The sequence below is a fragment of the Artemia sp. Qi Xiang Cuo genome, chromosome 10 (assembly GCF_049724085.1).
Source record: "Artemia sp. Qi Xiang Cuo chromosome 10, ASM4972408v1, whole genome shotgun sequence".
Lineage (NCBI taxonomy): Eukaryota > Metazoa > Arthropoda > Branchiopoda > Anostraca > Artemiidae > Artemia > Artemia sp. Qi Xiang Cuo.
In genome coordinates this window covers 13,708,458-14,131,275 of record NC_142803.1, presented here as the reverse complement: position 1 = coordinate 14,131,275, position 422,818 = coordinate 13,708,458, and the positions used below count along the sequence as shown (strand labels likewise).

General features: G+C 35.3%; 2 protein-coding genes and 1 long non-coding RNA gene across 5 annotated transcripts; all 3 read right to left on the bottom strand.

Moving 5' to 3' along the window:
* Positions 1-31,704: 31,704 nt before the first annotated feature.
* Positions 31,705-90,052, bottom strand: Sp1 (transcription factor Sp8). Of its 3 annotated transcripts, XM_089095280.1 has the most exons (3): positions 89,911-90,052; positions 61,707-61,796; positions 31,705-37,234 (listed from the first exon to the last, which is right to left on the bottom strand). In XM_089095280.1, the coding sequence occupies exons 1-3, from the start codon at positions 90,001-90,003 to the stop codon at positions 36,083-36,085; spliced, it is 1,335 nt and encodes a 444-aa protein (XP_088951406.1). In that variant the 5' UTR covers positions 90,004-90,052; the 3' UTR covers positions 31,705-36,082. The 3 variants fall into 3 exon arrangements, with proteins under 3 accessions (XP_088951406.1, XP_088951407.1, XP_088951408.1); XM_089095281.1 differs by lacking the exon at positions 61,707-61,796; XM_089095282.1 differs by lacking the exons at positions 61,707-61,796; positions 89,911-90,052 and adding an exon at positions 43,571-43,612.
* Positions 90,053-92,799: 2,747 nt separating this feature from the next.
* Positions 92,800-297,653, bottom strand: LOC148947496 (uncharacterized). Its single transcript, XR_016142365.1, has 3 exons — positions 297,555-297,653; positions 278,659-278,799; positions 92,800-93,003 (listed from the first exon to the last, which is right to left on the bottom strand). It is a non-coding gene; the product is annotated as an uncharacterized LOC148947496 (long non-coding RNA).
* A 56,509-nt stretch (positions 297,654-354,162) lies between these two features.
* LOC148947495 (uncharacterized) lies at positions 354,163-359,713 on the bottom strand. Its single transcript, XM_089095912.1, has 3 exons — positions 359,645-359,713; positions 356,486-356,575; positions 354,163-354,596 (listed from the first exon to the last, which is right to left on the bottom strand). The coding sequence occupies exons 1-3, from the start codon at positions 359,711-359,713 to the stop codon at positions 354,282-354,284; spliced, it is 474 nt and encodes a 157-aa protein (XP_088952038.1). The 3' UTR covers positions 354,163-354,281.
* Between the last annotated feature and the right edge of the window lie 63,105 nt (positions 359,714-422,818).

Sequence of the window (422,818 nt, the reverse complement as noted above, 5' to 3'; positions counted from 1 at the left end):
ACTATTTCTGGACACCATGACATTCGCCTCGAGCATGTACATGACCAAAACAACAACAAATACTATTTCTGGATCATAACATTCGCTGAGAGCGTGCACTTACAACAACAACAACAAATAAATCGGCCTTGACATTCGCTGAGAGCGTGCACCTACAACAACAACAACATCGACCTTGGAAAAAGAGGTCATTGACCCCATTACGTAATCATTCTCCCTAGGGAGGCTATGCCCATATATGGAACATAAACCACGTGGTAATGTCACGAGTATAAGATAGCCTTCTACTGTCACTATCTAGCAGTGTCCAGAGTGAATTTAGATCTGAAATTTAGTTGGCGCAACTACTTAGAAGCTAGCTATGACGTTGATAGACTTTAGGATGAAGATATGAGAGTAAAATTCCAAGAACAGTTGGATATGAAACGGAAATTTTGAAATCTCATAATGCAGAAGATGGGTGAACTGACTTTAGGAAAGTAGTTTGTGAAGGAGTTGACAATATCCTACGGGGTGAAGTTAGAAAATCAGGTAAAAATATTAACGTAAAAACTTTAACCTTGGTAAGAAGGAGAAAAGGTCTTGTGATTCGATAAGTTTTCAGTAGTAATATTTAATAGTAGTTACATTATAACCACTGATAGTAACATTTCTATCTTAAAAAGTAGGTTTCTAGAGTAATTATAACAAAAATCTTTGCTCTACTTTGCATCCATTTCCTCCAAATTTCTCTATTTATTTTATTTCATTGACTAAATTTTCTCAACGAATAAGAAACAGTAATGTAATTAGACCAATCTGTATTAGATCGGTCTAAATATTGGCATATGCACGATTTTCCTATATTTCGTACATTTTCAGGTTATTCGTTTATTTTTGATGTTTTTTAAAATCCCCCCCTACCAGGATTATTCAATCCTCCGAAGAAATGTTTTTCCTGTATGTGCCTAAGTCAGATGATATGCAGCTTATAAAGAAATTTAAGTGGAACATTTATTCTTAGCTTTTTCACTTTTATCAAGCAGACACTTGTTTGAAATGAAGTCCAATTAGCCTTATGAAACACAACAGTATCTTTAAAATGTTTTAATAAGATTTCATAAGATCTTTAATAAGATTTATAAATATAAATCTTTAATTTACTTAGCATAACTAACAAAAAATTCATAGTTTGCATTTTTTTTTAAATATCTGTTTCTATATTTCAAGCTTCTATACAATCAATATATTTTTTTATAAAGCGTCATTAGTCTTGGACAATATTCAACCAGAATTATTTGCTATTGTCTGCATTTACTATATTCTGCTTGACTATTAGTCAAGTCAATAGTAGCTAACATTTTCAAATACAAGCTGAAATTTACGAAGCTTAGCAGTCAGCTGTGACAGGCACTACAAGCAGATGGGGGTAGTATTCTACCCCCGCGTTCCCCGGACATTTGAAGATAGACAAATTAGAGGGTTCTAATGACAAGATAATATTTAGTTACATTCATTCATGGCAGATGCAGACATAGCTTAGTATAAAAGGAATACTATTAAAATAAGCGTGTCTTCTTTTGTGATGATATAAAATAATTTAGCTAAATTGACAGTGTCAACGGTGACTTCAGAATCAAGGGAGTAAGTTTAATATTCAGAGCAATGCCGTTATTTTCAATCCCTCACAGCTGGGCTAAAAAAAAATTGGTCCTGTTCCAGTCAAAATTTGCGGCACAAAACAGCAGAGAGGCATTTTTTTGGGACATGATTTTTTGTTTCCTTAATAAAAGCACTAAAACCTACAATTCTCGTTTAAGTAAGCCATCTCCCGATAATCTAGAGCCCCTTGTTCGGTGCAACAACCATGGAGAAAAAATCACTCGGTGATCATTCTTCTCGGAAAATAAAAACAAACATTTATATTTTTGCAGGTAGAAGTTTGAAACTTCTGTTTTCAAGTCCTCAGACAGTTTTAATTTCATCGTGAGATTATGGCGGAATTCTGTGGCCTACGCGGCATTCCAGATTTACATCAGATGGTGGAAAGATTGGCTTCGTTTGGGTTCATTTTCATTTGTTAAGTTTACATTTTATTTCTCCATTCATATTGATTTCTAACTGCTTTAGGTTTGAGATTTTCTATAAGTTAATTTTTGATCGTTCAAAGAATTAAACTTACTCTTTACTTTTATTAGACTCTTCGTTCAACTTAATTTTTCATAATTTAACGAAAGAATAGAGCAGGGTTAAAGCATAAAACGAGCAAAAACTCGCTTACCTTCGATTACCACGAAGAGTTTAATTGTGTTAGTTGTTGCTCTAATGCGGTTAAAGCTGTTAGATGTTAAAGCTGTTAAAAGCTGTACTAAGCATTAACCTAACATTTTCTCCCTCTAGAATGAAGAAGATAAAATCAAATTCTAGAAGAACGAAGGATAAATCCACAATTTTCTGAGATTTCTTCTGACCAAGCTTCACTGATTGTAATGGCCAGAGCAAAGACTTTCCATGTGATGAGCGTACTAACCTTCTCTGCTCACCTTCTTTGGCGGCTGTCTCCTGTTATTCTTACCTTTTCTTAGTTATTTGGGTCATGGTTGGTTTATCCAAACGATAAAATACAATTTATCTGTTCTAGCACTTAGTTCACCATTTTCATATAAAACTATTAGAAAACATGTATTTATACAGATAGATTTTGCAATTATTTCAGAAACCAAGTAGGTGTACTTAGTGAGGCCGTACCGAGGATTTTTTGTCGGAGGGAGGTTTTACTAAAAAAAATTGGGGGGAAGGAGGGGGGTTATACAAAAAAACTAGAAAAACGCATACAAAATTTGTTTATATCCATTTTTGTTACGTTTTCACGAGTCAGACATACATTTGGGGGGGGGGGGTCAAACCCCCTAAACCCCTCTGGGTACGTCCTTGGTATTCAGGGAGGCTATTTTCAGTGTTTGTAAACATATTTTCACTTTAAAAGTAATAAAATGTGTATTTAAATACTATTTAGGTACCATACAGATTGTTGTTTATTTTATGACTAATTCGACCAGCGTATTATGTGCCCCTCCTTTTATAAATGAAGGTGGAGAAAGATAGGTAGCTGACAGTTGGAGGGGATACGGGTCAAAAGGACCATCTTTAGACCCACATTGGGTAAGTATATTTAGGGGGTAAATGGGTAAGGTTATGTAGAATGCACAAGGTACTATATTTTAAACTGTTTATGGAAATAGATTTAGTTACGAAATAAAGGCTCGGGGATAATTTCTTAGCTTTGATTTTTAGTGACGTTTTGAAAGTGTTTTCAAGAATGGAAGCATTTAAACTCGTTAAACTAAAAGAAAAAAAAAGTGCCCTGTTTACCTATTTCAGGAGCCAAATAGTATGTTTGTTCATTACTGTCTCTGCTAATTACATTTCAAACAATTCTTTAAAAAAAATATTGGCATTAATAGAAGAAATAATGCTTAGAAAATTTTTGGGTCCTTGGTTGCATTCTAGATTTTTTGTTTTAAATTGGATGTTGTTTTTTTATTGTATATCTTAAAAAGTACCTATGCATTTTATAAATCTAACCAAGTAGGCTATACTATCAAACAGCTCGTGGTAACGAACTGTAAGTAAGGAGCGACCCGGCTCAATAGTAACCGAAACCCTAAAAAACGGAATTTTGATACCAGTAGATATAAAAAAATGGATTTTTATGCTGATTTCAAATATATCAAATATAATCAAGTTCAGTCTTACCCATCAAAAGTTACAAGCCTGAAAATATTTGCCTTATTTTCAAAAAAAGGGGAAAACACCCCCTAAAAGTCATAGAATCTCAATAAAAATAACACCACCAGATTAAGTGTATCAGAAAACCCTACTGTAAAGGTTTCAAGCTCCTATGTCCAAAAATGTGGAATTTTGTATTTTTGCCAGAAGAAAGATCACGGATGCGCTTTTATTTGTTTTTTTTTTTTTTTTTTTCAGGGGTGATCGCATCGATCCAGTGGTCCTAGAATATCTCAGAAGGACTCGTTCGAACTGAAATTAAAAGTTCTAGTGCCCTTTTTAAGCAACCAAAAAATTGGAGGGCAACTAGGCCCCTTACCATGCTCATTTTTTTCCTGAAGTCACCTGATCAAAATTTTGAGATAGCCATTTTGTTCAGCATAGTCAAAAATTTAATAAATATGTCTTTGAGGATGACTTCATCCGCCATAGTTCCCAGGGGAAGGGCTGCATAATATGAACTTTGCCCATTGTTTACATATAGTATTGGTTACTGGGAAGTATACAGATGTTTTCAGGAGGAATTTTTTCTGTTGGGGGAGGGGCTCAGAGGAGGTGTTTATGTGGGAGGATCTTTCCATAGAGGATATTTTTGTGGGGGAAGGGACATTTATACGAAGGGGGCGCCGGATTTTCCAGCATTTTTCAAAAAAACGATGAGAAATTAAATAAAAAAAAGTTTTTTCAACTGAAAGTAAGGAGCAACATTAAAGCTTAAAACGAACAGAAGTTATCACGTATATGAGAAGGTTTGTCCCCTAGTCAATACCTCACTCTTTACGCTAAAGTTTGACTCTGTCTCACAGCTCTATTTTTTAAAACAATGAAAAACTCTTGCGTAAAGAGCGAGGTGTTGAGGAGGGGACAGCCCCTTTCATATACAGAATAATATCTGTTCGTTTTAAGTTTTAATGTCGCTTCTTACTTTCAGTTAAAAAAAACTTGTTTTTTTTTCATTTAATTGAAGAAAGCACTGTTTCAAAACAGTACAATCACTCCTACTGCCATCTTTTTTTTATTCAATCAATTTTGAAACGTCTTACATGGTTTTACAGCTGTTGAGATTTTCATCAAATTTTCAGTGAAACCCCCAAACAAACGATGTTCTTGATTTAGAAAATTATATCATGTCTTGTCCCGCAAATCTATGATAGTTGTGTCCTCGTTTGAGTCTTTCTGCAGTCAAAACATGACGAAAGCCTGGGAATTTTTTTGGATTCGGGTGGAATACTAAGAAAAAAAAACTGTCTTTTTTTTTACCAAGTACCACACTTATTCCGTAGTTTAACGGATTCCCTATTTTTCTTAAGCATCAAATAGTCATATATCCATGATAATATTTTTGGAGCGGGGGTATTGGCCTTTCTTCGGAAAGCTCAAAAACAGGCAAATTTTAAAAACAAATATTGGAAATAACAGGGAAAATTTTCTAGATCTATGAGAAGAAGTGGTTTCAGCTCACCTGCATCTATGGATTATCAGATGTCCAATGTCTGATCTAACCATAGGTAGCGCAATAGCGGTGCGTAAGTATAAAGGAAAGTGGGCTCTATGTTCAACTTACAACTCAACCAGTCCTCTCCAGTGTCATGATGATGAAAGGCTTGAAAACATCATAAAATTCCTGAGTTTTGGGGGGAGGCAGCCAAAAAAACAGGGGGTAAGAGAGAAATCAAGATAAAGGGAAAGAGGGAGAGACACTCCTCTGACAAATACCTTATGACTATCCCTAATTAGTGGTTTCCGACTAAAGTAATTTTGATTGTTAACCTTTTTTCATTTTCATTTAGGAATTTCAGATTTCTTCAAAAATATAATTTAATTTTTTGACCATAAATAGAAAAAAAGTTTGATCCATTTCGGGACCAATCATTTCGGAGCATTCGTTTCGGAACCACTATTGATAAATAAATTGTCTCACAAGAAGGTGATTTCAAAGACGCCATTGCTTTTTAACTTTCGGCTACAAATGCTGGGGCTTACTGTTTGATTTGTTGAAATTCCCACTGCATTAATGAAATGGGGATGGAACCAAAATTGAACCACAAATGCACTAAATTTGCAAAAAAAAATTAATTAATTTCAAATTTCACTTAATGTCAATGACTAATTTCAGGCAGTTCATCTCAATTTATAGTGTTGGAGAGACAGCACATGTCTTGGGTTCGGGCGAGGGAGATTAAACGTACAAGACATTGAATATATATAACAATACAGCGTTGAAAGTGGAGGATTGACGAAACAGTACCCCCTTGCTTGGGGCGAGGAAATTAAAATTATATCAGAAACATGACGCATGTTTTTCAGAACAGTATTTTTAATTTATTGTTTTGTTTGTCGATTGATTCCAAGACACTTACTAACTGCAAGATGAAAAAAACACTAAACTAAATCTACTGATCGTGTTTAGTTTGAGAATACAGGATATGAGCCGAAGTTTGACAACAGTGTCGCATAATGAAATTTGAATTACTGCAGGTACATGTTCCTATTGCTCTATTTACCCATTTTATGAAATTAGGAGGGAAATACACTGGAGTTTTCGAATCAAATCTACCAACGGATCTAAGCATGGACGTATTTCGAAACTATGAGAAATTCAAACTACAAATGTTGTACTTGAAAATCGAGCATAAACAAGAAAGTTTTCAGTCTAAAACAGACAGGGATAAATAGCTACTGTTCTCAAATTCTTCAGTAGTTAGAGTCGCTATCAGTGAAATCAATCATTAGATTTCTTGGTGAGAGTCCCCCGTCAAGATCAGCCTGATTGATCAGTCAAAATGGCTCATTCAGCCCGCTGGCTCGACTAGATGGCCAAATGCGCGAGTTGTATATCATAGATAATTGTGATTGATTGCAGTGATTGACCAAAATAAAATTCGACATCATGATCTGCAAGGTTTTTGCATGTTGATTTGTCGGTTTGTTGATTCACGAGTAGGATTTTTTTTCTTGTTAAGAACATTTCCCTAGTTTATTTTAATTTTTTGTTGTATTCATTTTGGTTTTGTGACTTCAAGCAATAGTTGATGTTATAAAAACGTAGGACGTGTCATGATCTGCTAACTTTTTGGTTTGTTGGTTCTATTTTATTGTATTTTTTTTTGTAATTTTAAACAACAGTTGATGTTGCAAAAACACATTCCCAAGATAGTTGCTGTGTCGAGTCAGTGACTTCTTGATTCATAAGTAGCATTTTATTTCTTTTTTGTTCTAACCATGTCTAAGTATCCTTTGACCTAATTATTTCTTTTGGTTTTTCCTATTTGTTTCTTTAATTATTTGTTTGTTTTGTTTGTAATTTTTTTCAATCTTTCTTTTTTTCTAACTTTGGACATTGTTTGATATTCAGAAAAACATGCTGTCACGGTTTACAAACTTTTGGCTGTGTGAAATCGATGGATTTTGATTGATGAAGAACGTTTTTTTTTTCTTTCAGTACGTTTCTAACATTTCTTTTGTCGAATTCTTGCTTTTTAAGATTTGTTTTACTATTTTAAACATTGTTTATTTTTGGGCAATTCAGATTTAAATTACAAAATATAAACTTTCTTTTTATTCTTCTACCGCGCAATTTTTGCCAGTTTGTAAAGTTAGACAATGGCTGATATCACGAAAGCATGGTTATTTTGCGAAAACAACTCAGTGTTGAAACAACGCGGTTTATACCGCAATTAAACCTTCAGTACAATCAAATACGAAATAAAGCTATTTTAATATATCTCCAGGTGCCTTTTCTTTGTGGACAGGGTGAGTCTAAATGAAAACGGTTACAGGAGTAGGGACACCAATTCGCGAAAATGACAAAAGGGGGATATTTTTCAAAAATCTTTGCGAAGAATACAATTAGTTTTATATTCCTAGGGAGGAGTGGATGTTTCTGACTTTATTTCAATTTTTTAGTAAGAAAAACGAAAAAAATCGTTTCAAAATCTGGAGGGGGACTATATCTGCCTTCTCCAACATCCCTGATTAATGCCCCTGTATAGGAGCATGACAGAACACCAAACAACCAAATATGAACATTCTACCAACTGGAAATCTGAATAATCTCGGGGTCCCTATACACAGATTAACCGTTTTCAATGACTACCAGTTGGGGGTGGCCCCCAGAAATATCTTTTTATTGGTATTTTCATTGAAAACCAAAAACCAATAAAATTGCCCCCCCCCAAATTTTGAAAATATATTTTTGCTCCCCTTTGTAAAAAGGTAGATTGGTGCCCCTGGGTTTGCCTCGCTCGGGATGGGAAGAAGACATTAGAAAGGTTTCAATGAAAATTGGAACTTAATGGATAGGATAAAGAGTGAAAATTTGAATAGATTAGGGTGGATAAGGAGCGTGCGCAGCTGTGTTTGCCTCGATCTTTTTGGTGCTCCAATGAGTTGTTAGTGTTGTGATCACAGTAATACTGAAGTATCAACATGTAAAAAAGCTAATAATGAAGTATCGACACCGATATTTCAATTGTTCATCAATAATTGCTCAATGGGGTGTACAATATTTCCCTTTGGAAAAAAAATATGAAATTTTCACACTGAAAGGTAACTTTTCGTATATTTTGCTGTTTTGAATAGTTTTATGCATTTCAGTGTTGTTTCATATATCAAACAGTTCGTGGTAACGAACTGTAAGTCAGGAGCAAAGTATAATCATCTACTGAACAAGTACAGTCAAAACTCTCCAAAAGTGACCCCGCGTACCTCAGCGCCTCTAGGGGGAAAATGTTGTACTACTTAATTACTCCGAGGCAATAAATCAAATTTAATACAGCTTTTACAGAACAAGTGTAATCACCTACGGAACTTGTGATTTAGTCGCCAGGTTCGCATAGGTATGGAATCGTCTCCGGATACGCGGTGAAAGGGTCACTTTTTTTGTGTGGAGAGGATAGGTTTTGTCAGTACTTGTTCAGTATGCGTTTATACTTTGGTCAGGAGCGATGAGACTCAATAGTAACGGAAACTCTAAAAAATAGAATTTTGATATCAATAGACATATCAGAAAAATTGGCTTATTATGTTGATTCTACATATACAAGATTCATTAAGTTTAGTGTTACCCATTAAAAGCTATGAGCCTGAGAAAGTTTGCCTGATTTTTGAAAAAGGGGGAAGGGAAAACACCCCTTAAAAGTCAAGGAATATTAAGGAAAATCACACTATCAGATTCAATGTGTCCGAGAACCATATTGTAGAGGTTTCAAGCTCCCATCTGCAAAAATGTAGAATTTTGTATTTTTGCCAAAAGAAAGATCACCGATTCGTGTTTATTGGTTGTTTTTTCCCCAAGGGCGATCGCATCGAATCAATAGTCCTGGAATATCGGGAAAGGGCTTATTCGAACGGAAATTAAAAGTTCTAGCGAGCTTTTAAGTGACCAGAGAGATTGGAGGGCAACTATATCCTTCCCATCCCCCTTTTTTAGATAATTTTGAATAATAAAATTTTGAGATTGCCATTTTGTTTAGCATAGTTAAAAAATCCAGTAACTATGCCTTTTGGGATAAAATGAACCCCCACAGCCTATGGGGAAAGATCTGTATGTCAGGAAAGTTTCTCTTTGTTTATGTATAGTATTTGTTAATAGTGAGTATGCAGACATTTTTAGGAGGGGGTGAATTTTCTGTGGGGAGATTTTCCACGGGGATATTTTTCCGTACGGAGGAAATTTTTGGGAGGTGAACTCTCCAGGGAAAATTTTACACTGGGAGGATTAGACATAACCTTTTTGCCAACACAATTTTGTATTCGGAGATGCTCCGGGGGAATTATCCGGGAGTTATTTTCATCGGATTTTGATTTCCGAGAAACAATTTCTTCGGAAGAGGGGATTTCCGGAGTGATAGGGTAAACGATTAGAAATCGGAAGCGATTAGAGAGTCTTTTTCAAATGAATGTATGGTAAGGAGAATTTTCCAGGCGTAATCGCCCGCGAGAAATTTTACGTGGGATAAATGTTTTACGAGAAATAAATGTACTTTGCCAATTAATAAGATGTTTTGTGCCTTTTTTTTCACTTGCTGGCATTAATAGTTATATTTTTTCTATAAGATATGAACACTTTGAAATATTCTATTAATTGAATTTCAAACCTTTGCTGTCAGTTGGGTATTATCAAGCTGATAAACTCACAGCAACACTATCTTGGTCAGATTTTACGTGGGAAGAGCTTTCCACGGAGGAAGTTTTCATGAGGAGAGGAAACTTTTCATGGAGGGTGTGCCAGATTTGCCGGCATTGTTTGAAAACCATCAACAATTAAATAAAAAAATAAGTTCTTTTTAACTGAAAATAGGGAACTTAAAAACTCAATACGAACAGAAATTATTCCGTATATGAAGGGATTGTCCCTTCCTCAACACCTTGCTCTTTCCGCTAAGGTTTGACTGTTCGTCTCAATTTTTTTAGAACGACTCCTGAAACACAAGGGTCATTTAATTAAAATAGAAAGCTTTTTTTAAAAGTGCTAACAGCTTTAGCGGCCCTTTAAGGCCCAAATTTTATGAGAAAAAATGCTTTGGATTCAATCGAGTTTTTAACCGTATTTACTGTGTGTTCAAACCTAGTGGTAATGAGCATCAGCCCTTAAATGGGTTTAGATCTTGATTTCTTCCCGGAAAAACTTAAAGGCCAAATTTTCGCAGAAAAAGAGCCCAGACTTTTACATTAAATATAAAATGGAATGTCAATTTATAACTTATCTACCTGCTGAATTACACAGAATGTTGGCACGAAAGACCTTATGACCTCAAATTTACGCAGCCAAAACTCTTTCGGCAGCCTGAAATTAAGCCAAAAGCCCAAAAACATATTTTCTTTTAGCGTTTGCATATAATCATGCGCAATGTGTTTACACACTAGAAAACATCGAGAGTTAGAAAACTTTTTTTTTTATTAGTGTTTGAAGTTATGAGCAGTCCCAACAGCGCACAACTTGCAAACTCCATGCTTGTTGCGACCCAGTGTTCCCCTGCCCTTCTCGCCACTACATTATTGATTGAGAACGGTTGCTAGACAGAATACATTGCAAGTAGGGCTATCTTGTGGGATCATCTGTCACAGCTATGTGGCCTACAACTTGAAGCAGTATTTCAAAGTTGTCTTGCAGATCTTCGATGTTGGCCTTTGGTATCTTCCACCGAAGATTGCGCTCATCGAAAAGAATATTAGGAGTTAGCAGACGTATTTTCTATTAGCGTTTGAAGTTATGAGAAGTCCTGACAGGGCGTAAATAGCAAACTCCATGCTTAAAGGATGCTCCAGTTGCGACTCAGTGTTCCCCAGCCTTTCTCGCCACTATATTCTTGATGGAGGACGGTTGCTACACAGGATACATAGCAACTAGATCTGTTTTATTGGATCATCTGTCACAGCTATGTGGCTTATTTGAAGCAGTATTTCGAAAGTAAAAATGTTGTCCTTCAGATCGTCGATATTGTGCTGTGGATCTTCCACCGAAGACTGTGTTCATCGAAAAAGAACAAAAGGGATCTCTAGCCATGTGATTCACTTTAAACCTTCTATGCCACTTTCGATCATAGAGGAAGAAATTTTTACTGACAAAGCGAAAAAGGAGAGGTTCACATTGCAACCTGTACTACTGATTGAAGAGAAAGGAATTAGTATTCATCAAGGCACTGGGGATGCTGACTTCCTTATTGTGAAGGCAGCTGTTTCTATTGCGACTACGATGGAAGTTGCGGTTGGCCGTAGTAATACAGATTGTTGGTTCTACTGGTCTGTCACTGAAAAGGAAGCACCAAATATATTTCTACCAAGTTTTAAACAAGTCTAGTGCGAAACATTTTGACATTCTAAATGTAAAGCAGAGTCTTGGTGACGCTGCAGCTAACGTTCTGTTCGTGCATGCCTTCCTCGATTGCTATGCTACACCAAGACTGCACGGTTTCAATAAGTCGGTTGGGCTGACACTTATGAAAAGCGACAAACATTTTCTCGAGATTGCGTCAGTATTCAACCAAGACACAGTGTCGAAAAATTACCTGTTGAAGATGGAGAGCTGAGCTGCCTTTATGAGGCTAAAAAGGCAAAGCACTCTTTTCTCTACGACACATGCTTTTCAGTGGCAAACTGTTAGCATCGATATCATTTGTCGGCCATTAAATACTTACACACACTTGCTCAGCTGTCAGATGCCGCATCTACTGAATATTTATTAAATAGTCTGAATGAAATGGAAGTCCTTCCAGTCCGGGCTCATCCGCTTGCAGTTCACCTCTTCAAGATAGTGAACCCGTGCCAGCCATGGAAGATGCAAAGCCTAAACTTGAGCGGTTATGTAGTGTCATTAGGTGCATGTGCAACTCGGTTGTCAAACAACAAATGCAATTGTTGGAGATCTGGGCTGTGATGCACTTCTGCCTGTTCACAATGTTGAAACTAGGAGAACCAAGTGTAAGGCTGAAGCAGACCCTTGGCGTAAATTCTGGTGAAACAAATGCGAAGCAATCAGTGCCGAGATTCTAATTAAAGATGTGACTACAATCAGTTTTAGTCAACTTTTTTCCTTATATTTCTTGCAAGCTTTTGTTAGTCATGTTCAAAGTACAACTTTCTTTTCGAATATTATTTATAAACACCAGGCAACCGAGAGGACAGGTAAACCACGCCACCTTTTTTTGCGCGGAAAAGGCTGGTTGTTTGACTGAAGTTAGATTACACGACTATTTGCATTTCATTTCCTGGTCTCACATGTCCAGTTAAGTAGGAAACACTTCTTATTTTTCAGAAATATTTGGGAAACGTTTGAAAATATTTTTCAAAATGTCTTGGGAGTTTTCGCACAATTTTGGGCTACCCAAGAAGTTTTGGCAGCTTGAATTTGAGGCCACAAGGTCTTTAGTGCCTAAATTTTGTGTAGTTCAGCAGCAAAGACAAGGCATAAAATGCCATTCCAAAGTATTTTTTTAGAAAAGTAAATTTTCGGGCCTTTTTTTTCAGGGAAATTTGCCTTGTATGTGTTTTCAGGAAGAAATGAAGTTTAAAGTTTTAAAAGCTGATATTCATTCTCATATGGTCCGAATACATAATAAAATACCCTTAAATTCCATTCAAAACGGTGGACATTTCAGGGCAAGATCGATTTTATTGTAATTTTTTCCACCTCAAACCATAGAATTACTAGCTAGAAATTTCGTGAAATGGTGGAAACTGGGATGGGGAGGGGGGATCTGATGGAAAATTGGGAAAAAATTTTCCAACCTCAATCTGTGTTTTAGATTAATTCCTAAAAGTTTTGCTTATCACTAAAGCGAAAAGTTGCGATTTTGTACTTACAGTTAAAAAACGTATAAAAAATGTGTTTATATTCACCTTTATTACGTTTTTACGAGCCGGACATATATTTCAAGGTGCGGGGGGGGGGGGGTCTAAACCCCAAGCCCCCTGGATACGGCCTTACCCCTGTTGTTTTTATAGTGCACAATGTTGTTTTTTCCTGAAAGCGTAGAATTGTTTTGTCGATTACAGATAGTCGGTACGCGTCTATATGAGGGGGTTTTCCCTTTTGTCAATACCTCACTCTTTACACTTAAGTTCATATTTTGTTCCAATTTTTTAAGAATGACCCCTGAATCAAAAAGGCCATTTAAATAGAATAAAGAGCTCTTATGAAAGTACTAAAAAAAAAAAAAACTTAAGCGTAAAGAGCGAGGTATTGACGAGGGGGCGAACCCCCTCATATACGTAATAGTTTCTGTTCATTTTAAATTTTAATGTTGCTCCTTACTTTCAGTGGAAAAAATGTTTTTTTTATTTAATTTCTGATCGTTTTTTAAATAATGCATGGAAATCAGGCATTTCTCCCATGAAAACTCCCTCATGAAAAATACCTTCATGGAAAAATCCCTTCTCCCATGAGAAACTCCTCCATGGATAGATCCCCCCCCACGTAACCTCCCCCCCTCCCGACACTTCACCAGAAAAAATATGGGCAAAGTTCACAACTTGCAGCCCTTCCTTCGGGGTCTCTGGGGGATTAATTTATCCTCAAAGATATAGTTATTAGATTTTCCGACTATGCTGAACAAAATGGCTATCTCAAAATTTTGATCGGATGACTTTGGGGAAAAAATGATCTTGGGAGGGGGCCTACTTGCCCTCCGATTTTTTGAACAAAATGGCTATCTCAACATTTTGATCGGATGACTTTGGGGAAAAAATGGGCGTGGGAGGGGGCCTAGTTGCCCTCCAATGTTATTGGTAACTTAGTAAGGACACTAGAATTTTTTAATTTCCGTTAGAATGATTCCTCTCACGACATTATAGGACCACTGGGTCGATACGATCACCCCTGGGAAGAAACAAAAAAACAAAACAAACAAACAAAAAAAAACACGCATCCGTGATTTTTCTTCTGGCATAAAATACAAAATTCCACATTTTTGCAAATAGGAGCTTGAAACTTCTACAGTATTGTTATCTTATACGCTCCATACTATAGTAATATTTCCAATAAGATCCGGTGATTTTTAGGGGTGTTTCTCCCTTTTTCGAAAATGAAGCAACTTTTCTCAGGCTCGTCACTTTTGATAGGTTAAATTAAGCTTGATGAAACTTATATATATATATATATATATATATATATATATATATATATATATATATATATATATATATATATTTTATATAAATCAGTAATAAAATCCGATTCTTTGATGTATCTATTGGTATCAAAATTCCGTTTTTTAGAGTCTCGGTTGCTATTGAGCCGGATCGCTCCTTACTTACAGTTCGTTACCACGAACAGTTTGAAAACTAGTTCTTTAGAGCACTGCGTCTTTAGTTCTATTTCAAATCTTTCGAAGATATCGTTCGTAGATAATTAGCTTAGTCTCAATAAGATAAGTTACTGTACATCTGTATTTTAAGTAAATATTTAATGTATAGAGTTGGTTAGTTTAGGTGCTTAATATATTCTGTTCTGGGCGGCCTGTTTTCCATAATTCTGTGTTGTAGTTTCCATAATGTTATTTCTAAAGTGTTATATTTCCATCATATTTTGGTATATTTCGTTATGATTAACCTGACTTCGTTCCTTGAGTGTGGTCGGGATAACTGACAAGTTCCGTTTTTTTTTTATTAAAAAGACTCCTGCTTGAAAGGTTCAAGATGAATGTGATCAATAGGAAGGAGGTTATCGATTGTGTTTGACCCCCCCCCCCCAATTATTTATGACTCATAAAGTGGTTTTCAAAATGTAGGTGAAAATGCTCCCCCCCCAACAAAATACTTTTGTTTAGTCTCCCCCTCCCCGCCAACAAAAACTTGGATTCGGCCCTGATAGAGTGTAAATCGAGGCTTTTCAGATATGTTAAATACCGTCTTTTGAAATTAGCGCAGCCGTCATGACGAACTTTGTTGAATAGAATCTAACCCCCAACGGCCCAACCCCTAAGAAAATTGCTATACCTGTCTGGTAAAGTTTTCAATAATCAATTATTTTTTAGCTAAATTTAACCTTGAAGGTATAGCATTAATTACTTTTATTACACGACAATATCAAAGGTGACAATGCTGTCGTGGTGCAAGATTGGTAGTGACAGCGATGGCAGTTAATAAAGGCAAAGAAAACAAGCTACCCTCGTCTTCCCGTCACACATCACATACGATGGTTTTGACAGGAAAATTGCTCCACATAGGCTCCTAAGTGTCTACATTCCCTAAGGGCCGGCGAATCTTCAAAAGCCTATTTGTAAGGCCTCAGGCCTACTCAATTTTGCCGACATCGCGTGCGGTCAATATAAACTTTGTGCCCCGCTTCGGTTATGCAAATTTACACACATTTGAAAATATTCAAAAAAAAAAGTTTCGTGATTAAGGTTTTCATGATCTAAGATTAATTTTATTGTTTTATAATACATTCTTATATTCTGAACATGAAAATTAAGTTTTAAAACTATCATAGATTTGAAAAATTTAAAACGCTGATCGATTAAGCCATTATGAAAATTAAGGTTGAATCTAATTTCAATAAATAAATCGTCAATAAATCAATTGTAAAAGGTCAAAAAAACGTCAATAAAACGTTATTATAAAAGGTCAATAAAACGTTGGCGTCCGCGTGTTCATGGTTAAATCAATTGAAGTATAACGTCGAAGTATAACTTGATCTGGCACTTACGCCGGAATAGTTTTGATGCTTACCAGAGAGTATACTTTTTTATACCTGGAGCCTGAAGGCAAGCTTGACTTAGGACAAGACTTGAACTCAAAGGACTTAGAATCTACTATTTGGGAAATGGGGTCAAACTGCTTTTTTTTTCTTCGGTCTTCACAAAAGGAAATGCGCTGAAGTTTTTTCCTATGCATTTCGTCTTATTTTCGTCTATGGACTGGGCTTGTAGTTCATAGTCCATAATCCAAGTATTTCCACAGACATTAATAAATCTTGATGGTGAATAGTTTATAATAAACCACTCAATCAAATAAACCGCTCAAGTTACGTAGTGGGCGTACAACTAAATGTGCATTTTACGAAGTAGTTCAAAGGTTCGTAGGAACGATTAATGTACTTTTGCCCATATATAGTCTAAATGATAAAATGCTGAATGGCGTGTATATTTCCATGAAAACCGTAAATAGAGTCGATGTAATTGGATATTTGGAACATGGCAGACTACCCTGAAAAAAGGGTATGTGTTGACAACCCGGGATGTCTTTTCTAATTGACTTGGAGATCCATATGTTGGTAGTGATCATGGTTACCTAGTTTTCTTTGATTGTTCTAGCCTGAATAGAGAAAACCGACCGCCCAAATTGGCAAATTGTAATAATGTAATGAAACAAATTAGAAATTCTATTTTTACTAGCCCAATTGACAAAATCTAGTCAAGACTGCAACTTAGGAAGACCAGTTTTGCTCTCTAGCGACAGTGAAGCATTTCACCTTCTTCTTTAACGCTATTAATAAATTTTGGTACTATCCCATTATCCGGACCTCTCTAAAAAGTCAAGTTTGGTTAATGCTAATGAAATAAAATAGGATGAATATATAATAGTTTAGAAACAAATTTGGGCTATATATTTGCACATTAGGGGGGGGGGGGGTAAAGCATGACATATATTAAATACGTAACCCAACCTGACCTAGGTACCCCCCCTACACCCCCAAAAAACCACAGTTTAACATCGTATACGCAATGAGAACCTTGATATTATTGTCTGCTCTATAACAATTAAGACGTCAAACACGGGTTTTATCATTACCTAGTCTATAGGGATTAACCCGAGAGGCCCGCGTAATGGGATAGTACCTATTTTTTTTAGTATATTTTAAGGAATAAACTGCAGAACATATCGTTTAGGGTGGGATAGACCACTGATGAAGAGCTAAGGATGGCTTAGCGGCGTAAGGATGCATAGTGTCACATCCTTGACAGACGTTGTGCAATCATTTCATTTTGTGCATGCAATACCATTCAGTTCCATTGTGCAGACATTCAAATTTATTTATACTGCTATTCCACCTGAATCAAAGACGGGAAATATATAATTCAATATTGTCAAAATGAATTCAATATTGTCAACAAAACTAGTTAGTGATTCCCCATGATTATATTAAGCTACTTTTATTCGTATGATGAAATATGGCTCATAATGTGGCCGAAAGTTTTTCACGGCCAGTCTCGTCTTTACAGGCCTGAAACTCAAAATTTGCTTTGCCAAGTTGGAAAACACCTTTTTGGGGATATTTTTATCGAAAAAGGATTTTTTGCTATTTCTATTGAAAATCTAAAAAAAATCACAAATTCACTCCCCCCCCCCTCCTAGATTTTGAATTCGTTTTGACTCCTTTCTAGTTTCTTGTGAATTGATGCCACTGAAACTGTTGTTGTTCAAAGACTTCCTATTTCTCCACGTCTTTCAAGTATTTATAATCTGTGAACCGACTTAACAATATGTAAATTCATCCGTTTGCGAAATAGACTCTAACCTGTGAGAGGGACATTTGAAGATCAAAAAGAGAGAAATCACAATAGGATAAAAAGGAAGAGAAAAAAGGGGCTTTTAGGTATTTTGTACACATTGAAATTAAGAAAAGGGCAATAAAAGACAAAAGAAGGGGCTATATCTCCTTAAGCCTAGGAACCGAGGAGCTAAAACTGAATACACAATGATTTATAGATACGCCAGATCTAAAATTGAACGATTGATTCTCCAGATATATTCACTTCAGGAATACAGTGGTGTCAACTCACAAAAATGTAGCGTAGTGGGGCAAACTTGTTTTTATTTTATTAAATGAAGCTATATAGGGGATATATAGCTTCCATTATTCCATTATAAGATAATGGAATCAAATAGGAAAGCAAAACTCTTCTAGACATAGGTTATGCTGATAATTTGAGTGCCGTATATAATGTTAGCAAAATGAATGATTTTTAGGAGGTTTTGAGGGCTTAGGGCACAAGAATAGGCTTAAAATTTATGTTAAATGGCTAAGTCGTCGAGACTGTGAATAAGTGGAGGTGAAGAGGTGATTTTAGCTAACGAGAAGATCGATAAAGCGAATAGCTTCACTTACCTTGGTAGTATTATTATTAAAGATGGTGAATGCAGCAGTGAAGATGTTAGAAGTAGAGGCCCAGGGTGTTTTTCACAGTTGAAGAAATTTCGGAATTAAAGGAATATAAGCCTGCGAACCAATATTGGAAGCTACAGTGAGGACAGTGGTTAAATATGGTTCAGAAACGTGAGTGCTCCGAAAGACGGCGGAGTATTTATTAGATTTTTTTCCAGAGGAATTGTCTGCAGATTCTTTTGGATACCCGTCTGACTGGCCGTATTTAAAACAGTAAGTTGTACGAAAAATGTGGCTCTATTCAGCTTCCAATGGCTGATACGAGAAAGGTTGAATCGGTTAGGGCACGTTGTCCAAAGACAGATTTCCAAAGATCGCCCTTTTCGGCCAACCATCAAGAGCCAAACAAAAAGTGGTTCGTCAGGAGGGTGGCGTAGGTCGGAAAAGGATAACGGAACCTCTTGGGAGGGTGTGGAAAGGGAGGCTTTAAATGCATTGGGATAGGGGAAGAGCATGTATTCTTAGTAGTATTTCATACTACTGTACTGTCATGAGTTCTTAGTAGTAGTAGTAATAGTAGCAGTAAAAGCTATATACAAAAGGTATTTTTCAAAATCTAAGAGACCGGACATTTTTTTGTTCCCGGTTTTTATCGTAAAAACACGAAAAAAGAAACCTTAAAAATCTAGGAGGGGGACAATTGCCCACCTCCCTTCTCAATTGACACCATTGAAGAAAAAATCGCCATTGCGAATTGCATCTAGTCAGATGTTTGTCAAAAACATTTGCGGGACATGAGTTTCGTTCAGGTTTAACCCTTTTCTCATGTTTTTGGAACCACCCCTCCAAACTTAAGTCCTGTCACTGTAAAAAAAACAAAAAACTAAAAAAACTGAGACATTCAGATGCTACTCCCGGTAGAATTTTGATTTGACAGTTTTTACGAAAACACATACAATAGGGCTTTTCAAATACACCTTTAATAGACTAATAATGTTTGTATTTCCTTTAAAAAAAAACTTGTATAAACAAAGAAAAAAAAAATCCCCTTTTTCAATTAGAGATCTATTGAAATTTTTTTCACTGCATACAGGATAATCGAAAATTTATTCCCTAAATTAAAATATTTATGGTATTTTTGTATTTCTAACTTTCTTCTCATATCTTTGACGGATGCTCCTTAATGTATATAGGAATTAATTTGTATTGTTGTTTTTCTTTTCAGATTAACTAATAACCTAAGAAATACCATGAAGGTATAAAAAATTCGCCTATTAAAAAAATAACTTACCTGGCATCACGCCAAGAGGTTTGGAAATCAGTTTTTCTAGCTCAAAGAACATCAAAGGAATACATGCTCAGATCGATGCAAGTGCTGACGAAAATTGACATACCTCGGACCAATGTCAAAAGTCATTCGAAAAACACCACCACAAAACTTAGGGCGACATGTTCCGCAATTGGTCCTGTAAATGAAGGGGTCGTCCATCCAATGCTACGTGGCCTCCAGTTTGTGACAACGGATCAAGACCTATGTTCATCAGGCCATCTACCAAAAGGTGTAAGTGCAGGAAAAAAGGCGTTTGAAAAAGGCATTTGAATTTTTGCCTCTACGCCTGATCTATGAGTGCGAATGAAGAAATTATCGTTTAATTTTATTCTTTGGGCTGCAGAATTTTTTTTCTTATTTCTTATTTTCTTATTGTTTTCCTTATTTTGTTTTATTCCGCTCTTCTTCTTTTTTTCTTGTATGAGTGGGCAAAAATAAAATTATTATTATCATGATTATTATTATCATTATTAAATTTTAACCGAACCTATTCAAAAGTAACAATTAATATCATAGTTATGAATTAGAGTCTAGGATTAATTCAACCACTGTGGGGTAGAAAAGGGAGAGTTTTTTTCATAATCATGTTTAGTGGGAAAGGGATATTATATGCAAACAAAACTGAGTCGGAACTAGCTACACTCAGAGTTTTCCCTTTTTATAATTTGCAACCGGTCCTACCTTTAGAAGAGAGACAAGAAGAACTATATACCCAGAAATTCAAACAGCCCATTTGGCAAGCAGCAAGCAATAACAGCCTCTCTCTTATAATTGTGAAAACTGTTCTTAACAAGGAGCTTAAATTGTCGCCTTAGAAGCAGGAATCACTCTAACAAAGACTGCAACATCAGTGTGGACTTTCCACGTATCTGAGGCGTAATCACGTCAAACTCCTAGGGGAGAGGATGGGCGGTAAAGTTGGAGCCTATTTTTCCAAGTGAAGTGAAAATTAAAATGAAAAATGAGCCATATTATCATAAAGGCAAAGGTCAGGGGCGTAGCTCCAGCATTTTTATTGAGGGAGCATACAAGTTCCACATCCAGAGAGTCAAGGGACATGGGCTATATAATAGTTTTTTTTTCAATTTATCGGAGGGGCAACTGCCCCCCCCTGCCACCCCCAAACGACGCCAGTAGCAAAGGTATACTAAAAAACTGTGAATCATTGAATTATATAGGTCTTTCTTTGTTTTGACAAGGTTTTTGAAGACTCTATATTTGATATGGGGGGACAAGCTCAGGTCTAGGGGGAAGTTACCCCCGCTCCTGGCCTATAGCAAATTACAATACCGCCCGGGATAATGTTGGCTTGATCTCAAAATTGCCCAGATCTTTCTTTTAAATACAGTTTTTATTAATGAAGCAGAAGTATTTCACATCGTTAGGTTTGGTAAACGTCACAAGTGTCAGTACTTGGCACATGAATATCCTTTTTTCTATATCAGAAAAACTTCAGAAACTGCATAGGATAACAGTGTTGCGTGAAAGGATCTAAAATAGGATTGAAGCGCTTCTAATTTTTGTGATTAAAAATAAAACCTCGAAAGTTTTCAGGAAAAACTGAAAACTTAAATTTTGTGCAACAAAAAGCTATTATTGCTTGGGAATGGGTGAATGAATACATTATTCAGAGATGGTTATGTCATCTTGGTTTATTTGAGTATCTTGCTAGAAGTCCTGACTGCACTATAACTAATTTATTTGGGTTTTGTTAACAGAGCAACTTTACTCAACGATACCAACGAATTTAGATGGTTGAGCGGTACTTATTTGTTATAGCGACCCCACCTAAGAAGTGAAAGTTAGGTTAATCTTAATGAATTATACCAACATATAATGAAAACATAATACTTTAGAAACAAATTTGGGCTATATATTTGCACATTGGGGGGGGGGGGGTAAGGTGTGGTGGGTCTACATGCAAAATGTATTAGCTACAATTATTCTGCATATTATGAAGTAAGAATTGTTTTGAAACTTCAGGCTGTCCAAACACTTTACCCCCCACCCGCCTAATGAGAGATATAGTGCCCAAGATGGCTTCGTACAATGTACTCTGCCACCCTCCATTTGCTATCCACAAAGCGCAACCAAACTGTCTTTTAAAAGAGTCAGACGACACCGGGCGGTTTTTAAGTTTTACTTAATATAATCACTGTATGTAATCGCTATAAAAGATAATTACCGGTCCGACAATTCCGACATTGTCGGAATTGTCGCTATTTTTGTCATTCGGCAAGAGTTTCTGTCTGAAATTCTCTCGTGAGAATTGAGAAGTTGCTGAACTTAAAATAAATCCTCATGCTACACATGTTCTTTTCAGGTTTATTTCGTGTAAAAAATACTAACTCCTAAATCGATTACCCGCTTTTCTAAATAGGGAATGACCTATTAATGGGGAGTACTTTGTTAAAAATTTATAAATGTTAATTTCGTTTACTATAACCCACACAGTTGGCTACTATGTTATAACTTGTAGCTACCACTGCGATTACACTAAAAATGTTTTTGGCCCATTTTTGCAACGAAAGTTACTGCCACCATCGAGGGATTGCCCATTCACTACCATCAGATTTACATCTCAAAGCGGCAGCTGTTTCCCCACACACGATAAACTTTTGCTTTGCCCCATTCCATCACATCACATTTGGGACACATCTAACAAGGGTGAAATTATCCCCATGGTTTACGCTACTTTGAAAGTGGGCGACCTCTCACGTAGGCATCTTCCCAGGATTTTTTTCAGTGGACAGATCAATTTTTTTTAGGGGGGGGGGGCAATAATAAAACAATAATCTTTGTTTGATAAATTGTTTAAGAAATACCCAAAAATTCAAGAAAATTTTGTGTTTAAATTTTCTAAGCCCCCCTGGGTATGTCCCTGTCTACCATGTACCCCGATTTTTTGTTTGCTTAGCAACGCTATCTAGTTTTACAACAACTCTAGCCAAAAAAAAAAAAATAACAATGTAAGTTTCTTTTAATTCAGACTGATTTGTAGATATTCAGCAGTCTTAGATTCAAATCGGCAAAATTGGTAAATTTACTGCGGATTATTTTGCAAGTTTAATTAAGTTTAGTAAATTCGGCATGTCAAAACTTTCCAATATTTAGTGAAAAATGTATTTATAAATCTACTAGCTAGTCAAAAAAAAAAAAAAAAAAAAAAAAAAAAAAAAAAAATCAGAAAAGCTAGCAACTACATAAAAATTCTGCTACTTTGCTAAGATACAACAGAGAAGTTCATTTTTTCTTACTGTGGATAAAAATACAAAAACTATTACAGTGCTTGACCTGATTCGTTAATGAAAGCGCGTACAAAGCAGCAGCAGCAAAAAAAAAAAAAAAAAACAACCAACAAATTAATAATACAGTACGGGAAGGAGGTGAGACAATTTCTCATTCCGTCTCCTCCCTGTACGATTTCCCACACAAAAATATTTCCCGTTCCGTGGCCTAGGTGTCAAAATATGCCTCCAGACGATTAACGAGGTTATTTGAAGTGTCCTTGCTTGACAGTTCGGAAGTGACAATCCCCCTTTAGATTGTATGAAGATAAATCCTTTTTATTGGAACTTCCATTACTCTGTGCAAACATTTCGCTTAAGTAACCACGCCTATTTTATTTTGCATGGGATACTTGACCTTATCGAAGACAATACCGCTAAAAACACCACTTTTTCAGTAAAGCAAATAAAACTGCAGAATTTTTTCATATTTTGTCCAGAGGCACCAAATCACTTTTTTTTTTCATTTCGGGAAATGAAATGAAATTCATTTCGGTTTTTTTTTTCATTTAAGAAATGAAGATAAAATGTATTTTTAAAAATAGGGGGGGGGGGGTGGCAGGTTCATGTTTTTTTTTAATTCTTTTTAATGCAAATACAGAAATCATTATTTTCGAAATCCAGGAGAGGGGAAATTGCCCTCCCCCTGCCTCCATAATTGATACTCCATATTTTGTCATCAACAGAGGCAGAGTCATTCCTATGGTTGGTGGTGCCCAGGAAAAAATTAATTACAGCCCCCCTCCCGACCAGCGGCAGATCCAGGGGGCGAAGGGGTGCACCTCCCCCCTAACATAGGTTAAAGTAGTATAATTTACCTAATTAACGCAAGTTAGCGTTAATTAAACATGCTCCTTACGCAAGTTTATCGGATCAACCTATTTTGCACCCCCCCTCACCCCCCCCCCCCAAAAAAAAATCCTGAATCTGCCACTGCTCCCGACTCCAATATAAGTAAAAAAAAGCTCAAATCAAAGTGAAAATTTGATCAAAGCGGGCAACCCCCAGTCATGTCCCACAGCCACGGTGCTTGGTGCAGATGTCCCGGTTGCTCCCCTCCCTTTGAACAACTCTGAACAGAGGTGTAAGTTAAATTAAGTATACCTATCATGCCAATTCAGGCACGTGCAAACTCTCTGAAACCCCAGCGTTTATACAAGGCCAACTCCTTGAATCCTCAATTAAAAGAATATAAAAAAAAAGCTTGAACATAAAAACATAAATAAGGGCTGACAAATAAAGAAGAAAAAGGAAAAAATTGATAGCTACAAGTAAGGAGAAGAAGAAAAAGAAAGAACATAAGGACCACCAGAAAATGGCAATATAGGCCTAAGTTATACTTTCATTTCTCAACTGTTAAACTGTTCGCATTTCTGAACTGTTTCATTTCTCAACTGTTAAACTGTTCATTTCTGAACTGTTAAACTTTTTGTTGTCAATTTTCTTTTTTGTGGAATGCCTCAATAAAAATTCCGAAAGAAATAATGCCAATAAATTACAATTTTTTTTCATGAATTGGGCAATTTAGCGATGTTTAATGTCAGAACTTTAATGACAAAAAAATTCAAAAATTAAAAACGGAAACCCACGTGGTCACATAAAGTATCTATACCTTACAAGTGCAACCTTCCCAAGCCAAATTTTCTCATGTAATTCAAAGCAAAGGTAAAAAAAAGATCTATTTTGTCTTACCATACCCTGTAATTAGTGAGATTACGTAGCGAAACAACCATTATTTAATCTTGCATACCCATTGGTGGGTTTAACTAATTACGTTTACAAACTTTGTACATTTTTACATGCATTAAAGCTTTGCTGGTAATTAAAGTAATCCAGGGAAGATAAATCAGAAAAAAATGACTGATCAATAGTCTTTATAATAAGGGGCAGACTGTTTGTTATTTTTTTTTTACAGGGGAAAGAATCGTTCAAGGGGCTCATCCACAGCACATCCGACAGATATCTCCATTGGGGTGTGTTAAGAGGAACCTTGGGGCCCAACTTCCCTATGGAATTTTTTTCCGCATTTCTGGGCATTCAAATTACCCCCCCCCCCTTTAAAAAAATGTATCATTTCTTTAAATGGAAATAAATATAATGGTAATTGGTTAAAGTTGCTGTTTTTGTTGTTGATTTGATAATTTATAATAGTTCATCTACCCTTTCTTCTTTAAAAAAAATGTCAGTTGAACGTCGCTGCGAGGGGTTTCGGGATTTTTTTTTTAAGTTTTGAACAAATTTCCTATATTTTACTCAGTTACATCTAAAGAAATGACTAGTAGGCTATTTTGTAAATTTTGGATAATTTGGACCAAGATTGTGAAATTAAGAAATGAGGGGGGGGGGGGTAAGATACACAACCAATAATGTTTGAATGAATATATACTCAGTTACGGGCAGATCAAGGGGGTGCCCACTAGAAAAAATATTGTACACCAACTGACGCACGTCAGGCATGCTACTAAAATGAACTACGTGCATCAGAAAGTGCGCCACGCATGGCTTAACTGCACTATGCGTAGCAAGTGGTACTCGAAAATATACATTAGTTGACATATAGTAGATTACCCCCCGATTAAGATAGTCATACTTTTGACATTCGAGTGAATCCTTATACTTTGATGTTCTATATTTTACTTTACTTGGGATTCTTGGGATATTGAAATAAAATATTATTTCACCCAAATCAAAGTCACAAATAATTGTAGTGTTTGTCTAAATTGAAGCACTCACTAGGCTCTGAGTGGAGTTATATCTAGGAGCTTACAAGTTTACGTTGCAGTGTGACCTTTTATATTTTTTAGTGTAACTTATAGTGTTTTTTTTATATAGTTCTCCCATTTTGGTTTTACTTGTTCAAATCCTTTCAGTCCGAAATGATTGCCACCCCCCCCCCAAAAAAACAACACAACAACAATTGCTTACATACGTTTCAGTCCGGAAGTCCCAGTTTTAAAGTATGAAACAGTAGCCCCCAAGTAGGCGGGAGGGTATTTTTGAGAATTCAATCTCGTCTGCCCGAAATCAAATCTACCTTTACCACCGAACCATGGTTTTTGTCAGTTATTTCTAAAAATAGACTTTTTGGCAAAGTAAACATTGTTATGTTTTACATGTATGTAAGTACCTGCAAGTAATAATTATCAATAATAAATGTATAATTAGCATGAAAATTACTGTATGCATGTTATGTCGTCTACATTATTATGGCATTATGATTTTGTCTCACGCTTAGCTTGGAATTTCATTTTAATTGTTTCTTTTTGACTTAATCAGTGGCGGGCTCAAGGAGATGGAAAAGATAGAATCTGGTTTGCAAACGGGGAGGGGGAGGGTAAAATACTCCCTAAACTAAAAAAAACACTTCTTCATTGTGTCGATAAGAAACGGAGAAAAACAGAACTTCCACATCCAAATAAATGTTTAAAAAAACTTCTTTGTATCTTAATTTTCAAAATATAAAAAAAGTCTTTTGTCCTCCTGGATTTTTGTGAATTAGGGCCACTGGTAGGGTAAACATTCAACTCCCCAGCATTGGGTGGTCATTCGAGAGGGACTTGCCCCCTCCTGTAGGGTTCAAAATCCACAGAATATTTCCAAAAAAAAGAAAAGAATTCCTTATAGTGAATAGGTAGTGTTTTATAAGGTAGTCTTAGACCTTCTTTGGCTTAACCCACCCCTCCCTCGTAAAGAAAACGAATGCATGCCTGTCACCCATATTAAAAAATTTCCTCAGACATGTATGGGCCCAAACACATTAGCAATTAAAGCATCATATTTATAAAATAAAGGGGATCGCTTTAATTGTTGAATCCCTCCCCCTTCCTCAGCTCTTTCAAGGCTATATCTGGATGTCAAATTTTGCCACATGCACTGTGAAAAAAAAACAATTTGAAGTCATTAATATAATTGTTTGAGAAAGGCACATATACATATATTAACTGTGTAGGAATGGGGGATTGTCAGTGCTCCAAAGACTAAAAAAGCTGGATAGATAAGAATAAGTAGGCAGATTTACACTCTTTACGTCTTAGGATGCAGTACAATTTCAAAACAGTACAAAAATGGGCGAATTACAAGGAAAATATAGAAAACTATAAGGAAAACCCTCAAATTCTTACGGCTTTTGGAGTGAGGGAAGACCCAACCCATCCCCCATGTAGGAATGTCTCTAATTTTGGCCACCTGCCTTACTAGGACGCTCAGTTGCAATACCCAACTAAAAGCTATGTGTTGTCACATTTTAGCTACACCCCAACTGGGACCTTTAATATCCATTACTTATTTCAATATCTTATATAGAATATTCAGTTATTTAAATCGTTATGCACCTTTTCAAGGCTGTTTCCCAGCAAAGATCTATTTTTTAACTCAACAAATTTTTCTTTTGGAAACAAGCTTTCCAGAAACTATCTAGATTGTTGAAAATAACGATATGGAAAAGAGTTCTAGCGACAACATTTTAATTAATTTAGCTAACTAAAAATATTTCATTATGTTTTAAATAACTTGGTTGTATTTCCGACAATTTTCTCCCGGGCGAGATTATTTTTATTGTTTTAAAGTTGAAATCACCAAAACCATGAACAATCTGGGCAGTTTTTTTTAATTCCAACCTCCTCTCTTCTCCGTGGTGCTAACGTCTTTATTTTTTATCCTCTTTATCGTCTATCTCCTCTCTTCTCATTTGTGCTAACGTCTTTATTTTTATCGCCTTTATCGTCTTTACTTCCTCTTTTCCCAGTGGTGCTAACGTATTTATTTTTTGCATCTCCTTTATCTTCTTTATCTCCTCTCTTCTCAGTGGTGCTAACGTCTTTATTTTGTATGTCTTTTACCGTCTTTATCTCCTATCTTCTCATTGGTGCTAACGTCTTTATCTCCATTATCGTCTTTATCTCCTCTCTTCTCATTGGTGCTATTGTCTTTATCTTCTTTATCGTCTTTATCTCCTCTCTTCTCAGCGGTGCTAATGCATTTATTTCTAAAACTAATATCCGTGTTTACATACCGCCTAAATTTAGAAAGAAACAAATTAATTAATTTCACTATTTAAAAAAAAACTAAATTGAGTACATAATTCAATCAAGATAGCTCCTTGAAAGTACTTTTGCCATATTCCGAAAAAACTTTACAATCCAGCGGCAATAAAATTTCTTTTCTAGCAACATTTTCTTCTTTTTGATTTCCTTATTTAATCTGGACAAATAAACATAAAAAAAAGACCTTGCTGCTCTGTTTACACAAAGTAAAAAAGTAATAAATAGATATTCCTATTTAAATAGCGTCCCCTCAAGGGGATATAAACGTCATCGATTTATGTTACGACCTCATATTTTTTCTTTTAGGCACGCCCATGTCTGCCTGAAACCGTATAAAAACTCATTCCGTATAATTATAGCGTTGTTTGGACGTACCGAAATTTATGCTCTAAAAAACCCGGTTTGTTACCAAAGCAACGAAACTATTGGACCATTGTTTTAAAAAACACGAAGAAAAGTGCCTGAAGTCACGATTTTTAAAAGCTACTCCCCATTGCTACTTCTGTTAAGTCATGGGGGTCTGGTTTGAATGGGAGGCAGTGATACAAAAAAAAACAAGCAGGCACGCAGTACAGTTTTCATTGTCTGCGAGAAACCATAAAAAAAACTTAAAGCTCAAATTTGTTTGGTTTTGAATATCAATCTGAAAGTGTCTTAGAAGTTCTCTGCCAAAACTTACAATCTACACAAAAAGTCGATTCTGAGTGAAGGATGGACCTCCCCTAATTTTTAAATGGCGAAGTTAGAACGTTTTTGTCTGTTATAGTTTTTGCGCTGAGATGCAGTATCTAAAAGGGCAGAAACTTTATCATCGGCTTTTCACAGCGAAATCCTAGCACGAACATCCTATTTTTGCAAGAAGCCTATTGTTGCACTTCTCTGTCTCCATCTATTTCTCTTTTTCCAAAAATAAAATCAGTATTTTCGGCAAAAAACGCAGATTTTAGGTTATGAAAATAAAAAAAACGGTTTCCAGGGTGCATCCCACCAAAGCCATCTGCCTTTCAAATGGTTGGATAGATGCTTAAAACCTAAAATTGTAAAAGATTAGCAGCATGCCAGGCACTCGCGAAATGGAATATACAACAAAAGGGGGAGGGGACGAGTAACCGTAGACGCCTGGCACAGTGAAAAATGCTAAATAAAATGCAAGACATAGCGGATAATTCTTCACAGTAACTAATCGTGTCAAATGCCAAAGAGTAAAAGTAGGCATAAAAAAAAGAAAATTTGAATACTTTCACATAGCATTCTGTCCATCTTATTCATCATACGTTCTTCCAAAATTGTAGCAAAGACGAAAATTATTTTTCCAAAATTATACGGGACTGAATGATACTGATACGGGAAAACCAAACAATCAAGAATTTGAACAAGAGGTTTAAACATGTAAGTAAATATATATAATATACTATAATATAATATACTGACAATATAATATACTTACTTTTATTCATAGCTATATATCAATAAATTGTTGCTAACTACTTAAAATAATCTCAGAATAAACTTTGTTCTTACCATTTATCTTACCTTAAATTGCAGCTGCTAGCGGTAAGGATGAATACTGCACACCACAGTAGACAGAATATAACCTGTTTTTTTTTTTTTTGTCCGACCACTAGGAAGTAAACTAAGGTTCTGACGTATATTTCCAGGGTCGGTATGCTCGGTATCAAATGTGTTTCATGTTTGGAAAAAGAAGACGCTACAGTCTACAGTGCTGCACGCGAAGGCTATTGATGATGGTGATTCAAGTCATTGGGAGGACACCCGACTTATGCCATGGCACGTTGCAATATTGTTGACATGAAAGCTTCAATGTCTTCCCCTCCTAACTTCATAAAAATGGGATGAGTAGAAGCGTATTAACAGCCATGGGTGTAGGGAGGGGGGGCAGCTGCCCCCCAAGACCTTCAAATTTACATTAGATATGGCTGAAAAAGCAGATGGTTTGGGAAAAGCAGTTGATAAAACTCCATGACACTATCGACTGCCCCCCTAGACAATATGCTGCCTATGCCCATGGTGACAGCGTAATTCAAAAGATGCTTGTAAAACTTCAAATTACATTGTTAATTCCCAGACTAAACATGACTAGTCTCTGATTCTCAAGATATACAAGCCCCTGTTCTTCTTGTAAAACGTAACATCCACTTTTTACTCCCACAAATAAGAGGATTTGAGACCAAAACTATTTTCGCCACATCTTAACAACCTAAAAAATCAACTGCTTCAAACTATGGTCCTTGTTTATAGTAAAAAAGGAAGAAAACACTTTAGTTTTATTTTCTCATGCGGACACGTGCAAAGAATTTTTCCTTGGGGGGGGGGAATAACAAAACAAATTTCAAAGGGGAGAGTAATAGTAAAAAAAATATTTTATTTGATAATTTGAATAAGAAATACACAGACATTCGATGTCATTAGGATTTCAGGGGCGCTGGGGACCCCCCCTTCTTTGCATACGATTCTGGTCCCAGGAATAATTTATGTTACGCAGAATTTCATCTTTTGAATAACTCCAGCCGTTGCTTGTTCTTGTTCCATACGCAAGCCTCTGAGAAACTTCCCTCTTTGAGAATGTATATGGTTGCCTCTTTGCGCGAGACCCCAGTATAGCTCATACGACCTGTTACACCCAGCTTGTAACATAAAATAAAGTATCGTATGACATAACAGTTGGGGTAATTCAGAAAGTATTATGCGGTATTTTTTGATAAAATTATGTTTATTCAATACATTTTGAATTTTTTTCAAAACGTTTTATTGATTGGCTCAATCAGTTTTACCATATCTTGTTTTGGTGCTCAAGATGTTTTGGAATTTCTATTCTTTCTAAGAGTTTATTGCTAATAAAAACAGTTGAATATTTAGCTTTTTCATACCAAAATTATGTTTACTGTAATCTTGGTACCTAACTTTCGAAAAAACCAGAGACTTGTTAAGAAAGGTAAAAACATCCAAAAACACATATTTTTAGTCTTAGTACTCTCAGAAAAGGTATATTTTGTAACATACAGCCTTTTGAAATACCAAAACTCATAAACCATCTCATTTTTACTACTGTCGCTTCAAGTGTTAAAGACAAGGGTACCCACAGGGGAGGGGAGAGGAAGGCTTCATCCCCCCTAAAAGACAAAAGAAAAGCCCAAAACTATGTAATAGTTGGAAAAAATAATGCTTCTTCCCAAAAAATAGCCTTCCTAATCCTTGTATTTTTCAAACCCCAGAGGGGGGCTAATTGTAAAAAAAAAACTTGTGACTTAAAACCTTTTGTTACTCTTAATGGCTTATACTTTGATACATCAGCGCCAACCAGGTGTTCACTGACTTCTCGTTCTTTTTACCCTTAAATTTTCCCACAAGAAAACCAGCCACGGTGAATTCAACTGTTCTCTCTTACTGTTGGCTTAAAATTCCACACAGAAACCGATCAGGTTTAAAGAGGCCAGGTTCTTGGTTTCTCTTCTGGAACAAGCTTAAGGAATAACGTGATTTGCTTACGATAATGCGCCAACAAGGTAAATCAATGAAATTAAAAGAACTTTTTATCATACATTTGTGGGTAATGTCTCTTTTTCTATGTGTTTTAAGGTCGTATTTGATTGGAAATGTTTAAGTTACTTTTTGATTTTGAATATAATTTGGCCTTAGAGCCACCAAAAATAGCATTTTTAATAAAAAAAAACTACCCACTACATACCTAATTATAGAGAAGAGTGAAAATAGACGATATAATTCTATTCCAAAAACAAATAAGATAAAACAATATTAACAACAACAAAAAAGTTCAAGGCATTAAGACACTAAATGTATATACATAACTTTACATCAACTTCACGTGAATAGTAAGAATTCGAGAAAAATATTTCTCATAGGACGAATTTTAAGACATATTCTAATTATTGCCTAGGGCAGCAATAAAAAAAAATGAGTAAGGTTCACTTCTTCCAAGGATATTGAGCATTATGGTCCAAAACTTATTTTATTATATATTTTAGCATTTAACACTGCTTTATTTCAGCTGTACTAAACTCATTATTAGGTGCCATCTTCACAGCAAAAGTAAAATAATCTTTGTCACGGATTTAACTTCTTCATTTTTATTTTCATGTTATCTTTTTTTCCGTAAGAAACACTAAAAACTCCAGTAATCCTAATTGAACGCAATGGTAATTTCTTTGTAAATAGATTTGGTACCAAGTATTAGACGAGTACTAAGCTTAAAAAAGAACAAGCAATAATATCCCCCCGCCCCACTAAAAACACACAGTAAATGAATGTTTATAAAAGCTCAGTTTCAGTTATTACAAAATTTGCAAACCGTACTTAAGTTGGTACAAGTTCTACTACAACAATATCAAACGGGGAGATTACTGTACAGTCATGCTATGCAGTAGGGGATGAGTCCTACATGGATTCAAAGGAGTTTAAATTCCAAACTTAAAAATTTATGTGTTTTTTTTTGTAACTTTGAAGATTTTTTGTCTGGGTATTTTACCATGTAGATGACATATAAGTAAAAAATTTATTAGTGTTTCGAAGTTTATTGTCTTACAAAATCCTTACTCCTATTTCAGCCTCGATTCCTACAAGAGTTTCCTTAAAGTTTGGTACCAAGGATATAACAAAATTTCTCCAGTGCAGCCACGTTAAACCATGGATCCCAAAACTGACACCCAAAAAGAGTGATTTTCACTTTTCCGCATCCCCTCTGAGGTAAAAAAGAGTGCATTTCACACGAAAAGTGTTCAATTTGGCAACCCTGGCATGGAAGTTTTTTTTACTAAAAATTGAATTCACAATTTTTCTTAAATTTTAATATATATAGCTGTGCCAGTTTCTATTTAACCAGTTCAAACCATCAGATTTCATTTTCACTGTCCTTGGTATTTCACTTGAATTTTTCCTAGAAATCCTACAAGGATATTTTTTAGAGCGAGACTTTTAAAAATTTCTAGACCTTATTAGGATTCAGCTACCAACTAATTTAGAATTACAAAAAAAACACATAAAATGACTAAGACGGAACCATTTTACTTCTAAATTGTTGCTCCCTTTAAAGTTCCGACTTCTTAGAACTATATTGTCCTTGCGTTGTTATAGAAACAAGAAAAACAAAGGTTTTCCAAACACCGGTGGAAGCAATTAAACTAAATTGGAGTTGGCCAAAAAACTAAAGGGCATTTTATGTTTTAAAGACAAATTTTTGGAACTCCAGCAGACAAAAACAAAATGAACATAAACCTAATTCTTACGCTTTGCTGTGACTTTAGAATCAGTACTGAATCCAGGATTTTGATTTGGAGGGGAAGGTCTTTCTTAGCAAATGGAGTGTTTATTTTTAAAGAAGAGTTTCTGCCTTATTTTAAAAATTTTATTTTTAAAAATTTATTTAAAAATTTATTTTAAAAATTTAATTACCAAAACCACTGAACATTAATTAAGATATAAATAATTCGTTCATATAATATTATAGATTCAAAATCATTTTTATAATTCAGAGCAGCGTCTTAATCTATATTTAGACAAAAGTTTAACAAAAACCCCTTTGAAGTTAAAAAAAATGTTTTATTTGGTACAATTTCTATCTGGCATGTTTGGCTAGTGTATTTTTGGCTTTTTGGCTAATTTTTTGCTAATGTATATTTAGCCAAAAATTAGTTTGAAATTGATTAAAAAAGACTTTATTCGGTTTGCATCTGGTATGTTTGGATAATGTATTTTTGGCTTTTTTGCAAATGTTTGGCTAATGTATATTTAGCCAAAAGTTAAACAAAGATCACTTTGAAATTGAATAAAAGTCACTTTATATGGTAAAATTCAACTGGAAGCAATAAGTTCATATGAACGATGGTAAGATGAGGGGTCACCCGCTTTGAAAAAAATCGTTTATACCCAATGAAGCATACCAAGCATGACAGAAATATGCCACGCAAGGTACAGAGTACGTCATGAGTGGCACATACTTGGAGCAACAACTGACGCATTGAAAGTTGCACCAGATGTTGGGAAGTGGTTTACTCCTCGCGATGGATGGGGTATTTACTCTCAGAATTTACTTAGAATAAATTCACACTTTGCTTACCTTTTTGATATCTAAAAATCAGCCTAATTTCTTTTACATGATTCCTGGTCTAGCATTATAAAAATTCGAGTGTACCCTCATAAAAACAGAATTCTATTTTAAAATTTGGCACTGGTGCATTATACGGGCACCGCTATATACTGTACCAAGGAAACCAGTCACGAAATCGGTCAAACGGGCTATTTGTAAGAGACCGCTATAGATAAATGATTGTAAAGTTGTGATTTCTTAATGAGTTACAATATTTAAACGATTGTCTTTTGGGGTTTAGGGAGGGAAAAGGTACTTAGGATAGGTTACGTATTTAATATATGCTATGCTTTACCCTTCACCCCCTAATGTGCAAATATATAGCCCAAATTTGTTTCTAAACTATTATATATTCATCCTATTTTATTTCATTAGCATTAATTAAACTTGACTTTTTTCGTGGTGCCCGCATAATGCACCTGTACCGAAAATTCCATATATTTTTGGAAGGTTTTAAAATGGTACGTGTCTTATTTTAGGCTTAGAGACGCCTTATTTACGTTTGTAAAACATACTCTCAGTACGAGGTACTGTGTGCAGTAATTATAATCATTAACTTGCATTTAAAAGGAGCAATTAAGCTAATTTCATGGTTAAAACTCACAAGATTTATTTCCATATTTAATAGTACATAAATTTGGAATCACCTTTATGATCTAATTTTCCACAAAATTACCGAAGCGACTTTCCAAACTCTAATTTTGTATTCTTTGCAATGCCGAAAAGGAAACCAAAATTGATGTAATTTTGAAAGTTTCCCCCAAGAAATTTCAGAAGGGATATACGCACGATTGAATATTGGTGTTGTTCTACGTTTAAATTTCACATGTGGTCGCATTAAGGGACAGAATTTATTAGGTAGGTTTTTTTTTCCTTTTTATACAAACAATACAACTAGCGGAACTACTTACATTAGAAAGGATGGATTTTGAGGAGGAAATAAAAGCTGGTTTTAGCTGAAGAATTTCTATTTAAAAATGAATAAACCTGAAAGTCGAGGACCTAGGAGTAAGACATAGACAGAATTTTAAGGACAGAAATCAAACAGTTGTAAAAGGAGCCCAACCAGAAACAAACTAAAAACATCAGAAACGGCTAGATAATATGAACAAAAAAATTATAGAAGAAATCATAAAAACTGAAGTTTTTAAGGGGATATTAGCAAAGGGCATCAATTGAGGGGATATTTACCCCCCATATTTTGATTAAGACCTTTTATTGTTTTTTCCATTGAAAACAATTGAAAGAAAGCGCAGTTCCTCCCCCCACTTATAAAAAAGATAGCTTTCTGTACCTTCCGAAAATGGAGAAAATCACCCCCCCCCCATATATTTTTGTGAATTGGCAATACAATACATGAAAAGAATAGTCTATATTGTACCCCTTTAATACATTGTTATATTATATTATGTTGCTTGTAATATTGAAGCAAGTAGAGAAACAAAAGTGATGGTTCCTCTTTTAATTTTTTCTTTCCAGTAGGAAGAAATCAACTCAAATTATATATTTTGGACAGTTGTGTTTCTTCATAGAGGAGTCATATTCTAACTTGCTCTAATTTAGCGTACAAGGAAATTTTTGGTTTATTTTAGATATCCTGAAACTGGGTCAAATAAATAGCATTTAAATTTTACACAAAAACAAAACGCTCTTAGAAGCTTAAAATTAATATCTTTGGACCAACTTCGAAGCAATTCGATGCTATTTCAATCAGAAGTCAGAGATTGTTTGTGTCAACAGACTTAAATCGATTATATCGAAAACGACTAATCTTACGATCACGGTGGGCTGTTCAAGTTCTTCAAATAAATTTTTACTGGTGATACGCTATCACATCAATGAAGGTTTAGTCGAGGTCATTTTGTTAAAGCCTTTCAAAGGGTGCTAGTTATAAACTTCTTTGAGTTAAGAAACTGAACTAGTAGTTCTTTAAACAAGGCAATTCTGCACGGCTTTGGATAATTCACTAGAAGCCTTAAAACACAATCACATACTCACTTTAATGTCCTCTGGGGGGTTTGAAGCAGTTTGGGGACTAGCACCTACATTATCTGTTTGATTATTGTCTTCAGATTCAGAGCAAGACCCACAACTGGATCCACTTTTATTGTTTGCTCCTCCATTGCTATGTGTTTTGGTATGTTTTGACAAATGATCCGACCTCATAAAGCGCTTATTGCAAACTGGACAGGCAAAGCGTTTTTCACCTGTATGAGTCCTTAAATGTCTTTGTAATTCATCAGATCTTGTAAATCTTTTCCCACAAAACAACCAGTTACACACAAAAGGTCGCTCTCCTGTGTGCCATCTTAAATGTGCTTTTAAATGTGAAGTTTTACCATATACTTTACCACATCCAGGTATGTGACAGCTATGTATGTTACGTTTTCTTAAATGAGCTCCAGCTGGCCCTAGACGGTCAGCTTCTTGGCAGTTTGGGCAATCACAGGTAGCACGTCCAGTATACCGACGAGAAGATCTTGGGGACGGCACTTGAGCTAACGGATTCTGCGACAGTCCAAAAGGATTTGGTGCTGACATACTCTGACCTGGCAACATAGACTTATAAGTGTCTTGCAGTAAATGTTGATTGGATAGTAAATGATTTGAAGTCAGAGGATGCCCTAAAGAGGTATAGTCTGTAGCACCGGTATAAGCGGCTGCATGCATGTTAGTCATCCCAGGCATTGAAAGAGTAGTGGCAGCGGAACCACTCATATCAAGCCAACCTCCTGCAGCCGCAGCTTGGTGCATGTCCCACCAAGAGGTGGTGTCCTGCTTCATTGCATTGTGCTGCATATTGAATGCCCACTGTTCGTAAGGATGTCTAGAATAAAGGCCCTGGTTTGTATCACTTTGTGACGTTACAGCACCACCGGCGAAATAAAAGTCTGTACCGTAGCCAGAAGTAGAACAAGCCACTTTTTGCTGACTACATGGATTGGCTGTACTTGAACCTGGTCTTTGGTGCGGAGAGGGCTGGTTGCTAGACGGACTTGAAGCTGGGGATGTCTTCTTCCACGGATGGAAACCCTTACCTACAGCAGCGTCAGCAAGAGGGGGAGGACTTTTTGAACTTAGCTTGCTACATTGTGCCGCCAACATAGCCAATGGTGTTCCACGGAGGCCTGGGTGCTCCTAAAATAAAAATACAAAATTGAATATAAACTATTTCCGAAAGTTGTTACATCATAAAATAAATCACTTATACATTCTTTCTGAACCTATTATATATTTTGCACACTCTCTTCTCCGCTATGCTTGCTCTCTTCGTTTTCTTCTAGTTTTCCCTTTGCCTCTGTCAATTCTCCTGTTTGACATATTCATTTTGTAATTCCCTAAATTCTAAGTGCAGCATGTACCCTAGAAGACTATTTGACTGTTCTGCTAGCAATAGTTCATATTACAGAATGCTTGTGATATTCATTGTGTTCACTTTCAAAATCTGTCTCCCTCCTCTCTACTTCCATCTCTTTCCTTTATTAAATAAAAAAAACAAGTTTTTTAAACTGAAAGTAAGGAGCGACATTAAAACTTAAAACGAACAGAAATTATTCCGTATATGAAAGGGGCTGTCCCCTCCTCAACGCCTCGCTCTTTACGCTAAAGTTTTTTATTGTTTTAAAAAATAAAGTTGTGAGACAGAGTCAAACTTTAGCGTAAAAAGCGAGGCGTTGAGGAGGGGACAGCCCCTTTCATATACGGAATAATTTCTGTTCGTTTTAAGTTTTAATTTCGCTCCTTACTTTCAGTTAAAAAAACTTGCTTTTTTTATTTAATTTTTGAACGTTTTTGAATTAATGCAGGTTTTGATTTTGGCTCACCGTACATGAATAATAAAAACAAAATTTGCATATTATATTTGGTTAAATGGCTTTCTCGAAACTTGTTTAATTTTATTTACGAACGTTTTTATTAGTAATAAATATACGTAACTTAGAATTAACTTACGTAACGAACTTCTATATTCATAAATTTTTAACACGTATGTTAGGGGGTTCGCCCCCTAGTCAATACCCTGCTCTTTAAACTATAGTTCGAATTTTTTTTTCCAGTTCTTTAAAAATGACCTCTTAATCACAATCAGTTGATCAGTTGAAAAACTTGTTTTTTTTTTATTTAATTCCTGATCTTTTTCTTTAATAATGCTGGGAAATCCGGCGCCCCCGTCCTGGCAATGTCCCGTCCCCCATGAAAACGTCCTTCCTGGAAAGATCCTTCCATATAGCCCCCGACCCTCTCCTTCCCCCACCGACCAGACAATATCTCCTCTGAAAAAGTCTGTATACGTTCCAATAACATATACTATATGTTAACAGTGAGTAAAGTTCATAACTTTCAGCACTCCCCCTGGGGACTTTGGGGGATCAAGTCATCCTAAAAGACATTTTTATCATATTTCCGACCATGCTGAACAAAATGGCTATCTCAAAATTTTGATCGGGTGACTTTGGGGAAAAAATGAGCGTGGGAGGGGGCCTAGTTGCTCTCCATTTTTTTGGTCAATCAAAAAGGGCGCTAGAAATTTTAAATCCCGTCCCACTGAGCTTTCTCGCAGTATTCAAGAAACACTGGATTACTGCGATCACCCCTGGGAAAAAAAAAAAAAAAAAAAAAAAAAAAAAAAAAAAAAAAAAAACCCCAAACGGTTTATGTAATAGTTCCAAAAAATGTAAAATACACAATTTTGTAGATAGGAGCTTTAAACCTCTACAGTAGGGTTCTCTGATACGCTGAATATTATGGTGTGATTTTCATTAAGGTTCTATAACTGTTAGGGGGTCTTTCCTCCTTTTTTCGAAAATCAGCCAAATTTTCTCAGGCACGTAACTTTTGATGGGTAAGATTAAACTTAATGAAACTTATATATTTGAAATCAGAATTAAAATCTGATTCTTTTGATGTATCTATTGGTATCAAAATCCCGTTTTTTAGAGTTTCGGTTACCATTGAGCCGGGTCGCTCCTTACTTACAGTTCGTTACCACGAACTGTTTGAAAAGAACTGCCCGCATTCTGAAAATGGCACGGGAGGTGCCATGGCGAGAACTAGTGACACTCAGAGATATCCTCCAGGTGGTAGGGAGTCAGAAACTACTTGGAAAGTCTTAAGAGGAGACCAGTAAGTACAGTAACAATTAATTAGCATTTCTGATACATAGAATAATCTACTAATAATTATTTAACTTTAGCAGATTCCCCTACGAAGATTTTCTCCCTTGAGAAATTTCCCTCATGAAGAATTATTTTCTTGGGAAATCCCCTCCCAATGGACAAATCCCCTAGGCATTTCAAACCCTTTTGACAATTCCCCCGCGGACAATTTCCTCGGATAGGTAGTAAAAGCAGACTTAAGAATTATACTAACTCTCTTTACAAAATTACGAATTCTGAGGTGTTACTCCCTGTTTTGTGATTTTTGGAAAAATTAGTGGATTTGTGCTATTATTTTTACAAAAATGCTAAAATTATGTGACTTAACATTATTATTAGATTTTATCTAAAATTTGTACTATTTACAAAATATTTAGAAAAGTTAGCAATCCTAACAAATTTAATTAAACTTAATTTTTGGAGATAATTTGTAATAAAATATGATAATTTAATTTTTGTAAAAATATTTTGCTCTGAATTCACCAGTTTTATCAAATTTTACCAACACTAATTTTGTTCTAGCAAACTTACAAAGAAGGAATTTACAACCTAGCTTCGTATCTAAGGATTCCTCACAACCCTAGGAATGGGTAGAAAGAATTTGACGCAAGCTTGGAGTCAGAAGTTCCGTGATAAGCGAGCTGCGCAGAACATGAAAAAAAAATGAAAAAAAAAATTGAAAGAAAAAAAAACATAGTGCATCGGTTTACATACAATTTCAAATAAAGGTCCTGAAAAGGTTAAAACACAAATTACGAATTGCAAAACTAAAAAATGGAGGAAGTTTTGCTAGATGTTTTCCAGAGAAATTGCCAGCGGATTGTTTTGGGTACCCGGCTGACTGACCTTATTTCAAACAATAGGATCTGCAAAAAATGCGTTTTAATTTCGCTTTCTAGGGCTATAATAAGAGAAAGGTTGAGATGGCTAGGGTACGTTCTGCGGATGATGGATGACAGATTGCCAAAGATAGTCCTTTCTGGCCAACCGTCTAGGGCTAGACGAAAGGCAGGTTGTCCTGTGGTTAGGGTGGGAGGATGCCGTAAACAAAGATCTAAGGGAAAATGGGAACCTCCTGGTAGGGTGTAAAGGGGAGGGGGGATTGAATAGATTGGGATGGAAGAGGAGGGTGCGTAGCTGTGTTTGGCCACAGGTGGCTTGGTGCTGCGATGAATTATTAATAGTAGTAGTAGTAAAGATAGACTTGCGAACTGCAATAAGTTACAAACGCATAAATTAATTCCAACATAACTAAATTTTAGTGTAGTTACTAGCTTTTATGTACACTTTTAATTAGCTAATTTTTAATACAAGTTTTCAAAAAATACATAATTATCCCGATTTGCCCATTTTACCAGACCTACTTAAAACTTGAACTACTTTCAACATAATTTCTTATAAATAAACAACTTCATCAGGTCTTATTGAATTTGCAAAATTAATGTTTTAAATTTATATGGCCAGTGACCATTACTTTCACTGGCCATACAATTTTTTTATACATCCATAATTTAATCAAACAAAATTAATCGGTATGGCCAAAGAGCTAATATTCTTTACTTTAGCGTTAAAAATTGTGCTTTAATATCATTGGTTCATTTCCAACGTGCTTTCGCAAGCCAATCTTATCTTTCCTTAAGAGTATGTCAAATAGGGTAGCCAAATAATCCACCTTTCTTTTTTACACGTTGTTGTATTTTTCCCTTATAGGTATGTCTAATTTGGAGTCATGAAAACGAATTCAAAACCTGATTGGTATTTTTGTATGACATTTTGATCCAGTAAAACAGAAACTAATTTTTGACTTACAATTTTTTTTACAAGTAAACTCTCTGTTTGTCTACAACAACTTCAGGTTACGACAGTGTGTAACGAACTATAAGATTGATAACTGTGTCGTGATTTTAAAATAAAGAAATTAAATTCATGTTTTATTGAAACCTGCAAAGCGAAATTTCAAAGTCAATTGCATTGAATTTATGCGACAAACTGTAACAAAACAAGAGAAAAGATGACCTTTTAAACTCAAGAGTATATCTTTTGATACTGTAAAGACTTTAAAACAGCCTATTTTGTTTTTATTAGGTTAAATTATTGAGCCACAAATACATGTTCAGTGTGAAGAAGAAACCGAAAAAGAAGAAGAAGAAAAAGAAGAAGAAGAAGAAGAAAAAGAAGAAAAAGAAGAAGAAGAAACCGCTACAGAAGAAGAAGAAACCGAAAAAGAAGAAGAAGAAAAAGAAGAAGAAGAAGAAGAAGAAGAAGAAGAAGAAAAAAAGAAGAAGAAAAAGAAGAAGAAACCGCTACAGAAGAAGAAGAAACCGAAAAAGTCAATTTTGTTCATAATAGAAGTCTTGTATTTCCATGATCTTAATTATTTTAAACCCTGTTTGATTTTATTTACTTGATCAACTTATGATGGTAAACAAAAAATTAAATAATACCATTAAATTAATAACATATTACCATATTAACATATTATTAATTTATTAAATTAATAAACATTAAATTAATAAGGATATTACCCTAAATTTTTAAAGTAACTTTGCATTAGCTTGCAAATAAAGTCAAACTTCTCATAGACCTAAGTCAAGTTATTCCTAGACCACGGCCATTGCACCAAGATTATTCAAGGGAAGAGGGGTCATTAATATAAAGTTTGAAAATGGTATGGGTTTGACAAGAAAAATGTTTATTTGTGCGTTAGTCTGTACTATTCGCGCGAGCGAGGTTCAGTTTCATTGCGGAGGCGACCGGGTGCAACTTTGAAAATAATTCTTGTTTTGGGTGTAGAAAAAGAGCATAGGAAAAATATAGGGAAAATACAAGGATTATTTTTGTGGGGGTTGAATCTGAACCCCTCCCCACTTAACAGGCACTAGGTTTTGCACAATACAATGACGGAAGAGAGCAGCATACTTGAATTACAAAACGTGAGGTTTTATGCTAACAAGTTTATTTATTTTTTAGCTTTTTTTTGCGAAATATATTGCATGTAAGTTAGATTTATTATAAGAAGTCCGGATAATTGTTTGATATTAGTTCATCAGTAATAGTTTTATGTTGAGACAGACTCATTTTCAGGATTTAACTCGAGGGGGGGGGGTCAGTATAGGTAGATAAATTTTGAGACAGGGTTCTTTTTCGTAGAAAAGTCAATTCATTCCGTAAGTAACCGAAAGATGGATATTTATTTACCATTTTGATACGTGTTTGTTACATGTGATACACTTGAGCAACAGAGGTTGGCGAAAGAAGGATGTGACAGAAAAGGAATACTTTAATAGAAAAATTGTGAAGGTCATTTGCGAATTACTCAATTGGCACCTTCGGTGTCGGACGACCGTATTAAAGACAAAGAAAAGTGAAGTATTGGAGTGATTCTTGACCTAAGTCATTTTAGTTCATTATTAACGCGATTTTTGAGGACATCGGTTAGTTTGTTTTGACTAGTAATAGAATATAGTGTCTCACCATGGATGTTCAAGAATCAGTTCAGATTGTTGGAAGGACTACAACACAACTGAGACAACTGAGCTGGAACAAGCAGGCTTCAATCATTTGAAAGTGAACTACAAAAATAATTTTGTCAACCCAGAAAATTGCACCTCTACCCAAAAATTAGAGAGAATGTGGGGTTCTGCAAAGTGGAGGAGCAAACGGCACCGAGGTACATCCCACCATCATTTACATTCATGCTTAATAGAGTAAATGTGGCGGCGGCAGTAAAGGCAGAAGTCTCATTTCAACGCAATTCTTGGGAATATTTCTGAGTTCTCGGAGCATATTTCCAAGTTGTATTTTTCACAATTTTTCTAATAAAGTATTCTATTTTCCTCACATTTTTTGCATTAAGTTAAATAGGTTTGGTTAGGTTAAAAATAGATTTGTTTAGGTTATGTATTTAATATATGCTATGCTTTACCCCCCCCCCCTAATGTTCAAATATATAGCCCAAATTTTTTTCAAAACTATTATATTTTCATCATAATTTTTTTTTATTTCATTAGCATTCACCGAACTTCACTTCTCGTATGTTTTATATAATAGAGAAGTGCCCAAATTTGCAGCTAAAACTGACCTTTCTAAAAAAAAAAACTGAAGATCACTAAAAAATAATCAAACTGGAAAGTTTTATAGCTTCTGCCAGAGAAATTGAGAAGTGGCTATTCGACACAATTTTTAAAATATTAAAACTATTCGATTGCCACTAAAGGACGTAGCATTTTTGTATAAATTATAGATACTCAGAAGATGAAACAAGGTCACAAAGAAGGCCTTTATGCACAACGCACAATTACTGACTAAGAACGAAAAGTACCTCATAATCTGTCCAAACAAATTTCATATTAAAATTAGTATAGTCACACAGCACTTTACACATGAATAGCTGATATCAATCTGATTTCTTAAAGGCCGCCGAATTGACAGCACGCTGGACTCCTAGCTGCCCAAAGTAGGGGTAGAGAACCCGCTGAAAACCTTTATGCGTTTGACAAAGCCGAATGACAGGTATCATCCAAAACAACTTGACAGGGGATACCCACTTAAAATAATGAGTTTACGAATAATAGCCTTATATGAAGGGCAATAATCCTGAAACAATGTTCCGGTGTACAACAGCGTAAATTGCTGTTGAGCAAGGAGGCAGCCCTTTCAGATCTAATTTTGCCTTGAGACTTGTCTAGGCCTATATCCTCTCTTAACTGTTCCAAGCATAAATAATTTTTATGATGATTTACAAAATAATTTTATAATGATTATGATTATATCCTTTTTTATGTTATATATCTTGTTATCCATACAATATATACTGCCCATCGCTCAATTTGGCTTAATTCTATCGCATTTTGTTTTTTTCTAGTTCATCACTATAGGCTGTTCATAGGAAAATAATGTTGCCCCCTCCAGGGTTGTTTGGAATTCATGCCAGTAGTTATTTAAACATGGTGCTCTATAATAAAAAAGTAAAAAGAAAATGTGGTTTAATGGCTCTGGAGCATTGAAGACCTCTGGTGTAACGCATTGTTAAGAACGATTCAGCTACGGCCAGGGTTAGGGTCAGGACTGTTCACAGAGAAGAGCGGCTTAGACCATTCCTTCCGAAACATATAGTTTGCACACAGCCATATAGTTTTCTATAATTTGCCTGTTTTGATGTTTTCCAAATATACCCCTGCCCCACGTCCAAAAAGTGCACAAACAAAAACAATCCCCCTTCTGAGCTTATCACATTGTCATGACTCTCTCATATAAGTTTCAACATGCCTTGAAAAGAAGGAAAAATCCTAAAAAAAATAGGTTTTAAACAAGACTAATTACCAACCTGATCCCCTCCCCTCCCTTTTGGCAGGGGTGGATCCAGGATTTTTTTAGGGGGGAGAGGGCAAAACAGGTTGATCTGATAAAAAAATTAGGGGGGGGGTGCAAAACAGGTTGAACCGATAAACTTGCGTTAGGACCAAGTTTAATTAACGCAAACTCGAGTTAATTAAGTAAATTACACTACTTTAGACTACGCTAGGGGGGCGGGGTGGGCACCCCCATCGGCCTTCCCTGGATCCGCCACTGCCTCTTGGTAATATTAGGTTCTTGGGCACAAAAAGTACTGATGAAATGAATACGGTGTTTATTTATAGTTTATTATGCAGCGTCAGGATTTTACTTTGGATGTGGGCTAACCTGTTAAGGGGCGGGGATTAGGGGCATCGTTTAGGGGTGGCAAGGGGGGGCAGTTGCCCCCCCCCCCAATAATGGGGAGAGTAAAAAATATTATACATCCCATGCCCTTTGACTATCCAGATATGGACCCCTCTTGCCCCTCCAATAAAGTGCTAGAGATTTGCCCCTGGCGGGGAGGAGAGGCTGTTTAGCCAATGAACATCTATTGATCCAGCCATTGTAGTAAAATCCTGATGTGGCACGTACCCCGGAATTAGGGGTCCTGGCAGGGGTCTGGTTTACCATTTTGTTCGATTTTGAAGTTCCTCCTTAGTCTCCATTAATTTTAGAAGAATTTACGGTACTTATGTCTTATAGCCACCACATCCAAGAACTAAAGTCAGGTTAATCCTAATGAAACAATTCTTACTTCGTAATATGCAGAATAATTGTAGCTAAAACATTTTGCATGCAAACCCGCAATACTTTACCCCCACTCCCCCTAATGTGCAAATATATAGTCCAAATTATATATTTTAAACGCATTTTCCACCCGTAACTTGTTTTTCCAGTTTTTGTTTCGTCGCAGTTGATTCAACTTACAAGTACATGGGTTGAAACAAGGGAGACGCATTGCGGGAATAGCTGGAAAATATATATTTTGGGCTATATATTTGCACATTAGGTGGGGGGGGGGTAAAGTATAGTGGATCTGCAAGCAAAATTAGTTAGCTACAATTATTCCGCATATTATGAAATAAGAATTGTTTCATTAGGATTCACCTAACTTCACTTTTTGGGTGTGGTGGCTGTAAGACACAAGTACCGAATACACTGTTTTTGCTATGTCCAAAATCCCTCTATTCCCGAAATTTAGACCCGAGAACAATTTCTATATATATATATATACCAACAATCGATGTTTCACTCGGCTTTATTCATCATCCTACGGTAGGATCGTTCTAAGGAAGCGTAGGCTACTCATGATTTTGTTGTCCTTTTTTTAGTGAGAAGGGTAGAACCTTAAATAAAGGTGAATTTTTACAAGAATTATTGCAAAAATGGTAAAGATGATACAATCTCAGGGGAATAAGGGTACAAAGGCCCCCCTTTGTCAATGTGGTACGCACCTGAAAAAGCATATATCATGTATTTCTTATCAGCCATTAAAATAGTATTAGGAAAAAAAGGCGAGGGAAATGTATATTTATGTTTTTGTCAATAAATTTTCAATTAAGAGAATAAATTCTGTCCATGAGCTAAACTAAATTTAACCTAGTTTTATTTTCCAGCAAAATTTGAATTGCCGCAAATAAAGAATCCATAAAAAATAATATATTGACGAAAAAAGAGAAAAATAGTCTGTGCTTGGTCTATGTTGTTAAAAGAATAAAATCTATAAGATTTATGTACAGTTCGTCTGTGGTAATTCAAAAGACGTTATGGGGCATATTTTAGAAAATATTACGCTCCCTTATGTCACAAAAAGCATATTGATTAGTTCAAGTCATTTTCTTCTATCTTTCCCTATTTTGATCTATCTTTCCCTCTTCTGTTCGTTTTTACCTATTATATAATCCTATTTTTGCTGTATATTGTATACCTAAAAACCTTTTTTTTAACGCATAACTACTTAATAGTGACGATCAGAAAACCCCAAACACATTTTCTACTGTATTACGGCCTTGTAAAATATATACTATGTAACGTATTGCTTTTGAATCGCAGCCGAATTCTACAACTAAACTAGCACTTAATAAGTAAGCTATTGAGAGTAACATATGTGGAAGAGTATCAGACCCCTAATCATTCTGCTTACTCAATATGGAAATGACTTTTCGACAAGGGTTTTATCCAATGTCAGTTACACACCACTTTTAAAACCAGGCCTAATTTTCGTTCTGGTATATACTAACCCTCAAAGGATTTGCCTCTAAATTTATTTGTTGTTTTTCTTCTATAATCGGATGTAGGCCGTCCAAGACCATGACATTTCATGCACAATTTCAAGTTGCAATAGAAAATGTTACTGATTTCAGGGAGAACATAAAATGTCTCCTTTTAAACCTATCTCCATTAAAAAAAAATGCAATCAGCACCATCTTTTATTCAATCTCGCAGCTTCCAGTCGTGACTAGTCGAAACAGAAAAGTACGATCGTAAAGAAATAGAGAGGGGGGGTATTGTCCCCACGACCTTTAATTTTACGTATACTTCGTCTAGTCTTCATATGTATGCCCCAACCCAAAAACTCGAAGCCCCCCTAAAAATAAATTAATTTTTACGTAGTATATTCCATAATTTGTTTAGTGTTATATTTATCGAATTTTGACGATCAAAACTATTTGGCTTGTATTTTCAAAAAGAAACTGACTTTGCTTTATTTTTACAACAAGTTTTACAGGATTTGAAATAAAGTTGAATAAAACATTCATTTTAAATCATATTTATTTTTTTTTTACTTTTTTATGACTTCCTAACCGAGTGGTTAGCACGCTAGATTTGAAATCGTGAGGATAGGGGGTGAGGAAAAAATGGGTCAAAATACTACAAGGGTCAAATAATTTGCCCCTAACCATGCATTGGACTTCCGGCCGAAGGCAGTGAATCAGGAGATCGATACCTGCGCTACGCAGACCATTGGTCAGCATGCGAAAAGTTTTTTTTTGTGAGTGCTGCTTGAGAAAAGTCAATTTTAAGTTGGGTTTGACTTTAGACTTAATCCTCCCCGATCCCGGCTAATTTTCTAAGAACTACAATTGCTCTCATGGAAAATTCAAAACACGGAAAGATATACTATTCATTTTTCAGAGAAATTGTTTAAGATAATCACTGTTTAAGAGAATTATTTAGATATATTAGGAATAAAGCTTGACATTGAGTTTCTAAACGTGAAACTTACATATAATAATAATATAACATATAATAATAATAATAAATCAAATTTTATAGAAGAGAGGAAAAGCGAGGGTTTGACTTCTGTTTTTTGAGTTCTTGATGAGCCACATAATGACATAAATACAGTATAATTTTGACATTCTTTTTGTCGATGTCATAGCGATAAAGATAAGTATCTCATGCTAAAAGAATCAAAATATCGGTAAAATTAGTTTGGTAAACCTCAAATGATTTCTTATCTCAAACAATATATTTTTAGCGTTTTGATTTTTTTTTTTGCTTTATATCACCGTAAACTATATAAACTCAGTTTACAATTTTCGACGTTTGTCCCCTTATCGTGGGTACCAGAAAATAAGCCATGAAATGTGGTTTAGCTCTAAATAGGCTGCGATGCAGAAGGCTTATAACCAGTGCGTCGACCTGGCGGGTTTAATCCTGTGACTGACTGGCTTATGGCACCAACGTTGGAAGATTAAGGGTGCAAATAGGGTGGATTAAAAAGACAAGAATAATATTTCGGAAGCTCTGAAAGCTGACGCTAACAGAATAAGAATAATCATCACAAAATGTGCCTACTATTTAATTCTAGCTGATGTGCACAATAGGCTCAATAAATTTATCGATTCAAGTGATTCACGGGTAAAGGGTATAAACCCATGTTTAATCAGATGGAAAATAGTAGTATAAAGGTTAATCAGAAATTCAGCGTTCACGCGCCATATTAAAATCTTCTCAATGCTTAATCGATTTTTTTTTCAAGATCAGTGGTTTTCAAGTCTAAGATAGTATTTATGACGGAATCAACTATGCAAAAAGTTTCTCATATATTATACAGAGTTACTGCCTTAATTAGTCCAATTCAGAACGTTATTTACGAAAACTGGTCCTACGTCATGCTTTCTGCCCTTAAACAGACAGGCTATCGAAACAACGTTTTACAAAATTTCTTTGGTGTTTTCTTTGAAAGCGGCCTTAAAGTGTACTCACTCGATTTGTGGTAAAAGCAATATTTAAAAGGCAAGGGGGAATTGAGAGCTAGGACCGAACACTTGCAAAATGGGGGAGCTGTTCCCACCACCCTATTTTTTATTATAGTGAGACAGTGACAAGGCCATAAATATGACAGGAAACATAAGTGAATCTGAGAATTGGAAATGGAGAAAAACATGATTCCTTCCACCCCTCTCCCTTCTTCTACCTCATCCCTTCTGCCATCCTTTTCCCCCCTCTCCTACCCCTGTTTTCCAGATTAAGGCACCCATAGAAGTTTTCTTCAAACAATATAAAAGGCGATCTATTTAAAAACCGCAGGGAAATATACAACATCAATGAAGTTTGGGGTTAAGACCCAGAGTTAACTTTTAGGAGGACGTAAGAAGGGGATGGGCCTTTGAACCCATGCCTCTAAAATCTCAAAGATTTTATCATAACTTCTTCTGCGGTATACATGTTGAAGAGATTTTGGAGAAAACCCGTAATTTCTGATTTCTTCGCCATAATCTCTTTTATATTATATGACAAAGTATATCTATTTAGGGTAGTTTTAGATTGTGCAACCCTCCTCAAATAAATTGTGCATACGGCCACCTTATTGGCGCATTATACAATCCAGTTGTAAAAGTCTCGCCAATACAAATAATTAGAAAACTTGAATTCTACAAGGCCTATTAAGTGTTTGAAACCAGATGGAATTTATTTCGAAAGGGCATAAAATTTTTAGGGGATAAAAAAATTGAGAATTTCTGCAAATAAAACCAGTATATGTTAAATACATAAAATAAAATAAAAAATCACAAAAATCTAAATTTCAAGATCCAAGAGTCCCTCTGCTGCATGTATACGTAGTTAGAACGATGGCTATCACTTGAACAGAGATTAAAGGGAGCTCAAAATACACGTAAATAAGGGAAAAGGCGTCGCTTGACACCATGTGCCTACGTACCCTATCAATGTAATTTTAACTACTTAACAATTTTTATATGGTCAAAGATCTTGCATTCACCATTCTTTATTTAAGCCTATAAGCAAAAACAGTAAAACCTTTAATTACCCCCAGAAAAGATTCAATGGTCTTGAGAAAACGATGGGTCTATGCCCAGTAGGAGGAAAAAGAATCACACGAGTATTTTGTCTTATCAAACTAGCCGTCTTCAGTGTAGAGACAAAAATAATCTAAAACATCAAAATTTAAAAGAGAAAACGAAAATAAATCTAATATCAAAGAAAATAAAAACAAAACAAACAAACAAACCATAATTAAATACAATTGCCACTCCATCTCAGACACAATAGTAGAAAATACTTAGGGACTTGTATGATAAACGCCTTACAGCTCAAGTTGTTCATTCATTGACGCATTATAGAACCGGTTTTTTTCCTTAGTTTCTTTCAGCTTAGCACAAGACAAGATAAATAAAATTGACAAAATAGGTGGAAAATATATAATTTGGGCTATATTTGCACATTAGCATGGGGGTAAAAGGTTTGGACAGTATGAAGTTTGAAAACAATTCTTACTAGCTAATATGCAGAATAATTGTACCTAATACATTAGGCAGGCAGACCCGCTATACTTTACCCCCACACCCCTAATGTGCAAATATATAGCCCAAATTTGTTTCTTAATTATTATATTTCATCTTACTTTGGTATATTTCATTAGGATTGAGCGTCAGAAAAACATATTAGAAGAATATTAGGTATAGGGCGTCTATCATACAAGTACCAATATTTAGTTAGTGAGTTACTTCCATGAAAACACAAAACAATTGAACAAAAATGAGAAAATGAATTGTAGATTATCCTTATTTTTATAGAGAAATATTCCTTTTGTTAGCATCCAATAAAACTATTTTTTGGTTTTATATTTATTTTAACTCCTTGTCGATTTTGCAAGACTTGGCTACAATTTTTGATCATAGTTTTTTTTTTAATAATAAGCTGAATCAATATTTAAATTTCCTGTGCCCCTGCTATGGTCTAGGCACAGTAGGTCATGAACACTATCCACCTCAAAAATGAACTACTGCTTAAGTGGTTGGAACAGAGCGTCTTCTTTGTTGCTACCAATAGAAGCCGCCAAGGCTGTATCCAGGGGAGCTTTGGAGTTTGACCCTCCCCCTTCAGAATGTTTGTCCGACTTTTAAAACTTAATAAAAATGCATAAAACACATTTTTGTTGCGTTTTTAAGATTTTCATTCTCCCCCCTCCTCCTACCCGAATAACAATCCTGGATACAACCTTGGCAGCCGCCCATTCGTCATTTTTTTTCTACATGTATGTTTAATGTTGTATATTAGCTGAAGACTGAAACGGTATATGAACACATCTCTGTACACTTTTTTTTTGCTGTCTGTATACTTTAATTTATTGCTGATAATTTACACACAGATTAAAAATTCTTAGAAATAATTGGATCAATTAATTGACTTCTGGTGCATTGAACTAAATACATCATAAAATGAGACTTCGGTGGTTTTTCCGATTCACAGAACACTGTCCCTAAGTTCCACATTGTAAATGACATAATGATAATGTAGCGAGGAATTTTTAAAATGAATGACCAGACAAATTTGACAGCTAGGCACGACATATAGGGACACGAATGATCACTTTCTAATTCCACTTTTATGCTGTTTAATAACACTTTGGGCACCTACTGAAAATTGCACCCAAACAAAAGCAAACAGAAAATTGCACCCATAATTTAGGGATGTTTTACTTATTCAATATGTTTTAATAACATGTAGCCTACCTAAATTAGGGATGTTTTACTTTTTCAACATGTTGTTTAATAACACGTTCAATATATTTAATTTGTTTCAACAACATATTCAATATTTTGTTAAATAGCACTTTAGGCACCTACTGAAGATTGCACCCAAACAAAGCATACAGAAAATTGCACCCATAATTTAGGGATGTTTTACTTATTCAATATGCTGTTTAATAACATGTTCAATATGTTGTTTTACTATGTTGTTTTACCCGTTGTAAGTTGCTTCAATATGTTGTTTTACCTAATTTAGGGATGTTTTACTTTTTCAACATGTTGTTTAATAACACGTTCAATATATTTAATTTGTTTCAACAACATATTCAATATGTTGTTAAATAGCACTTTAGGCACCTACTGAAGATTGCACCCAAACAAAGCAAACAGAAAATTGCACCCATAATTTAGGGATGTTTTACTTACTCAATATGTTGTTTAATAGCATGTTCAATATGTTTTTTACTATATTGTTTTACCTGTTGTAAGTTGCTTCAATATGTTGTTTTACCTAATTTAGTGATGTTTTACTTTTTCAACATGTTGTTTAATAACACGTTCAATATATTTAATTTGTTTCAACAACATATTCAATATGTTGTTACATAGCACTTTAGGCACCTACTGAAGATTGCACCCAAACAAAGCAAACAGAAGATTGCACCCATAATTTAGGGATGTTATACTTATTCAAAATGTATTTCTAGGCAAGACAAGTTGTCCTATTTCGACACTCCTGAAGCAATGGTATAGTGAGGGGGAAAGGGTGACTCAACGTTTCTCCATGGGCCATTTAGATAAAATATTTTTTATGGGAGATACCTTAGGCACGTGGTCTGTATGAAGAATGATAGGATCCTGAGAAAGATCTTGGAATGGCAACCTCATGGGATCTGCAGGAGAGGTCAACCCACCTTGCATTGCACCTGTCAACGGGACTTGTCTGACATTCACGCGACAATCCAACCCTAGGAGGTTTTTAGGGTAGCGGCGCACATGCGGGATGACTGGCGGCTCGTCGTGGTCGGGCTGGGTACCTTTGGAAGCACAAAAGGATCTAAGGCAAGGTTTTACTTTACATCTTGAACGTTTTTTGAGGAGGTGGACTGACATTGACATTTGGTGCTGAAAAACCTACCTACGCCTCTGCTGATGCGAGGTTGTCTCATACTCGACTCAGACGCAGTAAGGTTCTGCAAATGCGGCAGTAGCTTTTCTTCTTTAGCCGGGGGGGGGGCACTTCAATGTATTATTCATACATGTCTGTTCTAGTTATATAGTAGGCATGTCATAAAAAGGCTATGTACATTCTTTGGTTGATTAATTAAAAGAAGAATTGTTTTCCAAAAAAGAGGTTTTTCAAACAAAAGTAAAGAGCTACATTAAACCAAAGACGACCAGAAATAGAGTCAAGTAATAAGTCAAACTGAAAATGAGCAGAAACCATTATCAGTGAATAAATGGGACCCAAAACGAACAAATATTACAAAGAATAATCAAATCTAACCTAAAACAAACGGAAATTACCACAAACAGAAGAAGTAGTTTAGTCTTCTAAAGGCCAGAGTGTCTTTTGTGGCTTATCAAAAAACAATTTTTATCTCAAGCAGTGCTGTTTTTATCTGTTGAAACATCAAAAACAACAACAACAGAAAAGGAAGAAAATCGTCATAAACAGGTTAATGAAAGTAAACAGACTATTTTGCATATAATGGTTCATTTCTGGAAGTTTTTGCAATTTCGGATTTATTAACGCTATAAAAATGGAAATGTTTAATATATTTTCAAAGTAAAGTGCAAACGACGCTCTGGCCTATATTTAAAAGTTCCTGGTCTTTCTCCTGAATACGATATATCAGAAAGAAACAGATAGTTTACTCGTAAGAAAAGTTCTAGCTAAAAAGCTTTTTGCTCCTTTCACTGGCTTAAAAGGTCAACCAATCAGATTTTTAGCTCTTTATACTAGCCTAAAATAGTGCCAGGCAGGTCAAGCGGTCATGATCGTCGGGCTATTGGGTGCTTGTAGGTGTGGTTTTAAAAAGGCAAGTTAATTTGTCTTTCTAGAAAGAAGGAATCATATGATTGGTTTACGAATATACATCACAGGAATAAGCCAATTGAATTAAAGAATACTATTTAAAACGGAAGAATGGAGCAATAGTATCTTTTTTTCTCTTTCCTTGTCCGAAAAAATCGCCCTTAGTAAAAGCAAAAAATCCGTTTCTTTGTTCCCCCTCTCCCTCGTCAAATTCACGTTGTGCAACACAATGTCTTTTGAATTATCGCACTCAAAGGCTACGTTCTGCACTGAAAAGGCTTCATCTTAAATTTCCAAATGTCAGAAAATATATTCCTTGCCGTAAATTCAAGTATTAGCGTCGAAAATCAGGCAAATTTAGCCAGGCTCATAGTTTTTGATGAGTAACATTAAACTCAATGAATTTTATATATTTGGAATCAGCATAACAAACCAATTCTTTTGATATATCTATTGATATCAAAATTACGTTTTTTAGAGTTTCGGTTCCTATTGAGTCGCGTCGCCTTATAGTTCGTTACCACGAACTGTTTGATTATCTATTAATTTAAACAAAGAATAATTGATATGCTAATGTCTTGTCTTCAACCCAGCAAAGATCTGGTAATAGGTATCGACCTAAAAAAAATTCCATCTGTGCAATTTTACAACAAAAATAGCTCAAAGTTATATTCAGATAAAAAATGTTCAGGCCCCTACCAAATGGAGGCCATGCGAGGTTCAATTCTTGCAAACGGAATCGATGCCATTTCTAGGATCACAATTTTTATTTGAATTTTACGTGCAGGTCTGAATACTTGAGTTCCTTTTGAACCTTCGTGAGGTTGACTTTTGCTTGGTTTGATTTTTTCTTTAACCAGATTTTCGTGACAGTGGAATCCTAGTTCAATCTAACCTTTGTCCAGTTTTACTTAAGGATATTTTGAATGTATGAATCGAGTTTTCATATTCACTATCTCTCGTTTGTTCTTAATTTTACTTTCAATTCAGTTATCTGCAGGGGCGGATCCAGGATTTTTTAGGGGGGAAGGGGCGCAAAATAGGTCGGTCCAATAAACTTGCGTTAGGAGCAAGTTTAATTAACGCATAATTAAGCAAATTACACTACTTTAAACTACGTTAGGGGGGAGCACCCCCTCGCCCCCTGGATCCGACACTGGTTATCTGGCAATTGGTCTTTGCTGCGTTATATTTTGGATTAACTTTTGTATGGGATATCCTCTATCAATACCAGTTATAGGAACTATAGGTACTTGTGTATTATAGCCACCATACTCAAGATCTTGTATCGCAAACATGAGCCAATAACCGGTCTTCATGGTCTTCATACCAGACTATATTAGCTTCAGCTCGGTGGGTAACTACCTTGTAACTATATTTTAGTTAAATATTTAATTGTTATTTTGGTTGGGTTTGGTTACTTTAGGTTACGTATTTAATAAAATGCAGTCTGAGAGGCCCCCTTCCATAATTCTTTGTTGTAGTTTTCATAATTTTGTTTATAAAGTATCATATTTCATCATATTTTGTTTTATTTCATTAGTATTAGCCAAACATCACTTCTCGACAGAACTTGAGTGTGGTGGCTATAAGACACAAGTACCAAACTATATACTAGCGCCCCACTAAAACAGTTCAAGAGTTTGGGATAGGGTAAACCTTAACGTACATTTTTACTTTCGATTTCTTCTAAGATTTATAATAAGCTGAACGAGTAGATACTGCAGTGACAGTAGTTACAATTGTCTGGTTTTTTTTACCTTTCTCAGACTGGTAGGATAGGAAGCTGTAAAATTACAAGGCCGAGGCGAATTTCGACACATTAACGAGCTTAGAATGATTCATAGCCTATTGACTGCGGGTTACATTTCGTGTCAGTATACCATTTCCCATTTTTCGATTTCCTATAGACAGAAGCAAGAGTCAAAGAAAATTATCGAAAACTTTGCCCTCAGCCATTCAACAAACCAAGTGTGTCCAACAATGTTGCTGGCACTGTCAAGTCCGCTCTGTTTCGGCAGAAGGCCATTTGTATAAAGGGTTTAGCAGTCTTTTTATGTTGGTGTAACGTCTTCAGACAAAGGGGACCGTACATACAATCACGTGGCCGTACAAGAAGGGAAATAAAACTGCCCTAAGCGTGTGTCTCCAACACTGCTGGTGTTGCCAAGTAAACTCAGTTCCGACAGAAGGCCAACTATGTAAAGGGTATGGCGGTCTTTTTATGGCGATATACCCTTTGGAGGCAAAGGGGGGCGTACAGACGATCATGTGGCCGTACAAAGAGTGAAAAAAATGGCCCAGAGCATATGGGTCCAACTTTACTGGTGCAGTCAAATACACTCAGTTTCGATAGAAGGGCAAGGCCAGCTGTATAAAGGGTTGGGTAGTCTTTTATGGTGAGGTATCCTCTTGAGACAAAAGGAGTCGTATATACAATCAAGTGGCAGTAGAAAGAGAGAGAGAGAAAAACAAAATGTGATAAACGTTGCCCTCAGTGAGTCTGTTCAGCCCTATTGGTGCAGTCAAGTCCGCTTGGTTTACACAAAAGGCCGACCGTGTCTAGAGTTTGACGTTCTTTTCATATTGGTCTATCTACTTGCACCAACGAGGGTCGTATGTACTGCTGTCCATCCAGAGAATAAACAATAGTAATGTAGGGTGCAAGGATTATAAAACAAACGGTGGATACACCAATAGGAAGACTTCGCCTCAGCTCTTCAAAAAAGAAGTACTATAGTACTACTCTCACTGCCAGATCTGCTCTGTTAAGAAAGAGGGCCAACTGCATTCAGGGCTTGACAATCATGGAATATGTATTTGCATGGCACATGGGACCATAAATACAAGCGTATGACTGTACAAAGAGACGGCAAAAATTATTAAAAACATTGCCCCCAGCCTTTCAGCAATCAGAGTGGGTCCAAAAATGTCGCTGAAACTATCAGATTCACTCTACTTGGACAAAAAGCTAGGCCATTTAGGGGTTTGTCAGTCTTTCCAAATAGGCAAGGCCGTATCCAAGGGGGGGGGAGGTACCCAGTTTGAACACCCCCCCCCGAAATTTTTGACCGAGTCGAGAATAAGTCGAAAATTGGTAAAAATTATTAAAATTAGTCGAAAACTGAGTCAAAAATTAGTAACCTCCCCCCCGAAAAAGTCAAAAATTAGTAACCCCCCCCCCCCAAAAAAAAAATCCTGGATCCGCCCTTGCAAATAGGTGTCAGTAAACACTACAAAAAGGGCCGTACACAATTTCGATTTGAGGGGGTAAAGAAATAATCTATTACTACTTCTACGGGGAATAACTCACTGTAGCACCAAGCCACTTGAGACCAAGACAGTTGATCACGCTCATCCACATCCTGATATATTCAAAGCTCCCTCTCTACACCCTCCCAAGAAGTTCTGATTTTCATTAAGTCCTTCCTTACGACCGCCTCTCAGCCAATTCGGGGACGACCTGTTTTGCGTTTGGTCATAGATGGTTGGCCAAAAAAAAAAAACAATCTTCGGCAATCTGTTATACCTCATCTGCAGAACGTGCCCTAGCTATCTCAGCCTTTCTCTCAGTCGCCGCGAAGCGTCGAATTTGAAATTTCCACACGTCTAAAGTGATGCCAAAAATTGTTTGCTAAGCTGTTCTCAAAGGGAGAACAGAATATTTTAGATCAGAAGGATCAAACCTTAGCTGAGCCTACATGGTCCTGCGAATCCTTCCTTTGAATGCTGCTCAGCACATGGTTTTTGGGAATTATTTCAGATGTTCAAAAATGTTAGATATAATCTTCCGGGGTAACATCAACTATATAGTATATTGACTTTGCTGCATTGATAGGTGAGCATAGAAGATTGTTTAGGTGTCTTCTTGTTGATTTTCGCAAACTCAGTTCCCAATTTTACTGTCATTTTCATTTCAATTAATTTTCTAATCTACGAATTACTAATTTCCAAGACAGCAAACAGCCCTTATCCCCTAACCTTACAACAATCCCCTAACTGCTTTACCCATCTAGAGCTTTCCCACATGTTTTACTGGTAAAAGGTTTTGACTTTTGAAAGTCCGAAGCAAAAACGTGATGTAACTTTCACAAAACGACATTTAGAATCATTTAGCTTTCAAATCGAAAGGTTGTGCACGAATATTGTCGGAATATTTCAACAGTGGAACTGCACATCAGCGCACCCACTTACTTCAAGGAAATCTATGATTTCGGGGAGCCCGGGCCCCTCACCTACTTTCAGCTCCTGCTCCAGCCCTTCCCTTTAGCCTCAATTTTTAAAATACATCTGTAATCTTATACAAATATGCATGAACAATTATGCATCTATGCACACATGATGCACTTTAAAAGTAACAACATTGATTTAAGTTTGGTTAATGGCCTTACGGGGGAGTTTATATTGAAGTGTATTTTGTTAAGTTTATTGATTGAATAAATTGATTGATTGATTGATTGATTTGGTGTCGGGAAATAGGGAATAGAGCTGGTTTAACAGCAGAAACAAAACGATATATAATATCATTTAGCTTTCAAATTGAAAGGCTGTGCATGATTTCTGTGGAATATCCAACAGTGGAACTGCATATCAACGCACCCACTTACTTCAGGGAAATCTATAATTTCGGGGAGCCTGAACCCCCTCCCCTGCGTTAAGCTCCTGCCCAACCCTTCTCTTTATCCTCCATTTTCCAATTGTATCTGTATTCTTATAGAAATATGTATGAACAATTTTTTATGCATCTATGCACAAATGATGCACTTTAGAAGTAACAACATTGATTTGGTGCCAAGAAATAGGGAATAGAGTTGGTTTAACAGCAGAAACACAACGATATATAAAATCATTTAGCTTCACAGTTAAAAGGTTGCGCACGTACATGGTCAACATATGTCAAAGCCGGAACTGCGCACCTGTGCACCCACATACTCTGACCCTCCTCTTTATCCTCCCCTTTTAAATTGTATCTATATTCTTTCCTGTACATGACACATTGGCGCGCTCTCTCAAGGAAGGAATAATGGATAATCTCATCAATCTTACAGGCGAAGTATGGCAATGTCACCCTCAGCCACATCATCATCGGAGTCGTCCCATAAAAGGGACTGGAAACTTATATTACCATTGACTGTAATTTGGTTTGATCTAGTCCTGGCGGTTACGACTTGACAAGATTTGAGATTGCTGATTTATAACGGCCTTTTAACGGTTTCCATTGCGTCATATTATAATTTGTGAAGTGTGAAATAAGGGGACTGGAATATCAGCAAAAAAAGAGTTGTAAAGTTCTGTAATATTCGGGAAAATTTGACAGTTTAAAAATTGTTTTTTCAATCTTAATTGATATTGCATTTTTTTTTTTTTTTTACTTAATTTATAAACATTAACCATAGGCACAAAAAGGCAGGTCTGATGGAAAATGGGGGCAATTGGATGTGTGACCGCCGAAACATAAATATTTTACTATTTTTATGCAATTTTTACGTTTATTATATAACCAAATTAGCCCAATACTGGTAATTCCTTCCAGCTTGCCCCCCTCCAACAAAAAGATACTACTAAGAATGTATGCTTACGTGCCTAAACAAACATGAGATAAATAATTAGGGGGGAAAAATCATGTGAATTGCTAGGGAGTGACGAGTCAAATCACGGGAAAAGTATATTTATGGCCAGATTGGATCAATTTTTCTGAGCAGTTTTGTGAGGTCTTTTAGGCTAATATTGGTCGTATCATTATAATGAGCATGCAAAGTGAGATCAGGAAGCATAACTAACATGAGTTTAGCATTATAATAATATAATGTATAGGGTAAAACATAGAGTTTAGCATTAATAAACCTAGAGTAAGAGTTTGTTTATATTAATCTGCTTGCAAATTCTTATTTATATATGCATACCTATCTTTGCGCTGCATTATGACCTCATTCAGACATATAATAGTTTCCATCCAAAAATCGCTGTAACTTCAGATGCAAATAAAGAGCAGTTACGTATTTTGAATTTACAAGTACAAAAATGAATTCGAAGAAGCAGTATAAGTCTTAAAAAGAGTAATAAGAAACAAGGCCGTATGTCGGGGGTTTAGGGGGTCCACTCCCTTTAAATTTTGTCTGAGTTGTAAAAACGTAACAGAAATGCCTAAAAAAAATTCGGCGCTTGTCAAGAATCTGGGTACACACGAAAGAAAGACCGCATCGAAATCTCAAAGTCGCTATTGATAAACAGGTTTGTGAGGTGTTGCTTACTTCGTGACAAAGATTTCAACTTTAATTTTTTGGATTTTGGGGGACTAAAAGGTAGCTAGGTTAGGTTAAATTAGGTTACGCATTTAATATATGCATACGGTAAGCATCCAATTAGGAATTCCAAAATTCATTCTTTGTAAACATATTTCCTTTTCCTTAAAAGATGTTCTCCAAAGACTAAAAAATATGATAAAAAGATCAGCCGCAACTGCTTTGGCATGCCCAAAAAATAATATTATTAATACAATAATGATCTTACGGGAAATAAAAACTAGTTCAAACAAAACATATCACTCTTATTAACTTGAAATCCTACACCTAAAATAATCTAATATCCCCTCGAGGTGCCGTCAATTTTTTAATATATCAATGAATGAAATTCAATGGCTATAGAAAGCGTAAAAAAAAGGTTTCAGAAAAATAAAAAATTGTATATTAAATAAGGACCTTCAAATGCTAGTTAACTATTTCAGATAAATTGCAAGGTAATTCCAAAAGTTCCAGACTAGGCAAATAAAGCAATCCCCCCCTTTAACCTCCAGAAAAGAAAGCACTAAATAAAATTCAAAGATAACCGACTTTCTGAGAGAAAAGCAGGAGGAAAAGAAAAGATTTTTTTTTTTTGGGGGGGGGGGGAGTTACAAAAAATATTAAAAAAAACATTAAATTTTGTTTATATTCATTTTTGTTATTTTTTACGAGTCAGGCAAACATTTTGCGTGGGAAGGGGGAAGAACCCCTCCTCCTCCCCTCCTCAAATATTGTCTTGATAGAAACCGTGCTTAAATAGACTACAACTATTACACACTTAGAGCGCCAAACCTATTAGTTCGAAATCCTACACCTCTGATTGTGGCGAGATGTTTAATATCCCCTTGATATCCCCTGCTAAAAGGTCCCCCGAGTCTGGTCTGTTTGCCATTGTCCTCATCGTGATCAATGGAAAGTGAGATTAGATGACTATTAGTCTAAGCTGATTCAACGCTTTTAAATTGTTCCGTAAGCGAAAGCAATTCTCATCGGGAGTGTGACAATAGCTTATGGAAAGGATACTTCTAACGTGTAAACCGATCCGAGACCAACCGCGAAATTTTTTTGAACCGAAAATCGTCCCATTAGAACAGATGTAAGAGGGCAAGACAAATTGAGTTAAGATCTATTTGTCAATGGGAATCATTTGTTAAAATTCATTTAAAGTATTGTTGCACTACATGTACCCAGGAATTTTTAATCGGGGTGGGGGGGTAGGGAAAGTGATAATTGCATTTGACAATTAGAATAAGAAGTAGGCTACTCTGAAATAGGAAGAAATCAAGGATTTTTTTTTTTGGGGGGGGGGAGGGGGCACAGACTCTGAAGCTAACTTATCAGTTTTATTAGTTGGCAATAAATATAAAATAGAAAATAAAGCTAAAAGTCTAAGGAGTTAGGTCAAAATCATATTTGTCGGGTAAATTTTTTCTTTTATTTTTCTTTCTAGGTTTCAACTATCACGAGTCAGTAGGCCCAATAACACAGGGTATGTCTGAGAAGAAGGGAATCCCCGTGGTCCAGGTTCCCCATGGTCCAGGGTAAAGCATAGCATATATTAAATACGTAACCTAACTTAACCTAGGTACCTTCCCCCCCCCCTAAACCCAAAATACAAGTTTAAATATCGTAAACGCAATGAAAACCACGCTTTGCATTACATTTCTCTATAGCGGTCTCTTGTAAATAACCCGTTCGGCGGGTATCGTCTCTCGTTAGTATGTAGCAGTGCCCACATAATGCACCAGTACCGCATATTCTTAGTGAGATTACAAAATTACAAGGAAACACGCTTTAACTTACCAGAATATCCTTTTCTGCATGCCATAATCTCGGTTTACCCCCTGAATGATGTAATAGTCCATGCATGGCCAAACCATTTTGGTCAGGAGACTAAAAAGAAAGGTCACAACTTTATATTCTTTCCTTAAAATAACTGCAGCTAGGCTGTTGGGGCTAACAAGTCACATAATCCAAAATATATTAATGCTATGTTGGCTAAGGTGATTCAAAAGGCAGTATGTTGCATAGCACGGATTATACAAGGCAATCGGGAAAACCTAATAATGTATTTTTTGCTGGCATAAATGACCCGTTAATTTTAAAATTATTACTTTTCTCTGTTTTTAATCAGGAACGTGCACAGGAAAAGGGGAGGGGTGTCCGACCCCCCGAAATAAAAAAATCGGGATTCCTGGGCATTTCTAATTGGAACTATCAAATAAAGTCTGTATTTTTATTATTGCCCCCTCGCCAAAAAAGACCTTCGTACGTGTCAATATCTAATAAACGGCAAAAATGACTACACTGTCAAAAACCCCATTTCCCCGGTATTTCCGTAAGTGGTTTAGGAGGACGTAAAGCATTTAAAAAAAAAATCACTTATATTATGAGAAATAAATAAGATAGGAGGTGCAGGGACGTACGCAGGGGGGGGGGGCTCCGGGACCCCCCCCCCCGAAATCTCACGATTTTTTCATTTTCCTATAATTTTCTGATTTTTCTCACAGAATAAATGGTTTGAAGGATTTGCCCCCCCCCCCCAAAACAAATTCCTGCGTACGTGCCAGAGGAGGTGGATAAAACCTATCGATAGAAATTGCTTAGTTCAAAGAATTGGGGGTTTAAATTTATATTTTACTAAGTATGTCCCATAACCAATGCTGTATCCAGGGGAAGGGGGTTGGGGGGGGGGGGGGTTGAAACCGCGCCAGAAATGTTTGTCAGGCTCGTAAAAACTACCAAAAATGAATATAAAGAAATTTTTCATGCGTTTTTTAATTTGTTCCCCCCCCCCCCCCAAAAAAAAAACTGGATACACGGCCCTGCCAATAACGTCTTTTGAATTACCTGAACCGATGTCACCAGGTCTATTTTTCTCTCTTAATTCATTTGAAATAGATTTTCTTCTCAAGCAGCTTTGAAAGGTACGTACAGAAGCCCAGGATTTTTAAAAAGCCTATCCCACATAGAATACTTTGAAACAGAAAGGCGAATCCGCTACGGAGGAAATTCCATGTGAGTCGCCAGTGTAAACAAAACAGGACTTTTTCTGAAAAAAATTATATCCCAACCTGTAATATTAGAAAACAAAAGTTCTTCTAGTACTTCTTTTTTTCAAGTATCGGTGCACAGGGCTCCAAATCTCACATAGAATGTCCAATTCTAATAAAAAAATGTATAGGTTAGAGATAATCACATGAAAGAATTCCTTTTGTAAGTGATCATCAAAATAAAAAGTAGTAGGCTATTTATAAAGATTTTGTAGACACTAATAACAGTGACTAATTATGATATGAAAATAATTATATATACTTTAAGGCTATCAGCTATTACTACTATAATTTTTTTAAGAACTTCAATTCAACCCTGAGGGAACAATTATTGTTTATAATTGGGGGATTGTTTCAGCACTGCCATCTCAGCCAGGCGGGTATGTAGAACTTTGATTGGATGCGTAAGAGAGTATCGGAGGAGGGGAAAACTCGGAAAAAGCAACAAATTATATTAAATACATAGAAAATTATGGAAAATGCTTAAAATCTTCGTTTTTAGGGGAAGGGGGCAGATCCAAAGATCCCATCCTCATTATATGCCTTGTCGCAACCTTAATAAAAATTAACTAAACGCTAACTATGAACTTGCTCAACCATCGACATACTTCATTGATCGTTAGTCTTAACTATTCCTCCACGAAGGTGAAATATTCGGTTGTCCAAAATAAAAGCTTGTAAAAAGAAAAAAAGTATTTTCAATTTGTTTTAGCAGCAGACAAGATTTTATCCTCTTAATTAAGTTTAGAATTTAAGGTAAAACAGTATCGGACTCAGAAGCGCATCGAGGATTTTTGTTCGGGAAGGGGGGTTACTAATTTTTTTTAGGGGGGGTTACATAAAGAACCTCAAAAACGCATACAAAATTTGTTTATGTCCGTTTTTGTTACGTTTTTACGAGTCAAACAAACATTTCAGGGGGGGGGGGTTCAAACCGGGTAACCCCCCCTGGATACGGCCTTGATCAGACTACTGGAGTCTGAAGTTAGTAAATGTTAGACTATAACACGTTGATGAGATTGAAAAAAATAAGATTAAAGAAAAATAAATGGGCAAGATTGAAAAATATGCTTAAAAGTGAATATACAGTCATTACTAGGTGTTACATTGAAAATATTGTAGACAATAGAAACAAGACTGAAACCAGATTTTACCAGATTAAAAATAAGTACTCTTTTCCGAGCCTATCCCCCTTTCTAAGTATATACAGATGAGAAACCCATTATTTTTGCATTAAATCCCCATATATTACATAGAACTTCCCTGCAGTTATATATTACATAGAACTTCCTAAGTTAAATTCTACACTTCCTGATAACTTACAGGTTAAGGTTCTTACAATTTTAGCTTCTTTGTATTTTTAAAATTTCCTCTTAACCCCCCACCAAAAAAAAGATTCTTGTATTCTTTTCACCCCCTTTTCTCTAAATCAATTCCTTCAGGTATGTCAGTCCCTGCCCAACAAAATCTGTTATGGCGCCCACCCCCCGAAAAAAAACATTGAAAACCAACCTATACAAAGATCCGAAATTTCGCAGTTTCTTGAAGTCAGTAAAATCAAGGCGGAAAAAAATGCAAATGTGGGTCTTTTATATTACACTTGGTCCATCCCATCATTGAACACATTATTAACTTTAATCACGTATAGATCCTTTCAGCGGAGTTCCGACTGTCTGTCGGGAACCTCAGCGGGGCGCCAGCTACCACATTGAGGGTAGAGTTTGGGTATATACCCAACCATGAATTGAAACCCCAAGCTATTAGATGAAGTGTCAAAGTCGGACAGACAAAACAAACCTTATTACTTGGCTAATTATTAGAGATCGATTTGAGTTTATGAAAGATAAATGAGTGTTTACATGGGAAGGAAAAGTTGTTAAAATGGTACCAAGTAAAAATGCGGTGAGTGTTTAATATGTCATCGAAGGCCTTTCAAAATAGGTGCGCGGAAAAAAAATTGGCAGAAAATCAAGCTGTTTTCTAGACTTCTTCAGGGTAGCAAAATAATAGACCACAACAAAAATGTGAGCAATTTCTCTTGTTACTGCAGATGTATAAGGAGGATAGGGGGGGAAGGCTTTAGACTCGTGGCCTCTCAAAATATTGGTCTTTTCTCTATTTAATATAAAAATGTCTAATGGATGTAAAATATAGCAATTATTTTGTAGGCTCATACTCATTAACCCCCCCCCCCCCCTCCAGAAAGATTGCTGCGTTCAACTTTGCCTAGAGACTCTGTTCTCTTTAAAAACCCCTATGGTTGTAACAATTGGTCTTATTTTTCTATAACGTTCATAATAAACATGTTTCCAAAAACTTCCTCTCCAAGAGATAAGTTTATATATATGTGCCTGATTGTATTCATTTTTGTTACTTTAGGAAATTAGCATAGAATTTAATCAAGTTCAAAGAAAAATAATTGCTAAGCAAATCCAAGCATCCATTGGTCGTTTTTTCAGGGCAAAGGACAGTACTACTTCTACTTACAAATTATTGAATCATCGAGCTGCCTGAGGCCCACACAGCTGCGCACGCTCCTCCTCCGTCCCAATCTATTTAAGTCTTTTCTCTTTCCCCCCTCACAAGAACTTTCAATTTTCTTTAAATCCTTTCTTACGGAATCTTCCCACCCTATTCGGGGAGGACCTGCTTTTCGTTTGGCCCAAGATGGATGGCCAAAATGACGATCTTTGGCAATCTGTCATGCTTCATCCGCAATACATTTCATAGCCATCTGAAACTTTCGCTCATTATAGCGTTAGAAAGTGGGATAGAACCACATATTTCGTACAGCTTAGGCCTACTGTTTGAAATACGGTAAGTCAAACGGGTATCCAAACCCATCCAAAAAATCCAAAAACTGCTGAACTATCTGGAAATTATAAAAAGCCCAACATTTTGGGAAAGAGGGTAGGGGATCACCCCCGTTCCTCCCTATGGCCCAGCCCCAACGAGAATTTCCCTTCTAGCAATTTCCTCTCTTCAAAACACCAGATTTGCTTCCATTTCCTAACTAAGACAAAAGAGTTTTCGTAAAATCCTGAAACCCAATTAACTAATCAGGTGCTAATAAAAAATGAGGCATCCATCATATGAATCAGAACCAGAGTTAGGTTTTTTCTCGTAGGGGGGGGGGGGATGTAGACTTTGCCACCCCCTGTCACGCCATCAATACTGTAAATATTACAATTTTCGCCCAAAATTATTACAATTTAAGCTTGTTTTGTCGCCTCCGGGCCTGCCGACCGGGCACTTGCCCCCTCTAGTCCCTTTGATCCGGCCCTGATATGAATGTAAAGGCCTGGTTCATATATAAGCAAAATCTTCAATATCAGCGAAAATCTAAGTGAACAGTATGTAGAGTATAAGAAATTATCGGACACGTCGTACAAAAATTAGTATTCTATGGGGGGGGGGTGGTCTCAAAACCCTCTCCTCCTTTGTTACAGCCTAAGGGGTTATTGGAATTATAAAATATTCTCTGTTTAGGCTTCCATATTTGACTTTTTTAATCATAAGACAAATACGTTGTACTTAATATTCTGAAACCCAACGGACTAACCTGGGTTTACTGAAATCATTACATTAAATGAATTTAAAAGGCATACTTTTATATATGAGCATTGTTATAGGTAAAGCCATCACCTTGTTTCTGGTCTAATTAGAATTTTGGGAAGGCGTAATAACATCTAACCGTCAGGTGCACTAACGTCAGGACATTGACAAAACCCGTCATAGCGTCGACAAAAAAATCCGTCAGAACCACTAACCGTCATAGCATCGAACATTTTAAAACTTTAGTTTTTTGGGGCTTTGGGGGGAAAAGGTACCTAGGTTTGGTTACGTATTTATTATATGGTATCCTTTACCCCCCCCCCCCCTGATGTATAAATATATAGCCGAAATTTGTTTCTAAACTATTATATACTTATTACTATTATATAAACTTATAATTTTTTTTTGTTGATGTCCAGACGGTTAGTGGTTCTGGCGGATTTTCATTTTAGATGTCATGACGTTTAGTGCTTGTGACGGTTAGTCGAAATGGTAGCATCCCGGAATTTTAAATTCAAGAATGTTCCACTCTTCAGAACACCGGATTTGTTTCCACTTTCTAATCAAAATCTAAATAGGTTCTATGTACCTTTAATCAAGCGACAATCCATCATAGGAATTTAAAGACCATGTTTTACATATGAACAATAGTTTCAATATCAGGGAACAATCTAAGTGAATAGTATTGAAAATATAAAAATTATACGATAATCACAAAATTTCCCAGATCGCAGGGGGGACGGAGTCTCAAAGTTTCCTCTCCATTTGTTTTGGCCTAAGTGGGCAATTGAACTAAAAAATATTCCTCTATTTAACATTACAGATTTGCTTTAACTTTATAATCAAAAATATAGATTGGTTGCATGTACAATCCTGAAACCTGACGGTATAACCAGGGGCTACTGAGATCAAGGGGCAATCCATCACGTGTATATAAACGCCTACTTTTACATATGAACTATATTTCAATATTAGTGAACAATCGAAGTATGGAAAATATAAGGGATAAATCGTAAGAACCTCAATACTTCAAGGGGAACAGGGTCTTAAAGCCTTCTCCCTGTTTTTGTCTAAACGGAAATTTAAATTCAAAAATGTTCCCCTCTTCAGAATTCTGGATTTGCTTCCTCTTTCTGATCAAAGACTAAATAGGCTGTATGTGCAATCCTTAAACCCAACGGCCTAACCAGGGGCTAGTGAAATCGAGGGGCAATCCATCATATGAATTTAAAGCCCCACTTTTACATATGAGCAATATTTTCAATATCAGTGAGCAATCTAAGTGAAATGCCACATGTAAAATGGATTGACATGATTATCGTATAATCTGTTCAGTCGCCTGCAAAATTGTCATTGACTGATGTAATGACATGGAATCAAATCAATGACTTGGATACGTGCCAAGTCAACGCTTGCTGTACTTTCAAGCGACAAAACTATACTTCTAGGTGACAACTTAAACTTAATGTATTTATACGTGAAGAAGCAATAATAGAATATAGCAACCAAAATAACAGCTTGTTTTACAAATTCAGTTTTCTCAACACCTCAGTTACTCAATAAAATGACGATTACTCAGCAACATTTTAGTGACATAAGAAAATGTCTTTTAATATGGACTTAAGCATTAGGAAGTAGAAAACCAGATTAACTAAAAAGGTTCTTGTATAGTATACCCCTGACCACTACAGAAGGGAAGTTAGGTTAATCTTAATAAAATATATAATATATATACATTAGGGGGGGGGGTAAAGTACAGCGGGTCTGCATGCAAAATGTGTTAGCTACAATTATTCTGATATTATGAAGTAAGAATTTTTTTCTGACTTCACACCGTACAAACACTTTACCCCACCCCTCTAAAGTGCAAATATATAGAATCATATATTTCTCGTCTATTCGGTCACTTCTCTTTGTCTTTTCTCAAGCTAAGCTGAAAGAAACTAGCGAAAGAAACAGGTTTACAGTGCGTCAATGGATGAACAACTTGTGTGGTCGGAGGTATATCATACAAGTATCATTAAAAATATGCATAACATAAGCTTATAGATCAAACATGTTCACAAGACTTTCTTTGGGCCAATTTATCCCCCTCCCCCCGAAATATCCATAATGTTAGTAATTTTCCTCGATTTTCCAATACGTCTCTTTATGCTTAAGGGTATTTTTCTCGAGCTTACCTACACGCTCATCCCAAAATGAATCCTATCGCAAGTGTGTGACATAATTAAACGTTTATATATGGGATATCAGAGCCGCCTCTGGGATTTTTCTCCGGGAGGGGGGGTTACAAAAAAATAATTAAAAATGCATCAAGAATTTGTTTATTTTCATTATTTTTTGTTTTTACAAGTCCAATATACATTCGGGGGGGGGGGGGAGGGGTTTAAACCCCCTAACCTCCCTGCATAAGGCATTGGGGGATATCAGTATAAAAACATTATTAAAAGTTTTCTTGTATTACTACCAATAATAATAAAAAAAATAATAAAAAATAATAGAAAATATTGACTTTCATAATTTTCATAGTATTTAAAAAAAAATTACTTTCTTTTGGTTTTGATTCCTTTTTTTTGGACGGAGATCCCTTTGTTATCCATAATGTTTGTAATTTTCCTGGATTTTCCAATACGTCTCTTTATGCTTAAGGGTATTTTTCTCGAGCTTATCTACACGCTCATCCCAAAATGAATCCTATCGCAAGTGTGTGACATAATTAAACGTTTATATTGGGATATCAGAGCCGCCTCTGGGACTTTTCTCCGGGAGGGGAGGGTTGAAAAAAATAATTAAAAATGCATCAAGAATTTGTTTATTTGCATTATTCTTTGTTTTTACAAGTCCAATAAACATTCGGGGGGGGGGGGTTAAACCCCCTAACCTCCCTGCATAAGGCATTGGGGGATATCAGTATAAAACATTATTAACACTTTTTTGTATTACTACCAATAATAAAAAAAATAATAATAAAAAATAATAGAAAATATTGACTTTCATAATTTTCATAGTATTTAAAAAAAAAAATTACTTTCTTTTGGTTTTGATCCCTTTGTTTTGGACATGGCACATACACATACAATTTTGCGAAGGGATAGGGTACAGCTAAAAAATCTGAAGTAAGTTTACCAAACTTGGCCAGTGTTGACATATTGAACCGTAAAAACAAATTAGTAAAAGCATTTAGTTCAATTTGACAAGGCTGACAAAATTCAAGTTTTAATAATTTGTTGATTTCCAAAAACGATTATGGGTAGGCCACTTTCCCATTATATGGATATTTCTAAAAAGTCAAGTTTGGTGAATGCTAATGAAATAAAATAAAAAAGGATGAATATATAAAAGTTTATAAACCAATTTGGGCTATATATATGCAAATTAGGGGGGGGGGGAGGGGCTAAAGCATAGACTATATTAAATACGTAACCTAACCTAGGTACCTTCCCCCTCAACTCCAAAAAACAACAGTTTAAATATCGTAGCCTATACGCAATAAAAACCAGGCTATCATTATATTACTCTATAGCGGTTAACCCGTCAAAAACAGGTTTTTCGTGACTGGTTTCCTTATAAATGCCCATATAATGGGAAAGTACCCGACTATATTTTCGAAGGAAAGATACACATTTTTAAGCTATTAGATACCATATCTTTTTAGCTTAGTCTTTGCTTTTTTTTCTTTTTTTTAATTTGGCGCCAGTTACTACCAGAAGATCTATACCGTCTAGGTCTAAACGGAAAGCAGTTCGTCCTCAGTTGGGATGGGAGGAAGTCGTAAAGAAAGATTTAAAAGAAATGGGAACTTCCTGGGAGGGTGTAAAGAGGGAAGTTTTGAATATATTGGGATGGAAGAGGAGCGTTGGTAGCTGTGTTGACCTCAGGCGGTGAGTTGTTAGTAGTAGTAGTGCTACCAGAAAACACCTACCTGCAAATGGAGGTCTTATTTGTCAAAAATGGAATTCCCGATTTTTCATAATCTGATAAGATATATATGACCGTGTAAATTTCTACAGAGCCAATTCAAATAATCAGGTATCATTTTCACTGTCCTTGCTACTTAAAAAAAAATACCCATGTTAAATAGGTACAAGAAACAGAAACGTGTTTTCCGGTAATTTTAACCTGGTCTCTCCGTTTTTTGCTTTTAACTGTCGACTGGAAACGAATTATTCGTGTTTAAATTATAGAAAAAAAACGGCTTAGTTTGAATTCAAAGAACTTCAAATTCAAATGCTTGTCAAAACTTTTTTGGGAGATAATCACAAGAAGAGAAAAAGAAAATAGATCTTGGTCTAGTTTCCGGCTTTTTATTAAAATCTCCGTTTTTTGTTGAATGAAAATATTGTCAGTTCTAGTAACAACAAATGAAAATGCGCATTAACATATATTGAAAATTTCAACACAGACTTTCAAGAATCGACAAAAAAGAGAGAAAAAAAAACATTATTTCTACCACAGATATTGGTAATAAAGTTTCGTGCTAGTAAAGAAAGTTTTGATAAAACAAAAATATTCGCTTTTTAAAAACAGAAAAAAAAACAAAGCAAAACCAAAATTGAAACACATCATTTTCAATAAATTCTAAAAAGTAATTGATAATAAAAAACCAAAACTACGACGTTAATATATAAAACTCAAAACATCGATAACGATTACAACATCTATTTTGCAGAAACTTATTTCAATCTACCAAGTCAATTCTAAACAGAGATTATAACCCAAGGCCGTACCCAGGAGAGGGGGGTAGGGGGTTTGACCCCCCCCCCCTAAATGTTTGTCTGACTCGCAAAAACGTAACAAAAATGGATATAAACAAATTTTTATGCATTTTTTAAAGTTTTTTGTGTGTGTAAAACCCCACCTAAAAAAATATTTTAGTAACCCCCCCCCCCGAAAAAAATCCTGGGTACGGTCTTGTTATAGCCTGAAGCAAGAATTTTTTTCAGAAACACCTGGTTGTGAGATGGAGGGGCTTGGAGACTCAGTTCCCACATCATTTTATTTACTGTCACAAAAATTTACCAAAATGTTTATTCAACAATTCAAAAGTTTTTGCTGTTTTGACGAATTTGCTGTTTCGGACATGTTCCTTTACAATAAATCTCAAAATGTATATTGAAGGTATTACAAAGTCGTAGTCCGCTGGTCTTTGCAGGCGTATCAGATCCAAATAGCCACTGCGTTTGAATTTATAAGACCCCCCCCCCTTAAATAAGTTTATGGTTGTGCTTAGCTTGCATTCAAGGAAAACTCAGGAAACTCAGAGAGCTGTGCGCCATTTTGACTTTAAGGCAAAAATCATTGACTTTATGAAAAGGGGTTAAAAATAAAAAAGTTTGCCACTGCCTGGCCCAGGGGAAAGCTTTAACTCTGCACTCCTTTCCACATTCTATGATATTTCCGATGAAAAAAGGAGACACATATAACCAAAACATCAAATAAGTAAAATATATGATGTTGATATAGGTTTATCTCCTGAATAATTTATATTGAATTGAATTTATTTATAACCCGTTGAAATACAATGATGAAACGGAGTATAAAAAAAGAAGAACAGAAGAAGAAAAAAAACAAAAGCAAAAGACGGATAATGACAAATAAAACGAAATTATATTATATATTTAATTATATATATATTTAATTATATATATATTTAATTATATAATTATATATTTAATGGTTACTTATTTCTTCTCCTTATCTAGTCGCAGACAGCAGCAAACTATGACATAGGGGTATCTTCAGTTTAAGTTTCAGGTTACGAGCATGCGCAAAACAACAAATTTGTCAAAACGGCAAAACACTGATTTTTATGAACGTTTCGGTGCGTCTTTTTTTTTTGGGGGGGGGGGGGTGGATAAAACGACGTGGCCACATATCCTTCCTCCTTATACGCACGTGTTTCTGAAACACGTTTTGACTAAAGGTAATAATCTCAGTTTTTAGATCGCATTTGCTGGATTGAAAGAAAATTGCACATAACAGTTTTAACAGCTTTAGGCATGAAAAATCAATTTCGGCCCACAAGTTAAAATGCCAAGTCCTATCCAAAACTACATTCATTTTATCAGAGGTTTGAAAGGTATCTAGTTTCAATCAGTATGTCTTATATAAGTTTTGTCATTCTTGAAGAAGCCGATATATCTAATCCTACTTTTAGTTATTATCTAGAAACGGATGACATGACAACCTAACAAAGAAAAAGTCGGCTTAAAAAGGCAGAAAAGTCCCCCTTCTTTTTTTTTGAAAAATTCTTTACGTCCAATCGACTGGAATAAGTTTGTGTCAACAGATTATGTTGATTCAATGGTCAAGGGAATGAAAACTTTACTCAGCTTGAATTATTTCATTTATTGCCTGTGAAATCTATATTGCCTAAAGAGGTCATTTTGAGGGGTTTGGCACTCTCTGTCGCAAGTTTGGTGATTCTGAGTCGGTACTTATGCATTATACCGCCAACACTCGAGTTTACGCTGTGTAAACCTAGGCAACAAACCGGTTTTATATGTCTGTATTAAGAAACAATTAGCTTACGCTCAGTGGAAAACAAGTGGCGGTTGACAGAACACATTGGAATTATATAATTTTGGCTATATATTTGAACATTAGGGGGAGGAGGTTAGGTTACCCCCACACCCCCTATTTTGCAAATATATAGCCCAAATCTGTTTCTAAAGTATTATATTTTCATCATGTTTTGGTATTTTTCATTAGGATTAACCTAACTTCACTTCTTGAGTGTTGGCGGTATATTAAATAAGTATCTCTTCGCCTCCCTTTCAGCCAGGGTTTTAACTTTAGGGTATTATGTTAAGGCGTGTAAGAAAAAGAGGGGGGCTTTGGGAACATACCCCTCAACATCTCAAAGTTTTTGCAAATGCTACCATAGTTTCCAGTATTTGCCTCATGATTTACCTGTTTTTTTCTTTTATTTGAACTTTGCCCACAAAAAACATTCCTGCAGGAACCATGCTACGAACCTGCGTTTGGCCTAGTTCTCTGGCTATCTGTACGAACACATTCGAAGGCTTTCTGGGGGACACGAGAAAGACCGTATCTAGGGGGGTGGGGTTGGAAATATTCTCCCATTCCCCCAAAATTTTAATCCGGCTCGTAAACATAACAAATATGCATACAAAACTTTTTTGATGTGTTTTCTAATGATTATTTTGAAACCTCACCCCATCCGAACAAAATCCTGGCTAACGCCTTTGACATGAGACCAAGTTCGAAAAAAAACAGGCAAAAAAAAAAAAAAAGATGAAAATTCTGGAAAATAAGATTTTCGAACGACAAATTTCCGATTGGCCTACATGTTTTCAGATACACGAGCAAAGGAGTATATCGTTTTTATTTTGTTCATTTTATTTAGAGCGATACAAGATAATTCACTTCCAATGAGATACACCAGTTTTAATTCGTGTAGCGACGTCTCTTAGTCGTTTTCACTCGACAGAACTTAGGGTATTCTTTCAGAGCTTCGTTTAACTCGGCATCTTTTCTACAGTTGCTTCCAGTGGCGTGGATTATTTTTTCAGCTAGACAATCCAGCAGCGAAAATTAGTCCGATAGTACCTTCTCAATTGTCAGCTATATCGACATATGTCACGTTTAATCCTTGTTCTCACAATATATAAAACAGCAGCAATAAATAATACAAACCCATACTGATTCTTAATCCTCTTATGGAATGTCATCAGACACCATAGAGATACAGGGTGCTTCAACAATCGATTCCAACAAAGGTATCGCACTTGAGAAGGGTTTAACACTCACATCGGCATGAATATGTGTATACTTTACTTTCAATAGGGATTACGGTGATATTTTTATTTCTGAGGATTTGGCAGCTTTTTTCTAAGATGTCAAAATTTATTGTAAATTCAGAAAAGAAAGATATCAATCAAATATATCATTACAAGAACTTACTTCAAGGGAACTTGTATAACCGTCTGCATTGGGGGGGGGGGGTACTGCTTCTTTATTGGTGGTATTCGATGGGGCGTTGGTAAGGGTTGCATAAGAGAGGGAGGCCATTATTAAATTTTACTATAATTTAAAAAGAAAATGTTCGTTTTCAGAAATATCACCATAACAAGGACTTAGTTAAGGGAACTTTTATAAAGGTTAGCTTCAGAAGCTATTCTACTAAAGTGGTTCATTACTTTTTTTTATTATCAAGCCTACTAGGACTGGGGGAGGCCATAGGGAATGATGCCTGGGTGCGTGTGTGAGAGAGAGAGAGAGAGAAAATACCAATTGAACACATTTTTCGGCGTCAGGAGTATCAACTACAGCATTTTATGCCGTTAATAGATGTCTGATTTGAAGAATAAACATCCCCTACTACCAGTATGTTGAAGCAGAGAGTCTAGAGGGGGGCTTGGGGTTCGTGCATCTCTCCTATCGGTACATAAATTTTCATGATTTTCCCAAGATTTTCCGGATAACTTGCTGGTTGTCACGCATGACAGTATTTTGCCCCCTAAAAAATGTTGTACCCCCGCTTGTGCCTGTCTTAAAATGAAGTGGCAAAAGACAGTAGACAGAGGCTTACATTTAGACTGAGAAATTTCAACATTTTGAAGGTTATTAAAGGCCCCTTATGGCTGTCGTGGTTTCTGCAAATAAACCGCAGACTAGAGTCCTTCAGTACACGATAAGGGCACACCAAAATTATTGGGGTGCCAAAATCTACGCTTGCCCCCCCCTAAAAGTATAAGTTGATACAGCCATGGATTCATTCCATCAAGTACCAGGTATAACAGATGTCTAAGACCTATTTAAGAACTAGGAGCATATCATTAATGTTTGGTGGCATTAACATGAGCTATGTTAAAAAATGTATCTAGGGGCCGATCCATTCCTAGGGATGGTGGGGCACGGGTAAAAATCAATTACAGTCCCCCTCCCCCTTCTCACTTAAATATAAGCAAGAAAAGCAGAATCAAATTTAAAAATTAGATCAAATTGGGCAATCCCCCAGCCGTGACAGCCCCTCCCCCCACAGCTACGGTGCCTGGGGCAGCTGACATATCATTAAATGTCTGGTGGCTTGGTGCCATGAGATATGTCAAAAAGGTGACTTAGTTTAATTCGTCATTAAGGGGATCAAAAGAGTCTAAAAAAATAAATATTATTTTTGCTGGCTGGCTGTATTAAAAGTTTAAAAAGAGTAAACGTTCTGTGAAAAAAGTTTTGAGATATAAAATTTGTTACTGTAATTGCTGATGAAAATAAGGAAGCTCTTCAAAAACTCAGTATGTTTGAGACATTCAACACTGGATATTTAAACTGTGCTGGCTCTGTTTCACTACTATAAGGTTTTCATTTCCAAGAAGACAAAATATGTAGTTTTTCAAACAACTTTTAAGAGAAAATTTGACAATGTCTGTTCAAAGAAGTCAAATATAAGAATAGATGGTAAGTAGGGGACTGAAAAAGAAATTGCAAATGCCGAAATAAATCTTTAGAAAGCGTCAATGCATAGTTTAAGTACATTTTCAGATGGAAAAGATTCGAAGCTACCATCTCTTCAAATAATCTATAGTAAATAAATAAATTAATAATCAGTGACGTATGCGAAATTTTATTTGTTTTAGGAGGATTTTGAGGGGACGGGTACAAATTCGAGGAAGGGCCAAAAATATTTTAACTATGTAGAAAATATACATTAATTTGTTGGGAACAGCATCAAACTTGGAATTTTTTGGGGGGAGGGGAGGGGTTACGGATCTGAGATTTATTTCCCTTCTATGTATGTATCTAAGCCACCTTTCTTTCTAGTGACTTCAACCAAATTCCAGCAACTTAATAACAATAATAGTAAATTTTATTATAAGACGAGTAAGGCCATACAACACACTATTCTGTAAATTACAGCTATATATCTGCAATATCACAGCTCAAAAAATAATCACCTCTGCTTCCAAAAAACGACAACACATAAAAAACGACATAAAAAAAACCCCACAACATTAAACTATTCTCCTTTCTTTGCCATTTCATAAGTATACAAGTATTTTAAACCTGAAAAATAATTCTTTTTAAAGTTGTCTACAGGATCCCCGGAAACTCTAGTGTTTCACCCTCAAAAAAAAACTTTTTAAATGAGAAAGCTGCTACCACCCTGCTAGAATATATGCCACATCAAATGGGACCTCCCATTCTCCTTTGTAACTATTGGACCTGTTCCTATGATATTTGCTTTTACCATTTAAAGTTGTGCGTGTGAAAAGGCGAACACCCGAAAATGGAGGACCCCTGCCTAGACGAAATAAGTGACAACTAGGTAGTAAAGATGGACATCAGAGATAAGATTCTTATTTGATTTGGTCAAGTGTTCAAGTACAAGACCCTTCACATTATAACCATTGTGGTATCTGATTTTACTTTAACCTAGGTAGCCTCATTGGCGATAATACTTTTGTTGATGCTAGTTATTTATTGCCCCCGACAATAGCGTCGATTCATGAGAATGTAGGGCTGATACAAAATGTATTTTTCTTTATCTGGGGGGGGGGGTAAATTTTTTTATTCATTTTGATCCATAAAAATACAAAACAGTTAAATACATTCTTCAAAATTCAGGGGTAAAAAAATTGAGGAAGGGGGTTGAAGTCACTCCAACTGACATCCCTGCTTCTTGACTCCTTATAAAATCCCTTTCTCCCTGAAAGACATCCTCAAAGGCTTGTTTTTATAAAAATGGTAAATTTGCCCTTCCTCTAGCTAGCTGGTTCATCCCCCCTAGGAATATCCCCCATCTACGTCAATATCAGTGGATTCAATGGTAAGCATGTAATTTTAATTTCTTTAAAAACACATAGAAAAATGAGGAAAGATGCTAAGGCTGCCGCCAAATCCGTGCCCCTCGCCCTACATATGTTTACACTGTTTTGAATATTTTCTTTTGTTGGAAATCTTGTCAGGCCTCTTTTACGCTTTTCTAGACTTTGTCCCTCCTTCCTTACTAAACCATGAAATAACCCTTCATAAATGCTCGATAAAAAAAAAATTTGAATGGTGCTTATCAGCTATTAGCTCCTTTTTAGGGTGTCAATTTATTTTCAAAATCCATTATTTTCAAATAAAAATCCGTTATTTCAAAATCCGTTATTTTCAAATAAAAAATCCGTTATTTCAAAATCCGTTATTTTCAAATATCCATAGACGAACTAGTTAAAAAAATTCATTTCATTTCATGCTGTGCGAGCGTTTCAAATAAAATGTATTGGATATGGTTTCTACAATATTGTGAAAATGTCTTATAATAATAAGAATAGGAATTTATCAAAAAATAAATACTCATTTGTTTTCCTTTTTTGATGCTTTGAATAAGACACACCTTTTTGTACAAAACTAGTTCATTTTCCATTAATAAATCTAAAAATGACTATTGTATCCGTTTTATGGTTGAGATTTGAAAGTCATCTTTAATTTATAAAATAATTCTTAGTCACCAAGAATAGGAATTACCTACTGATGATTTGTTCCTATTCGAAAACACAGTTAAATATATTGAAAATATGTACACAAACATACTGCCTTGAACTACTTATAAATATCGCTAGGTTTGTACATAGTTACTGTGTTAACGGAAAGCAGGGTGGAGAATTATTTAAAACGAAAAATTTATTTTAAATTCTAGGGATTTGTCTGGAATATCGTACAAATAGTCCGGGATGTTGACGGAAGTCAGGCCCCATACTCTTTATAGTTGTTTATTAGAACAGACTACATTCAAAATAAAATACTACAACCTATCTAAAATAGGTAAATTTTTTATCTAGTTTATACACATTTAAAAAGACAATCAATAGTATTTTCTACAAGTAGGCTACATTAACAGGAAATTTTTATTCATTTAAACACAAATTTGCCAGCTTTGGACACTGTTTTTTAAACCTCGGATTGGAAAAAAAATTACCTTTCCAAAAAAGATAAATATTTACTTTATTTAGGCCCACGCATCTAAAAGACCACAAGTACTATTTTATCCCCGGTGCAATTTTAAAAAATTCATTTTTTTGCTAAACGAAAAAACAGTTGTTTCGATCGTGATTCGAAACAGAAATGAATCGAAAATTTGCCTATATGAAAACATATTTTGCATCAGTCGGCGTCGAGTTGGCTGCTACATCGAAATTTAGTCCTGTCAGCGTTAAATTTTAAGTCCATCTTTGAAATCTCGTGTCGGCCTAATCTGGGTTGCCCAAAGCACCAACATCGAACCGGTCTAAATAATGCTCCGATGCACTAATTGAATAACAGTTACCAGGGTCTTGAAGGCAGTCTTTAAGAAGAAGAAAAAGAAAAACTCTTCCAGGTGAGTTGACGAGGAAAGACCGTTTTAGGACAGAAATCGACTTTGAAAATGTTTATGTCAAAGTCAATGACATTATGAAAACGTTTTTCATCAGATAAACTCGAACCCAGCTATCGCATCGAAGTTTGTTACTTTTTACCAGTTTTAACTTTATTCTTAAAATGTTGTGTCAGCCTATTCCGGGTTGCCCAAAGCACCAATGATATGGTCTCGAAGTCAGTTTTTAAGAAGAAGAAGAAAAAAAACTCTTCCCTGCGAGTTGATGAGGAAAGACCTTAGGACAGAAATCGACTTTGAAAATGTTTATGTCAAAGTCAATGACATTATGAAAACGTTTTTCATCAGATAAACTCGAATCCAGCTGTCGCATCGAAGTTTGGTACTGTCAGCATTGAGTTTTATCTTTATTCTTAAAATGTTGTGTCAGCCTATTTTGGGTTGCCCAAAGCACCAATGATATGGTCTCGAAGTCAGTTTTTAAGAAGAAGAAGAAAAAAAAAACTCTTCCCTGCGAGTTGATGAGGAAAGACCTTAGGACAGAAATCGACTTTGAAAATGTTTATGTCAAAGTCAATGACATTATGAAAACGTTTTTCATCAGATAAACTCGAATCCAGCTGTCGCATCGAAGTTTGGTACTGTCAGCATTGAGTTTTAACTTTATTCTTAAAATGTTGTGTCAGCCTATTCTGGGTTGCCCAAAGCACCAATGATATGGTCTCGAAGTCAGTTTTAAGAAGAAGAAGAAAAAAAACTCTTCCCTGCGAGTTGATGAGGAAAGACCTTAGGACAGAAATCGACTTTGAAAATGTTTATGTCAAAGTCAATGACATTATGAAAACGTTTTTCATCAGATAAACTCGAATCCAGCTGTCGCATCGAAGTTTGGTACTGTCAGCATTGAGTTTTAACTTTATTCTTAAAATGTTGTGTCAGCCTATTCTGGGTTGCCCAAAGCACCAATGATATGGTCTCGAAGTCAGTTTTTAAGAAGAAGAAGAAGAAAAAACTCTTCCCTGCGAGGTGATGAGGAAAGACCTTAGGACAGAAATCGACTTTGAAAATGTTTATGTCAAAGTCAATGACAATATGAAAACGTTTGTCATCAGATAACCTCGAATCCAGCTGTCGCATCGAAGTTTGGTACTGTCAGCATTGAGTTTTAACTTTATTCTTAAAATGTTGTGTCAGCCTATTTTGGGTTGCCCAAAGCACCAATGATATGGTCTCGAAGTCAGTTTTTAAGAAGAAGAAGAAAAAAACTCTTCCCTGCGAGTTGATGAGGAAAGACCTTAGGACAGAAATCGACTTTGAAAATGTTTACGTCATAGTCAATGACATTAGGAATACGTTTTTCATCAGATAAACTCGAATCAATCAGCTGTCGCATCAAAGCTTGGTACTGTCAGCATTGAGTTTTAACTTCATTCTTAAAACCTTGTGTCAGCCTTTTCTGGGTTGCCCAAAGCACCGACCTAATCGTCCTAAAATAGGCTCCGATGGAAAAAATTTTTTTAGAAGGCAGTGAAGGCAGTTTTTAAAGAAGAAAAAAACAATTCTTCGTGGTCAGTTGAGGAAAGACGATTTTTAGGACGGAAATTAACTTTGACAAATGATATAGGGACATTATGTCATAATTAATGACAACATGAAAAGATTTTTCATGTAAAATCCGATAACTCATCGAAGTTCGGTCCTGACGGTATTGAGTATTAAGTTCATTCTTAAAATTTCATCCGAGCCTGATCTGGGGCATCCATTACATCAAAACCGAGCTGGTTTGAAAAATGGAAATTGCATCAACCAGATAAACATACTAAGTATGGGTAAATGGGACCGCAACATGATAAAAACTGATTACAAAAAAATGAGTAATTCCAAAATTCTCATGATTCAACTTGGTATAAGATGGCATTATAATCCATTGTCTATTTTTGCTGATTTGAATAGAATTTCCAATTTTCATATTTTCCAACATACTACCGAAATGTTAAATCGAGTTTTTTCTCATAGTTTTGTGGGTTGTTTCATTTGCTATACCCTAGAATATAGTTGATTGTTTTATGCTTAGGGTTCGGGTTATTGCGATCTTAGACACGATACGGCTGTCTTTTCATCAAATCAACCAGTTTATATGCAATTTTGGTCAGGAATATCAGTCAAAGCGACTATTAAAAAATACTTAAGTGCAATTAAGGCAACCGGACCTGAAACTTAAATCGGTCCATCGCATGATATGGAGAGAATACGGTTTAGCATGGCCCGAACCGGGAAAAAACAATTCTTGTCGGCGAGTTGATGAGGGGAGACGCTTTTTAGGATGAAAATCAACTTGGAAAAATGCTAAAGGGACATTATGTCATGATTAATGACAAAACAGTGACATCATAGCTAAGATATTAAGAACAGTTCGAGATGGATTGCTTGAGCACAGAAATTAGATTTTGAGGAAGTCTGGAGTGCTCAGTGAGATTAGTAAAAAAAAAAAATACCTTTAATAACACATAAATCGTAATAATAAATACTGCTGATATAAAAATATGTTAGAATTTCCATTTTCTGATGATGTTATCTGACCTGAGGGACAGTTAATGAGGAGAAATGGTTGATAGGAGAAAAATTGACTAAAAAAAAGCTTGAGAAAAAAAGGAGATTGTTTGAGCACAGACATCAAGTTTTGAAGTCTTGAGAGCTCAATGAATCGAAGTTTATTAAGAAATAGTGTAATTACATTTGAATAATAAACATTGTTTATAAAAATATGGGAAATACCTGTTCAATAAATAATGGGCTATAGAATGTCCTTTCCCACGTTTGTATTCTTCATGAGGAGAACTTAGAGCTTCCAGGAAATAGGGCAAGTGTAAAAAGAAGCTGTAAACGAATGAGGTAGAGAAAAAGTATACGAAGATATATTTGCCTCTGGTGGCTTGGATGTACGCTGAGTTTTCAGTAGCACTAATGACGCTATATATTCATTCAATTACGTAATCTGGAAAGTGTATTAAGGGTGCTAAGTTGGGGGGAAGGGCATTTTAAAGAGCCACAGAAAATTAGCTTATTCTGTGAAAATCTAGCAAAATGTAAATAGCTGGTGATTTGGAAGAGAAGGGAGATACAAAGTATCTTCCCAATATAAGTGACTGGGAAGTGCACTGTATACTGGTGCTACTGTATACTGGCACTATAAGTGCACTGTATACTGGCACTACTGTATAATGGCACTATAAGTGCACTGTATACTGGCACTATAAGTGCACTGTATACTGGCACTACTGTATACTGACACTATAAGTGCACTGTATACTGGCACTACTGTATACTGGCACTATAAGTGCACTGTATACTGGCACTACTGTATACTGGCACTATAAGTGCACTGTATACTGGCACTACTGTATACTGGCACTATAAGTGCACTGTATACTGGCACTATAAGTGCACTGTATACTGGCACTATAAGTGCACTGTATACTGGCACTACTGTATACTGGCACTATAAGTGCACTGTATACTGGCACTACTGTATACTGGCACTATAAGTGCACTGTATACTGGCACTGTATAAGGTGAAAGAAACTAGCTTTGGCTAGTTTCTTTCACCTTAGCGTGAAAAAAGACAAAGAGAAGTGACAGAATAGATGGGAAATATATAGTTTGGGCTATGTATTTACAAATTAGAGGGTGGGGTAAATTATTCGGTCAGTGTCAAGTCAGAAAACAATTCTTACTTCATAATATGCAGAATAATTGTAGCTTACGTATTTTTCATTCAGACCCGCTGTACATTAACCACCCCCTCCCCTAATATGCAAATATATAGCCCAAATTTGTTTCTAAAGTATTATGTTTTTATCATACTTAGGTATATTTTATTAGGATTAGCCTTACTTCTCTTCTTGAGTGGTAGTGGGTATATTATACATGTACCAGTACTAATAATAATTCTTATTATTTTAAATATCTATTGTATTATTTTATATATATTATTTTGTCAATATTGTAGAAATAGGGCATGATGGTCTTGAAATGTCAACTTCAATCTATAGATTTATGCTGCTTTTACTAAAGTACTCTCGGCTGCCTCTGAACAAAATCATTTTTTTCTAACCATTTTCGACCCCTTAACCTCCCCCCCCCCTGTTCCACCTAAGACAGAAATCCCTAATTTTATAGAATTTCTCACAAAAGGTAGGTCACTTTCCCCTCTATATAATAAATATTCTTGTTTCATTTTATTCACCATTCATTTTATTTTATTGATTTTTAGACACTATGTTTTTTAGTTTATATTTTACTAAGAAAATTCAATTTTGTATTTGTCTTTTTTTAAATCACATTTGTTTTTAACTAGTCTTTAAGGCTTGTCTGTTGTTGTTTTTTTCTGTGTTTTATCAGTTCGTGGCAACGAACCGTAAGTAAGGAGCGAAGCGGCTCAATAGTGACCAAAACTGTAAGAAACAGAGTCATGATAATAATAGATATATCAAAAGAATCGATTTTTTATGCTTATTTTAAATATCTAAAATTCATTAAGTTAAATGTTACCAATCAAAATTTACGAGCTTGACAAAATTTGCCTAATTTTGAAAAAAGGGGGACAACACCCCTAAGAAAACAAATGATATTAAATAAAATCACACCATAAGACTCAGGATATCAGAGAAACCTACTGTAAAGGTTTCAATCTCCTATATACAACAATATGAAGTTCTAAATTTTTTACCAGAAGCAAGATCACGGATCCGTGTTTATTTGTTTGTTTTTTTTCCCCAGGGGTGATCTTATCAAACCAGTGATCCTAGAAGATCGGGAGAGGGCTCGGTTGATTGGGAATCAAAAGTTCTAGTTCCCTATTTAAATGACCAAAACTATTGGAGGGCAGCTACCTAACGTTCCATCCCCCTCTTTTACCAGAAATTGTCTGATCAAAATTTTAAGATAGCCATTTTCTCACCGCTGTCGAAAGATCTAATAACTATGTCTTTGAGGATGACTTGACCCCCAAAGCCCCCGGGGAAGGGCTTGAAATCTTATGAACTTTGCCCATTGCTTACATATATTATTCGCTATTGTGAAATATAAAGATATTTTAGGCGGGATTTTCTGGTGGGGGTGCTTACGTGGGAGGATATTTCCATGGAGGAGTTTTCGTGGGGGAAGAAAATTTTCCATGCGATGGGGGCTGGATTTCCCAGCATTAATTAAAAACCATAAGAAATTAAATAAAAAACAATTTTTTTTTCAACTGAAAGTATAGGAGCAACATTAAAACTTAAATCAAACAGAAATCATTATCTATATAAAGGGTTTTTTTTTAATTTGTAAAAATCTTATTATTCTAAGTAAACGGACCATGTGTATCAGGAGTCATTCTTAAATAATTTGAACAAAAAGTCAAACTTTAGCATAAAGAGCGAGGTACTGAGGACAAGGCAACCCCCTCATATGCGTAATGATTTCTGTTTGTTTTAAGTTTTAATGGTGCTCCTTACTTTCAGTTAAAAAAAACTTGTTTTCTATATTGAATTTTACATAAGAAGAGAACTTAGTTCTACGAGATAAATTTTTGCAAATAGGTATCATCTTATTATCAAACCTTAATTTCCAAATTTGACTTCCATTATTTTTGTCGAATTTGAATGTGTTGTTTTAATTCCCGACGGTACTTCTGTCACCAAAATGTAGATCAGGGAGAACAAAGTGATAACAAAGGGAAAGAGACAATGCACTGGCCTAGTAAAAAGCGCCCTTTAATGCGCATTACCTCATTTTCGTGTCGTATTTTCATAAACCAATCATTATTCGTTATTTCTCGAGGTTCTCCCAGTCGTAAGCTCCTATTTCTTCTTGTCTCTTTCTCCCTCCTTTTACATTTTTTCTCCTTTTTTCACTTTATTTGTTGTTTTTATTTTTCATGTGTTACTCTGTAAATGTTTTCTATGTGTTTTACATTTCAATCTGCCTTTTTCCTTTGTCTGTTTTTCTAAATGCTATTCCACGTATTACGTTATTATATAATCAAGGTGAAACATAAATAATATTAACTCCACCTTTTAAAAACCTTGTAACATACATCATGTAACATGATAAACAGGCCTGGCTCTAGTTTAAGACAGCAAAATAATAAGCCCGAAGCCTGTGAATTTTTGAGCCAGTTAAATGAACGAGTTTTTATAGTCACATCTTTTTTTTACATGTAATATCTCTGTTTCTCTGTGGTGGAAGGTCAATGAAAGGGCTTTCGAGAGAGACGGAAGAAAGGAAAATTGGGGTTTGAGCATCTCTACCATGCGCAAACACTGCTTCTTACTTTTTTAGGTACAGGTAAATAAATATATCCCCCCTTATGATAAGCCATAGTAAATTAATATATTAATAATCCGATATAATATATAATAATCCGAAATGTAATTTAAAATCTAATGCCATATCCGTCGGCTTATTCCCACTTAAAATGCGGAACATTGAGATTTTTTAATATAATCTCTGTTTTTTCCCATCGTGAATTTCGTTAATGAAGTTATAATACATTCTAAACAAATTGCTAGAAAGTTCGGATTAAGAAAATAACTGCCTTTATATTTACACAGTATATTTCTACTAGCCACGTGCCCAAGATTTTTGTTTGGAAGAGGACCCAGTAATGAAAAAAACAGGGGAGGAGCTAATTATAATAAGAAAATTTTTGAGTAATTTGAATAACAACTGCCCAGAAATTTAAAAATAATTCAGGATTTTGGAGGAGGGCCTCCTTAGGTGCGTCTCTGACCTTTGCTTATATTTTGAGAATATTTTAAATGTAAATAGTCCAACATAGAAGTTTACAAAGTCCAATGTAATTTCAACCAAGACAAAGCCATCCAAACATATTGTTAGAAAATTGGAATTAAGAAGACAAGCCATTTTACATGTAGGTTGTAGACTATCATCACAAAACAACAACAAAATGCTATAGAAACCTGCAAAAGCTCAAGATAACTTTGAGAATATAAATATTCTTGTTGAATCCTTCATTTCTTTAAAAGTACACTCAATTACATATACGAAGAAATTCCCCCTCCCCTAAAACCAGCTAAAGTAGTCCCTAAAACTGTGTTGAAGTATAATAATTGCCAAAAACCATTTTGTTTACACAATAAATCCCACCCACAGACATTTTTATGCCCTCCTCCCCCTTCCAACTCCAAAAGTGAAGTCTACATATGATTAATTTACCAATTATTATTATTAACGGACCCCATTCTGCAATTCCCTGCTATTGCCTGTTCACTATACAGCTTGTTTTCGTTTCTTTGTACCAAGTTTGGAGAGGCTTGAGGCACATCATTTACATTCTTGTCCTTTGTTTATTCATGTATTGTTATTACTATTATTATATTTTAGTTATGTATTTATTATTGTATTCAATTATTATAATTTATACTAATAATAATTATTATTATTATTGTCTTCATTCCTTATTTTGTTGGTTGAAGGTCAGTTTAAATATTAAGTGTTCTCGAAAGAGTGTGGAGTTTTAACCAGTTTAACTTCTGTTGTTTGTTGTATTTGTTTGACTGCTTCAGGTAATAAAATATAGAGCAAATATTTAAATGATACGATATGATTTACATTAAGCTATTATTGCCATTGCCGATAGAATTTCAAAAATCTAACATAGTTAAGGTTACAACAGTTATTACGGTCAACACGATACACAGGTTATTATAGACCCTATTCTACAATACACAAACAAAATTTTGCACGCACTTGAGCTGAAATCCCAGTTTTACTAGTATGCGGCATTTACGAAGCGCGCTACGGGTTGCAGATGATTAGAAGTGGAAGCAAATACCGTCGGAAAATGCGAAAACACACTGCTCGAAGTTCAAATTGTTTTCAGTAAAGTACAAACAACGCTATGGCCTTTAGAGCATTTAAAAGGGTGATAGCCCTACTTTTATTTATGCTGATTTCTGTTTGTCTAGATTTAACAGATTATTAACCTTAATTTTGTTGTATATTAACTAATAATATATTAAAACAGGAATATATCCAATATTCGTATTTAAACACAGGTTAAAAAAAGCTCCTGGTAGCACCCCTTTCCCCATGAAAAATTTCGTGGCAGCATCCATTGCCTAAAGCCCCTTTTTCAACAAGCGTGCCCCCAAATATGTTTATTTACATTGTAGAATAATTTTTCCATCATATATTCTTATTTCACGTTATTTTCAATTGCAAACTGTTGCTAGCTACGTGACTAATCCAGGTAATCTTAGTAACGGACGGTTAGTAGGCTATATATAACTACTTATAAAGAAAGCACAATTTGATTAATGACAATTTTAATAAGCTTATAATTTTGATTTACGTAGATATATGGTACTTTGAACAAGACCCACTTACTGCTTATACTATATTATCTGATCACTTTTGGCATTTCTTATATTCGGTAACTAGTCAATTTTTTTTTTGCTAAAATCAAAAAAATAAAATTGCGTAAATTTCGGCAGAAATTTTTTGCTGTATCACAGATGCTTAGAAAAAACTCCCTTGGACAAAAAAAGCACTAAGTATTTAGAAAAATCGGTTTTTCTACCCTCCTGGAAAATTTATGTTGTGAATCATACCTCCTATTGGATTGCCCCATTCGACCTGTTCAACCACAAAATTCTTTAATTAGGCCTACTCATTGTCAAAAAATAAAAAAAAATTATAATACAATCAAGGACTGAGTTTCGCCAAGTACCCTATTTTTCTTTCCACCCAGAGACATAATGGGGGTAAACTTGATGCACCGGGGCTCCTTTGAAGGAAACCTTGAGAAAATTTGAATATTACCGTTAAAAAAACCATAGATACTAACTTATCTTATTCTTAAAGGCGCATTGCTTCACTTTATCCCCGCCAGATCAATATATAGCCCATATCAAAGCTGCGGTATCCGCACTCTTGCCCTTAATAAACAAAAATTTACAAATTTTTGAAAAAATAAAAAAAACTATCAAGTGAGGGAGAACTGCTGACCCAGAAATGGTATTCGTTTTATTTCAACTATTCTAAATAGTAAGAGTTTATTGCGAAAACAAATTTGGGGAAGTTTCGAAAAATAACTGAAATGCAACGATAAATGTGGCAAGTCGAAATGAAAACAATACCGTTGGAATAACTATAGCCGAAAACTCCATTTAGGAGAATTATAGTTCCCCATCTTGAGTAAGAAAAAATGTTTCCTCATGGGAAGCAGTAATATGTCTTTTTTTCTTCAATAGCGCGACTCATCTCTCACATGCGATAAAATATCAAATGAACTATGTATGACGCATAACATAGGTGGATTACTAACTGTGTTTTTCGTTTGGAGAGACTCGTACTTTGGAAGACTAAGTGATATCAATGAGTATATTTTTTTTCAAAGAAAAATATTTCCGTGTTTTACAAACTTTTAAAACCAATAAAATATATTTACTTACTTTATTTAATTGAAATTAAGGATAACTGACTTAAACAGTGAGTTAATATCATTTTTTTTTCTTTTGGTAGATTTATTCAACTTAATTCATATAAGAAGTATTTCGATGATTCTAATGGTTTTGCAAAGTGTACAATTATTTTGTAGGGTATGTTTAGACGTTTAGATAAGTCGATACGCTAAATTAATTTCAATATATTTTCTTAGAGTAAAAGACAGAAACATACGCGGAAATTATTTTTATTGGGGTTGATTTGGAGGGAGGGGGGTCGAAAGTGAAATAATGCGAATTTTATGGACATTTTCAATATTTTGAAGGGGAAACATTAGGCTATAGGCTATATTGAATACTAAATTTAATTACGGATTAAAAAGTCGGCGTTATTCCGTCGTGAAAATTGTGCGGAAAATCATTTGGCACCAAGACCGTATCCTGGGGGGCTAGGAGGTTTGAACCCCCCCCACCCCCTCCTCAAAAAAAAAGTTTGTCCGACTCGTAAAAAAGTAACTAAAATGAATATTTTTTCTGCGTTTTTTCAAGTTTTTTTGTACCCTCCCCCCGAAAAAAATAATGGATACGAGCCTGTGTGGTGGTAACAAAATATCTGACGTGACATATTTTGGTTCAATATAATAAATAACAAATACTTGGTAAATATTCCAAACTACTATTTACGACACATAATGCAGGCAGGGGGGCATCCAGTTTTTTTTTAGGGGAGGGTCTACTTTTCCTCGGAGAGGGGTATACAAACAACTTTAAAAAAGCATAAAAATTTGTTTAAATCCGTTTTTGCTACATTTTGGACAAAAACTGTCGAAATTCACCCCGTCACCCCCTCCCCCCAGAGTACAGCCGTGAATACAGGTATACTTATTATCAGGAGACTATATTCCTACTAAATGTGCATGCGTCCATATTTTGGAAAATTAATTTATATCAATTAACAAAAGTGCTATTTTTTTCATCATTTCTCTTAAACAAACTATTTCCATGGTTTCCACACTCTTAGAATCCATGAACTATATTTGCTTATCTTAATGATAATTGACTTTAAATAATGTATTAGAGCGATAGTAAAGCTAATATCAAACTAAGTTATCTGTAAATATTGTATTAATCTGAATCTGTAAAAAAAAAAAAAATCGATGGAACTATCTATTTTGCAAATTATAAAATTACCGTTAGTGTATGGTTGGAATTTTAGAAAAACAGGGCAACTAAATTAATTTCGATCTGTTTTCATACGGTAGAACATACAAGTGTAAAAGGGAAATTTTGTTTTGGTTGTTGGTAGTGGGCCGAAATAAAAAAATAAAAAATACGAATTGGTAAGAGGATATAAAAATATAGATGTTTGTGTTCGACGTCCCAAGACTTCGATGTTTTAGGGTTAAAACAAAGCCAAAGACTCACCCCCAGAGACGCTTTTTTGGCGTATTACCAAAAACTTGATGAGTGCTTAAAGCTATGAGATAAAAAAAAACAATAATAACATAATTGATAGGACCTTCTTTTACTCTATTCTCAAGATGGATTCCGACACCTAAGTGTCGGATACACCCTCATGACAGTCAATAAAATCAATTTGATTAAGCCATTATGAAACAGCTCACCATTTGTTTTTCGTGCAGTCCAACAGTAGTCTGATGTGCAGTCGGATACAGTCCAGCACGACTTAACATACTGGCTGATACGTCGGTTAACATTCGTAACAAGCGTAAATGAAAAAAACTACAATCCTTTTCAACTTCTTAACACTTTGATATCTGACACATAACTGATAAGTAGGCAGGTAAAATTGAACGTTCCGAGACAAAAATTGACTTAAAAAGGCGGAGCTTAATATAAAGCAATAATCCCATTGGGTGAAAGCGCAAAATATGACAGATCAAGCGAAAAGGGGGTGTGTAGATTAACGCCCACAGGTGGGCTGGGGGTGGAGTCGAAATTATAAGGAAAAACGAAATTTGGGTGGTCTCGAACATGTACTTGAATAAAATCATTGTTATTAAAAGGGAAGAAGTGCGTCCTATTCTTGTACGTACATCATTTAAACACGAAAGCGTGTTAGGAATAATGAAAATGTACATTTTTTGAATGCTTAAGTTACAAATAAGTATGAAAAGAAGGTAGACAACCCCTCCTTTGAATATTCGTTTAATTCTGGCTATTTAAGATGTATGCAATTAGTGGATAAAGAGAAAGATTGTTAAAATGCCAAGCCTTATTCGAAACTAGCGGGGCTGAAATTTTTATGGGTGAAAATTATTGGAGCATTATATTGAATTCGTAATAGAGTCTGTTAACTTTTGCGTTAGACAAGCTAGTTACCGATCTTATTAGATTCATAAGAAATGCCCCTCCGATGATGGGTGCTCGCAGCTAGCTTTTGAAATAGAAAATGGCCAGAAAAATATTTTCAGTGGATATAGCTAAAGGACTATGTTAACCCTTCACCCTACCACATATAAGTGGTAATATCAGACGACCTAACGGTCAACTTGATTGTTGCTACATAAACTTAATGTCTTCCGTATTTAAATGATTCCGTGAATTTATTTATAACCGGTAGTAAGTATTTAGTTTTCCGAAAAATTGACATATTTATCACAATAATTAAAAATTTTCGCATTTAGTGTAATTTTATCTTCCACGAGAGGGGAGTTAAAAGTCCGCCCACTGCCCTATGTATGCTAGTACTTCTAAATATTATATATTTTTAAAGATATACAAGTACCAATCCATAAGAAAGCCAAAAGATAGGTCAACTTACTCAATGCAGTCCATCTAAGAGTACCCTAACAGCCAGGGACATATATGATCATTTTTCCGGATTTGGGGGGGGGGTGTCTTTAAAAGATTTTTTTTGGGGGGAGCACTAAAAATACTTTAAAAAACAAAAAAAAAACTTGGTTTTATATTCACTTTTTTTTACGTTTTTACGAGTCAGACAATTTTTTTTTTTGGGGGGGGGGGCTGGGGTTTAAAAACCCTACCCCCCGGAAACAGCCTTGCTAACAGCTCTTAGTTAATGTAGGCCAATATTAAGACATGTCAAAACAACTCAAGTTTTTTTGTCCATTCATGCCGTTTTAATGATTTTATATTTAAAGTCTGGAATAGAGATTATATTCTTAAAAACCTTTTTTTTCTCTAAAGAAAATTCGGTACTTCTCTAGAATCCAGAAAACATGCGATAAATAAAGTTTCGTTAATGCTAATGAAATAAAACAAAATAGGATAAAAATATAATAGTTCAGAAGCAAATTTGGGCTATATATTTACACATTAGGGGGTAAAAAATAGCATATAATAAATGTGTAACCTAACCAAACATAGGTACCTTTTATTCCTCCTAAACCCCCCGAAAAACTAAAGTTTAAATATAGTTCCCGGAGTAAGAAACCCTTTGTTTATGCAGCGTCTCTTATAAATACCGCGGGTAATGGCTATCTGATTTTTGCAATACATTTCTCGCGTGTTTTCTGGATTCTAGACAAGTACCAACCATTCTAATAATACCTAAACTTATAAAACAAGTGCACAAAGATAGGAGAGAGGCAGCAGGGGAAATCCCACGGGGATTTAAAGTTTTTGAAAAATTACCCGTTTTTGGTATTCTCATCGAAAAATTGAAAACAAAGAAAATGGTATCTTTATCAAAAAATCTAAATAAATCCTTCTCCGTATATCCCCATAAATTTGTGAAACATACAACGGATTTTTTATTAAGACATATTTACATGATATCTGGTCAGTAGAATTGCAATCAAAGAGACAGAATGAAAGGGGGAGGGCTAGGTTAACGTACGGAAAATACTTTGGAAAGAAAATAACATATCAATACGCTTTGAACAGTTTTAGCTATGACGTTTGTCAGATGTAGGCCTAATAAAATACTAGCCTCATCAACAGGTCTAAGGGTATTTGTCTCCTTTTGAGCCGGTCCAGAACTTCTCAGAGGTGGTTCCAGCCAACCAATCAGATTTTTTGAATTTTCTACTCTTTTCTGAGCTCCCCTACAATCGTTTTTGTTATGACTGTATCCTAGCATTTGAATATTCTTAAAATCAATAGACAATTTCACGAAAATAAAATAATCAAGGACTTGAAAAGTTTTCTTTTTCTTCTTTTTAGAGTTCACATAAGAATTGTGAACTTCTTTTACATAAGAAGTTCATTTCACATAAGAACTTCTTTTTATTTCACATAAGAATTGGCTACATGCAGCTATATTGGCCCTAAATGCAGACTATAGAAGAGATTGAAATTGGTTTACTAACATTAGTTAAATATTATTTATATATTTATGTTATTTAATATTTCCTCCAAAATAGTAATGGCAAAAAAGGAACAAAAAAACTATTAACTACAAAAGGAAAAAAGGAAAACAAGAATGATGTGAATGGGGAGCTGCCGACTTCTTGACCCCTGGTGTATATCTTGAAACGGCAAGTATACCACACAGCTCCAAAACTCTGGACACAGTTCTGTCACTCTTGTCACAGTTCCACCACGCTTGGCACAGTTCTACCACGCTTGGAAGCGTTCCACCACGCTTGGCACATTTCTGCCACAATTGGTACAGCTTCGTAACGCTTCGCACAGTTCCATGAAGCTTGGCACAGTTCCGCCACCCTTGGCACTTTTGGCACACGCCACACGGTGTAGAGGACTTCTGAGGTTTGGCAGCCCTTCGATATAAGCTGTAACAATAACAGAAAACAATTTAAAAATTAGTAACGACTAAATTACATTTATTAGGTAGATGGTTAACTGACTTGATAAATTAAATTATAAAATAATTTCTAATTTAAATTAAACAGAGTTAAATTGATTTAAATAAAATTAAGTATACACTAGACAGCAGTTCAATGACTCAATACTAAATTCCGTATGAACCAAAAATGGGAGGCTAGTCCATGGTTCAGTTACTTATGTAGTAAATTAGTAGGCCATTTCCATTTCTGTTTTTTGCCAAAAACTCTAATAAAAATGTTTTTTTGTTATATTTACGTTCATACTTATATTTATCTCCAAAAAATAGTTATAATAAAGCGTTTCTGGTAAAAGTTGATTTAAAACTTTTTAACAATTTTAACTTCCAACAAAATAAATTGTTCATAATTGAGATATGTGGAGAAACATTAATTTTAACTGAAGCTCCCCTTAGTTCAGTCATAGATAGTGTTTCCAATACGGAACGAATCAAAATCAGAATACAGATTGTACGTATTTTCGGTAATATTCTGAATATTACCTTTTTTCTACATTTATTGGATTTAGGTACAGTGGTGCCAATTAACCGATTCAAGGGTGGAGGTGAGTATTGTTTTTTAATCTTTTAAATGAAGACGCACAAAAGGTATTTTTCAAAGTCTGGGTGGGCTCTAGCTCCCCCTCTACCTTAGTAGGGCCCCTGAACAGGTGAATGAATCATTAAGGGATGGATAAAGAGTCTATATTATAACCCAGTAAGGTCTTTGGAAGCATCAGTCTCAACCCCTTCTCCCTCCGAAGGGCACTGATCTCTGAGGAACTGAAACAAATTTTTTATCATAGACTAAAGATGAAACTTAGAGAAATAGATTTACAACACATTTGAAATTAAAGGAAAGTACTTAAGTTTCATATCGCTGCTAAATCTAGATTTATGGGATATAAAAGATTAAAACTACGTATCTTCAATTTAGAACAAAGCATAATGGCTTAAAAACCTACTCGAGTTCATGGAAAAAACCCACACATAAATTAATTAAGCCTCAACACATTAATTAAGCCTCAGATTAATTAGATTTGGATTGTGTTTTGCAACCATACTCTGGGGTGGACACAAAGTTAATCTTTAGTGCCGCTGGTAAAAATTTGGTTCCTATATCGAAATTTCTTGATCCTCTGACCCTGTAATTAGTGCAATTTTTGGCCTTCTAAAAGAGGGGCTTGTGTCTGTGAAACTGCCCCCTGGATCCACCCCTGATCATATTGTAGTTGTTCAAAACTTTTGCAAAATAACAAATATAGTATCAGATGTGAATTCTTTTGTTTTTCACCTTCTCTTTTTGTTTCATGACATTCATTGTAAACTTTTGTAATTTTCTTGCATTCTTTAGCTGTTTCATCCTTCGTTTTCCTTCGTTTTTTCATTGAAAAGAGCTTCCACAGACGAAGCCGAAATATTCAGAAAATTTTTAGTAAATGTTCACTTAGTAGTATGTATTTTTTGGTATTAATTTTATACATGATGTATTTAATAGTATATATAGTATATATTCCTGCTATTTTAGTAATAATTTTGCCCATCATTTATATATTTCATTTCGTTTTTTTTCTATAAATGGAAAGATAGTGAAGCCCAAGAAATTATTTAATTAAAAAAATTCTAACTTAAGAAGTATTTTGATTAAATGACAAATTTTCTGTCGTTATTTTACCTTTCTAAGATTGAATGAGGCTAAAAGGGACTAAATCTTAGTAAATTTTGAGAATCGTTTTTATTAAATACGTTTTTAGGGTATTATAAGTGACACATTACTGCTACTGCAAACAAATCAATGCAGAACCAAGCCACATAAGGTCAGCACAGGTTCACATGTCCATCCAGGGAGGTACACAGGGGGGGGGGCACCGGGCCCGTCCCTCCCCCCGAAATCTCACGATTTTTTTCATTTTCCCATAATTTTCTAATTTTTCTCACAGAATAATGGGTTTGAAGGATTTGGCCCCCCCCCCGAAACAAATTGGCCCTTCCCCGAAACAAATTCCTGCGTACGTGCCTGTGTCCATCTTCCATCTTGATCTATTTAAAACTTTATTATTTACCCCCTTCTATAGTTCCAATTTTTTATCCAATGTTATGGCGATCATATATAAGGGCGATCTGCTTTTCGCTTGCCTTCATTTGATCCAAGACACAGGGTCTAAAAGCAAAAGTTTCGGTATTCGAAACAGTCTCTTATATTGACGAAATAGTCTCTTATATAAAATTCCAATTCAGAAGATTATTTGGACGTGTAGGCTAATGTACACATACCAGACATATTAATTTGTTGTTTTGACATGTTATGGTTGATAGTTTTTCCATTTTTATTTGAATGCGCTTTTTTCGTTTTTTATACGTTTATTTAGTCTATTTTTCCCATCGATAAAGACTGCTGGATGTGAGTCCGAAATATTCGGACTTTAATTAATTAATTTATTTAATTTATAAATATTCGGACTTTAACTATTTTTCCCATCGACTGCTGGATGTGAGTCCGAAATATTCGGACTTTAATTAATTAATTTATTTAATTTATAAATATTCGGACTTTAACTATTTTTCCCATCGACTGCTGGATGTGAGTCCGAAATATTCGGACTTTAATTAATTAATTAATTTAATTTATAAATATTCGGACTTTAACTATTTTTCCCATCGACTGCTGGATGTGAGTCCGAAATATTCGGACTTTAATTAATTAATTAATTTAATTTATAAATATTCGGACTTTAACTATTTTTCCCATCGACTGCTGGATGTGAGTCCGAAATATTCGGACTTTAATTATTGCTTATGTATTAAATGTATTTTTTCATTGTCTCATTATAAAATTACCCTTTATTAATATATTTTTGTTAAATTGGAAATGAAAAGGAAGTGTGGAATATGTGTGAAAAATTCAAATTTTTTTCCGAATGTGGGGCTAAGCTTAGGCAACGAATAGGTACTATTTGAAAGATAAAGATGGCTTTAAACGATTGTTTTGCTTGTTATTTAAAGCAAATTTATCGTCCTATGTCAATTTTAAATTCTTGGTCAGCCTTCTTAAGACCATAGGCCGGTGTGCCTTGTTTGCCTCTTTTTTAAATTCTTGATCAGCATGCCTAAGACTCTAGGCAGGCATGCCTTTCCAAAAACTAACCTGACAAGTATGTGTCCAATAAGAGAGTCATTCATACTCCTGCCATTTACCCGTGCCACAGCCATTTAAACATTTGCCTCTCAATTACTTGGACTATCTGTCTTGGCTTTTCTCTGTCTACAATTACCCAGCCCAGTCTTGATGCAACCTATGCAACCTATTGCAAAATACTTGATAACTTCAATTCAATATTTTTGAGTTTCTTACCTCCCCCTCCTCCCTTTGTATGCTAGATGTAATCAACAAGTGAATATTTCTGCAACATTCTAAATAACGTTATGCTTTCCTGGCCGAAATTTCAATTGAAAGTCGAAAAATATTTCAGCTGGTCATTTGCGTGCTATAATCTGAGCCTATATAATCTGAGCCTATAATCTGAGCCAGATTATAGCAGGTCTATAGGCCTGCTATAATCTGAAATACACGATCCATAAATCGTGCTAATCTAAGAAATTGTCTGACTAAAATGCATAATTGATCTTTAAATATTAATGCCTTGAAACTTATGCTATTTATTTCACTCTTAAAAAGTATTAAATTAATTTGGGTTCAAAAAATGTCTTAGGACTAATTCTTTTTATCGCCATTCAATCTTAGAAAACAAAACTGGTTCGGAGTTCAAAGATGAGCTATGAAGAAGTGCAATAATAAATTGTGGGGACAGGCAACGAGAGCGGGGCGGTGTGGAGCACAGACCTGATTCTTCTACTTCCAAGAGCGTATACAGGATTTTTTTTCAGGGGGTGGGGGGTAAAAAAAACTTAAAAGAACGCATCAAAAGTTAGTTTAGATTCGTTTTTGTTACGTTTTTACGAGTCGGACAGACATTTTGGACTGGGGGGGGGGGTTCAGACCTCCTAATTCTTCCCTCAGGATACAGCCTTGTCTCCTTCAATTACAAATATACCTGCTTCTCATTATATCTGGGGTGTTAATTCACAAATATACAAGAAAAACTTTTTTTTTTATAAGGGCCACGAAAACAGGTGTTAGTCTAAACCCAGAGTTTTTTTTATTTGTTTTCAATTTTTTTTAAAGAAAACACGAAAAGAAGTAATTTTCAAAATCCCTCCCCCCCCCTAATTGGTGTTCCTGTATTGTATATGATGCATCCTCAGATATATTTACGTAAAACCATGTCATTTTCAATTTGGAGAATATAGGCTATTACTAATAGAATATGCTAAGCCGTTTAAAACATTTAAAGAATTTTATTTTATTACCATTGCACAAATTTATTCAAACTCAGCCATCTTCTTTAGAAATCTTATCCAGGATTCTCCCCTCCCTTGGAAAGACTTCTGGAGATACATTGACTTTTTCTAAGTCTCGTTTGTTTTATTTCTGTATTTTATGAATTTTAGGCAACAGGGTAGATACGATATTCCAAGTTTAAACTACGGTTTTAGAGATAATGACAAACGATGAGACAATCATAAACATAAAACAATTATATAAGCCACAAAAATTACAAAATTAAAATCCAGACAAGCCTGAGCAAAACAGCCAAAACAAACAAAAGCATCATTAGTTGAGATAGTCTTACGAATGTTGGAAACTCCAACCAAGTTAATTAACAACTTCAATTAAACCACGCCCAATCATTACCAACCATTATATATTTCCCAGTCTTAATTATATGTGAAAACCGTAGAAGAATTCTTGATATTTTACCCCTTACCCCACCCACATTTGATTGTTTATGTGAAGGATGAAGTTTTAATTATGAGATTGTTCGTGATTAAGCTGAGTGAAAGTACAATCTAAAGTACAAAAAAGTATTAGAAATGATGGTACTCCTGTATTAAACGTACTCTTTTGTATACTGCAATGGAAACCAGTCACGAAAAACCGGTTTTTGACGGTTTAATTCAAGACACTGCTATAGGGTAATGCAATGTATAGCGTGGTTTTCATTGCGAATACGATATTTAAACTGTTGTTTTTGGGGCTTAGGGGGGGAGGTACATAGGTTAGGTTAGGTTACGTATTTAATATATGGTATGCTTTGACCCCCCCCCCCTCTAATGTGCAAATATATAGCCAAAATTTGTTTCTAAACTATTATATATTCATCCTATTTTATTTTATTTCATTAGCATTAACCAAACTAGCACTGCATAAAAAGAGTCCGTTTAGTACAGGAGTACCGAAAAGATTAATTTACATACGGCATGTGGCATCTAGTGGCGTTTATAGGAGTGGGAAAGGGGGGCGGTTGTCCTCGCATGCAGCCTCTGAGGAGTGCCAAACTAAGATTCTTTTTTTTCACGTCAATATTATTACCTATTTATATTGTGGTAGTGACGGGGGGAGGGGTAAAACCATCATTGTCCCCGGGCACTGAAGTCCTTAGCTACACATCTCGTGAATCTGCTAAAACCGGTTGTTAGAAACAAAACTCATGGAATATGGCATATATCTTGGTATGTATAAAAACTATGTCATCCATGGAGGAAAACTATCGTAATTTTCTCTAAGGGAATAAAGTAAAAATATCATGCATGTCATCCGGGACGTAATTTGGACGGGAGAAGGGGATAAACAGGGACCTCCAGAATTCTTTCCTTCTTTTTGGTGTTTTTATTCGAAAGGAAACAAAATCCGACCCCCCTCCGCTTGATTTAAAAGACACATTTTACTCTTCACCCATTAATTTTCGTGAATTGACACCCCTATATGTAAAAAACAAAGGCAGTTGAATGATTTGACCCCTACCGCTCAAGTTGTTTCTTTCATTGACGCATTATAGAACCGGTTTTTTTTTCGTTAATTTCTTTCAGCTTAGCGTGACACAGGACAAAGAGAAGCGACAGAATAGATGGAAAATATATGATTTGGGCTATATATTTGCACATTACGGGGGGGGGGGGGTTAAGTATTTGAACAGTGTGAAGTTAGAAAACAGTTCTTACTATATAATATGCAGCATAATCGTATGTAATACATAAGGCATGCAAACCCGCTATACTTTACCCCACCATACCCCCCAAACGTGCAAGTATATAGCCCATATTTGTCTCTACATTATTATATTTTTGCCTTAGTTTGTTATATTTCATTAGGATTGAGCGCTAGAGAAACATATTAGAAAAGTACTAGGTAGGGGGTATCTCATACACGTACCAAAATAAAATTGTAATCTTTTCATCATCTCCAGGAAGAGGATGAACAGCAAACCCCCCCCCCCCCCTGCCCCCGTATCCACAATCACAGATCCATTCTTATACAAAGGAGTTTTGAAACCATTAGCTCAGAAATAAAAGAAAACCTTATCAAGGGATGGGGGCAAGTTCCTTAATTTTTTCCCGGGGAAGAAAGTAAAAATATCATGTGTGTAAGAAAATTTATCTTTAGTGTTTTATCAAAAATAATTTCCTAAGCCACAGAGCCATTTTATTTAAAAATAAAACGAAATAAAAATGTAGAAAAACGGGCATGATGCTTTAAATAGAAGAGTGGAATATAAAAAAAAGTAATTTTTCAGTAATAATAATGCAAGTCAGAATATTTCGGATCCACCTCCAGAAAACAGCAAACAAACTAAACTAAATGAAACAAAACGTATAGAAAAAAGGAAAAAATAAACAATAAGGAAAACTGAAACAAAGAAGGGCGCTTTACGGCTTCTGAACATCAAGCTGAAATATAGCTCTTTTGCCTATTCATAGGGTGGGATTGGGGTTAAATTTTGAAACGTTTTCCCATCAGAGAATTGAAGTCGATTTTTATATAAAAGTTTTCAAATCTTTTCCGATTATCAACAGACTCTAATAAGAAAAACTTTTCCAATTTGTTAAAAATGGTTTTAAAAATAACAGAGTCGAATTTGTTTTTTCGAGTATTTTTTTTATTTATTTATTTATTTTATTTTATCAAAAACAGAGTCACTAAGATTTTTTTCCCCGGGCACTTATTTGTATGTTTCTATTTCTGTTCTCCTGTGACTTTCATATGTCAAAAAAGACTATTTTGACAACATTCCATTACATTTCGAATTACATTTTTGAAATTTTGTGTACTTGGTTTTTTATATTGAAAATAAATCAATAATTTACAGAAAATTTTTGAAAAAAGGACAATATTCCTATTTTTGAGCAAGGTTATTTCATAATTTCGGTGACTTATATAGTTATGAAATGATGTCGTTAGTTTGGTCAATGGATATATTTGAGACTAATGAATTCAATGACATAAGAACTTTGTCATGTTTGTGCTAGTTACAGCTACAGATTTGTCGTAACAACGCTTATTGCAAGGGCATAAAAGGTAGGCACTTAAGTATTATACCAACCACACTGTTGTTCTTGGTCTGTTTGAAACCGGTTTCACTGTGTGCACTCGGAGATAATAAGCTTAGCCTGAGTGAGATAAACTACTATGCAGGTGTATTTAACTAAATATTTAATATATAGAGAAGGTTAGCTTAGGTATTTAATACAATGCGTTCTGGACAACCTGCTTTGTAGTGTCCATAATTTTGTTACTAAAGCATTTTCATCATATTTTGGTATATTTCTAACCTAACTTCACTTCTTGTGTGTGGTCGGTATAATACGTAAGTAACGTGAATATAACAGTAAGAACCAAAATATACAATTTAAACAAGTTAACTTGAATTTTTATAATTTCTTATTTAAGAATTCAAATAGATTTTAGCTAAGTACGGAGTTATCTGGGGCATTTTAAACACGCTGCTGTTGAATGAAAATTCCTGGCATCGGCGCCCATAAGGGGGGGGGCAGGAGGGAGCCCCGCCCCCCGGCTGAATGATGCTGCCTTATTTTTATATTTTTGTTCTGAGATTTCTATTATATAGCATTGAAAGTGCCATTTAGACGAGGTTCCCCCCCACCCTGACGAGGTCCTCCCCCTTGGAATTCAGCTTATGGACACGCATGATTCCCGGGGAGGATTCAGCCCCCTCCCCTCCAAGTGCGCATCTGATTTTACTTATATTAAAACATCTTGAGGGAGAATCTGAATTTTTTAAATTATTAAACTTTGACAAATCTGCATTATTGAAGAGAATAAAAGGAATACCGCCCTGTCAAAAGCTCGTCTGTTTATCTTCATGAATCGACCAAGAAACCAAAAAGTGGGCGTGGTAAAAGCCAGTCTTAATGACGATGCATATTTTATGTCAAACCATAACCAAAACCTTTCTATCAACAGTTCTAGAAACACACTTGATAGGTTATTAGAGGTGATATATTGAAACACTTGTCTCATTCATTGAGATCTTGGCCAGCGAAATGAATTTCTAGCAAGACTATTTTTAAACCTTTTCCTTTGGAAGCATCAATTCACCTTTGAAACGAATCGAAATGCAGATTGCAGACATACGGGAGAGAAAAATTGCCGTTCCAAGCATATTTTTTTCTTCTTTATTTAAGCTATTTCGGGACATCAAACAGTTTGTGGTAACGAACTGTAAGTAAGGAGCGATGTGGCTCAATAGTAACCGAAAGTTTAAATAACCGAATTTTGACATCAATAAACATATCAAAGGAATTGGCTTATTATGCTGATTCCAAATACATAAGATTTGTTAAGTTTAGTGTTACTGGTCAAAAGCTACGAGCCCGAGTAAATTAGCCTAATTTTTAAAAAAGGGGAGGGGTAAACACCCCTCAAAACTCTAGAATTATTAATGAAAATCGCACCATCAGATTTAGCGTATCTGAAAACGCTGATGTAGAAGTTTTAAGCTCCCATCTCCAAAAATGGGAAATTCTTTACTTTTTGCCAGAAGTAAGATCACGGATGCGTGTTTATTTTTTTTCTTCCCAGGGGGGATCGCAACGAACCAACAATCCTAGAATATCCGGAAAGGGCTCTTTCAAACAGAAGCTAAAAGTTCTAGTGCCCTTTTTAAGTGACCAAAAAGATTGGAGGACAACTAGCCCCTCTCCTATGCCCATTTTTTCCCAAAGTCTTTGTATCAAAATTTGGAGATAGCCATTTTGTTTAGCATATTCGAAAGATCTAATAAATATGTGTTTGAGGATGACTTTATCCCTCCCCCCCAAAGCTCACAGGGGAAGGGGTAAAAGCTATGAACTTGCCCATTGTTAAGAAGTTTACATATAGCATTGGATACCGGGAAATATACAGATACCTTTCGGGGGAGGGTATTTTCTGACAGGGAGGGGTGCTACATTGGAGGATATTTCCACGGAGGAATTTTTAGTGAGGAAAAAGATTTTCCATGGAGGAGCAGCTGGATTTCCCGTCTTTATTAAAAAACGATCAGATATTAAATTAAAAAAACAAGTTTTTTTCAACTGAAAGTAAGGAGCTGCATTAACACTTAAATTGAACAGAAATGATTACGAATATGATGGGATTGCCCCCTCCTGAATACCTTGCTCTTTACGCTGAAGTTTTTCTGAACTTTTATAAAAAGCTTATTATTCTAATAAAAAGGCCCTTGTGTTTCATGAGTTATTTTTAAATAATTGGGCCAAAAAGTCAAGCTTGAGCGTAAAGAGTGAGGTATTGAGGAGGGACAACCCCCCTTATATTCGTAATAATTTTTGTTCGTTTTAAGTTTTAATGCTGCTCCTTACTTTCAGTTAAACAAATTGTTTTTTAAATTTAATTCAAATAAACAAGATTGTGATTTCGTCAATATAATTCCTACGCAGAATAGTTTTCTCGTTAAACCTGTCTCCGAAATTTATCAAGGGATAGTCTATAAAGGTTTCCATTGGGATAATTTTCCATAGGGAGATTAATTTCCGGGGAGGGGGGAGATTTCCAGGGGATTTTACACGGGGGGGATTTGACAGAATTACTATACGATGTTCTTTTTATTGGTCTTACTTTCTCTTTGCCAACTCAATTTTCCATTAGGAGATGTTCCGGGGAATTGTCCGAGGAAAATTTTTAATATCAAGCGGAGAAAGGGGACCAAGTTTTAAAATAAAGCATTTTTCCGAAAAATTGTGCATTTTATTCGAAATGTCCCCAAACTTTGTACTTTTTTTAGAGGAATATAGTAGCCAATCCCCGTGGATGTCCTTAAGCTCCGCTTACGAAATATAGAAAATAAATAACAAAGCAAAATATAATTTTGGAATGGTTTCTAAAAGAGACAAAGTACAGATAGAACAATTTTGGAAATACATAAATCTGTTGTATAACAAAGCAATGATCAGTAGGCTGGGTTCTAAGCTTTTACCTTCAGTCAATCAATCAATCAATTTTATTCAATCAATAAACTCAACAAAATACCTTTCAATATAAACTCCTCTGTAAGGCTCTAAGGCCAGGAAAAAAACAGGAAAGAAACAAAATGAAACAAATACATAAAAAACAAAAACATTTTCACCATCACACATTGACACCTTTAACACACTCAACACAAAAAAAAAAAAAAAAAAAATTATTAAAAAAAATAAAAAGATACAATAATCCACATAAGAAAAAACTAAACAGGGGACTACCAAGCAATCAATCTTTTTTTCATCCTTTTATTTCATAATTTAACAATAAAAATCATAAATAAAAAACTACGGTTCCATTGTAACTAAACCCCCGTGTAACTGAACCCCAAGCAACTGAACCCCTGTAACTGAACCCCCGTATAACCGAACCCCCGTGCAACTGAACTCCCGTGCAACTGAACCCTTGTGCTGCTGAACCCTCATGCAACTGAACCCCCTTTAACTGAACCCTCGTGTAATTCAAACCCCTTGCAACTCAACCCCCTTTAAATAAACCCCCGTTTAACTGAACCCCCATGTAACTTTACCCCCGTGCAAATGAACCCCCGTATAACCGAATCCCCGTGTAACTGAACCCCCGTGCAACTGAAACCCCGTGCAACTGAACCTTCGTGCTACTGAACCCCCATGCAGCAGAACCTCCTTTAAGTGAACCCTCGTGCAACTCAACCCCCGTGCAACTCAACCCCATTTAACTAAACCCCGTGTAACTGAGCCCCCATGTAACTGTTACTGTGTGTAACCATGTAACCATAGAACTGTGTGGTAACAGAACACAACTGATGAGCGAAATGTGATGAAAGAGAGGGGTAATACCGAACTCTCAGCTACCATTCTTGGGAGATACCTAGCGGTTTATGAGAAACCATGAAATTCCAGTGTTGTTTCAAAGTCCCTTGGTACTGAACAGGCAGCGTCGCATTATCGTGCACATGGCAACGATAAATTGCATCAGTTCAGATTTGTATGTAAAAAAATACTCAGTGATAATTTATTGCTCCTGCAAACAAGCTTTATTCTTGTATTTAGGTTTTGAGACCTTGGTGTAAATTCAGGCCCGAGCGGGCACATATTTTTTTTCGGTGACTTGACTTTCCCTTTAAGTACTCTCTGAAAGTTCCAACTAAATACACAAATCCCTTTTTGAGATATGCCATTTTGAACATCTGCATGCCCATAGTGTCTTTTGATTTAGTTAAAGTTCCACCTCAAATACCTCATTCCGTCAAATTTTCAAATTGATATGTGTAGTCTTAGTAGTGCTAGTTAAATAGTAGCAGAGGTCGTGGTAGGAGCAGTAGAAGTAATAATTGTATTTAATTAGTATTAGTAGTAGCAGCAGTATTAATGGCATTAGTAGCAGCTAAATGACCCAGAAGTTTCATCTTAATACGCTAAGCTGTTCCAAAAAAAATTGCTGATACACCTGTATCAGTAATCTGTATGTTATTGCAAGTTACCAATTGTTAAAATTTAAGGTTTTTATAGAAGGGATGATCGTAAAAACTTTGAAGGAGGCTCATTCGATTGGAAATTGAAAGTTCAAGTTCAGTTTCAAAGAATCAAAGGTAATCACAGGACAATCAGCCTTTCCTTCTCAACCGACACCCCCCCCCCCCCAAATACATCCGATCAAAAAAAAAATAGACATTTTTTTCAAAAGAGTCTGAAGATCAAATAACCATACCTTTGGGGTTAACAACCCCACCAGCAGCTTCTTGGGCGAGGGCTGTAAGTTAAGCTAGTTGCTCATTGCTAACACATAAGGTTTTTGTACAAAAAATTTTGTATGAACTTTTTTTTTTTTTGGGGGGGGGGGCACATCAGAGGCGCCATTTCAGCCAAACCTTAGGGTGGGCAAGCAATCAACATGGGCCCCAAAGCAGGCTTGTATATAAAAAAAAATTGCCTCTAGATTTATCCGAAAAAAACTGCCTTCCGTGGGAGTTACCGTAGAAATTATGGAAAATGTCTCAATTGCTTTGCCTTTACTTCTTTTGCTCTTATTCCATAGGTTCAGAAAAGGCCAGATATCTGAAGAAAGCGGAAACGGTATGTGCGATGTTCAAAAAACAGCCGTTTGGGAATCTTCCACTTTTCCGAACCTATAACTTGACGAAAGCCGAACCTCTGTAGAAACTCACGCTTTGACTAAAGTATATTCTGTAGCCGAATTCCTCAGCTCACGGCTTACAGTAAATACTTTAGTACAAGTCGGAGTCACGCTCTGACTGTGACGCTGCGAAACTTTGCTCGATCAAGCATATTTACAAAATCCAAAAATACAAAAAAATTTTGAAACAGATCAGTGAACACTCAAGGCAACAAGGGGAACCGTCGTGGTTTCATCTTCGCAAAGTCATCAACAAGCTGGTCGAAATCCAAGTTTTTAACTAAATCCTTGTCTGCAAAGATCAATAGCAGGTGACTAAGACGATCGTCTCCTGTGGTCGAGCGCAGATAGTTCTTCACTATTTCCAGTCCAGAAAACTAGCATTCATTGCTGGCTGTCATGACAGGAAGTGTGGGAGCAATATGAAAAACTTTGATAATTTCTGAATAGGCCGCTGGAAGTGTCTCGATATTATTGATGACGTCTATGAAGTTCTTCAGCTTTGCCTCCTCCTCGAGCAAAAACTGCTTGGCAATACCAGCTTGGGCCTCAAGAAGAATCTGGTCAATGTCCATTTCGAATTAAGTTCAGAGAATTGCTTGAGGGGCCCTGTATCCATGAACTTGGTAGAGCTGGGGTCCAGAGCTTCGAGTAAACCGTCTGTCAAATTCCGCAATCAGACGATCTACAGTTTCCAGGTATTCTCTTTTCAGCTCTTCCGCTAGAGTTGGAGCTCTATTGTCGGATTCAACAAAGTTTTTTCCTAACGTCGAAGTGGTCATGAATTCTTTCAGGTGTTTGATAATTTTTTGGGTTCTTCTAGGTCTTCCCTTCTGACCCGCAGAGGAGGATCCGGTCACGGGTCCATTCACGTCAGGTACTTCAATTTCGAGACCTTCAGCAAACTCTTTTGCCTTCTCCAAAAGCGATGCAAATGAAGTGTCAGAGCGCAGTCCAGCTATTTAATTCCTTGTTGCTTGAATCAAGGTATAAATCCTGTATACTACAAGACAAGCTATCTCAAAATTCTCAGAAGATGAGTTCATTTTTCTCAGAATTGCTTCCATATAGATAATCTAGAAGGTAATTGTGAAAAATTCTACTTTCCTCCAGAGGTTAATTAATTCTGATTAGGTTTTACTATCAGCTTCCTTACTGGGTGCAGAAAGTACGACCAGAATACATTCATATCAGAGTCTTATCTTCGATATTAATCGATACCAGTATGACCATCTTGTCGCAGCACTCCTTTCTAATTCCAGGATTGGCAGTTGAGTAGCCTTTTGGGACTCGACAAAAATCTGATGTCTGGTTTTGCTGTTGGAAATGAACGTGTACAGATTTTGGACTAACAAAAAAAATGAGCCAACAGTCCCAACACCTTCAACGCAGTTTGCAAGGACCAAATTTAGTCTATGTACATGGCAATGAATGTATATTGCTTGTGGCACTTTTGCTCTCAGTTGCGTTTGAACACCAGAGAAGGGCCCACTCGTCACGCTTGCTCTGTCGTAGCACTGAGCAACACAATAGTTCCAGTCGAGACCAAGTTTCGCCACTGTGTCGTGAATGAAGCTGGCTAAAATTTCAGCATCCAGGCTTCTCATATGGTAGCATTCTATTGGTCTTTCTCGTACTTTTCCGTCGTCAAATTACCTCAGAAGAATGGCGAGCTGTTCTTTTTTTGAATTATCTTTTGTCTCGTCGACAAGAACAGCAAAATATTTGGCATGCTAACTTCTTGCACTATTGTAGACCGAAGCCTAGATCCGATAACTGAAATTAGATCGTTCTGGTATTCGTGGGACGTATAGTGGCCGTATCGTCTTTGTAGCTTGTTAAAAAGCGTGGAGAATACTCGGTGAGAAGATTCGACGAAATTTCCTTTGTTTGCCGAAGATTCAGTCTCATCGTGGCCGCGAAAGGCTGTACCCAGTCGCCCCAGTAGGGCCGTTACTTTCAGTAAAGCCTTTACGTGTTCCCTGTTTTTATTAATCTCCTTATTCCTGTCCGTTGACAAAACAGATGCGATGGGTTGCATCTCCTTGGCTTGTATAGCTTTGAACTTCGTCCACAAAACTGCACTGTCCCTGTGGCGGTCACTTTTCACATGCTCTTCTAGAACGCTTGAGATGTCCTTCCATCTTCTAACGCCGGTCTCGATGAAAGGCCTCGCCCCGTATCTCTGTCCGCGAAGGGTTGACGTCCCACCAAAGTGTCTGCAGCAGAAACAGAAAACCAAATTTTCCTTAACTGAGTACTCAAGCAAAGGATGCTTTCCATAATACATTAAATGACCGTCTTAGCTTGCCGTTTGCTGAAACCTGTGCAGGGTACTGTAGCAGCTGTGGTTGACATGGATGGTCGCGGGAGGATGAAGAAATATCAGTAGGACCATTTGAACGAAGGTGCTATTCATCTCGAGTCGTATCTCGTCCAGATTGTGCCTCTTGAGCAGTGACAGGCGCAGTGTCTCTTTGAGTTGTCTCGTTTTCCACTAGCTCGGTCTGACCGACCACCACGTCCTTCGAAGGACCCAAAGCGACGGCAATGGATTATTCGGGTGCTGAGTCAGGCAGAATCTTGAAGACATTTTCAGAAAGTTTGCTTCAGGGAAGAGCAAGCAACCCCGGAAAATAAATACAGAGCTTAAAAAATAAGTAGATATAAGCCTTAGCACTCATTTTGTGATGAATAACATTTTTTTATGGAAGTAATTTGTTTTACATAATAACTATGGAAAATGTTTCCACTTTATGTCCCAAATGTCTAAAATGTGTCCTTTGTTGCCCTATTATGTCATTATGTCCAGGCACATAGAAATATGTCCCTTGGACATAAAATATGTCCAGTTGGCAACCCTGTGCAAGACCCAGTTGCACTATTAATCTCACCATTATCTAAGTTAATCTAAATATAAATGTAGCAGTTTCAAAATTTTGACTAATTGCTAATTGTAATTTTGTTCCTGTATATTTTGTAAAAGAAAAAAAAGGCCTTTTTGGGAGGAAGCTTGGGCCCCCCAGAAAAATTAGGGTGGGCAATGGCCCACCCATGCCCCCCAAATGGAGCCCCTGGGGCTAATTCGATTGGAAATCAAAATTTCCAGTGCACTTTTTCGGAGTTAAAAGTGATCGGAGGGCTTACACCCCACCCTATTTTTTCCCCAAATACATCCGATCTAAATTTTGGGACGGCCATTTTATTTAAAACAGTTTAAAGGTCAAATAACTATACGATATTTAAATAACTATGGTTCATAACCCTATTCTGTTTTACCCAATGTAAGTACGGTGGTTGAGTTGCACGAGGGTTCAGTAGAAAGAGGGTTCAGTTGCACGAGGGTTCAGTTGCACGGGGGTTCGGTTATACGGGTGTTCAGTTGCAAGGGGGGTTCAGTTACATGGGGGTTCAGTTACATGGGGGTTTAGTTAAACGGGGTTTTAGTTAAAAGGGCTTGAGTTGCACGGGAGTTGAGTTACAAGAGGGTTAAATTAAAGGGGGTTCAGTTGCATGAGGGTTCAGTAGCACGAGGGTTAAGTTGCACGGGGGTTCAGTTGCACGAGGGTTCAGTAGCACGAGGGTTAAGTTGCACGGGGGTTCGGTTATACGGGGGTTCAGTTCCACGGTGGTTCAGTTACACGGTGGTCCAGTTACACGGTGGTTCAGTTACAGGGGTTCAGTTGCCTGGGGTTCAGTCACACGGGGGTTCAGTTACACGCACAACAAAAACTACATCAACAAAATCTCCCCCATAAGGCTCCATGGCGGGGAAAGAGCAAGGGATAAAAAATACGAACACAAAAAATATACATATATATATATATATATATATATATATATATATATATATATATATATATATATATATATATATATATATATAACCAGTCGCCCACCTTAATAATCTCCAGAATGACAAACTAGGCAGCGGATAACACATGAATTCACCAACTCAAATAAATATCCCACTCAATCCAGAGACATCAACTCCAAGGGAAACCGGAAAAAAAACTAAAAAACAAAAACAACTTAATTACCCCTCCGGCAATTACCCCCCGAAAAATACCCCCAACGGAAAATATCCCCCCCCCTTCGGATAACAACCCTCGGAAAATAAACCAGTGTAAAATACCTCTCCTCCGCGTAAACACCCCCCCCTCCCGAAAAATATCTCCGTCAAGGAAATTCTCCCCGGTAAATACCCCTGGAAAATATATCCCCCGTGGAAAATACGGCTTTCCAAATTTGAAAATTTTATTTGAGTTTTATTTTTTTAATTTTCGTAGGGGGAAGGAATTTCGGTACTTGTGTATTTTGCGCCACTCACTCGATTTTACGCTGTTATAAGTTCAAGAACTCGCCGGATTTTTTGTTAGTTTCTTTGTTACTATTTGGGATATTTGGGCTATAGTTTTGCACATTAGGGGGAGGGGGTAATTATAGTGGGTCTGCATACAAAATGTGTTGGGTACAATTGTTCTGCATATTAGATAGATAGATAGATAAGTGTATTTTAAAGCCAAACATACGGCCAAAAACACAGTACAATAACATAAATGAAAGGCACAAATAACATAAACTTTCATGAGCAATCATCATAAAACCCTTAATTGTAGCACTACTTTAACCTAATAATAATACTTAATACTTGGAGAAACGGTCACTAAAAAAAATACTTAAATGGAACATTAGCCTACATTTACTTTAAACTTGGATTCTTTTTCTTTTTTTTTTAGTTAAAAAAAATCCAGATACCTCACTATTTTTCTGTAATTTTAGTGGCTATGTACCTAGAAAGAATTGTTTTCTGACTTCAAACTGTCCAAATACTTTACCCTCCCCCTTATGTGCAAATATACAGCCCAAATTATATATTTCCCATATGTTCTGCCACTTGTCGTTGTCTTCTCTCGCGCTAAGCTGAAAAAAACTAACGAAGAAGCCGGTTTGTTCTCAAGTTTTACACAGCGTAAACTTGAGTGAGTGATCCATAATGCACAAGTACCAAAACTCCTTCCCCCTACGGAAATTAGAGAATTAAACTCAAATAAAATTCTCAGATTTGTAAAGCCTTATTTTCCACGGGGGGAGGGGGGTATTTTCCAGAGGAGGGAGGGGGGGGTAAACGTCGGCCATCATCCTCGTCACAGATTGTCTTTCTTCAACTACGGACATCTCTCCGGAAGCGAAGCGATATTTCGCTTTGCACATAGCTCTGAGCATTAGTCCAGTCTAAATACTGTTTTGACCCAGTATTTTAGCAACAGAAATGTTTTGGCACCACATTTTTAGAAAAATTCGCTAGGACCAGAAAATAATTTGCGTTTTACTGAAAGATTAATTAAAAAAAACTTTTTCTACAAAATAAGTTTTTCAAAGAAAAGTAAAGAACTCCATTAAACAAAAAAAGAGCAAAGATAAAATCAAATAATCTACCAAGCGCGAAACTACCACAAAATCAGCATCAATAAATAAATGAAACCCAAAACGAACAGAAATTACAAGAAATAACCGAGTCAAACTCAAAACGAGCCGAAATTAACATAAGTTGGGCGCAAAACCCCTATGCCTTCCCAAGGCCAGAATAAAATTTGCACTTTACTGAAAAAATATAAATGTTTTTAGTTTTATAACTTCAATAAATCAAATAATATTAACATTTTGATTACTAAATATCAGTATATGTATATTAAACTGACAATGCACATTCATTTGAATTTTTTTGTTGTAAACAAAGTTTCCCACTCATATTGTAAGAATTGAACACAATTATTATTTATTTAATTAAAATATAAAAAAGTGTCAAATACTCCGTTCTGCCCCGTATACGGGGCAGAACAGGGTGGTAGTTAAAACAGTATATCTAACTAAGTAAAACTGTTATTTGGCTTTTTATTTATTTTGATTAAGGTAACAACTCTATTTTAAACATATTCTTTGATCGAATTAATCAGATTATGATTAATTAAATTAATTAATTAATCTGATTAAAAAATAAAACTAAAATTTAGCTTTTCCCATTTTGCTTAAGCCAACAAAACTACTTTAAACATATTTTTTCATCAATTTAATCTCATTCTGAATTACAAAATTCACATACAAGGATAGCTTCATCGTCCTCGCTATCAATTCCTGTGCAGGAATTGTGAGCCCATTTTCTACATATGGAACAGGCAACCCAACCCTCAGTTGACCTTGAGTAAAACTCACAACAATATAAACATTCACAGTCAGAAAACTCGTCAGAATCACTGCCGTAAGTTTCAGGCTGTTTCTTTATCTTCTTGTTTTTTTTTCTTGGTACCTTTTCCCTCTTATTCAGGCACTTTCCTTTTGTTTTTAGTGTTTCTGCTTTGTTTTCTTTCTTAAAAAGTATCTTCAGTGCTCTTTCTGTCTTGGCAATCTCCTTTTCCTTTTTTGCTTTTAGAGCATCCTCTAACTCATTTTTATGTGGTGAATCAGTTATAACTGCAGTCTTCCCCCTCCTTCGATTCGACCTTTTTGCACTTCCTCTGACTTTTGGAATAGGAATTAAATTTTCAGGTGAAACAACAAATGAAGTTGGAGAGTCATTCCTGTCAGTTGTCATCCAAGAGCATCCAGGAGTAGCCTTGTCATCCATATTAAATTGAACATTTTTAGCTGGGGTGCCATTAACACCAACGGTAGGGCTAGAAACTGTAACACCTTCACCCCTTTTACTACAAGTGCGGGGATTTACTGTATCAGCAGATGAGCCGGACGACGATCTTCCCATTTGTTCTTTCTCTGTCGTTGGAGGTTTCTCAATCACTTTTTGTGTTGAAGGTTCAGCTTGTTTGATGTCAGTAGTGTCAGCTGGTAGGAAATCTGAATCAGAGAATATAGCTGGGTTAGGTGGTCAAATTCCTGTTGCTTTAAACCCCTTAATTGCAGTATTCATAGAGGCGCTTTCGATAAACGCTGATCCGAAGAGCGTTGAAATTTGAAACAGCGTCACGAATATCCCTGGGTTGCAACGGAGCCACTTTCGAAGCTCGTTAGCGTAGAGAAGGCTCAGATGCTTCATGAAAGACACATCAAGCGGTTGTAACTTGTGAGAACAATGCGGGGGTAAACAAAGCAACGAAACACCATTATCTCTTGCGTAGTCTATGACCTCTAGGTTCATAGCGTGGTTGCAATGTCCGTCTAATATGAGAAGAAACGGAAAGTCCTTTGAAGCCTTAGAAAATGCTACAAATTTTTTAAACCATATTAAGAATAGCTCAGCGGTCATCCCTTCAGTGCTGTGAATCTCAGCCCAACTCCTTGGAGGTAGTTCCAGCTCAAACTCCTTCTGCAGTTTCTTCCTCGGAAAAACTAACATCGGGGGCATGTATGATCCAGTTGGAGACATGCAAATAAGGCAAGTTACGGTCTCTCGCCTTTCTGCAGAAGTTATTGCACCAATTTGTCGTTTAACCTCACAAGCAATGATCTTTGAATGTTTTTTAGGGTTCAATAAAACACCAGCTTCATAACAATTAAATATATACGACGCTGTAAGTTTTTGCTTATATACCAATTGAGTGAGTAGCGAAAAAAAACTATCCACAGCCACTCTATTAAATCTCATAGCTCGTGCACCAGATGTTGGCTCTGGCTTGCGTATAGACAAAGTAGGAATTATTTTATCAGATCCGTTGAGCTAGTCTTGACCAGCTGTTTCCTTTTGAAATCTATGAGCTATGCCATTTCTTTGAGCCATTTGGTAAGCTAAGGTACGTCAGTCCTTCATAGTCAGACAAAATAACCACGACTCCATAGTTTTCAACTACGTCACAAACTCAAGTTCCTGTTCTTGTGTAAAAACGGCTTGAGATTTCCCTGCAGTTTTATCAATCAGATACTCAGGATTTTCCTTTTTTTTCTTAACGTATCTTTCAAGAGTAGTTTGAGGAATGTCAAACTCATTAGAAGCATTCAGGCAGCCACATCGACCAGAAATAACCGCTACAACAGCATTGCTCATCGCCTCAGTAGACCATGATTGTCTGTTTGTCTTTCTCTTATACACACGGACCATCTGAAAATAAATTAAGAAAAGTTACTGACCCAGTTTTAATGACTGGTCAGTTTAAAATAGTGCGGGGTGGAATGGGGTACTTCCCCATTCTGCCCCACCCGTTCCACCCCAGGAACATGCTTTATTATTTGGAGGTTATGGTCACGCAAAAACGTCAAGTAAAAATAATAATAAGGTGACTAAAACAAAGCCCATTGAACGTACTACAAGTATGACTAGCAACAGATGTAATGCAAAGAAGCGTGTTAACCTTACCTTTATTACAAAATCAATAAAAGTTGCAATCCAACAGCAAATAACTAGAAGACAACTGGTTTTCTCATTAAACGAAAGGAAACTAAACAAACATCGATTCCGTAGTTCAGCTGTACCGAGCTGGAGTAGTTATAGCTATTGCCGCTTGGCGCAGCACCTTTCTTGTCATCTAACCCCGTTCTGCCCCTTACCCCGTTCCACCCCGTGTTCCCCTATATGTTAATGAGAAAGATATGCATGTTTGAACTTTACTTTCCAAGAAGACGAAGGGCAGTCAGGTCAGTCTTTCAGAGAATGTTTAGAACTGAATCAAAGCACGTCATGTCTATAAGGATTGTCAAAAGGGCGTAGCAATGGAATCATGGAGTATATTAATTTGGAAAATTCAGGAAATGATAAGGGAGATGATGAAAAAGGCAATATTTGCATGCTACCAATACTACAGTACTGAGGTGAAATTCGAGATAAATCAAAAGAAGCTATGTGCATGCAAATTCCCGAAATAGCTTATCTCAAGAATTGGTTTGGGTAGTAATTTGGAACTTTCGGAGAATGCTTAAGGGGAAGATCATCTCACCAAAAGGCAATATGTGCACACTATTACTAAAACTACTGTTACTGCTGCATTTACTACTACTACTACTACTACTTCTATTGATAATACTTGTAAGGCTAAGAGCAGTGAGAGGAAAATATGATAACGTACAGGTTATAAAAAGGACATATCAGCAATGTCTTAGCAATGGCTAATTGTATTAAGTTGAAACCTCTAGGACTTGATGAGAGGAATGTTCTGCTGATCAAAGAGCAATATGTTAATACTATTACTAGTAATATTAATAATACTAGTGTGACTACTATTACAGCTATGCCTAGGGATATGAAGGGGAAATTTTCAATGAGTTTTGAGGGAGGAAGTGAACTGAATCACAAAACGCCGTCTGTATGCAGGTTGTCAAAAGGGTATAACAGCAATATCTAAGAAACAGTTTTGTGTGTGAAGTTAAAACTAACAGGGCTTGTTGTGAGAGATGTTGAACTAGCCAAAAGAAAATATTTTCATCCTAATACTACTGCTTTCTACTCATGCTACTACTACTGTTAATATTAGTACTATTTCTATTACTACTACTGCCACTAAAGCATAGGCAATATTACAATTAATTTTACTACCAATGCTAGTTCTACAACTATTACAGCTAAGGATACTAAGGTGGAAATTTTGGGATCTATAGTAACTAATGAAACTGGATTGAAAAACACTATGCCCACGCAGGTTGTCATGCTTCAAGAACGGTTGATGGTATTAAGCTGAAAGTTTCGGGATGTGTTGAGGGGCATGTTAAAGAAACCAAAGATGCTATGCGCATACTACCACTAATGCTGCTACAGCTATTGCTACTCTGCAATCTAGGGTTATTAAGGCCAAGCTTTTAAGGAATATTTAGGTGGATATTGAACTAAATCAAAACAAACTATGAGCATGAGGACTTTCCAAAAGGTGGCACAGCAATATCTGAAGAACAAATTATATTACTAAATTAGACCTTTAAGGGTACGTTCTGGGGGATTTTGAACTAGCCAGAAGGCGCTGTGTGTAGACTTTAATGCTACAACTACAGTTACTGTAGCTAATGCCGCTAAGGGTATTAAGGTAAAACTTTTAGGGAAAGTTTAGGAGGAGTTTCAATTAAAGGAAAAAACTTTGTGCATGCAGGTTTTCAAAAGGGCATATAAGCAATATCATAGGCAGCCCCACTTTATAATAGCTAGAAACATTATTGAAAGTTTTAAAGGAACTAATTCAATTCAAAATTAAAAGTTCTAGTAAAAAGAGTAAAAAGAGATTGGAAGGCAAGCAGCCCTTCTCTAAAGCCCATTCGTTTTCCAAACACATCCAGTCAAAATTTTGATACATCCATTTTATTCAGCCTAGTAGAACATCCCAGCAACTATGTCCTTAGGGATATTGGGTATGCCAACCCCCCACGATCGTGCAATTGGCCCATTATGCTTTAAAACTAAATGTCACTTTAAACTAAATCAAAAGGCATTGCGCTTATGGCTGCCAAGAAGACACCTCAGCAATATATCGAGAACAACTGGGAGCATTAAGTTAAAATTTTGGGGCTAATACTATTACTACTTCTGCTGTTACAATTTAAATAAACGTAAAGAGTGTAAGTGTATCCAGGTTGTCAAAAACCATAGGTAGAATCTTTTGGGAATGATGCTGTTTTATTTTGCAGGTCAACTTCAGGAGTTAAAAAATTAAATTAAAAGATATTGTTTGTATCAGGATTGAAAATTGCCTAAAAAGTTTCTCAAAAATACAAATAGCAACCCAAACTATGGATTCTTATAGAAAAAACTCAAAAGATATAAAATATATTTTATTTCCCATGAAAAAGACAATGTCAATAAAAACGAACAGAAATTATTAAAAAAAACTTTTCCACAAAACAAGTTTTTCAAAGAAAAGTAAAGAGCTCCATTAAGCCAGCGAAAATAAAGCGAAATAATCTTCCAAGCGTAAAACTACGACAAATCGCTATCAATAAATAAATGAAAATCAAAACGAACAGAACTTACATTAAATAACCAATTCAAACACAAAACGAGCAAAAACTAACATTAGTACTGCTGATAACACCCATGCTTTATCAAGACCAGAAAATAATTTGCACTTTACTGGAAACAAAACACGTTTTAAATGTTTTCACTTTCTTTTACTTTTATAAATAAAAATTTATCAAAACTTTCAGGAATGAATATTAGCATATGTCAATTAAACTGACAATCCACGGTCCTAATTTTTTTTTCAGAGGCAGCGCGCTAGCGCTGCCTAAGTAAAGACTGATGTGGGCACAATGTGTTTTTTTTTTGTTTTTTTCTCTATACCCGGGCACTTCGTATCGAAGGAATTATCGTAGAAACTTCGAAAAGGGCTCATTCGATTGGAACTTGGAGTGGCTAGTGCCCTTTTTATTAGTTAAACGGGATTGGAGGGCAACTAGCGCCCCTCCTATGCCAATCATTCCCCCAAACACATCCAATCAAAATTTTGAGATAGCCATTTTACTCAGCGGAGTTGATTTCCAGATAGAAAATATGTTTTTGAGGAGGAAACTCCCCTCCAACCCTCAGGGCAAGGATTTTAGGAAATAAAATTTCAATTTAATAAAGGGTCGCATGATTTTAACTTCGCTCAAAAAAGGAGTTAGAAAAACAACACGAAAAGTATCACTCGCCTAACGGGAGAATGCGGGATTTTCAAGTCAGAGACATATAAACAGGATTTTGAAAAGTCAGAGAAAGGTGAGTGGGATTATTCGGAAGTCAGAAAGTTGTGAACTAGCTTTGATTTTTAATCTCTTTTAGGTTAGGCTAACTTAAGTTAAATTTGGGTGCCAAATTGAAATTGAAAATTCTGTTCATGTGTCTGACATTTTGAAAATCCCGTTGACTTGTCTCTGACTTTTGAAAACTCTGGTTTATGTGTCTTTGGCTTTAAAAAAAATATACATTTGCACGTTTCCAACTTTTGAAAAAATCCCGTTCGTACGTTTCTGACTTTTGAAAAAATCTTGCTCACTTATCTCTAATATTTGAAAAATTCCCGTTCATGTATCTCTGAATTTAAAATCCCGTTTACGTGTCTCTGAATTATGAAAGCATTTATTTTTTCATATTTCTTTCTTTTTAAGAAAATCCGGTTCGTGTATTTCTGACTTTGGAGAAAACGTCGTTCACTTTTCCCTTACTTTTGAAAATCTCTTTCATGTGTCTCTCACTTTTATGAATTCCCGTTCAAGTGTCTCTGACTTTTGAAAATCTTTTTTGCCTGTCTCTGATTTTTGAAAAAATCCTATAAATTATGTATGGATTATGATTAATTTCATTAAAACTAAATATTATAATATGGGGTACTAAGCGATAGAATCTTTTCAATTCTGATGTCATTTTTTGTCTCCTCAAACTTGATTTAATAGGAAATAACCTTTCAATTTGTCAAATATGTACAAATTGAGATTTCGATTTTTCATTCACGTTCAATCTATTTCAAGTCTATACACGTTCACGACCTCATTTGTACTAATTTCAGGCAAAGACATCTGATTAATTGTTAGCAGCACATCTTGCCACTTTGAAGTGGCAAGTCCACTAGAAGTAGCAAGACACTGGTCATGGAGACTTAAAAGGTGGCTCAGTTCATGAAAACAGGAAGTTATAGTTCTCTTTTAAAGTGTGAAAGGGATTAGAGGGTTTTGGGCCTTCCTCTCATGCCATTTTCTGTTAGCTGGACATGACAACATCTTAGATAACTGATCAAGATTGTAGATAATCATTTTGTTAAAAATATTGAAAGGTCTCCTGCAAAATGTTGAAAATTAGGCCTCTAAAGTTAAAATTTCACCCAGAGCTTCCAGGCAATGGCCTTAAATTATGTCAACTACCCTTTGTTCAGAGATAGGTTTTAGCAGAAAACGCAGTTGTTTTTTATTTGGTTTTCACAAGGTTATACTCTCCAAAAAACACACACACACAAACATGAGCGTAGTGGAATGGCTTCCCCCAGGCCATTCAGCGTGTCCCCAGGTGGCGATAGGGGAACGCTCTACAGATATGTAGGGTACCTCCATAGGAGGCACGGACCAAGGGGGGACCTTGTCCCAGGGGGTCCATAATAGAATCTGGGGCACCCTCGCCCGGGGTTATAAATAAAGGCGGAGGAGGAAGAAGGCCCCTCAAATGTACGCTCAAAAGGGCCCACTGGATTGTCTACAAGTCCCATGAGTTGCAAACCTTCTCCCAGTAATGGGTTAAATTGCATGGTGATGCAGAACACCATGGCGGGAGGATTCTCTATAGGAGGACAACTGTGGCAGGGCGTAAGATCCAGATCTATGGACAACAGCCTCTGCAAAGAGCTGCCTCGACCTTTTCAGGGCACCTGCAAGACTGGGGACCTTGCGGTCAACTCTATTCCCACTTGAGGAGTGGCGGCCCTCGAGGAAATTATAGCCTAGTAAACGACACAGCATTCGCACGGGATTCTGACTAATGGACAATTCTTCTGGGCTTGGTATGTTTTGATGGGCGTCTTTGGGCTGAAAAACCTCTTCCTAGCTAATTTATCAATTATGGGTTGCCTCCCCGTAGTAGCATAATATTTCTAGGCATGAATATAGAATGAGTCGGAGGTAATGTGCTTGAGATTGTCTGTGCAGGATATCGACTCTTGTTGATAGAAGAGCATCGCCAAGTGTTGGAAACCATGTTGTGACCAAGATGGGCCCAGGATTGCACAAAGCCTCCATTCATGGAGGTCCCAGGGACTTCTTGCTGTCCGGTTCTAAGCCGGCTTAAGCACTTCGGTGTAGACTTGAGAAGATATGTGATCCCCGTCCTGTACTGGTTTCCGGGATCATTGCTTTTCCTAAGGCGAAAATAATTTCAATGATATAAAGAACATGAAAATTGGAACTTGGAATGTTACGACATTAAAAATGAATATCGTATCGACATTTTGACTGACGAATTCAGACGATTCGAACTGGACTTATTAAGAGTTTCAGAAACTCATATCCCAGGGGTAGGAAGCATAAAATTAGGTGATATAGAATTTGTTTACTCAGGCAGGAAGGATGGGGTACATAGACAAGGGAGTAGGGCTCATGATGAATAAGGAAGCTGCTAAGTCTTGTTTAGGCTGGGAAGGTATTAATAATAGAATACTAATTGCTCATTTTAGGACTAGAAAGTTCAGGGTATACGCCCCTGTATAACCGACTGACGGAAATACTAGTGACTCAGATGAATTTTACTAGGGATAGATGGTATCCTAGCCTTGATAATTTTGGTGTAGGAAAAGAAAACAGTAGGCCTAATAGATACAAACTTTTGTAATTTTGTAGGTACAACAATCTAGTTATAACCAATACAGTATTTGGTCATAAAATGGCTCATAAGTTAACATGGTATTCACATGATGGTAAGACGGCAAACCTTATTGATTATATTATAGTAAACCGAAGACTGGCAGGATCAATACAAGATACTAGGGTATATTGGAGTGCTGTTATTGATGTTAAAAGTAGATCACCATCTAGTAGTGTCAAGGGTTAATTTAAAGCTGAAATATCGGAAGGTTAACTACCTCCTGGGAAGTTATGATGTTGGTAGACTCCAGGATGAGAATTTGAGAGAAACTTTCCAGGAACAGTTAAATACTAAACTTGAGAGTTTAAAATTTTATAATGTGGAAGATGGTTGGAATAATTTTAGAAAAATAATTTGTGAAGTTCCTGAAGGTGCCTTAGGTACGAAAGCTAGGACTGCAGCTAAGAATATTAGTGGAAAAGTTTTATATAAAATAGAAAGGAGCAAGGAATTGTACAAGAACTATCTTGGTGATAGATCGTATGGAAACAAGGGGAATGTAAATAAAATGGAGAAAGACCTAAAGTGTGAACTAAGGAAATGTGAAGTGAATGCCATAGATAAAATTGCCGAGGATCTGGAAGATGCAGCTAGACGGCATAATAGTAAAATACTGTATTGACACGTTAAAAAACTAAGAGGGAGCAGTCAATCCAGAACTGGCCCTGTTAAAGATAGGAGAGGGATCGCAATTAGTGATAAGGAGAAAACTAAAGAGAGATGGCCCGATTATTTTGAGAATTTTCTTAACCATCATAGAGTTACAGGAAAAAAATATGGAGGAAAATGAAAAAGTTTGTAATACCTTGGATGTGAAGGAAGATTTGTTTTGTGAGGAGGAATTAGCAACAGTACTAAAATGATTAAAGAATAATAAGGCTCCAGGTGCTGATAGGGTGGTAAATGAGTTTCTTAAATATGGTGGCTCTGAGGTTAGAAATAAGTTATTGAAGATTATGAATATGATTTTTGAAAAAGGGAAAGTACCTAACGATTTTAGGAAAACCTTAATTAAGCCACTTTATAAGAAAGGTGATAAAATTGAGCGTGGTAACTATCGAGGCATTAGTCTGGTCCTTATCAGAAGCAAAATAATTAGTAATATGATACTGTTTAGACTGAGAGATGCCGTAGACAAAGTTTTAAGAGAAGAGCAGTGCGGTTTTAGAAAAGGTAGAGAATGCGTCGACCAAATTTTCACTCTTAGGCTAACAATTGAGAAGTGCCTGAGTTTTCAAACACCTTTGGTCCTCAGTTTTATAGATTATGAGTAAGCGTTCGATTCTGCTGATAGAAGAGCTTTAGTAAAGGTTTTATCCTTGTACAGTATACCAGACAAATAGATTAAAGTGATTAGTGCTATGTACGAGAATAACACTGCTGCGGTGAAGGTAGGAAATGAGGTTAGCAGCTGGTTTTGCATCAAATTAGGAGTTAAGCAGGGTTGTTTTCTATCCACCTTTATACGGATTATCTTGATGTATTTTGTCTTAAAGAGCACAGGAAAGGCGATGGGAACCCACGGAATCAAATGGGAAGGAAACAGTCTTCTGGAGTTGGATTATGCTGATGATTTAAGCATTCTAGATGAAAGTATGAACAAACTGAATAACGTTTTACAGGTTTTGTGAGTTCGGAGCTCTAAAATTAGTTTGAAAATAAATTTTAAGAAGACTAAGTCACTAAGGCTAGGAATTAGTGAAGATGAAAAGATGACGTTGGGTAACGAAACGATTGATCAGATGGACAGCTCCACTTACCTTGGTAGTACTATTATTAAAGATGGTGGGATCAGTGAAGATGTTAAAAATAGAATAGCCAAGGCTCAGGGTGTTTTTTCACAGTTAAAAAATGTCTGGAAGAATAGGAAGATAAGTCTGCAAACCACGATTAGAATCTTAGAAGCTACAGTGATGACAGTGTTCAAATATGGCTCTCAAGCATGGACGCTCCGAAAAGTGGATGAAAATCTGCTAGATGTTTTCCAGAGAAATTGCTTAAGGATTGTTCTGGGTACCCGGCTGACTGACCGTATTTCAAGCAATAGGCTATACGAAAAATGTGTTTCAATACCGTTCTCTAGGGCTATAATGAAAGAGTGGTTGAGGTGGTTAGGGCACGTTGTGCGGATGAAGGATTTTTTTTTTGACAGATTGCCGAAGATTGTTCTTTTTGGCCAACCATCTAGGGCTAAACGAAGAGCAGGTCATCCCCGTCTGGGGTGGGAGGACGTCATAAAGAAAGATTTAAAGGAAATGGGAACTTCGTGGGCGGGTGTAAAAAGGGAGGCTTTGAATAGATTTGGATGGAGGAGGAGCGTGCGTAGCTGTGTTGGCCTCAGTCGGTTGGTGCTGCGGTGAGTTGTTAGTAGTAGTAGTAGTATTCCCCTTTGACCTTGCTTGGGTGGAAATGGGGTACTAAGTGATATAATTTTCCATTTATGATGTCACTTTCGGTCTCCCCGGACTTGAAGTAATAGAAAAATATCTTTCATTTATAATATTTTTTTAATTAAGAATGATTTTATTATAATACCACAAATAGTATTTTTACTGCTTCTGACCTTGCCTAGGGCGGAAATAGAATACTAAGTGATGAAATTTCCCAATTCTGATGTGTATTTCGGTTTCCCCGGACTCGACTTAATAAGAAACGAACTTTTAATCCAGAAAAAAGAAGAAAGTTATGTCCCCATCTTTTCGTAGGCAGTACAATTGCCCTGCCTAAGTAAAGAACGATGTGGGCACAATGTATTATTTTTTGGTCTTAGGTGAGGGCACTTCGTATCGAATGACTTGTCTAGGAAACTTCGAAAAGGGCTTATTCAATTGGAAATTGAAACGGCTAGTACCCATTTTAATAGTCAAAAGCGATTGGAGGGCAACTTACCCCCTTCCCAATCCCAGCATTCCCCCAAATACATCCAATCCAAATTTTTAAATAGCCATTTTGTTCGACGTCATTAATAAGTCCGGAAATTAAGTCTTTGATGATGACACACCCCCCTACAGCCCTCAGATCAAGGGTTGTAAGGTATGCCCTGGGGACATATAAGGTTGGCATAGAAGGGATGATCGTACAAACTTCGGAGAGGGCCCTTTGGATTGTTAATTAGAAGTTTTAGTGCCTATTTTAAGACTCAGAGTGATTGGAGGGTGGATACACCCCAAACCTCGTATTTTCCTGAAATTCATCTGATAGAAATTTCGAGACTGCCATTTGTTGTAGTAGAAACTTCGAAAAAGGCTCGTTCGATTGGAAATTCAAGGAGCTTGTGCCCCTTTCATAGTTGAAAGTAATTGGAGGGCAACTTGCTCCCCTCCCAAGCCCACCATTTCCCCAAACACATCGAATCAAAATTTTTAGACAACCATATGGTTCAGTGCAGTTAAAAGGTGCGGAAATTATGTCTTTGAGGATGACGACCCCCCCCCCAGCCCTCAAGGCAAGGGTTGCAAATTATGCCCTGTGTACATATAAGGTTTTTTTTATAGAAAGGGTGGACGTATAAACGTTGGAGGGGCTCATTGGATTTTTAATCAGATTTCTCTAATACCCTTTTTAAGGTTCGAAGTGATCGGAGGTCAGGTACCCCCCCCCCCTCCCCCCACACACACACCTCGTATTTTCCCGAAATGTATCTGACAGAAACTTTGAGATGACCATTTGTTGTCGTAGAAATTTCAAAAAATACTGATTCGATTGGAAATTGAAAGAACATTTTTAATAGTCAAAACTGATTGGAGGGCAGCAAGCCACCCTCCCCCTACCACACACCCATCAAATTCAGATACACATCTAATCAAAATTTTTAGATAACTATTTTGTTCAGCGTAGTTGAAAGATGTCTGGAAATTATATCTTTTAGAATGACAACCCCCCCCCCACGGCCCTCAGCGTAAGGGTTGTAAGTTATGCCCCGCTTGCATATAAGCCTTTCGGGGAAAGGATCTTATATGCCCGTGGGGCATACATCTATAAAAAAAAAAACATTTTTTCTAACATAATTAGGATCATTGACAACCTGTAAAATATTATCTAAAATTTCAAGCTGTTTTCCTTGCAGAAGCCAACACATACTTTCTTCTCTAGCAGCTGAATCGCTATAATTTATAAATTCCAAGTTCTGATGACTTTATAGGTCTCAATGTTGTCCATTCCATATCGATCCACCAAAAAACTGAAATGTTCATATTCTGTTGCCACAATATTTAACTTGGATGCAATGATACGATAAGAAAGTTTAATTGCAGTACCTTCAGATATATTATTTCATCGTGCTTGCCGAATAAAATAATCTGCCAACTGATTTTTGAATCTTTCCCAAAGACTTTTTGGATCTGCAGTATTTCCTAAAACTAGAATCTATGCGAAGAGTATTTGCATTATAAAACGCATTTTGGAAAGCGCTGATTATTCTAGGGTATCTAATCATTGCTTATTGTCGAATTTAAGGCCATGAGTTAGGCATGCTAGTATGTATACAACATAAACAGTGCAATTCACAGTAATGAGATCTTCAAAACTTGATAAATCCTTTACATTGATAAGGGAGTAATCACAAATTGAAGCTTTTGGGTTTAGCTACAAAATTTCCGCTGTGAATTCGACAAATTATGTGCAATCGACGGATTTGTGGTTCCCTTGTACACGTTTTTCCATTCCAATTAAAGTTTTACGGGTATTTCCCAATTATATTGAAATTCCTGGTTGTTTTTTATTTGTTTTATCGCTTTGTTGTGTCAAAAATACGCTTCCAACATTGAGCCTTTTTGTCCAATATATATCTTGGGCTTGGCTGTTATCTTGCATTTGATATTTTCTGGGTAAATCAGTATTTAGACGTTGAATAGACCTTTTTTAATTTCATAACTAAACAATCACCAGCATACTTCAGTTGGCGTTAAGCAAGTACTTCCATATAAGTTTCTACTTAATTTTAAACCAGACAACATTGGTTTTCGACAATCTTTACTGAACCACAATCATGTCCTTTGTAGATGCGTTAATATAAAAACTTCACCGGACCTATACTGTCAACATATTTGACAATGATTTGTCATTAAAATTTTTGAGCCTAGAAGGGCTATGTGTGGCCAATTGACTATAATCACGAGTAACTCTGTGATTATTGGAGTCTCTTCGATAAACAGCAAGGTCATATGAATTTTTTTTTTCATTTCGTCTAATTTGGATCATAACGATGACGATACTTTGAATTTTTATCATCCGCTAGAGATGTAACTGAATTGTATTGCATTGGAAACCGAAGCGGCAACTGTAATATTCCATTTTTATTAACCATACAACTCTTTTTAATCAACAACTCTTTATAACAGCTCTATTTGAATTTAACATCCCAAACGGATCATAATTCATCCACTTTAAAAATAATTTTCTTGAGAAAGAATCGTCGGTATTTGGAATTTCAATCGAAATAAGATCATCAGTTTCAACGGTATTACGGACTTGGTCACAAGAGCCCATAATCAATAGCAAATGCACATGTGGTAGTCCACGATTTTGAAATTCAATCGGATACACATATGCCACCACCTTACCAAATATCGGTCTTTTATCAAGATAATTGATTGCTTCAGCCAATTTTGCTCTGCAATTCAAGCAACGAGATCAAGACAATCATGGGTGGACTTTTCTATTATAATTTTGTTATCATCAGATAAAATACATCCTGCTTCTTTAATTTTGGGACAATCAGGAATGCAAGTCATAGTTATAAGAAAACCTGGTTGTCGAAGGCAACGGACAATAGACATAGCATCTTCAAAATTTTCAGCAAAGTAGCGTGCTGATCCGATGAATGATGACGGCAGCATTACTTTCTCACCAACGACCGCATTCTGTTTTGAAGCTAAGTCACTCAGAAGTAGTAAAACAACTGCGCAGTTTTCAGCCATAATAGTTTTCTGGTTGACTTTTATCGATTGAATGTGGTCACGCTCTGCACAAATATCTGTGTCGACACGATATTGTTGAAAAAGTCTTCCATCAAATGCAAAGCATTAAAACCAATCTGACACAGGTTGGTTATTACAGCTTCCAGTGAGAGGCTTTTGGTATGTTCAGGTTAAAAATCGATACGATACCTAGCTAACTCAAGCCGTAATAGATATGGCTGACTTGCATAAGGTGTTTGAAGTGGCATATCCACTGTCAATTCTGATGTTGCAGCTGGATACAGCAATGGGTAGGTAAAGGACTCCATATGATGGTCTTTTTTAAATTGACAACATTTTTGCAACATTGTGTTACAGCCATTTCATGTGACGGAAAACAATGGTCAACATTAAAAGTAACAACAGTGCATAGTTCATTACATGCAGGAAGGTTGAACCGTCTATAATCGACACCATCTGGCACAGTGAAAATGAGTTGCATGTTTGGAGGATGTTGTTCCAGTGGAGCAGCACGTTGATTTACATCATCCTCTACTTCTCGTGTATTCATATAACCTTTCACATAGTTGCTTGTGTCTCGCAATATATCTTCCAAGAGATCGATTAGGTTACCAAAGATCCCGTACTTTAAAGGATGTGCGAGGCATTCTTCAACAGTTTTCATCGGGGTCTAAAAAGCACGTTTGGCCTTATGAAGCTGGTCCAGAATCACTTCACCGATATATGGATTGTATAATAAATTTGCTCAGCTACCTTAAAACAAAAAAATACGACTATTGTTGGTTGGATCATCGCTTACATTGAATGACTTCAAGTTTTGGATTCGTTTGTGGAACTCTTTAGAGAGGAAGTGGCGTCTTAAAAAGCCAAACCAGGTCATTTGGGAATTGTCAAGGGGGCAATATAATTCGGACAGCAAGCAACAATCTCCAAATGAATCACCTTTGTTTGCTACTCTTTCCTCGGGAAAATGGAGGGATCCGCAGTGAACATATACAACGTTGAAGGGCCCTAAAGACTACTTGTAATTAATACTTGCGTAGTTTACAGGATCTTTGTAAGTTTGTACTGGGTTTTGTGCCACAGCTTGTTGGCGTCGATGACTGCATCGGCGTTATTCTTCTAACCCAATGTTTCTTTGTTCTTCCCTTTCACTTTGGACTCGTTCTGATACTCGCTATTACATGTCTTATATCCACACAATTCTTTGTTCTTAACTTTCACTTTTAATTCGTCTTGATCCTCGTTTTTGCATGTCTCCTAACCGTGTGTCTTCGTTCTTCGATTTCATTTTTTACTTGTTCTGATACTCACTATTGCATGGGTTCTAACCACACCATTCATTCTTCTTCATTTGGGTTTTTCATTACTTCAGACAGTTTTCCAATGCCCTTTGTATTAGCTGCTCTGATTGGTCTAGTCTTATCTAATGGTTTAATACGTGTCAAAAATGAAGAGAAGAACAAAGAATTATGCTGTTAAAAGATAAGTGACAGCGAAAATCAGAACGAATGAAAAATCAAAGTGAAGAAGACAGAAATCTTACGTTACAAGAAAAAAATGCCATCATAGTCTTCGGCACCAGCAAAATGTGGCGCAAAACCCAGTAAAAACCTGCAAAGTTGCCAGAAATTAGCCTACACAACTGCTGATTATAGGTCATTAGGACCCTTCAACGTTGTTTTTATTCCTCCATTTTATATGTCATTAATACAAATGTCAGCAATTTGTTTTTGAGGAAATAGAATTTATGTTTTTGTAACCCACTGGTACGAAATGGCTGAAATCCAACCATCATCTTTCAATCAAATGAAGTAAAGTTTGTAACAAATAAAATGTCAATAATTTCAATATAGTTGAAATTTGAAAATTAGTTGCCCTAATTGTCAGCAGTCCTAACAAAGACTTGATACGTGCTTTGACTGCAAAATTATGACAACGTATACTTAACAAGGAGGTATTTTGATAATAAAAAAGGATAGTAAAACAGCACTGTTTGCATTTATTTTATTTTTATTTCTCTGTCACTGTTATTTTATAATTTATTCAGTGCTAAAAACTGATGGTAGATGACATTTCATCTTTTTTTTTATAAGGGTTTGGACTCCAATTATCATTTTATTGCATATAATCTTTGTCATAGACAGCTTTATGATTTCGCTTGGAAAGTCTAGATGGTGTAAAATTTTGCTTGGGTTTTTCGAGTTTTTTTTAGGGAAGAGCAACTTACAAAAATAGTTTAAACAAGGTTCAGTGTTGTGGAGGCGTGCCAAGCGTTGCCCAGCATAAGTGTATGACACAAAGCAGATCAGCTGGTACTCCAAGTTGATCAACTGGCACTCCATATAAGCTAGGCAGTAGGCAGTAGGCAACATCTCAAAGTTTGTACTCTTATCAGTAAAGACGTTTTCGAGACAATGTTTGCTTTAAGTATAAAGTATTTCTGTTTGTTTTGGGTTTCATTTATATATTGATGGTTATTTTTGATAAGTTGTACGCTTGGAAAACTATTTGAGTTTATTTCTGCCCATTTTTGACTTAATGTAGCTCTTTCGTTTTCTTTGACAAAGCTTATGTCGTGGAAAAAATTTTAAATTAATTTATGTTCGTTTTTTATTGATATAACCTAATATTTTTCATTGTAAAAGGAAAGAATGAATTAAATCTTTTCGGTTTATCTATAGGAATCCATTGTTTGACTTAACATACTATTTACATGCTAGGACAAATTTTTCAAAAAGTTTTAATAACATACGTTATTTAGAAAATATGGACACACACACAGTATTTTTAATTTCTTTCTACAAATCAAAAAGATTTCCTGAAAAAAAAAACACAATTGAATACCATTCCCAGAAAATTGTATTTATGCTACTTTGAAAACGTGGATGCATTTACATGTTTTAATTCAGCCCGACATCACACTCAACAGTCCCTGAAAGTTTCAAATTACTACCATAAGCCTTTGTAATTTTAGTACCAACAGCAGTAGCAATACTGCTACTAGTACTAATAATATTCAAATAGGCTTTTTTATTTTATTAGCTCAACATATCCCTCGAAATGGTCAGAAAATTTCGACCCAACGTTGTTCTTCGAGGCTGTTCTTCCTCTACTGCTGATACGGCCATTTAAAAACCTACATACCTACAGCGTTTTTAAATTTAATTTAGAACACCTATCGCTTGCCAGGCTGGCAGCTTCTTCCAGCTGGATGTGGACTTGGGCAAGGAATTCATCAGCTTTGTCTTTCCACCCAGTGGGAAGGGCGTCCTCTGTGTCGTTTCCATCCGTGTAGGGTGGGGTCAAAGTCGAATGTGACCCGTTCTGGGGCGTCGCGAGACATGCGAAGGAGGTGGCTGTACCACCGAACAGTACGCTGAGTGAGCTGCGTCGAGAAAGGAGTTTGTGCCGTACGTGACAGGAGGGTCTGGTTGCTAACGAAGTTAGTCCAGTGAATCCTCGATTCTTGGGAGATATTTCGTCTGTGCGACATCGACGGCACTGAGGATATATTTTGCAGGTGGCCACGTCTCCGCTCCATAAAGCAGCACGGTGCTGACTGACACATTGTAAATGCGTATTTTGGTAAAGCGGCTTATGACGCGCTGATTCTGAATTAATAATTTACAGAATATGAAGCAGCTCAGCTGACCCTATCCTGGGACCACATGAGGACTCTTACACTTGGGGGGGGGTACACCAAGCCGTTAAACAGTAAATATAGCTCGTTCCTTCCTTAATTCTTCAATAGGACATTTTTATTGAAGCAACAATGAAGAAAACTCCCCGCCCTCAGACCTTAGTCTGAGGGCGGGGGGTTGACATTCCCAACATCCTCAGGGACGTGGTTACCGGACATTTCAACTATACTGAACCAAATGGCTATGTCAAATTTTATTGGATATGTTGGGAGAATTAGTGGGCTTTAAAGGGGGGCTGCTTGTCCACCAGTTTCTTTCAAAAGGGCACTAAAACTTTTCATTTCACGAAAGAGCTCCTATAAAAGTTGCTATGATAGCATTCGTCTGTCTATGATACTGCTTATATGCCTTTTTAAAGACCTGTATGCAAATAGTTCTTTTCGTTTAAAGCCCCCCCCCCACCCAAAAAAATCCCTAAGAGTTTTACCTTAATACCCTTAACCTTATTAGTTACAGCAATCGTAGTAGCAGTATTAATAGTAGGCCTATACACATAGTGATTTTTGTTAGTTCAAAATTCGCCGCAACAGACCCTAAAAGTTCCAGCTTAATAATTTAAGCCGTTCCTGAGATATTACCGTTAGAACCTTTTGACAGTCTACATGCTAATAGTTTATTTTGATTTAGTTCAACATCCTCAAAAACACTCATTGAAAGTTACACCTTGATACTGTTAGCTTCAGTAGTAGCAAAAGTTGTAGTAGTAGCAGCGGCATTAGTGGCAGTATACACAAAGCGCCTTTGTTTTTTTTAACATGCCTCTCAACACACGCTGAAAGTTTCAACTTAATACCAAAAACCATTCCTGTGGCATTACTGATGCGTCCTCTTGACAACCTGTATGTGCATAGTGCGTTTTGATTTAGTTCAATATTGTTTCAGCATTTCCCAAAATTTTCGCCTTAATATCTTTAGCTTTAGTAGTACCACTAGTAATAGTAGTAGCAGTAGTATTAGTAACAGTAGAATCAGTAGTTACACTAGCATTAGTAGCATTAGCAGTAGTAATAGCAATAGCTGTAGTAGCAGTGATAGTAGTAGCAGTAGAAGTAGGATACAAATATTGTCTTTTCGTTAATTCAACATCCCCCACAACAAATCCTGTAAGTTTCAACTTTCCACACCAGTTTGTTCCTAAGGCATTGCTGATACGTCCTTTTGACAACCTGCATGAAGAAGGCGTGTTGTGATTCAGTTCAACTTCCCCGTTCATTATCCCCTGGAAATTTCACCTTCATACACTTAGCCATAGCTGTAATAGTAGCCACAGCAGTAGTAGCAGAGGTACTAGTAGCAGTGGCAGATCCAGAGGGGGGTGCCCCCCCTAAGTAGAAAGGCCTCAGGAGGTCCGATCCCTCACCCCTGCTGCCATCTACAATTTAGTCTAACTCTGTCAGTACACCAAATAAGGGCATAGAGTCCCTGGGGAGAACACGTGGTTAATGGGGTCAATGACCTAAAATCAAAGTGTGTCAACAACAACAACATCGACCTTGACATTCGCTGAGAGCGTGCACTTACAACAGCAACAACATCGACCTTGGAACACCTGTGCTGTCGACCTCAGTTCACCTATCGTGAATCAATAATTCCCCTTAGAAACAACAAATTAATTCCCCTTTCTTGACAGTTCAATCAACCAATGACATCATCTGTCAGACTTTAAAAATTTTCGCATAGAAACGATTCTCCAGGAATAGATCCAAGTCATTAATGTCATTGCCTTGGAAACAACTCTTTTGGTCAAACTCCAAAGGATATTAATAACCAAAGGCCATGGAAACAATTCTCCAAGAAACATCTTAGCAATGAATTGTTTTAGCGCGGGAATCAGGTTTCTTATTAATTTGAAATGCGTTAGCGCAGAGATGCCAAACAAAAGGAACACGTTGAATTACGTTTAGGGATTATTTGGGCAAAACCGTTTTAGACAGGCTATGGAATTATTTCGGCGAAACAGTTAGAGACATTTTAAAAGATGATTTTTGAAGAGATTTTAGAAGAGAATTTAATGGTGAAACTCTATGGTCGTTATAATACACAAGTTTCATTTGAACAGTGTTGTGAGGTCCTCTAACCCAACCCCAAAGGGTTCCAATCCTCCTACCCCAACCCCGAAGGAAGCCTCCGGTCCTCAAAGGCCCCCCAAGCTCCCAAAGGGCCACCGGTGCCCCCAAAGACCCACCCAGACCCCCAAAGGCCACCCCCGGGCCCCCCAAAGGCCCATTGAGCTCCCAAAGGACCAACGGGGTCCCAAAGGCCCTCCACCAGCCCCCAAATGTCCCCCAGGCCCCCAACTGCCCCCAACTGCCCCCCGGACCCCCAAAGGCCCTCCCTATGCCCCAAAGGCCCTCCCTGTGCCCCAAAGGCCCTCCCCTGGCCCCCAAAGGTCCCCCGGACCAGAGAAGCGCCACCGGGATGCGCCGTGGGCCAGGAAAGCGCCGCAGGATATGCCACAGGGATGCGCCGCGGGTCAGGAAAGCGCCGCGGGGGATGTGCCGCAGGGAGGCACCACAAGACAGCGCCAAAGGATGCGCCGCAGGGATGCGCCGCAAAAAAAAGTAAACTAAAAAGTAAAAGTTTCGAAATGTTATCCCCCAAACGCCCTCCTCAGACCCCCAAAGGCCCTCCCCCGGTCCCCAAAGGTCCCCCGGGCTCCCAAAAGACCACTCAATCCTCAAGGGCCCCCGGATCCCCAAACGCCCTCCCTGGGCCCCAGAGGTCCTCCCCCGGTCACCATACATGCACACAAAAACTTACGCACACACAAAAACTTACACACACACACACAAAAACTTACACACACACACGAAACCTTACACACACACACGAAAACTTACACACACACGCCAAAACTTACACACACACACACAAAAACTTACACACACACACACACACAAAAACTTACACAAGCACACTAAAACTAACATGCACACAAAAACTTAAATGCACACAAAAAATAAAACAAACACACACAAAAAACTTACACACACACACACACGAAAACTAACACACACACTCCAAAACTTACACACACACACAAAATTACACACACACACACACACACACAAAACTTACACATGAACACAAAAAAAACACACACACACACGCAAACAAACTTACACACACACACACACACACACACAAAAATTCCACACAAACAAACAAATACATAAACAAACACAAAAATACACACACACACACACACACACACACACAAACTTATACACACACACAAAAAAAAAACTAGCAGACAAACAAACTTACACACACACACACAAACAAACTTACACACACAAACACACACAAAACTTACAACCACACACAAAAGCTTAGACACACAAAAACTTACACACACACACACAAAAACTTAGACCCGAACGCAAAAACTTACATGCACACAAAAACTTACATGCACACAAAAACTTACACACACACAAAAACTTACACACACGCACAAAAACTTACACACACGCACACACAAAAACTTAAACACACACACAAAAACTTACACACCCACACACGCCAAAACTTACACACACACTCCAAAACTTACACACACACGCCAAAACTTACACACACACACACAAAAACTTACACACACACACACACACAAAAACTTACACATGCACACCAAAACTTACATGCACACAAAAAATTACATGAACACAAAAACTTACACACACACACACACACAAAACTTACACACACACACACACGAAAACTCACACACACACGCCAAAACTTACAAACACACAAAAACTTACACACACACACACACAAACACACAAAAAAAAACACATGAACACAAAAAAAACTCACACACACACGCACAAAAACTTGCACACACACACACACGCCAAAAATTACACACACAAAAACTTACACACACACACACACACACAAAAACTTACACATGCACACGAAAACTTACATGCACACAAAAACTTACATGCACACAAAAACTTACATGCACACAAAAACTTACACACACAAAAACACTAAAACTCCCACACACACACCAAACATTACACACACACACACACACTTAAACACACACACACAAACACACACACAAAACATTACAAATGAACACAAAAAAAAACTCACACACACACGCACAAAAACTTACACACACACACACTCACAAAACTTACACACACACACACGAAAACTTGCGAAAACACACAAAAGTTAGAAAAAATACAAAATATTCCTTTATTACCTCTGCAATACGGCTAAAAATGAAGAATTCATACACATTTTCAACTAGCTACGGTTTTTTGTTTTAAATATTATCAATTCTGTTGCGAAAACAAACAAAAGTTAAAAAAAATAAAAAATCTTCCTTTATTAACTCTGCAATACGTCTAAAAATTTAGAATTCATACCCATGTACATCTATCTATTTTTATATTTTTTAATTCTGATCCATTATGTTGCGAAAACACACAAAAGTTAGAAAAAATGCAAAATGTTCATTTATTACCTCTGCAATACGGCTAAAAATGAAGAATTCATACAAAATTTCATCAATCGAAGGGTGAATGATATAAATATCAGCCATTCTGTTGCGAAAACACACAAAAGTTAGAAAAAATACAAAATATTCCTTTATTACCTCTGCAAAACGGCTAAAAATGAAGAATTCATACACATTTTCAACTAGCTAAGGGTAAGTGTTTTAAATATGAGCCATTCTGTTGCGAAAACACACAAAAGTTAGAAAAAATACAAAATCTTCCTTTATTACCTCTTTAAAACGAGTAAAAATGAAGAATTCATACACATTTTCAACTAGCTAAGGGTAAGTGTTTTAAATATGAGCCATTCTGTTGCGAAAACACACAAAAGTTAGAAAAAATACAAAATATTCCTTTATTACCTCTGCAAAACGGCTAAAAATGAAGAATTCATACACATTTTCAACTAGCTAAGGGTAAGTGTTTTAAATATGAGCCATTCTGTTGCGAAAACACACAAAAGTTAGAAAAAATACAAAATGTTCCTTTATTACCTCTGCAATACGGGTAAAAATGAAAAATTCATACACATTTTCAACTAGCTAAGGTTCAGTGATGTAAATATGAGCAATTCTATAGCGAAAAAACTCAAAAGATATAAAAAAAAAAATATCAAAAAATATAAAATATTAACTTATTCTATAAAAGAAGACTTAATAAATTTATTCAAATATTTAATTGTGAGTGTTTTAAATATGAGCCATTCTGTTGCGAAAACACACAAAGTTAGAAAAAATGCAAAATATTCCTTTATTAACTCTACAATACGGCTAAAAAAGGATAATACATGCAAAATTTCAACAACCTAAGTGAAATTGTTAAAAATATGAGCCATTCTGTTGCGAAAACAAACAAAAGGTAGAAAAAATACAAAATGTTCCTTTATTACCTCTGCACAACGTCTAAAAATGAAGAATTCATACACATTTTCAACTAGCTAAAGGGTGAGTGTTTTAAATAAGAGCCATTCTATTGCGAAAACACACAAAAGTTAGAAAAAATGCAAAATATTCCTTTATTACCTCTGCAAAACGACTAATAATGAAGAATTCATACACATTTTCAACTAGCTAAGGGTAAGTGTTTTAAATATGAGCCATTCTGTTGCGAAAACAAACAACAGTTAGAAAAAATACAAAATATTCCGTTAGTACCGCTGCAAAACGGCCAAAAATGAAGAATTCATACACATTTTCAACTAGCTAAGGGTAAGTGTTTTAAATATGAGCCATTCTGTTGCGAAAACACACAAAACTTAGAAAAAATACAATATGTTCCTTTATTACCTCTGCAAAACGGCTAAAAATCAAGAATTCATACACATTTTCAACTAGCTAAGTGTTAGTTATTTAAGAATTAGACATTCTGATTAGAAACATAAAAAAATAAAGAAAAAATACAAAATATTCCTTTATTACCTCTGCAAAACGGCTAAAAATGAAGAATTCATACACATTTTCAACTAGCTAAGGGTAAGTGTTTTAAATAATAGCCATTCTGTTGAGAAAAAACAAAAAAGTAATAAAAAATAAAAAATATTCCTTTATTACCTCTGCAAAACTGCTAAAATTGTATAATTCATACACATTTTCAACTAGCTAAGGGTAAGTGTTTTAAATATGAGCCATTCTGTTGCGAAAACACACAAAGGTAGAAAAAAAACAAAATATTCCTTTATTACCTCTGCAATACGGGTAAAAATGAAGAATTCATACACATTTTCAACTAGCTAAGAGTAAGTGTTTTAAATATTAGCCATTCTGTTGCGAAAGCACACAAAAGTTATAATAAATACAAATGTTCCTTTATTACCTCTGCAATACGGCTAAAAATGAAGAATTCATACACATTTTCAGTACCAAGTCCTGACCCCCCTAATTGAAGGATATGAATTAGAACCATGGGAACGTAATTTCGTCGTATTTTGCTTATTTTCGTTAGAAAAAACACTGAAAAACCATATTAAGAGCTATATTTATGAGTCTTTCACTGAATAGTCCTTTTTCATACAAAGTCCTGACCCCCCTAATTGAAGTATATGAATTAGAAACATGGGAACGTATTTTCATCGTATTTTGTATTTCCCACAAGAGGACACTTTTTGATTAAAAGTAAAGAGCTACCAGACTAAACCGAAGATATGATGAAATAATAACGAATAATTGTTCAAATTTAAATTTTCTGTATTACGGGAATAGTTCATTTTCGAACCATTATATCTACCAAAGGTTCAATACCTGAGTTAAACTAAGAGGTTTCAATTTCAGGAAAAAATTTTCATATTTTGCTTATTTTCGATGGAAAACACACTGAAAAGACATATTATTGAACTCACATCAAACATTGCCGTGCTTGCATTTGAAGAACCTTCCATTATTTTCTATCTTGTCCTCTATTTCAGTATATACTGACTTTTAAAGCTTTTCAAAGCTCTTAAATATACTAACCTAACGGTTATTTATTTACGAAATCGTGCAAACTGTTGATTTAGAACAATAATTACCTTTCTATATATCAATTAACACTCACTAAAATTGCCACTATTCACTCGCGGAGAATGGTTTCAAAACAATACTTCTTACATCGCATAGACTAATTGTGTCAAACGAGACATCTTCAATGCAGATTAATTAATTGTTACGTTCGATTTTGTTTTGGACATAGGAGAGCATCAATGGGAAGTGAGAATTTCTGTAAAACTATCAATGATTGATCAACTCTATGATTTCACACTTCTTGTGTAATCAGAAAGAAAAAAGAAAAAAATTGATAAAAGATATTTTGAAATATGCCCCAAAATCAGAGCTATTACAACTTAAATGACGCGAGGGGAGGGGGAATCAGGTTTAAGAATATCCTGGATATATCATTTTATATTTTCTAAGTACTCACAGAAGGACTCGTCACATAAACATTGAAAAGGACTCATTTGATTGGGAATTAAAGTGACTAGAACTCAATTCAAAGGAGGGGGGAGTGAAAATTTCCAGGAACTTATTTTCAATATATTTAAATATTTACCTACGTGCACATCACTTAGGTTAGATTAGATTAGGTTAGAGACAGCCAAAAAGTTAGCTGTATTGTTAGGCTAGGTTAGATTATGTTAGGTTAGGTTAATTTAGGATAGACTAGCTTAGCCTACGTACGAGAAAGAACAGTTCTTAGGTGTGGAGCTCCCCCACAGCCACAACCATAGCTCTTGAAATCCCTTGAATTAGGTTAGAGACAGACAAAAAGTTAGGTGTATTGTTAGGTTAGGTTAGATTATGTTAGGTTAATTAACGGCAGCCTCTTTTGTTAAGGTTTTTTATTTTGGGGGGCTCCCGCCCCCTCAACAAAAAATTAGGTGTATGGTTAGGTTAGGTTAGATTATGTTAGGTTAGGTTAATTTAGGTTAGACTAGCTTAGCCTACGTACGGCCCCCCCCCCACCCCCGGGGTCCACGGGGACTGAAAGCCTACCACGGGTGGGACCCCCACCACCAAGGTTAGGTTACCTAACATTTCAAGGTGACCCCCTCCCCCCCCCAACCCCGGGGCCACGGGACCGAAAGCCTAACACGGGTAGGACCCTCACCACCAAGGTCAGTTTAGGTTAGATTAGGTTAAGTTACCTAACATTTCTAGGTTAACTTACATCAGGTTAAGTGGCGCGCCACTTAACCTGATGTAAGTTAACCTAGAAATTTTAGGTAACTTAACCTAATCTAACCTAACCTGACCTTGGTGGTGAGGGTCCTACCCGTGTTAGGCTTTCGGTCCCGTGGCCCCGGGGCTGGGGGGGAGGGGGAGGGGGTCACCTTGAAATGTTAGGTAACCTAACCTTGGTGGTGGGGGTCCCACCCGTGGTAGGCTTTCAGTTCCCGTGGCCCCCGGGGGTGGGGGGCCGTACGTAGGCTAAGCTAGTCTAACCTACATTAACCTAACCTAACATAATCTAACCTAACCTTACCATACACCTAACTTTTTGTTGAGGGGGCGGAAGCCCCCCCTAAATAAAAAACCTTAACAAAAGAGGCTGCCGTTAATTAACCTAAACTAACATAATATAACCTAACCTAACCATACACCTAACTTTTTGTCTGTCTCTAACCTAATTCAAGGGATTTCAAGAGCGATGGTTGAGGCGTCGGGGGAGGGGGGGGGGGCTACGTAGGCTAAGCTAGTCTAACCTAAATTAACCTAACCTAACATAATCTAACCTAACCTAACCATACACCTAACTTTTTGTCTGTCTCTAACCTAATTCAAGGGATTTCAAGAGCGATGGTTGAGGCGGTGGGGGAACTCCACACCTAAGAACTTTTCTTTCTCGTACGTAGGCTAAGCTAGTCTACCCTAAATTAACCTAACCTAACATAATCTAACCTAGCCTAACAATACACCTAACTTTTTGGCTGTCTCTAACCTAATCTAATCTAACCTAAGTGATGTGCACGTAGGTAAATATTTAAATATATTGAAAATACGTTCCTGGAAATTTTCACACCCCCCTCCTTTGAATTGGGTGCTAGTCACTTTAATTCCCAATCAATTGAGTCCTTTTCAATGTTTCTGTGACGAGTACTTCTGTGAGTACTTAGAAAATGTAAAATGATATATCCAGGATATTCTTAAGCCTGAGTCCCCCTCCCCTCGTTTCATTTAAGTTGTAATAGCTCTGATTTTGGGGCATATTTCAAAATATCTTTTATCAATTTTTCTTCTTTTTTCTTTCTGATTACACAAGAAGTGTGAAATCATAGAGTTGATCAATCATTGATAGTTTTACAGAAATTCTCACTTCCCATTGATGCTCTCCTATGTCCAAAACAAAATCGAACGTAACAATTAATTAATCTGCATTGAAGATGTCTCGTTTGACACAATTAGTCTATGCGATGTAAGAAGTATTGTTTTGAAACCTTTCTCCGCGAGTGAATAGTGGCAATTCTAGTGAGTGTTAATTGATATATAGAAAGGTAATTATTGTTCTAAATCAACAGTGTGCACGATTTCGTAAATAAATAACCGTTAGGTTAGTATATTTAAGAGCTTTGAAAAGCTTTAAAAGTCAGTATATACTGAAATAGAGGACAAGATAGAAAATAATGGAAGGTTCTTCAAATGCAAGCCCGGCAATGTTTGATGTGAGTTCAATAATATGACTTTTCAGTGTGTTTTCCAACGAAAATAAGCAAAATATGACAATTTTTTCCTGAAATTGAAACCTCTTAGTTTAACTCAGGTATTAAACCTTTGGTAGATATAATGGTTCGAAAATAAACTATTCCCGTAATACAGAAAATTTAAGTTTGAACAATTATTCGTTATTATTTCATCATATCTTTGGTTTAGTCTTGTAGCTCTTTACTTTTACTCGAAAAGTGTCCTCTTGTGGGAAATGCAAAATACGAGGAAATTACGTTCCCATGGTTCTAATTCATATCCTTCAATTAGGGGGGTCAGGACTTGGTAATAAAAATGAATATTAATTGAAAGTCTCATACATAGATCTCTTAATATTGTTTTTCAGTGTGTTTTCTAACGAAAATAAGCAAAATACGACGAAATTACGTTCCCATGGTTCTGATTCATATCCTTCAATTATGGGGGTCAGAACGTGGTACTGAAAATGTGTATGAATTCTTCATTTTTGCCCGTATTGCAGAGGTAATGAAGGAATATTTGTATTTTTTATAACTTTTGTGTGTTTTCGCAACAGAATGGCTCATATTTAAAACACTTACTCTTAGCTAGTTGAAAATGTGTATGAATTCTTCATTTTTACCCGTATTGCAGAGGTAATAAAGGAATATTTTGTATTTTTTCTAACTTTGTGTGTTTTCGCAACAGAATGGCTCATATTTAAAACACTTACCCTTATCTAGTTGAATATGTGTATGAATTCTTATTTTTTATAAGTTTTTCAGATGTAATAAAGGATTATTTTTCATTTTTTCATAATTTTTTTTTTTTTCTAAATATAAGGGATCATATTTAAAACACTTAAAATTAGCTATTTGAAGATGTTTATGAATTCTTAATTTTTAGCCATTATGCAGAGTTAATAAAGGAACATTTTGCATTTTTTGAAACTTTTGTTTGTTTTCGCAATATAATGTCTCATATTTAACACACTTACCCTTAGCTTGTTGAAAATGTGTATGATTTCTTCATTTTTAGCCGTATTGTATAGGTAATAAAGGAATATTTTGTATTTTTTCTAACTTTTTTGTGTTTTCGCTACATAATGGCTCATATTTAAAACACTTACCCTTAGCTATTAGAAAATGTGTATGAATTCTTCATTTTTAGCCGTTTTGCAGAGGTAATAAAGGAATATTTTGTATTTTTTTCTAAATTTTGTGTGTTTTCGCAACAGAATGGCTCATAATTAAAACACTTACCCTTATCTATTTGAAATTGTTTATTAAGTCGTCAATTTTAGAAGTATTGCATATTTTATCATGGAAATGTTAGTAATATTTAAAACTATTTTGTGTTTTCTCAACATAAAGGTTAAGATATAAAACACAGACAAGTATCTACATGAAATTTTGCATGAATTCTTAATTTGGAGACGTATTGCAGATGTAATAAGGGAACCTTCTGCATTTTCTTATACTTTTGTGTGTTTATGCAATAGAATAGTTCATATTAAAAACATTTACCCTTTAGCTAGTTGAAGATCTGTATGAATTCTTCATTTTTAGCCGTAATGCAGAGGTAAAAAAGTAATATTTTGCATTTTTTCTAACTTTTGTGTGTTTTCGCAAGTTTTCGTGTGTGTGTGTGTAAGTTTTGTGAGTGTGTGTGTGTGTAAGTTTTTGTGGGTGTGTGTGTGATTTTTTTTTTTGTTAATGTGTCAGTTTTTGTGTTTGTGTGTGTGTGTGTGTTATTTTTTGGGTGTGTGTGTGAGTTTTCGAGTGTGTGTGTGAGTTTTAGTGTGTGTGTGTGTGTAAGTTTTTTTGTGCATGTAAGTTTTTGTGTGCATGTAAGTTTTTGTGTGCATGTAAGTTTTCGTGTGCATGTGTTAGTTTTTGTGTGTGTGTGTGTGTGTGTAAGTTTTTGTGTGTGTAATTTTTGGCGTGTGTGTGTGTGTGCAAGTTTTTGTGCGTGTGTGTGTGAGTTTTTTTTGTGTTCATGTGTAAGTTTTTGTGTGTGTGTATGTGTGTGTGTGTGTGTAAGTTTTTGTGTGTGTGTAAGTTTTGGAGTGTGTGTGTGAGTTTTCGTTTGTGTGTGTGTGTAAGTTTGTGTGTGTGTGTGTGTGTAAGTTTTTGTGTGCATGTAAGTTTTTGTGTGCATGTAAGTTTTCGTGTGCATGTGTAAGTTTTTGTGTGTGTGTGTGTGTAAGTTTTTGTGTGTGTGTGTGTAAGTTTTGGATTGTGTGTGTTAGTTTTTGAGTGTTGGTGTAAGTTTTGGCGTGTGTGGGTGTCTAAGCTTTGGCGTGTGAGTGTAAGTTTTCTTGTGTGTGTGTGTGTTAGTTTTTGTGCGTGTGTTTTAGTTTTTGTGTGTTTGTAAGTTTTTGTGTGCATGTAAGTTTTTGTGTGCATGTAAGTTTTTGCGTGTTGGTCTAAGTTTTTGTGTGTGTGTGTAATTTATTGTGTGTCTAAGTTTTTTTGTGTGTATGTAAGTTTTTTGTGTGTGTGTGTGTGTGTTTTTTTTTGTGTGTTTGTGTGTTTGTTTTTTTTTTTTTGTGTTTTTTTTTTGTTTGTGTTTGTTTAAGTTTTTTTTTTTGATTTTTTGTGTTTGTGTGTGTGTGTTTGTTTGCGTGTTTCTATGTTTTTGCGTGTGTGTGTTATTTTTAGTTTGTGTGTGTGTAAGTTTTGTGTGTGTGTGTGTGTGTGTGTGTTTGTTTTTGTGGGTTTGTGTGTGTGAGTTTTTTTTGTGTTCTTGTGTAAGTTTTTGTGTGTGTGTGTGTGTGTGTAATTTTTTGTGTGTGTGTTAGTTTTCGGGTGTGTGTTTGTGTTTTCGTGTGTGTGTGTGTGTGTAAGTTTTGTGTGTGTGTGTGTGTAAGTTTTTGTGTGCATGTAAGTTTTTGTATGCATGTAAGTTTTAGTGTGCATGTGTAAGTTTTTGTGTGTGTGTGTGTGTGTATGTAAGTTTTTGTGTGTGTGTGTGTAAGTTTTGGCGTGTGTGTGTAAGTTTTTGAGTGTGTGTGTAAGTTTTCGTGTGTGTGTGTATGTTTTTGTGTGTGTGTGTAAGTTTTTGTGTGTGTGTAAGTTTTTGTGTGCATGTATGGGGACCGGGGGAGGACCTTTGGGGCCCAGGGAGGGCGTTTGGGGATCCAGGGGCCCTTGTGGATTGAGTGGTCTTTTGGGAGTCCGGGGGACCTTTGGGGACCGGGGGAGGGCCTTTGGGGGTCTGAGGAGGGCGTTTGGGGGATAACATTTCGAAATTTTTACTTTTTAGTTTACTTTTTTTTGCGGCGCATCCCTGCGGCGCATCCCTGCGGCGGATCCTGCGGCGCTTTCCTGCGGTGCCTCCCTACGGCACATCCCCTGCGGCGCTTTCCTGACCCGCGGCGCATCCCTGCGGCACATCCTGCGAGGCTTTCCTGGCCCACGGCGCATCCCGGCGGCGCTTCTCTGGTCCGGGGGACCTTTGGGGGCCGGGGGAGGGCCTTTGGGGCACAGGGAGGGCCTTTGGGGCATAGGGAGGGCCTTTGGGGGTCCGTGGGGGCAGTTGGGGGCCTGGGGGACATTTGGGGGCCGGTGGAGGGCCTTTGGGACCCCGTTGGTATTTTGGGAGCTCGATGGGCCTTTGGGGGGCCCGGGGGTGGCCTTGGGGGGTCTGGGTGGGTCTTGGGGGGCGCCGGGGGCCCGGGGGGCGCTTGGGGGGCCTTGGAGGACCGGGGGCTTCCTTCGGGGTTGGGGTAGGAGGATTGGAACCCTTTGGGGTTGGGTTAGAGGACCTCACAACACTGTTCAAATAAAACTTGTGTATTATAACGACCATAGAGTTTCACAATTAAATTCTCTTCTAAAATCTCTTCAAAAATCATCTTTTAAAATGTCTCTAACTGTTTCGCCGAAATAGTTCCATAACCTGTCTAAAACAGTTTCGCCCAAATAATCCCTAAACGTAATTCAGCGTGTTCCTTTTGTTTTTGGCATCTCTGCGCTAATGCATTTCAAATTAATAAGAAACCTGATTCCCGCGCTAAAACAATTCATCGCTAAGATGTTTCTTGGAGAATTGTTTCCATGGCCTTTGGCTATTAATATCCTTTGGAGTTCGACTAAAAGAGTTGTTTCCGAGGCAATGAAATTAATGACTTGGATCTATTCCTGGAGAATCGTTTCTATGCGAAAATTTTTAAAGTCTGACAGATGATGTCATTGGTTGATTGATCTGTCAAGAAATGGGAATTAATTTGTTGTTTCTAAGGGGAATTATTGATTAACAATAGTTGATTCAATTGAGGTCGACAGCACAGGTGTTCCAAGGTCGATGTTGTTGTTGTTGTAAGTGCACGCTCTCAGCGAATGTCAAGGTCGATGTTGTTGTTGTTGACACACTTTGATTTTAGGTCATTGACCCCATTAACCACGTGTTCTCCCCAGGGACTCTATGCCCTTATTTGGTGTACTGACAGAGTTAGACTAAATTGTAGATGGCAGCAGGGGTGAGGGATCGGACCTCCTGAGGCCTTTCTACTCCCCTAGTGTAGTCCAAAGTAGTGTAATTTACTTAATTAACTCAAGTTTGCATTAATTAAACTTGCTCCTAACACAAGTTTATCGGATTAACCTATTTTGCACCCTAAAAAAAATCCTGGATCCGCCTCTTACTAGTAGTACTAGTTGTACGACTAGTAATGGTATTAACAGTAACAACACTAGCGCAAGTAGCAGCAGTAGTATTAAAATGTTACCTTTTGGTGAGTTGAGCAACCCCCTCATCAAGGCCTGAAAGCTTCAACTTAATTTAATTAGAAATTGCTATGATATTGCCCGTATGCCCGTTTGATGACCTTTAAATACTTAATGTGTTTTTAACTTAGCTGAGCTTCCCCCTTAACACTTTCTGAAATATTTATCTTAATACTCCTAGCGTTAGTAGTAGCTGCAATAAAAGTAATAGTTGGAACAGTTGCAGTAGGCGTAGTAGCAGTGGTAGAAGTATTAGTAGTAACATGCACATATTGCCTTTTGGTCAAGTGCTCTTCCCGTTTAAGCTTTCCCAGAAAGTTCCAACTTAACATCCTAATCTATTCCTGAGGCACGCCCTTTTAACAGACTGCATCCACATAGCATGTTTTGATTTAGTTCAAATTTCCCCTCTATATTCTCTCGAATTTTCACCTGCATACCTTAGCCTTAATAGTACAAGTAGCATAGTAGTAGTAATAGTAGTAGGAGCAGTAGTAGGAGTAGAAGTGTTGTATTAGTAGTAGTAGTAGTAGAAGTAGTAGCAGCAGTATTAATAGCAGTAGCAGTATGCACAAGTTGCCTTTAGGCCAGTTGAACATCCCTCTCATGATGTCCTGTAATTTTCAGCTTGATACGGTAAGCCATTCCAAAGATATTACTGACTCAGCCCTTTTAGTAATCTTTATGCACATACGCCTACTATATTCTGATTTAGTTCAATTTTCCCCTCAATATTTCCTTAAATTTTCACTTCAATATCCTCAGCCTTTGTAGTACCCGCTACAAAAGCAGTAGTTTTAGTGGTTGTAGTGGTAGTAGTAGTATTAGTAGCAGTAGTAATAGTAGTAGTATTATTATAGTTAGTAGTAGTAGTATAGGTTGTAGTAGTAGTATAGGTTGTAGTAGTAGTAGCTGTGGTAGTAATAGGAGTAGTAGTAGTAGTAGTAGTAGTAGTAGTATTAGTAGCAACGTAGAAATATTATATTTCGGTCAATTGATCATCCTTTTAAGCATTCCCTGAAAGTTACAAATTAATACCCTAATCCACTCGTGAGATATGCCCTTTTGAAAGTCTGTATGCACATAGTGTGTTTCGATTTAGCTCAAACTTTCCCTCTATATTCTCTCAAATTATCACTTTCATACGCTTAGTCTTAATAGTACTAGTATCATCATAGAAGTTATAGTAGTAGGAGTAATAATAGAAGTAGTACTGTTGTATGATCAGTAGTATTAACAGTAGTACAAGCAGCGTTAATACAAGTTGCCTTTTGGCCAGTTGAACATCTCCTTATGACGCCCTGGAATTTCAGCTCTATACGGTAAGCCGTTCCATAGATATCGCAAAAAACGCCCTTTTGACAACCTGTATGTACATTATGTGCTTTGATCTAGTTCAACTTTCCCCTCAACATTTCCTCAAATTGTCACTTCAACACCCTCAGCCTTGGTAGTACTCGCTTCAGAAGCAGTAGTTGTAGTTGTGGTAGTAGTACAGTGGTAGCAGTTGTAGCAGTGGTAGTAGCTGTAGTAGTAGTAGTAGTGTACAAATATTGCCTTTTTGGTCAATTGATTATCCCTCATATCATTTCCCTGAAGATCCAAATTAATATACTCAGTCATTCCTTAGTTATGCCCTTTTGACAACCCGTATGAACTTAACGTGTTTTGATTTATTTCAACACCTCCCTCAATATTCTCTGAAAGATTCACCTGAATACCCTTCGTTTTTTAGAGACTAAAGATCAAATATACCCAACTTCTTCAATAACAAATGGTACTGTTTTACTTAATGGTACACACCGCTATAGATTCTATCAAGGAAACTAGTCAAACGGGAGAGATAGATACCCGGTTATGATGATTTATGAAGCAAATTTTGGCTAAATATTTGCATAATAGGGGGGGGGGTAAAGCATAGCATATATTAAATACGTAACGTAAAATAACCTAAGTACCTTCCCTCCCCCTAAACCCCAAAAAACAACAGTTTAAATATTGTAAATTCAATAAGAAACCACGGGTCTCCATGCCAAATTGCTATAGCGTCTATAGCGGTGTGTACCATTAAGTAAAACAGTACCTAACAAATGCAATAAACAATGGGAGAATTGCATAACTTACAGCCCTTGTTCCGAGTGCAGTGGGGAGGGGGTGGTTGACATTCCAAGAGATATAGTTACTATACCTTTCGACTATTTTGAATAAAATGGCTATATTAAAATTTTAACTGGATGTGTTTGGGAAACTGATGGGTGTGGGAGGGGGGCTGATGAATCCCCCCTCTAATTATTTTTGACTCTAAAAAAGGACACTAAAACCTTCAGTTTCCAATTGAATGAGCTCCTTCCGAAGTTTTTACAACAGCTTTTGTTTATACGAACTACCTTTGTAAAAAAATAAAAATAAAAATAAACAATATACTATGCCAACACCGCTCTTTACTTAGGCAGTGCTATTGCGCTGCCTGTGAAAGATTATTATTCGCGCCATCTGTATTATTTCCAGAGTGTATGTGCCTGAGTTTGCTTGGTTGCTGTTAATGGGATAAAGTTATAGCACTACTTTGAGGTTGTTTTCATATTGATTTGTACCCTTTAATAGACAATTTTACAGTTAAGTTAAATTGAGTGATTCTCCAATCCCTAGAATAGGTCTTTCTTTTCGAACATCCTCACCAGCGCCATCTTTTTTCTTAAGTTGATTGGGGCGCCATCTATAAAGACAATTTCTCCCATATCATTAAGGTGCTGATTTCTACTGGGAGCAAGCAGAAGAGGGGAAGGAACCCCCCGCAAGCGCCGTACTGTACCCGCTGGTATTCAGTTACCCGAAAATTGCGGGGAAAAGGTGAGGGGGTACTTACGCTTCCCTTGTTCCTGGGTGATTTCAGTAGGCGTTCATTCAGCGCTCGACGCGTGAAGGTGTATTGTGTGCGAAAGAAAATAAAACGTTCAAGACTCTGGACTACTTTCAGCTCTCGAGCAGTGAAGTTCGTTTGTATGACACAAGAGACTATTTACGAATATATATACGCGCCTGTCCTGAATTTCGCTCAGACAAGTTTGCGATATGCCGATATTTCCCGTGATGCGGTGGTTGCTACGGGAAGTAAATTTTACGGAAAAGACATTCTGTACGCTGCGCATTGCAAACTGAACGTTATTTTGCGGCAACTTGGAGATGAATATGTAATGAAGGACCGCCGAGCTGGTTTGCAGAGTGATGTTTTCATGGGTGATTTATACGATGCTATCAAGAATGCAGAAAACTCAGCCAATTTCACCTATAGATTTACTATCTGGAAAATTGGCGAAGTGCCTAGAATACCGCAAGATGTGCTGACTTCTCTTTCAATTAGAGTTAACGAGTGCACAGAGAAAATAGAGGGACTAATCGATCAGTGTAAGATCTACCTTCCGTCAGGCCCTACTGTCTGGCCCCCGCTACCGAAACCAGAAAGACTTGAGAATCCTGTAGTGATAGCGAATGTGCCGGCGGAAAGCCTTGAATCATGTGCCAAACAGAAGGAATTTATCGAAAAGAACGGTGGAAAAGGACATATTCGCCAGATCACTCAACGAAAAGGTGGGTTAGTAGCCTTTCTCGATACGGCGGATTCAGCTCAAATCCTCGCAGACATGTTGAAAGAAAATGTCCGTGATGTCAAGGTTTCTTACCGGAAACCAAAGTTTTTAGCGGTGGCAAGATTCGTTCCTCCGGCAACCACAGAGGAAGAAATTATTGCTGCGAACTCCGAAGTTACGGAAGTCCACCGGTTCGGCACCTCTGGCACAGTGAAACTTGTATTTAAAGACTCGTTCGCGCGAGATCAGACAATTAAACGCGGAATATCTGTAGACTACACCCACTTCCGGGTTGAGGCCTATAAAGAGCTCCCCAAGAGATGTTTTAACTGTCAATCTTTCGAGCACCTTTCTAGTGCCTGCAGCAACGCTCCGAAGTGCTCTAAGTGCGCCGGTGCCCACGTCGCATCACGGACGTCCCCATGCACGTCCACCACAGTTAAATGTGCTCTATGCCCAGAAGGCCACAACACCCACCCCTCATACAGCATGAGATGCCCACTAGTTAGAAATGCTATGAAAAAGCCCACTACAACGAAATGACTTCTCTCTCCATCATCTGCCGAAATATCTATGGGCACAATTCAGTCAAACTAGACTACGTTAAAGAACTATGCCGTCAATTTAATGTTGTGTGCTTACAAGAACATTTACTCACCTCCGAAAATTTTGGTCTTTTCGAACAGTTGAATCAAAAAACTGTGCTCATGCATGAAGCAAAAAGGTCCTCAGTCCGTGGTCGACCTAGTGGGGGCACTGCTATCATAACGGACAGTTCGCTTGAATGTCAAAAGCTGGAATCGTGTGAGTTCTTCCTCGCTGTAGATTTTCCTGGCCCCGGGGGTTTTGTTCTGATCACGGTTTATCTACCAACAAACCTAAACACCCTCTCTTCCGAAAAACGGTTCTCGGAAGCTTGTGGCCGCCTCTCGCGCTTACTTATTAGGCTGGGCAATCGAAGAGTGCTAGTCTGCGGTGACTTTCAGTGCGACTTAACGAACCCATCAAATAAGCTCTCCGAAATCTTCTTCTCAGTAATCCCAGCTGGGTATGATCTCTGTGAAAAGACTGACACATATACGTACATCCATAATTCCGGTTCAACGACAAACATTAACCATGTGCTATGTAACTTCTCTCTAGGTGCTCCAGTCACCGTGGACTCTGAGCACACAGTAAGTGATCACCTTGGCTTGTGCTTTAAGGCTAACTTCTTCCCGTGTAGGCCGAATAAGCCCCAAATTTATGCTACCAAGACTGAGTGGAATAAAATAAACGCCGACCAGTATAAACAGACATGTGATGAGATTCTCGGAAAGATAAAAGTTCCCTTTCAGCTCTTGATGCATGGCTCGAGTGATTTGGTAGCACTAGACATTTATTGTACTGAGATTATACATGCAATGAAAACGGCTGAGCAGGCTTCTGTACCCACTCGCCGTTTTAAACCTGGAATCAGCAAGCCTGGCTGGAGTCGCTCTCCGAAAGTAAGGCAAGCCAAAGCTCGTGCTAAGTTTTGGCTGAGATTATGGCGCGATTGCGCGAGGCCGAGGTCAGGTGTAGTGTTTGAGCAGTTCCGCAACACGAAAAAAACTTATAATAAGTCTGTAAGTGATCTTAAAGCTGCCGAAGCCGAACTTGCTTCCCAAGAAGCAGCAAATAATCCTGTATCTATGTGGAAGTCTTTTAGACAGTCTAAACCAGTGACAAACCCTGCTAGTAACATACCTGAGGAGCAGTGGGTAAAACATTATAGTGAAGTTTTTGGGATTAAACATGCCCAACTAACAACCGAAAGTGATAGTGAGCTCTCACGAGCTTTTGCGTCCCTCTTGAGCCAACGGAACTATTTTACCGTCTCAATAGGCGAAGTGCTCCAGGTTATTAAGCAGCTGAGAAAGGGCAAGGCTCCCGGGCACGACGGAATTGTGACTGAACACCTCCGCTGTGGCTCACCTCTGCTCATTGAGCACTTGACGCTGCTATATCAAATGTGCCTTGATTCTGGTGCAGTCCCTAGTTCGTTTGCCCTAGGTATTGTGTCTAACGTCTTGAAGAAGGGAAAAAATCGTAACCTCTGCTCTAGCTATAGGCCTATAACAGTTTCTAGTACATTAAGCAAAGTGTTAGAGAGACTTCTGTTACCTGAGCTGTTACGAAAGTGTAAAATTGACAATCGACAATTCGGGTTCCGTCGCCACCTCGGTTGTGCATTTGCACATCGCCTTCTTACACATATAGTATCGAAAGCTCAGAATCAATCACGGACTCTTTTAATTTGTGCAGTAGATGTGTCCGCGGCGTTCGATTCGGTAATTCATTCAAAGTTAATTTTGAACCTGCTGCACCAAGGTGTGAACCCGCATGTAGCGGCCGTCCTATGGCACTGGTATTCGAGTAGCCTTATCCGTGTTAAGTTGAGTAGTGAACTCCTGTCGAAACCGATTAAGCTTCACCGGGGACTGCGTCAAGGGTCGGTTTTAAGCCCTGTACTTTTCAATTCACTAACCTCGTCGGTAACAAAAAAGATTAACGGTGGTTTTAACACTGAATGTATGGATGTGAGCCTACTGTGCTACGCAGACGACATATTACTGGTGAGCACATCGCTTTGTAACCTTCAAGCTAATATCGATCTCCTAAGTCGAGGTTATACTAATATTGGTCTGGTTATTAACCCTGCTAAAACAGAATTTCTTGTATTTGAACCCCCGCGTGCGCCGTCTGAAGTTGCCCGTCGCGAGGCTACCCGTGTTACCGTTGCAGGGCAAGTAGTACTTCCAAGCCGCAAGTTGAAGTACCTAGGTATCACATATGGAAGCGACCTCAGAAGCTCGCGTGCTCTTTTTGTTGACCAGGTTCTGTCGGGTTTTCGGTCTGGGTATGCTAAACTTGCAGCCCTGAAGTTTAAATTTAATAAGCATATCCTTGCTAGGTTGTATCGTGCCGTCGCTCTTCCCTTTGCTCACTACATCTCACCCGTTTGGCATTGGCTATCGAATTCGGATATGTTGCGAATCCGTTCAGGCTTTTGCAAATATTTAAAGTTTCTGCTTGGTCTGCCACTTTACCTCCGTAACACTGGTCTGCTAGAAAAGTATCATATACCTGATCCTGTTGAGTTCATGCCGAATTTTGAAAAACAAGCTCTCGTGAAACACAGTGCACTATTATTTGATTTCCCAGCGACTTTCTTGCTTGATAGTTGAAGTGTGATTTGTTTGTATTTAGTAGATTATTATGTTCGGTTGATTTGTGTTCGTTTTTATTTTCTCTTTTCTTTTGTTTTGCTCCGCTTCTTCATGCTTCTTTTTTATAGCGGGTTTGTAATAAATTATTATTATTATTATTATTAGTATCGTCTTTAAACAGCGAGTTAAAATATAGTCTTCAAAACTGTTTGAAGACTTACTCCCTTTCGGCAATAACTGAACTTAAAAAAGAAAATCTTACCCTGTATTGCATGTCTGAAAAATTAAATATGATCTAGGTACTTTAATGCTAGTTTCAAAAAAACGTTTAACGGCGTTTCTTCATCAGATTAATCACTTAAGGCAATTAGTAAAAAAAAAAAAAAATAGCGCCAGTGAAATAATACAAAATGTTGTTTTGAAAAATTGAATTTCATGTGTTATTTTCAAATTTCCATTAGCAATAAGTATTTCAAAACTTTGATCCACAATATTTAACATTATGTATTGAATTTTTGAAAATATTGCCCCTTTTTACCTGGTTCGCATCTATTATCTCTTAAAGATTAGATCTTACAGTACGCAACATTCTAAAAGGTAAATGAGCAAACATATTCAATGGACTTAAACTATCAATTTTGATTTGCATTAAGATAAATACAAAAACTGGAGGACCCGCCCAAAACCGTAAAACAGTACAAAACTAAACAGAAACTACTTAAAGTTAGTGGTGTTCAAAATATAATCAAAAACTCTATTCAAATATGCTTAAATATTTAAAAATCTGCTTCTACAGATTGCGGTGGAAAGTAAGATCTCGTATGTTTTTCCTTAAACGATAATGTTAAATGCCGCTTTTTAAAAGGATTTTTGGCCATTGTCTAGAGAGGCGTATATTTGTGGTAATGATGCATGGATGTTGAGCGAGATGAGAATCACGCCCTTTTCTGCTCCTATTTTCAAATCGACACGCAGGCACACTCCCCCACATATGGTGAATAGTGGGTGTCTAACCCTCTATGCATATTTTGAAATGGACCCGATCTTGCCTAGACTAATAGCCTGTAATTAAATCTAGTGTTTTTTCGTTTTTTAAAGCGATTTTTGTACCTAAAATGCGGCCATGTGCATAGCCTACTACTCAGTATGTAGTAAACGCGTCTATAGTTTTTTCAGTGTTTTCCAAATCTGGCACATAAGGCCTTTTGAATTGGTAAACCAAAGAATGGCTTATTTTAATCTTTCAGGTTGCCTTGAAGTTCTTTCCTTGCTAAGTTTATGTTATTACTTTATACAATTTGTTCCATAAATACAGCCTACAATAAATATATATGACTTTTGAAACAAAATTTATAGATAAATTTTATGTATGATAAATGTAGTTGATAAATATAAAAATTAAAAAAAAATTATATATAATAGAATTTATATAATGAAAAATTTTGTATGTTTTTATATTTTTCATATATATTTTATTACGCTGCTTATTGCCTAGTTACTCGAATGGTTTTGGATTGTTTTTCTTAATTCCAAGTTTATTACTGTGATAATTTATTTTACCATTTAATTTTCTAAGAACTTAACTTGAAAATTGAATAATAATTTTCTAATTTAGTAGGCTACTCAATCAAAATGAAACACTAATTTTGTTAAAATGAAATGTTCGGTTAATATATATAAAAAAACAACACTATTTAGTTTTGAATTAATTTTAGTTTTAATTAGTTTTTAATTACTTAATCAATTTTAATACGGCTGATTCGAATCAGCATTGTAGAATACTGTTAAGTGTGAAACTATTAAATTCTATTGACCAATTTTATAATCTGATCCAAGAGTTTAATGAGTATTTTTTCACCGCTTCTGGTTTTACATCTTATAGTTGTTTAAGCTTTGAAATCCAAATACAAACAAACCTTGATTTTGTAAGAGATGTTTTAATTGCCAGTTTTGCGCCAAATAAAACCTGAGCAACCGTTTTTTAAGCAATCACAATCCATGCACATTTTTAGATTTTTTCATACAGAATTTTTTCATTTCAGAAAAATCAAGTACAAAAATATTGATCCAAATAATAATAATTGCTAGAGTGAATCTGGGTACATTTTTGAATTGAGAATAATGTATTGAGGAAACAGCTTCGGCCACACAAATTCCTTTTTTTCAGAAAATTCAGTCAAAAGAGCCAAATTTTGTAAAAAAAAATAACGAAAATAACACACATAACGCAGGGAATTGAAAATATTTAAATACAGGTTATGGATTCCGCTGGAAATGTTTAATTCTCGACTGCTGAGTGTCCAATCACTAGGAGTGGATCGAACTTCTAGCAAAAAATACGGCATTAGGTTACTGTCATTCGGCATCGCTAAACCTTTCGACAGCCTATGGCATCGTGGCCTACTAAAGAATCTGTAGGCATATAGTGTCCACGGACGTTGGTACAAAATGATTGTGAGCATTCTTTCTGATCGTCCTATGTGGGTTGTTCTTGAGGGGTTCACTTCCTGCAAACATTCAACAAAAGGCGAGCGCACCCTATGGTAGTATCTACGCTTTTGGTAGATACTACCCTATGGTAGTATCTACGCTATGGTAGGGACCTACGCTTTTGATTACATAAATGACATGGGGGACAATCTTGCATGCCTTCTGTATCCCTTTGCCGACGACACCACGGCCAACTTTACCATTTGAAAACACAAAGACCGGAACCAAGCTTCCCTGCCCTTGCAGACGGATCTTTTGGATATTAAAAATTGGTTTGAGCCATAAGTGGTCAATCTCAATGCATTAAAAACAAAGATCTTCCGATCGAAAATAACACGCATACACTCAAACTTCGTCTTCATGAAAAAGGCTACGAAGAACGTCGGCGAGCTTCCTCTTCTCAAAATTATTATTTAAAAAAATAGAGTTGTGAGAAAGTCAAACTTTAGCATAAAGAGTTAGGCGTTGAGAAGGGGACAGCCCCTTTCATATACGAAATAATTTCTGTTCGTTTTAAGTTTTAACGTCCTTCCTTACTTTCAGTTAAAAAAACTTGTTTTTTTTATCTAAGTTTTAAACGTTTTTGAATTAATGCAGGTTTTGATTTTGGCTCACCGTACATGAATAATTAAAACAAAATTTGCATATTAATTTTGCTTTTATTTGGTTAAATGGTTTTCTCGAAACTTGTTTAATTTTATTTACGAACGTTTTTATTAGTAATAAATACACGTAACTTACGAATTAACTTACGTAACGAACATCTATATTCATATATTTTTAATACGTATATTAGGGGGTTTGCCCCCTAGTCAATACCTTGCTCTTTAAGCTAAATTTCGAATTTTTTTCCAATTCCTTAAAAATGACCCTTAATCACAAAGGCCGTTAATTAGAATAAATTGCTCTTAAGAAAGTACTAAAAAATCTTTGGCTTAAAGAGCGAGGTATTGACTAGGGGGTGAACCCAATCATATACTTAATATGTTCTGTCCGTTTTAAGTTTTGATGTTGCTCCTTACTTTCAGTTGAAAACTTGTTTTTTATATATTTAATTTCTGATCTTTTTTTTTAAATAATGCTGGTAAATCCGGCCCCCTTCATAGCAATGTCCCTTCCCCCATGAAAACTTCCTTGGTGGAAAGATCCTCCCACGTAACACCCGACCCCCCCTACCAGAAAAAATCCCCCCTGAAAACGTTTGTATACTTCCCAATAACCAATACTAGCCTTTATGTTAACATTGGGTAAAGTTCATAACTTTAAGCCCTCCTTCCGGGGACCTCGGGGGATTATGTCATCCTAAAAGACATAGTTATCATATTTTCGACCATGCTGAACAAAATGGCTATCTCAAAATTTTGATCTGGTGACTTTGGGAAAATAATGAGCGTGGGAGGGGGCCTAGTTGCCCTCCATTTTATTTTGTTACTTAGAAAGGGCACTATAACTTTTAATTTCCGTTCCAATGAGCCCTCCCACGATATTCTAGGACCACTGGGTCGATATGATCACCCCTGGGAAAAAAAAATAATAAACACGCATCCGTGATCTTTCTTCTGGCAAAAAAATGCAAAATTCCACATTTTTGTAGATAGGAGCTTGAAACCTCTGCAGCAAGGTTCTCTGATACGCTGAATACGATAATGTGATTTTCATTAAGGTTCTGTAATTTTTAGGGGGGTCTTTCCCCCTTTTTTCGAAAATCAGCCAAATTTTCTCAGGCGCGTAACTTTTCATGGGTAGGACTAAACTTGATGAAACTTATATATTTGAAATCAAAATTAAAATCGGATTCTTTTGATGTATCTATTGGTATCAAAATCCCGTGTTCAAGAGTTTCGGTTACCATTGAGCCGGGTCGCTCCTTACTTACAGTTCGTTACCACGAACTGTTTGACAAAGCAAGATGTATCTATGGTAGGGATATTAACTACAAAAAATAAACTAAAAGGAAAAGAATGTTTCAAAACAAGGGCATGCGCAGAAATTTAGTTCATAGAGGGGGGGGCATATTTTTGAGATAACTTAAGGATAACCTAAATAACATCTTTTGTTTTTCTATGAAGGAGACTTGGCATTATAGAGTAAATATCTAGTTTAACACATTAATTAATATTTATCAAAAAATTGCTATACTAACTGTCTTCCTCTAGGACGAAATAGTACACAAGACTAAAAAATATATGCAAAGCTCCAAATAAGGTGCGTGCGCAATAGCGCAAGAGAAAACCCTTTGGACCCATGTCCTCTTCAAATAATTTCAATATTTTTAAGATTTCTCCTATAATATCTTATATTTTCCATTTAATACACCTTATTATCGCTTATTTTCTTACTTTGTGAGTGGCTAATTTCAAAATAAATTTTTGAAAATATACTTTTTATAATAAATTATCCAGCCTCACGGGACAAGATCAGGTTCGACGATGGAAAAATTTCTTAAGACACGTTAGCAGGGGTCATTCGATCTGTACACCCCTCCCTTCCAAGACATGGGTCGTTTTAAAATTGACCCACAGATTTTGTGATACTTATGTATTATACTAACCACATTCAATTTTTTGATCTGAATAAAACCCGTTTCTCTGTCCACATTCGGAAATAATTAGATTAGCCTGAATGATAAAAAACTACTATGCTGGCATATTTTAATTGAATATTTAATATTTAGAGTTGATTAGGTTAGGTATTTAATATAATGCGATCTGGGTGGCCTGTTTTCCTTAGTTCTATGTTGTAGCTTCCATAATTTTCTTACATAAGTATTATATCTTCATCAGATTTTGGTATATTTCATTATGATAAACCTAACTTCACTTCTTGAGTGTGGTTTGGAGAACACGTAATTACCGTTTTTTCTTATTATGTGATTCACCTATTTTTTATTTTCAGCAAGGTAAGCAATTTCTCCATCCATGAAAGAAAATTATTCATATGTGCCTGCCTCTCACACCCCATAACCCTTCTCCTTTTGCAATGTGCTCAAACAGGGATGTGACAAACAAACTTACAAAACATATTTATCCTTCCACGTGTCCCCCCATATTAAATCAAGAAATTCAAATAAGGCAAACTTTATAATATTTGCCAAAATGTGAAGCTTTTCCGGCAATTTTTGTTTCTTGAGCTTCGTCCCAGAAAGCTTTCTGCTGGTAAATTCCCCCTCCTCTAGACTACTTCTGTTAGTGTCCCTGAATCGAAGTCTACTTTTTTAAATTATTTGTCCTGGAATATGGTCGAGGACTTTTAGGGTTTGACCCGGAAAAAATTGCAATATAAACAAAAATGATACCAAAACAATCAGAAAAAAATTTTGTACAACATACTAAAATTGCCCATAAATCTGAGTTTGGCCAGTACCCGAAAAACAGGGAAAAATGGGGAAATGCGGGGGAAACTGGGAAAAATGCCGAACATGCCCAAAAAATAGTTCAAAGTGAGTTTTCTGGGGCTTTCCCATACGCTGATCACGAAACTGTCATATAAAATTCAGTATACAATAAAAGTACTACGGAAAACGGGGGGAACAGGGGGAAGAGGGGAAAAAATGTAAAAATACAGGGTAGGGGTAGAAAGCACTTTGAAATATGTTTTCTGTGGTCTTTCTATCTGCTGATCCCGAAACTGACATTTAAAATGAAATAAAGAACATGAGCCCCACCATAACGGGGGAAAAGGGGGAAAGAGGGGAAGAAAAGGGACAATTGAAGTCAGGGGTAGAAATCAGTTTGAAATGTGTTTTCTGGGGTTTTCCAATCTGCTGATCACGAAATTGACACCTAAAATGAAGGAAAGAAAACGAGAACCATGAAAAACAAACAAAACTGGAGGAAATAACAGACAGGTGGAAGGGACACCTGACTCCTGAGCCAGCTGCTAATGGCTTATAAGTGGGCCTATGGACAAAATAACTCGCTTAAGTATCAAAATTTTACTTTCTTGAATCACAAACATTTCTTACAACCAATTGAATTACTAAACATAAAGAAAACAACCGCTTGACAGTGATCACAGTATAAAACTTCAGCTATTATAGGTAAAATTTGTACTTTCAAAGGCAATATCGTTGAATAAAAAACTAAAAAAAGAACTTCAGTAACTATAGGTAAAATCTGCACTTTTTAAGGCAGTAGAGTTGACTTGAAAAACACAGCATTGATTTCACTAGTCGAGCTCCTCGTCTTCGACAATCTCGTTGTCCCTGTTCAAACAGTTGATACCCTGACATTCTCCGCACGCGAACGTACACGCTAATCCATTTTTCTTGCAGCTGCATCGCGAGTTCTAGCAGCCTGTCTTACAGTTGCATCTCACGACAATCAAAAGAGTTTGAGGTGCGGGCAACAAATCGGTCATCACAGGTGAGTATTTATGGTCTCTGAGGACCCAACCCCAGTCAGCCGGGTCGAGGTCAGCTGGTTCCCCTTTCCAACAGGATACCTGGAGGCGCACTCACTGGGAGTGGAATGAAGCTGCAGCTTCGGTTGGCGGAAGTCTTTCAGGCTTAACAAACGCCGTAGTATTTGACGAAAAAACTTTTTCCAAGAAAATTCGATGTCGCAGCTTAGTGAGATCTTCGTTTGGTCGTGCTTTATACAAGCTGAGGAGAAGATGTTCACCCGCTTTCACAATTTCATCTTTAGACGATGATTTTCTGGGCATGTTCGGCATTTTTCCGAATTTCCCCCGCATTTCCCCTGTTTTTCGGGTACTCGCCCCACTCGGATTTATAGGGACTTTGAGTATGTTGTACATAATTTTTTTCTGATCATTTTGGTACCATTTTCGTTTATATTGCAATTTTGTCCGGGTTCGACACTTTTTTGAGCTAAAAGTCCTGGACTAATACGAGATAAATCGCATGGTATAAGCCCGTAAATAGCAAAGGCGTATAGCAGTCAAATATATATTAAATAGGATAATACGAGTCGCTTTTCGCGTAATAGACTGTAGGTTAATGGCAAATTTACACGATCCTTAATGTGAAACACATTAAGTTCGTGCCTATCAAAAGTCAGGTTAAAATTTCTGGGTCATTTATTTTCTTCTGCTATAATTCATCTTTTGTTAAGCTCAATGCTACAGGGTACACAGGTAACCCCATATCAATTAAAGTTACTTTCCCTTACCAGTGCTGGAAACCCAAAAAGTAAATTTTTTTTTGGTCCAAAATATCAAGTTATCTTGGATTTTCCTACAGATAATTCTTTAGGCCGATCTTTATGATAATTCCTTATCTTCTTTACTCTTGGACTACTTGAACTCGTCCCAGAGATTTGCAATTTTAGACTTTTATAGCCTAAAATAGACGCGAATTTTTTCGGTATTTTTTTTTTTTTTTTGAATAAAGGATTTTTTTTTCAGGGGGCCTGTCTCTTGGAAGCTCTTGGCTAAAAGCAGGAAAGAAAAAATCTAGTAAACGATGAACAAACCGTATTTTTCCCTGTGGGGTAGACAATGCCCCTCCCCTACCTGCGTACGCGCATTTGAAATATTCATAATGAGCATTAGGTTTGTCTTCTATTGCTGTATTTAGTTTCTCACTCTGCCATAATTATGTTTAAAACACATTAAATATAATTCCCCCAATTTTATTCTTTTTATTTAATTTCTCACTGCTTGCTCACATTTTTTGCTCACAGTCTGGCTAACATTTTTACACTCTAAGTCACAGCTTCTATTTTCCCCTAACAAAAGTTGGATTCTCTGAAATTCCCACAAAAATTAACATTACTGAGTATTAGTGATTCACATTTAGTATAGACCTTTGTGTATTTGCGAGTTATATATGTACACTATATATATATATATATATATATATATATATATATATATATATATATATATATATATATATATATATATATATATATATATATATATATATAGTCCTCTTTTATAAAAGCTTCCACAAAACATTTTTCAACTAATAATCTGTCAGGATCTTACAGCAGCTTCTGAAAGATTTACCGTCCAACAGTATGTTCATTTAAGACTGTTCTATATATGAAGAATAAATTTACACTGAGTCCACCAATCAGAGATTAGAAATTTTGATGCCAAGTACAAGATTAAAAATCCGTCATTTAAAATTTCCCAGCTTGAAGGTAACTATTAACTTGGTAAATGCATACAATAATGTTAATTGAACCACCTTGGATCTTGCATTATTCACGCTCCCTGTGACGGATTCAAATATGATTTATAGATCATTACTATGCTTTATTTTTTGGGGCATGCAACACGATATTGTTATAATTTATTCATAACCTACTATAAGAAGCCAAAAATCGGAAGGAATTAAATATAAAGAAACCAAATAAAATGCAGAGCTGCAAAAAAGCGGAAGGAGTGAAATATAAAGCCAAAAAACAGAAAGCCAAAAAACGGAAGGAGTTGAATATAAAGAAACCAAATAAAATGCAGAGCTGCAAAAAAGCGGAAGGAGTGAAATATAAAGCCAAAAAACAGAAAGCCAAAAAACGGAAGGAGTGAAATATAAAGAAACCAAATGAAATGCAGAGCTGTCAAAAAACGGACGGAGCGAAATATAAAGCCAAAAAATGGAAAGCCAAAAAACGGAATGAGTGAAATATAAAGAAACCCAATGAAATGCAGAGCTGCCAAAAAACGGAAGGAATGAAATATAAAGCCAAAAAACGGAAGGAGTGAAATATAAAGAAACCAAATGAAATGCAGAGCTATCAGCTTGGCGAAAAAGAATACTACGGGCAGCCCTCGTGCAACAAGGCTAGTTTTCTCAATTTATCTTGTTCATCTGAAATCCTCTAGAGATATTCACGGCACATAGGTCAACGAAGCATGTTCACTTGTCCAGAAGCTCTGCCGCAGCAGCGACGTCTGCCCATTTCGGTGTTAATGATATCTCATCCGTCCTTTGATCTCGGTCATAAGTCTTCTTCGGTCATCTGGTATCCAATCATAGCTGTCCGAGGAAGGCGGTGATTTTTCTGGTACCCTTATTCCCTGTTTTTTGTTGTTTTTTCACTCTTTTTTAGAATAAATTTTTCAATTTGGTCAATTATTGGCACCTTTGTCACATTGCCCCCCCCCCCAAGATTTCGCTCATTGGCACCCTTTTTTCACCCCCCCCTAGATTATTGCTCTAGATCCGCCCCTGAACACCAATAATTCTTCAACACGCTAATTATTTACCTCTTTATGACATTAAAATTGGTTGAAACTTAATATTATGACTCCCAACTATGACTATTTGAGTCATAATATTATGACTCTTTAGGCCCCGAAAACTATGCCCCTCCTTAAAGAAAACTCTTGCACACATGCTGGGTAAATTTAATTTTAACAACGTAAATGAAGATTGGGGGCTTGTTTTTGGGAGCCCCCCAAAAATCCCTATATAGGGCTAATAAAGGGTATATAGGGCCCTTAGCTGATTATTAGGTTATTTTAAAAATATGTTTAAATTAAAAAAAAATAATCTCAGTAAAAATTTTTAAGCAACATGTCTTCAAGAACATGGGCCCACCTAGAGAGCCCATCATCGATACTTGGAATTCAAAGTTACATTTGGTATTTTGTATATATAAAATGGATGCAAGAAAACGCCCACGAAAAGATTCGGGGAGTCTAGACGGTTTATTAGATTTCCAAATTGCAGGGCGGCGAATAGAAGCGGGCATTTGTGGCGAACTGGTGTCTGAAACTATGTTTGGTTTTAGTCTTTATGAATTTTTGCCTAAAATCCATAGTTCTTGAATACTCTTTCTTTTCCTGTAGAAAGATTGACAATTAAGTTGATAATTTCTTGGTGTTTCAATTTGATAATTTTCAAGTTTGAGGAGATAAAGTTTTTTTTTACGAACTATTTTCGGTACTTGTGTACAAAGCGGTAAGTGCGCAAGTAAAAGACAGCATCGAAACGTCAAACATGCTATTGATAAACAGATTTCCGCTGAATAGTGAGGCTTAAGCAAAGGGTTCCTCTCTCCGGGAACTACATTTAAACTAAGGCTTTCTGGGGTTTAGAGGGACTAAAAGGTACGTAGGTTGGGTTAGGTTAGGTTACGTATTTAATATATGCTATACTTTACCCCCTCCCCTTCCCTAACGTGACAATATAAGCCCAATTTTGCTCATAAACTCTTATATTTTCATCCTATTTTGTTTTATTTCATTCGCATTAACGAAATTTGACTTTTCGCGCAGTTACCGCTTTCTACACAAGTACCCTATTTTCCACCAAACAAAAAGATAAAATTTGTGTAAACAGTCAAGAAATGAGAGAAAGATAGAATCTTTTTTTCGGAGAGGGGGGAGGATTCTCGACTTCTGTGAACGAAACGAAGAAAATTATGAAAACAAACTTTTCACAAGAAATTATTTTGATATTTGGCATAACGGATTGCCATTAGGCAGTAAGTTATCGATTCTGAACGAAACAGTTTGATCCCCTCACTGTGTGTACTACGGGGAAAAGAGGTTTGAATACCATTCATATTGAGATTTAACTCAATTCCAGAGCTAATTAAAGTTAGTACTAAATTTCAGTAGATTGGTATTCTTTTGGCGTTTCTCAAAAGACTCAGTATAACCTTTGTTTCCCACTGGTGCGTTTTTTTTTTACGAAAAACGGCACATGGATAGCGGATGCGGGAAATCACCAAAAATGTTCACACAAAAACGGTTCACTACACCCGTTGAAGCGCGAATATACTATGATATATTTAAAAATCATATGTATAAGAATAGGCTAAATCAAATTCTAGAAGCCTAGAAAATATTCAAACGGCTAACCTATAATAGCCTTGGCTAACTATGTCTAATGAAAAATATAAGTCTTATCGATAACATGTTTAGTTTCTTAGTTACTTGCAATTCATGGCTTTAAAATGCTTTCAATTTAAAATAACAGATGCGATTTTCAGCAGCTCAGTAGAAATATTTCTACTGAGGCAAAAAACGGAGGAAATTTGACGGATCACGCAAAACCGCCGTTTTTGCGTGAAATCGCACCAGGGTAACTGTACGAGAATCTAAACAAATACGGAACGTTTTGCAAATGAACTGGACATAACTAGCAAAGAGTAAAACAGAGATTAGTTTCTTGTAGTGCCGTGGCAGAAGGTTGCTTTGATTTCATTGGTTCAAGCATTTGGCATATTTCCGCAAGCCAATCACATAATTGCTTTAACAAATGTCAGTAAAGACTTAAATATTTCTGACTTTCTAATTCTATAGGTAAACTGTGATTCTCTCAAGTTCAATTTTTTAACGGGTCCGGGTGGTTTTAGCTAAATATTGGTGCTAGCCAGAGCGTTAGCTAAATCTCGTTAAGAACAACTCTTTAGATGGCGCGTGTCCTCATAATTTTCAAAGACTGGGTTTTCCTAGGTAGTCCATAAGATTGAGGGAAGAGAAAAAAGCAAAGGTTCTAAATTGGCCCATGATTGAAATCATGAAAAAATGGTTTTAAATGTTTGATTATATATAAAAAAGTGCAAAAGTTGAAGCTTTAAAAATAGTAGTGTAACAGGTTTTTCCCTCCCTAAGACTGACAATAAATAATATTGTCATGTGTGTGCACAAATAGAGTGGCTTCGATCTCGTATTCCTCCTGGGATTTCATTGTTTTTCGATTATACTGTAAGTAAAATTGATGAGTAAGATCGGCCAAATGAGGTACTCACATGAACGAATCAAAGGAGATCAGTGGCGTCAATTGGAGGAGGACCTAGGGGCCTATTTCTTCTTGATCCCCACCCCCCTAGATTGAAAAAAAACTTTTCAGGGTGTTCTCATTGAGGATTGCCATTTTTGACATTCTCACTGAAAAATAGCAAAAAAAAAAAAAAACACAAATTTGCCTCCCTCCTTAGATATTGAAAATATATTCTCCCCCTCCCCCTTCCTCCCTAAGTCTCCATGAACTTACGAAAATGAAGTATATCTGCCTTCGGTCCTTTTGTTTAATGATTTGCAAAAAGGTTTTTCCCATCCAACCAGGGGAGGTTCTGGCCTCCCTTGCGGCCGGAGCAAAACATTGGTTAGCCTCCCCCCTCTGTTTCCCTCAAAGTTTTCCAGCCAAATTTAAAAAAATTTCATTTCTTAAAAAGATTAAATTTATTAATTGACTAATAATTTGTTTTAATTATTTCTTAGTTTATTATTTAAATTTTTTAATTATTAATAATTATATTAGTTATTATAATTTATTCATTTTTTTATTTATAAATTAATTAACGATCTAGAAATTATTTTCATTAATTAACTGCGCCTCTTACTTTAGTGAAATAAAAATTATTTTTCAAAACTTGCAAAATTTTACTAAACATTATACCGTTTTGTTTGAAATTTTGCACCCCTAAAATTTCTGCACCCTCTATCCCTCTCTTAGAGCCGCCTTTGCATCCAACCACCAAGATTGGTTTAGTTTATGACTCACCCTTTATAAAAGTCTTTCTGAACACGTTGGCAATTGTCTTTTGAACGACCATTTCCAAGTGTTTATACTTTCGTAAAAATTTATTCTTGTATTTGAACCAGTTGTTTGTTCTTTGCCCATAAAAAAATCTCTAATGTTTAGGCTTCACCTTTGGAAGACTTTGTCAACGGAGACAAAAGAAAACTAAACTAGACAGCAAAAACTTATTAGAAAAAATAGCTTACATATTAAAAACCGTTACATATTAAAACCCGTTACATTTTTTTCTAATAGAAACATATTAGAAAAAAAATATTAAAAAACGTTACATATTAAAACCCGCTACATTTTTTTCTAGTAAAAACATATTAGAAAAAACATATTAAAAATCGTTATATATTTAAACCCGTTACATTTTTTCTAGTAGAAACATATTAGAATAAAAATATTGAAAAATGTTACATATTAAAACCCGTTACATTTTTTCTAATAAAAAGATATTAGAAAAAAAAACATATTAAAAAACGTTACATACTAACTTAAAAACAAAAGATTTACATTCAAGAAACGGTTATGGATGTATTGCAAAATTTTAAACAACCCATTGAAATGACAAGACATGGTACACAATTTTAATCAAACTGGGACAATAAAATATATACCCCAAAGAACATGAATTCTACTCTGATATGAGATTCTAACAAAATAAAATGACTTTTATATAAATATCTTCCACATAAACTAGGTCAATAAATTATAGATAAATTAAAATCGGAAAAAATTAAAATATAGGCCTAGCTGGGTTGAAATAGTTAATAATTATAAATCAATTTAATTGCGAGCAGATTATAATGTAGCTATTTTGAAACAATTTATGAATTACCATTACTGGTATATCTGAGGTTTTAATATTGCTTATAAACGGAGAGACAGCTTGGCCCTGAGAAATTACTTATCAGCAGTGCTACTTCTTAATCCAATTACCTACTAATTAGAAAATGTTGTCCAATGTACTAATTTAACTGAGCAAAGCTCAGTTAAATTGAACCCTTGTTTTCTATCTGTTATCTTGTGTTTTATTTTTTTTCACTTTAGAGAAATAGACCACTTAATCTTAAGGATACAATGACTCTAAGGAACTAGAATTTTCTATTTTCAATCAAATGAGCCCTCTCTGAAGTTTATACGAGCATCTCCGCTATAAGAACCTTATATATCCCCAAGATTGGTAGAAGAACCAATCTTTAGTGTTTCAAAATTTGGCCTAGAAAGTACAGGTAAATACAACAGCGGGAAAAATCTTGTGTTATTTGGACTCCCTTTCTGACATATTCTTAAGGTTTATGTCCTCTGTGAAACTTTTGGTGCGTGATTTTTCAGCGCCCCTAGAGTTTTAGTATATCAATGTCTGACTGTTTCTGGCTTGGTGAATGGATAGATCTGAGATTGATAGATCCAATGATATAAATGTCTTTTCCTTTTGGTGTAAGTTACAGGCTTGTCGCTTCTTTGAGAGGGAACATATACCTTAAGGAATATTCTGATTGACTTAAGCCAATACGTCACAATAATAAACCAATAGAATTAAAGTGTGGTGTTATTGTTTGAAAACACCAAGCATTGGACAAAATTCTTTTTCCACTTTTTTTACCCATTTAGGAAAGTTTCATTGTTTCCGGTTTTGTCAGGAACTCCTATCTACTTTCTATGACAGTCAGGGTCATATCCAGGATTATGGTCGGGGGCGGGGGTATATTTCGTTCGGGAGATGGGATTACAAAAAAACATCGAAAATTTGTTAATATTCATTTTGTTACGTTTTAACGAGTCGAAAAAACATTTAGGTTGAGGCAGTTCAAACCAAAATTGTTCAATCAAATTAATGGCTATTACTAGCTATTAATCAAAATTAATGTAGCTAACAAATTTGTGATGTTTATTACTAGCATTCTAACTGTTGCATTGTAAGTGGTCATATACCTCAGCAGAAGGACCTTAGGGCAGCCTCTTCCTTCAAAATGCTAGAATTCCCTGTCATTTATTCTTATAATTGAATACTTCTTGTATTATATTATTTCATACATTTATATGTAATACCCTTATATTAAATTATTAGATATAATTAGATATAATAAAAAATTATTTAGAAAAGAAGGAGTTAGAGTTGAACGCTAAGAAATCAGTAGTATTAGTATTTAGGAGTAAAGGAGATGTTGATTCAGAGGTTCTTTTAATTTTGGAGGAAAGGTTTTAGAGGTTAATGATGAATTTGTTTATTTGGGTGTTAAGTTTAGTGCTTTAAAGGGGATGTCTAGGCATGTAGGAGATTGTAATTTAAATGGTAATAGAAAAATAAATATGCCTTTGAGGAGTAATTTAAATCAGTTAGCTGACATGAGGATCCAGAAAAGAGTTTTTCAGACAAAGGTAGCTTCTAGTCTACATTGGGGCTCTGAGGTCTGGGGTTTTGTTGAAGTAACTAAACTTGAAGTAGTTCAGATAAGATATTTTAAGAGAATTCTAGGCTTGAAGGATTTATTTAGTTCAGTGGTACTGAAAGAAGATTTGGGGCTTTTTTCTTTAAGGAGTTTTAGATTGGTTAGAATGGTAAAATTCTGGGAGAATATTATTAGGCTAGCTAGAGTTCGGCTTCTTAAGGCATCTTATTTTGAGGGCTTGAAGGATAGCAGACAAGATTCTTGGTCAAATCAGGTCAAGAAAATATTGGACCTTTATGAACTTTCAAAGATGTACAATGAAGGAAAAGGCCCTATGGATGAAACCGTGTCAGTATGGAAGAAAGCCCAGCGAACCCTAAAGGACCAAGAAATCCAAGAGTGGCAAGCTCATAAGGACCAATCTATGTCTTTGAGCTTTTATTCCCAAGCCAAAGACTGTTGGGGGGATGTTTATTTTAAGTTTGGGTTGAATAGAGAGAAATTGAAAAATTTCTTGTCGGTAAGAGGGTATAGTTTTGATGTAGGTGAGTGACAGAAACTTTTGGAAATGATTACGCTGGCGGTTGTCCCGTATTTTTGCCTAATGTATGGATTGGTGAATGATAGCTTATTTCATTTTGTATCCGAGTGTGAAGAGCTGTCTGAGTTGCGGAATGAATGTTTCGGACGAGTGTTTGGGAGCGAATGCTGGTTAATAGAGCGGATGGCTGAGAGGAACGCATGTGCTATTAAACAGTTGAGTAAGTTTCTTCATTTAGGGACTAAAAATAGGGAATCATGTTTCAAGGGACAGCCTGATACTATTTATATTATTTAAATTTTGTTATATGGTGTTTGTTGGTTAAAAGTCGAACCTTGGTGTGTTTCTTTTTTGTCGTTTTGTTGTTCTTTTTCTTTTTTCCTGTTTTGATTTTTACTATCTAAAGTTGTATTTTGTTCCTGGGTGTTTGTTTATAGATTGTATTATGTGTTGCGATGGCCCACAGGCTTTTTGCAATAAATCTTATCTTATCTTATATACAGTTCACCTGTTGTTTTTTTTTAAAGTTACCCTTTGGTGTCTCAAAGTTAAGGCCCAAATCATCTTCCTTGGAAATCGAAAACTTCTTCTGATGTGCTTCCACTTTTTAAAATTTTCAAACAGTTCGTGGTAACGAAATGTAAGTAAGGAGCGACCCGGCTCAACGGGAACCAAAACTCTAGAAAACGGGATATTGATACCAATAGATACATCAAAAGAATCAAATTTTAATGCTGATTTCAAATATATAAGTTTCATCAAGTTTGGTCCTACCCATCAAGATTTGTCGTTAATCTATTCTATACAAATATGCAGAAATAATTTTCCCTCATTATTGTCCCTACATCATAAAAAATAGATACCTTTATATGGGTCGTTATACATTAACTTTTTTCAATTTCTATTACAACATTTTTTTTTTCTGATCAGTATCAAACTGTTCGTGGTAACGAACTGTAAGTAAGGAGCGACCCGGCTTAATAGTAACCGAAACTCTAAAAAACGAAATTTTGATACCCATAGATACATCAATAGAATCAAATTTTTATGCTGATTTCAAATATATAAGTTTCATTAAGTTTAGTTTTACCCATATATACCCATCAAAAGTTACGCGCCTTTAGTTTTACCCATATTTACCCATCAAAAGTTACGCGCCTGAGAAAAATTTGCTGATTTTTGAAAAAAGAGGGAAAGACCCCTAAAAGTTATAGAACCTTAATGAAAATTACACCATCATATTCAGCGTATCAGAGAACCCTACTGTAGAGGTTTCAAGCTCCTATCTACAAAAATGGGGAATTTTGCATTTTTTGCCAGGAGAAAGATCACTGATTCGTGTTTATTTGTTTTTTTGTTGTTATTTTTTTTCCAGGGGTGGTCGTATTGACCCTGTGGTCCATGGAATATCGTGGGGGGGGGGGGGGGCTCATTGGAACGGGAATTAAAAGTTTTAGTGCCCTTTTTAAGTGACCAAAAAAATGGAGGGCAACTAGGCCCCCTTCCACGCTTATTTTTTTCTCAAAGTCACCTGATCACAATTTTGAGATAGCCATTTTGTTCATTATGGTCGAAAATATAATAAATACGTCTTTTAGGATGACTTAATCCCCCGAAGTCCCCGGGGGGAGGACTGAAAGTTATGAACTTTACCCAATGTTAACATATTGGGAAGTATACATACTTTTTCAGGGGGGGGGGTCTGGTAGTGGGGGGTGGTTCGGGGGTTATTTGGGAATATCTTTCCATGAAGGAAGTTTTCATGGGGGAAGGGACATTGCTATGAAGGGGGCGTCAGATTTCCCGGTATTATTTTAAAAAAAGATCAGAAATTAAATAAAAAAAAACAAGTTTTTCAACTGAAAGTAAGGAGCAACGTCAAAACTTAAAACGAACAGATAATATTACGTATATGGTTGGGTTCACCCCCTATTCAATATCTCGCTCTTTAAGCTTAAGATTTTTTAGTACTTTCATAAGAGCTATTTATTCTAATTAACGGCCTTTGTGATTAAGCGGTCATTTTTAAAGAATTTGAACCCAATTCGAACTTTAGATTAAAGAGCAAGGTATTAACTAGGGGGCGAGCCCCCTAATATACTTATTAAAAATATACGAATATAGAAGTTCGTTACGTAAGTTAATTCGTAAGTTATGTATATTTATTACTAATAAAAACGTTCGTAAATAAAATTAAACAAGTTTCGAGAGAGCTATTTAGCCAAAAAAGTAAAATTAATATGTAAATTTAGTTTTAATTATTCATGTTAGGTGAGCCAAAATCAAAACCTGTATTAATTCAAAAACGTTCAAAAATTAAATAAAAAAACAAGTTTTTTTAACTGAAAGTAAGGAACAACGTTAAAACTTAAAACGAACAGAAATTATTCCGTATATGAAAGGGGCTGTCGCCTTCTCAACGCCTCGCTCTTTACGCTAAGGTTTGAATTTCTCACAACTCTATTTTTTTAAACAATAAAAAACTTTAGCGTAAAGAGCGAGGCGCTGAGGAGGGGACAGCCCCTTTCATATACGGAATAATTTCTGTTCATTTAAGTTTTAACGTTGTTCCTTCCTATCAGATAAAAAAAACTAGTTTTTTTTATTTAATTTCTATATAAGGCCCTCGTTTTATATATTTTTTCAGTTAAAGTTACCCCCCCTTCAAAATTTGGGCCCCATAAACAAATTCTTGCTTTTGTGCCAGTAAGTATTTAAACAAATAAAAGAGAAGAAAAGTGAAAATGGGGTTCTATAAGGCCAACGAAAATACTGGATGCAAAATTTACGGATATTTCGAAAAGACAACTGCTCTAATTCTTCCAATTTGAGTTTTGTTCCGTTTTGATAACCACGTTGTTTGTTTTTGTCTTTTTATTTATTTTATTCTCTTTTTTCCTGTTCTAAATCTTTCCCATTTTTGCTCAGAAAATATGAACTTGTTTTTATTTTTTTTTTGGGGGGGGGAGGACTTTCTCTAGTATTGCTGAAGAAGGGAAACAGTGCTCTTCTCGAAATATCCGTAATTGTTGCATCCAGTATTTTCGTTGGCCTTATAAAATCCCCTTTTCGATTTTCTTCGCTTTTGTTTTTGTGATGGGGGGTCAATGTGGCCTATGAAATTATCTAATTACTTAGATATAATTTGTTTTATACAACAAAGCATTCATAAGCAATTGAAGGAATTTCCGTTATTATTGTGCAATGACGGATTGTAACGGATGAATATTGTATTCCAGTGAGAAAATATTTAGTCCTATGCTCAAATCTTGCAATTTTAGCATTCATTTTTTTGCCACTATTTAATTTGGGTGACTGGTTTTTGCTGCTCTTTCAAATACCATTCGACAAGCCATAAACAGGAAACATACCAAAATGAGGAAAAATAAATGGAATTAAGGACTTACTAGAAAAATAACCATAATCAAATAACTTTCCGTTACCCAATTTTTATAATGCTAAGTCAAATGTGAACATTTTTATATTTTCTTTTCTTTACGTGCGTGCTGGTGGTCAATTAAATATGCTATTCAGCTTGGCGTTGCGTCCTTCCCAGAGAATTTTTTAAGCTGTATTTTTGAATATTCTAAAGAATCAGACGTACCAAATTGATGCCTATGAAGAAAATTATACCATTCAAAACGAGAATATGATATTTTTCACAAACTTGTATATAAAGCCCCACCCCCTAAAACTAATTAGGCTCTACCAATTGGCCTAAACTGCTTTCTTTCTTCGTATTAAGCTCCTAAGGCATTTACAAGTTGTTGTTTTTTTCAAAACACCTTATATCCCCAGTTATAACCATAAAAATAGCTTGGATATGGGCCCTTTGCATTTCGAAATTTTGGCCGTATACATTTTATGTTATATTTGGCTTTACGTCCTTCCCAGAGGAATATTCATAAGATGAATTTTTGAATTTACTAGAGAATTGCACGCACTAAATTGATATCAATGAAGAAAATTATGAAATCCAAAAGGATAATATGACAATTTCTTATAAACTTGCATTTAAAACCCTGTCTCCCAAGCTACGTAGGCTCTATCAATTGACTTAAATTATTTTCCCCCTTTTTGGAGACTGTTTTCTCGAATTGGGCTCTTAACGTATTCAGAAGTTTTTTTGTTAAATGCACTACATTCCTAGTTCTAAGCCATAGAAATGGCTGTGATATGGAATTCTTCATGTCAGAATTATGACCAGTTAGAAATTTCGTTTGGTCTAACATCCTTCACAGATCAGTTTTTAAGTTGTATTTTTGAATCTTTTACAGAATCAGCTGCACTTAATTGATGTCTATGGAGGCAATTATGACAGTCAAAAGGTGAAATAAAATAAATGGTCAAAATTATGTTAAAAGTCTCTCTGCTCTTCAAATAAAACGGGTTCTACCAGCTGTTCTAAACTGTTTTCTTCTATTTTATTTCGCTCTTAAGTTGTTTATAAAAGTTTTTTCCGAATGCTATATTACTACTACCACTACTAGGAGAGCGATTTTGTCATTTTTTCAATCTTTCAATGAAAATACAAAATAGGCATTTTCACTGAAAAGAACCCCAAAAATTTACTTTAAGAGTCTAGGGGGGATCTGAAGCGCATAGGCCCCACCCCCACTCCCCGTTCACGCCAAGTCGTTGAAGTTGTAAATTTATTAATTACTTAACTAGCTTTTATTATTCTTTTTATGTCAAACACATTCTGTCACTAAGAAACTTTATTTCACTTTATTTTGTATTCAGCAAGGTTTTAACTAGAGTAGAACAACCGACGGGCAACCAGATCACAACCCTAAAACATTTTATTGCAATACTTTTTTGTAGCTGTCAGATGAATAAGGCCATGGACAATGGAAAATGAACGTGGACAGTGTTGGAACAAGTTTTTACCTACGGTGCCCAACAGATATACAATTAGACATATTTTTGGGAGGAGGAAAGGATATTTTTCTTTTGAGAGGGGGGGGGGTTAAAATTATGCTAAGTAATTTCTGAGGATAATGTATTGAATTTTTCTGAGGGGGGGGGGTATCATCATCTTGAAGGGTAAATTTTTACGTCCTCTAGTGTGCAGATATGTTCTTACCAAGGAAAAATTCAGGGAAAAGTTAGATGTTTTGAACCCCCCCCCCCCCCCCAAATGTTTGTCTGACTCGTAAAAACGTAAAAAAAAGGATATAAACAAATTTTTTATGTTTTTTTTTTTTTTTATGTCGCCCCTCACCCCCACCCCCCATGAAAAAAATCTTGGATATAACCCTGGTTCTGTCCCTGATTGTCTTCCAACGCTTTTTTTTTTTTTTGTCGGAATCAATTGAGCAGTTATGCCTTTGATGATAGCATCTATGGCCTACTATAGAAACTTCTGGGTCAAATTTTTACCTTTGGAATCGAAGAGACACTTAATGAGCTTTATTTTAGGTCAGGGCAATCTATTTAGGGAGGATATTGATACTAAAAAGGCCAAAGATGTGGTTATATATCAGGAAGCATAAGAAATTACAGGGAAACAACTGTCAAAGCTCGAAATTTGAACCACAGGGCTGACAAGCCGAAACAAACCGAGACTTTCACAAAGCAAAGCCTGCTCTGCAAACCATCATATGATTGGAAGAAACGCCATGGAGGACAAGCCAAAACCTGGCTTAACACCATCAAATCAGACCTTGAGCCGATTGGTGGATTCCGGAGACATGGTCGCAGATGGGACCCTTCAAGGCTTGAAATTATCGCCCCCTTAACCCGAGACCGTAACCTGTGGAATTCAACAGTCTGCCAGATCCTGTCGCCAGGGAGAGCTATATAGCTTGTGTCCTGATCCAAGTACAAGTAAGCAAGTAGTACATCTAAAAAAAAAAATTAGGTTACAGGAACGTGCTAAGATAGAAGAGATCTGACTGGTATGTTCGGCGTAGCGTCTTCTTGGAGCTAGCCCGTCCTCCTTGATCTTGCAGGATGCCACTGGAAGATTGCTTGGAATTTAAGGACACTCTCCTTACTTGCCTGACATCCATGAATCTTTCTGTTTGTCTTCTTCCTCTTCTTGTTTGGACTGCTATGGAGACACTTTCGCACAATCTTTTTGACGAAATTACAGTTCAGACCCTGCAACCACTTCGGGTCCTGAATTAGCAGGCATCTTTAAGTTTGTGGCATTTACATAAATCTGTTCTAAGCGTTTTAGTAAAATATTCGGATAAATGCCTCAAGTACTACTACTACAACTATTACTGACAACTCACTGCAGCGCCAAGCCACCTGAGGCCGACACTGCTGCGCACACTCCTCCTCCATCCCAGTCTATTCAAAGCATGTAAATAATTGTTGTTATATACAATTCATGCATCAAAAGGATTGCCTTTTATGCTGATTAAATAAATAAAAACAACTGAAAGTCTTTTCTACTGAAAGTAAGGATCAACTTTAAAACTTAAAATGAACAGAAATTATCCCGTATATGAGGGGGGCTATCACCTCCTCTATACTCCTCTCTTGGCGCTAAAGTTTTTTAGTATTTTTGAAAAAGGTTCGGATTCTAATTAAGCTGTGTTTCAGGAACCGTTCTTAAAGAATTGGGACAAAAGGTCGAACTTTAGTGTAAAGAGGGGGGGGGGTAGAGAAGGAGGCAGCCCCCAAAAACGAAATAATTTATGTTCGTTTTAAGTTTTGTTGTTAATCCTTACTTTCAGTAGAAAAAACATGTTTTTTGTTTAATTTCTGATCTTTTTTTCGAACAATCCCAGGAAATCCATCTCCCCCTTCATGGAAAACCCTCCCTAAAAAAAATTCCTCCGTAGAACATTCCTCCTGTTCCTTCCTCCAGAGAAATAACCTCAGGGCAATTTCACCCTCATTGCGAACTCCCCCTAGCAAATTTCTTGCGGACGATTCAGCCTGAAAAATACTCATTAGCATACTTTCATTTGAAAACAAAACTCTTTATTAAATTTTTGATTGTTTCCCAGGTCGTGGCAGAATTTACCCTGTTCGGGCAGTTTTTATCCGAGATCCCCTCCACCCCCCCCCCCCAATGCAAAAATCTTTCTTCCGTGAAAAATTTCCCCATAGCGAATTTCTCCTGGTGATAATACTTCCATAGAGAATTTCTCCCATGGGTGATCCACCCCCGTGTAAAAATCCGCCAGAGAATGAAAATTCCACGAGAAATTTCCCCCGGACAATACCTCAGAGCAACCCCGTATTTAAAATCGGGTGGCCAGCGAGAAAGTAAAACAAACAAAACGAATTTCGTATATAATTCTGGCAAACTCCCCCGTGTAAAGTTTTCTCTGAAAATTTCAACCTCAGAAACTTTCATCCCAATGGGAAATTCTCCCCTTAGAAAATCCATCCCCAGAAAATCCGCCTCTGAAAAAAGTCTGTATACTTTCCAATATCAAATACCATATGTGAAAAATGGGCAAATTTTCCTAACTTGTGGCCCTTCCTCCGGGGGCTATGGGGGTCATGTCATCCCAAAATCATAGTTATTGGACCTTTAAACTATACTGAACAAAATTGCTATCCCCAAGTTTTGATCAAATGACTTTGGGGGAAATTGGGTGTGGGAGGGGGGCTAATTGCCCTCCAATTTTTTTCTTCGATTAAAACGGACACTAGAACTTTCTGTTTTCGTTCAAATGAGCCCTCTTTCAATCTTGTGGGACCTTTGGTTCGATACGATCACCCCTGGAAGGGACAAAAAAAAACAAAAAACAAATAAACACGCATCCAGGATCTTTCTCCTGCCAAAAATACAAAATTTCACATTTTTAAAGATGGGAGCTTGAGAACTTGGCAGTAGGGTTCTTTGATACGCTGAATCTGATGTTGCAATTTTCATTAAGATTCGAGGATTCTATCCAACCCCCCTTTTCCAAAAATCAGGCAAATTTTCTCAAGCTCATAGATTTACATGGGTAGCATTTACCTTTAAAAATCTTATATATTTGGAATCAGCATAAAAAGCCAATTTTTTTTTTACATATCTGTCGTTATCAAATTCTGTTTTTTAGAGTTTTGGTTACTACTGGGCCGAGTTTTAATCTGTTTATCGAGTTTTAATCGAGTTTAAACTGTTTAATACCAAATATATAAAATTCATAAAGTTTATTGCTAACCATTAAAAGCTACGAGCCAGAGAAAATTTGTCTGTTCTTCAACAAATGGGGGGAAAACCCCAAAAAGGCAAATGATCTTGATGAAAATCATGCAATTTTTTTCCCAGAAGAAAGATGTGTGTTTGTTTATATTTTTGTGTGTCCGTATTTTTCCCGCAGGGGTTGTCGTTTTCAAATGGTAGTCCTAGAAGATCGGAAAAGGGCTCAGTCGAACGGAGATCACAATTTCTAGTGTCCTTTGTAAATGACCAAAAATATTTTGCCACTGGAAAGCTGCGTTTTATGCCATTTTGTGGCACCAAACTACGTTTTTACCACGACGAGTACCAAATTGTTCAATAATTACCATAATAATTACCAATAATTACCAAACTACTTTTTTACCACGAAGAGTACCAAATTGTTAACTAAACTATGTTTTTTGATGTTTGATTGCGCATTAGTAGTATGTTACCTTATAATTTGAGCCTTTATGTTCCATCCTGTTTTATTTGCGGCCTTTATGTGCCTTCCGGTTTTTCTGGTAGGTAATTCTACTTCTACTGGTCATTACACTTTTCTTTATCAGGAGATTTACGCAATTCAAAAGTTCAATGTCTTTTTTTTAGTGATAAATCAAAACAAGCATCTCTTGTTTCGTTGTTATGCAATTATTTTTTGTATATATTCAGGTTTCAAAATAGATTGTTCAACAGTTCTGAATAGTTTATTCAACTTAACAGTACAGACATTTTTGTAAACATTTACATAGAAAATGGATAATTCTAAGCAATTTCTGGTGAGTAAAAATTTTCTCATTATTATAATAAAAAAGAAATTGTCTTGTCATTAAGTTAAGGAAGAAATTCTTTCCTTACACTGTGTGGTTACCTCTTTTAAAAAGTTTTGACTACTTAAGACAGACACTAGAACTAAGGGTACTTATACACTTAGAAGCCTATTGTTCAGGAGCTGAAACCTCTAAATAGTTCTCTTATAGACTGAAATTTACGGTGCGATTTTTATCAAGATCAGTGTGCCTTTTTAGAGATGTTTTTGAAAAAAGTGATTAGCTTTCGATTAGTAATTTGTGGTTATATAAAAATTTTTATTATTTTAATTTTTTGATTGTTACAAAAGCTTCCTTTTTATAAATATAAGTGGCTTTTTTTTTTAGGGGTGTTTTTTTATATAATTAAATTCCCTTTATCCGTTAAGATGTTTTTTTTATAAATATAAATTAAACATTTTATGGATTTTTTTTAAAAAGTGCTTAGGTCTCGATCGGTAATTTGGGGGTTAGAATAAAATGTTAATTCTTTTAATGTATTAATTGTTACAAAGGCTTCCATTTTAGAGTGTCGGTTTGTTACTTGCTTATAGTTTGCTACCATGTACTGCCTGGAAATATATTTTAATGATATTTTTAGATAATAGTATCCTAATTATGCTTTTAATCTTTAGAAGAAGAAGAACCAAAAAACAATTTATAATCTATTACGACTTCTTTCATCTTCGATAAGTGCGTGGATAAAAATTCTAATTGACATTTTTTGTTTTTAATTCACAGAATGGTTGGTTTAAGTTTTCTTTTAAAAGATACTCAGACAGAACGGATGGTGCACATAGATAGGGAGTAAGGCTTGCATTATGATGCTTTTAGTCTCTAGAAGAAAAACCAAAACAATTTAGAATCTATACTGCTTACCTTAGTTTAAGAGCTGAAAATCATTCTAAAAAATCTAAATTTGTAACAATGAGTATTTTTATTTTGATAATAAAGGAAAATATAAATATTTATTTAATTGAAAAAAAAAATGTTTTACACTACTTTAGATGCCTAACATAAACTTAATTATTTTCCAAAAACCCCAAAATGCATTTTTTTTTTCATGCTAAATTTTGTCTTTTTTTAAAGGAAGAAGATATCTGCAATAACCCCCCTTCTGAAAAGAAAGCAAGATATAGCGAAGGTATATTAATGCAAGCCACAAGACCCTCAATTATCAAATTCGCTGGAAGAACTACACATGACTTGGACCAGCCAATGGCAACGAATCTTTTAATGGCAGGGTCCTCTGACCCCAGTGTTAGCTCCATGCCAACTGGAAGGAAGATGAAAAGGGAATGGGCTGCTTCATTTAATGCCTCAGCTCAGCCTACTGAAGATTGTGGGCTTGACCCCCTTCAAATTTTGCAAAGGAGTTGAGATATAGAAGCCCAGTCAAAATTTGTAAGTATATACATAATTTTTTCCATCCCTATTTTCAAAAATAAGAAAAAATTTTCACAGGCGCATAGCTTTTGATGAGTAAAAAATTAAAATTTGTTTATAAAAACTATTTAATTTTATTTAATTAAAAAAATTATCATTATATTTAAAGTAATGCTTATCACGCATTTCTAAAAAAAAAAAAAAAACTTACCACGTAACTTCTAACCAAGATTCATTCTAATGCGATAATTCCAATATTCCTTTTAAAAACAAAAACTATATATTCACTGTTTCTCAAACTGTCGTATATTTTGTACTAAACAGTCACGCATATCCAGGCTCTTATCAAATTATTCCCATCGATATAGTCTGAATTTTAATCCGCTTAGTGAGGTTCTTGAAACAGGATTTGTATTTGCGATAAATAAGAAGGGTCTTTTTAATAATCTCCGACTATGTCTTTCACATGCGAAGAAAATATTATTTTGCATGAACTCATTTTCAAGCAATTATTTTTGTTTTAAAAAAGATGCATTTGAGAAAAGAATTTGAGCCTGTTCTATTTGAACTGCGTTGAGACGGCTTAGCCCCCCCCCTCGACCGGGACACTATCCGCCGACCTCACAGGACCCTCCTGTTGCCCCAGGGTCCGCCCCGGGAGGGGTTTGGGGGGGGGGCTCTAAAAAGGACCATCAAACATTTTAATTGCACTTTAATTGTTGATATGGATGGAGAAAAAAGTTCTTCTCTCTTACAAACATTTATTTAGAATTTATTTAGAATTATTACTTCAAACAAATCCGTTGGCAAAAGACAGAGGAAAATACGGATTATTGAGAAAGTAGCACCAACCGCCGACATATGGGATTCGTGTCCGTTAACTGAAGCCGAGGAGCAAGTGTTCATACAGCATACCGCGTCAGTTGAACGATGGTCAAATTTCATTGAGAATTATAATGAAGAGGCTCAAACAATCGAATTGGATTCATATTTTGCATTTTTATTTTAAAAAAAAATTTTTGGAATAAAACCATTAATTTTTTCTATCATTCTCTTGTTCTAACTTACCCTTCTAAAAATAAGACTACATTTTCCCGACTAAAAAAAAAAATTTTTAACATGTTCAGTTGATATTATGAAAGACATAAGGCAATCTAACTTTTTTTTCTTCTTCTTTTAATTGTTCAGGTGATGATGGTGAGGCAATGACTATGAGAAATAGAAAAAGTGTATTAACTATGAAAAAAAAATAATGGTTATTTTACATACAAAATATAACTTTTTTTTCTACAGATTAAAAATATATAAAAACCAGCCACACCAGGGAGTGATAAAGCAAGTGTATTTACAGAACCAATTCTGTCACTACCAGCAGAGTTCAGGGATGAACCAACACTGGTTCTAGAGAATTTGGAGTGGCAAAGAGGGTTCCTTAACGATGTTTTTGGGGAAATTGCCAGCCTGGAGGACTTAACTTGCGATATTGACACGCTTCAGGACCCAGAGTGGGCAGATAGTTTCATGCGTGAATATTTAGGTGATGTTACAAGTAAATCTGAACCGGGTCCTCATAACGAAATTCCATCAGAGGACACTACAAGCTGGCTCGACCAATTGTCCCCAAACACCTTGGAATATGTGCTAGGGGACCTCATGTCACATCCCCCCAATGTAATTGAACAGACTGGGAGTGGTGTTATTGACAATTCTCTGTCACCCTCCTCCACCATTCCACTTAGTAGTAGTAGTAGTAGTAGTAGTAGTAGTAGTAGTAGTAATACCACAGTAGCTCATTTTTCCGGGGACATTTTTAACGGCAACTTTACAATTAGTGAATTGAGTCCTGAACAAACAGGGACAGGACATGAAAATAGTGCTACGTCCCCGGAATTGCCTGATTTTTATCTGTTAGAATCTGCTCTAAGCCATTTGAAAACGTACAGGGTAGATTTTAGCCTTCCCGAGGAAAACGCGAGCATTATTTTAAATGACCCTGTGAAAGTTCTCCATAGTTATATCGACAGAATTCGAGCACTTGTTGAGGTTCAGATCCAGAATTGGGGAGGTCGAGGGGGGAATTAAAGCATCAGTGAACCAAAAAGTTTACTTACAAAAGGGGACATCTGGGGACATGTTTTATTTTAATTTTTAGACAGGCAACCAGACATTCTACCCAGGTGTAAACGATTTTTAAGACAACTTTTTAAACTGGGTAAAAAAATTAATTTCAACTTTGGATACATTTAATGAGAGAGGGAGTGGGGCCACCATTTAATACATTGAGCGCATGGATCTGAATCTCAGTAGATTTAAAAAAAAACACTTTATTTTAAGAGGAGCAGGTAATCTAAAAATAAAATGCCACCCAGATTTGTCGGCTACCAAAGGGGTTCAGAGTTTCTATTTTGACACTGGGCTTCAATGCTTTAAATATGCGTTTTTAGCAGCAGCCCATAAAACATTAAAAAATGAATCATCAATGAAAAATCTTCACAAACTTGCACGTAACAGTGAAAAAAATTGCCCTAAAGTAAATTTTGACTGTTTAGAGGGAAAATATATGGTGTCCTTTGAAGAAGTAAGCATATTCGAGAAAGCAAAGGAAACTCGGGAGTTGGGAGTGGGGGGACTACATTACGACCTATTATTTGGCACGGGGGGGAAAAAACAAGAGAAACATGAATTATTGGATTCAGTGAGAACACAAAGTACATATAATTTAGAAAATTTCGTATGGGTTATTTTTCAGCCTCTTAAAGATGTAAATTCTTATGCTCATTTTTTCCCCGTCACAGCAATAAGTCAACTCCTATCTCAAGGCGTCAAGAAAGTAGAACGTTTCTATTACCCCATGTGCCTTTCCCAACTTAGAATCGAGTAAACGTTTTCAGACCACATGGGGCATTGCAAAATTCACGGAAATCAGAGACTTAACATGCCAGCAGAAGGCAAAGACATTTTACAGTTTAAAAATTTTCAAAATTCTCTTCTGCAATCTGATAACGTGTCTTTGGATTGTGAAACAAGACTGGTTGAGGTATCGGACCCATCAAGGCCAAAGATAGTCAAGGAACACAAACTAGTTGCGTGTTCCTATGCGCACGCCCGTCGTGACGCCAACAAAAAAAATGAAATTGGAAGTGTTTTTTTTTACTATGGACGAGGAGGGCATTATGGAAAAGCTATTGGTTTCTTTAATAAAAACGACAAACAAGGCAATTTCACGATTACGTCATACCAATTATCCAATGACATTGTCGGATAAAGAGCAGCTGGCGTTGGGAAAAGGGACAATTTTCTGGGTGTTTAGGGGGGCCCTTGCCCCAAAAAACGTGGTGCAGAACCACAATCACCTTATTGGCCCCATTTGAACGGGAAAAAGTAACTTTCTGGGGTGGGCTCACAATTCGTGTAATTTAAAAATTAAACAACAACTTTTTCTACCGGTTTTTATACATAACTCTAACTACGATCTAAAGTATGTGCTACCTGCATTGGCACATCTTCAAAGAAATGGAATAGTGGATGATGATGCATGGGTGATAGACAGCTTTACGTACAAAATCATACCTACATCAGCAGAAAAGTTGCTTGTTTTGGAATTTATGTGGAAATTTGAGTACACGAATAAAATTCGCTTTTTAGATTCCTACAGTTTTTTCCCCAAATCATTGAGCGAATTAATTCAGGTGCAGAAAAACAATGACGGCTGCAATGCTTTCCCCCTTCTCAAGCAACAATTTCCAAATGATTTATATGATTTGTTAACGGTCAAGGGCATATATCCTTATGACTATTATTCTTCCATGTCGAGATTCGCCGAGGAGACTATTCCTTGTATTGAATCGTTTTACGACAGTCTTCACGATCGTAGTTGCACCCCCGAGGAATACAGTTTTGCTAAAAAAGTTTGGGCAGAGGGAGGGTGTAAAAAAGGGTTTGAGTATTGCAAGCTATATTTTTCGAGTGAAGTATTAACTGTGTTAGACATTATGTGTAAAAATACGGATAAAATCTATGAGGAATTTAATCTTGATTTGGGGTATTATTTTTCTTCGCCTCATCTAGTGATGGACCTCATCCTGAAAATTAGTGGGGAAAAAATTGGGCTAATCACTGACATTGATCAGCATCTGTTCATCGAGAGGTCAATGAGGGGGGGTTTTGTTTTTCACGGAGACCGTATCTTGGAAACCGATCCAACAGGAGAGAAGACGGGGACAAAATCGAATGCAGTTTTCCTCGATATGAATTCTCTCTACCCCTCGGCCATATCCCATTATGAGCTACCTTGCGGTGACTATAAATGGCTCAATGACCCTCAAGCTCCCATTTCCCCAACATTAACAGTGTTGAGGAGAATGGACTGGTTGGATGGTTTTTTGAAATTGATGGAGAGATACCAGTTAAGCTTCACGATTCGTTAAAGGATTTTGTTTTCCCGTGTATCAATAGAGCTGTGGCTAAGGACTCTTTGAGTCCTCGCAATACGCGTTTAGTCGAGGTGGATGGATTGCATTGGACACCTTCAAAACAAAAACTTATTGCTGACCTTCTGCCGAAAAAAAAACATAGTTGTACACCATGGAGCATTAAAATGGATGTGCAAAAATGGTTTCAACGTCACACAGGTTCACCGAGCACTCGAGTTTAGTCAAAAACCCGATTTGAAAACGTTTTTTGATACTTTTGTCGGCAAACGTTCTGCAGCAAAGACGAAAGCCGAAAAAGAAATCTATAAACCCTTTTTAAATTCAGCTTTCGGCAAAATGTGTGAGAGGATTTGCAATATGAAGCGTTGTGACGTCGTGACCAATCCAGAACAATGTGGTTGAATTACTGCCGACCCTAATTACACTTCCTTTACAATCCTTGCCCCGGACATGGTACTTTTGAAGAGGAAAAAAAGACACATTGTCCTGAATAAAAATATTGCTGCAGGTAGTGCTATCTTAGAGATCTCAAAAAAGCTCAAGTTGGAATTCTACTACAATGTGGCTAGGGTACGGTGGCCAGAAAAAGGGCACGTAGAGGTCTGCTACGGTGACACGGATTCTCTACTGCTCAAAGTAAAAACATCAAATCTAATTGATGATTTGGCGCGTGGTGAAATTATCAGTTCACGGATGAACTACACCAATTGGAATGGTGGTCTTTACCCTGAGCTAGTAAAACGTCGGGTACCCAATCAGCTTTTATTGTTAAAATCTGAAACGTGTAACGACTTGATGTCCCGTGGTATGTTTGTAGGTCCGAAGGTGTACTTTATACAGACATGCGACGAGGAAATCAAGAAATGTTGCATATGAGTACCTACGTGCTATGTGGACAAGAATATCGACATGAACATTTATTGGAATTGTATTGTTGAAAATGCAATTCTACGAGCCAAATTGTTGGCAATTTGTTCATTGAACTATATGAACTTTAATGTAAATATAGAGAACATAGCCCTGAGTACCATTTCCGACAAGGTCTATGTTTGTCAAGATGGTGTGACCACCCTCCCCCTTGGTCACTATTTAACTTCAGACCGGATCAAATGTATTGCCCACAGGGAAATTCTCGGTTTAAATAAAGTCCTCTTAATAATTTCCTAAAAAAACCTTTGGGGGGGGGCCTCGCGGCCTTTGGGGGGGGGGGGGCTCGCGGCCCGGGGGGGGGGGCCGGCCGCCAGCGCGGGGGGCGCACCGTCACCAAAGTTATCTTTTTTTGGACTTAGAGCAGATTTTTTTTTTCAAGTGCCATCTCTCTCTAATTTAATGGTTTTTTTTTCTCTATAAACAAAAAAAAATTTTTTCTCTCTGTGCATCCTATGTAAATGTTGTATTTTTTTATTATAAATAAATTTAAAAAAATGTATTTTTTAAAATTATATTTCAAATTTAATGTTTTTTTTCTCTATAAATAAACAAAAAAAAGGTCTTTTTCTCTGTGCATCCATATGTAAACTGTGTTGTATTTTTTTATTATGAATAAATAAAAAATAGTGTATTTTTTTTCAATTTATTGTTACTTTTTTTATGTGCATATAATAAAAGAAAAAAATAATATTATTTGTCTTTGTCTTTGTCTTCTTGAATAAAAGAGTAGTGGGAGTAGTAGGGAAAAAAAATTATTTAGTCATTAGACAATTAGGGTCTACAGTTAGTTGTCCAGGTGAACTGTTGAAAGGAACATGTATCAATTTAAAACACCGTTCAGGTCGTTTCTGTGTGGGCCCTCAATGTCTGGCAAAACAACACTCTTAACTAAAATAATTGAATATTGTGATAAAATGTTTGTGGAATAGCCGAAAAAAATTTACTATTGCTATAGTATTTGGCGGGAGTCATACAACAAATCAAAATCAATTGCTGCCGCCACCCTGGGATTGGTGCAGATACAGTTCATACAGGTACTTCATGTTTTCAAAGTTATTGAACCAAACTCTTGGCTGATTATTGACGATCTGGCTGAATCTATTGAACAATGGTCCCAGAAATTGTTGCAATTATTCACAGTTCGATCTCATCATGAAAAGATTTCCGTTACTCTGGTTCTATACAATCTCTTTCATCAGAGCAAATGTATGCGATCACTTACTTTGAGCTGTACCTACTATATTATCTACAGAGATGTTCGTGATTCTAGCTCGCTAATAGCCCTCAATAAACAAATCTATCCAGTGCCTCTAAATATCTGCTCTCATCACACGATCAGGCAACAAATAAAACCCACGGTTATATACTGTTTGACCTTAACCAAAATACACCCCATGATCTGCGTGTACTTACAGATATTTTCGACAGTGAAATTACAGTATATCTCCCTGTGAACGCTAAAAAGACCTATTAGTCGCTATCATGACATAGAAGAAACTGCATGAAAATAGGCACTTGTTTTCAGTTCTAAGCACTTCAAAACCTCAGCTTAGAAAAGCAATACTCAAACATGGTATTGACAATGATTTCATTAATCTAATATCTTAAATTTGTTTAAATTTGACCGAGGGTAATGTTCAACTACCAGAAGTAGTTAAACAGCAGGCAAAGCAACATTGTTCCATTTTACTTACATTGGCCTCTAAAAAGAAAGGAAAGAATTTTAAAAGGAAACGACTTCTTCAGACAGGCGGTAGCTTTTTCACACTTTTACTGCCAATAATTGCAGGACTTGTAAACAGTTTTCTCTAGATGATAAAACCCTATAAATTGACTCCAATAGAACTCGCTCTCTCACCCGTGGAACACTTTGAGAACAATCTGAGTAAATTCCTCGACAATGAAACTATTGAGGATGATAAAAAACTGATTTTACTTCAAGATGCACTTCGCCGAGTGGACAAACATTATCGATCAAAGCCCACTGGTGGTGCCGACCCCATAAAAGAATCATCTTCTCAAGAATCTGCTGCTGCTGATGTAACCCAATTAAATAAGGTGTATTTGTATTAATTTTTATTGAAATTGTTAAATATGTGGCTCCTCTATTATCGTGAAAAATTTACACGACTCCTAATCTATCTCTTGGAAAGTGATCAAATTCAAGTTGAGAGCAATGGTGAAAGGATTATAGTCCAGGGCAAGAGCTATAATCTACTTGATTTAATATATGACATGGTTACAAATCGTAAGTGCTATTATCATTTGACACTCATCTATACAACTTTCTAAATACATTAAACTTCCCCAAAAGTCTTATTGGCAATAGATAAATTCTAAAAAAATTAAATGAACCTGCATCATCATCATCAACATTAAAAGATGAACTTGAAGAAGAAGAAGATTTTAAATCAATTTAGGAAAATACTAGCACACCACTGATAGCTAGACAAAAGCGAAGACGTATCAAGTCAACGTCACCACCAGCAGCAGCAGCCAGTATACAAAAGGGTAGCGGACATTACACATCGTGTTTACGTTCAAAATGGCTGAAGTTCTGAAAAGTGTTTATGAAAATATTGGGGAGGCGGGGAGTTTAAGTTCCCCCACCACTCTTTCCAAAGTCACGGGTGTTCGCACTAAAAGTTTACAAGACTATCTACAAAATGAACCAAGTTACACTCTGCATAGAAATCATAGACTTCGTGCTAATCAATATCGAAAAACTAAAGCCTTTTACCCAGTGCTTATAATGCAAGCAGATATCCTGACTCTAGGAGAGCTTTAAAGACGTCACAATACACGTACAAGTATATTCTACTTGCAATCAGTGTTTATAGTCACTATGCATGTACAATTCCATTGCGATCAAAGAGAGGTGTTGAAGTTGTTCAGGCCATTGAAAGTATTCTCGAAAAGGATTCATATAAAAAAAATTCAAACAGATCGCGGTTGTGAATTTGTTAATCCTCATATTGCAAAAGTACTAGAGAAATATAGTATAATGCTCTATCATATTCACAGTCCTATAAAGGGTGCATTGGCCGAACGATTCATAAGAAATATTCGACTTTTAATTTCAAGATATTGTACATTGAAAAATACATCGGCTTTTATTCATGACCTAGATAAAATCATGTTGATTTATAATCAAGGACCTCATCAATAATTGTCCAACTCTAAACCATCTGAATTTCATCATTCGGATCATGATACAATTGACACCTTTCTTAAACAATATTCCAATGAAACAAAAGTCAAGAAGAAAAATAAATTCAATGTAGGTGATACTGAACAACTAATGTTTATGAAAAGGTGAATTACGTATTGTCAACCTAAATATTGAAATTGGCGACTGTACTAATATCTTCGTTCATCGCTGCGTATTGGTGAGATATCAAGGGTGAAGGGATTCCAAGTAGTTTTTATAACTATGACCTGCAATAAGCAAAAATTGCAAGGCTTGTCTGCTACAATTACATGGTTGAAAAGAGGTTCAATCGTGAAGGTCGTAAACGGTTACTCGTTCGATGGCTAGGATACAATTCTGATTTTGATTCTTGGATCAGTGTTGAAGATATTAACAATGCCCAATGATTTATATATAACTTTTATGTCCAACGTTTCTGATTCTCTCTACAATGATTTGAATACGACACGTGATTTTTGGACAAAACTCTCCCCTGCCGTCAAATTTGACGGTGCATATGAAGTGGCTCTTGTTACTTTTATTATCAAAAATAACTATGACCTCCGGAGAAGGGATCTCAAATATGAAATAAAAATTAGACCTTATGATTGGCCACCACCACCAGGTGATCAAGAACAAATTCAAAAAATCAATTGGATGGATTATCCATATGTTGAATTACCCTACGAGGAGCTCACCTGCATGAATGATTTATGTCGTACTATAAATAAAAGAATTTCTGCTCGTAAAAAAGGAGCTTTTCATTTCAACTATTCAAAGGAGGAGGGCAAGATCTACATTAGTTCACCTATTGCCAATGAAAAGGTTATTCTCAATGATAACCTAAAGGACGTTCTTGGCTTTAAGCTCAATATAATCAATGGTAGAAGTGCTGTAAACACTAATTTCATTTTTGCTGACTACCCACCTGCCTTCTCCACGGACACTTGTATATTTCTCTACGCTTCATTTGTGGAAACATCTCGGGTTGGTAATTCAAATGCTCCCCTCCTACGAGTTCTTGAACGAAAAACCAATCAAGAACATGTTCACCACTACAATATAAAGCATCTTCAGTATATTCCCGTAAACACTTCCTATTTGGAACTCTGTCAGTTAACACTAAGAACTGAATTAGGTGATTCTTAAGCAATTTCAAAAGGCTTAGCAGTGATTACATGTCATTTTCGACCCATTGTCAACGACAACGGTACAATCACCTAAAAAATGAACAATAGAAGAATTCCATTTGTCTGTCCCGATATTGACTGTTATGTTGGTGCTTTGAGTCCACGTCAAATAGGCAATCGATTGGACTACTACAAGGGGCGTACTACAATGTCTGGCTATGGTCTTGGTAGCTGGTTGGCTAGGCTATTACGTTCTGCACTACCCCTTGCCAGAAAGTATATTGTACCTGCTGCATCAAATTTTGCTGCCTCCACACTACAGGACTGGGGGTCGGGCAAGAATTTCAAGGAGAGTGTTAAGGAAAATATTATATCTTCAGCAAGAGCCGTTGGTGAACAATTAAAATATCGACAAAATGGTGTGGGATTGAAAAGGTTGCGTTCGCGTCATTCAATCATCAGTCTCCACCCAGGCATGAATCAAAGGACATCAACAAGGACTTTGAGAAATAAAACAACGAAGGTCAATAAGCAGCAGAAGAAGAAAAAGAAAAATATTTTTAGATCAAAGAAGGATTTCTTCTCTTAAGATGACTTATCTCCCCCACAAGGAATCATATCCATCAATCAGTTCCTCGTTGAATCTATTCAATGCTGAAAATGTTGATGTCAGCGTCAAGTATGGTTACTTTGAACAATTTCATCCCCAACACCCCCTCTTGGAAAATATACACTTTCAAATATTTTCCAATGAAGGCTATTTCATTGATTTGTCATTAACATTTATTGATTTAAATGTTGTAGTGAAGAAAAAGTCAGATAATACAACTCCAACTGCCGGCGATGGTCTCTCCTATGAAAACTGTATTCTACACAACCTATTCAAACAAATTAATGTATTTATTAATGGAACATTGGGGAGCACTAGCAATAATTTATCCAACTATGCAAGCTACATACAATTTATGATGATGACGCCAAAGGGGTACAAGGAGATGAGAGGACAATCATTGGGCTATGAATATCGAACAGGTGTTGATACTGACGGTGAGTTGACTACAGCAGTGACCCAGGAGTATCATCTAGTTGAAAAATTAAATCATGAGATATTCAATATATCCCAATGGCTACCTCCAATGTCAAGATTGACATAAATTTGCAGATGGCCCCATCGAATATGATTTTGAGAAAAACAATTAATGCAGCACCCGATGCAAATGTTATTATCACATCGGCAATTCTCCACGTTCGAAAACAACAAGTTATGAGCTCTGTTGTATTGCAGTGGAAAAGCTAAGAGCCAATGGTAACAACATTAAACTTCTTGTCCCCCATACAATCACCAATCAACGTCACATTGCCACCGGTTCTCGTAGCTATAGCGATTCATCATTTATCAATGGAGAAATAACATCAAAATTGGCTTTGGACTTGTTGAAGAATGATGGCGCTGTTGGATACCTGGACGGATCCCCCCATGATTTTAATTTTTTCATTATATAGAGCTTCGTATGCAAAGGGACTAGTTTTTCACAGTTCACTCTATTGTTTGATAAAAAATCTCATGGAACTCTTTACAAATTGACCATATAGTCCCTAGATCATGACTCCCAACTATTTGAAAATGGAATAACCAATTCAATGTTTTCAAAAAATCATTGGGTTATTGTTTTGGACTTGTCAGGCACACAGGATATGAGCATAGTACGAACTGGGAATGCACGTTTAGAGTGTACATTTGCCGATGCTCTGGCTGAGAGTATCACGCTAATATCACTGAGCCAATTTGAAACCTTTTGGGAAATCCCACCCGACGGCAGTGTTCTACTAGAACTTGCACCATGAACACAAACCAAATAAATAAGGCATTTAGTATGGATTTATACATGTCCCAGTACAAGTCCTATTGCATACCTTCGGACTTCAGTGAAAAAATTTAAAGTGTTAACAATACCCTAATCATTGTTAATAGCAGTCCATCGACTTTGAAGACCGGTCAGTGGCTATGAATCTCTCAAACAGCGAAGAATATTTAATTTTTTTATCCTCTTGGCCTATCGTATAAATTCTACGCTCCATACATCAGCAACTTTATTAAAAGCTGTGTGAAAACTATTATTCAAAATCCACGAAGAGTACAGGATTTAACGACTACGACATGTGGCTTTCATGCACTACTCTTTTTAATGTTCAGATGTGGTGGCCACACCTACAAGCAGTTTCTCAACATCTACGTCGACTTACCTCAATTGAACGACTTTCTAGTGGATAATATACTTACAAGAGTATTTAATATTGATTTTAGTGCCCTAAGAATAAAATTTTCTAAAACTTTACGTGAAATTGTTTATTAATAAAACTAATTTATATACATGATAAAACGACTTTTTTACTCTTTAGATTTCATCCAGTACCAGATGTTTGTTGACTACGGCGAGTGCAGGTAAATTATCTGATTTCACAGTGCACTGACCCTGATGTACTGCAATGTCAGGTTCACATTTTTTAGAGTTGAGATTGAATTCACTCTTGTCATATCTCTTTGTATAGTCAATGATACTATTCTCATTCATACTATAGAATTCATGTGTTTCAATTTGCGTATTTGAAGCAGTTTCACAAACAGTGGCCTCAAGTGTCGAATCACATTCCGTCACAGCCAAATATAAATCAGTGGGCTTATAGTCATAAGACCCAGTGTTTTCACAACAATGACGTAGAAACCATATTCTATTGTTGTTCCAACAGTTTAATCGTTGACCCGGTTCCTCCTTACAGAAAAATCTAAACCAAAGACGATACCAATCTCGTAGCAATAAACTAAAATACCTGATAGGATTCTTTCAAATCAGACCGGGATATGTACTGTCCCACTACTTACATTTATCATAATGACAATTGGAGCATTGGTGGCCTCTAGGATGAGAGTCACACACCTCTTCAAGACAGGAATTACAACCTTTAATTTGTACAGCATATCCTCTATGCTATTTATACGGTTTGCAGAATCTACAGTTTTCATTAAACTCCTCAATCATTGTGCAATTCTCACATGATGACCAGCTACCCAGTGAGTACATACATAATGGACATTTATGGAACATTTTGTTATGTGCTGATGCTCTCACTGCCACAATGAAACTGAGCTAGCAACATCAAAAAAAAAATTTCTGAGAGAGAGAGAGAGAGGAGTAAATCATCCTTGAGCACCATCTTTCTAATGAAAAAAAAGTCCTAAATTTCTAAACTAATGTTTAAAAGCATATCCACAATATCATTTGCTGTGTCGTGATCAATATATCAATAAATTGTGTAAATGCATTTGGACCACGATGTAGAAGCTTCATACAATAGTCTAATGATGGAGAATAAGTTTTCATTATATCGACAAGCGTTCTCCGAGAAAATATCTTCCTTTGAATAGACAACTCTATAAAATCATCATCTAGAATCAAACGTTTTTCCATAAGAACTAGTTTCCTCATGATTCGATCTTTCCCGAATCTATCCATTTTTTAGAGTCCTAACTCTCTCACAACCAACTTCTGACAAAACAGAATCTTTCTTTCTACTCTAGCATATATACTATTTTATAATATAGAAAAAGAAAAAAATATCATTGAGTTAGAAACAATTTTATTGATCATAATTACAATAATAATATTCACTGATGCATTTTGTTCTCATTAATATATTTCGATAGGACATCTAATGCTGACCGAAGTTTATTTATATGGAGAATATTCATTTTTCCAGCAAAACATAGTTGCTCCTCCTGCTTAAATTTTCTTAATGATATCATGTATCTCGCATACATAATGTCCCATTCAAGAGATAGTCTACAACCAGAAGTTATTTCTACAGCCACATTGGGTTCTCGTATATCATTGCTGCTGCTACTGTCAGTTCCATCATTAATCTCCAATAGTGTAAATGCACCACTCTTTTTTTTCTCCACTAATATCCTCTCAAATAAACTATTCTCTTTGAATTCAATTCTCTTACTAATATGAATTGTAAAGAAAACTATTCCTTTTATTCAAATCCTAATCAACAATCAAGTTATACTCGTTCCTCTTGGCAAAGGTGTAATGACCTGTAGAATAGGACTACCAGAAAAACCGGAAGGAACGTAAAGGCCGCAAATAAAACAGGATGGAACATAAAGGTTCAGAAGTATAAGGTAACATACTACTGGCATCTGCTATAATGAAAGAGGAGTGGTGGGTTACTGTGTAGACGGGGGGGGGGAGAGATACCTAATCGAGTGTATTTCAATGCCCATATTGTTCAACTCTTCATGATCCCTCAGATAAATATAGAAAGGGGTATTGGAAGGGGTGACTAATCTCTAATCTCCCTTTATTTAGACTAACCCTGAATAAAGGTGCTTTTAGGTGATACCACTCCTCCCTTCTTATGGCAGAAAAACTTTCTGTCATTTAAAGCTTCATTTAACCAAACTGATTTGCTTCATATTTGAAAAAAATATATATACAGAGATGTCAAAGTTCGCATCAGCTATAATGCGGAAGGAACAGTAGGTCATTTTCCATCTTCGGGGGGGGGCAGATGCCTCAAAGGCTGCATTTTAATGCAAAAACAGCTTAACGCTTATTTAGCCCTCGTATAAATACAGAATGAGTTTGGAAGAGGGGGGGGGACTGATATCTAATGTATTTCGATTTCTGGGAATATTTTTTGTCTTCACCTTTGTCATCGGTGCTAGAGGAGAAAAGGCTTGTAGTATCCCTTCCATTGGAACACTCTTTTTCTATATTGAAATCGAATATCTAGATATTCAATTTCAAATGAATATAAAACTAGATATTCAAATGAAGAGGAGTCATGAGCCTTGCCAAAAATTTCCTAGGGGGTGCCAAATGCTACCAGGAGCTTTATAGCCACGAATACCACACTGCCTTTCCATTATAATTGCAAACAACAAGTAGAAACAACAGGATTTTTTTTTCTTAAGACAGTGGAACCCGATGTCTCAAATGAATATTTTAACCCTATATCCAAGGGCCATCATTGGTGAAATTTATGAAAATATAAAAGAAAATCCCATTAAAATACGACCATTAAAAATAAAATCTTTTAAAACAGTCATCCTTACTTCCGGGAAGTTCAACCAGGACTCTAAGGACAACCGTTGGATATAGGGTTGAAATATTCATTTAGGGTTAAGGTTCCACTGTCTTAAAAAAAAAAAAAAAATCTTGTTGTTTCTGCTGGTTGTTTGCATTTACCAGGAGCTTTGTTTTCAGCGAATTTAGATGGTAATATTTCTCTTTTCCCATTTAAATACAATGTTTAATGTCTTGAAACATGGGTATACAGTGTGTTTATACATCAGAGAGCCTTATTGTAAAGGTCACGATGGCTTCGAACTCGTAGAATATAAAAAGCCACGCAGGACCTCCATCCATATGAACAATAATATACCTCTCCGTCCAGGCAAAATTATGTAGCAGAAATATTATTAAGAACTTTTTTAACAAAACTACTGTTCATCCAAAATTTTTACCAGATATACAAGTTTTCTCCTAAATTGAAATTGCAATTCAGCACTCTAATTCTTAAACAGAAGGCTAGAAGAGGGGCGCTACCAAGCAATTTATTATTACTGTTACACACAGTATAACGTAAAGAACGCAAGTATTTTTTAGGCCGGTACACCAGAAATCAAGGCCGTACCCAGGATTTTTTTTTCGGAGGGGGTTTTACTCAAAGCTATTTTTTTTTTTGGGGGGGGGTTAAACAAATAACCCTAAAAAACGCATGTAAAATTTTTTTACATCCATTTTTGTTACGTTTTTACGAGCCAAACAAACATTTCGGGAGGGGGGGGTCAAACCCCCCTAACCCCCTCCGAAAAAAATACTGTAATAGGAAACCAGGCATGGAGACCCGTCAAACGGGTATTTGCTATCTAAATTGATTGCAAAGCGTGGTTTCTTGTCGAGTTTACAATATTTAAACGATTGTTTTGGGGGATTTAGAGGCGGGGAGGTACCTAGGTTACGTTAGGTTACGTATTTATTATATGCTATACTTTACCCACCCACTCCACCCTAATGTGCAGATATATAGCTGAAATTTGTTTTTAAATTATTATATATTCATCCTATTTTATTTTATTTCGTTAACATTAACCAAACTTGACTTCTTTCGTGGGGCCCGTATAACGCATAAGTACCAAAAATAATCACTGTAGGCTAGAATATATATTTTCATTCTAGTTTTTATTTGTAAAGCTGGTGACTACCTAAGACCCTAGATCAAAGGCACCCCCCCCCACCAATTTCCGATGAATCATATAACAACACAAAAGACCAGGGCAGTTGATAAATTTACTAATTTTGATCAAATGTAAACAAATAAACTACAGTATAGTCTACCACATGACTCCGAGACTTTGAACAGTACAAGAGGCTGCTAGGCCGTTTCCTGTACAACAGAAGACAGAACAAGAGACACAGCAATTACAACTAGATGGAAACGCCAACAGGGGCGGATCTAGAGCAAAATCTTAGGGGGCCCAATGTCACAAGGGGAACAATGAGCAAAATCATGGGGGGGGGGGGCGGAATGTGACAAAGGTGACAATAATTGACCAAATAGTGAAAGAAAGAAAAAACAGGAAAAGAGGGTGCCAGAAAAATTTTTGAGCGGCCAGTCCCCCCTGGACCCACCAGTACACGCCATTACAGGATCAAGGGAACGAAGTTATAATTAGACGGAAGCTCTAAAGATTTATGCTAGGAGGATGGCTCAGGAAGTGCGACTGCATCGCAAAATAAAGAACACGAATAGCTTGGACCTACATTGTACTTGTCTACAGAGACACTTGAGGGAATTTTGTCTGTGGCCGGGCAAGATTCTAGTGACGGGCTCATATTGAATTATAGTAGTGAAAATCACACCTTGCGCAAATCAAGTATAGGAAAAATTGACGGAATTTCAATATTTCGTGAGTCAGGCCTTCTAGAAAACCCTTAGGAAAAACCGTGACATGGAAGAATTTATGGAAAGCTGACGTGTGTTTTTAGAACAACTTAAAACATCTTATAATATGAGCAAGGGCACATCCTAGATTTTTGACCGGGGGAAGGGGGATTACAATAAAAACTTTAAAATTGCATCAAAGATTTGGGTATTTTCCCATTATGGGCCTATGGGTATGGGCCTATCTAAAAAGTCAAGTTTGGTTAATGTTAATGAAATAAAATAGGATGAATATATAATAGTTTAAAAACAAACTTGGGCTAAATATTTGCACATTAGGAGGGGGGGGGTTAAAGTATTGCATATATTAAATACGTAACCTAACCTAACCTAGGTACCTTTCCCCCCCCTAAACCCCAAAAAACAACAGTTTAAATATTGTAAACGCATTGAAAACCACGCTAGGCATTGCATTACTGTATAGCGGTGTCTTGAATTAACCTGCCAAAAAGGGGTTTTTCGTCACTGGTTTCCTTGTAAAGGCCCACATAATGGGAAAGTACCAAGATTTGTTTGTATGCATTTTTATAACGTTTTTACGACTCAGATAAAATTTTTTTGGGAGGGGGGTAGACCCATAACCCCCTACCCCTGAATGCGGCCTTGAATACGAGGGAGATCGTACCGTTTGTGTCTAGAGCTGCGCTAATGAAAGCCGTGCTAACTAATTGTTGCTTACCTGGACATGCGTCATTGAATTTATTCCAACGGAAAGCGATCCAAACCTCCCGCGAAAAAAGTTTGTCTTATGGATCTTACAAGGCATTTTGCATACATACAATTAAAATGGGTACGATATCTGAATACCCGTATTCATGGAAATGAGTACGGAAAATCTGAATACGGATATTTCTCTTTTCGGAACTAAATCGAATTTATTGACATAAACAAGGCAATATCACGATAAAAAAAAATCAGAAAGGCAATTTCTTCAGATTCAATCGAAGAATCGTGGGGATAATTACAGGCCTGTGCGAAAACTATCGGCGCCCGATGGGCGTACTCTGCTGCGTCTGATCGCAACCTTTTATCTAAGAAAGATGTGATTCGGAGCGGAGTTTCTCAAAGATGAATTATTGCGGACATAAACGGTTCGACAACCCTGTTGGCAGTAATAAAGGGTATGGTTCTACCCTCTGATTGGTATAGTGAGTTTACTTTATTGCTTTCCATGGCAGAATATCGTACAACTTGAGACGCAATAAAATAAATCAACAACAAAGTATCTTTAAGTCTAGAAAATGAATATAAAATCGATAGTTGCTTATACGCTTGGGCTTTGCTATTAAGTCAAAAGAATGAACAAAACATGGTTTTGAAAAATGCCTTGTTAACATGATTTTTAAAAAACAAAAAGGATATAGAGATTAAAAGATGGAGTTAATAGCACGTAACTGAAACAATGAATTTATTACCAACTATATAGACATTTTAAGCTATGTGTGTTTTGAACAGTGGATTTTTTTTTTGTCACGGCACCAGCAACAAAACCAGCAACGAATTAGCTGGTACCCACGCGAGAAGTAACGTTTGGTTAATGTTAATGAAATAAAACAAAATATGATGAAAATATAATAGTTTAGAAACAAATTTGGGCTATATAATTGCACATTTGGGGGGGGGGGTAAAGAATAGCATATATTAAATGCGTAACATAACCTAGGTACCTTTTCCCCCCTAAACCCCAAAAAACAATAGTTTAAATAATGTAAATGCAATGACAAACCACGCTTTGCGAACCATTTCTCTGTTGACAGATACCCGTTTGACTAGTTTCCTTTAACATTTCCTAATAAAGTATATCGCATGGGTACCAGCTAATACGAAAGTACCTAAAAATGAAAGTAAGCTGATTGTTAGATTTATAATGATATTCATTCCTTGAAGTCCAGCAGTTTTGGGTTCAGCGCCTTTTATAGAAACAAATTTTTCTAATTATTTTTTGTTCCATATATTCGAGTTTTCATTTTTATTTATTGGTTATTATATAAGGATTGTTCGTAAAGCTTTTCTTCGATTTTTCTGCTTCGAATTAGGATTTTGGCTTGATTCTTGTATTTTTGAAAAAATTTGCAACACATTTAAAAAATAATTCTGCAACGGAATTTTGGATGGATGGGAAGGGGGGTTGAGTTTTATTAAAAATTTGCTATATTCCATTTTTTTTTTTTAGGACTGAACCCATCCTGACTTTCATCCTGTTATAACCTTGAATATAGACGAATATTGACGGAGCAGATTTTTTTACAGTATACTTATGGTAGCCTATTATAATTAGTTTGAAGTGCTTCTCTATTTAAATAAATAGAGTTTGAGATCATTTATTAAAAAGAGTGTTTTTGTTTTGTTTAAAAGTAAATATAAAACAATATAAAGCTTCCAGAATTAATGCAACTAGATTTGCTTCTGATTTAGGCTCCAAGGGTTCTGAAATTTTAAGTGAGACGTTTTCATAGCATGAAATTTTAAAACAAAACAGAATTTTAAAAAAATAGGATATTTCACACCAAGAATTCACAGGACCATATTTGTGTTCAAAAATTTATTTTACGTGATAAACCCCCTTTGGATTCCTGACGTAATAATTCAAGTCCTATTTGACCCCCCCCCCCTGTTGAATTTTCAATCAAAGTTTCGATTGGGGCCCTTAAGTCGGTAATTTTTGTTCACAATAAGTTGCAGATATGTTGTTTTGGTAACTTGGATGCATATAGGGTCTTTCAATTTAGATCTATCCTTTCCCCCAAACCACGGTTCAGCGTCCACTTGCCCCCCCTCCCCGCCTAAAATCACTAAAATATTCAATTTAATATTATGAGTCGTCCCTGAGATATTGCATATACGCAACCTGTCAGCGCATAGTAGCCTACCTTTTGATCTATCTAGCTGCTTAACTGTATATAAATGTTAATTTTCATAGGAGCTTATATTGCAGATCTTTTTGTGTGTTATGTGTGGATTTGAGACAAAGACTGGTTACCCCATTGCCCCTCCAACCCCCTCCAAGACGAAATTATAAATGAACACTCTAATTTTCTCCCAAATTTTCAATTCGGTCCCTCAAGATATTCTGAAATTCGAAAAATCAGGTGCACATAGCGTTATTCGATTCACTGAGGTGCGCGTGTTGTTTCCAGAATACACTTTCAGGAAACTCGTGTAATTTTGACCAAGGGAACGATCCGTGATAGCTCAGTTAAAATATGTACTGGTGGATTAAACGTACTCTTTTTTATAGTTTATAAATAAATTCGGGCTATATATTTGCACATTAGGGAGGTGGGGGGTAAAGCATACTATACATTAAATACGTATCCTAACCTAGGTACCTCCCCCCTAAACCAATTTGTACTATATATTTGCACACTAAGGGGGGTGGGGGGGGGGTAAAGCATACCATATATTAAATACGTAACCTAACCTAACCAGAGACAGATACCTGATTATAATGGTTTATGAACAAAATTACAAGAATTACATAAATGGCAAATCCCAAATTGTAACTTTAACATTCATATTAGATCACACGTTTCACTCAATTCCACTCTAACAACTGTTTTCTGACCGGGTATCTGTCCCGGTATCTGTAGGATCTCCAGTTTGACATTCCATAAACAGTATATAAAAGAGTAGCCTACGCTTAATGCAGTAGAACCTTACAATACAATTAATTAGAAACACGGAGTTTTTTGCCGATTTTGGGACCCACCACCCCTACTCCCCACAAAATATATAATTTCCTTAGCCCAAAAATAATCTACGAAAATTTGAGCTATTCGGACACCAAAGGTCACCGACAGCCCCCTTTTGTATTATAAAATTTATGTGTCAGCAATGGGCAACTTGCATAATTGACGATCATTAACCCATGAGCTGTGGTGTTAATGTGATCCCTAGTGACATATTTGTTGCATCTCTCAACTATTTCGAACAAACTGGCTGTCTCAAAATTTTGATCGGTGGTCTTTGGAGCTGTGAAGGCTGGGTAGGAAAAATAAGCACAGAAGGAAGGCTAGCGCTTCAAATCCCTTGTGGTTCTTAAAAAAAACACTAGAAATTTTAATGACCCTTTCCCTTAGTGTCTTTTGATTTAGTCCAAAACATACCTCAACATTCCCTGCAAAGCCGTTCCCTCGGTACTGCAGATACATTCTTTTGACAACCTGGATGCACGTGCTGTGCTTTGATTTATTTCAACATTCCCTACAATATTTATATTATTTTACTTCTTGTTTTAATTTTTTTTTTCTCAATTGCAATCTACAGCTTTCTTTTCTCTTTATTTACTTCGACAATTAATATCTAATATGAGATTAAATTTAAAAAAAAATAAGTTTTTTCAACTGAAAGTAACGAGCAACATCAAAATTTAAAACGAACAGAAATTATTACGCATATGAGGTGGTTCTCCCACTAGTCATTACCTTACTCTTTACGCTAAAGTTCGAATTTTGTTCGAATCACAAACTCCTGAATCACAAAGGCCGTTTAATTACAATAGATAGCTCTTTTTAAATTACTAAAAAAACTTTAGCGTAAAGAGCGAGGTATTAACTGGGGGGGGGTGAACCACCTCATATACGTAATAATTTCTGTTCGTTTTAAGTTTTAGTTTTGCTCCTTACTTTAAGTTGAACAAACTTTTTTTTTCATTTTATTTCTGATCGTTTTTTTTTAATAATGCTGGAAAATCCGGTGTCCCCTTCATAGAAATGTCCCTTCCCCATGAAAACATCCTCAATGGAAATATCCTCTCACGTAAATCCCTCCTTCGACACCCCCCCACCAGAAAAAATTCCTCCTGAAAACGTATGTATACTTCCTTCGAAAATAAGGCAAATATTTTCTGGCTCGTAACTTTTGATGGGTATGACTAAACTTGATAGAACTTATATATTTGAAATCAGCATAAAAATTTGATTCTTTTGATGCATGTACTGGTATCAAAATTCTGTTTTTTGGAGTTTCAGTTACTATTCAGCCAGGTCGCTCCTTACTTACGGTTCGTTAGCACGAACTGTTTGATGTACACTAAAATTATGTATTCATCTTCAACATGAAAGATTTTAGTTTTTTCATTATAAAAAATAATTGAAATATCTATTTATTAGGCTAAACATTTGTTTTTTTCGCTTTTTTTTGTTCTATTATATGGCTCTTGTAATATAAATCGAACAAAAAGATGTTATAAAAGTTAAAAGTAACATAAAACCTTAGAACGAGCAAAAATTGTTCCGTATATGATGGGGCCTGCCCCTACTCCCTTAGCCACTCCCTCCTTTTACTAAAGTTTGACTTTTGCCCCCTATGTCTTATGAATGACTGCTCAAACAAAGGCAAAAGTGACTGCTCAAACAAATTGTTTTTATAATACCTCAAGAATGAAAGAGCCTACTGATGCCCAATTCCTTTAACACTGGTCAGTTGCTTTGTCAAGTAGTGTTAATGCCTTGCAGTGTCAAGGCATGAGTCATTTTTTATTGGTAATTTTAAAATTAACAAGTCCTAAATATTTAGAATCATCACAAAAAATAGATTATTTACATGATATAAGTCGTTCTTTTCTTATAATCGGTTACCTCAAGCTGTTTGATATTGTGACTTAAATTAAGGCTAGTAGTTTTTAAATTGAGAAACCTTGCCCGGTAGACCTTACTGCAGCTTTGGCTGCTCAATGGACGTTCTGGTTTTGGCTAATTTTTCCGTGTTTTGGAGAATCTTAAAGTGTACTTTTTTTTAATTATGGTTTGCAGCGGTGCCATTAAAGAATTTTTTTTCTATTTTTTTTTCTTTTTCTCCCTTTAATCTTAATGTTTGCTTTTCTCAAATATTAACAATTACTTTTAATTCTTTAATTTCTTTTTCTTAAAACTCGTGAAAATATATTCGCTATAGTCAGGATAAAACCCTAGATACTGAGTTATATCAAAATACTGCTGGAACCATGGATATAAAATAGGACATGTCTAACAGAAAACATAGTTTTTATTTTATAATTACTATGAACATTTCGTGTACTCCCAGCAATTTTTAGCTAAGAAACCTACACTATCTTTATGTTGTAGTGGTTTCACGACAAGCAATACAGTGGTAAACCTCAGACACTTCAAAGACCCCAAAAAGGCATCAGAATCAACTTTTACAATTTGCTTGTTTGGCTTGTTAGCATGTCTTGTCGGCATGTTTAGCTTTCTCTTTTGGAGTTATAGGTTAATATCACTGCTTGAGATTTTCTTATTCAACTAATAAAAAAATCGCAAATTCCTTTTGTGCTACAAAACTACTTGAATTTGAAAAGAAGAAGATGAAATTCCAATTGGAAGACTGTGGGATAAGAAAATTCTAGTGGCTGAATTTAAAATGTATCTTCTTGTGTAAATTCCTATTTTCATTGTTTGTAATTTGAGCCATTGGTGTAATATTTAACGAAGAAACTTGTGCTTTTTTTCAATGACTCGAAAAAAAACATCAACCAGGGTAAGCTGCCCCAGGCAGATCTGTGGAGGGAGCTGGAGACTGCTGCTAAGATTTAACGTAGTTTTTTTCCATTAGCCCTAGGGACATCCCTACTTAGGTTAAAAATTGTAAGGGTGTTTACGCGCGAGTTTCTATACCCTATGGGTTATTATTGCTGAGGTTCAAAGAGGGATTTAGAGTATTGAGCTCTTCCCAAAGGCTTTAAAGCCATATCATAAAATACAAATTCTATTCACTTGATTCAAACACAAGAAGCACATTGACTCCAACAAATCAAAAACATACTACCACTACTACTACTACTACTAACAACTGATAGCAGCAAAAAGCCTCTTTAGGCCATCACATCTACGCATGCTCCTCTTTTATCGTAATCTATTTCAAATCCTCCCCATTTACACCCTCCCAGAAAATTCTGATTTCCCTTAAATTTTTCTTTACAACATCATCCCACCCCAACTGCAGACCATCTGCCTTCCGTTAAGCCCTAGTCGGTTGGCAAAAAAGGACGATCTTCAGCAGTGGGTTGCCCCTCATCCGCAGAACGTGCCCAAGCCATCTCAACCTTTCTCTCATTATAGCCCTAGAAACCGGGATTGAACGACACTTTTCGTACAGCCTACTGTTTGAAATACGGCCAGTCAGCCGAGTACTCAAAACAATTCGTAGGCAATTTCTCTGGAAAAGATCTTGCCAATATTGATTCATTTTTGAGCGCTTAAACCCCAGAACCATATTTGACCACTGTCATCACTGTAGCTTCCAGATATTGCAATTTTGGTTCCCAGACTTACTTTCCTATTCTTCCAAACTTTTTTCAGGTGTGAAAAAAATAGCCTGAACCTCGGCTATTCTACTTTTAACATCTTCACTGCTCCCACCGTCTTTACTAATAATACTACCAAGGTAAAGTGAAGCTGTCCACTTGAACAATCTTTTCGTTACCCAACGTCATCTTTTCGTCTTTACTTATTCCTAGCCTTAGTGACGTAGTCTTCTTAACATTAATTTGCAAACATATTCTAGCACCTTGAACTTGCAAGGTGCTAAACCTCTAAAAGCTCATTTTGCTCACACTTTCATCAAGGATTCGTAAATCATCAGCATAATCAAAGTCTAGAAAAGTTCTACTTCCCCTTTTAATTCCGTGTTCTCCCATTGCCTTTCTGTGCTCCTTAAGACAAAACCCATCAAAATGATCCGTATAAACGGGGTAGAACACAACCCCGCTTAACTCCTGATTTAATACGAAACCAGCAGCTAACCTCATTCCTATAACCGCAGCAGTGTTATTCTCGTATATAGCGCTAATCACTTTATTGTATTTGTCTTGTATATCCTACAAGGATAAGACCTTCGCTAAAGCTCTTCTATCAACAGAATCGAATGCTTGCTCTTAATCTATAAATTAAATAAAAAAAAACAAGTTTTTTAAACTGAAAGTAAGGAGCGACATTAAAACTTAAAACGAACAGAAATTGTTCCGTATATGAAAGGGGCTGTCCCCTCCTCAACGCCTTGCTCTTTACGCTAAAGTTTTTTATTGTTTTAAAAAATAGAGTTGTGAGACAGAGTCAAACTTTAGCGTAAAGAGCAAGGCGTTGAAGAGGGGACAGCCCCTTTCATATATGGAATAATTTCTGTTCGTTTTAAGTTTTAATGTCGCTCCTTACTTTCAGTTTGAAAAATTAGTTTTTTTTATTTAATTTCTGATCGTTTTTTAGTTAATGCAGCTTTTATTTTGGTTCACCGTCATTAAATAAGTAAACAAAATTTTGTTCCAATTCTTTAAAAATGACCCTTAATCACAAAGGCCGTCAATTAGAATAAATAGCTCTTATGGAAGCACTAAAACATCTTTGGCTTAAAGAGCGAGGCATTGACCAGAAGGTAAATCCAATCATATAGCTAATACTTTTTTTGTTCGTTTTAAGTTTTGATGTTGCTCCTTACTTTCAGTTGAAAAACTTGTTTTTTTTATATTTAATTTCTGATTTTTTTTTAAAATAATGATGGGAAATCTGGCGCCCCCTTCATAGCAATGTCCCTTCCCCCATGAAAACTTCCTTCATGAAAAGATCCTCCCATATAACCCCCGACCCATCCGCACCCCCCCCCCTACCAGAAAAAATTCCCCCTGAAAACGTGTGTATACTTCCTAATAACCAATACTATATGTTAACATTGGGTAAAGTTCATAACTTTCAGCCCTCCCCCTGGGGGCTTCGAGGGATTAAGTCATCCTAAAAGACATAGTTATAATATTTTCGACCATGCTGAACAAAATTGCAATCTCAAAATTTTGATCAGGTGACTTTGGGAAAAAAATGAGCGTGGGAGGGGGCCTAGTTGCCCTCCATTTTTTGGTCACTTAAAAATGGGACTAGAACTTTTGATTTCCGCTCCAATGAGCCCTCCCACAATATTCTAGGACCACTGGGTCGATACGATCACCCCTGGGAAAAAGAAAAAAAAAAACAAAAACAAATAAACACGCATCCATGATCTTTCTTCTGGCAAAAAATAGAAAATTCCACATTTTTGTAGATAGGAGCTTGGCACCTCTACAGTGGGGTTCTCTGATGCACTGAATCTGACGGTGTGAATTTCATTAAGATTCTATGCCTTTAGGGGGTCTTTCCCTCTTTTTTCGAAAATCAGCCAAATTTTCTCAGGCACGTAACTTTTAATGGGTAAGATTAAACTTGACGAAACTTATATATTTGCAATCAGAATTAATCTCTGATTCTTTTGATGTATCTATTGGTATCAAAATTCCGTTTTTTAGAGTTTCGGTTACCATTGAGCCGGGTCGCTCCTTACCTACAGTTCGTTACCACGAACTGTTTGATTAAATATATAAAAAAAACAAGTTTTTTCAACTGAAAGTAAGGAGCAACATTAAAACTTAAAACGAACAGAAATTATTACGTATATAAAGGTGGTTGCCCCCTCCTTATCACCTGACAGTTTACGCTTAAGTTTTTTAGTATTTTTAAAAAAGCATCTTATTCTTCTAAGTAAACGGCCCTTGTGTTTCATTATTAAAGGAGTCATTATTAAAGAATTGGGATAAAATTCAAACTTTAACGTAAAGAGCGAGGTGTTGAGAAGGGGGCAAGTTTCTTTATATACGTAATAAATTCTGTTCGTTTTAAGTTTTAATGTTGCTCCTTACTTTCAGTTAAAAAAACTTGTTTTTTTATTTAAGTCCTGATTGTTTTTTTTTTTCAATAATACCTGGAAATCTGGCCCAACCTCCACGAAGAAACCCCCTCCCATTTACCCATGACAATTACTGCGCGTAAAATTGAGACGGAAAAGAGAAAGCAAGACTTATAAAAAGAATTTTGTATAAGAATTCTGGAAAATTGCCCCAGGATATAATTTCCTCTGACAAGTTCACTCCCTGGAAACTTCTCTCCAATTGGAAAATTCCCCCGTGGAAAAAATCCCAGAAGAAAATTTGTCACCCCCCCCCCCACCCGAAAATGTATGCCTACACCCCATTAACAAATACTATGCGCAAACAATGGGCAAATTTTATAACTTAAAGATCTTTCCCTTGGGGCTGTTGGGGGGGGGGGGCTATGTTATACCTAAAAGCATAGTTATTTGACATTTCAACTATGATGAACAAACCACTATCTCAAAATTTTGATCGGACGAAATTGTGAAAAAAGGGGCAGGGGCCTAGTTGCCCTCCAATTTTTTTGGTCACTTAAAAAAGGCACTAGAACTTTTAATTTCCGTTCGAACAAGCCCTCTCCGATATTCTAGGACCACTGGGTCGATACAATAACCCCTGGGAAAAAAACATCAAAAAAACAAACAATTAGGCTAAACACGCATCTGTGATCTTTCTTCTGGCAAAAAAAGATACCACATTTTTTCAGATAGGGACTTAAAACCTATACAGTAGGGTTCTCTGATATATTGAAACTAATGGTGTGATTTTCATTGAGATCACTTGACTTTTAGGGGCTGTTTTTCCTTTTTTTCGAAAATCAGAAAAAAATTCCCAGGCTCTTAGTCTTTGATGGGTAAGATTAAACTTAATGAAATTTATATATTGAAATCAGCATAAAAATCCAATTCCTTTGATGTATCGATTGGTATCAAAATTCCGTTCTTTAGAGTTTCTGTAACTATTGAGCCGGGTTGCTCCTTGCTTACAGTTCGTTACCACGAACTGTTTGAAAACTGAGGACTAAAGGCGTTCGGTAACTCACGCACATCTCAATTATTAACCTAAGTGTGACAATTTGGTAAACACATCAAAACATAACATTAAAAACCGCATAACATTAATTTGTTTCTATCTTTTTCAATATTGAATCGCAGCTCCTCCCTAAGAAGAAGTTCAATGTTTTCTATTAGTGAAGGGGGAAATTCAGGTTTTCCTATGGCATGTTTGTTAGAAGAATACTAGCTGTTTAATACAGCAGTTTTGACTGCAGTCCTAAGATACATTAACATTGACCCCCATCCCACTCCTGTTTCTTTGTACTGTTTAATGTAAAGAGTTTAATATATTTATTTTTAGATATGCTGTTTAGACATCCTATTCCAATTCGCTTGCAAAACACAAAAGCTACAGTTTTAGCGAAATCGATAGGTACAATGCTAAGAAGAAATATTATTGCAATCTGGGTCATTAGAGTCAAGTCAACAGAAAAAAAACATTTGCTTTTTTGTTAAAAACTGCTACTCTCATTGATCCATTTTTACGACGTATTTTCGTAAATCAGTCACACTTATTTTGTTTTTTTTTTACGCATTATTTTGATACATGCGATATTTACACATTGATATACATGTCAAATTTATGAGCCAGTAAAGACAACGAAGAACTTGATTGATTCTTTTGTACGAAATAGGTGGATGCTAAAAACCCCAAAGCTTATGGCTCATTTATGAGCCAGTAAAGAGCAAAATTAAAGGAATTTAAAGATTCGGAGCTACTGGCTCATATATGAGCCAGTAAAGACAACACAGAACTTGATAGATGAACCCCAAAGCTTTTGAGTTGCAATTTTTTTACAAAATAACTCCGATTTTGTAGTTATTAATTAAAAAAAAATTTTTTTTTAACTGAAAGTAAGAAGTGACATTAAAACTTAAAACGAGCAGAAATTATACCGTATATGACAGGGGCTGTCTGTTCCTCAACGCCTCGCTTTTTACGCTAAATTTTGACTCTTTGTCACAACTCTACTTAAAACTTTAGTAGTTGTGGTCCTTTTAGCTGCTCACGAATGGATGTCTTTCTGACAGGTAAGCCAGAATATTTCTTGGTTAGCAGTCATCTTTGTGTCAGTTTTAATGTGTAGGCTATAGCTCTTGAAGTCTATAGCTCTTTGCCATGAGCTTTAACGAATAAATCATATGCGGACTGTTGGTACGTATCATCGCGCTGATGTGGGTCAGCTCCGCTATGTGTTGCTAGAAATGACGCGTAGATCTTGCGTTAAAAAACATCCTGGTAACGCGGCACTACATTACGAAACTTAAACAACTGAAGCTGCATAGTAGTTCCTACCTTCAAAGGAGAATAGAGTTAGATAACAGAACAAATCCTTGATTCCCATTCAGCTTTAAAAATAAACTTAAAGGCTAGTAAAAGTATGTGCAGAAGATGGGATCGCACTAAAACTGGTGAAGACTGCCTCGAACTTTTGAAAACTAGCAAAGGTTAGGTCCCTTTGGCTTGGATGAAATAAAAACAAAATTTTGAACGGTACTTATCTGTTATAGTGGCAACACTTAAGAATTATGCTGTCTAAAACTCGAAGACACACCGGTTTCATCTGTTTGTATTAAGAGACAACTAGCTTAAGCACAGTCGAAAATAGTTGACGGGTGACAGAATACATTGGACTTTATAGTGTGGGCTATATATTTGCAGATTAGGGGGTGGGGGTTAAGTATTTGGACAGCGTGAAGTTATAAAATAAATCTTTCTTCATAATATGCAGAATAAATGTAGCTACCACATTTTGCATGCAGACCCGCTAAACTCTGTCTCACAACTTTATTTTTTATAACAATAAAAAACTTTAGCGTTAAGAGCAAGGTGTTGAGGACGGGACAGCCCCTTTCATAAACGGAATAATTTCTGCTAGTTTTAAGTTTTAATGTCGCTCCTTACTTTCATTTTAAAAAAAAAGTTTTTAATTTAATTTCTGAATGTATTTCAACTAAGCAAGTTCGAATTTGGCTCACCGTATATGAAAAATTAAAACAAAATTTGCATATTTATTTTTGCTGATTTGTTCCGTACATGAAGGGTTGCCTTCTCCTTGCCTTGCTCTTTACGATAAAGCTGTTAGTACTTTTAAAACAGATTCCTATTCTAATTAAACGGCCACCATGCTTCAGTTTTAGTAGATGGTCAAACTTTAGCGTAAAGAGTAAGGTATTGAAGAGGGGGCAACCCTTCATATATGGAATAATTTATGTTCTGTTTTTCAAATAATGTCGGTAAATCTGGTTCAACCTCAATGAAATATATCCCTCCCGGAAAACTCCTCCACGGAAATTCCATCTAACGTAAAGTGCACCCCTCCCGTCAAAATTCCTCCAGACAATTCCATCCTCGCTGAGAATCCCCCCTAACTGTAAAATTGCTTTTACGGGACTATTCAGCCAGAAAAATTTTCTTTGGCATTCTTTCATTTGCATAAGACTTTAATCTCTAATCACCTTCTCGATCACTCCAGAAATGTCCCCTTCCATGGAAAATATTTCCCAGAAGAAAACTCGCGAAAAAATCCCCTGGATAATTCCCCCGGAACATCTCCACATGAGAAAATTGGCAAAGAAAATGTAAGACAATTAAAAAGAATTTCGTATAGTAATTTTGTCAAATACCCCAGTGTAAAATATCCCCTGGAATACTCACCTCCCGAAAATTTACCTCTCCAATGAATATTTTCTACATAGAAATCCACCCCGAGAACACCCCCCCCCCCAGAAAACAAATGTCTGTATACTTCCCAATAACAAATAGGCTACTATACGTAAACAATGGAGGAATTTCATAACTTACAGGCCTCTCCCATGGACTGTGGGGGTGTGTGTCATTTTACACCTAAAGACATAATTATTTGATCTTTCCATTATACTGAACAAAATGGCTGTCTCAAAATTTGATCAGACAATTTTGGGTCAAAAATGGGCTTGGGATGGGGCCCAGTTACCCTCCGATCTTTTTGCACTAGAGCTTTTAATTTCCGTTGGAATGAGCCCTCTCGCGATATTCTAGGACCACTGGGTCGATACGATAACCCCTGAAGAAATAAACAAATAAACACGCATCCGTGATCTTTGTTCTGGCAAAAAATACAAAATTCCACATTTTTGCAGATAGGAGCTTGAAACCTCCATAGTAGGGTTTTCTGATACGCTGAATCTGATGGTGTGATTTTCATTAAGATTTTATGACTTTTTAGTGGTATTTTCCCCATTTTTTAAAAAAGGCAAAGCTTCTCAGGCTCGTAGCTTTTGATGGATAAGACTAAACTTAATAAAACTTATATATTTGAAATCAGCACAAAAATTCAATTCTTCTGATATATCTATTGGTATCAAAATCCTGTTTTTTAAAGTTTCGGTTACTATTGAGCCGGGTCACTACTTAGTTACACTTCGTTACCACGAACTGTTTGAAACTACGACCTGAAAGAGGAAGGTAAGTTTTATTAAGCGAAAACGTCCAAGCGACATTGTGACGTGGAATCTGACTCGTAAGTTTGATTAAAAACGAAATTTTCTAAAGCCTTCCTAGACATTTTCCCAGTTTAAAAACGATAGTTACTTATTTTAGATAAGTATTTTAGATTATTTAAAAATTATTACTAAAAAGAGTACCGATATTATACTTTTGCCAGCATATTATTAGAATACTTTATATTTTTTTTAACTGTTTTTTTGTTCAGGGTATGATATCCAAACATTGATCTATATGTCAAAGTTTTGGACCTGTAAAAAGAACACAGAACCTTACTTGTCCTTTTGCATGAATTAATTAAAAAGAGACTTTCCGGAAAATAGGTTTTTCAAATAAACTTAAAGGTCATTATAAACTTAACATAAGGCGAAACAAATACCTGTTAAGATTCAGAATGAAAACGAACGGAGATTACAATTAAAGAATAAATAAACCCCAAAGCAAAAAGAAATTAAAATGAAAAGTCAAGGCAAAAAACATACAAAAGATAATGATATAAATGAATATATAAATCTTAAAGAGAGTAATGCTTAGATTGAATATAGCAATCAAGCTTAAAACGAAAAAAAAATGTTTTGCTATTAAAGTATTAATGAAACTTAAACCGAACAGATATTAAATAAACAATCAATGCGAACAAACATGCAATATATATTAATGTAAATGAATAAATAAATCTTAAAACGAGTGAAACTTAAATTGAATATGCAAATCAAATTTGAATCGAGTAAAAATAACTACAAACAAGAGTTTGGGTATCGCCTCACTGCAGAAGCCTAAAACCTACTGCGTCATTGGCGCCTTACTGAAAGCTATATGAGTCTTGAACAGTCCTGGAAAGTATGAACAAAATCAAATTGTATATTAGATATATAATGATATTTATTGTTGAAAGATCCATCAGTCAAAGATTTTTTTTCACTGTAATTTTTGTTTTCATTTTCAATGCTGTAAGAACTGGAAAAAAATAAATTTGTAATATACGAGTAATTCGTTTTCAGTGAAGCGCCAATGACGCAGAAGGCTTTAGGTTTTTACAGTTAAAGAAAGGGGCAGTATCCAAATTTTTTTTTGTAGTGAAACTATATTTGTCTTGACCAATCTTGGAAAGAACTAATAAATTAAACTGAATATTGGATGTATAATGATATTCATTGCTGACAGCTCATCAGTTCAAAATTTTACAGTAATTTTAATATTTATTTTCAATATTAAGTACAAAAGAAAACATTTGTAATATAATTCGTTTTCAGTAAACCGCCAATGACGCAGTAGGTTTTAGGCTTCTGCAGTGAAGAGATACCTAAACTCTTGTTTGTAGTAATTTTTGTTCGATTCAAACTTGATTTGCATATGCAATTTAAGTTTCACTCGTATTAAGATTTATTTATTCATTTACATAAATATATATCGTATTTTTTTTTGCATTGATTCTTTATTTAATTTCTGTTCGTTTTGAGTTTCATGTATTCTTTAATAGTAATTTCTGGTCGTTTTAATTTTGAATTTTAACAGGTATTTTCATCTGCTAAGCTCAATTTTAGAATGGACTTTACTCTTCTTTGAAAAACTTATTTTTTGGAAATTTGTTCTTAATTAATTTTTGTTCGTTTTGACTGCAAGAAATTTCAAGTTTTTATGGCATGGGGGGGAATGCTTACTGTCTGATAATTCTTGACTTTAAAAAACGGATCTAGAACATTCAATTTAAATCGAATGAGACTTTTTTCAAAGTCTATACGATTACCTCTTTGATAAAAACCTTATATATGAACAATAGACGCATAACTTGTGGACAGCGATTGACAACAATGAATGAATTGAAAAAATAGCTCCAATAAGGGTGTTTTGACCATTTTACTTGCTGACACAAAGGGATCACGACTGTTTGGAATTGACCTTAATAGGATTTTTTGTGCCAAAGCAATTTGTATCTATCACAGAGTATGTATTTTAACCTTATAATTGGATAGCTATAATATATTTACTATATGCTCTTCCCATACAAACTTTACCTTATTAAAGTCTTTGGGGTGGGGGTGGCGTACTTGGCATAAAGAAGAAAACTTTAGCGTAGACAGGAGGAGAGGGGCAGGGGGAGGTTGGAAACTCATCCAATACGAGGTGAAACTTCACTTATCTTCTCCGTTCCCGATTTAGGACATTAAACAGACTCATTAGGCTGTAGAATGTTGGACCGTTTGAGTTCTGGAAGAAGTTAAAATACTCAAAAATACTTTATATTTTCAGTTATTGCAGGATTGATTTTATAGATTGTGGAATGGTGAGCCCCCTGGCCCATAATTTGGGTGAGCCTCAGCTCATAAGATGCAATTTTGATTAATTGTTCCGTGTTATGTGCAGCCACAGAGAAAGTAATATAAATGAAAATAATCTGTCTCTTGAAAATGTCTTTTTTCAAAAGACACGAACAAAGTCGTCTAAAGAAACCTGAAGTGCTATCTCTGACATTTCCGTTGATTCTTTATTCCCGTTACTTTCAGATCTAAAATTTAGAATATTATCGAATGGGTTTAGTCGTCCCCTTCCTGAATAATTCACATTTGGAAAACCCCCCGCTGGGAAATTCCTCCCCACTCAAAGAACATTTTCTTTTCCTGCTGATAATTCCCCCGCATTAAATTCCACCCAGCAGAAATTTATTTATAAATTTACATTAATATCTATTTTATGTTTGTTTGCATTGATTGTTTATTTAATGATTGTTTGATTGTTTAACAAAATGTCTATCTCAAAATTTTTATTTGGTACATTTAGGGCTTGGAGGAGGGGGGCTAGTTACCCTCCAATCTCTTTTGACTCTTAAAAAGTGAACAAGAACTTTCAATTTTAAGTTAAATGAGCCCTCTCTAAAGTTTATACGAGCATCCCTTCCATAAGAAATAATGGGAAGGATTCAGAGAATCCTTAAATTACAACCCTTGCCCAGAGGGCTGTAGGGGAGCTGTCATCCTCAAATACCTAATTTCCAGAACTTAAAACTACGTTTAATAAACTGCCTATCTCAAAATTTTGATTGGATGTGTTAGGGGAAATGGTGGGTGTAAGAAGGGGGTTAATTGCCCACCAATCATTTATGACTACTAAAAAGGGTACTGTCCGTTTGATTTTTAAATCAAATGAGTATGTTTTGAAGTTTCTTCGACACCAACTTCTATAAAAACCTTATATACCCCCAGGGTATAACTTAAAACCCTTGCCTTGAGAGTTGTGGGGGAGTGTCCTGCTCAAAAACATATTTTCTATCTGAAAATCAACTACGCTGAACCAAAAAGCAATCTCAAAATTTTTATTGGATTTTTTTTGGGGAATGATGGGCGTGGGGGGGCTAGTTACCCTCCAATCACTTTCGACTATTAAAAAGGGCACTAGCCCTTTGAATTTCCCATCGAATGAGCCTTTTTTGAAGATTCTACGACACAGTCTTCTATAAAAACCTTATATGACCCAAGGGTATAACTTAAAACCCTTGTCTTGAGGGTTGTGGGGGATTGTACCCCTCAAAAACGTATTTTCTATGTGGAAATCAACTACGCTGAACAAAATGGCTATCTCAAAATTTTGATTGGATGTGTTTTGGGGAATAATTGGCGGTGGGGGGGGCTAGTTGCCCTCCAATCACTTTCGACTATTAAAAAGGGCACTATCCCTTTTAATTTCCAATCGAATGAGCCTTTTTGAAGTTTCTACGACAACGCCTATAAAAACCTTATATGCCCCCAGGGCATAACTTAAAACCCTTGCCCCGAGGGTTGGGGGGGGTGTTCTCCTCAAAAACATATTTTCTATGTGAAAATCAACTACGCTGAACAAAATGGCTATCTCAAAATGTTGATTGGATGTGTTTTGGGGAAATGATGGGTGTGTGGGGGGAGGGCTAGTTACCCTCCCATCACTTTCGACTATTAAAAAGAGCACTAGCCCTTTGAATTTCCAATCGAATGAGCCTGTTTTGAAGTTTCTACGGCAACCGCCTTCTATAAAAACTGTATATGCCCCCAGGGCATAACTTAAAACTCTTGCCCTGAGGGTTGTGGGGGAGTGTCCTCCTCAAAAACACATTTTCTAACTGGAAATCGACTACGCTGAACACAATGGCTATCTGAAAATTTTGATTGAATGTGTTTGGGGGAATTATGGGCGTGGGGGGGGGCTAGTTGCCCTCCAATCATTTTCCACTATTAAAAAGGGCACTAGAACTCTCGATTTCCAATCGAATGAGCCCCCTTTGAAGTTTCTACGATGATCCGTTCCGTATGAAGTGCCTCTGAGAAAAAATATAAATAATAAATAAATAAATAATAAAACATTGGAGCCGTATGGCCTTTACTATAGGCAACGCTACAGCGTTGCCTCTGATAGTAGCCTGGTTGAGTCGTGGTTGAACTTCGCTGGAGTTATGATGCTAGGGCTGTTTAAAAAAAAATAGTTTCAAAAGTCATGTTTCAATGTAAGTTTCTCTTTTATATTTTCATTTGTGTTATGATGAGGACGGCCCTTGGACATAGGATGGAAATATTCATTTAAAATTTGGAATTCCGCTGTACTTGTTATTTATTGTTTATAATGGAAAGGCAGTGTGGCTTCATCGCTATTTACGTCTATCTTATGGGGAGTAGTTGACCTATGATATCTTTTAGGCAAAAACAAGTTAATATTACTAATCAACAAAAATTCTTAGAATCCTGCAAAAATGAAAAGAGTCCTGGTTGAACTTTGTTGAAGTTATGATGCCAGTCTGTTTTTAAAACTTTTTAGTTTTAAAAGTCGTATTATAATGTAAGTTTCTCTTTTATATTTTTGTTTGTGCTATGCTGAGGACGGCTCTTGGACATAGGGTCTAAATACTCATTTAAATTCTGGAATCCCGCTGTCTTTCAAAAAGGAAAAAATCCCTATTGTTCTACTTGTTATTTCTTGTTTATGATGGAAAGGCAGTGTGGTCTTCATCGCTATTTATCACAGTTTATAGAATTAGCAGTATGATCATACCCTATCTCACCCATTATAAAAACCCGGACCAAGGTGCGAGTGCTCCAGAGAACGTTTTTGCAGATATAAACATAAGCGGCACTAGATGTTTTCACGGGTAGACAAGTCAGATTTCTCTTGGACACGAAACAAGTGGAAACCCGCTATTACGAACAATGCACTTTGTAACCATTTCTCATTGATTGACGGAAACAGACTAACCCGCTAATGTAGAAATAAGTGGGAGGAGCTTTTTGTTCGTACAGAGAATGAAGACCAGAAATGATCTGCGATAAACTTACTGGATAATTCTATAAACTGTGCTATTTATGCAGCGTTGTTTTGCAATATAGCTCTGTTTCACTGTGGTTAAACTAAGTTCTGAAAGAGAAAGGTTGACGAGAAAGACATATTATGGAATAATACAGTGCGAATTGAATGTCAGGACACAAAACTCACATTCTAGCACTAATTAAAATGAAAACACCCGATGTTCTCTGAACTCACTGCATGCTCTACAAAGCGGCTCTTATATATGATTAAATAAAAAAATTAAAGTTTTTTCAACGAAGTAAGGAGCAACATCAAAACTTAAAACGAACAGAAATTATTGTGCACATGAGGGGGGTCGTCCTCTTTTCATTACCTCGCTCTTCAAGCTAAAGTTTTTTTTTTTTTTTAGTTTTCTTTTTTTGTTCCATTTATTTAAGAATGACTCATGAATCACAAAGGCCGTTTAATTAGAACAATAATTTCGTTTTAAAGTTCTAAAAAGAGCCTTTAGTGCAAAGAGCGAGGCCCTGAGGAGAGGACGACGGCCCCCCTCCCCCTTATATACGTAATAATTTCTGTTCGTTTTAAGATTTAATGTTTCTCCTTACTTTCAGTTGAAAAAACTTGTTTTATTTATTTAATTTCTGATTGTTTTTAAATAATGCTAGGAAATCCGGCTCCCCTCCATGGAAAATTCCCTTCTCCCACGACAAATTACTCCATGGAAATATCCTACCATGTACCCCGCTCCCCCCACCTCCAACAAAAAATCCCCCCTGAAAAACGTCTGTATACTAACCAACAGCCTATACTAAATGTAAACAATGAGCAACGTTCATAGCTTATAGCCCTTCCCCCGGGGATTGTAGGGGGGTCAAGTCATCTTCAAAGACATAGTTATTATATTTTTCTATTATGCTGAAAAAATGGCTCAAAATTTTGATCGGGCAACTTTGGGAAAAAACGAGTGTGGGAGGGGGACTAGCTACCCTCCAATGTTTTTGGTAACTTAAAAATGGCAATATAACTTTTTATTTCCGATCAAATGAGCCCTCCCCGGGTCTTCTACGATCACTGGTTCGATTCGATCACCCCTGGAAAAAAAAACCAACACGCATCCGAGATCTTTCTTATGCAAAATTCCACATTTCTGTACAAAAAGAGCATGAGTCCTACAGTAAAGTTCTCTGGTATGCTGAATTTCACGGTGTCATTTTCAGTAAGATCACTTGATGTTTTGGGAGGCCCCCCCCTTTCAAGAATTGGGTAAATTATCTAAGGCTCTTAACTTTTGATGGGTAACATTAAATTTGATGAACTTTACATGTTTTGAATAAGCATCAAAATTCGATGCTTTTGATGTATATATTTTTATCAATACTTTGTTTCTTAAAGTTTTAATTACTCATGAGCCGTATTTCTTCTTAGTTACACAAAACTTACGACGTTTTTACAAAACTTATGAAATTTATAAACTGTACAAAAGCAGTCTGTTATAAGTTAGATTATTTGCAAAGCTATGTGAGCAAAGGGATTCAGAGGATACATGAATTCAAAGTGGAAATTACAATTTTTATTGAAGAAAATAAAAATAAGGACGCAAATATGTCTAGGGAGGGTAATTTAGTTATTAAACTTACCTGTATGGGGAAATTTTAGGAAAATTAAATATTATCAAGAAATTGATGTAAGGGCCAGAAATGCATCTATTGATTCAAAATTTAATCTGAAAGCAACCATAAGAAAAATGGAGATATGGAAGTCAAATTTGGAAAAAAAATGATATGTTTTCACTTTTAAATGTGTGCGCTCATGATAACATAGAAAGAAACAAAAATCCATTTGTTGAATGCTTCGACGCTTTGTTAATTAATTTCTTGAATTAGTTTAATGATTTCGAGTTTACAAAATATGTGTGGATAAAGAATCCTTTTACTGACCAAGAAGATGATAAATTTGAATTAGCAAGTAACAAGAAAGCTTTGAACAGACTTGGATGGAGGAGGAATATGTTCAGCCATGTTTTCCTCATGTAGCTTAGTGCTACAATGAGTTATCCGTTGCAGTTGCAGTGGTAGATGAATTAAGACATAGTTATTTAACAACGGTTTTCCTCATGTAACTTAGTGCTGCAATGAGTATCCGTTGGACTTGTAGTGGTAGATGAGTTAAGAAATAGTTATTTAAGAACGGTTTGCCTCATGTAGCTTAGTGCTACAATCAGTCCTCTGTTGTATTTGTAGGGGTAGACGAACTAAGACATAGTTATTTAATAACGGTTTGCCTCATAAAGCTTAATGCTATAGTCAGTTCTCTGCTGTATCTGCAGAGGTAGCTGAATTAAGGAAGTAATTTACTAACGGTTGGCCCCATATAGCTTAGTTCTGCTGTAAGTTCTCTGTTGCAGCTTCAGTGGTAGACGAGTTAAGACATAGTTATTAACAACGGTTTGTCTCATTTAGCTTATTGCTACAATGAGCTATCCGTTGCAGCTGTAGTGGTAGATGAGTTAAGACATAGTTTGACAACGATTTGCCTCATGTAGCTTAGTGCTGCAATGAGTTATCCGTTGCAGTTGTAGTGGTAGATGAGTAAAGAATAGTCTTTTAACAACGGTTTGCCTCATGTATCTTAATACTGCAATGAGTTGTCCGTTGCAGTTACAGTGTTAGCTGACTTAAGACATTGTTATTTACCAACGGTTTTCCTCGTGCACCTTAGATCTACAATGAGTTATCTGTGGCAGTTGTAGTGGTTAATGATTTACGACATGGTTATTTAACAACGGTTTGCCTCATGAATCCTAATGCAGTAGTCAGTTATCCGCTGCATTTGTAGTGGTAGATGAGTTAAGACATAGTAATTTAACAACGGTTTGCCTCATGTAGCTTAGTGCTGCAATGAGTTATCCGTTGCAGTTGTAGGGGTAGAAGAATAAAGACATAGTTATTTAACAACGGTTTTCCTCATATAGCTTAGATCTACTATGAGTTCTCCGTTGCAGTTTTAGTGGTAGATGAATTAAGACATAGTTATTTAACAACGGTTTTCCTCATGTAACTTAGTGCTGCAATGAGTTATCCTTTGCAGCTGTAGTGGTAGATGAGTTAAGACATAGTAATTTAACAACGACTTGCACCATGTAGCTTAGTGCTGCAATGAGTTATCTGTCGCAGTTGTAGTGGTAGATGAGTAAAGACATAGTCTTTTAACAACAGTTTTCCTCATATATCTTAATACTACAATGACTTATCCGTCGTAGATGTAGTGGTAGATGACTTAAGACATTGTTATTTACCAACAGTTTTCCTCATGCACGTTAGATCTACAATGAGTTATCTATTGCAGTTGTAGTGGTAGACGAGTTAAGACATAGTTATTTAACAACGGTTTGCCTCATGTATCTTAGTGCTGCGGTGAGTTATCCGTTGCAGTTGTAGTGGTAGATGAGTTAAGACATAGTTATTTAACAACGGTTTTCCTCATGTAGCTTAGTGCTACAATGAGTTATCCGTTGCAGCTGCAGAGGTAGATGAGTTAAGAAATAGTTATTAAACAACGACTTTCACCATGTAACTTAGTGCTGCAATGAGTTGTATGTCGCAGTTTTAGTGGTAGATGAGTAAAAACATAGTGTTTTAACAACGGTTTGCCTCATGTATCTTAATACTGCGGTGAGTTATCCGTTGCAGCTACAGTGCTAGCTGACTTAAGACATTGTTATTTAACAACGGTTTTCCTCATGTAGTTTAGTGCTACAATGAGTTATCTGTTGCAGTTGTAGTGGTAGACGAGTTAAGACATGGTTATTTAACAACGGTTTGCTTCATGAAGCCTAATGCAGTAATCAGTTGTCCATTGTATTTGTAGTGGTAGATGAGTTAAGACATAGTTATTTAACAACGGTTTTCCTCATATATCTTAGTTCTACGATAAGTTCTCCGTTGCAGTTTTATGGGTAGATGAATTAAGACACAGTTATTTAACAACGGTTTTCCTCATGTAACTTAGTGCTACAATGAGTTATCCGTTGCAGCTGTAGTGGTAGATGAGTTAAAATATAGTTATTTAACAACGGTTTTCCTCATGTGGGTTAGTGGTACAATGAGCTATCCGTTGCAGTTGTAGTGGCAGATGAGTTAAGACATAGTTATTTAACAACGGTTTGCATCATGTAGCTTAGTGCTGCAATCAGTTATCCGCTGTTGTTGTAGTGGTAGATGAGTTAAGAAATAGTTATTTAACAACGGTTTGCCTCATGTATCTTAGTTCTACAATGAGTTCTCCGTTGCAGTTGTAGTGGCAGATGAATTAAGACATAGTTATCTAACAACGGTTTTCCTCATGTAACTTAGTGGTGCAATGAGTTATCCGTTTCAGTCGTAGTGGTAGATGAGTTAAAACATAGTTATTTAACAACGGTTTTCCTCATGTGGCTTAGTGGTACAATGAGTTATCCGTTGCAGTTGTAGTGGCAGATGAGTTAAGACATAGTTATTTAACAACGGTTTGCATCATGTAGCTTAGTGCTGCAATGAGTTATCCGTTGTTGTTGTAGTGTTAGATGAGTTAAGACAGTTATTTAACAACGGTTCACCTCATGCACCTTAGTGCTGCAATGAGTTATCCGTTGCAGCTGTACTGGTAGATGAGTTAAGACATAGTTATTTAACAACAGTTTGCCTCATGTAGCTTAGTGCTGCATTGAGTTATCCGTTGCAGTTGAAGTAGTAGATGAGTTAAGGTATAGTTATTTAACCACGGTTTGCCTCATGTAACTTAGTGCTGCATTGAGTTATCCGTTGCAGTTGAAGTGGTAGATTAGTTAAGACATAGTTATTAACAACGGTTCGCCTCATGTAGCTTAGCGCTGCAATGAGTTATTCGTTGCAGTTGTAGTGGTAGATGAGTTAAGGCATAGTTATTTAACCACGGTTTGCCTCATGTAACTTAGTCCTGCAATGACTTATCCGTTTCAGTTGTAGTGGTAGATGAGTTAAAACATTGTTATTTAAGAACGGTTTTCCTCATGTAGCTTAGTGGTACAATGAGCTATCCGTTGCAGTTGTAGTGGTAGATTAGTTAAGACATATTTAGTAACAACGGTTCGCCTCATGTAGCTTAGCGCTGCAATGAGTTATTCGTTGCAGTTGTAGTGGTAGATGAGTTAAGGCATAGTTATTTAACCACGGTTTGCCTCATGTAACTTAGTGCTGCAATGACTTATCCGTTTCAGTTGTAGTGGTAGATGAGTTAAAACATTGTTATTTAAGAACGGTTTTCCTCATGTAGCTTAGTGGTACAATGAGCTATCCGTTGCAGTTGTAGTGGTAGATTAGTTAAGACATAGTTATTAACAACGGTTCGCCTCATGTAGCTTAGCGCTGCAATGAGTTATTCGTTGCAGTTGTAGTGGTAGATGAGTTAAGGCATAGTTATTTAACCACGGTTTGCCTCGTGTAACTTAGTGCTGCAATGAGTTATCTGTTTCAGTTGTAGTGGTAGATGAGTTAAAACATAGTTATTTAACAACGGTTTTCCTCATGTAGCTTAGTGGTACAATGAGCTATCCGTTGCAGTTGTAGTGGCAGATGAGTTAAGACATAGTTATTTAACAACGGTTTGCATCATGTAGCTTAGTGCTGCAATGAGTTATCCGTTGTTGTTGTAGTGTTAGATGAGTTAAGAAATAGTTATTTAACAACGGTTCACCTCATGCAGCTTAGTGCTGCAATGAGTTATCCGTTGCAGCTGTACTGGTAGATGAGTTAAGACATAACTATTTAACAACAGTTTGCCTCATGTAGCTTAGTGCTGCATTGAGTTATCCGTTGCAGTTGAAGTGGTAGATGAGTTAAGACATAGTTATTAACAACGGTTCGCCTCATGTAGCTTAGCGCTGCAATGAGTTATCCGTTGCAGTTGAAGTGGTAGATTAGTTAAGACATAGTTATTAACAACGGTTCGCCTCATGTAGCTTAGCGCTGCAATGAGTTATTCGTTGCAGTTGTAGTGGTAGATGAGTTAAGGCATAGTTATTTAACAACGGTTTTCCTCATGTAGCTTAGTGGTACAATGAGCTATCCGTTGCAGTTGTAGTGGTAGATTAGTTAAGACATTGTTATTAACAACGGTTCGCCTCATGTAGCTTAGTGCTGCAATGAGTTATTAATTGCAGTTGTAGTGGTAGATGAGTTAAGGCATAGTTATTTAACCACGGTTTGCCACAAGTAACTTAGTGCTGCAATGAGTTATCCGTTTCAGTTGTAGTGGTAGAACATAGTTCTACCACTACAATAAGAAATAGTTATTAACTAGTAAGAAATAGTTATTTAACAACGGTTCACCTCATGCAGCTTAGTGCTGCAATGAGTTATCCGTTGCAGCTGTACTGGTAGATGAGTTAAGACATAATTATTTAACAACAGTTTGCCTCATGTAGCTTAGTGCTGCATTGAGTTATCCGTTACAGTTGAAGTGGTAGATGAGTTAAGGCATAGTTATTAACAACGGTTCGCCTCATGTAACTTAGTGCTGCATTGAGTTATCCGTTGCAGTTGAAGTGGTAGATTAGTTAAGACATAGTTATTAACAACGGTTCGCCTCATGTAGCTTAGCGCTGCAATGAGTTATTCGTTGCAGTTGTAGTGGTAGATGAGTTAAGGCATAGTTATTTAAGAACGGTTTTCCTCATGTAGCTTAGTGGTACAATGAGCTATCCGTTGCAGTTGTAGTGGTAGATTAGTTAAGACATAGTTATTAACAACGGTTCGCCTCATGTAGCTTAGCGCTGCAATGAGTTATTCGTTGCAGTTGTAGTGGTAGATGAGTTAAGGCATAGTTATTTAACCACGGTTTGCCTCGTCGAACTTAGTGCTGCAATGAGTTATCCGTTTCAGTTGTAGTGGTAGATGAGTTAAAACATAGTTATTTAACAACGGTTTGCCTCATGTATCTTAGTGCTGCGATGAGTTATCCGTTGCAGTTGTAGTGGCAGATGAGTTAAGACATAGTTATTTAACAACGGTTTGCATCATGTAGCTTAGTGCTGCAATGAGTTATCCGTTGTTGTTGTAGTGTTAGATGAGTTAAGAAATAGTTATTTAACAACGGTTCACCTCATGCAGCTTAGTGCTGCAATGAGTTATCCGTTGCAGCTGTACTGGTAGATGAGTTAAGACATAGTTATTTAACAACAGTTTGCCTCATGTAGCTTAGTGCTGTATTGAGTTATCCGTTGCAGTTGAAGTGGTAGATGAGTTAAGGTATAGTTATTTAACCACGGTTTGCCTCATGTAACTTAGTGCTGCATTGAGTTATCCGTTGCAGTTGAAGTGGTAGATTAGTTAAGACATAGTTATTAACAACGGTTCGCCTCATGTAGCTTAGCGCTGCAATGAGTTATTCGTTGCAGTTGTAGTGGTAGATGAGTTAAGACATAGTTATTTAACCACGGTTTGCCTCATGTAACTTAGTGCTGCAGTCAGTTATCCGTTGCATTTGTAGTGGTAGATGAGTTAAGACATAGTTATTTAACAACGGTTTGCCTCATATAGCTTAGTGGTACAATGAGCTATCCGTTGCAGTTGTAGTGGCAGATGAGTTAAGACATAGTTATTTAACAACGGTTTGTCTCATGTAGCTTAGTGCTAAAAGTTATAGAACCTTAGTGAAAATCACACCATCATATTCAGCGTATCAGAAAACCCTGCTGTAGAGGTTTAAAGTTCCTATTTAAAAAAATGGGGAATTTTGCATTTTTTGCCAGAAGAAACATCACGGATGCGTTTTTTTTTTTTTTTTTTTTCCAGGGGTGATCGTATGGACCCAGTGGTCCTAGAATATCGTGGGTGGGCTCATTGGAACGGAAATTAAAAGTTATTGGGGTTGTTAGTCTGGGGCTTCTTTCTTGTTGTGTGGATTTTGAGGTGATGGCGCTTGCTGGGTCGGATCACGTGCCTATTAGGGTTGAATTAGGAGCTGGAGGATGGGCTGAGAGCCGGAAAAAGAAGTTTGGGGCTAAGGGAAAGATGGGTAATGAGCTTGATTGGAGGGAAGGTTTAAGGTTTGATAATGATAGTGAGGAGAAGTTGAAAAAGGTACTAGTTGAAGATAGAGGTCTGGATTCATTTATTCAGAAGAGTGAGGATATGGCAAGGGAAGGGGATATAGCAGGTTCTGTTGATTTTTTGTCGGGGGTTTTGTATAAGATTGGAACTAAGGTGGCATGCAGGAGAAAAATGGTAGAAGTACTGGTTTGATGAGTTTTTTTTATAAGGAATGTGAGGAAAAGAAGAAGGAGGTTTTAGTAGCTTTTAGATTGCTAAAGGCTAGTAGTACAGTTGATCTGGAAAATAATTTGCAGGTGTTTAAGGACAAGCGAAGGGGATATAAAAGGCTACTTAAGTTGAAGAAGAGACGTTCTGAAGAGGAAGAGAACCAAAAAATACGGGAGAAATTTAGCGTGAATGATACAACGGAGTTCTGTAAGTTAATTAGGAAATCAACAGAAAATAGAAAGTTGACTGATTCAGTCCCTCACGCCGATACCTGGCCAGAATACTTAGAACAAAAATATAAAGAGATATACACCGAAGAGGACGAAGAGAGAGCTGATGAGGAGATGAGTAGTTTAGAAGAAACAGCCGATTTTGAGTTGGATTCAGAGGACGCTAAACTACTGGAACCAGTTGGACAGGAGGAAATATGGCACGCCTTGAAAAGCATGAGAGGGAATTCAGCTCCGGGCATCGACGGAGTACCAACTAAGCTGCTGAAATGGTCAAGAGCATGGATACTGCCAGCGCTTGCATTGATATTCTCGGCAATTCTAAGTACACCTCTATGGCCAAAAAATTAGCAGATATCGATTATGATCCCATTATTTAAGAAAGGAGAAAGAAACCTACACAAGAACTATAGGGGGATAAGTTTAGGAAGTTCTATCAGTAATCTATTTTTTAGAGTCCTTTCTAGTGGGATTGATAAATGGTTGCATTATAAAGGTATATTAATTGAATGTCAGGCAGGGTTTAGGGAAAACTATAGTACAATTGATCAAATATTTTGTTTACAGGCTTTAGCTAGAAAATATACGAGGCATAGGAAAAATAGGCTATATACGGCGTTTTTGGACATTAGGGGAGCATTTGACGAAGTTTCAAGGAGTTTGTTGAAAGTGGTGTTGGTTAAATTAGGATTGCCAATTAGGTTAGTAGAAGTTATAATGAAAATATATGACGTGGTGAAAGTAGTAGTGAAGGTAGGTATTTCTTATTCTAAGCCAGTTTTAAGTAATGTAGGCCTCAAATAGGGATGCACTCTATCACCGTGTTTGTTTTCTCTTTTTATTAATGATATTGAGCAGTATTTTAGAAATACAAATGTCCCTACGTTAAACTTAATGTCGCTGGAGCTGTTTTGTTTATTATTTGCAGATGACATAGTATTGCTTGCGAAATCGGCTCCGGATTTGCAAAAGATTTTAGATATTTTGGATAGTTATCTGGAGAGTAAAAAATTAGTTGTAAATATTGAAAAATCAGTTATATTAGTTTTTGGAAATGACGAAAGGGAAAAGAATAAGTTTTATTTTAAAGGGAAAGAGATGAAGGAAGTTAATGATTATATTTATTTGGGATGTAAGTTCACAAGTTCAGGGAAATGGAGTGATCAGGTGCAAATAGCGAGTTGGAAGGGTCAGAAGGCTTCATGGGCATTGTTGAAGAGTCCCCTTAGGCATCTAGGACCGGCAGATATTAAGCTACAGAAGAAAATTTTTGAGACGAAGGTAGGCCCAGCATTGAGTTACGGTGGGGAAGTTTGGGGTTTTGAAAAAGGGGAAAAAATAGAGAGAATTTATTTAGGACATTTCAGGAGACTTTTAGGGCTAAGCGGGAAATTTAATAATCTGGTGTTAAAGGGTACTCTAGGATTGTTTTCATTGAGAATAAAAAGATTGGTTAGAATGATAGGATACTGGGAAAAGGTGATTGGTTTACAGAATAATAGGTTAGTAAATGCAGCTTATCTGGAGGTGTTGCAGGATAGAAGGAAATGTTCATGGGCTTCCCAGGTGAAATCAATCTTAAATAGTTGTGGGTTATCAGGTGTTTGGAATGAAGGGAAGGGGAGAGGGCTGGAAGTAGGAAATGTAGCAAAACTAGTAAAGGGAGTGCTTGAAGATCAGGAGATTCAGAAATGGCAGCGTGAAGTCGCAGCCTCGGTGTCCCTCGGCATTTACCGGCAATGGAAGGAGGTCTGGGGATATGATAATTATTTTAAAGCGGGTTTAAATAGTGAAGAAATTCAGTGGTATATATCAGGGAGGGGTAATTTTCTAGCACTTGGAGAAAGGAGGAAATTTTTAGGGAGGGTAAGGGTAAAGGAGAGTCCTTACTCATGCCCTATGTGCGAAGAAAATGGGGAGGATCTGCTTCACTTCATGGCCCTTTGTCCCGAATCACAGGATCTAAGGAAAGATTTATTTTTTGTTAATGTGGGGACAAGTGAGTGGTTGGTTTCAGTAATGGGATCAAAAAATTATGGGACAATAAGAATGATAGCAAAGTATATAATATTGGGCATGTCACATAGAGATAGATTTTTGTAAAAAGGGGTGGGGTGAGTGTGGAAAGTATTTTTGTATGTGTGTAAGTTGTTTTCTTGTTTGTTTTATTTGTAGTCATGGCCCTTGATAGATGTAACATACATCTATCTATTTATGTTAGTTTAATGGTATCGTGTGCTTTATTATGTTTTTGTAAGGTTTTGTAATTTTGCGTTGTTATTGTTATGTAGGCTACCATACTTTGCTATGAGTGTTATAATCATGTTATTATTTTGTGTGATTTTCCTTTTTTTGCCATGGCCCAAAGTGGCTTTTATTGCAATAAATATCTATCTATCTATCTATCTATAGTGCTCTTTTTACGTAACCAAAAAAAATGAAGGGCGACTAGGCCCCCTCCAACGCACATTTTTTTCCCAAAGTCACCCGATCAAAATTTTGAGATAGCCATTTTGTTCAGCATGGTCGAAAATATTATAACTATGTAATTTAGGATGACTTAATTCTCCGAAGTCCCCGGGGGGAGGGCTGAAATTAATGACCTTTACCCAATGTTAACATATGGTATTGGTTATTGGGAAGTATAAAGACGTTTTCAGGGGGGATTTTTTCTGGTAGTGGGGCGAGGGGGTGGGTCCGGGGTTATGTGGGAGGATCTTTCCACGAAGAAACTTTCATGGGGGAAGGGATATTGCTATGAAAGGGGTGCCAGATTTCCCAGCATTCTTTAAAAAAAAGACCAGAAATTAAGTTGAAAAAAAATTAGCTTTTCAACTGAAAGTAAGGAGCAACAACACAACTTAAAACGAACAGAAAATATTACGTATATGATTGGGTTCACCCCCTAGTCAATACTTCGCTCTTTAAGCCAAAGATGTTTTAGTATTTTCATAAGAACTATTTATTCTAATTAACGACCTTTGTGATTAAGGGTCAGTTTTAAAGATATTAGAACAAAATTCGAAATTTAGCTTAAAGAGCGAGGTATTGACTAGAGGCCGAACCCCCTAATATACGCATTAAGAATATATGAATATAGAAGTTCGTTACGTAAGTTAATTCCTAAGTTACATATATTTATTGCTAATAAAAACGTTCGTAAATAAAATTAAACAAGTTTAAAGAAAGCCATTTAACCAAATAAAAGTAAAATTAATATGAAAGTTTTGTTGTAATTATTCATGTACGGTGAGCCAAAATCAAAACCTGTATTAATTCAAAAATGTTCAAAAGATTAAATAGAAAAAAATAGGTTTTTTCAACTGAAAGTAAGGAACGACGTTAAAACTTAAAACGAACAGAAGTTATTCCGTATATGAAAGGGGCTGTCCCCTCCTCAACGCCTCGCTCTTTACGTTAAAGTTTGACTTTCTCACAACTCTATTTTTTTTTAATAATAAAAAAAATTAGCGTAAAGAGCGAGGCGTTGAGGAGGGGACATCCCCTTTCATATACGGAATAATTTCTGTTCGTTTTAAGTTTTAACGTTGTTCCTTAATTTCAGTTTAAAAAAAAACTTTTTTTTTTTATTTAATATCAGTAAGGTTCAGCTTAAAGTTCGTCCTATTTAAAAATAAATGAAGACGAAATAATTAGGCTTTGGGGATAAAAGATTTGGGATACAAGGCCTAGAAAAAGCACACGCTAAGTGCTATAATCGTGAAAGTAACTCTTGACAAGACTATGAAATTTGATACGGACAGTGAAGTATATTTTGTATATTGTTTTACTAAAATACTCCATGAAAAATCTAAAACCATTTTGAATTTATTAGACTGAGCTCTCACAGTGGCGGATCCAGGGGGCGAAATGGACGCCCTCCCCCCCCCCCCCCTAACGTAGACTAAAGTAGTGTAATTTACTTAATTAACGCAAGTTTGCGTTATTTAAACTTGCTCCTAACGCAAGTTTATCGGATTAACCTATTTTGTGCTCCCCCCCCCCCGCCTAAAAAAATCCTGGATCCGCCCCTGAGCTCTCATTCTGGAAAAAAAAGAAAGGCTGAATAAAAACCATTTCGAATATATTGGACTAAGCTCTCATTCTGGAAACAAAAAAAAACTGAATTTTACTGCAGCTTTCAAGTGCTTGTAACCTTCGACTACAAAATATATAAAAAAAAAAAATCGGACAACATAAGCTTATTTTGTCGTAGAATTCAGACATGAAAATATAATAAATATTGCCCACGGCACCACGAGAGGGTGCAAGTCACCCAAGAATTTATGCCGTTAAAATATCCCCCTAGCATAGGCCTACTGAGCTTCTGTAAAAAAGAAATCTCGCATCCACCGCTTTATCAAGATATATAAAACACCAGATATAAAATAGATAATTCAAACATTCCTTATAAGGCTAAATAGCCTATGACATATTTGAAAGTTAACTAATTCCGGCATATCCACTCACACAAGGATGGAAGAGAAGAAATAAGAGAACAAATATTTTTTAATAGCATACGGAGGCGCAGACGGGGAGCATGAGGGATTCCTCGCACCCCGGGATTAGGACCCCCTTTTCCTCAGAAAAACCTGGAAATCCGAATCAGAAAAATTCTTTTCTTCTTTAAGCCCCTCTCCTCTTCCCTGGAAAAACACCCCGATACAATCGATTTACGAACTCTCTAGAACAAGATTTGGTAAGTCACTTGCCTTTGGTTTGCATTTATGAGTAAAAAAGGGATGGCATCTGAATCCTCTCAAAATTTCATGATTTTTCGACTTGCTTCATATTTCCCCGCAACTTAATTGTCTAACAAAATATGAATTTATTTATATTTTTTAATAAATATATATTTATTCATATATTATAATATATAGTTATTCATATAATTATTTATATATGAATCTCTAAGTAAAACAACTTTCTTGTTGTTGTACGGTCATACCAAACAGTTGAAAACAAATAGCATATTCCACATATGTTTCTTTTACCTGGCGTTTCAGAAAAGAGCAATACAAAACCCAGAGAAAGACGAAAGAAATAGAAGTTCTAAATTTAAATTTTTCTTTTTTGTTAACTCTTTCATACGTTAACAATAACGTTTTAAATAAGTTTTCTAGCTATTTTTTTACAATAGCTTGTTCCTGCTGTATGGCCATCTATATTGCAATAAAATAGATGCCTGTAAAACGAATTTACAAGCTGTTGCCACGCCATTTCTCATCCAACGGAGCCAAAATGGAAGGTAGAGAAAACAACCCACCCCCCTCACATTTAGAAGACTAACATTACATAGAAGATACAAGCAAGTTTAATATGTCGGGAAAATAAGACAGTATTGCTGTTAAAAAAAGTTTTTTTTTTATCTATAACCCCCCAGAACAACTTTGCACTCTTCCTCAGCCAGGAAAAGACTAAAAAAAACTCCCTATAAGAAAGGCACTTTTCTATTAGAATAGGTAAGAATTGAATGAATTTTTAAAAATCCGTAGAAATCGGGCCAAACAAAAGAGAACAATTTAAATAAACACATTACAAACCAGCAAAATAAATTAAATAGACCATCTAGTGGGAAAATGTATCTGTTGATGGAAGACTAGTCTGGATAAAAGGGAGTGTTTGCTAATTGTTTTTATTTCAGTTATCCTTTTTCCTCATAAAAAGACTGAAGCTAGACCCTAGACCGAAACATACGAAATATGAACCTTTGAAATAAATCCCGAATATATAATTTTAAGTAAATAGAAAGAAAGAAATATAAATTTCTTTCTTTCAAGGAAATTGCTTCCTTTATATAAAATATAAAGAAAGAAACGTCAATAGTAAAGAAGAGACTGCCTAAGTGCTGGATTGTTCGAGAGAAATTTGGGAGGAGGGGGATGGAGACAAGCTAGAAAATATTCTCAAAAAAACATTACCTCTGGCAGTTTTCTGCAATTCTATTTTATCAAGACATAGAAAAAAATACATGAATTGTGTGTTTTTTGTTTTTTTTAGCAACTCTTGCTGTGCCCAACACTGTTCATTTGTAATTGTATCGGTAGGATAAAGCCTTATCGCTTGCTTTACAATTGAATATGTGCCTACATAAGAAATAAGCTTGATATGTTTTGAATAGTAAATATTTCATCACTGAAGTAATAGGTTAAACGTTTTCGGGCAAAAAAAAAAATTCAAAAATTTGTCCCCCTCTGGAAATTTTTACCTGCCTCCTCCCACGTAAAAAAAGGTTATGTGGACAGCTATGGCTTACAGTTGTTTAAGAAAAAACACTCTATAAATAAAAATATTATCATCTATTAAAGCTGGATTCATATGGTGATACTTCAAATAACTTTTTTAACTCTGACATTGCTAATTTATCCCATTATAAGTTAATTAACGACATTGATTAGACGTTTTATATGTCCAGTATGTTTTTACAAAAAGGGGGCATTTTCGACTGTATGAAATACCAAAGCTATTATGAACATCAGTAGCTGAAACACTGGTACATTTGTTGCCATTTGATATAATGATTCATTCAAGGGGTACCCACAAAACATTTCCAAGGGGGAAGTTATATATTCAAATTTTCTAGAGAGGGGGGGATTAAGATAAACGATTTTATTGACTAAAAACAGGGTTATTCTTTGACCAAAGAGGTTTGTTTTAACAGATTTTACGTTTTATGGATATTCTTGCATAAAATGCAGGAATATGGAGAGGGAGCTGTCAGACCTATATGGAGGGGGGCTGTCAGACAACTGATATTATTTTGTTCGATAAGAATTTAACTGAACTTAATTTGTTACAAATCTCTCACTTGTAAGAGCAGTTGAAGAATGAAGTTTTCAAAATTATAATGCTCTAAATTGTAATTAAAATCAAAGTAACTCAATTATAATTTAATTATAATTAATAAATAGTTTAATTATAATTAAAATAAATTAAAATTATAATTATAATCTAAATCAGTACATCCAATTCTGTGTGTTAAAAGGCAGTATGCTACACATTATACTTAAAAGAATAGCACAAATTCCCAAAGTGTGTGGATTTTCAAATTTTATTAATAAGTAATGTTTGGCAAAACAGTTTTTTTAAGCTTCCAATAACGGTAAAAACTTTTTTTTATTATTTTAAAAGCTCCAATTTCTAACTAATTTTGTGAATGAGAAAGGAGGATATAACACATTTTGATTAAATGAAACCTTTTTTGAGGAACAAAATTTTTTTTATTAAAAATAAACTTCTAAATGTCTTGTGATTTTAAAAGGATAGAAAAAGAAAAAAAATGAAAAATCAATAGAGCTTGCTATGTCTGTAAGGAAAGTGCAATGCATTTTTTCAATGTCAAACAGTAAGGGGCGCATCCAGAGTGGCAGAGGTTACCAGGTTTGAGCCCCCCCCCCAAAAAAAAATTCCTTCGACGCATAAAATGCTCGTAAAAGGATATGCCTTAAAAAGAACTGAATAACACTAATAAGAATATACAGTGTTAGTTTAGTTTTAATATTGATCAATATTGACATGGGCGGAGATTCCCTACATTCCACAAAATCGAAGTAGGCTAAACAAAGTTAAATTATACTTATTTCCAAAGTGGATACAAACTCTTAAAGTTATCCAAACCACCTTTGGAGGCTATAATATTCAAATATTTTCATTTCAAATCAATAATGAAAAGCCTTGTCTTAATTTGTGTGATAAGAATGATAAGGATTCGACACCTCACGAGGCATGTGCACAAGTTACAGAGAGTGAATTTTCCGTGCATAAGATGAATAGGCGAGATCAACTCTTCCCTTTATGTATTACTTTACTTATTAGTAGTTATAAGAGCATTCGAAGATACCACGCCTACCTCTCCTTTCGAACTAAAAGCTCTTTTGAACCTGTTGTCTAGTAATCAGTGTAAAAGCAGCCACTTAAAGACCTATATAGATATGTCTTAATCACATTTAATTAATAAACTGACTAATGTCAATTCATTATAATTGATTCATGCATAGTCATTGGAAAGCAATGTATTTGCTAAATTTAACCACAATCCAACAACAGGCGTGGTTGAAGAATTGTTTCAATACTAAGATGGCTAAAACAAAAGTAGATTGGTGTTTCACTTTAACGTCAGCAGCATTATCCACCTTATTCGTGTTAATGCCCGCAAATTAAGGATCTTTATTGCCGGCATTTGCCAATAAAACAAGATACCGTACTAATTAAGACTAGAAATTCTAAAAGAAAAAAAATCCGAATGTATATCTTTTGCCCAATCAAATCTTTGTTTCTAGTTACTTCAGGGGTGTCAATCGAGAAAGATGTAAAGGAAATTTGTGCCCTAGGAACTCTTCCCCGTCCCTCTATTATATTTTGAAAATTACCTCTTTTGGAGTATTTTCATTGACAAATGCCTTTTTTGGCATTTTCGTTGAAAAAAGGAAGGCTTCCACCCTAGATTCTGAAAAAAAAAATTCCCCCCCCCCCGATCTCCCTGAGTTTTTTCTTTTTTTTTGAAACAAGAAACTAAGTGTCATGGCTCTTACAAAAAGACCAACGTAAGGTACGTCAGTACGTAGCGAGAATAAATTTTGGGCAACCCCCCTCCCAAACTATCAATCTTTTTACAATTTCCTCTATAATTTTTCCGTAGTTTTTTTTCATATAATATCCCCCCCCCCCTCCCAAGGAAAAAAATTACCCTCTAGATACAATATTTATTTATTGATAAACCGTCATACATAGAAAGACGGACACACATAAAAAGAAGGACAAAAAACAAACAACAGAAAGAAAACAAACACAAAGAAACAGCAACAAAATGAATATTACAATTATTAAATGAATTTCAGTTATATTACGTGTATAAAATGGCTTTCTACTCGCAATTCATTATTCCCCGACTATGTCTGCACATTTAATTTTCAAGTGCAGTGGTTGTATCGGCAACCCCATAATTTCTAACCAGAAAGAAGTTGCTTGTTCAAATTGGAAAACAGAGAAGGTATTGCAACATGTCGAGAAAAAAACCGTGTAGCAGAGGATGGAATATACTTTCGTTACCTTTCCCTCCTCCTCCCCTATAATTCTGAGAAGTTCACAATTTTCTCTGAATGTTCCTACGCCTGTTATATTATTTACTCGTCATGGGCGTCAATTCACCGAAATGCAGGATGGGGCAAAATATATTGTTTCAAATCTTTTTTGGGGGGGGGGGGTAGCTTTGTCGTTTTTTTGTTTGTTTTCAATGATAATGCAAAGATAGTTTCTAATAAAAATACCTAAGAAAAAGATATTTTAAAATGAAGAGGGGTGGGCAGAAGAAATATAGAAGAGGTAATTCAGACCCTCCTTAAATTGATGCACCTGCTATATATTAAAGTTTTCAATTGTCTCTCCCTCTCTACTGCGTCCCCATGATCTGTGACCCCCTTACTTGCTCGAAAGCAATTTCAGCGTATATGGCAGAACAAGGGATCCAATTTTTTGTCTAATTTTTTTTTCAAAATATAAGAAAATACTAAAAGCCTGAGAACATTGAAAAAAGTATTAATTACAACTTTACAAGGATTTTTTGGTCATTAATTATATCACCCCTAAAATCTTTTTAACCAGCGGTACCTTAGGGAAGCACTTTCGGTAGGCTAATTTCGTCACTTAGCAAGTCCATCTCTTATTGGTTGAATTTTGATATGACAGTAACCTGTCATAAGAACATAAGAGAAGTGACAACACTGTACATTTAAAGTGACATCGGTGACGGATATCGGATACTTTATCAGGGCTTTTAATCAGCGCTCAAGTCTTTGTGTCGGCTAAGTAAAGTGACAGCTTTAAACCTCCTACCCTTTGGTACTCAAAGAAGCACAAATTGAAATGACAATCGTGGCCTAACATCTTTTCTTGCTTGCTTTTATTTATGGGCTGGAAAATGCGGCATATATGATTTTACACTCATTAATAAAAATGTTTAAATCACAAGTAGGTTGGTGCTCATTATGTTGAGCAAGGGCAAGGCCGTACCCAGGATTTTTTTTTCCGAGGGGGTTTTACTCAATAAAATTTTTGGGGGGGGGGGGGGTACACAAAAAACCTCAAAAAACGCATACAAAATTTGTTTATATCCATTTTTGTGTTACGTTTTTACGAGTCAAACAAACATTTCAGGGGGTGGGGAGTTCAAACCCCCACTCTGGGTACGGCCTTGAGCAGGGGGCACTAATTGGGGAAGCTGAAGAATCCCCCTTATATTTTGAAAATAGGCTTTTTAGTATTTACATTAAAAGATCAAAAAATCAGAAATGTCCCCCTCCTCGATATTGGAAGGACGCAAAGCCGTATGCAAAATATACTTCGAAGGGCCCAATGTTTTGGAGGAGCACAAAGCTTCAAAAAGCGAAAACCAATTGCGTTTTGTGTATAGAACATACTAGAAATTAAAGAAAAAACTCTTTAGAGTTTTTTAGAGGGGAATAAAATTTCGGCTCTGTATCCAAGGGAATCATCTGGGACTCTATAATTCCAAAATCATTGCTTCAAGGAACAATAATTACTTCCATTGAAGTAATTATTCTTAGACTGTTATAATTTTTAGTTTAAATGATCGCATTATATTGCAACTTTTATTTGATTTCTGTATGTGCTTTGCTGAGGACGGCCTTTGTATATAGAGCCAAAATATCCATTTGAGCTTAAAAATTTCACTATCTTAGGTTAATTCCTCATTCCTATACCTTTTGTTGTTTGTAGGACAGACATTAAAAAAAGCTGTGTATACTTCTGGCCAGGGTTGCCACCTGGTGAAAAAAGTCACTAGATTTTTTGGTGGATTTAATTATTTTCTTCAATAATCTATGATTTACGTGCTGATTTAGTAATTTGTTTTTTAGGCAATATAAAAGTTCACTAGAAATGGTGATAAATCACTGGGGATGGCAGCCCTGCTTCTGACGTAGACAGTGTTCTAAAGTAAGGAAACTACTGTACTTAGCTGGTCAGCATGAGAGAGGCGTTTTTGACCTCCAAACAAGCGAGCTTCATTAAATTTTTGAAGGTACAGCACTGTTTTCAGACTCACTGGGGGATAGAGCCCATACTTTTACGTTGAAGATACCACAAGTCCTATTGAGAGAGAGGCTTTAGAAACACAAAAGGTGTTATGTGACATGCCCGATCGATTGGCTTAATCATAATTTAAGGGGCCGGGGGAGGCAACTGCCTCCTGATTCCAATTTGACCCCCCCCCTGCTTAAATTTAGCATTTTCAAAGATTTTAACAAACCTAGAAAGGCCTGCACAATTCAAGCAGCCACAGTTTTCTTTAGTGTACCTTTGCCTAAATGGTACTATATGGCTCTTTTTTCATTTTCCACTTCCTTTTCACGTAATTTGGAATAATCAGCTCCAACTTTGTCCCCCCCAGGATTTGATGAAATTGCGCCACTTGTTATAACCAAATTTCGACCAGTTTTGCAGACTAAAAAGTCTTAAGTGCAGAACCCTTCCATAGCCACGAAAATTGTCACATAAGGCCCACCATGAGATGGCCAGGAAAGCACGATTGGAACCCTGAAGAGATAAGGGGACATATTTTCTAAAGCAATTTTTTGCTTAGAGGGACTGCACAGCCTACCGGAACTAATTTGTATAAGTTGTTTTTGACATAACTATACGGCTTTGTGGCTCCAGTCCTTCCTCCAGTTTAGTCACCGAGCTGTTTCACAGTTGCTAGTTTACTTTGATTCAGCTAAAGCCGATACTGAATGCCATTGGCTTCAATTAGCAAAATCAGCTGAATTTTGTCACGTTTTTAAGTGAGCTAATTTTGACCAAAGTTTTGCCTGATTTGGCTAATTTGTATAAATTATGTTAGCCAAATTCAAGGTTTATCAGCCCAATGGGCGAAAACTAGCGCAACTTAGAGGAATTGGCCTGGTTCTGATTTTACGCCAGGTCTTCATACCTCGAATTTACATATCATATATTTAAATTTAATGATACAGGAGCAGGTGGCATTGTATAGCCTAAATTATATAACTTTTGTCTTCTATGTATCTCTTTTTTATTTACAAACATCTCTAAGAAACAAAAAGTTATCATAATAAAACTTTTTGTCGAAAACAAATCATTTTCTTTTTTTGTGCGTCAAAAGGAGAGCCAATTAAGGTGAAAGGGTGTCCAATCCCCCTTTCCAGGTTTTCGCCCTCTCCCCTAGATTTAAAAAAATACCTATTGTTGATGTTTACATAGAAAAATATTTTTTTTTGTATTTTTTGTTGAAAAAAATGCCCCCCCTCCCTCTATACTTTCAAAAAACATACGGTTAGGCTCCATGCCATTAAGCAACTGATACAGAAAGACCAAATACAGAAAAAAAATTATATATATATATATATAAAAAATTACGAAGTCAGAATAGAAGAAAATTAAAGACGATATTTTTAAGAAACGTACAACAAAAATGTTTTGGGTGAAATTTTGTCAGAGTTTCTCATTTATTTCAACATAGGAAGGCCAAATAGTAATACAACCATAGATAGGAGAGAATTGATCTTTCAGTCAGCCCCCCCCCCCCCGAAATATTAGGATATGTGCAGTTTCATCACTTCCTTTCCTTATAAAATTGCTTTATTTTGGGGATTGTTTTTTTTAAGAAAAAACAATCCCCCACTTAGAAGCGAGACCAAAGCGGCCATAAAATCCCTAAAGCGAGGTAAAGCTCCGGGACTAGACGGCGTCACTGCTGAACTGATAAATGTTCGTTCAGAAGATGTTGTCAACCTATACCACAGTCTTGTATCAGCCACCTAGTCTACTGGACACGTACCGCAGCAGTGGTGCAAGGCAGCAATAGTCTCAATACACAAAAAAGGCTCGAAGAAAGAATGTGACAACTACCGGCCCATCAGCCTCACAAACCACCAAACCAGAATCCTGACCAAGATCCTGCTCCGCAGAAGTCAAGCAATCGCCTCTGTTCTTGGCGAGTATCAAGCTGGCTTTCGATCGGGACGATCAACTATTGACCAAATCTTTACTGTGCGTCAGCTGATGGAACGGTTCATCAAGTTTAACAGAGACCTCTATCAGCTCTTTATTGACTTCCGCCAGGCCTTTGACCTAATATGGAGGAAAGGCTTATGGCATATTCTAAAACACTACTGTGTCCCAGATGAAATAGTCAGAATCACTGAGGACATGTACACCAATTCAAAAGTCAAATACTGACCACTGGTGGGCTTTCTGGTGAATTCCCAACAACTTCCGGAGTCCTGCAAGGATGTATCCTCTTGCCGCACGTGTTTAACCTGTTTCTGTATGCCATCCTCTCCCTGATACCCGTCGAATATAGAACCAGAATAGGAGGAATCCTAATTGACAAACTAGTATATGCGGATCATATCAACCTGATGTCCACTACCGCTCAAGAACTTCAGAGTCAGGCTGACTACATATCCCAAGCAACGAAGCCGTTTGGTATGCAGATTAACGCAAACAAGACCACATCAAGACAGGAGATAAGCTCCCCCCCCTCGATAGTAATAGACGGTGATCAAGTGGAAACAGTCGATCAATTCCTTTTCCTCGGCGGTCTTTTGACGGCTGACAACTGCCATACTGTCGACATTAAACGCCGCCTCAGTCTTGTCAGCTCTAGCTTCAAAAGACTATCAAAGATTTGGAAATCTAGCCACTCAAAGATTTGGAAATCTAGCCACCTCTCGAACCATCTGAAATTGCGTCTATTGAACAGTCTGATCAAACCCATTGCTCTGTATGGGTGTGAAACCGGGGGTTAAAGCATAGCATATATTAAATAAGTAACCTAACCTAACCTAGATACCTTTTATCCCCCTAAAAACCCAAAAACAGTAGTTTAAATATTGTAAACTCAGTGACAAACCACGCTTTGCGATCCATTTATCTAATTACAGATGCCCGTTTAACTGGTTTCCTTTAGAATTTCCCTAACAGTATCAAGGGCACCCGCATAAAATTTTCTAGGGGGGGGGGCAGATATCAGAATAGCGGACATTGGAGGAGAAATAAATTCGTGACTTTATAAATAAATTTGGGCTATAGATTTGCACAATAGGGGGAGGGTGGGTAAAGCATAACGGGACAAAATATATGGGAAATACATAGTTTGGGCTACATATTTGCACACAAGAGGGGGGGGGGTAAAGTATTTAGATAGTTTGAAGTCAGAAAACAATTCTGTCTAGGTATATGGCCACTAAAAAATTACAGAAGAATAGCAAGGTATCTGGAAATTTTGTTAACTAAAAAAAAAAAAAAAAAAATTTAATGTTTCATTTAAGTGTTTTTCCATGTGTTAAGTGGTTTTTTTTTTCAGTGACCGTTTTTCCAAGTATTAAGTACTATTTTTAGGTTAATGTAGTGTTTCATTTAAGTGTTTTATGATGATCACTGATCGAAGTTTATGTTATTTATACCTTTCATTTATGTTATTTTACTGTGTTCATGGCCGTATGTTGGCTTTAAAATACACTTATCTTTGTATCTATTTAATATGCAGAATAATTGTACCAAACACACTTTGCATGCAGACCCGCTATACTGTACCCCCACCCCCCTAATGTGCAAATCTATAGCCCATGTCCTCCCTGTGGGCGCCAACGTACAGTATATAGCGTGGGTACCAGCTAATACATAAGTACCTAAAATTCCAGTGTCTGTTCATGTCCTGTACCTTATTCTTGCTGGAATTCCGTTCAAGTAGAGTGCGTGTCGTAAAAGGACACACGGTAAATGTAGACGTACCTGCAAGACAGAATAAACACCCTTCTAGGATGTGAGCTTCCTGCTTGTAGATCAATTTAAGTAAATGATAATTACAGAAACCGACTTCAGTACTGAGCATTTTTGCTCAAATAAATTGCGTAGTCTGTGCTCGGATAAAAAAAAACGCGTTGTGATCACAAAGTTGGAAAAAAGAATAGTAGCAAAATTCTTACTAGTTTTGCTATTTAGTCCGTTCTAAAAATATAGTTTTACTCTGGGTTAACCGCAAAATCTGGCCGCTAAATTTGGTCAAGTCTGGCCTCTGTTTTTTTTTTTTTTTTTCATCTCTGAGGTTAGACGCAAATATTAAAACATATTACGCATTGTCAAAAGAATTAGGCAGCAGCGTTGCCTGTTAGGGTGTAAACACCAAAATGCAAAAATGCAAATTTGCATTATTTGTAATAATGCAAAGATGAAGTTTACAGTACTCTACGGCTGTAAAAAATGAAAACTACAAGTGTAAGAAGCCCGGGACCTGCAAATTTTCTACCACAAATACCTTTGGTGTAAACACCTTGGAACGTGAAACAAGATCAGGTATACAGGACCTTTCAAAGGTGCTGTAAGTTGAAATCTTCAAATCAGCATATTTCTAGAAGTGGCGTCATTTTCTAATTGCACCATCTCCACATTGTCGTAAAAAAGATCGTAATTAAAGTTATCAAGTTTGGTACAGGTTAGGTAAGATCGTACCTTTAGCACAGTTTTGCTTTTATAGCTGTATTATCTCATCGTCATACATCTGATAATGCTAGTAGGATTTCCAGTTGATGTGACCTCCGCTTAAGAACACGCCTGTCGGCTGTCTTACTCTGAATATCTTCAGAATGACACCTTACGGTCTACGGTAGTTCAAGTTATCCAAAAGGTGTTATATTATGAGAGCAAGAGTGAAAAGGAGAGATTGAGAGCGAATAAACGAAATTATCAAACAGTTCGTGGTAACGAACTGTAAGTAAGGAGCGACCCGGCTCAATGGTAACCGAAACTCTAGAAAACGGGTTTTTGATACCAATAGATGTATCAAAAGAATCAGATTTCAATGCTGATTTCAAATATATAACTTTCATCAAGTTTAGAGCTACCCATCAAAAGTTACGCGCCTGAGAAAATTTGGCTGATTTTCAAAAAAGGGGGAAAGACCCCCTAAAAGTTATAGAACCTTAATGAAAATCACACCATCATATTCAGCGTATCAGAGAACCCTACTGTAGAGGTTTCAAGCTCCTATCTACAAAAATGTGGAATTTTCCATTTTTTGCCAGAAGAAAGATCACGGATGCGTGTTTATTTGTTTGTTTGTTTGTTTGTTTGTTTGTTTTGTTTTTTTTTTTTCCCCAGGGGTGATCGTATCGACCCAGTGGTCCTACAATATCTTAGGCGGGCTCATTCGAACGTAAATTAAAAGTTCTAGTGCCCTTTTTAAGTGAACAAAAAATGGAGGGCAACTAGGCCCCTCCCACGCTCATTTTTTTCCCAAAGTCACCCGATCAAAATTTTGAGATAGCCATTTTGTTCAGCATGGTCGAAAATATGATAAAAATGTCTTTTAGGATGACTTGATCCCCCAAAGTCCCCAGGGGGAGGGCTGAAAGTTATGAACTTTACTCAATGTTAACATTTAGTTTTGGTTATTGGGAAGTATACAGACTTTTTCAGAGGAGTTTTTTTCGGGTAGGTGGGGGACGGAGCGGGGCGGGGGCTGTATGGAAGGATCTTGCCATGAAGGAAGTTTTCACGGGGGAAGGGACATTGCTATGAAGGGGGCGCCGGATTTCCCAGCATTATTAAAGAAAAAGATCAGGAATTAAATAAAAAAAAACAAGTTTTTCAACTGATCAACTGACTGTGATTAAGAGGTCATTTTTAAAGAACTGGAAAAAAAATTCGAACTATAGTTTAAAGAGCAGGGTATTGACTAGGGGGCGAACCCCCTAATATACGTGTTAAAAATTTATGAATATAGAAGTTCGTTACGTAAGTTAATTCTAAGTTACGTATATTTATTACTAATAAAAACGTTCGTAAATAAAATTAAACAAGTTTCGAGAAAGCCATTTAACCAAATAATATGAAATTTTGTTTTAATTATTCATGTACGGTGAGCCAAAATCAAAACCTGCATTAATTCAAAAACGTTCAAAAATTAAATAAAAAAAACAAGTTTTTTAAACTGAAAGTAAGGAGCGACATTAAAACTTAAAACGAACAGAAATTATTCCGTATACTGAAGGGGCTGTCTCCTCCTCAACGCCTCGCTCTTGACGCTAAAGTTTGACTCTGTCACAGAACTTTATTTTTTTAAACAATAAAAAAACTTTAGCGTAAAGAGTGAGGCGTTGATGAGGAGAAAGCCCCTTTCATATACGGAATAATTTCTGTTCGTTTTAAGTTTTAATGTCGCTCCTTACTTTCAGTTTAAAAAACTTGTTTTTTTTATTTAATAGTCTTAAGAGACAAGCATTTGCTTTTGCGAAGCAATTTTTTTAAGGCATCCAAGCAACGCCGTCTCCAGGGGGTTAAGGGGTTTGAACCCCCCGCACCCCAAAAATATTTTCCGACTCATAAAAACATAACAAAAGTGTATATAAAATATTTTTGGTCAATATCTACCAAATCATATTACTGAGTTAGGAATAAAGTGAATACACCACTCGATGCCTTTTTTATGCTGATTACAAATATAATAAGCATTTCTATCGGAAATGAATTTCAGCCCCCCCCTATATATGCAAATTCAGGGTATATATTTCTAAATTAGGGGGGGGGCAAATTTTGTATCTGATGTAACTGGGAGGTCAGTTTAAACTTTACCCCCCCCCCCCTAAAGTATAAAAATATACCCTGAATTAGCATATATAGGGGGGGGGGCTGTAATTAATTTCCCTTATAAAAGCTTATTATATTCGTAATCAACATAAAAAAAGGCATCGAATGGTGTATTCACTTTAGTCCTAACTCAATAATATGATTTCGTAGATATTGACCAATATTTTTGGTGCTATTCTTTTGGAGCTTTGCATTCAAGATATGGCTAAATAATTTTAATACAAAAAACTCTAATGTCGAGCTTTTTCTTTACGTTGGAAAAAAGACTTTTTTGGAGAAACTGGAAACTGAGAAAAATGAGGAAAAGAAACAGAAAAAGAGGAAAGGAAGAGAAAAAGAGAAACAGAAAAAGAGTATCTTGAGTATTACATAAGATTCAGAAAAAAATGACAAAACTAACAGATCGAGCTTGTTATATTAAATAATCTTTATTTGGAAAAAAAATTGAGACTTGGAGTAAAGAAGGTAATGAAATGGAAACTTCAAAGTATCTTGAGCATCAAATAAGAAACGCAGAAACTGACCTAACTAATCAAACGAACTTGTTAAAAAGATTTCCTTAGGAAAACATGTACAATTTGGGAATAAGGATAAAATTATAAAAATGAAAAGAAAAACAATCAAAGCATCTATAGTATGAAATAAGATACGGTAATACTGATTAAACCATTCGAACGAACTTACTAAGTTGTGAATGTATATGATATAAGTACTAGTTTGACAAAAATGTCACATAACACCTTTTGAATTACCACCACCGACTTTGTTTTTGGGACAGTTTTTGTTGTGATACAACAGTGGGTCACTGACTTTCAAACACCACAAGGTGGCACGTTCCAAGCCAGGCCAGAGTATGCCAGGCGTGGCGGAATTATGACAAGCGCTGTGAGACAGTACCCTTCGTTTCAGAATTGTATGGCACATATGGTGCTCCTAGATGTACACCATACGGCGAAAAATAGGAAACTCGTTTTTGGGAGTTACTGGGGGTAATATATAAACGGGAAAATTTAAGTTCGGTAATGTATAAAGTTTTGCGCGTTTTTACCTAAGTTTGTTTTTACAGAGATACAGTCTAGGAAGCACTGAAGGTAATTTGTGTATGCCATTATTTTGTACTAGTGATATACTTTTTCTGTGGATCAATGATCAGCTGCAATAACCGGAAACACCAATTCCCAAAAATGTAAGGAGGGGGCAAATTTATTTTTCTGTATTTTTAGATTGTTGTTTCTTCGATTTTTTCAACGGAAATAATGAAGTTTACCGCATTAGATGCAAAATGTACCTTTCTTAGACTGCAAGAATATTTACCAGTTACCGAAATGTAAAAATAAAGTTTTGATTTTAATATATAATATTTGAGTTAAAATATACAATAGTAAAGAATTATATACCGTATCAAGGTTCATGCATTGGAGAAATTGAAGATCTACTTCAAATCGAAAGTATCACTATATAATTTTCAGTTTTTGCAAAGTAGAAGTTATATGACTAAGCGTGTATTTGTAAGTAAAGAAATAAGGAAATTTCATTTCATAAACTAAATAGTTTGGCACCCCAAAAAACAAATTTACTTTCGGTAAATTTCCTTTTGTGTCGTTTAATATGTTCTGTGTTTCTACGAGATGGGAGAGGGTGAAATAATTTTTTTTGCAATTAAGGATGCAATTTTGTTGTTTAAAAAAAATCCAATGAAAATACTGAAATATTGAACGCAATGTGCAAAGTGTACCACTTGAGGCAGTTCAAGTGGCGCTCAAAGGCTTATACCGGATGGCGGAAAAGGGACAAACCTTAGGCAAACTGAGAAATAATTTTTTGGTTCTTTTGGGGTTCAATAATGCGACCTATAAGATATAGAGACTTGTTAAAAAAAATTAACCATGTAAGAGCTTCATTTTTCAGCCACTTTTACAAGCAAAAAGGGATAAGTATAGGCAATAAGGCAAAATCAGAAATTTCCAAATATTTCTAGTGCCAAGCAAAATGTTAGAGAAGGTATTAGACCAAACTAATGCGCTATACTGATTTTAAAGGGACCCAGAAAAAATACTTCCCAGGAATTTCACATAAAGTCTTTGGATTGTCACTATAACGTTAGAAAAATTTTTGACGATGAATGTCCACAACCATTCCTCAGAGTCTTGTTTCTCCGTTTTTAAATTACTTCAAAGTCCAGGGGAGTTTCTAGAGCCAAGCAAAATACTAGAGGAGCCAATTGACGAAACCAATAAGCTATAGGCTAATGATTTTTAAGATACCAAGAGAAATATTCCCCCCAAAAGTTTTTTCATATAAAACCTTTGGGATTGTCAGAACCACATTAGAAAAATTTTTGACGACGAATGTCCACAACCATTACTCAGAGTCTTGTTTCTCCGTTTTAAATTACTTCAAAGTCCAGGGGAGTTTCTAGAGCCAAGCAAAATACTAGAGGAGCCAATTGACGAAACCAATAAGCTATAGGCTAATGATTTTTAAGATAACAAGAGAAATATTCCACCCAAAAGTGTTTTCATATAAAACCTTTGTGATTGTCATAACCACATTAGAAAAATTTTTGACGACGAATGTCCACAACCGTTACTCAGAGTATTTTTTCTCCGTTTTAAATTACTTCAAAGTCCAGGGGAGTTTCTAGAGCCAAGCAAAATACTAAAGGAGCCAATTGACGAAACCAATAAGCTATAGGCTAATGATTTTTAAGATAACAAGAGAAATATTCCCCCCAAAAGTTTTTTCATATAAAACCTTTCGGATTGTCACAGCCACGTTAGAAAATTTTTTGACGAAGAATGTCCACAACCATTACTCAGAGTCTTTTTTCTCCGTTTTAAATTACTTCAAAGTCCAGGAGAGTTTCTAGAGCCAAGCAAAATACTAGAGGAGCCAATTGACGACACCAATAAGCTATAGGCTAATGATTTTTAAGATACCAAGAGAAATATTCCTCCCAAAATTATTTTCATATAAAACCTTTCGGATTGTCACAACCACGTTAGAAAAATTTTTGACGACGAATGTCCACAACCATTACTCAGAGTCTTGTTTCTCCGTTTTAAATTACTTCAAAGTCCAGGGGAGTTTCTAGAGCCAAGCAAAATACTAGAGGAGCCAATTGACGAAACCAATAAGCTATAGTCTAATGATTTTTAAGATAACAAGAGAAATATTCCTCCCAAAAGTTTTTTCATATAAAACCTTTCGGATTGTCATAACCACGTTAGAAAAATTTTTGCGACGAATGTCCACAACCATTACTCAGAGTCTTGTTTCTCCGTCTTAAATTACTTCAAAGTCCAGGGGAGTTTCTAGAGCCAAGCAAAATACTAGAGGAGCCAATTGACGAAACCAATAAGCTATAGTCTAATGATTTTTAAGATACCAAGAGAAATATTCCTCCCAAAAGTATTTTGATATAAAACCTTTCGGATTGTCACAACCACGTTAGAAAAATTTTTGCGACGAATGTCCACAACCATTACTCAGAGTCTTGTTTCTCCGTTTTAAATTACTTCAAAGTCCAGGGGAGTTTCTAGAGCCAAGCAAAATACTAGAGGAGCCAATTGACGAAACCAATAAGCTATAGTCTAATGATTTTTAAGATACCAATATAAATAGTCCTCCCAAAATTTTTTTCATATAAAACCTTTCGGATTGTCATATCCACGTTAGAAAAAATTTTTGACGAAGAATGTCCACAACCATTACTCAGAGTCTTGTTTCTCCGTCTTAAATTACTTCAATGTCCAGGGGAGTTTCTAGAGCCAAGCAAAATACTAGAGGAGCCAATTGACGAAACCAATAAGCTATAGGCTAATGATTTTTAAGATACCAAGAGAAATATTCCTCCCAAAAGTATTTTCATATAAAACCTTTCAGATTGTCACAACCACGTTAGAAAAATTTTTGACGACGAATGTCCACAACCATTACTCAGAGTCTTGTTTCTCCGTTTTAAATTACTTCAAAGTCCAGGGGAGTTTCTAGAGCCAAGCAAAATACTAGAGGAGCCAATTGACGAAACCAATAAGCTATAGTCTAATGATTTTTAAGATACCAAGAGAAATATTCCTCCCAAAAGTATTTTCATATAAAACCTTTCGGATTGTCACAACCACGTTAGAAAATTTTTTGACGACGAATGTCCACAACCATTACTCAGAGTCTTGTTTCTCCGTTTTAAATTACTTCAAAGTCCAGGGAGTTTCTAGAGCCAAGCAAAATACTAGATGAGCCAATTGACGAAACCAATAAGCTATAGGCTAATGATTTTTAAGATACCAAGAGAAATATTCCTCCCAAAAGTATTTTCATATAAAACCTTTCAGATTGTCAGAACCACATTAGAAAAATTTTTGACGACGAATGTCCACAACCATTACTCAGAGTCTTGTTTCTCCTTTTTTAAATTACTTCAAAGTCCAGGGGAGTTTCTAGAGCCAAGCAAAATACTAGAGGAGCCAATTGACGAAACCAATAAGCTATAGGCTAATGATTTTTAAGATAACAAGAGAAATATTCCTCCCAAAATTTTTTTCATATAAAACCTTTGAGATTGTCACAACCACGTTATAAAAATTTTTGACGAAGAATGTCCACAACCATTACTCTGAGTCTTGTTTATCCGTCTTAAATTACTTCAAGGTCCAGGGGAGTTTCTAGATACCAGCAAAATACTAGAGGAGCCATGTGACGAAACCAATAAGTACTAGGCTAATGATTTTTAAGATACCAATAGAAATATTCCTCCCAAAAGTATTTTCATATAAAAACTTTCGGATTGTCACAACCATGGTCGAAAAATTTTTGACGCAGACTGTCCACAACCATTACTCAGAGTCTTTTTTCTCCGTTTTAAATTACTTCAAAGTCCAGGGGAGTTTCTAGAGCCAAGCAAAATACTAGAGGAGCCAATTGACGAAAACCAATAAGTTATAGTCTAATGATTTTTAAGATACCAAGAGAAATATTCCTCCCAAAAGTATTTTCATATAAAACCTTTCGGATTGTCACAGCCACGTTAGAAAATTTTTTGCGACGAATGTCCAAAACCATTAATCAGAGTCTTTTTTCTCCGTTTTAAATTACTTCAAAGTCCAGGGGAGTTTCTAGAGCCAAGCAAAATACTAGAGGAGCCTATTGACGAAACCAATAAGCTATAGTCTAATGATTTTTAAGATACCAAGAGAAATATTCCTCCCAAAAGTATTTTCATATAAAACCTTTCGGATTGTCACAACCATGTTAGAAAAATTTTTGCGACGAATGTCCACAACCATTACTCAGAGTCTTGTTTCTCCGTTTTAAATTACTTCAAAGTCCAGGGGAGTTTCTAGAGCCCAGCAAAATACTAGAGGAGCCAATTGACGAAACCAATAAGCAATAGTCTAATGATTTTTAAGATACCAAGAGAAATATTCCTCCCAAAAGTATTTTCATATAAAACCTTTCGGATTGTCACAACCATGTTCGAAAAATTTTTGCGACGAATGTCCACAACCATTACTCAGAGTCTTGTTTCTCCGTCTTAAATTACTTCAAAGTCCAGGGGAGTTTCTAGAGCCAAGCAAAATACTAGAGGAGCCAATTGACGAAACCAATAAGCTATAGTCTAATGATTTTTAAGATACCAAGAGAAATATTCCTCCCAAAAGTATTTTCATATAAAACCTTTCGGATTGTCACAACCACGTTAGAAAAATTTTTGCGACGAATGTCCACAACCATTACTCAGAGTCTTGTTTCTCCGTCTTAAATTACTTCAAAGTCCAGGGGGGTTTCTAGAGCCAAGCAAAATACTAGAGGAGCCAATTGACGAAACCAATAAGCTATAGTCTAATGATTTTTAAGATACCAAGAGAAATATTCCTCCCAAAAGTATTTTCATATAAAACCTTTCGGATTGTCACAACCATGTTAGAAAAATTTTTGCGACGAATGTCCACAACCATTACTCAGAGTCTTTTTTCTCCGTTTTAAATTACTTCAAAGTCCAGGAGAGTTTCTAGAGCCAAGCAAAATACTAGAGGAGCCAATTGACGAAACCAATAAGCTATAGTCTAATGATTTTTAAGATACCAAGAGAAATATTCCTCCCAAAAGTATTTTCATATAAAACCTTTGGGATTGTCATAACCACATTAGAAAAATTTTTGACGACGAATGTCCACAACCGTTACTCAGAGTCTTGTTTCTCCGTTTTAAATTACTTCAAAGTCCAGGGGAGTTTCTAGAGCCAAGCAAAATACTAGAGGAGCCAATTGACGAAACCAATAAGCTATAGTCTAATGATTTTTAAGATACCAAGAGAAATATTCCTCCCAAAAGTATTTTCATATAAAACCTTTCAGATTGTCATAACCATGTTAGAAAAATTTTTGACGACGAATGTCCACAACCATTACTCAGAGTCTTGTTTCTCCGTTTTAAATTACTTCAAAGTCCAGGGGAGTTTCTAGAGCCAAGCAAAATACTAGAGGAGCCAATTGACGAAACCAATAAGCTATAGTCTAATGATTTTTAAGATACCAAGAGAAATATTCCTCCCAAAATTATTTTCATATAAAACCTTTCGGATTGTCACAACCATGTTAGAAAAATTTTTGCGACGACTGTCCACAACCATTACTCAGAGTCTTGTTTCTCCGTTTTAAATTACTTCAAAGTCCAGGGGAGTTTCTAGAGCCAAGCAAAATACTAGATGAGCCAATTGACGAAACCAATAAGTTATAGTCTAATGATTTTTAAGATACCAAGAGAAATATTCCTCCCAAAAGTATTTTCATATAAAACCTTTCGGATTGTCACAACCATGTTAGAAAAATTTTTGCGAAGAATGTCCACAACCATTACTCAGAGTCTTGTTTCTCCGTTTTAAATTACTTCAAAGTCCAGGGGAGTTTCTAGAGCCCAGCAAAATACTAGAGGAGCCAATAGACGAAACCAATAAGTTATAGTCTAATGATTTTTAAGATACCAAGAGAAATATTCCTCCCAAAAGTATTTTCATATAAAACCTTTCAGATTGTCATAGCCATGTTAGAAAATTTTTTGCGACGAATGTCCACAACCATTACTCAGAGTCTTGTTTCTCCGTTTTAAATTACTTCAAAGTCCAGGGAGTTTCTAGAGCCAAGCAAAATACTAGAGGAGCCAATTGACGAAACCAATAAGTTATAGTCTAATGATTTTTAAGATACCAAGAGAAATATTCCTCCCAAAAGTATTTTCATATAAAACCTTTCGGATTGTCATAACCATGTTAGAAAAATTTTTGCGACGAATGTCCACAACCATTACTCAGAGTCTTGTTTCTCCGTTTTAAATTACTTCAAAGTCCAGGGGAGTTTCTAGAGCCAAGCAAAATACTAGAGGAGCCAATTGACGAAACCAATAAGCTATAGTCTAATGATTTTTAAGATACCAAGAGAAATATTCCTCCCAAAAGTATTTTCATATAAAACCTTTCAGATTGTCACAACCACGTTAGAAAAATTTTTGCGACGAATGTCCACAACCATTACTCAGAGTCTTGTTTCTCCGTCTTAAATTACTTCAAAGTCCAGGGGGGTTTCTAGAGCCAAGCAAAATACTAGAGGAGCCAATTGACGAAACCAATAAGCTATAGTCTAATGATTTTTAAGATACCAAGAGAAATATTCCTCCCAAAAGTATTTTCATATAAAACCTTTCGGATTGTCACAGCCACGTTAGAAAAATTTTTGACGACGAATGTCCACAATCATTACTCAGAGTATTGTGTCTCCGTTTTTAAATTACTTCAAAGCCCAGGGGAGTTTCTAGAGCCAAGCAAAATACTAGAGAAGGCAATAGACGAAACCAATACGCTATAGGCTAATGATTTTTAAGATACCAAGAGAAATATTCCTCCCAAAAGTATTTTCATATAAAACCTTTCGGATTGTCACAACCATGTTAGAAAAATTTTTGCGACGAATGTCCACAACCATTACTCAGAGTCTTGTTTCTCCGTCTTAAATTACTTCAAAGTCCAGGGGGGTTTCTAGAGCCAAGCAAAATACTAGAGGAGCCATTTGACGAAACCAATAAGCTATAGGCTAATGATTTTTAAGATACCAAGAGAAATATTCCTCCCAAAAGTATTTTCATATAAAACCTTTCGGATTGTCACAACCACGTTAGAAAAATTTTTGCGACGAATGTCCACAACCATTACTCAGAGTCTTGTTTCTCCGTCTTAAATTACTTCAAAGCCCAGGGGGGTTTCTAGAGCCAAGCAAAATACTAGAGGAGCCAATTGACGAAACCAATAAGCTATAGGCTAATGATTTTTAAGATACCAAGAGAAATATTCCTCCCAAAAGTATTTTCATATAAAACCTTTCAGATTGTCACAACCACGTTAGAAAAAATTTTTGACGAAGAATGTCCACAACCATTACTCAGAGTCTTGTTTCTCCGTTTTAAATTACTTCAAAGTCCAGGGGAGTTTCTAGAGCCAAGCAAAATACTAGAGGAGCCAATTGACGAAAACCAATAAGATATAGGCTAATGATTTTTAAGATACCAAGAGAAATATTCCTCCCAGGAGTATTTTCATATAAAACCTTTCGGATTGTCACAACCACGTTAGAAAATTTTTTGACGAAGAATGTCCACAATCATTACTCAGAGTATTGTGTCTCCGTTTTTAAATTACTTCAAAGTCCAGGGAGTTTCTAGAGCCAAGCAAAATACTAGAGAAGGCAATAGACGAAACCAATACGTTATAGTCTAATGATTTTTAAGATACCAAGAGAAATATTCCTCCCAGGATTTTTTTCATATAAAACCTTTCGGATTGTCACAACCACGTTAGAAAAATTTTTGACGACGAATGTCCACAACCATTACTCAGAGTATTGTGTCTCCGTTTTAAATTACTTCAAAGCCCAGGGGAGTTTCTAGAGCCAAGCAAAATACTAGAGGAGCCAATTGACGAAACCAATAAGCTATAGGCTAATGATTTTTAAGATAACAAGAGAAATATTCCTCCCAAAAGTGTTTTCATATAAAACCTTTCGGATTGTCACAGCCACGTTAGAAAAATTTTTGACGACGAATGTCCACAATCATTACTCAGAGTATTGTGTCTCCGTTTTTAAATTACTTCAAAGCCCAGGGGAGTTTCTAGAGCCAAGCAAAATACTAGAGAATGCAATAGACGAGGCCAATACGCAATTGATGACTTCTATGATGACTATGACTTTAACTATGACTATTTATAGATGACTAATGACTATGTCTATTTGACTATGACTATTAATGACTATGACTTTGACTATGACTATTTATAGATGACTAATGACTTCATTTGGACCTAAAGAAAATTCTACCTAAAAATTTTAAATAACACCTTTTGGATTGTCCGAATCACGTTAATCAGAGTCTTATGTCTTCTTTTAAAGCTTAGGGGAATCCCCACTCATCTCCTATATCCTAATTGCAACTAGCTATTACAAAAATACTTACTACTCTTAGCAGAATAACCTTTATTTATCAACATAATGCCCCTCAATGTGGCCATCTTAAATCAAATGTCTACTTTTGTAACATTGTACTATTCTATCGTTCATTCGAGTAATACAATAATTACAATAACTTCGAGCAATTTTAACTAATCACTAAAGAAAAAAAAATGTAATTATATTTAATTATATGCGCTGGGTTTTTCTTAGCTTTAAAATATATAGACAAACAGAGCGGGAATACCCACCCATCCTATACATCCTACTTTCCACTAAGTTTTGCAAAAAAAGGTTTTCATAACCAGTTCAATCATAATTCAATCATTACCGTTTCCAACTACTTTAAATAATAGCTAAAGACGAAAAATATAATTATATTTAATCATGACCATTGTGTTTTTCTTAGCTTCAAAATATATAAACAAATAGACTGGGGGTTCCCACTTATCATCAGTGGCGCCAATTTGGGGGAGCGGGGGCAGATGGAGGGGCATTGTGTGACATTGTTTTATATGTATGAAAATCTTAAAGCCCGTTTAAGATTGATAATTCAGTGAATACTTGTAAAATTAATGTTAGTCGTGGAACTGAGCAAGGGGCTATCATTTCTCCGATCTGGAGCGATCCCTTCTCCGATTATAATAATAATTATAATAATAATCTGTATTTAAAAGCCTTTTAAAGCCATATACAAAAAAGACAAATACTAAAGAAAAATTATATTCCATTTGACATCATTCTCTTTAATAGAAAATTTCCTACTGCCGCAATATAACTGGGAGACCCAGACCTCATTAACGCACGAAGCAGCTTATCTTCCCCTTCTTGGATAATTGATCCCCTTAAATGAGAAAGCTGATTACACCGGAGGAGGAAATGGACCAACCATAATCATTTTCCCCACATCTCAAGCAACTACACCTGGCCTCCGGACCTTCCCTCATTTTCCTTACAACCTTACCATAAATTGAAAGATAATTAGCACAAATCTGAATCCAAATCCTCAGATATTCAATTGGAAATCCCAGCTTAAAATAAAACTCCTGACCAACATTCTCTTTTACTTCTCTATACAAAGTAAAACTCAGAGATTTCCACAGCTGATTGCCATAGTTGCACTTCTTGGTCTTCAAGTCTTGCACTAAATTCCTTGAAGAACTTCTCATGATCTTCTGGCCCTTTTTCTATCTCCCACGAACTTGAAAATCCATTCTCATCTAGTATCTTTTTGATTTGTGCTGTCCATGATGTTTTGTTACACTGAAGGAGAAGATCTTCATATGCTGCTCGAGCAAATCTAGTCTGGGGAAATAAGAGGAGTCTTAACCAAAATTTGACGATTTGGGTGTATCTGTTCAATTTCAGGTTAAATATGCCAAGATCACCTTTTAATACTAACGTATGTGTTGTATTCTGTAAGCTAAAAACTCGTTTATAATATTGAAGTTGCAGGGTTTTTAGTTGCTTTAATAATGCAGCGCTTAGGGCTCAAACCCGACTTCGTGCATTCTAAAGAGTACTGTTGTTTCCATTTTGCGTAATGCAGATGCAGATGACCTGCTAAATTTGGCCTGTGTAATGCAGATGACCTGCTAAATTTAAAACGGTCAATTTCTAGTCTTGAAAATAGTTTTCCTTTTTTAGATGATGTTTATACGGATATTGGTTTGTCTTTGACACAGTAAAGGTTGAGGTGCCACCTCAACAAAGGTTGAGTTACCTCAAAAAAAGGTTGAGGTGGCTAGGGCACGTTGTGCGGATGAAGGATGACAGATTGCCGAAGATTGTTCTTTTCGGCCAACCGTCTACGGCTAAACAGAAAGCAAATTGTCCTCGTCTGGGGTGGGAGGACGTCATAAAGAAAGATTTAAAGGAAATGGGAGAACTTCATGGGCGGGCGTAAAAAGGGAGGCTTTGAATATATTGGGATCGAGGAGGAGCGTGCGTAGCTGTGATGGCCTCAGGCGGCTAGGTGCTACGGTGAGTTGTTAGTGGTAGTAGTAGTAGTTTGACACAGTAGAGATATCCAGATATCTCTACTGTGGTCTTCGAATGCTCGCGAGATCACAAGTTCTGATTTGTAATTGTCCGTCGGATCTTGTCCCGTAGGTGATACATTTTGGTGGTTTGGGCTATAAACGCTATAAGGGAACTGATTTACCTAAGCCTTACAGTTGGTCCCTCTGTGGCTGCAAGCAGTAAGATGCCAGTACAGAGATGAAATTACGCGGCACATACGCGTTGCTTGTTCTGTCGAAGGTAAGCATTACAAAATTCCTGTTGGCTAAGCTGTATAATGCCATGGCTTTGCCTCATGTACTGTTCCAAGCACCATTTTGGGATCTTCTGGCAGCCATGGGTAAGAAAGAGATTAGAAAATCGGTTTTACAGATTTTCCTACTTCCTTTTTCAACCCCCCAGTTGATCCCTTATGAAACAATATTCGATTGCCAACCCTATTCTTACTGTTGGACCTGGCCTCTAACTTGTGTAGTAAAAAAGTGGACCAGCCTTGGATAGGTAATCTTCTTAGAAGTGTTTTAGTCGGTATTGTGTGTGTTTTGTATAGTGTTTACTCATATTTCTTTTTTTTTCTCGATTTATACTCCATCGTATTCACTTTTTTGTGTTTTGTTTGTTTGTACTTGTTTATTTAGTATACTTAAAAGTACAAAAAAATAAACCCCCAACAGAGAGCAGAGCTCGTAAGGTTGGATGTGTAAATAACAGGACATAGAAAAACAATAGCAATAAAAACCTAAGAAACAAGGAAAGAAGGGAGAACAGAAATTCTGGGCAGGAGGGACGTGGGAGGCCACCCCATCGTGGGAACAAAAACAAAACGCATTAAGAAAAATATCACAAATTTTGATATTCCATCACCAAAGGTAAATAAACAAACATTAAAAAACAATCTTTAATATTTGTTTCTTTAAATTCCGCTGAGATTTTTGTAATGGATCAATCTGAGTTTAATCATTCAGCTTATATTTGTTTGCAGTGAATGGCATTTGGTACCTAAGTGAAAACCTTGACCTTTCGCATCTTACAAAAGGAATTCGGTATAATCCCGACCCCCGACGAGCCGAACGAGGGGGCAAAATCAACAGAGATTTTATGTGGAAATAATTATTAAAACTTTTACTTAAAATACCACAAGAAAAATATTTACATCTCGTATTTGTTTTAATCCGACAAATTTAGGAAAAATAACATTGTTTTTGTTTCAGATCTATTTTCACGTTTTGATGGTCGATGTAAAAAAATTTCCAAGTAGTCTTACTGCCCTAGTTTATAATACCTGTAATTGTTTTAAATGCGTCCAAAAGGTATTACGATAAACAATTGAGCAGTAATTCAAATATGAAGCAATTAAACAGTGGTAAATTATTTTTGATAGGCAATAAAGTATTAAATTCACTTTCATTGACAAATACCTTTCTTTGGTGTTTCCGTTAAAAAAAATCGAAAACAGTAAAATCTCCCCTTGATTCTGAAAATGAATTCCCCCTCACTACATTTTTGTGAATTGATGCCACTGCGTCTGCTCGATGCTGTTTGCAAATAAAACATTCCAGTTGCTATTTGCAAACCTTCCAGCAAATAACTTTTCAGTGCCATTTGCAAATAAAAAAAACACTGCTCTTTTGCAAAACCATCAGCATCATTACTCACTCGATACAATCATCTGTAAGGAACAATTTACTACTGCAACATAGGTCAATCGAGTGATATGAAAATTACGGCCATTTCCTACTATTTTAACTAAAAGCTGTACACAAAAAACATGATAATATTTAATTACGAATAAAACATATCAGTTCACACATCCTCGTATATGCTTTGGGGTTTTCTTAGCGTCAAAACTTATAAAGAAACGGGGAGTCCCTACTTATCATCATTGATGTCAATTGGGAAGGGGTTGCAGTGGTGGCGGGGATGAATTTTCCAACCCTAGATTTTTCACTTTCCCCCCCCCCCCCTTATAGTTTGTAAATAGCTTTTCGTGATTTTAATTGGAAATTGTCTCCTTCTGCTATATCCATTGGGAAAATGAAAAAACAGCAAAATTATCCCTTCCCTTAGGTTTTGAAATATAAATTTTACCTCACCCCCCTAAATGTTCGTGAATTTACGCCACTATTTACCTTCAATATCCTAATTCCTACTGCTATTTTAAAAAAGGTTGCAACTCTGTTGCAAAACAATCAGTGTTATTACTTGATACGACTCGAGTGAAAAATCTACTACTGCAATATAGGTCAATTGAATGATATAACAGTTAGGTTCATTTCCAACTGTTTTAACTAATAGCTAATTATAAAAAAAATATAATAATATTGCAATATATACGACGGGTTTTTCTTAGCTTTAACTGGGAACCTCATTTATCTTCTATATATACTTTCCACTCCCATTTTCAAAAAAAAAGTTGCTACTCTATTGCAAAACCATCAGCCTTACCACTCGATACAACCATCTTAAATGAACAATCTAGCTATTGCAACATTGTACTATTCTTTAAGTTAATCACGTAATACAACAATTACATCCACTTCCAACTGTTTTAACTAATACTTAAAGATAAAAAATACAATTATATTTAATTATATACTTTTTGTTTTTCTTAGCGTCAAAACATAACTACAAAGCAACGTTGTTGTTTCCTTGCGCATTAATGTACATACTGTATCGTGTCAAAAGGCAGTATGTAGTCCTTCCAGATGTAATTATACAATCTTTTGGTAAACCTAGTTCTTATATATTCTTTTTGGTTAGTGAACATAATAGAAAAATATAGCAATTAAATATCTTTTGAATCCACAGTTGTAATTAATAGTTGCTACAAAAAAGTAACGTTTGCTTGTTTATGAATATAGCTATTGTGCACAATAAAAGTAATTTTTCAGTTTACTAAATAATATGTTTTGCGATTGTTACGTGCTGTTGTTTAGTTATTTTATTGCTGGGTTGGAGTACAACCGCGTAAGTTTAAAATTCCATACATTTTCAGTCATTATACATAAAAAATTCAAAACATTAGTTTGTACTTGCTAATATCATTAGCATGTTAGGTAGTAATCTCATGTTAAGACTTGTCTTTTAAGTTCAGTTCAAAAAAACGATATTTTAATTTAGTAGTCAGCCACGTAACATTTTCCAGGTTAGCTATTGTCTCAACTTTTTATATAATTGATATACTCAGTTATTCTTTAATTTTCTTGCATTACACATTTAGCAGCACCGTCACAAGTGATGATGTGCCGCTAGTCCTAATAATGCTTCACTTTTATTTTAAGATATTTGTCACACATTCTCTTGAAAGCCTTGAGGGATGGATTTCCTGGGATTACCTCTGCTGGGAGGCTATTTCGCCATGAGGCGATTTCAAATATTCCTGGATCGTCGGGCGAAACCCTAATTCAAGTATTCCTGGTGGGGTTTGTACCCTGAACAAAGTAATCCTTAAGAGCTCTACTTTGACAAAGTTGAACCCAAGGGCTTCGCTCTCTCAAAAACCAGCTTCGACCACTCCTCTGATGGAGGAAAATGCATGTGAGCGAAAAACATCAACTTAGACGCTAGGTTGAAACGATCCTGGATTGACTGCTGGGATTTGGCAATATGGTTGCTAGAAATTGCCGCGCGAACTGCTCCATTTTGGATACGTTGAAGAGGAGCGATGTCGCTAGTTGGAGCGGGAGCCGGCTTTATTCACCTAGAATTTACCCCCCGGAGAATTCTCACCCCCTGTGCAAAATTTCCCACCGAAATATCTCTCCCAGCGTAAAGTCCCCCCCCCAGAAATTCCACACAGCGGGAAATCCTCCTCTTCCCCAGAAAAGTCTTCACCCCTGAAAATTCATCCCGATTAATTCATCCCCCATGGAAATTCCCCCACGCGCAAAGTAAAGCAGCCGCAGAGAAAGGACAAAATAGGTACCTAAAATGTCAATCAGATGTCCCAAGGGGCAGAAAAAGGGCCAGATATCAAAAACAGTTTTAGGACAAGGGCTGGTTGGTCTCCAATCACTATCGACTTATACAAAAAGGAATAAGACTCTCAATTTCTGATCTCCTAATTTTATACGACCACGAATTCCATATGAGTGTCTCAGGGAAAAGTAAATAAATATTAATATGCTGAACCCTTATGGCTCTTCACTATAGGCAACGCTGTAGCCTTGTCTCTGACTTAAACAGGTAAGCATAACTTTCAATTATGCTTCTAATGAACATCCTAAATTATCCAGGGATATTGTGAATGGTTATTTTTCTTGGAGAAAGCACCAAGACCCAGTTGGAGCACCAGCAAAGGGATGACAAACTTATTCCATAACTGCTTTGATGCATGACACGAATAATTTGAAAATGGACTCGTTCAGGGAGCTTTTGAATCTTAAGATGACTTTTACCTTCCTGGGGGTTTCACTTTGCTTATATCAGGGTTTACTTTGCTTCAACCGCAATTAAGCACAGCTAATCCTTGGCTACTTAATAAATATTATAGAAGGTCCAATACTGGTTTTTATCGACACATGCTTTTTATATTCAATTTTATCCAAGTTAAATATCTGTTTTTATTCAGATCTTTATAATAAAAAACCCATTTCATTTTCACTTCTTTTAAATATATGAAAACGAACGCATTCAGTATACCCCTAGTGTATTACCCGATTAAATCGCAAAGCTGTATATATATATATATATATATATATATATATATATATATATATATATATATATATATATATATATATATATATATATATATATATATATATATATATATATATATATATATATATATATATATATATATATATATATATATATATATATATATATATATATATATATATACATCCAGGGGGCGAGGGGGCGCGTACCCCTAACGTCGTCTAAAGTAATGTAATTAACTTAGTTAACGCGAGTTTGCGTTAATTAAACTAGCTCATAACGCAAGTTTATCCGATCAACCTGTTTTGCGCCCCCCACTAAAAAGAATCCTGGATTCACCCCTGTATAAGAGTCAGCACAACGGCGCTGTCAAGTAAAGAACGATGCTGGCACAATGTATTATTTTTGGTTTTTTAGACCAGGGTACTTCATATCGAAGGATTTGTCGTAGAAACTTCAAAAAGGGCTCATTCGATTGGAAATTGGAAGGGCTTGTGCCCTTTTTAACAGTTAAAAGTGATTTGAGGGCAAGTAACACTCCTCCCATACCAACCATTTCACTAAGCACATCTAATCAAAATTTTGAGAAAGCCATTTTGTTCAACATAGTTGAAAGGTCCAGAACTTATGTCTTTGAAGATGACACCCCTCCCCCAGAGCCCACAGGGCAATGGTTGTAAGCTATGCCCTGGGGGCATATAAGTTTTTTTTAGAGAGCGTTGTCGTAGAAACTTCAAAAAGGACTCATTCAATTGGAAATTGAAAGGGCTAGTAGCCCCCTCTCAAGCCCACCATTTCCCCAAACACACTCAATCAAAATTTTTAGACAGCCATTTTGTTCAACGTAGTTGAAAAGTCCGAAAATTATGTTTTTGAGGATGACGCTCCCTCCACAGCCCTCGGGGCAAGGGGTGTAAGTTGTGTCCTGGGGGCAGAAAAGGTTTTATAGAAAGCGTTGTCATAGAAACTTCAAAAAGGGTTCATTCGATTTTAAATTGAAAGGGCTAGTGCCCTGTTTAATAGTCAAAAGCGATTGGAGGGCAACTAACCCCCGCCCATGCCCACAACGCCTTCAAAAAGAGCTCATTCGATCGGAAATTGAGAGGACCAGTGCAATTTTAATTACTCGAAAGTGACCAGAGGTTAAATGATCCCCCCCTCCTCCACACCCATCATTTCCTCAAACACTTCCAAACAAAATTTTTAGATAGGCATTTTGTTCTACGTATTTGCAAGGTCTGGAAATTATGTCTTTGAGGATAATCAATCCCTCCAGCCCTCAGGGCAAGAGTTGTAAGTTATGCCCCGGGGGCATATAAGATTTTATAGAAAGCTTGGTCATATAAACTTCGGAGGGGGCTCATTGGATTGGTAATTAGACGCTCTAGTGTTCTTTTTAAGAGTCAAAGTGATCGGAGGCCAGCTACCCCACCACACACACACACACACACACGTCGTATTGTCCTGAAATGCATCTAATAGAAATTTTGAGATAAGCATTCTATTCAAAATAGTTTAAATATCATATAACAAGGCTTTTAGGGTCGAAACAAACCCCAGAGATTAGGAGTAAGGGTTGTAAGTTATACTACTAATACTACTAATAACTCACCGCAGCACCAAGCCGCCTGAGGCCAACACAGCTAAGCACGATCCTCCTCCATCCCAATCTATTCAAAGCCTCCCTTTTTACACCCGCCCACGAAGTTCCCATTTCCTTTAAATCTTTCTTTATGACGTCCTCCCACCCCAGATGAGAACGACCTGCTTTCCGTTTATCTCTAGATGGTTGGACGAAAAGAACAATCTTTGACAATCTGTCATTCTTTATCCGCAGAACGTGCCCTAACTACCTCAATCTTCCTTTCATTATAGCCATAGAGAGCGGTATTGAACCACACTTTTCGTACAGCCAATTGTTTGAAATACGGTCAGTCAGCAGTGTACCCAGAACAATCCGTAAGCAATTTTTTTGGAAAGCGTCTAGCGAGTCTTTAGCCGCTGTTCGGAGCGCCCGTACTTCAGAGCCATTTTTGACCAGTGTCATCAATATAGCTTCCATTATTCTAATCTTGGTTAGCAGACTTATCTTTCTATTCTTCCAGACTTTTTTTATCTGTGAAAAAACACCCTGAGCCTTGGCTATTCTACTTTTAACATCTTCACTGCTCCCACCATCTTTACTAATAATACTACCAAGGTAAGTGAAGCTGCCCACCTGATCAATCTTTTCATTACCCAACGTCACCTTTTCATCTTCACTTATTCTTAGCCTTAGTGACTTAGTCTTCTTAACATTAATTTTCAAACCTATTCCAGCACCCTTAACTCGCAAAACCTCTGAAACTTCATTCATTTTGCTCACACTTTAATCTAGGATGCTTAAATCATCAGGATAATCTAAGTCCAGGAGACTTTTTCCTCCCCATTTGATTCCGTGGTTTCCCATTACCTTTCCTGTGCTCCTTAAGACAAAATTCATCAAAATAACCCATATATTGGGGGATAGAACACAGCCCTGCTTAACTCCTGATTTAATACAGAACCAGCTGGTAACCTCATTTCCTACCTTAACCGCAGCAGTGTTGTTCTCGTACACAGCACTAATCACCTTAATGTATTTGTCTGGTATACCATACAAGGATAAAACCTTTACTAAAGCTCTTCTATCAACAGAATCAAACGCTTGCTCGTAATCTATAAAACTGAGGACCAAAGGTGTTTGAAAACTCAGGCACTTCTCAATTATTAGCCTAAGAGTGAAAATTTGGTCGACACATCCTCTACCTTTTCTAAAACCACACTGCTCTTCTCTTAAAACTTTGTCTTCAGCATCTCTCAGTCTAAAAAGTATCATATTACTAAGCAATTCACTACCTAAAGAGATCAGGCTAATGCCTCGATAATAACAAAACTGACTTTTATCACCTTTCTCATAAAGTGGCTTAATTAAGGTTTTCCTAAAATCGTTAGGTACTTCCACTTTTTCAAAAATCATATTCATAATCTTCAATAACTTATTTTTAACCTCAGCGCCACCATATTTGAGAAATTCACATACCACCCAATCAGTACCTTTAGACTTATTATTCTCTAACCCTTTTTGTACTGCTGCTAATTCCTCCCCACAAAACAAATTTTCCTTCACATCCAAAGGATCACAAACTTTTTTCATTTTCCTCTATATTTTTCCCTGTAACTCTATCTCGGTTAAGCAAGTTCTCAAAGTATTTGGCCCATCTCTCTTTAGTTTTTTCCTTATCGCTAATTGCGACCCCATTCCTATCTTTAACTCCGGATTGACTACTCCCTCTCAGTTTGTTAACGTGCCAGTACAATATTTTACTATTATGCCGTCTAGCTGCATCTTCCAGATCCTCGGCAATTTTATCCATGGCCTCCACTTCACACCTCCTTAGTTCATATTTTAATGTTTTCTCCACTCTCTTTACATTTCTCTTATTTTCATATGATCTATCACTCAAATAATTCTTGTACAAGTCCTTTCTCCTTTCTATTAAACATAAAGCTTTTTTACTAATATTCTTAGCTGCAGTTCTAGCTTCCTTCCCTAAAACACCTTCAGCAACTTCACAAATTATTTTTTTAAAATTATTCCAACCATCTTCCACATTATCAAATTTTAAACTCTCAAGTTTAGTATTCAACTGTTCCTGGAAAGTTTCTCTCAAATTCTCATCCTGGAGTCTACCAACATCAGAACTTCCCGGGAGGTAGTTACCCTTCCAATACTTCAGCTTTAAATTAATCCTTGACATTACTAGATGGTGATCTTTACTTTTAACATCAATAACAGCACTCCTATATACCCTAGTATCTTGTATTGATCATGCCAGTCTTCGGTTTACTATAACATAATTAATAAGGTTTGCTGTCCTACCCTCACTTGAATACCATGTTAAATTATGAGCCATTTTATATGACCAAACACCGTATTGGTTATAACTAGATTGTTATACCTACAACACTGCAGCAGTCTGAAACCATTACTGTTTTCTTTTCCTGCACCAAATTTACCCAGGCTGGGATACCATCAATCCCTATTTCTACCAAACTGGGCATTAATATATCCCAGTAATAACATCATATTTCTACCTGGGACCCTGCCTATTTGATCCTGTAACTATAAGTAAAATTCATCTGAGTCCCCAGTATCTCTGTCTGTCGGTTCTACAGGGGTATAAAATACTATAAACGAAACCTTGTACTTTCTAGTCATAAAATGAGCAATTAGTATTCTATTATTAATACCTTCCCAGCCTAAACAAGACTTAGCAGCTTCCTTATTCATCATGAGCCCTACTCCCTGTCAATGTGCCCCATCCTTCCTGCCTCAGTAAACAAATTTAACTTCCCCTAACTGCAGGTTTCCTACCCATGGATTGCGGGTTTCTGAAACTACTTTAAAATCCAGTTCTAATCGTCTGAACTCTTCAGTTAAAATGTTCACGTAATGGTACTTGTTTATTTTTGTAACATTCCATGTTCTAATTTTCACGTTATTTAAATCATTAAAATAATTTCCGCCTCAGGAAAAGCAATGATCCCGGATACCAGTGCAGGACGGGGATCAAATATCTTCTCAAGTCTACACAGAAGTGCTTAAGCCGGCTTAGAACTGGACAGCAAGAAGTCCCTGGGACCTCCATGAATGGAGGGTATTTAAGTTTTTTAAGGAAGGGATGGTTGTCTAACTTTAGAAGAGGCTCATTTGGTTGAAAATTGGAAGTTTTAGTTTCTTTTTAAGGGTCAAAAGTGATGGATGGCATTTAGCCTATACCCCCTTCTACAAACCCTACTTTCACCAAACGCATCTGATTGGAATTATGAGATAGCGATTTTTTCAAAATATGTAAAGGAACATATAATAATGTCTCTAGGGATGAGCGGTCGTGTAAACATTAGATGGGGCTTATTTGATTTGAAATTTGAAGTTATAGTGCCCTTTTTAAGAGTCAAAGTGATTTGAGAGCAAGCAGCCCCCCCCTCCACGCTCAGCATTTGCCTTTAACACCTCCAATCAAAATTTGGAGATAGGGATTTTATTTATCGCGGTTGAAGGTTTAGGAAATTATGTCTTTGAGGAAGATAGCCCCCCCATAGATCTCAGGGAAAGAGTTGTTTGTTATGCCCTTAGGGCATATAAGGTTCTTATGAAAAGGTTGGTCGTATATAATTTGGAGGGGACTCATTGAAACGGTAATCATAAGTTCTAGTACCCTTTTTAAGACTCAAAGTAATCAGAGCACAGCTACCCTTCCACCCCCCCCCACAAACACACAAAAACACTTCCTGTTTTCCTGAGATGTATCCAATGGGTATTCTGACACAGTCTTTTTATTCAGAATAGTCCAAATATCATATAACAAGGCTTTTGAGGTTGATACAAACCACCAAAGCCTGAGGCCAAGGATCGCCAGTCTCGCTCTTGGGGTATTTAAGGTTCTAATGGAAGGGAGGGTTGTATAAACTCTAGAAGTGGCTCATTTGGTTGAAATTGGAACTTCTAGTTCCCTTTAAAGAGTCAATAGTGAAGGAGGTCAAGTAGCACCCCCCCCCACCCAACTACCTCTCTCTCGCCAAATGCATTTGACTGAAATTGCGCAATGGCAATTTTGTTGAAAATAGTCCAAAGAAGATAAAACAATGCTTCCAGGGTTGGAAAAACCCCAGAGCCTTGGGGCAAGAGCTTTAAGCTATTTCCTGGGGGCATATAAGGTTCTTATGGAATGGGTAGTCGTATTAATTTCAGATGGGTCTCATTTGAATTTAAATTGGAAGTCATAGTACCCTTTTTAAGAGTCAAAGTGATTTGGGAGACCCCCCCTACGCCCATCATTTCCCAAAAAAAAATATCCATACAAAGTTTTGAGACATCAGTTGTGTCAATTTATTTCAATGCAGTTACAATATTGCCCAAAATTTTTGCCTTAATACCTTCAGATTTATTATAGTAGCAGCACCAGTAAATATAGTAGCAGCAGTAGGAGTACAGTTAATAGCAGTATTTTTAGCTTTAGTAGCAGTAGTAGTAGTAGCAGTAATAGCAATAGTAGCAGTTGTTGTAGGAGTAGAATCATTAGTATTAGGATGCAAATATTGTCTTTTGGTTAGTTCAACATCCCCCAAAACAAGCGTTGTAAGTTTTAATTTCACACACGAAACTGTTCCTAAGATATTGCTGATGGGCCCTTTTTACAACCTGCATACGGATGGCAGGTTGTCATCCATACAACAGAAATACTATCTGAAAATTTCACCATAGGCTGTGGATTTTGAGCTAGCTAGAACTGTGTGTATTCATGCTAGTGTTGGGCGATATTCGATATCGATATCGATATATCGATATATCGGACGAAATATCGATATCTAATATCGAAACGTAAATATCGATATCGAAAACGATATTTCGGAATTTTCCAGTATTTTCAGCTTTTCTCGCCATCTACTCGTGAACGACCAACAGAAAAGGTCCCACAGAGAAAAAAGTTTTCCAAATCTTCCACAAGAAGAAGAATAACCTATGAAATCCAATGACTCATAAGACGGAGCTAATGAATGCTCCTGAAACTTTGAAATAAACAACAATGACATTGTCATTCCTTATCATTCCACAGTTTGTATGTTTTTTAATGGAATGATTGTAACTTTTGTTAACTAACAGAGGAATGTGCGATTTTATCTAGTTTTATTTAGAATTTACCGCAATTTTGAAAAAATCATAACATGTCTGTGTTGGTAAGTACATTTTCATGCTGGAAGTGCAATATCCTCCAAATATGTGTAATTAGTCTCAGTTAACAAGTTTTCTTGTCATATTTACAAGTTGAATCAAGAAGGCACACTTGTGCCTCTTTAAAGAGGCGACCCACCACGATGTTAAGCGATTTCCGGTCCTAGAGGTCGCAGAGAGATGGAGGCGATTGCATTTTGTAGCCCAAGCTCAAACTAAGAAACGTGCAAAATTCCATCCTCCTCCGACTTTATCTTCATGGGGTAAACTGGGCCGGAAGTTTCGACCCTCCCACCACAGCCTCCCTTTAACGCTGTCTGATCGGGCTGAAATTTAGAGGTTAAGCTTTACTAGGGCCCGGGAGCTTATCCCCGAAATTTCAGATCAATCCGATCATTTCTTCCCTGTTTTCCAAAAACCAGATATAGCCACTTAATGTTCATTTCTCTTTTTTTTTATTAGCCACGCCTACAGGCCACAGTTGGCAACGGATCCGGGTGAATGAGGACTCATTCGAAGCGGAATTTGACCTGTTAGGGCCTTTTGATATTTTCAGACCGAAAAAAATTTCCCCCGAATTTACATTTACGAAAAACCTCGTTTTCCTATAAGAGCCCATGTTAAATTTTCCCACCACAGCCCCCCTTTAACGTTGCTCGATCGGATAAGCTTAGCTGAAATTTAGAGGATAAGCTTTCCTAGGGCCTGGGAGCTTATCCTCGAAATTTCAGCTCAATCCGATCACACCTTCCCTGTTTTCCAAAAACCAAATATCAAGTTTTGTGGGGATTTGCTTGCCTCAAAAATAGATAGCAAAGACTAAAAATACTATAACAATTGTTTCTGTGGTAAAGTGGTCGCTACTACTGACTGTCAGGCGGAAGACCCGGGTTCGATTCCCAGTTAGAGGATTTTTTTTTATATTGAATTTAAAGTTTAAAAAAGAAACTCAGTTTCTTTTTTAAATCCAATCTATTAAATCCTTCGGCTCAACAGGCGTCTCAAGAAGAATATCACAGTCGGCCTTCAGGTTACAGGTAAGTCTCCACTGCTTTAATAACATGCCGTATATCCGCATGCTCGAAGACAAGTTTAAAAAAGAAAATCTTACTGCGCATTTGATTTGAGTATTCAGGAATTAAAAGCCTTAACAAAAGAATCTTCAACAGCGGGGGGTTTGGGGTGCGGCAGCCCCCCAACTTTAACTCCAGACACGATCAGCTAACAGTTAGTCAAGCAATAATAAGTAATTAACTGTAAAAAATGTGCAGAAATTATTTGAAAAAAACTACGTTTTCTAAAGAGTTAAAGAGGCTGAGTCACAAGTTCGAATCTTAAAACGTACAGGCATTAGGAGGTACAGTTGGGGGCTGCCGCCCCCAAACCCCCCACTTTCGCAACCTTTAAATAAAAAAAAGTTTTTTAAACTGAAAGTAAGGAGCGACATTAAAACTTAAACGAACAGAAATTATTCCGTATATGAAAGGGGCTGTGCCCTCCTCAACGCCTCGTTCTTTACGCTAAAGTTTTTATTGTTTAAAAAAATGAGTTGTGAGAAAGTCAAACTTTAGCGTAAAGAGCGAGGCGTTGAGGAGGGCACAGCCCCTTTCATATACGGAATAATTTCTGTCCGTTTTAAATTTTAATGTCGCTCCTTACTTTCAGTTTAAAAAAATTTTTTTTTATTTAAAGACTGCGAAAGTGGGGGGTTTGGGGTGCGGCAGCCCCCCAACTGTACCTCCTAATCCCTCTACGTTTTAAGGTTCGAACTTGTGACTCAGCCTCTTTAATTCTTTAGAAAACGTAGTTTTTTTCAAATAATTTCATTAAGGGTCTCCTAGAAGGGTCGTGATTCTACCTGGTTGATAACAAATTAGGCTATATGAAAACTTTGTGTGGAGTTATAGCCTAGTAAAGTGTTGCTCGAACAAAGGCTGTCACGCACCCTGTTTGAATGAGTCACCCTTAGGTTTATGTGAAATTCCCAGTAAGATTCTGGAAAACTTTTATAAAACTAATACAAACTTAACCTAGACTAGGCTATAGTGGAGGGGTTATATTGGATAAAACCTCCCAGTGCTTGGCTAATGCATAATCTTTGATAAGTAGGCTATCCTGATCAAAATACACTCCTCCTAAACATTTAAAACATTTAAAGCAAACTCTGTCTTCGGTCGCCTTCTAAAAACAGTCTTCCATAAACCCCAGATCAGCCGTCTCACCAAAGCACGAATATACTCTGCTTCGGTTGCCAGCATTATGCTCTATTCTGCTGAGACTTGGTCGCTGACTCAGACACAGACGCTGAAGGTAGATGCCATCCAGACGAAACACCTCCGAAAAATCGAACGCTCCCGATGGCCCGACAGGGTACGAAATTCAGAAATCCTCAGGTCCTTCAAACTCCCACCCCTGTCCGAGCAGCTTGAGTCTCGCTCGCTGCGTTGGTAAGGTCATCTGCTCCGTCTGCCTGCCCAAACACCCGCCCGGCTCATCTTCGATTTCGACCCAGCTGCAAACGGCTGGAGGCGTCCTAGGGGAAGACCACGCACCAGATGGGTGGACTTCATCCGTGATTGGCTCGCCTCCAGTAACATCAACCCGGCTGAAGTGACAACCCTCGCCCTGAACCGACCACTCTGGAGAAGACTGACGGCGCTGAAGACTGGTTCCCTCTACGCTGGTGACGCTGCCGAGCAAGAGCTTTAAGTCAAAGTAAGTCAAAAAGTCCCAATCTTGGGCACAATGTATAAGTTTAGGCTGTTGGTATTGGTGGTAAATTTGCAGGTGGCACAATAATTTAGCTAAGATGAAAGTAAATACATCATTTGATGCCTTTTTTATGCTCTTTCATAATCCAATAATTGCTTCTGTCGCAAATTGCATCTTTAGCCCTTAAAGGGGCCCTGAAGGTATTTTATTTGAATTATGAAAGAGCATAAGAAGTATCAAATGATGTTTTCACTTTCATTCTAGTAGATTATAAGCTCCACTTCAAAGTTACCATGAAATTTACCCACCCCCACCACCCTAAATTGCAAAAAAATAACCTGAAATGTTTTCAACAAAGTTACAAAATTCAAAAAACAGTTCTACATTTTTTGACGGCATTTGTAAACTCGAAACATTAGGAAAACAGTTTATATTTGTGTTGCCCAATAAATGAGGTTTGATTGTTATTTTTTGGAATATATTACTCTTGAATAACTTATTTATGAATAAGTGATATGTTTTTAACAACTTTTCAGTAACTTAACTACTGTTGATAACTTCTTTGTGTGGTTAAAAAAATTAAATACCTTTGGGGCCCCTTTAAGGGCTCAAGATGCAACTTGCAACAGAAGCAATTACTGAATTATGAGGGATGTCACCCCCCTGATGGAAGGGCAACCCAGCTTACCTAGCACTCTGCAACGTCGCTTGACTCCTGGATTGTACCTTATGACATGCGCAAGAAATACTCTGATTGACAAAAAGCTACCAAAAGATGTGAAAATGCTGACCCTCATGCCGACCATACCTGTCAAGCAGAACTCTCGGAGGAAGATGAGCCTTAAGCTCCGACAATTATTTTTTTACTATTTATATGTTTTTACGACTTTTGTGCTTTCACACTAGTTCATTTTTTATGGATGATTAAATGAATCTTATTCGTTTTCATTATATTCGATGTTAACTGACCACTTTGAAAGATGTGTACAAGTCGTAAGAAAACTAGTTTTTGAGATTTCAAGATGGATATATTATGGACATATTATAGACAAAATATGGACATAATTTGGCTGAAAAGGAAACATTTTTGGATGCTCAAGGGACATATTCATTGACCAAAAAGTTCGCAACCCTGTATACTCACCCTTAAGGCCTGTTTATTAATAAAATCATCATTGTGACAATGATGATGTGACAATGATGTGACAATGATGGTTATGGGGCTTATAGCCCCATAACCCAAAATACTTTTATTAATTCCCAGCTGGGTAAGTGTAGAAGTAGAATTTCTCAGCCCACCTCGTAAAAATCAGGGTTTAAGTCAGGTACAGGGAACCTATGCTAGGTAAATATGCAACCTCAGACTGGTATAGCCTCGTACGTTGGTGATAAAAAGTATCAATCAAGCTTTTAGACCATAATTTTAGCTCTTCAACTGAAATTAACAACCTCCCTTTGCCACACAGGGTCAGGAGGCTTAAATTATAGTTTGAAGGTTAGATTGATACTTCTATTACCACGGCACTAGTTTCTTTTCCGAACAGTCCGAGGTTGCATAGGTCCCTGTGATGAAGCTGGTATGAAGTATGTAATGGGTAAGTCAGAGGGCGTCTTTCAAAAATGTAGAAGTGCCCTAAAGGGTTTTGTAATGTTGCTGGTTTGTGTGTCCTGTTTTTATGCTGCTTCTATGCTCAGTCAGGAAGAATGAGTCTGATGATTTTTTTCTTTGGTAATTAAATAGTGTCACAGCCTCTCCAGGTTGTGCTCGGTTGATTTGATTATTCTTTAGGCAGATGCGTTTCCGACAACTCGTCTAGCCTAGACTCTACCGCCTAGACGCTAGGCGGTAACACTGTCTTAACTTTGAAATCTCATTAATGTCAGAGTATTGTCTTGCTACATGGCTATTGGACTAGTAGATAACATTTCTGTAAAACAGATTGGCAAAATATGATATTTTGCCAAATAATTGATATTTAGAAATTTAGCTGATAATATACTGTAATTTTTCATTATTTTCTTTTGCTTATTGATCTAGAGTACATAGCAAAATCCAACCCTATATGCCAAATCAAATCCCCACATTTGGTCCATTATTTGCTGGTTGGTGCTACCACTTTATTTAACAAAATCAGTTCCATTGGATTCTATTTGCCTCTGAATGTTTAATATATTGCAGGTCCAGGTCTCTACCAGTTTTTGAAAAATGCCAAGTCCTTTGTGTGAATATTTTACAAAAGTATCGGCTAAGTCTGCACTATGCAAAATATACAAAAAACGTGTTGCTACCTCTGGAAATACCACCAACCTTAATGCTCATCTCAAGACAAACCACAAAAAAACAATACCAAAGCATAAAAGGAAGTACATCGGCCGGGGGTGCCAGTGTTAACCCTGATTCTGATTCGTATCCATCTGATGATGAACATGATTCAAGTCAAATTGTCCCATCACATAGCCAAAACTCAACCAGACCTTTGAGTCAAGCTAGTGACCCTACCCAAGTTACCCGTGATAGAAGTGACCAGACTGACTCAGGAGCACCAAGTGCAAAGCAGCCGAGAATTGACTCGTTGTTACAGACCAAGTACAGTGCAAAGCACCCGAAAACTGTAAAAATGAACAAACTGGTTGTGATTTTCATTGCAAAAGATATGCAACCCCTCTCTGTTGTTTCAAATCCTGGGTTTATTGATCTGGTGCAGGGCCTTGACCCCAATTATACTTTACCATCCCGAGCTAAAGTGACAAGAGATCTTCTCCCAGAAATCTATGTTGTAGAGAAATTGAAACTGCAGGAGGCGCTAAAAAAAAGTAGGACATGTTTCACTTACGACAGATATATGGACCTCCCGGGCGACTGAGGGTTTCATGGCTGTCACTGCACATTACATTGATGAGAAAGGCTGCCTCTGCAGCAACGTGCTTACTACTGCGAAAATTGAAGAAAGCCATACTGCTGATGCTATCACAGCTCATCTTCTGAAAATTGCCACTGAGGGGGGGGAGTAAGGAAAAGGTTGTAGCTGTAGTTACCGAAAATGGAGCAAATGTGGTACGGGCTGTAAAGGATGCTGCATCTGCTGTAGGTACAGGCTGGAGACATGTTTCGTGCTTCGCATATACTCTGAATTTGATTGTGAGGGGTGCTATTGATGATACTGCTGACTTGTCACCTCTTGTTCAAAAAGCTAGGAACATAGTCAGCTTTTTCAGACGTAGTGTTGTAGCTGCCGACAAGCTGCGCCAGGTTCAGATCTCTATTGACAATGTTTGCACCAAAAAAACTGATACCTGATGTGACCACTAGACGGAATTCGCTTCTCACTGTGTTGCGTAGTCTACAAGATTTGAAAGAGTCGGTACCAAGTTTGCTTGTGCTTCTCGGTAAAGTAGATCTACTACTCACTGAAAGTGAGTGGGATGTTATTTCAAACGTGATCGCGTTACTTACACCTTTTGACGAGGTCACAATCGAGCTCTCTTCTGAAAGCTATCCCTCCATCTCAAAAGTCCTGCCTTTATCCAAGATTTTGAGACGCCACCTTGTTCAGGTAGATTGTGGTGGATTTTCAAATGTCGCCGAGGACTTCCACAAGGCTTTGATGGAGAAAATGCAAGCTAGGATTATAAGCCTCGTCAGGTCACACCCGTGACGATTGCCACATACCTTGATCCGCGTTTCAAGAAAATGTATATTTCCCCTGACGATCTTGTCTCGGTTGAGGGCAAAATAGCAAGAGAGATGGATTTGACCTTGCTGTCTGCTGAATCCGTAGCAGCAAGTACAAGTACCGTCACAAACCCCGCGAGACAGCATCGACAGGCTCATGACAGTTTGTGGGGCTCACATGACGAAATTCTGGTAGTCAACTAAGGACGTGGTTCGACAGCAGCCGAGTCTATCATGGCTCTGCAGCTTTTTAACAGGGACTCTGTAGTTCCAAGAAAAACGGATCCACTCAAGTGGTGGAATTCTCGCAACATGGGCTCTCAGAAATATCTGTACGAGGTTGCCATGAAATTTATGTCTGTGTCCGCCACCAGTGTCCCTTCTGAGAGAGTTTTTTCCAAGGCCAGTCAGTTGATCACCGAGTGGCGAAATCGACTCTCTGGGAAAAACATTGACATGTTGCTGTTTTTGAATAGCCAAATATAGCCGCATTTTTTTCTTAAGCCCAAGTAGTTTCATGTCTGGGTTTTCGTGATATTCTTTCATATAATCAAATTTGGTTTTTTCATTGTTCAATGTTGTATTATTCGAAGTTTTTATAAAAAACAATGATGCAAAATACTCTTTAACTACGATTTTCATTATTTAACTTTGCCAAAAACAAGTGTGTATCGCAGCCAAAAACGGTTCCGAAATATCGATATCGATTATCAAATATCACAAGTGAAAATATCGATATATAGATATATCGAAAAATCGAAATATCGCCCAACACTAATTCATGCTGCTTCTACGGTTACTGTAACTAACGATACTAACACATTTAGTTGAAACGTTTAGCGAACGATTAGAAGGAGTTCTAATTAAACGAAAAACCTATATACATGCAGGTATTAAAAGGCCATATAAGGACATAGGCAGCGATGCTCTATCATAGCTAGTAATATCATTGATATTTTAAAGGAGCTGATTTGATTGAAAATCAAAAGTTATAGTGCCCTCTTAAGAGTAAAAAATGATTGGAGGCCTCCTCTTTAGCTCATAATTTTCCAGACACTTCCAATCAAAATTTTAAGACGGCCATTTTGTTCAGCATAGCTGAATGGCCTGGTAACTATATCTCAAGGGTTATTGGGTTGGTCAACCCCCTACAGTTATGTTTTTTGCCCTTTGTGCCTAAAAACTTAATGTTGCTTTAAAATTGAATCACAACACACTTTCTTTATTGTGGTTGTAAAACCGCCAACTCATTAATGCAAAAAAAACAGCAGAGGGTATTTATCTTCAAATTTTCGAGATTACCTCTATCACTATGTTTACTCATAGAAATTCACTAGTATAAAAGGAAGTAATTATCCAGGCTGTAAAAGAGCACAGACATAATTCTTTGGGAATGGCATTAACTTTTATCAGGTCAACTAGAGGATGCATATGATTAAATTAAACACTACTATTCGTGTCATGATTTTCAAAAGAGTGTATGTTGTTAAAAATTGCTGTAAGAGTTTCTCAAGCATATAAATAACAGGCCAAACTATAAATTCTTAAAATAAAACAGGAAAGATTCAAACAATTATTTTCTTTTTCCCTGAAAAAGACTATATCAATATAAAATGCACAAAAATTAATTAAAAATTTTTTTCCACAAAATAAATTTTTCAAAAAACAAGTAAAGAACTCCATTAATCCAAAAATGAACAAAAATAGAATCAAATAATCTACCAAGCCTAGAACTACCACAAATCATATCCATAAATAAATGAAACCCAAAATGAACAGAAAATAAAATAAATAACAGAGTCAAAGTCAAAAAGAGCAGAAATTAATATGAGTAGGCAAAACGCCTATGCTTTCTAATAGCCAGAATATAATTTGTACTTTACTGAACAAATTCTTTCAAAAGTTTTCGCTTTTATAACTTTAAGAAATCAAAAATTAATAAAAAAAATCAAAGATTTTAAGAAATAAATACCAGCATATGTATATTAAACTGACAATGCACATTCATTTAAATTTCTTTTCAGTTAAGTACAAATTATGTTTGTACTATATTATATTTGTATATTTGTTATTTTTTTTTATTAATAACTGTAAAAAACGAAATTTTGGTACCAATAGAAATATCAGAGGAATCGGATTTTTATGCTGACTTCAAATATATAAGTTTCATTAAGTTTTAGTTTTACCCATCAAAGGTTACGAGCCTGAAAAAATTTGCCTGATTTCCCCTCTCTCGCCACTTTTTTCTCAAAATCGTCCGATCAAAATTTTGAGATGGTTAATTTTTTCAACATAGTTCAAGGGCCCAATAACTATATTTTTTGAAGATAATATGACCCCCATAGCCCCTGCGGAAAGGTCTTTAAGTTATAAAATTTGCCCATTGTTTACGAATAGCATTTGTTACTGGGAAGTATGCATACATTTTTCGGGTGGGGAGGACAAATTTTCTACTAGGGGGATTTTGCACGTGGAGAATTTGATATGGAAAGGAAAGATTCCAGGTATTGAACTTTTCAGGGGAAATTCTATAATGGGGGAATTTGTCAGAATTCCTATACGAAATTTCTTTATATGTCTTGCTTTCTTTTTACCGATTCAATTTTACTCGTGGGCATGTTAAGGGTAATTGTCCGGGGTAATTTTCGCCAGGCTTGAATTGTCAAGAGGATATTTCCTTGGAGAGGGGATTTTTCCGTGGAGGCACAGCCAGATATATCCCGGCGTTATTTAAAAAACGATCATAAATTAAATAAAAAAAACAAGTTTTTCAACTGAAAGTAAGGAGCAACATTAAAACTTAAAACGAACAAAAATTATTCCGTATATGAGGGGGGTTGCCCCCTCCTCGACACCTCGCTCTTTACTCAAAAGTTAAAATTTTGTCCCAATAATTAGCTTTTTTTTTATAAAGCGCCAAAAAACTTTAGCGTGAAGAGCGACATGTTGAGGAGGGGGCGACCCCTCTCATATACGTAATAATTTCTGTTCGTTTTAAGTTTTAATGTTGCTCCTTACTTTCAGTTGAAAAACTTGTTGTCTTTATTTGATATATATATATATATATATATATATATATATATATATATATATATATATATATATATATATATATATATATATATATATATATATATATATATATATATATATATATATATATATATATATATATATATATATATATATATATATATATATATATATATATATATATATATATATATATATATATATATATATATATATATATTTTTGTGTGTGTGTGTGTGTGTGTGTGTGTATATATATATATATATATATATATATATATATATATATATATATATATATATATATATATATATATATATATATATATATATATATATATATATATATATATATATATATATATATATATATATATATATATATATATATATATATATATATATACTTTAACCATCGAATAAAGTGCCAAGGATAGTGAAATGAAATCTCTTTGTTTCTATTGGTTAAGTAAAAACTTACTACTTCTACTAATAATAATAATAATAACAACTCGATGCAGCACCAAGCCGCCTGAGTCCAATACAACTACGCACACGCCTCCTCCATCCCAATCTGTTCAGAGCCTCCCTCTTTAAACCCTCCCAGGAAGTTCCATTTTCCTTAAATCTTTTCTTACGACCTCCCCCACCCCAGCCGAGGACGACCTACTTTCTGTTTAGCCCTAGACGGTTGGCCAGAAAGGACAGTTTTTTGCGAAATGTCATCCTTCATCCGCAGAACGTGCCCTAGCCATCTTAACCTATCTCTCATTATGGCCCTAGGAAACGAATTGGTCCGCACTTTTTGCACAGCCTACTGTTTGAAATACGGTCAGTCAGTCGGGTACCCAACAAAATCCGTAGGCAAATTCTCTGAAACATCTAGTAAATCTTTCTCCATTTTTTGGAGCAATCACGCTTATAAACCATGCTTGACCACTGTCATCACAGTAGCGTCCATTATCCTAATCTTGGTTTGTAGACTTACCTTCCTATTTTTCCAAACTTTTTTCAAGTATGAAAAAACACCCTGGGTTTTGGCTATTCTATTTTTAACATCTTCACTGCACCCACCGTCTTTACTACTAATGCTACCAAGGTAAGTGAAACTGTTCACTTCATCTATCTTTTCGTTACCAAACGTCACCTTTTTATCTTCACTTATTCCTAACCTTAGCGACTCAGTCTTCTTAACATTTATTTCCAAACCTATTCTAGCGCTCTGAAATCACAAAACCTCTAAAAGCTCATTTATTTTGCTCAAACTTTTATCTAGGATGCTTAAATAATCAGCATAAGCTAAGTTCAGGACTTCCCATGTGTAAGTTGAAACTTACAAAACCATACAAATCTTTAAAATAAAAGAAATATGAAATTCTTTGGCGACAACATTCTTTGAAGAGGCTATAGAAAAGCTTGTCCACATATACGACGAATGCGTCATTCTTTTCGGTCATTATGCGGAAAAGTAACAGTAAGCCTATCACTTTTTTGGTAATAAAATTATTGTTTTATGAACTTTTCTTTTATTTACAGCCTATCGCAGGCCATGTTAAAATAGGTGAATTCACTGAAAACAAAAACATCATTGGAAGAACTGTAAGAACCTCAAGATCTTGACAGCAGAAGGGTGTGGGATCGAAGCAACGTGCTCAGGTGCTTACACCTAGCTTTTTTGTAGAAGAAGATTGGATGTAACCAATGTGGAACTTCATGGCGTATTAGAAGATTAATTTTTTCCATCGGGTAAGTCTTATCAGCTTAAAGACCTGAAGGTTTTTCTTTAAGATTGTTAACCAGGTAGGCCTAAAGACACTTTGTTGGATGGTCTAGCCGACAAAAACTAAAAAGTCTGGAAACAAACTAATTTCCAGGTACACAGCTTTCTGCGTGGAAAGATTGTGGGCGTCCAAATTCTAGGCTCCTCAACAGTAAACTCCAAGTTTATTGCTTTGCATCGTAAAAAGCTTATCAACAATTATTCTGCTTGCGCAAAACAAGATCAGAATATGGTTTTCACGTTTGTTTCTCCTTCAGAAACCCCCTCTTCTTCTGCATCTCCTGGCAACATTCCAGAAGATGAGTGGTATGTGTATTATGAACCCAATTTTCTCTGCTCCTGATCCTCTCATAGAGCGATGCTATGAAGAACCCTAGGACAATTTTCTGGACTCTCATTTAGATGCCGATTCTGTCGTTGGCACCCGTTATGTAGAAGTTGCTATTACAAAACCTAAAATAGAAGTCTTCCTCTGGTGTCTATAGAGTTATTGCAGTCCATTTGAAACACGCTTCTCACGATGCATCTTTCTTTTCTTAATCAGACGATATTCACCCAGGGGATAGTCCCTTCTTTCTTCCTTATTCGAGATCTCACCCTCATTTAAAAAAAAAAGAAGAAAATCCGCCCTTCACTGGTCATCGTTCGTCCGATTATCGTCACTGCATCCCTCTGAAAGCTCTTCGAGCTGCTGTTTTTAACATAATTTGAAGAAATAAGTTACATCCCTCCGGATCCGTTTGGTTTTAAACGAAGATCAGGATGTGCCGATGCCATAGCTGTAATTGCCAATATTTTGATCGTTGCCGATGCTTCCGGATTATGCCTCATCCTTGTTGGACACGCATTAAACGCGTCTTAAACACGACATTAAAAGCTACTGCGAAATAAAGGCATGCCACTCACCCCTTGCAGTAGGTTTGTTCTAGTTAAGAAGGGGGGTCCGGCAAGAAGTAGTCAAGCCGCCCAGTCTTTTCAATAGCTGTCTTATAGAAGCTCAAGATCTCTGCCCATCCTCTTTGATTTTTTTTTTCCTCAATCATACTGTCTTTGGTATGCTATGCTGACGACATTTTGGATACAAGCCGAGCCCTCCAACGAATCACAGAAATTTTCACTGTTAAATCGGATTGCAACTCATTAATCTGCTAAATTATTCTTTCTAATTGGAAAATGGTTAACTTAGTTCCATTTGTAGCCCTTGGGAATAGTTCTGTCCAGCGTGTGGACTACCTCATTAATCATGGCCTACACACAGGTTCCTCAATCCGCATACCCGTACGTTTTTCCTTGATTAGCTCAAATGTCGAACTTTAGCAGCTTAGGCTTCTATTGTTTCATGCAGACTTCGGTTCAACCGGATGCTTCTGGTTAGTCTTTATAATGCCATAGCACTTTCTCACATAATTTATGCTGCTCCCTTTTGGAAACTGCTAAGAAAAACCGATCTGCATAAAATCAGTTCCTTGTTTTTCCGATTTGCTAAATATCTACTCTGTCTGGCTCCAAATAAATAAAAGTTCAAATAGGGATAAAATCCTTTTAATAGACAGTTAAGATTATAACAGTGATAGAAAATCACAAAAATACCAGATATTTCGATCACATATGCAGTGGCCGTCATCAATACTAAAACTGGCTTCATGTCTGGTCTATGTTTGGCTCCATGGTGCATCAACTCACAAATTGCTGCTAAATTTGAAATAGCAAACCCAGAAAAGCATCGGTTGCTAGACGGATTGCAAAACATAATCGCACAGTCAACAAAGGGTTGCCACCCGGTTAAAAAAAATCACTAAATTCTTAAAAAAAAATCATTAGATCAGCTCATAAATCACAATATTATCGACTAGAATTTTAATACTCTTTATCAGTGTAATTAACAATTGTTTTCTTTCCTTAACATGTTCTATACATGTGCACATATAGTAAGGGGGTAAAATTACCCCCCTAGTATGGAAAAATAACTTTAGATTGATATTTTATTGTTTCTCAAGTGAAAAATACCCTTGGAACTTTGAAAAATTTCTTTTCGCATCTTTTTGAAGAGAATAGAACAAAATCCTGGCTTCCTCCATGTATTTTCCCAAATTGGCACCCTTGGCTTATAACCCGATCACTGAAAATTTGTTATCGGTGAAGTAATCGAAATATTTACTTTTTCTTCTTTTTTTTCTTGTAGATTCAAAACCCTAATTTTTTTTCCAAAAACCTAACTTTTTCTCCAAAAACAAGCCAAACCTAAGGTACAGTTTTGGCACCTTTCAACTATAGTAAGCCAAATGACTATCTTAAACTTTTGGTCGAGCAATTTTAGGGAAAACATGGACGTGAGAGGGGAGCCAGTAGCTCTCTGATATTTTTGGTGAAATAAAAGGGGCACTAGATATTTTTGTTTCCGTTAAATGAACCCTATCCCGATATTCTGGGACTGCTAGTTCTACACGATAACCCCTGGGGAAAAAAATGAGACGCATCAGCATGGGCACCCATAAGCTGAATTCCAGGGGGGGGCAAACCTCAACTAATTGGCACTTTTAATGCTATATAATAGAAATCTCAGAACAAAAATATAAAAATAAGGCAGCATCATTCAGCCAGGGGGATCCCCCCTGCCCCCCCCCCCCATATGGGCGCCCATGCGCATACGTGATTTTTCTTCTGGCAATAAAGACAAACCAAATTAAATTTTTTTTTTATTATTAATTACTTCTTGTAGGATTCATTCGGTTGAACCATGAATCTACGCGCTATAAGGTGGAAAATCACTAGATTTGAGAAAAACCACTATTGTTAGAACAAAAATCACTACAATCACTAGCGAGAAATAAAAAATCACTCGGCAACATAAAATCACTAGAAATAGTGACTAGTTAGTTTTTTTCATCTTATCATGAGATTATTTGAAAAAAACTACGTTTTCTAAAGAGTTAAAGAGGCTGAGTCACAAGTTCGAACCTTAAAACGTACAGGGATTAGGAGGTGCAGTTGGGTGGCTGCCGCCCCCCAAACCCCCGCTTCCGTATATAAAAGGGGCTGTGCCCTCCTCAACACCTCGCTCTTTAAGCTAAATTTTGACTTTCTCACAACTCTTTTTTTTAAACAATAAAAACTTTAGCGTAAAGAGCGAGGCATTGAGGAGGGCACAGCCCCTTTCATATACGGAAGCGCCTCGCTCTTTACGCTAAAGTTTTTTATTGTTAAAAAAAAGAGTTGTGAGAAAGCCAAACTTTAGCGTAAAGAGCGAGGCGATGAGGAGGGGACAGCCCCTTTCATATACGGAATAATTTCTGTTCTTTTTAAGTTTTAACGTCGTTCCTTACTTTCAGTAAAAAAACTTGTTTTTTTTTAAATTTAATTTTTGAACGTTTTTGAATTGATGCAGGTTTTGATTTTGGCTCACCGTACATGAATAATTAAAACAATATTTGCATATTAATGTTACTTTTATTTGGTTAAATGGCTTTCTCGAAACTTGTTAAATTTTATTTACGAACGTTTTTATTAGTAATAAATATACATAACTTACGAATTAACCTACATAACGAACTTCTATATTCATATATTAGAATACGAATATTAGGGGGCTCGCCTACTAGTCAATACCTCGCTCTTTAAGCTAGAGTTCGAATTTTGTTCCAATTCTTTAAAAATGACCCCTTAATCACAAAAGCCGTTATTTAGAATAAATAGATCTTATGAACGTACTAAAAATTTTTGGCTTAAAGAGCGAGGTACTGACTAGGGAGTGAACCCAATCATACACGTAATATTTTCTGTTCGTTTTAAGTTTTGATGTTACTCCTTATTTTCAGTTGGAAAACTTGTTTTTTTATATTTAATTTCTGATCTTTTTTTTAAATTATGCTGGGAAATCCGGCGCCCCCTTCATAGCAATGGCCCTTCCCCCATGAAAACTTCCTTCATGGAAAGATCCTCCCACATAACCCCCAACCTACCCCCCCCCCCTACTACCAGAAAAAATCCCCCCTGAAAACGTCTGTATACTTCCTCATAACCAATACTATGTGTTAACATTGGGCAAAGTTCATAACTTTCAGCTCTCCCGCCGGGAACTTCGGGGGATTAAGTCATCCTAAAGAGCATATTTATCATATTTTCAACCATGCTGAACAAAATGGCTATCTCAAAATTTTGATCAAGTGACTTTGGGAAAAAAATTAGCGTGGGAGGGGGCCTAGTTGCCCTCCATTTTTTTGGTGACTTAAAAAGAGCACTAGAACTTTTAATTTCCGATCTAATGAGTCCTCCCACGATATTCTAGGCCCACTGGGTCGATACGATCACCCCTGGGAAATAGAAAAAACAAACAACCCTTCATCGGTGATCTTACGTATGGCAAAAAAAATATAAAAATCCACATTTTTACATATAAGTACTCGAAACCTCTGCGGTAGTGTTTTTGGATACTCTGCACCTGATGACGCATTTTACATTAAGGTTCTGTTATTTTTAAGGGGTCTTTCTCCCTTTTTTTCGAAAATCAGCGAAATTTTCTCAGGCGCGTAACTTTTGATGGGTTAACTTTTGATGGACTAAACTTGATCAAAGTTATATATTTGAATTCAGCATTAAAATCTTATTCTTTTGATGTATCTATTGGTATCAGAAACCCGTTTTCTAGGGTTTCGGTTACCATTGAGCCAGGTCGCTCCTTACTTACAGTTCGTTACCACGAACTGTTTGATTCAAACCTCGCTTTGGCAACAGGAATTTACGTCACGCAATGGCTAGTGCACGTTCTGTGGATGAAGGATGACAGATTGCCGAAGATTTTCCTTATCGGCCAACCGCCTAAGGCTAGACGGAAAGCAGCTCGTTCGCGGTTGGGGTGCGAGCATGTCATAAAGAAAGATTTAAGGGAATTGGGAACTTTCTGGGGGTTGTAAAGAGTGAGTCTTTGAATAGATTGGGATGGAGGAGGAGCGTACGGAGCTGTGTTGGCCTCAGGTGGCTTGGTGCTGCGGTGAGTTGTTAGTAGTATTTGTAAGAAAAAAAAAATATGTCTCCAGGTGGGGAAATATTAATTTCACTTTTGTTTCAGATCTGGGTTCAAGAATTTGTTTTTCTACCGGCAAAGGTTTGTCTAAAATTAGGGGTTTGTTATAAAAAAGATATATTCCTGTTTGGAAGAAGAATAACTGAATGCCTTAAGAATGTATTAAGCACTATACTTTAATCAGGTATTCACATAAATCTTTACTTTCAAAAACTCTTTATTTTTTTCCAAGAAGACTCCTAGGAAGATTTTAAGGGTTTTGCTTTCAATTAAATTGGTCATAGCAGTTTTTAGTCACATAGCGAAGCTGCTTGGTCAATTTACTTGATCAAATTTGCCAGAAACCGTTTAGCAAAGGCTGCATAGTAGCTAAATAATGTAGAAATTTAAATATGTGGGAAAAACAGATATCAATGAAATTGAACCAAGAAATGCAGGGAGTTACTTACCTCTGTTTGCACCATTCGTCCAAATCTGTATGCAAGTGATATGCAAGGAATAGGCCTACCTCTGTAAACAAGGCTTTAAATTACATACAAATGCCAAAAAAAATGTTGCCGGTAGCTTAATTGGAGACTGAACTTAGCGAACTGGAAAAAAGAACAGCCACTAAAATAAAAATTTGAGTTTCTACCGACTCTATTCAAAAACACAACAAAAACAAAGCAAATTTGACTTTATTGAAAAAAACAATATACAAAGTTAGCTCTAATTACGAAATAATTTTATGCAACAAAAATGGACTTGCATCTTACAAAGAAAAAATGAAATTTTAGTTCGATCACTGTGAAACTTTACAATTTTAACTAGTGAACTTAGAGAGATTCATTCTAAAAATGCGAATAACGATCCTTATAATTTGGCTCGTTGGTGCAGTAGTTTTTGTTATTTTGGCCAGTGTTTCAGCTTATATATGAAAACATGACAACCATGTTTTAATTTAGTCAAAATTTGTAACCAAGGAATTTCTATATGAATAATGTACGTTTCTACAGCTCGCTTATTAAATATCCAATAAAGATTTTTTTTTTCATATTAGGCTCTTAAACGAATACGAATGTAACATACTATTATAAAACTATAGTCTTAATATTCGATAAGGCTAACGAAGTAATAAATAAAAATAAAGGCGCACGATCCCTGACATGTCGAAAATGACTAAATGCATTATTGGTTTGTTTATAAGTTTTGAGGTTAATAAGGTTAAATGGGAGGGACTATAGGGCCTGCCTCTTTCTTAATGTGAGGATAATAGTAAGTTAAAAAGTATAGTCTGATAAAAAAGGGTAGCTGAAAAGTTGGCCAATAGTATAAACTTCATTAACGATGCTCTTTTCATAAGGTGTTTTAGAAAGCACAAAGTAAAGGTGTAAATGGTCCCAGGTGAAAGGGGAGCTCGATTACAAATGATTAGTCATTTCGATCGCGCAAAGTTTTCAACGCCTAAATGTATTGGGCCTCGTTTCAGTGGCGCCATTTAACGGAAATGTAGGGTGGTGGTGGAAGGGCCCTATCTAGGGGAAGGGGGTTCAGGCTTGGAACCTCCTCAACATATTTTGTCCGACTCGTTGAAACGTAACAAAATACAAATAAACAAATTTTTATGCATTAAAAATAAATTGTAACCCCCTCCTCTCCCAAAAGAGTACCCCCCACAGGCATAAATCCTGGATGCACTCTTAGTGGTGGACTTCTTTTAACTTTATTAATGAGAAAACGAAAACGATATTTTTTAATTTTGGGGGAAGAGGTATCTTTTAATGAAAAAGCCAAGAAAAAAATATCTTTCAAAATTTAATGGAAGATAATTTCACCCCTCCATCCCCAGTTAGTGTCCCTTCATAGTTTAATAATTCTATAATGTTTATTAATTTTGAAATTCTTTACTTTCAAGCTCCAAGACTATTTTCATTCCTAGTTTTTCAGGAATACCAGGATCCTTAATTCAGGTTTCCAGGATCCTTAATTCAGGATCCTGGTTTCCAGGATCTTGAATTCTATTAGGCATCAAGCTTAAGCATTTTTAACCCTTTATTGGATCCTGTCTCCAAAGTATATCCCGTTTCTGGCGTGAGGGCAATCCAAACCAAATTGTTTGAATTTAAAAAGAAACTTTTCAATCTATTAAAATAGACAGCAAAAAATATTAACCCTAGTTCAATAATACGACAAAAGTTCAACAAGTGAATAGTGACAGGTTCATGTAGATTGCTTGTTAGTTCCCAAAATGTTTCTTCATTTTTACGTGAATTGTTCAGGCTGTTGGGAACCTTGATGACGAATAATTTACAGTTGTTTCGTTCACATGGCCTAAGGTTTCCAATGCTAACCTCAAATTCTATTAGGGTTCTCGAAAATCGCTGCTAATAGGAGTAAATATAATTGCGCTAACTTCACCAGCTAAACCATGCTTGGCCCACTCTGATCACTCTATATTATTTTGTCTTATTTGTTTCCAGTTTTTCTCATAAAAAATATTCCAACGCTCCCTGCCTCCAAGTTCGACATTCGAGATTTTATTTTGGGTACCCGTCTTGCTGGTTTTATTTCGAAGGGTAAGCTGTAAGGACAGCATGTTTTCTAGGGCTATAAACGAGATAAAGGTTAAAAAGTTCCACGGCTGAGGAATGACAGATTGCCAAAGATCGCACTTTTTGGCCATCCATCTAGGGATAAATGAAAATTAGGTCGTCCCCAAATTGGGTAGGAGGAGATCGTAAGAAAGGATTTAAGGGAAAGTGGAACTTCTTGGGAGACTGTAAAGAGGGAGGTTTTAAATAGATTCAGATGAAGGAGGAGCATGCTTAACTTTGTTGGCCTCAAGCGGCTTGTGCTGCAGTGAGTTGTTAGTAGTAGTAGCAGCAGTAGTAGTGGCAGCAGTAGTAGTAGCAGTAATAGTAGTAGGAGTAGTAGTAGTAGAAGCATTAGTAGTTGCAATATATGAGTAGAAGAATCGTGAAGAATTTTAAAGCTCCGGATATAACGGCAAAATAAGCTTTGCCACACGAGGAATTGTTCAAGTGTATAATTTTGAAGTTTGAGCCATCACATGCTATTTTCTCATATCTTTCACCTGGTAGAGTGCTTTGTCTTTCGTTTTGGTTTCTTTTTCTTCCTTGATGGTTTTCTATCGCGCTTGCTCTGGTCTTTTACAGAGGGATACAAATTAGTTATTATAACAGATCAAAAGGACCCTATACTCCGATCAAAATTGTACGTGAAGCTTGAGTAAACTGTACTATTTTTATTTTTCCAATTTCTTAAGTGAAATACCAACAAAAAGTTACTTTTTACAAAAATCACAAAAAAGACATTTTTCAGAATTTAAAGGGGGAAAGGCAAGGAAATATAACCAGAACAAAAGCCGTCTCTGCCTCCACTCGCTGAATCCAGTGGTGGATCCAGAGGGGGAGGAGGTGGCGCGTGCCCCCTATCGTAGTCTGAAGTAGTGTAATTTACTTAAATAAGGCAAGTTTGCATTAATTAAACTTGGTCCTAACGCAAGTTTGTCACATCAACCTATTGTGTCCCCCCCCCCTAAAAGAATCCTGGATCCGCCCCTAGCTGAATCCCCTGAGTACTCTAATTTTCCTGTCAGTTATGCTGGATTTTAAATAGATTATTGCTAAAGATGTACATACATTTTTACTCCGACTTGGCGCGTACATACGTACGTACAGCAGAGGTTATCTTCGGGACTGGGACTAAATTTTTTGGTTTCAGTGAAGTTATTTAGAAATTATAATGAACAATATGAGAAATCCTAAACATATCTAAACTTATTTTGAAGGGAGTCTATAGGCATGAAATACCCCTCCCATTGCGTATGTAACAAAATCTAATGAACCAGGCGAATTTTGGAGCGAAACTAATCGCTCTCTAGGCTAATTGCTTGAAGATTTGTTTTGCAATGAATATTGGAAAAAATTACGGACCTTGGCTTTTTTAAATCAAAAATAAAACCGAACTTTATAATAACATTGTCTTAAAAAGTAAATAATCCTTATAAGGGCATTTAGATCTACGGATGGTCAAATTGATAATCTGGCCGTAAAAATAGAAAAATAATTTGTCTGTATTCGTTTTTACGTTCGTACTTAGCTTACCAAAGAACAGAGACACAATTTCATAATATCATTTAGAGTGTAGGGGGAGAGCCACAAAAGGAGGCAGCGGTAAGGGAGTAATTTCAAAAACTAAGAAATTAAGGAATTAAATTATAAAATAAGAAGTCAACAGAACAACTATAAAAGTTTCGAGCGCTTGTGGTGAAGAAGGATCACGGATTCAGTGACTCACTTTAGTGTACGTAATTAGGGGGAGCTACCATGAAAAATTACTCATTATATACGAAAAATTTTTACTTTTTTAATAAAATTATTATCAAAATTATTATAAAAAATTATTTTATAATTTACAATTATTATAAAAGTTATTATACTATAAAAATTATTACTAATTATATAAAAATTATACGAAACATTTCTCATTATATACGAAACTCCTATTATTAAATAGTAATTTTTATTTAATTTCAACACACGATTTTATGATTTTCTTGCTCTTATATACAAGCACAGCCCCAATGGTCCTCCCGCAAATAGCCACCCCGCGCAAACAATAAAAAGAAACACTACGCCTAGATCAGAGAAAAGGTTAGATTGACTAATAATAACGTACTGAAACGGATTAATCTTGACAAATTTCTGAATGATTAATGGCTATGTGTTCCAGGTCCTTCATCATTTCGACCGACATTATTCTCAAAATTTTGCGGTTTTAGATAATTATCAGCTTTCCGTCTGAATTGTATCCCCCTTTCTCCGATGTAAAATACACCCCCTATAATCAAAACATAAGAACATCTCTGTAATAACGGTAATTACAATATAAACATCATGTTGATATCAAGCATCAATTTGTAGTGAAAGACAATTAAATTGTTTTCGACTGCGATAAGGTATAATTTTAATCAAATTTAATAGGAATTGAACCGATAGACAAGGGATAATTATTTATTTGAACCTAAAAATAAGAAAATCCCTAGCAAAGAAATGAGGAAGTCCAAATAATACTGCAAAAATAACTAAAAGAAATACCACCAGTTGCGGATTCAGAAGGGGGGGCGAGGAGGGCACGCGCCCCACTAACGTAGTCAAAGTAATGTAATTCACTTAATTAACGCAAGTTTGCGTTAATTAAACTAGCTCCTAACGCAAGCAAGTTTATCAGATTAGCCTATTTCCCCCCCTAAAAAATCCTAGATCCGCCCCTGAATACCACTCCTATTATCAACAAGCTAATGGCAACTACATAAATTTTTTTTAAGAGATCCTTTAAGAGAGAAAGCCATATTTGAAAAAGAATTGTACCAGACAAGTGCCAAACTCATTAGCAATATGACAAATCATTGCCCTTTTTGTATGCCTTGTTGTACAGGGCGGGAGGGGGTATTTAAAAATACACTATTGTCCTTTATGATATTTATAAAGTGTCAAAGGTCGCCTCTTTCGTGTTTTCTTTTTCTAGTGGACAGTTTAAAATCCTTTGACACACGCGAAATATAATCGTTTTTTTTTACGACAACCGGTGTAAATTGCTGACAACTAATTTGATCATTTTAAGAATAGCTTTTTCAATCATTGGACCATTCAGTCAAGGGTGTCAGAAGGGAGGGAATCAGAGGCCCAGACCCCCACATACAAAATCTTCAAATCTCCCGAATTTCTGTGCACCTCTAATTCGACTTTTGAAATGGAAGTATATTTTCTTTTTGTTCTCTCTTAGAAAAAAAAATATTGCGTAATATAAAATGTAAAGGACGAAAACAAAATCATTAACATAAAGTTTTTACTTTAAATGTGTAATAGTTTTAAATTAAGGTGTTTTTTTTTTCAATTAAGGTGCAAACAGAGGTAAGAGAAGCTAAAGACGTAAAGGACGAAAACAAAAGCCTTAAAATAAAGGTTTTACTTTCAAGGTGGAATAGTTTTCAATTAAGGTGTTTTTTTTTTCAATTAAGGTGCAAACATAGGTAAGAGAAGCTAAAGACATAAAGGACGAAAACAAAATCATTAACATAAAGGTTTTACTTTAAAGGTGGAATAGTTTTCAATTAAGGTGTTTTTTTTTTTTTCAATTAAGGTGCAAACAGAGGTAAGAGAAGCTAAAGACATAAAGGACGAAAACAAAATCCTTAACATAAAGGTTTTACTTTAAAGGTGGAATAGTTTTCAATTAAGTTTTTTTTTTAATTCACACGTTATGCTGAAACTAGCAGCAGGAAAAAATAAAAAAGGGAAAACAAACCGCAAAGATTTTAATTCCAATTTTTTAAGCAAGTTTAAAATCTTTTTTTATATATCATTTTTGACTTATTAATCTCTATAAGGACAAACAGTAAAAAAATTGCTTATTTTCTAAGATTTAAACCGAAGTTACCACGGTCACGATAGCGGTTTTTTTATTACATTGGTCATGCCTAGTCACCGGTTTTTTGCGTTTTTTTTTGTAAAATAGGGAGTATACAAGAGGGAGGAATTTTGATTTTGTATTATTACAAAAGGGGGGAATTTTGATTTTGTATTATTACAAAAGGGGGCAATTTTGATTTTGTATTATTATGAGAGTGATGGATTTTGATTTACTTTTTATATATCATTTTTGACTTATCAGTCTTCTCTAAGGACAAAAAGTAAAAAAATTGCTTCTTTTCTAAGATTCGAACGAAGTTACCACGGTCACGATAGCGTTTTTTTTTATTATTTTGGTCATGCCCAGTCACCGGTTTTTTTTTGTTTTTTTTTGTAAAATAGGGAGTATACTAGAGGGAGGAATTTTGGTTTTGTGTTATTGCAAAAGGGGGGAATTTGATTTTGCATTATTATGAGAGTGAGGGATTTTGATTTTGTATTATTGCAAGAGGGAGGAATTTTGATTTTGTATCACTGGAGTGCACACACTGAGAAAATTCGAAAGCAACTGACCATTCTAAAATGGTTGAAAAATGGCTTACACAAATAACAAATTTACTTAACAAACAAAAAGCGACAAAAACCGGTGAGTTAAGGTGTGAAGCTTTCCTATTTATGCTCCATAAGCGTAAATGGGTTATAAAAACCATTGTAATGCTCATAATTTCCCTAGAATAATCCTCACAAGAAAATATAAGCCAGATTATCGATGATTGCCCTCTTGTTAGCTAGCCGGGTATTCCAAAAATGATATTGCCTATTTTTGTTTACATAATACTAGCTTAGAAAGAAAAAAATGAGTGTAAGAACACTCAGCAAGAACGGAGGGTTAAAATGTATATTTCTAAATCAAGAAGGAGGGGCAATTTGTTTGTTTTTCTTTCGATGAAAGTACAATTTTTTTAAGATATGGGGGAGGGGGCCAACTAGGGGGGCACATGCATTCCCCCTACTCAAATGACTCTCCTGATAAATCCTAAAAAACTGAAAAAAAGAGAGAAGCCAAAAATGGTTTAATAGTTTCTAAAGAGAGAGAGAGAGACACTTTCGAGCTTATTCAGGCATCAAGTTCCATACAAAATGAGTCACTGGTGTTGGAATGAAATCATGTATTACGGATGAAATAAAAGTAATTTCAATGAAATTTGTAATTTGAAGATGATAATTAATTTTATCGGAGGTAAAAAATTACAAAATACTAAGGGGTCAAGGGAGATCACGGCGGAACTAAGAAAAGTAAAATATGCACTTGAAAGGTGGAGCCGTTCCTAGGAGGAGGTGGGGGCAACCACCTCAGATGTCCCAGGCACCGCAGCTGGGGGCGTCAAGGCCGGAGGATAGCTCACTTTGATCCAATTTTTCACTTAGATTCAGATTTTTTATTGCTTACATTTGATTCGGGAGGGGGCACTGTAATTAATATTTCCCTCGTCACCGTCTACCCTAGGAACAACACTGCTCAAAGAATATAAAGGAATACAATATCAACTAATGAAATAGCCACCTAACGCTTAGTTTCTTGATCTTGACTAAGGCTTCCTGCTTTATTATAAATCTTACAAAAGGTTTTAAGAAAGAAGTAAAAGTTGATATTTATAACAAATTTGTACTTACTTATAATATGGTACACAGTCAAGAAATGAAGTTGGGTTAATGATAATGAAATATACCGAAATATGCTGGAAATAAAATACTTTAGTAACAAAATTATAAAAACTACAACAAATAATTATGGTGGAGGGGGTGCCGAAACACATTATATTAAATACCTACCTAACCCAATCAAAATAGCATCTCTATATATTAAATATTTAATAAAAAAATATACCTACAACGTAGATTTCAACTGAGCCTATGCTAATATTCTTTGGATACTTCCGGCCAAAACCCGGCTATTGTCTTATCTGTGGATCCAGATTCTCGAGTGTGTACCATATAATACGGGAGGAAGGCCCTATCCAGGGGGTTTTAACCCCCCCCCCCCTGAAATGTGTGTCCGACTCGTAAAAGCATAACAAAAATGACTATAAACAAATTTTTGATGTGTTTTATTTTTGCGTGAGCCCCCCCCCCCCCCGCCGAAAAAAATCTTGGATGTGACCCTGTCCTAAACTTTACTTATCTATAAAATTTAGGTGCTTTAACTTTCAAAGAAATGTTGTTTATTCTAAACTCAAAATTGGATAATTTCCTAATCTAACTCATTATGCTACATACAAATATTCAAACGGATTGTTGTAAATGAAATCTATGCCTGGGGGGAGGGCTTTCCGTGAATTCCAAGACTGTTATGACTTTAACAATGATTTTCACTATCTTACACGCGATTCGCTCGTCCTTTGATGTCGCTTTCTAACTTTACCAGGAAGAGGGAAAAATTTGTAAATAGAAAGACTGAGGATTATATGAACAACAATTTAAAAATTATCAAACAATCTAAAATTCTAGTGATACGACCGGTTAAAGCCCCTGCCTTTCATTTGCAAGCAAAATGAATTTTTTATGCGTGGAGAAGAAAGGGTGCCAGGGTGGGTGGAATAGTGAAAAAAAAGTATTTGTTAATTGAGCTCGACGTACCCAGAAATGTAGGGAATTAAAGGGCTTGGGAGACCCCCCCCGTAACTCTTCTACAATGAAATCTGTATCTAATCTCGGAGGATGAGGTTTTGTTTTTAAGTACCACCTTGTGTTTATTTAATGAGCCATCCTTGGATGAAACCACAGTCTAGTGTTATCAATTTGGGGTGATAAGGAGGTATTTGCCTCCTCCTACCTTCCTCCCCCTTACATTTTATAAAAGATATTTTAAAAGACTTTTAGTGTATTTTCATTGAAAAGTGCTTTTCGTCGTGTTATCATTGGAAAATTGAAAAGAATTACCCCCATCTAAATTGCAAAAACACATCCTCTCCCCTCGCCATACTTTTTCGTTAATTTACGTTACTTTCTCTTTAATTTTAGCTCTCTCTGGGTTGGACTCTCTTTAGTTTTAGCTGAGAGATTTTTTACTCTTTATAATCATTTAGGAATATTTCATAGTCAAAATTTATTTCTTCAAATTTATTTTTTTAATTTTTTTTCTCTCTTTTCTGAGTTACTCTTTGAATGACACTTGTGTCTTCCCACTCCTTTACAGATCATAAAGTCTTAGTGGAGATTATTGTCATATATTTGTTGTATGTTATATTCTTTATCAATAAACCTTTTCATACCCCTTCAGCATGTGGGACTGTTTGAAAACACTCCATCCTTCCACACCTACAGCTCAGTTCTCAAACAAATTTTCTTATTTTACCACACAAAAACTCAACTCATTAACAACCCATTGCAGCCCCAAGCTACCCGAGGCCAAAATAGCTACGTAAACCCCTTCTCCGCCAAAATATGCACAAAGCTACACTCTACTCCCTCCCTTGAAGTTATCCTAATAACATCTTCTTCTTCCCTTCGACGACGTTCAAAAACACATTTCTGCAAAACTCGTTCGCAAATACCTCCTTAGAAGTTCGTTATGTTCGTTAGTAAGCCTACAAAAATACAGCTAGAAAACAAAAAGGGGTGGGACTTATTAAAAAACAATAGCTTAATTATGCTGAAAATTTGCCACCATGCAGTTTCTTATGGCGGCAGACTGGCGGAATCCTATTGGTCGAAGAGTTGTCAGACGCAATATTCACTTTAAACTTTTTTTCATAACTATGAAACGGTAATTTGACATGACAGGCGGTACTTTTCCGACAAAGTACAGAGGTAAAATGACACAAAGGCTTTACCTAATGGCCAAATTCTAATACCAATTTGATGGTTATTAATGCTTTAAAAAATTAGTGTTGAAAAATGACAGGTCCTGTTGTTCGGGGTTTGTCTGTTAGGTTCGTTACCGTAAGCTGTTTTGCTAGGTCTATAAAGTTGTTCAAGAGCTCAACGCACGCGTCTTTGCTTCCGTGGTAAAAATACAACATACTATTGATGTATTTTTTAAGGTTTTTTCATAAACCCAAAAAAATAACCCCTACAAAAATCCAAGATACCCTATTGTTGGTGTGGGAATGGGATGACGTATTGATAGTATTGCTTTTGCTGAATCTTTGCTTTTGCAGCTATTGATTATTTACAAATTATTTATGTAAATAAATTATTTATGAAATTAAATTTATGTAAATAAATTATTTATAAATGACAGTATTAAGGAAGACCAAATACCCCATTTGAGTCTTTCTTTTGATGGAAACAGTGGTATCAACAGGGGCGAATCCAGGATTTCTTTTAGAGAGGGGGGGGCAAAACAGGTTGATCCGATAAACTTGCGTTAGGATCAAGTTTATTTAACGCAAACTTGCGTTAAATAAGTAAAATACACTACTTTAGACTACGTTAGGGGGGCGCCCCTTTCACCCCTCCCCTGGATCTGCCACTGGGCGTCAATTCACAAAAATTCAGGAGGAGGGATGTATTTTTCCATATCTAAGGGGAACGTTGACATTTCTTCAATTAAAAAAAACTAAAAGGTATTTTTCAAAATCTTGGGGGGATTTACCTACAGTCCATCCCCCTCCACGTGGCCCTATTAGAGGATGAAGAACAAAGATTCTTCACTGATAACTCCCCATTTCGTCATATTTGCTGAAAATTGTTCTATTATTGACATTCCCTTCCGACTCAAATATATGCAAAAAAGCCGAATCAAAGTGACAAATTTTATCAAAGTGGGAAATCTCCAGCCTCGACACCCTCCTAGGAACGGCTCTGACTTTCAGGTACATATTTCAATGTTTCTTAGTTCCACCGTGATGTCCCTTAGCCTTTAGTATTTTGTCATTTTTTACCTGAGATATAACAAATTATCACCTTCAACTTACAAATTCTATTGAAATTCCTTTTACTCCATCGGTATCGGTCCGACCTGATTCCAATTTCTGTACCAGTGACTCATTTTGTATGGAACTTGATGCCTGAATCAGCTCGAAAGTTTCTCTCTCTTCAGAAACTATTAAAACGTTTTTGGCTTCTCTCTCTTTTTATTAAGTTTTTTTTTTAGGATTTATCAAGAGAGCCAATTGAGTAGGGGAAAAGCATTCCCCCCTAGTTTCCCCCTCCTCCATATTTTGAAAAAAATGTACTTCCATTGAAAAAAATTTACTCCCCCCCCCTTAATTTCATGAATTAACATTACTTGAACTAATTGGAGCCTTTCTTGTTTTTGCTGAGTGTTCTTACAGTTTTTTTTTTCTTTTTAAAACATTATTTAAATGTGTCTCCTCCCTACTTTACTCATCGTGGAGCCTAAGGCGAGTCTGAATAAATTTTATCTTTACATAAAACTGTGGATGTTGAAAAAATTATATCAAATTTTTTTAAGTTCAGCTTAAAAACGTACATTATATAAACACAAATAGGCATATTTACTGTTGGAGTAACGGACAAGCTAGGGAGAGAGCAATCATCGAGAATCCGGTGTCCCCTATTTACACTCATGGACCTCAGGTGTCAAAAACTCTGCTTAGCAGTGATTCTAGGCTAATTTTATTAACTCGTTTTCCTCTACTTGCCGAATTTGTTGCTGCTTTTTTTGTTTGTTAAATTTGTGAGCATTTTTTTAACTTCCAAATGTTGAATTACTTTCGAATTTTATCAGTATTTGGTCTTCTGGTGATAGTGCAATAATGCAACATCAAAATTGTATTAAGAAAAGTTGTTAGGTGTATAAACAGGAATAGATACAGATTTTATGCTTCGGGGGAGAGCGTATCAACGAAACTTGGGCTCAGCCACTTGTAATTTTCGCCCTTCTGTTCCTGTAATTAGCATAACGTTCAACCTATATTTTTACTAATTTTTTTCTAAATTTTAGCTAATTCCATTTAGTAAAATTTTTACTAATTCAACTAAATTTTAGCTAGGGTCGGGGGGGGGGGGGTGATGAGATCCTTAGGGTCAAACTTGGGTCTGGAGGTGGCAGTTGCCTCTCCTAGCTCCGTAGCAAATTACGTTCCTGATCTTTATATTAATCAGATTATTATGTTTACTTCCACTATCATTATCATGTTTACTATCCACATTTTTTAAACAATAATTTTCAATCAAAAAATAATTTATATTATAATAATTAATATATTAAATTTTAATTAATATATCAATTACAATAATTAATAATTTAAAAATATTTTTTTGGAAAATATTGCGAATAATCCTCGACATAATCACAGACAAAAGCTGAGACGAGACCGCAAAAAGCCCGTTTCAACAAAGATCCTATGACGAAGCACACTATCAATTAAGTAATTAGGGCTATATCTGGGACCATCAGGAGGGGAATGCAATCTCAGAAAAGTGACTATGTTATTTGGAAATAGCAAAGTATAAAGGACCTAATGGTACTACTTTTATTTGAATATCATGTTTGGGTACTGTTGCATTATGTGGGCCTCTCGGGTTAACTACTATGATATAGAGTAGGCAATGATTAAACCCGTTTTTGACATGTTTACCGCAATAGACTAGGCAATGATAGCGTAGTTTTTATTCCGTATACGATATTAATTGTTTTTTGGGGGTTTAGGGGGGGGGAAGTACCTAGGGTAGGTTACGTATTTAATATATGCTATGCTTTACACCCCCCCCCTAATGTACAAATATATAGCCCAAATTTGTTTATAAGCTATTATATATTCATCCTATTTTATTTCATTAGCATTAACCAAACTTGACTTTTTAGAAAGGTCCACATAATGCAAGAGTACCGATATTTGCTTCAGGAAAGACCATACACTAAGTATTTACCAATTTATTTAAATAAAAAGAAAAAAGTTACGAGAGATTAATAAATGTCATCAGACTGTTTAATTTGGCTTCAAGCAATCGAGGGGATAGGCTATTTCACAACAATTGTGATGATAATAATTATGTTGTTAAATGGTATAATTATAATTCGCTACGGAGCAATGAAACAGGAAACTGGGGTCTATATACTAACCTTCCAGTAGCCTTGATTTGTTAATAAGAAATTATTTAATGTGAATGGATAATATGATGCAAAATCTGTTTAATTATGCAAAAGGGGAAAAGAGTTCAAACCCATCCACAAAGGCAAATACACTGTGATTTATTTGGGAGTTAAGGGGTACAAATTAAACCCATAGAAAAACAAGAGAAAAACCCAAGGAGCCATGAGGAAACTTGAAACTGAGGCGGAGAGAGGTAAGGGTCTTGGAATTTGGGGATTTCATTAACTGTTGATAATCAAAGACACACCATTGCATATGCTTAGCCTATAGTCCCTGTGGTACCAATTTGTGAAGACAACAGAGTCACTACGTGTCTCCTTATCCCCCTTGTTATAAACATAGCAATTCCTTTAGTTTTTAATGCAAGAGGCTTCTAGAAAAAACCTCGAAACTTTTTTTGGGAGAAAGTGCATTTTGATTTTGCATAGTTGTGGCAACATGTAAACTGGAGATTAACACTTTTCCCGTCTATAAAATCCCCCCTTAAAATCAATCCTCGTTGTCAGTCTTCCGGCCATTCTTAAGGTTTGTTTCTCTTCTAAATAAAATAAAACAAAATAAAAGCACAGGCAAATGTGTAAGGGGCCTTAGAACTAGGCCCCACCTCCCTGAAATATCAATATTTTCTTGATTTATCTTATTACCTCTAACATTTTTATCTACAATTGTCACCCCAAATTCCTAAGGACGTGCAAGAAATCAAACAGAATGCAATGGGGAATAAAAATTAGACAACGCTTGCACTCAGCATCTACCACTATTACATATTTTTGGGCATATAGCCAGAGAGAAAGCCTTAAGCCTAACCCCCTCCCCCAAAAATATACCGGTGCTTTTAATTTTTCAGAACGAGCAGTAAATGTAAAAATGTCATTTTAATGATATTAGCACGTGGGCTGTTTATGCAAAGAATATGCCTGTTCTTCACTAAATTATGTAGATTTTATAACACCTCTTTTTCGCCTTGCGTATCATCGTTTTATGTCACGCTTATGCATACTTCTACCACACGTAGACACACTTTTGCAACGCCACACCTCCTCGCATCTTCAACGCCTAAATCTTCAATATATTGTGGGATCCTGATAGTGTAAACGCTTTTTGAAAGTGGCTGACCCCTTTGTTTAAGTAGATAAGGAAAATTTAGATAAATGTTTTGAAGTTAAATATTTTTTTTCTTAAGGTTTACGAGAAAAGATAAAGAATAACTATTTATTACTTTATTTTAAACTGAGTTTGTCATTATTATTTTTCTAAATACTATTTTTGTCCTACTAAACTTGTACTAATTTTGAATCATTAGAAAAAAAAAAACAAATTCTAAATAATTCTCATTTCCATTTTTTGGAATTCTATCTCCGCTGATTAACCAGAAGGTTAATCAATAAAACTATAATTAATTAATTGACAGTCAATTTGACAACTATGATATAAATTAGTAAATCCAGTTTGTCTAGGTAGTCCATTTTGCTGTCATGGAAATGTCTTCACTTCCCATTTTGTGTGATACAAGCCATCTATAGTTTGTGGCTGAGCTTGAATTAAAAATGAAGATATTTTTTCCTCTTAGACTTTGTGGGCCACAAACCATACATAGTTTGTGCTTTACCAGCCAGGTTATACTGACTGGGGGTGTTAAAAAACACATTAGTGTCCCGGTCTAGCCCCCCCCCCACGTTAGTTCTTGTGTAAATCATTGTCCCATCTCCACCTTCTGGTTTCGGCATATACTTATTTATTTAACAACCATCATGCATACAACATGAAAAGACAGAGTAAGGAAAGAAAAATAAAAATAACACATAAATAGCATAGAAATTTAAGCATTATTCCACTAAATAAAGTTATGACAACCACTTAAAATATTACTAAACACTGTTGATAGGAAACAACCACTAATTGACTAAATACACATATTAACAATATAGGAAACAATTCTAAACATACATAGCACACATAAGTAACATACATAGTGCAGCATACAAACACAGTATATTATAAACTTGGGTAATAAGTAATAGCATACACATTGTCTTTACCGCCAAGAAAATTGGGTACCCTAGCCTTTACCGTCAAGCGTTGCTGCGATCTTAAAAGAAAGGAAATTCAAAGAAAATCCCTTCGGAATTCCACCAGCGGAAGATTCTCTACGGGAAATCGTTTTCCGCGGAAAACCCCCCCCGTCCCCGTGGAAAATTCCCCCCACGTATCAATAACAATCGCATTTTTAAATTTAAAATTATTGAAAAGTTTCCCCCAGAAAAGTCCACCCTGCGGACCATCCTTCTCCCGGGAAACCCCCCACGGAAAATTAAGTCGCCCTAAACAATTCATCTTCATTGGGGAATCAAGTCCATGAGTCGATAAACTCATTAGTGCACTGTATCGATATACCCGAGTCAGCATAGTATAGTATAAACTAGGGCATTAAGTAATAGTACACATATTACCTTCAAAAACCAAGGTACCCTAGCCTCCCTTCCCCAATTCACCCCCAACGACTGTCTTTGGTAGAAAACACCGTCTGGCATGCACCATTGCCGTGATGTATTCCCGGGGGCCCAAGCTCACAATAAATATTAAAAATAGGGGTAAATAATTAGACGTTAGCAGGGGAGGATCAAAAGCAACATCTTGGGGGGAGGAGCAATGTGACAAGGGCGCCAATAAGAAAAATCTTGGAGCGGGGGCAATGTGCAAGGGCATTAATAATTGACAAATTTATTTTTAAAAAAGTGAAAAACAGAAAAAAACAAGAGGGCACTAGAAAAATCTTTGGGGATCCTGGGTTCCCCAGCCTTCCCCCCTGGATCCGCCAGTGGATTTTGGGAGACAGGCTCCCTTCAAAACATCATATTACATCCACATTGTAGCTACTTAAGTCACTTTTTTGCATTCTAACTGTACTTTCTTTACACTCCAGCTAGTGATTTGATGTTAGATTTGCCCCATGCATGATAAAATCCATTCAGTGCATTAAAGGTTATCAGATGGTCGACTGCATAAAACCGACGTAATTGCCTATAAGTGTTCAAAATGACAAGAATGACGTCAGCATTTATTCAAATGATCACCATTTTGGCTTTAGCTATTAAATACATTAAAATAATTAGAGAAAATTAGTGTCAATTTGCAACTATAGTTATGTCGCTGTCCATGAAGCTGAATGGCATGAACACTGGACATTTACTGTCTTTAAAAATTTACAACTATCCATAAAATAGCCAAACGAGGTTCATTTTTATTTATTTTATTATTTACATTTTTATTTTTTCTGTATTTACAATTATTATTTTTTATAATAAGTTGATTAAAATTTGCTATTAGTTTTAAATTAATTAGAAACTTTTAACAACAACTATTAATTTTGTAATTAAAATTATATTTTTTTTTAGATTTAAAAAATTGCTAATGGATCATGACACAATCAAGGCACAAAATCAAATTTACCAATTTGACCGAAATTTCTCACTTTGCACTTCAGTTTGGGCTTTGGCAAAATCTTTGCTGGTGCTTTCAATGGAGGTAAAAGCCATGAGCACTGTCAAAATGAAGTTTGACAGTTGTACTAGGGTGCCTAAATATCAGTCACATCATTGCTTTTCGTAAAGCTTCTGACATAAGTTAATTTTGCATAGTATTTTTGTGAGTCTTTGCCGCCATATCTTGGCAAAATATTCAAGTAAAAATAAAATTATTTCTAGCTAAAATTTTAGTAAAGTAAGTTTTTTTCTATTGAATAGTTTGAGGGAACCAATTCGCAAATTGACTTGGCAAAACATTAAACGAAAGTCAATACAACTAAATTTAACAAGGCCGTACCCAGGACATTTTTTTCGGGGGGGGGGGGGTTACTCAAAAAAATTCGGGGGGGGGGGGTTACACAAAAAAAACTCAGCAAACGCATACAAAATTTGTTTACATCCATTTTTGTTTCGTTTTTACGAGTCAGACAAGCATATCGGGGGGGGGGGTCAAATCTCCCTACCCCCCCCCTTCTGAGTACAGCCTTGAAATCTAGAATAATTAGAAAACATAATTTTTTCTTGCGTGAATGAGGGTATGGGATTGAATTTCCGCGAGGAGAATTTACCATAGGAAGGAGGATTTTCAACGGTAGGGGGACAAATACAGGGGGGTCGAATACTGTAAAAATGAAGTTTGAAAATTGGACTAGGGTGCCTGAATATCAGTCACATCGTTACTATTCATAAAGCTTCCAATACAACTTAAGTTTGCGCAGCTCTTTTGCCAGTGTTTAATTAATCAGCCACCTATCTTAGAAAAATACTCAAATAAAAATATATTTATTTTGACTGTACTTTAGTAAAGTAAGTTTTTCTTTTCCTTTGCATAGTTCGGGGGCACCTTCACAAATTGACTATGCAAAAAACAAGTAAATATCGATACAACTAAATCTAGAAAAATCACATGAAAGGCTTCCTTTTTATGTAAATAATAAGTGAATGTCAATACAACCAAATCTACAAAAATTACACAAAAGGCTTCTTCTTAGGTAAATCAAGATAGGGGGGGATAGCATTTCCGCGGGGAAATTTTCAATGGTAGGGGAAACACACCGGACGCCATTTTTATGTCTAAAATTCCCTTCACCAGGCAAAACTCAGCCCCTCACATTAAAACATAAGACGAGCAGAAATTATGTCCTATCCCTTTCAAACCCAAAACGGTACCTGATTAACGATTGATAAGTTAAGCTTTTATAATTGCCAAACCAGGCAAAGAAGTGAGTAAGCGATTATTACCGAAATCATGATTGTTGTATACAAGATAAGCTATTCCGTAATATATCTTGAGGCTCTTCATTTTTATGAAGGTCTATCTACAGACGTGGAAATTTTATTTTGGGTTTAATTCTATTTTTGCCATTTATAGAACCCCATGGCATTTATTATAAACAGCACAGAATTCTAATAAGATCTTCCAGTCTCTGCACTTGCCAAGTGTGCCAATCGGTGGGTAAGAATTGACCCCTAGAGTTTGAAAAATATCTACCCCTTTATATCTTTGTTAAAAAAAAACTTAATCTACAAAAACTACACAGAAAATGTTTCTCCTTGTGTGAATCACGGCGTAGGGACATGCATTTTCGTGGTGGAGGGGGGGGGGTACATTGGACACCAATTATATGTCCAAAATTTGCTTCACAACACGGTCTCCTGATACTATTGAATTGATCGGTATAGAGGAGGAGCGTGCGCAGCTGTGTTGGCCTCATGCGGTTTAGTTCTGCGTTGAGTAGTTAGTAGTAGTAGTAAGTTATCATAGTGGGGTAAGATAAAGGTTAAAGAAAATGTGAAATTAATGGTAACGACAGAAGAGTTGCCGTATGATGGAAGTGCAGAGAGATAAACGCTGGGACTAAGAAGCAAGAGTAATTACTTTCTGTGGACTTTTTATATATCTGTAATATAATATATATATATATATGATATAATATCATATACATCTGTATTGTAATCTGTAATATGTAATATCTGTAATATAAGATACCAGTTCAGTCCTTGCAATCAAGGATACGTCCCCTAGGCATACATAAGAAGGTTTTCCCCGTCTGAAGTACTTTTAAGGGTTTTTACTTTATATAATTTAAATAACATGGATTCAAACTGAAAGCCAAAACCAAGCAAATTTAAAATGGACAGAACTGATGAAATTGTCCACAGGGAGTTGTCCACGGGAGGGGGAATTTTCCAATGGGAATCAGCCAGACACCAGATCGGGAACTTCTCTTTTCTCTTTAAATTGAGTCTATACTGCAGGTGTAAGGAATTTTTTTTTAAAGGAAGAGGTAAATTAAAATTCTTGGAGGATAATGTTCATCACCGAATTATAATATAAAAATACCTTATGATACAATCAACTAGGAAAGCATCGAAGACCACTGTCTATCACCATAATAATCCTCATTAGAGTCAAGGAAAAATAAAGTATTCCTTATTGTTTCGAATTTATGAAAATAAAAAGTCACTCCCTTTTTTAAAGGCGTGGTCAACTCCTTCAAAATAGAAAATCCAATTAAAGATATACGAATAATTACCTAGCCTTTGGCTTATATTATAAAATTAATTAGCATATTCATAGTATATTATAGTATTGCGTGGATAGACAATTGTTTTTGAATACAAGAATAGCCCATTTCTCTGTTCAGCACCATCTGTAATAATGATTTATTTTCTCTTCTGTCTAGAAGACTATCATTAAACGCAGTTACAGTTATTAGAGTGGATATAGTGTTTTTAGACGCCATATTTGTTGGATGTTTTTGGCCTTGTATTCTTTTTTTTCGAAGTTGAATTAAAGAGAAAAAGAAATGTCGTCTCTGTTAAAAAGCGTTCTCTTATTCTATTGCTCAATTTTTGTGTCGCACTTTTGCAAGCCAATCACGTCGATTACTTCTTTTAGGAGAGAAAAATAGTCCCGCCATTTGAAAACCGATTTAACAAATATCGAGAGAAAAATCTAGACTAACAAGAAAATATGATTTTTGAGAGACACAAAAAACCGTGTCTTTTTGAAAATTGATTGTTTCTTTTATGAGAAAGGTTATGTTGATTGTTCATTTTTGAACATGTTGAAAATTCAAAAAGGATGTGGAAAGCCAGGACGTTTTTTTCTCAACAGATCAAAAATCAACAAATGGCGAAAAAATTATGAGATGGTGAACTTCAAATTTGCTGCCCCCAACCTTTGCTAAAATGTCTTTTTGGTATTTTCTTTGAAAAATCGAAAAAATATCCCATCCCGGATAAAAAAATACTCTCTTTTGTATCAATATGAAATTTTTGATAAAATACCCCTCCACTGTTTTCAAGAATTGGCACCCCTGTCTGATTTCCATAAACAGTTGGTAATCCAATCTGATTTTTACTTCTTTCCTATCAGCATGGCCCTCACTTTTCCTGTTTTTTAGGTTTTCTTTCATTAATTGCATAGGTGTATGGTTAAGTTCCTTAGAATTTGCACCTAATTACATTTACGGTTTTTCCCATATAGCCCATCTTTTCTTCGAACAATGCAAATTAAAAAATTTGCAGAACTTTTTTTTAATCAAGACAAGTGGAAAGTGAACATATAAAACTAAACTTCGAAAAGAAAAATCTTAACAATTAAACAAAGTCAGATTTTAAGGTGCTTTCATAGTCCTAATTAAAGGATCTAGATTAATGATACAGTTAACAATTAGTTTATCTTTTAAGAAAGTAGTTGAACTTCACGATTAGCTGATTTAGTATTCCCAAGACTAATTCAGTTTAAGAGCTTTTAGTTGTTCTTATATCTGACCGTCACTTCATTATTGCTACTACTGATAACTCACGGCAGTACCAAGAGGGCAACACAGCTCCTCTACTTCCTCCTCCCCCTACTCTTCCTACTTCCAAACTCCTCCAACTTCCAACTCTTTACAAGGCTTCAGTCTGTACTCCCTCCCTTGAAGTTCCAATTTTCTTTAAATTCTCCCTTATTATCTCTTCCCATCCTATTCGGGGAAGACAACTTTTTTTCGTTTGACCCCGAGTGGACGGTCAAAAAGCACAGTCTTTGGCACTTTGCCATCCTTCATCTGTGAAACACGGCCTACCCATCCTAACCTTTTTTTCATTATAGCCCTATAAACTGGAATTGAACTACTTTTTTGTACAACTTCAGTTTGATCGGCTACTACTACTACTGTTAACAACTCACCGCATCACCAAGCCGCCTGAGGCCGACACAGCTACGTACACTCCTCCTACATCCCAATCTATTCTAAGCCTCCATCTTTAAACCCTCCCAGGAAGTTCCCATTTCTCTTAAATCTTTCCTTACGATTTTCTCCCACCCCAACCAAGCACGACCTGCTTTCCGGTTAGCCCTAGACGGTTGGCCGAAAAGGAAAATCTTTGGCAATCTGTCATTCTTAATCCGAAGAAAGTGCCCTAGCCTTCTGAACCTTTCTCTCATTATAGCGTTAGAAAGCGGGATTGAACCCCACTTTTCGTACAGCCTACTGTTTTAAATACAGTCAGTCAGTCAGGTACGCACAACATTCCGTATTTATATTCTCTGGAAAATCTCTAGCAAATCTTCCTCCGTTTTTTGGAGCGCCCATGCTTCAGAGCCATATTTGACCACTTTCATCACTGTAGCTTCTAATATTCTAATCTTGGTCCGCCAACTTATCTTCTTATTCTTCCAAACTTTTTTTCTACTGTGAAAAAAAACACCCAGTCCTCTGGCAAACAATTAAAAAATCGTTTTAGGTTAAGTAACAAAGTCTTCTTAACATTGATTTCTAAACCTATTTTTGCGTCCTGAACTCCCAGAACCAACAAAAACTCATATTCATAAGTTTCCCATTTGATTCCATTCTCTCCCATAGATTTAATGTGTTCCTTAAGACAAACTCGCCAAGCTAACTCATCTAAAAGGAGATAGGACACAACCCTGCATAACCCCTGATTCCAAAAAAAACAACCACTAACCTCATTTCTTACACCGCAGCAATATTATCATCGTACATAGCACTTATCACTTTAATGTACTCATTTAATGAAACATGATATTACAGGATCTTTACTAATACGTATCTGCCAGCTGATTTAAATACCTGCTCCTAATCTATAAAACTTAGAACTAAAGGGGTCTGACGGTTCAGAAATTTCTCAGTTATTAATCTAAAAGTGAAAATTTGGTCGACGTATCATATCTCCTTATTACAACCATACTGTTCTTCTCTCAAAACTTTATCTACAGGATCTATTAGTCAAATAAGTACCATCAAATTAAGTTATTTGCTTCCTACGAAAATCAAACTATTGCCTCAGTAATTAACCACACTCTCGCATCAGCTTTCTTCCAGAGGAATTTTAATATTTTTTTCATAAAGTCACTAAGCGCGTGTCCTTTTTTTAAAATCACAATCAGATTCTTCAGTAATTTATCTCTAATTTCGCAGCCACCATCACAAAAGATCTTCTACCACGCTATCTGCCCCTTAAGCAATAGCTGTCCTCGCAAAGTATATCTTTCTTAACTCCCAAATTGTGGAAAGGATCCCTTCCTCTTCGTATACGTATTAATCAGCTATCCAATCGAAACTATTTTAGTCTTATGGCTCAGTATATAGCCTATATTATTCAACAGCGCAATTCAAAATACGAAACAATTTGCAATATTGAGCAATGAGAAGCTACTCAGCAAAATTATGTTGGTTTAAAATTTATTAGGTGCATATAGTTTCGACTCTTCATAGGTGGAGGGTGGAAACAGTCATGAACACGAAAGCTACGTTTGGATGGCGGACACTCTGGGTTATATTGGAGAGAAAAAAGCTTGGAAGAATAGGAAGATAAGTCTGCGAACGGTAAATTAGAATTTTAGAGGCTACAGTGATAACAGTGGTAAGGTATGGTTCTGAGATGTGATTGCTTTGGAAGATGGGGGAGGATTTGCTAGATGTTTTCTCAAGAGGAACTAGAACTGTATGGATTGTTTTGGGTACCCGTCTGACTGAAAGTATTTTAAACAGTAAGCTGTACAAAAAATATGGCTATTTCCCACTTTCTAGGGCTATGGTGGAAAAAAAGTTGGGATGGCTAGGACATGTTTTGCAGATAAAGGATGCCAGCAGAAAACATGAAAAAAGCTTCTGAAATAAAAATATAAATTAAAAATTGTCAAAATAGCCCCCTTTGAGGCTCGGGCTCCACGAATTTGTCCCCCTCCCCACGTGGCAACCCAGTTCTTATCTTTCAGTATATTGTTCAATTAAACAGAACAAGATGCACTATTCTATCACTCAATTTGAGACTTTATTACTCAGTTATTCCGTATATGAAAGGACCTGTCCCCTCCTCAACGCCTCGCTCTTTACGCTTAAATTTTTCATTGTTTAAAAAAAATAGAGTTGTGAGAAAGTCAAAGTGTTTCATTGTTTAAAAAAAATAGAGCTGTGAGAAAGTCAAACTTTAGCACAAAGAGCGAGGTGCTTGAGAGGGGACAGCCCCTTTCATATACGGAATAATTTCTGTTCGTTTTAAGTTTCAACGTTGTTCCTTACTTTCAGTTAAAAAAAACTTGTTTTTTTATTTAATTTTTCAACGTTTTTGAATTAATTTAGGGTTTGACTTTGGCTCACCGTACATGAATAGTTAAAACGAAATTAGGATATTAATTTTACTTTTATTTGGCTAAATGGCTTTCTCGAAACTTGTTTAATTTTATTTACGGACGTTTTTATTAGTAATAAATATACGTAACTTACGAATTAACTTACGTAACGAACTTTTATATTCATATATTTTTTAATACATATATTAGAGGGTTCGACCCCTAGTCAATACCTTGCTCTTTAAGCTAAAGTTCGAATTTTGTTCCAATTCTTTAAAAATGACCCCTTAATCACAAATGCCATTAATTAGAATAAATAGCTCTTATGAAAGTACTAAAAAATCTTTGGCTTAAAGAGCGAGGTATTGACTAAGGGATGAACCTAATCATATAAGTAATGTTTTCTGTCGTTTTAAGTTTTGATGTTGCTCCTTACTTTCACTTGAAAAACTAGTTTTTTTATATATAATTTCTGATCTTTTTTTAAATAATGCTGGGAAATCTGGCGCCCCTTCATAGCAATGTTCCTTCCCCCATGAAAACTTCCCCCATGGGAAGATCCTCCTATATAACCCCCGACTCCCCCCCCCCACTACTAGAAAAATCCCCCTTGAAAACGTCTGTATGGATATCTCAAAATTTTGATCGAGTGACTTTGGGGAAAAAATGAGCGTTGGAGGGGGCCTAGTTGCCCTCCATTTTTTTGGTCATTTAAAAAGGGCACTAGAACTTTTAATTTATGTTCCAATGAGCCCTCCCGCAATATTCTAGGACCACTGGGTTGATACGATCACTCCTTGGAAAAAAAAACAAATAAACACGCATCCGTGATCTTTCTTCTGGCAAAAAATGTGAAATTCCACATTTTTGTAGATAGGAGCTTGAAACTACTGCAGTAGGGTTCTCTGATATGCTGTATATGATGGTGTGATTTTCATTAAGGTTCTCTAATTTTTGGGGGTCTTTCCCCCTTTTTTCGAAAATCAGCCAAATTTTCTCAGGCGCGTAACTTTTGATGAAATTTATATATTTGAAATCAGCATTGAAATGTGATTCTTTTGATGTATCTATTGGTATCAAAATTCCGTTTTTTAGAGTTACGGTCACCATTGAGCCGGATCGCTCCTTACTTACATGTTCGTTACCACGAACTGTTTGATAGCACAGGATGCATAAAATATTCCGCTCAAAGCATGGAATTCGCAGTGTTTAATGAGAAACCTCTAAAATGTTAGAATTCCAAGCAAAAGCACAAGATTAAATTACTAAAATGTGTAGAATCTATTAGGCTTATTATTACCCCTTTTGATTGACTACAACAACGAGATTTTCTAGTTTCTAGTTAGGAATGTCGTAATTTAGTTCAGAGCATGAAGCGTGGGCACTGCAAGAGCCGGAAGAGGATTTACTAGATATTTTCCAGAGAAATTGCCTACTGTTTGCTTTAAGTAGCTGACCGACTGACAGTATCTCAAATAGTAATCTGCATGAAAATGTAGTTCAAGCCCACTTTCTAGGGCTGTAGTGAAAGAAAGGTTGAGATGACTAGGACACGTTCTGCGAATGAAGGATGACAGATTGCTAAAGATCGTCATTGTCGACCAGCCCTCTAGGGCAAAACGAAAATCAGGTCACCCCCGAATTGGGTGGGAGGATGTCGAAAGGAAAGATTTAAGAGAAATGGGAACTTCTTGGTAGGGCGTAAAGAGGGTTGCAGTCAATATATCGGGCTGGAGGAAGAGCATGCGTAGCTCTGTTGGCCTCAGACGGCTTGGTGTCGCAGTTAGTTGCTAGTAGTAAACAGTAGTAATGTTGTAATATACTTGTTGGGTAGTACTTCCTTGCTCTATCTTAAAGGGTCACTGAAGGCATTTTGGCTCATATATCATTAAGGTACTATTCAGTAGGGGCGGATGAAGAATTAATGTTTGAGGAAGGGGCACCGATAAACTTTGGCTCTCCCATCGGTATTTTTTGCCGTTCCAACCCTGCAGTTTCGATCTTCTAGAGTGGGGGGGGCGACATGCACCCAAAAAGGTTCCTCCGCTGGATGCGCCCCTGCTATTCAGTGCCAATTTATGTATATATTTCTTTAGCTTTTAGCCAAGGAATGGCTTTTGGTCCAAAACTTTCTATGGGCAGTGCCATCTTCAAAGATTAAATTCGCCGATATAAAATGTAAAGGTAAATGCCCATGTTTTAAACGGTTTCCAGTGATGGAATTTAATATTGAAACTTGACGAAAAAAAAAATTATTCTTTAAGTTCTTGGTACTTAGTATTGACTGGAGAATTCACAGAAGAATTAATGTTTGAGGAAGGGGCACCGATAAACTTTGGCTCTCCCATCGGTATTTTTTGCCACTCCAACCCTGCAATTAGTGCTATTTTTGATCTTCTGGGGGGGGCACGTGCCCTCAAAATCCCCTGCACTGGATACGCCCCTGCTATTCATTGCCAATGTATGTAAAAAACGTCATATTTCTACAAATGACACGAAATTTTAGACTGGGATGTCTAGAGGTCTGATCAATGCTACACATATGAAGGCGTCTCTGTTCAAGGCTGCTTGTAAAAGTAAGACACAGGATGATCTTTTGAAATATAAACTTTATAAAAATTTGCTTACTTCTTCAGTACGTGCAGCCAAAAAGCTCTATTTTTCGCGTCGAATTTATGAGTGTAAAGGGAATTTGCGTAAGGTTTGGATTGAAGTTAATGAAGCTCTTTCCCGCAAGAAATTCAAACAATCCCCCCTTGTCGTTACGGGAAAGCTGATGGATCTTTTGTGGACAAAATTCTTCAGCAACCACCTTCAACTCGTATTTCAGTATACTTCCTTCAGTTCCTATTCCACCCCACAGCAGAGTAAGTAGTTTTTCCTTAGCAGAAAAGTCATTTTTCCTTTTCCCATGCAGTGATACCAAAATTTCTAACATTATTTCTCAGCTTTCAAGTAGTCGTTCAGATGGTGGTTTCGGTTTGAGCTGTAATGTTCTTTAAAAAAAATTGGTCAGTTGGTTTCTAACCCCATCTCACACATAACTAACCTCTTTCTTTCTTCTGGTGTTTTTCCTCATTTATTTAAAGCTGCTAATGTTGTACCTTTGTTTAAAAAAGGTGATTCATCTCTAATTTCAAATTATAGACCTATTTCTCTCCTTTCTGTAATCTCTAAGGTTGTTGAAAAAGTAGTGTATTGTAGACTCTCTTCATTTATATTTAGTACTAATACGACTGCAAGAAATCCTCTCATAACTAACCATCAATATGGCTTTCGTCCCAGTTTTTCTACCTTGCATGCACTTTCAGATGCAACAGAGTTTGTGCGTGTTAATCTTGACAAGGGCTTGTGTGTTTCGGGTTTATTTCTTGACTTTTCAAAGGCATTTGATATGGTCGTTCACTCTGTTGTTTTGTCTAAATTATCTTCATTTGGAGTGCATGGAGTCCCACTTGAATGGTTTAGGTCTTACCTCTCCAGGAGATCTCAATATGTTTCGGTTAATGGTACTTCTTCCTCTTCCTTGCCTATTTTGAAAGGTGTCCCACAGGGCTCTGTTCTTGGACCACTTTTTAACTTATATTAATGAAATTGTTGATAGTCTTCATCCCCTTGTTCACCCTTTTCTTTTTGCTGATGACTGTAACTTTTTCATTGCTGCAGCGGACCTGCCATCTGCCACCTCCCTAGCTCAAGGTCTTCTTGATAAAGTAAAAGAATGGTGCTGGTCAAGTTGTATGACTCTCAACAGCCAAAAAAGGGCCATTGTACACTTCAGGACCCCTTATCGTATGAGAGAAGAAAGGGAGGCAACCATCCTGACTTATTGGAATGATATTATACCGCAAGCTACTATAGTGAAATTTCTTGGTGTGTATCTTGACTGTTTTCTTTCCTTTAAACCCCACATAACTCATACCGTTCCCTTGTCCTCCACCAATCTTCAATGTTATACAGACTTAACTCATTTCTTCCCCCAGATGTTATGCTTTCTCTTTATTATGCTCTTATTTTTCATTACCTTTCTTATTGGTGTTCTGTCTGGGGTAGTAATAATAAATCACTTCTCTGCTCACTTCAAAGAGCCCAAAATAGGGTAGTGAAGACTACTATTCTTCTGCCTCGTTCTACCTCTACCTCGTAAATAATAATACCTCGTTTTTACCCTTCCTCTGATCCTTATAATTATACCTGAATAGCTCCGCTGGATTGTTTTGTGGGTAAAAGCTGAGAAATAATGTCAGAAATTTTGGTATCAGTGCATGGAAAAAGGAAAAATGACTTTTCTGCTAAGGGAAAACTACTTACTCTGCTGTGGGGTGGAATAGGAACTGAAGGAAGTGTAGTGAAATACGAGTTGAAAGTGGTTGCTGAAGAATTTTTTTTCCACAAAAGATCCATCAGCTTTCCCGTAATGACAAGGGGAAAACTGTTTGAGGTTCTTGCGGGAAAGAGCTTCATTAATTACAGTCCAAACCTTTCGCAAATTCCCCTTACACTCATCAATTCGACGCGAAAAATAGAGCTTTTTGGCTGCACGTACTGAAGAAGTAAGCAAATTTTTTATAAAGTTTATACTTCAAAAGATCATCCTGTGTCCTACTTTTACAAGCAGCCTTGAACAGAGACGCCTTCATATGTGTAGCATTGATCAGACCTCTAGACATCCCAGTCTAGAATTTCGTGTCATTTGTAGAAATATGACGTTTTTCTGGCAAACTGAACTATTTTCAAACTTTAGCTCTCCCGCCTCCTAGAAAATTTTTTATGGACTATCATCTTTATGTTACTATGTTCATATGTTCATAAAATTAAGATGTTAAAATTCTTCACAAGCATTCAGCTTGATCAGATACTTTTTTCTATATTTTCCGGAAAACACTGCATGCCACTTATCAATTGCCACGTAACAGTTATGCTCTCACATAAGAACTAGAATTACAAGTTGATTTTGATCAGACCTAACTGATTTGAATTGACGTTCAAGCAATGAAAAGAAAATCATGTATCTTATTTCTTGTAATGGAATTAAAGAGAAAATAAACTTGATCTGACCATTGATCGCAGTCAATACTAAGTACCAAGAACTTAAAGAATATTTTTTTTTCTTTCATTAAATTTCAATATTAAATTGCATCACTGGAAATCGTCTTAAAACATGGATATTTAAATTTAGATTTTACATCAGTGAATGTAATCTTTGAAGATGGCACTGCCCATAGAAAGTTTTGGACCAAAAGCCATTCCTTGGCTAAAAGCTTATGTAATACATACATACATTGGCACTGAATAGCAGGGGCATATCCAGTGCAGGGGATTTTGAGGGCACGTGCCCCCCAGAAGATCAAAAATAGCACTAATTGCTGGGTTGGAGTGGCAAAAAATACCAATGGGAGAGCCAAAGTTTATCAGTGCCCCTTCCTCAAACATTAATTCTTCTGTCAATTCTCCCAAGAACTTGAAGAATAATTTTTTTCGTCAAGTTTTAATATTAAATTCCATCACTGGAAACCGTTTAAAACATGGGCATTTACCTTTACATTTTATATCGGCGAATTTAATCTTTGAAGATGGCACTGCCCATAGAAAGTTTTGGACCAAAAGCCATTCCTTGGCTAAAAGCTAAAGAAATATATACATAAATTGGCACTGAATATCAGGGGCGCATCCAGCGGAGGGACTTTTTGGGTGCATGTTCCCCCCCCCCCCCTAGAAGATCGAAACTGCAGGGTTGGAGAGCCAAAGTTTATCGGTGCCCCTTCCTCAAACATTAATTCTTCATCAGCCCCTACTGAATAGTACCTTAATGATATATGAGCCAAACACCCTTCAGTGACCCTTTAAGATAGAGCAAGGAAGTACTACCCAACAAGTATATTACAACATTACTACTGTTTACTACTAGCAGCTAACTGCGACACCAAGCCGTCTGAGGCCAACAGAGCTACGCATGCTCTTCCTCCAGCCCGATATATTGACTGCAACCCTCTTTACGCCCTACCAAGAAGTTCCCATTTCTCTTAAATCTTTCCTTTCGACATCCTCCCACCCAATTCGGGGGTGACCTGATTTTCGTTTTGCCCTAGAGGGCTGGTCGACAATGACGATCTTTAGCAATCAATCATCCTTCATTCGCGGAACGTGTCCTAGTCATCTCAACCTTTCTTTCACTACAGCCCTAGAAAGTGGGCTTGAACTACATTTTCATGCAGATTACTCTTTGAGATACTGTCAGTCAGTCAGCTACTTAAAGCAAACAGTAGGCAATTTCTCTGGAAAATATCTAGTAAATCCTCTTCCGGCTCTTGCAGTGCCCACGCTTCATACTTTGAACTAAATTACGACATTCTGAACTAGAAACTAGATACCAATAGATGCATCAAAAGAATCAGATTTCAATGCTGATTTCAAATATATAACTCTCATCAATTTTAGTGCTACCCATCAAAAGTTACGCGCCTGAGAAAATTTGGCTGATTTTCGAAAAAAGGGAGAAAGGCCCCCTAAAAATTAGATAAACCTTAATGATATTCACACCATCATATTTAGCATATCAGAGAACACTACTGCAGTGGTTTCAAGCTCCTATCTACAAAAATGTGGAATTTCACAATTTTTGCCAGAAGAAAGATCACGGATGCATGTATATCAGTTTTTTTTACAAGGAGTGATCGTATCAACCCAGTGGTCCTAGAATATTGTGGGAGGGCTCATTGGAACATAAATTGAAAGTTCTAGTGCCCTTTTTAAGTGACCAAAATATGGAGGGCAACTAGGCCCCCTCCGACGCTTATTTTTTTCCCAAAGTCACTCGATCAAAATTTTGAGATATTTATTTTGTTCAGCATGGTCGAAAATATGATAACTATGTCTCATAGGATGACTTAATCCCCCGAAGTCCCCGGGGGGAGGGCTGAAAATTATGAACTTTACCCAATGTTAACATATAGTATTGGTTATTGGGAAGCATGCATATGTTTTCAAGGGAGATTTCTCTAGTAGTAGGGGGGGAGTTGGGGGCTATGTGGGAGAATCTTTACACGGAGGAATTTTTCATGAGGGAAGGGACATTGCTATGAAGGGGGCGCCAGAATTCCCATCATTATTTAAAAAAGATCAGAAATTATATATAAAAAAAACTAGTTTTTCAACTGAAATTAAGGAGCAACATCAAAACTTAAAACGACAGAAAACATTACTTATATGATTAGATTTATCCCTTAGTCAATACCTCGCTCTTTAAGCCAAAGATTTTTTAGTACTTTCATAAGAGCTATTTATTCTAATTAACGGCATTTGTGATTAAGGGGTCATTTTTAAAGAATTGGAACTCTAGCTTAAAGAGCAAGGTATTGACTAAGGGGCGAACCCTCTAATATACGTATTAAAAAATATATGAATATAGAAGTTCGTTACGTAAGTTAATTCGTAGGCTACGCATATTTATTACTAATAAAAACGTTCGTAAATAAAATTAAACAAGTTTCAAGAAAGCCATTTAACCAAATAAAAGCAAAATTAATATCCTAATTTCGTTTTAATTTCGTTTTCGTTGTAAGGTGAAACCCTGCATTAATTCAAAACGTTGAAAAATTAAATAAAAAAACAAGTTTTTTTTAACTGAAAGTAAGGAACGACGTTGAAACTTAGAAACGAACAGAAATTATTCCGTATATGAAGGGGGCTGTCCCCTCTCCAGCACCTCGCTCTTTGCGCTAAAGTTTGATTTTCTCACAGCTCTATTTTTTTTAAACAATGAAATCCTTTGACTTTTTCACAACTCTAATTTTTTTAAACAATGAAAAACTTAAGCGTAAAGAGCGAGGCGTTGAGGAGGGGACGGTCCCTTTCATATACAGAATAACTGAGCAATAAAGTCTCAAATTGAGTGATAGAATAGTGCATCTTGTTCTGTTTAATTGAACAATATACTGAAAGATAAGAACTGGGTTGCCACGTGGGGAGGGGGACAAATTCGTGGAGCCCGAGCCTCAAAGGGGGCTATTTTGACAATTTATAATTTATATTTTTAATTCAGAAGCTTTTTTCATGTTTTCTGCTGGCATCCTTTATCTGCAAAACATGTCCTAGCCATCCCAACTTTTTTTCCACCATAGCCCTAGAAAGTGGGAAATAGCCATATTTTTTGTGCAGCTTACTGTTTAAAATACAGTCAGTCAGACGGGTTCCCAAAACAATCCATACAATTCTAGTTCCTCTTGAAAAAACATCTAGCAAATCCTCCACCATCTTCCAAAGCAATCACATCTCAGAACCATACCTTACCACTGTTATAACTGTAGCCTCTAATATACTAATTTACCGTTCGCAGACTTATCTTCCTATTCTTCCAAGCTTTTTTCTCTCCAATATAACCTAGACTGTCCGCCATCCAAACGTAGCTTTCGAGTTCATGACTGTTTCCACCCTCCACCTATGAAGAGTCGAAACTATATGCACCTAATAAATTTTAAACCAACATAATTTTGCTGAGTAGCTTCTCATTGCTCAATATTGCAAATTGTTTCGTATTTTGAATTGCGCTGTTGAATAATATAGGCTCTATACTGAGCAATAAGACTAAAATAGTTTCGATTGGGTAGCTAATTAGTGGAAAATTGTGGAAAAGAAGGGATCCTTTCCACAATTTGGGAGTTAAGAAAGATATACTTTGCGAGGACAGCTATTGCTTTAGGGGCTGATAGCGTGGTAGAAGATCTTTTGTGATGGTGGCTGCGAAATTAGAGATAAATTACTGAAGAATCTGATTGTGATTTTAAAAAAAGCACACGCGCTTAGTGACTTTATAAAAAAAATATTAAAATTCCTCTGGAAGAAAGCTGATGCGAGAGTGTGGTTAATTACTGACGCAATAGTTTGATTTTCGTAGGAATCAAATAACTTAATTTGATGGTGCTTATTTGACTAATAGATCCTTTAGATAAAGTTTTGAGAGAAGAACAGTATGGTTGTAATAAGGAGATATGATACGTCGACCAAATTTTCACTTTTAGATTAATAACTGAGAAATTTCTGAACCGTCAGACCCCTTTAGTTCTAAGTTTTATAGATTAGGAGCAGGTATTTAAATCAGCTGGCAGATACGTATTAGTAAAGATCCTGTAATATCATGTTTCATTGAATGAGTGCATTAAAGTGATTTGTGCTATGTACGATGATAATATTGCTGCTGTGTAAGAAATGAGGTTAGTGGTTGGTTTTGTTTTAATCAGGGGTTAAGCAGGGTTGTGTCCTATCTCCTTTTAGATGAGTTACCTGGGCGAGTTTGTCTTAAGGAACACATTAAATCTATGGGAGAGAATGGAATCAAATGCGAACTTATGAATATGAGTTTTTGTTGGTTCTGGGAGTTCAGGACGCAAAAATAGGTTTAGAAATCAATGTTAAGAAGACTTTGTTACTTAACCTAAAACGATTTTTTAATTGTTTGCCAGAGGACTGGGTGTTTTTTTCACAGTAGAAAAAAGTTTGGAAGAATAGGAAGATAAGTTGGCAGACCAAGATTAGAATATTAGAAGCTACAAAGATGAAATTGGTCAAATATGGCTCTCAAGCATGGGCGCTCCAAAATACGGAGGAAGATTTGCTAGAGATTTTTCAAAGAATATAAATACGGAATGTTGTGCGTACCTGACTGACTGACTGTATTTCAAACAGTAGGCTGTACGAAAAGTGGGGTTCAATCCCACTTTCTAACGCTATAATGAGAGAAAAGTTCAGAAGGCTAGGGCACTTTCTTCGGATTAAGAATGACAGATTGCCATTGATTTTCCTTTTCGGCCAACCGTCTAGGGCTAACCGGAAAGCTAAATGTTTTCCCGGAAGATAAAAAGTTTCACTTTATTTCTAAATTTTCTTAAATTCAGTTTCAGTTTTTGTCAAAGTCATAAACAAATTTAAAGAATTGTTCTAAATTTTTCTGTAGAAGATAGAAAAAGTTATACTATGATTGTGTTTATTTTCCATGAAGATAAAAAGTTCTACTTCAATTTTAAATTTTTTCAATGAAGTGAAGAAAAGTTCAACTTCAATTCTAAATTTTCTCAATGAAAAAAATAAGTTATTGAAACATTTCTCAATGTTTAAGTTATGTTAGGTTAACTTATCATGCGCAAAGTCGACTTGGGGGGATTTTACGGTGAGTATGGTTAGGTTAGGGTATCTTAAGTTAGGTTAGGTTAGGTTAGCCTAAGTACGCGTGCGTAAGTAGGCTAACCTAACTTAACCTAACCTAACTTAATCTAGCCTAACCTATCCTAACCTAACCATACTCACTGGAAAATCCTTCCAGGTCGACTTTGCTCATGATAAGTTAACCTAACCTAACTTAAACCTGGAGAAATGTTTCTATTTGTTTATTAATAATTATTTATACCTAACCTAACCTTTTGTTTTGGATGTTAGGTGAACGAGCTGGAATGATTGTCTTTAATAATAGAACGAGGCACTCATTTTCTAATTTAGAAATTTTAGGGGTAAATCCATAAGACCAAGGAGCTAAAATTTAATTTAAAATTAGAACAGAACTTTAAATTTTTCATCTCTTTGAGAAAAAAACAGAACTTAAGTGGAACCTTTTTATTATCTTGGAAAAATCAGAAGAGAACTTGAACATTTTGAACTTCATTAAGAAAATTTAGAATTAAAGTGGAACTTTTTATCTTCATGGTGAATATTCACGTTCTATGTATAACTTTTTCTATCTTCTATGAAAATTCGAAACAGAACTTTACATTTTATCATCTCTTTGTGAAAAATCGGAATTTAATTTAAGAAATATTAGAAATAAAGTGAAACTTTTAATCTTCATGGAAAATAAACACAAATAAAGTATAACTTTTTCTATCTTCTACGGAAAAATTTAGAACAGAACTAAAAATATTTTATGTCTTTGAGGAATTAAGAACTGAAATGGAAGGTGGAGCTCCTTATCTGCATGAAGAACATTCACAATCCAAGTATAACTTTTCTATCTTGATGAAAAATTTAGAACAGAACTTAAAATTTTTTATGTCTTTGAGAAATTATGAACTGAAATGGAAGCTTTTTCATTTTCATTGGTAAATTTCAGAATTGAGCAAACTTTTTTCTCTTCTTTAAGAAAATTCGGAAGAGAACTTAAACATTTTGCACTTCTTCGAGAAAACTCAGAATTAAAGTGGAGCTTCTTATCTTCATTTCCTATCTTCTATGAAAAATTTGGAACAGAACTTTAAATTGTTTCATCTCTTTGAGAAAAATCGGAACTAAATTTAAGAAAATTTAGAAATAAAGTGAAATCTTCAGGCAAAATATTCACAACCTTGGTATTATTTTTTCCTATCTCTTACGGAAATATTTAGAACTGAACTTTAAATTTTTTATGTCTGAGAAATTATGAACTGAAATGAAAGCTTTTCATTTTCATTGGTAAATTTCAGAATTGAGCTAAATTTTTTCTCTTCTTTAAGAAAATTCAGAACTGAACTAGAACATTTTGCACTTCTTCGAGAAAACTCAGATTTAAATTAGAGCTCCATATCTTCATTAAGAATATTCAAAATCAAAGTACAACTTTTCCTATCTTCTATGAAAAATTTGAAACAAAACTTTAAATTTTTTCATCTCTTTGAGAAAAGTCGGAACTGAATTTAAGAAAATTTAGAATTAAAGTGAAATTTTTTATCTTCATGGAAAATAATCACAATCATAGTATAACTTTTCCTATCTTCTACGGATAAATTTAGAGCTGAACTTCAAATTTTTTATGTGTTGGTGAACTTAAAAACTGAAGTGGAAGGTTTTTATTTTCTTTGGAGAAATTAGAATTGAATTGTGTTCTTTGGTAAAATTCAAAAGAGAACTTGAGCTTTTCTATCTTCTACGACAAATTTGGAACAGTATTTTAAATTTTTTCATCTCTTTGAGAAAAATCTGAACTGAAGTGGAAATTTTTTATATTATTTGTGAAAATAGAATTGATCAATAACTTATTTCATTTTCATTGAGAAAATTCAGAATCGAAGTTGAACTTTTCTTCTTCCGGGAAAATATTTGGAACAGAACTTTAAATTTTTTCATCTCTTTGAGAAAAGTCCGAACTGAATTTAAGAAAATTTAGAATTAAAGTAAAACTGTTTATCTTCATGGAAAGTAATCACAATCATAGTATAACTTTTGCTATCTTCTACGGAAAAATTTAGAAGCTTTTTATTTTCTCTGGAGGAATGAGAATCGAAATGTGTTCTTTGGTAAAATTCAGAAGAGAACTTGAACTTTTCTATCTGCTATGAAATATTTAGAACAGTATTTTAAATTTTTTCCTCTCTTTGAGAAAAATCTGAATTGAAGTGGAAAATTTTTATATTATTTTGGGAAAATAAAATTGATCAATAACTTATTTCTTTTTCATTGAGAAAATTCAGAATCGTAGTTGAACTTTTCGTCTTCCGGGAAAATATTCACAACTATGGTATAGCTTTTTCTATGCACTAGGGAAAAATTTAGAATAGAACTTTAAATTTCTTCATGTCTTGGTGAATGTAAAACTAAAGTGGAAAATTTTTATTTTCTCTGGAGAAATTAGAATTGAATTGTGTTCTTTGGTAAATTTCAGAAGAACTTGAACTTTTCTATCTTCTATGAAAAATTTGGAACATTATTTTAAATTTTTTCTTCTCTTTGAGAAAGATCTGAATTTAAGTGGAAAATTTTTATATTATTTTGGAAAAATAGAATTGGTCAATAACTTATTTTTTTTCATTGAGAAAATTTAGAATCGAAGTTGAACTTTTCTTCACTTCATTGAGAAAATTTAAAATTGAAGTAGAACTTTTTATCTTCATGGAAAATAAACACAATCATAGTATAACTTTTCCTATCTTCTACGGAAAAATTTAGAATATTTCTTTAAATTTTTTTATGTCTTTGACAAAAACTGAAACTGAATTTAAGAAAATTTAGAAATAAAGTGAAAGTTTTTATCTTCCGGGAAAATATTCACATTCACAGTATAACTTTTTCTATCTTCTACGCTAAAATTTAGAACATTACTTTAAATTTGTTTATGTCTTTGTGAAAAATTTCAGAATTAAAGTGGAGCTCTTATCTTCATAGTGAAATATTGACGATCAATGTTTAAATTTTTATATCTTCTACAAAAAATGTGGATGAAAACTTTAAACTAATTTCTTTTTTTTTATTGAGAAAATCTGAACTAAAGTGGGAAATTTTTATTTTCTCTGGAAAATAGTCACATTCATTGTATAACTTTTCCTATCTTCTACACTAAAAATTAGAACATTACTTTAAATTTGTTTATGTCTTTGGGAAAAACCTCAGAATTAGAGTGGAGCTCTTATCTTCATAGTGAAATATTCACGATCAATGTGTAACTTTTTTTATCTTCTACAAAAAATTGGATGAAAACTTTAAATTTATGTCTTTGGGGAATAATCTGAATTGAAGTGAAGCCTTTTTATATTATATGGAAAAATAGAATTAATCAATAACTAACTTCTTTTTTTATTGAGAAAATTCAGAAAAGAAGGGGAACTTTTCTTCACTTCGTTGAGAAAATTTAAAATTGAAGCACAACTTTGTCTTTCGGGAAAATATTCACACTAGAGTTTTTTATCTTCATTGAAAATATTCACGATCATAGTATAACTTTTTATCTTCTATGAAAAATTTAAAACAGAACTTTAATTTTTTTCATCTCTTTGAGAAAAAATCGAAACTGAATTTAAGAAAATTTACAATTAAAGTGAAACTTTTTATCTTCATTGAAAATATTCACAATTATAGCATGACTTTTCCTATCTTCTATATAAAAATTTAGAATAGAGCTTTAAATTTTTTATGTCTTTGAGAAATTAAGAACTGAAGTAGAACCTTTTTGTTTTCTCAGAAAAAATTAGAATTTATCTGTAATATATTTCTTTTTCATTGTGAAAATTTGGTGTTTAGATATAAAAGAAGTTGAAAAGTAATGCATGACTTCTCTGTCATGCTGAATCTGAAAAATGTAATTTCAAAGAAATTCTTTAACCGTTTAGAGTTAACTTGCCATTTTAGGGATGAGCATTTGGGGCTCTCCTATATGCTGAGCCTGAAATTGTGTTCCCTGATATGCGGAATCTGAAAGTGTGATTTCAGAAAAATTCTTTGCTTTCTAGGGTTAACTTACCCTTTTAGGGATGAGCAGTTGGGGTTCTCCTAGATGCTGAACCTGAAATTGTGTTCCCTGATATGCGGAATCTGAAAGTGGGATTTCAGAAAAATTCTTTGCTTTTTAGGGTTAACTTACCCTTTTAGGGATGAGCATTTGGGGCTCTCCTATATGCTGAACCTGAAATTGTGTTCCCTGATACGCGGAATCTGAAAGTGTTATTTCAGAAAAATTCTTTGCTTTATAGGGTTAACTTACCCTTTTAGGGATGAGCATTTGGGGTTCTCCTAGATGCTGAACCTGAATTTGTGTCCCGTGACATGCTGAATCTGAAAGTGTGATTTCAGAAAAAATTATTTAACCTTTTAGGGTTAACTTACCTTTTTAGGGGTGACTATATAGGGTTCTCCTACTTGCTGAACCTGAAAGTGTGTTACCTGACATGCTGTATCTGAAAGTGTGATTTCAGAAAAATTCTTTGACCATTAGGTTACTTACCTTTTTAGGGGTGACTATTTAGGGTTCTCCAACGTGGTGAACTTGAAAGTGTGTTCCCTGGCACGTTGCATCTGAAAGTATAATTTTCATGGTGATGAGCTATTCTAAGGAATAAAAACGGCTGAGGCTTAAAATGTTTATCGCTTAAACATATTTAAAAACATTTGAAAAAATACATAATGATATACTAAAAAAAGCTTAATCTATTTGATATGAGGAAGAGCAAGAGTTTAGGTCTTTTGATATCTGATGCATTTTCTGTCAGGTATCTTTTCCGGTACCCATTGAGCAAAATATCTAATTTCATCTTCCGGGTCATGTACTGAATGCAGGTATTTCTCATGTTTGAAGTCTTCTAAATTGAATAATACTATCTTTTTATCACATTTTTCTAGTAAGAGTTTATCAGTTGGCACGTTTCCCTTAACATAAACAGCTTACATACCGATAAAACTGCATATTTCCTAAATTTCCTCTTGTACATATTTTATTTCATAGCCATTTTCATTACGTGGTCTTATGGTTTTAACATAAAAGCCGTTTCGATTTACGAAATTTAGTGTTGGACTCCATCTGTTTTTCTCGTACTTATACATATTGTATCTGATGTTCCATTTCTAGCTAGGAATTTCACGCCGTTTATTGTCTATGAATAAGAAAGCTGCTTCAAAAATGATGCCAGTTGAGGAGTATTTCAGACCAATATATTCTGTGTCATTAACGCCAAACATTATTATATCTGAAAAATAGGCTTAAATTACATAAATAAGTAATGTTTCTGAAACTCTAACAAATACAGCTCACTTTCTTAGAATAAATCATTTTCACTTAAGGAGGTTGGGTAACATTAAATCTAGACTTAAAAACTACTGCTTTGCACAACGAAAAATAAATTATAAATATAACAATGGAAAAAAAGTTAATGGTGAGTTGTTGACCAAAAACTGCCCTCCGTCCCTTAAAGACACTCCCTCCTCCCCTGGAGTCCTCTTCATCATAACCATAATTTTGTCTAGAAAGCATTTATCGCAAAGAAGTACCCTCCCTAGCATCTTCAGTAAAGCAAAAAGTAAAAATTTACGAGAAATAAAGGCTACTAAACTCAGATATCAAATGCTATTCAATTTACACATAATAAAGTTATGTATTCATCTTCTTAGAAATCACGGCCCCTTTTCAGTAAAGCAAAAAGTAAAATTTTACGAGGAACATACTATGCTTGGAAAGCAAATGCTATTCAATTTACGCATAATAAAGTTATGCATTCTTTTTCAAAGAAATCCCGGCCCCTTACTTTTCACTCGAAAAAACACTTTGTTTTCACTTTACAATGAAGGTGTTAGAATTGAGGTATTGCCCCTCCCCCCTTTTACATAATGTCCTAAAAAAATATTGTTAGCAATTAATTTGGGAAATAACTCGTTTCACTCTTTCATACAGGTTGCGAGCCCACAAGCTTAATAAACAGCAATCTGTTTCTGCGTGAAACTGTTTTTAATTTGACGGGAAAAACAAACCATTTTGATCTCTGAAACCTTTAGGTTAAACTGTTAACCTAAGGATTGAGAGGGTGGATGTACTTTAAAGGGGTGACAGTAATTATCAGCTAATTAACATCCTTATTTCTAAGATGCAACCCCTCGCTTGCCAAATCTGAAATTTGTTATGACTGCAAGTGATGCAATACTTTCGATAGATAAGGATCAAAATGCTCACTTAAGCCGTGTCATTCAAACCTGGGAACGGCATCTTTTTACCATAATTGATAAACTTGATTACGTCACAAGTAAGGTAGCAGAGACTCCTGCTTTGGTGAGAGTGTTGTGACGGAGTACAGAGCGAGGTTTTGATCTGTATAAATAAAGAAAAGCTCAGTGATAAATCCTGGCCTCCGCTGAATAACGAGTCAGAAACAATGGGTCTTGTAGTAGATTCACCACCACAAGATTTTGATGATCCCTTAAAGCGTGAAGCTTTTCTGAAATCGTTGGATGGAGCTGATAGTGTAGTGCGGATTTCACTTTCTAAGGAATCAGGATCCCAGCAACAGAAATGGGTCATTCATACGAAAAGACAAAACGCCGAAAACTTGAAAGCCTGCTTGAATGAAAAGGTCGGTAAAAATGAGGTTCGCAAATCGAGAATTGTCGGTTTATTATCACAAGTGGACTTCCCGATCAACCCAGAGAGTGTGTGTGCTTCTAACCATGGTATCGAAGAGATACAGCGCATCGGTGTTTCGAAATCATATCGTGTATACTTCCGTTCAGTAACGGCCAAGTCTCATTATTTGCGTCATGGGATTCACATTGGCTACGAACATTTCCGGCTTACTGACTTTAAGTTTTTACCGCGAATGTGCTACAAATGCGGGTAGCTAGAGCATATATCGTCAGGCTGCTCTAGCATGGAACGTTGTCTCAAGTGCCTTGGTAGTGGACACTCTCATTCTAGGAAAAACCCTTGCCAGAATGAACCTTGTTGTTTCCATTGTGGATCTCATGAGCATACTGGATTTAGCTTTCGCTGCAAACAGTTAACTGAAAAAGTTGCAAAGAATAAAAAATGATTAGTGCAAAGATTATATCTCTGAATCTGAATGGTTTCGGTGATAAACAACATGTATTGCAGTCTATGCTGCGCGATATGAATATTTTGTGTCTGCAAGAGCATAATCTTCTGGACCACTCTACTAGTCTTCTTTCGAGCCTGTAGCAGCAGTTTAAGTGTTTTATATCTCCAGCTACATCTACAGGTGGACGCCCATCAGGAGGCGTTTGCGTTTTTATTCGAGAGAATATTCCAGTTTCAGTGTTTGCCGTTAATCGTTATTTTGTTGCTGTTTGAATCCCAGGGATTATTGTTTTTTCGTGCTATTTAACAACAAATTATCATGCTATTGATTCGGATTTTGATTTCAATTTTGTATGTTTAGAATTATCGCGATGTATGGCGAAAGTTCAATCAGATTTCCAGTGGCTCATTTGCGGGGATTTTAACTGAAACATTGCTATCTCTGATTTTCCGCTCCTCCGCTCTTTTATCTTTGTTTTCAGTTTTTACTATAGTTTCAAAAGATGCAGATTTTACGTGTGTCCATAATTCTGGTTCTTGCTCTAATCTAGACCATGTACTGGTCTCAAATGCAGCGTTATTACCACAGCCTGTTCTTGTTGGGTTGGATATGCCTATTAGTGACCATTTATACCTTTCTTTTCATTTAAATATTTAAATTCAATCAATTAAAATTATACATCGTTCTAGTCAAATTGTAAATAAAATGATCTGGGATCAGGAAAAAATGTGCAAATATCATGAAGAATCAGAAACACTTTTAGCTAAAATAATTGTAAATTATTCTAAGGATGTTGATCAAATTGATATTGATCTATTTTACCTTGAAATTGTTCATAGTTTAAAAGTCGGGGCTAATAAAGCATTTAAAACTGATTCTTTCCGTCGTGGATCTCTTGTTTTAGGTTGGAACCTTAACCTGATTTTAAAGCAAAGCCAAAAGAATGCATCTCAAGCTTGTTACCTTTGGAATCGCGCGAGAAAACCGCGATCTGGACCATTTTATGACGGTATGAAATTAACTAAACGCGTTTTTCGGGCTGAGTTGCGTTTGCATAATGAAATTATAAAAGAAGAAATTGGTTCAGGGATTACTAGTGATAAGAACGAGCTTTGGAGTTTGGTTAATTCTAGACGTCGTAATAATAATTGTTCACCAGATTCTAATAGTTCTCTGAAACTAGATGATTGGATAACTCATTACAATCAAGTTTTTTCATCCAGTGATGTGGCAGTTGAATCACGGCTTGACTCTTTATTATCGGAAGAAATTTCAAAGCGCCGCCCAAATAGTAAAATATCTGTTTCTGTTGATGATGTAACGGTAGCAATCAAAGCTCTAAAAAGTAAGCATTCTTTTGATCATGATGGTATACATTCAAACCACATAAAATGGGAATCCCCCAAAGCAATTGTTGTCCTCGCTACTCTTTTTACTACTATTCTTTCTTCTGGAATTCTTCCAACTATCTTTTCTCATGCTACCGCTTCACCCCTTTCAAAAAATGGAGGGAATGCGAATCAATGTTCTGATTACAGGCCGATTACTGTTTCGTGCCAGATTAGCAAAGTTTTTGAGTTAGTTTCATTAAAGTATTTGGAGTCTTGTAACCGAGGCCTGAATCAAATTGGGTTCCGTAAGGGTCTAAGCATGGATGTTGCTAATACCCTCCTTTCAAGAATAATATCTTTTTGTAAGCAATGGGATAGAATTTATACACTTGCGTTAGATTTTGCGGCGGCGTATGATTCAATTATCCATTCTTGGGTTATGACTGCGCTTCTGAAGAATAATATCCAACTACCAGTAGTTTTGGTTTTAAAAAAGTGGTATGGCTCCTCTCGTATTCGTATTAAGTGGAAGAATCAGTTTAGTGATTATAATGTTAAGTTATGTAGGGGGCTGAGACAAGGAAGCATTATTTCTCCTTTGATTTTCAATATTACTGTCGGGGCTATTTGATCAAATTTAGTTGACTTTTATTTATGGTAAAGGTTAAATTCTGTCGTGGATTGCTTACACAGATGATTTACTCCTTTTGAGTCGATCGCTTCAGTCACTTCAACAAAATGTAGATTTTTTAGCAAAGGTTTTTAGTGAGCATGGACTTCGTTTTCACCCTGAAAAGCATCAGTTTTTAATTCTTGGTCCTAAGACTAATGATCTCGTTAATTCAGAAATTTCTGTCCGCATTTATGATAGTATTTTAAAACCTTTGGAATCTTTTTTATATCTTGGTGTGCCTTATGGACCAACTTTAGCTCTATGCCGTACTTCTATTTCTAAAGCAGTTAAAAGTAGAATAGAGTCTGGTTTCGGGGCAGTAATTTGTCTTCGCAATCTTCTTTCTCGGAAATCACTGGCTCGGGTATATTATAAAGTCGCTTTGCCTCAAATTTTAGTTTTTTCATCGCTTCTCCCGTTTTTTAGAATTAGTAATATTGCGCATGTAAATACCACATTTTTTAATTTTGCTAAGTTCCTTTGCCGCTTTTCTAAATATGAAGACTTATTTCTTTTCTAAATATGGAGACTTTTTTTAATGAATGCATACAAAATTAAAAACCCTATTGATGTTTTGGAGAAAAAGAAAAAGAATTTTTTATCCAAATTAAATGTTTTTTCTCATAATTTATATAGAGCTGCGCACGAAGCTTAATTTATTTTATTTGATTTAATTGTTGAATGAAGTGTTAATTTGTGAAGTGTTGATTTATTATCTATTGATTAAAGTCTTAATTTGTGTGGTAATTTTGATTGAAGGCCTTTGCGTATTTGTTGTTATATAGTTTAAAATAATTTTATAGCCTGTTGATTAGCGGTTATTATTTTTATTTATTTCTATTTTACTCTTCGTATTCGGAGGAAATAAAAAGTTTGAATTGAATTGAATTGCAGAAATGTTTGTCAAGTTAGCGGCTTAATAGCTAAGGGATTGACAGAAAATTTGCTGTCACTTTTAGATAGGCTTACAGAAAGAATAAATTTATCAAAAACAGAATTATTTCCAAAAGAATTAAAGTCATAAGCTCAGAGGGGTGTGGAGGGGGGAGGTTAGGTTTACAAGGTAAAAAAGAACATATTTTAAGTTTTCTAGCGAGTATAGACAATATAGAGTGGAGTTTGTTGTGTGTGTGTGTGGGGGGGGTACCGGAATTTGAATTAAAGTGAGAGGCTAATATGTAAATGATTATATTTTAAAATAAATTATGAACATTTACTAAACAGAACTCACATTATAAATCGCTGTAGCCAAGGCTTCTAGCTCATCAATATATTCCATTGCTCTATCCATTGTGTTGGAACTTTCTGAATGTTTTACTAAGTAAAACATTCTTTTACTAAGTAAAAGAATGGTGCTAGTCAAATGATATGTCTCTCAACAATCAAAAAAGTTTTTTATTGTTTAAAAAAATAGAGTTGTGAGAAAGTCAAACTTTAACGTAAAGAGCAAGGCGTTGAGGTGGGGACAACCCCTTTCATATACGGAATAATTTCTGTTCGTTTTAAGTTTTAATGTCGCTCCTTACTTTCAGTTAAAACACTTAGTATTTTTATTTAATTTTTGAACATTTTTGAATAAATGCAGGTTTTGATCTTGGCTCACAGTACATGAATAATTAAAACAAAATTAACATATTAATTTACTTTTATTTGGTAAAATGGCTTTCTCGAAACATGTTTTATTTTACTTAGCAACTTTTTGTTAGTAATAAAAGTAAAACCCCCTTATTGACTCCGAGATACACTACGTACTACCATCTACAATTTAGTCTAACGGTGACGGGCTATAATTTATTCGAGGATTATCGATCGTTTCTAATGGGGTCAAGGTCGATTTATTTGTTGTTCGTCCAAGTGTATTGACTCCGGAGTGAAGTTTGCACATGCGCATTAACGGTGGGGAGTGTATTGATCTATGACTTGAGGGGAAAGTGGATTTCCAAGAACTTGATTAAATAATCGCTAGGGAGAATGTATTGATCCAGGACTCAACTAGGATGGTGTCAAGGTCGATTTATTTGTCGTTTCCATGTGTAATGACACTGGGGGTGATTTATATAATCGATAGGGAATGTATTGATCTAGGGGATTTTATTTGTTGTTGTTGTTCATCCAGGTGTAATGACATTGGGGGTGATTTACAAAATCGCTAGGTGGAATGTATTGATCTAGGGGAGTGAATTTCCGAGAACTTGATTTACATAATTGCTGGGGAGAATGTTTTGATCCGATAACGGGAAACAGCAAGTACAGCCTCCTTCTAAGCCAATCAGAGAGTCGGTTACCTCTCATTCTAGGCCAATCAGAGAGTCGGTTACATATGGTTTCCCATTACATCACAATTTGTCCTTGAGATTTCGTATATAATGGACATGCGTTGTGGTTAAACATTCAGGAAGTTCCAACACAATGGATAGAGCAATGGAATATACTGATGAGCTAGAGGCCTTAGCTACTGCGATTTATAATGTGAGTTCTCTTTAGTAAATGTTCATACTTTATTTTCAAATAGAATCATTTACACTGTAGCCTCTCCAGTTAATTCAAATTCAGGTACCCCCCCCCCACCACACACACACACAAAATACAAACTCCACTATATATTGTCTATACTCGCTAGAAAGCTTAAAATATGTTCTTTTTTACCTTGTAAACCTAACCTCCCCCCTCCACACCCCTCTCAGTTTATGACTAATTCTTCCATTGGAAATAATTCTGTTTTTGATAAAATTATTCTTTCTGCAAGCCTATCTTAAAGTGACAGGCAACTTTCTGTCAATCCCTTAGCTATTAAGCCGCTAACTTGACAAACATTTCCGCAATTATTTAATGTGGTAATAATTGCTGTCACCCCTATAAAGTATATCCACCCTTTAACTCCTTACGTTAATAGTTTAAATTAAAGGTTTCAGAGATCAAAATGCTTTGTTTTTCCTGTCTAATTAAAAACAGTTTCAAGCAAAAAGAGGTTGCAGTTTTTTAAGCTTATGGGTTTACAATCTGTATAGAAGAGTGAAACAAGTTATTTCCCAAATTAATTGCCAACAATATTTTTTTAGGACATTATGTAAAAGGGGGGGGGGGGCAATACCTCAATTCTAACACCTTCATTGTAAAGTGATAACAAGGTGTTTTTTCGTGTGAAAAGTAAGGGGCCGGGATTTCTATGAAAATGAATTTATATCTAAATTATGTGTAAATTGAATAGCATTTGATTTCCAAGCATAGTACATTTATTGTAAAATTTTACTTTTTGCTTTACTGAAAAGGGGCCGTGATTTCTAAGAAAATGAATACATAACTTTATTATGTGTAAATTGAATAGCATTTGATTTCTGAGTCTAGTAGCCAATATTTCTCGTAAATTTTTACTTTATGCTTTACTGAAAATGCTGGGGAGGGGACTTCTTTGCGATAAATGCTTTTTAGACAAAATTATGGTTAAGATGAAGAGGACTTCAGGGGAGGAGGGAGTGTCTTTAAGGGACGGAGGGTACTTTTTGGTCAACAACTCAACATTAACTTTTTTCCATTGTTATATTTATAATTTATTTTTCGTTGTGCAAAGCAGTAGTTTTTAAGTGTAGATTTAAAGTTATCCAACCTCCTTAAGTGAAAATGATTTATACTAAGAAAGTGAGCTGAATTTGTTAGAGTTTCAGAAACATTACATATTTATTTAATTTAAGCCTATTTTTCAGATATTATAATGTTTGGCGTGAATGACACAGAATATATTGGTCTGAAATATTCCTCAACTGGCATCATTTTCGAAGCAGGTTTCTTACTCATAGACAATCAACGGCGTGAAATTCATAGCTAGAAATGGAACATCAGATACAATATGTATAAGTACGAGAAAAACAGATGGAGTCCAACACTAAATTTTATAAATCAAAACGGCTTTTACGTTAAAACCATAAGACCACTAAATGAAGATAGCTATGAAATAAAATATGTAAAAGAGGAAATTCAGGAAACATGCAGTTTTTTCGGTGTGCAGGCTGTTTATGTTAAGGGAAACGTGCCAACTGATAAACTCTTACTAGAAAAATGTGATAAAAACATAGCATTATTCAATTTAGAAGACTTCAAACGTGAGAAATATCTGCATTCAGTGCATGACCCGGAAGATGAAGTTAGATATTTCGCTCAATGGGTACCGAAAAAAGATACCTGACATGGAAAAATGCATCAAATATCAAAAGACCTAAACTCTTGCTCTTCCTCATATCAAATAGATAAAGCTTTTTTTAAATATATCATTATGTGTTTTTTCAAATTTTTTTGAATATGTTTAAGCAATAAATATCTTAAGGCCCAGCCATTTTTATTCTTTAGAATAGCTCATCACCATGAAAATTATACTTTCAGATTCAACGTGTCAGGGAACACACTTTCAAGTTCACCATGTTGGAGAACCCTAAATAGTCACCCCTAAAAAGGTAACTTAACCCTAAAGGGTTAAAGAATTTTTCTGATATCACACTTTTAGATTCAGCATGACAGGGAACACACGTTCAGGTTCAGCATATAGGAGAACCTTAAATAGTCACCCCTAAAAAGGTAGGTTAGCCCTAAAAGGTTAAAGAAATTTTCTGAAATCACACTTTCAGATTCAGCATGTCAGGGAACACACGTTCAGGTTCAGTATATAAGAGAGCCCTAAATAGTCACCCCTAAAAAGGTAAGTTAACCCTAAAAGGATAAAGAATTTTTCTGAAATGACACTTTCAGATTCAGCATGTCAGGGAACACAAGTTCATGTTCAGCATGTAGGAAAACCCCAAATGCTCATCCCTAAAAAGGTAAGTTAACCCTAAAAGGCAAAGAATTTTTCTGAAATCACGCTTTTAGATTCAGCATGACAGGGAACACACGTTCAGGTTCAGCATATAGGAGAACCTTAAATAGTCACCCCTAAAAAGGTAGGTTAGCCCTAAAAGGTTAAAGAAATTTTCTGAAATCACACTTTCAGATTCAGCATGTCAGGGAACACACGTTCAGATTCAGTATGTAAGAGAGCCCTAAATAGTCACCCCTAAAAAGGTAAGTTAACCCTAAAAGGATAAAAATTTTTCTGAAATGACACTTTCAGATTCAGCATGTCAGGGAACACAAGTTCAGGTTCAGCATGTAGGAGAACCCCAAATGCTCTTCCCTAAAAAGGTAAGTTAGCCCTAAAAGGCAAAGAATTTTTCTGAAATCACACTTTTAGATTCCGCATGTCAGGGAACACAATTTCAGGTTCATAAAATAGGAGAACCCCAAATGCTCATCGCTAAAAAGGCAAGCTAACTCTAAAAGGTTAAAGAATTTCTTTGAAATTACATTTTTCAGATTCAGCATGACAGAGAAGTTATACGATACTTTTCAACTTCTTTTATATCTAAACACCAAATTTTTGCAATGAAAAAGAAATATATTACAGATCAATTCTAATTTTTTCCTGAGAAAACAAAAAGGTTCTACTTCAGTTATTAATTTCTAAGACATAAAAAATTTAAAGTTCTGTTCTAACTTTTTACATAGAAGATAGGAAATGTCATAGTATAATCGTGAATATATTCAATGAAGATAAAAAGTTTCACTTTAATTCTTAATTTTCTCAAATTCAGTTTCGATTTTTTCTCAAAGCGATGAATCAAAAATTAAAGTTCTGTTCTAAATTTTTCATATAAGATAGAAAAGCTATGCTATAATCGTGAATATTTTCAATAAAGATAAAAAATCCAGTGTGAATATTTTCCCGAAAGACAAAGTTGTACTTCAATTCTAAATTTTCTTAACGAAGTGAAGAAAAGTTCCACTTCTCTTCCGAATTTTCTCAATAAGAAAAGAAGTTAGTTATTAATCAATTGTATTTTTCCAAACAATATAAAAAGGCTTCACTTCAATTCAGATTTTTCCCCAAAGACATAAATTTAAGGTTTTCATCCAAATTTTTTGTAGAAGATATAAAAAGTTAAACATTGATCGTGAATATTTTACCATGAAGATAAGACCTCCACTTTAATTCTGAGATATTTCCCAAAGACATAAACAAATTTAAAGTGATGCTCAAAATTTTAGTGTAGAAGATAGGAAAAGTTATACTATGAATTTGAATGTTTTCCAGGAAGATAAAAAACTCTAGTGCGAATATTTTCCCAAAAGACAAAGTTGTACATCAATTTTAAATTTTCTCAACGAAGTGAAGAAAAGTTCCCCTTCTCTTCTGAATTTTCTCAATAAAAAAAGAAATTAGTAATTGATCAATTCTATTTTTCCAAATAATGTAAAAAGGTTTCACTTCAATTCAGATTTTTCCCAAAAGACAAAAATTTAAACTTTCATCCAATTTTTTTGTAGAAGATAAAAAAAGTTACACATTGATTGTGAATATCTCACTATGAAGATAAGAGCTCCAATTTCATTCTGAGATTTTTCCCAAAGACATAAACAAATTTAAAGTAATGTTTTAAATTTTAGTTTAGAAGATAGGAAAAGTTATACTATGAATGTGAATATTTTCAGAGAAAATAAAAATTTTCCACTTCAGTTCAGATTTTCTCAATAAAAAAAAGAAATTAGTTGTTGATCAATTCTATTTTTCCAAATAATATAAAAATTTTTCACTTCAGTTCAGATTTTTTCCCAAAGACATAAAATCAAATTTTTCATCCAAATTATTTTGTAGAAGATATAAAAAGTTACACATTGATCGTCAATATTTCACTATGAAGATAAGAGCTCCACTTTAATTCTGAAATTTTTCCCAAAGACATAAACAAATTTAAAGTAATGTTCTAAATTTTAGTGTAGAAGATTGGAAAAGTTATGCTATGAATGTGAATATTTTTCCGGAAAATAAAAAGTTTCAATTTATTTCTAAATTTTCGTAAATTCAGTTCCGATTTTTCTCAAAGACATAAACAAATTTAAAGTAATGTTCTAAATTTTTCCGTAGAAGATAGGAAAAGTTATACTATGATTGTGATTATTTTCCATGAAGATAAAAAGTTCTACTTCAATTTTAAATTTTCTCAATGAAGTGAAGAAAAGTTCAACTTCGATTCTAAATTTTCTCAATAAAAAAAAATAAGTTATTGATCAATTCTATTTTTTCAAAATAATATAAAAATTTTCCACTTCAATTCAGATATTTCTCAAAGAGATGAAAAAAATTAAAATAAATTTCCAAATTTTTCATAGAAGATATAAAAGTTCAAGTTCTCTTCTGAATTTTACCAAAGAACACAATTCAATTCTAATTTCTCCAGAGAAAATAAAAATTTTCCACTTCAGTTTTACATTCACCAAGATATAAAGAAATTTAAAGTCCTTTTCTAAATTTTTGCCTAGTGGATAGAAAAAGCTATACCATAGTTGTGAATATTTTTCCGGAAGAAGAAAAGTTCAACTACGATTCTGAATTCTCTCAATGAAAAATAAATAAGTTATTGATCAATTCTATTTTCCCAAAATAATATAAAAATTTTCCACTTCAATTCAGATTTTTCTCAAAGAGATAAAAAATTTAAAATACTGTTCTTAATATTTCATAGAAGATAGAAAAGTTCAAGTTCTTCTGAATATTACCAATGAACACAATTCAATTCTCATTTCTTCAGAGAAAATAAAAAGCTTCTAAATATTTCCGTAAAAGATAGAAAAAGTTATACTATGATTGTGATTACTTTCCATGAAGATAAAAAGTTTCACTTTAATTCTAGATTTCCTTAAATTCAGTTCTGACTTTTCTCAAAGAGATGAAAAAATTTATAGTTCTGTTCCAAATATTTTGCCAGATGAAGAAAAGTTCAACTTCTATTCTGAATTTTCTCAATGAAAATGATATAAGTTACTGATCAGTTGTATTTTCACAAATAATATAAAAAGTTTTCACTTCAGTTCAGATTTTTCTCAAAGAGAGGAAAAAATTTAAAATACTGTTCCAAATTTGTCACAGAAGATAGAAAAGATCAAGTTCTCTTTTGAATTTTACCAAAGAACACAATTCAATTCTAATTTCTCCAAAGAAAATAAAAAGTTTCCACTTCAGTTTTTAAGTTCACCGAGACATAAAAAATTTAAAGTTCAGTTCTAAATTTATCCGTAGAAGATAGGAAAAGTTATACCGTCATTGTGATTATTTTCCATGAAGATAAAAAGTTTCACTTTAATTCTAAATTTTCTTAAATTCAGTTCCGACTTTTCTCAAAAAGATGAAAAAATTTAAAGTTCTGTTCCAAATTTTTCATAGAAGATATGAAAAGTTGTACTTTGATTGTGAATATTCTTCATGAAGATATGGATCTCCAATTTAAATCTGAGTTTTCTCGAAGAAGTGCAAAATGTTCTAGTTTTCTTCTAAATTTTCTTAAAGAAGAGAAATAAGTTAGTTCAATTCTGAAATTTACTATTGAAAATGAAAAGCTTCCGTTTCAGTTCATAATTTCTCAAAGACAAAAATTCTAACTTCAGTTCTACATTTTTCCGTAGAAGATGGGAAAAAATAATACCAAGGTTGTGAATATTTTTCCGGAAGATAGAAAGTTTCACTTTATTTCTAAATTTTCTTAAATTCAGTTTCGATTTTTCTCAAAGAGATGAAAAAATTTAAAGTTCTGTTCCAAATTTTTCATAGAAAATAGGAAATGAAGATAAGGAGCTCCACTTTAATTCTGAGTTTTCTCGAAGAAGTGCAAAATGTTCAAGTTCTCTTCCAGATTTTCTTAAAGAAGAAAAAAAGTTTGCTCAATTCTGAAATTTACAAATGAAAATGAAAAAGCTTCCATTTCAGTTCTTAATTCCTCAAAGACATAAAAAATTTTAAGTTCTGTTCTAAATTTTTCATAGAAGATAGAAAAGTTATACTTTGATCATGAATAATTTTCATGAAGATAAGGAGCTCCACCTTCCATTTCAGTTCTTAATTTCTCAAAGACATAAAAAATTTAAAGTTCAGTTCTAAACCTTTCCGTAGAAGATAGGAAAAGTTATACTATGATTGTGTTTATTTTCTTTGAAGATAAAAAGTTTCACTTTATTTCTAATATTTCTTAAATTCAGTTCCGATTTTTCACAAAGAGATGAAAAAATGTAAAGTTCTGTTCCAAATTTTTCATAGAAGAAAGAAAAAGTTATACATTGAACGTAAACATTAACCATGAAGATAAAAAGTTCCTCTTTAATTCTAAATTTTCTCAATGAAGTGCAAAATTTTCAAGTTCTCTTCTAATTTTGAAATAAATTTTAGCTCCTTTGTCTTATGGATTTACCCCTCAAATTTTTAAATTAGAAAATGAGTGCCTCGTTCTATTATTAAAGACAATCATTCCAGCTCGTTCATCTAGCATCCAAAACAATAAGTTAGGTTAGGTATAAATAAATATTAATAAATAAATAGAAATATTTCTCCAGGTTTAAGTTAACTTATCATGAGCAAAGGCGACCTGGGGGGATTTCCCAGTGAGTATGGTTAGGTTAGGCTTGAATAAGTCAGGTTAGGTTAAGTTAGGTTAGCCTACTTACGCACGCGTACGTAGGCTAACCTAACCAAACTTAACATAGCCTAACCTAACCTAACCATACTCGCCGGAAAATCCCCCAAAGTCGACTTTGCTCATGATAAGTTAACCTAACCTAACATAACTTAAACATGGAGAAATGTTTAAATAACTTATTTTTTTCATTAAGAAAATTTAGAATCGAAGTTGAACTTTTCTTCACTTCATTGAGAAAATTTAAAATTAAAGTAGAACTTTTTATCTTCATGGAAATAATCACAATCATAGTATAACTTTTTCTATCTTCTACAGAAAAATTTAGAACAATTCTTTAAATTTTTTTATGACTTTGACAAAAACTGAAACTGAATTTAAGAAAATTTAGAAATAAAGTGAAAGTTTTTATCTTCCGGGAAAATATTCACATTCACAGTATAACTTTTCCTATCTTCTACTTTAAAATTTAGAACATTACTTTAAATTTGTTTATGTCTTTGGGAAAAAATTCAGAATTAAGGTGGAGCTCTTATCTTCATAGTGAAATATTCACGATCAATGTGTAACTTTTTATATCTTCTACAAAAAATTTGGATGAAAATTTTAAATTTATGTCTTTGGGAAAAATCTGAATTGACGTTAAACTTTTTTGTATTATTTGCAAAAATAGAATTGATCTATAACTAATTTCTTTTTTATTGAGAAAATCTGAACTGAAGTGGAAAATTTTTATTTTCTGAGGAAAATATTCACATTCATGGTATAACTTTTCTTATCTTCTACACTAAAATTTAGAACATCATTTTAAATTTGTTTATGTCTTTGGGAAAAATCAAAGAATTAAAGTGGAGCTCTTATCTTCTTAGTGAAATATTCACGATCAATGTGTAACTTTTTATGTCTTCTACAAAAAAATTGGATGAAAACTTTAAATTTATGTCTTTTGGGAAAAATCTGAATTGAAACATTTTTATATTATTTGGAAAAAGAGAATTGAACAATAAATATTTTCATTTCTTATTGAGAAAATTAAAAAGAGAAGGGGAACTTTTCTTTACTTCGTTGAGAAAATTTAAAATTGAATTACAACTTTGTCTTTCGGGAAAATATTCAAACTGGAGTTTTTTATCTTCATAGATATTCATAGTATTACTTTTCCCATCTTCTGCACTAAAATTTAGAACATTACTTTAAATTTGTTTGCGTCTTTGGGAAAAATCTCAGAATTAAAGTGGAGCTCTTATCTTCATAGTGAAATATTCACGATCAATATGTAACTTTATATATATTCTACAAAAACTTTACAGAACTTTAAATTTTTTTATGTCTTTGAGAAATTAAAAACTGAAGTAGAACCTTTTTATTTTCTCAGGAAAAAATTAGAATTGATCTGTAATATATTTCTTTTTCCTTTCTAAAATTTGGTGTTTAGAAATAAAAGAAGTTGAAAAGTAATATATGACTTCTCTGTCATGCTGAATCTGAAAAATATAATTTCAAAGAAATTCTTTAACCTTTTAGAGTTAACTTGCCTTTTTGGGGATGAGCATTTAGGGTTATCCTACATGCTGAAACTGAAAGTGTGTTCCCTGACATGCTGAATCTGAAAGTGTGATTTCAGAAAATTCTTTAACCTTTTAGAGTTAACTTTCCTTTATAGGGATGAGCATTTGTGGTTCTCCTACATGCTGAACCTGAAATTGTCTTCCCTGACATGCTGAATCTGAAAGTGTAATTTCAGAAAAATTCTTTAACCTTTTAGGGTTAACTTACCTTTTTAGGGATGACCATTTAGGGTTCTCCAACATGCTGAGCCTGAACGTGTGTTCCCTGACAGGTTGAATCTGAAAGTGAGATTTCAGAAAAATTCTTTAACCTTTCAGGGTTAACTTACCTTTTTAGGGGTGACTATTTAGGGCTCTCCTACATGCTGAACCTGAACGTGTGTTCCCTGACATGCTGAATCTGAAAGTGTGATTTTAGAAAATTCTTTAGCCTTTTAGGGTTAACTGACCTTTTTAGGGGTGACTACTTAGGGTTCTCCAACACGGTGAACTTGAAAGTGTGTTCCCTGGCATGTTGAATCTGACAGTATAATTTTCATGGCGATGAACTATTCTAAAGAATAAAAAAGCTAAGGCTTAAGATATCTATTGCTTAAACATATTTAAAAACATTTGAAAAAATACAAAATGATATATAAAAAAAAGCTTAATCCATTTGATATGAGGAAGAGTGAGAGTTTAGGTCTTTGGATATCTGATGCATTTTTTCATGTCAGGTATCTTTTCCGGTACCCATTCAGCGAAATATCTAACTTCATCTTCCGGGTCATGTACTAAAAGCAGGTATTTCTCCCACTTGAAGTCTTCTAAATTGAATAATGCTATCTTTTTATCACATTTTTCTAGTAAGAGTTCATCAGTTGGCACGTTTCCCTTAACATAAACAGCTTGCACACCAAAAAGCTGCATATTTCCTGAATTTTCTCTTGTAGATGTTTTATTTCATAGCCATTTTCATTATGTGGTCTTATGGTTTTAACGTAAGAGCCGTTTCGATTCATAAAATTTAGTGTTGGACTCCATCTGTTTTTCTCGTACTTATACATATTGTATCTGATGTTCCATTTATAGCTATGAATTTTACGCCGTTGATTGTCTATGAGTAAGAAAGCTGCTTTGAAAATGATGCCAGTTGAGGAATATTTCAGACCAATATATTCTGCGTCAATCACGCCAAACATTATTATATCTGAAAAAGAGCTTAAATTAAATAAATATGTAATGTTTCTGAAACTCCAACAAATACAGCTCACTTTCTTAGAATAAATCATTTTCACTTAAGGAGGTGGGATACATTAAATCTACACTTAAAAACTACTGCTTTGCACAACAAAAAATAAATTGTAAATATAACAATGGAAAAAAAAGTTAATGTTAAATTGTTGACCAAAAACTGCCCTTCGTCCCTTAAAGACACTCTCTCCTCCCCTGGATTCCTCTTCACCATAACCATAATTTTGTCTACAAAGCATTTATCGCAAAGAAGTCCCCTCCCCAGCATTTTCAGTAAAGCATAAAGTAAAAATTTACGAGAAATATAGGCTACTAAACTCAGAAATCAAATGCTATTCAATTTACACATAATGAAGTTATGTATTCATTTTCTTAGAAATCACGGCCCCTTTTCGGTAAAGCAAAAAGTAAAATTTTACAAAAAATGTACTATGCTTGGAAATCAAATGCTATTCAATATACACATAATAAAGTTATGTATTCTTTTTCATAGAAATCCCGGCCCGTTACTGTTCAAGCGAAAAAACACTTTGTTTTGACTTTACAACGAAGGCGTTAGAATTTAGGTATTGCCCCTCCCCCCTTTACACAATGTCCTAAAAAAATATTGTTAGCAATTAATTTGGGAAATAACTCGTTTCACTCTTTCATACAGGTTGCGAGCCCACAAGCTTAATAAACAGCAATCTGTTTCTGCGTGAAACTGTTTTGAATTTGCCGAGAAAAACAAACCATTTTGATCTGTGAAACATTTAGGTTAAACCGTTAACGTATGGATTGAGAGGGCAGATGTATTTTAAAAAGGATGACAGTAATTATCAGCTCATTAAATCCTTGCGGAAATGTTTGTCAAGTTAGCGGCTTAATAGCTAAGGGATTGACAGAAAGTTGGCTGTCACTTTTAGATAGGCTTACAGAAAGAATAAATTTATCAAAAACAGAATTTTTTCCAATGGAAGAATTAAAGTCATAAACTTAGAGGGTGTGGAGGGGGGAGGTTAGGTTTACAAGGTAAAAAAGAGCATATTTTAAGCTTTCTAGCCAGTATAGACAATATATAGTGGAGTTTGTATTGTGTGTGTGTGTGTGTGTGGGGGGGGGGGTACCTAAATGGGAATTAACTCGAGGGGCTACTATGTAAAATGATTCTATTTAAAAATAAAGTATGAACATTTACTAAACAGAACTCACATTATAAATCGCTGTAGCCAAGGCTTCTAGCTCATCAATATATTCCATTGCTTATATTGACACCATCCTAGTCGAGTCCTGGATCAATACATTCTCCCTAGCGATTATTTAATCAAGTTCTAGGACATCCATTTCACCTCATGTCATAGATCAATACATTCCCCACCGTTAATGCGCAGGTGCAAACTTCACTCCGGAGTCAATACACTTGAAAACAACAAATAAATCGACCTTGAACCCATTAGAAACGATCGATAATCCTTGAATAAATTATAGCCCATCAGCGTTAGACTAAATTGTAGATGGCAGCATGCAGTGTATCTCGGAGTCAATAAGGGGATTCTACTCTCCTAACTAATAAAAACGTTGGTAAATAAAATAAAACAAGCTTCGAGAAAGCCATTTAACCAAATAAAAGTAAAATTAATATCCAAATTTCGTTTTAACTATTCATGTACGGTAACCCAAAGTCAAACCCTACATTAATTCAAAAACGTTGAAATAACCAATACTATATGTTAACATTGGGTAAAGTTCAAGAAGTGAAGTGAACTCAATAAGTGAAGCTAAGTTTATCTTAATGTAAAATTAATGATAAAAATATAATACTTTAAAAAAAAAATTTGGCTATATATTTGCACCTTAGGGGGGGGGGGGGTAAAGTATAGCATGTCTGCATGTAAAATGTTTTAGCTACAATTCTTCTGCATATTATGAAGTAAGAATTGTTTTGTAATTTCGCGCTGTCCAAATACTTTACCCCCACCCCCTTAATGTGCAAATTTATAGCCCAAAATTCCAATGAATTCTGTCACCCATCACTTGTTTTCAACCAAGCGTAGGCTATATGTCTCTTAATACAGATGAAAAACCGGTTCAACTGAGGTTCCACTCACATGTCGGCGCACCAAGAACTGAAAGTAAGGAGCGACCCGGCTCAATGGTAACCAAAACTCTAAAAAAACGGAATTTGACACCAAAAGATACATCAAAAGAATCAGATTTTAATTCTGATTTCAAATATATAAGTTTCATCAAGTTATCAAGTTTCAATCTTACCTATCAAAAGTTACGCGCCTGAGAAAATTTGGCAGATTTTCGGAAAAAGGGAGAAAAATCCCTTAAAACTTATAGAACCTTAATGAAAATCACACCATCATATTCAGCGTATCAGAGAACCCTACTGTAGAGGCTTCAAGCTCCTATCTACAAAAATGTGGAATTTTCCATTTTTTGCCAGAAGAAAGATCACGGATGCGTGTTTATTTGTTGTTTTTTTTTCTTTTCCCCAGGGGTGATCGTATCGACCCAGTAGTCCTAGATTATCGTGTGAGGGCTCATTGGAACGGAAATTAAAAGTTCTAGTGCCCTTTTTAAGTGACTAAAAAAAATGGAGGGCAACTAGGCCCCCTCCCACGCTCATTTTTCTCCCAAAATCACCCTATCAAAATTTTTAGATAGCCATTTTGTTCAGCATGGTCGAAAATATTATAAATATGTCTTTTAGGATGACTTAATCCCTCCAAACCCCCAAGGGGAGGACTGAAAGTTATGAACTTTTACCCAATGTTAACATATAGTGTTGGTTATTGGGACCCGGCTCAATGGTAACCGAAACTCTAGGAAACGGTATTTTGATACAAATAGATACATCAAAAGAATCAAATTTTAATGCTGATTTCAAATATATAAGTTTCATCAAAGTTAATCCTACCCATCCAAAGTTACACACCTGTGAAAATTTGGCTGATTTTCGTACTGGGGGAAAGACCCCCTAAAAGTTGTAGAACCTTAATGAAAATCACACCATTATATTCCGCGTATCAGAAAACCCTACTGTACATGTATCAATCTCCTATCTACAAAAATATGGATTTGCATTTTTTGCCAGAAGAAAGATCACGGGTGCTTGTTTATTTGGTTTTGTTGTTTTTTTCCCAGGAGTGATCGTATCGACCCAGTGGTCCTGGAAAATCGTGGGATGGCTCATTGGAAAGAAAATTAAAAGCTCTAGTGCCCTTTTTAAGTGACCAAAAAATGGAGGGCAACTAGGCCCCCTCTCACGTTCATTTTTTTCTCAAAGTCATCTGATCAAAATTTTGAGATATCCATTTTGTTCAGCATCTACGAAAATATCATAAGCATGTCTTCTAGGATGAATTAATCCCCCGAAGTTCCCGGGAGGAGGGCTGAAAGTTATGAGCTTTACCCAATGTTAACATATAGCATTGGTTATTTCAACGTTTTTGAATTAATGCAGGGTTTGACTTTGGGTTACCGTATATGAATAGTTAAAACAAAATTTGGACTTTTATTTGGTTAAATGGCTTTCTCGAAACTTGTTTTATTTTATTTACCAAGTTTTTATTAGTTAGGAGAGTAGAATCCCCTTATTGACTCCGAGATACACTGCATGCTGCCATCTACAATTTAGTCTAACGCTGATGGGCTATAATTTATTCAAGGATTATCGATCGTTTCTAATGGGGTCAAGGTCGATTTATTTGTTGTTCGTCCAAGTGTATTGACTCCGGAGTGAAGTTTGCACATGCGCATTAACGGTGGGCAGTGTATTGATCTATGACATGAGGGGAAATGGATTTCCGAGAAAGTGATTACATAATCGCTAGGGAGAATGTATTGATGCAAGACTCGACTAGGATGCTGCCAAGGTCGATTTATTTCTTGTTTCCATGTGTAATGACACTGGGGGTGATTTATATAATCGATAGGGAATGTATTGATCTAGGGGATTTTATTTGTTGTTGTTGTTCATCCAAGTGTAATGACATTGGGGGTGATTTACATTATCGCTAGGTGGAATGTATTGATCTAGGGGAGTGAATTTCCGAGAACTTGATTTATATAATCGTTGGGGAGAATGTTTCGATCCGATAACGGAAAACAAGAAATACATGCCTCCTTCTAAGCCAATCAGAGAGTCGGTTACATCTCATTCTAAGCCAATCAGAGAGTCGATTAAAAATGGTTTCCCATTAAAAAGCAAAATAGTACTTTAGATTTCGTATATAACGGACAAGCGTTGTTATTAAAAATTAATAAAGTTCCAAGACACAAAGGATAGAGCAATGGAATATATTGATGAGCTATAAGCGTTGGCTACAGCGATTTATAATTTGAGTTCTGTTTAGTAAATTTTCATACTTTATTTTCAAATAGAATCATTTTACACAGTAACCCCTCCCGTACATTAAAATTTCGGTACCCCCCCCCACACACTCACACAATACAAACTTCACTATATATTTTTTATACTGGCTAGAAAGCTTAAAATATGTTCTTTTTTACCTTGTAAACCTAACCTCCCCCCTCCACACCCCTCTCAGTTTATGACTTATTATTCTATTGGGAATAATTCTGTTTTTGATAAATTTATTCTTTCTGTAAGCCTATCTAAAAGTGACAGCAAACTTTCTGTCAATACCTTAGCTATTAAGCCGCTAACTTGACAAACATTACGGCAATGATTTAATTAGCTGATAATTACTGTCACCCTTTTTAAAATACATCTGCCCTCTCAATCCATACGTTAACGGTTTAACCTAAATGTTTCGCTGATCAAAATGGTTTGATTTTCTCGTCAAATTAAAAACAGTTTCACGCAGAAAGAGATTGCTGTTTATTAAGCTTGTGGGTTCGCAACCTGCATGGAAGAGTGAAACGAGTTATTTCCCAAATTAATTGCTAACAATATTTTTTAGGACATTATGTAAAGGGGGGAGGGACAATACCTAAATTCTAACGCCTTCGTTGTAAAGTCAAAACAAAGTGTTTTTTCGCTTGAACAGTAACGGGCCGGGATTTCTATGAAAAAGAATACATAACTTAATTATGCGTATATTGAATAGCATTTGATTTCCAAGCATAATATATTTCTCGTAAAATTTTACTTTGTGCTTTACTGAAAAGGGGCCGTGATTTCTAAGAAAATTAATACATAACTTCATTATGTGTAAATTCAATGGCATTTGATTTCTGAGTTTAGTAGCCTATGTTTCACGTAAATTTTTACTTTTTGCTTTACTGAAAATGCTGGGGAGGGGACTTCTTTGCGTAAAATGCTTTCTAGATAAAATTATTGTTATGGTGAAGAGGACTCCAGGGGAGGAGGAAGTGTCTTTAAGGGACAGAGGGCAGTTTTTGGTCAACAATTTAACATTAACTTTTTTTTCCATTGTTATATTTACAATTTATTTTTCGTTGTGCAAAGCAGTAGTTTTTAAGTTTAGATTTAATGTATCCAACCTCCTTAAGTGAAAATGATTTATTCTAAGAAAGTGAGCTGTATTTGTTGGAGTTTCAGAAACATTACATATTTATTTAATTTAAGCCCTTTTTCAGATATAATAATGTTTGGCGTGATTGACGCAGAATATATTGGTCTGAAATATTCCTCAACTGGCATCATTTTCAAAGCAGCTTTCTTACACATAGACAATCAACGGCGTAAAATTCATAGCTATGAATGGAACATCAGATACAATATGTATAAGTACGAGAAAAACAGATGGAGTCCAACACTAAATTTTATAAATCGAAACGGCTCTTACGTTAAAACCATAAGACCACATAATGAAAATGGCTATGAAATAAAACATCTACAAGAGGAAATTCAGGAAATATGCAGTTTTTTTTGGTGTGCAAGCTGTTTATGTTAAGGGAAACGTGCCAACTGATGAACTCTTACTAGAAAAATGTGATAAAAAGATAGCATTATTCAATTTAGAAGACTTCAAGTGGGAGAAATACCTGCATTCAGTACATGACCCGGAAGATGAAGTTAGATATTTCGCTGAATGGGTACCGGAAAAGATACCTGACATGGAAAAATGCATCAGATATCCAAAGACCCAAACTCTCGCTCCTCCTCATATCAAATGGATTAAGCTTTTTTTTATATATCATTTTGTATTTTTTCAAATGTTTTTAAATATGTTTAAGCAATAAATATCTTAAGCCTCAGCTGTTTTATTCTTTAGAATAGTTCATCGCCATGAAAATTATACTGTCAGATTCAACATGCCAGGTAACACACTTTCAAGTTCACCATGTTGGAGAACCCTAAGTAGTCACCCCTAAAAAGGTCAGTTAACCCTAAAAGGCTAAAGAATTTTTCTAAAATCACACTTTCAGATTCAGCATGTCAGGGAACACGTTCAGGTTCAGCATGTAGGAGAGCCCTAAATGGTCATCCCTAAAAAGGTAAGTTAACCCTAAAAGGTTAAAGAATTTTTCTGAAACCTCACTTTCAGATTCAGCATGTCAGGGAACACACTTTCAGGTTCGGAATGTAGGAGAACCCTAAATGCTCATCCCTAAAAAGGTAAGTTAACCCTAAACGGTTAAAGAATTTTTCTGAAATAACACTTTCAGATTCAGCATGTCAGGGAAGACAATTTCAGGTTCAGCAAGAGAACTCTAAAAGGTTAAAGAATTTTTCTGAAATCACACTTTCAGATTCAGCATGTCAGGGAACACAATTTCAGGTTCAGAATGTAGGAGAACCTCAAATGCTCATCCCTAAAAAGGCAAGTTAACCCTAAAAGGTTAAAGAATTTCTCTGAAATTACATTTTTTAGATTCAGCATGACAGAGAAGTCATACATTACTTTTCAACTTCTTTTATTTCTAAACACCTAATTTTAGAAAGGAAAAAGAAATATATTACAGATTAATTCCTATTTTTTCCTGAGAAAATAAAAAGGTTCTCTTCAGTTCTTAATTTCTCAAAGACATATAAAATTTAAAGTTCTGTAAAGTTTTTATAGAAGATATAAAAAGTTACATATTGATCGTGAATATTTCACTATGAAGATAAGAGCTCCAATTTAATTCTGAGATTTTTCCCAAAGACGCAAACAAATTTAAAGTAATGTTCTAAATTTTAGTGCAGAAGATAGGAAAAGTAATACTATGAATGTGAATATTTTCCAGAAAGATAAAAAACTCCAGTTTGAATATTTTCCCGAAAGACAAAGTTGTAATTCAATTTTAAATTTTCTCAACGAAGTGAAGAAAAGTTCCCCTTCTCTTTTGAATTTTCTCAATAAAAATGAACATATTTATTGTTCAATTCTCTTTTTCCAAATAATATAAAAAGGTTTCAATTCAGATTTTTCCCCAAAGACATAAATTTAAAGTTTTCATCCAATTTTTTTGTAAAAGACATAAAAAGTTACACATTGATCGTGAATATTTCACTATGAAGATAAGAGCTCCACTTTAATTCTGAGATTTTTCCCAAAGACATAAACAAATTTCAAATAATGTTCTAAATTTTAGTGTAGAAGATAAGAAAAGTTATACTATGAATGTGAATATTTTCCAGAGAAAATAAAAATTCTTGATTAAGTCAGGTTAGGTTAAGTTAGGTTAGCCTACTTACGCACGCGTACTTAGGCTAACCTAACTTAACCTAACCTGACTTAATCAAGCCTAACCTAACCATACTCACCCGAAAATCCCCCCAGGTCGCCTTTGCTCATGATAAGTTAACCTAACCTAACTTAAACCTGGAGAAATGTTTCTATTTATTCTTTAATATTTATTTATACCTAACCTAAACTATTGTTTTGGATGTTAGATGAACGAGCTGGAATGATTGTCTTTTATAATAGAACGAGGTACTCATTTTGTAATTTAGAAATTTGAGGGGTAAATCCATAAGACAAAGGAGCTAAAATTTATTTCAAAATTAGAAGAGAACTTGAACATTTTTCACTTCATTGAGAAAATTTAGAATTAAAGAGGAACTTTTTATCTTCATGGTGAATGTTCACGTTCAATGTATAACTTTTTCTTTCTTCTATTAAAAATTTGGAACATAACTTTAAATTTTTTCATCTCTTTGTGAAAAATCGGAACTGAATTTAAGAAATATTAGAAATAAAGTGAAACTTTTTATCTTCATGGAAAATAAACACAATCATAGTATAACTTTTCCTATCTTCTAAGAAAAAATTTAGAACAGAACTTTAAATTTTTTATGTCTTTGAGAAATTAAGAACTGAAATGGAAGGTGGAGCTCCTTATCTGCATGAAGAATATTCACGATCCAAGTATAACTTTTCTATTTTCTATGAAAAACTTAGAACAGAACTTAAGATTTTTTATGTCTTTGAGGAATTAAGAACTGAAATGGAAGCTTTTTCATTTTCATTGGTAAATTTCAGAATTGAGCAAACTTTTTTCTCTTCTTTAAGAAAATTCGGAAGAGAACTTGAACATTTTGCACTTCTTCGAGAAAACTAAGAATTAAAGTGGAGCTCCTTATCTTCATTTCCTATTTTCTATGAAAAATTTGGAACAGAACTTTAAATTTTTTCATCTCTTTGAGAAAAATCGGAACTGAATTTAAGAAAGGAATAGTAAAATTGCCAAGTTTACAACAGAAATTCATCAAGGAAAAACAAAATTTAGTGAACATACAGAAAAAGAATCGTAAAATTGTCAAGTTTACTGCTGAAATTCATCAAGGAAAAAAATTAATGAACCTACAGAAAAGGAATTGTAAAATTGCCAAGTTTACTACTGAAATTCATCAAGGAAAAAAAAATAATGAACATACAGAAAAGGAATTGTAAAATTTCCAAGTTTACTACTGAAATTTATCAAGGAAAAATAAAAATTTAATGAACATATAGAATAGGAATAGTAAAATTGCCAAGTTTACTACTGAAATTCATCAAGGAAAAACAAAATTTAGAGAAAATACAGAAAAGGAACAGTAAAATTGCCAAATTTACTAATGAACTTCATCAAGAAAAAACAAAATTTAGTGAACATACAGAAAAGGAATAGTAAAAGTGCCAAGTTTAATACTGCAATTCATCAAGGAAAAACAAAAATTTAATGAACATATAGAAAAAGAATAGTAAATTTGCCAAGTTTACTGCTGAAATTCATCAAGGAAATACAAAAATTTAGAGAACATACAGAAAAGGAATAGTAAAATTGCCAAGTTTGCTACTGTAATTCATCAAGGAAAAAAAAATTAATGAACATATAGAAAAAGAATTGTAAAATTGCCAAGTTTACTACTGAAATTCATCAAGGAAAAACGAAAATTTAGTCAACATACAGAAAAGGAAAAGTAGCATTGCAAAGTTTACTACTGAAATTCATTAAGCAAAAACAAAAATTTAGTGAAAATACAGAAAAGGAATAGTAAATTGCCAAGCTCACTACTGAAGTTCATCAAGGAAAAACAAAAATTTAGTGAACATACAGAAAAGGAATAGTAAAATTGCCAAGTGTACTACTGAAATTCACCAAGGAAAAACCAAAATTTAATGAACATACAGGAAAGGAAAAGTAAAATTGCCAAGTTTACTACTGAAATTCATCAAGGAAAAATAAAAATTTAGTCAACATACATAAAAGGAAAAGTAGTACTGCAAAGTTTACTACTGAAATTCATTAAGGAAAAACAAAAATTTAGTGAACATACAGAAAAAAAAATAGTAAATTGCAAAGTTTACTACTAAAGTTCATCAAGGAAAAATATAAATTTAGTGAACACACAGAAAAGGAATAGTAAAATTGCCAAGTTTACTACTGAAATTCTTCAAGGAAAAACCAAAATTTAATGAACATATAGAAAAGGAATAGTAAAATTGCAAGTTTACTACTGAAATTCATCAAGGAAAAATAAAAATTTAGTCAACATACAGAAAAGAAAAAGAAGTACTGCAAAGTTTACTACTGATATTCATCAAGGCTAAACAAAAATTTAATGAACATATAGAAAAGGAATAGTAAAATTGCCAAGTTTACTACTGAAATTCATCAAGGAAAAAAAAATTAATGAACATACAGAAAAGGAATTGTAAAATTGCCAAGTTTACTACTGAAATTCATCAAGGAAAAAAATTATTGAACATACCGAAAAGGAATAGTAAAATTGCCAAGTTTACTACTGAAATTCATCAAGGAAAAACAAAATTTAGTGAACATACAGAAAAGGAATTGTAAAATTGCCAAGTTTAGTACTGAAATTTCTCAAGAAAAAAAAATTAAGAAAATATGGAAAAGGAATTGTAAAATTACCAAGTTTACTACTGAAATTCATCAAGGAAAAAAAAATTAATGAACGTACAGAAAAGGAATTGTAAAATTGCCAAGTTTACTACTGAAATTCATCAAGGAAAGACAAAAATTTAATGAACATATAGAAAAGGAATAGTGAAATTGCCAAGTTTACCACTGAAATTCATCAAGGAAAAACAAAAATTTAATGAACATATAGAAAGGAATAGTAAAATTGCCAAGTTTACTACTGAAATTCATCAAGGAAAAACAAAAATTTAGTGAACATACAAAAAAGGAATAGTAAAATTGCCAAGTTTGCTACTGAAATTCATCAAAGAAAAACAAAATTTAGTGAACATACAGAAAACGAATTGTAAAATTGCCAATTTTACTACTGAAATTCATCAAGGAAAAAAAATTAATGAACATATAGAAAAGGAATTGTAAAATTGCCAAGTTTACTATTGAAATTCATCAAGGAAAAAAAATTTAATGAACATACAGGAAAGGAATAGTAAAATTGTCAAGTTTACTACTGAAATTCATCAGGGAAAAACAAAATTTAGTGAAAATACAGAAAAGGAATTGTAAAATTGCCAATTTTACGACTGAAATACATCAGAGAAAAAAAAAAATAATGAACATACAGAAGAGGAATTGTAAAATTGCCAAGTTTACTACTGAAATTCATCAAGAAAAAAAAATTAATGAACACAAAGAAAAGGAATAGTAAAAATGCCAAGTTTACAACTGAAATTCATCAAGGAAAAACAAAATTTAGTGAATATACAGAAAAGGAATTGTAAAATTGCCAAATTTACTGCTGAAATTCATCAAGAAAAAAAAATTAATGAACCTACAGAAAAGGAAATGTAAAATTGCCAAGTTTACTACTGAAATTCATCAAGGAAAAAAAATTAATGAATATACAGAAAAGGAATTGTAAAATTTCCAAGTTTACTACTGAAATTCATCAAGGAAAAATAAAAATTTAATGAACATATAGAAAAGGAATAATAAAATTGCCAAGTTTACTCCTGAAATTCATCAAGGAAAAACAAAATTTAGTGAACATACAGAAAAAGAATAGTAAAATTGCCAAGTTTACTACTGAAATTCATCAAGGAAAAACAAAAATTTAGTGAACATACAGAAAAGGAATAGTAAAAGCGCCAAGTTTAATACTGAAATTCATCAAGGAAAAACAAAAATTTAATGAACATATAGAAAAAGAATAGTAAAATTGCCAAGTTTACTGCTGAAATTCATCAAGGAAATACAAAAATTTAGTGAACATACAGAAAAGGAATAGTAAAATTGCCAAGTTTGCTACTGAAATTCATCAAGGAAAAAAAAATTAATGAACATATAGAAAAGGAATTGTAAAATTGCCAAGTTTACTACTGAAATTCGTCAAGGAAAAATAAAAATTTAGTCAACATACAGAAAAGGAAAAGTAGTAATGCAAAGTTTACTACTAAAATTCATTAAGCAAAAACAAAAATTTAGTGAAAATACAAAAAAGGAATAGTAAATTGCCAAGCTCACTACTGAAGTTCATCAAGGAAAAACAAAAATTTAGTGAACATACAGAAAAGGAATAGTAAAATTGCCAAGTTTACGACTGAAATTCACCAAGGAAAAACCAAAATTTAATGAACATATAGGAAAGGAATAGTAAAATTGCCAAGTTTACTACTGAAATTCATCAAGTAAAAATAAAAATTTAGTCAACATACAGAAAAGTAAAAGTAGTATTGCAAAGTTTACTACTGAAATTCATTAAGGAACAACAAAAATTTAGTGAACATACAGAAAAGGAATAGTAAATTACCAAGTTGACTACTGAAATTCATCAAGGAAAAACAAAAATTTAGTGAACATACAGAAAAGGAATAGTAAAATTGCCAAGTTTACTACTGAAATTCATCAAGGAAAAACAAAAATTTAATGAACATATAGAAAAGTAATAGTAAAATTGCCAAGTTTACTATTGAAATTCATCAAGGAAAAATTAAAACTTAGTCAACATACAGAAAAGGAAGAGTACTATTGCAAAGTTTACTACTGAAATTCATTAAGGAAAAACAAAAATTTAGTGAACATACAGAAAAGGAATAGTAAATTGCCAAGTTTACTACAGAAATTCATCAAGGAAAAACAAAAATTTAATGAACATACAGAAAAGGAATAGTAAAATTGCCAAGTTTACTACTGAAATTCATCAAGGAAAAACAAAAATTTAATGAACATATAGAAAAGGAATAGCAAAATTTCAAAGTTTACTACTCGAAATTCATCAAGGAAAAATAAAAATTTAGTCAACATACAGAAAAGGAAAAGTAGTATTGCAATGTTTACTACTGAAATTCATTAAGGAAAAACAAAAATTTAGTGAACATACAGAAAAGGAATAGTAAATTGCCAAGTTTACTACTGAAATTCATCAAGGAAAAACAAAAATATAGTGAACAAACAGAAAAGGAATATTAAAATTGCCAAGTTTACTACTGAAATTTATCAAGGAAAAACCAAAATTTAGTGAACATACAGAAAAGGAATAGTAAAATTGCCAAGTTTACCACTGAAATTCAGCAAAGAACAAAAATTTAATGAACATATAGAAAAGGAATAGTAAAATTGCCAAGTTTACTACTGAAATTCATCAAGGAAAAACAAAATTTAGTCAACATACAGAAAAGGAAAAGTAGTATTGCAAAGTTTACTACTGAAATTCATTAAGAAAAAACAAAAATTTAGTGAACATACAGAAAAGGAATAGTAAATTGCCAAGTTTACTACTGAAATTCATCAAGGAAAAACAAAATTTAGTGAACATACAGAAAAGGAATAGTAAAATTGCCAAGTTTACAACTGAAATTCATCAAGGAAAAAAACATTTAGTGAACATAGAGAAAAGGAATAGTAAAATTGCTAAGTTTACTACTGAAATTCATCAAGGAAAAACAAAAATTTAATGAACATATAGAAAAGGAATAGTAAAATTGCCAAGTTTACTACAGAAATTCATCAAGGAAAACAAAAATTTAGTGAACATAAAGAAAAGGAATAGTAAAATTGCCAAGTTTACTACTGATATTCATCAAGGAAAAACAAAATTTTAATGAACATATAGAAAAGGAATAGTAAAATTGCCAAGTTTACTACTGAAATTCACCAAGGAAAAATAAAAATTTAGTCAACATACAGAAAGGGAAAAGTAGTATTGCAATGCTTACTACTAAAATTCATTATGAAAAAACAAAAATTTAGTGAACATACAGAAAAGGAATAGTAAATTACCAAGTTTACTACTGAAATTCATCAAGGAAAAACCAAAATTTAGTGAACATACAGAAAAGGAATAGTAAAATTGCCAAGTTTACTACTGAAATTATCAAGGAAAAACCAAAATTTAGTGAACATACAGAAAAGGAATAGTAAAATTGCCAAGTTTACTACTGAAATTCAGCAAAGAAAAAAAAAATTTAATGAACATATAGAAAAGGAATAGTAAAATTGCCAAGTTTACTACTGAAATTCATCAAGGAAAAACAAAATTTAGTCAACATACAGAAAAGGAAAAGTAGTATTGCAAAGTTTACTACTGAAATTCATTAAGAAAAAACAAAAATTTAGTGAACATACAGAAAAGGAATAGCAAATTGCCAAGTTAACTACTGAAATTCATCAAGGAAAAACAAAAATTTAGTGAACATACAGAAAAGGAATAGTAAAATTGCCAAGTTTACTACGGAAATTCATCAAGAAAAAACAAAAATTTAATAAACATATAGAAAAGGAATAGTAAAGTTGCCAAGTTTACTACTGAAATTCATCAAGGAAAAAAAAAATTTAGTGAACATACAGAAAAGGAATAGTAAAATTGCCAAGTTTACAACTGAAATTCATCAAGGAAAAAAAAAATTAGTGAACATACAGAAAAGGAATAGTAAAATTGCTAAGTTTACTACTGAAATTCATCAAGGAAAAACAAAAATTTAATTAACATATAGAAAAGGAATAGTAAAATTGCCAAGTTTACTACTGAAATTCATCAAGGAAAATGAAAATTTAGTGAACATACAGAAAAGGAATAGTAAAATTGCCAAGTTTACCACTGAAATTCATCAAGGAAAAAAAAATTTAATGAACATGCAGAAAAGGAAAAGTAAAATTGCCAAGTTTACTACTGAAGTTCATCACTGAAAAAACAAAAATTCAGTGAGCATAGAAAAGGAATGTTAAAATTGCCAAGTTTAATACTGAAATTCATCACTGAAAAAAACAACATACAGAAGAGTCAACAGACTCTTCTGAGTCAGAAGAAAGTCAACATACAGAAAAGGAAAAGTAGTATTGCAAAGTTTACTACTGAAATTCATTAAGAAAAAACAAAAAATTAGTGAACATACAGAAAAGGAATAGCAAATTGCCAAGTTTACTACTGAAATTCATCAAGGAAAAACAAAAATTTAGTGAACATACAGAAAAGGAATAGTAAAATTGCCCAGTTTACTACGGAAATTCATCAAGGAAAAACTAAAATTTAATAAACATATAGAAAAGGAATAGTAAAATTGCCAAGTTTACTACTGAAATTCATCAAGGAAAAACAAAATTTAGTGAACATACAGAAAATGAATAGTAAAATTGACAAGTTTACAACTTAAATTCATCAAGGAAAAAAAAATTAGTGAACATACAGAAAAGGAATAGTAAAATTGCTAAGTTTACTACTGAAATTCATAAAGGAAAAACAAAAATTTAATGAACATATAGAAAAGGAATAGTAAAATTGCCAAGTTTACTACAGAAATTCATCAAGGAAAAACAAAATTTAGTGAACATACAGAAAAGGAATATTAAAATTGCCAAGTTTACCACTGAAATTCATCAAGGAAAAAAAAATTTAATGAACATGCAGAAAAGGAATAGTAAAATTGCCAAGTTTACTACTGAAGTTCATCACTGAAAAAACAAAAATTCAGTGAGCATACAGAAAAGGAATGTTAAAATTGCCAAGTTTACTGCTGAAATTCAGCACTGAAAAACAAAAATTTAGTGAGCATACAGAAAAGGAATAATTAAAGTGCCAAGTTTACTACTGAAATTCATCAAGGAAAAACAAAAATTTAGTGAGCATAGAGAAAAGGAATAGTAAAATTGCCCAGTTTACTACGGAAATTCATCAAGGAAAAACTAAAATTTAATAAACATATAGAAAAGGAATAGTAAAATTGCCAAGTTTACTACTGAAATTCATCAAGGAAAAACAAAATTTAGTGAACATACAGAAAAGGAATAGTAAAATTGCCAAGTTTACAACTGAAATTCATCAAGGAAAAAAAAATTAGTGAACATAGAGAAAAGGAATATTAAAATTGCTAAGTTTACTACTGAAATTCATCAAGGAAAAACAAAAATTTAATGAACATATAGAAAAGGAATAGTAAAATTGCCAAGTTTACTACTGAAATTCATCAAGGAAAAACAAAATTTAGTGAACATACAGAAAAGGAATAGTAAAATTGCCAAGTTTACCACTGAAATTCATCAAGGAAAAAAAAATTTAATGAACATGCAGAAAAGGAATAGTAAAATTGCCAAGTTTACTACTGAAGTTCATCACTGAAAAAACAAAAATTCAGTGAGCATACAGAAAAGGAATGTTAAAATTGCCAAGTTTACTACTGAAATTCATCACTGAAAAACAAAAATTTAGTGAGCATACAGAAAAGGAATAATAAAAGTGCCAAGTTTACTACTGAAATTCATCAAGGAAAAACAAAAATTTAGTGAGCATAGAGAAAAGGAATATTAAAATTGCCAAATTTTCTACTGAAATTCACCAAGGAAAAACAAAAACAAAGTGAAATTTAGAAAAATCTGGGAAATTTATAACATATTATTGGATAAAATGAACTAAAATTGGAAAAATTATTGTTTATAAACAGCTATTTTGTAAATTTAGCAGAAATCTTAGTTAAAATAAGACAAAATTAGTAAATTTACAACCAATTACTTTGTAAGTACTATAAATTTTGAGTAACATCTACTAAATCTCATTATTTTAGGATTGTGTAAAACTAAATTTGCATATCTATTAATATCTTGAAAAATCACAAAAGGAGATGCCATCTATACTAAAATTTAGCTATTTTATTCACTTTTCATACCTCCTTGTAAAACTTGTAAATAATTTCACAGTGTAGCAAAGAGTTGCAATAGCACTACGAAATTAGTTAGATTCCGCATTTTTACTTGTAAATCATTCACGATGTTCGTCCATTTACCCTTCAAAGGTTTGTACTACGAGATGCTGTGATTGGTATTATCTCTGCACAATATTGAAAGTTCAATAATATACCTGCTTTGACACGGATCCGAAAATCCAGCTTCTCCTCAGTTTTACAATGGAGGAAGCAGTGCCGCTAGTAGTATCATATTACGGAACTAGCGAAATTCCGTACCTTGACAAGTAAATCATTCCTGAAGCAAAGTACATTTAGGAATGATGATATGTCGACCAAATTTTCACTCTTAGGTTAATTACTGAGAAGTGCCTGAGTTGTCAAACACCTTTGGTCCTCAGTTTTATAGATTATTAGCAAGCGTTCGATTCTGTTGATAGAAGAGCTTCGGTAAAGGTTTTATCCTTGTGTGGTATACCCACTGTATAAAGATAATCAGCAGTAAGTTTATACCCCAGATGATTTCTGGCTCTTCATTCTCAGTGCGAACAAACAGCTTCTCCCATATACTCTTTCATTAGCACGTAAAAACAGCTCTTCTCATTTGATCTGCCACCAGCCGTCCGATTACCCTGGAAAACGTATTTTGGCAGAAACTTCCTCAAAATGCCTTTGAACCCAACTCTAGACTTTGCAGCCTCCTTGTAATTCCTAAAAACGTCTAATAATAACATTGCACTACTAATTACCGATTTTCATTTATGTATTGGAATAAATTAATTTAAAATTAGTTTCTTTAAAACTAATTTAAAATTAGTTTCTTTAAAATTTAGTGTTCCAACGTGGAAGTCAAGTTTCGCGTTCAAGAGAAATCTGACTTGTCTACCCGTGAAAAGATCTAATGTCGCTTATGTTTTTACGTTCTCCGGAGCACTCGCACCTCGGTCCTGGTTTTTATAATGAGAGAGATAGAGAACGATCATACTGTCTAATGTTTATATACTGTGGGTATACCAGACAAATACATTAAAGTGATTAGTGCTATGTACGAGAATAACACTGCTGCGCTTAAGGTAGGAAATGAGAATAGCAACTGTTTTTTTTTTTTTAATCAGGAGTTAAGCAGGGTTGTGTTCTATCCCCCTTTATATGGATTATTTTGATGGACTTTGTCTTAAGGAGCACAGGAAAGGCAATGGGAGACCATGAAATCAAATGGAGAGGAAAAAGTCTCCTGGACTTAAATTATGCTGATGATTTAAGCCTCTTAGATGGAATTGCGAGCAAAATGAATGAGCTATTACAGGTTTTGCGAGTTCAGGGTGCTAGAATAGGTTTAAAAATTAATGTTAAGAAGACTAAGTCACTAAGGCTAGGAATGAGTGAATATGAAAAGGTGACGTTGGGTAAAGAAAAGATTGATCAGGTTGGCAGCATCACTTGACTGGGTAGTGTTATTAGTAAAGATGGCGGGAGCAGTGAAGATGTTAAAAGTAGAATAGCCAAGGCTCAGGGTGTTTTTTCACAGTTAAAAAAAATTTAGAAGAATAGGAAGATAGTCTACAAACCGAGATTAGAATATTAGAAGCTACAGTGATGACAGTGGCCAAATATGGCTCTGAAGCATGGGCGCTCCAAAAAGCAAATGAAGATTTGCTAGATGTTTTCCAGAGAAATTGCTTAAGGATTGTTCTGGGTACCCGGATGACTGACCGTATTTCAAACAATAGGCTGCACGAAAAATATGATTCAATACCGCTCTCTAGGGCTATAATGGAAGAAAGGTTGAGGTGGCTAGGTCACGGTGTGAGGATGACAGATTGTTCTTTTCGGCCAACTGTCTAGGGCTAAACAAAAAGCAGGTCATCCTCGTCTGGGGTGAGAGGAGGTCATAAAGAAAGATTTAAAGGAAATGGGAACTTCCTGGGAGGGTGTAAAGAGGGAGGCTTTGAATAGATTGGGATGGAGGGGGAGCGTGCGTAGCTGTGTTGGCCTCTGGCGGCTTGGCTCGCTTTAAAACTTTCACCTATTTCCTTCAGAGTTTGTAATTTGCAACTTTATAATCATCTATGCACTAGTTTAAAAATTAAATAGGATACTTACTCCAAACTATGTCCTCATATCCCACACCTACCCCAACGCCATTTGTGCAGCGCTACGAATAGAATCAATCGCACAGGTTTGAAACGCGATATCTGAGCGGCTACCGGATTCTGGAGTTGCAAGTTAGGTCAATAGCTGAAGGAATCAATGTTTTTCCCCACGTAATTTTTGCTTTGTTTGGTTGTACTTTAAAAACTACTTTGCTAGACCTATTTCTCTTCATGTGAGGTCCAGAATCTGAAAATTGTATGATGAATCTTCTGAAATTTCTTCTGCCGTTTTTGTCCTGAAATCTCTTTATCAATCTCTAGTGCATTCATATATAAATTATTGTCCCATTATTTTTTTTGAATACTTTTGAAACTCATATTCTTCTTCTTCAGAGGGAACAAAATAAAGCTCTGCGTCTATTGAAAAATTGCCTGCCTAGCCCGTTTTCTTACCCTGGTAAATCGTCAACAAAAAGTATCAAATTTTAAATATTGTTTCACTGGACCTTTTCTCTTCTTTCCATTCTGTTCTTTATATGATTAAACACGATCAAGGTCTTTTGTCTGAGTATTTTTATTTGCATAATAAATTTTTTCAAGATTATAATCAGGTTTTACATGCATATTTGACCTGTGGCAGTTCTGTAGTTCGTCAGGCTTTAATAAAATCTGAAAGGTCTGGTTTTTCACCACGGTATAGCATTATATATAATTGGAACAAATTTCGTAGTTTTATAGATTTGAATAATTCGTTGGTTAATAATAAAATTGGATTAATGAATCACCTAATCAGTAATTATTAATTTGATTTATTTTCTGGAGTGGATGCTCCTCATTTCACTTTATTTGATTATTTAGATTTTTTGCGGATTTTGTTTGTTGTTACCATACGGAGAGTTGAAGAGTAATCTTTTTATTCCGGTATCTGGAGATAGTATTTGTTATTTATTGTTGAGTGTATATAAACCCACACACGAGTTATTCTCATTAAGGGTAATTAATTTGATAGTTTTGTCAAAAATTTTTTTTATTGATTAATAAAGAACTTGAACTTGAACCGAACAGACAAATTCTGACTCTTTTTCTGTCATAATCAATAGCATCTTCAATCTGTCTGAAGAAAATAACCCTCGACGATCAAGACGAGCAAAGCCTTATAGATTAAAATGCTTTCACTCTTTCCCATGAAGAAGGGATGTTGAAAGTTGTGTTATTAGTGTTAACAAGCCTGCTTGTACAATGGACAGGACATCCAAATTCTAATCCAAGGATCCCGAGGTAGATTATTGTAGTACGTTAGTCAAATTTTGCATCATAATATTTTTTTTACTAGTTTAGTTTTTCAACATTTTTATATGAATTATATAAAAAATACTATGGATATTTTAATAAAAAAAATATTTTAATAGGATGTTCTTAAGAGAAATTTGCGTGGGAGGAGCGCTAGTTTTTCTCCAATCTTTCAGTCTTTTTGATCACTTAAAAAGAGCAATAGAACTTTCGATTTCTATTCAAATGATCTTTCTCTAGCTCTCCTATGACCATTGATTCATACCATCATCCCTGCATAGTTCACTGTCCTTGCCCCAGGGGACTGTGGGAGGGTAGGGGGGAGGTAAACCCCGGAAGCATAATGATTTTGCCTTTTAACTATTTTGAACAAAATAGCTATCTCGAAATTTTGCCCCGATGCCTATGGGGAAAGAGGGTGGGGGGACTGGGTACTGACCATCACAGGGAAAAGCCTGTTATTGTTTATTATTCGATCGATAAATTTAACAGGTAAAATCAACATGTACTACATGGAAAACAGCAATCTTTAGGGATGTTTTTCTGCAATAGACTGGAAACCATCAAATTCCAACTAGCAGACACAAAATTGGCGTAATTCGTATTGGACACTTAAAATCTATAATCTAGATCTTGATTTACAAGCTGTGACTGCAAAAAACATATTTCCAGTCAATACCAATTCACTTGCTCAATATTTTCGAAGCCCTATCTTACCTTAACATGCTAATTAGCGTATTCCAAGAACACTTAAGGTAGCTTATAGATCTTGGCAAAAATTTAGCCACGGGACTTACTTTTGGGGCCCCCTTCTCTGTGCATCCATAACTCAAATACGAAAAGTCTATATTTCTCATGGTTTCAGGATTATATAGGTCTGGGCGTTTGTAGTGATAAAGATAATCAAAACAATACAAAAAATGTATTCTCACTTTCAGATCTCAATTATACATTAAAAAAATATTAATAGAGGTCCAGACCTAGTGGAGGGGGAGAATATTGGAGAACTATATTCCATGAAGGAAGTGGAAAAGTAAAAGAGGACAATTTTAGGGGACAAATTTTCGAACGAGGCTCCTCACAACAAATTTGAGGGGAAATTCCCCCCAAAGCTTGAATATGAAGCTTTAAAGACCAGTTAGAAACCTCATTCGCGATGAGTTCTTTAATTCCCCTGCTCCTTTTAAGATACTTTTTAACTTTTCATTTTTCCTTGCATTCTTCTTTGCATTCATGCGTTCTTCTTTCCTTTCATCATTAAGAAACATATCATTTTTTCTAAAATAGCAGCCAACATTGGTTACACCAGTCACCATCTCTGATTTAGCTTTAATATTAATTTCTTTTTTCTTAATTGATTCTTTTCTTTCGATGGCAATTTCTGGTAGATCTCTTTCTAAATGGAAATTTGATTTTTGCTTGCAGAACAAACAGGCAATAACCTAAAAAAGAAAAAAAAAATCAGGAATTTAAAGTAGATAAACAAGTGTTCTAACCAATATAATTGAGCAGCTGAAAGACAGAAAAAGAAATGAAAAGAGAGAGAAAGGTTTATGTACACCTCTACAAAATAATAACAAAAATGACTAAAAATGGGAATTAAAATACTAAAAGGATTAGTTATAAATCACATTAATAAGAAAAGATTATGAAGAGTTAATTAGAATTAATTAATTAATAAATCAAACCAAATTATCAAAAAAAATATATGCTTCCTAATAAAGGACTAAAACAGTGGAGGGCTACCCCACACATTCATTTTTATTCTCAGTAAATTTAGTCCTTTCCAGATACCAGAAAAAAATTACTTTTCACCTTTCAGCGCTATTGGAGACAAGCCTTTTGACATTTCTTTTTATATTTCTCAACTTTTTTTTATCGCAAGTTCAGAGTGGAGGTAAAAAGCCATCTATTTTAATGAAACATATTGACTACATATAATATAATAATGATGCATGGTTACTTGTCTTTAGGCCAAAACCGAGTACTCTCCCGTGAGCATCCAAAAACCAACTGACGGATCTAATCTCCACTCTGTGGAGCACTGTATATAGATATAATACAGTACAATCATTCCCTATTAGAACCATTATACAAAGCCAAACCGAGACGCATGTGCTCCGGATAACATTTAAACAACTATAAACACACGCGACATTAGTTAATTCGCGGGTAAACAATTCAGATTTCTCTTGAATGTAAAACTTGGCTTCAGCACTGAACACTGACCCACTAATGATAGATTAAATAGGAGGAGCTCTTTGTATACGCCGAAGATGTAGCGCCAAAAATCACTCACCCATGATCTTACTGTTCTTTTATTTATATACAGTGCTGTTGAGAAACTGGTAATACTCGCTTCATACCATCTGTAGCAGCACTTTATGAAATTCAGTTTAACTTTTGGTTGGCTTCAAGACTCTCAATTATATATACTATGTTAAGTAGACTAAGTTTTGTTTTTCAATATAAACTTTTTTTACAAAAAAAAAAAAAATAAAGCGATATATAATTATATAAAAACTTGTTGTCCCATTTTTTATATATAGTTATTGGAAAATAAGATGATTCGAGAATCTGCTGCCTCTTCTAACTACAATTGTTTGTTTCTGCCTCAGTTGGGAAGGAGGAGTAAGGTGCACAGCTGTGTTGGTCTCAGGCACTTTGGTGAGTTGTTAGTAATAGTAGTATCATTATCTAGAAAAAATCAGTTACAGAATTGGTGTTATATAGCATAGTAAGCAGGGGGTTACAAGGTGAAAAATTGTATACATCACACCTGGATAAGGGGGGAGGTGTATATTGAATTGTATATTTGCTTAGAAATTTTCCAGGTTATTTTTACAGATAAAGAGTTTTTAAAAGAACAAGTAGCTTCTTAAACCGCACCTGGGGTTGCCATAGCTCGTAGAAAAATTAAACTACTTAACTTCAAAGAAAAAAGTGATCATAAATACCGAAATCGATATATCGATTATCGACAAGTAAAAATATCGATACATCGTTTAATCAAACTATCATCCAAAACTACATCCGAGCAAGATTTAGATAATAGTCAAAAGTTTGGCGATAAAATAATAATTTTAACTATAATTAAAGAACTGAAAGGATAATAAACGCAAGAAAATAATAAAGTAACCTAAGATTCGACCAGCTGGATCACAGAATAAATTTAATTAGCCAAAATTAGAACAACTCCAGTCCGAGGCGAAAACACTCTCAGGTCAAACAGCGCGGGTCTATTGCTAAGCTGTAAGTTATAAAATATACTATGAAAAATATAAAGTGCATTACGATATACATAAAATATAATAGGGAAATTTGGACATGCTTTCACTCTCCAATAAATAACTTCAAAACCAGATAAATCTGAAGAGTTTTGAAGCCCAACTGGGGTTGCCAACACTCCAAGAAAAAAAAACTACTTATAAGTATGTTCAGAAACCAGGACTGCCACTGATACGTGCCACCACTCCAAGAAAAAATAAAATCCATATAAGTATATTCAGAAACCAGGACTGCCACTGATAAGTGCCACCACTCCAAGAAAAAATAAACTACATAGAAGCATATTCAAAACCAAAAACTGCTGCTAATACGTGCCACCTCTCTAAGAAAAAATAAACTACTTATGTTCAGAAACCAGGACTGCCACTAATAAGTGCCACCGCTTTAAGAAACAATAAACTACTTAGAAGTATGTTCAGAAACCAGGACTAGCTATAAAAACTGTCAACCAGTGACTGAAAGTCCTAAAAAGGATCCAGCGAAAGCACTATATTAAATAATTAAAAATATAAATCTATCAAATAGCTAATTAAATGAAGGGCCAAATTAGCTCCGTCATTTCATCTTTCTTTAAAGCTGTGAAACTAAGACGATTTCTAAGGTTTACTGCGACTACTACTGACAACTCATTTTAGTATAAATTCGCCTAAGGTACATAGTTGGGTTTGACCCTTTTTAATTCTAATCTGTTCAGAGCTTCATTGCCTGCCCCCCTATCATGAGCAAATTTGATTTTTTTTTTTCTTTTTGGAGTGATTGCAAATTCAATATTTTAACATTCAAACTTCAAAATTGCTTGTAACTACTAGCCATCAAATGTAACTCAATGTGACAGCCATCAATGTAACTAGCCATCAAAAAAATTTTTTTCCAAAATTTTTATTTAAGATTTCATGATGTTGTTTGTTACAGATTTGAGACTAATGTTGCGCTATGTAAATCAAATGGAAAAAAATAATTAAAATAGTATTTTTAAATAAATGTTATTATTTAAAATATTAAATAATAATAAATACATTATATAAATTATAAATTATTATAATTAAAGTATAGATTATTTCAAGTGGTTTAAATAATCATTTAATTAAATAATTGTTTTTCATTGAAGTTGCCATTTGAGTACTTCTCGGGTTGTTAGTTAAGCATTTAAAGCTAATATCTATATAAATGTCCAAAACTGAAAGACATTAAGCATATGTTTCACAAATAGTACTTAAACTTCACCAGAGCTAGTATTTTAGAACTTCAAAAATAATTGGTTTTAGATCTGAGGGTATTGTTACAATATAATAGTCCAAAATTGAAACATCCAGCATATTTCCCAAATACCATTTGGATTGAAAACAAGTGGCCTATAAAGAGCTTATGGGGTTGATGATTACTATTTTCAGAATAATATACCAACATAGCAGGCCAAGAGACAGTAGGAACACAATTAAAAGATACTATTTGATTTTCACAAAAGTAGTTGTATAGATCACAGTTCAGTAGTTCAGTCCGGTAAAAAATCATCACTGGAACCTCAACCACTATTTTTATTAGGTGGAAAGGTGCCAATATAGTCTTGTAGCCCCCCTGGATACAGCTCTGACCTCAACATATCAGCTTTTTTCTTACAGTTATTTGTTTTTGCTTCCGTTACTATATATTTATAAATTTTCCTGTTTATTTTCCAGTATAAAATTATTTTTGTATTTAAAAATTTAACCTTTGACGGTTATTTAAAAAAATATAACATGGATAGATTTCAAAATCGAATTTTCTACTCAATTTTCACTTAAAATCAAAGCTACTATTTAAATTATATTTTAGTAATATATTTAGAATTTTTTAGTAATAAAGTTATATTTTAGTAATGTTAATAATATTTTAGTTATTAATGGAAAGATAAACATTCCTACAATCAAGACATACTAAAAGTAGACCAGTTAAAAACAAAACAATATATATATTAAATAGCGTTCTAATTTTGTTTATACAAGAGTAAGGAGCAACATCAAAACCTGATACGAGCAGAAACAGTCTTATTCTAATCCAAACTTGAAAAGGACAGAAATTGCTATGGATGGTAACCAAAATCTAAAAAAAAAATAAAAAAAAATTAATAATAATATAAGATTAAAACAAAAAATATTATTAATGTCTAATATGTAAACTATATATTGAACACCCAAAAAAAAAAAACAGAAATAAAAATTAATAATAAGATTGGAAAAAAGATTATATAGAAAATATAGTAAATAACAGCCCTTCTTCCCCCCAAATCCTCTAAAGCTGTCATTTGTGGTTCATTGAAAACTAAAGAACTCAAAGATGACTAATCAGTGAAAAAACCACTGTCTAACATTTAAATCAAATTATCTTTAAAAAAATGACAAAAATATGAATCCCTTTACAGTAGCACAGCTATATTTATTGTTAGAGATATATTTGTTTTAGTAATTTCTTGAGTTTTTTCTTCTCAATACTTGAATAGCATCTTAATTCTTCAATTAAATTTGAAAACAATTGTAGACTGTTGTCCAAATCGAAAAAAATAAACATTTTATAGGATAACAGTATGTTTATCACCTCATGTGAAACTTTTAGAAATCTCCTGATTTCTCTAGTTTTGTTGCAGAAAAAAATATATAAGCGAAAAAAAGGCAGTAGAAAAAACTAGATGGTAAAAAGAGTGTAACAATATAAATTCAGTTTACAAATTCCCATTTGGTTCCACTTGATATAGGAAATCATAAATGTTAGCACCATTAAACTTCTGAAAGATAACATTAAAAGCTCATATAGTGAGTCACTGCAGTTATTTTACATATTTCACTGCTAAATTAACTGCTGTAACAATTAGGATTGTTACCTCCCTCACAACTAAGCTATCACCCTTGCTCTTTTCTCCTTACTTTACTATTCAACTACTCTTGTTTTTGTTGATGAACAGTCTTCTTACCAAACTAACTAACTTTTTTACCAAGCAAATTACCAAATTTCTAGTTTCCTTTTTTAGAAAATTTAATTTTCTCCTTTCTTTACTAGTCAGTCACTCTTCTTTTTTTACCTTAACAGTTTTCTTACCGAATTCCCAAACTTCTTAAGAAATTTCTAGCTTTCTTTTTAAGATATTTCAATTCTTTCCTTACTTTACTATTCAACTGCCCTTCAATTTGGTGACTAACAATCTTCTTACCAAACCTACCGAGCAACGTACCAAATTTTGTAATTTCTTTTGAAGATATGTTAGTTTCTTTCTTCCCTTACTATTCAGCTGATCTTTCATTTGTTGACTTAAAAATCTTCTTACAAAGCAAATTACACAATTCCTAGGTTACTTTTTTTGAAATTTTAATTTCCTCCTTTCTTTACTATTCAGTTACTCTTCTTTTTGTTTACTTAACAGGGTTCTTAATATGAAACTTCTTAGCAAGCTAATTACCAATTTCTAGGTTTCTTTTTGAAATACTAGGTTTCTACAGGCTTCTTGCCAAATTACCAAACTTCTTATCAAGCTAATTACCAAATTTCTAGGTTTCTTTTTGAAATACTAGGTTTCTACAGGCTTCTTGCCAAATTAACAGACCACTTATTGGCTAATTGCTAAATTTGTAGGTTTCTTTTTCAGAAACTTAGATTTCCTCCTTTCTTGACTATTCAGTCACTCTTCTTTGGGGCCGAGAGTAAAATTACTAACCTCTTACCAACCAACTTACCACATTTCTAGTTTTCTTCTTAGGCAAGTTTCGTTTTCTCCATTGTTTACTATTCAAATGCTAGTACTTTTGTTCTCTTAACAATCTTTTTAGTTTTGATTTTACTGATTTTGGTTGCTTCAATGTATGTCTGAATTACCATAGGAAAATGGCGTCAAACAGGCTGGACAATGTTTAAGTTTCTTGATTGGTGAATGGTTCTTATTTGTCTTTGAAATAGCTTTTAGAGCCTTCATTCTATTCCTGAAATATTCTGATTTTCAGTTTGTAACAGCCTTTCTACTAGTTTTTAATTTTCGGCTAAGAAAAGAAAACTAAAAAATAACATAAAATACAAACTTTCTAGTAAAGAATACCAAGAATTAAGGATCTTAATTTACCTAATTAACATTTTCTTATCAAATATCGTTGCATACATTTTCTTTATGCTCTTTAGTTGTTGGCTATAAAATACTCTTCAACGTCAACTAGATTTTAAACTATTTTATCATGGTTCTGTTTCTTCTGCTCTGCGTTCTTATCTTTTTCAATTTCAAATTGGAATCCATGGAAGATTATTGAAAACAAAAATATGGCTATTAGAGTATACACAAGGTATTTTCATATACAGGACATGACATTTAAAAAATTGTGTTGAAAAACTTGAGTCTAGGAGTATTGCTTTTACACTTGTAACCAAGGGCTTCTATTCATTAAAATGTAGGTAAGAGACAAGGATTCAAAATAAAAGAAGATAAAAAAGGGAATTTTACAAAATCTACACTGGCATTTTTGTTTTTTTTTGAAAATACACAAAAATTTTGTTTTCGAAATCTAAGCGGAGACCAGCAGTTGCCCCCCCCCCAAGTGGCACCCCCTAATTATAACGGGCCCATTTGAACAAATTAAATACAGAATAAGAATTAAAAATAAACAATGAATTATTTTCAGATGCCTTTTATATGGACAGTTTTACATAAAACATAAAAAACATCACTTGTACTCCTTGTAGGCAGGGGTGCACAATTGAAGGCATGAGTGTACAATTTGCAGGAAGAGAAACTTAAAATATTTTACATATACCCCTTCTTATTATATCAAAATTACCAAAAGTACTGTAAATAAAATTATACTAAGAAAATTTTATGTTAGATTAATTTATAACCTCTTTTACATATTATCTTAATTGTCACTATGGAGCAAACTAAAATGCAATTTCTTTGTGTATCCACAAACATATTACTCTTAATTGTAGAAAATTAGTGATTGAACTTTCAATTGTATCTTGATGGTTTAGAATCCCATTCTTTGTCAAGTCTCCTTTTAAAAACCTTAGCTGATATTGAAGAAACAGTATCCTTGCTCAAATTATTCCAATCATTTGTCACTCTTCTGGCTGAAAAAATTGTGTCTGATCCTATGGTTGACTAAGGGCTTCTGACTGGCAAGCTGTGTAGAGAGCTTGCGCTTGGTTTGGTTGACATGCTTGTATGCAAGTATTATATCAATAGACCTGGATTAGCAAATCAATAATAATAACTTTAGGGCAGAAAGCCTAAGTCTGGACTTAGGTTTTTCACCAAGTCTAGACATGCATTTAGTGGCCCTTGTCTGTACACCTTTGGTTAGCTATGCATCACTTTCAGAAAAGAGACCTCCAGGACAGGTTCAAAAATCCAGGACTGGTCTCACCAGTGCCTTAGGTAGCTACAGAAAGATGTGATAGCCCTTCTGAAGTCAAATGCTCGAATTTGCTTTGGAGAATTGTAGTATAGAGCATTAATGGAACTTTAGGAGAATATCCTTAATGATTCCCAGATCTTTACTGCTGGGACAAACTGGAAATGGTTTTGCAGTATGATGTCAACTTGTCCTTTAACTGTATTGGTGGTGTGGATCATTGCGACCAAAGTTAATGGTGGAAAATTTTGAAATATCATAGGAAGCACAATAGTGCAGCCTAAGTAAAGAGCAAAGTTAGCGCAATATTTTCTCTATTGCTTTGTTTTTTTTTCTTTACGACCAGGGCACTTAGTATAAACAGAGTCGTCATAGAAACATTGAAAAGGGCTCATTTGATTGGAAATTGGAAGGGTTTGGGCCCTTTTTAATAGTCAAAAGAGATAGGCAACTAACACCCTTTCCAAACCCACCATTCCCTCAAACACATCTAATTAAAATTTTGGGATAGCCATTCTGTTCAACGTAGTTGAAAGATCCGGAAATTATGTCCTTGAGGAGGACACTCCCCCAAGAGCCCACAGGACAAGGGTTGAAAGCTATGCCCTGGGGACATATAAATGTTTTTTCATAGAAAACATTGTCATAGAAACTCCAAAAAGGGCTCATTCAATTGGAACTTCAATGGGCTAGTGCCCTTTTTAATAGTAGGAACTGATTGGAGGGCAACTAACCCCCTCTTACGCCCACCATTTGCCCTAACACATCCAATCAAAACTTTTAAATAACCAATTTTTTCAACATGGTTGAAACACCTGGAAATAAGGTCTTTGGGGATGATAAAACCTTCACATCTCTAAAAGGTTGTAAGTTATGCCCCGAGAGCATATACAGTTTTCATAGAAAGGCTTGTTGTAAAAACTTAAAAAAGAGCTCATTCGATTGGAAATTGAACAGGCTAGTGCCATTTCTTATAGTAGAAAGTAATTGGAGGGAAGCTAACCCCCCTCTCACGCCCACCATTTCACCAAACACATCCAATCAAAATTTTTAGATAGTAATTTTTTTTCGACGTAGTTGAAAGTTCTGGAAATATTGTCTTTGAGGATAACACCACCATCCCCCCCAGCCCTCAGGGCAAGGGTTGCAATTTATGCCCTGAAAGCATATAATGTTTCTATAGAAAGCGTTGTTGTAGAAACTTCAAAAAGGACTCAAGTGATTGGAAATTGAAATGGCTAGTGCCCTTTTTAACTGTCAAAAGTGATAAGAGGGCAACTACCCCCCCTCTCACACCCACCATTTCCCCAAACACATCAATTCTGGAAATTATGTCTTTGAGGATGACAAATCCCCCAAACTCTTCAGGGTAAGGGTGGTAAGTTACGCCCTGAGGGCATACAAGGTTTTTTATAGATCGCGCTGTCATAGAAATTTCATAAAGGGCTAATTCAATTGGAAATTTAGTGCCCTTTTTAAAGGTCTATAGTGATTGGAGGGCAACTAACCCCCCTCTCTTGTCCACCATTTCCCTAAACACATCCAATCAAAATTTTAAGATAGCCATTTGGTTCAATGTAGTTGAAAGTTCTGGAAATTAGGTCTTTGATGATGACTTCAAAAAGGGCTTATTGAAGTAAAAACTTAAAAAAGGGCTAATTAAATTGAAAATTGAGAGGGCTATTGCCCTTTTTAATATTCGAAAGTAATGGGTGGGATAATCACCCCCAATGCTCATCATTTCCACTAAAATATACAATCAAAATTTTGATATGGCCATTTTGTTCAATGTAGTTGAAAGATCCTGAAATTATGTCTTTGAGGATGACAACCCTCCCCACAGCCCTCAGGATAATGGCTGTAAGTTATGAACTTGGGCATATAAGGTTTTTATAGAAAGTTTTGTTGTAGAAGCTTCAAAAAGGGCTCATTCGACTGGATATTGAGAGGACTAGTGCATTTTTATTAGTCAAAAGTGATCAGAGAGCAAATGCCCCCCATGCCCATCATTTTCCAAAAAACTTCCAATCAAAATTTTAAGATAGCCTTTTTGTTCAAAATATTTGAAAGGTCTGGAAATTATGTCTTTGAGGATAACAAATACCCTCAGGGCAAGGGTTGTAAGGTATGCCCTGGAGGCACATAATGTTTTTATAGAAATCATGGTCATATAAATTTTGGAGGGGACTCATTGGATTGGTAATCAGGCAATCTAGTGCTCCTTTTAAGAGTTAAAGTGATTGGAGGGCAGCTACCCCCCCCCCTCCACACACATTGTATTGTCCCGAAATGCATCTAATTAGAAATTTTTAGATAGCCATTCTATTCAAAATAGTCTAAATATCATGTAACAAGGCTTTTGGGGTTGAAAAAAAAACCCGAGATTAGGGGCAAGGGTTGTAATATGATATTTGTTATGATAGACCAAGGTGGTATTTAAGGTTTTTATGGAAGGGATGGTTGTTTAACTTTAGAAGAGGCTCAGTCTTTTTCCCTGAAAAAGACTATGTCAATATAAAATGAACGCAAATTAATTAAGCAAACTTTTTCCACATAATAAGTTTTCCAAAAAAAAGTAAAGAATTCTATTAAACCAAAAATAAACAAATATAGAATCAAATAATCAACCATGCATACAATTACCAGAAATCAATATCAATAAATAAATGAAACCCAAAACAAACAAAAATTAAAATAAATAACAGAATCAAACTCAAAATGAGCAGAAATTAATATGAGTAGGGTTCAAAAAACCTATGCTTTCTAAAAGCCAGAATATAATTTGGACTTTACTGAAAAAAATTCTTTTAAAAGTTCATTTTTATAACTTTAAGATATTAAAAATTATTTAAGATTTTAAGGAATAAATATCAGCAAATGTATATTAAACTGACAATGCACATTTTTTTTCAGTAAATTCATTTGATTTTTTTCAGTAAAGTACAAATTATATTCAGGCTTTTAGAGAGCCTGGGGTTTAGAACCCATAATCATATTAACTTCTGCTCGTTTTGAGTTTGACTCTTATTTATTTTAATTTAATTTCTTATTTATTTTAATTTCTATATGTGAACCAGGTCAGATTGTTAACATAATATATCAGAGACACCAAACAGCTTTTAGTAATTAGCATAGAGAGTTAGACAGTTGCAGACTTCAGATACCTAAGCACTAGCACTACTCTTTAATTTACTGCTCAAACAACAGCACCAAATATTTGCTTTTTTTCAAATTGGCATTGTGAACCTCCTGTTAATGCAAATGAGTAAAAAAAAACTTAAACCAACAAAATGAGCCAACTTTTGTATATAGCCTAAAGCTATATCCAGCCATCAGGGGGAGAAATGCAGTCAAACTGGAAAACATTTTTGCCCCCTGGCCTCAAATTGGGTCTATTCATTCCAGAAAACAGGAATTTTCTACAATTTTTATTATGGTTATTATTGAACTATTAAGATCTTTCTTACTGTGTAAAATTATCTTTTTTATTACCACATTGAATTGTGAAGACCCACAAGTGAAACATTTTCTGTTTAAACAAGAAGTAGAACCAAATGGCCCAAGTGTAGGCAAGTGTAGCCGCTACCTCAACAGCAACCTTATAAGAAAATCGAAATATATTTTCCTGTGATTATTATCGCTTCTAATCAGCAGTTGTACCAAACCTATCCTGCTCAAGTCATCCTCAGGGCTATATTGTGGTGTTTATCCTCCCCATAGTATAGTGCAGACGGTTTGATATCCTCATTTTCCCTTCTTGTTTTAGCTTTATATTTGTGTTTAAAGCTTTTTCCAATAGGCATTTCTTATAAGTCCTCCAAAAAAAAAACATCCCCCCAGATCCCAAATCAAATTCCATAGTGAAAGATACCCATCCTGGCTGGTCAAGCACATTATCTGAAAGTTCCAATGATAGCTCCAATTCGGAGAATAGGACAATGATAACTGTAGGTCCTAATGTAACCATAAGTGATGATAATGGGTTTCAAGAGGTCCTCTCTAGAAGCTCTAAAAAAAGGAAAAAAACTCCCCAAATAAAAGCATTTCCCCTCTCCCTGCCCAAGATCCTCCCTCCAAAAACTTAGGAATTAACCTTAAAATTACTCCCACTACCCCCATTGAAATAAAAATGATCACTGCAATAAGAGTTGCAATTTTTAAATTGCTAAAATCAATGTTCTCTCTTAACATTAACCGTGATGGATCTCTGCTAATAGCTGTAGAAGATCAGAAATCAGCGGATACAGTAATTAACCTTAAATCCCTTCTGAATATCCCAATTATTGCATCTAATTGGAACCCAAAACAATCACCAACAAAAATTGTAGTTTATAATGTTCCCCCAGAGATATCTACTCAGGAGTTAAAATAAGGCCTCTCAGATAGGGCTGGAAACACAATCCCAGTTGAGGATGTTACCCAACTTGGGAAACCTAACTCTACTGGCCTAAAAACTAGTAGATCCTTCTTATTTACACTAAAGGATAAAATTGATATCCCAGAAAAATTATTCCTATTTGGGCAAATCAAACCACACAAGGAATACAAACCTAAGCCTAGTCAGTGTCAAAAGTGTTTCAAACTGGGAAACACGACAAACAAATGCAATGAAATTCTCCAAGAGTGTTGTACTTGTAAATCTTTCCATCCTAAAGAGCTGACAACTTGCAAGAACACCCATCCTTCATGCATCAGTTGCAAAGGTCCACATGAATCTACAAATCAATCATTATGCCCTGCCTACAAGAAAAGAACTCTAACACTCAAAATATCAACAGAAAAGGCCATCCCATACCCATTCGCAGCAATGGAAGCAAATGCTGCACAGCAATACAAAATAAAGCCTGTAACAAAACCAACCACCATCCCCAAGTCAACTATCCCAACTACAACAAGCGCGCCATATAAAATAAGATCTTCTAGGCCCCCTAGCTCAAATCCCTATCAGAAGGAATCACCAAGCCAGCAAGCCTCGTTTTCCGGTGAGATGAGGCCAGCCTGGCCCTCCCTCTCCGAAGAAGAAACAAACCAGAAACACTACCAGGAATCAATCCCTTAACCAACAAACAGGATGCACTACCTAAAATGCAATCCCCAAATATATGCTTATTCATTCTAAACTGTAATGCAGTTCAGGCCATGAACATACATCAACTACAGAAAACAAAAATTATTTCAGAATTGGCAAAAATCTACATCCCAGATTATATGCTCATTCAATAAAAAAAATATCTTGATTTACTTTTAACAAAGCTGAACATTGATACACAGTCATACGAAGAATAAATCAACAACACAACATTTATCAATACTCCAATTGAATGTAAGATCACTCACAGAAAATAAGCTAAATGAACTAATATCATTTATGAATAATAATTCCATTAATAGTGCTTGCCTCCAGGAAACTCATTTAACCCAAAATCAACAAATTAAGTCTCTGGGATATACTATCCTGAGAAAGGATAGATCTTCAGACAGTAAAGGAGGTGATGTAGCTTTATTAGTTAATAATAATATAAAATTGCGTGGCATCAATTTTCCAGATTTTGAAAATGATGTGGATGTAATTGGTACGAGTCCTTGGCAGAATAATTTAAAAACCTACATAATAAGCTTTTATAACCCTAATGGCCAAACTACAGATGCCAAGGATTTCTTTAATTACCGTATATAAATAATTCTAACCAATGCCCACAGCCTTTTGTGGGGGAATAAACCAGCAAATAAAGCTGGTAAATTTATTGAGCATATGACTTCAAATAATAATGAATTAGCTGTTGCTACCCCTCCAAACCTGAATACATATTTTAACCCCAAAAGTGGCATATTCTCCACAATTGACCTACAAATTGTGTCTTTAATTTTTTTGAACAAAATTTACATAAATAAAATTGATAGTCTATGTACAGAACACTTTGCTATAGTTTGCTCCCTAAATGAACCTGCTGAAACTTCATCTCATACCTCAAAATATATTAACACTAAAGTAAATTGGTCTATGTTCCAAAATAAGCTAAATGATGAAATTACAAGTTTCACCCAAAGTTCATGCATTTCTAACACAACAGTTGACACACATGCTGAAGCCTTAACATCTTTACTAATAAATACAGCTAATCATGCTATCCCCAGGACAACACCTAAGAAAACATTCCCTAAACAAATTTCTAAAGCATGGCGGACAAATGAGTGCCTAAATAAATGGAGGATAAAAAAGGCAGCTAGGACAGAATTCATAAAAAAACCAACACCTACTACATATTTAAAAAAATTACAAGCAGAATCTAATCTAAAAAGGACTATAATATATTCAAAATATAAATAATGGAATAATTTTGCAAATAATCTATCCAGAGAAACGCAAGAGCCAATAATACATAAAATCATAAGCCACATATGTGGGAAAAAGACTTCTCCCAACCCACTCCTGTATGAGCTTTTACATAATAATACCCATTATGACAACGATATTGAAAAGGCTAACCTATTTGCAACTATTTTTGTTAATAAGCTAACATCAAATAATCACAGCAAACTGTCCACAATTCCTATGAACCCTAGTTACCAACCGCGCCCAGGATCCGAGTATATAACTAATCCATTTTCAATCCAGGAATTGAATAATGCAATACATCATATTAGGTCCAAAACTAGCAGCAGCTATGACAATATACACCCTACACATATAAAGAATCTCACACCTTCATACAAAAAAGAACTGCTAAATTGTTATAATTATGCTTGGGCATCTTCTAGGTTCCCCAACATATGGAAATGTTCGTCCCTCCTACCAATCCTAAAGAAAAATAAACCAAAAGATAACCCTGAGTCTTATAGGCCCATAATGATTACACCTGTGATTGGGAAAATAATGGAGAAAATGATTTATCACAGACTCCTCTGGTTTGTTGAGAAAAATAACATGATCCCACACACTCAAACTGGATTCAGGAAATACCATTCTTCAACAGATGCTTTCATTTTGCTAACAAATGCAATAAATGAATCTTTCTCAAAAAATAATATCCTAGTGGCAGCTTTCCTAGATTTTGAAGGAGCATATGACAATGTGAACCACCAAATCCTTTTAAATAAACTTGCAAACATTGGAGTACCTCCTAAGCTATTATCCTTTATTAAATCCTTCATATAAGTGCGAAGTTTCATTGTTTGTGTTGGTTAAGCCTCTTCACCCCAAAAGACAATATCCAAAGGCCTAGCTCAGGGAGCAGTCCTCAGTTGTCTCCTATTTGCCCTATATCTCTGGGACATGAACCTACCCCATACGAATCTACAATATGCTGATGATCTGGTGCTATGGTCATCTGGCAACAACTTTCAGATAGCACAGTCAAATCTGTAAAAGTCACTTTTCCAGTTTGAAAAATTCTCTCAACATTCAGATTTAGCCATTGCACCCACCAAGTCAAAAATAATCCAATTTCACCGGAAGCAAAACCATGTTAATGCAAAACTAACTCTAAATAAAACAACTATTCCAGAAGATAATAATATTAATTACCTAGGTCTCATGCTTGACCAAAAACTTAATTTCCACCTCCACATTTCAAACACAATAAAAAATGCTATAGAAAAGCAAATATACTAAAAAGACTTCTTTCCACACCCTGGGGTTGTAAGGAGAAAACCTTACTCCAGTTTTATAAATCACATATAAGACCCCATATTGACTATGGGCTCATTGTCTATGGTGCATGTGCAAGGACCCAGATGCAAAAAATTGAAACAACACAAAATGATATAATATGTGTCATATTTGGTCTTAGGAAACCCACAAGCACCAAGTTTCTGCTTATGGAAAGTGGATTGACAACAATAAGGAAGATACGTAGCTTTCTCTTGATAAAACATCTTACAAAAATTGAATCAAATAGCTCACACACATTACATAATTGGTTAAGAAATCCAGCCATGTATAGAGGTATTGCAGATGAGTATGCCAATATTCAAAAGAAGTTCCCTGTACCAGCAAAGTCTATTGCACCTACTTTCCCCCAATACCCTCCATGGAATTGGTAATTTCCCATAATAAATACTGAATTTTAAAAATGTAATAAATATTTAAACCCCATTGCTTTTGTTCAGAAAAAATTTGCAGAACTTAATACAATTACCTATAAAAATCACTTCCAAATATTTGTCGATGGGTCAAAAATGAATGAGAAGGTTGCAAGTGGTGTTTTCCTTCCTCGCCTGAAAATTGCAATGGGCGAGAGATTATTTAATAATTTATCTATAATTTCTGCTGAGTTAAATGCCATAATCATGGCATTAGAACACCTTAAGAAAAACCAACCTTTGATTGAAAATTCGAATAATATTATCATATATTCCGACTCTTTATCAAGCCTTGAGTTGCTTGCCTCAGCTCCTCAATATAAGTTGGACATTGACACTTATCATTGTCTCAGTATTATTGATAATCTTGCTTCAAGTGGCATAAAATCTTACTTTCAGTACATTCTTAGCCACTCTGGCATAAGTGGTAATCATCAGGTTGATGAAATAGCAAAAAATGCTATAAATATTGACCAGCCAAGTGGGAGACCAATCCCAATTAGAGATATTTACTGATGGAGGCTATCAGATATTAATTTTAATAAGATTAATCCTATCCTTTCCCCCTTTCCCAATAAGTATCTTTCTAAAATTTATCATAGAATTCGTTCTGGAACAAATGGACTAAATTTCCTTGCATTCTCATATAAACTTTCTAATTCAAGGGGTTCAATTCCCCTGTCCCCTCTTTGCAGGCAGTGTAATATGAATAATGAAACAATTGACCATTGCCTATTTGATTGTAATATGCTGACGTCTGCACAACATACCTTGCTTTGTAAACTGTTAAAATACTTCAAACACCACAAAATCACACTATCAGCAAAGAGCCTAGCCAACTATACCTGCACACAGAGCATAGAAATCAACATCTATCGTCTTATATTTGAACTCCTAGATTCGAAAGATCTGCTGAAAGATATCTGAATATATCTAATAAATATGAGGCAATCAAGCCAGTAGCTCTGTAGCCCACAGAGTGAAGCAAAAGGAAAAGGGCTAAATAGTTTTACTGAAAAGCCCACCTGCTGTTAAATAGAAGAAGAAGAAGTGTTCCAAAAATCAGTTGGGCAAACTGGATCCTTTTGAGTTTGGTTAGATTGTGTGAAAAAAGGAATTGTGATGAAGATATTCAGATAGATCACTTGCACCATTTTCCCAATTGTGCCCAATGCTGTGATGTTTTTGCTAAAATTAAGGCTTTGAATGAATATGGGCATGTGGCCATTGTAACTGACATAAAAGAAATCCTACATTCCAAGTCATAGAGCCAGTATAGAATGTGGTATGTATGTGCATGTCTAATGTGCTTGAAAACATATATATTCCATCTAAATAAATATTATATTATGATTTTTATGTGCATATTTGATATTGAATTTAACAAACTCCAAAGGAGGTAGAAATTGGTATATGCTTCCTCTTAATTTCTGGCCTAGACTGCTTTTATGAAAGAAAGAATGGATGCAAGAAAAACTGATTAATAGAAATATTATGTTTAAGAGGTAATTACTTGGCAAAAAAAAAAAAAAAAAAAAAAAAAAAACTAGTCATCCTAATCCAGCAATTGAGACAAATGTGCACTTGAACGAGGTTTTGACCTTACTCATCTATCCAACTACCTAGGACCAAACAGTATAACCGAACCATCAACCAAACAGAAATTTCCAAATCCATGCAAATCCATGCTACAAAGTTTGAAGTCAGAATTTCATTGTTTTAATGAGTTTTTCTATATTTTTTAGGGCTATAACTGGGATCATTGGGCCCCAGAACAAATATAGGGGATTAAGAATATGTCAAAATTGAGGAAGAAAGTGATTGTTTTCTAGTTAGAAGAGGAATAAGATTCAATTTATATGTCAATAACCAATTAAAGGGATAAATACAATAGGAAATTGTATATAAGCTAATTAACTAATAATTTGAATTGTTTAATCCTGAAAAATTTTAAGAGTACACATATTAATGCATTTTTATGTTCACATTTTCTAGACTTTCTGCTATACTTTTTAGATCTATATGCTGATGCTCATTTTCTGCTGATTTTCACAAGTTCTTAATTTTCAAACTTGGCTCCCATGAGTGTAAAAACTTTCTACCTATGTTGACAATCTTTTTCATTAAAAATTTAATTCATAGATTTCCCTGATTTTTGCAAGACATGTATGGTTTTGTAAGTTTCTACTTAACCAATTTAAAGAATCAGATTTTTATTTCTAGTATTCTTAGTAGGCTACTTTAAGAAAGCACTTGGTGCAATATATTTTCAGGTTTGACAAGAACTCATGGTAAATTTTTAGTGGTAGACCACTTCTAAGGGAAAGATGTTAATAAATAAATGCATTACTATCAGATTCCTTATTTTATGTTAATTCTAAATATCATGGCCACTCCCCTGATGGTCCCTGATATAACTGAAAAAAATTTAAAACTAAAAGAAAAAACCAAATCAATCATGGGCGCTGGCATGGGGTGGCCGGGGAGGGCCACGCCCCCCCCGTGGAAATTTGGGACTAAAGTAATTATAAGGAAACCAAAAGAAAAAAAAACAGATAATGCAAAAACCATAGAAAAAATGTGTGTTGCCCCATTGTTGACTGCCTGCCAATAGATTTTGACCTTGTAATGAAAGTGTAAGAGCTTAACTATTGATAACATTCAATGAAATAATCATTTTTTTATGGTGATCCTAAATATGTATTTGTTTATTAGTAATTAGTGTTGTTATTAGTACCCAAGAAAGTTCATATAATTATAGAAAACACAAGGAAAACAACTTAATAAGGGGTAATTTCAGCAAAAATATGCCATCAACTTTTGCTTGCATTGCCAGAGTACCCATGAGCTGATATATGAAGTCAATATAATCAGAAATGTTTCCCCTGAACAGTTTGCTGGGAATTTTTGTATTTTCCCCCTGAATGGATATATTTTTTGGTGTTTTATTGTCAATAATTTTGTTTTGATGAGTGATTTTATTTATCTAGTTGTTGCTTTGAAAAAGATTTAATTTTTTTAAAGTTATGAAGCATAAAGATGTGAAATATATTGGTTTTGGTGTTCAAAATTAAATCAAAACAATTGAATTAAATTTTAATCTGGACAGTTACCCTTAACATCTCTATGCCTAAAATTGAATTGGTAAAGAAAAAGCAAGATATAAAGAACTTTCATATAGGAATTCTGGCAAATTCACCAAGTCTAAAATTTTCCTTGAAAAGTTCACCCCCTGGAAACTACCTTCCCCATGTCAAATTATCCTAGCGTAAAATCTTGCCAGCAGAAAATTCTTCCTCCCCTCCCCACTCAAAAAACGTATGCATATTCCCAATAAAAAATAAAACAATATGTTAATTTTATAACTTAAAAACCTTTCCACGGGGGCTGTAGGGGGTAATTTTATCTCTAAAGACATAGTTATTGGGCCTTCAATGTATGCTGAAGAAAAAAGCTATCTCAAAATTTTGATTGGACAATTTTGGGAAAAAGCTAGCATGGGAGGGGCCGAGTTGCCCTTCAATTATTTTGGTCATTTAAAAAAGGACACTAGAACCTTCCATTTCCATTAAAATGAATTGTCTCTTGACAGTCTAGGCCCACTGGGTTGATAAAATCACCTCTAGGGAAAAAGACAAACAAATAAACATGCATCCATAGTCTTTCTTCTGGCAAAAATTACAAAATTCCACATTTTTGCAGATAAGAGCTTGAAACCTCTGCAGTAGGGTTTTTTGATATGTTGAATCTGATGGTATGGTTTTCATTAAAATTCTGTTACTTTGAGGGGGTCTTTTCTCCTTTTTTAGAACACAAGGCAAATTTTCTCAGGCTTGTAGCTTTTGATGGATAAAACTAAACTTTAGTGACATTTATATATTTGGAATCAGCATAATAAGCCAATTCTTTTGATAGATCAATTGGTATCAAAGTTCAGTTTTTTAGAGTTTTGGTTAGCTACTATTGAGCCAGGTTGCTCTATACATATAGATCATTACCACAAATTGTTCCAAGCAGAGATCATTGAAATATGAAATTATTTTGTTTTTCTTTCACTATTGTATTTTTTTTATGTTTGAATATATAAGGGATTTAAGTTCGAGGGGGAGAATTGTACTGTTGTGAAACAAGTACATTTTACATGACTGTTATCAAACCAAAACGTGGCATCTTTGCAGACGTGATGATTTTTTTTAGTATCTCTACTCCTTCTGTAAACTATTCTTAGGTGTAGGAAATTACATAAAGACAAGTCTACATCTGTTATAATCTACTGAAACAGTTTTTCTGTAATTTTGGTTTGAGTTTGATTTTCTTTTAATAATCAATGCATAATAATTAAATATATTATTGATTAAACAAATCGATTCCTTTGCCAGGAATGCTTGTGGTTTAAAATTTACTGTATTTTGTATCATTTTGTGTGCAATTTAATTGTTTTTTTTTTATTCTAGAGTTTTTTCCTGAAAGTATTTAAAAATAAGCTTATTCCAACACAAAAAAAAATCCTGAAATATATTACCTATTACCCAACCAGCACTGATATTTTTGCATAAAAAAGACAGGTATATACCTATTGAAATTTTGATAAAACAACATTTTACCTTAATTTTCAGTTATCAGTTTCTTTTTCTCTGGCTTTAGTTCTCAAAATGTAATTCTGGTAAATTTTTCATTGTTCATAGGCTATTATTTACTTAAAAATAAAGTGAACATACCACTTGATGCCTTTTTTTATGCTCTTTCCAAATATAATAATCATTTTGTTGGAAACGAATTTTACCCTGCCCCTATATAAACCAATACAGGGTATACATTTGCTGATTAGGGGGGGGGGGAGTAAATTTTATTTCTGATGTAAATGTGAGGTACGTTTAAACTTTCCCCTCACCCCCTCATGTGCAAATATATACCCTGAATTGGTATATATAGGGGTGGGGGCAAAATTCATTTCCGACAAAAATGATTGTTATATTTGAAAAGAGCATTAAATAAAGCATTGAGTGGTATGTTTACTTTATTCATAAGTCAATGATGTGAACAACAAAAATTACTGCAATTCCTGTTATTGGAGTAGAATTTTAAACCATATCAATGTTTTTTTTTTCAAAATTTAGGAAATGTATTTGCATTTCTTGAAAACCTTACAAATTGGGATTGAGCAAAGTAATGAAGCTGAAAACAATTTTGTTGTACTTTACTTAAGCAGAAGATCTACTTTGCAAAGTTTCACTTTTATAAAATATAGATTTTTAAAGGTCATCAAAGGTCAGGACCCTCTAGAGCAAGAAGGAGTTGAGGTAGGTACTTCAAAATACCATCCCAAGACATATTTTAGCCTGTAGACCCATCCCTGAAAGTTTCATTTTCCTAACCAAACCCCTTTCCAAGATATTCAAAAGTCACTAAAGTAGAATTTTACTGATTATTTTTCAACAGGTCAAAATGCAGGAACTATAATAGTTAACATAGAAGACATAACTCTTCACATGATAAAACATCAAGAAATATATTATTTGAGGTACTAAAAGAGGAAAAACAACTGGAAATATTTTTAAACCTTCTGTAATTGGGTCTAGACTTTAAAGGGCTAGGCACACATAGCTGATTTCAGGAACTGATTTCAGCAAGGGTTGTCCATATTGAGTGATTCTAATTAATAATGCAAAGAGGGAGGGCTAAGTGACAGTTTTTTGGTGATTAATCATCATTAATTACATTCTAGACGAGAAATGTACAGTCAATATATATGAAATCATATTATTGAGTTAGGACTAAAGTGAATACACCATTTGTGCCTTTTTTTTATGCTGATTACAAATATAATAATCTTTTCTATTGGAAATAAATTTCAGCCCCCCCCCCTATATATACCTAACCAAACCTGGTCAATATAGCCTATATGAAATCATATTATTGAGTTAGGACTAAAGTGAATACACCATTTGATGCCTTTTTTTATGCTTATTACGAATATAATAAGCATTTATATTGTAAATGAATTTCAGCCCCCCCCCTCTATATGCCAATTCAGGGTTAGGTTAGTTTGGGTTAGGTATAGCCTTTCTAGGGGGGGGGGGAGCTGAAATTCATCTCCGATAGAAATGCTTATTATATTCGTAATCAGCATAAAAAAAGGCATTGAATGGTGTATTCACTTTAGTCCTAACTCAATAATATGATTTTGTATATATTGACTGCTTTTTTTAGCTCCAGGATTTTTCCAAACTTAGACATTAAACTATTGATGCTATCAGGCACTTACAGATAGTTGCTTATTAACAAAGGGCTACCATCATTCATTCTTGCCAAAGAATTCAGATGTGCAATTCTCAGGCTTAGAGTTTTGTCTTCAACGGAAACCATCTTTTAGATTTTTAGGTTTTACGCTAAACATCAGACAATATTGCCGAGAGTTCGCCAACTGTGTTAGATTTTGGGGTGAGCTCGTTTGGACAAAACATATGTAATACAAATGTCCAACTGAGTATTTTTGCAGTACCTTATGAATTTGGAGCTAGTGGTTACCTGTCTTCAAGAAGCGTTTTGAGAAATATTGCCAATTAAAAGCGAAGTACTCAGTCCATATGATTTTTACAATAGAAATTCAACTTTTGGAATCACCATAAATCTCCTTGTGGTTATTTCCCACTTTCATTCGAATTATTTTTCAATATGTGGTAATGTGATCTTTTTGGTATTTAAGTGATGTAGTGGTACCTTTGTTCTCCTTTTATATAAAAGATAAACTATGGCCCTAAGGTATTTAAACTTTGGTGGCGTGCCTTAGGCTATGACCTGACTAATGAGGCGTACCAGCAGGGTATATTCGAGAGACAACAAGTATCAAAAATTTGCAATAAGATATAATGCAATAAAATACTTAGACACTTACAATAATCTGACAATATTCCAAGGTATTTCTACATCAACAGACCAGAGGTCAGTCCGGCAAAAAATTAATATCAGGCTACCCCTTCCCATAAAATGTATCTTTTATACATTTTTATCAATCACCCCTTCCTTGACCCAACCGACGCAAATAGCTAGGAAGTGGTACTTTCTCAATTTCCCATTAAGCAGAAATTTGACAGGATATATTCCTCATCTTAATAAAAAGTGGTATTTCGAAACTTTTGTATTTGCGTCTTAATATTTTTACTAAATTCCAAATTGACTTAATTAGAAAGCTTCATCACAATACTCCCTATTTAAAGAAGAGTTGTCCCAACTCTCAATATTTTACTTTTAAAACAACTTAATTTTGTACATAGTTACTTGCTGCCTTCTTTGGTTCATTATGTGCATATACCCTCTATGGGTATCCTTAGAGTCATGTTTATGGTCAAATATATGCCATGTCCTTTTTTGTCCGAGGATATCTATTTTGAAATTTATCCTTGTTTCTCTTTTTCTCTGTCTCTAAGACTGGAAAATACTCTTTTTACCCTTTTCATATGCATCTTCTGTTTTAGCTTGACTTCCAGTGGCTTAAGCAGTAAATTAGGGGTTCTGCTTAAATTAGATTTTAAGTTATATTAGAAACGTTTATAAATTATTTGAGTTTAAATTTAATTCCCATTAATAATTTAATTTATCTGGGTGATTTGGATGATATACAGTTTATTTTTCTGGGTTTAGAAATGCCTTGGATAAATTACACATAACAATTTTGGTTTTTAAATTTTCACATATTTTTTTTTCCAGCACAAAGCATTTTCACAGATTTCAATAATATAAAGCCTTTGAGGCTATGTAGCACATTTTCTTGGCCTAAATTAAGTTCTGATTTTATCTCACTTTCTGATTAACTTGTAGTAAAGTCTGGTAATACTGCATACAGTTTCCAAAATACTAGTTGACCATTTATGGTTTTGTTTCTGATGGTGTGAGCTGTTAGTATCAGGATATAATTGAACTGGGTTTGAAATTTGCCACTTTCCAAAAATGGCTCAAAAAGTGATTGAAAAATGGATCCGAAAGGATGTCACGAAAAAAATTTGATTTCCAAAAAAAAACTAAGGCTGTATAAAAAAAAAATATTCACATTAGAATACACATAAAGCATAAATTGTTACCTATATAGTAAAAAGAAACACTCAATTTTGTAGAGGTTAATTACTTTTAATTATTTTTCTCTCTTTTTACTCTAAATATAATACGCCGCTTAAATAGAAACATTTTTTTTTTTGCTGGATTATCCTTTTCAAACTTAATACTTAACGGATTATTTCACAATAAAAATATTTTTACGTTGACTCGAAGTCAAACATTTATATATAACATTAAATCTCCAGTTAAAACTTAAAGTAAATACAAAAACATAGTATATATATATATATACAAGCATTGTGTAATAACTTACACAAGAATTTTTTTAAGTCGCAAAACTGGATAAGATATTTAACTACTGGTTAAAAATTGAAGCAGTTAAAAAAATAAAACACGGTATAGACTAGCATTGGAATTGATTCAAATTAGTGTTTTGTTAATGGCTTATAATTTATTAATGTAGAATACTTCTTGAATGATATAAAAAGCAAAATAAAAAACAAAAACAAAAAATACTCAACATATTAATTCACTATATTTACATTTATTTTTAAAATTTGTACTGGAGTTTGTTCTTCTTTACGAGTGTAACTGTCGTGTTGATTCTTTCCATTTCTACAGCAGATGGTTTTGGTTCACTATCTTTGCCGGGTTCAGAGCTCTGTACTTCTGCACCTTCTCTTGAACATTCAGCTGTTTTGGATTTCATGTATTTTTTAATCGCTCAACAAGCTGTTATTCCAGCGCATGAGATTGGAATCCCATATGCAATAGTTTTAAAAATTAACATGCTTTGCTTAATAGATACTTTATTCAAATGATTAACATTGACTGTTCAATGAAGTTAGTTGTTTTTTACCAAAAAAAAAAACAACTAACTTCAAAATTTCCAGGCTTTTTTCTAGTTTAAATTAAAACATTAAAATTATTGCTCAGGCACCGTAAATATTTTTGCAGTTTACATACTAACTTTAGCGATTCTCAACTGAAATTAAAAATTTTTTCAACTTTTTTTCATGTCTTTAAAAAACAACAAATTGTTGTAATCCCTTGTCAAAATTTAATTAAAAAAAAAACCTAAGAACATAATTGCATTTTGCATCGCCCTTTACTAGATACTGTAAAATTACAAACAGAAAAAAGCCTATGGCTTTTTCTTAGTTGGAATAGTAGTAAACGACCTGGCTACAATCTACGATTATGTCGTCATTGATCAATCTTGTACATGAAAATGCAGTTTTTCTTAAAAAAAATGATTGTATTTAAAATTAAATTCAAAAGATAAACATAATTATTGGGTATTATACTATATTATGTTGACCACTATATTTGGTATTATGACTATAACACACAATATGTTACAAGATAATTTCATAGTACGTATATTCAATGAATACATGAAATGGATAAGAGGGATAAATAGCACGTCTCTGAGACAAAAATTAATGACCCCAGCAGACTACTGGCGTCATTAGTTTTACATCTAAGAGTTCAATCCCGTCTATAGCAAAGGATAAATGTCAAGTAAAGGAATGATTCCTTAATATGTTTAGATTCTAGTTCTGAATTAGAATATATAATCTATCAAGAAATTTTAAAGAACCAGAATCCCCCCAACAATGATGTTAGTTTAACATCATTATTGAGGGGATTCTGGTTCTTTAAAATTTTTACAAATTTATTTCCATAATATCATTGCAATATTGAAAGCACTTGAAATATTAATTACTAATTCCGAATCGGTTATAAATGCCTGTTTTTTCTCACTAAATAGTTCTTTTTAGGAATATAATTTTAAACTTTTGGTTACTACGAACCGTTTCACCGTTTGGGGACTCATTAGGGGCTCAAAATTTAATTTCTTCCAGAAAAAAATATTAAACTACCAAAGAGGATAGAAAAAAGGCATCATGTTATGTATTCACTTTAATCCTAGTTAAAATATGTACATTAGCTATTAAAATTTACTGATTAAAGTAAACTGATCAATATATAGAAGAATTATTGTCAGTAATACCTTGCAATGACGTAGGGAATAAAGCTGTACATCCTTTTTAAAGGTTGGCAGTTTCAATCCTAAATGTCGGAAGGAAAAAGCTGTGGTTTTTTAGGCGTAAAAATAATTTAGCATGCGATATAAAACCAGAGCTAAGCTTACCATAAACTTCCCTATCACCAAATGTACCAGAGCTTATCGTGCTAAAATATCCATTTTTAAAGAATATTACTAACATCATAATATTGCATTTAAGTTCTCGCCATATAGGGTTACAACCTAGATTATGACTTCATTCATCAATCTTGTACATGAAAATACAGTTTTTTCGTAAAAAATTGATCCTATAATAAAAAAAATTTTTGTCAATCACAGATGGTTGTTAAAATATAATTTTTCTTTCAATTGATCCATTAAACAGCTCTCTATGATGTTCCACTGCGCTGCTAGCTGCGAAGGAAAAAAAAGATGCCGTCGATGCAGAATATCATAGTTCAAGCAACTTTTCGTGTTTTTCAAGCCACTGGGTTTTCTTCGTTATTCGAGCCAACGAGCTGTAAGTTTTCTAATTTTGGGTTTCTGACAAGACTGTTCTATTAGTCTACTTCGTTTTTTGATCTGATTCTAGTTTTAGGAGTTATGGGCTATTTTATTTTTTACTATGGGGCGTGATCGTCTCTTACTAGGCTGCTCGCTACCACTGCAACTCGGATTAATAGGTTGCTAGCTACTGCTGCAACCCGGATTGCTAGCTACCGCTGCAACCCAGATTATCGGGTAAAGCTGGGTAAAGCTGGCATGGTTCCTGAAAAAACTATGTGAAATTTTGCATGACATTATGTATACCAAAATAACTTAGTTCGTTCTTTACTGTGATATTTCGTTAAAAAAATGATTTCATTAAAAAAAATATATATTTTTTAAAATAAAAATAGTTTTTAACCACGTCAATTTCCTTTAAAATGAGCCATTATAGAACTCTCTTACGATTTTCCAGTGCCAAGCTATCTGAGGAAGAATAGAAAGAAAGAGCAAGAGTTCGTTCTTTATTATAAAAAAAACGGAAAAAAGATGCCGTCAATGCAAAATATCATTGTTCCAGCCACTTTTCTTGATTTTCAAACCACTATATTTTCCTTGTTATTCAAGCCAAGGGACAGTTAATTTCCAATATTGGGGTATTGGACATGGCGGTTCTAATAATGTACTTCTTTTTTTGATATGACTAGTTTTACGATTTGTGGGCTATTTAGTTTTTTACTATGGGACGTGATCGTCTTTTACTAGGTTGCTAGCTACTGCTGCAACCCGAATGCATTAGCGAATTTGTCAATTCTAACAGTTGGGAAGTTACTTGACATTAGAATTTGAAATTCTGATTATGTGTGATACAATACTTTAGATTTTGTAAATAATGCCTTTTAAAATAATAACTTACTGAAAGTCTAAAAGATTGTTACTGGAGGCTATTTTGCTATCAAAGGTATGTGGTTTTACAAGTAGGCAACAGTACCGATGAGTAAGCCTTTTTTTTCGTAATGTGCTGTCAAAAAAAGGTAAGTTGGAATCAAAATTGATTCTATGGTCAAATAAACTTTTGCAGCAAAAATTACAGGTGTTCAGAAGTACAGTCAATAACTAATTTCAAAGAATTATATCCTTCAAAAACTACACATGAAAGGCTCCTACCCCGCAGTAGGTTTTAGACTTTAACAGTGAGAAAGGAGGCAAAACCCAAACCCATGTCTGTAGTAAGTTTTTGTTCGTTTCAAGCTTGATTTTCATATTCAATTTAAGCTTTATTCGTTTTAAGATTTATTTATTTATTTATATTAGTGCCTATTGTATGTTTTTTGCTATGATTGTTTATTAAATTTCTGTTCATTTTGGATTTTTATTTAAGTTTCACTCGTTTTAAGATTTATTTATTCATTTATATTAGCACCTATTATATATTTGTTTGCTAGAATTGTGTATTTAATTTCTTTCCGTTTTGGGTTTCATTTATACATCAATAGCAAAATATTTTTGTTCGTTTTAAGCTTGATTTGCATATTCAATTTAAGCTTTATTCGTTTTAAGCTTTATTTATATTAGTACCTATTGTATGTTTGTTTGCTATGATTGTTTATTAAATTTCAGTTCATTTTGGGTTTCATTTATACTCCAATAGCAAAATATTTTAGTTCTTTTTAAGCTTGACTTGCATATTCAGTTTAATCTTTGTTCGTTTTAAGATTTCTTTATATTAGTACCTGTTGTATGCTTTTCTTTGGTATGATTATTTGTTTGATTTCTGTTCGTTTTAGGTTTGATTTTCTCTTTAATATTAATTTCTGGTAGTGTGAATTTTGAGTTATCTTTGATTTCTATTTTTTACGATTTTAATTTTAACATGGTCTTTACTTTTTTTTTAAAAACTTATTTTTAGGAAAGTTTTTTTTTAATTAATATAGAGAAATATTGTTTGACCATTTTATTTTAAGGATCTCATTGTGCTATATTTCGATTTAACTTCTTGCTTGTTTAAATAAACGCATAATGAGCCTTTTTATTGAAAAGAGTACTGATTTATTAGCTAAAAAAAACACAAATATGAACAGGATGTAAAAAATCAATTCAACCAGATTTTTTTTCCGTTTGTGGTTCTATGGCTGTGAAACTTTAATTGATGTGTATCAATTACAAAAACAATTACCAAAAGTTTCAAGCAGATAAATAATATTCCGCACTAAGATTGAAACGACATTTTTTTTAATTTTCATATTTTCCTTGATAAGCTCTCCTTGGTCCCCTGCGAGAAATTTATTTGAACCCCTCCCAAATACTCTCTCAAAGTCCTGGCTGGTCGAGTTACGCGCTGATTTTCACCCTTTAGACGTACTTGAGATATTGATTAAACTCCCTTTTGGCAACCTGGATGGAAATAATGTCTTTTGATTTACTTTAAACATCCTACTGAGCATTCCTTGAAAGCTTCAACTTAATACCCTTAGTTGTTTCTGAGTATTGCTGGTGCATGCTTTTGATTACCTAGATAGAAATAATGTCTTTTGATTTACTTAAACATCCTACTCAATATTCCTTGAAAGTATCAACTTTATGCCCTTAGTTGTTTCTGAGTATTGCTGATGCATGCTTTTGATTACCTAGATGGAAATAATGTCTTTTGATTTACTTAAATATCCTACTCAATATTCCTTGAAAGTATCAACTTAATACCCTTAGTTGTTTCTGAGTATTGCTGATGCATGCTTTTGATTACATAGATGGAAATAATGTCTTTTGATTTACTTAAACATCCTACTCAATATTCCTTGAAAGTATCAGCTTTATACCCTTAGTTGTTTCTGAGTATTGTTGATGTATCCTTTCGATTACCTGGATGGAAATGATGTCTTTTGATTTAGTTTAAAAATCCTATTGAGCATTCCTTGAAAGCATCAACTTGATAACCTTAGTTGTTTCTGAGTATTGCTGATGCATCCTTTCGATTACCTGGATGGAAATAATGTTTTTTGATTTAGTTAAACATCCTATCAGCATTCCTTGAAAGTATCAACTTGATACCCTTAGTTGTTTCTAAGCATTGCTGATGCATGATTTTGATTGCCTGGATGGAAATAATGTCTTTTGATTTAGTTTGAACATCATACTGAGCATTCTTTGAAAGCATCAACTTGATACTCTTAGTTGCTTCTGAGTATTACTGATGTATACTTTTGATTACCTGGATGGAAATAATGTCTTTTGATTTAGTTAAACATCCTACTCAGCATTCCTTGAAAGTATCAACTTGATACCCTTAGTTGTTTCTTAGTATTGCTGATGCATTCTTTTGATTAACTAGACTGGAAATAATGTCTTTTGATTTAGTTTAAACATCATACTGAGCATTCCTTGCAAGCATCAACTTGATACTCTTAGTTGTTTATGAGTATTGGTGATGCATCCTTTTGATTACTTGGATGGAAATAATGTCTTTTGATTTAGTTAAACATCCTACTCAGCATTCCTTGAAAGTATCAGCTTGATACCCTTAGTTGTTTCTGAGTATTGCTGATGCATTCTTTTGACAAACTGGATGGAAATAATGTCTTTTTATTTAGTTCAACATCCCACTGAGCATTCCTTGATACCACCTTGATACCCCTATCTTTCCCCCTTGATACGAAAGCATCAACTTGATACCCTTAGTTTTTTCTGAGTATTGCTGATGCCTCCTTTTGATTACCTGGATGTACATAGTGCCGTTTGATATAGTTCCATATAACGCCCTAGGTTTGTCCTTTACTAGGTTTCAGAAACCGCTGCAATCAAGATCTTACTCAACATGCATTGAAAGTTTCAACTTAACACCCTTAGACGTTCCTCAGATATTTCACAGATTTTGTCAGCTTGGATGCACATAGAATCTTTTAATTTAGATCAACATCATCTTGTTACTATTAAAGCACAAATGAAACCCAAAACGAACAGACATTAAATAAACAATCATAAAAAAATACAACAAGTACTAATATAAATGAATAAATGAATATTAAAACGATTAATCCTTAAATTGAATTTGCAAGTAAAGCTAAAAACGAAAAAAAAATATTTTGCTACTGAAGTATAAATGAAGACCAAAATAAACAGAAAAAAATTAAACAATCATTGCAAACAAACATACAATACATACTAATATAAATGAATAAATAAATCTTAAAACGAGTGGAACTTAAATTAAATATGCAAATCAAGCTTGAAACGAACAAAAATCACTGCAGACCAGAGTATAAGTGTCGCCTCCTTCTTTCATTAGGGCCGTTCTTTTCCTCATCTTTGTGCTAAGATCTTACATCTTTTGACAAAGAACACTTGAAAGTGAAATCTTAGAACTAAGATCTTACATCTTATAGCGTTCTTTTGCAAACGTCTTTCATCCCTCTGCTCTGATCAGCGTTCTAAGAGCAATAATGAGTGCAACATCAAAGTTCTCCTGTCATTGTTCTATATGGCAGAAAGATGGCGTCTTTCACACTTTTTGCTAACATCAGCGAGCCTTAAGATCTTAGAATAAATATGAGTTAAAAGAACGTAAATCTTTGAAGAAAGATGTGAGATCTTAGATGTAATATCTTAGTGCAAAAGAACGGTCCTATTTAAAAGTCTAAAACCTACTGCGTCATTGGCATTTTACTGAAAACCAATTACAAATATTTTCTTTTGTACTTAATATTGAAAATAAACCTTAAAATTACACTAAAATTTTGAACTGATGGGCTTTCAGCAATTAGTATCATTATCAATCAAACATTCACTTTAGTTTTATTAGTTCTTTCCAAGACTGTTCAAGACAAATATAGTGTCACCACAAACAAGAGTTTGGATACTGCCCCCTTCCTCACTGTAAGAATCTGAGCCTACTGCGTCACCGGCGCTTCACTGAAAACGAATTATATTACAAATATTTCCTTTTCCAGTTATTAAAGAATTGAAATTGAAAATAAAAATTACAGTGAAATAAAATCTTGAACTGATGATCTTTCAGCAATCAATATCATTATATATTATATATTCATTTTGATTTTATTTGTACTTTCCAAGACTGTTCAGGACATATATAGTTTTCAGTAAAGCGCCAATGACGCAGTAGGTTTTAGATTTTTACAATGACAGAAGGAGGCAAAATCCAAGCTCTTGTTTGTAGTAATTTTTGCTCGTTTCAAGGTTTATTTCCATATTAAATTAAAGCATTAATCGTTTTAAGATTTATTTATTCATTTACATTAGTATTTGTTGTATTTTTTTGCTATGATTGTTTACTTAATTTCTGTTCGTTTTGGGTTTCAATTATTCTTTAAAAGTAATTTCTGGTCGTTTTGAGTTTGAATTATAGAAGTTATTTTTTTATGCTGATATTAGTTTTAATCTTTCCTTTACTTTTCTTTGAAAAACTTTTTTTCAGATTTTTTTTAGAATTAATAACACTTAATGATCTAGGTTAGTTTTAAACATTGAACTAAAATCCATAAATGGTGCCACTGTCCGAAATGGAATCACGTCATTTTTAGCTGCAGTCCGGAATTTCAGTCTAGAATCTCAAATATGCGACTACTTACCCCAGTAATCTCCAATATGCGATTACTTACCCCAGTAAAACTTGTGACAATAAGGAAGAATTTAAATGAAACTGGAACTTCCTGGGGCAGAGTTAAGAGTGAAGCTTCGAATACATTCGGATGGAGGAGTCTGTGCAACTGTGCTGGCCTCAGGTGTCTTAGTGATGCGATGAGTTATTAGTAATAGTAATATTAGTAGAAACTTACTGATTTAGGATAGTCTTCAACATTGGCCAGAGCCTTAATTTCATCCAGCATTGAATGTTGCTGATCCAAGTTCTGGAGCCCAATGAAGAATCTCAAGTCACTAAAAGCGCATGGCTTGTCACCAAAGTTTTTCACGTAATGTACAAACGAGTAAAATAATTCTTCCCCTGTAATAGAAGATAGTCACTTGTATTTAATTCTTTAATAGTCCGTTTATTACTATTGTTTAACAACAATCCCTAGTTATACGAACTATTAGCCCCCCCCTCAATACTTCTGTGTGTATATCACCAGATATTCTATTGAGAAAGGGTGGCTGCAGCCCCCAAAAAACTAAATTTTTAGGCCCTAATTACCACACTTTTTATGAAAGACCCTTCACAGCAATACTGAGCGGGGATTTATCCCCTAATCTCCCTTCAATTCAAGGAACTGATTTTGGCTATGTTCACAATACAGATATTGAGGACGATAACAGCGTCACCCTATTGAAGAAATATGTGAACTTGAAATAAAGACTAAATCTATCTGTTTAATTACAGAGAAGTGAAAGGGGTAAAGCCCTTCACCCTAAACAGAAACATGATTTCTCTGGTGTTGCCTTCTTGACCCATTTATCGATTATCGCCAATGAAATCTTTTTTGCATCTACGTCCTCCAAATTCTTAAAGGACGTTTAAACGTATTTAAACAGAGGCAAATACGCATAAACATATTTACGTTTCGGAGGGACCCCAAATTTCTTTTTACAACCTAAAAACTATGGATTGCATTAAAATTACAGGAAACTATGGAAAAAATCCCAAAAATCCCGATTCATACTCTTTGAGCCAGGAAGCCTAACCCCCTGAAAACAATAAATATTTGACATGAACATTAAAAGTGTGATTATTGCATAGACGACTGTGCACAGAGATTTATTGAAATAAAAAAAAGGGGGGGGGGGTAGGTAGGAGAGAGCCCAGATACTTAAAACAGCAAAAAAGAGTAAACTTCCCGAAAGGTACCACAAAACAGAAAAATTAAAAAATTAGAAAACATGCGAGAACTTCTCTTTTAAAAAACTAATTTATTTAAGGCTTTTATATCATTTTAATTTTACTCACAGGGCTCATTATATTTATTATTGAAGTGTATTTTTTTTTTCAAAATAGATATTCATTTAGTTTTATCCAAGCCTATCTCATTAATACTTTGTCATTATTATTTTTTGTGCATTAGTGACGGATTATATTTCAACAAAATAGGTGACAAACCAAACAATACACAAAAAAGAGACCCACATCAACAAATTAAGTCTGAAATATTAAAAAAAATATTAAAAAAATATAGGATAGCCTGTAAGTCCAACCTCCCGACATATTTACCTGATTGTGTGAAATAAAAAAAAATTGACTTTGGTGAAACAACATTAAAAACACATACAGTTAGTTATTTATGAAATACTTTCACGTTCCAATCCTGAAAAAGATTACCGTTGCTAAAATACCACACCAAAGAAAATTTTGAACTTATAACCAATAATAGTTTTTGAATAGAAAAAAATAAAATCCTTCGAAAACATACTTTATAGTTTTAATATAAATGGCCAAAGCATAGAAGAGCTGTGTCTTACACCCCTCGACCCACCACCCTTACTGTTTGCAGCCTCAGAATCCCAATGCAGAATTTGGAGCCTCAGAATTTGGTTCCTGGGCGTTTGTTTTTTGTAAATTATGCCTAAATAAAATTATACTCCTGGAAAAAAAATGCAGTAGCAGAAGAAAACTAAAAACACAATTACATCAAAAATATTTTTTTTTAGGGAAATACTTTCGCAAAGAAACAAGACAGATTTTTTATTGACCCCAAGATATTTTTTTTTGAACTGATCCCCGCTTTCTGGAAAAGAAAAGAAACAAAAAGTAAAGGATACAGCACTAGACCCTTAAAGTCCAAACCAGCGGTGCTGATCTCCGTTTCAAGGCCCTTCAGCCAGGAAGTGCAATGGGGTTTGGGGGCCCGCCATTCTGTGCTTTTACTCACTATTCTTTCTTACCGACTCCAGATCTCTCCAGGTGTCCATTTGGAGCTGGGCTGACTCTGGCTGAGCTTACAGAGCCACACCACTAACCCTTTCAAACCCACTCACTGGCTACACCAGAAATCAAACCCTCGCCCTTTGGATAAAGCATTCTATAATCCGCGTGCCAACCACTCGGCTTAGACAACCTCTGGATACAAAGGAGGACACGAAAATTGAAGGGCAGAAGTCTTTTAAATTTACTGCCCACGTTTGGAGAATGACATGACCAAAAAACCATTTTAAAGGGCATGCTAGCAGGAATAAGAGGAGGTTAGTAGTTCCTTTATCCCGAATATTTTCCGAAAAGCTTGGGAAGCAGAAGCTGAAAGTAAAATTAAAACTAAAAAGTACTAGTACTAACCTTACAAAGGACCTTTATATCCAAGGATTTTTACCCAGAAGCAATTTCGACAATGCAGGCCCTCTGATTTTCTCCTCCAAATCGATACTATTGATAAATTTGATTAAGAATTCATCCGTATCATTCGACGATTTTCCACCCTCTTTACTTATTTGAACATCACTAAACAGTCCAAGATAATAATCAAAATGATCAGGGAACGAAAGAATAAGGTCCTTGAAGGTATTCACTGTTTCTGCACAGGAAGAAGAATCTTTAGCTGCTAGGTTTAAACAGATTTCAGCTTTCTGTTGTGCACACGATGTGTGAATAAGTATCTCAGTGATTGGCAAGTTGAGGACATCTTTCAAATCGCTATATTTCCCCTTGAAATTTTGAATCTCTTATTTATTCACAAAATAGAAATTTATTAATAATACCAGAAGATGGGAAGAAATTTTTCTGGAATGTTTTTTTTAAAGTATGCCAACTTATTTCGAGCGGTGCAGGGGGGGAGGGGACAAGTCAAAACGCCCAGAGCACTTGAACTATATGAACAATATTGAAACAATCTAAGGAGCGCGTGATTTCATATAGGCCTTGTTGAAGGTGTTAAAGAAACTGTCCAAATCTATTAATTTCCCCTGTAAGAATTTATATGACTTATTATTAAAAATAATAAACATATTTATTAATAAAAATAAAAATATTAAAATACTAAAATTATTAATGTGCCATATTAGTAAAAAAACTAAAAATAAATATGACAAAAAACAAAATTAGTTAAAAAATATTTAAAGACTAAAAATCTTTAGGTGTCTTAGAAGAATTTATGTGCCCTAGTAGTAAAAAGACAAAAAATATTTATGATGAAAAATTAAAATATTTAAAGATGAAAATATTTATATGCCCTTGAAGAATTTATGTGCCCTATTAGTAGAAAGACGAAAAATATTTATGACAAAAAATTATAATATTTAAAGACGAAAATATTTATGTGCCCTTGAAGAATTTATGCACCCTATTAGTAAAAAGATGAAATATAACTAGTCCCTCCTCACTAAGATTCATCTAGAGGATCTTTCTTCAAGGAAAATTTGTGCCCTATAAGCCCAAATTTCAGTGACTCAGATTTATCACATTAAAAAACTATGATACCCTCCTTAATCTCTGGGCTATAGCAACCAATAGTTACAATGTTTTACTGTACATATGAAAAGTTTACCGTCTGCGGGCTTCACAACCAGAGCATCCTGCCAATTTGGCACTCATCCAACAATTGAGCCGTGATAAAATTTTATTCCTCAAAATAGGTAAAATTCATTTTTTGAGTCAAATAGAAATAATTAAAAGATAGTTTTCAGGGATAGATAATGCAATTGAAAGGTATGTAAATAAAGAATGACATAGATTATACATAGGGAAAAAATAGGTAAAGGAAGATAGAACTGAAGATCCCCAATATGAATTAAAGAATCAAAATAAAATTAAAGAAATAAGGATTTTGACAATAAACGAAAATTGGAAAACTATCGTGGTCGGTGGTAAATTATTTCCGTTATTGAGGGGAGAGGCGTTCTTTCATTTCTTGATAAAAAGAAACAGATACTCAGAGAGCTACAGACAAAGGCACGGGGCAGACTGAGTCTAGGGGGGAGGGGGAGCATTTTTCTTGCTTAACTAAGATAACCTAAATCTCCTGCATCTACAGGATTTGGCTCCCTGGCTTGCTTCACTTTGTAAATATTCATGGAGCAATCAGTCAGCTCTCATCAATATAGACTTCATCACATCATCACATCATCATCACATCATCATCATATCATTACATATCATTACATATCATTACAAATTTCTTTTAACACATTTTTTTCAAAGGTCTATTTGTATAAATGATATATTTCAGCGATCAGTAATGCAAGAAAAATGTGCAGCACAAATCCTGTGATTGTTTTCAGGTGTACACTCTAAGCAACGAAACGTATATAGCTTATCTAATCTTGAATAGATAGATTTTATAACGTATAAGACTTTTAACTATCAGGGGGGAGAATTGACCTGATCAAACGTGGTGAAACAGTATAGTATATTTTCACGGTTTTGCCACTAACTAGGCTCATCTATTTACTTCATGATAAGGTTTTGAAAGTGGCATATTTGTATAAATATAAACGTGGAACATATTAGGAAGTGTAATGATCCATTGTTTTTTTGTGTTTTTTTTTATATTAAAAACGAGCATGGATCAATTTAAAAAAATATTTGCTTAAAGTAGCCTAAAGAATAAAGTTGAAAATTAAAACGAGCAACAGTTTCTAAGATATTTAATAATTTATCTTAATAATTTAATAAAAATTATCTTTTTAACGAAACCTTATTTGATAGCATTTAGGTTACTTCCTTTTCAAATTAATTTGAAAATTTCCACAATAAAAATATTTTTTTTTATGTAGCCTAATATCCCCTCGAGTATTATATTTTTTTTTTGTTAGACATCTACTCTTACTAATGATAGCCTCACCTGACCTCGACTATCAATATTGTGTTGGTTTTCAGGTGTTTTACCTGGCAAAAATGGAAGATTATTCCATTGTATCCATCGATGGCAGTTCATAATTTTTTGGATTTTGTGCAAACCGCATATATCGGCGAATAACTCGCTTTTATAGTTGTTAGGTATTTGGTTTTAATTCTTTTATTTTTTGGCTTTTATTGAGTTTTATTCATCTTTTAAGTTTTTGTTTTTTCGGTTCTTTTCACATTGACTTTCCGAGTTTGTTTGTTTTTTTTTATTCGGCACTTTCCTTGGATACATTATTTCGTTTCATACTGAAGAAGAGAGGGGTTTGTCCTCTTGAAATATTCGCTTTGTTTTGTGTTTTTCAGTATTTTCAATTGGCCTTTAAAACCCCCATTTTCTCTCGTTTTTCTTTCTTTTAAAAATGGAAAGGTCCTCCCTCATTCAAGCATACGTTTTTTACGTTACGAATAAAGAAGAATCGCATCTCTCTTAAAGTTATCTTTATTTTTGATTTTTTCAATGATATCTCTCAATTTTATTCTCTACTACTTCTTCTTTTTAAAGTAAAGATTAACCTCGTTTAAATGATTAAATGACTTATAGTATTAAATTTGAACCAGATATAATTTTAATAGCAATACATCTGACAATTCTGTCGACGTTTTTGTAGCGACGTCAATTGGGGAAGAGGAAGTCTTTCTATCCCCTCACTAGGTTTTTACCCCTTATATTTTAAAAAATACATTGTCTGTGGGGTACTTTCGTTGAAAAATGCCTTTTTTTTATTGTCACTGAGATATTTTGAAAAAAAAGACAAATTTACCCTTCCCTCCAAATTTTTTGCACCACCCTATATTTCAGAAATGCCGTTTTTAGGGGGTACTCTTATGTAAAAAAAGTCTTTTTTTTGTATTTTCATTGAAAAAAAAAATGGAAGAACGATAAATTTGATCCTCTAAATTTTTTGCACCTTGCTAAAACGCCTTTTTTTGGCATTTTAATTTGAAAAATTTAAAAGGACAAACTTACTGCCCCCTTTTTTTTAATTTTTAAAGTCTGATTTTTATATCTACGCCATTTTTTTATAATAATGCAGTCATGTTAAACCTAAGCTCGAATATCCAATTGGTACATAAAAGAACTAGTTGAATTATTTTTTTTTGTATTTTTGACCTAATACCTTTAAATTACGTGTTGTCTTCTTATACCAGACTGCCGTTCTAAGACGAACAAATAAAATTTAAAATGGGGATAAATCAATTTTTAGTGTGGTTCTTATTTTCTTATCCAGTTTTTCAGTGAGTTCTACGAAAACAACACTTTGTTTAAAGGTGTTGTGTCGAAATTACGTCAAATATGTGGGTAAATGTGACCAACCCAGTAAACAACTATAAACTCAACATTTGGTTTGCAATTAGAAGACACGGAAGGCTTTGCCACCCTCATTGAAATTTTGTTTTACATTTGGGCAAGATTATAGAAGAAAATTCAAATCAAGAACTTTGAATGAACTTTGTCAATGAACTCTCTCTGAAAACAATCTAGTGAATAATCTGCAAGTTCATTATTTTTTGAATGACCCGAAAAGTTATTTATTTTGTTGTATATAAATATGCTATTTTGTTCAATCTTATTATTTTAGTATTTCTACTGAAGATGGTCGCTGTATATGTGACCGAAATATCTGGACTTTTGTACCTGTTTTTTCACTGTCTATATAAATGGATTTATCCCCATTTCAAAGTTTATTTGTTTTTTTTATTCTTTTGTAAAACTGCTCTTTTGATGTTATAAAACTACTCTTAGACAACTAGCCAAAAAACATGTCGAACAACAAGCATTGCAAATAAAAAAAAACCTAGCCTATACTCCTTTGCGAGGAATGGAGAAAACGTATTTTGTCTCCTACCCATAGCGCAAAATTATCAGCCTATTACCCCCCAATTAAAAAAAAAATCTGAAAGTTTCAACCTGACCCTCTAGGCGCAACACAAAACAAAGTGCACTCTCTATTGATGATCAAAAACGAATAAGAATTATATTGTACTACGGAGAAATACTGTCTTCAGTTACCCGTTCTACAACCTCACGTGGTTGGCTAAGTCTTAAAGATGCTTAAAAAAGTATATAAAGTAAAATAAATTATAATGTGAAATTACTGTTAATTAACGTTGCTTGTGAAATAATAAATATATCCCGCAAATTCGAAATTCAGCCGACGTTTTTGATAAGAAGGCAAACACACTAGACGTCAGATTAAATATCCCATCGAAATTTAATAAAAAAATTAATACATTTGTAATAAATGTTCTTTGTAAACGTTTTGCTTTAACGTTATAATATAATTTATTATTGCGATGTAGTATTAACTTTTTAGGCTAATCCTTCTACTTGACAAAATGGTCGAACCTGGAACAAACTCTGACAATATGATTTTTACACCAAAATGTTCAGAAAAAATAGGAATATAATGTGCCAAAAATCCGAAACAGGAAAATGCCCCAAAATTGCACATAAAGGCCAAAATTTTAGCCGAATGATAAAAATTAGTGCTTTTAATGGTATTTTAAAGGTCTTTTAGAGTGTATTTTAGAGATCTATTGTGTTTACAGATATATTTTAGAGATCTATTGAGAATGAAAATCAGCTTTAAAATTGCTGTGGACTTGGACTGGATAAAAGCCGGAAAATCTACTTTTCTTCAAGAACGTCTTGGAAGGTCATTTTATGCTTAATTACGCTCAATTATGCTGAATAAGCATAAGAGACCTAAATTAAGCAAAATTAAACACGAGCAAAAATTAAACGAAGTTTAGCAAAAATAAATTAAACAAGAGCAAAAATTAAACATAGTTCAGCAAAAATTAAACAAAAATTAGCAAAATTAAACATAGTCAGTTCATCTTATGGATGGGAGGCATGACCAATAAAAACTACTGAAATATAAACCTTCGATTAATTGCCCAAAGAAGCACTAGGTACACTCTCAGACCACACCTCCACTATTAAGTGGCAAGTTAAACTATAGGATACGGGTAAAATCATAACCTCTGTAACATCATCCATTGCCACCGTCTCTCACGGTTCGGACTTGGCCATGGCCACTGGATACCTCCATCTAAAACATAGTTCGATACAACTGGAAAAAACACCGAGATAGGGAGACAAAGTCCAGTCTGAATAGTACTAAGCGTAATTAGAACCGATTGCCGTCATGGCCGTCACTAGGACCTGTCATAGACTTAAATTGTCCACGACCCAGGACTGTAAGCAGTAAAGTTCAACAGTTTACACACTCCTAGCACCTTCTCAGGTTACAATTTAACATCAAGTCCACGCAAGTAGCAAAAGCTATTCTGAAGCGAATAAGATCTATCGGCATTACTCGTCAAAAGAACAGCTAAAGATACTGGAGAACCTTTGGTGATCCAAATCCTTCTCTCTGCAATTTTAAAAGTCACAAGGATGTTATATGATGCTTTAAAACACAGAACATATTTTTAACAAAATATATTTGAACCCACTTTGGCTCCAGAATTGAATTACAACCTCAACCAGAAACCGACAACCTTAATTTATCAAAACAAAAAAGGTATCATGACCCCATTTTAATGATCGCAAATGGATTGCCAAGCCAGGTGAGCCTCTTGAGTTGACCGGTAAAACAATAATCTATAATTATGAAAATTATTAATTTTTTCAATGAAAATTTCAAGTCAACAAGCAGATATCAATTTTTACAGATGAAGTGGCAACGCACCTTTGACTTCATACCCAAAAGTACGGAAACCCCATACAGCTTAGCAGGGGGGGGGTGGCATTCCTTTAGCACGTATAAATGCTAGTGGTTAAATCTTGAAATGATATATTATATCTACACACAGCAATTTATTGATTATAGTACCATTCTTTCATACAGATTAGCTATGTTATGACCTTTTTTTTTCTTTTTTTTTAACATATTAAGATGACAAGTAGAAATTAGCTTCTATTTTCTTCAATTGGTTGTAACAGGATTACAATCGGTTTTAAGAGGGTTGTAATAGGTTGTAACATAATTACATATCAACATATTAAGATGACTTGTTAAAATTTGCTACAGTTTTTTTAATTGGTAGTAACAGGATTGTATCAGGTTATAACATGATTGCATTCTTGTATTCATATTTTCGGGTTGGTTGTAAGAGGATGGTATCACCTTAGTGTCTTTTATTTGAGTTCTTTTGCCTGATCTGAACAATCTTTCAGCTATGGCACGTGAAACAATTTCCAACTGTGGGATGGGGTTGTCATTCCCTGACTGGAAGACGGCTAGTGGTTACCTTTTTAAAGGATATATTAAATCTATAAATAGTGATTACTACTGATCATAGTATTATTCCTTTATGGACCTTGCTTATACATTTTCGATGACTCTTTTTTCTTTTTTTATTTCTGTAAAGATTGAATTTTGTAAGCTCCAATTATGATTCTGAGTTGCTTGTGCCATGGATCCCAGTGGGAGGGGGGTCTTTTTTCATTTTTTTTGCTATGCATATATCTTGTTGATAAAAGAACTTGAACTTAAGCATTATTGCAATATTGTAAAGATTACCTGGATTTCAAGAATTCAGGGTTTTCACCATATTTATGACCCCAGAACCCAATAGATTATCCATTACAGATAAAACTCGTGACCTGGCGGCTAAGATAATCTTTCATCGTGTCAGTTGCCATATAAAATTCAGCAAAAAACACAAAATAATAACATCCACAGATCGAGTGGATGTTTCTCTGGTGGTATTTTTCTTTCCGCTTTCCTGATTTCTGAGATCATAGCATCACTGGGGGATGGGGGTGTCTATTTTCGTGTTTTTTCGTTATTCTGCAAGTGACTTCAGAACCCGATAGTTAAGAGCAAAACTTTGATTTCACCCCTTAGGTAGACAATGATAAGCTATTTAAATTACCCTTACTGTATGCCTATCTATCTTACTATTGCCCTAGGATGGATAATAGACTGTCTATCAATAAGTGAAACGAATCATTCTTATGCAATCCTGAAAAAGTTATGCAAGCTTTGCCTCTCACAGACACTCTGTTTTGTCTTTTCTCTAATTAGCCATCGCTCTCAAGTTTTTCATCACTCCAAACAAGTTGATTTAAATTCAACAAATCATAGGCAGCGCGCTAGCGCTGCCTAAGTAAAGAACGATGTGGGCACAATGTGTTTTTTTTTGTGTTGTTTTTTTTTTCTCCATACCCGGGCACTTCGTATCGAAGGAGTTGTCGTAGAAACTTCGAAAAGAGATCATTCAATTGGAAATTGGAGTGGCTAGTGCCCTTTTTAACAGTCGAAAGTAATTGGACAGCAACTAGCCCCCCCCCACGCCACTTCGGCCCCCAAACCCAATTCCTCCAAATTTGGAGGAAACGATTTGTTTAAGGGGCTTTGTTTTACATATAGAAATTATTTTTTTGGGGAAGACACTCCTCCACAACCCTCAGGGCAAGTGTTTTAAGTTATGCCTGGGGGCATATAAGGTTTTTATAGAAGGCGTTGTCGTAGAAACTTAAAAAAACTCATTCGATTGGGAATTCAAAGGGCTGGTGCCCTTTTTAATGGTCAAAAGTGATTGGAGGTTAACTAGCCCCCCCCCCATATGACCATCATTCCCCAAAACAAACCCAATAAAAAATTTTAGATAGCCATTTTGATCAACATAGTTGATTTCCAGATAGAAATTACATTTTTGAGGAGGACACTCCCCCAGAACCCTCAGGGCATAGATTATAAGTTATGCCCTGGGGGCATATAAGGTTTTTATTGACTCTTTGTATTAAAAACTTCAAAAGGGACTCATTGGATTTGAAATTCAGAGCGATTTGAAATTATCCTATTTAATAGTTGAAAGTGATTTGAGGGAAACTAACCCCCCTCTCACGCCCACCTTTTCCCCAACCGCATCCAATTAAAATTTTTAGATAGCCATTTTATTTAAAGTAGTTGAAAGTTTTGGAAATTAGGTCTTTAAGGATGACAACCCCTCCCCCACAGCCCTCAGGGCAAAGGTTGTAAATTATGCCCTGGGGGCATATAAAGTTTTTATTGACAGCATTGTCGTAGAAACTTCAAAAGGGCTCATTCAATTGGAAATTGAAAGGGATAGTGCCTTTTCTAATAGTTGAAAGTGATTGGATAGCGACTAACGCCCCTCTCACGCCCACCATTTTCCCAAACACATCGAATTAAAATTCTGAGATATCCATTTTGTTCAACGTAGTTGAAAGTTCTGGAAATTAAGTCTTTTAGGATGATAACCCCCTCAGAGCCCTCAGTGCAAGCGTTGTAAGTTATGCCCTGGGTGCACATAAAGTCTATATGGAAAGTTGTTGGATAAATCATAGGCAGCGCGATCACGCTGCCTAAGTAAAGAACAGGGAAACTCGAGAACAAGACAAGAGAAACAGAGACTAAGTAAAGAGGGGGACACTCCCCCAAATCTCTCAGGGCAAGGCTTTTAAGTTATGCCCTGGGGGCATATAAGAACGATGTTAGCACAATGTATTATTTATTAACTTTTTCCTTTAGAACAGGGCACTTCGTATCGAAGAAGCTGTCGTAGAAACTTCAAAAAGCGCTCATTCAATTGGAAATTGGAGTGGCTTGTGCCCTTTTTAATAGTCAAAAGTGATTGGAAGGCGACTAACGCCCCTTCCACGCCCACCATTTCCCGAAACACATCCAATCAAAATTCTAAAATAGCCATTTTGTTCAGCGTAGTTGATTTCCAGATAGAAAATATGTTTTTGAGGACAGTCCCCCACAGCCCTTAGGGCAAGGGTAGTAAGTTATGTCGCGGGGGCATATAAGGTTTTTTATAGAAGGTGTTGTCGTAGAAACTTTAAAAAAGTCTCATTCGATTGGAAATTCAAAGGGCTAGTGCTCTTTTTAATAGTCGAAAGTGATTAGAGGGCAACTATCCAGACTCTCAAGCCCACCTTTTCCCCAAACACATCTAATCATAACTTTTTAGATAGCCATTTTATTCACCGCAGTTTTAAGTTCTGAAAATTTAGTCTTTGAGAATGACGACACCCCCACCCCCCACAGCCCTCAGGGCAAGGGTTGTAAATTATGCCCAGGGAAGATATAAGGTATTTATATAACGCGTTGTCGTAGAAACTTCAAAAAGGGCTCATTCGATTTGAAATTGAAATGGCTAGTGCCCTTTTTAATAGTAGAAAGTGATTGGAAAGCATATAAGGTTTCTATTGAAATCTTTGTCATAGAAACCTGAAAAAGGACTCATTCAATTAGAAATTCAAAGGGCCAATGCCCTTTTAATAGTCGAAAGTAATTTGATGGCAGCTAATTCCCCTCTGAAGCTTATCTTTTGTCTAAACACATACAATCAATATTTTAGATAGCCATGTTATTCAACGTAGTTGAAAGTTTTGGAAATTAGGTCTTTAAGGATGAAAACCCCTCCAGCCCCCCACAGCCCTCAGGGCAAGGAAATTCAAAAATTTTAGAAATTTCAAAAAGGGCTCATTCGATTGGAAATTGAAAGGGCTAGGGCCATTTTTTATGGTTGAAAGTGATTTGAGAGCGACTACCGCCCCTCTCACGCCCACCAGTTCCCTAAACACATCCAATCAAAACTTTGAGATAGCCATTTTGTTTAACGTAGTTGAAAGTTCCGGAAATTATGTCCTTGAGGAGGATACTCTCCCAAGAGCCCTCAGGGCTAGGGTTGTAAGCTATGCCCTGGGGGCATATAAGGTTTTTATAGAAAGCACTTACGTTTCCAAAAGGGGTCATTCGATTGGAAATCGAAAGGCCTAGTGCCCTTTTTAATAGTCGAAAGTGATTGGAAGGCTTGACATTTTTATAGTAAGGATTGATGTGGGTATAATGTATTATTTTTGTTGTTGTTTAGACCAGGGCACTTCGTATCGAAGGAGTTGTCCAGGGAACTTCGAAAAGAGCTTATTCGATTGAAAATAGAAAGGGCTGATGCCCTTTTTAATGGTCGAAAGGGATTTGAGGGTAACTAATCCCCCATCAACTCCCTCCTTCTCAGACAACGCCTCCCATTTCTGCTCTTAAATTTAAACAAATTAAGATATCATTATTTTGTCTAAGCTATCAAAGTAAACAAACAGATTTTTTTGTAACAAGAACCAAGTTTTCGATTTCAGGAGAACTAGAGGAGGCCTTAAGCTAAATTAGAGAGTACTATTTGTGTCCAGATTTTTAAAAGGGTGTATGTTGTTAAAAATTGCTGAAAAGTTTTCTCCAGCATACAAATAGCACGTCAAACTATAAAGTCTTAAAAAAAAGAAAAGATTTAAAGTATTATTTTCTTTTTCCCTGAAAAGACTATTACGACACGAGGATGGAAGTAGAAATTACTCGAGAATTTTCTGGGATTTCTGTTTTTTTTTATAATCCAAAAGTGATTGGAGACTACACAATTGTAACAAGTATCTTTTTTTTTGGGGGGGGGGATTTTCCACGGGTAGGTATTTTCTGGGAGGGGGTATTTTCCGTGAGGTGTTATTTTCCGTGGGGTATTTTCCTTAAAGGATTTTTCTTTGCGGGGGGGGGGGGGGGTAAACAGCGGCTCTTACCGTCTACATACTGTAATTTTTTTTACCACTTTGTTTATTTTGTTGTTTTTATTTTGTGGTATTTTCTACGCTCGTAGTTGTTTATCGTTTGGTTTTAAAAAGGTTAATTACCTGCTTCGGTGCAGTGGTTCAGTTACACGAGGGTTCAGTTGCACGGTGGTTCAGTTGTACGGGGGTTCAGTTGCACGGGGGTTTAGTTACATGGGGTTCAGTTAAATGGAGTTGAGTTGCACAGGGGTTTAGTTAAATGGGGTTCAGTTGCCCGGTGGCTCAGTTACACAAGAGTTTAGTTGCACTGGTGTTCAGTTATACGGGTGTTCAGTTGCCCGGTGGTTCAGTTACACGGTGGTTCAGTTACACGGTGGTTCAGTTACACGGGTTCAGTTACACGCACACCTACCAGTATGATAAACCGCATCTGAATCACCCTTAACTGTTGCGATCAACGGCCAAGCGGTTGAGGTGATAAGGCAGTTCACTTATCTCGGATCAATTATATCATCAAATGGCGCAATTAATGCCAAAATCTCAGCCAGATCAGCCAAGGCAAACTGTGCATTTTGACAGCTTCTGAGAACACTCTCCTATAAACCACAAATTAGTCACCTTACAACAGCCCGTATCTACAACGTCAGAGTCTCAAGCATCATGCTGTACACGTATGAGACCAGGACAATAACACAGATACAGTTAAGAAAGGTCAATGCCATCCAAAATACCCACCTCTCTCGAGTTGAAGGCGTCAAACAGTATCAAAAGATCCCCAATATTGAGACCCTGAGGATTTTCAAGTTAGCAAACCTCTCCGCCCAAGAAGAAGATCGTTTTCTAAGATGGTACAGCCGCTTTTTCCGCTTCTCGCCGACTTCCTCTACAAGGATCGAATCGGACCTCAATCCCTCGATTGTCTGGAAACGTCCTCGAGGGAGCCGCGCATCAGATGGGTTGACGTTATAAAGCCAAACCTCCGAAACCACAACAACGAACCAAACATGGCCCCTCCAAGCAGCTTTGAACAGAGCTGCTCGGAGAAGACTGACAGCGCTTTCAACCAGTTCCCTCTACGCTGGCGACCCTGCCGAACAAGAGCGTTAAGTCAAGAGATAGTAAAACCCAGAAATTTTATAGAAGTAACTGACATTTCAGTGAGTAGATAAGAGGTAATAGAAGGTGAAGCCTTAAGGACATTAATTGTCAAAATACTTGGCTATATTTCATGAGAGGCTACGTTTATTAACTTACAACTTGCAAGGCTTGCTGAGGGGGAACTAAAATCAAATCCAAGAACACAATATTCAAACGGTTTGTCAAAGAGACATACCTAAAATATCACAGAAATGGCTTAAGGTATTAAGTTGAAATCAAGGGGAAGCCAAGGAGGATATTGAACTAAAACACGACATTGTATGCGTATCCTAGTTGTCATAATGGTGTAACTGCCATGTCTCCCAAAAAGCTCACGGTAAAGATATGGAACTTTCAGGACACGTTGAAGAACACGGAACAGTCCTTAAAAGGAAACAATGTTCAAACAAATTGTCAAAATGAAATATTTTCAGTACTGAAGAACGATCAAGGTTGCCAATTCAAAATTTTCATGGAGTGTTGAGAAGTCTGATGAAATAAATGCAATGAAAGACCTGCATCCAGGTTGTTGAAAGGGCGTATTTTCAATGTCTCAACAGTGGTAGAGTATAAAGTTGAAAGTTTCAGGAAATGCTAAGAGGGATGTTAATAAAGCTCATAAGAACCTGCATGCACACTGGTCACGAAAATCACTAGTTTACTATATATACGAATATATATAGGAACGAGAAGGAGTACTAACTGGAAACTTCCAAGGTATGCTGAGGGGAATAATGAACTAAACCAGACGATACTATGTGCTTTGATGTTGTCAAAACAGTATTTTTGCAGTATCCAAGAACAGTAGGGGTATGAAGTTGAAACTTACATGGCATTTATAACAGAATCATAATGTACAACAAGGTAGTCAAATGGGGCATTTTCAATATCTTAGGAACGGCTAAGTGTATTATGATAAAACTTTCGGGAGAAGGCAACATAATTCTAAGGAAATCGTGAACATCTAAGTCGTCATATGGGAGGATCTGTAATAAATCAGTAATGGTATCAAATACATGTGTCAAATACATAGGTACTCAGCTTACTACGCAAAATAAGTAGAAACTTTCAGAGAATATTAGGGGACAGGCTGTTAAACTAAATCACAAGATACTAAGTGCAAAGAATGAATCTGCAAATACTCAAAAATGGCTTATGGCAATAAGTCAAAACTCTTCCCAGAATATGGAGGGATATTGAACTAAATTGAAACTCTAAATGCATCTAGTCTATCCCAGTCATGGCTTAGAATATTAAGCTGAAGATTACAGGGAAAGTTGAGGAAAATGTTAAAGTAAATCAAAAGAAACTATGCGCATCCAGATTGTCAAAAGGCAAATCTGCAAGATCTCAGAAACAGCTATTGGTATGGAGTTGAAATTTTTAGGGTATAGTGACTTGAATCATAAGACATGGTGAGTATTCAGGACTTGAAAGGGTATATCTACGAATTCCTAAAAAAGGCTAAGTAATATAAATCGAACTTTTAGGGGACAGCTAAAGGCATTAGTTGCACAATTCAAGGAATGTTGATGGTGTTTTTAATAAAATGAAAAGGCATTATGTGCATCCAGTTTGTCAAAAGTGCGTACTGGCAATATCCTAAAAAAGGCTACAAGTATCAAGTTGAAATTTTCAGGGAGAGCTACAGGAGTTGTACCAGATTAAAAGACAATGCATGAATCTGGGTGTCTATAATAAACAATTTTAAATATTTAAATAAGGGCTAAAGATATCAAATTGAAACTCCCGCGGATTGTTGACGGTTTAAAAAAAAACTAAATTAAAAGATATTTACACTTTGATTTAAATATATATACGCTATATTTTATGATTGTCAAATGGTACTGAATTTAAATTTTCAGAATCTGTCTGGTAATTAAAGTTGAAGCTAAAGCTCAATTATGGTAAAGGACACTATCTGAATCCAGAATGTCCAAAGGGCGCTCTTACAATCCACAAGGTTTGGCTAAGGGATACGTTTATGGCTTAAGGGACCCAGTTGAAACTTTATTTGACTGAGGGATCAAATGGAGTTGAAATTTTTATTTGATAAGGGGGAGAGGAAATGGACTTATAATGGGGAGAGGAAATTTATGACCATGAAGACCCCATCAATTAGAGCTTCAGAACCTAGAGAGCTTGAATCAGAAGATTTCTTGTAGTATTTACTCGTGAAGGCCTGTTTTTCTTCTTTTCAAAACAATGATGAACAAATTTTTTTAACAAATGAAGCAAAAACTAGGCCTAATTTATCTAAACATATAAACTGTTAAAACATAATACAACATGAATAAATTTTTATAATAAAATAGAAGATCAATTTTAATAAATAATAAAAGGTGTACAGAATGGGGTCAGGATGGCCTTAGTCCTACATAAGATCCAAAATTAAACAGATTAACAATCCATTGATTTGAATAATTTCCCCATCTTCATCCATCCCTAATTCTAAGTATGATTGTTGGTGAAATTTTTATCTAAATTCAAATAGCATGATAGTCTTAATTCTTTATCAATTAGTGGTCTTTACCCATTGTTGGTGAAATTCTATATTTATCTGAAGGCTACTTGAGATTTAGACATTTCAAAATTGAGAATTCCACAGCCCGGTTATTGTTAAAATTTTGACCTAAATTCAAACAGCATGATACGCTCAATTCTTTACAAATTAGTGATCTATGTTCCCACTTTCATTTACCTTTTTTGGCCCAAAAAATAGCAAAAAATTCTTATACCTTGTCCTGCACTGTACTAACAAGGTATAAACTCGGACAAGTTTTAAGCTTTCCATAGAAATCTAGCCTTCAACTTCTGGCTAACCAGCAACTTCCTCAATATATCTGTGCTTGAATAGAAATCAGTTGATTTTTCAAAATTTTCTACCATCTAGCTAGGTGTTTGTTTAGGAGAACGAGCAGTTTTGGTTTAAATGCCAGCAAAGGTGAAAAAACATCTCTTCTGGTGTTATATAACCTAATTCTTACCTTTGTTATTATCTAAGAGATTTTAATACTAAAAATACTCACAGAGTAAAGACACAGTATTGGCTGTCTACAAGTTCTCCCAATTGGAGATGTTGGACATTTCAGCAACACAAAACGTTTTACAGTTCAGCAACTGATGTTACCATGTTACGATTCTGTCAGTAAATGATGTTGCGATTGGAAATTGAAAGGGCCTTTTTTAATAGTAAAAAGTGATGGGAGGCAAACAAGCCCTCCCAAACACCAAACAAATCCCAAAACACATCTAAAATCTTGAGATAGCAATTTTGTTCACCGAAGTTGAAACGGCTGGAAAGTATGTCCTAGAGAATATCACCCCCCTCTGTTTTTATCATCTAGCTAAGTCTCTGTTTAGGGGAACGAGCAGTTTTGGTTTAAATGCCAGCAAAGGTGAAAAAACATCTCTTTGATCAGAAACTTCATCAGAAACCCCCACAGTCTAGGGGTATGGGTTGTAAATTATGCCCCAGGGGATATAAGGTTTTTATGGAAGGAGTGGTTGTGTGAACTTAAGAAGAGGCTCATTTGATTTTAAATGAATAGTTCTAGTTTCCTTTTATGAGTCGGACATGATGGAGAGCAACTAGCCCCCTCTTTGACATCCTTTTATCCCAAAACACATTCAATTGTAATTGTGAGATAGGCATTTGGTAACCAATAATCCAAAAATAACAAAGCGATGTCTTTAGGGTGCACACAATCTCGTAGAGCCCATGGGCAAGGGTTTTAAGTTATGCCCAGGGCATATCAGATTTTTATGGAACAGGTAGTTGTATAGACTTTGAATAGAATGTGGCTCATTTGATTGGAAGTTTTAAAGCCCTTTTTAAGGGTCAAAAGTCAATTGTTGAATATCAGCCCCCCCCCAAGCCTAACAGTCCCCAAACACATTCGATAGAAACTTTAAGAGTTAGTAAAGAGGATTGAAAAAAAATACTCTTTAAATATTTGAATTTTACTTACTTTCATAAATAAAAATTATAGAAAATTTAAAGAATGAAGATCATTATATGTTAATTAAACTGACACTCCACGGTCATTTGTTTTTTGTTGCTTCTTTTCACGAAAGATAAACATTGGGTTCTGGTCTAGAGAAGGCATTGGGGTTATCAGCCCTATTCAAGTTAATTTTTGCTCGTTTCGAGTTTAACTTGGCTATTTATTGTAGTTTCTGTTCCTGTTAAGTTTCATTTATTTATTGATAGTGATTTGTGGTAATTTTACGCTTGGAAGATTATTTTACTTTATTTTCGCTGATTCTTGGCTTAATGGAGCTCTATGCTTTTCTTTGAAAAATTAATTTTTCATCAAGTTTTCTTCTTTAAATAAAGATTACTATTGTTCCAAATTTCTTCTAATAGTCTATAAATTGAGAGAATTTTTCTGGACTAGGTTGTTAGATGTTAATTCAGAGCAGACTTAAATGAAAATACTCTTTTGCACAAATCACACTTAAATGGGATCTCACCTGTACACACTCTTTTTTCGTGTTCAAATAGTCCAGTCAAGCTAAGCACTTCTCGAACAAATTATCTTTTGAATAGTTACTCACATGTATAATCTTTTTGGAGCTCATTGAAAAATCTTGACGTATATAAGCATTTCTAACAATCATCATATTTGTTACAATCAAGCAAACATGTATCACTACTTTTCACAGGATAATGATGAAATTGCTAAGGAAACTAAATACATGGAAAAACATTTGAAAGAAAAACTAATTCAAAGTATTACTAAGTGGTTGTGAGAATACTAACCACAAACCAACGAATATACAGCTTGTGTTACAACAATCTTCCTTTACTCCTCTATGTGCTTTTCAATTCCTGTAAAAATTCAAAAATCAAAAGCTTTTCTGCATATATCACATATGAAAGATTTTTCACCTGATTGCAGTCTTTGCCAAGTATTCAAATAACTTGCAAAGAACACTTCTCGCATGGATCACATAGATACATACAAACATGAATTGGCTACTCATCCGTATGCCATCTTTGGTGTTCGTTCAAATATCCTGCTTGACGAAAGAATTGGTCAAATATCAATCCTTTGATGGGTGTTCAAGTTTGTAGCTTGAGAAAAGTTCTTGTCACAAACATCGCATTTAAACGGTTTCTCACCGGTATGCGTTCTTTGACGTATGTTGAAATGATATTATCGTGAAATTATCTTGTCATAAAAACCGCTTTTCAACGAGTTCTCAGATATCTGAGGTCTTTGATGTATTTTTAATGGGTAGGCTCTAGACAATGTATTTTAACATACATCGCATTTAAACGGTTTCTCACCGGTGTGCGCTCTTTGGTGCCTGTTCAAACTACTCAGTTCAGAAAAGCATTTTTTACAAACATCGCATTTGACCAGTTTCTTACTCGTATGCATTCTTTTATGTGTTTTCAAAGTATCGTTGCGAGAAAACGTCTTGTAACACATATCACAATTGACCAGTTTCTTACCGGTATGCATTCTTTGATGTATGTTCAAGGTATGGTTGTGAGAAAACGTCTTGTCACAAATATCACATTTCAACGGTTTCTTACCTGTATGCTTTCTTTGGTGTATGTTCAATTTTTCTGAACGAGAAAAGGTCTTATCACATATATCGCTTTTCAACCGTTTCTCATCCGTATGCATTCTTTGATGTGTGTTTAAATTGTCGGAGAGAAAAAAGGTCTTTTCACATAAATCGCATTTAAACGGTTTTTCACCTGTATGCGTTTTTTGATGTATTTTCAAATTATGTGCAAGAGAAAAAGTCTTATCACATACATCACATTTAAACGGTTTCTCACCTGTATGCGTTCTTTGATGTGTGTTCAAATGTGCGTTGAGTAAAAGTTTTGTCACGCACATCATATTTAAACAGTTTTTCACCAGTATGCACACTTTGGTTCAGGTTCAAAAACGTATCACATACCTTACATTTAAATGTTTTCCTCTCTTTGTTAGTCCTTTTATATCTTTTAAACTTTCTATACTTTTTACCTTGCAGACAACTGTTCAAACCGGTTTTCCGATTTTCTAAGCCTATTACTTCAGATACAGATGCACATGCAGGTCAGAAACAACTGGTAGATGGATTTTTTGAAACATCTATTGACATTTTTCCCTGTAAGTGTATTTCAGACACGTGTGGTGATATTTCCCCTCAGATTTAAAAGTGTAAAGAGTTAAAAAAAAATCGAATAAACCAAAATATCAATACTCAATAAACCGAAAATAAAAATAAATTTTTCAATATGTTTTAAAAGTCTACAGAAAAAACAGTATATGTTTCGATATGTTTTAACCAATTTTATTTTCGATCCCTCTTCTCTCCCTCATATTGATAACTCGTATTTGTTTCATAATGTAAAAAAATCTTAGAATTTTTTTCACCCTATAGAGTAAAAAAAAAAAAAAACAGAAAAACAAAAAAACGAATAAAACAAAAAACAAAATTTAATAAAAATAAAGCAAAAAACACATCTTTCAATACGTTTTAAAAGCCCACAGAGTAAAAAACAAAACAAAAAACCAATAAAACAAAAATCAGAACTCAATAAACCTAAAACAAAACATAAATATTTCAATATGTTTTAAAAGTCTACAGAAAAAAACAGTATGTTTTTCGATATGTTTTAACAACTAATCTTATTTTCGATACCCCTTCTCTCCCTCATAATGATGTTCAAACTCTGTATTAGCTTTTAAAATAAGTTATTCTAGTGCAACGAAAGAGCGAAAAAGAAACCACAAACGTTCAGAAAGTAAAATGTGCTGTAAATCAAATAATAAGTGGAGGAGAGGAAATATTACAACAAATATCAGGAATTATTGTAACTAAAGTAGGAAGAGCTAACAGAATACACATCATATGTTGAAGGTCAATTTTCGGAGCAGCCGAAAAGCTTTGGATTAAAGAAAAAGACGAACGTCACGTTTTCCTCAGGTCTTACACATACCACTTCAAAAGTGATAAATCCTTTAAAGGCCGGAATATGTGATTACCGAAAATTTTCTATGCAAAAGAAATTTTACAAAACAAAAACAGATAGTTACCATTCGACGGATTTAAACGGGTTTATAAGGGGATTATTACCTCGAATAAGCAAAATTTGGATATCAGGTTTTCAAGTTATCACCTGATTTTAAAAGACAAAATCATAAAAAAAGGTTAAAAGGAGACAGATAAGACAAAAAAAGGGAAAATTTAGTTTTACTCTCAGCAATAGCCTCAGCAATACAAAAAGGTATATTTGTAATACTTTAGGAACAAACAAGGGTTTAACTTGAAACTTTCAGGCCCCTTACTGCAACTACTTCAACAACATTTTTGTGTTGACCAAAAATTTTTCTGGTCACTTAAAAAAGGCACTAGAACTTTTTAATTTCCGTTTGAATGAAACCTCAATATAATTGTAAAATCATGTGACCAGAGACAACTTTTCCGTCTATAATATAGAAAATCGACCTTTTTCTTAAAGAAAATTTCATCTTATTTCATTATTTGCCTGACTGTTAATTCGCGTGTACTGATGACGAGAACTTTTTCAAACGATTTGGTTAGTTGCTCTGGGGTAAACTTAAAGACTTCAGTAAAAAAATCGAGGGTCAAGGAGGGGACCCACGAAATAACTTCTATATGGAACCCTAGGATTAATGAGTCAATAAGATAATCTCTAAGAACGGAAAAAACAACAAATAAACACGCATTCATGATCTTTCTTCTGGAAAAAAATACAAAATTCCACATTTTTGAAGACAGAAGCTTGAAACTTCAACAATAGAGTTCTCTGATACGCTGATTCTGATGGTGTGATCTTCATTGAGGTACTCGGAATTTTAGGGGGTGTTTTTCCAATTTTTCGGAAACCAAACAATTGCGAGACATAATTTTCATAAACTTTGTTTTTTTTGATTAACCCAACTTAAAATTATATATTTTAAATCATAATTAATTAATATTATTTTTATGTATGACTTGGTCTCAAAATTCTATTTTTTTTTGGAGTACATTTTAATATTTATACTGTCTGCTCTATACTCAAAGTTAGTTACTGCAAAATGTTTGGTAATAATACCCACCAAACTACTTACAAGTGAAAATTTAACAATATTCATGAAATACTACTAAAACGGTTTGGCAAACACCTGCACATTGGAATAAGATAAGGCAAAAATTCCATCTTAAGATTAAGTCCCTTTGTACTATTTTTGTCCAATAAAATATTACCCAATACATTTCAATCAACATAAACACAATGTTTCAGATGTACCTTCATTGCTAACGCATTTGAATTTCTGAGTGTCGTGTTCAAATTTACATGGTCCTGATATGCTAGGTAAATTAACCAAAGGAACATCTTCACGTTTTGGTGACAAAAGATGGTTTGGAAAATGAAAGGGCTTCTCAGAGTCACCTAGTAAAGCCTCTTCAACTTCTAAAACAAAATTTAAATTAAAAAGACATAGAAAATTTTTAACAGTAAAGCTTACTAAGCAAATCTGACACATTTTTCTTTTTAGTCACGTGTAAAAATATACATATACAGACATTATATATATGCATAAAATCAGATATATATGCAGGTTTTTTTCACAAATCATTCTTAAAAATATAATTTTCACGAAGAAAAAGAAAACAGAAACATTCAACGCAAATTTACAAACATAGAACGAATTAAAACTTAAAATCCCTAACATAGAAAGAGTTGTTGGATTAAATTTATCCAAAATCATAAAACAAAAACTCCAAGGATAACACCCCACCCCAACCTGGGGACAAGGGTTTTAAGTTATGCCCCTGGGGCATATAAGGTTTTATGGATTGGACGGTAGCATAAATTTTAGAGGGGCTAATTCGATTGTAAATCCGAATTTCTAGTTCCCTTTTTGAGTCAAAATTAATATGGTGGCAACTAGCCCCCCCCCAACCAACCGTTTTTTCCCCAAACGTGTCTTATAAAATTTTTGAGATTGTCATTTTATCTAAAAGAGATCAAAAACCCCACAATAACATCTCTGGGTTTATTCATCCCTCCAGAACCCGGGGCATATGAGGTTTTTATCGAAGGAAGGATGGTATAACGTTGTTTGGGGTTCATTCTATTGGGACTTGAAATTTCTAGTTCCCTTTTTTAAGAATAAAAACGGACAGGAGAGAAGCCAGCCTTCCCAATTAACTTACTTCAAATCCATCCTATCGAACTTTTTAGATAGCCATATTGTTAAAATAATGCGGACTTCATTCCCTAAAACCACAAACACCTATAATGAGTCTATGGTATTAGACAGGTTCATACCAAAAAATAAATTAAGTGGTTATTAGACATGGTTAATTAATAAATCTTCGTAGCTCTTTACAAGATATGGCATATTAATCATCCAGCCAGAATTTTTTAAAATATTGGATTCTATATTCCGAAAAGCAGTTATAACTTTCAGTCTTGGGAGATCTGAGTTCTGCTGTGGTCTCTTTGCATAATATGTTGAAACATTCACTTGTAATGTAAGCCGAGACAAGATGAAACGGAGATCGTAAATCACCTTGAGACCGGTATGTATGCCCGCCTATTGAAACTAAATATGCATTATTTCAGGGGATTCTAAGATAAAACTAATGGTAATAACTTTTAGTAGAAACAAATAAACTGATGAAAACTACTTTTTTGAATAATTAGGAAAAGACTTAAAATTCAAGTTGTTCCTTTCAAAATCCTCTACAAGTCCATGTCACAATTATTAAACTTGTTTTTACAGATTTCTTACACAATTTTAAATAGAATTTGAACCAAAAACCCCAATTTACAAAGGCCAGTAAAAAAAAATAGCCAAGTCAGGCTATGTCGTTCGATCAGAGGAAAAGATAAAAAACAAAATAAGTACCTTTAGGGGACTGTTGTCGCCAGACAAGCTAAAAATATTTAACATGGAAGAAATAGCCGGGAAGTTTTCTATACCAGTCCCCCTTATCAACAGTGAAAAGCAATGACAATATAAAATTTAGATACTTTGGTCACACATTCAGTGACACCTTCATCAGCATATATCCTGTAATTTTTTGTAATTGTTTTTCACTCTCTTTTCAAATGGTTTATACCGATTTGAAATATTATTTTAACGACCTAAGAAAAAGTGACTTTCATTGTTTTTAAAGATTCAATTGGACTCGCTATGTTCTTCTAGCAGTATGAGCAGGTCAGTCTAGCTTCTATTGAGTTCCAATCATAACAGCCAATTTTCTGCTTATTTCAAATTCAACTTAAATCAATATATTAGACAAATTTATCTCCAAATTAATAAAGAAATATATACAATATAAATATGAATTGTATAATCTATACAGAGATGTAGTTTTAAGTCTTATTATCACGCTTATTGAAAATTAAATAAATAAAAAAACAAGTTGTTTCAACTGGAAGTAAGGAGCAACATTACAGAAATTATCACGTAAATGAAGGGGGTTGCCTCCTCCTCAACAACTCGTTCTTTACGCTAAAGTTTTTAGTGCTTTTGATTAAAAATTCTCATTGTTACAATTAAACAAACATGGTTTTCCAGAAGCCCTTCTGAAATAATTAGGAAAAAATTAAAAATTATGCGTAAAGAGCGAGATGTTGAGGAGGAGACAACCCCCTTCATAGAAGTAACAGTTTCTATTTGTTTCAAGTTTTAATGTTGCTCCTTTTTATATTTAATTTCTGATCTTTTTTAAAATGATCCCAAGAAATTCGTGGGAAGAAATACTCTTCCCACGAATATATCCTTTAGACTATACAATCCCAGTGAAAATTTACCCAGGCAATTACCCCTAACAACTCAAAGCGTAAAATTGAGATGGAAAAGAGAAAGCAAGAAATAAAAAAATAAAAATGTATAGGAATTCTGGCAAATTCCCCCAGTGTATAATTTCTCATGACAAATTCACCCCCTCAAACCTTTCCTCTCCATTGAAAGTTCCCCCGTGAAAAAAACGGCAAAAATTTCCTCTTCTTACCATAAAATGTATATATGTTTCACAACAAAAAACACTAAGCTTAAACAATGGATAATTTTTATAACTTACAGACCATTCCCAGGGAGTTATGGGGAACGGGGGGGGGGGTAATGTTATATCCCAAGGCATAGTTATTGATTTTTTCAAATATGATGAAAAAAATGGTCATCTGAAAAAAGAAAATCGGACGATTTTGGGGTAAAAGGAATGCGGAGGAGGCCTAGTTGCCCTCCAATCTTTCTGATCACTTAAAAAGGACACTAGAAGTTTTAATGAACCTTTTCACAATATTCTCGGATCACTCCTGGAAAAAAAACAACAAAAAAAGGTACAAAAAAAGGACAAATAAACTTGCATCCATGATCCTTCTTCTGGCAAAAATACAAAATGATTTTCATTAAGATTCTGAGAATTTTCTGGGATGTTTCATCCTTTTTTTGAAAATAAGGAGAATTTTCTCATAGAAATATGAGAAATATGCCTATATTTCTCATTGGCATACAAATCCGATCCTTTTGCTGTAGGCCTATCTATTGGTATCAAATTTCCATTTTCTAGAGTTTCGGTTACTATTGAGCCGAGTTCCTTTACTTACAGTTCGTTACCACGAATTGTTTGGTAATAAAACCTACCAAACCACTTTCAAGTGAAAATCTTTATTAAAAACTAGAAAATGATTTTGCAAACAATTGCACATTGGAAAACTATGAAACAAAAGTTAAATCTTAAGATGCAGCCTCTTTGTCCTATTTTTGCCCAATAAAATATTATCCAATACATTTCAATCAACAAAAAAAAAAAAAAAGTTTAATAAGTACATTAATTTTAATAACATTTTGATTCCTGGGTATCGTTTTCAGATTCAAATGGCCCCGATACTCTAGGGAAATTTACAAAAGAAAAGAATTACTGTTTTGGTAAAAAAAGATGGTTTGTGAAATGAAAGGGCTTCTCAGTGTTACCTGGCAATGCCCAATCAATTCCTCAGACAAAATTTAAATTAAAAAAACATTCGGCACTTTTATAATAAACCTAACAAAGATAATATCACAGCTTTTTCGTTATAGTTAAGTGTCAAATTACATATAAACATACATTACATTTATGAATATAATCAGATGAATATGCAGACTTTTTTCAAAAACCGTTTTCAAAAACACATTTTTATTAAGCAGAAGAAAACCCGAAACATTCAAAGCACTTCACCAGAATAGAACGAATTAAAACCTAACATTCCTAACATAGAACAAGACATTGGATTAAATTGACCAGAAATCATATAACAAAAACTCCGGGGATAACACAGCCCCCCCCCCCGAACCTAGGGACAAGTGTTGTAAGTTATGCCCCCAGGGCATATAAGGTTTTTTATGGAAGGGATGGTAGCATAAACTTCAGAGGGGGCTTATTCGTATGTAGACCAGAATTTTTAGTTCTCTTTTTGAGAGTCGAAAGTAACTTGATAGTACTTAGACCCCCCCCCATCCACCAACCAACCGTTGTTTCCCGAAAGGCTTCCAATCAAATATTTGAGATTTCCATTTTGCCCAAACTAGACTTAAGCAGAAAAGCCTCGAGACACGTAGAGACATCCAAATGGACAACAAATAGTAAAAACTCTGGGGTTTACACAGTCCCCCGGAACCCAAGGACTTAAACGGTTTTTATGGAAGGAAAGATCGTATAATTTCGTCGGGAGCTTATTCTACTGGAAATCCAAAGTTCTAGTTCCCTTTTTAAGAATCAAATGGGACCGGAGCGCCTTCTTTATCTTAAACCCATCTGATCGAGTTTTTGAGATAGCCATTTTGTCAAAAAAAGTCAAAAGATCGGCTAAAAAACTCCAGGGTAAAAAAAAAACCCCAGAGCCCTGGGGCAAGCATTGTATATCATGTTCAAGGGACATATAAGGTTCTTACCCAAGGGTTTTGAATATATTTCAAAGACCAGATAAACTAAAGCGCCACTCCCCCTTAAAAAACTCACGAATGATATTTTATTCCAAAACTCAAGCGAGCTGACCCCTGGGCTTCTCTGCATGGCCCGACCCCCTTCCCCCAAAAAAACTTATTAACGATATTTTATTCCAAAAATCATGGCAACGCACCATTGGCCCTCCAGGGCCGACCCTCACCCCCTCCCCCCAGAAAAAAACAACGACTTATTGACAATATTTCATTCCAAGACTAATGGAATTTAACCTCTGGTCGTTTATAGCCCAATACCCTTTCCTCCCCCCAAAATTAATAATAATAAATCATAGGAACAGACCCCCGGCCCTCCTGCCCACCGTTAAATTTATTATAGTACCCTGAATAAAAAAAACAAAAAAATAAACCTTTTACAGAGAGAGAGAGAAATACTTCATTAACAATATGAATGATTACCTCATCTTTCAACAATCATTGGAGAAACGCATTGGGTTTTATAGGATGTTTTTTTTCATCCTTAAAATCTAATAATATATATTCAAAATCCAATCATAAATCAAAAATCGCAAAAAAAAAATCATTAACAACTTCCAAGAAGCTAGCGTTTCAACTAACTCTTGAACTGGATAAACTTAACTTCAATCTTTATACCCTCCGGGAGAGACTTCAACACCTGTGGTCAAGCAAAACATAGAAATAAAGATTCTCCTTGAGTACTCCAGATATCAGACTCAATCACTTCCGAACATATATATTAATAATAATGATAAAACATTCTAGAACTAAAATCTTTCAAAAAGTAATTTAAAATTTATACTCCTTTAAAACATGAAAAACAAGACCTAGTCCAAAGCAAGCTAACATTTGAAAGATATGAATTGATAAGAGAAAGATGGAGGATCATTAGAATTTTTGGTGGAAGCTTATTTCTTAGCCTTCTTATAAGACCCAATCCTCTTGTCACTTTTGCTGACATTGCATCATAGTGTTGTTTCCAACTCAAATTGCAATTAAGATAAAAACAAAATATTTAAAACTAAAGCTTGATTTGAGAATACACCATTCAGACAAATTTTATCATTTAAAATAATGGGAGTGCCAATTCTACAAAAAATCATGAAATTCGTCTTAAAGACATTAACAGATAGACAGCTAAATATCACACGCCTTCCCAGTTCCTTTAGGGCCTTATTATCCTTTTCAATTAATTTTTTTTCGCAAAATGATGTTACTGTAAACACAGTATCATCAAAACTTAACTACAGCTTAACAATAAAAAAAAGACAATTAAATGTAAAAAAATACCAATCAATACGGGTTTTCTGCATTAGTTCCCATAACATAATATACAAAATATAGTCTCCCGCAGTCTAGCAGCTGAATTCAACTAACTTTATTTATCTCTTACATATATTATGATTAGAAATTCCCATCTGATCCCCCATAAATACCCCACCTTTGATAGAAATATTTTATGCATCATATCTGCACAGAGAAGATTGGCAGAACATTTCTTAACCAGATGATTTAACTGTCTGGCCAAACTTAAAAATTAAAGCTAATTAATTGAATTTAAATGAGTTTTGCATCACAAAGAAGTCACTTTATCACCCCTCAGATCCGAATTGTTAGGTTCAAGTACCTATACAGTTAAATTTTCTTTCTTAAGACCACTTAATTAGAAAGAAGGAAAAAAAATAATAATTGTTTTCTATAAAAAAGTAGCTTTTATTTTATGCTCACTTAAAAAATTAACCGTAAAACTAACCATTTTTAATAGAAGAATACTCGGAAACTGTAATGGTATCGGCCATTTTCAAAATTTGTGGCAAGTCCATTAAAAATCTTGGAATGGAGATATTACAAACTATGAGAAGTAAAATACTATCATCGAAACTTGGATACAAAATATATTAGGATTGATGACTAAAAATTATTAAGATAATTAAAAAATACATTAGGATGATAATATAAGAATTAAACCAATATAAAACATATAATTTTTGGCTTTTATTTGATTTTATGAATCTTTTTTTTTCATTGGTTTTGTTGATGTTTCACGCTTTTTTTTTTTAAATATTATATATAACCCTGAAGATTAAGAAGCATCCCTAATAACCTTCGACTTTGCCTTGCACGCATTAGTCTTCTATAATAATACTATGCTCCAGACTTAATAAGCATTGCATATTGCAACTGAAAACAGACCCCAAAACCGCGCCGACATAAAATTCAGCGGCGGCGGACACAATTCTGCCACCACCGAAAAATTACCGGCAACGCGACGTCAATTTAATAATAATAATAATAATATAATATAGATTTATTACCTGCCAAAACTGTAAAAGATACAATGGGCGGCAGAGTGTAAAAAATTGAAAAAAAAGCAAAAAGGAAAAAAAAAGACAAACAACAAAGTACGGTTTAACACAAAAATATACAATGAAATGGGGCCTCAAAATCGACATTCAAAAAAAACATTCAACTCAAGTCTGTCCATGGAGAATTACCCAAGGATGACCTAGAGTCATGAACTTTTTATGAAAACTCGCTACTCTGGCAGGAACTGCCAGGCAGGGTCTATCAATCCAAATCTACTGATCAAATACCGGTTTTTGGACCATGGTGGTATTCCAAGCAGATACTTAGCATATTTAAAGTAGATCATGCGCAACTTTTTCTTCTCTGTCTGTGTGAAGCAACTCCAAAACGGAGAGATGTAGAGAAAGCTCGGTAAAACAAATGCATTATACAATCGGGCTAAAATATCACGACTAAATCTCGCCTTGCTCAGGACAAGCTTTCCGTATGCAGAACGAACTTTTCTAAGGGTATCGGCGATAATAAGTACGCGTGTGGCCTTGAGTGACGTACCGATCGGGACTCCAAGGTAAGTAAGTGATGGAACAGGTTTGATTTCCGTATCATCTAGCATAACGCATATGTCCTCAGTCAACACTTTATAATTGAAAAATAACAATTCAGTTTTCGATGGATTAAATGTATGGCCGACACGAGCATATTCTACCTTTAATGCACTAAAACAACTCTTTATTCCATTCAGGGTTCTACTAATGTTTAAAATGTCGTCTGCATAACCTTTGAGCGACACATCAATCCCACATAAAATACACGTTGTTGGTGCTTCATGTTGCACTTCGATTACGGAATTATTGAATAAATCTGGTGAATTTACTGCTCCTTGCCTAATACCCTTTTTCACTGGTATATCAATTTATAAAAGCACATCACAATCCCAACCAGGACACTTTATACTAACACGAAGATTACTATACATCGAATCAAGGGATCCGATTACCGAATTTTCCACGGCTCTCTCTGCTGCAGAGAGTAAAATATGCTTGTGGATAGACAAATCGAAAGCACGGGCAAGATCATGGGCTGCTAAAACTAAAGAATCATTGTTATTCTCAGCGTCAGTCAGTATAGACACCAGCGAGTAAAGGGCATGATCACATCCAAGCAATCGCTGGAACTCAAACTGGTGTGGGGGAACCGAGCTCTTGCTTCTAATATCGTCATGAATAAGAAGCTCAAATAGTTTACATAGTGACGTCGACAAAGTAATCGGCCAAAATGATGAGTACCGGGAGAGAGGCTTCCCTGGGTTGAGAATAAGTGTTATTACACCAATGCAAAAGGTATCCGGGGCGATACCTCAGGTAACGATAATTTGGAACAATAATGATACATGTTCAAAAAGTTGTTCACTGCCATAGAGTAAATGCTGCCCACAAATTTTATCGAAGTCTCTCGAAAATTTCTTTTTTAGCTTTTTCAGGCATTCACGTATTATACTTCTATTAACTACCATGTTCTCTTTCGGCAATTTTAGCATTTCATCTAGCTCACTCCGGTAAGAAGTCCGTAGCGCTTGGTTATGACTTTTGAAGTGATCGGTAAAGTAAGTAGTCCAGGCTTAGTGCATGAAAGGGGTAACAACAAAGATTTATTCTTTTTGCTCCAGTAATGTCCGCCACTGAATTGTTGGATTAGTCTTGTTGTATTTATCAATTTACCATCTATGATGCTTAAAAAACGATTTTACCAATGCAAGTTTAGTATGATTCTTCACTTTCCAGACTTGCCCAGATCTTGGCTTACCACTGTCACACCATAGGCGAAACCAGAACTTTGCAGTCTGGCATGCTTCTTTTAAATTTAGGTTAGCGAACCATCCTTTAATTTCAGTGTTTACTCGAATTTTTCGAGAGGGTACGGCTGCTGATTCGGCACACCGAAGGGCATGGCATATTGAGGCAGAGTAAATGTTCAACAGAAGTTTCTGCTCTTGATCCGGGATGTCACTGTTGCACATCAGTAGCGGGAAAGGGACTTGGATCTTTTCAAGAATGCTATTACACACTTGTTGATACTGTTGGATCGAAGCATCATCGAGCATCCAATCTTGCACAACTTTGAGCTTTAGAGCTGCGCTTTTTTTTACTTCAGAGAATGGGCAAGCGAAACTCAAGGATATAGGTAAGTGATCTCTAAGTGTACCACCCATGAATGCCAACACAAATTCGTTCTGGACATTGAATGATGTAACAACATGGTCGAGATTAGATACAGAGCCACTGTTATGACAATAACTGGAGTTTATATCTTTATCCACAACCTTGAAGCCATCTGGTAAGACTCCTAAAGCTATTTGTGTTCTGGGACTTTCAGTGTCAGTAAGGTCGCAGTTGAAGTCGCCAGTAATTAAATAGTCATGACCCGCCTGCTTTATTCTCAACACACATTTAGCAAGTTTCTCGCAGGACAGGTTGAATTTTCTCTCTGATCAATCATTCTTGTAATTAGTAGGAAGGTAAACACAGATCAGAACAATACCATAGACGTCCACTGCGATAAAACTGTCTTGCTGCTCGACAAGTTTGGCGGAGATGTAATCTTTAATTACAATAGCAATGCCTCCAGATGGCCTTCCTCTAAAGCTTGATTTTGCTTCTCTAATAAAGAACCGATGCTTGTCAGAGAGCTTGATACAATCCAAGCTATCTTTGCTTAAGAGGTGTTCTTGTATGCAAACTATGTCATGATCCTTGGCAAATTGTTTTATAATTGGCACCTTATCACGCAAATTTCCGTTCATATTCCAAGATATTACTTTAAGAGATGAAATGGTGGCTCTTGTCATTGCGGTTTCTTCATTGCTTTCAGGACTTCGGGACAACGGATGCTATAACAGGGGTGCTTATCGGATTTGCAAAGCGCGCACCGAATAGGATTTTCGCAAGGATTCTCCTTTTTTGAAGCATGCCCTTCTTCGCCACATCTAGCGCAACGTTTAGAGTTTTCACATTTCGACGCTAGGTGTCCATAGTTTTGACAGTTGAAGCACCGGCGTGGGACATTAATAAACTCATCAATATGAATTCTTTTGTATCCTATCAAGGGTGGGTTCCGCTTTGCATGTTGCAGATCACTTTTAAGGGAAAACTGCAGTTTGAAGGACCTGGTTGCTCGGATTTGCTCTGCTTTAACACAATTCGGGACCACGGCTAATAGAGCATCAGCATCGATTTCTGTGGGTACAAGTCTAGCTATACCAGAAAAGGTAGGAGTTTTCATTTTGGGGTCCAAAGTCGCATTATCACCGTTTAGAATAGCAACACTCAGTTTTTTGGCTGCTTCTTTGTCTTTCAGGTTTATACGCCATTCAGTTTGGGTTTGCTTCAGCTCACCAACATGATCTGTTATGCTTGAATCGTTGTTACATAGTTTGTCAATAAAAGCTTTTCTCCCAGCAGCGGAAGGTTGAGGGTTTGCTGGCTTCTTAAGAATGACAGCATAGGTGGAACTTTTCGGTGCCTGTGATGGCAGGCTATGCGTTGTTCAGTCCTTATTTCGGGCAATCAGTGAATCTAACTTCGTATTTATCTCGTTAATATTTCTATTAACAAATGCGCTGGTTCGGCTACCGCAAGAGGGGACTTCTTGGGGCTTGGCAATAACAAAAGTCGGTAGTTCCATACTTTTCAGATCACATTCTTTTAAGATTTTCATTATGTCGAGAACATTTTCACTTTCAATATGTTTTATGGAGGGGCGTACGTTTGGATGAACAATAGAGTAGATGAGGATTTTAGCCTCCTTGATCGATTCTTTCCCAAAGAAGTCGGTGCACGTCTTAGCTATCTCATCTTTCGGTACACCACTGAGCATTGATCTTAGCACTTAGTTCAGTACAGCATTCCAGACCAATTTTTTTGGAGTGGGCATCTTGGCCAAGGAAGAAGTCACTCGTAAAATATTCACCGGCAACGTCGCTCGGCAAAAATTTCAAAATGGTCACCGGCAACCCTGCGCACGGGAGAAATTCTTTGGATCTTTTACGTCAAGGAAAACGAGGGAAGCGTCGAGCCCCGCTACCTATTCCCCGCAATTTAAGAGTCAAAGGACCTGGCAGGTACCTCTACGGCCGTTGCAACAGGTGCTCTCCCCTCTTCTGCTCGTTTTCCTCCCCCAAAAAAACCCTAAATCCCCCTAATACAATAAAATCTTGATTTGTGCCTTGACCTCTAGATGGCACTCCGATGTAGGCCTGCGTAAAAGCGGTGTACCTTAGGTGAATGAAACAGGAATGATTTCGATGTGGAAGAAAAGTGCTTAAAGTCGTTATTGTTTGGCGTTGTAGAGATACTGGAAATTTTGGTTAATGGTGGGTATTTTAAATTTGAACAACAGAGAACCGTGGCCTGAAAACGTTTCCTAACTCTAGCATCAGATCTTCACTTAATTGTAGGTAAAACTCGCTATTCAAAGACTCTGTATATATATATATCATAATATGAACGCACTCTCAAATCCGCCATTAAGAATTATTATAGATAACGCTGTTTTGCTTCCAAGCAAGGAGCATAAATTAGTATTAATGTTATAAGGCAACTCCAATTAAATAAATCTATTCTTCAACACGAATTTTAAAAAATTTTTGGCTACTTTTAAAAAGTTTTGAAAGTTAAAACGTTATAAGTTCAGACCAGAAGGACCCATTAGAACCATCAATTTTGCCTCAAACACATTCGTCTTCTACTATCACACCATGCTCCGGACTAAATAAACAATAAATATTGCGACTAAAAACAAACTCGAAAACAGCACCGACATAAAACTCAACGGCGGTGGCTGACATAAGTCTGCCACCACCAAAAAATAACCGGCGACACGCCGTGAACTTTTTAGCGTTAACTCTGTTTTTAGAAATTTTTCAGCTACTTTTAAAAAGCTTTGAAAACCATATTGGTATCGATTCTGATCAGAATTTGGTCCAAGACTCACTTTTAGCTTCATTACCATGACCAAACCTTGGACAAAATAAGGACAAGATATAATAATTTAATTTTTGACCAACTAACAATTATAAAAAAGTGGAGTAACAAAAGAAAAGAAAAATAAAAGACCTACAAAACAAAACACATTCAAGAGAATATCAATATAAAGATCTACAAATGTAAATCAGAACAATCGCACAAGAGGAAAGGACCCAACTGCTTGCAGGCCTCATCTTTTAACTTGGAGTCCAACTTATTATATGACGTCAATATATCAGTTGCATTAAGCATTCGAATAATCTTACGGTTTCTATACCAACGAGGCAAATACAAACGATATTTACAATAACAAAAATACAAAACTCTAATATCCTGCATATCGCTAGTATTAAAAAAATGGGCGCAAACCTGATAGAAAAAGAATGGAATGGTAACAATATGTAGAATAGAGTTTAGCCCATGCCTTACGAGAATGTCGGCCGCGATTTGGGACAATTTTAGCATAACCTGCTTTAAGCTTATTCTTAATATCTGCAAGTTCACTAGCATGGATAGCTGAAATAGAAGAGCAGATACTAATCCCGAGCCGACGCAACGCAGGAGCCAGCTTAACTGAAAAATAACTACAACTCAAATCACTACTTGGGTTTTTAGCATTGATAACTAAATATTCACATTTTTCAGCATTAAGGAAGAGGCTAATTTTTTCCAAAACCTTAGAATCAAACTGGGTAGACTTAGCTAGGGTGAATTTTGAACAGCTAATAAGTAATAAATCATCTGCATAAGCAATATAAGATAAATTAGTTAGACCCATAAAACACGACGGAAAAATACAAGAAAGCACAGGGTATAAACAAGCATTAAAAAGGTATGGTGACAGAACCCCTCCCTGCCTAAGTCCAAACCGAATTGGAATATTACCAAAAAAGATCTCTCCTGACCGAAGTCGAACATATGAATTTACATACTAAAAACGAAGGACACATATAACAGATGAATTCACTCCAAGCTGGGTAAGAGAATACCATAGTTGGATGTGACAAACCGAGTCAAAAGCTTTTGATTTATCTAACGCACACAAATGAACTTCAGATCCATCTTTTTGTGTTTGAATTAAAAAAGAAGTAAGAATTCGATACGCATGTTGGCATCCTATATTTGGTTTAAACCCAAATTGATTGGACACATAATCAACTTTAGGAAGAATTTCAGGAAGCAGGACATATTCAAAAACTTTGCTCAGCAGACAGGCTACCGTAATAGGTCTATATGATGCGCAATTAGTCGGATCTTTCCCACGTTTAAGAATCGTAGTGACGCTCCCGCACAAAAAAGAATCAGGCACCAAAGACGTACATAGACAAATTTGAAATAATAACTGAAAATGATAAATCAATCCTTTCGAATCAATATGAAGGTTAAAAACACTAATACCATCAATATCACATGATTTAGATTTTAAATTCTTAACAGAAGGAATCACAGGGTCAGCAGAAACGGGAGGCACATGGCGTTGGTAAATTTTCGCAGGTAATACATAAGAACAGAGGCTAACAAACTGAGAGTAAACCGCATAATTCATAATATTAAAAATCTTATTATAATTATTAATTCAAGAGGCATTAGGGATCCGATCAGCATTAGGAGGTGAATCAAATTTCGCAACATTAATCACTTTTTTCCA

Excerpts from the sequence above, each read along its gene's own strand:
- LOC148947495 (XM_089095912.1), bottom strand. The coding sequence starts at position 359,713 with ATGAAAGATCAGCTGAATAGTAAGGGAAGAAAGAAACTAACATATCTT. Across the intron at positions 356,576-359,644 it reads AAAAGAAATTACAAAATTTG|TTTTTTTTTCTTGGAGTGTT; the intron begins GTACGTTGCTCG and ends ACTTATAAGTAG. Across the intron at positions 354,597-356,485 it reads TTATTTATTGGAGAGTGAAA|GTTATTGCCTGTTTGTTCTG; the intron begins GCATGTCCAAAT and ends TTTCTTTTTTAG.
- Sp1 (XM_089095280.1), bottom strand. The coding sequence starts at position 90,003 with ATGTTAACCGACGTATCAGCCAGTATGTTAAGTCGTGCTGGACTGTAT. Across the intron at positions 61,797-89,910 it reads GACTGCACGAAAAACAAATG|TCTCCTGACCAAAATGGTTT; the intron begins GTGAGCTGTTTC and ends CTTTCTTTTTAG. Across the intron at positions 37,235-61,706 it reads ATGCAGAAAAGGATATTCTG|GAGCACCCAGGCCTCCGTGG; the intron begins GTAAGTTAAAGC and ends TTTTTATTTTAG.